Here is a 478,282-nt window from a genome sequence, read left to right on the forward strand (position 1 = left end):
TAGTAGTAATTCAACCAAATGTCACCTCTCTTACTACTAGTAGTAATTCAACCAAATGTCACCTCTCTTACTACTAGTAGTAATTCAACCAAATGTCACCTCTCTTACTTCTAGTAGTAATTCAACCAAATGTCACCTCTCTTACTACTAGTAGTAATCAACCAAATCACCTCTCTTACCAAATAATTCACCAAATGTCACCTCTCTTACTACTAGTAGTAATTCAACCAAATGTCACCTCTCTTACTACTAGTAGTAATTCAACCAAATGTCACCTCTCTTACTACTAGTAGTAATTCAACCAAATGTCACCTCTCTTACTACTAGTAGTAATTCAACCAAATGTCACCTCTCTTACTACTAGTAGTAATTCAACCAAATGTCACCTCTCTTACTACTAGTAGTAATTCAACCAAATGTCACCTCTCTTGCTACTAGTAGTAATTCAACCAAATGTCACCTCTCTTACTACTAGTAGTAATTCAACCAAATGTCACCTCTCTTACTACTAGTAGTAATTCAACCAAATGTCACCTCTCTTACTACTAGTAGTAATTCAACCAAATGTCACCTCTCTTACTACTAGTAGTAATTCAACCAAATGTCACCTCTCTTACTACTAGTAGTAAAATTCACCCAAATAATCACCTCACTTCTCTACTAGTAGTAATTCAACCAAATGTCACCTCTCTTACTACTAGTAGTAATTCAACCAAATGTCACCTCTCTTACTACTAGTAGTAATTCAACCAAATGTCACCTCTCTTACTACTAGTAGTAATTCAACCAAATGTCACCTCTCTTGCTACTAGTAGTAATTCAACCAAATGTCACCTCTCTTACTACTAGTAGTAATTCAACCAAATGTCACCTCTCTTACTTCTAGTAGTAATTCAACCAAATGTCACCTCTCTTACTTCTAGTAGTAATTCAACCAAATGTCACCTCTCTTGCTTCTAGTAGTAATTCAACCAAATGTCACCTCTCTTACTACTAGTAGTAATTCAACCAAATGTCACCTCTCTTACTACTAGTAGTAATTCAACCAAATGTCACCTCTCTTACTACTAGTAGTAATTCAACCAAATGTCACCTCTCTTACTACTAGTAGTAATTCAACCAAATGTCACCTCTCTTACTTCTAGTAGTAATTCAACCAAATGTCACCTCTCTTACTACTAGTAGTAATTCAACCAAATGTCACCTCTCTTTCAACCAAATGTCACTTCTAGTAGTAATTCAACCAAATGTCACCTCTCTTACTACTAGTAGTAATTCAACCAAATGTCACCTCTCTTGCTACTAGTAGTAATTCAACCAAATGTCACCTCTCTTTGCTTCTAGTAGTAATTCAACCAAATGTCACCTCTCTTGCTACTAGTAGTAATTCAACCAAATGTCACCTCTCTTACTTCTAGTAGTAATTCAACCAAATGTCACCTCTCTTACTTCTAGTAGTAATTCAACCAAATGTCACCTCTCTTGCTTCTAGTAGTAATTCAACCAAATGTCACCTCTCTTACTTCTAGTAGTAATTCAACCAAATGTCACCTCTCTTGCTTCTAGTAGTAATTCAACCAAATGTCACCTCTTTACTACTAGTAGTAATTCAACCAAATGTCACCTCTCTTACTAGTAGTAATTCAACCAAATGTCACCTCTCTTGCTACTAGTAGTAATTCAACCAAATGTCACCTCTTTTTCTTTTAGTAGTAATTCAACCAAATGTCACCTCTCTTGCTTCTAGTAGTAATTCAACCAAATGTCACCTCTCTTGCTTCTAGTAGTAATTCAACCAAATGTCACCTCTCTTACTATTAGTAGTAATTCAACCAAATGTCACCTCTCTTACTAGTAGTAGTAATTCAACCAAATGTCACCTCTCTTGCTACTAGTAGTAATTCAACCAAATGTCACCTCTCTTTCTTTTAGTAGTAATTCAACCAAATGTCACCTCTCTTGCTTCTAGTAGTAATTCAACCAAATGTCACCTCTCTTGCTTCTAGTAGTAATTCATCCAAATGTCACCTTATTTACTAGTAGTAGTAATTCAACCAAATGTCACCTCTCTTGCTACTAGTAGTAATTCAACCAAATGTCCCCTCTCTTGCTTTTTATAGTATTTCAACCAAATGTCTTCTCTCTTGCTTCTAGTAGTATTTCAACCAAATGTACCTTTCAGTACCAAATGTCACCTCTCTCTTGCTTCTAGTAGTAATTCAACCAAATGTCACCTCTCTTACTTGTAGTAGTAATTCAACCAAATGTCACCTCTCTTACTAGTAGTAGTAATTCAACCAAATGTCACCTCTCTTACTACTAGTAGTAATTCAACCAAATGTCACCTCTCTTACTACTAGTAGTAAATTCAACCAAATGTCACCTCTCTTACTACTAGTAGTAATTCAACCAAATGTCACCTCTCTTACTACTAGTAGTAATTCAACCAAATGTCACCTCTCTTACTAGTAGTAGTAATTCAACCAAATGTCACCTCTCTTACTACTAGTAGTAATTCAACCAAATGTCACCTCTCTTACTACTAGTAGTAATTCAACCAAATGTCACCTCTCTTACTACTAGTAGTAATTCAACCAAATGTCACCTCTCTTACTATTAGTAGTAATTCAACCAAATGTCACCTCTCTTACTACTAGTAGTAATTCAACCAAATGTCACCTCTCTTACTACTAGTAGTAATTCAACCAAATGTCACCTCTCTTACTACTAGTAGTAATTCAACCAAATGTCACCTCTCTTACTACTAGTAGTAATTCAACCAAATGTCACCTCTCTTACTACTAGTAGTAATTCAACCAAATGTCACCTCTCTTACTACTAGTAGTAATTCAACCAAATGTCACCTCTCTTACTACTAGTAGTAATTCAACCAAATGTCACCTCTCTTACTAGTAGTAGTAATTCAACCAAATGTCACCTCTCTTACTACTAGTAGTAATTCAACCAAATGTCACCTCTCTTACTATTAGTAGTAATTCAACCAAATGTCACCTCTCTTACTACTAGTAGTATTTCAACCAAATGTCACCTCTCTTACTACTAGTAGTAATTCAACCAAATGTCACCTCTCTTACTAGTAGTAGTAATTCAACCAAATGTCACCTCTCTTACTACTAGTAGTAATTCAACCAAATGTCACCTGTCTTACTACTAGTAGTAATTCAACCAAATGTCACCTGTCTTACTACTAGTAGTAATTCAACCAAATGTCACCTCTCTTACTACTAGTAGTAATTCAACCAAATATCACCTCTCTTACTACTAGTAGTAATTCAACCAAATGTTACCTCTCTTGCTTCTATTAGTAATTCAACCAAATGTCACCTGTCTTACTACTAGTAGTAATTCAACCAAATGTCACCTGTCTTACTACTAGTAGTAATTCCTTATCTCAATATTTACTTTTTAAGCTCCAAATTATGGGCCAGTTTACCACACTGTTATCTTATCTTCTCCGGTTCTGGAAATAACAAAGATACCAATACGGTTAGCTTTTCCATGAGAGGAAAAATCTTAAATATTTTGCTATTCATACTAGGTCCGTTATTTATGAAGACAATCTTTCTGATATGCGTGTTTAATCTTGTATTTATGGTCAAAAGTGTGCGCTTTTCTGTAAGGGGTCGCTTTTTTTTAAGAATTAAAAAACAACAAAGTTTGATCTCCGTAAAGTAGCCCGGTCGTGTTTATCATAGTGCAAGAACTAAGTGGCCCGTCATGGCCAAGCGTGTTAAGGCGTGCGACTCGTAATCTGAGGGTCGCGGATTCGCATTTCCGTCGCGCCAAACATGCTCGCCCTTTCAGCCATGAGTGCGTTATAATGTGACGGTCAATCCCACTATTCGTTGGTAAAAGAGTTGCCCAAGAGTTTGCGGTGGTGGTGATGACTAGCTGCCTTCCCTCTAGTTTTACACTACTAAATTAGGGACGGCTAGCACAGATAGCCCTCGAGTAGCTTTGTGCGAAATTTAAAGAAAACAAACTCACTAAGTAAGGAAAAGAAATTGGGTCCTTGGAAACATTTATTCAGATGTTCGACTAGAAAGAGAATGAAATATTTGAATAATAGTTAATAGGTCAACATCAACCCGGATTTATTCAAATGAAAACTTAATGCCGTAAGCTACAGAAGCAGATAAAGAAATTTTCTTACTATTATAATCTTTTCGGCTCGCTGTTTATTAAGATTACACATAATGAGTTCGTTTGTTCGTTGACACCATAGTTTGCCGATTGCAGCAGTTCCGAAAATAATTAAACAACGCAAAATTACGTATTCAGTGCAACGTAAACAGATGAACTAAAGCTGATAACCAACACCTAAGATAATATTGCTGATGAGCTGTTACTCATTTAAGTGATTAATTATATAAATCCTTGCAGACTCTAACGGGTACGATCAGCCATAATCGTGGCTAGAAAGAGGGTTTCACGAAGGTCCGCTCTACATTAATGTCTTATCTTATTTATCTGTGTCTCTACGTTTGTTGATGATTTATTATAAGAAGCCGTATAATATCTTGTTTACTTATTTTAGCTTTTATGGTTTTGATTATCTGTAATGGCGCCCGCCGCTGTTGTGAGCTATTAGTGTAAGTTACCTAATCTTACAGTAATACTGAATGAGCCTCACTCTTCCTGGCTTCCTCATAAATATGGATTTATTATCTGGAACAAAACTCTCGTGTCACTGCACAACAACTTAGTGTAATATTCTGAATATATGATGTTATTAGTATTCGCTTCACTCGTACCGTAACTCTGAGATTTGTCTCTTACTTGTTGTAACTAGTTTAAATACAGAGACAGAGATTGAAATAAATTGATGAATAAATAGTTGACTAAAACATATTGGCTGATATAAATAATGTGTTATAGAACTGAACAAAGAAGGGAAAATAAGAAGTTCGAGAATAGAAACACCATAGTACAGCATTTGTCTCGTATGTCATTACCATGTTGAAGTACTATCGAAAGGTGCTAGTATCAGGTTGTAGAACTAGCGAAAGGTACTAGTATCAGGTTGTAGAACTAGCGAAAGGTGCTAGTATCAGGTTGTAGAACTAGCGAAAGGTACTAGTATCAGGTTGTAGTACTAGCGAAAGGTGCTAGTAACAGTTTGTAGTACTAGCAGAAAGGTGCTAGTATCAGGTTGTAGTATTAGCAGAAAGTATTTGTATCAGTTGAAATACCAGTAGAAGGTAATAGTATCCAGTTGTAGCAGTAGCAAAGATATTAGTATCAGGTTATTTTACTAGCTGAAGATATCAGTTTTAATACCAGCTAAAGATATTAGTATCAGGTTCTAATGCTAACAGTAGGTATTAATACCAGGTTGTAATACTGGCTGAAAATATGAGTATTAGGTTGTAATACTAGCAGAAGGTATTAGTATAAGGTTGTTTAACTAGTTGAAGATGTCAGTTTTAATACTGGCTGAAGATATGAGTATCAGGTTGTAATACTAGCAGTAGGTATTAATATCCAGTTATAGCAGTAACAAAGATATTAGTATTAGGTTGTTTTACCAGCTGAAGACATCAGTTTAATACTAGCTGAATATATTAGTATCAGTTTTAATACTAGCAGAAGGTAGTATCAGTTTAATGCTAGCTGAAGATATGAGTATCAGGTTGTATTACTAGCAGAAGGTATCAGTATCAGGTTGTATTGCTAGCAGAGGGTATCAGTATCAGGTTGCAGTACTAGCAGAAGGTATTATGTATCAGGTTGCAACACTAGCAGAGGGTATCAGTATCAGGTTGCAGTACTAATAGAAGGTATCATGTATCAGGTTGTAATACTAATAGAAGGTATCAGTATCAGGTTGTAATACTAATAGAAGGTATCATGTATCAGGTTGAAGGAGAAACTATGACAGTTGTATAACTACTAAAAGTTGGTGTTAGTATCAGGTTGTAGCACTAATAATGTTGGAATTTACTTTGTAATGTCAATATCACATTTTACTATAAATACTGGGTTATTTTAATATAAAGTTATACTTCCTAGTAGTGTTAACATCTAATTACTATTGAGTTAATACCAGATTATAATACAAGTGTTTGGTATTAGTTTAATACAAAAGTGGACTAAATCTTGGGCAATCATTGATCAATTTCTGAAAAGAGCAGCATCAAAAAACATAATTTAGAACAAGTAGAGATAGATACTTCTAGGTAGAAGATACTATCTGTTTTTGTAACAGGTAGAGATAGATACTTCTAGGAAGAAGATACTGTCTCTTTTGTAACAGGTAGAGATAGATACTTCTAGGTAGAAGATACTATCTGTTTTTTGTCAACCATAAGTTTCAAAGTGTGTACTCTGGTGTTTGTGGTTTGACTTCTAATATCAACTGGCTCGAATAGTACACATTTGCTCCGGGTTATCCGGGCGTCGTTAAAGCTACTTTCAATAAAGTAACATGAGGTTTTATTCAAATCATTGTGTTCAGTCTACGCGGCGAGTAATTTAAAACTATTTTTTACAAAGTGATAGGAGATATGTGATAATACTACTCTACATATGGTGTCTGGAGTGTAAACTAAACCATTATTCTGGAAATCAACAGAAGGCGCATGTTGATTAAGTGTGGACAGACCATCAGGACGTGTTATGTTAAAACTACTTTGAGCAAGCCAAAAGGAGAAATGAGTTAATTTTTTCAGCAAAGAAGTATGCCCGGAGGTCTATATATTCAACGCTAATTAATCGTAGATTAATTCCCAGCTCTGTTGTATTGAAACAGATTGTTAAAAATATCAACAAATGGTTCTTATGGAATAACTTGATATGTTTGTTAAAACCCTTGTAATCCAAAAAGCACGAGATGTCAAAGGGAATGACCCAAAGATGTAAAAAGTGCATAAGAATTATGTTAAATAACAGAAGACTATACCAAGAATGTTGACCAATTATTTACGTTTATTACAACTGTTATCGTTAAACACGCTCAAATCTAGTCAGTCAGGACCTGGATAAATATATACTTAAGATTACATGAATTATTACACGATTACAAAATTATTTTACCGATAGAAAGAAAAACAAAGAAGCGAACAGGAAATGGGTGCACATTTATACTGAATCAAGCTGATGACATGTTCCTTATAATTTCGATGTTTCATCTTGAAGTAGCCACAATGATTACTTGTGCGTGTCCCATTATCTACTTTTGCGTTACGGCCCTCTTTACGAAGCTAATGTTTCCACGAGATGAACATACCAAGAAAGTGTTCAGTTTGATGTTCGTTTCAGCCCTGTGTGGCTCCGACTCGTAATCTTAATCCGGAAAGTGCAGCGCCATAAGTTACGTCGTTTGCTTTGTACTATTTGATGATTTAGATAAACCATAAACTCCAGAGACGTCTGAAAACGGTTTGTAATTTTGCATATATCAAACGCTCTGTTTAGCCTGAAAGTTCTGGGGAACTGCTCCAGATGAAAAACGGGTAATAGACGTTAGATGTCAGTGATCTGCGGAACCTGGTACTAAATATTATGAAAAATCTTATCCCTACCAGATGCCCGCCGAAACCTTTACGTTCGCTATCATTACTTTTATGGCTTGACAGACATTGTACAAGAATGGTTGAACTGGAAATATATTTAGGAATGAATATTTCACACAATTTAATATTATACAAGGACCCATAGTTCTCTGTTTATTATGTGGTATTCGATATTCTTTAACATCCATGAATGTCGTGTAAAAATGTAGCTATTAATGTTGTAAAGCACAGTTGAAACTACGTGATTTATGTCTACTGAGCATATAAAAAAATGTCGATTTCCACATCTCTTTTTTAATTTTGCCAAAAATGCACACTACATGCTACGTATCTTATACTGAATGCCTGCCACAAAAAGTTAAGCACACTCTTACGGAATTTGATATTTTCGTTCTATCTTCATATATCGCTTTTACGAATCCTTACAAGAAAATTCGTGATTTTGATACTGAGCTACCACCTATCATAACACGAGTTTTAAATACGTACTGAAGTTTTTATTAGTAAGTTGTACGGTAAAACGGTTATTCTGGAGCTTGAATAAAAGTATGTCTATGCATCAGACTTAGGAACTTAATACATAAAGATGCAGGAATATATTAAGAATAATCAGAAATAATCTAAACCGACCAAACCAAAGATCACTCATGTTTAGATACAGCCGTCTCTGATTTAGGACTAACGAGGTAGGAAAACCAGTTAGCAACACTTGCTGACTTTTAATCGAATATGAAAATTAGATATTACAACTATTGCTCTTCCACAACTGAAAGTGTACAACTCTATAACGCATTTCGAACCTCAAACCTTCCGTTTCACATTTACACTCGCTAATCATTATTCCCCGTCCCAACAGTTTAGTACGAATAGAGATGTCCACAGTTTAATAGTAAAAAAACTATACTTTTTGTATACTTTAAAAAGTGCAGTGAGGAGTGTATAGCTCGTAATGTGATTAGTAAACATGTTTTACTGAAGAAAGTTAGAAATATGTGCATTATTAATATTGCTTATCAAAAAAGTTCGTTCCTAATTTAATTCGTAAATAGAAGTGTTATTTCTTTAATCCGAGAAGATGAATAAAAACAAATACTAATTTGATTACTAGATATACTATATAGTATTTTTAACGTTTCTCTTGTTTTACCTTCACAGACAGTCTACATTATTTGAAATAAATCTAATAACGCATGAAGTAATGTTTTCCTAAAAATGTGTTTCAAAATAGTTTTTCTTGTATTCATAAATAATCCAAAAAAAACCGTCTAAAACTCATTGAAGTAATGTTTTCTTAACAAACATGTTTACACAAATTTGTGTTATGTTCACAACAGTTGAAAACAGTTTGGAAATGGGAGTAGTATTAGATAAACAATGTTTTCATCAAAATATCAAACAATACTATAGGATAAACAATGAAACGAACTTTATACAAATGCTAACTATAAAACTGGATAAAATCAGCATCTTCTTATGAGAACAGCATTATTTAAACCGGACTATTGCTTGCTTCTTTGTTATCAAATATGATTAATTTGTCTATTGTTTGTCTCTTTGTTATAAAATACGAATTAACTTGTCTATTGTTTGTTTCTTTCTTTTCCAGCATGAATTAATCCTGTTTATTGTTTGTTTGTTTGTTTCTTTTCCAATATGAATTAAACCTGTCTATTGTTTGTTTCTTTTCCAGTATGAATTAAACCTGCCTATTGTTTGTTTCTTTCTTTTCCAGTATGAAGTAAACCTGTCTATTGTTTGTTTGTTTCTTTTCCAGTATGAATTAAACTTGTCTATTGTTTGTTTGTTTCTTTTTCAGTATGAATTAAACCTGTCTATTGTTTCTTTCTTTCTTTTCTAGTATGAATTAAACCTGTCTATTGTTTGTTTCTTTTTTTTTCCAGTATGAATTAAACCTGTCTATTGTTTATTTGTTTTTTTTTCAGTATGAATTAAACCTGTCTATTGTTTGTTTTTTCCAGTATGAAGTAAACCTGTCTATTGTTTGTTTCTTTCTTTTCCAGTATGAAGTAAACCTGTCTATTCTTTGTTTCTTTCTTTTCCAGTATGAATTAAACCTGTTTATTGTTTATTTGTTTTTTTCGAGTATGAATTAAACCTGTTTATTGTTTGTTTGTTTGTTTCTTTTCCAGTATGAATTAAATCTGTCTATTGTTTGTTTCTTTTCCAGTATGAATTAAACCTGCCTATTGTTTGTTTCTTTCTTTTCCAGTATGAAGTAAACCTGTCTATTGTTTGTTTGTTTCTTTTCCAGTATGAATTAAACTTGTCTATTGTTTGTTTGTTTCTTTTTCAGTAGGAATTAAACCTGTCTATTATTTATTTATTTCTTTTCCAGTATGAATTAAACCTGTCTATTGTTTGTTTCTTTCTTTTCCAGTATGAATTAAACCTGTTTATTGTTTCTTTCTTTCTTTTCCAGTATGAAGTAAACCTGTTTATTGTTTATTTGTTGTTTTTTTTCCAGTATGAATTAAACCTGTCTATTGTTTGTTTCTTTTCCAGTATGAATTAAACCTGCCTATTGTTTGTTTCTTTCTTTTCCTGTATGAAGTAAACCTGTCTATTGTTTGTTTCTTTCTTTTCCAGTATGAATTAAACCTGTCTATTGTTTGTTTCTTTCTTTTCCAGTATGAATTAAACCTGTCTATTGTTTGTTTCTTTCTTTTCCAGTATGAATTAAACCTGTCTATTGTTTGTTTCCTTTCCAGTATGAATTAAACCTGTCTATTGTTTGTTTGTTTCTTTTTCAGTATGAATTAAACCTGTCTATTATTTATTTATTTCTTTTCCAGTATGAATTAAACCTGTCTATTGTTTGTTTCTTTCTTTTCCAGTATGAATTAAACCTGTTTATTGTTTCTTTCTTTCTTTTCCAGTATGAAGTAAACCTGTTTATTGTTTATTTGTTTTTTTTCCAGTATGAATTAAACCTGTCTATTGTTTGTTTCTTTTCCAGTATGAAGTAAACCTGTCTATTGTTTGTTTTTTTCTTTTCCAGTATGAATTAAACTTGTCTATTGTTTGTTTGTTTCTTTTTCAGTATGAATTAAACCTGTCTATTGTTTCTTTCTTTCTTTTCTAGTATGAATTAAACCTGTCTATTGTTTGTTTCTTTTTTTTCCAGTATGAATTAAACCTGTCTATTGTTTGTTTGTTTCTTTTCCAGTATGAATTAAACCTGTTTATTGTTTATTTGTTTTTTTTCCAGTATGAATTAAACCTGTCTATTGTTTGTTTTTTCCAGTATGAAGTAAACCGGTCTATTGTTTGTTTCTTTCTTTTCCAGTATGAAGTAAACCTGTCTATTGTTTGTTTCTTTCTTTTCCAGTATGAATTAAACCTGTTTATGGTTTGTTTGTTTCTTTCTTTCTTTTCCAGTATGAATTAAACCTGTTTATTGTTTGTTTGTTTGTTTCTTTTCCAGTATGAATTAAACCTGTCTATTGTTTGTTTCTTTTCCAGTATGAAAATTAAACCTGCCTATTGTTTGTTTCTTTCTTTTCCAGTATGAAGTAAACCTGTCTATTGTTTGTTTGTTTCTTTTCCAGTATGAATTAAACTTGTCTATTGTTCGTTTGTTTCTTTTTCAGTATGAATTAAACCTGTCTATTATTTATTTATTTCTTTTCCAGTATGAATTAAACCTGTCTATTGTTTGTTTCTTTCTTTTCCAGTATGAATTAAACCTGTTTATTGTTTCTTTCTTTCTTTTCCAGTATGAAGTAAGCCTGTCTATTGTTTGTTTCTTTCTTTTCCAGTATGAATTAAACCTGTTTATTGTTTGTTTGTTTCTTTCTTTCTTTTCCAGTATGAATTAAACCTGTTTATTGTTTGTTTGTTTGTTTCTTTTCCAGTATGAATTAAACCTGTCTATTGTTTGTTTCTTTTCCAGTATGAATTAAACCTGCCTATTGTTTGTTTCTTTCTTTTCCAGTATGAAGTAAACCTGTCTATTGTTTGTTTGTTTCTTTTCCAGTATGAATTAAACCTGTCTATTGTTTGTTTGTTTCTTTTCCAGTATGAATTAAACCTGTTTATTGTTTATTTGTTTTTTTTCCAGTATGAATTAAACCTGTCTATTGTTTGTTTTTTCCAGTATGAAGTAAACCTGTCTATTGTTTGTTTCTTTCTTTTCCAGTATGAAGTAAACCTGTCTATTGTTTGTTTCTTTCTTTTCCAGTATGAATTAAACCTGTTTATTGTTTGTTTGTTTCTTTCTTTCTTTTCCAGTATGAATTAAACCTGTTTATTGTTTGTTTGTTTCTTTCTTTTCCAGTATGAATTAAACCTGTCTATTGTTTGTTTCTTTTCCAGTATGAAAATTAAACCTGCCTATTGTTTGTTTCTTTCTTTTCCAGTATGAAGTAAACCTGTCTATTGTTTGTTTGTTTCTTTTCCAGTATGAATTAAACTTGTCTATTGTTTGTTTGTTTCTTTTTCAGTATGAATTAAACCTGTCTATTATTTATTTATTTCTTTTCCAGTATGAATTAAACCTGTCTATTGTTTGTTTCTTTCTTTTCCAGTATGAATTAAACCTGTTTATTGTTTCTTTCTTTCTTTTCCAGTATGAAGTAAACCTGTCTATTGTTTGTTTCTTTCTTTTCCAGTATGAATTAAACCTGTTTATTGTTTGTTTGTTTCTTTCTTTCTTTTCCAGTATGAATTAAACCTGTTTATTGTTTGTTTGTTTGTTTCTTTTCCAGTATGAATTAAACCTGTCTATTGTTTGTTTCTTTTCCAGTATGAATTAAACCTGCCTATTGTTTGTTTCTTTCTTTTCCAGTATGAAGTAAACCTGTCTGTTGTTTGTTTGTTTCTTTTCCCGTATGAATTAAACCTGTCTATTGTTTGTTTCTTTCTTTTCCAGTATGAATTAAACCTGTCTATTGTTTGTTTCTTTTCCAGTATGAATTAAACCTGCCTATTGTTTGTTTCTTTCTTTTCCAGTATGAAGTAAACCTGTCTATTGTTTGTTTGTTTCTTTTCCAGTATGAATTAAACCTGTCTATTGTTTGTTTCTTTCTTTTCCAGTATGAATTAAACCTGTTTATTGTTTCTTTCCTTTCCAGTATGAATTAAACCTGTCTATTGTTTGTTTCTTTCTTTTCCAGTATGAAGTAAACCTGTCTATTATTTATTTATTTCTTTTCCAGTATGAATTAAACCTGTCTATTGTTTGTTTCTTTCTTTTCCAGTATGAATTAAACCTGTTTATTGTTTCTTTCTTTCTTTTCCAGTATGAAGTAAACCTGTCTATTGTTTGTTTCTTTCTTTTCCAGTATGAATTAAACCTGTTTATTGTTTGTTTGTTTCTTTCTTTCTTTTCCAGTATGAATTAAACCTGTTTATTGTTTGTTTGTTTGTTTCTTTTCCAGTATGAATTAAACCTGTCTATTGTTTGTTTCTTTTCCAGTATGAATTAAACCTGCCTATTGTTTGTTTCTTTCTTTTCCAGTATGAAGTAAACCTGTCTGTTGTTTGTTTGTTTCTTTTCCCGTATGAATTAAACCTGTCTATTGTTTGTTTCTTTCTTTTCCAGTATGAATTAAACCTGTCTATTGTTTGTTTCTTTTCCAGTATGAATTAAACCTGCCTATTGTTTGTTTCTTTCTTTTCCAGTATGAAGTAAACCTGTCTATTGTTTGTTTGTTTCTTTTCCAGTATGAATTAAACCTGTCTATTGTTTGTTTCTTTCTTTTCCAGTATGAATTAAACCTGTTTATTGTTTCTTTCCTTTCCAGTATGAATTAAACCTGTCTATTGTTTTTTTCTTTTCCAGTATGAATTAAACCTGTCTATTGTTTCTTTCTTTTCCAGTATGAAGTAAACCTGTTTATTGTTTCTTTCCTTTCCAGTATGAATTAAACCTGTCTATTGTTTTTTTCTTTTCCAGTATGAATTAAACCTGTCTATTGTTTCTTTCTTTTCCAGTATGAAGTAAACCTGTCTATTGTTTGTTTCTTTCTTTTCCAGTATGAATTAAACCTGTTTATTGTTTATTTGTTTTTTTTTCCAGTATGAATTAAACCTGTCTATTGTTTGTTTCTTTTCCAGTATGAATTAAACCTGCCTATTATTTGTTTTTTCCAGTATGAATTAAACCTGTCTATTGTTTGTTTCTTTTCCAGTATGAATTAAACCTGTCTATTGTTTCTTTCTTTTCCAGCATGAAGTAAACCTGTCTATTGTTTGTTTCTTTCTTTTCCAGTATGAATTAAACCTTTCTATTGTTTGTTTCTTTCTTTTCCACTATGAATTAAACCTGTCTATTGTTTGTTTCTTTCTTTTCTAGTATGTAGTAAACCTGTCTATTGTTTGTTTCTTTCTTTTCCAGTATGAAGTAAACCTGTCTATTGTTTTTTTTCCTTTCCAGTATGAATTAAACCTGTCTATTGTTTGTTTGTTTCTTTTTCAGTATGAATTAAACCTGTCTATTATTTATTTATTTCTTTTCCAGTATGAATTAAACCTGTCTATTGTTTGTTTCTTTCTTTTCCAGTATGAAGTAACCTGTCTACTGTTTATTTATTTCTTTTCCAGTATGAAAGTAACCTGTCTACTGTTTATTTCTTTGTTATTCAATATGAATTAACTGCATAAACCAATGGCTACTGATAACTCTATTACCCGAAAACTGGAAAAAAAACAGGTAACAAGAGCATTTAATAGTTACGCAGTTAGTGGTATTTATAATTTATATAAAAAAGTAGTTAACGTTTCGATTCTGTGCGACTCTCTTTATCGAAGATTACAGGAGCCTAGAGAATGCGGTTGGAGTAGTCTGCGTACATTTTTGATACGTTAAGTATTTATTATCAATTACTTATTGTTCATGTAGAAAATTATAGACACTTCTTTAGTGTTGTATGCATCAGGCTTTATGGGTGCTACTTCACAAAACCACTTCGGTTTCATAAAGATAGTAATTTATATTTAATTTTACTTTTCTATATCTCTTCGGAGAGTTTCAACAAGGGGTCATTTACTTTTCATAATTATTACTCTACGAAACTCGCTTCGCTTTCGAGATGGCTGAGTGAGTGTCAACGAAAAGGGTTATTTTTTTATGATTATTCTTTTCCTTGAATCTACGTAAAATTTTTCATTTTTTCCAAAACCGAACAAATTAGGTGTATTATATTGATTTCTCTGTGTCCCTCGCCTATAACAAAGTACATTTTTTGATTCGTCATCAATTTTGTGCCATTATTTGTGTAAAATGTACACTAAGTATTCATGGCACGAAACGCATGTTCCAGGAAGCTGGAAGACTACAATATTTCATTATTTCTAATTCCATCACTGAATATGACTCTGGGTTTAAACACGAATAATTCAGCTGCTTATGAACAGTTCTGGGAAAACCGGAGGTTACTGTATGTATATAAATTATATCTATTTGTATATTCACGACTCTTGTTATACCGCTGTCCTCGGTGGCCACTATACATGATTCTAATTATAGGCTGTTAGACGTGTCCTGTCACTTTCAGCTAATTTATTTTAAAGCTTTGAACACAGAGCTAAATCATTTGTGCATGTATTTAGAAGAAAGATTATTAATATTTCATTAATGGTTTTTATTTTGGTTTTATTATAACATTTGTTTCACACTGATGTTGCAAGACCCGTCATGACCAGATAAGTTAAGGCGTTCAACTCGTAATCTGAGGGTCGCGGGTTCGAATCCCGGTCGCACTAAACATTCTCGCCCTCTCAGCCGTGTGGATGTTATTATGTGAAGGTCAATCACACTATTCGTTGGTATAAGAGTAGCCCAAGAGTTGGCGGTGCGTAGTGATAACTAGCTCCCTTCTCTCTAGTCTTGCACTGCAAAATTATGGACGGCTAGCGCTGGTAACTCTCGTGTAGCTTTGAGTGAAATTCAAAAACAAACAAACTGATGTTGTAATTTTTACATAAACTATGAATTAATATATTTGTTTTAAAATATTAATTTTTGATTTTATCCTCTGAAATCATTCAAATTATAACTCTTTGAACAAACGTTGTCTTTTTTTTTCTCGTAAATATTGAAGCGACGTGTACCAGGAAATTGTTCCATCTTTAAATGAGCAAAGAAATGAATTTGATGGAGATAAATGTCTGGTTGGGACTTATGCCACTAGAATTAACGACTATGTCGCCCTCTGTGAAAAATAGTTGAAAACACAAACAAGAGAACGCCTTCCAAATTAAATTTAACCGTACACTGTGTGATGGATAATAGGAGAGGGTATTCAAGTCATGCAACAGTATCTCACCAGAATGGAATGTTATGGTATGAATATTATTCCATAAATTCAAAAAAACTGTACTTTGTAGTCGACTACTGTTTATCATTTAAAGCGCCACGCTATAAAATATATTAACAAGGTTATTATTATTATAATAGAATATGTAAATCACTAATTTCTCTTAATTATAAATATTAATCTATATCAATTAGCGTCAGGAAAATGTTGTTGTGACTAAAATAAGAATATGAAATCACAACTAAAAAGTGTACATTTATATACAAGTCGACTTGTTTACGTGTTTCTTCCACATTCGATTTGCTGTAGAATTAAATGAAAGTCATTCGATTTTCTAGAATAATCAACACTGAAAGCTGAATCTAGAAGAAAATACAACTACAACGAAGTTTAAAGTTTACTTTGTGGCAACTGATTTTAGAGAAACTAGAATAACTCGTCGCCCTTAGATAATAATTGTTGTGATTAAACAATTACATTTTATAATACGTGCGATGAGATGTAAATTTCACGTCGTGACGTGGAAACCTAAAGAGAAGCGGCGTTAGGCCTAGGATATAGAGATTTTGGTTTTCATTAGTGATACAGATACCGTGTTCACAGCCGTGACGAGACGTGGTTGTGAAACATCTCTGTTGGATTATACATTACACACTAACAGCAGCGCTATCACATGCAGTAAGTCTTTGTCCAATAAATCAAGAGGAAATGAAGAGACAGAAATACACAACAATCACTTATACCAGACAGAATAGTTAATGATGCTCTTCCAAAATCCACTTTCAACCTGCATTAGAATAAATTAAAACTGTTAAGACGTTTCGTAATTAATCTCCTAAACCACTTGTATAAACAATTACTTGGAAACAAAAGTACAAGTGCTTAATGTAAAGAAGATTTCATCACGTAAATCCGTTTATGATTCCTATTTGGTGTCAGATTTAGATAAATCATGTGAAATTTATGAATCAAATACGATTTAGATAAACCAAGCCATACTCTACATTTAATGAATGGTTTCATAATAAATGTCATAGTTTGTGAACCATACTAGATCTCATAAGTTGGTCATATGATGAGTCACCAATTATCGAGGAAAAAGAAAGATATAAATGTATTTTGCACCTCGATAAGTATCATGAGAAATTATACTCAAAAAAGTATTTTACTCGAGGCTTTCTGATAAAAATTTAATTACATCACATGAGTTTGCTTGGTTGTGACTTATTAATGTATAGATATAAAGAATGTTTTAAGCCTAATTTCATTCAGTGCAGTGATAATGGGTAGACATAAATTTTCCAAGTCGAAATTTACCAAAAACTAACTTTAAAAAATTTGATTACAAATATTAAATTAAGAGAATACCAGAACTATTGCAATAAGCAGAAAAAAAGAGATACATAAAGCAAAATTTTTTGGGCATCATGCGTTTTTTTTAAAAACATATTCTCGTTGGGTTTTTTTCTTTTTCAAGCAAAATCTATGCAACATACTAGTTGGTGTGACCAACGCGGTATCGAACCTTGGGTTTTAACAATATAAGCTGTCGAGAATACCGCTAAGCAACTACGTATGGGTACTATATGTTTCAGTATGAACCATTTGGTTTGTGTTTCGATTTAAATTCCTGAGCTAATGGTTCAAGGTGAGTGAATGATCTTTTGGATGAATATTTATGGATAACAAATGGATATCACATCATATACAATGCAGTAGCAAAACAAACATTGACTTGATTTTACGTCCTATAAGAATTTTCTCCTTGATGGATTTCTCCCTTAACATTAACGTGATGAAATTCCTCTGTAATAACCTACATTCTTCAGGTCTATCGGCCATTACCAGACTCAGTGTCTTCCGTTGTTATCCTTTTAATACCCAACAACGGACTTTAAAGGCATGTTACCACGGTAAAACCATGTGAGAAGGGAAATTGGATAAAAGTATTCAGAGCATGACAGTGCACGTTTGCTGTTATGAGAAATATGGCGACAATCCTATTTTATTAAGTTGCCTTGCCTGTGTGGTACAAGTTATCCGTGAAATATAAATTATATAATCTATCAAGGAACCCAAATGACAAGAAATGTAACATTATTGTAGCTAGTTAGATGGTGGAAGCTATTCTCTTATACTGGTCTGCCTTAAAATATGTTATCAACTACAATGTTAACCGTATCCAAGCCTTCATTTTTCACTAGTTATTTTCTCTCGCGCACGGACGTCTCACCTATATTCGCCTAGCGTTTCATCCCACCCTCCCCCTGACTGACAGGAGAAGAGATGGACCCGTGTTATATAAAGTACTCTAATTTGATTGCTTTGTACTTTATCAGCATGGAATGGAGAGCACCAGAAGTCTCGTGCAGCCAGAAGTAGAAGAAAAAAAAAAGACAGGTGATAAATGACCATTGTGAAAAATGATTGCTTGGTGTTCCTGGAAGATCAATAGTTTACACGGTCATCATTCGGTCTCTCCGAAGTAGAATCAGGATACAGCAGGTTATCCAAGTGAAAAGAAAGACCAAGACAATATTCCGGTTTTCTTACCCTCAACTTGGTATTAATGTTGCTTCAAAATGCTATGAATCATTGACCTTTATTTAGGTAGTTTTATCAGTTTCCTTTTTTTGAAAGCTATGTTAGTTAATCATATATATGTTATACATGTAATAACCACACATCATATGTTTCATTTCTTATACATTCAGGTAGAGGAACCAGCCTTGTGAAAGTTTTTAAGGTGCCCATATGGATATAACATGTCTTCTATATTTCGTTTATAGCCAACTAGTCTCTTGTCTCTTTTATACCTAGCCACAACGTCATATCTTCTCTTATATACGAAAAAATTAATATATCGTGAATTTATTTTATGTCTATCTGTTTATACAGTTTCGTAGGACAATAACTGTCTGCTAGTCATGAAACACCTTTAAAAGTGAACCCACAAATTTAATAAACACGTTAAATCAAATAAAAATTTAAAATATTAATACTTTACGTACAAATTTCCATTTAGAAGAGCTTTTCAAAAAACAAATTACACTTATACAAAAATATGTGTACTTTTGCATGCTGTACAATTATGAACACAAGCTTCATAATAGTTATAAATGTAGTTATATATAAATTCATTCTCTCTCATTTACTTAGCGCAAAACAAATTACACAATAAGCTTCCTGTGCGCTGCCCCCCGAGCGTACTTAAATCCAATAGTTAAAGTTATAATCCCTAAGTCTTGCCGCCGAAGACCATCACACTAAACATGCTCGTCCTTTCAGCTGTTGAGGCGTTATAAATTGACTGTCAATCCCATTACTCGTTGGTAAAAGAATAGCCCAAGAGTTGGTGGTGGGTGGTGATGACTAGTTGCCTTCCCTTTAGTTTTACACTGCTCAATTAGAGACGGCTAGCACAAATAGCCCTCGTGTAGCTTTGCACGAAATTTGAAAACAAACAAACAGACTACTGAAGCCTGAAGGACATTTCCGCATCAGTTATATTATCATTAAAACTTATCTGCTTCTCCACATGTTTTTAAATACTTTAATAAGGATAAACGGCACTTTTGTGTGAATTAGTTAAACCGAAAAACGTCCACAATGTTAAAAATGTTCATAATAACACTTTATCAACTGGAAAATCATGCCTTTTGCACATATTCTACATATTTTATTTTCTAAAATGTGTTATTTTGCAAAATTTTCGATATTCTGGTGTGGTTTTTAGATCACTTATAACAAATATGTTTAATATGTTAGAAACAGCCTACCGAGTCAAGAACAACAGGATGGGTCGAATTAACCTGGAATATACTATTTCATGAACCATTGTAAAAAGACATATTGTGCACGCGCTGATGACAGTAATACAATAAAAAGTTTTGTTTTAACCCAAAGGTATAAGGAAAAAACGACATAGTTTATGTGTGTACAGAAAGATGTAATTTTGTAAAAAAAAACAACTTATAATTCTACGCTTCATGGAGTACCTGGTATTCCAAAACACATGCGAAAATTGTTCAGTAAAGCGCATTGTTGGAGGCGTGCTGTTCTTTCCATAAGGGAGTCATTCTGAAGTACACGAGTGCACTTTTCCATAGGCTATTCTATAGATAACCGGGACGTAGAAGTTTTAGTTATTGATGTTTCTTGTGTCTAAATCAGTAATCAGAGTCTTGAACGTGAAAGCTTCAATGGTCATAACACAGAGATGTTCTTTGGTGGAAATGGGTTCATCTCCAGCTTCTGGGAATCATACCTTGACTGTGATAAGAATAATAATGTCTTCATACTCAAAAGTAAGGCTATATCAAGAATAAACAAAAAATAATAATTTAAAAAAAAAGAAGTTTATTTATTTGTTGTTCATCTACGTTTCCGTGATGGCAAAAAAATATGTCCTCGATATAAAATTATGAACTGAAGAGATTCGGTATGTCAAGAAAGAATCAAAGAAACATCGAACAGATCATCCAAATAATTTAATAATAGCGGTAAAATTCAGATATGTTGTTGGGTCTGTGAGTATAGGCCCGGCATGACCAAGCGTATTAAGGCGTTCGACTCGTAATCCGAGGGTTCGAATCCCGGTCGCACCAAACATTCTCGCCCTTTCAGCCGTGGGGGTGTTATAATGTGACTGTCAATTCCATTATTTGTTGGTAAAAGAGTAGCCCAAGAGTTGGCAGTGGATGGTGATGACTAGCTGCCTTCCCTCTAGTCTTACACTGCTGAATTAGGGATGGCTAGCGTAGATAGCCCTCGAGTAGCTTTGCACGAAATTAAAAAACAAACTGTGAGTATAATAAAGGTTAAAAAATGGAGATCCTTACGTAAAGTCATTTCGGACTCTGCTTTCGAGATTACGTAATGATTGTTTGCGCAATGTGAAGTGCATTCTGGTCTATTCTGATTATTACTACCATTAAAGAGACTTGAAGAGAAAATACAAACACTTTAATGTGAATCAAACAAACTACAGAAAAGAACTGAACTATTTTTACAGAGAACTGTATAAGACTTCTTCTGTTGTTTCCTACGTCCTCATAGATTTGAAATACTATTTCTTAATGTAACTGTCGGTACTTATTAAATCAAATGCCAAAAGTCCTGTACTTAGAAACTTCTCCCATACATTGGAAACTATATCCTGTTCCATTATGAGCATAGCATTAATCTACTACGGAATAGTTACGGCTTGTGGGATCAAACGCCCGCTCCTTTAATGCAAAGTCAGTTGGTCATCCAATGTATGGTCGCTATTGCATATGTCGATCAAAGGCAAGGAATGTATAATACTGTACTCATGTTTCATCTATGTTATGTTGTCTGGGATTTCACTGTCAGCACAACCGTTTTCTGTTCCTTCCAACACCATACAAACAACACATATCTGATGTAGCTAATAATAACTGGTATTTTGCTATCATGATGTAAATAACTAAATGCTGATTTCGTTCGAATGTTGAATAGAATACATTTGTTTCTAATACAAATCTTGTAATATGCAGACAAGATACGCTCAAACTATGCCTGTTTATTCTTCCAAACAGGCCGACATAATGAAATATGATATGCGTTATTGGATCTGTTAATATATACATTTATAATTATACAGCAAGTAATTAAAACATAAACTTTATCTCATTCATAAGTTAACGTCTGTCCGCCATTTTGGGAGTTACGATGTCGCAAGTAAACTATTACATTACTTCTTATATTTTTGAATTACTCAACTAGATCTGGTGTAAGTTATTTTAAGATTTTATAGACGCTTATCAATATAATTTTTTATCAAAAGTCAGTTCCTAATACAAAGAACGTAGGTGTAAAACACAGTGTTGTTGCTTTGGAAAAGAGTCTATCAGAAAGCTGAAGAATATTTTGGGGTTTGGAAAGTGTCTCGCCATGAAAATTAAATATTATCATATTCTTTCAAATATGTATATAAAAAGAATTGAAAAATGGAAAAAAGAATAATTTTCAGTAACTACGTGGTGCCTTTTCGTATGTGCACGTGAGCTAATTGCAGGATGTGTCAAGTAATTGTTTTAGCGCTCTAAGTTAAGAGATTTAGTCATGTTGTTGTTATAAGAAAGACAAAGGAAAAGGACAAGAATTTTTCCTGTTTTCAAAGTAGGCTTGAAAGTGGGTAACCCGCTAGTAACAGTCTTTATCAAAATCATTTCTGTTAATAGTCAAAACAGCGGTCGCCAAATCGAGATAAAAAAAACTGATTAAACAGTTCTGTAAAGCATGAAAAATGTTAGATTGTATCCAATTGGTCAGTTTTCTCGATAGTGGTTAAAATTCAATGATATACGTTCATACCTTAGAAGGAACATTGCAAAAAAGTAATATGGTAGTAGTAACGAGTTTTAAAATCTTTTATTTTGGATGCAAGTAGGAACAGAAAGCCTCAATGGTGCTTAGAGTGCTATGGATCATACAAGGCCTCAATGGTGCTTAGGGTGCGCGCTGTGAATCATATAAGACCTCAATAGTGCATAGCGTGCGTGATGTGGATCATGAACTAGAAACGCGTGATATTTTCTACTGAGTTATGTTTCTGTCTTTTCTATTAGTTAAAGTAGATATACCGAAGAGCCAACAAGAAATACTTGACTCTGACTATGTTATTCTGACTGTACAACCTGCAGGAGGTGACTAAAAGTAGGAACTGTTTTCGTGACAATGGATAGAACATTTAAATTTTTAAAAGAGAGAATGGATACCAGAATATACCTAATCATTGTTGGCAATAACAACCGAACCACGATCCGATTGAGTTGATAGAAGATGAACTTGAAAGCTGTATTTGCCAAAGAAATAACCTGTTGTTTACTACGTTCCTCTACAATCAGGTTGCAATTAAATACATCACAATCTGGCATCTTGTGATGTCTTTTCTTGTGGAGACAGGATTGTTATACAGCTTAATATTTATTCAGTATCTTGATATGTACAGAGATTTCATCAAACAATAAATTAGGATTTTCTTCAATTAATATAATCTTGGCCGAAATATTTGCATTCTGTTCTATATTGACGTTATTGTCTACATGCATGTAGTAGTTATTGCATAAATTACCGAGACGTTATAGAGAAGGTAATGTATAATCGGACAAACACACATACACGCCTGTTTGTATACAAAGTGTTTTGGTACAATCATTTTCTAAACTGATAAACGCTTTGCTTATATAATTTCGCTGTAGTTGTTGTGAAGCAGGGGTGGCCAAACCGCATCTCACGAGCCACATGCGGCTTTTTGACATATAATGCGCAGAAATAAGTTGGCTGAGCTCCATTTTTGCATCACAATTAATATAAAAGGTAAATAAAGTTTCAAGCTTTACAATTATTTACCGAGTATAAATTGAGAGTGCACTGGATTAAAATGTAAGTTTAATATTCATGGTGAGTAAATATATTTCAGAATTCAAATCGTAATTTTAAAGCTAGGTTTGAGTGGGGGTTTAAGAAATTTCGGATCAGCAAGGATTACAGAGGAATTGTGCTGGAGAGTCAATAATCGTACAAGCCGATAATGACAATGTTAGTTTTAGTGGACATGGCTTGCGATCACGTGACTGTGGCTTGTGTGGCTGTGTTGCGGACAGTGAAATTGGCGGAATTTTAGTGTGATGCTGAGTGCTGTAGAGTTTGATTGCGTTGCGCGTGTTGGAACTTATTATTTCTTATTTTCACTTTATTTTTTTCAAAAGTGTTTGTGAAAATTTAGTGATGGAAGATGGTGTCATCAAATTGCAAGAAGCAAAAGTATGAAGATGAAAACAGAAATTTTAAGCCAGAATGAGAGGAAGATTTTGCATTCACTGTTAAAGAAGGTAAACCTTTGTGTCTTATCTGCAATGTGTTACTCAGTCACTACAAAGCCAGTAGCTTGAAACGCCACTATGAAACAAATTATAAACATTTTTCGTCTGATTATCCACCTAAATCAGAATTTCGGAAAGACAAGTTAACTGTGTTAAAATCGTCACTAAATAGTCAGCAGACACTGTTGAAAACGTTCAGTAAGAAAGTTGATACAATGACTGAAGATATTTTTTATATCATGGAATATTGCTTGTGCTAAACGCCTATATTCTGATGGTGAATTTGTTAAGAAGAATATAGATGAAGTTGTTGCAGTGTTAGATCCAAATATCACAAAACTTCAGCGACTAATAACACAAACACCAGCTTCACGCAACACTAGAGAAAGCCGTATCTCCCAGCTAAGTGCTGATGTTGCAGGCAAAATGCAAAATGATTTAAAGAATTCCCTTGCATTCAGCTTAGCCCTTGACGCATCTACAGACATACAAAGTAACCCACAACTGGCGGTATTTGTTTGTTATATTTAATCTGATGTAACTGTTAAAGAAGAGATGTTGCACTTAGTGGCACTAAAGGAAACAACTCATGGTGATGACATTAAAAATACGCTTGACAGAACCTTAAGAAATGCTGATATTCCATTGAATAATCTTATTAGTGTTGCAACAGATGGAGCACCTGCAATGGTGGGGAAAATGCAGGATTGATTGCACTTTTAAAAAGTAATTCCAGCTTTCCAGAATTTCTTCCTTTTCATTGCATTATTCATCGTGAACACCTGGGCCAAATACTTCAAGTATGAAGATGCTAGGAAGACCTCAAACTGGAAGAATACTAAGATATATTACAAGGACTGCTTGATAATTTCCGAGACAAGTTTGAGGACTTGCATAAGCAAAAACTCTGCTTCGCCTTTTTGTAAATCCATTCATGGTTGGTGGGATCAGTGATGGTTGTCCAATTCTCGAACCTCTGGCTACAGAATCATCTGCTGTGGAAATGGAACTAATAGAACTACAGGAGAATCTGAGTCTAAAGATGATCCATAAATCCCATTCTGTACTGAGTTCTAGAAGCAAGTTCCAGAAATAAAATATCCTTAACTGAAGAAAACCAGTGTGTGACTCATTTCAATTTTCAGCACAACATACTGCTGTGAGTCACTGTACTCTGTGATGAAGTTTGTGAAGTCGAAGCATTGTGCAGTCCTTACAAATCAATACCTGATGGAGCTAAGTTGTACAGCCTTGACAAGATATCAGCCAGAATTTCCAAGATGGAAGCTCACAAGACCTCTACTAGCAGTAAATATCCTGATAATTGTATCAATATCTGTTTTTTGACATAAAAATGTTATGATCAGACTAAGATTCTGTAAGGTGGTATCTGATTAAAATATCGGTATATTGTTTTACATATTTTCCTCCATGTTTTGACCAGATATTTACTAAGACAAATAATGATCATTAGAAATATCTGCTTTTACCCCTTTTATTTATGGAAGTCTCATTTAATGTTAATGTAATGCAAATTTGCATATTTTTCTAAGATGTTTCCATATTTCATTACTCTGTTAAATATGCTCAATATAGTTACAACAATAACAAGCCAGTATTTTGAAAACATTTGGTATATATACATGCACTAATACAAATTGACAGTTTAAAAAACCGTTTAAAAATATTATTACGTACATGTATTAATATTTATATAAAAATTTGTTACAAAATGTTCGCGTAACAATAAAATCGTGTGTGTAATATTTGTTCATGTCTTGCGGCTCTCAAACATCTGAAGTTTATCGTATGTGGCTCTTACGTTAAGTAAGTTTGGCCACTCCTGTTGTAGAGTCATGCCTCGTCATTTTCCAATTGTTATGGAGTATCAAATTATTCGACTTTCCGAAAATGATATGAAGCAAACGGGTATTGATAAGTAACCACAGAATAATGTACACATGACCACAAAATGCCATCATACTATAGGAAAGTATAATGGTAGACACAATAAACCTACAATAATTTGATGTTATATTTTATCATTATATATGCTTTGGTAAGGTTTTGTTGTGATAGGTGAAAACACACTTCTTAACAGAATTTTCTTAATTATTATTTTTACAAAATTTACATTCTACGGATAGGTTTAGTTTGTTTTGAATTTTGCGCATGGCTTCACGAGGGCTATCTGCACTAGTCATCCCTAATTTAGCAGTGCAAGACTAGAGGGAAGGCAGCTAGTCATCACCACCCACCGCCAACTCTTGAGCTACTCTTTTACCAACGAATAGTAGGATTGATTGTCACATTATAAAGCCCTTACGGCTTAAAGGGCGAATGTTGGTGAGACGGGGATTGGAACCCGCGATCCTCGGATTACGAGTCGAGTACCTTGACCACCTGGCCATGCTGGGCCTACCTTTTACGGAAATCTGCTCTATCATTTGAAATTAAACTCCATAAAAAAACTTTGTTTTGTTGATTTACCAAAGAATTTCAAGAAAAGCAGCATAAAAAACTATCTGCACGTAGTCATTTTTCGTTTTGAGATGAAGAAAGTACTTATTAAGTAGCTCATTACTTTTGCTTAATCTAATGCAAATATTTAACCGTCACTCTTATAACGCGCCCATGGCTCCAAAGTGTAGATTGCGTTTTTTTGTAACAATGACCCACGACTAACTATGACCCCCACGTTCTATTCAGAGCATAATGTATCACTTCATGAGATATTATCTCGTTGAAAAGCTTATTGTTTCTTCCCCATCGTGAGATAGAAAAATATATATTTCCAATGTTTCTTTCTTTTTCTCCAGCAAATAAGCATTGTGCCCCCTGGTGGTAAAGGCATTCGACTCGTTATCTAAAGGTCGCGGGTTCCAAACATGCTCGCCCTTTCAGTCGTGGGGGCATTATAATGTCACGGTCAATCCCACTATTCGTTGGTAAAAGAGTAGCCCAAGAGTTGGCGGTGGTTGACGATGACTAGTTGCCTTCCCTCTTGTTTTACACTGCTAAACTAGGGACAGCTAGCGAGATAGCCCTTGAGCAGTTTGCACGAAATTCAAAACAAATTTGTTCGTTTGTTCGTTGTATTGCTGAAACAGACGTAGTTATATGACTCATATCTGCTCAGTTGATATTTTTATTGTTTTATCAATGTAAGGATATTTGCCATCGTTCTTAGTTTTAAATAACAACTTTGAAGGTAAACAACCAGTTATCAGCACCCTACTATTCACAATGCAGTTAGGGAACTCACTGTCAACCATATAAGGCATCCCTCTCACCAGATCTGTCATCTAGATCTCTATTTGAGGGCTTACACGAGGCACTTATATATGTTTAAAGCTGTTATAAATAACTGATGTTTCTTTATGTTATTTTTATTGCTTTTGAATGATGGTAAAGAAGCTTAACAAATTACGTTTTTTTGTTGTTTTTTTTGTTTTTGCTTAAGTCTGTAAAAGTTTCGATTTCGACTTACTTCCTATTTTACTGTTGGTTCTGTATGTAACCAAAATCCAGACAGCAGTCGTTTCTTGTATCAAAGTTATTTCCGGAGAATGAATACGTGACATGCGATGGAATTCTTATAAGTAGCCGTTACATTCTTAGCTGCGTTTTTCAAAAAAATCCCATACGGCAGCAATCAATTATCTATCTAGTCAGTGTTACCAATCTTAAGGCCAAGGCTTTACGATGATGTTTGTTTATGTGGAGTTTTTGCTCAAAACTATTCGAAAATTATCTGCGCATTGTCGTTCCTAGTTTTATAACGATAGAGGGAAGGCAAACAGTAGGCACCGCCACCTGTTGGGCTACTCTTTCTGACGGAATAGTAGCATTCAACTGTCACTCTTTTAACGCAGTTATGACTCCAAAAATTCGAACTGCGTTTTTGTGGTAACGAGACTCGAACCGTAAACTATCGAATTTACAGGCTAAGCACGATTAAGACTAGTCAGCAGCTTGTCCCTTTTACGATAGGAAATCCCCTACCGGTTATTGCAATTTATTTCATCAGTTTCATTGATCTTAAGTAAATGTACTAAAAAACTAACAAATTACTGTCACTTATTACGTTGCTGGTAATTATTACGTTGGGCTTCACAGGCCGCTGATAATTACCGTGTAGACGATAATGACGTTGTGTGTTTATTTGTGTGTCTTAGAACTCATAAGAACTAATGAATTTTCTAAAGTGTATGTTATTCGCGTGATTTCACAAATTTCTCAAAGTTAAAAAACACCTATTAAAAATGTTCTTTCCTGCGTCTTGTTTCTGAACTCAATTAAGGAAATTATAGATTTATTTGGAGTAAAAACTGGCGAATTCCTTTTCCCTCGTTTTAATTAAAGTTGACGTGTTTTGTGTGAGCTTCAACTCTTAATAAATAAATTTTTATATTGTGGCTTTGTTGTGGTCGTGAGTTGATGAGTCTATAAGTGATAAAGACAGCTGTTAATAAGGTTACTTCTGGTGCAGTTCTTACTGACTGGAAGGGATTCGTCTGTTCGTTTTAAAAGTGTTTAATGTTTGAGTGTGTGAGGACTGGTCGTAACCTGTTATTGCTAATTCTAGTAACCATAGTTCGCGATCTATGACGAAAAATACAACAAGTACTTTATTCCTATAAGTACGCTAAACGATTGGTCAAATCGCACTAATAAAGAGCAACTGAACAGTAGGTGGCGGGTGCTATTCAATAGCTTCCTTCTGTCATTCACCCATTAGTTCCAAATGAGAGATAGCTATGCACAAATAACCCTTGTTTAGATTTCGCGAAATCCTGAAAAAACTGATTGAGTTAAAAGATTCTATCAGATACAAAAGTCATCGTCTCTCCGTCTGAGTAGTTTTAGTTATAACATTTCAAAACAAAGCATGTACTGTTTTTGTCATACTCAGGTTTAAATTGGGGTGTAATTGCCGTTGAGGTAAACAGAAGTTTGATACTTGTGTTCCGATCTGTTTTGTTGTGTTTGGTTTTGAAATTTTCATATGCTAAGTTTTAGTTCTTTAGGAAAGTTTATTTCTGACTTTACAGTTCTATTGGCAAAAATGTTTTGTTATTTCATTCAAGCGAAAAAAATCGTAATATTTTAGTCTCAACGACTTAAAACACACGTTTTGCCAGTTCCATAATCACAAAAAAATGGTTTCTCATTGTAATCAAGGCAAAGATTTTTAATACATTAATTTTATTAACTTGGAACATAATATTTGCCACTTCCATCATCAAATGTTAGCTTAGTGTTATTAACTTGGAACATAATATTTGCCACTTCCATCATCAAATGTTAGCTTAGTGTTATTAACTTGAAACATAATAATTGCTACATCTATTTTCAAGGTCCGGCATGGCCAAGCGTGTTAGGCGTGCGACTCGAAACCTGAGGGTCGCGGGTTCTCATCCCCGTCGCGCCAAACATGCTCTCCATTTCAGCCGTGGGGGCGTTACAATGTGACGGTCAATCCCACTATCCGTTAATAAAAGAGTACCCCAAGAGTTGGCGGGGGGTGGTGATGACTAGCTGCCTTCCCTCTAGTATTACACTGCTAAATTAGGGACGGTTAGCACAGATTGCCCTCGAGTAGCTTTGTGCGAAATTCAAAAACAAACAAACAATTTATTTTCAAATGTTAGCTTAGTGTTATTAACTTGAAACATAGTATTTTCCACTTCCATTGTCAAATGTTACCCCAGACTGTATTCTTTCACACGAAAACAATCTAACTTGAAACGAGCCTTGGGTTGACTAAGCATGTGTATTATATCAGAATATTGTTTCTCATCAACCGCTTTAAATATTCATCACGTTATGATATAATTAAGTAATGAACACACGTCATAATATCAAATAAGAGAAATCGAGAAAACAAAGATAAGTTTAAAAATTCAAACAAAATTATTAACTTCAGTTGAAGCAATTTCCAGAAAATTTCGTAATAAAATATTTAGAGGAAAGAGAGACGAGAAAGTGCAATAAAAACATAATAGATCATTAGAAAAGTAAAACACGTATTGTGGCGACCCGTGGTAAGTTTCCAGACTTGCAAGGCTAAAACTCAGAGTTGGTTGGCCATCGCTGGACAAAGTGCAGATAGCCCTTTGTAAAGCTTTGCGCTGAAAAAACAACAGACACGTATTGTGTTACTTTCTAATGGAATGTTAGCACATCGAACATTCTAGAAAGTTAAAAAGAATGTTTTATTACTGAATGTAATTTGCACATCAGTTTGAAAAAACAACAACAAACAAATGCAATTTAGTCCTCTTCCTTTAGATCTCATGGTTTTCTTTGTGACCATGATACTGTCATACCTCAGGTTTTCAGTTAGTAGCTTTAACATATTACAATTTTATTCTTTTTAAAATGTATTAAATATAGTTGTTACTATTATTTTCTCTCTTGTTAAAAGGTACGATCTATTCTTTTTTATCTGTTCCCCTCTGGTACAGCGGTAAGTCTTTAGATTTAGAACGCTAAAATCAGGGGTTCGATTCTCCTCGCTCGACTCAGCACATAGCTCAAAGTGGCTTTTCTATCAGAAAATACACACACTTCTTTGTTTTTACCGAGGACTTTTGTTTAAATCAGGGGTTCGATTCTCCTCGCTCGACTCAGCACATAGCTCAAAGTGGCTTTTCTATCAGAAAATACACACACTTCTTTGTTTTTACCGAGGACTTTTGTTTAAATCAGGGGTTCGATTCTCCTCGCTCGACTCAGCTCAAAGTGGCTTTTCTATCAGAAAATACACACACTTTTATGTTTTTACCGAGGACTTTTCTTTAAGCAAAAGGGAGCAAGTTTATGTTATGTATTGTTCGCATATAATATCATATTTTCTTAATACTTTCCCATTATATGTGTCGTATTCTATCATTATTTTCATTGGTTTCTGAAATTTGTTTTGTTTTTGAATTTCGCGCTATCTGATCTGCGCTAGCCGTCCATAATTTAGCAGTGTAAGACTAGAGGGAAGAAGGCTAGTTATCACCACCCACCGTCAATTCTTGGGCTACTCTTTTACCAATAAATAGTGAGATTGACCTACATTATAACGCCCCCACGGCTAATAGGGCGAGCATGTTTGGTGCGACCGGGATAAGAATCCGCGACCCTCGGATTACGAGTCGAGCTCCCTAACCACCTGACCATGCTGAGCCAATGGAATTACTTACGACTGTATATTTTCCTCTACTTTGTGCGAAGGTAAAAAAACACTCAGTGATATTACACTCAAAAAGTATCACACAAATATAAAAACAAGTTCATGGGCCAATACAGAATAAGTGAGAGTTTGTTTTATATGTTTTAACCATTAAGAGAAGATGTTTTATAATAAGCATAATATATTTTCTGACCCTGGAGCCCTCCAGTGGCACAGTAGTATACGCTTCCGGACTTACAACACTAGGAACCGGGTTGCGATACCTGTGATGAACAAAGCACAAATAACCACTTGCCATTTTATAACTTGGTATTTAACTTCAAAAATATCAAACAAATGACCCTAGATTCTTAAAATAATTCAATTGTATCAATAAATAGATAAATGCCTTAGAAAAAAGACGTTTTCCTTGATCTGTATATGTTTTCTTACAGCAAAGCCACATCAGGCTGTTTGCTGTGCCCAGCGAGAGGAATCAAACGTACTATTTTAGTGATGTAAATCCATAAACTTACAGCTATACTAACGGGAAGCCTTTAATGTGAATCAATTGTTTTTTTTTATCCAATATTTTACATCTTTGCATTGATTAGATCTGGTTTTGTATTTCAGTCTTCAGATACTTTCATAATACATAAACCAAATGTTATTTAGAAGCAGATATCTAACTACTTTGATGGTTGATATAAATGTCTCCTTGCGCATTATTCGAATTAGTTATTTAACTAGCAAGATTATTTTTATGCATTTAAGCAGCGATCGATCTGTTACAGATTATTTTTATCCCCCAAATACAAACAATCATATGAAAAGCAAAGGCAAAATGAATTAAATAAATTAATAAGAATACGTTTGTTTTGAATTTCGCGCAAAGCTACTCGAGGGCTATCTGCGCTAGCCGTCCCTAATTTAGCAGTGTAAGACTAAAGGGAAGACAGCTAGTTATCACCACCCACCGTTAACTCTTGGGTTACTCTTTTACCAACGAATAATGGGATTAACCGTAACATTATAACGCTCCCACGGCTGAAAGGGCAAACATGTTTGGTTTGACTGGGATTCGAGCCAGCGACGCTCGTATTACGAGTCGAACGCCTCAACACACTTGGCCATTCTGGGCCACTTCTCCCTTGCAACGCAATTCTCTCTTAGATATTTTATTTAAGCTTTCTGGCATGATTGTTCGCTATTGGTAGAAACAGACATTCTGTCATTTCATTATTTTAAAAATCTAATGTAAAAATATAACCATTATACAATAATTGCTACTTAGTTTTATTTTTTAATCATATAAAAGGAAAGTGAAAACAGTCAGTACGTGGAATACTGTGTTTTTGCTACATGAATGAACTTTTGGGGTTTATTCTCCCATGAAATACAGCGTAGAGATACAAACACTGAGTGTACTTCATTCCAGACTGTAAGAACCAACGACTAAGAAACTCAGACTTGGTCAGAAACTGGCGAATAATGCATTGAATGGATGAATAAATGTAAAGCACAATATTTTTCTAATATGGACGGTGGAAAATAAAAAAGGGCTTCTTTGTAAATCTGAATTTTACTGAAATCACTTTTAAAGAAAAGAAAGTTTATTTGTCCGTACAGGATGTTTATCAGGCTGTTTGAATAATATTGTGAACAAAATTCGTTGAAGCAAAAATTTGCATTCGAAACTTCGTATAAATATATTGTGTATTTTTTGAATAATAGTACGCAGTTATACGATATTTAACATGAAAAATCAAGTTTGTTAAAACATGTGAATGTTGTTAGTTAAGATAATCACGATTTCAATGAAGTTAGCTGTTTGATCGTGAAATACTAGAAATGTCGAATTAAATATGACGTTATTTTGTATGTTTAAAATATATTAATCTGCTAAGAATTTACTGGTTTACCTTCGTGACACTCAAACCCCAACTAATAATCCGAAACATTAGGCGAATTGAAATAAAGAGAAACTGAAGCCCTATTAATATATTGTGTTCATTAATGCTTAAATAATTTTATTCAGAAATTCCAAATAGTCGATCCTGGTACGGACCGGTCATCAACTAATTGTTAGCGTCGTTGTACTTTGAATCCGAGTATTTAATGTTTGGCAGCCTCTAAAACCACACACACACACACACACACTCTGAACTTTGAAACTGTGGGTACACTACAAGAGTATAATGTTCCAACAAGGGTTGGCGGCGGATGTGCAGGTATCCCTTGTATAACCTAACAAGAACATATTAAACCAACATTTAGAGGCATTCATTTGCACGTCCTCTACTTACAAGACTATAATCACTACTGTTCTCTAAGTTCGAGATATTAGACTTGGCCGGTTACATTTTTTATGGTTCGGCATGGCCAGGTGGTTAAGGTATTCGACTCGTACGTAATCTGAGGATCGCAGGTTCGAATCCCCGTCACACCAAATTTGCTCGCCCTTTCAGTCATGGAGGCATTATAATGTTACGATCAATTCTACTATTCGTTGATAAGAGAGTAGCCCAAGAGTTGGCGGTGAGTAATAATGACTAGCCGCCTTCCCTCTAGCCTTACGAGGGCTGTTCAAAAATACGCGGACTGTTTGAATTGCGCGGCTCCAGTTGGTTCCAGGGTAATCCGCTTGGTGTCGCTAGGTTTGCACAGATCAGCTGATTACGACGCCATTTCCCGATTGCAGATATCTTCATTCGTGTATTAGCTACGCGGTTTTAAGTGAAGTGCAATTTTTTCGTTTGGCGGATTTCAGAATGAATGATCTGAAGGAGCAACGACTTGCTGTGAAATTTTGTGTTAAACTTGAAAAATCTGCGACTGAAACTTTTTGCTATGCTTAACACGGCTTACGGTGATGTTGCTATGAATCGTACGGCATGTTTCAAGTGGCATGAACGTTTTAAGGATGGTCGACAGTCCATTGAAGATTATGAGCGTCCTGGACGTCCTTCCACGTCAACTGACGACCCACACGTCGACAAAATCAACAACCTGGTGCGGGCAAATCGACGTCTGACTCTCAGGGAGCTTGCTGAAGAGTGTGGGATATCAGTTGGATTTTGTTACGAGATTTTGACCGAAAAATTGAAGATGCACCGCGTTGCTGCGAAATTCAGCCCTCAGAACTCGTGAGTTTTTGGCCAAACACTCGATCATTGTTCTTCCCCACCCCCCTACTCACCTGACCTTGCTCCTTGCGATTTTTTCTTGTTCCCAAAACTCAAAAGACCCTTGAAAGGAAGAAGATTTGAGACGATTCCCGTCTCAAATGCGAATGCGACGAAGGAGCTGGAGGAGATTACAAAAGAAGCGTACCATGACTGTTTCAACAAGTGGAAACACCGTTGGGATAAGTGTGTGCGTTGGGGAGGAGAGTACTTTGAAGGGGTCCCAGACCTGTAACTTCTAAATAAATTACATTTTGTTTTATGACGTCAGTCCGCGTAATTTTTGAACAGACCTCGTACACTGTTAAATTAGGGACAGCTAGCGCAGATAACCCTCATGTAGTTTTGCGCGAAATTAAGAAAAACAAGCACAAAACACAAAAAGCTTAGTTATAACAGTCTTCAGACTTATCACTGACTCACCAAGCGGAGGACAGATATTTAATATGAAGTGATTGTTTTAGGATAAATAAAAAGTAGTAATAATGAGATACAAAGTCAAGTTATCCTAAATAGTATCCCTTTGGTGAAATGATATTCAGCAAATACCTTTTTTATGTTATTAGATTAAATTTGTAATGCATTTGATGCAGAACAAGTTAAAAATCTAAGATCAAAGTAAACTTTAAATAAGTCTCATACGGAAAATAACAATAAGAGCTTGATCTATTATTTCGAAATACCTTAAATTAGAAACTATACAGATGTCGTTTTGTGTGGTTTTATAAAAGATTTCGTATTTATATTGATTCGAATCTTTCTCTTCTAATTTTATTTCGCGTTCGTTTTTTTCGTATTTTAAGGCTGATTTAGAGACTAAGCAATGAAAGCGTGTATTTTTTATTATATTTTTCATGAATAACTCAAAAGTCGTCAAAATAATAAATTTGAAATATTAATATTAAGCTCATGTTCATAAATCTTACTGAAACTGCTTTTAAAGTTTAGGTTGTTTTTTTTTCATTTAGCCGTCTATTCATCAGCAGGTCATAACAGTAACAGTCATATCAAGCTTTTATTTGTGGTTAAAATATGAAAAGCTGTAATAATATACAGAATAACAATGCTTTTGAGTGGTTGTTTGGTTGTTTGACTTTTATTGGTGCAAAGCAACTTGGCTATCTGCGCCAAACAACCGGTAGCGAGTTTGGCATGGAAAAGATGTTAATTTGTATAACATTAGGGTTATTCAGACATATAAATATACCAACAAAAACTAGAAATATCGTTATTTTTATGTAAAAGAAATCTGACGTGCCAACTATTAATTTCAAATGGTAGTAGTTATTGACACGGTCCTTATAATTGGTTATTACCAATTCTTACACTCCTTGAAGCTGTGAAAATTTGCTTCGTTCACAAGCTAGTTATTTAGTAGATTTCTTTATATCAGAAACAAGATATATATCATTCAGGTATGGATTTGTCATAGACCATTACGGAAAGGGATGAGTGAATCTATAAATTTTCAAGAGATCTGTTAACAGTGCGAAAAGCGAGAGCTGAGATAAAGAATCAGGGCTACAATACGTGTAATATTTTAGTTATTATTGTAATCTAAATCGTGTTTTTAATCAGTTCTTACAACTAGTGGTGAAAATTATTTCTGAACATTTTTATACAATGATTTTTAACTGGTATGTCCAATACCATCAGTGCAGCTTTGCATCATGACCTCATCAATAACAGTAGCCAAAAATAAGTATTATTTGAGGCAAGAGCATGAAACAACTTACTAATCGGTCGATTTTTCTCAGAAAACTTTATACGTTTCACTAAGTATAAGCCACACCCAAGCATAACAAAATTAAAGCGTGTAAAAGTCGCTTAAATTAGAAACGGAATAAAAATCATTCAAGTAGAGAAACAGTAACGAAGATAATAAGTTTCGGACTTTATTGAAGTGACAGAGAAAAAAAAAGTCCAATATAGTTGATACCAAGAAGGTTTTCTTTTATTTCTGCTCCCATTAAACGGCAAAAAGAGAGATTGATGTCATTCTCTGTTTATTGGTTCCATTAAACGTGTGTGACAGAAGGGTATGGTATCAAGATTAGACTTGATTAATGGATCCCAAGGCTGAAAAAATACAGAAAAAATAAATGAAAAAATATAAAGAAAAAGTTACAATATATTTAAAACACTGGCTTTATTATGATAAAATAACTATTCATAAAAACAAAATTATGCGATGTTATATAATGCATCGTCAAAAAAGGTTAATTATACTTTTTTGACAGAAAAGTGTGTTAGATTTTTTATTGTGTTTTACAGAAAACAGAGTATTAATAAAAAATCTCCAATGTGTCTTCTTTGGTGTAATAATATATTCACATAAACATACAAAGACTCAGATTTCATTATTTGCTATAAGCCCGCACGTAATATATATATATATATATACACGGTGTATTCAAGTACACTGAAAACTTTTAAGGTGAAAGCAGTAATAAAAGAAACTGAGGATACGACAATAAATATGACAAAGACTTAAAAGTGAATTTCTGACTTGATTGACTTTAAGAGAAAATAAAAAATGAACAAAATGTAAAAAAAAGGAAAAATTAGCCTTTATTTTTACATTAAAATGTGAAGAATGAGGTTACATAATACAAACACGCCACTATCTTTTGTAACTAAAGAGAGTTCTAAATAAGAAGAAATAATTATTAAAGATATGAAGAATGAAAGAAATCTTCCAAGTGTTACTAAACTTTTCACAACTGATTCTACTAGATAATATCACAGTACAAGACTACGTAATTCTCCAGTGACACATTCCTTGATAAGGTTCAGTAACACCTCGAAAGGAAGTAAGCAATAACAGTTTGTGACCAACCTGATATTAAGGTTAAGACATTCCATAGTCAGTTGAGCTGAACGTCTAACACAATACATTCGATGGACGAGTATATGAACGAAAGTTTTATAGTGTTAGTGAATTAAAATTGTGTTTAATAATTTTCAATCCAAACAACACCATATTGGCGAGCGAGATAAGCTGTTAGAATGAGAAACCTCTTGAGCTCAGGCATAGGTGCCCTTAATTTTGAACTACTGATCGGAAAGAAGGCAGCCAGCAACACCCACTATCATAAAGGTTTAGTCTGGTATTTGAATCTAAAAGGACTGGCTCTCACTTTTATAACATGCTCACAGCTATAGGTGCACAATATATTGAGCGGTTGTTGTTGTTTATTGTTTTTTTAATTAAGCACACAGCTACACAATGGGCTGTATGTGCTCTGCCCACCACTGGTATCGAAACCCGGTTTTTAGCGTTGCAAGTCCATAGACATACCACTGAGCCACTGGGGGGCATATTAAACGGCAACGTATCTCGAACCATGGACTTTTGGATTAATATTCCAACATTCTAAATATATAGATAATTAATACATAAATAAGATATAAGACATAAGAAATCTAGGGGAAAAAACTAGAATACTGTGCAAAAGCGTTAGGACAGAATCAAATTTAGATTTCAGGCTACATTCAACGAACATTCTTGATGACGAGAAATCCACTTGAAATAAAAATGTGTCTCAGAACGGCTGACATACATTTATACATTCAAAGTAAATCACAGATTAATCATCAACATTCATATTTAATACAAGAGAAACTTGTGCTTGAATTCAGCAACCAGTTAATATTTTCTGTTCTTCTTTTGCTTGAATAACTGCAGACAATATATCAGGCATTGTTGCAGTATATTTAATCCAAGTGCCCTCTGGGATTTTACCCCAAATGTCTCTAACACACTCCCATAAAGTTTCTTTGGAAGTACATTCTGATTTTGTCAATTTTTTGACGTAGCAAATTCCAAATTTGCCAACTAGGCTTAAATCTAGGTTGTTTGCACCATTTGGATGACTCCAGTCATTTTCTCTTAGCCAAGTACTTTCTGCATAGGTTGGATGAGTGTCTGTAGTCATAAAGTTGTTGGTAGTAGAAGCCTTTGCCGTTAATACTTAAACTACTGGATGTACCAGGACAGATCATTATCTGCTCGTATTTGCCTTGGTCCATTATTCCATCTATTTTACAAATATATTCTGTCCCTTTAGTAGAAAAACATCCTCAAACCATTACACAGCCTCCCCCATGATTCATGGTAGGTGCTATGCATTGAGGTAAGTATCTTTCTTCAACTGGACTAACAATCTATGCTTTAAACCAACTATTTCAACATTGGACTTATCCGTCCATAACACTCTTTTTCAATCATCAGTAGTCCAGTTTTTGTACTTTTTCAGCAAATTTCAGTTTTGACAATATTTGGAGATCGAAGTAAAGGATTTGTAAACTGGACACTTTTCTGTTATTTGTTGCACGATCGTTTATCTTATGCTTTAGGTCAGTGGCAGTCTTTCTTCTGTTCTCTAGGCTGTATAATCAAATATACCTAACATTTATCAGTATCACTGAGTTTAGATGTTCTGCCTCTTCCTTTCCTATTGTCCCCCAGTGGCACAGCGGTATGTCTGCGGACTCGTACTGTTAGAAACCGGGTTTCAATATTGTTGGTGGTCAGAGGATAGATAGCCCATTGCGTAGCTTTGTGCTAACTTCCAAATAATCAATAAATTAATCTTTTATATTTTCAAATTTACCTGTCTCGGTGTCACGATTTAAGGTGTGTTTAATAGTGTTTGAAGAGCATTTCAAGTCTGCAGCAATTTGTCTGACAGTCCAACCAGCATCACATAAAGCTTATAAGTAAACTCTCTGCTCTACTGACAATTCTCTGTGCTTTTTTGGCCTAATCATGGCAACAAAACTTAATATACGTGTTAAACATTGTTTCTGTCAACATGTATTTGTAGAGGAGTGCTATTAAATATATTTCTTCTAATGTATATCGATATCATATGATAGCTTCTTGCTTGCTTCTTTCTATATAGTTAAAACACTGCATGGGGTATCATGACAGTTATTTCAAACCTCTGATCAGTGCATTAATTTAAGCAGAACCCTTATTATATGCCCTTGGTACAAGTATATGGGAATTCTCAAGAATGATAAGTATTATCAATTTGACTCATTCAGTTGTCAACATTACCACAATGTTGAAATTTACATTCTGTAATAACATGGAAGAATTAGTCCTATAAATTGGAAAGAATGACAAAACATTCTCTTGTCCCAACACTTTTGCACAGTACTGTATCTGACTTTCACGTGTAAGATTAATAATTTCCTTTTTTCCATTTCAACCTGTATATCCAGATAGAATTAATTCAATTCTACAAAGTTTGATTGAGGTATTGGTAAACATATTTTGTTCTTTTAGTGACTAAACGGAACTATGACTAATCTAATTTAGTGGTCAGGAGTTTGTTTGTAATTAAATACAAAGCTACGCAATGGACTACCTGTGTTCTGCCAATCACATGTATATAGCGCTGCGGGGGCCCGGCATGGCCAGGTGGATAAGGCACTCTACTTGTAACCTGAGAGTCACGGGTTCGAATGCCCGTCACACCAAACTTGCTCGCTCTTTCAGCCGTGGAAGCGTTATAACGTAAAGGCCAATCCCGCTTTTTGTTGGTAAAAAGACTAGCCCAATAGTTGGCGGTGGGTGGTGATGACTAACAGTCTTTCCTCTAGTCTTACACTGTTAAATTAAGGATGGCTAGCACAGAAAGCCCTCGTGTAGCTTTGCGCGAAATTCAAACCAAACAAACCAAAATCTAGCGTTGTGATTTTTTTATTATGATTTATAGGATAAAGGAAACAAATTAGCACGTTTTTTTATTTGTTCAAATTTTAACATGCTGTTCTGTGTGCTATCTAGTCTTGGTGGAGTGTTTTAAATAAAATTTAAAACTTTGATTATTTCTGTATGAGTAATATTATCATTATTAAGACTTAGAGGCTTATCTTATATAATATAATTTTCTTTAATATTTATAAGAAATATTAGATTTAATCTATCATTATTATTTATTTTCTCGTTTATGTACTCATACCATTTATTATTAAATTTAGAATTTGGACTGTCTTAGTCATTTCTTTCATTTTATTCTAAAACAATGAAACTTTTTCTTTATTTGTTTTATCAGTAACATTAGTCATTACAATATCTGATTATTTACTTTTCAACATTATTATTTACACGTTTTTTTCAATTTCATCCAAAAATTTTTATTCATTTTCTTTATCTGAGTCTATAGAAAAAAAGGAAATATTTAACTTTTTCTTCTATGATTAATTGTTTAACATGATTTTGTTGTTTATTATACAATATTTTTGAAGTATCGATTTTCATCATTTTTCCTTTTTATTTACAGTTGCTATTTCTACGTCACTGGTGAAGTTCCATTAAAAATATTTTGTGGGACAACCACTTTAACCAGCGAATAGTGGGATTAACCGTCAAATTATATCGCTCCCACGGCTGAAAGGGCGAGGATGTTTGGTGCGACCGAGATTTGAACCAGCGCCCCGCAGCTTACGTCTCGAGTGTCTTAACCACTTGGCCATGCCGGGGCGTGTAAATTTACGGACTATCATTTACACTAATTAAATGTATTTATAATATGTAACTCATAATTTCCATTTTTGTTTGTCTGTTCATAACCAATGACTAGATGTTTACTACTGAAGTCACCTATAAATAATATTTAGAATTACAATTTGTTAATTCTGTAAAAAAATATATCGTGATTTGGTTGTGTTTTTGGTGAAATATAAATATGAGCAACTGTAATTTTAACATAATTTAATCGTATTTATATGACCACAATTTCACTGCCATTTGCAGTTAGCCTCCCCATTGGCAGAGCGGTATGTCTGAGGACCCAAACCACTTTAAACCGGATTTCGATATCCGTGGTGGCCAGAGCACAGATAGTCAATTGTGTAGTTTTGTGCTTAGTTCAAAATAATCAAACAATTAGTAATTTACAGTTATAAGTGGTACTAATTCTTATTTAACATTGTTCTTTACTAAAATCATAAGGCCTAGTGTTCGTTTATCACTAATTCCATCATTTTTATAAGTGGTGAAGCCTTTTAAACTAAAGGAAACACAACACACACACATGCACAGAAATCTAGAAGTAAGAATACGCTGTAGTTTTGTTAATACATAATTTTAAAAACACCTATCTGTATTTCACGTGTAATATTAATCGTTTCTTTATTTTATTTGAATCCATACATCCAAAGAGAATTAGTTTCATTCTACAATTATTGATTGAGGTGTTAATAAATATTTTACCTTTTTTTTATTTTACCTTCTTTCAACGTCTTTTAATGGTTAATCTAATTTAATTAACATGAGCTTATTTGTTTATTTTGTAATTAAACACAAAGCTACATAATGGACTATCTGTCCTCTGCCCACCACGGTTATCAAAACCCGGCTTCCAGCGTCATAAGTCTGTGTAGAGAGTTTGTTATAAAGATAGCAGTGGTAGTGCTCTCGATTTTGAAGCTGACAAGACAAGTTCTAATTCGCGTAATACCACAATGCTACAAGAGTTCCACGTATTTCAATATTTTCTTGCGTTATGACAGAAGCAGTCAATCCCTTAGCGTGGGTGGTAAAGTGCTGTTGACTGGGTGCCTTCCCTTTGGTCGATAGTTCAAAATTAGGAACGGCGGATGGTGAATAACTATATAGTACAATAAACTACAAAATACGTTTCCACTTTTCTATAGTTAACTTTGCTCCAGTCTTGTATTTTGGTTTAACACGAAACTAATATTAATAACAGAGTATTTAGTGTGTAAATTCCTATCTGTTATGTATTTGCTATTTCTATCCACCTATTAATTCAATCAAAAGAAATAAAATTCATTAGTTTTTATTTTAATATCCCTCATTCTGAAGAGCAGTGGGTTAAGCAACTATAATATATCAACGGTACAGTTTCCATAAAACTTAACTTTCCGTATGGAAAGGTTATTATGTCTATAAGTCAATACCTTCTTAAGGCATATAACCAATAGATATCACAAACTTAGGTAATTTGAAACGAAAAAGAGGAAAAAAATACCGAAAAGAAATCGATTAATATATCAGTGAAACGTTTTGATAATACGACATAATTTTACTCTTCTCGATAAAATAAAAACAAAACACTCCATTAAGAATATTTTGAATGTTTATATATATATATGTATGTGTGTGTATCTGTTTTTATTGTCAAAACAAAAACTTTGATCACATTCTGTTTTAGTTTTATTCAAATTTTGGTTTTCAACAACACAAAACAGCCGATTTTCTTTAGCAAGAAATAAGAAGTAACAATTCGTGATTATTCTTTTTATATATATAAACCATTGATCACAACCATTGTTAATAAATTCTGTGTCATACCTTTGTGTAGTTTATTTAAAAGCTAATAGCCTTTCACGTTGATTTTGTTTTGAATACATACATTTATATTGATATATATACAAGCTCTGCTCTCACTATATGGTATAGAATATATAAAATGAAGTGATTTTTTTCATACAGGAACACACGCGTGCGAATATCTTTTATAGAGAAATATGTGTCAATTATATTTTACATTGGAAAAAGTACGTGCCTTTAATATTGTACATTGAAATACATTTGCTGATAGTAACTTAGACTGAAACATGTCAGCAAAGACACACACACACACACATATATATATATAAATGAAAAAATAATAAAAACTAAGAAATATAATTTTTATTTTTGTTTGTGTTTTTTTAATTTCGCACAAAACTACAAGAGAGCTATCTGCGCTAGCCGTCCCTAATTTAGCAGTGTAAGACTAGAGGGAAAGCAGCTAGTCATCACTACCCACCGCCAACTCTTGCACTACTCTTTTACCAACGAATAGTTGGATTGCCCGTCACATTATAACGCCCCCACGGTTGAAAAGGCGAGCATGTTTGGTGCGACGGAGATGCAAACCCGCGACCCTCAGATTACGAGTTGCACGCCTTAACACGCTTGGCCATGTCGGGCCAAGAAATAGGAACGGAAGCACTAAAAAAGTAAGGAAACAAGGTAGGAATAGGAGGAATAACATTTCAACACTTGGCAGTTTTTTACACGGTACAACCTCATAGTGGGTGTGGCCATCATTCCACCCATTCCTTCCTCGTGTGCTTTTTGAAAGGTGTATATAACTAAACTTTTCTGTCGCAAACTTAGTTTCAGCAACCAAGTACAGATATACGTAGGTAATAAAATTACGTGGCCATAAGTAAACACATGAAATCACAGGAAAGAGACGTTTGGTGTCTGAATTGAAACAGGAAACTCCAATAATCATATTTCGGTTATAGCTCTCTGATTGGTAAGAGATGAGCCAAAAGAATACTATGGAAAAAATAGTGTGATTTAAAAAGATATTAATTTGTTCAGTATTTATAAAGGATTAGCTATCGATAAAAGTCATTTTAAGTCTATAATTGGATCAAAGTAAAGCACGAATTAGGAATGGGAGAAATGATAGACACATCAACTTTGAGGTTACATCTTGTCAAAAACTATCAAATGTTGTATTGTTATCCTACCAATTTTTACCTTATAAAACTACCAAATGTTGTAATGATCTTCTACCAATTTTTACCTTATAAAACTACCAAATGTTGTAATGTTATTCTACCAATTTTTACCTTATAAAACTATCAAATGTTGTAATGTTGTCCTACCAATTTTTACCTTATTTGTTAGTGATCCCATTCTTACTTCCTAACTTTTTATTTAAAAGTTTTTTTTTACGATTATAACTCTTATTTTTTTACTAAGTCTTGAAAATGAATATGTCTAGACTTATCCTTCTAGTAGCTTTTATCGGTGCTAAGTCTCGAAAGTGACAAGGCTCTACGCCTATCATTCTCGTAATGTTTCTTAGAGTTATCTCTTGACATTTTCTGACTGTTACTGATATATTTTCTATGTTGTATTTTTTTTCATCTAGCCAGGGAGACAGCCTTTTTTTTGAGGGGGGCTGGATTAATGGCTAAAGTTTGTTTCACATATTTAGCTTCAATGTTTATAAATTTATTTCTATTCACAGTAATGCTCTCTTCGTTGGAACAAATAATTTTCATTTTTATGAACATAAGATTTTCTCATATTTTCTAATTTTGTTGATTGAGAAACATATTTTTAAAATCTCACTAAGTCACATTTAGTTTAATTACACAAGTTATCATCCTTGTTTTCAGTTCAGGCCACTCGAGTAAAATGGTATCAGACTTTGGTGACTTTCGTCCTCATGTATTAAACTCAGGTTTCATGGATCGACTGCTATGATAGAATTGCTACGTCCAACATAGAACCATCGAGTCAGGTGTATAGAACTGGAAACTTTGCTTTAACTTTTATGTCATGTGAATGCTCCTTGAACTTGTAACATCACCCATCCATCTCTATCTATAAAGAAACTCTGAGTATAAGTGAGGCAAAATTACAGATGGCTAAAACAAAAAAAAAAAATGTTGAAATATGAGCAGAATGCTAAAAATTAATGAAATGAGTGCAGTGGAAGTGACAGATTTGTTTACGAGCAGAACCACATTAAGCTATCTGCTGTTTCCACCGAGGGTACCAGATAACTGATATATAGCGTTATCCTGTCTCAAGATCCACTGTCTTATCTCGAAACACCACAGAAGTATTTGGTTCAACAGGTCGTTTTGCAGATTGCCAGAATTCGGAGCCGAGAGATAGAACATATATCTGTGTATAACTTAATCATTTGTTCCTTTACCATACAATATAAGAGTTTAAATTCAACATTGTTAGATACCCATATTTACAGTCTTATAATTAACATTGCTAGTCTGAAAATAACCAACTCTTTTTTTTTTTTATGAACATAGAGTTTTCATGTAGAGTCCACACGCACTTATTCTGGTGATCCAATCTCAACTAATACAGTGTGAGAACACAGGCATTTTATTATCATCCGTTGCAGTAGTCTGTAACCACATCTGTAATTTTAACGCCTTGCTTTAAAGCATTAAGCTGTAGTAAGCTCAAAGCGGAGAGTCATGCCGTTAGCACTTGGCAGCAGCTATTGTTTTATTACATGATTTTATGGCGTTCTACTATGTTGCTTGTTTATGTTGCCTTTACGGATCGTTAGACGTTGAAAGAACGTATTTTCTAGCACTTCTACTGAACTGTACAGAAGCCATAAAATACAGTTTCTGAACAAGTCGATTTTAATATTCATAATAATACCAGATTTATTAGGACATTTGACATCTAAATTCGTGCTTATTTCATGCTTGTATTGTATTTTTCTGCTACATTTTCACAGAATTATTTCAATGTTTAGTTTCTCTTTCTCAATTATAACACCATTTGTTTTCAAGATAAGTATATATTATTATTTCATTTGCTATTTTTTTCTTATTTATTTCAAAATAAAAGAGCGGACGAGCTGACCATCAGTAGGGTTTTAAATACATCAATAACACAAACCACCGATATAAATAAACATAATAACATTACACTTTTTCGAAACAGAAACTGTGCTTTATTCGAACATTATGTAACATCGTAAGTAGAATATGTTCTCATGATAAACAAAACAACAAAAGCGCAAACTTCAACTTTAGTATACTCTACAGCTGTTTTTTAACGAATGTTTGTTTCATTTCGATATAAAAATATTCTAAAAATATAGAAGAACCGATAATTTAAGTTTAGTGTAGTACCCCCTCTAGTGTATTCGAGCACAGAGAAGCGGGTAGAAATAAATATAATATTTTTTCGACCCTTACGAAAGTGTTTCATCACTATAATTATAGGGTGCATTAGCTCTATAGCAACACGTATCTTGCACATTCAAAAGAGTTCACGTTGAAGAATATCATTTATCACAGTTATTTCAATGTTGCACAACTTCTGTACATAAGGTATTGTTGGCTTATGAAAAAAAGTGGGTTTAATAACATTTATGTTTTTGGCTTTAGAAACCTCTAAAGTTTTCACTACTTAAGTGATAGATACGTTAGCATCTCTTTTTTTAACATGTTGATAAAAGAGATACTTCTATTATAAACTTGCGATGTTTTTTTCGTTGTTCTTAAAATTGTACAGAAGTGTGAAACTATTTTTACTAGTTTGAAGTTATAGTGAAATACGAAAACACTATTGCTATCGGCCTAAAGACACGTGGTGGAACACTAAAACATTATCTTAATTGGCTTTGTTCGGTTTCCTTGATCATGAAGAGGCATGCTGTAAACTCGCGTACTGAACTTTGTAGTCATGGGTATATTATATATTATATTATACGAATGACGGTCAAATCCTGCTATTCATTTACAGTTGTCCAGGATATGATTATGGTTGCTGTGTTCCCTCAAATTTTCTCATGGTTTGTACAGTACAGATAACCCAATCTGTAGCTTTGCGCTTGACAAAAAACAAAATAAGAAAACTCTCTATCCAGTTTACCAGCTCTAAATTAGGGACGGCTAGTGCGCTTTGAGCGACTTTCTCAGTCTGAAGATACTTAGTTAAATACGTATACAGTATTTCTATTGGTCTGAAAACTTTAGGTGAAATGAAAAATTATTATTTATATAATCATATTCTTACTTTAATAAATTACTTTCACTATGTGTTATATATCACGTAATCGTCTCAAAATAAAGTTACCTGTTTGTTCGTACTGTTTTGAAATAAAATAGTTTTAAGTTTCGTTAAAGTTCTTTCACCTTTTAACCAATATTTTTGATGTAACCGTTGCAATAGTGACAGTCACTTAGGTAATATATATCAACTATGTTGCGCATCATAAAATCCATGAACTTCACCTTCTTACATTTTCTCTTTTTCTTTATTAATACTCCTTCCTTATTTTCCTGTTTAATAATACGGAAATAAAATAGCATTATTAACATAGCTACATATATATATAAACATAGAATAAAACTTTTTGTAATTATTCACAACACTTTTCCTCCACTGCTTCTCTGTGACATTCCTTCACCTTCTCCACTGTTTTAACGGGTCTATTTTTTTTTAGATTTCTTTAATACTTTATTATATCTCTCCTTCTACAGCATTCAATCACGTGTTTCCTTCACGCTGGTCGCAGGTTGTACTCCTTTTTCGTTTTCTGTACTTTTCATGTTTTTACCTGTCCGGTTGCTTCTCTCCTTCGCTGTCTCACTGTGTCTCTTTTTCACTGCATCTGTATTTTTCACTTCCACCATTTTCTTGTACGTTCCCTTTCATTTTCTTAATGTTTAACTGCAACTCTCTTTCAAGTTCTTCGCCGTTTCGCAGGACTGTTTCTCCTATTTAAGTATTATTCAAGTGCAAATGTCTTCATAATCGTATAATCTGTGTTATACGTTCTCTGTTACGTCACCTCAGCTTCCTTTGGTATCATTTTCTGTTACACAGTATTCTACTTTCATTTTTTTCTTACTTATTTTAAATTGATGTGTTTTTTTTCGTATTAATACGGAAAAGCCCATCCTTCCATCCGACGATTGCTATACGAAAAAAAAATATATCATTATTCAAGTGATATATAGTAACATTGTCAGCACCATCTAACAACATCTTCCGACAGTTCTGGACCACAACGTTGTAATAAGATTATTACTTGACGCCAGCCAAACTCCTTCTCCTGGCCCACATCAATGAAGTGATGGACGACATGTTTATCTTCAATGACATCCCTTCATTCAAATATAAGTTGATAAATGCAAAGCTGGCCGTAATACTAAACCCAGCTATCCATCACTATTGACTGTAGTGCGAAGGAGCACCTTGCTATTACATGACTGTGAAAACCGGTTCTTAATCTAAACTTTGTTTTTAATTTCTTAATGGATAAATAGTAATAATACTTATTGTAATTTAATTACTTCTATGAATATTTACTATTGATATAATTTTATTCTTGGATGTTATTTGAGAAAACATTTACTGTGATTTTTAAACTTGCAAATTTTCATCATATTCGTTTGTTTGTTTTTAATTTCACGCAAAGCTACACGAGAGCTATCTGCGCTATCCGTCCCTAATTTAGCAGTGTAAGACTAGAGGGAAGGACAGCTAGTCATCACCACCTACCGCTAACTCTTGGGCTACTCTTTTATCAACGAATAGTGAGATTGACCGTCACATTATAACGCCCCCACGGCTGAAAGGGCGAGCATGTTTGGCGCGACGGGGATGCAAACCCGCGATCCTCGGATTACGAGTCGGACGCCTTAACCCTCAGGGCCAACTGGAAATGAGTAAACAGTATTACAATATTTCATGAAAGGATAGTAAAACTAGTATTTATAACGTAGTAGATAGGAAATAACTAAGTGAGTTTCGAATGTAGATGAAAGAGAGCATAATAAACCACATCCATATAATCTCGAGTGGGTTTGTCATTTCAAAGGACAAGGTTTAAATTATTATGCGTCTGAGGGTACATATGTGTACACATATAAATATAAACTTATTGATATACGCACATTTGTATATTCTAGTACACTGCTTTAACAAACACATGTTAAAATTTTAGTCATAAAAGTTTTATATTTCTAAGTAAAATGTTCCAACCAACCACTTTATTGATTTCTTCAATAAATAAATAGACTTTAAGCATGCAACCTTTCTGTATTGAATTAACTAGTAATATGCGAACGAAGTTTATTACCAGGAAATTATACGTCATTACAGCCTGAAACATGTTAGCTGAGTACACTGCGCACCTCTTCATTTATGTCCATAGCTTTGAACAGAAAACGTGAAAAAGGAACCTCTGTTAGTAATTTTAGTAACTTCCGGAATAAACCTGTGTTTGTGCTTTATACACACACACATGTAACATATATTATAAGGTGTGTGTGAGAAAGTAACAATACGCAGATATTTTCTGTAACATGTACAGGTTTATATGTACATCTAATTTCAGATCAGTATTTAGTTTGTTGATATGACATATACGACATACTTCTATTATACGAATTGTTTCGCATCCACACACTTTGTGTTACTTACTGATATGTTTTTGTTGCATACATTGGTTTCCGTTTTCATACAGTTTGATTCTGTTACAGTTTGTATGTTTGTGTTTCTCTCACAGCAAAGCCACATCCAGCTATCTGCTGAGCCCATAGAGTGGACTCAAACCCCTGATTTTAGCATTGTAAGTCCGTAGACTTACCGCTATACGAGCGGGAGGCGATTCTTTTACAGATCGAGGCTGTTTCTGTTACACATACAGCGAGTTTGTTCAATTCCAGACTAGTGACTTTCCAAACACACGGATTATTTTTGTTACTGACGAAAGCTGTTTTATTTCTTGCTAATAATGTCTCTCTTAAGTTCACAAGATTATTTTAGTAAGGTACATGAGGTGTTTTTATTTCTTACTAATAATGTCTCTCTCTTAAGTTCACAGATTATTTTAGTAAGGTACATGAGGTGTGTTTATTTCTTGCTAATAATGTCTCTCTCTTAAGTACACAGATTATTTTAGTAAGGTACATGAGGTGTGTTTTTCTTATTAATAATGTCTCTCTTTAAGTTCACAGATTATTTTAGTAATGTCTCTCTCTTAAGTTCACAGATTATTTTAGTAAGGTACGTGAGGTGTGTTTATTTCTTACTAATAATGTCTCTCTCTTAAGTTCACAGATTATTTTAGTAAGGTACATGAGGTGTGTTTATTTCTTACTAATAATGTCTCTCTCTTAAGTTCACAGATTATTTTAGTAAGGTGCGTGAGGTGTGTTTTTATTTCTTACGCCATATTTTTCTCCTGTATTTCGAAAGTAAAATATAATTATGAAATACAAACACAGTTTCTCATGCTGACCTGATATTTTTCATTTTTACTGAAACAGTGTTTCAGCTTGATATTCAGGCTATTTTTCATTACACATCTATTGACCATGTTTCGTAGTGGCGGACTATCAAAGTAGCTGTCCAACAGGTAGCAGCTTCAAAGTAAGGACTGATGCCTATATCAGATCCTTACCTGAGCTCATGAACGATCATTTTAGTCTTAATTTCATTGAATCATCACCTTACAAAACATCATTGACAAAATTCTAGAGAAGGCTGTAGCTAGAAGTCTTATTTATAAGACTAATACACTGTTATCACTGAGTAGTTATTATAGTGGAAGAGAAACTTGCTGAATACATGAGAAGCTTAAGAACTGGAATATACTTGCAATAGAGTCCAGCTTTTCTTCTTGCTAATAAAGTTCTCAGAATCGACGTTAGTGCACTAGCTAACGTAAGATGGGTCATGGTAGCTGGTAATCAAACTGGATCGCCATTAGAATCGATCTACCTCAAAGATTATCACTCTCTCCAGTCCTCTTAAACATCTCTACCATGTATCCAGGAAGCCTTAAACGTCCAACTGAATGCTCGATGTTAACCTTTGCTGATGACATTCTGATGTAAAGCAGATGTATTAGGAAATCTGAAATCGAAAGAAAGATGGAACCATCCTTTAACAGAGTGCGTAAACTGTGCAATGACACAAAAATGGTCTTCAACCTTACCAAAGCTACATTCATATTATGTACAACCAAAAACAGACAAGTTAATGATTAAAGTCTTTAGTGAGCATTATCATTCATCTGTAAGAAACGAAAGAAGCTGTTAATGGCATTAATGCACTGACTGCTGTAGTAGGAGGTAGAACTGTAGATTATCATATGCTTATTATTTCCACTCTATCCTGAATGCCACCAATCAGTATGAGTGCCATGCATCTAGATAAGATTGAAGAGTTACAAAATACATTTACATCTCACGAGCCTTAGCAATGTCGCAGAGCATGAAAAGCACTTACAAGTAAAGTTCCTTATTAAGGCCTTGCGTTGTAAAGATTGTGCATTACATCATCCTGCAACTGCCTCTTTCGGTTGGAACTTTCCAGCTCTGGAATAAACTTGCATACACCAGCCAGGCAGGAGGTTACCTAAAAGGTAAGTTTCCTCAGGGGGAATGGATTCATAAATCGAAGGTACTATGCAGTCACCATCAACATAACTTGCAGTCATTAGGTTCCAGATGTTCCATGGGGATGATCTATGGAAATCAGCATAAATAGAAAACGTGGAGACTGGACAATGTGTGTTTTGTGTGTTTCTTTCTTATGTCAAAGTCACAACAAGCTATCTGCTGAACTCACCGAGAGGAATCGAACTCCTGATTTTAGCGGTGTAAATCCGTAGACTTATCGCTGGGGCAAGACTGGACAGAGATTGAAAGAGAAAAACTGGCAAACATTTATTTAAAAACCAAGGCAGAGATTCGTATGCCATCACAACCAGAGATGGTTCCCGCACTAAAAATAGTGAGAAAACTGATTAGACAGTTATTGTCTGATGGAGCAACAATATTTCGTATATAGCTAGTGGAGCATGCAAGCTTTCCACAAGCATCATATTAATATAGTTGGACGCCATAAGGCATTCCATTGCATTGCTGAATGCAATGAGTCTAAAATAGACAATGAAATCAACATAATATACAGTCATGTGTAAACGTTAGGACACCCTATCAAAACCTGTGTATTATTGTAGCATTTTTGGATATATAGATATTTAATGTCAATTTTAAAAACACTGAGAGATTATGGGAATATAACTAAACAATTAAAACTGAAGAAAAGACTTTTCAAGATCTTCTGTAAATATAATTCTACAAAAATGCATATTCTAACTGAGGAAAAAGTTAGGACACCCCAACATTTATTCCCACTTAAAATGGCTCAACTCACAGGTGTATCACACCAGGTGCACATGATTAGAAGATTGTTATTCAGCATTTTAAATGAGGTTTGCCCTATTTAAACCTCAGACATTTAGTTTGGTGTGCTCCTGACTGTTGAAGTGTGAGTGAGCACCATGGTGAGGGCAAAAGAGCTGTCTGAGGCCTTCAGAAAGAAAATTGTAGCAGCTTATGAGTCTGGTAAGGAATTTTAAATCAGCCATTCCACTGTCTGGAAAATAGTCAACAAGTGGAGGGCTTTCAAAACAACTGCCAACATGCCCAGGTCTGGTCGTCCAAGCAAGTTCACCCCGAGAGCAGACCGCAAGATGCTAAAAGAGGTCTTTAAACACGCTAACATGTCATCACGGGACCTACAGCAGACTCTGGCTACTGTTGATGCGAAAGTGCATGCCTCTATAATCAGAAAGAGACTGCACAAGTTTAACTTGCATGGGAGGTGTGCAAGAAGGAAATCTTTGCTCTCTAAGAGAAACACCAAGGCCAGACTGAAGTTTGCCAGAGAGAATGTAGACAAAGACCAGGACTTCTGGAATAATGTTCTTTGGACAGATGAGTCCAAAATTGAATTATTTGGACACCAGAACAGAGGACATTTTGGCGTAAACCAAATACAACATTCCAGGAAAAGAACCTCATACCAACTGTGAAGCATGGAGGTGGAAGTGTCATGGTTTGGGGTTGCTTTGCTGCAGCAGGACCTGGACAACTCACAATCATAAAATCTACCATGAATTCTACTGTGTATCAGAGGGTGCTTGAAGATCATGTGAGACCATTTGTACGAAAATTAAAGCTAAAGCGGAACTGGACCCTGCAACACGACAATAACCCAAAGCATACCAGTAAATCCACCAAGGACTGGCTGAAAACTAAGAAATGGAGAGTCCTGGAATGGCCGAGTTAAAGCCCAGATCTTAATCCCATTGAACTGCTGTGGGGTGACTTGAAAGGAGTTGTACATGCAAGAAACCCCTCAAACATCTCACAGCTGAAAGAATTCTGCATTGAGGAGTGGGGCCAACTTTCTTCAGATCGATGGCTACAAGAAGCGTCTCACTGCAGTTATTTCAGCCAAAGGGGGTAACACTAGCTATTAGGGGCTAGGGTGACCTAACTTTTTCCTCAGTTAGAATATGCATTTTTGTAGAATTACATTTACAGATGATCTTCAAAAGTCTTTTCTTCAGTTTTAGTTGTTCAGTTATATTCCTATAATATCTCAATATTGTTAAAATTGAAATTAAATACCTATATATTCAAAAATGTCACACAACTACACAGGCTTTCAAAGGGTGTCCTAACTTTTTCACATGACTGTATGTGGTTGACTTGCAGGCAGTAGAGCATGGCTTGTCTCTACACTACACGGTAAGATCACCACCTGAATGTATGTGTGTCAAGGCTATACGGGGATTAAGTTGAAGTAGGAAAATTACAAAACCCGCAAGTGAAGCTTTTTTTATCAATTTCTGCGCAGCTCTACTAGCAGGAGAATACAGACGCTCATTGAATTCAGAATGGATGAGCCTGTTTGAAAATATAATACGGTGTGATGCAGATAAGAAAAGTAAGAAATTTGGAATCAACAAACAGTAAATAAATATTCATCTCAATCAACAGCCAACAGAGGAACCCAAGTTATCAATAATACGGAAATTATAGCTTTTCTGAGTGAACAGATTAACAGGTGTTTGAACTACAAACTCAAGTTTTATCAGTAACTGATATGTGTTACAACTGTTAATATAAATTCCAAAAAGTTTAAATTGTTGTATTATTTTACAAGTATTTTGTGTTCTACAGATAAATTATTTATATTTTACACAGAGGGTTTACATTTTTATACAACAGGGGCATCTAACATGTATATATATATATGTGTGTGTGTGTGGAACGAAATGTTAAATCCTCTTTTAACATTAATTAGTGATTACGTATTTATATGTATTCCTGCCTTCGCTAGTCTAATATTTCAATAATTTTTCACCAGAGGGCTACATAAGCATAAAGTAACAACGAACGTTGCCAATCCTCGATACCATACTAAACACGTCAAAATGTTGTTTCTTTTCTGAGAAGGATTTCTTGTAGGATTTAAAGAAACAAAAGAGAGATGACTGATAGGAATTCCCAAGATATTATCATGTGTTTTGTATTCGGCTTCTTTGAGGAAACGGATACGACTCGTCTCAGACTTCAAGAAGCATGTTATACACAAAAAAAATCAGTGATTCTGAGCACATCGTCTATGGTTGTGTGTTACAAATAGAAACGTTTCTCCATGAACAGAGAAAGTTTTTAAACTACGTACGTGTTTGGAGTACAGTAGTTAGTGTATAGAAGCCAGTATTGCTCGGCTTTAGGCTACTCGACTTTGAAACACTACCTACGTCTTTATTTACGTCCTTTACTTTGAATTTTTATTTCTATTTTACTCTATTGAGCTTAAACTGTATATTCCTCCATCTTTCAGTTTATCACTTTATCTGTTTGATTAATCATTTAATTATCTGTATACTGTGTTCTTTCTTCTTATGTTTTTAACATTTTTCTACACCGATATTGTAGGATTTTCTTGATATGCAGGCAGCGCATGACTTTAGAAAATCTCATGGAAAATTATGCTTCGAGTATTAAATAAAATCATTCAGATATTGCTGAAACGTATTCTGCCTCGTGAATACAAGGGCTGTACTAGTGTGTATGTGTGCTTAATTTTACAAGTAGTCGTTTAGTCAATTAATATGACGATAATGTTGAGTGTACATTAGAGGTATACGTTGCAACCATGTTTATAAATATCTGAAAATGTCATAATCACCATAGAAACACTCCAACCTCCAACTAAACAAATCAAAAATATAATAATTTGGAAGTATATTAATCACATATATATATATATTCACTTTCGATAATTAAAACTATTTAGCAAATTACTAGAAAAACGAAACTGTTAATAAGTAACCTTTTCGAGAAGAGACTCGACAATTTTCTAACAGCAAACTTTATTTTGAGAAATAGCTTCACATAAATCACGCGAAGAGCTCTTGTTAATATTTTATAAGTGTAATGTTTCAGTAGAAGTACCTAACTGGGTGATGTATCTACATGTACAAATTACATTATCAGTTCATTCCAACTATGGAGAAATCAACATCAGTTTCTTCACGGTGAAAATATTCTTCTATCATTCTGAAAGGTTGTATCTGTTTACTGAAGAACATTTCGAAGGTAATTTTGTTTTTTTTATAAGCATGCATCAGTTGGTTGGAAGATTTTCTCTTTGAAGATGTTATTTGATCGACATTCAGGGATTCAATTATTCCTTCAGGATGAACAGTTGAGAAGGTTACGCTCTCTCAGACTAACAAGCGAAACGTAACAAGAACGTGACTTGTCAGGAGTTGCTTTGTTTCTGAGCCCACTGCGCTCGAAAGTACTGTATTAAGAAACAGGGTTCACGCTATTCAAGCGATTGCTGGTTTCAGTGAGATACATATTGCAAACCTTGCAAATTCCTTTTATGTCATGCCTTCTAGATTTCCACTGTACCGTGAAAATATCCAGTCAAAGACCAACAAAGAGTGTGAAACTAATTTATGGTGTGTTCCTTAATGATAAGGGATTCAACATGTATATGAAGGTTATGTCATTGACTTTCTACAAACGTATAACATTCTGAACAACTCTGTTATTTTTTACCCTGCATTAGTATGTGGTCACTGCAGAAGAGTTAAAGGACGAAATTGTCGACGTCACGACAACTAAAACAAGGTTAATCCGTACAATATTCAAATACAAAATGCAGGGTTCTTGAAAAAGAAAAAAATATTTTTCATCTCGTATTAGAAATGTAAATCCCGATTAATATTCATCATATTGAAAGATATCTTTTAATGGTTACAATTAACTTATTACACCTTAGGAAATACTTATGGTTACCAAAGTTTAAATTACATTTATATAAGATACGTGTAAATATCTAAAATGTAGGCCGAGTTGTTATACTCAATCACAGGTCTGTCTATATTCACACAAAGTTGTAACGGCTTCTCATGTTGTTGTTTTTAATATTATGATCCTGTCAAATTATCGCAGTGTCAGGTAATTATAAACATTGTGGTTCTGGTCAAGCTGTCACAGTGTCAGATAATTATTCAAATCGTGGCTCTGTTCGAATTGTCACAGTGTCAAATAATTATGAATATTGTGGTGAAAAATTGTAGTGTGAAAAATTTATTAAAATGAAAACCACACTGTAGCTTTAAGTTTACAGTGAACGCTTGTTTTATTTTCAGAAATAATTGCTCAATATCATATTAACGCGACTAAAGTGGAAAAGTGATATTAAATATCTAAGGATTGACAGAAATGTTGAAGATAAGCAACAGAAATAAGATATGAACAGTGGACTTAAAAGGGGTTGCTTATTTCATCACAAGTTGCATTTTATTTACTATCTGCGTGGTCATTGAAAACCTGCTGTTAAAAATGACTTCGGTAGATCAATCAAGACCAGGCAAGTGTCTCATATGTCCCAATATATTTCTGGGTACAACCAAGACCAGGCAAGTGTCTCATAGTCTCAATTTATTCCTGGTTACAACCAAAACCAGGCAAGTGTCTCATATGTCCCAATATATTTCTAAGTGGAACCAAGACCAGGCAGGTGTCTCATATGTCTCAAAATATTCCTAGATACTAAATCAGTTTGTCTGCTGTTGTTTGTATTTTGAAGTTAGCCACAAAGCATCACAATGGGCTATATGTTCTATGCCCACCACAGGTATTGAAACTCGGATTCTATATTTGTAATATGTTTAGATATTAAATTAGAAGCAGCACTGTCCCTGGGTATTAAACTAAGAACAAAACTGTGTCATTTATCGTAACAAATGAGTCAGAAAAGTTTGTTATTAACGAAGTGCGCATGACCATAAACAGTTAATTTCAGGGTAAATCTTTCTTTTTAATTGATAACTTCAATCACATATTATACTTATGTATAGTAATAATTTATTTCCCCTTGTTGAAAATTGAATACAACACAAAAACAACTGCTTTTACGACGAACAACGGATGTGAAAGGTCAGCACACACAGAAATACTAATTAGGAGCCGCTAGCAAGCTTAATCCTTCTAAAGATGTCCATTTGTTTTGTTAAGGACAAAGCTCAAAAGGAGGCTCTCTGCGCTCTGACAACCGCAGGAATAGATCACCAAATTTTAGCATCACACGCTTTCAAGCCTGCTTGTGAGTCACGAGATAACCGTTAGTTAAAGCTCGTGAACGAGCTCTAGAGTAATACACTTAAGAACTGACTTAGAATTTAGACAAATGTTAGAAATGAAAGCAATCGAGCCGCCTTACAGCTGCATGATCTATTCACATCGCTAAGTAAATAAACAAGTACTGAATGACACGTGAAAAGTATTTTGATAACAAGCGTGTATAAACAGTTAACTCGAGCCAAGACACAACTAAAAATAGTGGCAATAGCTATAGAAGGAAGAATTGGGATAAAACTCAGAAGTTAACTTCAACAAAAAAGAAAAAGGTGGAAGTTTATCACATTATTATGTGTACATTGATGTGAATTGTTTTATCAACTGATCAGTTCCAGTTATATAAGTGTTATTTAAAACCTAACTTTATCCTGTCATATTGAACAACACATTAATGAGATACCCAAACCAAAGTTCATTCTGTCATGTTGAATAATACATCAATAAGATACCTAAACCTAACTTCATCTGTCATGTTGAATAACATATCAATAAGACATCCAAACCTAACTTCGTCCTGTCGTGTTGAATAACACATTAATAAGATACCAAACCAAATTAAAGACGCTGATACTGCTGTCAGTAATAAAAACATCGTCAGTGATTCTAACATGACAGGCCCGGCATGGCCAAGCGTGTTAAGGCGTGCGACTCGTAATTTGAGGGTCGCTGGTTCGCATCCCCGTCGCGCCAAACATGCTCGCCCTTTCAGCCGTGGGGGCGTTATAATATTAGAGTCAATCCCACTATTCGTTGGTAAAAGAGTAGCCCAAGAGTTGGCGGTGGGTGGTGATGACTAGCTGCCTTTTCTCTAGTCTTACACTACAAAATAAGGGACGGCTAGCCCAGATAGTCCTTGAGTAGCTTTGCGCGAAATTCAAAAACAAACTAACATGTCAACTACATTGATGTAAAATGAAGTCCTTAGAATGGTTTTAGTTCCCAAGGTCAAAAGCAAATTTTATCAGCCTAATCTAATACATGTACATTCAAACAATCACTTGGAAAATAAACCCCACATTATGAGAAAGGAGCAACTGGAGAGAATATGGAAGCAACTACCCACAAAAACTACAGACCTATCACGTAAAGTGTTTTACTATTACTAAAATTACCATTGTTGTTTTAAAAATGCTCTTGTCATTCTGTTATTATATTTTATTTCTGTTGCTATACCAATGTCAACCATCAACCACTATTATAAAACTTAGCTTCTTTAATGTATACTGACAGTTATCACTTATGAATAATTCGATATAGACTCAAGTCCATAATATGACATGACAGTAAATTACACTATAATACTTTTATATCACAGCTTTACACTCACACATTTCACAAGATAGAATCCATATATATATATATATATGAAATTCAAGGTTTGAAAGCAATGTTTTTTTAGAATGAAGCTTTTACGATAAAAAAGATTAGTTTATCGATGAATGATTTTAATGGGAATTTGATGACATTAGAATATGTAACAATCAAAAATCAATCTAACAAGATCTGAACTCATAAATCATTGGATGGGACAGGTTGTTATCGTCCATGTTAAAAAAGTGTTGGATATCAGCAGGGAAGTAGGTTCGATAGGAAATGAAATAAGCCTCTTCTACTGGTTTCAAAGACGACATTTTTTTATACGAATCAATACTTTCATATATTTAAAAGTGTGAATTTAGCTGAGCACAAAATCAACTTTCTACCTCTCAAAATTTCTCCCATTATTAGGATAGAACTCTGCTATTGATTTACATGAAATGAAAGGGAAAACTGTTTAAGAAATGAACTAGATGCGAATTTCCACAAGTTTATGTATTGCTTGCGCATTAACTTTAGTATAGTACGTTTAATGACATTAGTGTAGCTTTTTCTTTCTGGTTGTAATGGAATGTATTTTTATTGCATTTATTTAACAGCTGTAAACTCGAATCAAAACCAGTAGATAAAAAACATGCAACAGTGACTTTTACTAAAAACACTAAAGAATTTAATGATTAAAAACAACAACACAATACAACTGATTGCTTTTTTTATAAATATACGCAATGTTATTCGAGGGCTACCTACGCTAGTCTTTTCAAATTTAGTAGTAAAAGGAAGGCAGGTAGTCAACTCTTGGGTTACTATTATACCAGCAAATAGTAGGATTGACCGTTACATTATAACGCTCCCAAGGCTGAAAAGGCAAACATCATCATTAGCGGAGACTTAAATCCGTGATCCACAGATTGCGAGTAAAGCGCCCTTAACGCTAAGCTTTGCCAGGCTACAGTACAATTAAGGAAGTATGAATTTGCTAAACCTAGTAAATTAGGCTTTGCTAATATCCATACTTTTTCGCAATCAGTTTGTTAGATTTTGTTTTTATCCCATAAAAACACAGTTTATTTATGATCTCGTGCAGCTACAGTTCTCCAACTCTTGTGACTTAAAAAACTGTAATTCGTTAAACCTAATTCTTAAGATCAGATAAGTTTGTTGATTACCAGATCTAATTACTTATAAGGATATAATTAGTTAAGCTAAATTTGATCATTTCGTGACTGCTCAGTTTCCCAAAGAATCCTTGAAATAATACAATTTTAGCACTTTACTTTCATGTTTATCTTAAGCCTTGCATTTCAACAAACCTAACTTTTATGATGTCATCTAACGTTTGATTTAACGCTCGTGAATAGTAATCAGTCGTCCATTTTTTAATTTTATTCGAATATATACACAAAAAAAATTAGAAATATATTATTGAAAACCCGAAGTAAAACAGTAAACTGTAAAGGGATCACATTTCTTATCATTATTCAATTCAAAGTTTACTGCGAAAATGTGTAAATGCCTGGTGACATATTCAACAACTAATCTGTATACATCAGCATGAGTTATCCCAAATTTTATTGAACACGTTGTCAAGTTCAGTGATTCACATTACGACGCATTTCCCGCTTTTCAGAACCTCTGTTGTATTGTAAAATGTTGTGGCATTTGGAATTATTTATCTGGCATTATTTCGTTGTACAAAAATGGTGGGATTTTTTCTATAAAATTATTAGAAGATTAGACAGAATTATGCCTTAATCACGAAAGTTCATGTTTGCTGTTTACAAAATATTTTAACTACATATTAATATTGTTCACTTATTGCATTACAAATTCATATATTGATATAATAATGTATTAAAATGTCGTTATTTACATCTGCAAGTGGCAAAACATATGTACATACGTCACAGATCCTGTTAACAAAACAAGGGTCTCCGAAAGATGGGGGAGAGTTCACATAAATCAAAGATAACCCTCCTGTTGAAACCAAGTTAAAACATTTTATATACCTCTGAAGAGCCCACACAGAGCAACAACAAGTGTACGAAGATATAAATAAATATCAGACGTTTTATTACTGGAAAACCACCCAACACCACCAACCGTGGAGCCAATTGTGTTTGAAGAATTGAAAATTACTTTGATCAGCTGTTGTTGTTAAAATTAGTTTTAGATAAAGCATTTTGTATAATAGCAACAAATTGTAATTGTATTTTGGGTATAAATGCAAGATATACTTTGCCTATATAGAGCATGAGAGTCTATTCGTTTGTTTACAATTAAGCACAAAGCTACACAATGGACCATCGGTGCTGTGTCTACCACGAGTAGCGAAACTCGGTTTTTAGGGTTTTGAGTCCTAGCAGATGCTACTGTGCTTAATTTTAAACAAACAAATAACCCCCCAGTATTATACTGACTTCTGGAACACTAGTTTGTCGGTATAATACTTAACCGATTTACAGAGAATATGACAAACAAGTATCCTTCGAATGAGAGTAAAATATATTGTTTTTGCTTAGAACAATGACAGACTAGTGCTTCAGAAATAAGTGCAACACGTGATATGACAAACTAGTGTTCCAGGAGTCAGCACAAAACATAACGTGTTTACAAAGAACATGACATACACGTATCATGGGAATGAGAATAAAAAGGAACGTGTTTACACAGAACACAACAGAGAGGTGTTCCAGAAGCACACACAAAGCACAACGTGGTAGACAGGTGTTTCAGAAGTAGGCGTAAAACAATGTTTAAATGAAATATGACGGGCTAAACACATAACGCTGAATATAAACGTTACATGGAACATTCCAGACAAGTAGTAATATGTATGTGATGTAAAAACATGTCATAATACGATTAGCTTTACAAGAAATCTTACGAATCATATAAACAATAGAAATTATAATCATTTTAACCTTGTAGTTGTTTTTAAACCTACTGCATGTTTCTATTCACAATCTTGCATAACAGTATTGCAATTATACTCTGTATGATATAAATAAAAACTCTTCGCTTACTTGAGAAGACTATCAGGCTGGCTCCGTAACAACATTCTAAATGTTACTTACACATATATATATATATATATAAATTAAATATTAACGAAAAGTGACCTGGTTTAGAATACCTTAATTGACAAAGCATGACATTTAGTGATGATGTATGCAGAATACAATGTTACAACAACTTAAAACACATCATTCTTCAGTTCTTACTTACAGGTATCCAGAAATAAGGGTTTATAATATCATATTAACTTCACCCTCTCTACTGTGCGCCATGCCAATATTAGAGCTCACCAAGGCAAAGAATTACCGGGTACAAGTGTTCTAATATAAATGTTACACTACTGTATTCAGGCTTCAATAAATAACCAATACCAACGGCGTGCAGTTACTGGGTGATGTTAATGTTACTTGAATTAAACCTTGGGCTAATTACTTTTCTGACGTCCAAGACTTTCTCTCATTTCTTATTAAAGATCAATATTAAATATCGTATTGAATAAAGATTCCTTTAAGCGAGAACATTCTAAAGGTACTGTCAGTTGCATGTAGACATCTAGTAAATATTTCGTCTCTCCGGGCCCGGCATGGCCAAGAGTGTTAATGCGTTCGACTCGTAATCCGAGGGTCGCGGGTTCGAATCCCGGTCGCACCAAATATGCTTGTCCTTTCAGCCGTGGGGGCGTTATAATGTTACGGTCAATCCCACTATTCGTTGGTAAAAGAGTAGCCCAAGAGTTGGCGGTGGGTGGTGATGACTATCTGCCTGCCCTCTAGTCTTACACTGCTAAATTAGGGACGGACAGCGCAAATAGCCCTCGAGTAGCTTTGCGTGAAATTAAAAAAAAACAAAAAAAAATCATCTTTCCGAGTTCAATGTCAGTAACTTCGTGTAAAAGGTTGCGCAATTCCCTGACTTTGAAATTTGCCTCGGGTTTAATATGAAATCAATAGAACGTTGATAGAACACTCTGGATACGAATGTAGTCATCGCCACTAAATCAGACGCTAGAAAAAAAAAAAAGCATTAACACATTAGTAAATATGTAAATATTCTTATTGAGATGAAAATATTCTCATTCTCGTGTTGTTGTTCTTCAGTCGGTAATTTATCGTAGTAAGGAAGATGAATGTTATTAAACATCAAGAAGAAAACCGGCGCCGTCCATGAGGCTTAGCTACTGTCTGATGTCTCAAAAAAAAATGAAAATAAAGAGGAAAAAGTCCTGTTACGATATTGATCTACTAAAGACTCGGAATATTTTGCATGAAGATTTAAGTAATGAAAAAATAGAAGTCTTGCTTAATTATTCTAGCAATAATCGTATGTATTAATTCAAGAAGTAAAGTTCCTCAGGTTTTGTACCAGTCACTGATTTCGTGATGACACACGTGTTATGGAAAATTAAACTAGAAAATTGTTTGAAAGCTGTACCAATCGATTTCTGGACAAGTTTGGTCGAGTGATTTGGCGCAGGGATGGTGAATCCGAAGATTCGTGGTTCGCAAATTGTTGCCGTAAAAAAAAAAAAAACGTCTTCTCTTTGGAGCTATAAAAGTAAAGCTCAAATCCCACCATTTGATCACACAAGAGTGGCGAATAAGTTGGCGGTTGGTGCTTTAAACTAGTCTGTCAATTCAAGACAGATAGGCTTTGTAAAACTGGCTTGTGATTTTGAAAGTTTTTCAGCCCTGGTCTGCGAGAATGGTCCAGTAATTTCTTATCTAAACATTGACAAAAATTTTAACACTATTATACGGTTATATTCTAACGTTCAAACTCGTAAGCGTGTGTGAAAATGTGAAACTCTAATAATATCTGAATTAACAAACTTTACAAACTACATCATTTTCAAAACTTCTAATTTGTTTTAGTCTGTCATTCAAAATCATTTCAAATTAATCAAATACACATAATATATCTACAATCGGGTAAACACGGTTATGGTGCTGTATGACTGACTGCCTATCTGGTGTTACCAGATCTGTTAAAAAGGAAAACCTTGATATTTTTAGTAAAAAAAAAAATACGGTTAATGTTTAATTTATATTCGGTTTAAAGTGTTTATATTCACCTTTGAAAAGAAATCGGTAACATGTTGCAAATAGCAGTTGTTAAGATTTTTAACCTGTTACTTTAATTATTTGGTATCAACTCACTCAAATGTAGAATGGTACTCAACCTTAATGCACAATTATAACATTAATGATAATGATTTATAATAATGTATTTGATTACATTTTGCTAAGGTTTATTTGTTTACTTTTCTTTCTTTCTTTTCAATTTCGCGCAAAGCTACTCGAGGGCTATCTGCGCTAGCCGTCTCTAATTTAGCAGTGTAAAACTAGATGGAAGGCAGCTAGCCATCACCACCAATCGCCAACTCGTGGTCTACTCTTTTACTAACGAATAGTGGGATTGACCTTCACATTATAACGCCCTCACGGCTGAAAGGGCGAGTATGTTTGGTGCGACTAAGATTTGAGCCCGCGACCCTCGGATTATGAATAGAACGCCTTAACCACCTGGCCATGCCGGGCCTTTGTTTGTTAAAAGTTAAAGTTAAGCACAAAGCTATACAATGGACTCTCTATGTTCTGCCTACCACGGGTATCGAAACCCAGTTTCTAGTGTTATAAGTTCGCAGACATACAGCTGTGCCACTGGGGGGGGTATTTGTTAATAAATGACAGTAAGTATAATATAGTAAGACCTGATTATTTGGAATTGTTATCATGATACATGAATTATTGTTTTCAGTAACGTGCAGAAGTATCAAGAGGACAGGGGCTATTTGACAAAAAAGGGCATTTTTCAAGCATCGTAAGGCAAGATTTTTGTATTTGGGGACTGTGAGTTGCCTTTGGTACACTATGACAGGCAAATAGATCCTCGTTTAGTCCTATTTAATTGATCTCATAAATACTTACGAAAAATCCCAAACTAAATGTGTTTGATATAAAAATCAAATTTTTTTACTTCGTAAATATACGAGCACCTATGAGATTCGGGCTCGACATGGCAAGATGGATAAAGCATTCGACTCGTAATCCGAGGGTCGTGGGTTCGAATACCTGTCACAACTTACAAGTTTGCCGTTTCAGCCATAAGGTATAAATTACGATCAATCCCACTATTCTTTGGTAAAATGATATCCCAACAGTTGGCGGTGAGTGGTGATGACTAACAGTTTGTTCTCTAGTCTTAACACTGCGGTTAGCGCGATATCCCTCGTGTACCTTTGCACGAACTTCAAAACAAACAAACAATCCATCATAACCAGTATATGAGAATAAAAGTTTCAGGGATATGAGAAGAGAGGTAAGTATCTATTTTTGTATTTCGTTAACGAGTTAAAGCCAGGATTAATTATAGAAACATTGTTTTTGTCTTTATAAAACAGGTTATAAATTTATCATTACGTTCACTTCGTTTTCTTCTTAATTGTAAAATGCAGTCTTATCTCTTCGGACGCTAATAGCTCTCGTGCTGATGACGTCGCTCCGCCATCATCACAAAGATAAACCGTAGTCGTTATCTTTTCTTAATTTAATCGCTGCCAGAAATTAATTCTGTCTGCATTATTTGTACAGTTCCAGGAAAGCTCAGCTTTTGTTAGTTTTGAGGACAACTATTTTAATATACATCCAGTAAAGTCTGACATCGTACGTTTATTTTATAACTTGCTTATACGTGTATGGCGTTATTTGTTAATTTTAAAAATCTCCTATAGTTTCCTCAAAACAATTTTATACATGTATGGCATTGTTGGCTATTTCGAAAAATCTCCTGTAGGTTTGTCAATACATTTTTATTTTTTATGTTATTTACACTTTCTCAGAGTCCCCCACAGTATTCGGTTTTAAGAGGAAATGAAACCAAAATTAACATTATTTCTTGTTTTTGACGATAATATGTCATGCTGTGTATAATTTTCTTCGTGATTTATGGCATGCGCACGTTTTACTGACGTCATTACAGTACAAATTGCAACGTTAAGCGTCCCTTGTGTGACGTCATTTGTAGGGTCTACTGACTGACTGTCAAACAACACACTACCGTATAATGAAAAAAGAGGTTAAAACAGGGGACCTTTCCAGGTGGCCTTAGGCCCTCTTTCGGGAAAAGAAAATTCGAGGAGGCAAAACCGCGATCCACACATTGGGACCATATTTTAAATACCTAAATAAAATTTTAAAAGTTGGCTTCCATCAAGCCATTAACAGAAAATAAACGTGTAAGAGACAGGCTTAGTTTAAAATAGAAACAATATCTACTTGAGGTTCAGGAGTGCTTCTGATATACTTGGTATTTGGCACCAATACCTGAACACATACATCCCCAAATCAGGACTGTTGACCAAAAGAAGGCTGCTGAACTAACAGTACCAGTTGTTTATATGGCTATCGGATTAAAGCTAAAAGTGAAAAGCAGTCCAGAGGTAACCAAACTGGCTGCATAGGTTACGTCCGATCCGCTCCTGTTGGAATAGATCAAATTTATATTTGGTTACATTTAATGAATATTCTTAAAGAATAATAATCTTTAAAAAAATTAACAGAACGTACATCAGTTACTTTATTATGATCTTCCGTTAGTAATCATTTAATTTATTAGTAAATTGGAAACATTATGCGGCATTATTTATACCGTCCAAGGTCAAATGGAATGAGACAACAGATTCAATTATAGCTCAACAGTCTGTGTTACATGTGTGTTACGTATGATAGGTTAAATATTTACAATCTCGCACCTGTCATTAACGTCGTCTTCACTGCGGCTATCTGCGCTACGTCTCTAATTTTGCAGTGTAAGAGCAGAGGGAAGGCTGCTAGACATCACCACCCACCGCCAACTCTTGGGCTATTCTTTTGCCAATGAATAGTGGGATTGACCGTAACATTACAACGCTCCCACAGCTGAAAGGGGGAGCATGTTAGGTGTGACGGGGATTAGAACCTGTGACTCTCGGAATACGAGTACAGTGCCTTAACCACTTGGCTATGTCGGACCGACATTTCATGTGAAAATATTCAAAAAATGATTTAATAATTTTGATTTTGTTTGTATTCTAATTTAGTCAATTTAAAAACCAAACGTACATTTTCAAAAAGTTACATAACTTGTGATTTCCGTGTAGTCAGACCGTTTTGAAGGATTGGAATACATTTTTGTTAAGTAAAACCAATTAAGAAAAACTATTATAACCAAACTTAATACCATGTTCGACGCTCATAAACAATAATTGTTTTTTTTTTCGTTTGCATCAAAACATTTACTGCCATGTATGTTTGTTTGTTTGCAATTAAGCACAAAGATACACTATAGTCTATCTGTGTTCTGCCCATCACGGGTATCGAAACGCGGTTTCTAGCGTTGTAAGTCCGTAAAGCATTAGAGCAACCTATTACTGGTTCACATTTGTAAAATACCAATTTGTGAAATTTAAATGTATATCTTGATTTGTTTAGTGTAAAAAACAATAATAATTTGTTCAGTTCGAATATTATACCGTAATAAATCGGAAGTTTACATGTGATATGTAATATTGCAAATAATTTATAAATAGACCCGAAATAAAATCAGTAAATATTTTATTAGATAAAACATTGTGTATGTTTTATATATATCGTCTTATTGTGGCAGGTTTCTAGGATAGGATATAAATCTGACGTCACACACTTGAGTAACACATAATGTCTCTAGACATTAAGCAACCGTCTTATTCAGGAAATGAATTACGTAACTACATCATAGTTGAGAGTATGTGCCCCAGTGTATGGAACAAGCGAAATATAATTCTGAAATATGTGAGTGTTGGTCGTTATTGTACATAGTAATATATCTCTAAACAGAGCCTGTTAAATCTAGAACGAGAATACGCGCGTGTGTGTATTTGTGACGGAGATGTTTAACTTTTCCATTATTGCCACCCATAAAGCGCATACCTCGCGTGTGTGATTAGTGAATATTTCATACATATGTATAATTTTCCTACAACACCCAACTGCACATTTTCCATTTTGGTGTCTGAATTTCAGCTGAAGTTCAATTCGAGATATTGTTATGTAGGCGACATCATATTGTGAATACAATAGCTTTTTCACTTCATCACTTTCAATCTAAGCCTCTCTGATACCCACCACCATAGCCTTGTATCCCATTTATAATTCAATCACCTTCCACATTTCACCTGCTTAAGCATAAATTCGATCTCATGAATTTGAAACGAGGCCATACGCTTGGCATGTTGATTTATCAAAGCGAAGTGTATACTTTAAGTTTCCTTATCGACTGAGTGCAGCCTCAACCAGTGCACACACGCACGCGCATAGTCCACCAGATAAATTATGAGATTGGTTTAAGTTGACTGTAATGAAACAGCAGGTGAAAGTTGAAACAAGTAAAGTAAATTCCCAATCAAATTCTTAACGCGTGCCTTTTCCTTTTTATCATGTCGGATATTTTTGGTAGTTTCTGTGACCAGATACGGCGTCGATTTCTTCACCAACTTCATTTAAACTCGACACTGAAACTCAGTAATACAAATTACTTTTAGATCTCAGATGAGCTTCCGACTGACTCTGACAAATATAATGTAACTGACATGTAAATAGTTATGTAACATGTATGACTGCACACAACGCGACACAGAGAACGTGTTATTCCACTGTGGAACCTATGTCTATGTGACACATTATGTAAAAACGGCTGGTTTGGGTTGAGAAATTTTTTATGCGGATAAAAAAGTTCTCAACCCAAACTAGCCGTTTTTACATATATATTTTTCTCTACAAGTGGGTTTTCTCGTCATCACTGATTATGTGACACATTCTTCATTCGATGAATAAGTGTTTATAGAATTGCATCTTTTAGGATAATCTGCTGGTTTGCGTATGTGTGTGTGTTTTTCGTAGGTACTTCTGAAATATAACAGAAATTTTTAGCGTCTTTGAAATCAGAATGTGTGAAAATCTTATCGTGTTTTGAAACAATTTTAAGTATTTCTATCACAATTAAAGAATTATTTTCTTTCAAGATTTTTCTCAAAATAAACTTTTAAAAAGAGCATAACTTTAAGTACTTTTGGCTCTTCGAACAGATGTCCGTTTCTATATAAAAACACTGGTTATGGTGTATGTCCGTTCCTATATAAAAACATTGGTTATGGTGTATGTCCGTTCCTATACAAAAGAACACTGGTTATGATGTATGTCTATTTCTATATAGAAACACTGGTTATGGTGTATGTTTATTTCTATGTAAAAGAACACTGGTTATGATGTACGTCTGTTTGTATATAAAAACACTGGTAATGGTTTATGTCTGTTTCTACAAAAAACACTGGTTATGGTGTATTTATGTTTCTATATAAAAGAACACTGGTTATGATGTATGTCTATTTCTATATAAAAACACTGGTTATGGTGTATGTCTATTTCTATATAAAAGAACACTGGTTCTGATGTATGTCTATTTCTATATAAAAACACTGGTTATGGTGTACGTCTGTTTCTATATAAAAACACTGGTTATGATGTATAGCTGTTTCTATATAAAAGAACAATGGCTGCGATGTATGGCTGTTTCCATATATAAGAACACTGGCTATGGTGTATGTCCGTTTTTATATAAAAGAACACTGGCTATAATGTATATCTGTTTCTATGAAAAAACACAACACTGGATATAATTTGCATTTTTCGTGTTAAAATTCTTGAATATACAAAAACGTTTTGAACAAATATTCTCTATGGCAAAACGTGCTAGTTTTAAATGTATATTAAAAATCTAACATGTGAACAATGTAGGGCATTCTAATTATTTTTACGCTTGCTGGAAACTGTTGATTATTGATCTCATTTCAATAAAAATGTCAACTTTTACTTATTTCTGTTGTTTTGTTGTTCTTTTTCGCGAATAGGTTGTGCTCTGTCTACGGCGGGGAATCGAACTATGATTTTTAGCGTTGTAAGAACGTGAACTTACCGCTAGCACAGCAGTTGACATTGTTTATTTTAAGACCAATTGCAATTTGTATAGTTCAATAACTTCCATGAGGTTGCAACTGTATTTTCATGTAAATAATACAAAAAAAAGAGATTACTTAGAGGAGGTTTGTTTGTTTTTGAATTTCGCGCAAAGCTGCACGAGAGCTATCTGCGCTAGCCGTTCCTAACTGACCAGTGTAAGATTAGAGGGAAGGTAGCTACTCATCACCACTCACTGCTACTCTTTTCCCAACGAATAGTAGGATTCACCGAAACATTATAACGCTCCCACGGCTGAAAGGGCAAGTATGTTTGGTGCGATAGGGATTTGAGCCCACGACCCTCAGATTACAAGTCGAACGCCTTAACCCATCTGGCCATGCCGAGCCTGGAGAATTTACCAAAACTAAACTATAATAGAGTAATAATTGCTTCCGTTAGATGGCAGGACTAGACAGTGGCAGATCTACTAACCATTCAAATAAAAAATTATGCAATAACTCGCAAAGTACGCCACATACGTGATAATGAAACTAATGTCTCTTAATATACTTCAGCAAATAATCTTGTTTTTAGCAATATGAAAATAGCAATAACTTTTTTAAATCAACGATTCTAATTTCGTGATGGATTTTGGAGTATAATAAAGCTTATACAATCGAGAACTAGTTTTGAGATTTATGACATCGAGTAGATTTTACTATGTGAAAATTGACATTGAGTAGATTTTACTATGTGAAAATTGTTTTTTGCAAATACATTCCATAATGTTCAGCTTTGTTCCCACTTTTATCACACAATATATCGTGTATAGAAGATTAACATTTGTCACTTTAATAGAAAACAGCTTCTCCATTTCAGTTGATAACGGTTTGTTTGTTTTGAATTTTACGCAAAGCTACTTGAGGACTATCTGCGCTAGCCGTCCCTAATTTAGCAGTGTAGGCCAAGAGGGAAGGCAGCTAGCCATCACCACCCACCACCAACTCTTCGGCTACTCTTTTACCAACGAAAAGTGGGATTGACCATCACATTATGACGCCCCCACGGCTGAAAGGGCGAGGATGTTTGGTGCGACCGGCATTCGAACCCGCGACCTTCGGATTACGAATCGAACGCCTTAACACGCTTGGCCATGCCGCGCCGTTGATAAAGGACTCAGCAGACAGCTTGATGTGGCTTTGCTATAATAAAACACACACACACACACTCAGTTGGTAACAACTGATTAATGTAAAATAACGTTTAGACTGGACTAACTTTATAATCAGCTTCTTACGAATTTGTATGCTATTTTGAGATGGCAAACATTTTGTATTATTCCAGGTGGCGCAAATAAATGATAAAATTAATATGTTGTATATTTTCAAATATTATTAAGTCAATTTTTTATGTTTAGAATCGAATATTTCAGTAAAAATTTTTAGTGTCTTCTGAACATTTTTTTAAATATAAAAGAACTAAACTTATACTTTTGTTCTCAGTAAACAAAGTTTTCACATTTTTTTCCTTTACCTCTGGCGACTGTTATCTGGGGGTCGTTGGTTTGCAGCTCCGTCGCGCCAAACATGCTCGCTCTTTCAGCCGTGAGAGCATTATAATGTGACAAGCAATCCCACTATTCGTTGGTAAAAGAGTATCCCAAGAATTGGCGGTGGGTGGTGATGACTATTGCCTTTCCTCTAGTCTTACACTGCTAAATTAGGGACGGCTAGCACAGATAGCCCTCGAGTAGCTTTGTGCGAAATTCAAAAAACAAACAATTTCCTTCACCTTCAAGATGAAACAAATTAGTGAGCTATCTTTGCGGTGTGTGATAATTATTGTGAACTTTTCTATCCTTCTCGGCCCGGCATGGCCAGGTGGTTAAGGCACTCGACTCATAATCCAAAGGTCGGGGGTTCAAATCCCCGTCACACCAAACATTCTCGCCCTTTCAGCCGTTGTGGCGATATATGTGACGGTCAATCCCACTATTCGTTGGTAAAAGAGTAGCCTAAGAGTTGGCGGTGGGTGGTGATGACTTACTGCCTTTTCTCTAGTCTTTCCTTGCTAAATTTGGGACGGATACCTCGTGTAGCTTTGAGCGAAATTCAAAACAAACTAATCTATCCTTCTGTTACATAAAGACCCTATATATTTATAATGAACGATGTATCATTGTACAGTACAACATTAAGTTTATTGGAAAGAGTGAATGGTTCATAACTTAACATGCACACTATACTCTCTTGTGTCTGTTGGAAAGACGTCAATAATAGATTGATCACTTAGATGGAAGAACAACTTTATTTCATAAGTGTGTTTGTTTGTAATTACGCACAAAGCTAAATCTGTGTTCTGTCCACCACTGGTATCGAAACCAACTTTCTAGTGTTGTAAGTCCGCAGACATACCGTTGTGTCACACAGGAAGGAGGGGGTTGTTGGATAGAAGGTTAGTTTAGAAACCAAATGTGGTTGTATGCAAATCAAGGTATCTGTACAGTATTGTTTAATGAAACTTTTCTGTATCGACTGTTTAATAAATTAGAAAGAAAATTAATAGGAAAAAGATGTTCAGTAAAATCTATATTATTTTTTGAAAAATAAACACATTAAAGGTGGCTATGTTTGAACTAGTAGACAGTATCTGTAGCTGTATAAAAAGTGAGCTTGAACAAATGTCTTTGGGAAACAGATGACATACATTTCTCTTTGCACTGTGTTTCACCACATTACTTTCTTTATCTCTTCAGTTATATAACCCAATCATGTAAGTTGGCTTCTCTGCTCTATTCCTTAGAATAACGCATCACATCCTCGCTCTTCGGTGATTTACGGCATTGACAGGATTAGTGAGATTGATTTCATTGAAGTTTAGAACTAAACACTGTTGAGTAAAACTTATCTTTAATGTCATCTTGACGTGCAAATAGCACATTCAATTCCTGAAGCCACAGATCTTAGTACCTCCGCTTGGAAGGTCTACCGCGGTGTATTTTCTCGGAACACACCAGAACAACGTATCTCTTGCCTGGTGTTTCATGGACGTCATCTTACACGGATACGATTCGAACCATTGCACAAAATCCGAGTTGTTAAAGGCAAGATTTATCAGCCTCTGGAACCTTTAAACTGGGCTATAGCTCTAGCTGGGGCGTTAAAGCCATAAACTTAATCTCTCCCCCGTAGAATAAGCTTAGAGAACGTTGCCATGGCAGTCAACTCAATATCAGCAGGACTAAAGAGGGAAGATGACGCCTAGAACTACATTTTTATAGCCGAAAGGGAGTTGTTTATTACAAACACTAAAAGAACACAACTTTAATCTTTTCTTCCAAAGATATACAGTAAGTGTGGATGGAAAACTAATCATAATGGCTTTGTCGAAGTGGCACGGTGGCTACAGTGAAATAGCACATTATTAAAGACATTCAGTGAAATAGCATATTTTAAAATGTCGTTTCCAGCAACGTTTTCTACAACCTTACCTCTTGGGCAAGGGAAAATTTATCAAAATTATTAATGTACTGTCTCATGGTCATGTGTTCTGTATATCGTTCATGTCATCGGGAATACGTTATTTTTACCACTATAGTTTGAAAAAGATGATTTAGTTTCTATTTGTTTTAAAAACCGACAAATACAGTAAAGCGACAAATACAGTGTAAATATATATAATGTAAATATATATTATGTAGACCTTAAAGGAATTGATGTTAAGTGAATAATAAAAACGATATTAATTAAATATGCTGTGATGAGAAAACACAAATATACGATTTTTTTTTTGAATTAAGCACAAAGCTACACAATAGGTTATCGGTGCCCCACCCCTCACGGGTATCGAAACCCAGTTTTTAGTGTTGTAAGTCCGCAGACATACCGCTGAGCCACTGGGAAGCTACAAATACAACAACGAAAGAAAAACTAATTTAACAGCAATAAGAAAATGCTAGACTTTGATTTGCTGAAACAGCCATCTGTTCTTTAAGACCATGTTTGAACATACGTTAATTGTAAAGCTAACGAGGGTAAATGTTTCGTTGCTATAGAGATTAACACTGTTTCATGTTCATTGCATCAGCACCTTTCCAAGGAATGGTGTTTTAATTTTAATGCACCAACACTCTTCATAAGAATGGTGTTTTATTAACAGCGCACCTGTTCAGTTTGTAGGAATGATGATATATTTCTTGTGCACCGGTTTCGTTCTTGGAAATTATGTTTTATTTCCAGTAAACCTGTTCACTTTCTAGGAATGATGTAATATTTTCAGTTCACCAATTTAATTTGTAGAAATGGTGTAATAGTTTCAATCACCAGTTCAATAACGATCATCATTATATATTATAGTAATTTTCTATACGCACATATTCTTGTATCATTTCATGGAAAAAAGGTTTTGAAAATATTTAACTTTGCATCTAGGTTTAGCAGTTTTATCTTTCCAGTCATCACTTGGATATTTTACTCTGTAAATTATCCTGTGTTGCTGAAGCGCTTATGATGTGATCAGTTTACTGTAACAGTAACCTTTACAGTCAGGTTTAGCACTTTTATCTTTGCAGCCGTATTTAGCACTTGTAGCTTTACCTTTAAGTTTAGCTCTTTTAGCTTTCCAGCCATATTTTAGCACTCTTACCTTTACAGATAGGTTTAGCACTTTTATCTTTGAAGCAGGATTTAACTCTTTTAATTTGCAACTATATTTAGCATATGTTTGTATTTACCATTACAGCTAGATCTAGCTTTTTTTAACGATAGGGTTTGAATTATAAAACGTATTTACTCTTACTGAATAACATGTATCACTTGGATATTTTACTTTGTAAATTAACCTGTGTTGCTGAAGGGCTTATAATGTGATCAGTTTGACTAACGACATTTTCTTTGTTTATAGCTTGAGTGAATTTTGACACTTAATTTGGAGCTAATTTACTGTAACATTATTACAAAGCAAATTTCTAGTTAAACTAATGCTTTTCGTTTCGTTTTTACAAAAACTAATATCAGAAGGACCTGTGAAAGATAAGGAAAATATACACTGAACCTTTTTGTCATTTTAATTTTTCATATAAATCGGTTCTTTCAGTCCAGTCTTGGATAACGCTCGTATCTCTAACTACTCACAGGAAAATTACCTAACCACACCCTAATAATTACGTCATATGACTAAGTGGGATCTAACTACCTCTGGCTGTTTAATAATTCACCGGTTATGACCAAATTAACGTTAGGTTTCCGCGAGTTTAACAGAATTACTAACATTTTAGCATGATAGAATACCGTATAGATATGTTGTGTACGATTTACATTATAGATGAAATAAGGTGTATATTAGGCTTAACTTAGTAAATATGTTTTGAGCCTTCGAAATAACTAAATGAAAGCTGTACAATCCTGGTTTTGCATACCAATAAATACACACTAGTGCTGTTGTCTGTGTATTATTAAGTGCCTGTTTCCTTTTGCCACACCTGCCTACACTTCGTTGTCATTCAATTGTTTTATAAACCCAAGGTGATCAGATAATATTAGAGTAGCGCTGATGTGCATATATCTTTATTGAAAGAAGCCTTGAAAAAATGGCCAATTAAATCTGGCGAAGCACTGAGAGGATTTGTTTTGTTTTGAATTTCGCGCAAAGCTACTCGAGGGCTATCTGCGCTAGCCGTCCCTAATTTAGCAGTGTAAAACTAGAAGGAAGGCAGCTAGTCATCATCACTCATCGCCAACTCTTGGGCTACTCTTTTACCAACGAATAGTTAGATTAACCGTCACATTATAACGCCCCCACGGCTAAAAGGGCGAGGATGTTTGGTGCGAGCAGGATTCGAACCCGCGAATTTCGGATTACGAGTCGAACGCCTTAACACACTTGGCCATGCTAGGCCGCACTGATAGGGACATTAGTGAACAGTAAGTAAAAATGGGTGAAAAGACATTCAAATAAAATGGAAGAAACCCTGATATAATGAAAAGGTAAATCGATACAACCCTCTGGGAAACAGTGAAGTAAATTGAGAGAAGACATTGGGATGAGATTTTCCAAGTTGTATCTGCAATGAGAGGGTTATTAGATAAACTGGAAGATTTTGTTTGTTTGTTTTGAATTTTGCAACAAGCTACACGAGAGCTATCTGCGCTATTCATTCCTAATTTAGCACTGTAAGACTAGAGGGATGGCAACCAGTCTTCACAACCCACCGCCAAATCTTGAGCTACTGTTTTACCAATGAATAGTGGGATTGGCCGTCACTTTGTAATGCCTTCACGGTCAAAATGGCGAGCATGTTTGGTAGGAGTGGCATTCGAACCGGTGACCCTCAGATTGCAAGTCTAGAGCCCTAACTACCTGGCCATACCGGGCACACTTGAAGAAGCACAGAGAGAGCAGTAAAATATTGAGAAAGTGGTCAAATACAGATAAAAACTTGAGAAAATAAAGATGTTTTAGTTGTTGTTATTAAGTGCAAAACTACATAAAGGAATATCTGTTCTCTACCCTCCCATGAGTATAGAAACTCGGTTTCTAGCAGTATCAGTTCGTAGACTCAGCGCTGTGCCACCAAAGGGGTATATTAAGAAGTAATTTGGAAAAGTGATTAGTTACTGAAATCAGGGGTAGTAGTAGTTTTGGAGAAACTAGTAAATAAATTGTGAAAATGATCAGTTAAACCAGGAGTTGTACTGAGGGGTTTACTGGATGAGTAATGAGAATAGTGTGCGTTTTTATAGCAAATACACAACGGTCTATCTGCTGTGTCCATTAAGGGGAATCGAACCCCATATTTTAGTGTTGTAAATCCGAAGACTTACCGCTGTCCCGTGGGGTACTCGTGAAACGAAGGTAAAATAAATCTGAAGCTCTGGGAAAGTGTGTGTTTTTTTTTTTATAGCAAAGCCACATCGGGCTATCTGCTGAGTCCAGCGAGGAGACTGGGAAAGTGATTAGATAAGTTTAACTAAGATTAGGGACAACTGCCCTTGTGTAGCTTTGTGCAAAACTTTTTAACCAAATAATCAGTCGTCTACAGTAGTTGCAAATCGCAAAAAACACTAATTTATTAAGGTTTCTCTGTTGTTTATGAAATAAATAGTATTGGAAATGTTATTCCTTCTAAAATTAAAGAAGTGTGAAATATCCTTATTTAACTATTACACTACAGATCGCATCAAGTAGTGATAAACTTAGTTCCTGGTGTGTTTTTTTTTAAATCATTGTCCTGAAACTGCTTCTCTCACAAGTCTGATTTAACCCAGATATGCGTATGCGATGTTAAGAGTTTAATCATCCAATCAATAGGAAGCTTCATGCTTTAATGAGGTAATCATTACGGAGATTATAATTCGATAAGCCTAATCGTCCAATTAAAGCTAAGTTAATAATTGAATGAGATATTCACCCAAGCGAAGTGGAAATTCTAATTTTTATCGTCAATGGATTACGTTATGCGTAGTAGAAAGTATACTTCTATAGCGTGCAACCACTTTAATGGACGTTACTAAATAGAAAAAGCTGCTTAAAACCAACAGAGGTTACGATAATTGACAGAAGACGAAAGATTTGATTGACCATTTGTTCTATATGAGATGCTCGAAGTTACACGCTATTATTGCATATTCTCTTCTATTTTGCCATTCCTCTGATGCATAGTGGTGGTGTGAATTACACACTATTCTTCTTTTTACCATTTCTCTGATGCATAATGGTGGTGTGAATTACGCAGTATTCTTCCATGTTCACTTCCATTTTACCATTCCTTTGATGCATGGTGGTAGTGTGAATTACGCACAATTCTTCTATATATTTTTATTTTACCATTCCTCTGCATCAGCACAGTGGTGGTGTGAATTACACACTATTCTTCTTTTTACCATTTCTCTGATGCATAATGGTGGTGTGAATTACGCAGTATTCTTCCATGTTTTCTTCTATTTTACCATTCCTCTGATGCATAGTGGTAGTGTGAATTACGCACAATTCTTCTATATATTTTTATTTTACCATTCCTCTGCATCAGCACAGTGGTGGTGTGAATTACACACTATTCTTCTTTTTACCATTTCTCTGATGCATAATGGTGGTGTGAATTACGCAGTATTCTTCCATGTTCTCTTCTTTTTTACCATTCCTCTGATGCATAATGGTGGTGTGAATTACATACTATTCTTCTGTGTGGTATTGTAGCTTCCATACTTTTCAGATCACACTACCATGTAGTGTTCTATTTTACACATTCTTCTGTTGTGTAGAGTTTTAGTTGATACACTTCCTCTGTTTTCTATAGTGTTTTTAGTTTTTAAGACATATCTTTTAATATGTTATCTTAGTATCCGTATTTTAGTGCCATGTAATCTTTTGGTAAATATTTTTTTATTCAGTACAATGTTTCACTTGTTATGTTCTTTGCTGATAAATATTCTGTTGAATCTTCTCTTCAAGCTAACACATCGTTGGAGTGATTTGGTTCACACAGTCTTCTGTCATGTAATGTTTTAGTTCACACATTCCTCTATAGAGTTTAAACACACATGTTGTTCTGGTGGGAAGACTTCTAGCTTCAGCAATCTTCTATTCCTAATTGCTCTATTTTGGGCATTATTCTACTTTTACAGTGTACACGATTTTTATTTCTATTATTCCAGTTTACACAATATTTCTGGTGTGTGTTTCTCTACTTTACATATTATTTTTGCAATTTATGTATTTCTAGTTAATACCTTTCAGAACGTGATACGATATTCCGTCTATTGGATGGAATATTACTATGCATTTTAGTGCTCAGTAATGTTGTGGTTTATTTGTTATTTAATTGGCAACCGTATCGGAGACCCAGCAGGGCCAGGTGGTTAAGGCACTCGACTCATAATCTGAGAGGCCCGAATTCAAATCCACATCGCACCAAAAATACTAGTCCTATTACCCGTTCTGGCGTTATAATGTGACGCTCAATACCACTACTCGTTTGAAGAAAAGTAGCCCACGAGTTTGTGGTAGGTGGTGATCACTAACTGACTTCCCTCTAGTCTTACACTGCTAAATTAGGGCCGGTTAGGGTGGATAGCTCTCACGTAGCTTTATGTTCAAAACAAACAAACGTTCGGGGTTAAAACCGTATTCATGAGCTGTGCATTATTGTTCTAATTTTTAATAATTTTTTATTTAACAGTGTTTTATTTCTTTTATAATACTTTTTAAATATCGTCTTATATATTATTTTAGTTTACAAAAACCTTGTCTAACATGGCTGTCTAAGTTAAATAATACTATCTGGTGTCTGTTGTTCTAATTCTGTCGTGCTTTAATTAAAATATTATATACAGCTACTATTTAATTCATGTTTAAAAACACAAAAGTGTTTGATCCAATTGGATTCAGCAAGTCCTCCGCTGAGGACAGTGGTAATTGTTTATTTGTTTTGAATTTCGCGCAAACCTACACGAGGGCTATCTGCGCTAGCAGTTCCTAATATAGCAGTTTTAAACTGGAGGGAAGGCAGCTAGTCACCACCACACAAAGCCAACTCTTGGGTTACTCTTCTACCAACGAATACTGGGATTGACCATCAAATTATAAAGTCCCCACGGCTGAAAGGGCGAGCATGTTTTGGTGTGACGGGGGTTTGAACCCGCAACCCTAAGATTACGAGTCGAGTATAATTAACCACTTGGCCATGCTGGGCCGCAAGTGGTGAGTTTACAGATTTACAACTCTAAAATCAAGGAGCGATTCTCATCGATGGACACAGAATATAGCCCGAAATGGCTTTGTTATAAGAAAAACACACACTTCTTTCAGTAAAAGTAGAATTAATATATATAATTTATTTGCATATTCATATTGTAATTTTCTTTATTTTGCTTCCTTATGTTACACAGTTGTTGATTTTTGTCACCTAAAGTTTTGTTGTAACTACAGCCAATAACTCAAATTGGAATCACTTATTTTAATTAATATACAACTGTGCATTTATAAATATATTTAAAGATGTCTACCTAAACTAATCGAAATAAAAAAACAGCTATTTTGTATTTAAAAGATATTATTAATTTGACTAAATTTAAAACAAATATTTGAATGACGGCTATTGTGCTGCCATCTTTTGAGATTACTTTCACTTATAAGCTTTATCCATTAATCAAGTAAAGGACTAAACTTCATCTTAATACAAGATATAAAATAATCTGGTTACAGCTACAACCATAGACGGCACGCTTTATAACCTATAAAACAAGAAGAATTCTGGATGACAATTAATAATATAAAAATGACGAAATATAAACTACCACTCACTACACTAAGAAACTTGAATAAATATATTGTAGCTTTTCTACTAGCAATGTAATAATGGACAAATAATAAAGTAACATGATATCCCAAACTCTACTGGAAGATAGTCACTACCAAAAGTTCACAGAAAGGCTACTCTCTCCTTTCTATAGCAACAGAGGTTCACAATGTCTCCCCTTAACTAGATATCTGGTGGATATGACATCACCTTTAGCAGCTTAAACTGCTTCTGATCTTAAGAACTTACGTAACCTTGTATTTATTATAAAAGCGCCTAAATTAATCTCAAAAGACAGAATTATGAACTTCGATGTATCTCACTCATTCACTAACTCACCAATCTTTTGAACACTATACCTATTCTGTCAACAAACTGAAAATAACAGAACTGTCAAAGAACGTTCACAATTAACATTTAACATTTTCCATGATAACAGAATCACAGCCTTCTGTATTAACACAGTCTTCCTTCCATCTGAATAAAAATACTACCACCAACAATAACGCCTAGCTATGGGTTCGATTCTATCACCAGTAATTTGTAACAACTCGTGTGACGTTTCGAAATTAATGGCCTAAAACGGCTGTTCTAAGACCCAGAATTCGGCTGAGAAGAGTTCGTAATGCAGCCATAGACTACAAACAAGAGCCACATTAAGGTTCAGCAATATTAATTATCCTTCAATCGGAAGATAACAAACGTCTACTTCTAGACACATAACCCATACACAACAGGAGTTCACATGAAACCCAAAGATGACAGCAAACACCTCAACGGCTGCCTAATTTCCAGAAATAACGAGACTTGTAAAATAGAGTTTGCTACAAAACAAAAGAGGAGAGAACACATTACTAAACCTTCCACCGCAATGGTTAGTCCGAACACGTGATAAATAAAAGATAACCACAAAAATAACCGGGAAGAAGTTATAGGAGTGCAGACATATTATATGTCAAAGATTTCTATGTAAACATACAGGGTATATCTGACAAGCGTAAAGGTACATTATTGGGTTATCGGTTGCGTTTATCGATGGGAATTGAACTCCTGATTTTATCATTGTGAATACGAAGACTTAGCCCATGTTCCACAAGGGAACATGTGATTGTGGACTCCAATAGACTGGAGAAACAAGAAACACTAACAAAAGTTGGGATTCAGAGCATAAAGGGCATAAAAAAACTCCATAACACCAATCTGTCTGGAAAAGCAAATGGTCTATAGAAGATATCCATGTAGTACACAGCATAGTAATGTTAAATAATAGGATATCAACTACAAGCAAGAAAACAAAATAAAAATGTAATACTGCAAAGATAATAAGATATGAAGTTTAGCGATAAAATAAAAAAAACAGTGTAATAATGATAAAATAATAAGATATCAGTTACAGGCGAGAAGAAAAAAAATGTAATAATGTGTTTTCTTATCGTAAAGTCATGCCGGACTATTTACTATGTCTATTAACAGGAATGGAGCCCATGATTTTAGAATTGTAAATCCAAAACCTTACTGCCGTCCCAGAGACAGAAATTAATAGTACCATTATCACCTGATATTCCCTTCCAAGTGCTAACCAGGCCCAAACCTTGTGTGTTTACAGGAACCAAGTGAAATCCGTATTTTTTTCAAGGTGACTTGAAATATAACCGGAGAAGTTATGCGATACGACTTCCATAGGAGAAGTTTTGTTTGTTTGAAGCTAAACACAAAGCAACACCCTACGTTATGTTCTACCCACAACAGGTATTGAAACCCGGATTCTAGCGTTGTAACTCCGTAGCCGTACCGTTCTACCACTGGGGGTTACATACGAGAAAAAAAAAAACAATAATGCTAAAATAATATGATACACGCGATAAACAAAAGGGTCAGTAGCCTCCAACATCCAGTTAACTAATGACACGGTGAACTTAAGATACAAGTAATCAAAACTCCAGCTTCACATTGCACAAATCCAGTCATTTTCAATAGCCTTTACGATTACCTACGCATGCTTATTAATTAGTCACTAATTTTTATCAATTAACTGGTTTTTATTATTCTACGGGTCGACTGCTAATCTACTGTCGTTTTCACGGATATTCTTAGTTATTTCTGTTGTGGTAATGGTTGGTATTCAAACCTGAGTCTTCTTATTAAAAATGATGTGCTGTCCATTCATTTGGTCTCTTACCTGTTAAAGGTTAAATAAAATATTTTACTGTCTTCAATACGATTATTCCGAATTTACTAACTTCCATGCTATGTTGGTTGAATGTACTTTCAGTTAGAAAGTGTAAAAGGTTTCTTTTATGAGTTTTTTTCTCATTGAAACAAGGTAGCTGATTAACGCTCTGCCAAAGGAGACCTCTAACGAGTAAACAGAATACTATCCTCTCAGCAAGTTCAGTTTTCAAATCCCAGCCACTAACACCACAGAAAATTCTTCTCCTAAAAGCTTTCAGAAGACAACAATAAATTAGCAGTCAAAACGTAGAATAAAAATTAGCCGGTTAGTTAATGGATAAATATTAATCGATTAATAATCAGGCTTAAGTCATACTGACCCTTTACCATTACAACGACTGATATACAATCACTACAACCTTACCATATATACAAAGATTAACATAACCATTTTCATCCTACTAAAGCATTTTAGTAATATTCGAATCAGAAACTTTATAGTTTGTTTTTATAGCAATTATATTACGAAGATAATGAAATTCGGTTGACACCAGCTAAATGGTTTATTTAATGATATTATTATGAGATATTAGTATTAGGCCTATTATGACTTGTTACACTGAATGCGATATCTTGTGTCCTTTAGGTATTTTCAAGAATTAGTAGTGTACAACAGTAATATTTTGACCACACTGTGTTTGCCAAGCCAGTTGCCAATAAGATATTTCCCTTTTTTATGGCTCACCAGGTCGTCTGGGATACATTAAACATATTATTGTTTGAAACACTATTTTCAAAAGTAATTGTTATCCCTCAGACGGTCACGTATACTCTGTATTTATAGAACTTGTGTTGTTAGCAATGGAAATGGTGATCATAGTGTGGGTGGAATACTACTATTATGTACTTTTGCAATTGTTATAAATTACAATAGGCCTAGTACTAACGTCTTATGACAAGTATTATTTATTTTGATCGTGTTTCCCCAGCTTAGAAAAAGCATTAACACCATAACAATTGTTGTTGTAACAAAGAAACACCATAACAATTGTTGTTGTAACAAAGAAACACCATAACAATTGTTGTTGTAACAAAGAAACACCATAACAATTGTTGTTGTAACAAAGAAACAGCTTCTTTTCCGACGACAACTAGAAATAACGCAAATGTGAACTGTTTCCGTGCCATGTCTTTAACAAAACTAAATAAAGTTCAATATACATATTTATAAAAACGGATGGTATGGACAGAGAAAGCTCTTTGTAGAGGAGCGAACAACGTTTCGACCTGCTTCGGTCATCGTCAGGTTCACAAAGAAAGAAAGAGGTAACTGACCGATAGCTGACCACATTTTTGAAGGCGGTTGTGTAATTAAATGTATGAATGTAGAGGGTGTGCTTAGATGTTTGATTATATTTATTAATATAGGTATGAAGATGTTCCTTTGTATTGGTTTATTTTGGGTTTAAGTTGATGTATAAGTAAGGCTTCTTTAATTTTACGTTTGTTTCTTTATTTAGTATTTGGGTGATTTTTATGGTTATGTTGTGTTTATTTGACTTGCAGTGTTCGAAAATGTGTGAAGGTGACTTTTTTTGTGTTCTTTGAATCTGGTTTCCATTTTTCTACTTGTTTCTCCAATATAGAAGTCGTGGCAGTTATCACATTGTATTTTATAAATAATGTTGGTGTGGTGTTTGTCAGTGTAGTTTTTACATAGTATAGACCTTAGTTTTGTGCCTGGTTTTTGAATAAATTTGGTATTAATTGGAATGTCATATTTTGTTACTAGTTTTTACCAAATGTTGGTTATTTGTCTGCTGATGTCGGGAATATATGGTATGCAGCCATATATGGTTTCGTGATTTTTTAAATCGTGAGGTATATTTACTTTTGTTGGTTGATTTTGCTTTCTGTCTATGTGTGTGCGTGTAATGTTTTCTACGGTTTGTGGAGAAAACTTATTGATGTTGATGAAGTATTGTTTTATTTTGTATAATTCATCGTTAATTTTATCTGGTGAACATAGTTTTATGGCTATGTTTATTTGGTTTCTTAGTATGTTGAGTTTTTGTTTTGTTTCATGTGCTGAGTCCCAAGGAATGTATAGTCCAGTATGGGTGATTTTTCGGTTGATTTCTCTATTCACACCAGTGTTTTTACATGTGTATTTTCCGGTTGATTTCTCTATTCACACCAGCTGTTTTTACATGTATTTTTTCCGGTTGATTTCTCTATTCACACCAGTGTTTTTACATGTGTATTTTCCGGTTGATTTCTCTATTCACACCAGTGTTTTTACATGTATTTTTTCCGGTTGATTTCTCTATTCACACCAGTGTTTTTACATGTGTATTTTCCGGTTGATTTCTCTATTCACACCAGCTGTTTTTACATGTATTTTTCCGGTTGATTTCTCTATTCACACCAGTGTTTTTACATGTGTATTTTCCGGTTGATTTCTCTATTCACACCAGCTGTTTTTACATGTATTTTTCCGGTTGATTTCTCTATTCACACCAGTGTTTTTACATGTGTATTTTCCGGTTGATTTCTCTATTCACACCAGCTGTTTTTACATGTATTTTTTCCGGTTGATTTCTCTATTCACACCAGTGTTTTTACATGTGTATTTTCCGGTTGATTTCTCTATTCACACCAGCTGTTTTTACATGTATTTTTCCGGTTGATTTCTCTATTCACACCAGTGTTTTACATGTGTATTTTCCGGTTGATTTCTCTGTTCACACCAGCTGTTTTTACATGTATTTTTCCGGTTGATTTCTCTATTCACACCAGTGTTTTTACATGTGTATTTTCCGGTTGATTTCTCTATTCACACCAGCTGTTTTTACATGTATTTTTTCCGGTTGATTTCTCTATTCACACCAGTGTTTTTACATGTATTTTTTCCGGTTGATTTCTCTATTCACACCAGTGTTTTTACATGTGTATTTTCCGGTTGATTTCTCTATTCACACCAGTGTTTTTACATGTGTATTTTCCGGTTGATTTCTCTATTCACACCAGTGTTTTTACATGTGTATTTTTTCTCTACAATTGGATTTTCTCGTCATCACGTTCAACACAAATGGTGCATTGAAATCACTCTTACTATTTGTAGTGAATGATTGATTACTATGAAAAACATCATTTTTATTAGTAACAACTATAACAGTAATCAGTAACTTCCAGTTAATTGTTCAATATTGATAAAACAGTTTCAATTACTATACATGTTAAATTAGCATCAGATATACCAATACCTTAGTAACTAGTCAACAATATTATGCGCTTATGTAATGAATGGGTACAATTTATAACGCGAGATGGCAGCACTAAAATTAAAACTCAATTCCGTTGAGTAAAGTCTACTGTAATTTATATATTGACTTAATCTATACTACGATTCTCGTAAGTAGAGTTTTTATCATAATAAACTTTCTTAATAACAATATGTGCTAGTAGGTCTTGAGAAAGCACCGCTTAAATTAATTTGTATTTAAAGAAATCGTTTCTATCCATAGGGAGGTATCAAACTTTTAGTAAATACGTTATTTGACGTTAGATTTCCTCACTCACTCATATAACTATTAGGCACAGTAACACGGATAAGTTTCATATATTCTACTATATGTTGAAGCTATTTCATACGTGCATAAAATTAAATAAAAAATCGTGTGCACTCCACATTGTTGATCTTTTGTTACAGATGTCATCAAATGACGGTCAAGGAAAATAATCAGTGACAAGTTTTTTGTGTAATGGGTTTAATGTTATATATTTATTTTAATATTTGCATTTATTTCCGGTGTGATGCGTATGAGACATATTTCTAAATGTGTATTGCGCAAGTTCTGCCTGTTCTCTAAGTTTGTAGAAGATTTTCGAGAATAAGAATCGACAATATATGTTTTACGATAACACTAGCGTATCTCCGAATATTGTTGAACGTTCGAGAATCTCGCCCAATAAATATAAAAGCAAGTTACTCTACGACGGGGAGACAGTAATAGAATATTGTTTGGTCGTTACAGTCAGTACACGATAAACCTCGGAAGCTATAATTGTGACAAATGCTTATTAATCGGAAAACTGATGATATTTGACCAGGAACATTTATAGATTTCGAACATTATGAGCGTTCAACTTAAGAGAATTAACTTCGGACGTTAGTATTTCTTTAAAGGCTTCGTATAACTTCAGCGAAAAAATTCACGTATGAAGAATAGAGCTAGTTAGCATTTTTGTCACGTGAAGTGTATCTGTGTATCAACGTAAAAGTAATTTTCGCCTCGTGGATCTGAACCGTTGATAAAATATTCAGTTCCAGACCAGAGAGAAGACCGAATATTGTTTGTCAGTTTGTAAACTGTTTGTATATAAATCATTATTTGTAATAACCATTATTATAAATTGTATTGTTATTTATATATTAAAATATATTTGTGTTAACAAAGAAAATTGTTTGTATCAATATTGATAGCAAATATAATAAATTTAATTCATATTAACATTTAATTAACTTCTACATTAAAATTAAGATTTCTGGCTGTTTGAAAACTTAATAGATAGTGTACCTAACATAATAAATCGGATACTCGTCCAAGATAAATTATTTTACGTAACACGTGTCTAACTGTTGCTTAAAAAATATAATGTTATATTATCCACGTGTAAGTTTCTGATAGAGAGAGATATCCGTGAAATTAAATTAGAGAGGCAAAAATTAATGTAATTTTATTTACCCATACATTTACTAACGACTCCAAGAAACGGTCACTTCGCATCACTAATGACAAATTTTGCTATTAAAAATAAATTTAAATTAATTGTTGTTTTGAATTAAGTACAAAGCTACACAAAGGGCTATCTGTGCTCTGCCCACCACAGGTACCGAAATCCGGTTTTTAGCGTTGTAAGTCCGCAGACATACCGCTGACTCACTGGGGAGCTAAATTAAGTATTAGATAAGCAGAACTTAGTTAAAGAAACTCAAACAAAATAAAACAGTAAAGAAACTAACTTTGTGTGATAGCTTCTGTTAAGTGACCTGTGTGTGAGCTCCTTCACTGATTCAACGGCAAGCATTGAAGGCTTATAATAATAAAATTCAGGGCTAAATTCCTGGCCGTGCAAGTATAGAAGAAGGCACAATGTGAGCCTTTATGCTGAAACTAGTAAACACTGTCATACTCTATGACAAAAATGGGGAAGTATTTATTCACCTGCTCTGGATTGTCACAGTGTTATTAATGAGTAATGCTAAAACTATTTATATAAATACGGATTATTATTAAGCCTAGAACATTTTAGGTAGTAAAAACTATTGATGACATGTTTTTGCGGGTTTCTGAATTTCGTGCAAAGCTACACGAGGTCTCTCTGCGTTAGCCGTCCCTAATTTAGCAGTGTAAGACTAGAGGGAAAGCAGTTAGTCACCATCATCCACCGCCAAATCTTAGATACTCTTTTACCGACAAATAGTGGAATTGACTGTCATATTGTAACGCCCCCACGGCTGAAAGGGCGAATATGTTTAGCGCGAGGGGAATTCGAACCAGCGGCCCTCAGATTACGAGTCGAGCGCCTTAACTACCTGGTCACGCCGGGCCTAATGACAGGTAAACAGGGTATTTCTTTTGCACAAACCCAATGAGTAGAGCTTCTAAAAGTATGTTGTCTCAATGATAGGCTTAGTGGCATTTAATCAGGAATGTATTTTTCAAGTAACATTAATGTCAAAATAATATTAATAGTAACACGTCAATATCACACGCGTGAAACATTAGACTCTTATTACCTACAACTTGTAAAAATATGTCAATTTAAAACTAATAATTTCCACCTGGTGGCGTCGAAATATCATTATTCATAGCTATTAAGTGTTTTTGGATACAAAGTTGAAAATCTTGTCTATTCCTACTATCTTGACATATCAATCATATTTTTATATAAACTTGAAAGAGCAGAACTTTCTTGTTCTGTTTGTTTGTTGACTCAACGCAATTTCTGAATTGGTTTCTCGAGTCAACGTTATTTTCTTTGATTATTCATTAAAAACCCTTTGTTCTCTATACTGGTCTGTTAAGTTAATATTATTTTCTATAAATATGTGTTAAGTGAACTTTATTTTTTCATTTGTTTTAATAAGTAGTTGTTATTCTGCATTTTTGTTTACTAAGTCTGTATTTTTTATTTTATTTTGACTCGTTTAATCAAGGCTATTCTAAGTTTTTCATTTATAAGTTTGGCTTTATTTGTTATTTTCGTTTGTCAAGTGATTGCCATTCTTTATATTGTTGATATCAAAGTTATTCATCATTTAGTGGAAGTCCTTATATTAAATTGTATAACATTTCTAACTGTAGATGGCGCACATAGGTATACAAAGAGGAACCAATACAACATAACACTGTGGGTATTGTAATGTAAAATTTTTTTTATAAAAACCAATATTGTAGGGATTTTAGAAATCTAGCACAATTAAAGGATTAATTAATATATATAGAAGTTTCTACGGTTAGAGCATTTAAAAAGCATCGGAAATCGTTCTTTAGAATATTAGCGTGCGTGTAGAAGGCACTGTATTCATTGATTTACAGAGAATGTATATATGAACAGAAGACAATATAGTGTCGTATGTTGGATACGCGAATAGCAAATATTGTAGATTAGAGATTAGGCATGTGAGATGTCAAGTGTCTTACGTTGGATATATGAGATTTCAAGTTTCGTAGGTTAGGTATGTGAGATATCAAATACTGAAAATTAGGTATGTGAGATATCAAGTTTCGTAGGTTAGGTATGTGAGATATCAAATACTGAAAATTAGGTATGTGAGATGTCAAGTTCATTTGTTATATCGACTACCGTTAAAGGTTCAAATCATTCGTTCAGTATCACGATTCAGATGTCATTGTGACTAAATATTTAAAGTAATTTCAAAATTCTGATGTTTTCATATATTTGTGTCAAAACTCTCAAAATCAGAATAAAAACTATGAATTAACTTTCACATTTTAAGCACATGGCTGTATTTATTACATGTAATAACTAACACATTATATTTTAAAATGTTTACTATAGATGTCAGAATATATTCAATGTTTTCATAAGGTCACAAATTTATTCTGGCAAATAGAAACAGGTGAAGTGTGTTTAATTTTGAAAGTATAATATTTACTGAGATAAAAAATTAAGCAATATAATTATTGTTTTTCTAGTAATTTTGTAGTATCTTAGTCGTTGGTTTCATTGCATATAATATTTTGAAATAGCATTTCGCTATTATAAAAATTATTATTAGTATTTGATTTTGAAGCTTTTCAATGTCTTTTTTAAATATATCCTCATTCCTTGCAAGTATTTCACCTTTACCAGGCCTTTTTCATTAATTGTAGCTTGTTTGATACTGACATTACTTTTAAATATAAACAAATGACTTCATATCTCTCTCTCTCGGGATCTGGGTAATGATATGTACCCTGGAGGGTCAGATGCACTTTGACCTCTTCCTCCTTTCTTTACTTACATTATCATGCAGTGTAGATTTGTATGGCAATGTCCAAGTATTAGTTTCGTACATTCACAGATATCACTTGCCCTGTCAGTAGGAAGCCTAGTTTGATGGTGAGCTCTTTTTATATATATATACGTATTTTCATTTATTATTATTATTTTATTTTTTTATTTACTTATCTTTAAATATATTTATTTTATTTGTGTTTAAAATACATGCTGATCGGAGAGAGATGTTTAGGACTATCTTCATCATGTATGAGGTACCTGACTAGTTCGCATAATAGTTCATTTTTTATCCAATTTTTATCAAAATACGTTATTGTACTATGTAGGAATCTATCTGGTATTGTTGTTATGTTTGAATATTTGTGTATGAATTTAGATGATGTGGTTCTGGGAACTCTGTATGCTGAGTGTGTTTTGTATTGTTTGTAGCTTGGTTTTGATTATTTTCTCACTTGCAGGAAGTCAAGTTGGAGCTGCATAGCCAATTACTGGTCTAATATACGTTTAGGAAATTGTTAGTATATTGTCTGTTGATGTTCCACTGTTCTGTTCTTGCCAGTTAGACTCCTAGCAGAGTTGATTCTTCGCCAGACTTTACTTTTAATTTCATTTAACTGGCTAATCCATATTAATTTTGAGTCATAGATTTGACCTAGAAATTTTACCGGTGTTGCAGTCTGTAGTAATGTCCCATTCAAATATATTCTCGGCTGTAATTTTTTTCTGCTTTGTCAGCTTGTAAATACGACTAGTTGTGTTTTTGCTACATTTATTTTTATTCTGTATTTGTGGCAGTATTCACTTATTATATTTAATTGTGGTTGTATGTTTGGGGTTGCTATTGCTGGTGTTGGAGCACTTTTCCTAATTGCCACATCATCATGCCTTCATTCGAACATTTTCCAACTATAAATTTGAAAATTTGCGAGTTCGCTTCACCTAACGTGAGTAATGCCATCTATGTTTACAGTATTAAACAAGACACACACAAAATAGAGTTAATTTGCAACAGGGTATATTTCAGTCCTGTATACTGTACATAGTTCATACATGAGAGTAGTTGTACTACCGAACATTTATGTCATGCACTTACATCACAGGTTGAGCAAAAAAATAAACCAAGCACCAGACAAAGAACAAAACAAAACAATAAGACATCTCTTGTTTTTTTCTGTTTTTTTCTTAACACTACCATCTTAAAATCACTTCGGTGAATGTAAATAAAAATAAAACAAAATATCATGTGGTTTCATAAATCAATACTTAGCCATAACCTCGTGCCCAGACAAATTGTTTCATGTACTTTATCACAAATGATAATCGTGCTTCGAAACCAAACCCTTAATGGGCTTTAGAGTTTCACAGTGCATACATAACACTTGTTAGGGCTGTCAATTTCTTAAGCGTCTTTTGCTAAGCTGGAATGCCATTTTCCGATCTACGATTCGCCTGCACTTAGAGATAGGTAAACTTAAACTACCACAAGAAAGACAAAAACGACCAACACCAAGATCCCTCTCATAGTTGTACTTTTAAAAAAACAAAAAAACGGGAAAATATTTGTACAGGATAACATTGGAACATCAGGTGTGTTGAGAGGTTGATACGTCTTACATATATTACATTATTCACGTTTTCAAGTGCGATGTTTTCAATAGTGACTACAACAACATTGAAACTGCCACGTGCGAGAAGTTAAAAACTAAAGAAGCACTACAAGTTAACGTGTAGTTTTTATTTGCCGCACTACATTAAATAACAAACTAATAATGTCCATTACATAATCTTGTTACTTACCTATTTTAATTTATAGAATGATCTAATATAATGCAAGGGTCTTATTTATAGCTAATTTATAGCCTAATAAACGTTTTTAGCTGAGAATTTAGCTGAACAATTTTGTAAAATAAAACAGAAATTTGCAAGATCAAACTTAATCAAAAGCTAGATTGAATAAAATGTTAATAACTTGGAATTATATTAATGTCTCAGAATTCCTAGGATCACAACCCATGGGTTCTTTGAATAGGAGCAATTTAAACTTTTATTTTTGTCGTGAAAACTTAAGTTCATAATCCACTTAGAACTTAAGATCATTTAGAAGTAAAAACTATTTTCTCTATTAAGGATTCAAATTAGAAAACAGAACCTTTATCCCATACATATAAAAACACTTATCTCGAGAGATCACACCGAAACAACTTCTCGATATAATTATTTTCACTTCGAGCGTAAAACATAACAAAGCAAATCACATCCTATTTTCCCGAGTTTTTATTATTTATAACCCAAATCCTGTGAAACTATAATTATATCAGGTATGTTGTAATTAAAGATGATATAATATTTCAATCTTTATGTATTAAAATATTAGAAGAATGAAACACGCAACATGAACGCTAGTGACACCTTTTGATAATAAAGTTAAACAGAGAGAGAAAAAATACCTTTATTCTCCAGATAATAATTATAAACTGAACGAAAATGTTTTTTATTATGGTCTGGAGATAAAGGTTTTGTTTTCTTTAGCTTATTTCCAACATGTCTAAGTCCTTCCAGTATGCACTAGAAATTCTAGAATACGGTATATTTTGAGTTGTTTCATTTCTGAGGTTGACAATTATGAAAACCATGATGATAACAGCAATACTATGTTTTCTTCGAGATTAAAACAATTATATATATTTTCTTGGCGACGGAAACAATTACGCACATTACCCTTTGGATTAAACGCCTATTACCTTCACGTGCTTTCTTCAAAGCTCAGCAGATGAAATTTTTTTACTCCGTGTCTAATAACAATACTAGTTTGAAGTTTAGCACAAAGCTACACAATGGGCTATCTGTGCTCTGCCCATCAGGGGTATCAAAACCCGGTTTCTAGTGTTGTAAGTCGACGGACATCCGCTGTACCACAAAAAGGCGGGGCTAATAGTAATGAATTAATGTGGTTTTTCAAAATGTAGATATGGTAAAAACAGTGAATAACTGTAGTAATATTTCATGTATTTATCTATTAAAAAAATGTATCCACTATGGAACAAATTACCTGATTTAAAAAGAACAACAGAAAAACAAAGTGACACCATCTGGATGCAGTCATGGGTAACAGCTACGATTTTTCATACAGTTTACATTTTTTCATACCTATAATTACTGGCTTGCAGTTAAGCACAAATTTATATCATGAGCTATCCGTGCTATGCCCACCACAGACATTGAAACTGGGTTTTTAACATAATCAGTCCTCTTACTTGTGCCACTGGGGGCTTATGCCATTAAATATGAATGACTTAATATTGTTTATATTCGTACTGTCGACATCTCACGATATAATGTTACTTGTAAAAAGTTATTAAAATCAATACTTAAGCGACGTGCAAGTCTTAATTTAAAAAATATATATGTCGTTATGTCCAGAAGTATTTTTATAATCGCAATATTTAATTATGAAAAAAAAATGAGTTAGTGTCGCGACATTTTAACCACAATGAGTGACGCCCTGTACAGATATTTCTATAAAAGCACACTATAACAATTAAGAAGTAAGATGTATCGTTTAAAACAATACAATAACATATTTTAACCATGAAAAATCAAACGTAGTTTGCTCCACAAATCTGGGATTCAAGGAGCCCCCCTACACATCCGTTTATTATAAATTATTTTCAGCCAAATAAAAGTTAACACATTTCACACCGTATTCCACATAATCACTTCATATTCGTATACTTAAGTCAGGGCTACTTTTTTTTTCTTTTGTTTGTTTAAAAACAAAATCGTCGTCAATTTCTTCTTGCTTCAACTGGAAACATTACGACATATAAAGTTTTAAATCTTTTTTTTTGTTCCCAAAATAAAGTTATACACCCTATCTAATATAATACAATAATCAAACATCCAAGAGATCTCTTTTTTTTTTCTTGGGGTTTAGGCCTCAAGTAAAAAATTGGAATACAAACATGAAAACTAATACTAAATGACAAAATTATATATATATTTATATTTATATACACACGCTAAGTAAAATTATTTTAATAAAACGTGTTAGAATTGTTTCCAAACGTTAAAAAGGGAACATGGAACTCGTAGAAAACAGTTAGGTTTCTTTCAAAACGTGGAAGAAACATCTGAAAGAATATCACAATAATCTAGGAAAATCAACGGAGTTTAATAACAATATAGGAAACTTAAAAATAATTTTCATTCGTGGTATTTTAGGATACGTAAAAACAAATAATACATCTCAAGCTTTACCTGAGAACAATGTGGAATGTAAGATCATCTGTGGCTTATAGACTAAAAGTTAACGTTACATTAACACTTTAACATCTATATTCTATACATTACACGCAAGCACATGTGTAAAATAGTACTCTTAGAGCTGAAGTAATCATTTTCTCTGATTTTTGAACACAGTCAATTCAGTAAGATGCTCAAACGTTTTAACTTTCGTCAATGACTCGTCATCAGAAACTAGGAGTTACTCCAAGTAATAATGCGAGTTTCTGATGGACGTTGTCGTTAAAAAACACATTTCCAAGATATGTTCTATCAGAAAAGAATAACTTCTACTGAAATGGAAAATTAGAAATTAACACCAAACAAGAAATCAACTTCTTAATCACGATATTTCTAAGAAGCTAACCAGGAGAGAAAAGAAAATTTGTAGGCCTTCAAATTCACCTTTTTTTTCTTCTCCTGCGTTTTTAAAGTCTATCATCTTGTACCAAGCTATACGTAAAGGTTTTGGACAGATTTTGGAAAACAACGACACTTCAATAGCTCTTAAATTCCCAAACTTAAACACAAATAAAACAGGTGGTCAAATTGTAGCTACGCATTGTAATTCGATTGGACCTCATGGGAATATCATCAGGTCCGGATTATTGGGTTTTTTTTTATTTCTAAATTGTACCTAATCACTCCATAGTCAACACCTACAACACATCAAAGGTTTTGAAAGAAGTAAACACGTGTAAAGCTGTAATACAGATTATAATTCAACCAGCTGTTCATTTGAAGTTAACAACATTAGTCGAAGTAAATTTGTCCCTAATCACCCTATCTTACGGAATTAAATGTGTTATATACAAATAATACAATTACATTTAAATGGTGGATTAGAGTACTTGTGTATAAATTGTGCATTTAGGTTATTGTGTATAGGGTGTGCAATCCAGTTCTCATGTATAAGATGTGAAATTAAGTTTTTACACGAAAAATGTGTATTATGGTTGTTATACATAAAGTTTATATTATTAAGGTAAAGCATCATCTGAAATTTTAAACCCTTGTCCTTTGACTACAGATTAACATCAACTGAAATTTCTACAAGAAATATAAGGACTCGTAATTAATTTCCTTAAGTAGCTGGTCTATTAAATTTCTTACTAATGTTGACTCTTGGATTTCCTTATCACTTGATCTATTAGTTTTCCATACTACTAGTGCCTTGTAATTCCAACTTATGTGATTATTTAGTTTTATTCTCCATGTCTTGTCTTAAACTTTATACCCACTTACTCTGTATTTGAATACCTCAACGACATGACGTTTAAGTCACTTTCGAATTTCAATACAAAAGACTTATTAATAACCTATCAACGTAATAGCTTGGATTATTTTATATCTAAAATTTCTAGTAGAGTTTGATACATTTATTTTAATTTTGAATTTCTAATTCACATGATTTCTCGGACTTTGTCCTCACGCGTATTTTTCTTAAGTTACTGTTGTTTCATCTCAAGTGGCAATTAGATTTCCAAACTCCTGTCAGCTTTCTACCAACGTGATCCTTTTTTTTATTTCTACCCTGGCATTCTTTAATATTTTCTACTCGCATGATTTCTTGGATTTCCTAACTACGCTGTCTCATAAATTTGTCGTTGTGTCTTAACTTCCTACCCACAAGGCGTTTTTTGTTTTTTTTTATCTATACGATATCTTTAACACAACAGATTTCATTGTTGAAAAACAAAACAATAAAACTCAGTTATACAGGTTAGTTGGATAAGATGCCATGAGATCCAAGTAAAAACTAAGTTATTTTTTAATTTGAATTACACACGTTAGATGTCGTAACAGACAATGAATATGAACATACTTACACTCGCCGTTTTACCACTAGATCAACCGCAATTATTCAGTAAAAAAATAACTGCTACATAGAGAAACTGAAACAAGCAGTATGCACAAATAAACTTGTAAGCAGAAAAAAGTTAAAATTTCACGATTCGAGGGAATTTAATGTTTCAAAACTAATTTATAAATTATATGCGTTGCAACTTGACAAATTTGCAACAAGTAGGTTAACTAAAGACCTTAGAAACACCAGCGACTGAATGGATTTCTGGCAAATCTCAGAACATACTCTATATGGGTGAGTTTCTATGGCCAGTTTCTTAGAACAAAATGACGAAGGTTTATCGTGTGAGTTTTAACAAATATTGTATATCGCAGCCAGTTTTAAAGAGAGAATGAACACAGTTTCGTTGTACTGAACTAAGGTATCAACTCGTAAAAGACAACTTTGAACTAAACAAAGACTATAACACATCCTCAAAAATATGACCAATAAAAAGTATAGAATCATAATTCATTTGTAGTAATAAAGAAATAACACATAAAATTACGATTCTGTCCTCCCCTTCCCACAAATAATTAAAACTACAGATTTCAATTACAGGACAAAAGATAATAAAACTTATAATGTTAATCCTTTGCTTTGTATATAAGCAAACCCTATAGGGAAAAATATTATATATCATCTTGTATTTTCCTTTAATCTGATTGAGAAGTCTATCATTAAACACAAAAATATCATCTGTCCCCAGCTTTCTCCAACTATATATATATATACTAAATCAAATATAAGGGTAAGTATATCCCTTCTCCACTTTCCTTCCTACGAATTGACTCAATTCAGTTTAATACAGTCACCGGCGCTGCACTTCTTTCAGTAGTGCCAACTTGTAGTTCATTATTAATCACGTGACTATTTCAGACGCTTGTGTACTGAGCTGTCTCAAACATAACATTGTATGGAAATGAGTGTCCGGAAAAAAAAATTCATACAACTAAAAATAAATACGGTTGAAGTACTAAAAACTAACTAACAAACCAATCGAAATGGCTACTTTAGATTTGCACTTGCAGAAGTCTTACTATCTTATGCACAATACTAAGTTCAAAGTAAAATACGACACAAGTAACACCTTGTTTTTAAGGAAATTTTAAAGTACAGAACCATAATATTGCTACAAAGTATAATGCTTCTTAAACTGAGAATGGTATATGCATACTAAGGTATAGCCAAATATACAATTTGTCAAATAAGGAGCACTTTTGGCCAAGTGAGGTAGAAGCTATTAGTAATGACAAATATGGTGATGCAAAATTCGCTTTAAGTGTCTTGGATTTGAAAAAAAAAAAAAAAAGTACTACAAAAACAGGAAATCTCACAGGAATGCTACATGACACAACTATAACCAACGTTAGGATCAGGCGGCAAAATTAAAGGGAAAAGAGGAATAACCGAATCTACAATTAAGATCGCGTGGTTGAACTAAATACAAACGAAGGAAACTTGAGCTGATATGAAAATCACGTGACAAAATTAACAATTATATGGCGAGTTTGATCTTAATGTTATGATTGTGTGATAAACACGTGAGGAAACCGAACAATCACATAACTAAACATCATCCACTATTAGGATCATGTGACAACAGTATCACCAGCCAAAGAATGCCAACACTAAAATGAGCCGAACAGCAACAACATTAAAAACGCATCAGAAATATTGAAAACTCTAAAAGCTTTGTACGATTTGCTAATAAAGAATTCTCAATGTCAATTTCAAGTCAAGTACCAAACAAAAGCATCTTGCACACCAGTACGCATGATTACATAGACAGAACCGAGTTCAGATTAATCCAGCACGAAATATATTCCGTTCGGTTGTAAAAGAAACAATAAGCTAGTTGCATAAGTGAAATAAACCAGGCTGTAAACTCTCGAACCAGGATGTAAACTCTCGTCTAGGAATCCCACAACATTTACATCACATGAAGAAAACGAGATAAAGAGTTTGAAAATCCAGAAAAAATTCTCTTCAGCAAAAAGATTGAAAGTGTATATTCCCAGATATTAATCATTCCCAGTGGTGCTTTGTGCGAGTTGTAATGTCACACTCACAAATAAACTGGTCCTACGATTCTTTCTTGGATAATAAACCGAGTTTCACACTCATGTACCTCTAACCTTTCCCTCGTACAGTGTTGAATACGCCACACCACATCACACGAGTCCCGTTTTATTACCACGCACTATACAGACCTAGCTCGCGACCTTCTACGTCACTTTCGCTTAATTTAAACGTGCCTGCCATCACAGGCGGACGAAGCGTAGAACGCTAGCCTGCACAACAACGTTACTTGACATTCTACAAGTGAATATCACTATAGAGGGCTCTGCTGTAAGAACACTTCACATATCTATTTTCTTAAAGTGACAAATGATCGTGCTACAGTTTTCGTTAAGTTGACTGGAAATTTCTTCAAACACCTTTACGCACTTTATTTGTTTTTGTTTATTTTTAATAACGTTCGCGTGCTTTCTGGACACAAGGGCAGCTAAAAGAAAATTTCGCTAGCCTTTATGCTCGGAACATCAAACTGGATCATATTTTGGCTAATTCAAAAAGTCTGTTTTCCATTATATTAAGATATGTGGATCTGACATTAGGTTAGTCAATAACTATGAGCTAGGTTGGGGATACCAGGCGGTGGTATTTGAGTGTGTAGGCTTTCCTCCACCTGGAGGGTGGTACAAATGAAAGCTTCTAGAATGGTGAGCGTAGAGCTGGCGTTGCTCGTGAGACATGGATTGTTGAGCATGAGTGTGGCTGTATGCCGAGGGATCGATGGTCCCAGGGTGAACAAACACCTGAGGTTTCAATGGAAGGTGCTGAAGTGGACTCTCCGAGACATAGTGTCTCATGTGGGGAAGAGAGGCTGTATCGCTAAATGTCTGGCTCTCTACAATCCCAGGAAACTTTTCTCGAGGGGACACAGAGGCTGGTGGGGTCATGGCACTATATGTGTCCATGTAATTACTGACATTGACAGGTGTGGTCGAATAGCCGGAAAGGACACCGTACGATTCGGCAGCCATCTTCGCAGGCAACATGAACTGAGTTTGGTCACTGTAGCTGCCATCGGTGCTGCTCCCTGGGGGCGTGGGTAGAGCCCCCTGAACTTCACCATAATAGGAAGGTCTGCTCGCATGGGCTCCAGAACGAATTACCGACTCTCGATTTACATAGAGTTGTCTCAGCAACGTCGTGGCAGGGAGCGTTGTCTGCGATCCACCGATCCACTGGATTGTCGACCTGTACTGTTGGTGCGACTGTGGAGAATGGGCCATGCGTGATGCCATCATCTCCTGGGTAGGGCTACCGTGAGGAGGCGCTACAGTTCCTACTATTCCAGGAATCTGCGAATTAGGCAAATGCTTGTTCATAACATCTTCCAGTTCTTTTACTGTCATAGCAGAAGATCCATTCGTTCCAGAATAAGCACCAAACGGGGGAACTGGGGATCGTTTCCAGGGTCGTTGAACTTCCTCAACTGATTCTCTACCTTTTTTACTAGTTCTTGGGCTTATTCTTTCTTCGACACTAGCTGACGGCACTTGTCCATCGGGGCTGAAGCTTTTGTTTGTAGCACCATTGGGTAGGAAACTTCCGTTTGCGAGCGGACTTGAGCTACGCAGACTAGATGTACTTCCAGGACGGGACCTGGAGAGCTCGCTTTGAGCAGAATGGGAAGTTGATCCTCCAGAAAACTTTCTTTTCCGAGATGTACTTGACCGTTCCGTAGGTGATCCTATAGATGCCACTGGGTGATCTTCCGGGAAACTTGAAGGTTCTATTGTCAAATCTAACTGTTCTTCTTCCATATGGAGTTCGGATGGTTGTTGATTTCTCAGTAAAAAACCTTCCTGTAAATGAAATCACCCTTTGGTAAGCATTATTTTCACACTCATCAGTATGTCTAGCGTTTTAATTACAAGTTTATTTAACGAATTTTTAAGTTCTATCATTCAAGTGCATGTAATCTGAAGTTGCTTGTGCTCTTACTTCATTGTATCTAGTGGAAAAATATTTTGCTCTGATTTTTCACAACTTTCGGCTAAGTGACAAAATTAAAACGATTAAAAATTACTACACATATTATTTTATTTTGCAACAGATTTTAATTCCTAATGCGCAAACTATTTCTATTATTAATCTATATTAAAAAGCAGTAATATTTCAGGCCTATTTTAAGTATAATAGGGTACTTTCGTTACAGTTATATCATAACGACTTTAAGAAGCTTCTCTATATTACGTTGCACAATAAAATAAAAAAAGTGGTTTAAGTACCCCACGACTGATGTAACGATATCTAATGAAATAAAAACCACTGGGTCAAAAACATATTACACCACAGAACCCTTTTAGTGAAGTATTCTTACAACTGCTTTATACATCGGCTAAATCCTTATGCCTTTTATTATAATGTTTTGTCAATATTAAAAAGATGTAGAAGTTATTACGTCTTCTGCCAGAACAATAATGATTAACTTAAAAACACTGATACTTCTCTCAAAAACATTATTTGATTCTTATATCGTTAAGACATTATAGGAGCTGATATAAGTATTAAAATAATATTTTATTAACATAAAGCTATATAATGCGATCTAATATTCCACTATTATATCTTTTTTTCTATATAGTATTAATATCTTTAGAAAGTGTCAATCCTTAGGATTACGTAAAGCTTCACAGTTAACAATAACAAAAAGCATGTTTATTAATTACCTAACCCTTACCCCAACAGGACGAAGATTGTCAGGATGTTTGTTACCACCGCTCATCTGCGTCAGCTGATCTTGATTACTACTATCGCCACCTGTTGATGAACGTCCATCTCTAGGCTTAGGTGAAAGGCGGGGCTCACTGTCCTCTGGTAACATATCGTCTGTAGTAAGTAATTTAAAAATATTTATTATTGTAATACATAACCACAAATTACAATCAGCTCTTTATCCATGACGTTGAGGTAACGTGACCAGGTAAGCAAAATTTAATCTTGAAAATATCTTCTCTTACCTTTTTAAGACTGTAATTATAAATCTCACGTTATTTCAGAGAAAGAAATATTGTCGTAATCCATATAATAACACAAGCATCCATGGGTCATTTCAATGGAGGAATCCAAAAGTTAGCTAGCTCACTGCAATAACTTTCATGACAGGCCCGGCATGGCCAGGTGGGTTAAGGCGTTCGACTCGTAATCCGTGGGTCGCGAGTTCGAATCCCCGTCGCACCAAACATGCTCGCCCTTTCAGCCGTGGGGACGTTATAATGTTACGTTCAATCTCACTATTCGTTGGTAAAAGAGTAGCCCAAGAGTTGGCGGTGGGTGATGATGACTAGCCCGCGTGTAGCTTTGCGCGAAATTCCGAAACAAGCAAGCAAACTTTTATGACTTCACGCAGCTAGTTCAAATGTGACGTTAATATAGGAGCTAAAATGTACACACTAATACAAGACTCTCTACATGACTTCTGTTGCCCATCTAAATCGTTTAAAGCAGTAATGTTTATTCATGAAAATGATGTATTACGAGTTAGAAGATGCATTATTTCAAATTCCATCAGCGGGTTCTAAATGCACCAATATTCTTTCCCTATAAGAGAAGGTCACACACGTCAACTACATACAGTATATAAATAGCTGAAGGTCAGGTGATACATCAAAATAAATAGGTAAGGCTTCTCTTGAGGGCCTCACGTTTTCATACTTTAAAACCTTCTGACCAATTAAAAGAGAGCAGGGGGTTAATTATATAATATTTTGTTGTACAAAGATAACTAATTTCATAGCCCCAGGACGTTATAATGAATGTTTTTTGTTGTTTTTTTTACAAGGACAACTGGTTACTTAAATACCACATAGAATTAAGTAGGTGTTATTTCTTTTAAATGTACAAATTCAGTTAGCCATTTAAAAAAAAAAAACACAGAAGGTTAAATGAATGTTATTTTCTTGAATAACAAAAACTAAGCAAGGTAAAAACATCCATCTTATTTCGTAAAACGTATTTCAGAATTAAGATAAACTTATAAACATTTACCCTGATGATCCTTGTCAGGTGACTCTCTCTCAGAATGGTTGGAGTCGTCAGGTTGAAGATCAGTTGTGTGAGTCAGCTGACTACAGTCCATTATACAGTTTTCATACTCTATACCACTATAAACAGAACATATAAATGACATCGCAACTCACCTTTGTCATATTCTATACCTCTTCAAAAACAGAAAGAAAACATATATACGAAACAGCATTTTCTATTACACAGTATGTATGCACTGTGCCGCTATAAAAAGGGTCAGAAACGCAAAAGAATTTTCATATTGTTATCTTTTGCTGAAAGAATAAAGAAATGCGTTGATATTTGTAACCTCAACGGCATCTTAGTGGTTGAATAAGTTGAACGGTTATATCAAAGATTTCTAAAGTTCAAGCATAACCCACCGTATTTTATACAAGATGGAAGACAACCACCAATAGGACCTGACGCAAAATAATTAATCGAATGGCATGTCATGACTTAACCTGAAACTTCATATCTGCAGCCCAAATTTAAATAAAACAATTGTCCATTAAACACTTTCTATGTTGTTATTTGGGTTATTTTAAATAAAATTTTTAATGCCCATACCAGATGTCTTTAGAATACAAAGAAGTGATACGACTTATTAGCACAAATCTTTTGGCATTCTAAATAAGCATCCACTATTTCTATGGCTGAAGATCATTTGAATATGTTTGTTGCTACACAATAAACTATCTGTACTCTGCCTTCCGCTGATATCGAAACTCGATTTGCATTATTTCAACCCGTAGACTTCCCGCTAAGCCAAGAGAGGCACTTAAGATCTATCAAGCTATACTGTATGCTAACCGTCATAATAACTTGGATACAAATGATACAAATGGAAATAAAGTAATTTTAAATATCAATAAAAAACCCAAAAGAACGAAAGCTCGAGCACCTCCAGAAGAGAAATTAAATTGCATAATACTATTGTAATTGTTAGGCCTAGCTTGAGTGTTACGACATGTTCTCATGTGTAGATTTCTCTGTAGTGAAATGCGGTTTGATTTATGTTTTCTATGATTACAAAACACTGAGAAACCTAAAGTGAAGCTAAATGTGAGTTTCTGTGGTATTTTTAATGAATATCTATCATACTGTCTAAATACGAAAGGTTAGGCTTAGCGTAAAAGATGTACCACACTGAAGTTCCCCATGCAAGTATTTTACGGAACGAAAGATGATTAATAATAACAGGTATATAACTTTACTTTTTGCACTTAGATTACAAATGCACATAAAATCTTAAGCACGTGTAACGTTAAAAAAGGATATCCACACAACAACACATAATACACACAAAATGCAACTTACCTGAGGACATAGTTTACACAGATAATAGCTTGTTCCTCAGAGTTCTTATTGTTACAGATAACTGTGGCACATGTTTGTAGCCACGTGAAACCTCCGTTCTTATTCATGAGACGATAGTAACCGCTCATCACCTGTCCCTTGTGAATTACTATGGAAACAAATTTGTTCAAACTGTTAACATCAGTAACATATTTCCGTATTTTTAATGAGTTACTAGAAAAACAAAATTATAAGAATGAATTACAAGAAACCTATTTTATATTGCCTACTGTATTATCAAATTGCAAATTTTAAGTTAAATAGATTATTAATTAGAGCACTGTAGCGTCCTCTGTAAAACCTTAATAACACACTAATTACGTACAATCAATATGGCACTTGCGAAGTTGCTGAACATCCTGTCCATGACAAAGTGAATACATATTTTTTCCAACTAGTTCTTCAGCCGTAAAATCTAGGAGTTCTGCTATCCTGGAAATCAAAATAAAAGCATTTGATGTTAAAGCAGTACATCCTTCATTAATTATGAAAAACAAAGATGTTAAATTAATAAAATCATTAATAAAACGGAATGAAAATTAACTTATATAAAAATAATAATATAGTATGACACACACACACACACACACACACATGTGGAGCTTTTAATGTGTATTCTGTAATGGTTTTTATCCTGTTAAATTTGTGTTTTAAATCTTGGTTAAAATGATATATTTAAATAAATTTGGAGTAACCCGCATTTTACATGAATATTTTTCGCAAACAAAATGAGATTTGAGATACAGATCTTCTGAGTAGGAATAATATTAACAAATCAAGAATATTTTGAGATTGTGGAGAATAATTAAGCAAATTTTCTGATAAAAGAAACAGCAAGTTAAATCAGATAGATTTTGTAATATAATAGTTCATACATTAGATAATAGATGACGACACAATAGTTACGTTTTAAAGCAGTGTTTGCAATATAAGGCTCTGTACATTCTAAAACATATTTGATGATTGAATGGAGGCAAATAGTTAATATATGAATTTTGTAATGCATATTTCTTTTTTTGTATTAATTAATGATGCGTTACCTCACTCAGAACAAATTTTGTGCAAATTTTAAAGATGTGTTAGAATTATATAAAAATTACTCAAATAAAAGGCCACTTTGTTCACAAAATAATAAAATTACAATTGACTATATATGTTTTCTTTTCTATACTTACCTCGGTTCACAATGAGCAATCTTAAAGTCGAATGACAGCCTTGTAACAAACATTCCATTCTCCAGACGTACCTCGTGCACTGAAGGAGGGGGAAGTGCTATTGCAAGTGCCACCATCCCGATAAGCGTAGGAGGCTGCTTCCGGTTATGTGGGAACATGCAGTGAGGCCGTAAATGACACAAAACTAATACAACCTGAAAAGTAACATAAAGTGAGATATTTAAAAAGTATATTCTATAACATTAATAACTTCCTTGTCACTGGACACTTACTGGGAAAAAATTTCTCTGTGGAATGAGAAATTATATTCTTATCTCCCATTTACACATTCTCGTCATAAAGAATTGATCGAATAACATCAGACAAAACACAAAGTGATTTGTTTTATGTGTACATTTGTTTTATTTAACGTTCAACTGTGATCAAAACTGTATAATGTATACATTGGTGTTATTTAATTATTAATTTTATTTAACGTAATGATTTAAATGTTTTATTCTATATCACAAAATAGACTAGCAAAAATATGTAACACATTTTGTAAGGTGATTTATTGTATAAAATTACACAAAAAACATGATAATTTATAACTTAAAGTACTTTATTCACTATGACAAAAATAACGAAAAAGTTCCTCATTAAACAAAGTATTTCTGTACTATATAAAGTAGTACACTATACATTTTGTGAAGAAAGATGCGTATATATATGTATAAACACATACATACAGACACGTTGTAATTCCCATGATTTGAAAAACGTATGAGTATAATCGTTAGTATGTGCTGCCATCTCGTGCTATATTTTATCATAAACATTTATTACAAAAAACATTCATATTACGTAGGAATTCGCTTATTTAGAAAATAACAGAGCATAAGTAAAGATGATTGAAAAATATGAACTTTAAGAGTTTAGCACTTTCGACAGTGGATGCTTATCTACTATTTTGCATATACTGTGATGAGCTTTGAAAAGGTTAAACTGCAGACAACAGCAGAGTTTACAGCCAACCAAAGAATGAATTAGCTTTTTACGTCACATATTCTCTTTTCAATTTCATTTCTGGTGAAAAAGAAAAAAAAATCTTTAACCTATATATAGAGTCATTAAACAGTTGGGTCACTGTATAATATTTAATAATGAATTAGTCGAAGTGTCATAACATTGTATATAAACTTAAATTAATTTAGGTTCCTGTATGGTGAAGTAAAACTGACTCCAGTTACTAAGCTATAGGTCGTAACTGCCATTCATTGTGTGATTTGAACACAACCATAAGACAAAAGATATAAAAAAAATTCCACAACCTATAATAAAGGTCTATCCCCAAGGATATTTTCTGTGTTAAAACTTTTATTATACGTTTTAATGAAAATCGGTAAAAACCCAAACTGAAACGTAAAAAAAAATTGTTTTTAATATAAAGGTCCAAGAAATAAAGTAAAATATTAATTCAATTTATTATTTTACTGATATATAAATATAACTACGTCGTTATTTATTACTTTTAAAGTTAGGATAATTTCATAAAAACTATGATTTTAAAAGTCGACAAAGATAATTAAAATTAATTAATTTGATGTGTTTAGTTAATTGCAGGAATATGTAATTTGTAACACTTCTAACAGTTCATGAGAATATGAATATCTTAATTCTAACGGTAGAAATTTGAGAGTTATGTCTTAGAAGATTTACACTTCTGAAGCAATTGTTTTTTATTCACTAGTACATTCTCTGCGATACGTAAGAAGCGGCTCTAGACTCTTCTGCCACCTGTCGGCTTTATTCTAAAATACAAGTAGATGAAAATATTACCTGTTCTTCATCAAATTCGTCTTGATGTTTAAAAGTTCATTTGATACAGTCAAATATACACATATATTGAAATTAATAAAAAATATGTTCTAACTTGCATAAGTAATGTAGAGAAAAAGGTGTTGGATTCGTTTAAAAAAACCTTTTTAAGAAAATAATTCACTGCGAAACATACTATGATATGAAGTGTTCGATTAATTTTATGTAGATTCCAGTACCCTCGTTCTCAGAATATGAATCTTGTTTCATTTATGCAACGTATTATCGCAACATCTAGATAAAACATCTGTATGAAAATCTGTATTCTCATGTATTGTACACATTTCACAATATATATATACATAACCTGAAAATTTTAATTATTTCAGTCATCTTAGAAAGATGAAACTGCAGTTTGTTGTGATTTGTAAGGACGTAAGTTGCATACGTTGGCCATTCACGTCGTTTGATTGAATGTAAATGACACACAAATATCAATTCTTTGGATTCAACGCTTTAAATACTTACAACAAACGCGTAACGTATAATAATCACGATAAATTAACACCTACCCTATAACCTGTAGACTTGAAATGACACCCACGTTTTGTTAACGTCGATTTCATTCGGACACAGAACGACCTCTCGAGGTCTCTGTAAGAATTACTACTGTTTAATGTCATGACAGGAGCTGGGAAAGAGAGAAAAAAATGTTCTCATTAACACAGTCAAAACAAAAATCAGATAATATTAATAAGAAATGTTATTTTCCCCTCTCTGTAATATAGGGAAGGAAATAACTAAAACGTTGTTTGTGTTGAATATTGTAGCATTTAAGTATTGTTAGCCAATAATGCTTATCACCCTTGTATCATGTTCAAAATAGATTTTATTATCACTATGATAGTTTGACCAATTTTAACCGAACTTACTTTTATTTTGCAAGGCTTAACAACAATAATAATCCTTTGGGTGTACAAAAATAAAACAAATAAAGTGTAGTATTCCGTTAGCAAAGTTTTTGTCCGAGTTTTGATATTGTAGCCGTTTGTTAATATTGTTAATAAAGTGTACTTTACAAACAATACACGAATACACTTTTCTTATAAGTACAGGCCTTTACGGTTCAGGCCGTGCATGGCCAGGTGGTAAAGACACTCGACTCGTAATCTTAGGGTCGCAGGTTCGAATCCCCGTCACGCCAAACATGCTCCCGCTTTTAGCCGTGGGAGATTATAATGTTACTGTCAATCCCATTATTCGTTGGTAAAAGAGTAGCCCAAGAGTTGGCAGTGGGTGGTGATGACTAGTTGCCTTCTCTCTAGTCATACACTGCTAAATTAGGGACGACTAACGCAGATAGCCCTCATGTAACTTTTCGCAAATTCAAAAACAAACTTTAACGGTTCCTACAACTAGTTTATACATAATCACAGGCCTAGGAGTTTGCAGGAAGAAATGTTAACTAATTTAAGTAAATATAAATTAAATAAAATACAACAACACATTTAACTAGCTTTACGTTCACTCTGTTTGAAATGAACAGTTGTTATGTTGTTGAAAGTTCTAACGTGTTTTTTTAGGGGTAAGTGGGAATTATATCATACAGGTTTACTTTCATATGTTCATACAATGTTTCGTTAATTCGTACGCTTATTTTACTGAAACATAAAGGGCTGTATTAAATATACCTATTTGATTAAATACACATCAGGACTTTCCTGGCTAGGCTCTTATTATATCTATTTATAAAGGCAGAGTTTTATCATATAACAAAGAACGCGGGAAGGTAAGCGAAGATAGCGGGAAGAATCAATTATTTCTAAATGAAATTGCAATTTTTTTCTCATTATGTTTTGTATCATAAAGTAAGACTTTCGTTGCTATCGTAAGCACATCGCAATTGTCTCTGTCAAATATTTAAACCCTCTGTGTCATTAATAAAAAATGCAGGAGCCAATTTAGTAATATATTTTTGAATCAGCATGAATGAGGCAAAACAATGAACGTACACAGTACGTCTACTGATAAAGATCTGTGATTATCGGCACCCTACGTAATTTACGATATCTGTCAACAGCTTCCTTTGTTATCGTTTGCTATACCGTAATGGGATGTACCTAAAACTCACCTGGTCGGTCTAGTCCCGTGGGGGTCGACGCGTCTCCAGACGCCGAGCAAGACCCATCGTCGGAGCCCACTGAACCTGGTGAAGATACTGAGTGAGACTGGGATAGATTGACCCCTAGCTGTTCGGCCAGTTCTGCATGGTCCTGCTGGTGAACGTAGTCGAATACAGAACTACCGGTCATTTCGACCTAGTTTGAAGTCAATACAGTAATCTTATATCAATACATAGTATTAGCTTAACAAACAGTTTCTGTTCTGTTCAGTCTCAAACAAAATATTCGCACAAGAATAGATTTTGATGTAATCGTTTGTGCATTTGCGGAAAACAAACAATTCCATACTAATGATCAGTTTATATTACTATCATCTAGTATCTCAACATAACATCACAGTACCATTAACTAAAGTGATCAACAGTTAAGGTAATAATACTATACTGTAGTGTGATCAAATAAAGTACCATTGACCTTATGATCAGTTACAACAGTTACATGATACTACAGTATAATTAAGCTGTTTACTGTATGATATTAGAATAATGATCTTTTACAGATCAGCTATTATTAGGAATGACTTTTCACAATGAGGATTCATCAGTGGCACAGTACGATACTATCGCTCGATCAGATATGTTGTATTGGTATTGGTCAGCTGGGATAACTATTCTGTTACATTAATGATTTGGGAGAGCAATAACATGGATTAGAATGCTTGCGTTATGGATAAACAGATAAGACAATACCATGTAATTTGTATGATGATTAGCTAAGAATAAAATATATTTTACTACAGTAGTGATAAGATAGAATTACAATACGTAACCACAAGGTAATATCAGGTTGAACTACTTTATGATCTAATTGGATTACGTTACTGTAATAATGATAGCTAGAACTAGTGTATGCTCCTACAATGATTATCAAACAGGACTACAACATCTTACCAGATTTGAATGTCAGCTAAGAATATGTTACCATATCATTCACTAGGGTTACGGTACGTTATTACAGTGATGAACAGCCAGGATTTTAAAATGCTGCTGCAATGATGATCACATAGGATTACAGTACAATATTACAGTGATTAACAGCCAAGATTGTAACATATTACTACAATGATAATCACATAAGACTACAGTACAATATTACAGTGATTAACAGCCAAGATTGTAACATATTACTACAATGATAATCACATAAGACTACAGTACAATATTACAGTGATTAACAGCCAAGATTGTAACATATTACTACAATGATAATCACATAAGACTACAGTACAATATTACAGTGATTAACAGCCAAGATTGTAACATATTACTACAATGATAATCACATAAGACTACAGTACAATATTACAGTGATTAACAGCCAAGATTGTAACATATTACTACAATGATAATCACATAAGACTACAGTACAATATTACAGTGATTAACAGCCAAGATTGTAACATATTACTACAATGATAATCACATAAGACTACAGTACAATATTACAGTGATTAACAGCCAGGATTATAACATATTACTACAATGATAATCACATAAGACTACGGTTCATTATTATAGTGATTAACAGCCAAGATTATAACATATTACTACAATGATAATCACATAAGACTACGGTTCATTATTACAGTGATTAACAGCCAAGATTATAACATGTTACTACAATGATGATCACATAGGACTACAATATATCGTATAGATATTTGATCAGCTGTGATTACAACGAATTTTAACACTGTAGTGATCATTAGCTAGGGTCAGAACACCAGTTCAAGAATAAGTGTAAAAATATTAACAAAACCTTTCATCGGTAAAACACATTTTTTCCCTCTCTTTTGATATCAGATAAATATACATATATACATGCAAAGCCACTACCAGTAAAATACTGCATGAAATCATATTTTAGCTATCAGGTAATTCAAGTCATATCGAGATTTCAGAGAAGTTTTTCCCAAGATAACTTCCTTTTTGTGTCAGCAGGGGTCATAGCATTAGTCAGTTGAAACTGTCCTGTCTTACGTCATCCGGGTCATAGTATGGAATCGCTCGAGTGTCTCGTAAAACCCATAAATTTTCTTTCGTTGATAAAACCAACAACATAGCAATGGGCTTACCTATCTGGAATGTGGTACTAGCAGTTAGACAATGAAGAGACACCATCCACCCGACATGCCATTCTCAAAATAGACGCTTGTAAGCTCCTCATTCCCGACTCACCCCAACCCCCCAAATAAAAAAAAATGCAAAAATACATACCTCGTACGACCTAACTTACTGCCGACGTCTTTGGTACTGATTACGGAAAACCCGGGCTATAAAAATCCCGCAGTTTTCACGTAACTATCTAACGTATACGATAAGCGTTGGTATGCAAGAAAAGTCAAGTTTTTTTTTCTGTTTTTTTATCAGTGGTCGGCCCACCCAAAGTTACTCTCCACAAAATTGTTACAGTTATCTCATTCAACATTTATCACTTACCTGAGACAGTCCTAGGTAGATGGACACCGTCTCGGAAATGTATAGGAACCGACAATCGGAGCTCACTACAAATGCAAACCCGTCCAGCGACTAGAAAGAGCATACACAAAAAATAATAATAAATAAATAAAAAGAAAGGCAGAGGGACTAGGGTTGGTTTCCTATCGTAATCTGCCTCTTTAATCATAAATCACTATCATTAAAAATAATAATTATCAAAATAACCACACCCCCTGAGAAGTAAAAAAAAAACACTTTGCATTTGTATTTTTTTATCATAAGAGAAGCTTAAAAAGTCGGACATCAGAGACAAACATACATATATTAAAATTCCCTTTCTTAGATTAATTTTTGTTTACTTAATAGTTCGTATAACCCTCACTACAGTACTTCTTTAATTATACGATAAAATAATATAAAACAATTACAAAATGATTCTAATCGCAGAAATATAAATACATCAGTCCACTTGTCTTAAGTCTTACATCAGTTAAGGCTTTATTAAATACGGCCTGTATTCGATAAAGAAATAAATTAACAGATCTAACTTGTGTACGTTTTTTGCTTCAGTTTATTGAGGATTAAACTTTACGATAATAATACCTATCAACAAGTAAAACTTATAATGTTATTCTACGACCTAACGTTAGAACGTTTTTTGTTTAAATGATAAACGTTTAGTATGCTGTTCTACAAAACATTTTTTTAAGACAAGAGACGAACGTAAATATGTTTTAATAAATGTTTTGCGCGCACATTTTCAGGACATACAAAAAAATGAGTATTATTATAATAGACATTGAGAAAAGCTAGAACCTAGAAACGCAAATTTATTTAAAATATAAAAATAACAACAGATTATAACAGAAATACGTAATATTATGAAGCTTATATTATCTATAACTATATAAAGTAAGAACTTAGTTTCTTGCGTAGTAAGGTATTTCATTTACACATAATGCATCATCGCTGTAGTTGGGAAACAGCTTTCAAATACAGAAATTATAAACACCACTCAGTAGCTTTATATGGACATTTGTAGAACCAATATGTTATCATCATTCGTTACTTCTATAGAAAGTCGCACTGAGATTTTTATTATCACCTTTTATGTGGTGATACCAATAATCAGTGATGTCGAGAAAACCCACTTGTAGAGAAATATATATGTAAAAACGGCTCGTTTGGGTTGAGAAAATATTTTACATAGAAGAGCGAACAACGTTTCGACCTTCTTCGGTCATCGTCAGGTTCACAAAGAAAGAAAGAGGTAACTGACCGGAAGCTGACCACATGTTTGGAAGGGGTTGTGTAACTGAGTGTCGGAATGTAGAGAGCGGTGTTAGATGTTTGAATATATAATTTTATTTTATTATATTTAATACAAGTATAACGGCGTTCTTTTATGTTGGTTTATTTTGGGTTTAAGTTGTTGTATAAGTAAGGCTTCTTTAATTTTGCGTTTGTTTATGTTTGTTTCTTTATTTAGTATTTGAGTGTTTTCTATCCACCGAAAAATCACCCATACTGGACTATACATTTCTTGGGACTCAGCACATGAAACAAAACAAAAACTCAACATACTAAGAAACCAAATAAAAAACAGCCATGAAACTATGTTCACCAGATAAAATTAACGATGAATTAGACAAAATAAAACAATACTTCATCAACATCAATAAGTTTCTTCCACAAACCGTAGAAAACATTATACGCACACACCTAGACAGAAAGCAAAATCAACCAACAAAAGTAAATATACCTCACGATTTAAAAAATCACGAAACCATATACTGCTGTATACTATATATTCCCGACATCAGCAGACAAATAACCAACATTTGGCAAAAACTAGTAACAAAATATGACATTCCAGTTAATACCAAATTTAGTAAAAACCAGGCACCAAACTGAGGTCTATACTATGTAAAAACCACACTGACAAACACCACACCAACATTATTTACAAAATACAATGTGATAACTGCCACGACTTCTATATTGGAGAAACAAGTAAAAAAATGGAAACCAGATTCAAAGAACATAAAAAGTCACCTTCACACGTTTACGAACACTGCAAGTCAAATAAACACAACATAACCATAGAAAATACTCAAATACTAAATAAAGAAATAAACATAAACAAACGCAAAATTAAAGAAGCCTTACTTATACAACAACTTAAACCCAAAATAAACCAACATAAAAGAACGCCTTTATACCTATATTAAATATAATAAAATAAAATTATATATTTAAACATCTAACACCGCCCTCTTCCTTCCGACACTCAGTTACACAACCCCTTCCAAACATGTGGTCAGCTTCCGGTCAGTTACCTCTTTCTTTCTTTGTGAACCTGACGATGACCGAAGAAGGTCGAAACGTTGTTCGCTCTTCTACGTAAAATATTTTTTTCAACCCAAACGAGCCGTTTTTGCATATATATGACACCAATATTGTTGCTATCGTACACCCCTTTTATTACAGTGGTACCAGAAAGGACCGTTGTTTTCACCCTTTCTGCAGAAAGAAAGTGGTACTAGCTAGAATTGTTGCTTTCACCTCTTCTATACAGTGGTACTAGCTAGAATTGTTGCTTTCACCTCTTCTATACAGTGGTACTAGATAGGACTATTACTTTCAACTCTTTTAAAAACAATATTAGGAATGTTTACTTCGTCCGCTTCCAGACAACAAAAGTGACACTGTTGTTGTCAGTGACATTTTCCATAGACGTGACAATAGAACTGTTGACATTTGTCACTCCGTCGAAACATAGCAGAACAATGACTGTTTGCTGTCACACATTGTATAGAAATTGGTACGGTTACTCTTTCTATAAATCAGATTGTGATACTAGAATTTCTTATGATCTTTTCAGCAGGAAATGGATTTAAAGTTGTTACTGTAACATTCTGTACATGGTGTTTCTTTGTTTATCACTTTCAGTAACCACTTTCATAAGTGGTGAAACTGGTACACTCACTAACAATCACCGTCTTTTCTGTTCAACTATCTTGCACTGTAAATGTTATTTTCATCTCTAAAATGTTCGAAACTTTGAATTAGGTTTACATCTTTGTGAAGGCCCGGTATGGCCAGGTAGTTAAGGCACTTGGCTCTTAAGCTGAAGGTCGCGGGTTCGAATCCCTATCACACCAAACATGCTCGCTCTTTCAGCCGTGGGAGCTTTATAATGTGACGGTCAATCCCATTATTCGTTAGAAAAAGAGTAGCCCAAGAGTTTGTGGTGGGTGGTGATGACTAGCTAGCTGCCTTCCCTCTAGTCTTACACTGCTAAATTAGGGACGGCTAGCGCAGATAGCCCTCGTGTAGCTTTGCGAGAAATTCAAAACAAACCAAACCAAACCAAATCATCTTTGTGAACTACAAATAACATATTAAATCCATGTATAGAAACAGTGATCTATTGAGTAGAACTATACATGACCTTTTGAACATATAGGAATTTTCCATATCCTCTGATCTCTTGATATAAATATTTTATTGCAAAACTTTATTGAAAAGTTACGTTAATTATTTTGAAATATTAATTGTAAATTTACCATCCATATTTTTAAAGTAAAACAAAAAACATGGTGAAGTGAACGTTAAAATTTCCCTTTTAAAACATGAAAAATGTTAATTCTGAAGGATTTAACAAAACACGTGATTTCCTCTCCTAAAGGACTACCAGCCTCCCCTTTTCTTTTAGTGGGATTACCTCAAGCGGGAAGCGGTACAGTCTTGATCCCTTGCTTTCCCTCCTAGTACACCCCCCCCCCTAGAACAGGTCATGTTGCGAATGTTGTCTTTTTGTTTATGATTCGCGTGACTCAATCAATTTTCAGAATGATTTAAATTTAAAAAGGACTGCCTTGAAATACTTTAAAATATATAGTTTTCAGAAAATAACTTTACACTAATTAAAATATCAGAGCCCTCTGGTGTAGTTACAGTTAAGCATCTATATTACTGGTACAAATAGTTACAAAGTGATACAAAAAAGTAATAATTTTTTTTTTAACAAAAGAAGTAACCCTGACCTTTGCATCCGTTTTGCACGTAACATCAGACCTAATTCTAACAAATGCATAGAACAATACATATGATTCTCAAAAATATTTTGTTTGAATAATAAGTAATATTATGAACAAAAACAAAAACGTGTTAAATATAGAAGGTGTTGTGCAGATTGTTATAAAAGTGCATATAAATTAACTATCGTTTTCCAGCGAATATCGAGATGGCTTAAGAACCATAGTTTGTTTTGAGTTTCGCGCAAAGCTACACGAGGACTATTTGCGCTAGCCGTCCCTAATTTAGCAGTGTAAGACTAAAGAGAAGGTAGTTAGTCATCACCACCCATAGCCAACTCTTGGGCTGCTTTTATACCCACGAATAGTGAGATTGACCGTTACATTATAACGCCCTCACGGCTGAAAGGGCGAGCATGTTTGGTGCGACCTGGATCCGAACCCACGACCCTCAGATTACGAGTCGAACGCCTTAACACGCTTGGCCATGCCGGGCCAGACTTAAGAACCATAGTTAAGTGATGGTCTGGCTTCTGCCATGCTATAAAATATAAACACTTCTTTTGATTAGGTCTGTAAGATTCTTTTAAAACCTAAACATACGTGTGATCTCCCTGACCAACAAGCACGGTCTGATATGACCTGGTGGTTATGGTACTCGGCTCACAATCTACGGATCACAGGTTCGAATCCTTTCACTGAAGATGCTCATATTTTTACCCTTGGGCATGTTATAATGTGAAGGTCGATCCCACTATTTGTTTGTAAATAGTAGTCCAAGAGCTGCTGTTAGATAGTATTAACTATTTGTCTTTTTTGTATTTCATCACTTTAGAATAAAGGACCACGAAAATTTGCACAGAACTCATGAAATAAACAAACCTATTTACGGATCATACTTCGAAATCTGTCAACAGAATATTTCGAAGAAGTTAGCATTCAAAATCGAGACAACGGTTTGAAAAAATTACTATCTAACCTACTGTTATAGGCACAACTCCTGATATAATTAACAAAATAATAGACAATGATTTGAAGTTAATAAAAGAACTCAAATCATAATTTTGTTGCACCCTACAGACTATATCTCAACGGGTCTTTTCACGTGATAGTTGACATAACAAACTAACTAAAATCATCGTAATATTCCTTGCTTACATTCCTACCAAACACTTTGATTTGGCTCTAATGGAGTTTTGTGCCTTTGGTGAACGTTTGAGTGTTACACATCTAATATATTCCCATGTTATGGAAGGCTGTAAAAAAGAGGAAATGGGAACACGTTGATTGGACTATTTTCTGAAGTAGTCCGATTTCTAGAAGACCGTTGTTAAGAAGCAAGTCAAATAGACAAAGCATGATTAGAGGGAGAAATTAGTTGTAAAATACAGAAGGTCACTTCCACACGAATATATTTACTATCATTTCTGTAAGATTTATATACCCACCACCTAAACTACACTACACTAAAATATACCAGTGACACACTAGATTTGCGTATGTGTTCACCAACATTAATAAAAAACTTTCTAGCATTCAACTTAGGAGCGTGTTCAGACAGTGACCGTTTACTATTATGAAGTGTATTCGATATCTCACCACACCAAAATCAAACAAAACACACACAAAATTTTAGTACAAAAAAAAGCAAATGGAAATAATATGAGGAGATGTTAATAGAGCGTCTCCAACATGAACCCATCACGACAACCACTAGCCCCATGGATGTAGATAGGTACTTTCAGTTATCTCATAGAGCCTTATTGAAACAACAGGCAGATGTATACCAAATGTATCAACAAAAAAAATCCAAACCAGCTGGCAACCAAACACTGACATAATCAACGAAATAAAGAAACAAAGAAGGTTAATAAAAGAATTAGAACAACTGGTGACCCACAAAGGTTAATAAAAGAATTAGGACAACTGGTGACCCACAAAGGTTAATAAAATAATTAAAACAACTGGTGACCCGCAAAGGTTAATAAAAGAATTAGGACAACTGGTGACCCACAAAGGTTAATAAAAGAATTAGAACAACTGGTGACCCACAAAGGTTAATAAAAAAATTAGGACAACTGGTGACTCACAAACGATCACCCAAATTACTACATTCAGAAACAAAATTATAAACGACTTTAAGCTACTAATATCACAAAGATTGGATACATTCTGCACACAAATAAACTCAAAACCAGGTCCCAAAGATTTTTGGACCCAGAGAAAAAATTACAAGGTCAAAGAAAGCAACTATCAACATCTACCCTACACTTAAAAAACAACTCCACAAACACATTCAAACACCAAACGACTAAAAGATAAACAGTTACTTCATAAACGTAATATATATATACACACACACACACCACATTTCACGATGAACACTCAAAACAGTAACACAACAATAAAAGTGGAACACAATACACAGCAGCAGAAGCACAAGAAGACGTAAAACGTTTGAAACACAAATCATCAGAACAACACAAAATTCAAAACATATTACTCAAGAAAAGCCCTCTAAGATTATTAGAACATCTCATATCTGTATGCAACTTATCTTTAAAGACAGAATATATATGTACCAACTGCTTGGTAATACGCTAATATTCTTATTTCCAGAAAGAAGGTAAATCAGCGAATAACCCTGAAAATTACAGACCCATGAGTGTAGCAAGAAATCTATGGAAAAGAATCATAAATAGTAGACTCATAACTTACCTTAAAATTAAATTAATAATCCCAGAAATACAAAATGGTTTTGAAAGCAGATTGTCAGATTGTTTAAAGTTAAGCACAAAGTTACACAATGGGCTATCTGTGCCCTGCACACTGCAGGTATCGAAACCTGGTTTTTGACGTCAAGTCCACAGACAAACCGCTGTGCCACTAGAGGGCTCCAAAACCAAGACAGACAACAGATCATCTTAAAGTTAAACAGAATAAATAACGCACGGCTTGAATAAAAAACAATGTACAATCGCATGTTTCTTAGGTGTTGAAAAATCATTCGACAAATATAGCACAGTGGACTCACTCAGATAAAAACTGGTCAAATTGGGATTCTCCATAAAATTATTATGAAAAATATACTGTAAGTAATGTAATAAAAGGTAACAAGGGTTATTGCGTAGGATTCAGTAACAGTAACTCCTGAGAATGAGAAAGAGATCTACGCTGAACATGACCCTTCCAGGTCCAAAACATGAAGCCAATCCTCATGAAGAAGATACGTAAAATCTTAGCGTAGAAAATAAATGAAATCGCTAAGATTTTACGTAAGATTTAATGGATCATACTATCAAGAATATTTTGTGTCGAATATTCTACTTTTTTTTTTTACTCAATCGTATATTGAGTCGAGAAAACTTACTGTACGAAATACCAGAACGGGGTATGAATAATGCCTTATATAAAATGATAGTAATAAATTACCATTACCTATTCAAGCTGTTTTCAGATTTTATTTTCTAAAAAAAATGGGTTTTGTTTTTGAAATTCGCACAAAGCAACTCGAGGGCTATCTGTCCTTAATTTAGTAGTGTAAGACTAAAGGGAAGGCAGCTAGTCATCACCACCCACCCCCAACTCTTGGGCTCCTCTTTTACCAATGAATAGGGGGATTGACCGCCATATTATAATACCCCCATGGCTGAAAGAGGGAGCATATTTGGCGCGATGGAGATGCGAACCCCCGACCCTCAGATTAGGGGTCGCACGCCTTAACGCGCTTGGCTATGCCGGGCCCAAGTGGTTTCTCATTATCGTGTAACACATGATACATCCCATAGTTTCTTACATTGACGAGTACTCCCGATTTTGTATGTAATGATAATAGTAGTTAATTATGTTATTGGATAGTGATTCAGTACCCTTAGAGTAACAAAATAACGTCTGCTTTTCTCAACTTGACTCTCACAGTAACAAAAAGATGTTTTTTCTCTAGTTTTCCATCCAGACAACGCGATAATGAATACAACAGTTTATAATTCACTTATGTTGGAGAATTAAACTGGAAGCATTGTAAATTGCCATGCTAATTTACAGCAATAAGTATCTCACAAGTCAAACTAGCGATAACGTCGTAAGCCTTACCGGTTCTCTTGATTTGTTTGTTTGTAGTTAAGCATTGTGCTACACAATGAGTTAGCTGTGCGCTTTCCACCATGGGTATCGAAACCCGGTTTCTGGCGTTGTTAAGTCCGCAGTCATTTGCTGTGCTACTGAGGGGCATTTTCTCTTGGTTTTGAACTATAAGTTTTTGTTTACTTCTAGTGTTTCTTATTGTAAGTGGGGTTCAAGATGAAGACTTACAACCTCAACCTTCAGCAAATAACTGGTTGAAAAGAAAAACAAAATGTCTTTTTTTGGTTTACTTCCATTTTATTTATAAATAAATATACATTATTTTTATCGTCTCTAAACAATTTTATATATATTTCGAAATTTGTTAATTTCCCTGTAGCAATCAAGCTTAATACAGGCTGTGATTATTACTTGGATGTAGGCCATGAAGTGTCATGTGTAACAGTAATGCTTAAAATAACAGCCACTGAAATCTTACAATTCGACCTAACTTTATTATAAGTGATCTGATGATAGACGTTCTCATAAACTTCTGAAAGTTTTCAGGTTTCAGTTCCAATATAAATAATCCATATCTAGTATTAAAAAAATGTTTCTTAAATGTCGAAAATATAGACGTTTTTGTAAAATTAAAAGTTAATTTATTACCTTTAGCGAAGTATTTTTAATAGAACTGAAAACGTTAACCATTTGTCTAGATTGGACTGCGAGTTAGCTTTACTTTGCTTCTCGCTGGTCACGTGACCTTGACTGGTTTTGAAATCTAGGTGTCGCTTCTCACGCCCGGATGTACGACAGAAGAATTAACAATGATCCAGCTGCTGTGTTTACACTATAGGAAAGAATACCTCCCAATTATTTTTGTTTCAGCTTTACGAGAGGAAATTAATTTTCACGATGAATGAGGTTGATCACTATTCTTCTCTTACAACCGCTAGGGCGGTTCCCGAGCTTTCCACAGCAGTACATTAATAACAGGTGCAAGTTTTTCAAACACTTTTTTTTTACGATTTCTTTATTAACTTCCCTTATTAACAAAGTCATGCACCATTGTCGTGGAAAACGGAAAACGTTTTCCAGGCGTTCTCTTGAGGCTTTAACAATAACGGTACAATTACTAAATCGGTTTGCAACAACCGTATGGGTTACCGTACGTACTAATAAAACACAAAAATATTAACTATAAAATTAAAATAAACGTCAACACTACTCCCGAAGAAATGTAGAGAGCTCATACAGTACTGGACAAGCATTAGTATATTATTCTATGGGGAAATTAGACTTCTGATTTCTGTTGTTGTATACTTACGTTATTTTTACCATTTAAGGAGCGTTTCTTGATGTATCTGATTCAATCTTTCTTTTTAGTACATTATAATTAGTAAAAGTCTAAAGTATGAGTAAGTACCACCGCCGTCAGAGGGCACTGGTTCGAGATAACTTAATTCTACTCATGAAAATTTCATAATCCTACGTGGAGCACCCGTGAGGTTTAGAGATGGTTTTTTTTAAGAAAGTTAGGTCAATGTATTCTTTATTACAGGTTTCCAGAACTATTACTTTAAAATAAAATCAGGCAGAAATAAAAAGTTCACATACTGGAAATTGTTTCAAAGGTAAACAAACTACTACCATGACAAAATATGGTAATACTGTTTCTAAAATTTTGATTCCAAATTGAATCATTCCAGAGAAATATAATGCTAGCTTTTCAACAGATTGCTGCAAGCTACTTTCTACTCTTGGTGCGTGCGTCATTGTATTAACAGTGCTATAAAAGTCTTGCATTACATTACAAGGTCACATAATCTATTATTTACTCCGCCATATTGGACGTCAAGTGCTTACATTCGTGAAAAAAATGATCAAATTGTCCTCTAATATCGTGTTATCTGAGGCTGTAAATGATCTTGCTTACACGCACAGATAAATGTATGAAGAACTGGAGAGTATCGTTCGTCAAAAGCGGTATTTATGCCATTAATAAAGCATGTAAAGTTTTAGTGGATCATGTTTTGATACTGATTGCTGTTGACCCCTAGAAGGAACTGCTTGACATCCAATATGGCGGTGTTGAATGAAATAGGAAGTTTAACGGCCTTAAGTGCAAGAACGCATACTTAGTTTTCCGTTATTGTATAAAAATTAAAGAATTATTAAACATGGTCAGTTGTCTTTCTGAACCATAACGTTTTCCCTTTTAAAACTGAACGTTACAGAAGAAGCAACGACGTATGTTGTCACACCTATATTTATCCCGGTATTGAACTACGAATCATCAGCTTGAGTTCGTGTTAGTTTATATACAAGCCTTATATTATTGGTTGTTGTTTTTTCACAAATCTACTTGAAGGACTATTTGTGCGAGGCTGTCCATATTTTTGAACTGATAGATTAGATAGAAGATGGTTGGTCAACAATAAACACTTGGGCTACTCTTGTCTGATCCTCCTGTAGGTTACACAAAGTACCCAACAACAAACTGTTTGTGTGTGTGTTTTTTTTTTCGGCAATAGCCAGGAAATCATGAATCCTCAGATTCGCAGTCTTATACAATATGCCTTATACAATATTTTAAATAACGTGACCATGAACGAGGAAAACATAGTAGAATGATACTATCTTTAATTTTTCAAATAAAGCTAAAGTCCACGAATTGTTTCTAATGAATCTTTGGGAATAGAATTTACCTGCAGAATATGTGTTCCTTGATGTTGCTCAAAGATAGTCATCGCCAAATCTTGTATGGTTCTGGCTCGTATAGGTGCACCTGGTGGTGATAAGCAATAAAGAAATTGTTACAGATAAGAAAATATCAGATATATTTTCAATCAATTTCAATGTTGATGTAATTTCAAATATATAAGTGAAAAATATAGAATTTTAAACTTTCCATTTTTTCATTTAAACTCGCATATCAACTACCATGTAAGATTTTACAATCATTTCTCAAACAGTTTTTTGTTGTTTTTTTTTAGTTTTCTCTCTTATTAATCACAGGCAGAATCAAACTTAAACTAAACATGTATTTCATTTTTCATTTACACCTCTAAAGTATAGTTGAGTACCGGTAATGACACGGCTTAATGGAGATTTTAATAGATAAATTCGTCATTAATTCTCATTTCGTTTGAATGACTCTTTTAGCCAATCTTATTTGTCTTCATTAACTAAAGAGGATGATATGCTTAATACGAGAGAGAGAAAAAAAAAACAATTTTAAGAAACTAAGTTAGAAAAAAGCTCGGGAAGTATCGAACCTTATAAACTTAGTGGAGTAATATTAATAAACAAATATGTTAACAAGATATATCTTTCTAACTTAAACAAGGGCCCGAATGAACTGCTATCTGACCATACACGTGCCAGTAAATCTACCTTCTATATATGCATATACACTGACATACGGTTTAAACAGGCATGTGTTTTTTAGCATTAGTAAGTGTAACAGTCCCGGCATGGCCAAGCGTGTTAAGGCGTTCGACTCGACATCCGAGGGTCGCGGGTTTCAATCCCGGTCGCACCAAACATGCTCGCCCTTTCAGCCGTGGAGGCGTTATAATGTTACGATCAATCCCACTATTCGGTAAACGAGTAGCCCAAGAGTTGGCGGTGAATGGTGATGACTAGCTGCCTTCCCTCTAGTCTTACACTGCATAATTAGGGACGGCTAGCACAGATAGCTCTCGAGTAGCTTTGCGCGAAATTCAAAACAAACAAACAAGTGTATCGAATGAGAAAAATCAGCATTGTATTGTACAGTGATATTACAGAACTGTTTTATAGTAAATTATGTGACCAAAACATTTTCCAAAACATCGTTTCTGCATAGAATGTTTTATTAGTCAACTTATTTCTTACCTATAGAAAACCCCTTACTAAACAACAATATTTTGGGAATAGTTTATAAAGATAAACAGTATATAACCGGTTTACTTCAAATACTGGTTTTATACAATAATTTTAAAAGGCATTTTTAACACAAAATTATCTCACTAAGCAACAGATATTAGGAAACGTTTCATCATTAACGGCTATTATTAGACGAATTGTATAAAGTAATGGTTAGCACAGAATGATTTTACTAGTACTTACTAGTATAGGACGATTTCACGATATCACTGTTGTTAGAGAATAACTTCTCTACATGAAGATTTATTGTAGAATGACTTTACTAAACAACCTTTTATTTTAGAATGATATTGTTAAATAACAGATTATCTTGTAATTATATTATTAAACACAGTTGATTTTAAAGCGATTATAATATATAACGGTTATTATATGATGCGTTTATTTTAGAAATGTTGTATTAAGTAGCAGTGGCAAATAGAATGATGGTTACAAGAATATTGAGAGTCAAGTGCTTCTGAAATTTTTAATGTTCGGAGATACCTTAAAATTAGGCCCAGTATGGCCAGATGGTTAAGGCGCTCGCCTCGTAATCTTAGGGTCACGGGTTCGAATCCACGTCACGCCAAACATGCTAGTCCTTTCAGCCGTGGGAACATTATAATGTGACGATCAATCCCACTATTCATTGGTAAAAGAGCAGCCATGAGTTGGCGGTGGTGGTGGGTGGTGATGACTAGCTAGCTATCTTACACTGCTCAGTTAGCGACGATTAGCGTAGATAGCCCTCGTGTAGCTTTGTGCGAAAGTTAAAAATAAAATAAATAAGTTTAAGACTGATTGACAATACATTAAGTTACATGGCTTAGGTCAAGTAACTTTGTTTTTTGTTTTTTTTTTACTGTTGCAAATAAGACTGAATTTTTAAAAAGAAGAATAAAACATGAGATAGATCACCAAGAAGTTTTTAAAATGCACATTGTTTACTGGGAGCGATCGTCAAAAAAAATTCTATTTTTAACTCGTGCTTTTAAAGGCCTATTTCTTATTCTCGTGCCTTGAAATTTCTTTAGAATTTCTTTTATCTCACGTTTTTTTATTTGAACTTCGTTTCGCAAAAACTTAAATTAAATGTTGTTGTTTTTTCTCTATGGTGTTCATTGTAGTAACCACCATTTTTCCTTCGAATAAAAAAAAATAAAAGGATACTTACACAATAAAACTAAACAAATGTAATAAATAAATAAAATATTTACATAAAACCAGTATATACTTGAGATATGATAATTTTATTACGTTCATTTCGTGTTTATAACTTCTGTAAAGAACAATGCTCACTTTAAAAGTATCAGTAAGAACGGAGACACTATGAAAACAAATTTCGCTTGTCCGAGAGAGACTGATTTTTATTGCTTTGCATCGCCCATAACATTGGACTATTTCACTTTGTATGTGCATATATAAGGCTGTTCATTTAGGAACCATACTGAACTTTATTAGCAAGGTTACACGTACGTGGATGACGTATACGAAAAAAGGACAGATTCCTCAGATTAATGTACAGCAAAAACAACACGTCTACATCCAATAAAGGTAATAAAAATACAAAAAACGACGGAAAATACGTATATCGTTAAGTGAGAACAATTGAATTGACAGTTAAAAATCTGGGGTTGACATTTGGACTTCACGTTATGAATAACTTCACCAGATCATCAAAACTCAAACTCAGTTAAATATAAATATATATATATGTACATCAGCTTAAGTAACTTTACATACACCAATAGAATCCTTGAATATTGAACAATGGCCTATAATATACGACCAATGATGTTTTTTAAGGAGGAAAATCTAAGAAACGAAACCGTCGTTAGTTACCAACTGACGCAGCTCTCTAGTTAGGAGTTTAATCATCTAGATCATGATAAACATGTGTTAGAAGATTTCTATGCAATAAATTAACATAAATTATACACCTACAAACAGATCTACTTCATGTTCATGTCACCTCTTATTCGTACCAGAAGTCCAAATACATTAAACAGGTATTTCACTATTTGATTGCCGAAGGAAATTTGAGTTCGGTTTAAATCAACTTAGTGTCTCTACCAATCTATCTATTTATATATATATAATTTGTGAGCGTATATTTATACATTTGATGAGTGCATGTATGTGTGTGTATATAGATAGATACGTTAACTCTCAATCTATATAAATATTTATTTTTTCTCTCTCTCTAAACTGTTGGTATTTTCAATTGAATCAGACACGAAAATATTCAATATTCCTTTTGAAGAAGGAACTAATTTAATATTGTTATCGATACGGTACATCCATAAGTTTATATACATATATTATGTGAGTACATAAGTATATACATACATCAGTGTCTGTATGTACTATATATATATATATATATACCTATAGTTACAGCCATGTATAAATTGAGAACCTGCTTGCCTCTTGTCTGCCGTTTCTGGTCTTGGTGAAATTTTATATAGTATCATATCAATTTGAATTACAGATGTGCTTTCTTCAGTGGAGTTCACAGCATCATTGTCATAAACAAATTTCCTTCTCTAAAGCCCTTTCGGAAAAGCTCGGTCCAGCAACCTCGTCAGGAGACTGAATTACATTTGTTGTCATATGGTAAAGTGAACCCTTGGCTGAAGGGAAAAAGGGAGGAGCAGTGTGGGGAAGAAAAATATCGTGTTACTTTTTCAATATGCAACGTGTTTTAACATTTCTAATAAGTCTCGTTCAGAGTTTAAACAGTATGTTAAAAAATCTTGCTTACTTAGCGCCACTTCGTTGTTCTCTTTAGATATATAACTAGAATGCTTAATAACATATTTTTAAAGCGTTTTTACGCAGACCTTCGCAAAGAAGGATTTTCGTGGAGACATTTACAATCCTAGGTTAACACCAGAATTTTAACTGGGTGCGTCACAACAGAGAAAGCCGATACAAAGTTGCTGAAACGTCAGCTCACTGCAAGATTCTGACCGAAACGAAAACAAGCTTCATTAGTAACCCCATAATCATAAAGGGTGTTTGGATCGATTACATCCGTTCTCTCTTAAACGTCAGCCTTCACTAACATTCGAACAGTTGTTTAATAAATTACATCAGCAGTCCTTTCTTATACGTCAACCTTCAGTAATATCCGAACAGTTGTTTCATGGATCACATCAGTCCTTTCTTACACGTCAACCTTCACTAATATCCGAACAGTTGTTTGATTGATCACATCAGTCCTTTCTTACACCTCAACCTTCACTAATATCCGAACAGTTGTTTGATTGATCACATCAGTCCTTTCTTACACCTCAACCTTCACTAATATCCGAACAGTTGTTTGATTGATCACATCAGTCTTTTCTTACACCTCAACCTTTACTAATATCCGAACAGTTGTTTGATATATCACATCAGTCTTTTCTTACACATCAATATTTGCTAATATCCGAGTAGTTTCTGTTTTTTTTTCAAACACACTTTAGTATCACCGACACAATGAGAATTAAAAAGAAAGACACCTTCGTATCATATTGTTTAAGTTTTCAACAGGATATGATACATATAGCAGACCAGTATAAAACGCAATCCAATCTCTTCTGGTATCTTATACGCTTATTTACACGGTAGTTATGAACATTTATTTAAATTATTGTTTGTTCTAATTTAAACCTTCATATTCTTTCACTTTGTTCTAGAATGTTCCACAAAGCTATACACAAGAGCTATCTGTACATAGCCGTCTCTAATTTGAACTGATAAGACTCCAGGAAGGCAAGTTAGCAGTATCGTTCACCAAATCTAGAGCTACTCTTGTATGAACTAATAAGACTCCAGGAAGGCAAGTCAGCAGTATCGTTCACCAAATCTAGAGCTACTCTTGTATGAACTAATAAGACTCCAGGAAGGCAAGTCAGCAGTATCGTCCACCAAATCTAGAGCTACTCTTGTATGAACTAATAAGACTCCAGGAAGGCAAGTCAGCAGTATCGTTCACCAAATCTAGAGCTACTCTTGTATGAACTAATAAGACTCCAGGAAGGCAAGTCAGCAGTACCGTTCACCAAATCTAGAGCTACTCTTGTATGGCAGAATAGTGTCATGTTCTTTTAACCAAACGTCGAGATCAACTGTCGCTTTTATAATATATCCACAGGTGAAAATCCATGAAGGCACGTGAGCACGAGCCTTCCAATCCGCTATTCAATAAAAGACCGAGAAAAATGTTTTGTGTGTAATGATAAGTCACATCATGAAAAGCGTATTACGTATTATAAAACATTAAGTATTCAAGAATGTCTTGTGTCCAATCTCGTAAAGGGTCGCATAGAACTGCGAATAATATAAGCAGCATCAAAAAACACTATTTACACCATGCTCCTGCTCGATTGTTGTGGATTTGAACTTTGAAGTGTGTAACTTCTTATTGACAACAAGATATGTATTACCTTAAACACTTTAAAACCACTTGTGTTTTTGTAAGAAAAGCAAATAACTGAAATTATGCTTCATTTATTTATGGCTGGAACATCGAGGAAAGGATGATTTTTACAAACATCAAACACTTTTATGTTCCGAGCAGGCTGCTTAAAAACCGGTGGAACACAAAAATAGTGATTTTTCAAGACGGACACTAATGCATGTGAAATAAAACCAAAGAGGAAAACACAAGTTAATTGAACAAGAGCTCCAGGGAGCGACTTCTCTTCTGTTCGAGATATTCCCCTTGATCGTTTCCCAATGGAGACAGTAACCACCCTATGAGCCCCATATCATTGCGTCACGCTTCCTTTCTGTGCGAACTCTTAAAGCTGCGATATCGTGGCTAGTATTCCCCTTGGGGCGTTATGAACGGACTAGTGGTCAGCAATCAGAAAGCAAGCGACGCAGAAGACTACTAATGTCCACAAGTTGAAAAGACTGTGGATCATTTGGAGGAGTAACTTTGTTTTCAGTACCTACTCGTACGGAGTCATCTATTTAAGTTTCTCATCTTCAACAACTGTGGAGGACCAAATGGAGGAAGAGTTACCTGAAAAACTCTTCCATCGTATCCGTAGGTCGGTGGCACTCTAGATGAGTTTGAAGTAATATAATACGACGATGCAATTACAATATACGGAGCAAGTTTAATCTACAAGCAGACACAGATAAAATGTTTCTCTGCAGTGAGAAACTACAACTAATAGTTTGATATGAGATGGAGGAGCATCGATGGTTTACAAGACTGGTTCGAGTAATATCAACCGATTCACATTCACTTGTTTAAAATAGCGAAATGTTAACTGCATTATATCATACTCTCAACCACAGCCGATAAATACATGAACAGATATTTTCGGTTTCGTGTAGTAATTATTCAATCATGCTTTCACCTTCAGTAGCTAATTTCATGGATATATTTCAGTATCAATACGTATTTTAACAAATGCACTCTCAACCTCAGTGGTTAACTATAAAATGTTTGGTGTTTAACCTCAGCCAGTTACGTGTTTAACTACGATCGGTAACTACATAATTATACACTTTGATCTTCAGTCACTACTTACGTCAGTTCATACTCTAATAAATGTCAATCCATAACTATACAAGTACATATTTTCAACCACTAAGTACAAAAATATATATACTCTAAACCTTGGACACTAATTAAACAAATACATACTTTCAACTTCAATGTGTAACTATATGAATATACATTCTTAACCTCAGCCAGTAACTACACAAATAGCAAATATATATCCTCAACTTCAGTCACTAACTACACAAATAGCAAATATATATCCTCAACTTCAGTCACTAACTGCATAAATATATATCTACACTTTGTATATATGTCTTCAACTTCAGTCACTACTGCATAAATATTATACCTATACTTTGTATATATATCCTCAACTTCAGTCGCTAACTGCATAAATATATATCTATACTTTGTATTTCATACAGCAATTAAAACAACAAGAAAACACTCTAACCTGTTTAGTTCAGATTTAATGTTATTTGTTTGAAGTTCTGTAAGAGTTCATAACTTATCCTTTTTTCCACTTCTGCAACACGTCTAGCCAAAAGGGGATAATATCCATAAAAATCTAACTGTCCCCAATAGAATCGACTAGAAAAGAACACTTAAGGCAAATCCCAGGGGGAATTTTATATACAAAAATGGGTTTTATCAAAGTAGAACCGCACAACATGGTTTTGTCTCCCATACAAACAGTCATCAATCGAGTGGAGCGGAGGGGATCCCCGTTGCCACAAACGGTTAAAACAACCCATATCTTGAACTGCGATGAAAAACAGTTCAAGTGTACACTTGGGTAAAGGAAACTAGCCAAATAGCCGCATTTGTATGATTCAAGAACGTACCGCTGTTCGATTGAACTTCCTGACAGAAAATTTATTACTAAAGAAATAAATGGCCCAAAATATGTTTATAGTCCAGTGATTTACACTATTCCTTCTTCTAGCCTACTTCCTCAGGTTTAAACCAGAAGAGTTTTTTTTTGGGGGGGGAGGCAGTGAGACAGATAATCCTTCCGCTCGGTCACACCCTCTCCCCTCCCACACACACACACACGAAGAAAAAATACACAAGTGCAAGCATAAATATATACCGAGACACAGAATTCAAAAGCCTGTCAATTTGAGATAAATAGCTGACCAGTTATCTGGCCTCTTGCTTGCGACTTTAATCAAGTCCGCTTTCCGACTGACGTATGGATTCCATCTTCTGGTGTTTTATTTTCTGAAAACGAGGCTTGTAGCACTTCCCCAGAATGACAATTGACCTCATAGTAGTGTTGGTTACTTCGCCTGGCTGCTCCACTTGAAGCAAGCTTTGTCTCTACGGGTTATTAGCCATTAATCTCCCAATATATCACCCTGACAGGCGAGAGGTCCGAATCTTAAACATTTCGACGCCGTTTCCCTTCTGACTAATTCCAAAGTGCCGCCAACCGTTCACAACCATTTTTACTCCGCATAACAATAGCGCGAGTCCAGAATAAAAATCCTGTTGGAACTTCTTATTAAACAGTTCCAAACTTTACTCCATGGAGTTAAACACGAGTGTGGATACTTCCATGAGACGAAGTAACTGAGTCGATGAATTGGCAAACTAGATATAAAACTGTTAATTATTCAAGAAATAAATAGTCATGGTCTTTATTCAGTTTCTTATTTATTATATCATACGTGCGCGCGTGTGCGTGTGTGAAAAGAAATTACATATATTATCTGATAAAAAAAAAAGGCCTGGCATGGCCAGGTGGTTAAGACTCTCGACTCGTAATCTGAGGGTCGCGGGTTCGAATCCCCGTCGCACCAAACATGCTCGCCCTTTCAGCCGTGGGGGCGTTATAATGTGACGTTCAATCCCACTATTCATTGGTAAATGAGTAGCCCAAGAATTGGCGGTGGGTGGTGATGACTAGATGCCTTGCACTATTAAGTTACGGACGGCTAGCGCAGATAGCCCTCGTGTAGCTTTGCACGAAATTCAAAATCAAACAAGTAAACAAGAAACTATTTTTAATGACTTTATTTCCAAATCTGGAAAATGTGCAAGACTAACAAACAGTTTAAACTTGATAGAGAATATACTGAAATAGTTTAAGGAACAAGTTCAAATTAAAACAAAAGTAACACGATTCAAACTTTTTGTTTTTTTCTTTCTGTGTTCGGTTTACTTATTGGTATACAACGCACGAACGGTTAGGAAATTTCGTTTGTGGAAAGGACAGAATCGGGCTTCTTTTTTTGCCCGTAGGTAGTTTCACAGCTTTTACAAGCTATCATTTAAGTTTACTTGTGTAAAACTACCGTCAGCAACGTTGCTAGTCTAGCTCTACTGGGAATAGACCCAAGTATTTATCTAGTTAGACTTTGCGGGCTCCTGAAGGTATGCAGTTCAAATCAACGGCCGCTGCCCAGTTGACCATTCAAGCTTTCAAGCAATGCGTCACCTCGCGTGGATCTGCGTCTGTTTCGAGTTCGTTTCACAGATCTACTATGTCGCGTCTTATTATTAACCTGATTAGGGTAAATTGTCGACTGCCCGCATTCGATTTAGTGTTCCTCAAGCCAGATAAAAGAACAGAGGATGACAGATCACAAGAAAGAGAGAGAAAGAGAGAGAACTTCAGCCCGGATCTTGTTTAGTTAGATAAAAACAATACTAAAATGTCACACATAACAGTACGAGAGAGAGAGATTATAGCTAAAGCACTCAAACACCATTCGAACATAAGGGTGCAGCCGGAGATAAGAAAATGGACAACTCGGTGTTTATGCTGTAAATTTCACATATGTGACTGATCTAAAAATCTCTTACTTGTATACACAAATAACACGAGTTAGAGCGACAATTGGAATTATCTGTAATTTAACATCTTTTACTAGTTCAAGATCCCTTTATCACTCTTGTCGTCCTGTATTAAGTATTCTTTGTAACTTAACCTACTGAGAGATGTGAATCAAAGTTGATGAAACTGGACTTGTAACACGACTATGTGTAGATTAACATACTACTTTTATCTACGTGCCCATTGTCGTTTTATTAAAATATTATGTCTAAAAAACTTGAATTACGCGTGTAGATTTTATACAATAATATAATTTTTACATTTCATAGATAACAAGTACCTTTACACAATTGTTTTGTTGGTACGTTACTACAACTTAATGTTTTTAGTCATACATTTTGTGGTGGATAGTACCGTACTCTCTTAGTGTATCTCTTTTCGGTTAAGGCCCGGCATGGCCAGGTGGTTAAGGTACTCGACTCGTAATCTCTGGTTCGCAGGTTCGAATCCCTGTCATACCAAACATGTTCGCCCTTTCAGCCGTGGAGGGCGTTATAATGTGACGGTTAATCCTACTATTAGTTGGTAAAAGAGTAGCTCAAGAGTTGGCGATATGTGATGATGGCTGACAGCCTTGCCTCTAGTCTTACACTGCTAAATTAGGAATGGCTAGCGCAGATAGCCCTCGTGTAGCTTTGCGCGAAATTCAAAACCTTTTTAGTTAATACTGTTAATCAGTCGTTATGTGGAACACAGTTAATACAGTAACGTTATTATTTTGGTAATTACTTCTTTAATTATTAACTATGTGGAATATAGTTACTACCGCCATGTTGTTTTCTTTGTTATCACTCTGTAACTTTACGTTTTAATTATTCATTTTGTGTTAAGTACTCAGTACTTGAACTTAAATATTTCCTTAAATCATTCCCGCTGTTTAAGTTAAACGTATTTATTAGCACAAATTAATTTACCCTAATTATGCGAGGCAGGGTTGGATCTATGATAGAGCTTTAGATTTTAAACTGCTTCAAGCTGTAGGAAGTGGGTATTAACGTTGTACTGACTTCCTCACTGGTCAGTAGCTCAAAATTAAGGACAGCAGAAGATAGCCTTAGTACTTTATTCAAATACACGACATAGAAGTACTTAATCTTACATCACGTATAAATTATTTAGTACAGCATATTACGTTTGTTTAACTATTCAATCGCTATTCTGCTTCACAATATTTTCATAGCCTGTTATATCTGTTAGTATTTGGTATATATGTTGTTTTTTTGTTTGATGCTACACAAGTGGTAAAACAATGTAGTTGATACCATAGATTTCCAGCTCTTACAAGAGCCACTTACTCTACAGATAACGACGTAAATATATATCATAAGTTTCATGTGTTTCGAAGTTGCTTTGTATTCATTTGATAACTTTAGCGATCTATAAATATAAATCGTTCCACGTAACTACATTAGTGTCCAGTTGCATTCTACATACAAATTTAATCAGAAACCCAATGAAAATAGCTCTTGTTTTCCTTCTACGACTGCTATTTTTATACAGATTTTGAATTTGTTTTATTTAAGGGCAAACACACACAGTGGGCTTACCTGAGCTATCTCTGTCATTGGAAGCAAACTCAGAATTTTAGTGTGTAAGCCTTAAAGGTTACCGCTGAGCCACTAGGATAGCACGAGGTCACGTACATGTATTACTAAACAAAACCTGGGTTTTCAGGTTTGTGTTTACTGCTTTTTGTTGTTGTTGTTTAAATAGGCATAGGTAAAAAGATAAAAATAAAGTGTCGGTATTTTGTGGTTCTCTACATATTTATTTTACTGGAACGGTATCGAACACTTATTTCAGAGTCATGAAACGGCCTTATGTTGATAGGTACTTTTATGCGTAGTGAATTCGAACCTGAGATCTCTCGCATGTTAAACGAGTACTCTATAGTAATTAAGCTGAAGGAATAGCCCGCTACCACAGTTTGGTGATTGTTCTTTTCACATTAACTAATGGCCCGGCATGGTCAGGTGGTTAAGATACTCGACTAGTAATCTGGGGGTCGCGGGTTCGAATCTCCGTCACACAAAACATGTTCGTCCCTTCAGCCGTGGGGACGTTTAACGCGGCGGTCAGTTGCACTATTCGTTGGTAAAAGAGTAGCCCAAGAGCTGGCAGTGGTTGGTGATGACTAGCTGTCTTCCCTCTAATCTTACATTGCTAAATTAGGGACTGCTAGCGCAGATAGCCCTCGAGTAGCTTTACGCGAAATTCAAAACAAACCACATAACTAAATATATTAGACTGACACTGTCTAGAATAACCATACAAGAATGGGTGTCCAGGCCTTACAGTTCCCTCTTCCATCGCGGATGGTGTTTTATGTGATAACCCTGGTTCCTGCTTCGTTTTTCATGAGATTTTTATGCAATGCACAAGTGATACTGATCTCATTTTTCTTTTTTACATGTTTATCAAGGTCCTTCAAGTGTTTAAGATACAGAAGTCCATAAGAGATATGTGCAAGTAATATGACATAAATTCCCGTTTATTCCTGCACCTGGTGGAGTAGGACAGATGTAAGTGGTATAACATAAATTCCTATTTGTTCCTCCATGTTGTGAAGTAGGAAAGATAATAAAGGGTATAATAAATTCCAGTTTATTTCTATACCTCCTGGAGAAGGACAGATGCAAATGATGTAATGTATATTTTCGTTTGCCTCTGCATATGTTGTAATAATTGGCACATTGATTTGGAAGTATGGGAAATTATTTTGTCTTTGTGGAGACATACCTTATCGGTATCTAGTCCATACAAAGATTTGTATGGTGAAGTCAACATATTAGCCTGACCTGATGCAGATATCAACTGCAATCATTTTCCTCAATTTTGCGGATATTTAACTAACATTTATAATGATACTCTTCGGAGAAACACCTTGGGTGCGTATTCTGCACCATTTCGGAAAGATTACTTCACAATAATAAATAGCACAGACTTTTGAAGTTGTTATAACACACTTTCCAGATGTCACGTCTAGATGGTGCTCATACAGCTGTGTACCCGGGAAACATCTTATAAATATGACTTTTTTATAACTTTTGTAATCCTAAATCCTATTAAATTATATATTTTACAATCTCAAGAAAGATTCCTCCTTTAGCTAGAATGGACCACTATATTTTGGGGTTATTCATGGCGACATGCTGTTAAACTGTCTTTTCTATATCTGATATGTACCTGTTTTCCCCATTTAGAATCAAGCTTCCCTTGCATTAACGACAGGGTTTAACGTTATACATACCAGTTTTATTCGAAACGCTGACATTTCGCGCTTTGATTTATAACGCAACAGGAGAACTACGTGTCTATAATGAAATTCCTCCACCAGGGGTCATATTTAGGGAGCCATCTGTACTCGTAAATCACCAAACATGAATTGAATTACAACAAAAAGGGTCCAGATTTTTAACCTATGTAGCCGAAAAGCCAGGAGCAATGTGATTGGAGATGGAAATAGTTATTATAAATAGTGAGTAAACTCAGTAAAACTCAGATTTCTGAGAGAAACTAACTAATATCAAATGAGGTGTGGAAGTATAGCTATGAATGCGTGGACAATTAGAAAATAGTGATGAACTATTATCGCCATGTTCAAAGAAAGAGTTTACAATATGATTGCCTTGTAAATAAATTAGTCTAGAGCTAATTCTGCGGTATTTCCTATTAATTTCTCTCCTTTATACCACATACAGCACGTAATTTATTTCCATAAAAAATGTTGGTTTCATTCATGTGAACTTTTACTAATTCTTTATTGACAAACCACAGGCGATCTTATTAAACTTTTCAATAATTGTCGCTACATGTGTTGGACGCCCTTAATCTATCCCTCTTGTGGTTACTTGTTTTAAGTCCTACAGTCTTTCTGTGAGGTAATAATTTTCCTCGGTTGGATCAACACCGAGAGGTGGCTGAGAAACAAGATGTCGACCGGATCATATTCCTGTCATTAAGTGGAGTCAATGTGTAATTAAAGGAAGAATGGACTATTATGAGGAAATGAAGCAGCCTAAACGAAGCGCGTTGGGAAAGCCCGTAATCACGGCGGTAGCGGGCCTTGCATTCGTAAGGACCGAGTGTTCCGTTCGAAACTAAGAATATGTTTTATTCAAGGCTCGGTGGGTAAATACAGACGGAAGGGATTGACTGTTTCAAACACAACTACGTGATGAAGGATCGGCAGTGTCAACTGAGTGCTTACTTGATAAGGCCCGAGTTAAGAGTTTAACTGGTATCATTATTTAGAGGAAAAGCGACAACGTGCGAAGTAAAAGCTAATAAAGTTGCAATCGACAGCATTATCATTGAGAAAAACGATAGGATGGGGGTAGAGGGAACGTTAGAGCCGGTTTCTCTGTCATCTGTTGTAGACCAACGTAACGTTCTGCTTTAGATGCAATCAGCCCCGTTAGATAATTATTCAATGATCAAAGTTGAGGATACTTTGAAAAATGTGTTACGTTTCTGTTCATAACTTCTGTTTTTTCTTCAAATGATCATTCATTTATACTTTGAATTTCAATTAATACAAAGGTGTTGTACGTATGTTTGTTTATAAAAATAAGTATTTTCATTATATTTTGGGTTTCAGCTAATCTTTTGTTTACATTTTCATATATTTTTTTATAAAGTACGTTTTACGATAGCATAAATTTCAATATGTAGTTTATATATAAAGGTAAATTTGTAACAGTAAGTTTCGTTAGATCTTCTAGTCAATCAGTACAAAATTCCTGTTTATATCATAAAAATCACCGCATGTAGTTTTCATTTTCACATTCTTATGCACTAGTAGAAGTCCTCTTGTAAAAATACTGGCTGCCTTATGTGGTTATTTTAACCAAGTTGCAGAGTTTTTTAAATAAACCTTCTTTCACGTTGTTAGAATTATTAACTGAAATGAATCTATGAAGATCAAAAGGAACTTATTTTCACATATTCTACAGGAATTAGTTCAGCGCGAAATTCCCAAGTGTTTCTCTTTCAAAATATGTTTTTACGTTTTGGTTATAATCAACTTCATTGCTTGATATTCTTCATCAGCTGACAGTATTTATGTTCAAACACACCAATAAATAAAGACATTTTACTGGAAACAATAACATTCAACCTTTCACGACCACGCACATTTCCTAAACTTTCCAGTATGTTCGGTGGAATAACCGATTGAACTACTGAACTACAGCAAACGCCCAACCACCCACAGTCAACACTAAAATATTGACTATCAACTACTAACTATCAAAATTAAGGAATTGATTATCACTCTTATAACGCACCCACGGCTTAAAATGAGTGCAATATTTTGTGATATCGAAAAGGTTCGAACCCGAGTCTTTAGCTTCTAAATCCAGGGAATTACCCGGCACCTAACAGCTAAAAAAGTAGGATCTAACTGCTATGTTTATGATACATTTTGGTTTTTGTTTCGCTTATTTCTTTGTTTAGGATATTATCGCAAGCCACGCAAGGGCTATGTACATTTAGCCGTTCCTGATTTTGAGCTGACAGACTAAGGGGAAGGCAGCTACCTCATCATCAGCTTCTACCCTCAGTTCTTCTGTTACCATTCAGCGATCAAATAGTTTAATTTTACCTTCACTCTTATCTCGTATTCCCAGCACCAAAATGCGAAGCGTGTTTTTGCGGAAGTAGTAACGTGTGTAAAGATCCTCCAATTCACAGTTCTGGTATATTCACCATTATGCCACGCCCACCAAGAATTAACAGTTTGAATGTGGTCGTGTGAATAGCATATAAAGATTTGTGGTTTCAGATAACGCTAAAACTTTAAAGTAAATGCGACGACAGACAAAAGATGGTTATGTGGTGGCTGTAACGGTAGACAAACCATGTATATTTTTTTGTTACTTAAATGACCCAGTGCACAAAAAAAGGGGAAAACAGAGATGAATACTAGTATCTTTTTTTTAAATTTGAATTAGCAAATATATTTATGAAAATATAATTACAGTTCCTCCACTTTGATTCTCCTCGGTGGGCTCAGCAGATAGCCTGATGTGGCTTTGCTCTAAGAAAACACACAGTTCTTCCATTCACTTCGTCTCGTTACAGTAGTGTTAGAGGTGATTGTTATGCAGTGGAGAAGTTCTGGAAACTTGAAGCAATAGTTTAAAGTCACTTTAGTGCTAAGAAAATTTAATTGGGCAAAATTTCGTCCAAACCACCTTCATCGGGAGCGAGGTCTATTTCAACCACTATAAAGGTACACCCCAGATGCAAAACTATCCAACCTCTTTAAAAACCATGTGATGCTGTCTCATGAGGCTTAAGTCACTTTACGTAAGTACAGACCAGTTACACAGCTATCCCTTGCACGAGAGGTAACAAAAGGCACCTATTTCTGAATGTGCGTAGTCTTGAAGAATAGAATTTTGGGTGCACAAAAGAATCATTGGAGTCACCAAAAACACGTAAACGTTTCCTACCGTTTCCCTTCCTAAGCTACGTGTCCTCTTGATGCTAAGATAGGGGTACGTTCCCGATTAAGCTATATGAAAGCTGTAGGTTCTGGGTGTGGTTTTACCACATATCAATTTTTTATGAGGTTTTGAAGAATGCCTATGACAATGATTTCTTGCTAAGAGTCTTGAAACATTTCTGGCTCGTACATAAAATTTTCAATTTCGAGGAAAGCTTCCAGTACATTTCGTTCTTCAACTGAGTTATAAAATTATTAATATAAAAGTCTGAGCTTTTCATAACCTAAGAAATAAGGAAATATTGGAATGAACAGTGTTTATTTGTATTATGTTTCTCTGGTAGCTGAAAGTTTTGTTATGGTGTGAATAATATGTTCTAAGCTATATGCATATCGAGTAACGTCAAAAGGTAATCCTGAATTCGTTTTGCATAGAGTGAGAGTGAATAATAGTTTTAACATCTGGATAAACGATAACATTATTATATAAAACATCAGAACATGCTTTAACATCACTAGTCATGAAATTAAAAAGTTCCAATATTAATCCATTTTTCAAGCAGTTTTCTTTTATCAATTAAATGTTAGTTTGAATTCCTGCGCATGCGTGCGTGTTTATAACCAACTAACATCATCCCGTTTCCAAACAATGGAAATTTAACTGCCCAATTCACATTTCACATCCAAGAATGCAGGATTACTTACTGAAAGTCAAGACTGAATAATACAAAAATAAACAAATCTTAGAGTTTGAGTTGTCTTAAAATAAAACTTAATCTCCTTCCAGCTACGAACAAAATATTAAACAATGTAAGAGACTACTGCTATCAAAACTTTAATGTTTCGTAAAGACACGTACACTAAAGTACCTGAGAACAACGAGTAGCAAATGAACATTGGCCACGAATGGTAAACAAATGAAAAGACACCAGCAACTGTCAGAACAATTTTAGTTGGAAATTTTGCAGCCCATGAAAATACCTTACTCTAATGTTCAATATCAATTTGTTTCGTTCCTCCCTGCTTCGTTATGATATGGAGGGTAAGTTTGATATACACGCGCGATAGATCATGTCTCACTTCTCTATGATACAGGAACTTGAAAGAAATGCAGTCTCTTCTCTGCCGTATGGAGACCTAGGGTTCCCCATTATCAATGTAAAACTTGCCAGATAAGCACCCGAGAAGCTGGTCTTCTCTCAGCTCAAGAGCTTGCGATCACTTAGAATCTAGGCAGAGTCGTGAATTTCAAGTTAAATCCCCCTAAGTCGAGCAATAAGTATCATTTCCTAATATCCTGATGGACAGGTAATGGGCGTTCTGAGCCCGATGGATTTCTATCCTTTTTAAAGCTTAATCCACTACTTAGGCGGCTCGCCAAAACAACATCAATATTGACATTAGGAGAATTTCCGCAGCCTCTGGGAAGCTCCGAGCAGGCCTGGCTTGCTTAAAATCCTAAAGATTGTGTCATGATTGGAATGGGTGATGGACTCCGGCAGACCCTCATTTGTACGCTGAAGCTGTGAAAGGTGTGTAAGCGTTCAACGCTATTTACTTGTCATCGGTTGCAGTTTCCGTTCGAAGTAGGATAAAAGATAAGAGCCCCTCGAATAGTGTTTACTATACAGGACTAATATTCGTATAAAACTAAACCGTGTCTATATTTGACACTAATATAAGGATTTCGAACCGACATATTAAAACCTTCATGAGCCGTAAAATTTTAATAAAAAAGAGAAAACAGGTACAGCAAATGTATTTAAATTTAAAGGTGAATCTGTAAATAAAGATTGTGATGATCTACGTTATATTTGATAACGAAAGTTTCTTTATTCTTAAAAAATGCATAATGGGCATTTTGTTTGATTCACATTCAAAAGACGAAAATAACTCAGACGTTTGATGAAAAGTTAGCACTATGTAAATTATTAAAAATTAACAATGTCTATGTCTATAAAGTAAGAGGGATCTCACTACATCTTGGCTGGAAAATATACTAACATTTTATGCAAAATTAAATCACTCACTCGAAAGATGGCGTAAGCGAATCGCATATAAACGAGACACATTGACATAATGTAGTGTTCTAGCGGAAATAAGTAATACAAAATAAAAAATTTCTACAAAGAAAATGTTTTACCTCCTACGCGTGTATTATTATTATTGTTATTCACATCGTGCAGCTGGTGCATCAGAGAATCTTTCAATGAAAAAGTGAAAAGTTGGAGCATATACTATTCTTACTTACCGACCAGGTGGACTGAAGCTGAGATACTTTCAATATAATAATAAACATTAAGTAACTATAGTCAGATCAGCAATCACTAAAAGATCTAACAATGACATTGTATATGTTTAAACTACCGAAAGAAAACACTTTCACAGTCCTCAGTTCACAATTTTAGTTTAAAATATACCTGCCAGTTTGATCTTTCATACTGTGGTGAATAAAATAACATTGTTATTTAACAAAATACCGCATTCTTTGTTTCAAGCATGTTTTTTAACAAAGTCGTAACAATATTTGTACTACTATATTAAATTCTTATGGTTTCTGTACAAGACTAACTTTTGTCAATAACAAACAACACTATAAATTAGGCTTAGTAAGTTAGGAAAATTTTGTGTATTGTTCAGTTTAATAATATTTTGCTTTAATAAGTTTCGAAAACGACTGTAACGATGAGAAAATACACCAGAAACATGATTCATGAGAAGATAAACTGTAAATCCGTTGTTTTAAATAAGACCTGTAGACAATCCTTGCAGCTTTGTGTAGCATAGCAGTGAGAAAATACATTCAAAGTATTAGCTAGATAAGATTCAATGTGATTAAATTGTTCTATTAGAAATAAGACTTTAAATATTCCGTTGTAATATAGTATATATAATGTAGTAAAGTATAGTAGTGGAGAAATAAAAGCATTGAAGAGGGAAATATTCCGTAAAATAGTTTAATAAAGTCTCAACAGAAATGCCCTCCTCTTAGTGGCTCAGCGGAACGTCTGTATGCTTATAACGTAAAAAACTACGTTCCGATACCTATGGTGGGCACCGCACAGATAGCCCATTACGTGCTTTGTGCTTAGCAGTAAGCAAAAAAAAAAAAAACTAAACAGAAATTGATAAAGAAAAAAGCAAGGAAGCGACCGCTAGATATACTAAGGTAAAACATCTAAGGACCTTATAAGTATTCTAACAATATTCTTAATGATTAGTCAACGTTTCTGTTTATCTTTTAAAACATTAAAAATTAACGTATAGTTTTTCATTTCTGATAACTGTTTATTTTGTCATTTCAAGTTAACATTAACATGATTATAGCCTCTATGCATATGAACAGATATGAAGTGCATTTCCTTGGTATCACGTTAAGTAAGTACAAATAAGTCAACAATACAAACATATTTGTAAACAGCACTGGCTCCAATATTTCTGTCATTGTTGTAGTTTAGTTATACGTATTTTTTAAAATAAATATGTAGGTAATGGAGTTGCAAAACGTTAATTAATAAAACTTGGGTGTAGCCCTCCCTTGATGTAATGTAGTGTGATGATAAAGTCTATGCGTATGTGATAAAAGTTGATCATACTAAGTACAATCAACGAATAATATCACTTCAAATTAAATAATAATACTGGAACAGAACGATTAATCTAAATAAATTATTCAACATAATTCCTGACAAAGCAGAATTACTGTTTCCAATTATTGCTTTAAACTATCGAGGTAGTTTCTTATTACTTCCAATCTACGGCCATGGAGACGGTTACGTGTTGGACAATTCAAGTCACGATTGTGCTTAATGGCATTCAAGCCGTGGTCGTTCTTTCGAAACATTAAAGATTGGGAAGCTGAAACTATTTACTCTGTTCAGGTATACGGTAGGGAAATATTTTATGCAATTTGATATTAAACCTATTTCTCGTGCTCTACCTGTTTAGAATGTGGCGTGCATGATAACCACAGACAATATATACATACGGATAAAGTTTGTGACCCAACTTCGAGGCCACTGTTGGGTGGGGGTGGGATTGGGGGATAATAAAAAAGAAGATCATCAGGAGAAAGTAGCTTTCTCTATTAAAGTTTAAGTTCATTTGTGAAGAACTCGAAATATGTTGTACTAAAATTAAATTAAACTTCCATTTCCTTGTAATTCTTTTAAGATACCCAATGCCATTATGAGTTTTTATGTCTATTAACAAAAACAAAATCGATAACACAACATCACAAAACGCTTTATGTCGTACACCGAGCTAATATATAATTTATAGTTATAAAAAAAACAAATTAGACGGAATCTTCCTGAAATAAGCTCTCAAAAACAAGAACCAATAAACCAGTAAAAAAAAAAATTTTGACCACCACTATTTTTTACTCAGAGTTCACACTCACACGGAAGAGAAATCAACGAAACGTTTTTCTTTTATACAATCCATTACAGTTATTAGAAAAACAGTAGTTCTTTCCCTATTATAAACACTAATCACTTTTTGAGCTTTAGTGGAACTTTCAAAATTAGGGTTCAATACCTAAAGCTTCACTGAAATCATATTTACTTTGATATATCTTTGAACTACAGAAACTCCACACCTAGCTTAATTGGGTAAAGGTGGATTATTATTTGCTAAGAGAGTTTTTGAGGAAGGAGTTTGGAATATTTAGTTGCAGAAGTAGATATTTCATTTGTTCGTTGGATTTCGCGAGAGGGCTATCTGCACTAGCCGTGGCCCGGCATGGCCTAGCGCGTAAGGCGTGCGACTCGTAATCCGAGGGTCGCGGGTTCGCGCCCGCGTCGCGCTAAACATGCTCGCCCTCCCAGCCGTGGGGGTGTATAATGTGACGGTCAATCCCACTATTCGTTGGTAAAGAGTAGCCCAAGAGTTGGCGGTGGGTGGTGATGACTAGCTGCCTTCCCTCTAGTCTTACACTGCTAAATTAGGGACGGCTAGCACAGATAGCCCTCGAGTAGCTTTGTGCGAAATTTCCAAACAAACAAAGCACTAGCCGTTCCAAATTTCTGTTCGGTAGACTAGAAGGAAACGGTTGGTCAGCACAACCAACTCCTAGGCTACTTTTCATAAGACATCCACGGCCCCTAAGAACGGAGCGCTGTTTTTTTTTCTCTCTAGTTCTCTCTTTTCTGGTGATAAAGATACGCGAACCACTGAACCTGAGATCCACCATCCAGCGGGTTTAATCATTGGACCTTGCAAGACTCTCGCAGAAAGTGTAAACGTGAATAATATTGGCCATATACGGTGAGCTTTTCTATAATAAATCAAATTTAGCGTCATTTCTATAGCATAACTTTGAGACAGTAAAAGAATTATCATATTAAGCAAGCATTACACACATTAAAAAAGTTCCCAAATTTCGCCATACCCTGTTACTTAGTGTATAGACGTATAGGATCCAGACATGTGACAAGTTCAATAATATTAAAGTTTTTTTACTTGGTACAAAATATCTGTCGGTATCTTCAGAAAACTCCAACATTATTTGAATAATATGTCACAATACAACAGTGTCAGTTTTCTTACTCTAAGAGCAGGTTCTGAAACTATAGACATTATCTTGATCAGTCGTTTGACATTAATGCAGGAAGATGTCCAATTCCTGCACACATAATTTTTACTTTTATGTAACTGAAGAATAAGAGCTAAAGCCACATAAGCGAATCTGAACTTTTTATTGAATATTTAAGTCGAGAAACAGCTTGGAAAATACAAAATATAAAACATTTAGTAATTTCAGCGTTTCTAATATACAGGATAAATTGTTTCACCTGTAGTTTCTTCACAATGAAAACAACGTAGCTTGTTTACTTGAGCTAAGTAAGGTTACAAAGTATATTAACACGTTAAGGTAATGCATACACAAGTACTATACTTTAACAGGTATATGTATTAAATGCGTAAAATCAGAAGTAGACATGAAATCAGTTTACGGTAGCGTCGGTGAATTAAACATGATAAAAGTGGGTGTCTTAACTATAAATATAACAACAATTTCTCAAAACTTTAATTCTGAGACATGTTCCTACACTTATCATTCAAAGTGATAGTCTGTCTCGAACCGCACTTTTTAGGGCATAGTAAAATTGTTTTATCTTTTATTGTTAAAATGGTTATACTACGAGGCTACTTAAAGTCGTTTCTCATTTTGTGTCCATCAAATACCAAAAACCTGTCCGTCCAATATAAAACATTTGTTTAGAGCTATTTTGAAATAATGTTAAAGGAATTTACATGTAGAGACAGGATTGTGATATTTTACAAGTGTCTTAGTGAAGAAATTTTCTGTTATAAAACTGGGTTCGTGGATTATTTTTGTCAACAGTGGAAATGTTAAAAAAAAGCACGTGTCATAAAAACATGTATTTGTATTTGACCGATCTTAGCGCGATTAAGACGATAGGAAAATGTAAACACAAAAGTGAGTTAAAATAGTAGGTGAAAATGACAAATTATATCTCACGAAAACACTTTAATCCAAAAGAAACACACCATTTAAGTTCTCTACCATTTGAACTAAAGGGTTAACACCATAAGCAATGGACAGTAAGACACTTTTTATCAACTCAAACTACCACATTCTTCTAACCTCACAAACAAAGCAAGACCTAAGCCTTATTTCAGGATTACCAGCTCCACGTAGAAAGTGAAATTTTATTTTCTTAATATGATTGTTCCTCTAATGTTTTATCTCTGAATAATAGAACAAACCCACGTTAGGCTTCAGTTAGATTTACGGTAACCTAAATTTTGTATTTGCTAGGCCCGGATTCACCACTTACACAACCCAGTCTAAGGCTCTACTAATCACAGAGGTTAAAATAAGTGTAAACAGAAACGTCAACATTTTGTTTTTGATCGTATGTATAACACATATGCACTTTCGAAATTTACATCAAGCGCCTACAAAAATTTACTGAGATATACATGTTAGTTTATGGACTTTGTATTGTGTATAAATAGACACACACACATACATATATATCTTTACGAGTACATATTCATACATCCTCATATGAAGTAGTTGGTGACGTGAAAGATCTGGACAAACTGAAACGATAACTCTTTACACGTTAATCTCTTTGGATAAGATAAGTATATTTTTGGTTTCTATACTGTTCTATGATCAGATAATGTGAGGAGACGTTTCGGTTCATTGTTTTGTTTTGTTTATTTGTTGTTGTTTTTTAATTTCGTGCAAAATTACTCGAGGGCTATCTGCGCTAGCCGTCCCTAATTTAGCAGTATAAGACTAGAGGGAAGGCAGCTAGTCATCACCACCCACAGTTAACTTTTGGGCTACTCTTTTACCAACGAATAGTGGGATTGACCGTAACATCATAACGTCCACACGGTTGAAAGAGCGAGCATGTTTGGTGCGACCGGAATTCGAACCCTCAACCCTCGGATTACGAGTTGATTGCCTTAACCCTGACAATGCCGGGCCGTTTCGGTTCAAGGGTAAGCCTAGTTCAACAAAGTTTGATTTACATTTACGAAAAAATATATGGTCTCTCCATCTATTAATAGGGCTTTGTAACACGCTGTAAGGTGAAGTTTGCAAAGTGAAATACAATAAAAAAATTTAACCAAAGTTATCAATTTAAAGTTTCATTGTCCAAAAGTATTCTTGAATAACTTATTACATGGAAAGAGACGACTCGACAAAATGTAAGAACTTAAGTTAAAAATGAAGACCTCAAAAAAATAGGAAGAGTTGTTTGTTGTTGTTGTTTTTGCAAATAAATAATTTCTCCTTACTTCTCTAACGTTATATTCGAAGTTTTCCAAGTAATAATTTTTTCTTCTTTTTAGATGGAAGAATATATATTCCAAACTAACATTTTAAAATCACTTGGGAAGAAAAAAACCAGTAAGGTCTTGGCTGTGAGTGAGTTTGTGTAACCTAGTTGAATTATGTTTCTCTGTTCACCCCTACTTTTCTAATCAACGTAAGGAACAAATGTGAGTTATTGTTGCCAAGTTGTGAATAAGAAGGTTCAAGGTTCGAGCCTAGCTATAAATTGAATTGCTGAGTGACTGCTTTCCTTTCAGTCAGTTATACTAAATCAGAGGAGAAGCTAAATACGCCTAAACCTATGGATCTATAATCCCAATATTTAGTCCACGTTTTTCGATTAGATTGAAAATATTGCAAATTAAATGTCAAGATAAATGGTATATGTCATGATTCATATCAGGAATTGTTCATAAAACTTGTAAAAAATTATAGAAGTTTTTGTCGTTAACTCAAAACTTATACGATAATCTTTATCTTAACAAAAACTATACGGATCTTCTTTCACTTATGGTAATGTTTCACATTTAGGTGACGACTTAAGGACTAACAAGATAGATGTGGTAATTTCTATAACATATTTTTTCACACAACTCCTTAAAATGTACTACGATAAACACTGAAAGTACAATATCATCATCTGCTTCAATAAACGCTGGAAGTACAACATCATCGTCAGCATTAATGAACACTGAAAGTACAATATCATCGTCAGCATTAATAAACACTGAAAGTGTAGTATCACCATCAGCTTTAATAAACACTGAAAGTGTAGTATCACCATCTGCTTTAATAAACACTGAAAGTATAGTATCACCATCTGCTTTAATAAACACTGAAAGTGTAGTATCACCATCTGCTTTAATAAACACTGGAAGTATAGTATTATTATTAGCTTTAATAAACACTGGAAGTATAGTATTATTATTAGCTTTAATAAACGCTGGAAGTGTAGTGCCACTATCAGTTTTAATAAACACTGGAAGTGTACTATCACCGTCAGCTTTAATAGAAATGGAAGTGTAGTATCACCATTAGATTTAATAAACACCGGAAATATAGTACCACCATCAGCTTTAATAAACACTCGGAGTATAGTATTACAGTCAGCTTTAATAGACATTGGAAGTATAGTATCACCATCAGCTTTAATAAACACCAGGAGTATAGTATCACCATCAGCTTTAATAAACACTGGAAATAAAGTATCATCACCAGCTTTAATAAACATCAGAAGTATAGTATCACCATCAGCTTTAATAAATACCAGAAGTATAGTATCACCATCAGCTTTAATAAACACTGGAAATAAAGTATCATTACCAGCTTTAATAAACACCAGAAGTATAGTATCACCATGAGCTTTAATAAACACTGGGATTATAGTATCACCGTCAGCTTTAATAAACACTGGAAGTATAGTATCCTCATTAGCTTTTATAAACACCAGAATTATGGTATCGTCATTAATTTTGCACTATATTCACGAAGACCTAACAATCCTCATTATTATGGGGTCTTTGTCATGTTGGAATTTTGGCCAGTACATATCTTTGTACATAGTAACATCAGACGTTATTTAGTTCATTGGAAACAGTACTAACAAACGTGAAATGGCTCCCATCGCACAACGCTGCAAAGTAAATTAATATATGTGTAACAGTCTAACCCATCATGACCTTAATCTATGTTTTGTGATAAATGAACATTTGCGATACATACGAGTTTATCTAAGATTATAGTGCTTAAGACGATAATCGCAAAGAAATTGCACACATAGTATATAAAACCTGCAATGTTTGATAATGTGATAATCATGAAGAAACCACTCACACGTATCTAAAACCCGCAGTGTTTAATAATGTGATAATCACAAAGAAATTACTCACACGTGTCTAAAACCTGCAATGTTTAAAAAGGTGAGAAACAGTGCAAATAAGTTATCCGAGAAACGAAAAACACCATGTAAAATAAGAATTAATTTATCAATTAATTCGATTACCTCTAATATAAAATGTGTTTATAAAAATAAGAAATTGATTTTCTTTTAAAATAAACTGAAAATACTTGATAAAACTTTGTCGTATTTATAGAGAATATATAAGATATTAACTTTCTTACAACTAACTAAATTATGTTTGACCCCGATGATAAAGTTAGGCATTTTAACCTCGGACTTTGTCATAAACGTTGACAGTAAAAAATAATATTTTAATAATGTTAACTAAATATTAACCAGAATAAAAGGGAGCTTTGTAGTTTTTACACCTTACATATATTAGAGTAATTATTAAACCCCATCAAATTACTCTCTGCGCCACAGAAGATGGGCGGAGGTTATGTTTTCACCCCAGTGTGTGTGTGTGTGTGTGTGTTTCTTTGCGTGGTGTTCAGCAAGATTTTTCAAGAACTGGTTAGTTTTGAAGGGTTAAGGTCACAGGAAGTTCACAACAATAATAACAATGCCTATCTGTTAACATGGGGACAAAGTTTTCAGACAATTTTTGATCAGTAACTCAGTCAAAAATGATCGGATTTTAAGGGACATATGTCGAATATTATTCTCTATTGTTCTGTCAAAAATAGTCAGTGCTTGTTAATAAAGACGGACATTCGGATACATTTTCGTACGTTTTGAAAACCGAATATGATCAACACTATGTTAACAATCAGACGTATTTCAGTCTTTGTTGGAAAAAAACGTAAGGTTAAACTCACGTTTCACTGCTGTATCTGTCATGATAAATTAAACCAGTGTTGAAAGCAAAGACAGTGACTCCTTCACGAACACATTTTCCTAGAAAGTTTATGCTTTCACCGATATTTAACTTAAAACTTTCAGTAAATTTTATTTTACAGTATTAACAGCTTAGGTCTTTCCCAAACTCTAGAAATGCCATTGTGGTCTACATCGGTTTTCCGAGCCCATCTTTAAGCTATTTACGTACCCAATGTTTTTATGAGTCTATGATTTTGTTGGATACAGAGATACAGAACCCGTTATAGCATACCAGTTAGAGAAATAATTATAAGTATAATTACTATCAGTATTGTAACTGATTCCAATAATTATTGTTGAGGTTCCCTCTGCGGCTGCTGTTGTTGTTGTTTTGAATTAAGTACAAAGCTATACAATGGGCTATCTATGCTCTGCCCACCACGGGTATTGAAACCCGGTTTTTAGCGTTGTAAGTCCGCAGACATACCGCTGAGCCACTGGGAGATGGTTCTCTATGCATACTGCATAAAAAATGAGTAATTTCACTCAATGGTTAAGGCACTCGATGCGTAATCCGAAGGTAGCGGGTTCGAATCTCCGTGGGAGCGTTATAATGTGGCGGTCGATCTCACTATTTGTTGATAATAGAGTAGCCCAGGAGTAGTCAGTGAGTGATAATGACTAGCTGCCTTCCCTCAAGTCTTACACTGCAAAATTAGGGACGGCAAATGCAGATAACCCTCGAGTAGCTTTGCACGAAAATTCAAAAAATAACACTCAATGTTTTAGTCAGTTCTTTATTTTATACGTATGTATGACTTTGTTGGATACAGAATCCCTGATAACTTACGAGTCAAAGAAATAATTGTAAGTAAAACCATAAAATTACTGATAATACAATATACAGACGTAAACAGGAAGTGAATAATATAAGAAATTCACTAACTCAAGAAATATGTTAATCACCTCTAAAGTACGTGTTTATATATATATATATATATATATTGTGTAGATCGAATGTTGTTTATTCATTACTACGCATACATATTTAGTTAATCTGGCAAATATAAAACTTACCACATAATATTTCTTCATTATATCGCTTTAGTAGTGTGTATCTCATGGTGAAGAAACTTCTACGTCAAATACGACGTCACATCAAATCATGACAATAACTTTTGTCTTCCATCAAGTACAGTAATACTAAGTACGACACAGTTAGCTCCACCAAATGCACTGTCTATAGAATCTCTTATTCTCCTTTTTCGAAACAACTCAAGGTTATCAAAGAAGCAAATAATTGGGTATTTAAGACATGGTAAATAATCCAAATATTGCCGTTATATTAAACTTACAACGTTTCGTTTCGTTGCACTATTTTCCAATAATATAAAATAGTTCAGTTTTTTTTTTATCTTTATCACAAATAGAAGAGTGGATGTCCAAAAATATGCATTAATTCGAATAATCTACCAGAACCATTGATGATATATTAAAATTACAGTTTTTATCTTTCAATTTTTCTTGGAAAATAATTAAGATATTGATCAATTACTGTTATCATTTCTATTCCCTCTCTTCTGTCCAATCATATGTTTGGGTTTTTATCATCATGCTCTTTATGAAACAAAGCCATGAATGCAAAATGGGATTTTATCATCATGCTCTTTATGATGTTTGTTTTTGAATTTCGCGCAAAGCTACTCGAGGGCTATCTGTGCTAGCCGTCCCTAATTTAGCAGTGTAAGACTAGAAGGAAGGCAGTTAGTCATCACCACCCACCGCTAACGTTTGGGCTACTCTTTTACCAACGAATAGTGGGATTAACCGTTACATTATAACGCCCCCCGGCTGTAAGGGCGAGCATGTGTAGCGCGACGGAGATGCGAACCCGCGACCTTCAGATTACGAGTCGCACGCCTTAACACGCTTGGCCATGCCGGGCCCTGCTCTTTATGAAACAAAGCCATGAATGCAATCTTAAGCCTTCGTTAAGTGGTTAAAAACAATAATTTTGCTCAGACAGTAGTTTTAAAAATAGAGAAACATTAGTCTGTTCAAAGAGAAATGCAGCAAAGTAAATATGAACAGTCGAGTCGCATGGGTCTCAGTTAACACGTATTAAGATTAAACTTCCCATATTCTAAACCTTTTGGAATTGCCTGAATAAAGCTGACGTGGTCTCATTAGAGCTTTCTCAATAATTTTTTTTTTCAAAGTAGGTGATAAAAGAAAAACGTTTACGTTTAGTATCACAACGTCAAAATCAGGTTTCGATACCGTTAATGGCTGAAAGAAGATAACCAATTTTGTAACTTTGTGCTTAAAAAAGTCAAACCAAATCAAAAATAAATGATTCATGTGAAACGCATGCTAGTTGGTTGATTTTTTTTTTTATTTCTGGAGCTTACAGGCGTTAGTACATATTTGGTATTTTTGTTTCTATCCAAATAACTTTATTCTTCTTTAACGACAGCAAATAATGGAACTTGCTGGTTCGAAAAGTTTCTTTTGTAGCGTGTTTTCCAAATATTGGTAAATCTGCCCTTAGTTTGGATCATAACTCATAAATTCATGATCTTTGATGCTTTTCTTAGATGGAATGGTAGGAAATAGCTTTGTGTTAACAATAAAGTTGTGCACTGAATAACAATTTCCAAATTATTATTTTTATTTTAAAAACATGGAAAGACCACTAATTACACACGCATGCCTCGTGAGTGGCACGTGACCCCAGCTGACTAAGCACCTCCTACTCGTCAGCTCACGTATTGGCAGACACGATCTTACGACGTGATCTGAACCAAAAGGACAATTTCATAACACAAAAACACTCTCCAAGTACCATTGTGCAGCCTACCTCATGGCTCAGCTCCAAGTCTCAGAGAAAAAGGTCACGTTCCTTGCAATGGAACAAGTGTTTGCAATCAGACCCGTGCGATTAGTAGACGATCTCGAGATTTAACAACTACCATGGAAACACTGAAAATGTGATTAAAGAAATCTTGGAGGAAAAAAGAGGGAAAACAAAACTCTTTTGTATCCTAGTCAGAGTTCAGTTCTTGTGGTCATTTTCAATTCTAGAAACCACTAGCATTTTTGTAAGAGTTAAAGGTCATCTTTAATACATGTACACTAGCTGATTATCACAGAACAGTATCAACCCGTCAAAGGTCAAGAATCTCAGAAAAACAAAAATCACGTTAAGAAAAACATTAATTAACATCTTGACTTTTGAGTTTTTGCAACATAAAACTTTCTCATCTTTGCATTTCTGTGGTTCCCCAAAGGGACAGCTGTAAGTTAACGGACTTACAATGCTAAAATCCCGGCGATGGAAACAGTAGATACCCAAATGTAGCTTTGTTCAAAAACAAAGAATTTCTATGAAAAAAATCGTAATAATTGAAAGCCTATCAGAGAAGGTTGATGCAAGGTTGTCGAGTCTGTACCTGAGAATAATAATGTGGCCTTGCAGGTCCACCACAAGATGGCAAGTTTACTTTTGTACAGCCATCAAAACAGCATTCAGACCATTGAACGTCTATCAAAGAATACCATTCCAAATACTGTCCGTTTCTCTTTACAAAAAAAAAAAAACTATTGCAGATCTGTCAGAGGAAAACTATTTGACCATTGTAGATCTGTTAGAGAACAATGCTTATATCACTGCAGACGTAATAGATTACATTAGTTTTATCGCATCAGATACTTTGAAAAAGTTAACAATGTAGTCAGTACAGATATGTAAAATAAAACTGATCTGATTGTTACCAGTCCTCAGGAAGGCAATAAACCAACTAGTGTAGACCTCACCGTTGCACGTCTAACAAAACAGTATATTGTCTGTCGAGAAACCACATTTTAATTACAACCCCACCATTATCACTCTGTAAGAGAAGATCGAATTAGCCATTATAGATCTGTCAAAGAACCAGAATCATTACAAGTCTACTAAATACGAATATTCCGATCGCTGAAGATTTGCTAAGGGAAAACAAACTGACAATGGCAGGTCTCCCAAAATGAAATGATTTAACCATTACAAGTATTATGATAAAAAAGATTCTGGTTGCTATAATTCTATCAGGCATGTACAAGAATCAACAAATCATTAATTGACTTACTGGTAATACAGACTATAATCTACTTACGCAGTACGGACAATAGAGAATTATGTTTCTTTGGTTTTTAACAGTCACGCCTTGTAAACATATGCATTTCAAATGACTGAGAATGGAAAATTTTCCTTGCTTTCTGTGTAATTGGTTTAATTTAGACCAATTCTCTTTGTTTTTGTTTCTTTCTGACTATCAAGAGATGACTTTCTTTCCATGCCAAATTATCCATTTATATTTTTCGCTTTAGTAACGATAGACGAGTCTTCGTTCCTTACTTTTCTACTTAGTCCTCGCTTTCAACAACTGACAAACGTCCTCTTGGCAGGCTAATGTTTGAAATCAGTATCAATATATCATTCTCTGACTAGTCCTAACAACCCCACCATTGCTAAATTAAAGCATAAATTATCACTTATATCTTATAGTCTTCGTTCGTTATATTGCTCGTTATTCCTAAGTGTCAACAACTGACACAATTGCTTTCTTGCCATTTTAATGTTTAACTTCAATGTCAACCTTTTATTCTCTGTCTTGTAACAGCTGAGGAGTCCTCATTCGTTATTCTGCTGATAAGTCCTGATAAACAATAACTAACATGTCTGCCTGCCTTGTTCTGATGGCAGTTGAAATCTATTAATGTAGCTAGTATTTCGTTGTAGAAAAGGAGAATCCTACACGTATGCAAATCATTTAAAAGTCTTAGAAGCGCCCTAAATAGGTCACTTGTCCTACTAGTTTATCTCGCATCAACCACGTGCAACATTTATTTATACGTACGTACGGGCTGAAATGCCGGTATACAAAATGCAGTTGTTCTACATTATTATTAGTATGTTTTGTAATTAAGCACAAAGCTACACAAAGGGCTATCTGTGCTCTGCCCACCACAGGTATTGAAACCCAGTTTTGGGCGGTACGACTCCGCAGACTTGCCACTTTCCCACTGGAGGGCTGTATATTAAGAATGTATCCTATCTTACTTTGGTTGTCGAGAGCACTCTCTTGTGCTCCCCCTTCTTTTCATGTTTTCATTGGTGTTCATTTCACCCCTCTCTTCTTTTCTCCTTTTCTGTTGTTCATTACCAGCTCAGATAATGAATAAATATTTAAAAAAATAAGTGCGCTTTTAAATTTTCATAAATGACAACTTAGTTGATAAGAGTTCCAAAACCTTGTCGTCAGGCACAGAATAACCAGAAAGAAGTAAATCCATTATAAAATATGACACAAGGGGATTCTAAGTTCATCTTAAATATTATCTTTCAACCCTGTAAACAGGCTATGTTTACTATTGGTGGTGTGATATATCAAGTCAGTAAATCCTGCCTTGACATATATGTGTGGAGTTGACATTCGTCTCACGAGCCTTGGTGTGAGAGGTCAATCAATTTTTGACGAGTAACACAAATAATAAACAATTGCAGATATACAATGACTAATATCTGAAAATACAAAGACATTACTAAAACTATGTACGAGAAAAAAATAATAATTCAAGATTATTTTCTGTTTAATATATAGATATATTTATTTATTATGGTCCATGAAGTAAACGAGCGCCAATGAAATAAGTTGCTATTACAATACATCAATATCACCCATATTGAGAGATAACCATACTTTATGGGAATGATGTTTTGGGTCTGTACTGTCCTTAGAATTACGTTCTCCATCGTAAATCACATTCACTCTCATGATCATGACTGCACACTGTTGCTCTACATTACAATTTCAATCATAAAAAGTTTCTACGAAGAACAGATAGGTCAACCCTTAGACCATCCATCGTGATGAATCCTCCACGGCCTCTCCATTAAACGTAGAGTCAGTTTAAAAAAACAAAACTTTAAGCAGGTTAAAGACACAAAATGCTACCATCAAAGGGCTTAACAGATGTGTTGTCGAAAGGAGTTGCTGTAATTCCAGATTCTTTGGCTACTTTTCTCATGAAAAAGCAGCTCATTTCCAGATATGGTTGAAACTTGTGAAGCATATAAAAATCTGGTTGTGCCAGAAAAAACGTTTCATTGTAAAATACTTACATTTGCAGACGACGGCGTTGCTTTTGATTAGGCTTGGAAGTGGTTTTGCAGCTCTTTGCTGTCCTGAACGTCTTGACGTGTGATTTTTTCAGTCTTCACGAAATTGTTATGATAGTTTAATTATCTTGCTATACGGAAAGCTTTCTTCTAAAATGGCTGTGATAATTCACTTTAACCAGAAATATACACATGAAAATATTGCACTGCCCAATGCTTAGGAATTTCCAGTTAATCAAATACGTAGATGCTGAATATTTTGCCTATGATGTCGTTGGTCGCGTCTTCTGCGACACGTGACTGTATTAACATGTATGAATAGTTCTTAAAACGTACGATTAACGTGCCATGTCATATGGTTATACTGTATAAATATGAGAAGAAGTCATATCTAACACTCTGCTAAAAATATTCCACATCGTAGATATGCTCGCAATCATGTAAAAATTGTTGCTGATAGCCTGCAAACAATATTACAAACATCAATTAAGTACTTAAAATATTCACTAGTTTAATAACAGTATCCTTCACACTAGAACTACAATATAACATATACAACACAGCTTACTAACCTAATACTATTTGTTAATATTATTACACATTTCAGGAAGTACGTTAGGGTTAGATCAATTATACGTAGCATTATAAGCCTGCTAAGAATACCATATATAATAGATAGCCAACTAATTATGTTAAATTAAATGCAACAGTATATATTGTGTAGTCCACTAATACTACCACATGTTCAACTTAGCTTTAAGACAGTATCCCATACATTATATTAAGGCGACTAAACATGTCGCACATTATAGTTAGCCTGCAAATAACATGTCATACACATCTTTAGTAGCCTTCTAAAGATATCGCAAATATTAAGTGACTTACTAAAAGCGTCATAAATGTCCGAAAACTCTGGTGTATATAACTGACATTTCATTTACCTCTTCACCCTCATTACAAGAGAAGAAAACAAGTCAAAATATTGGGAGTAACTTAACATGCTAAGCTCACCTAGCTGGTTTTCAGCTCTAGCCTATATACGTAGGATCTTTTAATCATTAGCCCTTGCTCATATTCTTTAAGGCCAGGGCACTCGACTCACAATCTCAGGGTCCGAGATTCAAATCTCCGTCACACCAAACATTCCCATCCTTTCAGCTGTGGGGGCGTTATAATATGACGGTCAATCCCACTATTCGTTGGTAAAAGAGTAGCCCAAGAGTTGGCCGTGGGTGGTGATGACTAGCTTCCTTCCCTCTAGTCTTATACTGCTAAATTAGGAAGGGCTAGCGCAGATAGCCTTTGTGTAGCTTTGCGCGAAATTCAAACCAAACTTATTGTGTTATGTTTGCTATGAAATGTTTCGATAAATTAGGAAGTTTTACTAGAGTTCCCAAAATGACAAACTTATCACCCATGTACCTACAATAGCAGATCAAAGTTTTTCAAATTCGAAACAATAATTTGAAAATGATGATAAAATTAGAGTTGTTATTAAAAATAAGGTTGACACTTAAATTTGTGGTTTTTTCCAATAATATATTTGTATGGAATAAGTCAGAGATACGTAAATAATTTTTATTATCAAAAATCTCCTCAGATACACCTGAGGAGTGTTTCCAAATCTAACTGCCGCCTGCATTATTTTTCGAGGATATATGGAGTTCAGGACCATTTTCCAGCATTGGTGTTACCATTTTTGGCGCATATAGGTAAAGTTTTATCCATCCTAAACCAATGCTCTCAGAGATATCAAACGCCATAAATGTACTCTGTACTGCCTGGTAAATACAGTTAAAGTTATTCATTCTAAACCAACATTATGGGAGATATCAAAGGTCAGAGGTGTACTTTCTGGTAAATACAGTTAAAGTTATTCATTCTAAACCAACATTATGGGAGATATCAAAGGTCAGAGGTGTACTTTCTGGTAAATACAGTTAAAGTTATTCATTCTAAACCAACATTATGGGAGATAAAGGTCAGAGGTGTACTTTCTGGTAAATACAGTTAAAGTTATTCATTCTAAACCAACATTATGGGAGATAAAGGTCAGAGGTGTACTTTCTGGTAAATAGAGCAAAAGTTTTATTTTTCCAAATTACCATTGACGGAAAGAAAACGAGTCATAAATATACTTTAGCAAATACAGTCACAGTTTTACCTAAACCATAATCCCAAAGTTAGAAGAAGAAACTAGTGATTAGTGTTCTTTCTGTTGTATAATAGTTCTAGTTTTCAGTTACTAAATGTCAAAGAAAAATAAAGGTCATGAAAGAGTTTTCCAGAACAGGATTAATCACAACCAGCTTAACAAACACAAAAATAACACTTGTTCGTTGTATTGTGAAAAGAAGAATGATTGTGGATATAAAAATAATTAGTTCAACTTAATGATTACCATAAAACCTAATAGTACCCTGTACGTATGAATTGTTTATAAAACATTTTTGAGTTACGTTAGCTAGACCGATTATGAAATTAAACCACTAATATTCAGATATTTGGATAAGAATGGTTTTCGTAATGTCCACGAAGAAGTTAACGGTTGTTGTTACTTCTGATCTACACCTATTTGTCTGCAGATATCAAAACTAAATATTAATTCAGTAAAGAATAATGCCAATTTAATACAAAGTTCTTGCTTATAATAACTAGAATGCATTGATTCCTCAGCTGTAATCCCAGTAATATTTCACCAGGTTATCCAATTTACGTGTTTAGATACTCCTAAATCCACATACTAAGCTCTGTTTGATGTTTGATAACGTAGCCACGTTAGACTATTTGCTGTATTCACCGCAGAGAATCAAACTTCGGATTTTAGCGCTGTAAGTCCGTAAATCACCGCTGTCTAACTGGGGACCATATTAATTTAACGCTGCAAAGTAATCCTCATAAATATAAATATAAAATAATAATAAACTAAAAAACAAAACTAAATGCTCGTGTTAAACACTTTAACCAATGATGTTTATTAAAGTAACATTGAATAAAGGATGGAATACATGACTTACAAACTAGTAGTTATCTTAATGCATACAGTCAAGTTTTTAACAAATGGATTATAAATGAACGTATGTTTTAATGAATTTTTTAATCTAAACAGTTTCTATGTGATACATTTAGTCAATGTTAAACTGAACTATTTAATGTTTCTACTTCTGGTAAATTAAAAACAATAATAAGATTTCGAGAAACTATGGTAATGACTGAAGAGTTGCTTGACGTGTTTTGCCAGCAAACCGACTTCACAGGGGCGACAATTTCTCCGACAGTATGCTACAACACTAACAGTCGATCACACCTGCACATAGAGACCACGGCGATAGCTGTTTCCTCTCCTTGCCTTTCTCCCATGTAAATCAAATCATAGGCGGCCTTCCCGTTCAGCAAGCTAGCCCTAATCCAATTCCATTTCCAAAATGAAATTACTCGGCACTAAGTGATATCCAAATCCGGAACCTTGGCAGGGGGAGGCCAGCTTTGATGAATAATGCAGGGCCACAATGGACGCCATTTGTGCTCCTCTCAGAATTCAAAAGAACTCACATCTAGGTTTTTATGGGCTCTGCTCGACATACAGGGGTACGGCCTTACAGGGCTGTAAGCGACTTATTGACTATGATGTCCTTTTAGTGCGGCTTGTCGTTGAAGTCGACATAGCTCTTTTTATGGTAGACCTGTAGTTCTGAGTTAACAACACTGAATCAATAATTTCTTCAAAACTACTTCTATACAAGGAATGAAATCTATTAATGATGTAAAGTTAGGACAGGCGTTGGTTGGTCCCTGAATTTCTTTCTTCTACTGTTAGTGCCAGGGAGAGGTTCGAGGATGAAAATTATCGCTTTCTATTATTACACGCGAGAAACCACGAGAAACTATCTAGTTAGGTCCTAATTATAATTATTCTTAAATTTTTAAACCCTTGGTGTCACATTATAGTAGTCGTTATGTCTTTAATTTCATTAGAAAAAGAGCACTTACACTACGTGGAAATGTGACCACTCGCATGAATGTTGACATTATAAAAACTGTAACAACATTAGTGTACTGTAACAGAAAGAAGGGTTAGTGCTTACATTTTATAGATATGTGACAAAACTAATGTTGCATCAGCCAGTAGTATTGGATTATAGAAATATAATAATATTAGTACGGCGTAGATACAGACATTAAAAATGTTAGGATAATGAAGGCTACAACATCAACACCACAACAGAAATAGACATTAATGTTAAGAGCGGGAACGTTACAATATCGGTACCATGACACAAACGGATAGTGTTCAAAGTGTGGAAATGTTACAACACTACTATCATAACAGAAACGGGCATTAGCGTTTAAGGTGTGAAAATATTATTGTACTCGTACGTAAGAAAAACGGACATTAGCGTTTAAGGTGTGAAAATATGGTCATATTAGAAAGTAGTATTGGTGTTTAAGTTGTAGAAATATGATCGTAAACCGGTAGAAGAAACATTTATTAGTGAGATTCTTGAATGAAATATGGTTTGGTTTGTATCTCAGAACGGCTGGTGTGGGTATTAACACTTTTATTGATAAGGAGAGAACAACGTTTCGACCTTACTAGGACATTTTACTTCTAGTTATCAAGAATATGGTTTGCTTTGTTTCAAATATTAATGCTTAGCTACATTAGCATGATCTGCGTCAGTTGTCTCTGACTTTGAACTGATATACTAGATAAAAAGTAGCTTACTAACAATACTTTGCTATTCTCATTGAATAATAGGATTTGGTTGTCACTCTTATAACGCACCTTGGGTGCAAAATATGGATCGCGTTTTTGCTGCACTGAGTTGCGAGTCACGGAAACCCCGAATCCTAAGATTGGCATGGTAACCACTAGGCCACATCCGACCATGTGTTGTACAAATTTGAGCACAATATAACAAGTAAAAATCAGATTTGAAGTATTGGAAATATCACCATACATTTTTGTATCAGGAATCACTACGGGTTTAATTTAGTAGGAACAGACAATGTTAATTACAGTAAAGAACGTAAGTACACATACAGTTCTGCTTACAGAAGAAAAAGCTTTATTAAGAACGTTTCAAATCAGGTATGTGTGATCCTAGCAGTACCAAAACAGAAAGAGTTATGAGGTATTAATGTTTCTTGTGCTTCTCCCGAGATGACACAGCGGTATGTCTTCAGACTTACAACGCTAGAAACCATGTTTCGATACCCGTGGTGGACAGAGGAGAGATAACCTATTGTGTAGCTTTGTGTTTAACTCTAAACAATTAATGTTTTGAATGAGGTAAATGTAACAATACTATTACTGTAGCAGAGATACACTTGTATTCACTTATGAAACATAATCACATTAGCGCCGTATCAGAAGGCACGCTAATGTTTTACATTATGAGCATATGTATTTATGGGTAAACTACTAAAGCTATCTACTGTCGTCCCTGATTTTAAAACTGACCAGATACAAGGAAGGATAGCCAGCAATTAGCCCTAATCTCTCCTCTCCTCCATCAACGCTAAGAGAGTGACTGTTATTATCACATCCACAGCTTAAGGTGCGGGAAGTATTTTGTGATATCTTACGTATTCGAACCTGGTTCGCCAGCTGAGAAAATTAGAGCTTTACCGCAGAGTGAAGCACCCTATGAACATGCCACATCATGTAGTAACAGAAGCTGACATTCAGAGTTAAAACCAGTCCTCTGTTGTAGAGTAACTGTGGTTTCCAGTACGTTTAGATCACTTACTGCTCCAGAAAAGGACCCAAGTTCCTATTAAATACTGCCGTTCCTATATAAAATAAAAGTTTTAACTTTTGTTTAGACAACTAAATATCACCGCCCTCTAACGATTGTTTTTGGATGCTAGTGGAATATTGAGTTTTTAATATCCGATGTTTTTATATATCTCTCCTGAAGCAATCTTGTGGTGGAACCAACGCACTTAAGTTTGGAAAAAAACAAACAGGATGTACTTATGGGCCTTAAACTATGTGCTCAGAGACTTCGTTATATAGAAACAGACGTTAATGGTTTAGAGTATGAAAATATAGTTACACCAATACCGCAGAAAAACGGACACTAATGTTATAAATGATGTAAGTGTGGTCACAATGTCACCAAAAAAGGACGGACACCAACGTTTATGGTCACACAATACCGTAGAGAAACTGATATTAATGTTTTAAATTATGTAAGTGTGGTGACACAAGTGCTGTAGAGAAACTTGTGAGAATGTGGCCATACAAGTGCCTAAAAAAGAAGGAGACATTAAAACTTTAAACCATTGAAGCGTGGTCACACAAGTGCCATAGCAAAATCGGACATTAATGCTTCAACTCATGGAACTATAGTTACACAGATATGGACGTTAATGTGTTAATTAGATACCACAACGGAGTCAGCAGAAATAAGAAACATATTAAAAAGATATTAGCTTACATTTACATACTAAATTAGAAAAAAAAAAAACTAGCCGTTAACATTTAAGGACACACGTTGAGAACTTTCAAAACTCGCCAGTCTAAAAAAAATATTAAATGTAAAGTTATATCTTGCTATAGACTTTGATTTCAAGATTCTAGTAAGCACGGTCAGGTGGTTAAGGCACTCGACTCGTAATGTGAGGGTTGCGGGTTCGAATCCCCATCACACTAAATATGCTCGCCCTTTCAGCCGTGGGAGATTATAATGTTACCATCAATCCCACTATTTGTTGGTAAAAGAGTACCCCAAGAGTTGGAGGTGTGTGGTAATGACTAGCTGCCTTCCCTCTAGTCTTACACTGCTAAATTAGGAACGACTAGCATAAATAGCCCTTGTGTAGCTTCGCGTGAAATTTAAAACAAACCCAATCTTTTCACGTTCCTGAATTACTGTAGTCCGTCACACACAAAACTAGTCCATAACTTTAAACATAAAAAAGATGGAAGTGTTCAAAAACTTAGAACTGCCCTTAGATGTGAATGATATTTTACTTTGATCATCGGCGATAGCTCTTTAGGTTGTGGTATTCTGTATATCAACAGACTAGGCTATACAACCAATTAGACTCTGAACAACATAATTAGCTTACTCTAATTTAAGTGCTGAAGTCCTAGACAGTCTAATAGTTTATAGAAACAATGCTTGAAAACTTAAAATTAATCTGAATTAAAGTGTTTAAGTGCAATTTTCAGAGTAACGTTGAAGCTATTAATATCGAGAATACAAATTCCAGTAAAATAAGTTCCTTAGAACCCATCGTTTAAGCTTATGTTGACCTTTAACTGTATGTTAGATATTTGTTTGTTCTTTAAAAAAGACACAAATCGAATTCTTAAGTTTTTAATAAAATTACGTGTTCTGGAGTTTGTAGTTTTATTCTTAATAGCTGAATATAGTGATGGTATTTACAACAACGGTTTTACAAGCATTATTATTGGGAGAAATATCATTTTTGGTTCCAGAAAATAAAGGCACAATCGCGGTCTCGTTCGAGGATCCTGGATTCGAGATGTAGTTCTAAAAATATGCTTCGCACTTTCAGCTTTTAGTGACGATCAAGTCAATTTCATTCATGAACTAGATGATACAATATGTTGTAATTAATTAATAGCTTATTTTTAAAATTACAACCAATGTAGTAGAGAAAAAGAAGGCACAGAAAAAAATAGAATGTATAAACGAAGTCTCTAATAAGAAAGAAACATTTACAAAATGTAAAAAATGACAGCACATACTACAATGGATATTACTGTCTGACAATAATATAGTTTTTAATTGAATGTAAAAACAAAACAGCCAAGTGAATAATTTTAAAAATATTTTAACGAGTTAATTTATTACATATTATTTGATAAAGTGTTTAAAATTTTTATCCCTACTTAAGTTATCAGTCACTGACTTATTGGAGGTTTTAAAACGCAGAAAATGTAAATCTGAATCTATTACTGTATCATGGCTGTGAATGTTTTCGTTATTTTTCAAAATAAGATATTGAAGACTGAATATATCAGTGTATGTATTTTTCATTATTAACATAAATACCTACTAAATAATACTTTATTTCACAAATATTTAATATTTTTTTTTTTATTAAATGACTAATACATAGAATGTAAAAAATTTAAACCCAAATTTACTGTCGTAAACCTTTCATGAAGAAACTTCAAAGAGTTTATATCAAATTCTGACGAGTATCCCCAAAAACTATTTGAGTATATTAAATGTTGATTGATAAAGTTGTAGCATAACGTTCCCCAACTTTTTATTCATTAATACTTTATTTTGTTTCTTATGCCTCTATATTTTGTAAGATCTTTAATGGTTCTTACGTGCTCCGAACAATTTATTCTGCCATCAATGGTAATACCCAAAACAATGTTGATGAGCACATTTCACGATTCATATACACACACACGTATGTGTATTTCCTTATTATTAATATTTTAATTTTTATCGTGAAAAAGTGTAAATTTGTTATTCAAGATTTAAAAACAAATCGCTATTACCAAGCCAATAGTTTAAGTATCGAATGACAAATTAATCGTTTGATCTAAATCTCATAAATTCTTATTATAAGCTATAAATATAGTATCTGATATATCATTAACATATAATTAAAACAATTCCTTACGTATCACTTTCTGTATTTATATCAATTTGTCAGGATATTTGTTATCAATATTAACTATTAAAGTACTGCCAGTTAGTTAACTTTTCAAAAACGTAAACAGTTATTTCTTATTCCCACATTGTATACTTTTTAACAATAACTATTGATATATTTAATCAAATACTATATCAAATCCATATTTTGTTATCATTAATACCAATTTCACATCAAACTTAAATAACTTCTTGCATAGTTTTATTACGATCCCTTCTATTATCCAGAAAACAAAGCAAAATCGCTAATTCCAGGGTCAGTTGTCTTTTATAATATTTTTGAAAATATGCTCGATATATTTATCTTTTACTGTTGTCTTTTAACTCCCCTTTTTGACTATTGGTGTTTCTTTCAAAAACAACTTGTTTAGTTACATTATTGAGTATCAAATTTACATTTACTATCATAGTGATTAATTTTTCTACTCATTTTTTTTCTATTTCATTAAAAACAAACACGCTTTGCTCAGAGCAGTGGCTCCAAACTCTTTTTAGACCGAGACTCCCTTGATGTGAATAAGTTTGAGCTCCCTCCCAACCTACAACTTTAACATGATGATTGAAAAACAGTGTCATAGAAAAACAATATCTCCTTTCGACATGCCGCATCATTCAATTAATTCGATATAATTTTTATCGGCTCATTGTTTATTTAGAATTAAAATTATTTCAGCATCTTCGTTTTTGGCCCATTTCTGTTGGAAAACACTGGCTTAAAAAGTCCGTTATAACTACCAGATGTTATGTCACCAATACACTGTTTTATCGACGATTTGTTCAATAATAAATTACTAATGCAACTTCGCTTTCTCTTTGTATCACTATATGAATGTAAAATATAATAATCAGTTTCATCATATTTTTAACATAAGTTGGTAATTTATTTCTAAACACAGTGTACTTATTTCTTTCATCATTACTACCGTTCATCTCCGCTACTCAGTAAAGAGTAACCGTCTCAGGCTACAAGTGTTGTTGATTGGTTAACTTTCGTTTAGTCTGTAGTTCAAAGACTAAGAACTGCTATGCCTGAACCGTATAGTTCTTTGATTTCGCTTAGCTCAGAGTTTGGTAAAATAATTGTCGTTCAGGTGAACAAACAAGTAAAGCAAAATTTGCATTTCCACAATTCTTGGTCCACGTACAATCACTTTAAGAATGTTCTGGCCTTCTAAACGTTTTAGTAGGTAAGTCTTATTATTGTTACATATTTACTGTTATACATTTATTTTAATACCTAACGTCTGTTTCAGTATAGTTTTTGATGCATGTGACGCGTATTATTATTATTGCGCAAGTTCTTCTGTTATCTAAATTTGTAAAAGATTATCACGAGCGAGAATCAACAATGTGATTTACAAAAATACTATCGTGTCTTGGATGCAACATGGTCGAACATTCGAAAATCTCGCTTGATTGATATAAAGTTAGCCGAGAGGCAGTTATGTATCGTTTGTCAGCTACAGTTAGTATACTATAAGCCTCGGAAGCTATAATTGTGATTGACGCTTATTGATAGAAAAATACAGAATTTGACCAGGTACAGTTACGACAAAAAGTGTTCGTACCCCTGCGTCGTGAGTAGTTTTTTTCATCATGACTTAAAAAGTATCACGATTAGGATAACGAAAGTAAAGTATATTATAAACATTATACTAACACACATCCACATAAATTTTAATGTAAATTAAACGACAAATAAACTGTTTATAAACAAATAATCAAACATAGGAGGGGCAGAAAGTGTTCATGCATCTACTTTAATGGTCAGTTGTGTAGCCTTTCAGATGAATTACTTGGCGCAATCTCTCCTCATAGCCCTCCAATCGTTTGACAGTACTCGACTGGTATTTTCTTTCATTCTTCTTTACAGAAGGCCTCCAACTCTTGCAAGTTTTTCGGATGACGCTGATGAACCCCGGTCTTCGTTTTCAATTGGATTGAGATCGGGTGACTGCGATTGCCATTCCAGAACGCTTATATTGTTCCTCTGCAACCAGGATTGGACATATTTCGACGTGTGCTTAGAGTCATTGTCGTGCTGGAAGATCCAACGACGCCCAAACCGCAAGTTCCGAGCATCATTCTTGATATAAGTGCCTAATATATCAACGTACTCTTCTTTTTTCATGATTCCGTTGACGCGGTGAAGGCTGCCTACACCAGAAGAGCTGAAGGAACTCCATGGCATGATCAAGCCACCTCCGTGTTTAACTGTAAGGAAGGTGTTCTTTGGAAGATTTCGTTCCCCCTTCTTACGAAAAATATAGGAAACATCATTGTGGCCGAAAAGCTCGATTTTAATCTCGTCTGACCAAAGAATACTCTTCCAATAGGTGAAGGGTTTATCTACATGCTTTCTTGCAAACCTCAATCGTGCTTTTAAATGAACAGGATTTAAATATGAAGTTCTACGAAGACGGCATACTTTGAACCCAGAATAGCGTAACATGTTCGTAACTGTAGAGGTGATTACTTCAACCCAAGTTTCCCTTACCAGTTTCTTTATGTCCGTACGTGTTAAACGAGGGTTCCTACTAACTGCTCTGAGAACCTTCCTCTTGGTTCTCTCTGGAATTTTGGTGGGGCGTCCGGATCGAGGAAGGTTAGCTGTCGATCCTGTGAGCTTAAACTTGGCAATTATGCTTTGAACAGTAGATTTCGACACATTAAGTTGTGTAGCAATACCGGAGAGAGACACACGAGACTTTTATTTTACAATAATTGGGTTTTTTTAAATCTCTGGACAGTTGTTTCCTGTTCGCCATGATGACCAAGCAGATAATGACGGAGACGGCGCTAAATTGCCGGAAGTAAATTTTTTGCTGGTTGAATTCCAATAGTTATGAACCCAGTGTTTAGTTCTGGAATGGTATAATGTAGTTTATTGGCCAAACTAAACAAAATTTTTACAGGAATATCAGTTTTTTCACACGTTCTGAAATGTACGAACACTTTCTTACCCTCCTATTTTTGGTTATTTGTTTATAAACAGTTTATTTGTCGTTCAAGTTACATAAAATTTATGAAGATGTGTGTTAATATAATATTTATAATATAAATTATACGTCTATTAGCCTAATTGCGATACTTTTTAAGTTATAAGGAAAAAACTACTCGGGACGCAGGGGTACGAACACTTTCTGTCGTAACTGTGCGTATACAGATTTTGAACGTTACAAACTGTTTAACCCCAGTGAATTAAATAGGGACATTAGTAGTTTTGTGAAGACATTAACTATCTTCATTGGTAAAAATTATTTTATAAGCGACATGAGGCCAGCCGAGTTAGCTAGCTCAAGCGAATTGTAACAATATCAACTCAGAATTAATTTGTTCGTTGTGGACCTGGACCGTCGAGAGAATACTCAGTTCTAGCCCAGATATAAGACACAGTATAGTTTCTAAGCTTGTAAAACTTTTGTAAATGAACCAATATTTTTAATAATTATTTGCAATAATAGTTATTATAAATTATATTGTTTGTATGTTAAAATATATTTGTGATGAGAAAGAATAGTATGTATCAATCCTGTTGGAAAATATGATAAATTTAATACATAAACATTTAATTAACTTATAAATTCAAATTTCCGGTTAGTTGAAATCGTAATATCTATTGTACGTAACATAATAACTCAGAGACTCTTTCAAGGTAAATCGTAATACGTAACATTATATAATATACTTAATATAAAAATCAGCTCCTCCCATAATATACGATTGCTTCTTAATCACTCCAATAAGTATATTTATTACAAAACTTGTTTCTCAGTTCAGGCATTATGACAAAAATATTGGGTTTTTTTTAAGAATCCTACCTTTCAAAATTTTGGTAGCAGATGGTCCATCTCTGCCCCATGGAGGGTCGCCGATACTCGAAAAGTCCCGAAGTTTTAAAAAGCTGATGGTCAGCCGAATTATGGAGGCTTTGTCCAGCTGAGAAGTGATGGCAGAAGGAAGTGGCAACATTTTAGCCAGTTCATAGAACTCGTAGTTCTCCTTGCCTCTCCTGGACCTCGCGGCGTCTCGTGATTTCTCCTTCCGCATCTCAAGGATACTGAATGGAAAGATATGGAAAATATTTGATTCGATGATATTACTAGCGTGTGGAAATATGTCGGGTGATCAATTTTGAAAAAAACAAACAAATATGAATATTAATAGTACATTGTAATATTTTGTAACATTTTACAAATTTAAATTAAAATATACAAATAAAAGTAATGTTATTATTTGACATATGGTTTATGTTCAAAGTACTCATATCCATTCTCAATAAAGATATGAATTATTAAGTGTACTACTAAGTCAAACGTGTTAATACTGTTATCCGTTATTGTTTGTTGTATATCGGTAGCTCAGGATAGTAAACAGGGCTTGCAATGCTAGAAATCGGGTTTCGATATTTGCGGTTGGCACAACATATATAACCGACTGTGTAGCTTTGCGCCTAACAACAAACAAATACTGCTTGTCTTGCCTTAGCGCAAGACTGCACGTTAAACTTTCCGAGTTATATCCGTCGAAGGAAACTAACCTGAAGTTCTAGCGTTTTAAGCACTCAAAATTATCCTCCCAGTCACTGAATGGGGGGGGAGTATTACCAGCCGTATTCCAAAAGAGGAAACAAGTATAAAGCAAGTCATTATCGCACACCAGCTGAAATAGTTGTTAAACTTACGTAGAAGACATACGGACCTCTAAAGAGGGGACTTAGGGGTTAGGCATTCGGATCTAGCTCCCCTATATCATTCTACGAAAGGCCATAATGGTTCTTAAGCACATACAGGGGGTCATATAATAATTTAGATTATGGTATACCTCCAGAAGCTCAGAGTTAAGTTCTTAGACTTACGACGCCAAAAACCGAGTTACGATACGTGAAGTGGGCACAGCACAGATAGCTCCTTTTGAAGGTATGCGCTTAACAGCTAACAAAATATCATCGCATTCGATATTATTCTGTATTGGGTAAATATTAATAGTGAGGTTATTATTAGGTTAAATGCTAGAATTATAAAAACGTTTAATTTCAGGATAGTAGGTAGCAATAATGACATAAAATACGATATTTTTATTTTTTTTCGTATTCTTGTTGTTAAACAAAAACCTACGCTAGGACTTTCTGTGCTCTTTCCAGGTATCAAATCCAGAATTTTAACGTCATAAACTATCAGATTTATTGCTGAGCCACCTAAAAGCTCAGATAATTGACTATAAACTAATATCGTATTGAATTACAACCCCATTTTTTGGATATTAATAAACTATATAAAATATTCTACGTATATAATTCAGACCATTAGGATTCAAATAAATTAATATCATGTAAGATATTATGATGAAAATTAAGATATTCCTATAATATTTCCAGAATTTATGTTTATGAAATAATGTTTAGTTTTTTCCCCGCACAGTATACTTTGTTTGTTTGTTTGTGTTTGAATTTCGCACAAAGCTACTCGAGAGCTATCTGTGGTACCCGTCCCTAATTTAGTAGTGTAAGACTAGAGGGAAGGCAGCTAGTCATCACCACCCACCGCCGACTCTTGGGCTACTCTTTTACCAACGAATAGTGAGATTGACCGTCACATAACTCCCCCACGGCTGAAAGAGCGAGCATGTTTGGCGCGATGGGGATGCGAACCCGCGACCCTCAGATTACGAGTCGCACGCCTTAGCACACTTGGCCATGCCGGGCCAGTGGTGGTAATCCGGACGTGACACGAACAATACACAGTATGCTAAGTGCAATGTTAAATAATTTGAAGTCGTCATATATTATGATATTTAACAAAATATTAAATCAGAACTACTAATTAAAATGCAAAACACACATCTGAAATAGGCGATTTTATAAAACACTTGTTTTTAAGTAAGGACTCAGGTTTAACTCGTCTTTTTTCTTTTTTAGTGGAAAATATAATCTTTGTATGCATCTGTCAGAACTAGAAACACTATTCCGTTCATTTAGATATATATATTGTCTATTTGTAATCATGCACAAAGCTACATAATTGGGTATCTGTGCTCTGCCCCTCACGGGTATCGAAACTTCGTTTCTAACGGTTGGAGTCCGCAGACATACTACTGTGCTACTGGCGGCTATACATTGTTAACCACAAGACTAATAACCGCCATTTTTAATAAAATTTAGGAGCATTTGTAGTAAAACTAAAATAGGACAGATTTTAGCTTAGAGTTACTGTTTAAGGTAAATGATATTTTAAATGTAGTTCATAATCAACAGTTCTGTTGCATAGGCACAGCAACCCAAGAAATGGAATCCAAAACTGTTGAATTGGCTTGTTAAACCACGTGTTCACTTATGACGCTGAAATAAAAGTTAGATATTTGGCATAAATTCACGAACCATATTGTTATCACTCTTGCCATAAAATGGAATGTAAAATAGTTACACTAACTCATCCGTCCTCGTATTCCCTTATTATGATAGAACGGAACGGTCTATTGCATAGACTCATTTATCCATTTCACAATCGCTCTTGGCATAAAATGGAACATTAAACTATTGCAATGGCTCGTTTTAACCATCTGTTCACTCACGGCATTAAAAAGGAACACAGTTTTTGTTGTCATCCATCTTTATGTTTATTCACAGCTTTTAAGTGAAACACGGATCTGTGGCATCAACTCGTTCAACCAATTATCATTTTGTACTGAAATGATAAAGAAATCATTCAACCAAGTGCTTTTCAAGAATCACAGGTACTTTTGTAAATATTAAAACAGTAAACATAATATAGTAAGCTACATAACATGAAAAAAAAAAAATAAGAAAACTGTGTTCTTCAACTAATCAAATATCACGTAAAAATCTTCCGAAAATAATGTTGCAACGTCACTTGTTACTTCTGAGGCTTCTATGAACTTATATGGAAGAAAGTATCACCACACACACACACATTTGTTTACTTGTAAAACTATAAAACACGATGACTGTCAAATCTAATTTAAATGTGATAATTCTTATTTTGTGACAAGAGCAACTTTTCACCTGGCACAATTTATCGACCACCGACTAGAAACAAGCCAATCTTCATTTATGACAGTCTCTTTTGTGTCAAACAAATAAACAAAAAAAAACATAAGAAAAAAATCGTAGAAATGTGTTTTAAGACAGTTATTGTTTCATGGTAAACAGCACTTGTCAAAACTGTCAAAAACACGTCATTACCGAAAGACTGCACCTTGGGAGATTTTACAAATAAAGTTAAGAAAAAAAAGAAAGAAAAACCTTGAAGTTCTTATGCTTACAAACTAAGAAAACTAAACGTTGAAACCAGCACAGCGTCAGTAAACCACTGTCTCGTACTATGTTGTTTATACGTCAAGACCTGTCCTACAGTTTTGTTATTTACCCACAATATGATGTGGCATACCGATGCCAGCCACTGATGGATACCGAGGCCTCTAGAGTCCCGGGTTTCATATCCTACTTTCCCGTGAAAATCTGAACGCGCCGCCGGAGCCATCACAGCATGTGTTTCGAGGTTCCACGGTAGCGCCCACTTTAGCCACTAGAGGATTCTAGGAGGAATTTCCCGTAATTCATGGATGTTTTCAGCAATTTCATTATGACACCATCCCTCTGCCACATCTCCCAGGAGGTTTCGACTAGCCTTCTGCAAAGAGGAGCCAATAATTTCCTCTATTGGTTACTGGTTACTTTATATCATCTGGACTTTCCGCTCAGACTGTCGACGCTACAGACCCCCCGCTGAAATGGGGTCTTGCTTCTCTGCTTTCAAGTTTTTCATTAGTTTTTCATTTCGTTTCTGCTCAGCAAGCAATTGTCTAAGAATCATATAAATCCTTTGGGGAACAGCCCGGCGATTTTATACGGCAATTCAGATATTTACAGGTTTTTCAAAATCTCGACTCTGATTTCTGGAAATGGCTTTATCATGGGATTAGGTGAGCCGTAGCGAAGACAGGAACAATACTCTATAGCGTACGTTGATTCTGACCAAAGGTTTGCTTCTCTAACATAGTCAGGGAGATTTTGTAGGCGTCCCCAAGCCATAACTGCAATAGACTCTTCTTTTCTCCAAAGGTCCCTTGATACCACAGACTTACGGAAGCCAGCCATAAGTATAAGCGAACAATAGAACGGCTGTGATAAACAAAACCATCCATAACCGAAAAAACCATCAAAAAAGCAGCAGACAGAGCTTCAAGTTTCAAATCAACCGTAACTTTTTTTAACCTCAACAGAAACTATATCCAAGGGTGTTTTATAGGGCTTGTTTTAAGAGGTCTGACTCTGACTTATTCAATACCTTGGCAATAAAAATGTTCGTTTTTCAAACCAGTTTATATAAGTGGCAAATGTTACTAGAATGCAGAGACTTAAACTGTTCAAAACACAACTCTTTTATTATTACCGATATAATAGAAACGAACAAATAAGACTAAAAATAACTTGAATAAAACCTTTTAATTTAACAAACACATATGGTAATAACTGATAATCACAGACCCATAGGATTTACAGAAACGTCCAAAACGTCGCATTTAGTTTGAAAACTGTTGTCAAGCCCAACGAACCTTTCATGTTTTAAAACGATGAAAAAAACTTAAATGAAAGTAAGTTATCGGTCTTATCGATACGCAGAATGGTTATTAGAGAATGTGTGGCTGTTTCGGCACGAAAGATACGGATATGAAACTGAAGGAAAGTTAACATACACGCAGGACGAGCATCAAGCTTATGTTTGATACGAACGCGTTAGTTACGTTGATGCATTCACATACAACACATTCTCTCACAAACTTTAAATCAACATATTTCAGTAGGAAACTAAAACCTCTTACAAGAATAAAGTAAACACGACTTCAATAAACGTTTACAGCTCACATCACTCTATATCAACACAGTTCTTTCTCTCTCCATTATATCCTCCCATTCATCCTGATTTTCTTAAGACACCTTAAGTATTAGAGAACCTTCAGATGTCCCACATCATGTCACCACTCTCTGTGTCTTGTTATTGTCAGGCTTCTATTAGACATAAAAAATGAAAGCCTGTTTTCTCACTCTCACGGAAGCAGCTGGGAAGGTGGCCACAAGACAGATGCTATTTTTCATACTGCCTCGGGCAGCAAGGTGGCACGGCCCACGTTAAAAGCAGACCGATGTTGCCTGTTAAGAAGTGGCCAGAGGGTGGACTTAAATCCCTCAACTCTTTGACAGTCATTTAGACCATTACCTCTGATTACACAATCTAGCAGTCAGCCTAATCCTGTAGAAAGGTCACTTTATGGGGCAATCAAGAATGTGATCGCTTTAATGGTAGCGTCCGTCTGGGCTGCCAGTTCAGCGAAAACAATCGCTCTAATGATGATGAAAGTCAATTAGACTAGAGCAGCTTCCAAAGTCCTGTCTCTATTGCTGACAAGGGCTTTTCATTCTCCTTCTTCTAGTTTGATTTGGTCGACGATTTGGAGACTGTCACAAACAGCGCCAGTAAATTAAACCAGATCCACAGCCTTATCTCCTAAGTGCACTGCTCGGTGTTGGAGATTTCGAATGGTTGTAACTTCAGCGTTTTTATATCCTTCACTATAGACTTGTATTGCAAAACATTGGTACCCAGGGGGGTGAGAGAGTTCGATGAATGGGGCTGAATATCTTAAAACGTGTCGATAATGACGAGCTTTCTCCGAACACACCAGCCGACAGAGGGGTTCTCACTCGAACTTATCTGCATTTAAACAATATGATCCTTTGTTATCAAAACAGTCCATTTGTCTCTAATGTTTAACAATGACTAACACGCGTCTTAACAACAGAAGACAAACCATTAATTTACCGTCAGAAAGAAATAATTACGAACACCATAAATTATTGTAACATTAAAGAACTACTGGGAGGAAAAAAAACTATCCAGTATTATTAAGAAACTACTGGAAAAAAACTATTCAAATAATAGTTCTTGTTTTCATTATATAAATACTTTTTTGTTAGAAAACACACCCATTTAAGTAATTATTGTCAAAACATTTTAGCATACATACGAAAGATCACAAGCGTTATCACAGCAAATTCTTTATCAAACAGAAAATTTTTTTAAAAGATTCGCGCGCGAGCATTGCAGTATCGAACGACTCAAGAAATATCAGTTCGTGGATTCGTTCAAATAATTTATCTTATGAAAAATAGTTCAATACGTTTATTATAATGTTATAATACCGTGACACACGTTATTATGCACAATAATATGTTTAATAGAACAAAATCTGTGGCGTAGAAGCTTGAATGTAATTGTTGACAGATATATAAGTTAATAGATAGAAAAGTAGATAAATAAATACTGATACACAGATAATCAATAGACACGCAAACAGACCGCCAGATGGATAGATAGAGAGATAGAGAGAGAGACAGATAATACTATTTCCTCTTTACATGACTAAATATCTATGCCTCCTTTGGGACTCAAGAAACCGAAAATATCCCATTAAGTTCTAATAAACAAAAGTAAATGTAATTCCAGACACACCACATGCTAGCACCGAACACTAATGTATTTCTGCAGCACTAGTGCAAGCTTTTGATCCAATTAACTAACCCATCCATATATGATCTTTCATCAAACATCTTCTGACATACAAAACTCACCATACAAGGGGACATCCCTGGAGGTTTTAAACCGCGTGGCAGTAAAATGTGTAATTTTAAAGACAAGTAATAACACATGGAGTTACTCCATGCTAATTTATCTGGCGAGTCATCTGCGCTTCTATAAGAATTTTACAAGAACTGTTGTATGAACCATTTATTTGCTACACCTTTAATGTTCATTGAACTGAAATCACACGCGTATATATATATATATATATATTAATAAAAATGGTTTCAGTTGTCGAACTATGTACCTAATGACCTTTCACTAGAAATTAAAAACATTAATTAATCCCAAGAAAAACAGAGACACACTTGTTACTTCTTGATGCTAATGGGTCAGCTCTATCACCTTTCAATAAATATTAAAAACATTAATTGACTCATGGAAATATTGTGTCACACTTGACCTCTTGATTCTAATGGGTCAGCTTTATCGCATTTTATTAAAAACAAAAAAACACTAATTAACTCCCGAAAATACCGTGTCACCCTCGTTACTTCTTGATTCTATTCAGTCAGATTTATCATCTTTCACTAAAAATTAAAAACATTAACTGACTCCCGGAAATATCGTGTCACACTTGACCTCTTGATTCTAATGGGTCACCTTTATCGCATTTTATTAAAAACAAAAAAACACTAATTAACTCCCGAAAATACCGTGTCACCCTCGTACTTCTTGATTCTGTTCAGTCAGCTCTACCACCTTTCACTAAAAATTAAAAACACTTATTAATTACCGGAAATACCGTGTCACCCTCGTACTTCTTGATTCTATTCAGTCAGCTCTACCACCTTTCACTAAAAATTAAAAACACTTATTGATTACCGGAAATACCGTGTCACACTTGCTACTTATTGATTCTAATGGGTCAGCTCTACCACCTTTCACTAAAAATTGAAAACATTAATTACCCCAGGAAATACCGTGTCACACTTGTCACGCGTTGATTTTAATGGGTCAGCTCTCTTAATTTTTAAAGCTTTCAGAAAACAAATGTTAACAGCACTCGTTCAAATTTAATATTCTAAGCCAACTAATAATAATTTGCTTCACTTTGTTTAGGAATATTTGAACACAGCTAGACAAAAGGTTAAATGCTTATAGATGTCTCTAATTTAGAATTGGTAGACTAGACGCTAAGCCCCCATCGCCAACTCTATAACCACTCTTGCCTGATGGAAAATACAGATTTACCACGCTAAAATCAAGGGTTCAATTCCCCTCGCTGAACTCAGCAAGACAGCTCAGTGTGGCTTTGCTATAAGAAGACACACACAAGCTCACACTGATGGAAAAGGGCGATTTGATCATCAAGGCCTCAAAGTGATGAGCAAACGATAAATTTTCGGACCCGTAGTATGGTTACGTTAACTACTAGGCCAGGTTATAAGTTAATGTCTTAAGTATCGTGAAGTAAACATAACACGACTTTGTTGTGTTTTATAAGTTCTCCTTCACAAAATCACACATAAATCTTATGCATACGTCAAATAATTATTTCTGAAATACACTAAATCATTATTATCTGTTAAAATGTTTAAAAAAAGTACAAAGACCTTACCTTTTGGTGATTCAGACTCACATCGAACATATAGACAGTGGGGCACGAGTTGAGGGGTTTAATAATAAAACTTCAAGTCAAGGACTGTATCTTACATAGGAAATAAAAAACGTTGTATCACTGAACAGTCCTTGACTTGAAGTTTTATTTATATACAAAAAAGTACTGATGTAAAAAGAAATACCAATTAGAAAATTAAGTTTTCATCATAACACCAAGTGAAGACTGAGGTGACATAAATAAGTTTGTTTCAATTGTTCTATCAGAGCTACACAGACTGTCCCTAATTTGGAATTCATAAATCAGAAGGAAAGCAGTTCCTTAACAGCGACCTCTGTCAACTATTGAAATATTATAAATGAATAGTGGTATTTGATCATGACTTTTATAAAGTACCCATGATATCATTCAACCGCAAATCATAAATTATCAGATTCCAAGTTCGAGCAATTCAGCCACTGTTGGTCTATTTATGAATAGGCTTTTGAGAATATCCTCGTTTTAGAACATATATTACAAGAATTAATTATTAAGTTTGGTAATCGGGAAACATATGTCAAACATATATCTCTGGATCCCATGCCTACCTATATAGCGTTAAAGCATCATGTTTTCAATGATAAAACATCTACAAAACACGTATAGTAAGCTAAGTGAATGTATGTGTTTTGGTTGTAAGATACGAGACAGAATTTTCACATGTTGAGAGTGGTGATCATGGAAGTTTTACGTTTCTTACATATATTCAAGATCACCTGTGAGTTGGGTTTGTAAGATAGGAGGCTTAATATTTGTTTGGTAACCGGAAATGTTGCATTTCCATTAAGTATGATAAAAAGATCTTTCTGTAAGCCTGGTAATCGTGAAAATGTTTAGTTTTCAAGGAAATATAATCGGAAACTTCATATGTTGAGGCTGTTAATGTTGATTTGCTTATTTCTAGGGCATACCACATGTAACTTAAGTAATATACTGAGTGACAGTGAAATAAAGTGTTATATGTTTAGAGCAAAGGAAATTGACGCTACAGTAATCTCATTTTGAGATAACAAAGGTTAAAAGTGTTATGTTTGATACTATTATTTATCCATGATATAATAAGAAGATTTCGTGTTTTAAGTGAAGTAACTATTTAGTTATTATACCACTAGGTTATAATATTACGATGCCACTAGTTTGAACTGAAGACCACTGTACTGCCATACTTTCAGAATTATCAAATAATCAGTACGCATAAATGTAGAAGTATTATATTTTCAAGAATACGTCATCGAAAATTTATGCGTTAAGCCTCGTAATAGTGAAACTACAGTTGAAATGGTTTTCAAACGAAACCCAAAACTCAAACGCTTTTGGAATATCATACTACTATTCTTTAGGAAAATAAAGTGAAACTACATGGTGGTCTGAAACGTCCAAAACAGTGCACTAATTTGTCTTGATTTTAATTAGTTCAAGTTATTAAACGAGTTTTCGTGCTGGAAATCCAATATTATTCAAACAAAAGAGATTTTAATTTAGAAAAACTAATATCTGGACAACCTGCGTTAATTGTATTATTTCACAAAAACTGTTTTGTTTGAGCTTTTGTAATTGTTAAACAATCATTAATTTGATTAGCAATCGAGGAAGTGTTGTATATAATTCTTGGATATGCTGTGGAACGCCATTGCTAACCATTGCTGAAGTTCCATTTCCCATAGTACATCACGGAGAGGACATGTTCTAAGGACATGCTTCATTTCTAAAGTATTACATGTATTTTGTCAGATGAGTTTGGAATTTGTAAAAGTGTTGTATTCGCTACAAACACGCTAGCTCGATGCCTGTGGAATAATACCATTCGTGCTAGAGTTTATTGTATTATGGTAACCATGATTTCTTCCAATAAATGCTAGTAACTGTTCTTTGGCTAGTCAAATCAACTAATAGTAGTTGCCAACAGCTTTCTTACACTGACTAACAAAATCCTTCAATGGTTTACTTGCAGTAACCATTAACTGTAGTGACTTCACATAGATCCAAAGTTTGCTATATTAATAGCTAGTTAAAAGTTACTACACTAATAGTTATTAGCTATCCATTAGTTTGTTATATTGAATGTTTATAACTGGTCCTGGTTGTTACGTTAGCAGTTACTACTATACAACATTTTTTTTTTATGTTGGTTGTTGATAATTGGTTTAAGACTATTACATTAACTGATATTAGCTCTCACAGATTTATAACTTTAAGAGTTAGTAACGATTTACGAGTTTTGTTTCCCTCTGTGTGTGGAATAACTAGACGTTTTTAAATACTTGTTTTGAATTTCGCGCGAAGCTACACGAGAGTTATCTGCGTTAGCAGTCCCTAATTTAGCATTATTCATCACCACCCACTCTTGCGATACTCTTTTAGCAGTAAATAGTGGGATTGACTGTTACATTATAACACCCCTACGGCAAGCATGTTTGGTGTAAAAGGGAATTGAACTAGCGCCTTAACCACCTGGCTATGCCGGACCAATATAAATACATTACCAGACGATTAATAACACAAGAAATTTATACAACAAGACATAAGAGAGGTAAACACACATAATACTTCTCTGTAAGTGTAAGCGATAAGGTCAAATGTTTTACAGCAAAATAAACGTTCTGTGTCTGCATCGGTACGTAAAAAAGAAAACCTCTTCACTATTTGGTTTTTAAATAACCAAATCTCTCGTCAAAACGTTAACTGAGAAGGTGAAAGTGATACGTTCACCGCTTAGACGTCACACATTAGCGTCCCGTAAAGAAATGTGCAAACAACAGTGTATTTACTTACGCATGTGTGTGTACCAACTTTCTTCAGTGACAAGCAGAAAGAAAAAATTGCGCGGTATTTGCATCTGCGTCCATTTACCATTTAAACATTGTATCTCTTTAGTTTTTATATTTCACGATAAAATAGAAATAAACAGTCTGAATATCACCGAACTGTTAAATTCTACAGAACATTCAACAAAATTTTCGTTTTTTAAGTCTGTTTACCTGTGTATCTATATGTGTGTTTTATAAGGCTTGGTTGTTCGGTAAACACATTCATTGTCTACTCAGGTTTCATTTAAGCGCCAAGTCTAGGTGCGTCTGTAAACAGGAACACAATTTCCACGCTCTCATCGAGCATATCTCTAGCATCCTAATAAATTAATAAAGAGTTAGAAACTCTTGTATTATCAATTTATCATTATCTAACTTGAAATTGAAAAACAGTTGAATGGCTCGAGTTCATGTCCAGAGGTAGATTTTAATTAAGCTGCTGGATTTAGTGAAGAATGCTTGGGCTGACAATGAACCCATTAATATAATGGACGAAGAACCACGTGCTTAGCATAAGGCTGTTGTCTGTCTGTTAGTACGTGTTTGTGTACAGAGCGCCCTTGTTGCACCCAATATATCCGGTTTTATTGGCACATCAGCAGAACAAGGTTATGACACCAACGATATTCCCGTGGATTAAGTGGCTAAGAGTTGAAATCGCCGGCGTGCTTAGCTAGGCTTAGACGTGGATACTCTGTAGACCTATCAATTGTCAAGTCACGGATGGGCAGCCATGCCTTTTAATGTAGCCTTTCCAAGCAATTGACTATAACAACCGCTAACCTGTCATTATGTGTTTAGTTTGAATACTTGCTTGCATAAGACTTGGTAGGGGGCTATAATTTTAGCCATAGTTCCAGGCAGAACTAACTACAACCAGTTAAATCAAAGAAACATAATGTGCTGGCTGTTCCAACTGTTGAAACAAGGAGTTAGTGTAAGCTGACGTTTCTTTCAGCCATATAGTTTAGTTTGAAGTAATGAAGGAGACGCTTGTCACACACTAACAGACATTTCACGTTTCAGAAATGTCTGCATAGCCTGTATGAGAGACAGTTCTGAGTTTTAGCGTACATTTAGATACTTTATTCAGATATTACAATTAAGATAAAAGCCAATGCGTAGTAGCCCGGTGTATTTCTTATTGGCACGCTCAAACACAGTCTCTTTGATACCAAATGTTTCGAGACTCTTCAAGATACTTTTAGGTTCAAATCGCATTCACTTATTTATCAGATGAGATTTTTTTATGCTGTGTACTTACGACCTAACTGTACTGGTGACAGTAGCTTTGATCTGATATAATTATCAACCAGCGTATTTCTTATTTTGGCATGACGCCTTCGAACTTGTAGACAGGTGTAGTTTAAATAATAAACATCATACAGTAACAACAGCTTTAAAATGTATGCGGCTTTCCTTACACAGCATTCCGTTATAAGTAGAGATGGGGTGGTTATTGTTATGGTAACAAAATTCTTCATATTAATATTTGGATCAGTAATGTGTGAAACTAATTGCGTTATAAATTGAAGTGTAATTTAAAGTAAGCGGATGAAGTGGAATATTCTCACAATTTGCTGCTGTGGTTTCACAATATTATATAAATATATATATAGAGAGAGAAAGAGGTTTTCTGGAACATTATTTGCTGTGTGTCGTGTGCATGTGTCTATAACAATATAAATATATATATATACTCTACCATAATATACGCTGGCATAGATATGTTACTATCCCTTGACGGTCGAAAAAAATTGGATCAAGCATCAGAACAAGCGTATTTTTAATATATTTATATAATACACTGTACTACATACCTGACAATAGCACGAAAATCCCAACAAAGATTGCTCTAAACACGCACAAAAACACACAGTAATGAACAATCTACTAAATACGCAGACAACCTAGTTGTTTCGCGCCATAAAACGCCAAACCCACCTAAACACACAAAACTAAAAAGTTCCCATTTCTGCAAACAAGTTTACTCAGAAAGGAGCTAACCAACTATAAATAAATGAATTGTGTACAGAACAACTTGTTATGATGTTTATACTGTAGGTGTAATAACGGTTTCTTGGATGATTTTGAGATTTGCGCACAGCTACACGAGAGCTATTTGCACAAGCCGTCCGTAACCTTGTTACAAAATTAGTGTCAATAGATATCATTTAAACATTATTCAACTTATTTAAAACTGTGAAAATACCAGCATGCAAAATAATATTTTAACTCTAAAAAAGGCCCCGGCATAGCCAGGTGGTTAAGGCACCCGACTCGTAATCTGAGGGTTGCAGGTTCGAATCCCCGTCACACCAAACATGCTCGCCCTTTCAACCGTGAGAGCGTTATAATGTGACAGTTAATCCCACTTTTCGTTGGTAAAAGAGTAGCCCCAGAGTTGGCAGTGGGTGATGATGACTAGCTACCTTCCCTCTAGCCTCACACTGATAAATTAGGGACGACTAGCAAAGATAGCCCTTGTGTAGCTTTGCGCAAAATTCAAAACAAACAACTCTTAAAAAAGACTTCCTGTCGGTTGACATTACAGGTGACACAAAGCTACACGAGATATCTAGGCTAGCTGTCCCTAATTTAACAGTATAAAACACTAAAGGAAAGGCAGCTAATCATCACCACCCACCGTCAACGCTAGGGCTACTCTTTACCAACGAATACAAGAGGATTGAACGTCACATTATGATACCACCACGAATGAAATGGCGAGCATGTTTGGTGTGATGGGATTCGAACACACGATCCTCAGATTACGAGTCGTGCGCTCTAACCGCCTGGCTGTGCCGGGCCTAGGTGTAATAATACATAATAAACAGCATGAAATTGAAACTCGAATTTTTGAACGTGAACCGCGCATTACGAAGGTGAAGAAAAATTAGAAACCCTTAGGATCCGAGTGTAGTCGTCCTAATTTTAAACTGTTAACTCGAGCAAACACAACCAATTATCGATACATACCGTCAGAAAGGGTTTTTCGTTCCTTCTTTTTGAACTTAATATCGCAGCTGTCATTTTTAAGCGCCCAAACTGCAAATGTTGGTTTTAGTTTTGTTGCTTTTTTAACCTATTCAGTGCCGTAGACGAGATAACTCGTCCAAGCCGATCGGTAACACAGTGCCACGGACGAGTTAATTCGTTCTTATTAATACCTAACTTCAACGCTAGATGTCAGCACCATATATGCATTTGACCTACTTACAAATTGTTTCACTTTCGATCCAAAATGGCGTTACGAGAAAAGTTACAAAATGAAGAAGCATCAGAGTTGTATTGTAGCAGCTGAAATACTTGGCAGTCAACAGGTTAAATCTCACAAGTCCTGGAGTCTTGACGCGCAGCTCGCTATGCTAATCATTAGGCCACGCCTGGAACAAACAGCAGCTGCAATCAATTTGCCATAAAAGATTTACCTTCCAAAGTTTCAACGATAGATTCAACTAGTTTTAAAAAGACAGTCTTCGACATAATTTCTGAAAGAAAGGCTTCGTTATAGTGGTTGTGAGACTTGATAATCCACTAGTGACATACTCAGCACGAGAATAAATTCTTATTCTAGTAGCTCATGACAAGGTTAATACACGTAAACTTTCAGTTGTCAGCGACCAATGGCATAGTCAAAACATGTATTCCCATCTATTCTGCTATTTATATTTGCTATTAGTGTCAACAATACATAGATAAACTGTTATGTTTGTTTAAGAATTTCGTGTAAAGCTACATATTGACTATTTACGTATAGCTGTCCACAATTTGGACGTGACAGGTCAGATTTGTTTGTTTTAGAATTTCGCACAAAGCTACTCAAGGGCTTATCTGTGCTAGCTGTCCCTAATTTAGCAGTGTAAGACTAGAGGGAAGGCAGCTAGTCATCACCACCCACCGCCAACTCTTGAGCTACTCTTTTACCAACGAATAGTGGGATTGACCGTAACATTATAACGCCCTCACGGCTGGGAGGGCGAGCATGTTTTGCGCGACGCGGGCGCGAACCCACGACCCTCGGATTACGAGTCGCACGTCTTACGCGCTTGGCTATGCCAGGCCAGGTCAGAAGAAAGGCAACTGTTCAATAACCTTTACGGTCAACTTTTGAGTCACTTTTACCTGATCGATAAGATTTGACAATCTCTTACAGCACACTCACTACCCTCAAAAGGTGGAGGGTCTTTATATGAAAAAGAGCCACAAATCAAACATCTCCCGATTCTTTATCCTGACACGCTAACATTTAAGCTATTATTTGTCTGGTAAACTGAGCCTGAGAGACAAACGAATTTCAAAGCTTATAGAAAACTTGTTAAAGTGACGTTTAGATAATTAAGAAGGTCGTTTACCTTCCACTTTTGCGTCATATTTTTTCATACCAGTCCTTTTAATTGTTATGAGTTCTAAAAATTTGTTATGACTCAGTAATTATCTGTAAAATTTTGAATAATTTAACGTACATAAAAACTTCCACAGTAATGTGTTAATAAATCAAACACTGTAAGAATCCTTATCTAAAGTTGTGTGCGAACATTTTTTTGTAGTATTATAAAGAAATATCAATGATCTATACAACGTTGTTTTTTTAGCATTTATACATGTCGATGATTTATATAACGCCATTTTTGTATATATATATATATATCAGTGATCTATAAAACTCTGTTTTTCTAGTATTATATACGTCAATGGTCTATATAAACTTCTATATTTGTAATTCTGTTGTTTCCAAGTTATCATTTCGGAATATTAAAATTAATGAAGGTTACTAAGTTCATATAAAAAACAAACGTAAAATTACATCTCAGTTTTCAAGAGGTGAGGATATTAAATTTATATTAATTAATACATCAAACTAAGTTTCAGTGGAATTATTTTTATTGTTTTTCGAAACATCAAGCTAAAACACTATTCTGTGTTGTCGCAATGAATGTTAACAATACAGGTTTATCTAATATTAACTAAACAGCGTTTGTTGTTAACATCGTTGTGCAAGTTTAACAATACAATTTTCTTTAATACTAACTATAAAGTGTTTCATAATATTATCAATATAATGTTCTTTAATATTAAGTATACATCGTTCTTCAAATTTAACGGTATAATTTTAAATCCATAGTGTTCCTTTATTATTAACAAAGTATTAATTTACCTTTAACTACACACTATGGTTTAACGAAGTATTGTTACTTTATCAGTATTTTGAAACAAAAAGCAATACAGAACGTTTTTAAATACAGTGTTTTCTTTACTACTTTTTATCACTTTGTTTTATTATGCATAGTTAACTATTTTTAGAAGATATTTTTCTCGAAGGTGTAATACTAAAATAGCTTAAGACATACATTTAATTCACATAAATACTAGCTTATTTACATTCCAAAGAATTTCAGCCTTTAATTTTTTATTTTATTTTTTGCAGAAGTGTTGGCAAATGATACATTTCAAAGCGTTCATTTTGAAACTAACAAATAAAGATAACATAAACCTAATGAATCTTTCCTATTCAAAAGCTAAATTTACAATCGTACCGATAACATAAATTATAGAACCCTCCAAAGTATTTACTTTGAAAACGAAATACAACCATCTCTAACTTTCATTATGGAGTTGAAACATAGTGACGTTAATAAAACGTAGATAGCCATTTATACCTCAAATTGAACATAATACTCAACGTCGAATCTTTTCTAATGCACATTCTGGAGTTGAAAACATGATAACAAAATTAGCACCGAAACCTTGCTTTTATTCATTCCGAAAACTTAAAGAATATTGTGTACCAAAAAATAATAATAATAAGATAACATTCATTCTGAGGATTTAAATAAGGAACAGTGTGAACATAAACAAAAACAACCCCAACTAAAATTCCTTCTCACATAATAAGTACTGAAATTGGCATACAACTTTTAATTCACGCACCAGTGGTTTTAAATGGTGTTTCTACAGTCTCGAACATTAGGGGGGAGGAGAAGATGGAATTTTGGCAAGCAGCGTAGTGGTACTGAAAAAAAACTGTTGAAAATAATAAAAAAGCCAGAGCTCCATGTGTGAGTTTATTTTAAAGGAATATCTTTAGCATTGTACAAATAAAGAGCAAATCTGAGTGCCTGAGCCTAGATCTTACCTTCTCTAAAACCTCAGGTTGAAAGTAAACACGTTAGGGAGTTTATATAACTACAAGCCTATATTTTAGCATCATACTGGGCAGGAAAGAGATTAATTGTTGTACTACACCATTGGAGTTAGCTCTAGGAACCAAGAAGTGTAGATCTATATAAATAAGAAAGAATGTTCTAAGTACTTATAATTATAGTAGGGTAGAGAAACTTATCTTTTAGATTCGAGAATTTCACGAGATAATGAAGCAAAGATGTACATACATAGAAAGAACCTAAATCTAGTTACTTATAATAAGGAAGATAAGTGTAGCTCTAAAAATTAAAAGTTTCATGCGATGAAGAAGTGTAAATCTATATAAATAAGAAGTGTAGCACTAAGAGGTAAAACTTTCATGTAATAAAAAAGTGTGAATCTATGTAAGTGAGGAAGGATAACCTAAATATTTATATAAATAATAAAGTGAAGAAGTGTAGCTTTAATTAAAAATTAAGTTCATGATGAGATAAAAGAACAAAAACCTGAGAGTGATATTTCATATTTCTTTACTTATGTTAAACGAAAAACAAACTCAGTTGAAACAGCGACAAATAAACACTACTTCAGCGAGATTAAGTGAGTGTACAACACCTCTGATGTCGGGAAATATTTAGCAAGATGCTTTCCAAACAAACTGTAAATGCTTGGTTCAATATAAAAAAAAAAAACATATACAAGAAGTAAAACCAAAATATCGCTAGTGAACCTCAGAAGAAAATCATAATATTCAACCTAACAAGTACAAAAATAAAAATAAGTCCACTAGTTACACAAATAGAAAATAAAATATAAAAAAAACTGTCATTTGTCAAGAAAGTAGAAAAATGTATAATTTATAGAAAATTGTCCACAACATAAACATTAAGAATGTTCTATTTATCAGACATAACTCAAAAAATGAAGACGATAAAAAAGTGGGGGAACAAAACAGCTACAAAGAAAGATCAAATAGGGTTACTGGGTGCTATATTTCACAGCTTCTCAAAACTAACTACCGTCCACCGTCTACAGCAGGATATGGGTATGATATATCACCTCTAAAATATATTAAAATATCTTAAACTTAGCATGATAGAAAATTTCCTTGATATTAAAAAACACCCTAAATTTCTACATTCTGTAAAACACTTAACCTCCCTCATAGGCAATTATTGCAAGATGAAATTATGTGTTAAAGATATAGTCACATAGGTTAGTAATAAATAAACACCCAGTTGAGAGGAAAAAAAACTATTAATATATTATTATAAATGGGTATCCACTGAAGGAAGAAAATAATTTATATATTATTATAAATAGGTATCCAATTGAGGCAAGAGAATGGATGATCCATTATTACTGAACTACTTAAGTAAGGGTTTTACAGTTCTTTTTATCTTGTAATAATTTTCTATCGGTGAATGTTGGGTATTCCACAGTATAGAAATTAAAGGAGGTTATTTAATAATGATAATTTTTTTTCTATAATGCTAACAATGTTTAACACCTTTATAGTGATACTTAGGGGCTTGATAATTGTTTTGTTATTCGTCTGCATTGTTTCGATTTATGTCTGATAGATGGAATATCTTTAACGCTTTTGGCAGCTATTGTTAGCAGGTAGACATTTTACTTCACAAATTATACCATTTATGTTTTATGCACAAATGGTATAACTTATAGCATTTTCGTTTTGTGTTTGTGTTACTGGCGAGATTGTATATGTATTTTACTTGAATTCATTGCATTAGATCTTGTAACATTGTTGTGAGAGATAGTTTCAGGTTTTGACTTTCAGATTCAATAAGTTGGTTTTATATCTGTGTTTTTAATTGCTATTATGTAGTGTTGAATTTTCTCATATATATATATACTCGTCTAGAGTTAGGCTAGTGTACATGTAAGTTTATATGTGCGTATATATGATATACAAACTTATAAACTTAACACGTTTTAGCCAGCTTCTTGACACAGGTTGTGACATGTTTTCATCTACAAAAGCATCAATAAATTCTGAATCATATTTTAAAATTTCATGTTGTTAAGTTACATGAGTTTAAATTGAATTCACATCAAATATTTTTGTTTGCCTTGCTAGTTATGATAATACAAATGTTTCTCTTATTACATACTGTTGTTTTGTTCTTAAATGTTCTGAATTACCCCTTGTATACAGACTCTTGAAGCTACAAACTGCCCCTACTTGCATCAGTGATCTTAAATTCAAAATGGTTAGAGTTAGTATGTGGCTGGATTAATTTGTTTGAGAAAATGATAATTTGGCGAGAAAAATACACATCCACACACACACAAAGAAACCCTTAACAACAAGTATAAACCTCTCTCAATGGTGTCTTCAGTTCTTAGACATATCATCACAGGGTTGACGAGCGACGAGTCTTTCGTTCTACGGATTCCTGTTCTCCATTTAGTATATTTCCAAGTTTTTGAGATCGCGTGGTGGGTTAAAACCTTCAAATAGGCAATGTTCAAAGAGAACCAAGAGGTATCGTAAAAGATTGAAATGAAGAATCTTTACCTAACCAATACATGTTCTATTTAGTTTTTGGTTAAAGATATTTCCATCATATTTTTGACAGTATGACTCTGGGCATTAGACTGAATAAGGACATTCCCTAATGTTTTATTTAAAACACAAAACAAGTACAAGTAACAAAGTAACAATATGGTCACTATAAATCACTGTTCCATTGCCCATATGAACTTCAAGGTAACAAATGATGACTAAAGATAAAGAAAATGATTTCATGTTTCACACTTAATCTTGAGATGATAGGTTTCAGACCCACAATTGAATAAGGTGACCAGAACTGGTAACGCCAATGTCATTAGGTATCTGTGTTGTTCATAGATGAGTCACGGTTTCGTGATCTATCATTGATCGACAAATTCGTAGCTGAAGAGCCACATACGACCGACATGCTCAGTATAACATAGTTGGATATGATTGTTTTGGTAGCGGTTTAGTAATAGTGTAGAGAGACATTAGTACAAATGGACGTACAGATCAGATTGAGCTTCCAAAGAGTGTTTATACTTCTTAAGACATTTAAGTATTGAATCAAGTTGTATGATTTATTATGATTGCAATCACATTAGAACATTCTTGATGATTAGGAACGAGCTTTAAGTATAGATATATATATATTAGGGACAAATGATATGAGCATTACATATTTTTATTTAAAGCATGACTTAAATCACGTTAAGATAAAAAGGTTTAAACTTTGTTACTTGTACTTGTTTTGTGTTTTAATTTGATTAGCCCCTAAGGTTTGTACTTCAGTCAAAAACCTTGATCACCACTAGCAATCAGCATTGTCACGAAATTGATATACAATAACAAAAGGTAAAGCGCTCGCTCACCAAAGCTGCAAATGTGAAGATAAAATGGAGATAGCATCTTCTGAGAGTGGATTTGATGTATGTGCCCATGAATAATGTGACTCAAACTGTATTTCAGTGTAACTTTTTCATCGTATTCAATAGTTGCGATTTTGTTTGTTTTTTTATGTATACTATATATGCTATCAAAAAACGTCATACAGAAATAATGAAATACAGTAAAACAAAATTCAAACACATAGCTTGAACTTAAATGTGCTTGTTCTTGTTTTGTTTTGCTATGCTTAAGAGTTTTACAAGACCTAATAAGATACAGTTTTTATTGTTAACTCTCAGGTTTTGTTTTACCACAATTAACAGTTTTCCATGGGCTGATTAAATAAAAGAAAAGTTTACCTTTTACACTGTTAACTCCCGATTTTGTATTGTTGTTGTTGTTGTTTTGAATTAAGCTCAAAGCTACACAATGGGCTATCTGTGCTCTGCCCACCACGGGTATCGAAATCCGGTTTTCAGCGTTGTAAGTCCGCAAACATACCGCTGAGCCACTGGGGAGCATTTTGTTTTGTATACGATAAACAGGTACACTGAATAAAACAATTAAGGAATTGTCAGACTTTATAATATTTTAGTTATGACAAGGTTAACATTAATTCCAGTTTTGCCTTTACTTTGTATGCATAATAGACATAAAGATCACCTGTCATGTGATCTTAAATACAAATTATTATAGTCGTTCAGCTTACCCTGGAAAACGAATATTTGACAGAGATGCATCTTTTCAGATCATGAAACTTCACTCAATGCGGCGTTTTATTATATTGAACAACAACTGAGTGTAATCTTAAAGTCAGTGTTGATTAGATTTTAAAGCACTATCTACTACATCTTTAAACCAGACACTTTCAGAGCATCTTCAGTGTATAGAGTCATTAAACAAGATGCTTAATGTTTCCAAAAATGCACCATGCATGTTCTATGTGAATAGAAAATGAGTACACAGGCCTCTCTGGGCAGTAAACCCCTCTTATTTCGAGAAGTGGGTCGATCCAGTTTAGAGCAGTTGGAGTGAACATCATCATTGTACCAGAAGTATCGCAAGAAGCATTCCGTAACGTATGGTATTAAACCATACCAGCTGCAGGAATTAGATGTTGCAATGTCTATCAGTGTTTATTTCTTCCCATACCACACTTCCATCAACACCGCATGTATCACGTTCCTGTGTGAAAAAAGGCATTAGATGTAGGCCCAGACGTTTTTCAAATGGGTTTAAGCCTGTTATTTAGTTGCAGGGTAAAGAGCAACCTATATTTAAAGAAACATATCTTGTTCTAGATATAAGTGGTGCATTGGATATATTCTTATAACACCTTAAAAGGCAAGTTGCTTTGTGTCCTGCTTGTTTGTAAGGCACCTTAGTGAGTGGTTGCAATGCTGGCCAGGTATCTGAATTCTTCTAATCGTCTGCATACTGTAGCTGTAAGCACCAGATCCAGTCTGGGAGCAACATCCATAAGACGGTGGTCAGCTGGACTAGACAGACTATCCTGCTGTCGTCTAACTTTCCACACGAATAAAGTTTTCAAATGCCTTCCATGAAACCTAGCAATTATTCATGAACATCATGGAGAACTCTAAACTCTGTGATTCCTTTTTAAAAAATGATGAGGTTACGCGTTTTGTGGAACCACTATATAAAGCATTGGTTGGATGAACAATATTTTGTAGTCCAGGTCACATAACTGGTAATCAGATGCTTTATTCGCATAACAATAAATTGGCAGGACGATTGGCATCACTATATAACAATTTTTCTTTTGATGTATCTTTTATGTTACAAATTGAATTTAACATTCAATAATTTTATACAGTGTCTGTAGGATCAACTCGTATTCCACGAATTTTTTAACTGTTTTTTTGGCCCTATATTTTACTTTTTTTAAAACAATAAATAGTTATAGAACACCTGTAAAACTAAATGATAACCGGGGATTTATAGTACTTCTGTTGTCACTTGTTCATTTTTTTATTACAGCAATACAGATTCTTCCAATTAAATTGTTACTAAACAACTGTAATGATATATACATAATGAGTTATATTTATTTATATCTTGCATTTAATTAGAAAAAATAAACTGTTTTAAAAGTATTTTATAATGTATGCTAAAGAATTTTAATTGAAAAGAAAAACAGCTGGTGCTATCACGATTCCGAAGACGTTTAATATACAAATATTAGTAAAACAAAAACCAAAGCAACCAAAAATGGCATTTATTGTCATGTTAATAGTCTATTCCAACACCTAAGCCTAAATATTAATTAGAAACTAATTTATTGCAATTGTGATAACTAGTTGTTAATTACTAGCTAATCTTAAGTTTTGGCTGTCTTCAGAAAAGCCCTGTTTTTTTGTTTTTGTTTTAGAATTTCGCGCAAAGCTACACGAAGGCTATCTGCGCTAGCCGTCCCAAATTTAGCAGTGTAAGACTAGAGGGAAGGCAGCTAGTCATCACCGCCAACCGCCAGCTCTTGGGTTACTTTTTTAAAACGAATAGTGTGATTAACCATCACATTATAACAACCCTAAGGCTGAAAGAGCGAGCATTTTTGGTGTGACAGGGATTCGAACCCGCGACCCTCATATTACGAGTCGAACGCCTTAGCCCACCTGGGTGGGTCTGTGTCTGTGTTAGTAGTAGCCGAAATTCGATTCATCAAAAAGACCCAGGATCGAATTCTGGCCAATACAGATTCAAAAATAGCCTTTCTAAAATGGCAACGGATTTGCAGTTAAAATTTGGCAATTAGATTCTCGTTGCCAAAAGTTAAATGCATGATTACTAATTAATAATTAGACTTAGGTGAATACATAGTCTTCGAACTACAATAATGATTGATACCCAATCGCCACGACTTTACTCTAAGCATATACATACCTGTAGATAAACAACTCCACAGTTAATCACGTGCAAACCATCTATACTAGCACAATCACTTAATTAAAAATGTATAACGCTAGAAATAGAGTTACATAATTTTCATATACATGTCAACATGCAGTCGTCCTGAATTTCGAAATGATAGACAAAAGAAACAACAACTTTTCAGTTGCAGTAACTTCCCATTATAGAGCTATTCTTACTTGACTGGTTGACATATTACACCTACCCGCAGCCCCAAAGTAAAAACCACGTTTTGGGGGTAACGGGTCATGAACCTTAATCATCAAATTCAGATTCCGAGCTTTGGTCACGCCTAGCCCTTTAACTAATATTAACTTCAGTTTTAGTTCAGACACTATTTCCTTGATAGACACAGTACAATTAGCCCAGAAAGCACATTTTGTAGTTTTTCTGATTAACTACAATGAAAACAAATTGACACAATTTTGACATCAAGTTAACTTCGATTACACTTTCTACTCTGCCTGAAACCTCAATGATAATATTTCACTAACCTTGTTACAAAATTAGTGTTAATAGCTATTATTTAAATGTTATTCAATTTATTTAAAAGTATGAAAATACAAGCACGAAAAACAATATTTTACTCTTAAGTAAAACTTCCTGTCAGTTGGCATCACAGGTTACACAAAGCTACACGAAATATATGCTGCTAGGCGTCCCTAATTTAATAGTATAAGACTAGAGGGAAGGCAGCTAGTCATCACCACCCACTGATAATTCTTGAACTACTCTTTACTAACAAATAGTGAGATTTACGGTAACTTTATAACGCTCCTAAGGCTGAAAGTAGGATCATGTTTGGTGTGATTGATTTTCGAACCCGCGACCCTCAGATTGCGAGACGAACGCCTTAACAACACGCTTATGCCGGCCAAGGTGACAAGAATACAAGTTTCTTGTGCTTTTCTTATAGCAAAACCACATCCTGTTATCTGCAGCGTCTACCGAGAAGAATCAAATCCTTAGTTTTAGCGTTGTACATCCGTAGACTTACCGCCATTCCAGCGGGAGGCACGTTGCTTCTTCGTGTTAACACCAGAGTTACAGAGGAGGTTCGAATGGATACGTACCGCTTTTCCAAAAACTTCTATTTGTGCGTCAAATTTCTCATTGGTCTTTAAATATGTTGGGTACATCGCTCTTTGAAGCATCTATGTCTCTCAGAAAAATAAACACAAATATTGTCAATATTGTAATTAATTCCACTAATTAGTAGGGCTGTACTATGCGTAGAAATTCATTGACTTCATTCAATGTTTTGTCCACCTTTTTACAATGAGTGTTGTGAAAAGTAAAAACACAAAATTACTCCATGTATGAACTACATCAGTCATCAACGGTATATTAAAAAGTTAATACGTCGATAACTTCACGATTAAAATACTTTATGAAATGTTTAATTGCTTGATTTGCGTTTTACAAAAACATTTAATTTCGCTGGGTTTCATATAAACACAACTGCAGTAACATTAAGTCCCAAAACCATGACATTTAATGTTTCAAGATAGACAAGCAAACACTCTTTCTTTTATTGAATTTGAGCAATATTTTCTCATCCGTGCCACCTGGTGACTTAGAGTTAAACTTGAGTACTTATACTACTAAAACTCGAGATTCTATCCCTGCGGTGGGCAAAGCACAGATAGCCCATTGCGTAATTTTGTGTTTAATAACGAGCAAAATTTCCCCCCGTTCACAATACATCTATCATAACTAGAAATGTTTCCCCCCGTTCACAATACATCTATCATAACTAGACATCTATTATAACTAGAAATGTTTCCCCGTTCATCCCCCGTTCACAATTCATCAATACCCCGTTCACAATACGACATCTATCATAACTAGAAATGTTTCCCCCCGTTCACAATACGACATCTATTATAACTAGAAATGTATCCCCCCGTTCACAATACGACATCTATCATAACTAGAAATGTTTACCGAAGCACATTTGTTAGAAATTTCCTCGGGATGCTGTCAGATATTATATAAAATTTAACCGTGACTAAACAAATTTAACAATCATTTAAATTATTCTACATGAGATATGTTTGTCTATAGTTCATTTTTGTTACTGAAAACTTTCAGAAACACTTCTCGTAATGAAAATTAACTGAAATTACCATTTGCTAATCACATCCTTAACATGTATCTAGACTATAAACAAAAAAGGAAGTTTCTGTATACATATATAATACACGAACTTTAGCTGCACAATTCGTAAAACAAACATACCATTTTTAGAAATGACCAAAATAAAGAACCCTAAAAAAACGAGTTGTCTTTATCACTGATTAACACAAAGCAACACTAGAAGCGTGTTGATTTCGTAACAGGTTGAGAAGCAGCGATAGAACAAACGCGTATTTTCTTTAACTGTGGTTAGTGCAAAGCAACGCTACAAGAAAAGTGTTTTTTAATATTTGTAAACAAGAAGAAAAGTTTGAAGAAATATTTGGTGTGTGTGTGTTTTCTTATAGCAAAGCCACATTGGGCTAACACTGATCCCACCGAGGGGAATCGAACCCCTGATCGTAGCGTTGAAAATCCCTAGACTTACCGCTGTACTAGCGAAGGGCTGGCATTAAGTATTGACTAGCACAGAGCGTAATATTTATATTGCTTCTGTTTTACAACGGTAAAAGTATCCGATTTTTGTCACAATAAAAGTCATCCGCATTTTCATAAAAGCAAATTGAGTCTCAGGTTATTTATTTAAAAAAACAACAACTAGAACAGAACAATGAACATAACGGTAAAATTTTAGGTTCGATCCCTGGGTTGAGCGAAGCATAGACAATCACCGTGTAGTTTTGCGCTTAAGAGCAACAAAACAAAAGATAGTGATGTTTGAAAGAGCAGTAAACGAAAATTTATATCATTACAACAGCAGTTTACCGTATTTTTACCAGTTAGCAAGAGCTAAAGCTAATAAAAGTGTAACTGTTGTAATAGTATTTCACGATTAGTAACGCTAGAAGTAATGCTTTTCCATTTGCTTCAGAAATGTTGCTCATATACATCTCTAGTTTCGAACTGATAGGCGAAAGACAAGACAGCTAGTTAACAGTAATAGCTATCAACTCTTGGACTAGTCTCACCTCTTCGAATAGTGGAATTTCACTGTCACTCTTATAGCACATTTATGGTCTAGAAATGCGGAGCGTGTTTTTTTTTTTGTTGTTGTTGTTGTTGTTTTTATTTATGGATGCGCTAACCTCTTGGTCACGCCAGCCCAGAAGCAATAAGGTGTTTTTTGTATTGGTTAACAGGAACTAATTAAAATTCATACGATACTGAAAACAATAAAAAGGCATTCGAAATTTATCTATCGTTTTTATGTCAAGGCTAAATGCAATTTGCAATTAATAATGTCAATCATTCTTCTCAATACACTTTTTAAGCAAACAGGCATATGGTAGTCATTCATGGAATCTGAAATGCAAATAGTCATTCAGATTTAACAGTATATTGTTGCTTCACACTTATTTGTCATTTTAGGTAAAGCAATGTATCTTTAAACTGCTTCAAACAGCTTCACAGCATAAGCAGAAGAGTGTTACCTGTTAATTTGGCTAGCCAATGTTTAGTGTAGTTGTTTCAAGAATAAATCACTCTGTTCAGAGCCTCAACTTGACGCCTTGCTGCTAAATACAGACTTCACAAGGCTACATCAGCACGAGATACCCATTAAGATGTATTTCCATCACAGCATCTTCAAACAGCTCGTGTGTATTAATCCCAAGAACATATTTTTGAACCAACGATACCTGTAGTAGTAATAGTGATATTTATAATAATAGGTAAGAGGTGCAGCCTCATTTGAAAAGAACTTAGAACTTGTTATGGCTCATTTTCCACATGAACATGACGCATATGATGTACACTATGGACATAAAAAATGATTCCGTATCAATCTTTACACTCTGCACATGGTACCAGTAATATTGCATTTTACACTGGTCACGTTCTATGACCTTTTGTTTAGCGGACTACTGGTAAAATTGGTCTTTACTTCAGGCTACTGAATGACAACCATTGACCACATTGTTCTAAGCTGGTCAACGATACCATAAGAAGATGGGATTGGTCAACCAGAGTAGCCTGCACGCTTATCCTACAGCCTCATTGTGATGTTTGTGAGAGAAACATCCCATACCGTGAAGTAACTCCTAGACAATAGATATTGTTTGTTCGTCTCGAATATGTGCGCAAAGCATCGCAAAGACTATCTGGCTAAACGCCCCTGGTTTTGAACCGAATCAAGAGAAATCAGCTAGTTAACAGTATCCACAGCCAACAACTGGAGCTCCTCTAACCTTATAATTATATTTTACCAGTTTTCATTTAACGTGCTCACGGTCTCAAAGTACGAAGAGCAATTTTGTAACAACGGAACGCAAAAAAATAGACCCTTAAATTCATATTTCGACAAGTTAACAATTAGCCACGTCCAGCCCAACTTTAAACACAACAAGAAAACTCATTCTTTAGATACGTGGTCAGGTTACTTTTGGGACTCCAACAAAACTTCGTTTTTGAGCAGTGCCTGTTTGCTGTTTGTGTTGAATAAAAACCACATTCTAGTGAAGAGTCACGAGCAATAATGGTGTAACATTATTTATACCAAATAAATGTTCATTTAGGTGCTTGTGCTGAAAAATAATCTGTTTACATTCGAGACCTCTTGCCATAGCTGTATCTGATTTACATAAAAATGAAATGACCGAGCGACTGAAATTATTTGACGCGAATTAACCATAGCAAAAACGTCATCTGCATAAAGTAGTGGTTAACACGAAGTAGCGTTGTGGTTAACGCAAATTAACCACAGCTTGGTTTGTTTGTTTTGGATTTTACGCAACGCCACACGAGATCTGTCAGCGCTAACCATCCCTAATGTAGCAGTGAAAGCCTAAAGGGAACACAGTTAATCATCACCACCTACCACCCACTTTTGGGCTACTCTTTTACCAACAGATATTGCGATGGATCACCTTTTATAACGTCTCAACTAATTAAAGAACTAACATGTTTGATGGGATGGGAATTTGAACCAGTAACCCTCAGTGCCTTAAATACCTGGTCATGCAGTGGTAGCAGTGGTTAACATGAAGTAGCGCTATGGTTAACACGAATAAATTGTACCAAAAACATCATTGGTATGCAGCAGTGATTAAGATGAAATAATGCTATATGTTTTGCAATTAGAAAGCGTAATGCCAATGAAATTACAGGAACCTTTCATAAGTAGTAATGATTAGTAAGTAATAAGATTAATGAAACTGTGTCGTCTTTTAGTATTGCTAACAGTAAACAATGTTTCCATTAACGGTCAACTCAACATATCTAAACGCAAATCATTGTTCAGTTAGCAATTAGCACGAAGGAACATAATTTTTGTCGACGTTGCTACAGAAATTTGCAAACTTATTGTAATTTCATGCAATTAAAGAAGCGTGTAGGCTTAAGTGAAAGACTATCTACCAGTATGCTTGGCACTAATTTTTCATAACCAAGATAGAAAGTAACGTAATTAATGGTAATAACACAGTCCATTCAGTACAATTCTTCTGAAACGCTAGTGGAAATATCTTTTAAGAATCTAGTTTGAAGCGGTGCTTGAAACTGAACATTCTAGAAAGTTCTGGAACGAATTCATTGAGTTAAGTTTAATATAATTTAATTCGAAGTAAAAAAATTAAGAATTATCCATGATGAATTAATTTTAAAATTACATTAAATGAACAAACTCAGACACTGTGTTATTGTTTCATCTCGCCTAGAAAACGTTATTATGCTCTAGTATAAAAACATTATACGAATTACACATTAACTTTCCAAATGGGCAGAGTTCTCAACTTAAGTGATCCGACATTGTTCATGTATTACAGAAAATTAGTATTTCTGTAATGAAGAAGACACAGAGAAATAAGGAGAAATACTGAACTGATGTCATTAGAATCAAGAAGTGGGGGAGGGAAAAATACTAAAATAATATCAGTACAGTACATCAAACAGTATCATATATATGCAGAAGCGTTAAGCAAACATCAGAATATTAAAAAAGATATACATATATATGTATATATTAACCTCACATTACAAACCAAACAAATGAACACGTGTTCACTTGATATCAGTATTCTAAACAATGTGTGCATAGAAATATATCGAACTAATGTCTGTGAAAACGTATTTAATTAATATCAATCACTACGTTAAACAAAACCTACGGAAATGCATTTTCAACTAGCTTGTATCTGTACATTACACAAGTTATACCTGAAGACGTGTTCATTTAACATCAGTATACTAAAGGGCTTGTACATGGAAACATGTTAAACTAATATATATAAACAACACCTACGTGAAGATGTGTTCATGTAATATTAATACACAAACATGTATATGGGAAAATGCTAAAGTACGATTCGAAGAAACGTTAAATTAATATCCCTGTGCTACACATGATAGATATATGTGTGTGTGTTACACTATGTTTTTTTAAAAAACTGTGTACGTGAAAATGTAGTAATGGTATTAAAAACAAGATGTAAATGGAAACACGTTAAACTAATACCTATGTACAAACAATATATAGAGATATTCAGACACAAAAATGTTAAACTAATACCTGTATACAGACAATATATAGAGATATTCTAATACCTGTGTACAGACAATATATGGAGATATACAGATACAGAAATGTTAAACTAATACATGTGTACAGACAATATGTGGAGATATACCGATACAGAAATGTTAAACTAATACCTGTATAGAGACAATATATAGAGATATATCTATACAGAAATGTTAAACTAATACCTGTATACAGACAATATATAAAGATATACAGATACAGAAATGTTAAATTAAAACTTGTGTACAGACAATATGAGAAGATATGCAGATACAGAAATGTTAAACTAAAACCTGTGTACAGACAACATGTGGAGATATACAGATACAGAAATGTTAAACTAAAACCTGTGTACAGACAATATATAAAGACATACAGATACAGAAATGTTAAACTAATATTGATATATTGCCTACCTTATTATCCTTACATTAAACAATAAAATAGGAAGAAACTGTTAAAGCAACTCTGTTCTGACAAGGTATATATATACAAGGAAATGTTCATCTGATATCAGTGTGGTAAACAAGATATGTAAGGAGAATTGTTGAACTGTAAACTAAATGTTCTATACAACTAATGCAATTATTTAACGTAGGGAAGAAATAGGAGCACGTGACGAGACTAAGCATAACGTGGGTCACTTTTCGGAATCTAAGAATTATCCAACTTTGATAACAATCGGTCCAGCAGTTTGCCAATTATAAGTGGACACCCATAGAAATACTTGTGTTAAATAATAATTTAAGGTATAGAGATGTGTTCCATTAGCATGTGTCTTCACCAACGAAGAAACATGAGGGAAATTTTGGAATTAATACCGGGAAACTATATAAAATGTTTAACGACTTATGCTAGTGTTTAGAATTTTCGCGCAAAGCTACACGAGAATCATCTGCGCTAGCCAACCCTAATTTAGCAATAAAAGCCTAGAGGGACGGCAGCTAACCATCACTACCCATCGCCAACTCTTGGGGCTACTGTTTTTGCCAACGAAAATGGAATTGACTATTCCTAGATAACGCCCCGCACGGATGAAACGGCGAGTATGTTTAGTGGGACGGTGATTCGAACCCGCAACCCTTAAACTGCAAATCAAGTACCCCTAACCACCTATCTGGTCATGCTGCGCCATCATATTAGTGTAATATCACTGTAATGTTGGCACGATAGAAAAAACGAATAATGTTTTAGTGTCATCTGTGTTCTATACAATATGATGTATCGAATAACGTCGTATGAATATCAGTAATCTATTGAAGAGATATAGTGGTATATGATTATTTAGTTCTTACTCTACTTCTGAGTTGTAAAGTGACTGAAATAAAATGGATTACAAATAAACTTCACCAACAAATCCAGTTATCGTGTCAGCTGCTGTGTATATTTTATAATATTAATAGTGTCTCAAACCCAACTGTGTTTATCATATCTTAGCGAGGACTGGTGAGCCCCGGTATTGGACAAAAAGGCTTATAGGAACTGGATATATATCAGATATCGTGTGATTGATATATTGTTATATATTCTTCGTTGCTTTCATTCACATTTTCTTAGTTAGTCGCGTTTTTAAAGGACTGAAATTACCTAGCGTTTTATTGAGACATCTACTGATTCTTATATAATGTAACCTTAACAAACACAGTGAATCAAGTCGACTTGGGGGTTAGCTTACTGAAATGAAATTTTGTAGTTCGCGTCTCGTTACCGAAAAAAAAAAGAGATAGAAAATGTAACACAAGTATTATAGGTGTGTGATGTTGACTTTAAAAACTAAGGGCTGTTAGTGGAGTTAGTTTCCGTGTAACTTTTCACTACAACGTATCAGAAACCTGAAGCACCACGTAAACCCATTTCTGTCTAGTAATCTACGAAAAATATTTCCTTGTATTAGAAATCCGGTATTATATTTAGTGTTAGGTGATGGTGCCCAAAATGATTGGTTTAATAAAAATATCTTTATGCGGAAAGGTACGATCTTCGAGGGCAAGAATGTTTATCAGTCTGTCTGTGTACTGATAGTAAGTTGTTGTTTGAGTGCAAAGCTATACAATGAGCTAGCTACGTTATCTACTTTGTGAAGATTCGAACTTTGGACGTAATCGTTGCAAGTCCGTAAATTTTCTGCTAACCCATCGACAGACATACTAAGTTTAGCAAAGTATGTGCAGCTTTTATCTCATGACAACAGCTTCCAACTGAATTCTCTGTCTATAATTAGTAGTATAAGAAAGAACATTCAAATAGATGACCAGGTGGTTAGGGCGCTAAACTTCCTATCTGCAAGTCTGAGGTTCGAATCTCAGTCTCACCGAACATGTTCACCTTTCAGCCATGGAAGTATTATAATGCTACGGTCAATCCTAGTTTTTGTTGATAAAAAAGTAGCCCAAGAATTGGCGGTGGGTGGTGTCGATTAGCTGCCTTCCATCTAATCTAGCAATTCAAACAAACCATAAACTTAAAATAAGTTTGTTTTTTTGGGTTTTTTTTTTTATATTCTTAAAGTCGACTTCTCGGCATAATACAAATTATTTGTCACTTTTGATAGCCCGGCATGGCTACGTGGATTAAGACGTTCGACTTGTAATCTGAGGGTTGCGGGTTCAAATCCCCATCGCACCAAACATGTTCGCCCTTTCAGCCATGAGGGCGTTATAATGGGATGGACTATTCATTGACAAAAGAGTAATCCAAGAGTTGGCGGTGGGTGGTGGTAACTAGCTGTCTTCCCTCTAGTCTTACACTGCTAAATTACGGACGGCTAGTGCAAATAACCCTCGTGTAACTTTGCACGAAATTCAAAAACAAACACTTTTGAAAACCATTCAACAATGCAGAAACATAATAGAAATACTTGTATTTAGAGTCCTGAAGTCACTATTAAAAACCGAAAATTAATCTAATAATTATTTTTCAACTGTTCAATATAAACATCACATTCCAGAAAAACATTACGCGATTCGCATTGGTTTGTGTAACGACACTTAAGTGGCGATGACTGGAAATTTTATTTTGAACTATGTCTTTCGTAGAAAGAAAACTTACACAACAAAAATACTACAAAATCTGAAAAATAACTTGAATAAACAAGACAAATCCTTGAGTACCATCAAGTGCACGTAACGTTTCCTCGTCACGTGGTTACTTGATAAATCAGCATTCAAACGTACAAGTATCTATACAAAGTATGAGGTAAAACGTTATAATACGTATAAAGTTTAAAAACTTGTCTTGTATGAACATTCAGATCAAAAGGAACTCTTTAAATCTTTAGTTTCTATTTGTTTTACTTTACTACAACTTAAAAGAACAGTTGTAAACATTATTTGTTTTGTGGCATATTTTTTTTTAAAAAAAGTAGAAAAACTCTAGTTACCAGAGTGAATTAGAATTGGAATTGTTGCATGGCTGGAAGTCTAGAGCCGTGTCCCAACTGAAACAAGAGAAGTTCAGAATTGTGTAAAAATCATCTCACTGAAATGTGAACATTAAATGTGACACGCAACTGATAAAGGCTAAAGTTTACATTTAACCCTTTTTCTACTTTCGCTACAACAAATTTCATAGTTCCTTTTGATATGAACGTTTCAATATGACTCTTATTGAATACTTCAATGAAATTCAACGTACCCACGACGCAGTTCAAATCGTTGTTATTTATAAATAATTTACTGTTATCTCTATTCCTTGCGATAGTTGTTCAAAAACAAATCAAAAGGTTCTTGTGGTGTTTGAAATATAAACACACATATCGTAATATAACAGCAATATGGATTTTACTATACATTTTGAATATCTTAATTGGAGTATTACAACCAATATTTCAAAGTTTACGATGTTAAAAAATACACAATGAAAAGAAGATAAAAAAACGACAAAATATTCTATCTCGGGAAAAAATGGTAACAGAGTAAAGTAACGTATAGTCAAACTTAAATTTTACAATGACTGTGTAGCCAGGCAAATTTTATCAAGTTCTAGAACACATAATAATCATTTCAAAAACTAAAAAGCGATTTTTACATAAAAAATAAAACAAAATGTTAGTTTCAACTACAAAATATTTTTTTACAATATATATATATATATATATATTTCTATTGTTAGGTGTTCTTGAAATACAAAAATAAATTTACTTCTGCAGCATATCCCTTAACATGGAGAATAAACTATTATTTCCTTTCTCGGCAAAACGTTTTAGTTTTACATTAGGTAACGTTTCTACAGAGGATAAAACGTAACACTTTTCTAACGTGGCAATATGACGGTACAAGTTGAGAAATTAGGGATTTTGTAACACCTGCCGAACTACTCAACACAAAATGGAGAATGTGTAACACCTACTAAACTATTCTGCACAAAATGGAAATTGTGTAACACATGCTGAACTACTCTATATCACTTATTAGTATAGTAGAAATATAACTCAAAGTACAAATCAGATATCAATCCCACGAAAAGATGTTCCATGAGAGATTACAATTACATCCCTTCAAACTTACACAAACTATTATTTGCTACACAGCTTGAATGAATTTTTAAAACAACACTAACCATGAATGGGAGAAAGGAGGTTGCTCCGTTAAGAAGGGGTTGTATCCCGTAGAGTCGCCAACCAGGCCGTGGCTTGAGGTCAGAGACAAACCATCACCAAACCCTGAGGTGGAAGGGTGAGGGTGGGAGCGCAGCATCAGCATCTGGACAGACAGACAGTTGGAGGCCGAGAAACGTGGATCTTACGATCACAAGGCCAGGTCAGAAGCCGCTGTCTGCGAAGGACAGAAGATTTGTGTTATATAGCCTCGCGCGGTGTCGTGCCGTATACACACTGATGATATTCTACACCACGCGCGCGTGCCGCGGCAGGCATAGTGTAAGTAGCGCAGTCTCCATCACGCGCTCTTGTGTGTCGTTAATAGCTTCTGCTGATAGGTTGGTCCCCTAAAAGATCTACTCTTCTCAAGCCCCCACCCCAGAGGAAAAATAAGGTAAGGGATAAAACATTCAGTTTTAACGTACTTTGAAACAACGATATAAAGGTTTCTATCTTATTTATGGAATAGAATGATTTCTCCTTCCCCCTTCCCCCGTTTGAGCATAATCATAAAGATGATCAAAGCTCATCAAAAATAGATTATTAATGATAATTATACAATTTTACAACTTACAAAATCTATATAACAGAACAGTATCAAATAAATTATCTTTAAGTAGGACCCAAACGCAAAATATACGTCCTTCCTTTCTTTATTGCTTTACATATTACAAAACAACCCTTCATAAAAAAACTTGCTAAATGACACCATTTAACTCAACATCGTTACAAAAACAAAACAGCAACAACAACAACAAAATACTAACGAATCCTTGTTTATATTCATAAGGCCCGTCATGGCCAGGGGTTCAGGCTTCGAACCCGTGACTCTCAAATTGCGAGACGAGTGCCTCGTAATCTGAGGGTCTCGTGTTCGAATCCTTGACACACCAAACATGCTCGCCCTTTCAGCCGTGAAGGCGTTATAATGTTACGATCAATCCCACTGTTCGTTGGTAAAAGAGTAGCCCAAGAGTTGGCAGTGTGTGGTGATGACTAGCTGCCTTTCCTCTAGCCTTACACTGTTAAATTAGGGACGGCTAGCACAGATAGCCCTCATGTAGCTTTGCGCGAAATTAAAAACACAAACAGACATATTCAAACATCTGTTTAGCGTTTAGTTGTCTCGTAATAACACTACACAGTTACAGAAAAACACGACATTATAGAGACAAAAGCCAGAGCTTTTCAATTACTAATCCAATTAATACCAGTTCCATTCAACATGCTTACTGATAATTAATTCCGTGTTAATCCAAGTGATAATGAAACTTGCTGATCTATCCCATCGTAGTCAGCCCCATAAACAAACCACACCTTCTAATATCTTTCCCAGTTGCTGGCTACTAATAAAACTGTCTATCTTTATTGTACTTAGATGTTCACCTATCTCATTGCACTTATTAGGTAGTTAAAGCTTTACAGGATTATTGGATTTACAGAGTTTGAGGATTTACAGTGTGAGAGATTGCTGCAGAAGTTGAAACTATACGAAAAATAGCATTGTTATTAAACTGTTTGGTTGTATGAAGTAAAGCACGAGGCTACACTAAGGGCTAGACATACCTGTTCTCTGCCTACAAGAATATCGAAACTCGGTTTCTAGCGTTGCAAGTCAGTAGACACACCGCTGTGCCACTGGGGTGAGAGGTAAACAGTTGAGGGTTTACTTAATGAAGTGGTTATTGCAGGAGTTGAAACTATGAAAAACAGCATTGATACAAAGCAATTGAGGACTTCCTAAGTTTGTATACTACAGTTCTTGTAGTAGTTAAAGTTTTGCTTGTTTTATTTTCATGAGAAGTGTGTTTATTTCAATAATTACTAACTCAAAACAATTGAATAAACATCACCAGTTTCTAACTTATCGATGGAAATTATATGAATTCAAGAACAACAAATACCATAAAGACTTTTGTTGTTAATAATTCACAAACACCAGACGCAATGAGTATTATCAACTGACAAACTCCAGAAACAATGTGTGTTATCAACTGGCACACGCGCGAAACAATGTGTGTTATCAAGTGACAAACACTAGAAACAATGTGTGTTATCAACTTGTAAACACTAATTAAAATAATACGCGTGTTTTTTTCAACAAATTTTATGATCAAAATAATGAATTTATTAAAGTATTTCTTTTCAGCAGAAATCTCTGAAAAACTAAATTTAGTGATGAATTTTTATTTTAATACAAAATAGCTTTGCAGAATGTAGGTAATGATTCAGTTCGTGTTAACATAAGAATTTAATTGAAAGTTACTAACTCTTTTAAAATACAAGCTGTTACTAAACACGTTATCTTAATCAGCTGTTTAATTAGAGTACAAGGTTTTATTTTTAATTGTATAGAACAAAATGTTCACTGAAAAGACGGACGATGTTAAATTTAAACGTAAACCAAACTTTATTTTTGGTTGAAAAGGACTGTGAGGTTCGGTACACATAGTCTTCCATCGATAAGCTGTGACAAATAAGAATCCCTTAATACACAAAGACCAAGTTGAAATCATAAAAAAAAAAAGTTAAACAGAGTTTGCTAGTAAATTATCACATTCACAGCAAAAATACAGCCTGCTTTTAAAATGAAACTAATTATATCAAAACTGAGCAGTACCTATTTCATCCACGCACTTGTGAGGTTACAAACTTGAACATAAGTTTGGCGAGGACAGATGGTAACATTTATGATAATTGGTTTATAGCGCAGATATTCTACTGTTTTTTGTTTTTTTTTATTTCTTCAGTGCCTTTTGTTAATACAAAAAGAGAGTTAAGAGCGTTAGTTGAAACGTAAACTTTAAAAAAAATTACTAGGTGTGTAAAGAAAAATGTCTTATTTTCTAACCATATGAATATGAACAAGCGTTCCTTCAAAAATGTACTCATTATACATATGTAGCAATGTCAGGTATATACTGGTTTACAGACATGTTCCTCCAAAGGCGAAACCATCTTTATTCTCGATTTTTTTATATGTTATTCTGACTAGTTCCACGAATATAAACTCTACAGGTGGAATAGTCGGTTGTGTATCAGGTATATTTTGTCACGATTGTATATAAAGTCGGTGTTAGTTGAAACGCTTCCCTAACGTTTCCAAACCATCTGTGCTTCTATTCGTTAATTGATAACTGGGTCTTTCCTTTGCTTGGAGTTACTTAATTACGTCCTGTGTCAGCATCATTAGTATGTAGGAAGTGACCTCATGGCACCAAACTAACCTCTCTCTTGTTTTCCTAAATTACTTTATTTTACACAAATTAAATGTGTGACGGTTTATACAGTTGCGTGCTCACTTCTCATGCATCATTTGTTTCTATAAGGCGCACTTTTTTGTATTGTGTTCTTTTGAACAAGGAAAACCAGCTTTCTATACAACTGTAAATTATTTTGGTTGAAACGAATAAAAAATGCAGTCACACGAACTAGTATGTATACATAATCTGCGTCGTAAGTTTTGAACCAACTATAAAAACAGATGTTTGTAAAAAACGGAAAAGTTTCATCAGAACATTTTGGTGCATGTTTGTAGAGTTCTATATTTTAAATGAAAGCATTTTAACAATTTTTATAGGAATATTTTCAAGAATTCAGAAAATACACCGTTTTATAACGGTATTTCTTAAAAACACTTTCTTTTAAGACACAGAATTTTGTAAAAGTTCTAAAAATGTAGTGCCGGAACTTTAATCTCTAACTATACGATTTGATTTGATTTTTACGACGTTTGTATATCCTGTATTATCAGATCAGAAATAATTTATTGCGGATACGTGTTCAGTGTTATCAGATCAGTAATAATTCATATGCATCCTGTAACAGTAGTTTTGATACCAAGCATGTACGAACATTCTGTGCCTCGTCATATCAAAATCTACGTGGTACACATATACATACATTCATTATCACGAGACCAGAAAAGATGCGATACGTAGATCAGAAACGATGCAATGCATATAAAAATTTAGTATCATCAGATCAGAGATGATGTGATACATATAAACATTCAGTACCATCAGATCAGTACATGTAAACATTCCGTATCATCAGATCAGTACATGTAAACATTCCGTATCATCAGATCAGTACAAATAAAAATCCAGTGTTATCAGATCAGAAACGATGTACTGCATCCATATATGCACGTGTATATATATATATACTTCGGTGTTATCAGATTAAAAATAATCTAGTACGCACAAGTGCTCATTGTCACATAATAATAAACAATGTGATACACATACACACTTAGTGTCGTCGTATTAGGAACAATGCAAATAAGCATACTTGTTCTCCTTTCCTTAATCATTCTTTTCTATTAGTTGACCAGCTTGTGTTAAATATATGCTAACCTAGCATCAACCACATCCTATAGTTCAATATCAACTTCAAAACAAGGCGTGATTACCGTATTTGCATTAATTACGTGTGAGTTAATAACACATAGGTCATACATCGCTTGTGATTTTACGTTGAAAGCACGTGTGGAAATTATTATTCAAATATTACATAGAGTCTTTATATACATACTATATGACTTCTTGCTGTTTACACGAAATCAACCCAGAATGACCAGGTTCAACGAGCCAGTTTGCAAACAAGTACTGGAACGATTCGGGACAAGTAGTATTATATTAAATTTATTTTTCTATTTCTTCATATTACGTTTTGTTTCTCAGAATCATTTTAACTTGACTGATCTGTTCTCTGGTCACTCAGTAATTAGCGGCCATAGATTGTGAATCCGTGTGGTTATGATAACTAAACTAAAACGTGCCACATTGCATTCTAACATAGACAGAGATATACGTTTTTCGTCATAGAAAATAAACAACAATAAAAACCTTTGTACTTTGGGGCCATGTGTGCGTTATAAAAACGACAGTCAAACCCCACTATTCGGTCTGACAAGAGTATAGCCTGAGAGTTGACGGTGAATACTGTTGACTAGCAGCTGCCTTATCTTAGTCTATTAGTCCAAAATTAAGGACGGCTATGCGAAGCTAGAACATAATATCTAAAAGCGTTCAGAGCGAATAATAATTATTTAATTGAAAAATTGCAAGAGCATAATAGCAAAATAACTAAACGTGATAAAATATCCAAAACTAGCTTCTCCTAAACATGTTTAGCAATAATTGTATTAGACTTATATGACCCATTCGGATAATAAAAAAATGATTTGTTTATTCTATCAGTGAAGCATTAACAAAAACTGTACTTAAAATTGAAAGTTTTAGCATCGTAAGAAACAATTTTAAGAACAATTGTAATTTGTTTTATTGTCAGATTTGTTTTGTTTTGAATTTCACGCAAAGCTACACGAGAGCTATCTGCGCTAGCCGTCCCTAATTTAGCAGCGTAAAATAAGAGGGAAAGCACCTTGTCGTTATCAACCACCGCCAACTCTTGGGCTACTTTTTAACCAACGAATAATGTGATTGACCGTCACGTTATAATGCCCCCACAGTTGAAAGGGCGAGAATGTTTGGTGTGGTGGGGTTTCATATTCATTTCAGAGTGAACGTGCTTCTTTTAAAGATGTACTTTTCATGTTAAATAATTTAATGATACCTCAAACTTTTATTATTAATATTATTATTATATACTTTTCACAATTAGCTGTAGAAATAATTTTCTGTACAAAGTCGTTTCTAAATTTGAACTGATATACTAGATAGAATGCAGTCTGCTAACAGCACTCGCTGTAAATATTTTGGCTACTCGAACAGTTGTATTTGACTTTCACTCTTATAGAGTACCTACTGCTCCAAAATGCAAAAGTGCGACAACGGGTTACGAACCATGAATCCTCGGATTCAGGCATGCTAATTAATCACTATGCCACGACCAGTTAGGATCTTAGTGATGAAGTAAGATATACAATATGGCTAATATAAAATAAAAAATAATTCATAGAACTCACAGAAAAATACTTGAATTTTTTAAAATTATTCAGACAAAACTGGATGTTATAAAAAACAAAAACTCGCCATTTTACATTCTAACCTAGATATACGTTTTTGTGGCAACGAATTCTGAAAAATTACAAACCGAGAATTCTAATTACTAGGCAACGCTCGGCTCAGATCTTTAGTAGTGGAATAAAATAGATAATATGCTACCAACAGGAAAGCTCAATTTGAAACTAAGAAAGGTTATCTCTATTAACAGTCTCTCGCTAGTTTGTTTGTTTGTTTTGGAATTTCGCACAAAGCTACTCGAGGGCTATCTATGCTAACCGTCCCTAATTTAGCAGTGTAAGACTAGAGGGAAGGCAGCTAGTCATCACCACCCACCGCCAACTCTTGGGCTACTCTTTTACCAACGAAAAGTGGGATTGACCGTCACATTATAACGCCCCCACGACTGGGAGGGCGAGCATGTTTGGCGCGACTCGGGCGCGAACCCGCGACCCTCAGATTACGAAGCGCACGCCTTAACGCACTAGGCCATGCCAGGCCTCCCATCGCTAGTACAACGATCAGTCTACGGATTTACAATACTAAAATCAAGGGGCTCGATTCCCCTCGGTGGGAATTTATGGCTTTGTTATTAGAAAACACCCACACACTCTACTAACAGAATTTACCATGAAAAATACATCAGAATTTTTTACGTTTATCCAAATAACGGTGAAAGCTTTAGAAAATCAAACTAATTACTAAACTTAACTTCTCTATTTTACTTTAAGGCTAATTTTCACACTGGCTATGATACGTGTTCCCTTCTACATCACTTTGTGAGCTTGAGATTTCGTAGCACCTTTAAAAAAAGGATTTCCTTCAAACTTCACTAAGTTCACCAGCTTCGGGTACAAATTAGATAATAAAATATTAAAACACTTTTCGTTCTTTTGGTTCATTGATTTATATTGTGTATCTAAACATAATGTTGATACTGGGAGAGTTGTTTATATATCAAAGCAGCAGTTAAAGAATTAATAAAATGGCATTAATTAACCGTTTTGTTTTTTTTTACTACTAAGACGTTTTCATAAAAAGGAAACTTCTGTGTAGTAGAATTTAACGGCACGTAAGCAATGATATGTATACTTATATATTGAACTTTGAAAGAGATAAAGTTAGTCACTCATCTGTAATTAGCTAGTCTTTAGGACCGCTAACATCCAACAGCGTACTGTGAAGAGTGGCTTCGCCGTCTTCCGCTTGATACACTGAACAAACACAGCTTCATCAATGAACACGGAGGCTGGGCTAAGGAAACATGCTAGTTGCCACCTCCTCTGCCAATCAAGCCAGCAGATAGCGAGAGCGAAGGGCTATGCTAACTCTATTAAGCCCGCCGCAGTCTCAAGTAACAGCGTGGCCTGCTGTGCCCCGACCATGGTTAACACTTCATCTTCCAGACCCGATTGAATTACTATGTTTCCAAACAAGCTACTAATCTATTTGAGGCTGCTCCGATAACGGGTTGATTAGATCTAGTGTAGCTGGCCTTATCTGTACTGATGAGCCAGTATACAGATATATAAATATAATTTTATACATATATACTTATTTATTTATTGCAGGAAATAGAAAGATTGAAACTACACGCACTTCTACAAGATCGTCAAAATAATTCTAGGTAAAAACAGACAAATTACGATAGGAGAGAGAAATTATCTTTATGAATATATTAAAAATAGAGTACAAGTTGCTCGTTATGGTTGGAGTTACTTGAAAAGGTACCTATTTAAAAAAGGTTCAAATAACATTTTTCTTTTTTTATTTTAAGATTTCATATTATTATTTCTTCTGCTGTTTGATCTTTCCTCTGTTTCTTAAATTTACAAGTTAGGGCCCTGAACTCTGTAAATAACTGTACAGTTTGGGACACCGGCTGAATTAAGTAGAAGGTAAAAGAAGAGAAAAAAGCTGATAATCTGAAGAACTATGAAAAGTTCTTCTAATGAAGCTCATTATCTTCTGGATAAACAAATTTTCTCGGGACAATTAGGACTAAAGGTGACCTGGGAAATCTATTATAAGAGGAAAATTACTTCATCGCGAAGCGAAAGTGGAGGATGCCTATATAAAGCTGTCTCCCACAGCATCCATGCCGGTATAGCGAGTCAGTGTCTCCATTAAGTGACCACAAACTTGTGATTGAAAGCAGAAAGGATCAATCAAGCTTGCCGTCCTCCATTATTCACACAAGCCTCTGGAGGACTCCGGCAGCTTGATTCACTTATGCTGACTAGTCTTGTCAACTCGCGCTAGTGAAAATTGGCAGACCGATGAACGCTACGTCTCGCTCTAACAATGCACCACCCAGAGCTGCCTGCACTTGAGTATCCCCTTGCTCTAGGGAGGAATTGACCTCCAATGGAGGAATAAGAGATGTCCAAATGAGGATCTGACTCAACAAACGGCAATGATTTGTTCAAAGACTTCTTTCTTTACCGCTGCAGTATATACGACGAGGGGACTACAAAGAAAACACCTGTAATTACATTAGCAACTTCATCTCAGTATCAAGGCTGATATCACGAAATAAATAACACTACAAAACCACCGAATAACTCATCTAACGGGTTCGATACTTGAAAATGACACGATAGTTTAACTACAATAGAAGTTTTCTTGAACAAGCTAGAATGAAAATTAAGAACTAAAACATGCCAAAACAAAACCACAAGTTCATCATATGACTTATCAAAAATAAATTACATATATTCAAAATTTATAAAATATTTATTAAAAATTCCAAAACAAAATAAAAAGAAAAATACCCTTCTGTTTTAATTTATACAAAAAAATTAAAACTAAAATTGTTGCTTTTAACCTTTACTTAATTGTGAACTGGGTTTATTTTGAATTTCGCACAAAGCTACATAAGGGCTAGACATCTGCGCTAGACGTCCCTAATTTAGCAGTGTAAGACCAGAGGGAAGGCAGCTAGTTATCACCACCCACCGCTAACTCTTTGGCTACGCTTTTACCCACGAATAGTGGGATTGACCGTCACTTTATAACGCCCCCACGGCTAAAGGGGCCAGCATGTTTGGTGTGACGGGGATTCGAATCCCCGAACCTCGGATTACGAGTCAAGTGCCTTAACCACCTGGCTATACCGGGCCTAACTAAAAGCTCATTCAGTAGATATTTATTGTATTGGACAAGTTTGCAATACCTTCACAACTGTGCCTCGAGGGTAAGCTGGGGGACTTAAAACACTAACACTCTGGATTCGATCATCACAACGAAAACAGCGTAGTGTGGGATTATTAAAACACAAGCTACTCCTTAAATACTAAATCTAGAATAACATACTAGAATATTCCACATGGTTAAAGTGTATGTTATTTAACAAAGATTGTTGATGAGTTATGTTTTAACATACAACTGCTTAATAATAAATAAATTTGTTCTTATGTAGTTTAATAATCTATTTTATCAAGTTTCAAGGAGATATAAATTACGTGAAATGTGTATAGAGGTCAGTACTGAGTTACAATTACGGCGGAGATCAAAGGATTTTACTATTCTGGGAGTTTTATGTCTAGAAATATGTTACTCTTAATTTTGACTATTAAATTAAGTTAGTATGTTCTACTGGTTGTTTTGAAGGAAATAAAAATCTATGTTTGGATCTTGGATTTTGGTTACAACTTGACTCTTATTAATACCCTACGCCAGTGATGGATGAAAATAGGAAGAAACGTCTGAGTTTATCATAGTATCCTAAATTTTGTCAACGCCATGTAACGTATAAGTGTAACCGATATCTGCGTTGTGGTTACACACTAAAATCTGTCAGCGTCATGTACCGTATAAGAAAGGAACATGATGTGTGGATGGCATTGACATTACAATTTATCAATACCTTGAACCGTTAGCGTATCAAGAAAGGAAATGTTTTCTTACCGAGAGACGAAATTGAAGCAACATCTGGAATATATTATGTCCCAAATTACTTGGTAATATATTAAATTACTTGGTAATATATTAAATTACTTGGTAAATATATATTTGTTAGTTTGCTCGTTATTAAGCACAAAGTTACACAAAGTGCTATCAGTGTTTTGCCCACCACGGGTATCGAAACCCGGTTTTTAACTCTATAAGTCTACAGACATACTGCTGTGCCTTTGAGGGTGGCTGTGATGTATAAGAAAGGGTTATATTTAGGTCCTAAAACTTTTCAATACCCAACACCGGGAAGGAATACGAAAGAAAAGTGATATTTGAATTATTTATTTTGTCAACGTAATAAACCAGTAACATATCAGAAAGGAAGCGACATCTAGGTCATGTTTTCATCCTAAAGGCTTTAATGTAGCAGAAGTAATTTGTGCAAGTTTATAAAACACACACACAAATAACACATCAGTAAAACTATGCACAAAATGGCATTGTGAACAAATGTACTATGTAAATATTTTATGTATTAAATGACATATTTGGTCGGACGAGGATTCGAACCCGCGACCCTCAGATAACGAGTCGAGTGCCTTAACCCCCTGGCCATGCTGGGCCTTTTGAATATGAACAACGTTATCGTAGGATTGACCGTAACATTATAACGCCCCCACGGCTAAAAGAGCGAGCATGTTTCGTGCGACGGGAATTCGAAACCGCGATCCTCAGATTATGAATCGAGGGCCTTAACCTCCTTGCCATGCCAGGTTTGCGAATTTATGAACATGGTAAGTTTTCATCATGTTTGTCTATTCTGACAAAATATATGTTTTTGTCACTCTAATATGTGAAACGTACTAAGTTCGACATGTAAAACTCAGGGAATATTTTCAAGGGACAGAACAAAACTGGTCTCAGGAAACTATGTTTATAGCCTGTGTTGAACCAAAATTCTTTCCTTAGCCTAAGCACAACAGAGTCAATCAAAATATTTATAAACTAGGAAACTATGCTCAATAATAAAATAGAACATCAACCCAAACCTATTTGTTGTTGTTGTTGTTTCGTTATTTTTCTAATAAGTACTGGGTATTAATACTTTTGGACCAGTCTAAACGTACAAGAACTGACCATAAGATAGTGACCTGAGAACCGTTTCACTCAGGTCCTTGAAGATAACCAGCTCGGACTGTCAAAACTAGTCGAGTTTTTTTACGATTTGTTAATAGTTCAATATTTCTGCATTGTCATACAGATGTGTTGTCATTCCCTGTAAACCTGAAATCTGTCAGCACCATACACCGGCAACGTAGGAAACGATTTTTCTCTGTTTTTGTTTGTTTCTTATTGTTAAATACAAAGCTACACAATGGGCTATGTGTACAATGCCCGCCACAAGTATTATTAAAATCCCATTTTTAGCGGTATGAGCCCTCAGATATTCCGCTGAGTTACTGAGAGGATATGAAAGCGATTTATGGATTATGTTTACATTCTAAAGTTTGTCAACAACATACACCAATGACATATTAGAAAAAAAGATACATCTGTATTATGGTTACATCTTAAAATTCCACAATGCCATGCAAGGATAAAGTGTAAAAAAATGGAAGCAACATCTTGATTATGTTCATACCTTTAAATTTAATAACGTTTTACAACAGTAATGTATACGAAAGAAAAATAATGTCTATACCCTGAACTCTGTCAACGTTGACATCTGTAATATATAATAAGAAATGAAACGATGTTTGTATAACGTTTACACCCTAAATTCTATTTAGATTGAATTTACGCCCTAAAGTCTGCCAAAACAACACACAGGTAACGTATGAGAAAGGAAAGCACGAATGAATAAGTTCAGTTCCTAAAGTCTGTCAACGTCATACCCCGGTAACGTATAATAAAGGGAAGCACGTCTGAATAGCTTCAGGTCCTAAAGTCTGTCAACGTCATACCCCGGTAACGTATAATAAAGGGAAGCACGTCTGAATAAGTTCAGTTCCTAAAGTCTGTCAACGTCATACCCTGGTAACGTATAATAAAGGGAAGCACGTCTGAATAGCTTCAGGTCCTAAAGTCTGTCAACGTCATACCCCGGTTATGTATAAGAAAGGAAAACACGTCTGAATAGCTTCAGGTCCTAAAGTCTGTCAACGTCATACCCCGGTAACGTATAATAAAGGGAAGCACGTCTGAATAGCTTCAGGTCCTAAAGTCTGTCAACGTCATACCCCGGTAACGTATAATAAAGGGAAGCACGTCTGAATAGCTTCAGGTCCTAAAGTCTGTCAACGTCATACCCCAGTTATGTACAAGAAAGGGAAACACGTCTGAATAAGTTCAGGTCTTAAAGTCTGTCAACGCCATGACCAAGTAACGTATAAGAAAGGGAAGCGTTGTCTGAATAAGTTCAGGCCCTAAAGTCTGTCAACGCTATAAAACAGTGTTGAACAAGAAAAGTGTGAATTATGTTTAACAACCTAACTTCTATAAACACTAAACCCGGTATAATACAATGGAGTGAATCAATTTCTGGGTTGTATTATGCTTGAATGTTAGCTGATGAAATAAAATAAACAAATATCATTTAACTGAATTAATGTGTTTTTGGATTATGTGTTGTCACGTTTGTCTATCTGAACACATGGTCATGTATTGATAACAGCAGAGACATCTTAAGTTCTTATACTTACAAATAATAACTAAGTAATTAAAAATATGAGACCAAATATGAAATAAAAGCAGGAGAATTGTGCTTAATTTGCCTAAACTAAATAGCTTTCAAATATTACTGAAACATGTGTGTCTGAAAAATACAAAACATTGTATTGAATGTTAAGTGTTGTACAAATCTTAAAAAATATAAAACTAGCCTACTTTAATTCTCACCAAATATGATTTACAAAAGCTAAGACTAATCTTAAATTTTACGAAATTCGAGCAAATAACTGTCTTTGAATTTACAAAAGTGTCCTTCTTGCAAAATATAAAATTATTGTAAACTTTAAAGATCTCTTGTTTAGTCTTCTAGAATCTTCTTAGAAACGTCGAGCAACATATAACATTACATAGTGTTAAAAATGGGTGGTAGTAGCGATATTACAACACTCATATCACCTTTCTATTAATAACTTAGTCAACAAACGCTCCAGAAAATTAAGCTTTGAGTTGTGCCTAACACATCACGACTAATTATGTTTAACATCCTCATTCTAACACTTTTTACAACCACAAACTGATGGAAGCTCACGGACAAATCGTAGCCGCACGATGTACGCAGACAGAGTTGTGATGAGTACTGACATGTGAATGGGCTAGCAAAAGTCACGGGGGATTCCCCCACACAACCGGCTCAGCTGTTCGACTCCAGATCTTGATGGTCACCGACAGCCTCTGCCACATTTCCATATTGAGTACTTCACACATACAAAGCTATTGGAAAGACGTGAGACTGTCAAAGCTCAACAGTCTGTTTCGAAGAAGTTTAGCCTTCTGATCAGTAGAAAACATACACATCATCATAAACTACACGAATCGTGGCATGATTCAATAAAACCTCAATCAGGCTTATTATAGGGTGAAAACAATGTAAATATAATTACAGTATAACCTTTATATAGCTAATTTCTTCTGTAGTATAACCCAAAGATTTTAACTTCATTCACACACAGATTTAAGAAAAGCTTGCTTTCCAAACTAAGTCATGTTTGCTACACACGTGTATTTACGAAGTGTCAGAGTTCCACGCAGAAATACAATAAAAGCTAACATGTTATCCTTATTACGAATCAATTTAAAATTAAAACACCATATAATTTCGCCAGTCCACAAAGATAGGCTTAGTACCCACTGAACGACTGAATCTGGCGACTGGTAAGAATTGACAATATGTATTTAATGTTAAGTGCAGTATATCTCAGTAAATGAAACTGTAATTTGTTAAAATCCAACACAGTATTTAACCTTACGTATAGTAACAGTAAATGGCTTAAATTTGTTAAAATCTAACATTATATATACAAATATATATATATACATACGCAAACCTAAATAATATTACACAGACTAATAATTTATTACAACCAAATTCTGATTAAAGTTTACGGACACATAGTCATCGTGCATAAATAACCATACGACGTAGGGAGACAGGTCTAAACCTTTAGGTGTTTTTTCTTCATTGTTAGGTTTAGTTAATCGCCTGGAATGTTCGTTTATTGGTTTAGTTTCCAAAAACTCTGAAGATTTCAGTTGTGTTAGCTATATTTCAAGAGTCAAGTGTCTACTCAAGTTGCTGTATGTTGATTTCAGTGGTCAAGCTGTTGACAAAAATAGTTGTGTTAACTTCAAAAATAACTTCAACGTATCAGTTAAAGGCGCTATAAGCTAATATAATTTTAAATTTTCATTTGGAATAACTATGCATTGTCTTCTGTTACAAGTAAGCGCAGCTACGATTTGATTTCTTCAGTTAACTTACTCGCTGTAATAATAATATCCTGAATCAGACTTAGTTGTTTAATTACGATTGGAGTAATATTATATTGAATCAGTTTTAATTGCTAAGTGTCACAGGTTAAATTAAGCTATAAACTAAATATTTCTATAGATCGATGACTGTTTTCAGTGACCTTTAATAAGGTATATTAGAAGATTGGAAACAGCATTTTTGATGAGGAACATATAGAAAACAGGGCATACATTCTACATGTGATGGGTTTGATATTGTATATCACAGTACAAATTGCTATGAAATAACGAAGTAATTTTGTAGCATTTTAAGATAATATTTCTCTTATTTCTATCTGTGTATCTATTCAGTCTAAATGTCAGTACTGTGGTATACAACTACAAGTTAACGCTGTCTTAATCAGGTAACGAAGATACAGTAATATATTTGAACTATCACAATAGGAATAGTGTGTTCACTGGGTAACGAAGTTATAGTTATATGTTTGAATCGTAATAGGTAGCTGTAAAGTTATTACCGAAGCAATGCAACTTACTTGACTAATTATCGGGATAATTGTGGGTCTCGTTATTTCAATCTGATATTATGTAAGTTTTCTTAACAGAATTACGGTGATAAAAGGATGCATAATGAGTTAGAATGAGAGCAGAATGAATTATATATTCTTCATAAAGCAAGACAATTGTGATAGCAAAAATATGCAGTAAAATAATAGTTAAACTACGTCGAGACATATGTTCTATATTCAGTAACTGGAATATGAAAAATTACTAAATACACAAAAAAAATATATTGAATACCACTTTATGTGAAAGAGACTATAGTTTCAACTGCGCTCCCAGTTGTCCAATTTCCCAACTACCATCTCCTCTGCCGAACAGATGAGTAAACAAATAGTCAACACTGCATTACAATAAACTATTATTGTTATATCGTATTTGTTCCGTTTTACGTTATATTGTTATTCAAACCGACAAACTTAAAAGAAAAGACAGAAACATATCACGCTATTCTTTAAAAATATTTTTGAAATCATTTGACCCCCTGAAACTATAATTTCGTTCTTTTGGATATTCTTTTGATTATTATTGTAAAATAAAAATCATTTGTAGAAATCCAAACAAAAAACTGTTTAAGGGATTTTGTTTAATATCTACAGTTCATTACAACGCACGTTGATCAACTTTTAAGAAACGGACTTTAATCTCTAATAACACACAAACAAGTGAAGAGATTCAACGTATTCTGATGATCTGTTTGGCTTCGGCGAGTTTACAGTTAGACAAACATTACATCTCCTATTGTTATATCTTGATGTATATTTCAATTACGTATTTTTTATTTATTCCTCTCAAAACAATCAACAATCAAGAATTCGTAAAAGTTAACATAAAACCAACTATTACACAACTTTATCTACCGGTGTGGAATCATTAAGCCTAAATTAAACAGACTGATTTTGATTATTACAGACAGTTGGGTTAACTGTATTACGAATGATCTGCATATTTTTTATATAGTGGCGTGTCATCGCAGATACGAGTCATGTCGTATTTTAGCACCATATGTAGTTCAAACCATTTACCGCCTATTATACAGTGCAATGCCACATTCATGTCTTTTGATCACAACTGTATGTCACTGCTTCTCTCTGAGCAAATATATTTACATGGCGCGAGACTGTTAAAGAAACAGAGCTACAGATACGATATTTTGAGGGAGAAAGTCTTCATTTTTCTCTAGAGAAACTATAAAACTCACACAGAAAAGCATTTAAGTCAAAGTGAAGACTATGGTTACGAAAGAAAGTCTTCCGACCCAAAAAGATGCAGTGATAAGGCTGTTATTTTAAACCGGAATCACAGCAAACTCGAGTCTGTCAAGCACCACAATACAGCTTCAGTGGAAGGTTGCGCTTTTGTTTCCTTTAAACTGTCTTCAAGGCCGATGTTCACGTACTTACTGTACGGGGTTTGTGAAAAGTCTTGACCTTGGCGTCCTTCGCAGAAGTTTGTTACAGTGAAAACTGCTGTTTTGGGCAGTAGTGCGTAATCAAGAGCGTCCGAATGGTGCGTGATCTATGATGAAGGAAGTGGTTCCAGGGACAGCATGGGACCTGGAACACCGTTGTTATAAAGTACGATTTACCCTTAGAACTTGCTTTTCTTTACTGGAAGTAGACTATCTAATTCCCATTAGGAAGGCTTATCTCTAAATTGAAACATGAACATCTTCATGAAATAGGATGCACGCGACCTGTTTGTAGTAAACCACATGCTCTGCTCAGCTATTTATGTTTTTTATCTGCTCGGTATCGTTTGCGCACATGTTATTTTCAAATGTTTATTTTATATTTTCGGACAATTCACAATGTAGCTACGGGGAAAAAGTCTAAGTAATGCATCGATCACGTTTGTTTTTTTTTCACACACAAAACTGTTGGGTGACTAAATACCTTACAAAGTCCAACTGTTTCAATTTTACTAAAACAAATTTCCAGCCTAACAAAGTACTAAATATCATTGTAGATTTGGAGCTTGTAAATATGTCAAGCACGAGGGAAAGGGGTGGATTAAGCGAAAAAATATAAAACAAACAGTACGATATCATAATACCTTATGGGATGGTCAAGCACATTTAAACTGTCAGGAATAGGAGGAAGAGGGCAACATAAAGCAAACAGCATGTCATACCTTAGCTACGAGAAAATAACATGCATTAATAAAAAAGTATGAAAGGGCGGGGAGACGTCTCAAGGAAGTTGGAACCGCTGAGATTTTGTGCAAATAACTTATGTTCTTCCCGTGGGTAAAAACTGCTTGTATTATCTTATAAAAGTTTAAAACGTCCAAAGTAATTTTTGAGATTTTAAAGCGGAGTAAAACCTTTTTTTGTGTACAGCTAGAAAACACATAAATTGTCTGAAGAGTATATTCACTGCACTCCAATGAAAAGAGTAAAGTCGTAAAAACTGCCATAAAACGAACAAAGCCACTGGTCCGTGAAGTGACCTTATGATTAAATTAACACAAGAGGCTGATTACAGAATGAATGACGTAATTTTGGTCAATTTTTTCTAAAGCTTTTGTGTATAAAATGAAAAAAAAAAATAGTTATAAAACTGAACAAGACAATCTTTATTAAGGTAACAGACGCCAAAATTATTATCTTTTGTTTATCCATTAAATTTCTGGAAATAAAAAAGCAAAGAGTGATCCAATCTCATATATGAAAAAATGAGTTTCATATTTTAAAACTATAAACCAGAATGACTAATGAGCTCAACAAAACAATGACAAGGAAAATAAAGTGCTCCAACTAAAACCGTATAAGTGTTGATAAAAAGTCGAGAAGTTTTGCAAATTTGATGAAACCATTTCAGAGATTCAGTTAAATATTATGGTAATAAATGTATTACATTAATCGCAATGAATTTGTTAACATTATTTATAGTATACTAGTGAGAAAAGGAAACTAATGTTATTTATGTGTTATGTAAGTTACATTTTTAATTTATGTTACTTTGGTTAGTGGTATTAGTTAATTACAAGCATGTATATATTTTTTATTAATTTTACGTTTTGGTTATTATATATTTTATTCTAAGGAAAAATTTTCGTTGTTTATACATTACATGAATTTAGGACTAAACTATATATCCTGAGCTGTCCTAACCCTGAGATATATTATTGGATTATGGCCAACAATATCGCCAACTGGTGAAAAAAAAAAACATTTTAATCATCACAAGTACGAACAGTACGTCAAGTTAGTTGTGTTTACTATTGGGTTTATATTTAGTTGTGATCTACGTAAATAACTTGCTTTGATCAGAAATGATTATCAGTAATGCTGAATTGTATTGTGAGAGAAACTATACTGTATTTGAAGAATCTCAGCAATCCTTTCTCAAATACAGAATGGTTTCTTTCACAATACACTACCCTGCAGCCACAAATAAACTGTATTTTCTCTAACACACTGAAGCGGTAAGTCTACGGATTTACAACGCTAAAATTAGGGGTTCAATTCCCCTTGGTGGACTCAGCAGATAGCTCGATTCGGCTTTGCTATAAGAAAATACACACACAAACACACAAAATCTCACTAATACTTTATCAAATATCAAGTATTCTTTTGTCACCTTCCCCAACAAATTGCGTACGCAATATATAAATAACTTCTATATTTACTAATACATTATACTATATTTATTTTAGGTTTCACAAAAAGACTAATTGCTAAAAACTTAACAAATACTATCTAATCCAACGTTACACCCCAACCGGTTTAAACAATTAAGTAATCCAACTTCACACCATAACCGGTGTCTAAGTAACAGTTGTCGACACCTGACGCTAGAGTTGAATACAAACAAAGAAAACTACTTTCTATCTACTTCTGTTATTTGCAAATTTTATTGTTATAACTTCTAATGTCTTGCTAGTCTATGGAAAGATAAAACAATATTTATTGGTGGTGATTGAATGGTTTGATTTTTACAACAATCTTTCGGTTCAAAACTGTGAAACTAAAAACAAAATCTATAGATATATACTCATTTGATAAAGATAATGTTATAGTATATACATCAGTGAATAGTGATGTTGCTTTTATCAGTTGTTCTTCCCTCCCCCTTTCCCTGTTCTGAAGCAGACGTATCGAATCGAGATGCACAACCTTCTACGAACTTTTATCTTCTAATTAGGCACCCAACCCTGTGAGTCGTTTTATTCAAGGACACAGAGTCCGCTTGGACAAACCAGAACCTTGTGTAACTGAGACAGCCTTTATCTAATTGGTTGAAATAAAAAACTCGGAACGAGCTCTTATCTCTTACACCAGGTGTCCCAGACGGCCCACGCCGCATGGATATGTGACCTGTCACCAGCTTTCTCACTGTCACTTGAGGCCTCTCCTATCTTTCCAGCACGTAGTCAACAAGAGTTATCTTGCAAAAGGGTGAAACTTTCTGAGCACTTGGATAACCTATTCTCAGTAGACGCCAATTTTTAATTACGATTTGCTCTCGTTGTGATTCCAGAGCCAGTGTATATTTGTTGTTGCATACGTTAAGCCAATTCACTTGATAACTTGTTGTCAGACGTACATCTCATTACTTATTCCACGTTGTAGAGCTTTAAAATGTTACTCAATATGTTGTTTTGATTCAAGTGTTTTATAAAAACTGGTCGTCGGATTCTTGTGAAACAGTTACACTGAACGTCCTTCTCGGTACTTCGGCTAACTAGTCTGGATATCGCCACCTATACGTCACTGTAGGAACTACGTTAAATATTTATTATTTTTCACACCATTTAACTACAATCATTATTAAATATATGGACATGTCACAATGTTTTCAAATGTTGCAAAATAAGACTTTTAAAATGGTTGTCTCTTTAAAAGAGTGACATGCATGTATTTTACCGCGATTTTAAGTGAACCAATGGCAAATTCTTCAAAATTCAATAAACCACTTGACAAAACTTCAGTGTTTCTAGCCCATATACGTAACTCTTTACTGAGATTGTATGAGCTCTCTGTATAAAATATCATATAATTCAAATTAATACATCATAATTGCATTTAGTGTTGTTGTTTTTTCTACTGTAAATAGAATATTTCGGATCAGGTAGTTTGATTCACTGTTTCTTACAACAAGGCCTCAAATGGTACACGGTATGTGACGGATTTCCACACAACTACCACAACACAAAGAGCTCATTGATAAGTTTGGACTTAATGAAAAACAAAATAGATGTTACAGAATTATATAAATATTCAGTTCTTTAATACCTAGCATTTTGTTTTAATCTTTATTTGAGACGACTATTAACTGAGTAATAGGTGTGGTACTGCACTACAATAAAACTAGTAATATTTTTAATTACATTATTCTTTGTTTCCCTTATAGGGGTGTTTTATTGAATGATCAGTACATCTGAGTTTGGTAAGAAACTCCGTAAATATGTTTGTTTGTTTGTTTTTGAATTTCGCGCAAAACTACACGAGGGCTATTTACGCTAACCGTCCCTAATTTAGCAGTGTGAGACCAGAGGGGAAGCAACTAGTCATCACCGACCCGCCGCCAACTTTTAGACTTTTTTTTACCAACGAATAGTTGGGTTTGCCGTCACATTATAACGCCCCACGGCTGAAATAGTGAGTATCTTTGGTGTCTTAACCACCTGGCTATGACGGGTCAATCTAAAATGATGTTCTTTAATCAAAATAACGAAAATCGAGTCAAAATTTCCGTTAGACGACACTTGGATACACAGAGTACAATTTCTATATGTATGACAATGTATAAGCTTTAAAATAACTGTTTCTATATTTCAGGGCTGATGGCCCCACTCTGAAAGGAGATGACAAACTAGATTATTGAATCCTAGGATACGATTATAGTGCTGCATAATGACAAGTTTTTATTGTAACAAAGAGACTTTACTCAAGTGGGGATTGGATTGAGGAGAGTGTTATTTTTATTATGGCCTTATGACCTATTTTAATGTTGCTACTTTTTAGAATTGTTTTAACTCACTTTTGAGACTATCTTATAAGCATACATTGGCGTCCAGACATCTTTAGGGGTTTCTGTGCTGCACGAATTGTAGTTCAGATCTGTATATAACAATGGACACAAATGTTACGCAAGTTGCTATGTTATACATACGACTGTGAACCATATGGTTCTTTATTCGTGACCTTCGACTTTGGGGCTGAAGGTATGTTGTAAGAGTAATGGTCGAATCCAACTATTCGCCCAAATAAGAAAAGCCCAAAAGTTGACGAGGAGTGCTGTTGTCTAGATATCTTCCCTCTTACGTATGAGTTCAAAATTAATAATATAATGTGGCCTTGTTTAGCTTTTTACTAAAATCCTAAAATAAGAAAACATAATCATACCAACTGCATCTCTAATATTTTATGTATCGTTCATGTTTACATAAAGCATGGAAAATCGAGTAGTTTCAACAATGTTAATTATTTGTTTGTTTTGAGAGATTGTTTATTGTTTGTTTTGAATTTCACACAAAGCTAAACGAGGGCTATCTGCGCAATCCGTCCCTAATTTAGCAGGGAAAGACTAGAGGGAAGGCAGTTAGTCATCACCGCCCATCGCCAACTCTTGAGCTACTCTTTTACCAACGAATAGGAGAATTGACCGTCACATTATAACGCCTCCACGGCTGAAAGGGCGAGCATGTTTAATGTGATGAGGAATCGAGCCCGCAACCATTTTAGGTCATAAGAACTTGTTTAAAATTTACACTCTGAACAATGAATACAAAAGAACAACAACAGATTTTACTTCTCTTGGTGACGGTTTAGTTGTTGTTAAGGGCAAAGACAAAAAAAAAAGTTAACTATTCCTACTCTGCCCACCACGGTTATCAAAACCCGATTTTAAGCGCACTAGATGTCGTTTAAAGATAAAATTTACACAAATATAGACTTTAGTGTTTTTAAAACAATGATATATATTAATGAACAACGCTGAATGAAGTATTATTTGGCGCTCTATATGTTACGTATAATACGGAAATCATTTATTCGCTTTATACCAATTTAACTCTCAAACTTATTTTTATTAACATAAAGTTGAATAAACAGAACTAGTCTCTGTTTATATTTACCCTTTCATAAACAGCAATGTTTGATAGCCACAGAAATCTATTGAACCTTGGTTTGTTGCTAACTTATTCATGATATCTGTAGAAACATCATTACTGATAACTTGTTCACAGTAGATATCTTATTCATGATATCTGTAGAAACATCATTACTGATAATTTGTTCACAGCAGATATCTTATTCATGATATCTGTAGAAACATCATTACTGATAATTTGTTCACAGCAGATATCTTATTCATGATATCTGTAGAAACATCATTACTGATAATTTGTTCACAGCAGATATCTTATTCATGATATCTGTAGAAACATCATTACTGATAAGTTGTTCACAGCAGATATCTTATTCATGATATCTGCAGAAACATCATGACTGATAATTTGTTCACAGCAGATATCTTATTCATGATATCTGTAGAAACATCATTACTGATAATTTGTTCACAGCAGATATCTTATTCATGATATCTGTAGAAACATCATTACTGATAATTTGTTCACAGCAGATATCTTATTCCTGGTATCTTAAAAAAAAAAAAAACATTATAAGTGGCCATCTGTTCAGTTTCTAATATATTACATGTGGTCACATATCCTCCGGTAGGTTGAGTGGAATTTTACGGACTTACAATGTTAAAATTCAGAGTTGGTTTCGCGGTGGGCACAGTTCAGATAGCCCCTTGTACAGTTAACACAAGAGCATGTGTTATCTTCAGTGAGCATACCAACTCAGTTCATTACATCTTAGAAATTATTACTATGTAATTACCAGTTTATCCCTGATATCTTCTATATTATCATCAATGATCATATTAAATCAGTTTGATAACCTTTACATAGGATTCCAACCAATCATATAATCTCTGTTATCTCACGTGTGGTCATCATTGATTGCATTAGTTCAGTTTCCAAGACTTCTCATAAAATCACCATTAATCATGCGAGTCTAACCCCCCATTATCTCAAAAAATTCACCACTTAACGTATCAGCTGAGACCCTGCTATTTTAAATAACATTACCATCAACCATACCAGTCTGAGTCCCTTCCTAATATCTTGAGTAAGATCGTCATTTAAGATATTAGTTTCGTCCTCGATGTTTTACATAACAACACCATCAGTCATACCAGTGTCATTCATACATAGTAAAATCACCTGTAACACCAACTGATTTCCCAGTATTTCCGTTTATACCTAATATCTTGCAACTAATCAGCATCAACCTAAAGATGTGTCCGTTAAATACGATCAACATTGACCACACCAGCTAAATCTTTGCTATTTTACATAAAGTTATCACATTTGCCAACATCTTATTGAGATATGTTCATTGATGTTTTATATTAAATAAAGAGATAACTAGCCCTCATAAACTAATTGTAGTATTAGAGCTTATAAACGCAACGCTCTGAACAACATGGTTCAGTCTATACCAGCCTGATGAACAAAGTACCTCTATTGTCTTACATACAAAAGATACGCATGAAAGGGAATAAGGGAAGATTTACTGAGTATCCATTAACACGAGTTCTTTAACTCATAAATACATTTCGGTATTCTTATCTACACCTAATAATCCGTTAACGAAAATAATTTAGTAGCTCTTATGTATAAAAGAAAGATAGGTGAGGGTCTCAGCAATTTCATTTCCCAAACGTTTCTTTTTTGTTAAAGTTTTAGCGTAGCAACTAATGTGGTCTCAGGAATAAATCAGGATCTGAAACAGAACTAAACTGGTCTTTTCAACAGCTTCCTTTTTTACAAAGTAACCTCAACAGTGCTCTGCAGTGAATGGCTTTTGTACACAATGATGAATCCATCCGTTGTTCATCACTTACTGTCAGACATACAATAATAACAAAGATCTGTGTAGTGTTACTTAGCAACGCTATTCGCAAAAGAAAAACAAAACACTGGACCATGTACGAAATGGGTTGTTTAACAATGAAATTTTTCGTCAAAACACCTGACTTTAATTGACTATGTGTTCACATACAAGTTTTGCTCTCTACGTAATAGATTTTTTTCTTATTAGTAAAGAAGAACAGTAAATTTTAGCTTTCTTTAGTTATTATTTTCTTAGTGCAGAGCTTATATAATGAATTATCTGCACTTTTTTTTAGTTAGTGTTTGCGTACTCACAACAAAGTAATGCCAGGTTAGGTGTTCTATTTCATTAATAATACAGTAGGACAGTAGAATGGATTTTCAATAATTGTTGATACTCCAGAAAAAAACGTTTTCTGGTAACAGGTTCCACTCATTCAGGAAATAAGTTGCAAAAAAAAAACGGATTTTAATTAACATCTGTATGGTCATATCTTCAGGAAATAAACTGAAAAAAACGGATTTTGATTAACATCTGTATGGTCATATCTTCAGGAAATAAACTGAAAAGAGCAGGTTTTAATTTACATCTGTATGGTCATATCTTCAGGAAATAAACTGAAAAGAGCAGGTTTTAATTTACATCTGTATGGTCATATCTTCAGGAAATAAACTGAAAAGAGCAGGTTTTAATTTACATCTGTATGGTCATAATATGTAACCTCTTGGCCAAGTGTTGTTAGTTTTGTTTTTCTCCCGACATAGTCAGGTGGTTCAGTCGCTTGACTCATAGCCTGAGAATTGAGGGTTCGAATCCCCGCCCATCAAAATGCTCTTTCAGCCGTGGGGATATTATTATGTGGTGGTCAATTCCCCTATTCGTTGCAAAAAGAGTAGTAGTGATGATTAGCTGCCTCCCCTCTAGTCTTTCACTACTAAATTAGAGAAGGCTAGCGCAGATATCCCTCGTGTAGCTTTACGCGAAATTCAAAATAAACTGAACCCAGTGTTTTTCATCTTCTAGAGACGAATATTCGAATCTAAGAATATATATATAATCCTTTTGTGGGAAAATTATGTTTTACCTTCAGACACACCATAACATTTATCATAATGTTTGAGTTACAACCTGATATAATATTTGAATGAACATTTTATTTTGGTTTTCAAATTTTGATATTTGAGTTCCTAATTACAGATGCAATCATTACACAAAAGAATTTATTGTAAGCTTTTATAGATTGCCATCTTAACGTTAAGCATTAACAAAACATAATCAATGTAAAATATTGAAAAAACACATAAAGTTGGTTGGTTGATTTCTTGTTTACACAGATTGCCAAACGTTTGCACAAACTGATGATAAGAAACTCGACAAGATTACTACAATTCGTTCTAATCGAAGTAAAATCTGCGAAAAGGTGTTTACATTTTAGTATTAACAAACTAAAACTTGACATATTTTGTTGACATAACTAATATGAAGCTAGATTTTAAAAGAAACTATTGATATTGATCTAAGTACATAGCGTTAAATTAAAAATTGACAGAAGACGCTGACATATTGAAATATGTGGTTGTGCTTATAACAATTAATATAGAAGGACAGTTACAATGTAGATGTGATGATAGCAATTAATCTAAAGAAAGAACAGTCACAATGTCGCTGTGGTGATAGTAATTCATTTAGAATAAGTACAGTCATAATGTGGTTGTGTTGGTTGTGATTAATCTAGAGAAAGGACAGTCACAATGTCGCTGTGGTGATAGTAATTCATTTAGAATAAGTACAGTCATAATGTGGTTGTGTTGGTTGTGATTAATCTAGAGAAAGGACAGTCACAATGTCGCTGTGGTGATAGTAATTCATTTAGAATAAGTACAGTCATAATGTGGTTGTGTTGGTTGTGATTAATCTAGAGAAAGGACAATCACAATGTCGCTGTGGTGATAGTAATTCATTTAGAATAAGTACAGTCATAATGTGGTTGTGTTGGTTGTGATTAATCTAGAGAAAGGACAGTCACAATGTCGCTGTGGTGATAGTAATTCATTTAGAATAAGTACAGTCATAATGTGGTTGTGTTGGTTGTGATTAATCTAGAGAAAGGACAATCACAATGTCGCTGTGGTGATAGTAATTCATTTAGAATAAGTACAGTCATAATGTGGTTGTGTTGGTTGTGATTAATCTAGAGAAAGGACAGTCACAATGTCGCTGTGGTGATAGTAATTCATTTAGAATAAGTACAGTCATAATGTGGTTGTGTTGGTTGTGATTAATCTAGAGAAAGGACAATCACAATGTCGCTGTGGTGATAGTAATTCATTTAGAATAAGTACAGTCATAATGTGGTTGTGTTGGTTGTGATTAATCTAGAGAAAGGACAATCACAATGTCGCTGTGGTGATAGTAATTCATTTAGAATAAGTACAGTCATAATGTGGTTGTGTTGATAGTGATTAATTTAGAGCAAGAACAGTCACAATGTGGATCAAACTTTATAAATGTTGGTTATTGAAATATTTTCCTGTCCACTCGCAGAAATCTACGCACACGTATATATATATTTCTTCTCTTCAATTGACTTCTCATATCTACAAAATTCCAAATGATTTTTTTATCTTCATTTATTATACACAAAAGTTTTAAGCAACGTTTTTTACACTAGATTTATTGTGGCCCTGAAATATTGTAGAACAAGTTATCGATCTTTGTACACAGCTTCAAACTTACGATTTGTGTTTGAATAAGAAAAAAAAAAAAAAGACCACGTTCACTGACCTCATTTTAACAAATACCTCATTCAATTTGTTGATTCAAACTTCCTCGGCCTAATTGCAGTTGGAAACTTGTAGAATCTAAAATTTGGACTTGTTTGCTCTGAGTATACGTTTCAGTCCAACCCCACGGCTTACTTCGAGAGCATTTGTTACCGCTCACATATTGTTTCCACAAACGTTGTTAAAACTTTGAAAATCAACCGAATCTTTGCCCTCATTACCAAAACAAGGAGAAACACCACGGGAGACCAGCCTCCCTCAGTTACAAAAGACGTTCTATCAACACAGAACAAAGCCCTATGATGAAGCTTGGAGTGACTAACAGTAAATGAAAATGTAAGTACAGTCTGAAGGCACACAAATAGAATGTGAATGAAGGTATTAACTTCAACTTTGAAGAACGAATAAAATGGTGCCTACCCCTCTAATACCAAACACAAAGTAGGGCTTAACTGTCTACTGAAAAACCTCTAAACAAAGTCGTATTAACCTCTATCAAACAACCAAATATTCTGACTGTGTCTGTCTAGCTCTCTTTCAATCTAGCTGTTTGTCATTAAAATGAATTACGTCTTGAGTTACTTCCTCCATACTAGTTTGTCAATGAAATAAGTTATCTCATAAGTTACTTTCTCCACACTAGTTTGTCAGTAACATAATTTTCCTCTTGAGTTACTTCCTCCACACTAGTTTGTCAGTAACATAATTTCCCTCTTGAGTTACTTCCTCCACACTAGTTTGTCAATAAAATGAATTACCTCTTGAGTTACTTCCTCCACACTAGTTTGTCAATAAAATGAATTACCTCTTGAGCTACTTCCTCCACACTAGTTTGTCAGTAACATAATTTCCCTCTTGAGTTACTTCCTCCACACTAGTTTGTCAGTAACATAATTTCCCTCTTGAGTTACTTCCTTCACACTAGTTTGTCAGTAACATAATTTCCCTCTTGAGTTACTTCCTCCACACTAGTTTGTCAATAAAATGAATTACCTCTTGAGTTACTTCCTCCACACTAGTTTGTCAATAAAATGAATTACCTCTTGAGTTACTTCCTCCACACTAGTTTGTCAGTAACATAATTTCCCTCTTGAGTTACTTCCTCCACACTAGTTTGTCAGTAACATAATTTCCCTCTTGAGTTACTTCCTCCACACTAGTTTGTCAGTAACATGATTTCCCTCTTGAGTTACTTCCTCCACACTAGTTTGTCAGTAACATAATTTCCCTCTTGAGTTACTTCCTCCACACTAGTTTGTCAATAAAATGAATTACCTCTTGAGCTACTTCCTCCACACTAGTTTGTCAGTAACATAATTTCCCTCTTGAGTTACTTTCTCCACACTAGTTTGTCAGTAACATAATTTCCCTCTTGAGTTACTTCCTTCACACTAGTTTGTCAGTAACATAATTTCCCTCTTGAGTTACTTCCTCCACACTAGTTTGTCAATAAAATGAATTACCTCTTGAGTTACTTCCTCCACACTAGTTTGTCAGTAACATAATTTCCCTCTTAAGTTACTTCCTCCACACTAGTTTGTCAATAAAAATATTTATCTCTTGAATCACGTCCTTCTCAATAAAGTGTTAATGAGAAACTCAAAACAATTAGTTTTAACTATGTTGTTATTTCTTTCACAGTGCTATAATAAGAGATACAAAACTACTTCCATTGGTATCTTAAAGAGTAAGAAAATGAAAGGTTATATCTTGTAAAAGTTACTTCGTCCACAATGATAAGTGGATTAAGAAAGACGAAGAGCTAGTTTTTATTTAAGATGTTTTGGTTTTTTAACCAGGGGTGGATAAAGTACGAAGATAAAGAATTAGCTGTTATTTAAGTTACTTCCACCGAGATGGACAATTACTAAGATAAGTAACAAAACTAACTACTGTCTAAATTACTTCCTTTTCAATGGTGTGGCAATAAAAAATTAGTTCTTATCTAAATTGCTTCCTCTACTGTAGTGCGTCAATAAAAGAAACATAACATTTTATTATTGTCTTATTTACTTCCTATTTAGTGGTGTGTCAGTAAAAGCAATAAAAAACACTTTTATCTTTATGATGGTGTGTCAATAAGAGAGATGTGTGTGTGTGTATTTTTCGTATAGCAAAGCCACAAAGAGCTATCTGCTCAGCCCACCCAGGGGAATCGAACCGCTGATTTTAGCGTTGTAAATCCGGAGACATACCGCTGTACTAGCGGGGTGCAATAAAAAAGATAAGAAATTATGATGTTTTGGTAAAAAGAATAACAAAACAGTTTTTGACAAAATCATTTCCTTTAAATAATGTATTAAGAATATGATATATTTTTTAAAAAGCTTAATTTTCTTTGAGTTATTTCCTTTGTGACGATTTGCTGAGAAAAATGTTAAAAGCAAACACAGTAGTAGTGAATAAAAAATAACAATAGTCAAAGTGTCATTCTTTATGGTGATGTGTCAATAAGCAAGATAAAAACGTGTAAATTACTTTCTACATAATATTACACATATACATGCATATGAAGAGTTAGCAAAGATAATATTAAGCAATTTATCGTCCCCATATAATACTTTAAAGTTTGTATTTCAAAAACCCGTATAAATTTCCTGTATAATGTTTAGACTTTGTATTGAAACAGCAGGAATCAGGTAAAAATTATAGCTAACTGTCTTAGCCAATAGTCTTTGTAGTTGTGCATCGTGCTGTTTTAGGAAAAGAATTGGTTAGTGTATTCAACAAACTGACAGGATACTAAATTACCCCAGGTCACAAGATCACCACAAGATCCACGTATCTATGATTGTATAATTGAGGGTTCCTAGTTAGAATCAGACAGACTCTGTATACACTAACAGAGAATATCGCCTTTAGTATGCTAGGAGTTTAGACTACATGTGGTTAAAATTTTCCTTCTGGGCAAAAAGATAATTGCCAGAGATTTCAACGTTTATTTAACTCCCCCCTCCTTCTTTCCCCTTCAATACTTAAGTGTGCAGCCGCTTTTGCCGTGGGCGCGGACGTGGCAGAACTTCCCCCCACAAACAAATGAAATGAAAGTAGGTTTGAATCTGGATCAAAGCCAAACAGTATTTAATCGCCAAGGCACGACAAAGATGATATTTTAGTTGTTAGACAGCAAGACACGTATATCCGAATTAAACACCTTTTTTTCGACGTATTTGGATATTCAATATAGATGTATAGAAACACAATAATTAATATCCCTCCCACACAATTGTCTCGTTGTTTATTCTAATATCCTGGATATAAAACCATCGAACCAAATCTTTATAAGGTCCTTTTCTCGCCACGAGATTACTTTTATTACCGGACCTCAACCAGATATAATTAAATTAAAACAGGCTGATTTACAGAGAAACGTAGATATTTTTAAATATCGTAAGGTTTGAGGAGTGATTTATTTAAAGTAAAAAAATGGAATAGCTTCAGCATAAATCAAGTTACAGCTATTTAGCAACAGTAAAACGTTTGCACCATATGAAAACATCTAAATTTAGATTAGAACATCTGTAAACTAATCACAAGTTTATTCTATCACTATGATTATGAGAAACAGTTTAGAGCTTTAGCCCTCAAAAAGGAGTTATCATACTGCACTATTTTGAGTAATTGTAAATTTTTTACTTGTTATAATACTCGACGTGAAGAACTAGAAAAAAAAGAGAGTGCAATAAATAACATAGTCCACCTACAATTAATAGGACTAGTTGTAATACAGATTGTGCTCTATTTTCGTGTAATTCAGTGTTATTAGGAGCCATGTGATCGACGAAGACAAGGTCCCACAAGTAATTTGGTGAGCAGGTAGTTCGAAAATCTGCGTTGAAAAAAGACGTTGAGGTCCATGGACCTCACTAGTGATTCTAGAGTTAAGTAAGCCTGTGCAACATATCCTTTTTCATCTTCAGTCTGCTAAAAGTCTGCTTTATTCTGGTTGTAGGAAATAAAAGCGAACGAAATTTGAGATTGCTGTCAACCACCAGTTTATCAATTGTATGTTATCATAAGTCTCTTGTCATAGTTTAGAAGAAAGTCTCCGGATGTTGTTCCAGCTACACCAAGTAAAGCCCTCTAACTGACAAGTAAGCTTAGAATGAGGGATCCGTGTGATTAAAAAGGATACACTTTAATTAGAGAAAGTGTGAGGCAGTTTAAAAGAGAGTAATGACCCAAAGAGGTCAATGCATGTTGTATGTCAACCACTACTGTGGCTTGACTAGCAGACGATTTGGTATGCGACCAGCATCAAACAATAACTTAATCAGGGACAATTGCTTTAAACGCACCATTACACAAGTGCTCTCCCAGCATGTTAATGTATTCATTTCCTTGGCAGAAACATTAATTTGATGAGCACGTACGTTTAGGGCTCATGTTCTGATGAAGCCAATTCCACATTACGTTCCACATGGTAGGAATGAAAGTTTTAAAAGTTGACGTTTGCCAGAGATGGGTATAAAACCCATGTTATTTTTCGACGAAACCATCAAAGACCAAATATTGCCATAGACACTAATTATAATAAACGAACATTGTGGTTCGTTTGATTCGTAGGTCACGTAGACTAAAATATTAGATATAAAGGTAAAATATGCATCTCATGTACTGTCACAAAATTAATCTGATACAGATTTCAATAAGCTAAAAAACACAATCCCCAAAATTACTCGGACTTGACTGAAAATGTCTTTATTTTCTCAATTATTAATAACATCAAAGGACACACATAATACACTCCCTGCCCTCACCTTCCCAGTGATTCAATGATAGGTCTGGGGGTTTATGTATGTATGTGTTTTCTTATAGCAAAGCCACATGGAGCTATCTGCTGAGTCCACCGAAGGGAATCGATCCCCTGAGTTTAGCTTTGTAAGTCCGAAGACTTACTGCTGTACCAGCGGAGAACTTGGGGTTTATAACGCTAAACATTGGATTTCGATTGTGGAAATAGGCAAAACACAAATAGTCCATTCTGCAGTTTCAGGTTTAACAACAAACATACAAAGTTAACGATATTAATCAATTAACAGTTTAATTAGCAATGCTGTTGGTCGTATAGTATAAATCCTAATTGAAGTTCTCTTTTTTTTTACTTGTTTTTTAAGTTATAGCAACATTCTTTGCTCAAAACAAGACCAAATGACAACAAAAAGAACAAAATCACATTTTTCTGTGGTGAGCAAAGTTATTTTGTGCTTTCGAAACGTGAAGGAAAAGTACTTTCATACTGCCCTCTCGTGATATTAATTGATTTTAAAATTACCACATAATACGGCTACAGAAACGGCTTATGACACTACAGGTCACTGAATGAGAGATATGATAAATTACACTCCTAGGATATTTGTGTAGTCGGAGTTCACGAAAAAAACAACAGAACTTTTACATCTGTGAAACAAAATAAACTCCAACTATTTAGCACCATAGGAACCATAATGGCACACGAAAATCATTTATACAATAAAAAGATACTATATGCGCAAAAAAAAATCACTTTAAGAGTTCGTTTATTTTGTTTTGTTGAATTTCGTGCAAAGCCATATGAGGGTTATCTGCGTTAGCCGTCCCTAATTTAGCAATGTAAGACTAGAGGGAAGGCAGCTAGTCATCACCATCAACTCTTGAGCTACTCCTAAACCAATAAATAGTGGGACTGACACCTAAACTTTTGAATAACGAGAAGTTTTTTGACCACCATGAACACGAGTTTTATCATGCTTCTAAGTTCAAGTAGCCATATTTCAGCTCATCAATCAGATCTTGTAACATATTTTAGCTTAGACTTAGACCTGGTAGACATGTTTCACCTAATCAACCACTCTTCCTGTAGCCATGTTTACGCTCATCAAATAGAGATTTCGTAACCATGTTTCAGTGGATAAGTCTCAATTCTCGTAACTATGATTTATTCCATTCGTCTGGGGTTTTATAGTCACATATGAGGACAAATCTAAAATGAGTTGTTTTGTGATATTCTTTAATGACACAAAATTGGAGTGTTTGACCTAAGTGGCATCTTACGTGCGTGAGGGCAAAACGGCGAATCAAAGACCTCTACATTTCAAATAATAGAGCTTCCTAATTTTAAACTACTAAACAATGGAAAGCTCACCAGCTAGTGGCACCCCGACAACATATAAAAACGGATTTCACTATCATTTTCGTAATGCGCTTACAGCTGAAAGTGTGAAGCACGTATCAAAACCTGGACCCTTCCATCTGCAGCCCGGCACGGCAACCACTTGGACACACCTAGTTCGTGAAGTGGAACAGAGTTTCCTTTTAATGACTTAGAGCAATTATTATAAGTGACAAAAATATTATAGGCTTGTTGGCAGCTTCTATAAAATAGGAGCATAAAATTGTAGTCAGGATATATTACTTTATATATATAGGTAATTTATTCCATTTCTTTAGAACACATTATAACAGCTTTTTCCATAATTTAAAACTGTTTTATTGCTAGCGATCTGCAAAATACACAAATAAAAGTTGTATTTTTTTATTATAATTCGTATTGTTGATCAGATATGAATGTAGCACAAAGATTATACTTAAAAACTGATCGTTTTGTTGTTGTTTTATAATGAATGTTTTTCAGAGTTAATGCTTTCTTTCCTTTATCAATGTCCTTCGGATTTTTTTTAATCATAAGGTTATGTGTACAACGTTTTTGTTCCTCGCCAGTCGATTCCCGGAGTGAACCAAAACTGTTTATCAACCCCAAACAAGAAATGATCTACTAATAGACTTTACTTTCTGTTCCATCGCGTCGTCGAAGAATCTGTTGTACAACCAGAACAGAGGACAGCAATAATTCTTGTAGCTTGTCAACTCAGTATGTATTGTACCCAAGAGTTATTTTCTCACACAAAGCGCTTCATTGCTCAACTATATTTAACATACTTTCAATTATATAAGGTATATGTAGGGAGAACGGTGTCACAAGCACCGAGGTGGAAAAAGAACTGTGACATATAGCAGGGGTACATCTCGGATCTTAAATAGATGATATTTTAGTTGTCTTTTGTGTAAACTCATTTCCGGCTAAATACCTTTAACATGATGACACTGGGAAGTTCAAGCATTTCTGATCTATTTTGTTGAGTCTCTTTGAAATCAAATCCAGCTAAAGTATTTTGCGTAGAAAAACGTACGACACTCGAAGATAGGCTACCTCTTTTTTCACTCTTAATTTAATACAGTTTACGACGACTACATACAAACACTTCCGATACAATAAGAATAAGCAGTGTTTTAGTTTTCTCTTTTCTCTGAACAATAGTCTACCTAAACACTCTAACGTGTATTATGATAATATCAGATAATCTAATTAAAGATAATCTTTCAGTTTCTGTTAATTTAATACAGTTATAGTTTTACAAAAAAAAAGAATAAAGTTTAAGCAGGAAATAATTTCCTTACTCAATTTTGTCCTACTACATCAAACATTTTTCATAATTCACCGACACTCACTTCAGTTATTTTCTCGTCAGTCCACTAATTAGTATGCTCTTAAATCGACTGAATGAAAACTCGTGGGAAGGCCTATCTCCAAAATAAAAACCTGGAGCCACATCTATCCTTCGTCTATTCTATAAAGTGTGTATATGACAATAGCAGAGAGAACATTGAAACATCAGTATTGTTTGTTTCAGACTTTTCGCGCAAAATGGATTTCTTCGCATTGTCACCCTTAAATTTGACCTGGGAGACTACTGACAAAACAGCTAGTCAGCAGCACCTACCGCCAATTCTTGTACCACTTTTGCCTTACCGAATAATAGTGTTTCACCGTCACTCTCTTATAACACAAACACGTAGTCTCAAAATATTAATCGTGTTTTGACTGTGAAAACGGGTCGCAAAATGAACCCTCAAATTCATAATCTGAGCCAGCTAACTACTACACCACACCCGGCCTGAAAGAGCAGTAAGATACAACCGAAAAGGAGAGCTATTTAAAAGGACATCATTAAAGCACAACATAAACATAATGCGACATTTTTTTACTGAGTTTTGTTTTGTTGTGTTTTTTTTTTAATTTCGCGCAAAGCTGCACAAGCGCTATCTGCGATAGGCGTCCCTATTTTAGCAGTTTAAGACTAGAGGGAAGACAGCTAGTCATCTCTACCCACCGCCAATTCTTGGGCTACTCTTTTACCAACGAATAGTGGGATTGACTGTCACATTATAACGCCCTCACGGCTGAAAGGGCTAGTATATTTTCAAAAAGTAGTTCTCATACACGCCGTTCCACCGCGAATTTATATCAGAACGATAGCTACATGGCTTGCTGATACGTATAATCAAAATCGTTTTATTATAAATTGCTTCTCTCCTGCACCCTAGAGACACAGCGAAATGTCTGCGGACTTATACCACTAGAAACCGGATTACTATACTAATAGTGGGCTGAGCACAAATGAGCCGTTGTTTAGCTTAATACTTAACCTCAAACAAACAAACACCCTTCTATATGAAAAAAAAAAAAGAAAAAATATAGAAAATAACAGTGGACATGATTTTTGGTCATTTAAGCTGTGTCACATATGATACCAAACATCATTAAAATAAATGTATTAAAAATAAACTTTTAATTAACGCTTGTTCCATGGTATCTATAATATTACATTTTTTCTGCTAGTAGTATATAATCACGTTTTTATATTGAAATATTAAATTGCTCCTTTGATATTTTGTCTATCTATTTATTTATTCGCCAACCTGTTTGTTTTTCTGTCCATCTATTTAGCTATCTCCCAACCTGTTAATTTCTCTAACTATCTGCCTATCAATCAACCAGGTATTTTTCTCACCAGTAGACTTACACAACATGTATATTATTTCTATGTAATTAACAACTTAAGTACTCGATGACCAAAATGGTTATCGTACATGCAAATCGATTGAAATACTTCATCAAAGTATCTTATCACTTGATCTACCAGCTTAGAGTTAGAGGCAAGGCAACATTCAAAACCGTGATCCTTACGTGACTAGATTTCTAGCTACAGGTATGTGCAAGGCGTTTGCCTTGAATTTGCTATCAATTACCATAAATTGAACTACGAGTCAAAAGTTGTTTACAATAAAAATAACGTTCTCAGAAAAGTGAGTTGCCAAAGACACGACAAGGATGTTCATGGCGAACACTAATTTGTTTTTTAATGTTTAACGTTGCTAGGATATGTATTATTTGTCGACATTTTTCAGCAGTTTTCTATCTACAAAAGATTTTGTCATTATTTTTATTCAACATGTATAATATTAAACAGTATTTCTTACATTACTAAAAATATTTTACCCTTTTTCCAGTGTGTCCAAATCTTTGTCTAAATGAGTTAAATCGTATTATCAAGTTCCAGACTTTTTTATAATACAAAATCTGTTGGTGTTTATTCAATAATAAGAAATATGTTTGTAATAAATTAGTATAAGGCATTTGCGCCTGTCATAAGTGATTTGTCTGTAAGTAACAATCTGTTAACAAACGAATATCAGTCAGAAAATAACATTCCACAAAAAAATTTGATTCAACAAGCTCCAGCAATCTAACCAAGGACTGTGTAACAGAAGATATCAAACCCCTACAAAGTAATTTGTCGTTCCATTCTTACAAGGGTTATATTCCATAAGATAACATTCTCCTAAGAATACTCAATTCCAAGAGACACCAGAAATCTAACCAAAGGTTGTATGGCAAAAGATAGCATGACACAAAAAAAAGTTTGATTCTAAGATCTGACCAAGGGTTAAAGGGCAAAAGATAGCATACTATAAAATATTTGATTCTAACAAACAGCAGCATTCTAGCCAAAGGTTCTAAGGCAAAAGATAGCATACCGTAAAGAACGTTGTACTCTAAGAAACAACAATATTCTAGTCTAAGGCTAACAAAAACAAGAACAAAAAAAACATCAGCATTGTAACCAGGGTTTTAGAGCAGAACATAATATACCACAAAGAAGTTTCGATACTGAGTTGTATTCTGATCAAGAGTTGCACGACAGATGACAGCAAACCAGAAATAAATGTATTTTCTAAGATGAACCAGTATTCTAACTAATTGGTTTTAACCAGAAGATATCATATCACAAAGTGGTTTTGTCGTTAGAAAACAATAGTTTTTCTAGCCTTAGGTTATGTAGCAGAAGACAGCACCCCATAGAAACACCACCATTTAAATAAAAGGTTCTAGGGGAAGACAGTAAATCGTATCTGAGTAAATGTTAAATTAATTGATGCTGTACTTCAAGAGTAAAAGGTTGTGTCTTAAGGTAGCAAACCACGAAATAAACTTGTCTAAATTCAAAATGATGGATAAAGATCACAAGGTGGTAGTTTACCCAGAAAGAGTTTTTTTATGCTTTGGTGAAGAAATGAAGATGAAAACATACAAAGGAGGTTTTAGTTCAGAATGATAAATATCTATGCGTACAGAAAGCCGTTGTTTATTTACGACACAACAAAGACTGCATTAGAAAAAAAATTAAGTAGAAATATGACTAGTAATAGGATATCAGAGAACGTTGCCTTAGAGACTTAAATCAAACCGACACATGTATCATATCATATGTATAAATAAGGATAAACGCTCTAACCTTCAGCTTAGCATGTTTGGAATGTCACTTCCAACTCTGTCTATAAGTCTTGAATAATATAAATGTTAATGGCTCAACAGAAAAGGCCGTTGGAAAATAACACTAGATACGGATGAATGAAACTTGCATTGAAAAGAGAAACACGTGGAATGAAGCTTGCGCTTTTCGTGCGAAATGAGTTCGAGAGCGAATAGGGTGAACTGATGAATTAGGCTTTCCCAACAGCCTTCTAGCCCAAACCCCTTCAGCGCACTCATGGGGAAAACACAAGAGGTTGCACATAGCGTTCCAGGTGACCGCCAATGATCATTCTTAAATGAGTAGCCAATTTATTAGCAGAGTTCCTGCATGGATTACACACAGTATGTGTCATTTCCAATACTTGCATATCTGTTTGAAGATAGTGAGTGAGAAACCTATCAACTTGGGAATTATGCACACAGTTATCTCATGTTTACTGAATAGACTCAACCATCTTGCTCACATCTCCAAGGAATACTGTTTATTACAAATTATATACATGTATTATATTTAACAGATACGTATGTCAAAAGAGGGTCCTTGTTTATATGCATCTTGTAAATTTCTGCGAAAGAAACGAGAAAGTGACTTTTGAAACAAAGTAACACAAAACAACATTTTACTGACATTGATGAGTAATTCGTGAATCAAAATGTCAGCTGAATCTGAGAAACTAAAATGTGCTTCTCTACCAAATTGTAGTCCAACGTAACGTTTCCTTTAAATTTATGTCAAACAAGTTTTACAGTGCTCTGTTTACATGAGCGCAAGAAGAAATCGGTCGATTTAGTCTAATGGCTGTATATTGTTTATCACAAAATTAAATTCAAGCTTAGTTACAATTGCTCCCAAACTGGAGTCCCTCGGATCCTCGTAGGGCCGCTGCAAAGTGTCAGGGTCTGTAGCAAATTTACAGAATATACAATACTGTTAAGGTACTCTGTGGTTATAGATTAATTAGGTTGGGGTCTCAATTAAATTGTGGAATGTTCCGAGGGGCCTTATACTTAGAACGTTTTGGAACTCATGAATTATCAGTTGTTAGACCACATGATCTTAGGCTGTTTCCGCTTCTGCATCTGAGGTAAGTTTAGGTGGATCAAATATTTCTGTGTTTAGGTTCCTTGATACAGTGTTTAGTGTTTCCTGTCAGCGCAGGAAATATACAGGTTAGTTCAGATATCTCTGTGTAGTCATTGTAGTATTTACTTTTAGCATAAAGAAAAGCCGAATGAGTTCATGTGCCTTTGTACACTGCTTACTTTCAACGTAGAGAAAAGTTAGGTTAGCTCATGTGCCTTTGTACACTGCTTACTTTCAACGTAGAGAAAAGTTAGGTTAGCTCATGTGCCTTTGTACACTGCTTACTTTCAACGTAGAGAAAAGTTAGGTTAGCTCATGTGCCTTTGTACACTGCTTACTTTCAACGTAGAGAAAAGTTAGGTTAGCTCATGTGCCTTTGCACACTGCTTACTTTCAACGTAGAGAAAAGTTAGGTTAGCTCATGTGCCTTTGTACACTGCTTACTTTCAACGTAGAGAAAAGTTAGGTTAGTTCGTGTGCCTTTGTACACTGCTTACTTTCAACGTAGAGAAAGTTAGGGTTAGCTCATGTGCCTTTGTACACTGCTTACTTCAACGTAGAGAAAAGTTAGGTTAGCTCATGTGCCTTTGTACCGCTTACTTTCAACGTAGAGAAAGTTAGGTTAGCTCATGTGCCTTTGTACACTGCTTACTTTCAACGTAGAGAAAAGTTAGGTTAGTTCGTGTGCCTTTGTACACTGCTTACTTTCAACGTAGAGAAAAGTTAGGTTAGCTCATGTGCCTTTGTACACTGCTTACTTTCAACGTAGAGAAAAGTTAGGTTAGCTCATGTGCCTTTGTACACTGCTTACTTTCAACGTAGAGAAAGTTAGGTTAGCTCATGTGCCTTTGTACACTGCTTACTTTCAACGTAGAAAAGTTAGGTTAGCTCATGTGCCTTTGTACACTGCTTACTTTCAACGTAGAGAAAAGTTAGGTTAGCTCATGTGCCTTTGTACACTGCTTACTTTCAACGTAGAGAAAAGTTAGGTTAGCTCATGTGCCTTTGTACACTGCTTACTTTCAACGTAGAGAAAAGTTAGGTTAGTTCGTGTGCCTTTGTACACTGCTTACTTTCAACGTAGAGAAAAGTTAGGTTAGCTCATGTGCCTTTGTACACTGCTTACTTTCAACGTAGAGAAAAGTTAGGTTAGTTCGTGTGCCTTTATACAGGGTTTACTGTCAACGTATAGAAAAAACTAGGTTAATTAATTTGAATGTTATTGTATAGTGTTTAGTAATGTAAATCGGTAATTTAACGAAATTGTCATATTTGCAGTACAAACTCACAAAATAACTTCTTTTTAGACAATATTTCTCTTTCAGCTTATTACATGTTTATTATTTTTTCGCCACGTTTACCAAAATATAACGAAGTAATGTTACCGGGTTCAATACATCAGAAACTTACCATGTTTAAATTTATATTTACAGTTTTCATAATCAGAAAATGTAGAAAGCATGTTTTTAATATATCAGTTGTTGTTTACAGTTTAAGCTTATCAATATTTCTTCTGTCTGTCTCTCTTATTGTTAATATTTCTTCTGTCTGTCCCTCTTATTGCTAGACAATATTTCCAATAGAAAGCCGATATTCTCTGTAAATGAATCCATTTGCAGCGAAAAGCACGAGCTAGGATTTTTGTTTCTTGAATAATTTTTATCTTATTCGTAAAGCAATCAGCTGAGGTTCTGGCTAGAAAAACACATTCACAAAGCCTTGTCTGACCGGTGATATATACAGTTTGATTTGAAACTTATTATTCTTATCATTAACGGGCAGAAGACTTCATCCCCGGGATGACAGGGTTTACAGTAAACGGTTCGCAATGACTAGGTGAGTCGTTTAGGGCCATGCTGGCCGCTATTAAAGCCTATCTTCCGAGCAAAAGAAAGAACAGCGCTTGTACCTCATAACTCATGGGTTCTAACCACATCCGCAAGAATTTGCACCGTTTAAGCCATCATCGGGTGCGTCCATTTATTTAAAGTCTATCCTCTTTGCACATAAACGGGAACAGGTCCTAATCTCCCGCTGACAAAATAGCCCCACTTGAGAATCCCTGGATTCCGTCAATGGCTTTTTCTTCTTCTAATTCTCTTTTGCTTTGATTTGGGAATTGTATAACAGGAAAAAAAAAAAACACCCTTCCATCTTCTCGAGCGCACGAAGGTGTTTTTATTTTTTACGCAAAACTAACAGTGGGTATGTCCAATATCTCGTGGCTACCGATTATGCAAGACAGATGAGACGATAACGTGTTAAAGACATCGTTTCTTACAGAATTAACTGCATCGCTGCGCCTGTACCGTTAAAATATGGATTCTAACAGGCTGAGGTTCGATAATGGCTCCTTTAAATTATACAAAACTGATAAATGACTTCATAATACATAAAATTCAAGAGTGGTGTTGAGTAAGGGTTGCATATATATCAACTGAGAAATGTTCTTTTACCTTAAATCAACATATATTTTTTATAAAAAAAGTCTGATTACACAACACATACTACATAAGATCCTAAGTTTAAATAACATCGATTAAATATTGTTGAATATAAATATATGACATGAACAACCCAATAATATCTGAGAAAAACAATATACAAGAACGTGAGAACAGATCTCGAGTGGTAGTTATCACATAAAGTAACATCGATTAAATGTTGTTGAAGATATATACGTAACAAAAACAACCCAATAATAATTTTGAAAAGAACGATATAAAAGAACGTGAGAACAGATCTCGAGTGGTAATTACCACATAAAGTAACATCGATTAAACATTGTTGAAGATATATACGTAACAAAAACAACCCAATAATAATTTTTAAAAGAACGATATAAAAGGACGTGAGAACAGATCCTGAGTGGTAATTATCACATAAAGTAACATCGATTAAACATTGTTGAAGATATATACGTAACAAAAACAACCCAATAATAATTTTTAAAAGAACGATATAAAAGAACGTGAGAACAGATCCTGAGTGGTAATTGTCACATAAAGTAACATCGATTAAACATTGTTGAAGATATATACGTAACAAAAACAACCCAATAATAATTTTTAAAAGAACGATATAAAAGAACGTGAGAACAGATCCTGAGTGGTAATTATCACATAAAGTAACATCGATTAAACATTGTTGAAGATAAATACGTAACAAAGCAATACAATACTATTTTTGAAAAGAACGATATACAAGAACACATCAGAAAATATTTTGATATTGCTTTTATACATGAACGAAGGTATATAAATACATATATAATAATATTGCGCAATAATTTAGGAATAGAAAACTAATGAAAGTTTCGTTCCTTTTTCATTTTAAAACGAGTCAGGTTTATCGTCAATTACAAAGGTGTTAACGCCACCAACTCCACAAATCAAAATATTAAGGCAACAATGATGTGTTTTGTTGATGTTATTTTACACACAACTTCGTATTTATATATAGTTATGTCAAAATAAAAATAAAGACGTATTTAATGATTGGGATTAGATTTACTCATGTAATAGACTAATGCCCGTGTAAGTCAGGTCTATGATGTAATGATTCTAAACCACTACTTACTGGATCAAGAAATCTATTCGAAGTTGTTGTATTTCTTTTGTAAGTGAAGCAGTTATTATATTTAAAACAAGTTAGAAAACACAGTAAATAAGAACAATATATCGATGATTAGTTTGATCATTTTTCAAATGACACTTCATTGATTTGGCTCCTATGATGACCTGAAATGGATAACTGACAGTTGAGTATAGAAACTGAATGATCCCACTAAAATGCCTTTGAATTTTCAACAACTAACTAATACTTAAAAATAAACAACAACAATTACTTCTTGTCCTTTTCTTGAAACGACAGTTAAAAAAAGACAAATACTTCTGACGACGTACATGTTCGTTAATCATAGTCATCAATATTCGAATAGAAATCAAATACCCTATGGGTGACAGGAAACTCCTAGATATCAGTACTAAATATTCCATAGAGTTCGCCATTTGTGGCTGTAAGTGTTTGTCGATCAATATTTAAAAACTGGAACAAAAATACATCCTACGATTAATATGTTGTTAAAACATGTAGTGGCCAATACCGGATACTTCGTATGGTTAGTTATAGATCCTCATAAAAGTAGGGCAATCGGTAATAGACAGAAGGAAAAGAAAACAATACGTGCATTTAATAACCTGTACACTATACATAATTTTTCAAGTCTAACTATAAATGTATAGAATGGGATACGTGCACTTTGCCCACCACGGGTATCGAAATACGAGTTTTAGTGTGTAAGCCCTCAAGCATGCAACTAGTGTAGTTGAAATCACGCACTGTGATAAACATACCAAAGTACAATTAGTCTAGCTGGAATCACATACGGAAATGCAACTGATGCATTTGGCGTCCTACATGGTAATACATGTATGATGATGACTCGGCATGGACAGGTGGTTAAGGTATTCGACTCGTAATCCGAGGCTCGCGAGCTTGAATCCCCGTCACACCAAAACATGCTCGCCCTTTCAGTTGTTGGGGGCGTTATAGCGTGACGATCAATCCAACTATTCGTTGTTAAAAGAATAGCCCAAGACTTGGTGGTGGATGGTGATGACTAGCTTCCTTACCTCTAGTCTTACCCTGCTAAATTAATGACGACTAGCTAGGTACCCCTCGAGTAGCTTAGGGAGAAATTCAACACAAACCAAACCGTATGATGATACGACTGTAATATAATTTGGTATGAGTTATCCAGTCAAAATGTTTTAGAACTACCCTGATTAGCCCGAATTATATATGGTGAAACATTAAAAGTTTTAGTAATGTAAACTTAATAGAGAATCTAACATACTACGTAAGAACAAATAAAATATATTTACATGTACGGTGAGTAGAAAAAGAACAAGAGTTTAAGTTATTTATTGTTACGTGACTTACAGTTACTAAAAACTATCTTTACTATTGAAATACTTGTATCAATATCACGTCGACTGACCTTTAATCTTTTGGCCTCAAAGTATTGGGTTTCAAAATTAGAGAGTGGTGAAACAATGTATTCAGTTTATACTGAAAATATTTTATATAAGCATCGTTCCTAGTTTGATGCGGGTATTATCAAGAAAACAAACTGGGTTCCTTTTCCAAGGTTTTTACAATAAAAGTTAACTGAAAAAATTTAAATCGTTTTAACAAAATATACAACTTACCTCGGAAACAGTAAAACGGTCATTTCAGTCCTAACATATGTATAAAGACACACGTTTGGGAACAGCATATGTTTCACCCAAGATGACTTTTACAATGATACTAGTTTTTTGTGGTTGTTTTTTTTTATTTACATAATTATATATTCTCTACTGTTCGAAGTTGCCCGTCCTTGGAATTCCCCTGAGGACAAAATTAGTCACGAGACAGTTTAAAGTGACCTTAGGAGGTGTTAAAAATCTGGCGAGCTTTTGATGAATGAACTGTCAACACTTTCATACAAATTTATGTAATTTTATGTATTGTATTTTTTCCTATCAATTTGATATAGAAACGTTGTATAGTTTGAGTTATCATTTCTAATCGTGTATGCTCAGTGATTATTGTGAACACGTTTCTTCCTGTTTTATCCACTAATCTCAGATCTGAAATAGTATCGTTGTAAAAAGACTTGGATATAACATATTCTGTCTCCCAAAGATTGATTTTATCCTACATAAACATGTTAAACGCGATCTTATGTTGTTGTTTTTAGTTCATAACTTATATTGTTTATGTTTTTGTTTTGTTTTTGAATTTCGCGCAAAGCTACACGAGAGCTATCTGCACTGGCTGTCCCTAATATAGCAGTGTAAGACTAGAGGGGAGGCATCTAGTGATCACCACCCGCCGCCAACTTTTACCAACGAATAGGGAGTTTGACCGTCACATTATAACGTCCCTACGGCTGAAAGGGCGAGCATGTTTGGTGCTATGGCGATTCGAACTCGCGATCCTCAGAAGACGAGTCGAACGTCTTAACCCACCTGGCCATTCCGGGCCACTTATTGTTTATGAAAAGTTTGCATACTTCCAACGCTAGAATCTAGGGTTCGATCCCTTGTAGTGGCCAAAGCTCAATTAGCACAATTAGTATTGTAGTATGAGGTTAGGAAGCGTTCTTCCTATGTTAACTGATGACTGACAGGTAACACAATAATGTGATAACTAAGTGACTATGTACAAATATGGTTTTAGATAAATAACGTTATTCATTCTTTATGTTACTCATGCTTCCGAAAAAGAAAATCCAAAACGAAATTATTCGAAATATTTTGTCTATATAATCCGAAACATAAGAACAGCTAGATTTTTCCCCTGGCCCGGAATGTGTAGGTGGTTAAGATACTCAACTCACAATCTAAGAGTTGCGGGTTCGGATTCACGTTCCACCAAACGTGTATATATGTTTTTATAGGAACGCCACATCGGGCTATCTATCTGCTGTGTCCACAGAGGGGAATCGAACCCCTGATTTTAACGTTGTAAGTCCTTACACTTTTGCTGTAGCAGCGATGGCAACTAGTCATACCACACACAGTATCTCTTGTGCAACTCTTTTACCAATGAATAGTGGAATGAATCATCACAAAATAACGCCCCAACGGTTGAGAGTGCGAAAAATGACTCTAACTGGATTTTAATGTAATGAAACAGGATTACCCATCGTTTGACCTATTTGTAATAGTTACCGATATTCAAGAGCATCGAATTACTTCACCTTTAAAGTTTTCACCTAAACTTGGAAATAGTATAATCTCCAGTTTCTGAAAAAAAAAAAAATTAATTTTGTTCTAAAAATCAATTTACTTATTTTGGTCGCTTTTTAGAATTCGTCGGTTGAGCAGCGGTATTTTTACCAACTTACAATACTACAATCTAAAGTTCGCTTTCTCGCAGATCGCAGAAGGTGGAGCAGTGGTATGTTTACCAACTTAGAATACAACGATCATCTTCTTCGCAGATCGCAGGAAACCTATTGCACAGCTTTGCGTTATCAAAATTACAGAACAACTTCACAAAGAAATCTTCAAAGCAGCTGTGCTGCTTCTGGACCTATATTCGAGGTCGTTCACATAATTTTCGAAAAAGCCATTAGTGGAGTCCCAATGATTTTGTATACAGTTATACATTTTTCAAAAGTTTCTGCTTTAATATTTGAGATCCATTTTCAGATTTATGTGGTCAGAGGTTTTTAAATTTTGAAATTATTTTGCAATTTTTTTGTTTTTATTTGTTTGGTTGAAGCTAAGCACAAAGCTACACAATAGCTACTTGTTCTCTGCCCCCTCCCCGGGTATCGAAACCCGGATTCTAACGTTGTAAGTCCTCAGACAAGTAATTACTGTGCCACAGGGAGGGGCTTCTTGTTATGGTGCATCCTATTAATATAAATATCAGGGGTTCGATTCTCCTCGGTTGACTCAGCAGATAACTCGATGTGGTTTTGCTATAAGAAACACACACACGCATCCTATTAAGAAATTTTAAAACAAATTATCATTATCCTTTGTTGTATTATCTTTGTAAATGTCGTCACAAAACCCTAGTAATGAGCATTTTTAGAATCAAAATGTACAATAAATGTTTTAGGTTAACCTTCATTCTTAAAACAATTTGCAATTATTAACAGAACGCAAAATATCAACTTGTAAAATAGTACGTCAGAACTGATTATATGCCATGTGTCAACGAAGTTTTGAAACTTCAAAATCCAAATTAACAAAATATTCTGTAAAGAGTCAGTAAGTTGGGTTATAAGTTCGGGAATATCATGTGATGAAGATCGTACATGAGATAGAGGGGGACTCTCCTATTTTGTATATAGCTTGATGTTTATAATGTTCTTAAAATATACCTTTGACCCTCCCCCACTCTGCAATATCTCAGCGGTAAGTCAGAAGGCTTAATAACGCTAAAATTCTGGTTTCGAAAACCATATTTGGTATAACACAAACAGCTCATTGATTAAGTTTGGACTTAATGAAAAATAAAATATATCTTATAGAATTATATAAACATTTAAGTTCTTAACACCTAGCATTTTGTTTTAATCTTTATTTGAGATGACTATTAACTGGATAATAGATGTGGCATTGAACTACAAGAAAACTAGTAATATTTTAAGTTACATTATTCTTTGTTTCCCTTATAGAGGTGTTTTATTTAATAATCAGTACATCCGAGTTTGGTAAGAAACTCCGTAAATATGTTTGTTTTTGAATTTCGAGCAAAGCTACACGAGGGCTATCTGTGCTAGCCGTCGCTAATTTAGCAGTGTAAGACCAGGGGGAAGGCAACTAGTCATCATCACTCACCGCCAATTCTTGGGATACTCTTTTACCAACGAATAGTTAGATTGACCGTCACATTATGACGCCCTCCCCTCGTCTGAAAAGGCCAGAATTTTTGGTGTAACAGGAACCGTAAACATACATTTCAATAATTTCGGTGATTCAACATAGTGCAGTAATAACCCTGAACATCACTAAACAGTCAGTCCAGAGACTCTAATTTTGAACTTATGCTCAAAGGAAGAGGAAGCAATTACTAGCATTCGTTGCTTACATAGCTGATTGTATCAAAACAGCGAAATTGAATGTCATCTCTATAATGTCTTCACAATTGAAATCCTGAAAGGTGTCCAGAAGTATATCACGGGATGGAACTTTTGACGTTCAGATCCGAAGCACGGTACATCAACCTCTAAATCACGTTCGGCCTAAAAATACCCTCGCGTGAGTTTGAATCACGTACAATAAATTTGATAGGGTACAAATACTTAGGTACTTAATAGTATAGTCATACAGTGCAATAATAAATTTCCAAACAAGAGTGGGTGGGTGTTTTCTCATAGCAAAGCCACATCAGACTTTCTGCTGTGTCCACCGAGGGAAATCGAACCCCTGATTTTAATGCTGTAAATCCGAAGACTTACCGCTGTCCCAGCAGGGGACCCGAACAAGAGAAAGTGCTACTAATAATACTTGCTGATATTTCAGTGCAGGCATACCAAACTTTGCAAGTTGTGTATCGTGGATGTCTTGAATTTTTTGATTATTCAAAATGTCAGAAAGACACCTAAGTTGAATAAGTCTAATTACAAAATGATAGAAACGTATAAACCGATCACTTTCGAGAGATTCATGTTTTTAAAGCAATCAGGTTATAAGGTTTTTATCATGTTAGATTATACGATTATATTTTTGTTTTAGCACATAGCTGCACAATGGACTTGCTGTATCTACCATAGGGTACAAACCCAGAATTTTAGTAATATAACCTATCAAATTTACCAATAAGATACCAAGAGGTGCACTGCATCTACAAATAATTACTTATTGGTAAATAATTCAATACCTTTTACTTGTAGCTTTTCAAGCTGAACCACTTCTTTAAAAAACAAAGTGGTTTGGAATTTATATCGTTAGGTAAATTGCACTGGAAAAATCATAGATCCAACTGTTGCGGACGAAGGTCCTCTCGATTTTGTTGCTTGAGGCACGTGAACAGCTTTTACAACCGCCCTTTGTGTCCGTTGAGTTTTTTTATGTTACAAAACTGCGCACTTTGACTACCACGACTGAGGTATCTTGTAGAAGCTGTATTTGTGGATGGTCCCTCCTCCTTTACAAACTTAATCTCCGTATTCTTTCGCTTTTCTATAGTTAATTAAAATTATTGTACCCCTCTCAGAATTTTTAAATCTCTGATCTGTAAATATTTTGCGTCTGAAAGGACTGTTGCATACTCTTCCTTTAAATTATAAAATTTTTGTATCATCAAACTACCCACAAACGTAAAAAAAATGTTAAAATGTAGTTCTGATACATTTCGTTCCAACACGACTTTACACTGGCTTTTTCTATGTCATGTAACTTGCTAAGGTGAATGTTCAAAATAATTTTAATGTAACGTACTCAACCTTCTGCAAAGTTTACAGTTCAAAACATGTATAATGCCAACATTATTATAGAAAATAATACGAAGTACAGTAAATGGTCCATTTGAAAAACTAAGGCTACTTAACCATTCCCTCATAGATTTGTTACTTTTTAAACAAAGTCATCTGTGTCTTTGTTTTGTTGCAAATTGTTCTGCATATTGTGAAAGACGTTATTTATATATGTGCTTGAGGGTTTATAATGTAAAAATCGGAGTTCGATATCAGAGTTGGGAGCAAAGCGTATACTATAGTGCATTATGTAGCTCTAAAGTGAAAAATATATAATTTGCGTTGCAGCGCTACCTATGGTGTATTTCCATAAACGTGTTCTGCATATAATTATACATCTGTGTAAATTTGTATAAGCGTGTGTTATGTGTTTTTCCAAATTACTCATATACTTACCTTCAAGCTCACTTTGTGCCAGCCCTGTATACATAACAGTAAATTTACATCTGTGTAAATTTGTATAAACGTGTGTTATGTGTTTTTCCCAATTATTCATATACTTACGTTCAAGCTCACTTTGTGCCAGCCCTGTATACATAACAGTAAAAACATACAGTTACAATCCGTTCTATTTCATGCAAAACAAAAACCTCAAAAAAAACTAAAATAATTTAATCTTTTTTTTTTTTTATAAAAGAAGAGTATATAGTACATATTTTTCTATTTTACTGAAATTATTTTGCTGTCGGTTTCGAAAAACGATTTTATGTTAATGTCACGAATTCAACGTGTAAGTGTTTAAAAGAGTCTCACTAACATGACCATATTCCTCTTATTGTGATAATACATTTGATTTACTGGGGTTGTGACGGGGAATCGAACTCGCGATCCTCAGATTACAACTGGAGTGCCTTAACAACCTGGCCTTACCAGGTCTACCTACCTCTATAAGTATCTTGAATTACCAGGTCTACCTACCTCTATAAGTATCTTGAATTACCAGGTCTATTTACCTCTATAAGTACCTTGAATTACCAGGTCTACCTACCTCTATAAGTATCTTGAATTACCAGGTCTACCTACCTCTATAAGTATCTTGAATTACCAGGTCTACCTACCTCTATAAGTATCTTGAATTACCAGGTCTACCTATCTCTATAAGTATCTTGAATTACCACATTAAAGAAAGAAAACCTTTACATTGTTCACTAAGTTTTGCTTATATGGATAAAAAAATGTTATTTTAAATGCCTTTTATAAAATAAGTCATTTATAAGGCATCAAGTCTTAAAATGCCCAAAGAAGCGAACCGCGATCATATAAGGGGTAATATTGGTGTGATATTATGTCACAATTAAGAATCAGGTTCCATGTTATTATGACAAAGTTACTGTTTAATTTAACGCAAAACAGGGACATTTAACAAATCTCAAGATATACCTTACCAATGTTAAAAACGACGCTATGCTAATTTTTTAAAATTATCTAAAGACCTTAAGCTTTGATGCAGACTTGACTTTCTTCTTATATCAAACTTTTCAAATAACTAGACCATTCTGGCACCAGTTTACATCATAAAAAAAATTAAATAAATTATTAGTATTAAAATGGCTGAGTTCTTTTAACGCTGTTTTTTACGGCAAAATTTGCAAGGTTTTACGCTAAAAGGTAAGAGCAGGTACAACCATACGTCAGCTTAGCATATGTTAAATAAAATATAACTTACAAAAAAGAAAGAATAATAAACATATTTATTTGTAATGCAAATGTATCTTTGGCTGATTTTAAGGCTCTTGCTAATTGTGTTTTTTTGTCAGTCAATATGTTTTGAATGAATAATCATTCTATCTATCTCCTACTCCGGCTTTTTTACTAACTTTATTCATAACTTGGTTTATATTTCGCATATGTCTTTTTTTCTGGCTAATCATACTAATGCTCTTTGTTTCTGAAAGTATATAGCTTAATATGCCGAATCGGTTCCTGAAGTTCTAGAATAAATTATTGAGAAATAAAATTACTCTCTTATTTCAAAAAAATATATATATAAAAGTAAATAGACGTAACTGTATAATGAAGGCACTGAGGTATCTCAGTCTACGGATTTACAACGCTAAAATCAGGTATTCGATTCCCCTCGGTGGATACAGCAGGTAGCTCGATGTGGCTTTGGCATAATAAAAAACACAAACACATATTAAAGTGCTAGTTTATTTCTGGTTAAATTAGTCAATCTCAGGCTAAAAATGTTCATTTTTTTCTTGCATTAAACTATTTTATTTATTTTAGATTAAAATATTGGCTTATGCCACATTTAACTTTTCTAAGATTTAGACAAACTAATAGTTTTAAACTTGAAAATAAATGTTCAAACGTAACATTTCCTTTGAAATGAGTAAACGTCATATGGTAGATATGCAACCTAATTTCGAATAGATTAAGATCTCGAGGTGATGTTTTAACACCAGATTGGTAATTTTGGATAAGTAAAGTTGCTGTTTTAATAATACATTGGTAAGTTGAGATAAAGTTATTCTTTGAATAGATAAAGTTGCTGTTTTCACACTAGATTGGTAATTTGGGGTAGATAAAGTTGCTGTTTTCACACTAGATTGGTAATTTGGGGTAGATAAAGTTGCTGTTTTCACACTAGATTGGTAAGTTTGGGTAGATAAAGTTGCTGTTTTCACACTAGATTGGTAAGTTTGGGTAGATAAAGTTGCTGTTTTTATACTGGGTTGGTAAATTTGGAAAGATAATATTGTTTCAATACTAGATTAGTAAGTTTGGAAATACAAGATTGCTGTTTTAATAGCAGATTGATAAGTTTAGATATATACAGTTGCTGTTTTAATAGTAGATTATAAACTTTGGATAAAAAAAAATTACCGTTTTAATACCAGATTGATCAGATTAGGTATATAAAGTTGCTGTTTCATACTAGATTTATCAATTTGGATAGATAAAATTGCTGTTTTAATACCAGATTGACAAAGTTTGATAGATAAATTTGCTGTATTAATACCAGATTGGTAAGTTTGGATGTATATAAAGTTACCGTTTTAATACTAAATTGATCATGTTGAATAGATAAAGTTGCTATTTTAATATCAGATTGGTAAATCTGGATAAATAAAGTTGCTGTTTTAATACTAGTTAGTCAGTTTGGAAAGACAAAAGTTATTGTTTTAATACTAAAATGGTAGGTTTGAATAGATAAAGTTGCTGTTTTAACACTATATTGCTAAGTTTGGATATATAAAGTTGCTGTTTTAACACTATATTGCTAAGTTTGGATATATAAAGTTGTAAACATAATTGTCAAAGTTATAAATATTTTAGATGTTTGACTAATAAATACATTAATTTGAAATAATCATAAATACACGCAGTTTCTAACGCATTATGTGTAGAACGTAGAAGAGCTATACTAGAGAAACATAATTTCTATTTGTCTAACTTCTATATACATAAATATAAACGTAGGACTTAAAATACCCATAAGATTATAAATGTAAAAGCTGATTCTTTAACCCGATAGAGACTATAAGGAAAGAGTGATTTATATATCTGAAATGCCGTGTAAATCAAACACCAGTTAGGTTATGGCACAACCATAAATTTGTTACGTCAACCTTGACTCGAAGTTTTGCTTCATGTGGCGGTTTAGCTTTCAACTTCTCTGCCCATGTTTTTATTATTTATTTTTTCATAACCTGTTTAATTGTCTCAGGCATCAGCTATGATGAGGTTGCAACATTAAAATAAATACTACCGACATGACTTCATTCAGATGTGAGGTGACCTTTGTGATATCTGAGATGCTCACGAGTAGGTGAGCATTGAAGTTCCTGTCAGTTCTTCGGGATTTTATTCTTACTAAAAAAAATAAAATTAATAAAGCATGGGCTCAACTTCCCCATATTTTTTTTAGAAGTCTAGGGAAACTTCATTATTACCGAAAGGATATAGTTAAGCTTACGAGAATGTTTCTGAAGACGTTGAGAGGCACATTAATAGTTGGACTAACCACAACATGAAGTGAAACTAATGTCAGTATCAAACGAAAAAACATCCATTCATTACAAAACAAATACGTACATAGTTTTATACATGCTAACCAGTGATAAAATCTAAACAATGTGTGATTGGACAAAAAAAATTAATCTTTAGACGCCCCTTGTAATGGATGTTTTAATGGCATTTGAAACTACAACTAGGAATGTAATACAGGATTATATATATAAATAAAGGTACGTTCAACAGACCGGTATCTTAAGATGCGTGAAATATGGCAGTGTTGTAAATAGAGTAACGTAGGATTTTGTTTGTTTGTTTGAAATTAAGCACAAAGTTACACACTGGGCTATCTGTGCTCTGCCCACTACGAGTATCTAAACCCGGTTTATAGCGGTGTGATTCCAGAAACATCCGTTGTACCATTGAGGGGACAAGTGTGAATAAAAGTATGGAACAGAATGTGAAATCTGTCCGTTCAATAATGCACTAACTTGCTATAAGGTACATCCATTCCTAACACTTCTTCGCGAAAGTTAACACTTTGTACTATATAACGTTTTGCGTAATACAACCTAATATTATATAACATGTTTTACCTTTAATTCTAACACTTCTTACAGGTTAACATTTTGCACTGTGTAATATTTTACGTAATACAAAGTAATATCTAATGTTATATAACATGTTTTACGTCCACAGTTATGTAACTCGAGATAACACCTTATGTTAAATAGAAGGTGCTACTTATAGTTATGTAACACAAGGAATGTTTAATACTGTATAAAATGGATATCACACGAAGTAGCCATGTTACACACAGGACAATATTACCTGAAAAAAATTAAAGAGCATGGTCTTAATAAAACTGTATGAACTTTTTCCCCCATACCTCGCAAAGAATCACATATCATTTTTCTTTAACTACAGAAAAAAAAAAAGCCTTTCGGACCTTCAAAATAGTTAACTGATTAATCAACTGGAAACATTTGCATATGTGTAATATTACATTCTTCTTTATAATATCCTTCCCTGAAAATAAAATAGCTTCTTGACAGTGACGTATTAACCAAAAACAGGTACCGGTAACATCAGACCTAGGGCGGGGCTTCTCAGAGTTCCTGAATAAATGAGAACTTGTTTACTGTATGCTAAGGATTTGTTACGTGTATCTTATAACATAAACATCCGTTTGATGTATCTTATAACATATTCAACTATTTCTGGAGATAATTAATATTTACACAAATGTAAATAACAGCATGGCAAGGTGACGCTGACCGTCCATTGTTTTTGTTACTTCGATATCTTAAAGTAATTTCTTAAACAATTCCATCGCATGTGAGGTCTCATTTTCAAGTAGTACATGAATATAAGAGAAACAAATAAGTTTGATAACTTGTCATACATTTCCAGTGAAATAATTATCAGTAATCCTTCACGTTATTCAAGGAGGTGTTTAAATTCATTTTCCATTTCTGTGAAAACAAGTCATAGTAATCTTCACGTTATCCAAGGAGGTGTTTAAAATCTCATTACCCTTTCTTAGTACTGTGAAAACAAGTGTTAGTAATCCTTCACGTTATCCAAGGAGGTGTTTAAATTCTTGTTTCCATTTCTGTGAAAACAAGTGTTAGTAATCCTTCACGTTATCCAAGGAGGTGTTTAAATTCTTATTTCCATTTCTGTGAAAACAAGTGTTAGTAATCCTTCACGTTAACCAAGGAAGTGTTTGAAATCTTATCACACTTTCTTACTACTGTGAAAACAAGTGTTAGTAATCCTTCACGTTAACCAAGGAAGTGTTTAAAATCTTATTACACTTTCTTAGTACTGTGAAAACAAGTGTTAGTAATCCTTCACGTTATCCAAGGAAGTGTGTTTAAACTTTCTTGTTGTTAGTAATCCATTATCTGTTTAAAATCTTATTACACTTTCTTAGTACTGTGAAAACAAGTGTTAGTAATCCTTCACGTGTTTAAAATCACAACTGGAGGTGTTAGTAATCCTTCTTATCTTATCACACTTTCTTACTACTGTGAAAACAAGTGTTAGTAATCCTTCACGTTAACCAAGGAAGTGTTTAAAATCTTATCACACTTTCTTACTACTGTGAAAACAAGTGTTTGTAATCCTTCACGTTATCCAAGGAGGTGTTTAAAATTTTATTACACTTCCTTAATACTGTGAAAACAAGTGTTAGTAATCCTTCACGTTAACCAAGGAAGTGTTTAAAATCTTATTACACTTCCTTAATACTGTGAAAACAAGTGTTAGTAATCCTTCACGTTAACCAAGGAAGTGTTTAAAATCTTATCACACTTTCTTACTACTGTGAAAACAAGTGTTTGTAATCCTTCACGTTAACCAAGGAAGTGTTTAAAATTTTATTACACTTTCTTAGTACTGTGAAAACAATGACCACTAAAGTTTAGCTATTGTAGTTACGTCAGGGCGTTTGTAAATAGCTATAGATAAAAAATTTTCTTTCCTTATTTTATTATTATGCATCTATATGTAAACCTGAAAGTTTGAGTTGTAGCAATATGACTGTTTATACAAAAGGTAGACCTACATAACATGAAAAAAATGTTTGTAACATTCGAAATACTTCTTCTGACGCGGCTTATGCGTAAGTTTGTTTATTACTTTGATCACTAGATGACTCAAGAAGTTATAAAATTATGTTGAAAAAATTTTTCAGTTGACTTTTCTATTTCTAAACATCATAGCAAATTTCGAATCAGATTACACATGAACGTCAAAAGCGTCTCAGAATGAAGAAAAGACGCATTAGTTTTTCGAATTCAAATTAAGCTACCACGCTGCAGTGGTACGATGGTCGTGCACAAATTACAGTCATCATTCTCGCGCTGAACTTTCAGACTCTAACCACTTCTACATCAACAGCATCACAAAAATATTTCTTGTCCCAAGTATGGAATGTTCTCATGCGATCACACGACTACACGCCACTGATATCCGTAAGAGCTTATGAAGTAAAATCATGGCCGTTAAATAATTTCCTGTAGTAAAAGGCATGCAAGTCAACTAAAAAAGAAAAAAAAACAGATTAGCTGAAATTTCGACTTAAGAAAACGTTGTTATGGTACACTTCATGAGTTACAATATCTATGGGAGCTTGTTCTCGAACAGCAGAGAGCCTAAATGGCGTTTTTATATATTTTTTATATTGTTTCTCTAATCAGCGGTAAGCCTAATTACAGGCTGTCAAATCGCCAACCTGTCTCATTCTTGTTTTAATTAGAATTTAAAAAAAATAAATTCAGATAATTTCACAAGAACTTTCAGTTATTAAAATGTAGTGCGACACATCGTGATGAGAAAATTGAGCAATATTTATGTATTCTTAGCCGAGTGGAACATTCACTGTCCTGTTTATTTGAGCACAACGGCATTATCTCAAAATGGTTTCTCCTCAGCCGCGGTCAGAAAATTGCTTAAAATCGGCAAGCATTAAAGGAAACACTAATCTGAGATTTTATTTTAGAAGACAATTAAAAAATATAGTCGCAGCCTATAAGTCTCTGCCAAGAGTTTTTTTATCTACTATTTACTCCTTGGACACAGCCAGGACAAACAGGATTTTTAAATGCCCTGAAGGTTCATAACATTTTTATATAAGATTTTATTTTAGAAGAATTGTTGTGTTTTCTTATTGCAAAGCCACATCGGGCTATCTGCTTAGCCCACCGAGGGGAATCGAACCCCTAATTTTAGCGTTGTAAATCCGTAGACGTACCGCTGTACTAGCGGTGGGCAAGAAGACAATTAAAAAATGCAGTGACAATCTAGGAGTCTCGGCCAAGCGTTTTTGAACTACGGTTTACTCCTTAGGACCTAGCATGGCCAGGTGGATAGGGAGCTTGATTCGTAATCTGATGATAGTGGGTTCGAATCACCGTCACACCAAATATCCTCGCCCTTTCAGCATGTTTCTAACGCAACCACACTAGAAATAGCATTGTAATTCGTTGGAAGAAGAGTAGCCCAAGAGTTGGCGGTGGGTGACGATGACTAGCTGCCTTCCCTCTAGCCTTATACTACTAAATTAGGGACGGCTAGAGCAGATAACCCTCGTGTAGGTTTGCGCAAAATTCAAAAACAAACAAACCATAACTTTGGTTTTAAAAAATTCCAATTTGCAGGTTTTGTTCAGAGAATGTAACTTTTTTACGAGTATTTTTGTGAAACCATTATTAATCTTTTGAGATATATATATAAATACTAAAAGGAAAAACGAAAAATTCCAACATGTGAGTCTAATTAAATGCAAACTTTAAATAATTAAGAAATCGCGTTCAACAGACGATTGTCAATTTGTAAGTCTGATTGAAAATACATTTCCAATGTGGGATTTTGTATTAATTAACATTCCGGGCCTGTAAGACTGATTTAGGAAACGCTTTTAACTTGAAAGTTTGAATGAAAGATAAATTCAGTATGTGATCCCATTCGAGAAAACAGTTTCAGTGTGGGATTGTATTTGTAAAAACTAATTCCAAGTTACAGATCCGGTTAATAAATCAGTTTCAGTATCGGATTATGGTTTTCAAAACTAATTCCAGTCTACAGATACAATTAATAGATCAGTTTTAATGTGGTATTCTAGCTGAAAGAGTAATCACTATTTGTGGATCTGATTGAGAAATTAATAAAATTATTTATCTGATTGTAAAACTATTACCGCTACGGAAGTCTAAAAAATCTGATTGAAATAAACTGTCGTCGTGACAGTTTGAACGTCATCTGTGGATCTGATTCCGAAACTGAATTTGGTTCAATTCTCTGTAAATTGGACACACATAAGTCAAGCAGAATTAAGTTTTCACAGACTGAACACACGTAAGGAAAGTCAAAAAGTTGGTTTGTCTGAAGTTAAGTACAAAGCTACACAATAGGGTATCTGTGTTCTGCCCACTACAGGTATCGAAACCCAGATTCTAGAGTTGTAATTCTGCAGACATACCGCTGTTCCACTGGGGAGGGCAAGTCCAGTAATGTCACGTTGTTTACACTCCAGTCGAGTATTAACTCGTCCACTGATTTGGTATAAATATATATAAAAAAGTTAACACCTTGTTATCTTTGGTGGTTTAACATACAACAAAATTCTTTTTTTTTTATCTTTTAACAACCACACGCGTAATTTATTACGCAGTTGGTGTAAATATAGTCGAACATTAACTTTCCTGCTGATTTAGTACACATATATTCGCATATTAAGCTCTAGAAAGATTGGACACGCATACACTCAAACAGTTTTAGGCCTTACCACAAACAAGATCAACAAACCACACTGGTCTTCAGCCTCTCAATGTGTTAGAATGCATAAGATAATTTATAGCACAAGCTGCATAAAGTTTAGAGATAATACATGTATTTTATTTAAAGTTGTGTGAAAACGTTAACAACAAAGTACATTCGTTGTGTTAACCCGTTATCAAACCAAGTATAAAAATGCCTATTTAATGAATCATTTGAAAAGACATTCTATACAAATATTCGTCTTTCATTATTTACAGCTCTTAATATTTTTTGACAATAGGCCCCATTTTTTAAAATGCTAAAGTTTTTAATAGTTCACTTTATTTGTGCTTCAATGTTTCGTTTCTTTGTTTTAGACGTTTAGCGCAACGCTACAGAAAGGACAACTGTGTATGGTTGTTCTTAACTTAGAATTAAAATACTAGAAATACTAAGGAAAAGGCAACCAAACAACAGCGATTTTCCTATGGAAGAGTGGAAACTGATCATCACTTACCCAAAACTCCAAACTTCGAAGCGCCTTTTGAAGCAACTGGACGCGAAGCCCAGATATTCAATTCAGATTTCCAGATTGGACAGGAACGTCATTTCCGGCCTGTGATTCTTTTATAATCAAATTTATATTGTTTTATTTGTTATTGTGCTATAATATTTGCTTACTACATTATAGTTATTTCCGAATTTAAATTATTGTTCTGGTTGAGTTTCCCCTTCTTTTTTTCTTTGACTAATATATGTATTTGGCGATTCTCATTTTTTTCACCAATTTCTAACATCAATGTTTCCAAATATTGTTCTAGTTGTATTTTACCTGTATTAATCTATCTTCACGGTATCTCGTTCGTAAACTGTGTTGTTAATAAAATAAGTGTGTTCTGACACGTTCGGCATCAGTAAATAATTATTCTCTTTTTTTCTTCATAAATATCTTTATCTTATCCAGAATGGTTAAATATAGCAATGGTTCGTTCAGAGTGTTCTAAGCAAGTATTGTTTTACATATATCAACTGTTTTAAGCAAATATTGTTTCATATACATATCAAGTGTTTAAGCAAGAATTGTTTTATATATATGAAGTGTTCTAAGCAAGTATTGTTTTATATGTATCAAGTGTTTAAGCAAGTATTGTTCTAAACAAGTATTGTTAAATATAACAAGTATTCTAAACAAGTACTACTCATTGACTTCAAACAAAATATCCTTGGCTGTTAGATGTCAGTAATTTCAGGTATTTTGGTTTATTATCTACAAATCATGTTTAACAATCAGAATTAGATTTCACTTTATTCTGATGATATTATATGTGGTTTTAAAACAACGTTTTCATGAAACAAGTTTTGATTTTACAATCATAGTTAATTTCAGAGTTCAATATTAATTCTGAAATTTTATCTTAACTTTCCAAAACACAATACGTGTATTCATTACTGATTTTGTCTTTTGGTAAATAAGCATGAACCTACGCAATGGATGATTTATGCTGTGCCCACACGGGTATCGAAAACTGGTTTTCATCCTTCTCTTGTTTATTTTGTTTGTTTGTTTTTTTAATTTTGCGCAAAGCTACACGAGGGTTATCTGCGCCAGCTGTCCCTAACTTAGCAGTGTAAGACCCACCGCCAATTCTTGGGCTACTCTTTTACCGACGAGTAGTGGGATTGACTATCACGGCCCGGCATGGTCAGGTGGTGAAGGCACTCGATTCGTAATCCGAGAGTCGCGAGTTCGATTCCCCCTCACACCAAACATGCTCGCCCTTTCAGATGAGGGGAAATTATAAAGTGACGGTCTATCCCACTATTCGTTTGTGTGTTTTTTTAGCAAAACCAAACTTGACCGTCACATTATAACATCCCCAGTTGAAAAAGCGAGCATGTTTGGTGTGATGAGAATTCGAATCCCCGACCCTCTGATTACGAGTCAAGCACTGTAACCACCTGTTCACGCCGGGGCACATTTATCGTAATAAGTTTTTAGACGTACCCCTCAGCCACAGCACTGAGGAACCTCATTACTGAGAGAATATACACTTTCAGGTAAAAAAAAAAAAAAAAAATTCAAATGTTTTGCTATGATATTTACAGACATTTCAAAACTTGTGACTCAGTCATTACTTAGATATTGTTATAAAAGGAAAAGCTATATAACATTATGAACTTATGATGATCAATTGAAAAGATATTTAAACTATTTTTGCAATGAACAATTTTATCCATCCGTTCATAGAAGAGCTACCTGATGTCTCCGTTTGTGTGATTATTTGTACACAATTTAATTTTGGGTTTTAACCAGCCGTTAACGACACCTATATCATCAAGAAACATCTAATGGATTTCATTTTGCTGTAACATGTTCCATTTTTATTCTTCTTTGAACTATAATTTTTGTTCTTTCTATTCGTTTTATGAATAGTGGTTATTCCGTATTGTTATTAATATAAAATCCAATGATGCGAAATGTTTTCAGTATCAATGTCTTATTTATCATTATGACATCATCATCTTTTCCAAAGGACCCGGCATGGCCAGGTGGGTTAAGGCGCGCGACTCGTAATCTGAGGGTCGCGGGTTCGCATCGCCGTCGCGCCAAATATGCTCGCCCTTTCAGCCGTGGAGACGTTATAATGGTACGGTCAATCCTACTATTCGTTGGTAAAACAGTAGCCCAAGAGTTGGCGGTGGGTGGTGATAACTAGCTGCCTTCCCTCTACCATAACACTGCTAAATTAGGGACGGCTAGCGCAGATAGCCCTCAAGTAGCTTTGGGCGAAATTCAAAAACAAAATAAAAAAACAAACTCTTTCCAAAGATTTTGGAATATTCAAATGTTTACATATCAGTGAAGCCGTAGAAAAAAAAACAAATCTAACCAATAATAGTTATGTTATAGCAGTCAGCCTGGAACTACTATTTTGATTACTTTTGAGATAGAAGAAATAGCAGTCTTAGCGTTTTTTTATTGCAGTACAGTCACTAAATACTTTGGTCTAATGAATCTTATGAAAGACAGCAGAAGAAAATGTTTTATCAACAATTTCATCCTCTAGACGTCTACACTATCCATTAAATCATCTTGTTTAAAGTGTACGTTTACATTGTAACATTTCTCAAGCAACTACGTCTATCACTTAGTATTTAATGTTGTTGCAAGGTGTTGGTTGGCTGGTTTAATTTGAATTTCACACAAAACTACACGAGAAATATCTGAGCTAGCCGTCCCTAATTTAGCAATGATAGATTAGAGGGAAGGCATTTAATCAACACCACCCACCGCCGACTTTTGGGCTACTATTTTACTAACGAATAGTTGCTTGGCCGTGACGTTATGTTCAGCAACGATTATTCTAACACAGTTTGCGAATAGGACAAAGTGTCGGTGCCGGAAACATGAACGCTTGATATACATACAGTTGTAAGTCTTTTCGCAAACTAGGTTAACATGTAGTTTAAATGTTACACTTTTTTTTTCTCACAGGTCTATTTGACATCATTCTTTCGCCTTCTTACGTAACTAGAATAAGACAGAGCTGCAAAACCCTAGGCTCGTCATCATTAAGAATAATGACACCTAGCGCAAATTTTAAAGTAAGCTTAACCGACTAACTTTATCGTTTATTTATTAATGATTTCGCTTCCTACAGCACAATTCTTTATAGCCTTTCATTTATATAAAACGGTTTTTGTTGTTCGTTTATATTGTAGTAAACCCATTTGTCTATGAAAACTTGTTCAGCGGGCCCTTCTGACACAACATATTTATGAAGTGGACTGGCATGTTCGTTTTTATCAGCTTTCTTTCTTCCCGTCCTTATGGAGCTATGATTTTCAGTGATGCATGTTACCCATGTGGGGCATGAAAACACATAAATTGTCCAAGCATCCCTAGGCAAACCATACGGTCACGCCTTCTATGTTAGACTGTAAAGTATTATCTTAACTGCTTCATAGTTAATGGCTTTACATTAGATGCTGGCAGGTAGACATGCATTCTAAGGTAAAGTTAAGGGGTCTGAATACAACATGCGTTGCAACAGTCACATGGCCTCCAGGAGAATGGAATATTGTGGTTTTGAAATATTGCTTTCTTATAATTATTTTCCTTCAAAAATCCGATTATTATCACAGAAATTTTATTGCTCCATTAACAAGAACTTAAAGCTTTTATTTGTCTCTCTGTGCGTGGACATACTTCACCGATATCCTCAAGCCACAACAGTGAATTTATGTTTTACTATCATTCCCATATTCTAATAGGATAGTCTACACTCTTATCTCAAAACAGTTAATGATACAACAATTCCAGGAACATACAACTTAAACATTGTGCCTTCCCATAGTTTCAGAAATCATATAGGTATGGAGAGATAAAAGTTAACTACTCTCTGACATTAAACAAAGAACTAATTTTGTATTATGTTACTTCTGCGCACTAGTTCATCACAAAACTGTCCAAACCATTCCTAATAACTTGATCCTTGAGCACCCTACTATTCCACCGTTCTGGCACCAAACATGCTCGCCGTTTCAGCCGTGGAGGCGTTATAATGTGACGATCAATTCCACTATTCATTGATAAAAGAGTAGCTCAAGAGTTGGCGGTGGGTGGTGATGATTAGCTGCCTTCCCTCTAGTCTTACACTGCTAAATTTGTGACAGCTAGCGCAGATAGCCCTCGTGTAGCTTTGCGCGAAATTAGCACCAAATCAAACCTACGTCTTGCTCCTTCTCTGTCCACCTGGGGGTAAATCACAAATCACGTCTGTAGCTTTGAACTTTGAACTCGCAAAACCAATCAGGTAGTATAACTGGTTGTAAGTTCTTGCAGTAATTAGGACGTGAAATTTTGATCTGTCACCATGAAATCCATCACGTCTCAATCTGCGAGTGTTGTGTGCCAGGTTTGCTAATCCAACTAACTCTTTATTGTTCACTGATAATCAGATGGAAACAATAAAAGAAAATTAAAATAGGCCGCACCGAACACTTTAAATACGGACTCAGTGGTGTGTTTCACTCTCTACGCCATGCATACTTACTACCAAAACGACGTTAAACAAAATCAGCTACGGCTACTGAAGTAAATAAAATCGTGGCTCCATCTGTTATCAAGCTATTGTACTTTACAAAAAATTTAAAGTTGACCACAAATAAGCCTTTTCTTTTCGTTGAGACGCACAGTTCTAGTATGTATCCATTTGAATATTGTACCACATATCAAGGCAGTATCATGTGTTTCACATTTCGATGTGACTGATTTTGTAAAGACAATATCTTACACCAAGAGTCGACTTACAAAACAACTTTTGAAAGTTATTACTCCACGTGTTACCAATTTGCAAGATACAAATATAGGTGCATTGGACATCCTGTTCATATTTCACTCTGGAAAGCAGTTAATTCTGTGTAAAATTTAGATGCAGTTTTATTGCAAAACATTAGTTTAGAAATTTTACATATAAGAACGTGGGTGTGACTACATGTTCTTCGAGAATTTGAAGCCGACTTGAACTAGAACCTATGTTAGCTAACCAGTAAATTATCCTAATTCCAGCCTTTTTTATAATAAAAAACATAACATTTCATTGTTTCTGGATTTTATCCAACAAAACCTAAACAAACTGATTACAATCTTCGAACAAGTCCGTGTGCATGAGGTTAATATTATCTTAGAAGCAACGTCTACAAATGCCACCTCATAAAAAATATAAATATACATTAAAAAGTGGTTCCATAAGGTATTAGCTTCTCTCCAGGAGCACTAGCAGAAATAAATCAATGACAGCACCACCCGCTGAGAATATACAGCTGTCCTAACTTCCAAACTCCCTTTATCAAACGACGTTCTAAACGTAGTTTTGACACTTGTTTCTAGCTGGTTTTGTTTCTTTGTTTGTTTCAGACATTTTTTCACGCAAGCTTGCCAGAATAGTTGCTTGCGTATATATGTTTGAAACTGTAAACTGATAGACTAGAGACAAGACAAATATTAAACAGCACCCACCAGCCAACTCTTGGGCTATTCTTCAATAGTGGAAATTTGATTCTCGTTCTTAAATCATACCAATATCTCTAATATGTGGAGAGTGCTTTTGGAGTAGCGGGTTGCGTACAATAAAACTTCGAATTCACAGTTTCAGCCTGCTAACCACCAAGTAACTCCCAGTCTGTTTCAAGCTAGACATGTGTTAGATGGCTAGTGATGAGTCACTAATCTAGTTTTCTTTCTACTTCACAAAAACATGAATAGCAAATTCTCTAGAAGTTGCCTGGTACTTGTGTTCAACTCGTAATTTGTGAGTTGCAGGTTCAACTTCCTTCACCAAACGCGCTCTTCTTTTCAGTTATGGGTACTTTACAATGTAGCAATCAATCCCACTTTTCCTCAGTAAAGAGTAGTGTAAGAGTGGTATTGATTAGTTGCATTTCTTTTAATATGTTACTTTTAAATCAGAATCAGCTAACGCAGACAGCCCTTGAGTAAATTTATGCAAAATTCATCACAGAAATATTCAAATTAACTAACTAGCCAATGAAAGTAAAAAAACTAAAGCGTTACGTACTATATACAACCTTTTTTTTTTTACTTCTGAAACAATGAGAGAAAGAAGTAACTAAACGGAAAACCTTCAATATTAAAATCACATAGCAGTTGTGTTCCAGTGAAATATGTTGATTTTTCAAGGAATGTATCCCAAGAACTTGACAAAAGTTTTAAACGTTCTGTTATTTGAAACTTTTTAAACTCCTCAAATATATTAGATAAATAAAACAAATTAAAACTTGTTTGTTTGTTTGTTTTTGAATTTCGTACAAAGCCACTCGAGGGCTATCTGTGCTAGCCGTCCCTAATTTAGCAGTGTAAGAGTAGAGGGAAGGCAGCTAGTCATCACCACCCACCGCCAACTCTTGGGCTACTCTTTTACCAACGAATAGTGGGACTGACCGTCACATTATAACGCCCCCACGGCTGAAAGGGCGAGCATGTTTGGTGCGACCGGAACCAAAGTAAAACACTGTGAAAGCTGTGTTCGAGTAAAAAGGAGACATTTTTTATATTTATTCTCTTGTTTCGGCTGCATTCCACAGAGCACATTGCACCAAAACATAAAAAAACGTATATCCCAATTTCAAAAGTCGTAAGTATGTTAAAATCGAAAAGCGTTAAAGCAAGCACACACACGAACGCAATTACGTTGCTCTAAAACTCGGCAAACAGAGCCCTAAATAATTTAAGGTAAAACTCATATGAAGTAGTTTATTTGGACTACCACCACGTTTTTAAAGTGTTTTTTTTTATTTTAATGCTTTTGGCTCAATTACCCAAACCTTCCGCAGCTGCGAGACGTTTAACAAACAACAGAATTCGAATCCGTTAAATCCTGTTGTTTACTAAATATCACGCACCTGTAAAAGGCTTAGGTAATTAAGCCGAAAGCTAATGCGTTAAAAAATTCAGAAAAACAGCGTTATCGTTCTCATAAATTACTTAATACAGATATGAGAACTCAAGTTATAAGCCTGAAAAATTGAATATAAACTTTGATGGGGAATTATAGTATATAACTTACTTGTGTAATCTTTCAAAGATGGATTTTATTAGCAAACATAGGCCCGGCATGGCCAGGTGGTTAAGGCATTCAACTCGTAATCTGATGACCGTGGGTTCTAATCCCCGTCACACCAAACATGCTCGCGCTTTCAGCCATGGTGGTTTTATAAAGTTTCGGTCTATCCCACTATCCGTTGATAAAAGAGCATTCCAAGAGTTGGCGGTGAGTGATGATGACTAGCTGCTTTCCCTCTAGTTTTACATTGCTAAATTAGGTACAGCTAGCGCAGATAGCCATCGAGTACCTTTGCGCGAAATTCAAAAACAAACAAACAAGTAGCAAATGTAATATAAGCTTAACCCCTGTTAGGCTTACTTCGTGTTTGCAATGACACTTCATAGTAAGCATCCTCAAGAAGTATTTTGTTCGTTTAAAAGAAGGTCAGACGAAATATCATAGTTAAAAGATTTTAACGGGTTTCATCGACCTATTTTTGAAACTCGTTGGAAAACAAAGTTTCGATCTGCTAAATCAAGTTTGGTAAAAATTTACGCTACCTGGTGGATGAAGACTATTAGAACTTTTCAGAAGACATCTTTCATTTCGTTAAAATGGTTTGGAGAGATATAAATCTCCACAAGTTTTGACATAAGGTTCACAACCTGTAAAAAACATATAGGCAATATTCATGGTATGTCGTGAGCTCAGCATAGCCAGGTAAATTAGAACGATCGACTCCTAATCTGAGGGTCATGGGTTGGAATCCCCGTCACACTAAACGTGCTCGCCCATTCACTCGTTAGGGCGTTATAACGAGTGGGTGAATCCCACTATCTGTTGAAAAAAGAGTAGCCCAAGAGTTGGTGGTGAGTGGTAATGACTAGCTGCTTTCTCTTTGCTAAATTATGGACGGATAACGCAGATAGCCCTCGTGTAACTTTATGCGAAATTCACAAAATAAACATAACAAAATACTTCATCGAATATTAAATTTGCCACTAAAGCTGATAAATGGAATCATTAATTTTTTCTTTGAACGTCTTGTTGTTGAGTCTAAAATTTGAGTAAGTTTGAGCCATTCCCCACTTTCGTCTGTGACGCATTACAAATATTACAATCAATCCCCTATTCGCTTGAGAGTAGTCTTGTAGACGGTGTGTGCTAGTCGCTGATTTCTTTTTGTTTTTCTCATTAGTTCTGAATAAGTAACAATCTCTAACTTGACGGATTATTCTGTCTGTCACATAAGATGCCATTCAATGATAAAATGTCAGATACCAACTTTCGTCCGGTCAATAATTATAAATAGATAAGTAAACTACAGAGCCCAAGTATTACAATAATAACAAATAACTTTCAGATTAGATTTTTAAACGCAAAGAAAGTAGGTAATAACCTAAATGAATAAACAAAGGAGTTAGGGTTAGTTACAAAAGCCCCTCGCTAGTACAGCGGTAAATCTACGGATTTACAACGTTAAAATGAGAGGTTCGATTCCCATCAGTAGGCTCAGCAAATAGCCCGATGTGGTTTTGATATAAGATGTAACACACTTGTTACAAAAATTAGATAACGTGACAAACAAAAAAACAACATAATACTGCATGTAAGTGCAACATAAAATGAGGAACACATTAATTAAATTCGTCATATTGAGAATGTGACCATAAAGTGCTCTGTTCATTTTGCAGTACCATCGTTGGAAAAGTCAAAAATTGGAGAACCCATCTACCTGCACAAGAGAAATTAGCTTAGCCAGTAAGAATTAATTAATAATTTTTGCCACCAGAGGTGTACTTGTACACTAAATATTAAATAGGTGTTCTCCCCCATTCTCAAACAAATCATCCAGTCTTGGAATAATGTTTAAAAAAAGCATGATCGCAATATGTTTTATAAAATGTGAGCGACTTCGGATCGTATTGCATTCTTCGGGATGAATAGTGATCAAATAGCATCCAGAATCTAACAGGACGACCCTTAATGTAAACCCCTTAACAAGTAATCTGCCGAGAGGAGATCTGTGATGTCGAGAAACCCACTTGTTGAGAAATATATATGCAAAAACGGTTCGTTTGGGTTGAGAAAATATTTTACATAGAAGAGCGAACAACGTTTCGACCTTCTTCGGTCATCGTCAGGTTCACAAAGAAAGAGATAACTGACCGGAAGCTGACCACATGTTTGAAAGGGGTTGCGTAACTGAGTGTCGGAATGTAGAGGGCGGTATTAGATGTTTGAATATACAATTTTATTTTATTTTATTATATTAATATAGGTGTAAAGGCGTTCCTTTATATTGGTTTATTTTGGGTTTAAGTTGTTGTAGAGGAGATCTGTTCTTCCTTTGCGGTCGTAATTGCCGTTGCTATAGATGACACCTAAAGCTTTATTTCTTTTCATTTGGTTAATCATGCGAGTTGTAGTTGAAATTACCGCCCTTGGTGACAAAATTTATAAGTTTTTGTTTTGTTTTTTATGAATACGCGATTTAATAATCAATCTTCACCATACTAGACACAAACATGTAGCTCGAGGTTTGCAGCAAATACTTATTGTACCTGTGTTTCCTTAGGGCTGTGATAGGTGGGTATGTATAAGTCATAAAGGCCCGGCATGGCCAGATGGGTTAAGGCGTTCGATTCGTAATCCAAGAGTCGCGGGTTCGAATCCTCGTCACACCAAACATGTTAGTCCTTTCAGCCGTGAGGGCGTTATAATGTTACAGTCAATCCCACTATTCGTTGGTAAAAGAGTAGCCCAAGAGTTGGCGGTGGGTGGTGATGATTAGCTGCCTTTCCTCTAATTAGTCTAGTTAGGGACGACTAGCGCAGATAATCTTCGTGTAGCTTTGGGCGAAATTCAGAAACAAGCAAACGTCTTAGCTACTTAATTAATTATAAATATTTCAATAATATGTCGAAATATTTGCTATATCTGTCTATCTGTACACATAGAAATATGTTATAAAAACGAATCTAGTAAGCAATAATATAAACGTACCCAGTAAAAATATATAAAGTATCTTAGTACTGGATATATATGCGATAAATGTTTTTCCCCATTTTTTGTTGTTTCTTTTCATACATTTTAACAGCCAATCGACATGGTAAACACGTGTGTAGGTATTAGTTATACATCAACAAACACATGACGCGAGAGTAGAAACACCATGGCGACTAGTGCTAGCCGGCTTTCTCGGGGATCTCTTATCGACGGAATTATAACAGGAAAAAATCGTTTGTCTTCATTGTTTGGCCCTGCTCTACAGCTAGGTGACATGTGCTGGGGATCGTTACCGAAATGGGAATCGAATTCCACAAATCTTCCATAAACCCAGCCTCCCCTATCCTCACACACATACATAGAACAAACCACTGACGGAGATACTGGTGTCGGAGCATAGATATAATGTGTCGGAGGAGTTGGGGTGATTACAAAAATAAGAGCAATCCACATTGAGGGAAATCTCTGATACGCTAATGCACATTCGTCTATTTTATTTGTCATCTATTAGCATCTGATTCTTAAACATAAACATCAAAATACGAGTCTTATCGGCCAAACTAACAACACCAGCATTGGGAAGTGTGTATATATAGAGATATCTATTCAATCAAACCATTACAAAGAGCCGTACAGTTGTTTATAACCTTTGTGCGTCAGCGTAAATCGAGTCTTAATGTACGGCCAATAGCTTTATCGGTATTGAAGAGTGCATTTAAAGTTTATAAAATTCGAAGAGAGATAACTCAAATAGCATTAGTAACGGAACCACACTGAAGTGTTTAAAATCACTGAAAAGAATCGGGCCAAAGAGTCTATCACAGTCCTGATGAATGTTCACCACACTAATTTCCTTTATCCAAGAGGCAATTATCAATCCCACCTTTTGTGTACTCTTTACGGACTTTTAACTGTCTAATCTGATTTCATTCAGGCCTGGCAAAATATGAGTCGCAAATCCGGATTCACATCCCACCAACATTCTCGCTTTTTCACCTGTGGGGTCGTTATAAAGTACGATCCATCCCACTATTCATTGGTAAAAGAGTAGTCCAAGAGCTGGTGATGAGAAGTGATGATTGGTTACCTTCCCTCTACTCTTTCACTGCTAAATTAGGGACAGCTAGTGCAGACAACTCTCGTGTAACTTTGCACGAAATTAAACAAAAGCAAACCTGATTTAATTAACGCTGAACATTTATAGGTAGTGGCTTGATACGTCTGATCAACGTTGTAGATTACTTGAAAAGTGTTGGTTGTAATAGTACGCTAAAGAGTGACAACCATCATTTCTCTAATCTGGTGGATCTACAGTTTAGATGATAAATGTTTTACAAAAGAAATGTATATATCGCAGATGGTAAAGTTATGTGTCTTACATTGTTCTGCTCTAAGTAATAAAACAACCAGATCTTAGTTCGATAAGTTTCTACACAGCTGGCAAAGCTTAATGTTGCTGTTCTGGAGAAATTCAGTACAGCCTGAGAAAAGCCATCCAGATCTTTTGTGAGGGTTCCGGTATCTCAGTTATGTATGCAAGATTGTATGAAAAACCCTGTTTCTCGAAGTGTTATTATCGGCTGATAACATCTATCGTATCCTCCACGTGCTATCTAATTTTTACATACATATATCTTGTAACGCAGCTCCACGTTTCCCAACAAAATGGAACACTTCGCTTGGAAAAACCGTCTCAGCTCTGGCTCATCGCTTCCAGAGGAGAAATATATTGTTAAACTAGGGCCAAATGCAAATTCTTGTCGTTCTCTACACCTGCGACCAGAGACATTTTACCCAGTGTTCAGTGGGGGTGCCCGACCATGTGGGTATTTTTATCTCTCGACTGCTTGTCTAATGATGCATACAGAACAAGTCATTGTGAAACGTTATAGGGGGAAAAAAGTGTTTACACATTGTACTAGTATGTTTAACTTATGCATATATATATATATATATATATATATAGTTCTTGTATCAGAATTTGAAACTGATAGGACTATCTCTTTCGCGCACGCTGCAGTATGTGTTGGTTCTGTACTAAGTTCCAGACGTAGAAACAGCGTACATGAGAAAATAACTTATACTCTGTAAACTCTCTGAACCATTATACGCCTATTAAAACTGACAAGCGAGTTTTGCAGATCCACCTAGCATGTATTAACTTGTGCTATTCAAATAAATACTCTTTTATCTCGCGCATCAACTCCCACCCACTGTCAACCCCTCTGACTCCTTCCTGCTATCAGGGGAGATGCTGCTGCATTGAGCTCCTGATGTAAAAATAGTTTACATTCATTTAAATTTCATCGAGTTTCTGGACTTTCAAACCGGCATTATCTAGTTTTGATGAAGTTTAGACTTTACAAATAACGTTATTTACATCCTAACACGCAAAAAAAGAGTGAATATTGTCCTCTTTGTATATGGCTTTAAAGTATGCTGAATACATCCAGAAAGTAAAACCGTTCATCTGTACGGTGGCGCTTGATAGATTGATTTAGTTACCCGGAGGAAATAACAGAATTTTACAGCTAAACGTAAATAGAAACCTGAACAAAAGCATTTCAAACCTTTTAAATACCGAAAGCTCTTATATCCTAAACCTGTCATTTGGTGTACAGAGAGTACAACAGTTACTGGCAACAAATAGCTTAACCCTCAAATTCCGACATGTACTTCCAATAAGTTCCATATATTACGTCATGATTTTGCCCATAACAACACTCGCAAGAAAAACTAACCAAATACGGAAAAGTGAAATTACTTATTTTTTTTTCTAATTAGAATACAAATACAATAAATCATTTCACAAAATGGAATTAATTGCAATATTGGTTTTATTGTTGTTTAAATATTTTGTGTGACACATACATGATTATAAACCTCTAATTAATAAAGTCATGAGCCAACATAAGCAATTCAGAGCGTAAATAGTTAAGAAACATGTGTTTAAAAATCCACTCGGTCCATATGGAATCCCATCTACAATTTCAAGGTTAAATTACGCCATAAAGTAATCATAAATGGAAAATAGGAGTTCAAGGTGAATACACTTTAGCAACAGGAAAAAAAAAGCGGGAGGCATGTACTGAGCAAACTCATTAACAGCTTGACAGATGAAAAATAAGTTGAACTAAAAACGTGGATTTCGGAAACGTTTCGCAAGACAGATATTAGTTAAAGTATATTAGTCACGTGCTACGAGCTACACCCTAATCGTATCATATATATAAGCTACACCCTAAAAACGAAGGTATATTGTATAATCTTTATCCGAAGCACGCGCATATTTCCTGAACTTCATCAGAAACGAACAGATAACTTTCTTCATAAATCGGATATATTACACATTTGTTTACCATACACATGAGACTGTTAATTAAGAGATGCTGGATAAAGTGGATAAAAAAGCGAAAAACATTCAACATGCTACAAGAAGCTGCAAAAAAAAACAGGAGAATTCTGAAAAAAACTAATAATTTTGTAAAGGGAATCGAATTCCTTTTTGCAGATCCATTTGAAAATAGTATCTTAGTATTCCTTTGCAATACAAGAAGCTGCAAAAAAACAGGAGAATTCTGAAAAAAACTAATAATTTTGTAAAGCGTTTTACTTAAATGCACACACACTTTTATTTGTCTTGAATGAAGTTTAAAAACAGACAAGTCTGCTCGGTAGTTTAATGCTTTATTTCTTTGTCTAGTATGACCAGAAAGACCAACCAACTTCTAACACCACTCTGTCTTCAGATACCCTGATACTATTAGCCACATCATATGGATATAGAAAGCAACACCTGTTTAACGACCAGCTGCTGCGCTTTATCGTATTACCAGTGTAAAACTTTTATGATTTTATGATGTGGTACCCTGATCTTTAAATGGAGATCCCCAGAGTAACTGAAAGGAGGCAAATAACTACGAAGTGATACCCCAATATTTAGAGATCCCCAGAGTAACTGAAAGGAGGGGAAAACTATAAAGTGGCATCCCAATCTTTAGATGGAGATCCCCAGAGTAACTGAAAGGAGGCAAATAACTACGAAGTGATACCCCAATATTTAGAGATCCCCAGAGTAACTGAAAGGAGGGGAAAACTATAAAGTGGCATCCCAATCTTTAGATGGAGATCCCCAAAGTAACTGAAATGAGGGGAACAACTATGAAGTGGCACCCCAATCTTTAGATGGAGACTCACAGAGTAACTGAAAGGAGGGAAACAACTATGAAATGGCACCCCAATCTTTAAATGGAGATCCCCAGAGTAACTGAAAGGAGGCAAATAACTACGAAGTGATACCCCAATATTTAGAGATCCCCAGAGTAACTGAAAGGAGGGGAAAACTATAAAGTGGCATCCCAATCTTTAGATGGAGATCCCCAGAGTAACTGAAAGGAGGCAAATAACTACGAAGTGATACCCCAATATTTAGAGATCCCCAGAGTAACTGAAAGGAGGGGAAAACTATAAAGTGGCATCCCAATCTTTAGATGGAGATCCCAAAGTAACTGAAAGGAGGCAAATAACTACGAAGTGATACCCCAATATTTAGAGATCCCCAGAGTAACTGAAAGGAGGGGAAAACTATAAAGTGGCATCCCAATCTTTAGATGGAGATCCCCAAAGTAACTGAAATGAGGGGAACAACTATGAAGTGGCACCCCAATCTTTAGATGGAGACTCACAGAGTAACTGAAAGGAGGGAAACAACTATGAAATGGCACCCCAATCTTTAGATGGAGATATCCAGAGTAACTGAAAGGAGGGGAACAACTATAAAGTGGCACCCCAATCTTTAGATGGAGATTCCCAGAGTAACTGAAAGGAGGGGAACAACTATAAAGTGGCACCCCAATCTTTAGATGGAGATTCCCAGAGTAACTGAAAGGAGGGAAACAACTATGAAGTGGCACCCCAATCTTTAGATGGAGATATCCAGAGTAACTGAAAGGAGGGGAACAACTATAAAGTGGCACCCCAATCTTTAGATGGAGATTCCCAGAGTAACTGAAAGGAGGGGAACAACTATAAAGTGGCACCCCAATCTTTAGATGGAGACTCACAGAATAACTGAAAGAAGGGAAACAAACTATGAAGTGGTACCCCAGTCTTTAGATGGAGATCCCCAGAATAACTGTAAGGAGGTGAACCAGTACAAATATCGTATAACATTCGAAATAATTTAGATTAGAGGTTAATCGGTTAGATTCATCATTAGAAATAATTGAATATTTTACAATACCTTGTAAACAATCCCTTACGATACACAACAGTTTTCTGTTTCTATCTTACCAGGGAAGACTGAACATAAACCTTACGGTCAGTTAATATTGTCACTCTCAGGTCACGACCGCCAATGGAAGCAGCGTGGTCACGTCTTAGTATAAAAATCAAGTCACGCGTGACCTGCTTGACTAGTGTTGGTAGTCCAAATGAGTCCACATGTCTTCTTTATTTATATTAATTTAGAAAGTATCGTTTAAACGGTTGTGGAACAGTAATTATACAAAGTGGACACCATTAACTTAGTTGGCAAGCAATTGTTAGTGTTACATACGCTTCACGCGCTCAAAGAAAATCGACACCGAATTGTGAAACGGGTTTTGTTACTATAACAATGAAAAGTACGCGACGCAATCGTAATCATACACCAGATGTTACGTTAAGTAACAATGTTATGTATTGTTACACGATAGCTGTAATACGTAGACTTGGTATTTGTTTACACTGCAACACTGATACACTTGGTATACTGTTACTTTATAGCAAAGGTAGAATCGGCTATTATAAAGCAACACGCAGTATTGTTGCCTATAAGTACCGGAATCTACCTTGTACATCTGTATAAAGTTTGGCCAGGAAAATGCCGTATTTGCATACATTCCCAGTTGGTTTAACATACTAAGCAGAAATTATAATAACTCTAACTTTATTGTCTTGACTCAGTGACAATGATAGTGAGTTATATTGGCAAAGAAGTTCATATCGTAGTTTTAAAAATACCATTTTAGTTTATTTACACATATAAATGATGGGAAAAATACAATTTATAAAAGGGGTCAAAAATAAACCATGTACTCATAAAGACAGCATATTGTTAAATTATTCATAAACTTTATTATTATTTTGTTACATGAAATCCCCATAAATAGCTGATTATTTTATTGACAAGTAGAATTATTATATAACACCTTTGTGCGTGTTGTAAAAGTCAATAATGTGTCAGTTGTATGTCACATTTAAAACAATAGCAAAGAAGCCAAGCTTACAAATAATAATATATTTAAAGCAATATATGAAAATTACACCAAGAATAAATAAGATGCTAGAGTTATCAACACATGCCTAATAAAGAAGGTGTGAAACTTACATTATGTCATAGTTATAACTAACCAATAATGTAGAACAATTAAAGTTTTCAGCTTAAAGTGTCGTTAGAACCGCTATGAAAATTTAAATGTTCAAGCAACAGTGAATAATGTGTGACAGTTACTGATGTAAGAGTAACAGTAAATAAAAATATTATAATTTCTAACACATACTACTGTGAAAACAATAGTAAACAAAAATTTACATTTACTAACACAAAACGTTGTTAAAACAACAGTTAAGCTCAGAAATGCAGTTACTAACCCATACAGACGTTAAAACAACAGTTAAGCTCGTAAATACAGTTACTAACCCATACAGACGTTAAAACAACAGTTAGGCTCGTAAATACAGTAATTAACCCATACAGTCGTTAAAACAACAGTTAAGCTCGTAAATACAGTTACTAACCCATACAGTCGTAAAAACATAGCGTATACAATGTGGTAAATATCAAAATAAGCTTTAGTAATTGTCACAGTTGCTATCTAATTTATGTTATCTCTTCTGTAATACATCAATATAAATGTATGTTGCAAAACGATAGCCTTGTTTATCGAGGATAAATAAGTATCGAACTGTCATTTTAGACGCACATTGATTACAGTGATTACTATTTAAACGCCGAAATCTGGCGAAGCGTTAAAAACCAATTGGCCTGAAATGTGTGATAAAAATCGCGTTGTCCGCAGATGTTGTATTCTCACACATTTTTCTTAATTTGTTCTTGACTGATTGAAAATCAGAGACGTATAAAAAATTGCACATCAGATATACGTTAAATGTGGAAAGAGACATGTGTAGCTAATGTTGTTTGTATCACAAATGTTAGAGCTATTGTTAGTAATTATTATTTTCACAGTTAACTATAGAGTTGTGATTTTTTTTTAATTCCATACAAGGTGATTATATACAAACATTAATGTGTTTAGGGTAACGATTATATTTATGGTTAAATACAGTGGTGAGTTGTTTTGTTCAATACAATCTTTGTTAAAACGTTTGCAAATTTTGTAACAAATAAACTAATTATTACTAAAAGATGGAATACAAATACACTTAGCGCTGTCAATTTGAGAAATGCATGTTGTATTAAACATCTATGTATGTGACATAATGAAACAGGGTCTTTGGAGATCATAAATGATTTATTATAAAACAAATAATTTTATTGGGAATCTGTAAAAAGTCGTGTGATTCATGCATTTACTATTACAACAAACTCTTACCAAAATATCTATAATGACAAAATATAACATTAAGCTATTATAAATAGCGTCTGTAGCTTTAAATCAATTCATATTAAACATTCAGTATTTGGTTGGTCCTCCTCGTACTCTAATAACCTTCGCAAGACAACGTGGCATGTTGTCTGTGAGGTTATTGATCAAATCCACCATGATTTTATCCTAACTTTTCACTAGAAGGCGCTGAAACACAGCTGCAGTAACTTGTTTAGGATCTTGGTTAGCAATTTTCCGGCTCACTTCTGCCCAAAAGTTTTCATTAGAATCACAATATGGATACTTTGCTGACCATGGCAATCTTGTAACTTTTTCCTGGTCGAGATAATCCTGTTTAATGCACGCTCTGTGAATAGTAGCATTGTGGTCTTGGAACACAAAGTTATTGCCAAACCTAACCCTAGCATGTGGCAGAAATATCGTCTCCGTGTAATTCCTATCGGCGCTATTAACTTTTCCCTGAAGGAAATGAAGAGCAGTTTTTCCACCATGATGAATAGTTGCCCAAACATGTACTGCACCACTTCCTGTGTTAAAGGCATGTGTCCTCCAGACAAGTAACAAACACTAATCCAAAGATAAGCTTAAACAAGCCTGAAATAGGATTCATCTGAAAAGATGACATAACGCCAGTGTCTTAACTGTAAGTTAGCACGTTGTCTTGCCCAAATAACACGGTGACGGTGATGAATTCTGGTTAATATTGGTTTAACCAGAAACCCTTCTTGCAAAATATACTTGTTTGGTTAGTTTTGTATTAATTTTTCTTCTGGGTACTCTGGAATGAATGTGTTTATTTCAATCTTTTCGTAAACAGTTACAAGACTTCTATTGGACATGACGTGCTAACCTGATCAACACATGGTCATCTTGGACAGTAGCTTTTATCCAAAACAGATATGTGTGTGTGTTTTGACAAACAAATACTCAAAACAACTCATACAAAACAAAATATCAGTTTGTGCAGCTTTGTGCGATCATACGCTGTCTTCACAATAACTTCTCCATGAATGTGGACGATAACACCAACACAGAACAACATGCAAACATTTTGGTCAAAGTGGTCATACGGAAACCTATTAAAATGTCCATATGTAATGACTGATATCACGATTAAATATAATGTTGAGACCTTTATTCAATAGAATGTGATTACATAGAAACTTATTAAGATTTTTATGTGTTACATTTAAATGTTTTCATTGTTCTCCAATAAAGTTATTTTCTCATAGTTAAATATACGCACAAAAATGGGTGAAACACAATTATTCCATTTCAGTGTCATTTCATTAAGATATAATGGGGCTATATCCAAAACAGTCTATTTCAACAAAGTGGGTTTTATTGATTTATACTGAAATACATTATCACGAATTTGGTGACATCTTGCAAGAACAAAAAATGTAAAATCTCACAAACATTTAAATAAATTAATCTTGCAAAATCTGCCATTTTTTATATTGTTTTAGGTGCTTAATAGCTAAAGTTCAAAACGTCTTTTAATTCCTTCCAGATAATACAGTAACGTTATGTTCGCTCCTTGATCACATTAACTCACATGAATCGTGATTTACAGTAAATAGCCAGCTAAAGCTAAGATATTCTAAAGGATATCTCCCTGCAACATATCCTCATAAATTGAGGCTTAAGGACAGAGAACGATCGTTCGGTGAAACGACGTTTCAACATTATATCTAAGTTCGTTGGGCTAGTCAATTTCCACTTGGATTTATTACCAAGAAAGAGCATGACAAAGTTCTTTTTCATTTATGGATTTTTTTTTCCAATTTGTTCAGCTGTTCCTTATATCCCATTCTCATTTTCTAAAATTTAAAAGACCACACAAATCATTCTTTTGATGCAATGTAACCACGTATAAATGGTTTATACATACGATCTAGCCAACATAAGCGCATACTTCATCTATTTATAATTTATGCTCCCTAGTGGCTTACTCCTTAACTATCTGCGTGTTACTACCAGACTGAAGCCACAACTCGCAATAAAACGGTATTTTATCAGTGCTTAAGAATCAAATGAAGATCTTATTTTTATTTCTTTCTTAACTTTATTCACTAAATATTCAAAGTTCCGGGCTAAAAAGAATAAAATTCTGGAGATGAATGCGTGTAAACTATCAGTTAAAATCAAATATTTTCTCCATTTTTAATTTTTGTAATTCAACATCACTTGTGATATCAGCCAATTACTGCTTGTAAAGAAAACCGACTCCTTCCTTTTTATTTTTTCCCATTATTCATGTTTATCAAGGAAAATATTTTCGAGTTACCTTTCTCAAGATGTCTCAAAGTTAATGGAAGTTTTATCATTCATAATATCACATTTAAAGTTTGTAAAAAAAATATGTATATTGGTGCTAAGCTATGTACCTAATATGTTTATAATGGTTATTTTGAGAGCATAAAATTGCAAACATATGGATGTTACATTTGCTTCTAATTTAAAACAACGAACTTAAACAAATTAATGAATGACATATTTGATACTTAAATAAGCTCGTTTCAAAAATAATTGTAACAGTTTTCTGATTATAAATAGTTAAACGTCTTACATAATTAAATGTTCCCCGTTAGCTCAGCAATAAACCAAAAAAAAAATAATAATTGGGTGTCGATACCTACGGACGGCAGATCGCATTTCGTAGGTTTGTGCTTAAAGACAAAAATACCTAATCAAATGTGGCTAAATAGAAAGACAATAGTACCGTATTTACCGTATTCGGTGTATGAAATGGAAATTAGTAAGTTCATAAGCCATTTGAAGCGAATAACGTTTGTAAATACCATAGAGACGATGGTCCGCCACCTCGCGGGAGGAACATAAACATACAAGCTTGTCAGAGATTCTTCTCGTCGGGCCATACAAATGGAGTTAAAAATACACTTTGCATAGCTATACTTTATAATACGAAGGATGATGTTAAATAATCACCTACAATATTCGCAAATCATTGTTCATAAAGTAAATCTACTAAGCTATGTGCACTAAAATTAAAATACCTTAATAATTTGCAGAACGAAAAAATCGTAAAAACGTGCAGTTTCTGTACAAATAATTTCAATTGCTTGCTTGTTTTTTTTCTTGAATTTCACGCAAAACTACACGAGGGCTATCTGCGCAAGCCGTCCCTAATTTAGCAATGTGAGACTAGAGGGAAGGCAACTAGTTATCACCACCCACCACCAACTCTTGGGTAACTTTTTTACCAACGAATAGTGGGATTGACCGACATATTATAACGCCCCCACGGCTGAAAAGGCAAGCATGGTTGGTGTGGTATTAGCAATACAATACATTCTTAATATACGTTTCTATTCACAGTTCAAATGCTATCAGCAAGAGATATTTCTTGTACACACTGCTCGCTACCAGCATTTCACGTGAATATTAATAAAACAGAAATTTGTTTCAATATATATATATATATACATTTTTTGGGTAAATAAAAAAATCAAATGGTGGAAAATCTCCTCGTAACATGAAATGTCTGTTAACGAATCAAAGGTATCAATTCTCTAAAATTGTGCTGTTGGATACGAGTATGATATACAATAATAAATAAGTTACCATAAATATAGCATTTTGCTGTAGTATATTTTAAGTTTTGGTAACTAGGTGCTAACGTTACAAGAGTTTGTTTCAAGGCGTGTTACCTATTATTAAATAACTATCTACTAACAGTAAAAGATTTTTGTAACCCATAATATATATTTAATGACTTTAAGTCATGAGACGTCAATCAAACACTATGTTACGGGAAACAGATTTTCTCTCAACTATTCGTTGATCAGCAGTGTTTTAAATTAGTTGTAGAGATAGCTTGTGCCCATACAGTATCAACACTACAGGCACCATGCAGAGGCTGTAAATATTAGCTAAACGTTGTTTCAATAAGAAAGTCGTTTATCAGTTTTGTTTTTTCCTTTAAACTGCTCTGTGATGGCAATACGTGAAGCCAACCTTGTGATACAACATTCCAAAATGAAATTCCTGTCCTGAGGCATTTTAATACTGTACATGTCTATACATTTATTCATTAGAACCAGGTGAGGTTATTAAGGTGAAAAGTTGTATTTAACCTGCTCTGGATCGTGATACCTTTGTATCTTCTGTGTAGATTACCACGTATTTTGTCTCTACAAAAATCGTTAAAACAGACAGTACAAACTCCAATAACTTCGGCTTGTTCAAAACCAACTAAATTATTTTTGTACACATACACAAATAAACGATTAATTAAAAATCCGTAAATACTGACTAGGGTTAAACAACAAATTTGAGGGAATAAAATGATACATTTTCTGTACGTACTTTTTATTTTTCAGTTCGGAGATACCATAAAGTTTCAGTTAGCTTAATATGGAAATTATTATATTTTACAAAAAAAAAAAGAAGTGGAGAAAATGAAACCCAAACTTAATGCTTCACCGACCTCGAGCTACCAGAATAGAAGTTTTTTTCATTTACAGAGCAGGTGGTCCGGCACGTGCCCAGAGAATAAATAATATACCATACATTTACTAGTGCCACTTTCAACTTTCATCAATTTTCTGCGAAGGATTCCAACTCAACTATAATAAGCCTAATGGGCACTGCTGCAACGCATACAAATATCTCGGATTGGACCTCACGAACCGTGTGAACCCGCCGAAGCAGTTCAAACTATACTGCATTCGATAGATGAACCGATTACTCAATCTGAATCCACAACTAACTAGCGAGCTACAGCTACGGTGGCGGAACGTGACCTACTCTTTCCACACGTACAGCGGCTCCGCGGTGCTGCCCCAGGTTGGTCAGTCTGGTTGCGAAAATTCAATCCAGAAATCCACAGAGACTGACAGGTATATTTGTCAGTTATCCGTCTTTTACGTTACGTTCACTTAAACAACGTGCCCGTAGAAATCGACATATGTATATGAAATTAGAATATAGAATATTTAATCATTACTACGACTGTAGGACGTCCTTTGTGTTGTTATAACTTTACTATCGCATCTTACGAAATGTCTATGTTGTGATCGATTTTTTCAATCACGATTTTTCGTATCAGTCGTTTGATTCTGATGGTCTTAAATTCACATACCTATTAAGTATTACACCTGATTTTAGTGATCACTTAGCCAATCCATACCAAAATGAAACAAGACAAATTTTAGTTTTAGATTCATGGAAGTAGGAGTTGTGTGAAATTATGTGTCGTATACGTTAGTTGCTACAGCTAACAAAGTTACATGAGACAAGCCTTGATCGTCTGGAGGACACACAATGATTGGTTTTGTATAGCCATTTTAACACAGGAATGTTCTAAGAGACTTTGGAAACATTTTTTGTGTGCATTTATTTGTGTAACATAAGTTAAGCTTTAATAAAGGGATGACCTGGGCAACTGTATACAAATGTTATCTATGTGTGTGTGTATACAAATGCACAAACATTAATATATTTTAAGTCGAACAGATGATCTAGCTAATTCCTTTTCAAATATTTTATTATTTTTTTGCTGTTGAACAAATTTTAGTGAACATACGATTTAAGCAATTCTATCATTAAAGAGGCCTGGCATGGTCAGGTGATTAAGGCACTCAACTTGTAATCCGAGGGTCGCACCAAACATGCTCGCCCTTTCAGCCGTGAGAGTGTTATAATGTCACGGTCAATCCCACTAAGAGTAGCCTGAGAGTTGGCGATGGGTTGGGATGACTAGCTGCCTTCTCTCTAGTCTTACACCGCTAAATTAGGGACGGCTAGCGCAAATAGCCCTCGTGTATCTTTGCGCAAAATTGAAAAAAAAAAAACTATTATTAAAGATTATTATATACCAATTTTCAGTTATGTGTGTGTGATTTTTACACACAAAAAACAACGTAATAAAGCGTAACAAATACTTATAAATATGAAAAGATGAGATGGCTCCTTTATTTATTTCACATTTATATTATTCAGTAGAGGGCGTTTTTGCTGCAAGAGAATCAATCACGTTATGTATATATATATATATATGTATATAGCGTCCTTCGTCCAAGCTTATTTGTAATACGACATTTCCTTAAACGAACTTTGCAATCTCGTATCAGGTTTGCAAGAAAAAAAATTGGGGGGGGGGGTAATTCTATTTCTAAACAACCATCGTTGCTAAAGAACGACGATAGAAGTTTTTGGCCCTAGTCCAAATTGTCTTTAATTTACTGCAGAATCTCTTCGCTAGGCTGCCTTCATTTCGAACCGCTCGGCGACGGCAGGATTTGGAAACGATGTGTCATAATCACTGGCTTACCTTGAGATATTATATAGGATATTGCGTGGGGCACGACTCTGGTCAAGGCTTATGGAAAAGCTGCCTATACAACCCACATTTCTTGCATATCGTATATACCAGCAAAAGGCCCATGTGGGAAAGGCTTAAAATTCCTGGTACTTGTCAGTGGTTTCTACATATTTCGTTACGTTCCTTGGAGTCCTGTTAATAGCACCTGTGATCTGTTTCTGTGTATTGTTCTTTCAGAAATATAAATGGGTAAAACCAGCCCGAGGATTAGACAGAATTATACATGTCGGTACGTGTCCTTAGAAAAGCCCAATTACTATATCACGATATGTCTCACAAGAATATTGTCTTGGCTAAACTGATAACTAACCTTTCAACTTTTATATCTGTTTATCTGTCCTTATGCGTAAAGAGGACAGCTACTAACCCGATCATACTTCACCAAATATTTTTAATCTGTTTATATGGAAAATCTTTCGTTTATTCCTGTTTATATGTTGTTGTTTTTATCTATACAGTCAGGTGATATTAATCAAAGAAAGCAAAGTTAACATAACAAAATATATCAAAGGATTATCTACCCAGGAAAGAAATAACCAACCATATATATAACGCGTACTTTTAGGTTTGTATGTATTTATTATATGTATAGTGGTATTTATATATACAATGCAACGATATCACCACTTCTTGTCATACCAAACATGCTCGCTCTTTTAGCCGTGGGAGCGTTATAATGTGAAGGTCAATCCCACTATTCGTTGGTAAAAGAGTAGCCCAAGAGTTGGCGGTGGGTGGTGATGACTAGTTGCCTTCCCTCTAGTCTTACACTGCTAAATTAGGAACGGCTAGTGCAGATAGCCCTCGAGAAGCTTTGCGCGATATTCAAAACAAAAAACCAAACCACCTCTTGCGGTCACTTCTTAAATCTCTTAAATAAAAGGCGAGTAAAAAGAAACTTTAATAAATAAAATAAAAACATTGGATTTTCTGGTAGGAATTTCCGTCATTATTTGTTTGCTTTTGAATATTTCCTGTTGATGTTTGTCAGTTAAAATATTTGATATAAAAAATCATTTAAATAAAAAACATTTTTAATCCATGAAAGCACTAGCGAAATTGAAAATTTGTTTAGGTGAATAGTAAAGCATTATATGTGAAAGGTGTCCAGAAAGAGACAGGTGAACCATCCCAAATTAAAAGCAACAAATGAATAACAATATTATCGAGAATATAAACACCCAGATAATAGTCTCGTTCAGTATGATGTTAGCGTAATATTATGCATTTAACAACGTACAGCTGCGTTAAGATCATTGTTCGTGCAGACCGTCCTTGAGAGAGCCAAGCCAAGACGAAATCATACGTTTCTTAGCCATTTTCACCTTCTTTCGGTATGCGCTTGGTTACAGCGCGTTCGAAATCAATGTTGCTAGTCCTTTGGTAAATATGTTGTACTTCACATCTCATATTGCCCTTCAAGTGACACAGCGGACTCACACTGCTAGAAGCAGAGTTTCTATACCCGTGGTGGGCAGATTACAAACAGCCCATTGGATAGCTTTGTACTTATATTGATTCCAATCAATCATATTATATTATTCTATTAACACGATGAACCAGTGGAGGAAATTTCCATGACTAAATATATTATGACACCTTAAAATAGATAGATATAGAACAAATTAAGAATACACAATTTCTAGTATCCTACAAATAGACAGAATTATTTATTAAGTCATCCCAACATCAACACAGCAATTTTTGCAAGAAATGTAAAAGTAGTTTAGAAGTTTGTAACTTGTACTGCTAACTTAATGTAGAAATAGTCTTTAACGTTTCACGACAGATTTTGCTAGATATTCACATACTTACAGAAAACTAATTCATAATCAACAGCTTCCCACACGTGCGCACACGCGCGTACATACCCAGCAAAAGAACTGAAATATCATTTGAATAAGAGGTAATAAAACTTGTACACGTACTTTATGATAAATTAAAGGACCCTCGCTTTGTAAAATATGTGCTAAATGATACGCGTTTTGTATAATAAGTTAAAAGTACACACTATGTGAGATCTGATTGGTTAATTAGTTTATTACAGTAAAATCGACGATTAATTTTTTTAAAATTTTCTGTTCGACACTCTTAACTCCTAATCCAGTTTTATGTAGGTTTCAGTATGCCTGTTTTTATGTTTAATATTTGATGAAAAATGTTTGTGTACAGAATAGTAGAAAAAAATCGTCCAAACTTTTAATGACATCGATAACTGACTATAAATATTTTAAAAAACGAGTTTTGTTTCTGCTGGCGGCGGCTCTGTTTTCTCCACCTGCACCACTCCCCCTCTTACTTTTATCTGTTACTTTGCTCCACCCCCGGCACCCCTCCTATGTTTCCATCTTTTAGAGTGTGTGTTTTTTTTAATAACTTTTTTTTTCATCTAATCCGTCGTCGGTGTGAGAATCATATGAGATATTCGCCAATTACGGGTCTGACAAAGTCCGTGGTCAAGAGCCACGGGTTGTGCCACCTATCACACAGTTGCCAGACTATTTATGGGAAGGGAGGGGCACCTGATGCTTATCTGTTGTCTGAAAGAGATGAAATGCAACAGCTGTTGTGGCTTCCTGCAAAAAGACAGACGTTACGGTTTGAAACTGTTTTGAAGAGGAGGAGATATCGGGAGTGAAAGAAAAACCTTCGGGGCATTAATAATTACTGTCGCCACCAGGGGAAGTGGTAGTTGCTGGTTGTGGATAGTAAAAAAAAAACAATATATAGATAAATCGTGATTAAAGTATTAACCACCGCTATTCTATACACACACAAAAAAAAACACGTTCGTGGCATAGAAGAGACATAAGCCTTAAACTAATATCATATTAAAGACATGGTGCGAACAATTATATCTGATACAACTATTTCTATGATAACTTACTAATTTTATTCCGAGTCGTTTTAATTAATACAAACCTTTTAGAGGAATGCATAAAAGCCTGGATCTCATCTTATTTTGTAAAGAGCCTTATTAAGTCTGTTTTTCTTGTTCGATCAGACGACTAAGGAAAAAGGTAGATATAACTCAGAAACAGAACAAAAGACTCCTTTAGTTCTGTTTATCCAGTTCATTTATACAAGGAGTTAATGAATCGCACGCCATAATCCTAAACTCTAAAAGCGTTAATTTTTCTTTAAAAATTCAAAAATACACAAAATTCCCAAATACAAGGTATACCACAAGGATACGGTACACCGAAGAATAAACTAAACCCATGTATAAAACATGCTACAAGAATATGGTATACCGAATAATAAAGTAAATCCATGTTGGCGTGGTAGAACTCAAGGAGAGAATAAATTCTGAGGATAAGATAAACCCTACAAGTGAAGTAAAATTAAAAGACAATAAATATCTCACGAATAAAAGAGTTGGTAAACCTGAAGCAGGTGCTGTACTCCGAGAACAAGAGAAACAAACCTTAGGGTATATAAGGTACTATTTCTAACCTAGAGTGATGTAGTCTAGGGGGTTAGCATTCTTCAAATTTGTGAAATATCGGGTCGGTATCACAAAAACGTGATGTGCATTTTGAAGTCGTGGTATGCCGTAGGACTGATGATCGAATTCCATTATTTGGTTTATCAGTTCAAAGTTAAAGAGGGCTATCCGAAAATAGCTCTTTGTGTAGCTTCTTGCGAAAATTCCGAAAACAAACCTATATTTGTTATATTGTTAAAATTGTAAGAGCAAGGAATTCTATTTACAGTTGTTGAAAGCTCTGTGTTTTACTTCTAATGTCCACCTTTTAATAAACTACCCGTTCAACTGTTCTATAATCTGTAAGTTAACCATACAAAACAGAGTGCAGTCCGATAGCTCAGACACTACTGAGCGAAACTTCAACGTGCCTTCTACAGTCTGTTCAGATAGACAGTTAGAGGGCGTCCAAACATCCGGTGTTGAACTGTAGTTTTGTTAGCTATCGATCGGTAATCACCGAAATATAGGGAGTTAAAATATAATTGTTTAGCTATCGATCGATAGTCATTAAAAGGTTAGATGTTAAAAGATGTTCTTTAGCTATCGATCACCGGAATGTAGAGAGATGTAGGGAGTTAAAAGACAGTTGTTTAGCTATCGACCGGTAGTCACCAAAAAGTCGAGTGTTCAAGTATAGTTGTTTAGCTATTAATCAATGATAATCGAAACGTACTCAGCATGGCCAGGTGGTTAAGGCACTCGACTCGTAATCTGAGGGTCGCGGGTTCGAATCAAATATGCTTGCCCTTTAAGCCGTGGGGGCATTATAATGTAACGATTAATCCCACTATTCGTTGGTAAAAGAGTAGCCCAAGAATTGGCGGTGGGTGGTGATGATTAGTTGCTTTCCCTCTAGTCTTACACTGCTGAATTAGGGACGGCATGCGCGGGTAGCCCTCATGTAGCTTTGCGCAAAATTCAAAACAGTAATCGCAACATTAGATGTTAAAATGTGGTCGTTTATCTACCAGCTGGTAGTCATCAAAGAATCAGGTGTTAAAATATAGTTATCTCGCTACTGATCAGTGGTCAGCAAAACATCAGATATTAAAATATAGGGAGATCCACCGGTGGGACAGTCTACGAATGTCTACAACACTAAAATTCAGAGTTCTAACCCTGCGGTTAACACAGTAGATAGCTTTTTATAGCTTTGCTTAAACAAACTAAATTACAGTTTTTAACAATCGATGGCCAGTAGTCACTGAAACTTCCGGTGCTAAAATATAGTTCCATTAGTTATAGACCTAGAAATCATAGAACGTCATGTGTTATCATATGACTGTTTAATTAACGACTGATGGTCACTAAAACATAGGTTGTTAAAATGTAACTGTTTCGTTTCTTATCAGTTTTCAGCAAAACACCACAGTCTGAATAACTGTTCAGTTCTTGGCTGATGGTCACCTAAACATTAGATTTTACCTTGTAATACAGTTGTATTTCTACCGGTCGTTTAAACATCGGGTGTTGAAATATAGTTGTGTTTCTACCGGTTGTTGAGGTGTCACTGTTTATTACCACATCATGCAAGTGTGGTATTATTCTATACAAAGTGACAAATACATCACTTTACTTAATAGTTCACTGTGATAACGACGACGTTCACATGCTGTTTTTATAGCTGTAAATATAATATTTCTTGTGTAACTGTAATACTTACCCAAAGTAAACACATTGTTTTATCGCATTAAACATTACTTTATATAACACAGAATAAACAATATGTTGTCGTTAAAAATTACATAACATTACGCTATATAATACAGAATAAACAATGTGTTATCGTTAAAAATTACATAACATTACGCTATATAATACAGAATAAACAATAAGTTATTTTGTACTTAGCCAAGAAAAATATACTATCCCATACGTAATATTTTCTATACTTTAAAAAATATATATATAGTTACATATATGTTGTTATATTTAAATATAGAAGAAAATACAACATTCATATATTACAGAGGCTGAATACGTTACGTTAACATGATTTTGGAGCCTCCATGTCAGTACACAACATTTTATCACATCTGGCCATGCTTTAGGTGATGATTGCGTATTTTGAAAATGGTCCTAGAGAGTAATTTACATTGCAAAAAACTTCTTCGTGAGGTTGTCATTTCCATATCGCGCCTTTCTTCTCTGATTTGTTTTTATAATACAGCCAAAAAACGAGAACAAAAGTTTCCCAACTTCCGTTTGAACGGTCCGATCGCATAGAAATCCATAGATACTGTGTCCCATATCTCGACAGGTATTTATTCATATAGAATAAAAAGGATACTTTTTTTTTTCATTCTTCAGTTGCTTTAGGTATGCTACGGCTGCAAAGAAGCACACCTTGTGTACACGTGACTTGTGTCTTTTTTCCAAACGAAGACCCTACTTGATTATGTTGTCTATTGTTGGTTGCCACACGTGGATGGATTTTGCAACAGACTTTTGTGTTCGTAGGTTTACACCTGCTACGAGACACTACATGTTGCTAAAACTGTGACAAGACTTACAAAGGTTTCTTTCTGGATGGTTCTGAGTCTTCAAGTTGATTCAACTTCCTTTGTTTTCCAATGTTACTAAGTACGAGGGATGTCCCTTTCTCTATGATATTTATGAATATTTTACATCTAAAGGAGTTTTTATATATCCTTCGGTACCATGTCACTACCTACATAACACTAAACGATGAAGAAAAAATGTTAATTCGATATATGATGCTTCACCATAATTTTATATCGACCGTGAGTTCCACGTAACTCAGTGATTTTCATATTGAAATCTTTTTAATATAACGTACTCATTAATTTGTATTTCAAAAAAGAAAATATGCGTAACTTAAAATGTATTGTTTTATTCATGAGTCATAATTGTTTGAATTACACATTTATTGTTCTTTAATATGGCGCCACATCACGCACATAATGTTTGCTATATACATAAGCAAACAGTATATATATATGTGTGTGTGTGTGTGTGTATAACATAAAATATATAACCTTACATATATATTGCTTTAAACACGAGAGTAACTACATAACCTTGTTTTTCTCAAAACGGTATCTGAAATATATGTGATCATATTCTCACACACCTTGATTCAGGTCAACAGACCAGGGCCGGATGTACCGCCATCTGTTGGTTGTAAAAAGTCGCGTAGTAGAGTCTCTTACATTAACCAGTGGTCGAAGCATTCCGTGTTCCATCAACTTCAACGTGAACACACCCACCAATAAGTTGAAGATAAAACAAAAATGTAAATATAGAAGAGGTGGACAAGTGGCGTGAACTTTTATTCTCGCGTTGTTATACCTTTCCTTGAGATGGAGAAGTGGCGCGAACGTTTATTCTTGCGTTATTATACATTACCTTGATATCGCTTTCATACATTCCAGTTTATTTAACATCTAATTTTCAGCTCTGCATACAATACACAGAACAAGTTAGCAGTGAAGTTACTTTCCCGTAAAAAGTACAAGAATAATTAGGCCAGCAAGTTTCTGATTCACCGTGGCCTGATCTTCATGACAGGTATACATTATGGTTAAGTAAGAAAAAACATAATTTCTTTTGCAGATAAGATTGTAATTATTTAAGGATTATATTCAGTTTTGACAGCGTGGCCCTTATTTTACGAGACGTTAAATTTTACGTCCTTTACAAAGAAAGAGGAAAAACTCGTTGTTTTACACGCACACAAAACATAAACTAAATGTTCAGAGAGATTTAGACACAGCTAAGTAATTCTTTCATTCATTTAAATTATTGTAAAAAACTCTGTAATGTAGCCTAATTCTCAGCCTATCTGACTGTAAAACTATAAACTGTAAACTATTCATGGTTTGCATCCAACTGGCGCAGAAATCACGGTCTACACTTTAAGATAGTGGGTACATTACGGAAGTGATAGTCAAATCCCACTATTCATGTATGCAGCAGCCCAAGAGTTGGCGGTAGGTGATGACAACTAGCTGCCTTTCCTCTAGCCTTACACTGCTAAATTATAGACGGCTAGCGCAGATAATCCTCTTGCAGCTTTGCGCGAACTCCAAAACAAACCGACCAAACCAATACTACTAACTAACTGCTACCACTCCGCTATAATTTATTAGTTCGACATTACGTGAGTGGGAAGCTAGCGTGAATAGTTCTCGCGTGGTTTTGCATGAGAATCCAAAACATCGAAACAAATAAAAAAATGATAAGTCGTTTATTCGAAAGTGTTATATTTGTGTCTGATTGTATGTAAATTAACACATTTTTGTTCCACCACAGGTGAAAAACTTCGCGATGTTCTACGAAGGTGTAAAACTAAAATAATTAACTGAGCAAGTAGATATAATATATATAGTTTTTCTTAAGTGTCATAAATTTAGAAACACAATCTATGCAATGTACTCCAAAAACGAAAAATAATTTTAGTTGTTTGTGATTAACCATGAGCTGATATGATTATGTTTATTGTAATAAGTCTACAGATGGGATATCTGTGCTCTGCCCATAACGGATATGAAAACTCAGTTTCTATTTTTGTAAGTCCGCAGAAATGTCGCTGGAGGACATGAATAAGGAGGTAATTAGACCTGTTTAATTAGTTGTTAAGCACAAAACTTTATACCTTTCAAACACACGCACACAAACAACAGGATTTAAAAGTACACAAGCACCTGCTATCTATAATTAATTGTAAGATATATATAGTTGGTCTCCTATCATATTTGTCCCCCGCTGGTATAGCGATAAGTCTATGGATTTACAACGCTAAAATGAGGGATTCGATTCACCTCGGTGGGCTCAGCAATAGTCCGATGTGGATTTGCTATAAGAAACACACACACATAATCATATTTCTTTAATTTTGCTAATTTTTATAAACAAATATCAGCGAAAGGTTCAGAAATAATCCCTTGCTCCTTCTTATGGGTTTTTTTCTAAAAATTTACACGAGAAGTTTCAACAGATAGTAATAAAAGCTTTATATTTGAAACACATCTTTTACAAGTTTTTATTATAAACTTAGAGACACGTAACCCGAGTCATAAACAAACCGGCGAGATGTGACGCATAAATTCTGAATACTAATATCTTTATATGGGCCTGGCATGGCCTAGCGCGTAAGGCGTGCGACTCGTAATCCGGGGGTCGCGCCAAACATGCTCGCTCTCCCAACCGTGGGGGCGTTATAATGTTACGGTCAATCCCACTTTTCGTTGGTAAGAGTTGGCGGTGGGTGGTGATGACTAGTTGCCTTTCCTCTAGTCTTACACTGCTAAATTAGGGACGGCTCGGTGCAGTGGGCTAACAACCTACTCACTTAAATACTTGTTGAAGAATCCGCAAGCGATTGCGGCCCTATGTTCCTAGATGGAATCTAATGGTGATAACTAACTAACTAATATCTTTATATAGTATTTGTATGATTCTAATTATAAGGCAAAGCCACATTGGGCTATCTGCTGTGTCCAACGCGGAGAATCGAACCCAAGTTTTAAAGCTGCTAGTCTATAGACTTGTTTCTGTCCAACCAGGGGACATTATTATCATTATCATACAACTGTTACCTGAATCTGTTGTAATAGGTTAGTAATTACAATCTTTTTAACCCATCAAAATAATTGGTTATTTATGGTTTACAACTTTTGATCTGGTTCGGCATGGCCAGTTGGTAAGGGCGCTCGACTCGTAATTTTAGAATCGCGGGTTCGATCCCTGTTACACCAAACATGCCCGTTCTTTCAGCCGTGAGGGTCATTATGAAGTGACGGTCAGTGCCTCTATCAGTTAGTAAAAGAGTAGCTCAAGAGTTAGCGATGGGTGGTGATGACAAGTTAGGGATGGCTACCGCAGATAGCCCTCATATTGCTTTGCGTGAAATTCAAAACAGACAAACAAAGAAGCTTCTGATCTATTTATGAAATATCTCTGGGAGAATAACGTATCACTTTAAAGCATAAGTATACGAAGTTATCTAACGTTTGCAGAATGTTCACACTAAACCCTAAAACGTTTCATCTACAACAAAGGCAATAAAGGTTGTTGAAGTACTAGAGCGACAAACTGACAATGTGCCACTGGATTCAACTGTGACTTCTATGATCAACATCTGTGCAAGATTAATGAAACTCAACAGCCGCCACAGATAGCACATTGAAGAAAAGCGGCTACAAAAAAAAGATGTCACAGTTCTCAAGGAAGAATATCCTTCAATGGTGGACTGGTGATCAGCGAATCCAAGATATGTTACAACACCTATTCCTCTAAAATGCGAGCACTAAGGCTGAACAAATAGGTGGGCCGATGAAAGTGCAAATTTGGAACAGCTATGCTGCCGAAACTTAATCAGCCCTTAGTCCATGTGAATGTTTAGATTTGTAGCGAAACGAAATCGTGTATCTAGTATAGTGTCCAAACCATTACATTATCTTTTATTGTCAAAATACCGCGCCGACACTGAATGTACTAAATATAGTATAATTAGCGCACTATAATACACTTTGCCACACTTTATTCAGAAGATCTTATTGATAATTGCTAATGAAATAAACGAAATGAATCCAGCAAAATAAGTTAATAAAGGCAACTCACACAGCACTTGGTTGAATGGGTAAATAAACCCGGCAAATAAAGTAAATGTAAGTATCCCAAACTGTTCATGTTTGTGAAAATACAAAAATGTGTTTGAGAGCATTGAATGTTTTCAAAACTCTATAGATTCCTAAGAAAAACTTCCCATGAATTTAGATAGGTATACACCAAGACACGTGAAGATGTCATTGGGGCTATATACTGAAAATTTATTGCCCTTTATAGAACAATAGGCTAATTAAAGAAACAGGGTCGACAATTTTACGGTCCATGTTTCATTTTTCCTTCACAAACCTTCAACTAGAACAATATCAAAACTATTGGAAAATGCAGCTGAGGTCTGGTATGGCTATTAATAAACTCGTTAGATAGGCCTACTTATCATAGCAACAGCAAACAGCCTATAAGCAAAACTATGATAGTGGGGAAAGGATACACTGTCAACCAAGTGTCTTTAAACCGATATCAAAAACAATATTCCAAAACATATGTCCACTGAAAGAAACAATTGGAATAGCTAGAGTGTTCATGAGCAGTGTGATGTCTTGGTTTTTAATTAATATTCCTGTTTTACTGGAACAGAACTTTATAGTTTTATTATTGTATGATAAATATTAGTCGGAAAACATTATTAATTTTGATGTTTCATGATAAGAATGGCATGAATAACTAAGTGGAGTAACCGTCTCCTGGATGGAAGTTATTTAAGTTTAGGATTAATGAAAGGTTATTTTAACACAGGAAAAGTTGTTTCTTCATATACAATTGTAAAAAAAAAAAAAAATGCATATATGCTACAACAATTGCAAAACATAAATTATGAAACCAAAAATTTTCATGGACCCAAGAAAACCTTCATGCCAACTTTGTTAAAAATCCATCAATATGGAGAGAAGCAGCGGTAAAAATCATTAAAATATAACAAATGTCAATAAACACCGCAAAACATAAAATACAAAACTAAAATTCTTTTTTGTAACCCCGCTGGACCTAATGAACCTCCATACCAATTTTGGTGAAGATCAGTCAACACCCTGAGAAGTTGTTACATGGACATACAAAGCCAGTACTACTGTATTTATATAGATTAGCTGTTACATGGACATACAACAAACAGTACTATTATGTTTATATAGATGCACAAAATCAACATATATGTATGTACGTATTTACATACATACGAAAACCAGTTTATCTCAAGTAAATACTCACAAGCGATATCTATGCATCTAGATGGAGCTTGCAAATAGACACCATGTGGACTTTTGTTCTGCAAACTTTCTTATCAGGATTATATTTTATTGTTCCCATATTGAAGTCCGTATCCATTTTTAATTTATTTAATACTAGTAACTTCCAATATAAAGAATGTAGAATTTTATTATTGTTCATATAGGTCATATAGATACGTAACCATTAAAGCAGATAGAATGATAACTTCAAAAAATAGGTTAACTTATCACAAGAATCTGGTTGCAATAACCTATTTCACTCTTACTTTAAGCTTCACTAGCTGATGCGGCCCTTCTATGCACAGGGTCAAAGGTATCATAGAGGTCAAGCTTCTAGCTTTGATCCCCCCTCCTCTATTTCACTTCCCAGGAACTGTGAGGATACAAGCTAGTTTTGGTGACAGTCGGTCCAGCAGTTCGCACTTTTAAGCGGAAACATACATATATATACAGAATGTCTGTAGAGACTAAATTGGCGTTTTAAATGAAGGACGTTATGAAATTTGACATCTATACCTAGTCTTAACATTTTATTTGATTTTGTGGATCACATATGAAGTTTAACGTTAACTCTGGTAGACAATATTTCCCCACCGAACTGTGAACCTTACTACTGACAGACATGTCTATTTCTTGCATGCGTTTTATTTTATCCGTAGAAGTTTGTACCATATGTCTAGATGTGATACAGACGTGAGTATAACGGGATTTAAAACGTTGGTATAGAGTTGAGATTTTTTACAGATTTGAAATGACTGAAAACAGCACTTAAATTTCGAAAGTGGTATGATATTAATAAATCCGATTTAGCAGTCTTGCATTTTCCAACACTTTATCCTCATCGAATATGTGTTTTAGTAGGCGGCTTACAATGTCTAAGACACTAATACCATTAATTGTGCATCGAATGGTCATTCTCTTGTTAGGGTATGTCAACCACATTCTTTGTAGTATCTTGGTTTAAGTTGACGTCTGTAGCAGCTGCTAATCTTTATAAACCCTATATAGCAACGCAAAATGGGATTCTCTTGAAATTCAGAAGGGATGTGCCAGTTCGTAACCGAGGGCGTGCTGTTCTTATACATTTTACTGTTGGATACCCAGAGTTATTATAAAGTTTCTTGACGGATTCAAACATAAATAGGATATACACCAATGAGAGTAAGGGTAACACGAATCTATGGTCATCGAGATGGTCACTAAAGGGCGCTATCCTTTTAGTATGGCCAGCATTCACATCAACGAGGACCTGCATCTTTGGAATGGCGTAATGGATGGATTAAAAAGGCTGTCCATTATTCACCATAGCTATGTGCTTTCCGATAGCATCTGTTCAGTCTATCAAAGTATCAGGCACTCAAAGCCACACAACAGGCTTTAGATATTACAATAGCAAGGATTGGGCGTGGCATGAAACCCCGGAATGTGAATCCTTTATTCGCGTCTAGTTGCCTCAGGAACGCTCACCGTATTATGTAGTAGTGGTTTGCTTCAAAAAGTGACAGTAGAATTCCATTATCAGGTTAAAAATTTTAATTTCTCGCAAAACTACACGAGAGCTATCTGCGCTAGTCGTCCCTAATTTAGCAGTGTAAGACTAGAGAGAAGACAGCTAGTCATCACCACACACCGCCAACTCTTGAGCTACTATTTTACCAACGAACAGTGGGAATAATCGTCACATTATAACGCCCCACAGCCGAAACGGTGAGCATGTTTGGTGTGATGGGCATTCGAACTCGCGACCCTCAGATTACGAGTCCAATCCCCTAACTACCTAACCATGCCTGGCCCCTGAGTTTAGGTATACTTGTACAAAGGTCCTCATATGAAGCTAAAATTCTAAAGTCCCTATCATAGACTTCAGGTGAAACGAAATATTCCACCTTTTCTGGGGTGAAGTTGTACTTGTGCAACCCAAAATTAGTGGTGATATAAGTGGTTAAAAGTAATATTTCATACCTAAACTCGCATCAAAATCTCAAGTAATTATGCCACGGAAAGAAATTTATGACACGGAATCGGTGTTGGTTAGTTTTTTTTCATTATTATTGTTTACTGATATCCTAAGTAATAAGCAATTTTTTTATTAAATATGTATAATATGAAACTGAAAAAAATCTTATTTCCTGGGAAAGGCTAACGACACTTACAAAGAATAAAAATAATAATTTACCTGAAGTATGTAGCCCGTGTAAAACTTTAATTAAAATAGTGGAGAAATAAATATTATCTGCTGTAATTTTTGCCGCTAGGTGCCAATGGCCCAAAACGAGGCTAAGGAACTTTCGAATCTCCATTACCTAACCGAACCAACGGGTCTTACACGGGTATAAGTGAAGTTAGAACAAAGAGGACCATGCTGATGTCATATCTTAAAAAGTAAAAAAATATATATATATATATATATATATATACCTGTATAAGCCACCCCCTAAAACAAGTCATTATCATAGCGTCATGATAAATGAACCATCTCGATCCCAGGCGATCAATCAACAACCCTTCCCTTACTGACAAGGTCTATAATTACGGTTTGGGTGTAGTTTGTAGCCTTACAAACGAAACGTTTTTAAACACTTGATAATTGCTTACCAAAAGTATAAAGAATGTTTCTTTTTGATGTTGTTGTTGTGTTACAAACAAATACAAGAACTTTTGCCAAAATGCAACTAATCGCTATTTAAAAAGATAAAAAAACAGCTTGATATATTCCGTTCTTTTAGGAAAATACGGAAAGATACGGTAATTTTGGCAATAAAGTTACAGAGACAAAAAAAAAGGCCTTTACTTTCTAGGTAATGATAAAAAATCTTTGTTTTAGCGAATGTTTCGTTCTTGGAGCTTCATCAGACCATGTACTTCCAGCCCTGGTGAAATCGCCTGGGCGAAACGTTAAAGGATTTTTTTTTCTCTAACCTTATTGTCAAGAGATCTGGATAACGAAGCGTAGGAAGATAAATGAAATATAAAAATCAGCTTAGGGTTAATTTAATAGAATAAATCATATTGGATAAGTCCCTCATCAACTACTCCATTTCACTTTAATTAAAAATTCGTTATGCTTAGTTCCAGTCTACTGTCTTTCTTTGGACACACGCGATAACTATTCTCGTACATCGAAGGGTGAATCCCCTTAATCACGATATTTTGTATTCAATGTCCTAAAAGGAAAGTACACGTGTCTTTGTTATTGTTTATACAATCACGCTCTACTTTAGAAGAAACTCATTCTTTTTGCCTCCGTTTTACAAACCCACGTTTTAAAGGAATGCGTGTATCCTGTCTTACTAACAGAACACTTTAAAATCCTTCCTGTGTCTGTTATACCAACATACCATACCACTTTGGAAAAAATTCATGCTTCATGTTTGCCAGCATACAAATGAATAGGAAATACTTATTTTCTGTCTCTGAAAGATGTCTCTTAATGGGAAAAACATCCTCTCTGTTTGTGTTTTTACAAACATAGTACTTCAGAGAAAACATGTGCTTTCCGTTTGAGTTTCATAAACATACAACCTCAGTAGAGAAACATATACTTTCTGGTTAACGTTCATTTGTATTTTCATTTGTACACTCTATAAGAACAAAAGGTATGAGAGAAGTATAATTTCAAAATTAAAACCCTTTTTTGGTTGAAGAGAATGAATTGTATAAGTTTCATTCTAAATGAACCAATAACTTTACAAAAACAAAAAACAAAAGAAAAAACAACTAAACATGAATACACACTTTTTCAGGAGTTTCTCCAGAGTCACCACGTCACAGCTTCAACCCTTTCTCGACTACACATTTTGTATTCCAAGGAAACAGTGAGATTTGATAAAGTGCCAAACATTTTTCATTGGTTTATTATAAATTCTATTGCTTTTTATTGTACAAAATTACAAACCATATATCATTGGCTTCAGTGTGAAAACACTTTTATCAAAATACGCCCATATGGTCTACAGGAATGGAAACAGTGGGTGTATAAATACGCCCCTATGATAAGCAAGGGATTAAAGGTGCGACTTGAACTAAAGTATACTATCTTATATAGCAATGCTTAACCTTTAGAAAGACAGTTTTTACGCCTCTTTTGTCTTCCTTCTGGGTACTAGCTATCAGGTTTAAGAACTACAGCCTTTGAATGGCCTGGATAGTATAACTTCGCTTTAAAAAAAGCAAACATGAATTTACACGACCATCTTTTTAAACCTTCTGGGTCCTGCCTCTCACCTTTAAGTACGACAGTTTTTTATCTCTCGTTTTTTAAACGCTCGGGTACATTAGTGCTAGAACTAAACAGTGAAAGCTGTGATTTTATCCCTCTACCTGTTATATGACCAGGGTAATAGCACCCAGCCTCAATAATGCAAATTATTATTTATCCATTCATAGCAAAAATGTTTTTAAAACGCTAGGAAAGAATGTTTGGCTTAAAAAACAAATATTACGTTTTCATACGTTTAATTGGTATAGTTTCGGGTAATATAGTTAAATGTTTTCTGTTTTTATATATATATATTGTTCTTCTATACTTTCCGGATACACACGTTTGGTTTAATCATTTATTAAAAATATATATATATTTCGAGCTTATAATGAAACTTGCTAAACATTTTTATAACTACAATCACTTTAAAATGTTCCAGTATAACATAATAAATTCTTAACACACACACACATGTATCTATTCATGACATATTTTTTCTCCCATAACTATTAAGATAAAGAAAAAAATCGAATTATATATCGTTATGCTCCTTCATGCATAAGAATCGGAAAATCACTTAAAATAACATCTCATACGTGAGCTTTCGTAACAGAAAATGGAAAAATGATGATTCTTTATCGTACAAGTTATGATGCAGGGTGATATATATATGTAATAGTCCAATATTAACTGTAATATACAATTACTTGGCATTGTTATTGATACTGCTGATTTGGAAGCCTTCCTAGGTACAATATATATTATTACTAATATTTATATTGAATATGTACATCGTTAAGCACAATAACTCCCTATAGACGTATGGAATATTCTTGTCATTACACTTATTAAACTATGCTCTTTGTTCTGAGACAGTCGGTATTATATCTCTACTACATAGCGAATGTGCACAATACGATCAGATGAAGAGACTCAATAAGCAAGTATATATATATGGAAAAATTAATATAACAGAAACAGATAAAGAGGCTATATTCTACAAAATCGAAAACGAGCGGAACTAGCACAAATAGAAAGGCAAATCGATTGATTAAGCACAGATAGATAGATAAGTAACTGAACTGATATACACAGATAAATAGAAAGATCGCATTAATACAGACAGATACAGAGGAGAAAGACAAGTAGGGGCTGCTACAGGTAAACACACTAAAATAATAGATAGGTAGGCACACAAATGGATGAAATAATTAGTCAGAAAGGTAAATTTTAAAATAACTGAATTAGTATTGAAAGTTAGGGAATCGAGATGAATAATCATACTATAAACAGATAAGTGGGCCTACAAAATAAGAGAAGACACATAAATAAAACACTCTACAAGTAAAAACAAAAATGTAAGTTAACTTATTACGTAAAAAAGATATAGGTGATTTAAAATAAAATGGACACAGGGAACAGCTAGAGTAGCTATGTATGTATATACAGAGAAATATCATTTATTGCATTCTTAAACTAAAACAGCAGAATTTGTAATTAGCGGGATTCGAGTTTAGTTGTTTAAAACAACCAGTTTCCGGTTCAGATCCTGCTTTTTCTCAGATTTCATCGTGTCTTGTGAGACTTGTAGATCGTTGTTTAAAACAAGCAGTTTCCGATTCAGATCCTGCTTTGTCTCAGGTTTCATCGTTTCTTTTGAGACTTGTAGATCGTTGTTTAAGACAAGCAGTTTCCGATTCAGATTTCGCTTGCTCTCAGATTTCATTGTGACTCTCTACAGACAGGCGCTAAGAAACATTGACTAAGTAAATAATTACACTGAAAATAGACTGATTAAACCCATATAAAGAGAAACGGCCTGAACACCACAGACAAATACATATCTTATGTAATGGAAAGACAAAATATAGAAAAATTAATATTAAAAATATCCAAATAAATAAGCAGACTGGGAAAGTAAGACAGAAAGAGAGATACTAGAAGAATACTGATGGATAAATCAAAGAAGGGAATAAGTATACAAACACAGAAATAGATATTTATTTTCTTATTAGCAAACCTATCACGTGCTAAAATACAATGTGTAATATACCAGAGTTTTTAGGCTGTACTGTCGCTGATCGGTCTCTGTATACAACACCCTACTGCTAATTGTCTGGACTTCTACATGCTGCTCAGATATTTATAGTTTACACCTTAGTGAGATATATTTGACAATGTCGCTTTGTATTTTTATTCGTATATTTTAAAATTATAACACAGCTAGAGTAAGATTTTAGTGTTTTATTACACATGCACTTATAAATTATATTATCTAGTCGTTCTTTAACACAGGAACCCCCCCCCCAGATTCTAGTCGTTATAAGTCATCTAGTCGTTCTTTAACACTGGACCCTCCCCCCAGATTCTAGTCGTTATAAGACACTTGGAACCACCAACTTAAAATAATTATTCTACACCTTCAGCAACCAACTTTCAACTTTTGATACGCACGAGATTTTAGTTTTAATACAATCCTGTAACAACCAGCTTCTTAGTACACACTTAAAACCACAAGCTTACTATTACACTCTTAGAACTGCCAACTACCAGTAGTTCGTACACGCTAAAACCCACCAATTAACATTTGTATCATAAATTATCTATGCTTTAGTAAAATGTATATATATACAGTTTAAATTCCAGTACTATATTTCATGCTGTTTACGTTGTGATCACTACAGACATTTAAACAAGAGTGATATTCTGCGTGGATTACAGTATATGATGTGTGCATTTACACAGTCTTATTACTCGAGGAAGATTTTAAAGAAACTTTGGCGAAATGGAAAACTATGAATAATTCTTTATCTTACCTTTTTATATTTTCTATACATTCATTACCAAACAAATAAAATAAAAAACTATTTCGAGAATTTTAGAATGAAATTTTCGAATAAAATATATTGAATAAATATAGTGAATAGCTGCTGCTATGTTTACGCTCACGAAATTACAAGTCACGTAATCCGGTAACCCTGACTTAAAACAGATAAACGGACCACTTAGTTTACTTGCCAATTTTATGTATGAATTAAAATCAAAACGTCTAGCTAATGTTCAAATTCAAATTTTTATCGAATGGAGGCTGCGACATGTTTATGAATTAACAGCCGTCAAAAAGGTTCTTATGGAACGTCATCTCGCGGAGGCCACATGGGGAGCACAAGCTGGACCGAACTTCTCTTTTAACCAGTAGATGCAATTCTTATGCAGGAGCTGCGGGAGATTAGATCTTAACGTCGATACCCGCTGTTGGAAGAACCCACGCGGAGCCGTAAAATTGAGCCCATCTTTTAACCCTTTCAACCTCTTTTTCAGTTCCCCCGTCCCAAGAAATATGCTTCAAGATAAAAATGGGGAAAAAAATTCCAGTTAAACAGAGGGGAAACAAAATGTTTCGACACTTCTGACCTTCGGCTGTGATCGATTACATTCTTGACTTTGTACAGAAACTGACATGACTGCTAAAAGTCTTGATTATTTAGGTCTTTTTTTTTTTTTCCGAAACCGGCTAGATTCCATTTTACATGGATTCAGGTAGTCCAGTAAATCAGGTTTTATTTTGTATAACCCGTTGCTTTAAAAGTTAAAAAAATAAAATAAAAGCTGGGCACTTGAAGCTGAGTGGGAAAGATCAGATTAAAACTTTGCTCATACGATAATTATAATTTACCAAACGACTGATTCTCTGAAAAAAATAATTCGAGGGCGTTAATAAAAAATCTTCATTGAGTTAAGTACCATATATATCATATTGCTTTATCAATGATATATTAAACTGTTGTGAAAGCTTGTTTGTTTTCTTATAGCAAAGCCACATCGGGCTATCTGCTGAGCCCACCGAGGGGAATCGAACGCCTGATTTTAACGTTGTAAACCCGAAGACATACCGCTGTACTAGCGTGGGGCATTGTTAAAGCTCGATACACCTCGATCAACTTTTCAATATGTAATTGTGTTTAAAAACCAAAGGAAAAAGTATTTAGTATATCATCTGTAATTTTTCATTCAGTAATCAGATGTTTAGGTTACTTGAATCTTAGAAGAATAGTTAAGACGTGGATCAATACGTACACCGTGGTTCAAAAAGACAAGTGAGGATAATTACTACTGACGCTGGCTTTAAGACGTGGATCAATACGTACACCGTGGTTCAAAAAGACAAGTGAGAATAATTACTACTGACGCTGGCTTTAAGACGTGGATCAATACGTACACCGTGGTTCAAAAAGACAAGTGAGGATAATTACTACTGACGCTGGCTTTAAGACGTGGATCAATACGTACACCGTGGTTCAAAAAGACAAGTGAGGATAATTACTACTGACGCTGGCTTTAAGACGTGGATCAATACGTACACCGTGGTTCAAAAGACAAGTGAGGATAATTACTACTGACGCTGGCTTTAAGACGTGGATCAATACGTACACCGTGGTTCAAAAGACAAGTGAGGATAATTACTACTGACGCTGGCTTTAAGACGTGGATCAATACGTACACCGTGGTTCAAAAAGACAAGTGAGGATAATTACTACTAACGCTGGCTTTAAGACGTGGATCAATACGTACACCGTGGTTCAAAAAGACAAGTGAGGATAATTACTACTGACGCTGGCTTTAAGACGTGGATCAATACGTACACCGTGGTTCAAAAGACAAGTGAGGATAATTACTACTGACGCTGGCTTTAAGACGTGGATCAATACGTACACCGTGGTTCAAAAGACAAGTGAGGATAATTACTACTGACGCTGGCTTTAAGACGTGGATCAATACGTACACCGTGGTTCAAAAGACAAGTGAGGATAATTACTACTGACGCTGGCTTTAAGACGTGGATCAATACGTACACCGTGGTTCAAAAGACAAGTGAGGATAATTACTACTGACGCTGGCTTTAAGACGTGGATCAATACGTACACCGTGGTTCAAAAAAGACAAGTGAGGATAATTACTACTGACGCTGGCTTTAAGACGTGGATCAATACGTACACCGTGGTTCAAAAGACAAGTGAGGATAATTACTACTGACGCTGGCTTTAAGACGTGGATCAATACGTACACCGTGGTTCAAAAGACAAGTGAGGATAATTACTACTGACGCTGGCTTTAAGACGTGGATCAATACGTACACCGTGGTTCAAAAGACAAGTGAGGATAATTACTACTGACGCTGGCTTTAAGACGTGGATCAATACGTACACCGTGGTTCAAAAGACAAGTGAGGATAATTACTACTAACGCTGGCTTTAAGACGTGGATCAATACGTACACCGTGGTTCAAAAGACAAGTGAGGATAATTACTACTAACGCTGGCTTTAAGACGTGGATCAATACGTACACCGTGGTTCAAAAGACAAGTGAGGATAATTACTACTGACGCTGGCTTTAAGACGTGGATCAATACGTACACCGTGGTTCAAAAGACAAGTGAGGATAATTACTACTAACGCTGGCTTTAAGACGTGGATCAATACGTACACCGTGGTTCAAAAGACAAGTGAGGATAATTACTACTGACGCTGGCTTTAAGACGTGGATCAATACGTACACCGTGGTTCAAAAGACAAGTGAGGATAATTACTACTGACGCTGGCTTTAAGACGTGGATCAATACGTACACCGTGGTTCAAAAGACAAGTGAGGATAATTACTACTGACGCTGGCTTTAAGACGTGGATCAATACGTACACCGTGGTTCAAAAAAGACAAGTGAGGATAATTACTACTGACGCTGGCTTTAAGACGTGGATCAATACGTACACCGTGGTTCAAAAAAGACAAGTGAGGACAATTACTACTGACGCTGGCTTTAAGACGTGGATCAATACGTACACCGTGGTTCAAAAGACAAGTGAGGACAATTACTACTGACGCTGGCTTTAAGACGTGGATCAATACGTACACCGTGGTTCAAAAAGACAAGTGAGGATAATTACTACTGACGCTGGCTTTAAGACGTGGATCAATACGTACACCGTGGTTCAAAAAGACAAGTGAGGATAATTACTACTGACGCTGGCTTTAAGACGTGGATCAATACGTACACCGTGGTTCAAAAAGACAAGTGAGGATAATTACTACTGACGCTGGCTTTAAGACGTGGATCAATACGTACACCGTGGTTCAAAAAGACAAGTGAGGATAATTACTACTAACGCTGGCTTTAAGACGTGGATCAATACGTACACCCTGGTTCAAAAAGACTAGTGAGGATAATTACTACTAACGCTGGCTTTAAGACGTGGATCAATACGTACACCCTGGTTCAAAAAGACTAGTGAGGATAATTACTACTAACGCTGGCTTTAAGACGTGGATCAATACGTACACCGTGGTTCAAAAAGACAAGTGAGGATAATTACTACTGACGCTGGCTTTAAGACGTGGATCAATACGTACACCGTGGTTCAAAAAGACAAGTGAGGATAATTACTACTGACGCTGGCTTTAAGACGTGGATCAATACGTACACCGTGGTTCAAAAAGACAAGTGAGGATAATTACTACTGACGCTGGCTTTAAGACGTGGATCAATACGTACACCGTGGTTCAAAAAGACAAGTGAGGATAATTACTACTGACGCTGGCTTTAAGACGTGGATCAATACGTACACCGTGGTTCAAAAAGACAAGTGAGGATAATTACTACTGACGCTGGCTTTAAGACGTGGATCAATACGTACACCGTGGTTCAAAAGACAAGTGAGGATAATTACTACTGACGCTGGCTTTAAGACGTGGATCAATACGTACACCGTGGTTCAAAAAGACAAGTGAGGATAATTACTACTGACGCTGGCTTTAAGACGTGGATCAATACGTACACCGTGGTTCAAAAAGACAAGTGAGGATAATTACTACTGACGCTGGCTTTAAGACGTGGATCAATACGTACACCGTGGTTCAAAAAGACAAGTGAGGATAATTACTACTGACGCTGGCTTTAAGACGTGGATCAATACGTACACCGTGGTTCAAAAGACAAGTGAGGATAATTACTACTGACGCTGGCTTTAAGACGTGGATCAATACGTACACCGTGGTTCAAAAGACAAGTGAGGATAATTACTACTGACGCTGGCTTTAAGACGTGGATCAATACGTACACCGTGGTTCAAAAAGACAAGTGAGGATAATTACTACTGACGCTGGCTTTAAGACGTGGATCAATACGTACACCGTGGTTCAAAAAGACAAGTGAGGATAATTACTACTGACGCTGGCTTTAAGACGTGGATCGATACGTACACCGTGGTTCAAAAAGACAAGTGAGGATAATTACTACTGACGCTGGCTTTAAGACGTGGATCGATACGTACACCGTGGTTCAAAAGACAAGTGAGGATAATTACTACTGACGCTGGCTTTAAGACGTGGATCGATACGTACACCGTGGTTCAAAAGACAAGTGAGGATAATTACTACTAACGCTGGCTTTAAGACGTGGATCGATACGTACACCGTGGTTCAAAAGACAAGTGAGGATAATTACTACTAACGCTGGCTTTAAGACGTGGATCGATACGTACACCGTGGTTCAAAAAGACAAGTGAGGATAATTACTACTAACGCTGGCTTTAAGACGTGGATCAATACGTACACCGTGGTTCAAAAAGACAAGTGAGGATAATTACTACTAACGCTGGCTTTAAGACGTGGATCAATACGTACACCGTGGTTCAAAAAAACAAGTGAGGATAATTACTACTGACGCTTTTCTATTTTTATTGGGAGCTCTTTATTTAAAAACTTTAATTTTTACATCGATTTCTTTTCTATTTAATTACCACATCTGATATCAACCCTCATTTTGATTTGTTATCATTCTTCATGCAGTTACTCGACAGGGCGTGGCCTGAAAGTCGGTTCTCTGAGTTGCAGATTAGAAGGACCAAGATTCGAATTTCAATGTGTCAGTAAACACGTTCAGCATTTTTTGGGTTTTTTTTATAACTGTGACAAATCAATCATACTGTTCTGTTTGAAAGAACAGATTGGACAACAAACGTAAACAAGTAGTTTTTCGGCTTTCTTTTGGCTAGTAATTCTAAACTAGGAATGGCTTAACTTGATCATTAGGAGTGTCTAACCTGACATTTTACTATATGTTTTGCACTCAGGTTGAAAATACTAAATATCTTTCTAACCTTCACTTTCCTAAAACTTTCTGTTCTTCTAACCTTTTTGTCATGTTTTATTTCTTACTATTCCTGTTCTCTGTTTGCGTTTTTATTCTCTTCTGCACTTTCCTATTATCTACGTCATTTCTTACCATTTTTTAGCAGTCATTCTTTTCTTTGTGCCTCCCCTGTGACACAGCGGTATGTCTGCGGACTCACACCGCTAGAAACCGGGTTTCGATGCCCGTGGTGGGCAGATAATAGATAGCCCATTGTGCTCTGTTACAAACAAACAAATTCTCCTTTCTTTGCTGCTTTTTTATCATCGAAAAGCTTTCAGCATACACAAAAATATGTCATTCAAGACGCACTTTGTGTGTGATGTAATCAAGCGTTTATTGGTGTATACAAAAAGGTCCGTGAAAACCAGCATTCACTACAGGGTCAACGAAATCTGCATTGATAATAACATACGTAAACTGCATAAGACGATACTTGAATGCTGTTCAAGTCTTAAGATTACGTGACATGTGACACCGCCAGAATAAAACAAATACAATAAAAGACATCTAATGGATACCGAGATCTTATATATTTATAAAACAGTATCCTTGTTGCAAATGAAGGCTTTATTATACCTGTACCCTAGTCACGATCTCAAGATGCTAAATACATAACTACTAAGTACATGTAAATCCGATCTTAAAGAATTTGTTTTATTTGTGTGAATTCATCCGTCACATATTTAACATCACGACCTCAGCGGGTTAACGTAACATATCATAAAATTAGGGAAACCGCACTCGGTATAATAATACTTATATCTTTTTTTATGTTCAATACATAGGTTTTCTAATAATGTTTAACATCCGATAGTAGAACACACAATTAAACTCAAAAGCCAAGATTATAATTCACAGTTATATTTAGTGGCTACTAGAAAGATGCTTAATATCCGACAATATATTTGCAATTAGATCTACTGCTACAGAGTGGGGTTTATAATTACATTAATGGTTATTTGCAATGAGATTAAGTACATAAATAGGTACAAAACATTAACGTTCAGTCGTGTTAGGTACAAAAACATACATATTACCAAATGCAATTTTGAACCGTATCAGAAATAGCAGAATAAGAGAGATTATAGATTTAATATCAGATGATACGTTTGCAACTTTGATTAAATATCAGATACCGAAATTTACAAATTATACTTAATATTAGATAATGGAATTTATAATTAGATTTAACATAGAAAAAGAGAAAACAGGATTATTTATATTAACCTTATATAAACAAAAAAAGTAAATTTTTACTTAATACCTGAAAGTTTGGTTTTCAGTTACAGTTAATATCAGAGAACGATATTTATAAATTGTTATAGTATCAGGAGAGGATTTACAAATTAAATTTAATATCAGACAATTTAAGTCAAAATTATATTTAATGTTAGAAACATGAATAGCAATTATATCCATTAAGGGAGGAAATGGGCTGAAATTTAATCCTATACCTTAACGTAGAGATTTATATCAATCACGATTTGATCTAATAAGAAGATAAGGTTTATAAGTATATTTAAAATACTGAGAGTAGGATGTATAACTAGGTTAGCAGAACCAGGCGCAGCCAGTATGTCTGGCTTCGGATCAAATGACCCAAGGTTCAATCCCGCGATATGCCTTTCAGCACGTTCCTCACTTTCAGCTGTGGAAGAGTTATAAGTGTGACAAACATTTCCATTCTTAGGTTAAACGTAATAGCAAAGATTTCGGATATTACTAACTGGCTAGCTATCCATGGTGAAAAATTTTAAATTATGGATAGCTATGTCCGAACCCTAAAGATGTTTAGCAGCTGTTTAGTTCCATGTTGAAAATACTAAAAACAGCTAGATTAGATGACATTCAAGTTTGGTATTTATGATTTGATATGACTTCAAAATAAGAATTTTAATACTGAATAAGAAGCCCTTTGAATAACCTGTGAGATTTAGTTTCACATCTGGTTATGTTGATCACTTAACATGTATGGTATGGATAAGCATTGCATAACACATAATACACTTAATTCTCAGTCAAGCTGGTGCTGCTACGAAAGTAGAAAAACAAATTCTTTCTACAAGTTAAGAATTTAAAGTAAACGTGCTAGAATAATTCTTAATAACAATAAATACGGTGACATCTAATGTGCTATATTATCTCGAGACCTGTCACTAGGTGGCACCACAACAGTTAACTAAAACATTATCGTCGATACATCTAAATTAATTTTCTTTTAAAGAATAAATCGTTGTACATATAGGAAATTGTGTAAACTTTACAAATCTGTGAAACAGAAAAAGTAAGTTTAAATACTTAATGAAAACTACACAATGACTATTTACAATTTCTCCTCCAGAGGAAATCGAACCCCGCAGTTTAAAATCATAATTCCATAACTTACCACTAACACGCTGTTGGACTTTATTTTAAGGCATGTTATTATAAATTATTCTCTCAGTGAAAATGTGTTCATTGTCTATACATATAAGTTCCTAAAGATGTGCAAAATGGTTACATTAAAGTAATTTGTGACTTTGTACAAAGTATACCGAAATACAGAATATTACCACAGTGTTCTTCCAATGAGTGTTAAAAAATATATTTAAATTTGCTTTTTTCATTTCCAATTAGATATCTGTTGGCGTTTTGCTTTAGTTATTATAGTAGTTTGACACTAATTTTTAAATTTTGTGATTCATAGAGCCATTTACATAAAGCTAATTAATGCGCTAAACTTCGTTTACTATTATTATTACTTGTTTAATCGTTTTACTTATAATATTGAGGGATTGGCGAGTAGTTTTTAATGACAGGTGTTATAGAAACTAGTCTCAGGTATATTTGTTATGCTATACACGAACACGATTACAGTAACTGACAGTTTTTCTCTCACTCTCATTTTTTAAATAATATAATGATTCATAAAACCTTTACAAATATGGCGACCCTATCTCAAATTATTATCTTCACTTAATGAAATATTTGATAATTAATACGACATAAGTTTTTGTATCAAATAACAAACACTCAAGAATAATCGCTGTAACAAAAACTGTTGGAGAAGTAAACTTTTCGTATTACTCAAAATTGCTTGATATAAAAACGTTTTAGCTTACAAGTAACGAGTTCGTCTTATCTTCCTAGCCGATTAATATTTATTGTATAAAAGCGTAAATTAAGACTTTTGTGGCTCTTATAGCGTATTTTTTTCAAGATCATAAACTAGCGCCAATATTTTCTGATTTCTAGAAACATGGGCTCCATAATTAACCAGATAAGCTCGTAACTAGTGTTTATATGATACGTCTAAGTTCGTAGTTTGTGATAATTAGTTTTTCGAAGTAGCTTTCATTAGAATATAGTGCCGAACCAGCAACTCCTTCATTTGGCAATATACAACTTGTATATACATACATATATATAACCTCCTGATAGTTAACATAGTGTATTGTCGATCAGAAACGACCTGATAATATAGATAGAAATATGGTTTATGTTCACGATTTTACCCCAGGCTCTTTTCATAGGTGTGTATGTACAAACAAGTTTTAAGTAAATCACTTTTACTATGATTGTATACAAACAACTTGTAGCGAAACAACTTCTATCTACAAAATTAGGTCTTTCATAATAGATAACATCAAGTCTACATATTAGCCAGCTCTCAAAAGTTTCAAAGGAACCTGGCATTAAAAAAAATTCAGAGTCAAAAAATTGTAGTATGTACTTATGGTAAAATTAGATCTCGAGACAGCGTCAAAACAGCATTCTTTAATGTATAATCACTAGGTTTGTAAAACCACTCGCAGTTTAAAACTTGGTAAAATCGCTTTGACAGTAAAAACAGGCATAAAAAACTGAAAAGGTGAAATATTGCTTGTAATAACTGTATTTTATTAGGTGACACTTTGGGCAAACGCCCTTCTTCAGGCCTAACAACATACTATTTGAAAAGGCAAAACTAAAAGCAGTTTGAAAAGTAACAAAGAGTTTGACTTGAATAAAAATACTTCAAATAATAATAACACAAAAGGCTAATAAACCATGAACAACAAATATATAGAATGCTAATAATACCACACGACACAGAAAAATACTGGAGGAGATCTAAAAACTGGGTGAACTTTTAAAATTAAAGAAAGTTTTTAATGTGTGTGTGCGTGAAGTGTTTGAAACCACAGAATAAGAAGAAAGTTAATTTAGTCCTACTGAATTTGTCTGTTTGAACATTTTCGCGTAAAACTGCGCAAAGTCTAAACTGATCCACTAGAGAGAAGACAGACAGTCATCAACACTTAACGCCATCTTTTTGGGCTGCTAAGTATGAGTTTTGACAGTCACTTTTATAACGCATCCAAAGCTACAAAGTGTGGAATGCGTTTTTGCGGCAAAGGAATGGAAAACCATATTCACTACCCAGACGTGTTAACTAATGAGCTTCTTCTCGACAAAGCCCAGAGTATAACTAAGTAAATGCCCCAAAGCCCCGAGATAAAGTGTAACTTAGTTTGTTAATCACTCGTTTCTTGTTTTGTTTTATTTGTTAATTTTTTTCAAGATATTCTATATTAGGTAAAACAGCGACTGTTATTTAGGCCCAACTATGGGTAAAGTGTTAGTTTCAGGATCTCGATTTCTAAAAAAAAAAGTCCACGAGGATGTCTTCGATTTCTTGATTTATATGCTAGTTTACGAATTATTATTCAAGCATTAAACAGGCTATCACATTGCTTTCAGTTCTCACAGCTAATAAGACATACAGACCCGAAAATAAAGAAGTGTTTTATTGGGTTGAGGACTAATTCGTGAGCGTTTTTTCAAGTTAAAAAATATATTCATAAATGAAACGCTTTCGCAAAATATTTCATGTCATTTGGTAGATAATTTTTTGCTCTAATAGATGGTGTGTTTGATTTTCATATGTCTTTAATATTTGCTTTCATTTTCAGCTCATTAAATGGAATGTCAAGTGGACAAAATCGAGCATTTTCGACACCATCTGCTTTTCGCATTTAATTTCTTGCAATTTCGTTTAAAACAATGCATACTATATACCTAGGTATTACATGAAATAAAGAATCATAATAAATGTTTTGGGTGTAATGTGTTCATGCATTGAAGTATTGTATAGTCTTGCATGTAATGCTTGAATGAAATTATTTAAAAACGCTCACGAATTATTCCTCAACCTAATACAATGAAACTGAAATTCAAACCTGTTAATTGTTTAATCCTGTTACAATTTATGTGATGCATCACGCATGTAGATCGTCCACTATCTTGAATACAGTTCATGCTTTGAGCGATGGTGTCAAATATTAATGTACTAATCGCATACAATAGCTTACGGATCCTGATCGATTCAAGCCTATACGATCTCAAAGATGTACCAACATAGAACATGTTTGTATCAGTGTTTTCTATAAGCGATAAGTGATTTAACATCGTTTTCATTAAAATGACATTATGGTGGAATAGGAATTTTTAACACGATCAGAATCTTATATGCGAGTTGGATAAACAGCCAAGTCAGAGACTCTATAACTGTAACTACTGATCGAAGTCTTTGTTCAGTGACTGACACTTTTATTACGGGCCCACAGTTAGAAGTGTATAGTGTATATGTGTACCTCTGTATCGAGTTTCGAACCTTAGACTGTTCGATTCCGAGTCTGACATATCAACCACTGGACTGTATGATAAATCTATCATTTCTTAAGTCAAATCTTTTTTCAAACTTCCAGAAGGACCTCTTTTGATAAATATGCTGTTATCTTGGCTCTAACAAAATTCCTTTTAATGAATGTATCCTTTGTATGACTTCAAAGGACTTCATATTCTGACAGATAGTTTTTTTTTCCATTCCTTTATCCCTATAAAAAAACACCTTAAGAAACTGTGTGTGTGTTTTCTTATAGCAAAGCCACATAGGGCTATCTGCTGTGTACACCGAGAGGAATTGAGCCCCTGATTTTAGTGTTGTAAATCCGAAGATTTACCGCCGTCCCAGCGGTGGACCCTTAAGAAACACTACATTCTATAAAATTATCCATGTTGAACTGAAAAAAAACCTTTTTTTTTAATTAAATCCTTACTATAAAGTCCTTGTGAATCTCCTTTTTTTATGAATCCATCGTTCCCCTTTGCTTCATAAATTTACCATTATCCTGAGGCAGGTCGTAGCCTTAATATGTCACACATTTACCGTTCAAACAATCTGTTTGAAACAAAATTCTCTCCTATCTTGTCCTAACGAAATTATCTTTTCATAAACCTGTCCCGCTCATAACCTCTTTTTATATAGAAACTTACTTTTAACTTGTCCTTAAAGAGCTTTAAGTTCATGAAAAATGCCTTAGGAAATCCTTACTTGCCTAAGAATATAGTTCGCACCCTTAAGTTTACAAACATAATACCTTTGAACAACTCCTCAGCTTAGAAATTTACCTAACATCACCTTTCAGTACCTACGCGTTTTAACTAATTTTTTAACCTACTTGTTCAGTAATATAATATTGAATTAACCTCTGTTTAGGGACATGGCCCGTACTCAAAGACCTAAAATTGTTATCTACTTTTCACAAACAATATACACACAACACTAAATTACTTATTATTCACAAGTTAAATATGAACTCATAACTAGGTTACTATATTCCAGCGGTCTTATTGTCCAGTTTTAATAGTTTTTTTTAATCTTGTTTCTATTTATGATTCTAAGAATGAACTAAAATATGTAACAGCAATAGTAGCCTCATTATTGTATGGAAGTTTACACAATACATGTCTGTGTAACATATTAAAATAATGTTTTGGTTTTACATCGGGTGAAGCAGTAGTAATCACAAGATTAATGTTATTTATTATTATATTGCTTCCAAGGTCATATTGTGTTTTTGAAATATAATCTATTTTATTTTTCTAGACAAAATGAGCCCTCTGAAAGAAAAAAAAATCTGTTAAAAATCTATATAAAACTCTAGAACGATATAATCTTTCAGTTAGATATACATTATTTTACACGGTTACAAACAGCTCTGAGCGACATGTTTTGAACCGCTGTATCTGAAATTTGTTACCAGCTGGTCTTTTATATTGTTTTCGATTAAAAAATAAAACAGCTAATGTTTTCTTTGCTTTAGGACAGTCAATACATCAATGTGGAAACATAAAAGTAAGCTAACTTGGTGAGACTCTTGCGAGATCATGTGATTAACTCGACCTCATAAATTCCCTGCGAGTTCATAGGTAAAACAACTGTGGGTGGCTGAGCAGAAAGAGTTTCGAAGGAGTCCGAACATAAAGCGTGCCCTCTCTGCAGACTCTGATCTCATATACATACGTTTCTTCTCAATAAATATTCCTTGGCCATAAAGGAGGGATTTATGAGCAGCGAACTTAACCTATTTATCCTTGGACTCACTGCCACTGGTGATTCTGCGCAGAGGCACTTGAAGGATATTTGCATATTTAATAGGTCGGCTTGTAGTGATTACGTAATTTTGTGATCTTCCATGTAACATGTTGCTTTTTAATTTATGCCAACCGCAAGATAATGGGAACACTTTAATGCATGTTCCCTCGAGGTCTCCCAAATTATACGTCAAGTAGATACAATTTTACAGTCTCTCACATCACAACGCACACACACAAAACAAAACTCCTTTTGTTGAACATTTCTAAAGGATTTTAAATTAGACAAATTTCATCGCAGATCTAAGTTAATACAGGAAGTGAATCTGTACGTTACTAAAGTTAGTTCTAACAACACCTTGGTGACTCGTGGAGTTTCAAGAACAAATGGGAATTTCCCTTCACTTAGATACTCGTGGCTGCATAATTGTAGTGAACTCGGATTAGATGGAAAATAGATTATACAGGAAATGTTGCCTGAAACAACAACAACAAAAAAGAGGGCGTTAGAGTTGTCCCTCTATTTTATTGAAAGTAAAACAGGAAGCATCAGATAACAATTAAGGAGTTAACTTATAATCTTGTTATAACTAAATATGTCCTCTGTAACACTTAATATTCATTTTAACATCCCTGCTAAAAATTCCCGACGTGAATGACCATGTTTACTAAAGCATTATTACTAAAGCACCCAATTACAGTGAAAAGCCTGGTCATGCTTACAGAAACATCTAATAGTCCTAAACTCCTGACACGACATATTTTACTTCAATATCTATATTACCAGTTCTGGTGTTGTGTAATGATTACACATTTTTCATTCCTTTGGTTTTGGTTTTCAGGTCTACTTTTATATTAATTACGTACTAAATATTTTCCACCTAAATTGCTGACTGGATTTAAAAGACTCAAACTAGTACAGTATACTAGGCCCGACATGGCCAAGTGTGTTAAGGCGTTCGACTCGTAACCCAAGGGTCGCAGGTTCGAATGCCGGTCGCACTAAATATGCTGAACCTTTTAGCCGTGGGAGCGTTATAATGTGACGGTCAATCCTACTATTCTTTGGTAAAAGAGTAGCCCAAGAGTTGGCTAAATTAGGGACGGCTAGCACAAATAGCCCTCGAGTATCTTTGCGCGAAATTCAAAACAAACTACAGTATGCAGAATGCTTTCACCCACCAAAATTTTAAATTTTAGAATATTAATGTTAAGTTTTTGTTTCTCCTATGAAAGAAAAAGTGAACTAACAGTCAGTAGATCACGTGATAAAAAGTATTTCCGAGGATTAAAATCCCAATTTAGGAGTTTTCAAACTTTGGTTTTTATCAAAAATAATGATTAAGTAACAGCTATGGCGAATGGTCCATGAAAATAAATATATTTTAAAACATTTACAATTTGTGACTTTAGATAAAATTAAAATAAAACTTATTAATCGACGTTTCGCTTTTGCACCTTTATTAAGGAGCTGTAATGCAGAGTTTGTGCATTGAAGCATCTTCACAAAGACAAAGTTTCGAAACGCTTAAGTGTCGATACATTTTGTTGTTTTTGGATACTTCAGCTGAAGTCATTAAAAGTATCAGACTTTATGAACCGTGTTAGAAATAAACATAATATTTCTAATAAATATAATCCAGTTCACCTAACGGGGGCTCGACATGGCTAGGTGGTTAAGGCACTCGACTCGTAATCTGAGGGTACGGGTTCAAATTCCCGTCACACCTAAAATGCTCGCTCTTTCAGCTGTGGGATAAGTTATAATGTTACGGTCAATTCCACTATTCGTCGGTAAAAGAGTAGCCCAAGAGCTGGCAGTGGGTAGTGATGACTAGCTGTCTTCCCTTTAAACTTACACTGCTAAATTAGGTATGGCTAACGCAGATAGCCCTCGTGTAGCTTTGCGATAAAATTCAAAAGAGAAATAAAGCACCTAAGGGTAAGAACGAACAATACTAAAAAAGTAGTAAACACGTATCCTCGTTAACACTCCTACAAAAAAAATATTTACATCCACTAAAGTGATTTTGGGGCCTATCAGGCCCCATATATTTTTCCAATAGAAACACAGTGATTTAGCAACATTCATTACAAACAACTTTAGAATGGCTCTGACAAACATTTTTTTTACAATTTGAGCAAACAATTTTCGACTGTCTATCTTTAGATCTGCCGCACAAATGGCATCGACCTCTTTTTGTCCTCTTTGCAGGCGGTTCACATGAGGTTGTTTTGTCATTACCTTTGCAGTAAATTTCTTTGATTCCAAGCACCAATTGCCGTATAAATTCTCTTCTGGCTCTTGACTTATGTTGACGAAGAAATTCTGGATGTTTTGTCGAGTATAGAACGAAAGCATTGTACGCAGCAAGATCTAGAATGTTATAGTATATGCAGACTGACCAGCGCTTTGATCGCCTCTTTGTTGTATAATATCTCACCAGTTGATCGAGAGTGTCGACACCTGCCTTCGTTGCATTGTAAAGATTGACGATTTCGGGCTTTCCATTCTCTTCTACTTCACCAGACTGATGCTGAGAACTCAGTAGTAGCACATATTTTCCTGGTTTGTCTGAGTGCCTGAGAAGAGTGATGTCGTCATGGTAGAAAAACTTTGGTGATAACTCTCTAGATTTTGCATTTATTTCAGGAGGCAGGAAGGTTTTTTGATTTCCGTATGGTTCCAACAAGTCCTGTTCTTTTTGTTCATAGGTACTTGGCAAGTGTCATTGTTGTGAAGCAATTATCTGTCGTTATTGTCCTTCCTTTTCCAAGAAATGGCTGACTCAGTTCTCTGACTATTCTTTCTCCTTGATTTGTTTCAGTCGTATTTCCAACCTTTTCAATATAAATTTGAGCGTTGAGGAGGTAACTTGTCTTTGCATCTGTTAGGCACCAAATCTTTATTCCGTATTTGCCTGGCTTTGTCGGAATGTATGTTCTGAAGCCAACTCTTCCTTTGAAGTTACATAGTTGTTCATCCACTGTCAGGTATTCGCTTGGGTTGTAACTGTTTTTGCAATTTTCAATGAAAAAATTCCAGACTCCAGAGATGGCGGCATCTTTGATTTCTCTATTTCTTTGAGAGTGGATGTCAAATCTGATTTTTGAGCACATTTTTTTGAATTTGTCTTGTGTAATCAGTTTTCGCAAAAATGGCAAACCGAATTCGGTTGAAAACATTTCGTCTATCGATGCATTTTTTGGATTTGCTTGTTCCAAGGAAAAGATTAGCTGCGATCCATTTCCAGAGGTCTTTTTCAAAAATTGGTTCTTTCATGACGGTGTTTGTTGAGTGAATGATCTGTTCCATCATATTATCAGAAATGAAAATTTTGAATGTTTCGAATGGTGTAGAGACTCTTGGAGCAGCTTGCTTTGTAATGCCTGGGTTCCCATTGAATATATTGAGAGCTGCGGTTCTTCTGTTGATCCTTGAAGGTGTTGTTGAATAACGAAAATTCTTATCTTTGGACAAAAGTTCGTTCACTGGCATCGTAGTAAGATCTTCTTGATTACCTTCTTCACTTTCAGAAGGGTACGGCGCGATTTGTTCATCATTTTCGGCTTCAGAAGGATCATCATCACAACTTTCAGAGTAGTCTTCGACATTATCATGTTCACTTTCATCGTCGGATGGTTTTGTCAGTAAATGTACAGCTTCATCAAGAGATATCATTTTTGACACGGTTTGAAGATTTCAGCTCCTATATATATAGGATTTGTGGATTCTTCTAGAATATTCTAGATTATTCTAAATATTTCTGTAAAATTTCTAGAATGTTCTAGAACAGGCGTGGGCAAACTAGGCAATAATCAGGACCGTCTAAAATTATTGTTGGAGTAGAGTTATTATCCTAAATATCCATCTTTTGAAAAGAAGTTGTAAAATTAATATATTTTTACTATAATTTGATTTTTTCGGTTGCCCAGGCCTGTTCTAGAATTATTCAGGAAATAAATAAAGCCATTTTTATGTTTTTTGATCTGGGGCCTAATAGGCCCCAAAATACCCTTAGTGGATGTTTTAAAAAATTGTTTTAAATATTATTTCGCAAATGTCTGAAAAGTCAAAATATTATTGCTCTTTAAAATATAAAGGGATAGGGTCAGTTAATGGCAATTTCATTTAAATATAAAATTATTAGCCTAATATTAATAACCTTTCAAGTTGCTCTGGGGCCTATTAGGCCCCAATTTTCGTAGGAGTGTTAATAATATCAGTACCTGATAATATGATTAACGTCCTCCAGTAGGATCTAGTTATTAGAATAATCATGATAACTGGTTTGATAAACACAGACTTTTGAATCTATTATATAACTACTGTAATAAGTCACTATTTATTTATCGAAGACGTGGAAATTTGTCAGTTCATTTTACGAAAATGACACAATAATGTTAGATTAATATTAACACGTATTGAGAATACCAAAGGAAAAAATATGGAGTTTGAAATTATCATTTAGATGTTATTCGAATACATTTTGAATGGAAATAATACAACAATAATTTCGATAACAATTTACCTCTTTTTTTTTTTTATCGATAACTTATTCACCTCCTTCCTTTAGAATCAACGCGGTTAAATCTATTCAGAACGTGATAAAAAGCAAATATTCATTCAATTTTAAGGATTACTGTTGTAGTCCAAATGAATTTTACCACGTGTATGGTCAATTTAAATAATTGATTAAAAAATGATTTTCTATATCATTCTTACATTTCACAATTATACATACATGTATATATATATTTATATATATATATATGTGTGTGTGTGTGTAAGTCACAGGTTTAGATTTGCTGTTTTTAACACAGTTCTTCCTTATGATTCTACTTGCTTAACTTCATTATAATGTAATTATTTTCACTAACATATATATATGTATATAGTTAGAAATATAGATTGATAGGTGCTGAATTAGCCTTATTTCAATACGTAATTTTTTGTTTAAATAATTTGATGCCACAAATTAAGAACGTAATATACGAGTTTTAGGATATAGTAATTTACAGGATCTAGCATATAACAAGTTGTTTGCTATATACAAACTCGCGAAAAGTCGTGAGGCAACATCGGGGAACAATGACGAGTCAGTGGACGATAGAATAAATTCCCTAGCCCGTGGTTTTTACCCGGTTGAGTAAACCTTAGGTGTTCCAGTAGACGTTGTTCAGACTAACAACTGATCAGACATAGAGAGAAGAAAAAAAAAACGTACGTAAAGAAAAGGTAGGGGGCGAGGAGGTGTGAAGGGAGGTAACCAAGGGTCTGGTTTCTAAACCTGCCAAACTGGATAAGGGGGAAGAGGACTAAATGCACGTGCAAAGGGGAGGTCAGGGTTTAGAAAGAGGTGAAAATGTATTTGTGTACATACATACATAAATATGTACTACAATAACAATATTTCACTTTATTAGAACTTCTGACCAGCAATGCAATAAATACCAAAATTATTAATATAATACAAGTTAAAGATTTCTCTAAACATAGCTGTGATACAAAACATTCACAGAGCACACACATCCTTCTTAAAAACTGTATAGATGAGATTTAGTAAACGTATCAGTTCCTTATACAAATAATCAACCTACTGTTAACACTACATATCATGTGTATTAATACCTTACATGTTAAAGATTGTAGAACAACTCTTCATAATACCACATCAAATATATTAACATGTTAAATAAATTATCAATATATATTTCATCTCATCATGTCAAATATATTAAAATCTTATGTATATTATAAACATATTCTTAACCGCAAATGGATTAACGTTTTGTATGCTACGAGTTAAATAATACTTTTCATCATACCATATCTAATACATTAATACCTTACGTAAGTTTTTAACATGCCTCTTCTCACACTATATCAAATACATTACATTCTACCTTCTTCGTAAATTTATGTTCAATTTCGTTTGGTGTTTTCTAAGTAAATCTTAAAACGTAATTTAAGACAAGGTGTGAAAAGATTATTAATCTTGTTTTGTTGTGTTTGGCAATTACCTATGTTTTAATATCTGTAGTACTCTGAAAGTTTAGTTTAGAATTGGAAGTAACTGATTAAAGTTTTCATGATGCTTTCTGGGCATTTCCCAATAAAAGTTATTGTTTTTACTATTGTTGTTATTTATTTAGCACAATGATACACAATGGACTATTAGGCTCTGACTATCGCGGGGTATCTAACCTTGGATTTTAATGTTGTTATTCCAGAAACTAACCGCTGGCCCACTGGAAAACCCTAATAAAATAAACAAACAGCTACAAGTTAGAAATTCAAAAGTTACTGTCAGTAATATATTCAAACTGAATTTCTAAACTGCCCACAAAGCCGCTTCAGCTTCATTAATGGTCAAAGAGTAAATAAAAGAAAAATATAACAGTAAGCGAACATTTGCAAAAATAAGCATTTATATTAAAAGTAATATTAATAACTTTAAGATCTCTACTGTCTTTTTAATAAGAAATACAGACTGACCAAACAAACATTTACACACAAAAAAAAACATTTTTTAGCGGTTGTATAGTGTGCTATACTGCAGAGGTCGAAAGTTCAAAGTTCGAGTCGCACTATACCGTTAAACATGTTCCTTACTCTCAGATGTGCGACTCTTGGAACTTTAAGAGTCAGTCCTGATATTCGGTCAAAGGTAGCCTTGTAGGCGGCAGGTGGCAGCTGATTAATATCCACCCATCCTTGATCACAGTTTTAAAATATTAAAGATAATTATGTCTGAATTTTGGGGTCTCTGGCCTGACCGTTTTTAATTATATGTCATATAAAAGGCTATTCAGGTTAAAAATTCCAGCTTGCCACTACCAAAAAAAAATATTTTGTTCAGGTTGAAAATACCAGCTTAGAACTACCGATAATCCAAAACAGTTCAGGTTGAAAATACCAACAATTACTTCAGTGAACAAAAACATCAATATATTTATAATTCAGACGTTTAGAAATTCCGAATCTACGACGTACATAATTTTGAAATACTTAACTTTTATCTCCGTATAAACTAATACCTAAAATATAAAACAATACCTTATATTTAAAATAATACATATATTACTTGTTAATCCATACCTGGCTGACAAATGTGTATTTTCATTCAAACGTTTGAAGTCATAGAAATTATTCGTTTGATGTGCGTGTGTGTATGGCTTTTATAGCAAAACTACATCAGGCTATCTGCTGAGTCCATCGATATTCATTTGATAGAGTGTTCATGAGATTCGCTTCAATTTGAAACTTCTTAAATTTAATTTTGTAACAAATATTATTTTCTGTTCCTCTTTTTCGTTTCTATTTCAGATGAGTTCTGAATATCAAAATATTTGTTTTTAAAGTTATCTTTCTGTCTTCCTAAATCCAAAGGTTTTCAAAAAGAAACATTCCCATTCGTTTGTTTTTTGGAAATTGTTGAAAATGATAAAATCACTTTCCACACTTTCCGCTGAATACTTTTGTTGAGACGATTGTTAATGAGGGCAGGTTTTGGAGGAGTCTTCGTTAGGCAAACAGTTAAAAGGTCAGGGTCAGATAGACAAATCAAGTTCAAAAACTAGGTAAGTGTAATGAAGATAGGTAAATGTAAAGTGATAAAAACCGATAAGTGATTAAAGAAGGCTCATCTTCCCTTGTGCCTTGAGTGGACTATACAACATTGCCAAAACTCGTAATATCAGATTTTCGTAAACGAAAATCAGTTTCAAAATATCTCTAGAAGATAAATCACATATCTAAAGAAATATTACTCTAACAGATCCAGACTGGATATGGGCGGGGATAAAATAGCTTGAAACCGTGAAATGAATAAAACCATTCATATATTTATTCTGAATTTATAAAGAAAAACTTATGTTTCTCATATTTCCAGTGTGGAGCAAACGCCTCCTTTGACCCCTGCTGAGTCATGTTTACGTATGTCCATTGGTTAGTAATGCAATAGTAAGAAACATAATGACCATTCAGGTTTAGTAAAACAGTCGATCATAAAATTCGTTTGTTTGTTTGTTTTCGAATTTCGCACAAAACTACTGGAGGGCTATCTGTGCTAGCCGTCCCTAATTTAGCAGTGTAAGACTAGAGGGAAGACAGCTAGTCATCACCACCCGCCGTCAACTCTTGGGCTACTCTTTTACCAACGAATAGTGAGATTGACCGTCACATTATAACGCCCCCACGGCTGGGAGGGCGAGCATGTGTGGCGCGATGGGGATCCGAACTTGCGACCCTCAGATTACGAGTGGCACGCCTTAACGCACTTGGTCATCGGTCATAAAGAGTTGGTAAAAGTGTTTTCGTTCTTTATCTTGAATGATCAACTATGTTCCGTTCTGAAATGTATAGCTATGGCAAAACGTTGGTTAAAATAAAACGTTTTATTGTTTTTTTTTATTATCTGGAGAATAAAGGTTAAATTTTCTTCTAACTTTATCTCCAAATTGTTTAAATCCTCAGTACGCTCTGCATATCCTCAAAAACAACAAAAAGCAGTTCCGATTATTTATCAAAAACATTAACTCAGAATCGTTATAAAACAACTAAATCAGTTAAATCACCAAAATACGAGAGAATGTCATAAACAGAAGGTACAAACCTATAAAAGGTATTGTAACCTTTTCTTGCAAGTAATGGTATAATCGTGGCTTCGTATTAAGTACAAATGATAGTAAAAGTAAATGTTTAACTGTTTCAATACGTGCCAGTAAATAAATATATTTAAACATATAAATGTTTATTTTAAAATAAACTTGACATCAATAAGTGTACAACTGTTCCTTTCAGTGACATTAGATATAAATAGAAGTACAGCTGTTTGTCTCTCAGAGAAAGCAGAAATCTATAGATGTAGACAACTGTTTATCTCTCAGCACCAGTAGATATTATATGTTCAAGTGTTTTTTCAGTGACAGTAGATATACAACTGTTTTTCTCATTGACCGTAGATATATAACGTTTTCTCAGCGATAGTAGACGCACAGCTGTTCTTTTACTAACACTAGATATCAGGTGAGTGTAAAACTGTTTATATAAATAATTAGTAGTTATTCATAGAAGTGCAGCTGTTTCTTTCAGCAACAATCACCATGCAAGTATACATTTCAATGACAACAGCTACTAATATTTTTGGATATGTTTATAATACAAACACACTGAAGACATTTTTATGGCAGTAGATAAACAACTTTATTACGTCAGTGGTAGTAGCTGTACAAATGCTCATCTCTTCCGTTAACTGCTTAAAGTATAGAAAATCTATCTCATCTATTCATTGGTTACAACGAATGTAGGTGGTAATCTATTTCCTTTACTGCTATATGTTTTCATACAGCTTTCAGTGTAAAACGTTTTCTGTAGCATCCAAAACATACAATAGATATTTAGCCTTGTTTATCATCGCATCTATCTTACCAATATAGCGTAGCGGAGGTAGTTTGTCGGGGAATGGCCTATTCAAAGACTAGGCATAATACAAGAATAATCTCTCATTTGAAATTCTATGGCTGTAATTTAAAAATAACGTGTCGTTGTACTTTTTTTTCTTCTCTATGATGAGTAGCCTTTAATAGAAGACTTTACAAACAGTGATAGCACGTGATATAAGTTGTGGTTCTCTTAACAACTACCATCGGAAGAGTTCTTGTTACCCTCTAATTTGTCCTAATTTGTTCTTGTAGCAGTTGCAGATGTGGGGGAGGCGTGAGGGATGCTGGTTGGGTGGGGTAGCAATACTTTTAGCATTGACACTAATTTTGATGTTTCGACTACAATTCTGGACAGATACGTATTTCTGGCACCATGATTAGTGAAATAACTTATACACACGCAAACACGAAGACCCTTAATGCACGCGGTCGAAGTCGACTTTTAATGGCCTCCACCCCTACAAGTTTACGATCCAACAGTATAACATAAAATCTCGCGTATGAATGACCAAACCTATTGGAGCTAGAAAACACTAGTAATAAATCATACACGGCTTCTAAACCTGGAAATTATAACCTGCGAATGGCTAGACCGAACGCAGACGGTGAAACCCACTAATAACACGGGCAACACGTTGAAAGGAGTTGTGTAATTACCTGGCCTTTCTGACATTAATGAATGCTTTATAATTAGGCCTTGCATAGACTGGTTGGGTGCGAGAACCTTGTTACATCAGGTCTATTACTCCTAGTGAACTACTTTTCGTGTGGGACCTAATGTTAGGGGGCGGAGTTTCAATTCACGATATCTTCCCGTCCAACATTTGATTTTCCTAACCCTTTGATCCCGCAGGGTAACAGTCGATCACAAGGCGTCAACATTGAATACCTGTTACGTCCAGCGTTAGGCCGTACCAACTTGGCCTCAACAATGCATGCAGATACACTCCTTCACATGGTAATAGAACAGGACGCCTGAGGGCGCTGCAGAGCATAAGTTAATTATAATATTCTGTATGAATTACCTTGAGTCAGGACAAAAATTATAGCTTCTTACCTCTCTCATTATCTGAATAGATTTTGTAGTCTCCCTTTTGTTCTTTTTTTTTTTTAAGAACAAACGGCGCCGCCGCCGGCATGATGAAAATTTTGTATCTTCCATAAGTAGTCAAACCTCCCATTGATTTATTTCCCAGCAAGCCATTGTAAGATAAGCAAAAACATTAATTAAACGTAGTATTAATATACCATTTCCAATAAATAGGTAATGTCCTATTTGTCATTGTGGTTAGAATGCGCACGAGTACAAAGACTTCAATAACATTGATTACTTATCAAGTCCAAGAAAATTTTATGCACAATAAATATCAAGTAGCAATGATGGCACCATTCATTACCAGTTCTACAAAAATATTGTATTTATTAAAAACCAAGTAGCAATGATGGCACCATTCATTACCAGTCCCACAAAAATATTGTATTTACTAAATACCAAGAAACAATGATGGTAACATTCATTACCAGTCTCACAAAAATATTGTATTTACTAAACATCAAGTAGTAATAATAGCACCATTCATTACCAGTCCCACAAAAATACTATGTTTATTAAACACCAAGTAGCAATGATGGCACAATCCATTACCAGCCCCACAAAAATATTATATTTACTAAGCACCAAGTAGCAATGATGGCACCATTCATTACCAGTCCCACAAAAATATTGTATTTAATAAACACCAAGTAGCAATGATGGCACCATTCATTACCCGTCCCACAAAAATATTGTATTTATTAAACACCAAGTAGCAATGATTGTAACATTCATTACCAGTCCCACAAAAATATTGTATTTACTAAACATCAAGTAGTAATAATAGCACCATTCATTACCAGTCCCACAAAAATACTGTGTTTATTAAACACCAAGTAGCAATGATGGCACAATCCATTACCAGCCCCACAAAAATATTACATTTACTAAGCACCAAGTAGCAATGATGGCACCATTCATTACCAGTCCCACAAAAATATTGTATTTAATAAACACCAAGTAGCAATGATGGCACCATTCATTACCCGTCCCACAAAAATATTGTATTTATTAAACACCAAGTAGCAATGATGGCACAATCCATTACCAGCCCCACAAAAATATTACATTTACTAAGCACCAAGTAGTAATGATGGCACCATTCATTACCAGTCCCACAAAAATATTGTATTTAATAAACACCAAGTAGCAATGATGGCACCATTCATTACCAGTCCCATAAAAATATTGTATTTACTAAACACAAAATAGTAATGATGGCAGCATTCACTTCTAATGCCAGAAGAGTCTTGAATATATTAGATACCAAGTAGTAATGACAGCATTATATTTTAGTATCGATATCTTGTGAAGAACAAAATTACGCGACATACACATTCACTATGTTTCAGTATAGATCTTGTGAAGAACAAGTTTATACGACAGACAGTATTAATTTCAACGAATAAAACAAAGAAAACAAACTGTGCGACAAGTGTATTTTGCAGGAGGGGAAAGACGTGATGGGGAACTCACAGTTTGTCTAAAATAAAGAAATGTGATAAGAGGATCGTTTCTTACATGTCAGTGATGAACCTCAAGATAACAACTTTGAAGTTGAATAATTTTTTTTAGAATTCATATCACTAATAACATTCTCACGTGAGAACACCGAGCTTAGTATAACAAGTAACAAATTATAACTGAAGCATTTACCAAGAATGTAAATATTTCTTGTACCCAGGACTGGGATAATACAGGGAATAAATATTCTCACGTTCATGACTGAGATAACCATCATATGTCATAAATATTCTTCATGTTCTTAATTGAGAAAAAGTAACATAAATCATAAATCCTCACACGTTCGTGACTGAGATAACTATCATAAGTGATGAATCTTCTCACGTTTATGCCTGAGATAACTACCGTAAGTGATGAACCTTCTCATGTTCATGATTGATTTAAATACCATAAGTGATGAACCTTCTCACGTTCATGATTAAGAGAGCTACCATAAGTGATGAATCTTCTTACGTTTATGACTGAAATAACTACCATAAGTGATGAATCTTCTCATGTTCATGACTGAGATAACTATTATAAGTGATGAACATTCTCACGTTCATGACTGAGATAACTACCATAAGTGATGAATCTTCTCACCTTCATAAATGAGATAAGAGCTATAAGTGATGAATCTTCTCACCTTCATGAATGAGATAAGAGCTATAAGTGATGAATCTTCTCACCTTCATGAATGAGATAAAAGCTATAAGTGATGAATCTTCTCACCTTCATGACTGAGATAAGAGCTATAAGTGATGAATCTTCTCACCTTCATGAATGAGATAACTACCATAAGTGATAAATCTTCTCACCTTCATGAATGAGATAACTACCATAAGTGATGAATCTTCTCACCTTCATGACTGAGATAAGAGCTATAAGTGATGAATCTTCTCACCTTCATGAATGAGATAACTACCATAAGTGATAAATCTTCTCACCTTCACGAATGAGATAACTACCATAAGTGATGAATCTTCTCACCTTCATGAATGAGATAACTACCATAAGTGATGAATCTTCTCACCTTCATGAATGAGATAACTACCATAAATGATGAATCTTCTTACGTTTATGACTGAGATAACTACCATAAGTGATGAATCTTCTCACCTTCATAACTGAGATAACTACCATAAGTGATGAATCTTCTTACCTTCATGACTGAGATAACTACCATAAGTGATGAATTTTTTCACCTTCATGAATGAGATAAGAGCTATAAGTGATGAATCTTCTCACCTTCATGAATGAGATAAGAGCTATAAGTGATGAATCTTCTCACCTTCATGAATGAGATAAGAGCTATAAGTGATGAATCTTCTCACCTTCATGACTGAGATAAGAGCTATAAGTGATGAATCTTCTCACCTTCATGAATGAGATAACTACCATAAGTGATGAATCTTCTCACCTTCATGAATGAGATAAGAGCTATAAGTGTTAAAGCTTCTCAACCTCATTACCACTAACATTAATATCTAATGTAATCTTGATATTCTCATGACAGATACTAAAATTAATAATACATTGTACGAACACAAATACTCTGAGGTTTATGACTGAAATGAGCATCAAAGACGATAAATCTCCTCACATTTAGAGAGAGATTAGAACCGTATAGATTAGCTCTGTCTTTGATTAGGGCAAAGCATGTTGTTTTTTTTCATATTGCTTATTGTATTATATCTTTCCACATTAACTAAATAAATTATCCCGACTCTTTACAGAGCAGAAACATAACAAAAAAAAATTCATTTTGTAAAGAATTAGACCTACATTTATTAGGTAGAAAATGATAATTCAATACTCATAGAAAAAATACTGTCCCAGACATTAATAGCTAGAAAGAATTGTGTTTCGTTGAGTTATTAATGTCCTTTTACGTTTGTTTGTAGTTAAGCACACAACTACACAATGGACTATCCATGCTGTGCCTATCACGAGTATCGTTATAAGTTCACAAACATACCCCCTGAGCCATTAGAGGGGAAGGATTCTTTTGAGTACTATCAAATAAATGTAACAGGGTTTGACAAGCTTCTATTTATCATGATCCCTCTTTTTCTCGCCTTTATACTCGGAACACCACCCCAACTATATTATATTTATAACTCCAGACACCACTATATTACAGTTTGGTAAAACAACAAACCTACTTTAATTATCAGTGGTGTTCATCACAAAATTATTAAGATTTTATATATTCGTAGAAACTGTATTGAATACGTCTGGGTAAATAAGTTAACGAATAGACAGCGAGGGAGAAAGGGTTACACTGAGAGAGATACACAACATTAAACCAGTTATTTAAATATTTGACGATTATATACTGTGATAACAGTATACACAACGATAGAGTTAAATAACAGTGCATGTATGTATATGTCCTTAATAATAAAATGAACCAGCGTAAGTTATTCAGATAAATGTAAACAAGATTATAATAATATAAATAAATATAGTCACAAACAAACATGAAATTGAACATCTAAGTTTATCTATTCAAAGCGGAGTATATAAGGTTATACGCCCTTCTTCAGGCTTCACCGTGAATAGTAGTAAATCCTGAAGTTGGGCGTATGAGCCCTAAATGTCTCCTTGAATAATTAAATTCAGATGCTCAGTTTTACATTTTTTGTAAGATTGTTTTTATGAACTAGCGTAAGCCACACCTGTTGTTAAGAGACGTAGCAATAATTGCATTTCCATGGTAACGCCCCTTATTTTAATTGTATGGATTTTCTTAAGTGTAGTCTATATCTAGACGGCTTGATATATCAAAACAATTGTCTGAATTCGAGCCGAGAACGATGGGGCAATTGTGTGTGCGTTTCGTTGAGAAAATAAGTACAATCGACATAAAGATGAAACTTATATGAACTATAAAGTAGGGTTTTCTATTTCCGCACAAATACAAAAGTCACAGTTACACACAATTGCATTCTGTGCATCAATCTTATGTTTAAAATACGAACAGCCATCAGTTCCCCGGGTGTACGAACAGTCTTCAAACCATGTCTCCTACTGTGTCATCGCTGATACACGATCTGCGTGTTAGTCAACTCAATCTAGTTATATCGTCTAAGATCAAAGTGCCTCCCTCGTTCACCAGCCAAATGAATTTTTCAAAAGTATATTGGCTTATAAATTTCAGGGAAATAACATTACTCAAGTACAAAGCACTCAAGTCGTTTTAAATGTATAAAATAGCAATATGTACCATTAAATAAAGGTCAAGAATGTCTTTAAATGCTTTCCTGTCTTATTTCCTAGTATATTTCAAGATTTATAAAGTCAAAATACCATTTTTAATATTTCTTTTATAACTTTATGACTCACGTCATAAAACTCACGTCGCCATATCATATTTCAACGGATCGAAAACTAGAAAATCAACTAAAAAATGTCTGAAAATTCTGATCGAAATCTAAAGTTTTTTAAATATATATATGTACTTCAAATTTTGGGGATAACATAAAAAGTTAAATTACAAAAGGTATTAATTTTTAGGGACAGCTTTTATTATTAAGTCTCAAGCATAAAAATATGTGAAAATTTTATTGTATGCTTCTCTATGAGTAATTGCACATAAATCATTGGGGGCACGGCATGGCCAGGTGGTTAAGGCACTCGGCTCGTAATCTGAGAGTCCCATTTAAATCCCCGTCACACCAAACATGCTCGCCCTTTCAGCCGTGGGGGCGTTATAATGTGACGGTCAACCCCACTATTCGTTGGTAAAATAGTAGCCCAAGAGTTGGCGGTAGGTTGGGATGACTAGCTGCCTTCTCTCTAGTCTTACACCGCTAAATTAGGGACGGCTAGCGCAAATAGCCCTCGAGTAGCTTTGTGCGAAATTGAAAACAAACCAAACCAGAAATCATTGGAAATATAAATACCGTATTATGAAGCAGTCAAATGCAAAAACACTAAACAGCACATTCAGAGCTGCGGTTTAATGAGTTCGGAAACAATGTGTGTGTTTGCGTGTGCGAGTTATCTTCTATGTGTACGTATACCTTCGTAACGTGAAAATCTGACTAAAAAGACCGTTATTAAAATGACGTCATAACTTTATGTCTATAGCTCTTATTCAAAAATATTCACTTTAGCTAATATTTCTAAATGAATATTGAAGAATAGTTCATATTCAAAAAACAACTTATGTAATTTGTTTCAAACTATTGTGCGTATCAAATACCTCAATTTTATTATTGTTATATACCAGCATATTTATTTGATTAATGTCGTACACGTCCCATCATCTTATAGGGTTTGTTTGTTTCCGAAGTTCGCGCGAAACTACTCGAGAATCTGAGCATAGAATTCTGTAATGTTAAACTCAAATTAGGAGGAATAGGCAACAACACCCATCGTCACCTCTTGAAATACTGTTATTTAACCAAATATTGGAACTTGACTATCATTTTTATAGCACAACCACCACGGCCTCAAAGTGCAGAACATGTTATGGCAGAATGAGTCGCCAACCATCAATCTTCGAATTCTTGGTTAAGCATGCTGACCACTCGGCCATGCCATGCCTATCTTGGCCGAGTTTTATTATTTTATAAACCTCGGGAAGTAATATATAAAATTAAGTTTCATATAAGTATTGGGTTTTGAGGACTGTATAGAAGTTCATATAATCTTTAGCACCGAAACAATGCAAAATGCTGGTTTGAATTCCTATTATACCAAACATGCTCGCCCTTTCATCCATGGGGGCGTTATAATGTGACCGTCAATCCCACTATTCGTTGGTAAAATAGTAGTCCAAGAGTTGGCGGTGGGTGGTGATGACTAGCTGCCTTCCTTCTAGTTTTACACTGCTAAATTCGGAATGGCTAGCGCAGATAGCCTTTGAGCAGCTTTACGCGAAATTCAAAACAAACAAACAATGTAAAAAGGTTAAGTTCTAAATAGTTATTTATTAAAATGGTATTTTTTCAAGATTAACTCGTACACATAAGAATTAAATTCAAAATGTTGTCGAATAACGTGAAGCTTAAAACAAATATTAATTTCGAGAGGTCACGGGTGTGAGTGAGTGTTGTGGTTAGCGTATCGAGTCCTGAATTCGAGGGCCTAAAAACCGGATTTCGATACCCGTGGTGGGCAGAGCACAGATAGCCCATTGTGTAGCTTTGTGCTTAATTCAAAACAACAACAACAATCTATTGTCTAACTGCATCTCCGGTAGTCTATCAGTTCAAATTTATGGAGGGTTTTTAGCAGCTTTGTGCAAATTTCAGAAACAAAACAAACCAATCAAGGGCTACTATTAATTTTAAGGTATAACATACAAGAATAACTTGTGAATGAATTGTAACCTCAGGGTGAATTCAATATAACAATGAGGTAGAAGTATTCATGTGGGAGAACAACGTATAAGATCAAACTTCATACAAGCTAGTTGCCTTCCCTCTAGTTTGTCAATTCAAAATTAGGAATAGCTAAGGATGAATGACCTCTGTGTAGTTTAGCATGAAAATTCTTTTAAAAAATTTAATATTCATGTCTTATTCCTCCTTGTTTATGTCATATGAAGAGTTCTTTTAACGTGCGTGGTCTTTCTTTACTAAAATATCTAATCTAATAAAAGGTTTTCTCACACATATGAATAAATACATCTTTACTTAACGGAATATTTTAATTAGTCGACAGAAAAATTGGAATAAGTGTCTTATTAGCAGGTTCATTTCTATAGGCCCGAGGTTTTGATGCCTGTGGAAATGGAAAGATGTTCTTTCGAAGGTCCTGATGCAAGTGCACCGCCGCCATCCCACTTGGCAAATATCTTGCTTATTATTCTATGACTTGATTAATTTTATAATCAACAGAAGCATACGAATATATGCATAGCCATGCCTTTATACTGAGCCAAACTTCGGAAGACTAGACAAGTAATTAATAGATGAACCTAAGCCAGTATTTCGTATATTTCTTAACTGAATATGTCAGTATTTAGGTATTTTTTTTATTAATTATGTATTTAATGTTGATTTGTTGTTATATCTAGACATAATAGTTTTCTCATAGCCGAATTTCATGTGACGTTTCTTCCCATTTATCAATGTAGAAATGTGTTACTTTAATAGTTTATTGACACTTGACGTTTAACGTGCGTATTGTGGAAACTAAACCAAATGCGTTTTGTTGTATTATGAAAACTAGTTATATTCGTAATTGTTGACCTAGAATCAAACTGTTTGTATGTACATACGCTTACTTAAACAAACCTCTGTTGTTGTTTTTTCCCATTCAGGGTAAACAACAATAAAGTGTGCTTGTAGCCTGTACTTTTATATAAAAATAAATAAAGCCATGTATAACATATAAACCAATAAACAGGTCGGGACAAAGTAAAAGTATTGAACAGTGTGTAAGGGTTCAATGGCCCCTTGACCTACAAGCTCAGCCTTCTCAAATATTTCTTTGAGACACCGAGTCCTGAATGTGTTGAAAAATCTATGCCAATGATAGAAAAAAGTTCACCACTTGTCCTGGGCATTTGACACTTCTATGTTATTAGATACATATATATATTGAAAAACTAAGTTTGTTTTAATGTAATTTAACCCAGTTCAGATGAAAGATACAAAAGTCAAGTGGCTCAGATACTGCCACAGCAGGTCTCATCTTAAGACAACATTAAAACCTTGTATATTTGCTTCTAACTGGAAATAATAAATCAACCTTTGAAAGTTTATCCAAATTGACTTTATTGCAAGTCTTGTATATCATTGTATTTTTATTATAAATTTCTGCTATTTTATTACTGTGTTTAATACATTTCTATTTTATAAAACAAAACAAAAAGACGTCTGCTCTTAAACCAGGCATAAAAAACAATGTTTTATCAAAAACTTGAAATATGAGAGAATGTCTGATCTTAAATCTGGCATACCAAACGATGTTTTATTTTAAATCTAGCATACCGAACGATGCCTGATATCAAACCCGGCATACCAAATGTTGTCCGATATAAAAACTTGGCATATGAAACGATGATTGATCTTAAGCCAGGCATACGAATCTGTGTCTGATATTAAATCTGGCACGGAAAACGGGTTCTGATTTTAAATCTAACATACGAAACAATGTTTGATCTCAAACTTGGCATATGAAACGAAGTCTGATCTTAAAACTGTCATACCAAACGATGTCTGATTTTAAACCTGTCATACTGACGACGAGCCATTCCAACAATAGTCCTGTAACAAAAATCTGAATAAATAATAAGATTATTAAACATAGATATTTCTCTTTTCCTTCTTTCCAAAATGGTGGAAAGTGAGTTAACGGGCAAAAACAGAGGAAAGCAAGCTCGGTCCTTTCCATATTAGTAAAGTACTAGTTTGAAACTTAAAACAAATACCACTGAACTCTAATTAATGTTGAAAATCGTAAATGTGTCAGTAGGTATGTTTAAAAGGCATATATACTGTCTTTAAATGGTTTCGAACATCACAGTCGAGCTTGGTTAAAGGTAATTACAGGTTTGACGTCACATGTTTATGTTTAGAAGCGAAAATACGCCAACAGCGAGGAAGTTCAGATGATGACCGAGGGCAAAATAGTCATAGGCGCTTATTCTAATTTGTCTGTTACACATAATTAAAACTGATTATCAATAACTATTATTTTATATTTCAGTGGCTCCTCAGATAGAAGATTTCACAAGTGCATTCTTGTTTCGTGTTAGCAAAATGGCGGTTTCCCTGTTGAGCTCTTCCTAACAAATCAGACTGCTTGACTTTTACGACACGGAGTTCCAAATAAATGGCGTGTTGGTAATCAATTATCTAGCAGAGGAGTCATTTTTCAGAAGCTTAAGGTAATTACTTTTCTCGTGAAAAACCTGGACGTTAAACTGTTCACTTTACAGCACCCAATAGAAATTCTACACGTGTGTGTTCAAAGAAGTTCCGGTGTTTACACAACAAACTCGATATGGGGGGAAAAAAAGAATCGATAACGCAAGCGTTTCAGCATACCGAAGAAACAACTGATGTTAAATAAATTTTACACCAAATGCTCAGACAAAACACAATTTTCCAAGGCTTTATAGCTTTCTCATCAGCAAAATATTTCAAGAAATTGAAAGACACGAATACGATAAGATTACGAAACCAAAGAATTAAAACGTTGTATAGTACATTAAAAATTATTCAATGATTATCGTAAATACGAAATAGGGATAATATATAATTGGACAAACAATTAAGGCCCGAAACAAATAAAATAATGATTCTGAAGTATTTTTGTGGAAACTAAAATAGTGAGAATAATAACTCACAAGTTACGTAGCTAAGCAACTAACATAGCAACTGAAGTCACTTTATGAAGGTTATAAAGGCAACGTATTAACTAAAATTATTTTATAACAATTAAACAGTGAACAATGTTTGTTTGTTTTTGAATTTCGCGCAAAGCTACACGAGGGCTATCTGCGCTAGCCGTCCCTAATTTAGTAGTGTAAGACTAGAGGGAAGGCAGCTAGTCATCACTATCCACTGCCAACTCTTGGGCTACTCTTTTACCAACGAATAGTAGGATTGACCGTCACATTATAACGCCCCATGGATGAAAGGGCGAGCATGTTTGGTGCGACGGGGATTCGAACCCGCGACCCTTAGATTACGAGTCGAACGCCTTAACCCACCTGGCCATGCCGGGCCAAACAGCGAACAGTTAAAATAATAACTCGTAACTTATATTATGAAGATTAAATATTTAACATGGTAACACATAAATTATATCTAAAGGGTAACCTAAATAAACCTATTCAAACACCAGTATTCGAAAATGTTCTCATGCACAAGTTATAATGTTACAGAAAACAGTGCAATTTACTGTTACTCTAGAAAATTGCTACACAACACAGTACAACATATTACTACCACAATACCTAGAATATTACACAATAATCTGCATTAAGTACAGTATTATGCAGCACAATTTAGTATTCTACTCGTCTCGACAGGATTTTACACTCACTAAACATTACAATATTCCATTATACTACATAGAATACCACACATTACAATACAATGCTACAGTACATATAATACTACACAACAAACCCATGTTTACCCTGCACTATAGAAGTGTACTGTAGGGGCTATTATTGCATGCATTACAATAACATGTGTATTATAATATATGTTATATTTTCTTATTTATATTAAAAGTTTAGTTTTAAAAATCTTCCCTCTTTCGAAGTTTATCGTAATATGTAAATATTACTTCTTATGTGGACAATGTATAGGTCACTTCTTATGTAAACTAATACCAAGTCTGCAAGTCAGGAATACATACATCTATACGTGTGCAGTGGGCTAATTCTAACAAAGTTTTCCAGTATTATCTCTCTGTTTCTCTCTTTTTTAATCACTATGTATAGGTTTTAACTCCATACGATATCTGAAATCTGGATTAACCATCATCATTGTCAAATTCGCACTGTTTTTAAGGCTAGGAGGAAGTAAAAATCCATAACTATCCAAGTTCCAACTAAAAACTCAATAATGGTCGCACATGTTGAGCAATACAAGATCCGATTCCTCAGCTCTATAAAGCCGTTTACTCCGCAGTCTTTGCAAGTTCTCTTGACGTAGATGGTCGAGGAAGGGTCAACGAAGCTCTTTTGTTACTTTGTGCAAGTATAACACAGTCCAGCCAATGTCTCCTAAATCCCACATTTCTATGGTCGAACACTGAGAGTTGACTTCTGACAGTAAATTGTTTTTTTTTTTTAGATCAATTAACAGCTCCATCTCTTTATCGGAGTTCTTTTTTTTTTTTAATTGAATGCCGGAAGCTGTGACGTATCCTCTGTAACCCATCCAGTTTCCCCCAAATTTGGTTTTAGTAACTTGAAGAGTGAGTGTGAAATATATTTATGCACCCCAGTGAGGCATGATGTTAGCTTTTATTAAACCTAAATTCCCCGATTTTTAATAGACCTTCCACTACGCTTTAAGTGCACATTATACATCATATTGAGGAATATTATTATTATCACCTTAGTGCTGTAAAGAACTAGCTAAAAATCAATGAGACAATTTATTTTCTATATAGATAGGAAACCCCAGCAGCAATTACTGAAGTTATCTGAAATACGGAATTTTTTTTAAATTTTATTTGACTCTTATATTATCAATAACCACATAAGCAAAATAATAATAATAATAAGTGAGCTTCAACAATTGGATACATAACTGCCTTAGAGTTTTTTTTTAAAGCCTAAAGGATCATATGGAATAGATCCCATTGATATTTCTAAATCTTAAACTTATGAATAAGAAGCAGAAAGGTATATAACATCAGAGTCAGGAAAATTGACAGAAAGCTTCACAAGAAGATTCTTAGATACTTGTTTGACACCTCTAGTTTATTAGAACACAGTTAAGCCTTTTATATTAACTAAGGTATTTTTAGGATTACCTCAAAGGTTACCTCTATAAGTTGATAAGTACTATATCATGATCGAATCACGCACGATACGTTTGATATATTTATATCTGGCCGCATGGTTATTGTTGATTCCTGTGTAGTTTGCTTTAGAGTAAAGCCACATTGCTGTGTCCGCCGCGGGGAATCGATCCCCGGATTTCAGCATTGTAAATCCATAGATTTACTACTGTCCCACAGGGGGGACGCCACCTATGTAGTTGTTGGTTTTTAAAAGCTTTACCCTGACAATTTACTTGTATTTGTTAGTTATTATAACCTTGTAAGTTAGTTAGATAACTGTGTCGTGTTGTCAACTTTAGAAACACCACGATAAGCTAGATATATTTCTTCTTTTTCGTATTAATACACGTACATTGATTTCATTGGTTCCCTGTATTAGCGTATTTACCTCATAGTTAGTTTATCTTTTTCAAGCATTTGGCGCATTGTCAGTGTTTTTCCCTTCGTTTGTATGTATGTCCATTATACTCTGTGGTATATGAATTTTATTACAGTTAAATGTTTAGTCCTTATGTCAATTTTTACGTGAAGATTGTAGTTGTTAGAGAACAAATATTATCACAAAAAAGACCAAACTATATGTTCAAAGACAAACAAAACAAAACTTGAGAGGCCCGGCATGGCCAAGTGGTTAAGGCACTCGACTCGTAATCTGAGGGTCGCGGCTTCGAATCCCCGTAGCACCAAACATGCTCGCCCTTTCACCTGTAGGGGCGTTATAATGTGACAGTCAATCCCATAATTCGTTGGTAAAAGAGTAGTTCAAGAGTTGGCGGTAGGTGGTGATGACTAGCTGCCTTCCCTCTAGTCTTACACCGCTAAATTAGGGACGGCTAGCGCAGATAGCCCTCAAGTAGCTTTGCGCGAAATTCAAAACAAATGATATTTGAAACTTTTAAGTACTGTACGAAACTTCGAAACGTCGCTATAGAAACCTCTTAAATTATACGACATTAAATACAAAATGGTATGTTATATATTGAACCTTTTCCTTTTTTGTATAAGTTTTTATTTGCATATATAAAGCTGAAAATGAAAGTAGCTTAAAAATGATAAAGAGACTGAAATGCAAAGCGGATTTAACTTAGCGGCCAAGCGGTGAGCCGAACAACAGGAGTTCTCTAAGGGTTACGGTTAATAGCTTTAACATTTATAAAATATGAGTAACCAATGAGATAATTGGAACACGCAATCATCGGCACCTCATAGATACGACTCTACGACAATACAAGCGCTTCAGTCTGACTTGGAATTACTACGTAATAATCACTACAAAACAGCAACCGGCACAGTCTATGGCTATCATGGGACACTACGCAGCGCTGAACGAAAGTGCAGCTCGTTTTAATGGATACTATGTACTACAAGCACGTCGACATCAGCAGCTAATAGCAGCTACCGTCTTCAATATTTCAGTATGCTCTGCTCATTTGATACTGGGTTTCTTACTGAAACGCTATTTTGGCAAGTCTGTTTTATCCAGAGCTGGTACCTGAGTGGTGAGAGCGACTTGCCATCACGAGAAGCTACCGAATTTAATGACACATTAGCTTATTGTACTTAGGACACATGAAAACCGCCGTCTCATCTCACCACTTCGATAAGTAGCCTTCCAGTCACACTATAATACTTAAATAAATAAATTGTTCAATGCCTAACAATAAAAGTATACGAAGGCAGATCCCGTTTCGTATAAGCAACCAGAGTTAGTTTATAACTTCTAGAAAGTGTTGTAGCAATCACTGTATCTTTTTTTTAATAATCATTTGATATGATTTCATAACCGTCAAATTTCAATATACTATTCATTCATTCAAGATTTCGTGTCAAAATAAACCACATTTAAACCATAAAGAAATCTTTGTAAAACGGGGATAATTTATGTAACGAGATACAATTAAGGTCGTTATATATAAAAGATGGCTGATAGTAACATAGTTACAGTGGTTTCCCAAACTACGGATAAGAGTTTGTAAGTTTTAAGTAACTCAGATTATGTAATTTGATTCTCAATATTTTTTGCAACATTTAAACTTTCGGTATTAATATAGATAGCTAAGTTATGTATATATCGTATATATACATACTCGTCTTTATAACATTTATTTTTTTGTTATTATACTTGCATATAAACAGAAAAAGAGACGGTTAGGGACTGTATGTCTATGGAGCCACATCGCTATAAACCGGGTTTTGATACCCGTAGTGAGCAGAGCACATAGAGCCCACTGTGTAATTTTGTGCTTAATTCCAAACGAACAAACAGCCCAGTTAATTATTTATAGCGTATAACGCTGGGTCTGGCCAGACGTCTAGCACGTTCGACTCCCAATCTAATGGTTACAGATTCCAGTTCCTTCCTCGAATATGCTCGCCTTTTTATCCAAGAGCATTATTATGTAACGATCAATACAACTAATCGTTAGAGCTGTTAAATAGTTAATTTTTCTCTAGCTTATCATTTCAGTATTTTAGGTCAGCTAGCGCAGATAGTCTTCAAGTGACTTTACCCAAAATTTGAAAAGAACCAAACAAACCACAAAACATAATTAATAGTTGGAGCTATCATACAGATATTGTAAAGGCTGTATCTACAGAGCATGTTTACATACAGAGGCTGTAAGAATGGTATATATAAAGAACCAAACAAACCACAAAACATAATTAATAGTTGGAGCAATCATACAGATATTGTAAAGGCTGTATCTACAGAGCATGTTTACATACAGAGGCTGTAAGAATGGTATATACAAGAAAGTGTACAATTTAAAGAAGTTACATATATATATATATATAAATGTAATTGTTAACAAATGATATATGTTCTATATACATATATTTAACAAGTTGTTGTTAACCTTCACCTGAATCTGACTTACAAGAATTTTATAAGACTTTAGAGACTAAGTAACTTTCAAATCTGTAATTAAAGCGTCATACGATCGTCAGTACAACTGTCATTAGTATAGCATGCTAATTTTATTATTATAGATATACTAGGAATGTCTTTGAGACAACATTTGATCAACAGCCAGTACCTTCACGTTATAAGCCAGACAAACACCCCAAATAATCTTCTGTAATCACGTGGTTGTTTCTAAGTCCATGTTTTGATATCTTGATATTTCCACAGCTTCTGGGTATGTGCCTCGCGTCCGTTGTTCATCAGTTGTAAACAGATGCTATGAACACAATATGTTCCCAAAGTGTGTTTTAAATTAGACCTTTCAAGCTTATCTTTTCTTATCCAAAGTAAATTAATAATATCTTGGTCTTTTAACTTTGGAGTTTTGCTTGTTTTAGAATGTTCGCACAAAACTACACAAGAGATATCTACAAAACAGTCGTCCCTAGTACTAAACTGATTTTCTGTACTCTAGAGAGAAGATACCCAATAAACAAAACCTACTGCTAACTCTTTAAGTTACTTACTCTCCGTAAACCGAATGTTGCTCACTCATAACCGCAGATCATATTTTACCAGCAACCAAATGCAAACCATTAATTCTTGGTTTCGAAATCTGGGTATCAAGCCACGCTCGGGCTTTTAACGTAATAAATTGCATCTTATGCTGTTCAGTGTTTATAATTTCAACTTCAATATGAAGTTCATATTTTGCACACAAAATAATTTCTGTCAGCTTAAAGTTGTTTAGCTAATATTTTTGATCGAGCACGATTCAAAAAATGTTTTACCACATAACTTGAAATTAATTGTGTGAATTCATACTCCACATATGTTGTAGTTCAACAGGATAAAACGTATCGACAGTAGCTAACAATACACATTTAAGTAGCACATTTTTGAAGTCTTCTCGCGACTTCCAAAATACGAGCATAACCGTTGTTGTGATGGTCATTTTTTACACTACCTGATGCAGTTTTGCTATGTTTTTTTATTTCGTGTGGATTCGAAACATTACAATAAACATTTCTTCAAAATTAAACAATGAGCCTCAAAACAATATCATTATTAGTAAACAGAATAGTAAAAACTAATCTTTGTAGCATTGTCACGATTTTGAATAAAAAATAATATTACAAATTCCCATGAGAAATGCTGTAGAAAGTAATAATTATTCTCCGACAAAACACAATAAAACGAAATCCTCAACTTGTGTTACAAGTTTAATTCGATAACAACTCCTTACTGGGATGAGTAATATGTAAAGAGTAAAATATATGTAATGTGTAATTGAATGTAGCAACTGAACTACACGACTATATACATATATATGAGATCATTGAGTGCCATATTTTGCCACGCTCAACCTGTTTGTTTGCTTGAAGACGAGCACAAAGCTACACAACAGGGTATCTGTGTTCTGCCCACCACGGGTACCAAAACCCGGATTCTAACGTTGTAAGTCCATAGACATACCGCTCTACTACTGGGGTCTGTGATTCTCAAATTAAAGAAATTATTGAATCACGTTTCGATAAGACCGTACTATAGCTCCATTTAAACAGACTATTGAATTTGTTTTAGATAAGACACTAGTTTCATCTACAGAAACTACTGAATCACTTTTTTATAAGAACACTAACTTCATTTACAGAAACTAGTAAAGTAACTTTGGATAAAGATACACTATATCTTCATTTACAGAAACTAGTGTCTTATCCAAAGTTAATTCAGTAGTTTCTGTAAATGAAGATATAGTGTATCCTTATCCAACTAAAGTAAAACTAGTGTCTTACTTACAGAAAGTATTGAATTAGCTTTAGGTAAGAACGCATAATAACTTCATTTACAGAAATTTCTGAATTAGCTTTGGATAAGACACTAGATTTATTTGCAAAACTACTGAATTAGTTTTGGATAAGAACATCTAATAGCTTTATTTACAGAAACTATTGAATTAGTTTTGGATAAGAACACAAAATAGCTTTATTTACAGAAACTACTGAATTAGCTTTGGATAAGACACTGGTTTCATTTACAAAACTACTGATTTACGTTTGGATGAAAAACGACACTAAACACATCTAGAAAAACTGCTGAATTACTGCTGGATTAAAACACTAGCTTTATCACAGAAACTATTGAATCACACTTAGATAAAACACAAGCTTTATCACAGAAACTACTGAATCATACTTAGATAAAACACTAGCTTTATCACAGAAACTACCGAAACACTTAGATAAAGCACAAGCTTTATCACAGAAACTACTGAATCACACTTAAATAAAGCACAAGCTTTATCACAGAAACTACTGAATCACACTTAAATAAAACACAAGCTTTATCACAGAAACTACTGAATCACACTTGGATAAAGCACAAGCTTTATCACAGAAACTACCGAAACACTTAGATAAAACACAAGCTTTATCACAGAAACTATTGGATCACTGTTAGATAAAACACAAGCTTTATTACAGAAACTACTGAATCACACTTGGATAAAATACTAGCTTTATCACAGAAACTACTGAACTACTGTTGGATATGATACGCTAGGTTTATGTAAAAACCTACAAAATCACACTTTATTATTATTGTTTACAGGCGGATAATTTGCATGTGATGTCTGTGGGAAAACATAATTTTTATAATACTTGAACTACTTGCTTTAAAATCACGTAGAACAGTTTAATACAAAGCTTATCGCCAGGTTTGCAACACAGCACACAAAACTAATAATTAACTAGAAAGGTCTACATACAATAAACTAATGAAATACCGAAGTTTAAGAATTAACAGCTTGAAACTTTTCGTCTTTATGTTTTTTCCCCACTATTAAACGAAATAGTGGCTCTTTATTTTGTATCTGCTATTTAAATATTATAATTACGCTTAAACTTATAAAATGTACACCGACATAAGCCCATACATTCGAATACATTTCCAGTTTGAAACGTTTTATATGTCTCACACATTTAAACCATGATTCCTTCATGTTTGCCTGGGTGTGGTCCACTTGGTCTATGAATAAAATGGTTCATGGTTTCTGGCCCGTTGACACAACAACGCGCTTAGCACTATTGAGGTGTGGGGGGCGCTAGGAAAATGACATTCAAACCACGCTATTCCGTCAGACAAGGTGGATGCTGTTGAGTTGCTGCTTTCTCTATCGGTTCATAATTAGGAAAGACAATGACAGTACACCTTTTTTATTTTCCAACACTGTAGATGATATTTTTTTCAGAGTTTAGATTGAAATTTTGTATATCCAAATAAAATACTTGACGTTGTTAAAAGTCCTTAATACAGAGGATTGAGCAAAATTTGAGTAAAACCTCAACTATAAGATATTGCTCATAATTTTGATTCATTAAAATTGACTTGATAAATTTAAGTTTTAAACCCCAAAAGGCATCAATATATATACGTGTGTGTAGTGTGAAACTAACTTATTACTGTAAACTTGCTGCTACATTTATAGAGACACATTCACCAATCAATTTTAGAATTATATTGAAACCGTAAGTGTGTGAGAATTGGTTTGAAAAGTATATATTTACACGTTGTTATTTTTCTCAAGACACACTGAAAACGGTGGAATACTTGAATACAAAAAAGAAAAAAAATATTATAGCGTAATTTGATATATACATTCGATGCCCACTTTGCGATCGAAACGCCATTTGTTGCAACCTCCGTGCACGTCGTGCGCAGCTAGATGCAAGTCTCGCACGTGCAGCGGGTCTTTTGACTGGAAGATGTTCTGCTCAAACATATAAAGTACACGTATCGGTTAAATCCCACCTTAACGATCCCTCTGCCACTATTGTCACAGTGTCGAGTCATCACGCGCATCTAATTTTTTTTTTTCTGTATTCTGCTGTATAGAGGGCAGCATGATTACGAAAACTTCACATCCACGTTCCTACGTGAGACACGTGATTTTCTATACTCTGAAGCGCAGGAACGTGATCAAAAGCCAGGAAATGTATCACTTACCGTGATTGGACGACGACCTGACCCGCACCTTCCTCTCCAGATCTTTTCCTGTAAAAACGAATAGATGAAAATCAGATTACACGAAAACTTAAACACAACTGAAAAGTTAAAACTATTTCCCAATCACGCAGACGTCATAGGAGCTGCAAGCCGTCACGCGCGTCGTCCCGCTGTACTTGCTCTTCTATACGGGTTATAATGAAATGAATGCAGCCTGCCAAGGGAGTCCGCGTACACACTCTCGCGCCTTGGCACCTAAACTTACCGCTTAGGACTTTTGGCGGGAGACATCCTTAGGGGTCAAACACAGAGACAGGCAGCACCGAAACGATGAACTCTCTCTGGGTCATTAAATCATGCATTTTAACCTTTCACTCTAACCAAAAACCTAAAAACAGAATATCCTCCAGAAAATTTCCACAAACAAGATCTTCAAGAAACTCGACGATCAACTTTTACCCAAGGTCGCACTTCATTGGCGAGATAACTACTGAGAGCCGTTTATTGGTTAAGAAAACGACCCCCATGATCAGGTCCTGTTTGGAACGCGAATTCCGCGCCACCCAGCGACAAATTTTACGAAAACATCTGTAAGCTTTAGTCAAAATGAAACTTTAAGCCTCGCAAGCACCAACAGTGACCTTGATGGAGTTTTTTAGTTCTTACGGTGTTTACCGTCGGACTCTCCACGAGTGCAGGCGACCCTGACTAGCCCACTCCGAGCCATTTTCTCTGATAAGCCACTGGGCGGCTAAAAACACGAGGCTTCGCTAGAAGCAGCCTGCTTAACGCCCACTGTCTACTGCCTGTCTAAGGGTCTTCGTATCTTGAAAAATATATTTGCTAAATACCTTCAATTTTGTTATTATACAGATTACCTATTACTTTATTTAGATGAATACCAGAATAACAAGAGCGTCATAGAAATCTATATAATTTTTGATTAAATTCACTAAAAGGGTATTTAAAAAGCGTTTAATATGCACATTTTGAACAATGGGTGGAATCTAAAATGTGTCAATCACAATTTAAATTATAATTCTCAACTGTTTGCAATGACATCTCAGTAACGCAATAAAGTATAGCACTTCAGTTGTTTTGACAATGAATAAGTTGTATTAAAATAAATAGAATATAATAATTACCAAGTTTCAATTCAATATAGTTTTTACTGCTTTACTAACACACCTTGTAAAAATAATCAAATATTCAATTAAAACAACATAATAACTATCTACGCTGACCTTTCCTACATTTGAAATGACAGACTAAAAGGAAGGCAGGTAGTTAGCAGCACAATACTAAATTTGGGGTTACTCTTGCTTGAGCAAACAGTAGGATTTGAGAGTTGCACTTATAACGCACCGACAGCTCCAAAGAGGGGATCGCGTTTTTGCAGCAACGAGTCGAGAACAATGAGAACCAGATTAAAAGTCGGAACAAACTCGAACCGTATTATATCTTCTCGTTAGTGAACTGTAAGAAAACTGAAGTAAGACACAATGCTGTATACCTTTAGGCTTAGTTTGTTTTAGCGCAAGGCCGCACTGTTGGCTATCTGCACTATGTCCGTCCGCAGAGACCGAACCCCAAAATTTAGCGTTTAAGCTCTTAAACTTACCGCTAAGCTTCCAGATGACCATCGTTAAGCTTATTATCATAGCTAACACGTACTTTAGCTCTCAGATATGTTCGATTCTACAAATATCGCTGCGTGCTTTGCAACAACCTTATTAGATATTATTTTAGACTCGGCATTTGTTTAACCACAATTCCTCTCCAATTCTAAACAAAAAACAAAATAAAACATTGCGTTAACTTATATTATTTGTAATAAATATCACTCTAACACTTTATTTTTTTTTTCATATTCCTTTTAAAATTTGTCTATTACAGATTCAGGTACGACATGTGTAAAAATAATCCATTACAAACAAAAGATATTTTTACACATGCCTGATCTGAAATCCATAACAATGTACTTAAAAGGAATGTGAAACAGAAACAACAACACAATAAAATAATTATTATCACAATTATCGGTTACAATATGTTAACCAGGTTTCAGCATTCAAACCGTGTACTATATACCATATAATTCTTCGCCAGCTATCAGCATTCAAACCGTTTATTATATTCCATATAACGTTCCGCCAGCTTTCTGTATTCAAATTATATATCATATTTTTTGGAGTCAAAGCATATATTACAATACATATAATTATTTGGCAGCTTTCAACATATAAATTATGTATTATATTCCGTATAATGCTTTGCCAACTTTCTGCACTTAAACCATATGTTTCGTTTAGTTTTTCGCCAGCTTCCAACATTCACATCGTATGTTTGTTTATTTTCCACCAGGAGAGATGGTAAAGATTTTATCAGTATAATAAATTTATAAAAAAAAAAAAATTACTGCGGTTTTTATATTATTGTGTTATTACAGATCAGTTTTGTATTTATATAACACGTGAACTTCATTAAAGTGCCAAAAATGGCCTCACGAGTTTGAGAATTTATTGTTCGCGCCCTGTTGCTGCCAAAAAAGACGACAACAACAATATACACTTTGAGGATGTGTTTGCGTTGAAAGAGTGACCATCGGTCAAGAGTAGCCCAAACGTTTCCTGTGGGTGCTGCTGGACGGTTGCTCTCCCTCTGCATATCGATCCTAAATTTGGCATGGCGAAAGATAGCCTTAATAACTTTGCCATAAAAGAGCATAAAAACAAACATTCCTTATTTCCTTTCTTGTTCTACAAGTCAGTAATATGAGTGTCAATTCAAACTTCATATTGTGTCCAAAACCCACTGTCTAGGCGGCGCTGCTGACAAAGCCCTGGTTTATCAGGTTCTTGCACGCTTCAGGCAAAGATTCTAGATTTAAAGTTGATTAAAACAGATTCTCTGACTCAGTGAAGTATGACAATTCACATAAATGTGACAACCAAAAGCAAGGATGAAAATATTAAAGTCCAATATTTGGATAAAACAAAATGTTTATTCATTTCTAGTTGTGTACATCTTCCGTATATATACACTCAATATTCATACACGACACTCTTTTCATGAATATTTCAATAATCGCTAACAAAGTACCAGGTGTCAAGTGTGTTGAAAAAAAACTTCAATAGAACATAGTCACGGAGTGTCATTTATGTTGAAGAAAGTTTTCAATAGAACATAGTCACGGAGTGTTATTTATGTTGAAGAAATACTTCAATAGAACACAGTCACAGGGTGTTATTTATGTTAAAGAAATACTTCAATAGAATATAGTCACAGGGTGTCATTTTTATTGAAGAAAAGTTTCAGTAGAACACAGTCATGAGGTGTCATTTGTATTGAAGAAAAGTTTCAGTACAACACAGTCATAAAGTGTCATTTGTATTGAAGAAAGGTTTCAGTACAACACAGTCATGAGGTGTCATTTGTATTGAAGAAAAGTTTCAGTAGAATACAGTCATGAGGTGTCATTTGTATTGAAGAAAAGTTTCAGTAGAACACAGTCATGAGATGGCATTTGTATTGAAGAAAAGTTTCAGTACAACACAGTCATGAGATGGCATTTGTATTGAAGAAAAGTTTCAGTACAACACAGTCATGAGATGTCATTTGTATTGAAGAAAAGTTTCAGTACAACACAGTCATAAAGTGTCATTTGTATTGAAGAAAAGTTTCAGTAGAACACAGTCATGAGGTGTCATATGTATTGAAAAAAAGTTTCAGTACAACACAGTCATGAGATGTCATTTGTATTGAAGAAAAGTTTCAGTACAACACAGTCATAAAGTGTCATTTGTATTGAAGAAAAGTTTCATTACAATACAGTCATGAGGTGTCATTTGTATTGAAGAAACGTTTCAGTACAACACAGTCATGAGGTGTCATTTGTATTGAAGAAAAGTTTCAGTAGAATACAGTCATGAGGTGTCATTTGTATTGAAGAAAAGTTTCAGTACAATACAGTCATGAGGTGTCATTTGTATTGAAGAAAAGTTTCAGTAGAATACAGTCAAGAGGTGTCATTTGTATTGAAGAAAAGTTTCAGTACAATACAGTCAAGAGGTGTCATTTGTATTGAAGAAAAGTTTCAGTACAATACAGTCATGAAGTGTCATTTGTATTGAAGAAAAGTTTCAGTACAACACAGTCATAAAGTGTCATTTGTATTGAAGAAAAGTTTCAGTAGAATACAGTCATGAGGTGTCATTCATATTGAAGAAAAGTTTCAGTAGAATACAGTCATGAGGTGTCATTCATATTGAAGAAAGACTTCAGTAATCAATGAAACAGTCTTGAAGTGTCGTATGTATTGAACAATGATTTATTAATTAAAACACAGTGGTGGGTATCATGTGTGTTGAATAAATACTTCAGTAATCCCTAGCATCATAACAAGGGAATTTAATGCAACAACTTCACGATATATTTATTTTAAATTCATATAAATCTCACTTATATTAAATGTTATAACCACAGTAAATAAATATATATATTATCTTTTTAGGTACACATTCGGATAAACCACTTTTGCTAGTAACAGTGCCTCTTTTGTTTTAAGCTACAATTTGTTACTAAAAATTATTATATATAATAGCATTTAACCGGTTAATTCGTCATTATGAATTTTGCTACCACTGTTAACATTATAACTTACTGTCTACCGTTGGGAAAGCAGTGACTTAGTTCCTGCTGTATTTATAAAGTGATGGACACAGTGTTACAGCGCCCTCTTTCGACAACTCATCTGCTTGGGAACAAGCAACATGCATTTGATTTAGCGCCAAAGTTTGCTAGATTTGATTAAATCGCTACTTGTCACATTTCATGTCACATGAAAATGCACAACATATACAAAATACGATGACATACACACAATAATATTGTTTCAATCACGTATTATCGAATTCTCATATTTAAGTCACGTAAATGTACTAAAATAATTCACCGTAATTAAAACATGTCGGAGTATAATAAATCATTAAAAAAATCATAATAATTATTTATAAGGTTTAATGTGTGTGTGTGTTTTCTTATAGCAAAGCCACATGAGGCTATCTTCTAAGTCCACCGATGGGAATCAAGACCCTGATTGTAGCATTATAAATCCGTAGATTATAAATAAACATATTGGTAATATTGTGTCAATTTCACCGTTATAAATAAACTTTGTTTTATTATAAAATAGCCGACAAGAAACAACATTGTCATGTTTATACGTATTAATCATAATTAATTAGATAAAAATATTAAATACACTTAATGAAAACCAAGAATGGTAATGTTCAACATTTGAAACTTTGGTATATGTGTATTTTTGCAATGTAACTAAAAATGTTGCTGTAAAAACAGATTATTTTGTGCATCGATAAAATGTTACATTAACATCAACAACTAATGTAAGTTTTAGGCCCGACATGGCCAGTTAGTTAAGGGAGCTTGATTACAATCTGAAGGTCGCGGGCTCTTATCCTTGCCCAACCAGGACAGCATTGGTGCTTCACCGCAATTAATTTCGCATTACTTGAGAAATAAAAATAAACATTCACGACAGGTAGGGTTGTTATTTATAGTTGAACCGTGATGTTGACAGATCAACCGAAGTGAAACGTTAATGTCATCCGAGTTGTTGTTGTTGTTTACGCCCTATATTAACTGTGTTATACTTTTATTATTTCCAGCATTTATGTAATGTCTATAGCAGCTTAGATTTCTTGTTTTTCCAGTAAATTCTGGAAATTATATTCTAAATACCGTAAAACAAGAGATATGTTTAATGTCAGTCATCTCTCTCATTTTCGGAATATTATATTTACGATGTAAAATAAGGAAAGAATGTACTTGTTACACAATTTTCTAGTATTTAACAGATTTATAATACCGTACGTAAAATAATAAGGCATTGTCTGTAGATGTGAAAAGCATTCTAAATATACGCATATTAATACAACTATAAACACTCAATGGCTCTAAAAAAATATCCTTCAAACTTCAACAAGTAAGACAGTGTTATATTTCTGTTCGAATTAAATAAAATATTTTATTACACTATCCGGATTGAAAGGGCAATGGCCCAATCTCTGCATTTTTAATAAGATACTACTCAAATATTATGAAGCGTGTGTTACTCCACTTTAAAGCCTACAGGCAGAATGATAAAATGTTCGTAAAGCGTGGGTTGGCACCTCCATTTATATCAAGCTTAGAAACTTGTAAAACTAAAAAAAAAAAAAAAAGTGCTTAAAGGCTGAGAAAAGTATTCTTTATTTGAGACATTATGTGAAATGTTGTGATATATTTCATGAGTCCTTTAGTTTGCGACCTGGCGTAGTCAGGTGGTTAAGGCACTCGACTCCTAATCCGAGGGTCGCGTCACACCCAACATGCTCCATCTTTCAGTCCTAGGGGCGTTAAAATGTTCGGTAAATCCCACTATTCGTTGGTAAAAGAGTGGCCCAAGAGTTGGTAGTAGGTGGTGGTGACTAGCTGCCTTCCTTCTAGTCTTACACTGCTAAATTAGGAACGGCTAGCGCAGATAGCCCTCGTGTAGCTTTGCGCGAAATTCCAAAAAAACAGATAAATGAAATTCTGCTTCGTTATTACAGTTAATTTTTAAAACTGTAATCTGTTGATTTTTAACTATTTGAATTCGGAATTGTAACTGATGTTTCAGGCCGTCTTCTGAAATTAAAATCTTATGTTAAAAGACTGACAACCTTCAGAGTATTTAAAGATTCTGTTTTCTCTGACTGTGCCCAAGGAGTAAATTGGTTTGAATCCGCAACTCTCAGATTGCGAGTCAAGCGCCCGATCCACCAGGCCATGTCGTGCTGGGGTTGGTCATCGTTACACAAGTGAGCTTCAGGTGCTGGAGAATAGGGGGCGCTGAAACACCTGCTAATTGTTCAATCAACTTCCCGTAGACTTGTGGGCCCCCATTTTAAAGAAGGGGTAAAGGAACAAAAAGAAACGACAGAAGTGAAATGGACCACTGTTGTCCAAAACCTATAGGGAAAGTGATAAAATTCAACTAATGTAAACCATTCTTCTCTTAATTATAAGAACGTATCAGCTAACGTCAAAGACAAGTAATGGCATGTCAACCACATTATATCTGTTATATCCAGCGATGATGAGGGCTTTCATCTAATACCGGGGTTTATCTCAGTAGGTGGGATATGACACACTTGGTAGTGGTGGGGAACTATGTACGTTATCAGTTACTCGATCAACAATTGTAATCATTAACAATTAGGTTTGTGATTTTTATTACTAAAAATATATTAATTTATTTTAACACCAAGTTGTTTATTGCTGTTATTAATCATTAAAACGTGAGTTATCATCTTCACCATGCGTAAAAATATTACGAAACTAACACGATAAAAGCATTATGCTTAAGGTGTAGGTAAATATGGGAATCGAACAAAACCCAAATCTCGCCAATAAATATAAAATTACAGGAATTAAATAACCCTTAATTGGCACCTTGTGCTCGCTTATATATAATTTTAAATAACGCAGGCTCGCTGGAATATCACTTATTAATTAAGTAACAATTACTGAAGTAAGCATATGTTGAGTGATACTTCAAACCTCGTCAAATCTTTTGTTTAAAATAATTAAGTTTCGATGGATCAGGGCCGTAGCCAAGCTGAGGCAGAAAAGGCGATTGCCTCCTCGATTTTTCTCCAGGATTGAGGGTCTCTGTATTTATAGCGAAACTTGTAACATTGCAAACAAACGAAACGTCATTAACAGGAAAGCTACTTCAATAGCTCTCGCTAGTGCAGCGGTAAGTCTAGGGATTTACAATGCTAAAATCAGGGGTTCGATTCTCCTCGGTAAGCTCAACAGATAGCCTGATGTGGCTTTGTTATACGAAAAAAACACACGCTACTCGAATCAATCAGCAAAAGGGAACCTAATACGTCAACAAAGGGGCTGACAAATCAGTAAACAAAAGGACCCCAATTAGTTTTTCAACTGCTCTGTACCTTGTTTATTAGTTTAAAATTGTCGTGCACCTAGTTCCAGTTCCATAGAGACAGCCCCCTAACCCTCAGTCGAAGGTTTCAATTAAAAGGGGCCCAATTTACACCTTATAGTCAAAATAAAGTTTTACAGTTATGCAGTATTCTGTTGTAGTTAGTTTTTCTGACAAAAGGGGGCTTTATATGACAAATATTCATTTGTACTGGGAGCTCCTTCTAGAGATTGCTTCTTCACCTTTTCAGTGCTGGATGTGGCCATGCTGATGCAAAATTAAAACGTACTTTGCACTTACTGTGATTTTTATTCTGGAAAAGTTGAGAATCAAGTATATGATTGTTAGGATCGGAAAACGTAGCAAGTAGGAAGGAAAAGGATCAGTTTATTTTCCAATATATCCTTATTCACTTTCTAGAGTTGTTTATCGCCCGTATAACAACTTGTTTATAAGAGCACAATGTTCTGGGTCTTGGTGAAGGTTGATACGGTAGCAACATCACCAAATACGTTGTTACAAACACATTTTGAGACCTTTACTGACTTTAGTATCAAATGAAATTTTTCGAAACAAGTGTTGACATCTTTGATTATAACTGTTGATAGTACAGTTAATATTAGGTCTTGAGGTCGTGTGTTGTTTTATAGTATTTTTGTTTATAACTGTGGGCTAAATATTACATGTATTACTAAACAATACTGAAAGCAGGTGAAGATCCTTAATCATTTAGACCCCTAGTGGCCTGCGACGGTACTTAAATGTGTCTGCAGTATTAAATCAAAATTATGAAATTACGATGTATGAAAAAGTAACGGATAAAATATAATGCTAAGAGATTATAAAACTAATATAGTAATATATTTAACTTCCAAATTTATTATTATAATTAACATAAATTGTATTAAGTAAATTCGTTATGCGGCTGGCACCGTTGCCCACCGATCGCACAAACCAAGACAGTTGATTTCTAATTGGATTGACGCATGTAAAATCAAAGCACAGAAATAATATAAAACATGGAACCGGATCTTTGTTTGAAACTGTCAGAAACTGACCCAGAAATTCACAATGTTGGTTCATCAAAGCAGTATCATCCTTAACATTAAAGTCAGTGATGAGATTTATTAAAAACTTTTCCGTATTTAAATATTTTTTCATTGTTCTTTTCTTAAAACTAGAATCAAGCTGTAAAGGTTGTAAAATACGCATATGACATGCAAGTTACACATGATAACTATTTTTAACTGGAGTCCACCAAACAGTAAAGAAGTTGAAGGGGTCTACTGGTTGGCAAAGTCTGAGAACCCCTGCTCTATGCGAATACAAAGAAAAACACATTAATAGACAAATCATTGCAAAGTTTGACTAGACGTATACAGTTATACTGTACTGCTCCAAGTGATTTTTTTGTTCTGGTTATTAAAACGTTTGGACAAGAAATGGCCTTCAGTTAATCAGTAGACATTCAATGGCAGGGATATTAAAAAAAAAAACGTAATTTGCATCCATGTTTTGTATTGGCAGACATGACGGGTAAGAATTATGTGTCCAACCCACAGTGGCTTCCTACTGTGCACACCAGATGGCAGTCTCATGGAACTCTTAACCATTCAATTTCAACTACCTCTGCTACGACCTATAGAAAAATTATGACCCCTAAGGTCAATCATGTTTTATAAGATAATGCTTGTGTATACTCGTCTTTTCTAATTATACTCCTTTCCCTCCGTTAATGCGTCCAGGGTTTTACTGTTTCATGCAATCGTAACGGAAAAGAGTATTTAAGTATTCACTCCACTGTATCTTTTGTCCATCAGTTGCTCATTGTCTACTATTATAGCTATAGAAAAGATTATAAATGTATCTGTCGATTTGTTGTTTTTTTTCTTTCTTTTCATTTTCTGTTATCTTAGCTGGAAAATATTGTGATATATTACCTTTTATATAACTATCTGTCTCTCTGCATATTTAATCTTATCTGTGGCTCAGCGGTTGCTTTCGAACCCCGCAGCGCTCACATCACAGACGTTCTATTGTACAACTATGCACTAAAACAACATACAAACAAGCATCGATTTTAGTTTTTCTTGTTTACTTACTCGCGTTTGTCCAAATGTCCATCGATGTACCAAACTTTTACTTATTTTTCGCTACCACACCTGGAGAAGGGTGTTACACGTTAACTTTTTATACCATATCTAACTCCATGTTTACAACTTCGTGTGCTGAGGAGAGAATCTTACATCTTGTGAGCCTTTCCTCGGTACTACATTCTGCTAACGCAAATAAAAACGTCTCTCACAGTGTTCTTAGTACGTCTTTGCTGGCCTTTCAACACGTTAATAATGTGTTCTGCTGTCCTGTGTAGACTTACTTTATTTACATATTTTGTCATGGACACATTGCAAAAAAAAAAAGTGTTAGATTTGGGGGTCACTCGTGCTGTATAGGTCATGGTTTAGGTGGCGTCTCATCTTTAGAAGACTTGTTCAGTTGATGGCAGGAGGCACGAGTTTAGAGAAAGCTTCCAGTGGTGTACTATTAAAGAAACCTTATCATTTTTCTGTCTTTAGCTAACTGTCGTTTTACGCTTTAATGATTCTTTCTTCCGTGCATTCCTCAAACAAGGAATGTTTAGAAAAGGTCAAAATTACAATATGTAGTTAACTGAGCTGGTTGGTATTTATTTGAATATCACTTGTTAAAATGTAAATTCTAGTTAATCTACAGATAAGCTACTAACTTTTTAAATAGTTTCTCAAATAAAAATAAAGATTTGTTAATAATTACCACTAACGTGTTTCTATGTTTGTTTTTCCAGTAGTACTGAATTCCAACATACTTCACATACACACACTTACGTATTTTGCAACAATATTATTAAAAGCTTCAAGAATTGGAAATACACTCACCCAAACGTAGTGTCACACTTCTACACTAGAAACCTGAAACCTTATAAAAAAATTCCCCTCACACACACACTGAATTCTATATTCTTCCAAAGACTTACTGAAAACTTCAAGCACTGAAAATAGACATACTTTAGCCAACTTAAGACTCTTTACAAAATAAGACAAACAATGCACTTAACTGCAGTACAACCTTACCATATTTCGAATATAAATTGTGATTGATTGGAAATATAGGCATGTTCAGATCATTGCATGCAATGGGTAACAACTTTAGAAATAAATGATGCGATACATTTTCAGACCATTGTAAGTGATGGGTAAAAACTTTAGAAACAAATGACAATAGATATTTTCAGATCACAGTAAGTAATGGGTAACAACTTTAGAACTGAATGATATTAGACATCTGCAGATCATTGTAAATAATGGGAAACAACTTTAGAAACAATGATAGTAAACATTTGCAGATCATTTTAAATATTGAGTAATAACTTTAGAAACAAATGATGCAAAGCATTTGGATATCATTATAAGTAATTGGCACGAACTTTACAAACAAGTGAAGCTAGACATTTTCAGATCATTGTAAGTAATGAGTAACAACTTTACAAACAAATGATGCAAAGCATTTGGATATCATTATAAGTAATTGGCACGAACTTTACAAACAAGTGAAGCTAGACATTTTCAGATCATTGTAAGTAATGAGTAACAACTTTACAAACAAATGATGCTAAATATTTTCAGGTCATTGTAAGTAATGGATAATGACTTTAGAAACATTCACATATCTCTCCAAGTAACGGAGAACTATCTTATATATACATAATGCCAGACATTTTCAGGTCATTCTAAATAATGGCAAATTGTGTACATTTAGTTTTATGATAAAAACATGCTACATTTGCGTTTCCTTATTATTATTAAAATTCGTGAAAAAATATTTTAATAGCGTCCAAGATACTTACAGTGGAGATGGATGTTTACAGATTTATATCTGGATTCCTGGTGAACAATGTAAAAATTCTATCAATATATATATCCATTTCTACGTTTCTTGCAAAACAAATGTTGTTATTATGTGGCTGTACATCAAGTAAAATATTTATTAAAATTCCCAAAACGAGCTTAACATATACTTTTCAATTATTTATCATAAACAAATAGCACAACAACGCCTCCACTTCGTGTATCAAAACCGTCACTCATCCAGGTGTTGTAAACAGCTGCCTTACTTAACGTCTACATTACCCAATGAACCACTGGGAAAACCGGAATTCCAAAAAAGTGAATAATGTGAAAGAAACTCCTGGACAAGGATTAATCTTTCTTTTTGTTTACGTTCTTTATAGTGACGTTCGATTAAAACCCATAACGTTTATTTTGTTTCAGAAATATTTTTAGACTAATTAGTTTTTAGAAAACGTATTATTTTAAGATTTAAGATAAAAAATACAACATACCATCTACACGCATTTGTCATTATCCATTTGGGGCGTTATAATGTGACGGTCAATCAAACCATTTGTTGGTAATAGAGTATCCCAAGAGTTGGTGGTGGGTGGTAATGACTAGCTGCCTTCCCTCTGGTATTACACTACTAAATTAAGGACAGCTAGCGTAGATAGCCCTGGAGTAGTTTTGCACGAAATTAAAAAACAAACCAAACAAACATTATCCATTTTAAAAAAAAACACGAAGTTTTCCTTTTTATTTTATTTCTTAAAGTGCAATACTACACAACAGGCTTACTGCGCTTTTACTCACCAAGGGATCAAACCTATAACCTAGAAGTTTAGTATTTGTAAGTCCTTAACTTTACTGTTGAGCTGTCGAAAAGCAAAAAAACAAATAAACAAGAAACCATGTATAATAATAATAAATCATTTACTTGGAAACAAGCGTACCAACTGGATGCAAACTGACAATGTACAAGGGTTCCTTTCAATGCCACTCTTGTCCAGGCCCGGCATGGGCAGGTGGATTAAGGCGTTCGACTCGTAATCTGAGGGTCGTGGATTTAAATCCCCGTGACACCAAACATGCTCGCCCTTTCAGCCGGGGGGCGTTATAATGTGACTGTCAATCCGACTATTCGTTGGTAAAACAGTAGCCCAAGAGTTGGCGGTGGGTGGTGGTGACTAGCTGCCTTTCCTCTAGTCTTACACTGCTAAATTAGGAACAGATAGCCCTCGTGTAGCTTTGCGCGAAACTCAAAAACAAACAAACACTCTTGTCCTTCTTTATTGAGGTAAAAAATAAATCACAGCTTAACTATTTGATAATGCAACTACGTGACAATAGAATACGTGCTAAAACAAGTATTAAGAGCCCGAGTGCATAGTTTCAATATTTTCTTTCTCATCACAAATTATGATAGCCTTATTTATTACTGGAAATGAAATTAAGCCGCGTTTACCTGAAACTATTACGGTTAGGTGTCGAAATGGTTCCTAATTAAGGTTTTAGCTTTTAACACGTTTTTAAATATTTTTCCTGTTATTAAATAACGAATCATATGTAACTCCTGTTTCCGGAATCAGACTTTATCTTTACTACAGCAAGAAAATGCGACAGTGGAAAAGTATAAATAAAGAAGAAAAAAGTCCAACACACAGTAACAAAAAGGATGTTGATAAAAATAACCTACACGTTATTTCAGAATCTAATAAAATACGTTTAAGTAACCGTTCAACGCAGAGGAAGAGAAGGGGCCTCTCCAGAGGTGACACAGAGGGATTGAATTGCAACATACACCTATCAAAATCAAGGAACCTAAGATTAACCATTCAACGTTTGGTGAGAATCGGTACAGCGGTTTGCGAGCTGTAAGGAACTCTTTGTTTGTTTGTTTCTTTGAATATCGTGCAAAGCTACACGAGGGCTATCTGCGCTGGCCGTCCCTAATTTAGCAGTGTAAGACTAGAGGGAAGGTAGCTAGTCATCACCACCCACCGCCAGCTTTTGGGCTATACTTTTACCATCGAATAGTGGGATTGACCGTCACTTTATAACGCCCCCACAGCTAAAAGAGCAAGCATTTTTGGTGCGATGGGGATTCGAACCCGCGACCCTCGGATTACGAGTCGAGTGCCTTAACCACCCGGCCATGCCGGGCCCGTTATAAGGATGTACACACATAAAAACGTTTGTCAAATATTGCTTAGATTGCACGCGTGTTGATTGTATGTATGTGTGAAAGTTGAGATATATATAAGATAGGTATAAACATATGTTTCGGGCTACTATGGCGACTTGTCTTTTAAAACTTGTAATTTTATTATAGCCGAACTTTATTCGATCCAAACTAGTGAAAGTGGGTTTTCTATGGGTACTCTCATTTTCCCCTCAAACTAAAATTTTCACTGATTGGATCTGTAGATACCAGCCGTTACATCTATATTTATTGATCCCAGACAGGCCCTGAAAGGCGCTATTTATTGATCCTAGCCAGGCCCTGAAAGGCCCCGTTTGTTTCGATGTTTTGTCAGTAATTAGTTTTAGACGTTTCCTCTCCAAACTTTCTAGACTTTGACTTTGACTTAAGAACTGCCTACCAAAATACAGACCAGTTAGAATTCGCCTACTTGACTCGAATAGACCAATGACCAACAGAAATTTATTATCTTTAGTCTCGCACGGAGTGACGGAAGAGCTTTTAATTTTTTAATACCTTGATGAGTGATTATTTCTTGATAATTAATTAATTTACATCAAAACAACTGCCAGAGAGAGAGAGACAGTCCCGCTTATAAGTCTCCAACCTCGTTTAGTTGCTCTTCCAAACAAACAAATAATATCAAGTCTTCTGTTTTTAGACCAAAACTGCACAACAGACTATTCACCGCGTGGAATGAAATCTTTGTTTAGGCGTTGTAAGTCCATAAATGTACCGCTGCACGACCAGGAGTGACACAAGTCTAAAATAATGTTACGGTTAGTTAAGTTTAACCAGAACCAGTGGAACAACATGTTAGAGAAACCTGAAAGTGCAGGAAGGATTATGGGTAAGAAAGGGGGCATGCCCAAAACCAGCTGTTTTTGGATGGTATACAAATTCCCAGGAAGCTTTTCGTGTTGTCTTGTATTTGTAAATATTTTACGATCCCTTTGAAATTCAGCTTTTTAGCATTATTTGCATATATATATATAAATAATTATGTATATATAACCATACAACAACAGCTTAAGTAGTAAGTTGGTACCAGCGAAACATATAGTCTCCATGGACGCGTAACAAAAAACAAACATTATTCTATTAATCAAAAACATGTGCTAAAATATCAACACCAGTAACTGAATCCAGCTGGTTTACAATCTACTAAATAAAAATCGGAGACCAAGATAAATTATACTGATAAATGTAACACTTTTCATCCATGTAACCCTTCTTAATAGATAGGATGGTTGTATTTAGTCCTACCCACTTAATTAGTGAGAGGGAAACTGATATAATAGCCATGTTTCTTTATAAGCTGAGTTCTGGTCAGTTTTATTAATTACTTCTGATATATATATATATATATATATAGCATAATTTATTATGATTTACGCTATGTATACTGTAGAATGGGATACAAGTCGTAAAACTAAAGACAAAATACCCGACAACTCACTGTCAGGACTCTTTTACAAAGTTTTATATTCTAACAGAAAATATTTGAAGGAATCTCATAACAAAAGTGAATATTACGGAAAATATTCCCTTTTATTTTTACAAAGTTCTTCGAAATATTTTCTGTTAAAATGCTAATCTTAGTAAAAACGTTCCTAAATAAAATAAGCTATCAGTATTTTCCCCATAATTTTAAATAAAACAGAAATTGAAACGTGGTTCTAAATAAGTGAATACAGAAAACAATATTTACTATATATATATATATATATAGGTAACACCCACAAGCAGAGAGATATAGTTTACGTACCGTTTTTCTGTTATTCACATGAGTAAGCTCTTGAGTTACATCAAAATTCGTATAAGGTCTAAATACAGTGAACACTGAGGACAAGAACCCAAGGTTAGGTGGTTTGTGCATTGATTAGTAGGTTTTGGCCACTTTCTTTCTTGCCCTCATTATTACGGTTTGCACAAGACTTCCATCTTCTATAAATGTTGGACGTCCCCGAGTGGGTGTCACCTAGTTTTAGAGCGGATTCAAACCGGTTCCAGCTCTTTAATTCTCTGTTGGGGTGCTCATAAATCAATCAAGTTCCTGAAAAATTTGTAATACACTGTACAATTACAAAATAATAGTCCAATACGTGCAGCGAAGGACCGCGTAGTTTGTGCACTCGAGTACCTACCTACCCTAACAAACTACAACTTTCAGTTGCTACGGTGACTGTCTAAGTGTAATCATAAGAAAAAGGCATCCCTTTAGTTCATATTATAATATTTTAAGAACTTTGATTAAATTATGATTTCTGTCCTAGAAACATGATTTTCTAACAGTAACATGACAACGTACATTTTTTACTTAGTACAATGGTTTTTACAAACAGCTCTAAAAGACCAATAAGCTATCAGTTACTAGGGTGATCTTCAAACTTTAATTACAAGAAGAGATCTGCCCCTTTATTTTAAGAACTTTGAAATTTAACTTATGAGTTCTGTTCTAACACGAATAAGTTTAAATATCATAGCGACCAACAACCTTAATTTATTATAATAACGACATAAACACAGATAGAGAGCTCCCTATTTTATTTTTTCTGCAATGAATTTGCACAATATGGGACTTCTACCTCATCAGTCTATGTCTCAAGTCGCCATATTTTATTCTGTCATGACCTTCGCAGAGTATTTATTTTGTCTTTATAGAAATATTTCGATAAAAACTCTTCGCAAGTGAATCATGAATGTTTTATCATTTTCCCTACAATGTTTTATATTTTTCTATTACATTAAAATTCCTTTTACGTCCATTCACTTTACAAAACTGTGAACATTTTGCAAGAACTACTAGAATGTAGCTTGCAGTTTATCTCAGATATGAATACGTTAGTTTAAAAGTTTAGATACCAAAGACTAGGGCCTGGCATGGCCTAGCGCGTTAAGGCGTGAACTTTGTAATCTGAGGGTCGCGGGTTCGCGCCCGAGTCGCGCCAAAACATGCTCGCCCTCCCAGCCGTGGGGGCGTTATAAAGTTACGGTCAATCCCACGTTTCGTTGGCAAAAGAGTAGCCCAAGAGTTGGCGGTGGGTAGTGATGACTAGCTGCCTTCCCTCTAGTCTTACACTGCTAAATTAGGGACGGCTAGCACAGATAGCCCTTGAGTAGCTTTGTGCGAAATTCAAAAACAAACAAACAAACCAAAGACTAAATAGTGGTTGCGCATTTTCAAAAAACGCGTAATTTTCCCTAAACGTTATTAATATTTTCACAGTAATAAAAACACCAAAACTGGAGTTTATTAGACCCTTTAGCAGTTAAAATGAAAGATCTGTTTCCTTAAAATATATAATAAAAAGTTAGTTGTTAGACGTGTGGGTATCAAGATTATTAGCAAATGGTTAAAGTGTTTACTTCGTAAATACGTACAACTAAAGATTTAATTCGTGAGAGGTACGGTAATAAAATGTAGTGGAAAAAAGTTTAATGTTAACTGTGTATCAAATAACGGGTTTTGTAATTATAGTGCTCAATAATTACACACAAGAATTCGAAAAATATTCATTTTTAATACGTGTGAAAAGTATGTATATTATAAAGATACTCATGTCTAAGAATTAACGTTAGATCTATAGGAAGTATTTGTACATATGTGTGATAGTTGTATTTATGGAATTAGATAGATAAATAAGTGCATTAATGCACGCATAAATATGGAAATTGACAATAAAGAAAATTCCAATGTGGGCAACGAGTATGCAGCTAAGCAGAAACGTTGAAGATATGTGACGTACGAAAGTAAGATTTAACCCATAATTCTTTGTTCAATGTTTGAGAAGGAAATGCACCCCAGTGGCACAGCAGTATGTCTAAGGGCTTATAACACTAGAAACCTAGTTTCGATGCTCGTGGTAAGCAAAGCAGAGATAGCCCATTTTGTAGCTGTGTGCTTAATTGTAAATAAAAAGACAATATTGTGATCTGCTTGTTTATCACGTGTATTAGAAAACTGAGTTATAAAGTATGTTTGTTAAAAACTGAGATAAATTAAGTATTATTACTATATAACATAATGGAAGACTCTTACTTTATACACGGCGAGGTTTATTCGGTTTATTACGGCCAAAATGTGACAATAATTTTAGAAGAATAATCCTTACCTCTGTTTAAAAGGAGTTAATTACTGGACATATAAACCTAACGTGTTTGACAATTACGTATAACAGGAGGTCTTCAAACAACGTATCACTTTCTTTGAGTATTTTAAACTATACAAATTTAAGAAAAATACAGTGCCAATGAAAGCATAAGTGAGATAACGGGTGTGAAACAGTTATTTCTTTCTTTTCTGTGAGACAAAGTATTATCCAAATGACTTAACATTCATTGAATCAAGGGATTATTGCAGAATGAATATCATTCATCCGAATAAGAGATGTTTTCCTCCTTTGTTGTTGTTGTTATTGTTGTTTGTTTGTTTCTTAATAATCGCAAAGTTATACAATGGGTTATCTGCCTACTAAACCCATAGAAACGCGACTTTTAGTGTTATAGGACTTCATACTTATAGCTCAACCACCAGAGAACTTATTTTTTTAATCAACAAAACTAAAAATGGATCTTTGTTAACCCTATCGTTGGACCTTTTTCAAAACATCTTAATCAAATCACAATATTTATTATTATTTCAGACTTAACGTAACTTCTAATTATTATTTTAATCAATGAAGTATTTCTATTCATTATATTTGGTGTACTAATTAGATACCCCATTTTTCAATATTATATCTAGTTAATATATATATACATTGCATGGCCAAAAGTATGTGGACTTCCGACTATCACACCCATATGTGCGTGTTGAACATCTCATTCCAAAACCATGGGCTTTAATATGGAATTAGTCCCCCTTTGCCGCTACAACAGCCTCAACTCTTCTGGAAAGATTTTGCACTAGATTTTGGAACACAGTTGCGGGGATTTGCTCCTATTCAACAACAATAGTATTAGTGAGGTCGGGCACTGATGTTGGGCGAGAAGGCCTGCCTCGCAGACGGCGGTACAATTCATTCCAAAGGTGTTGGATAGGGGTTGAGGTCAGGGCTCTGTGCGGGCCAGTCACGTTATTCTACACCAACCTCGGAAAACCATGTCTTTATGGACCTCGCTTTGTGCACGAGGCATTGTCATGCTGAAACAAAAAAGAGCCTTCCCCAAACTATTTCCACAAAGTTGGAAGTACACAGCTCTCTAGAATATCATTGTATGCTGTAGTATTAAGATTTCCCTTCACTGGAACTAAAGAGTCTAGTCTAAGCCAAGAAAAACAACCCCAGACCATTATTCCTCCTCCACAAAACTTTACAGTTGGCACTATACATTCAGGAAGGTAGCGTTTTCCTGGCATTTGATTACAGAGGTAGTTCGGAACTCGGTAGTGAGTGTTGAAACTGTGGAGAGTTGACGCGTACGGGTGACGCGCTTCAACACTCGACGGTCCCGTGCTGTGAGCTTGTGTGGCCTACCGCTTCGTGGCTGTGCTGTTGCTGCTCATAAGTGTTTTCACTTTCCAATAACAGCACTAACAGTGGACTGGAGCAGCTCTGGCAGAGCAGAAACTTGACGAACTAACTTGTTGGAAAGATGGCACCCCATGACAGTGCCACGTTGAAAGTCAGTGCAACCCTTTCTACCGTCAATGTTTATCCATAGAGATTGCATGGCTGTATGCCTGATTTTATGCACCTGTTAGCATTGGGTGTGGCTGAAATAGGCGAACCCACTAATTAGAAGGGGTGTCCACATACCTTTGGCCATGTAGTGTATATTATATGACACTGACGACAAAAAAGTCCCTTATTCTACATTAAACCTAATAAACGACTTAGTTATTATTTAACACTTGGTCCAAATCTAAAATATAATTTCATTGTTATTCAACTATTGGTCTAAATCTGATAAATAGTTTCATTATTGTTCAACCTTTGTATAATTAAAACTTTTTATTGGTTTGGTTTCTTTTGAATTTCGGGCAAAGGTACACGAGGGCTATCTGCGCTAGTCGTCCCTAATTTAGCAGCTTAAGACTAGATGGAAAGCAGCTAGTCATCATCACCCACCGCCAACCCTTGGGCTACTCTTTTACCAAAACGTGGGATTGATTGCACATTATTCATGTAAGGAGGGTTATATAGTTTAAAGAATATATTATGTAACAACAATGTTTTTGGTTAGATATAAAGCCTTTAATAGTTGGAAAAACACACTGAAATCAACTCAAAAAAGGAAGTATTTTGCGAGTTGTTGTCCACATTCTTCCTGATCGTGCTTTTGCCCTTACATTATGATTACTGGTTGTGTGCAGTGTAGTAGAGTGCTTCCTCGTGATTCATTTGCAAGTTCATAATGTCATATTTAACTGATACTTAAAAATAAAAAACAAATTAACATGTACTGGGGAAGCACTACTTCTCTTGCTTCCATGGACCGCATCTTTATTTACGTGGCGTAGCCGTATCCCGGATAAAGGTATGCCTTTATCCGGGATACGGCTACACCACGTAAATAAAGCCATCCCGATCTCACCTACCAAATTTCGTTTTGCACGCTCCATAACCTTCGGAGGAACTTACTGGAAACTGACAAAATTTCTCATTGGATGACAACAACTGAAGAGTGTTTATTATTACTTCAGGCTTATGGGGCTCTACATGCTGTGATATTTTTAAGAACTTCTGAGTGAAAGCAAATAAGGTTCGGTTTGTTTTGAATTTCGCGCAAAGTTACGCGAGGGCTAACTGCGCTAGCCGTTCCTAATTTCGCAGTGTAAGACTAAAGGGAAAACATCACCACACACTGCCAACTCCTGTGCTACTCTTTTATCAACGAATAATAGGATTGATCGTACCATTATAACGCCCCCATGGCTGAAAGGGCAAATATATTTAGTGTGACGGGCATTCGAACTCGCGACCTTCGGATTACGAGTCGAATGCCTTAACCACCTGGCCATGCGGGCCCAAAAACTTTTATTTTTTTATTTCTTACTAAATATCACCCGTATATAAACAGGGTTGATGAAAGTTTTGACGTACCCCAGACAGTCTGATTATTCCTGTTACTGGACAAAAAGGTTGACAATAGATGTGGCAGATATAATGTGGTCGACATAACTTTATACGTTCTTATTTACTTTTCCTCACAAATTCTTAGAGTGTATAACATAAAACTGATTTAGCGTTCATCCAGGTACTTGTGTTATTTTAGTTCCGACTTCCGTTATTAAAGGATTTCATTGTGGCTCACACTGGAGATGTTAATTAAACAAGAACTTGGTTAACTCATAAATCATGCTAAGTTCTCAATTATGACGAATAAGTTGTTACATTTTAACGAGCCGATAGCAAAGTTTAATTTAGTTTAATAAATATATAAACGTATCCATCGGGCGACGTCACTAAATAAATCACTTTAGACAGAAAGGACAAGTTAAATTACAAATTATGAAGATTTGTAGACTCCGTTTTAAAATGCAAATCCAAGTGGAATATTGTCAGTAAATTGCTCATCAAAAGTAGGCTCAGCAATACGTTCGTTGGGCCTCGTCTCGTGATGGAATGGTAAAATGAAAAAAAAAGGAGCATTATATCTTGGAAGGGGTTGAAATGTTTCCCATGAGTGTTAGTCATGCTAGAGTGGAACTGAAAACCCTTCATAAGATCTAAATCTGGGTTTGGTGTATAACGTGTTTATTTCTCTCGTTAACAACAGAAGGAGCTGAGTAATTGGTGTGTGTTGAGTTGACGCAATAGGGATATTAAGAAAAATTAAAAGAATTATTGTGTAACGTTTCGTGAGAAAAAAAAATACGTGAAAGAGTTTCACGTGTGTATTTTCTTCATTAGGCTTCTTATGTGCGTTCTCAAACTGCGACTTACCGTAAGGGAAAAATAAAAGTGTATTCTTCCACAGTTATAAAACGACTTGGATCGTGATAGCTAAGTTGATCCTATTTAAAATGATTGATCTACATTTCAGCAACATGACACTTACTATTTTATTGTGCTATTCTGTTCGAAATTACCACCTACGTTCTATGTCCGTTTCTTATTAGCGCATCTCTGCTTGCTCAGACTCGATAATTTTTCTCAGGTTAAAAAAGATGACCAGCAATCAGATGTCAGCTACAGATTAAGCTAAAATTATAACTTATTATATCTCGGTACAGTGGCCTTAATATTACATTATTTTACTGAATTTATGGTATGATTATAACAATGGCCTTAAAATGTATCTTTATAATTACTTCTTATCTCTGTATTGTCTCAGGAAGAAAATTTCGAGACATTATTTCTAAATAATAATTTTTAATATACCATTTAAAATGTTTATTATCCTACACTAAAATAATAAAACTATGAATGCTAATTTGTAAACGGCAATAAATCACGGCACAACGACTTGTTGCTAACTTAAATGCATAACTACTCGATAAGGAGCAACCAATTAGGATACGTCGGACTGCTTATTGTAAACTAAAAATAATACGGTCAAAACCAGATGCATTATGAAACTGGTTGTGACGGTTACTTGTATGTGGAACATACATAGCCAGTCTGTTGTTTTATGTTGGTCTATAGAAAATAAATAGGTAAAAAACAACCAAAGTTTGACCTCTATCTATTAATCAAGATTTAATGTTTGCGTTTTATTTGTAGTTAAAATTAGTTACGTAAGCGTACACGGATTTCCTAAGAGCGCATTCACCGATACTTAGAACCTTGAGATTTTAATGAAATTTAATAACGTAGAAAGGTTTGGTAAAATACTATAAAGTGTCACTAAAGCTAAAAATATAAAAATTTTGTACTGGATTAGTCGTAACATTTAATTTATTTCCCACCCTAACGCACTTTGTTTATGAGGCAGTTAGGGCGCTCAACTCGCAATCCAAAGGGCAACAGTTCGAATCCCAGTCCCACCAAACATACTCGTCCTTTCAGCAATGGGGTCGTAATAATGTGCGATCAATCCCACTATTTTGGTAAAAGAGTAGCCCAAGAGTTGGCGGTGAGTGGCGATGACTAGCTGCTTTTCCTCATATCTTTCACTGCTGAATTAGGGTCGGTTAGTGCAGGTAGCTCTCGTGTGGTTTTGCGGAAAATTCAGAACAAACTCACACCAAACGTTCTTTATAACAGCTGATGATGTAAATAATGTCTAAACTACAAATGTGTCTGTTGTATCCTGGTGAGCCCTGGTATCGGGCCAAAATCCTCTTTGGCATTGGATAAGGCAGATGTAAAGTGGTTGGTATATTATACATAATCCTTCTTTGCTGGCTCAGCATGACCAGGTTGTTAAGGCATTTGACTCCTAATCTGAGGGTCGCGGGTTCGAATCTCCGTCGCACCAAACATGCTCACCCTTTCAGCCATGGGGGCGTCATAATGTGATGGTGGTCAGTCCCACTATTCGTTGGTAAAAGAGTAGCCCAAGAGTGTGCCGTGGGTGGTGATGCCTTCCCTCTCGTCTTACACTGCAAAATTAGGGACAGTTAGCACATATAACCCTCGCGTAGCTTTGCGCGAAATTCAAAACAAACCGAACCTACTTTGCTTTCACTCAGAAGTTCTTAAAAATATCACAGCATGTTGAACCTTCGTAAGCCTGAAGTAATAATAACCACTCTTCAGTTGTTATCATCCAATGAGAATTTTTGTACCTGTCCAGTAAGTTTCTTCTGCGGTTGTGGAGCTAGCAAGACGAAATTTGATAGGTGAGCTCGAAATGGCTTTATTTACGTGGCGTATCCCTATCTCGAACAAGCAAGAGAAGTAGTGCTTCCCCAGTATATGTTTATTTTTTATTTATTTTTAAGTATCAGCTAAATATGGCATTATGAGCTTGCAAATGAAGCATGAGGAAGCACTCTACTACACCGTACATAACCAGTAATCATAATGTACGGGCGAAAGCACTGTTAGGAAGAATCTAGACTACAACTCACAAAATACTTCCCTTTTGAGTTGATTTTAGAGTGTTTTCTTCCTACTATAAAAGGCTTTATTTCTAACTGAAAACATTTTTGTTACATAATATATTCTTTAAACTCTAAAATCCTTCTTACATGAATAATTTTCTGAATAAAAAAATTCAAATTCACACTTGTATTAAAAACATAAAAACCTATGTTGAATGTTATATTGGCTTTTTCTATGCCATAAAGTAAGCTAAAGCCAATTCATCTTACTTCAAAATACACGCAAAATTGGAAATTATTGACAATTTATAGTCTATGTATTAAATTATTTAAATCCCTAAAAAAAATTAAGCGAAATAAATAATTTATAAAGAAGTTAGCGTTTCGTTATTACTGTTTTATAAATTAAAATGTTCAATAAACAACTCAAATGTAGTGAGAAATAATAATAATTTATAGCTCATTTTCTTGACATTTAGAAACTTTTGTTTTGTTTTGACCTGCTCCTCGCGCTCGTAGCTGCTAGTTACCTCTCTGATGTCACGTAACGTATTAAATGGTACTGTTATTTTTTGTATGCATAAATTTTTATGAAGTATCACACTTCAGATTTAAATATGGATTCAAATGATAATAGGAGAAACTGTAACTGTATTGTTAAAAGTTATTAGTCAACGAAAGCATTATCAGAAATGGTAGACCGATGTCAGCTCTAAGCCTGACTGGAAGAACAAACCAGTGCGTTCGAAAATTCAATGTAAATCAATGTAGCAGGATATCTTGGCTAAATGCTTGCCCAAACTTGAAGAAGCTTTTCTGCTGACCGTGTATATTATTTAACAGTGAATTTGGGACATGGAACTTAAGCAGATTTGATGATTTAAATAATATGCAAAAGGCAATTAAAAGACATGAAAATTCCTCCAGTCATATTTTCAACTTTAGGCCTAGTTATATTTGGAAAATCACTGATTGAACTCCAACTACATAGTTAACATAAAATAAATGTGCAGATGCACAATGAGAAGATGTAGAAGAATAGAGATATTAAAAAAAAAAATTAACTCACCAAGTTTGATATTTGAGTGAACAACAGTTATCATTTAGAGGTCATGATAAATCACTTGAGTCTACTAAACGAGACAATAATGTGGAATCGGTAAATTTGTGCAAGAAATATGATCCATTATTGAAATCCCATTTAAAGAAATCGAGTGTGTTTTTTTTTTCTGGTCTGTCAAATAGAATTCAGAATTGCCTGGAAATAAAGACTGATAGGTTCAATGAAGACGTAATAAGTTTATTCAGTCGAAAAGAAAGGAAGATTGAATTAACATACAAATAAAGTAAGCAGCCTATTTTTGTCTTTAATTAGAAGTACTAAATCTTAAATACGGTTGATAACTACAAGTAATTAATTTTATCATTATTGTCCGTCCTGTACATTTTTTTAATTTTATTTTAAAATTCACCTTTTAAGCTTTTGATTCTCATTCAGGACAAATCACCGCAGGCCCCTGATCCCAAAGAGGACTAATGACTAATACACTCCCAGACAGATCTAAGAGTAGGTCTTCAGAAACGCTGCACGAGAATACGGCTTCTGATTTTGTGCTCCTAACCTCTCCCGGAGTCACGTTGCGCCATCTTTGAAATTGTGTTCATACCCTCCGTTTAAAAGCTAGAGGGACCAAACGTGGCATACAAGTTCAGTTGCCCTAACTGACTTGTTTTTGAGGACGGACGCCCCTTAAAGTAGGTATAGAAGTAACTGAGTATAATGGAAAAGTATATTCGGTACATTGGAGCCTCTGTGAATCAAGACGAGGCCTTTTAAACCCCAAACTGGGCCGTGGATGTTTTATGTTAGCGTTACAAACGAATAAACGAACAAGTTAAAACGCACTTAAAGTAATATATGTTTGCATGCGAATATCAGAGTTCATTAATAAACAACAATTGAAACATGCAACACCAAATGCACTTAAAGTAGTGTATATCTGCATAAGAATGTCAAAGCTAATTAATAAACAACAAATAAAATATGCAACGCGAAAGGAACTAAAAATTAACTATGAAAGCATTTCTCACCGTTAATTATTCATTTTGACTATGTAGCTAAGCAGATAACAAAATCTTTTAAGTGGCTTAAAGTGTAATGAGAGCAAGAAACGGTTTATTTAGTGATCAGTTTTGTTATATTTACTCCACGGATTATAACATATAAGAACGTGAAGTTTATATAGCGAAGAATGCACTTGCACTCTTTATGTAAGGATGACACTGGTCCCCGTATTAAAACAACACAAGAAACATCTGAATTTTCTTATATACAGGTCATCAGAAGCTAGATATGAAGAGATGCCTAGCATAGTCACTCTAGCTTCGCTATCCATTCTGCTTTTCAGCTACCCAGCTCGAAGTCGAAAATCAACAAATAGCTGAAACTGAAATTTCTTATTTTTGTTCATTATCATCTTTCTTCAACAGGCCTATCATCTACCTAGTTCTACAGTAACTATAATCTTATTATAATTTCATAGAGTAAAACAGTTTTCACGATCTCTGACTATCTATTTTATTATCATTCTATAAACAAATTATAACTCTTTTGACCTAGTAACCCACATAAACCGTCTTACAAAAAAGTAAACAAACAAGTATCAGGAAAAAATATCACGAAATAAAAAAACTGTGTAGGACTGCCTGCTGAACTTGGAAAAAAGAAGAGAACCAAACAGCAAATGATGACAATGAACATATCACTTAATCCTGCTAATGATCACATAGCAGACCGATTTTATATGGTGAATAAAATACCTAAATCAAGTGATATGTCCATTTCCATCCCTATCTTGTTTGGTTCGGTTTTTTTCAAGTTCAAGAGCCAGTACTACGTAGCTTTTCCATTTAGCGATAAATATTTTTCCTAATATATTTGTATACAAATAAACCAGAGGGAGCTGTAACTTCGGAAATTCTAGTTATTTATATTTAAGATTTATACACACGTTAAAGAGAAGAAAAAAACGCGCTGTTATTTTTTAACTGTTTTCTTTTTTCCTGACACATTGTCTAATAATTAACGCATTATTCTGTTGTTTTTTTTACATACATTCGAACGAGCGAGCTCAAACCGGAACAAATTTAACACAAATAAATTTAGAAACAAGGTCTCTAGAAATCCAAAATATTGTAATTAGAGGAATAACTTCTCGAACATATACGTAACGACAATTAGTACGAACTGTTTTAATTAAAACCAAAAAATAAATTCATCAAGGTCAAATTAAATTATAACTGAAATACGTACATCCTTTGCAAAACTGTTTGATAAAGGAACATTTAGAAGAGACAGTCAAGTAATCTAGGTAGCAATTTGTTCTTTTCTTACCTTTAGCAGTTAGTTTAGCTCACTGTAAGTTTAACAACATGCATATATGTATATTACACATTAATGAGAAGAATCGTAGTCGGTATTACATATCTATAACCGACAACGTCAGTAACAAATAGAAATATTCCTCTTTTTCTCTTATAAAACAAAGGAAATATGCTGCGTCCTGCTCACAATACACACAAAACAAACCACTCAAACGTCAAAGAATTTGATGTTGAAGAGTTGACACGAAGCGTTCGTTGCGTTCTTATCTTATGATCTTGTCAAAGTTATACACATGCTAAAATATTAAGGACGTTCTAATTATGATGAGCTGAAGCAGAAATATAATGAGACGTTTACATTGTATTTATGTCAAATTAATTTGATTTACTCTTTTTTTTTGTCTGTTGCTAAGATAAAACACGAAATGTTTAATTACACTATATATACGGAGTTATCAACAGGCACACAATAGTGTCAGAAACTCCGTGGTAATACGGTGCAGAAAAACAGTGCCTCGATTTTAGGCAGATTCTGTACAACGTAACAACAGAAATCATTGGTATGTCTAGGAGATTACGATATTAAAATTGAGGTTTTATATACGCGGTAGGAAGAGCTCAGATAGCTCGCGCACTGTCCAGCTTTACGCTTAAGAACAAAATAAATCTATTTTGTATAATACCTAACAAGTTCACGTCATGAGTGGATTCAAGTAAGAAAAACGTTTTTGATGGGACCAATTAGGATAGGGTAAGCTGTGGCTATTTAAAAAAATTCGTGCTGTTGTCGGACTATCTCCTGTGTTCACCGAAGGGAATCGAACACCTGATTTTAGCGTTGTAAATCCGAAGACTTACCACTGTCCCATCTTTTGTGGATCTTCTTCTTTGAAGGATTGGCGACCTCTGGAACAGACGTTTTCATCTGTCCAGATAGAATCATTCAGAGGAGAAGTTTAGGAAAATGTTATAAGGTTTAGTAGAATAAGTAACAGAAAACGTTTGGGAAACTGTTGTCTATCTCGATGAGAACAGTTAAGATATATATTTGAGGTACTCATGTCTATTTGTCCAGGTTGTGTTGGAAGAGACAATTTGAGCCTTTTGCTATTATCGTGTCTGTCTAAACCTCAATTAAGGAAGCCTAAATGACTCATATTAATTTTGAACAATAACGTGTTCATCCGTAGATACAGAATAAATTTTCTAAAATAAATGAGTTTACACGATTGGTTTACATTTCGCGCATAGCTACACGAGGACTATCTGCGCTAGTCATCCCTAATTTAGCAGTGTAAAATTAGAGGGAAGGAAGCTTGTCATCACCACCCACTGCCAACTCTTGGACTACTCTTTTACCAACGCCTAGTGCCATTGACCGTCACATTATAGTGATCCTACAGCTGAAAGAGCGAGCGCATTTGGTGTGACGGGGATTCGAATCCGCAACCTGCAGAGTACGAGTCAAGTGCCTTATCCACCTGTCCATGCGGGGCTCAAGTTTATGCGAATAATTTTAATTAAGAACAATAATGTATTCTAGATATACACGCAATATTATCTAAAATAAGTGAGTTTATATGAATCGGATTAATTAATTAATTAATGTGTTATTCGGGAAACATATGAAAAACATAAATCATCAATGAGCCATTGTAAAACGTGGACACCAATTCAAAATCACATACTCCGCAAACAGGTTATTTCTTTGTTCTGCTTTACAAAATTTACATCTTTACCACTCATTTAAGGATATCTAACCTTCTAGACAGAGAGTTATGTGCACAATGTGGGCAAACACCACCTCCCTCCAAGCAAACATACACATATAGTAACTTTACGCATGAGGGTCTGGGCACTTTGGAAAGTGTGGTGTTCTTTATTTTTGTGCATATAGAGCATGTGAATGTGTTGAAATGGTTTATATATATATATATATATTATTCGTCTGTTTCACTCGTGTCTCTCCCCCCAAAGAGAAAATTTAAATTTTTCCACACGCCCCTGTAGACAAAGTAATTAGCTTTTACTTCCAAAAAGATAGCGCAACAACGCTGCACATAAAATTGAGAAGATATTTCTTTTTGCCCACTCTTCTAACTTACCATTGTTTTAAAAGAGAGACCACTGACAATGATTAACGGACAGGATGTTTCAGACTTTTCTTTATAACATTTTAACGATGTCACGCCGTTTCATGCGGAGCAGGGAAAACAAACAAACGGTTAAGAAAGGCTTATTTTTTTCCTTTTTATTCGTAACATTACTTCAATACCTATTACTCATAACAGAAAATAGCTGCTAGTAGCATCGCATCGATACGGTGAGTTATCTTACAAATAATTTGACGAATGCAAACCGCTCTACTGACCAACTCTGGCATATCTCACCAAGCCTGGTAACATGATAGACATTTTTTCTAGCTTATAATGCATCATGTAAACACTTTACATGATGTAAAGAAAGCACAACAGGTTATATATACATATATAAAGGAAAAAAAGGTTTTCAGAAACCTATATCAACAAAACTTTGGATGCAGCTCGAAGTATTTTAAACGCCCCAATTTCGGGCCATTCAAAACTTTACAGACATTGTGGCAGCATGCCCATAGTGTAGGAACCTTCTTGAAAACCTTATTGATTTTGAAACGAATATTTTAATCGCGGGAAAACATCCCAGAAAGAAAGAAAAAATGAGTGTTAGAATTAACACGATTCTTATAGAATCCATATAATTATAAAAATAAATTTACTTCTTTAACTAAGAATTTGAAGAATGCTGCTGATGATATAGCGAAATTCACTACCGAATTTTAGTAATTGGTTCTAATACAGTAATTTGAATTTCGTTAAATTTATAATATGAAAGATACTCAGCAGTTAAGTTTATTAATATCTGTTTAATGCCAACTCAAAAACAAATATTATTACCAAGCCATACTCGTACCACAGAAGAGGAACTGAGGAACAACAACAAAAAAAAACATCGTTTGGAACACTAAATGAATAAATGGTATGGTTTTAGTTTCATAAGTATGTATACCTCGTGTACCTTTCTCGTGTTAATAACGTTCGATGCGTTGTTGTTTTTTGCATACTTTCGTAATGACGAGAAATCCACTTGAAGTAAAAATGTATCTCAAGACGGCTGGTGTGAGTATTGAAATTTTCTATTAAAATAAATTAGAGAACAACATTTCGACCTTCTTAGGCCATCTTCAGGTTAACAAAAAGAGAGTTTGCACGCGGCAAATACTCACACCAGCCGTCTTGAGATACATGTTTGTATGCTTTATTTTCTCTGGTTCGTTTCATTTTCGAGATTGGTTCGAGAAAGGTTGGGGTATAGGAGCTAGAATATATTTGAGAGATGTGATGTGCCATTGTGACTGTTTTCTTTTTTGTTTTTTAAGCATTTTGCGTGACTTAATGGCTGACCTCGAAAAGTCATCCGCTTGAATCAGAAATTTCGCTGGGTAATACAGAAAAACGTAGTAAAAAAGTGGAAAAATGAGTTTTTACAGCGGAAAGTCTTAAAGATCAAACCTCTGATTAAAATTCTGCTTTAAATTAATATTTAGAACGTCGTTTTAGATGAATGTATCATATATTAAAGAACAAGTGATTTCTCCAACCATCGAAGTTTTTTTTATCACTTTTCATCTTTACAGAACTTTTGAAATAACTACAAATATCTACTGGTAATTCTGTCAAGTATAATCTTAACCGTTATCATAATGAGCAAAGGTTCAGATTATTTACTGTCACGAAACGTCTTTTTCATTTCAGTTTGTTTAATCAGTTATCTGCTGTAAACAAAAACTGCCTGACGATGGCTGAAAAGATACTGCAGACACTAATAGGTGACGCCTTCATTTCAGGAAGATACGATTCATTTATTGCACAACTACAATTGATATAAACTGTAAACGAATTAAAATGAATAGCTTCATTATAATTATAAACAACTTGCTGTTGTTTTTTTTCACTCGAATATTTCTCACGCATGTACGGGCACTTTAACATAATCCAATCATTCACTCTAAATAATTTCATCTTAAGGATTTATTTTGAAAAACTGTTGACCTAATGAAAGAACTTCGATAACTATTTAAAAATAACTGGTAAGTACTGTGGTAAATAACCTTGAGGATAACTGTAAATCGAAAATCCCTGGTTCGAGCCTTCAAGCCACTGAAGAGTATCTACATAGGCGGAAGGTATTTCTGATTGGTTTCCTTCTCTCAGATCAACAGTTACAAACAAGAAAAGCTATGTTTTAAACTAAGAGGCTCACTTAGGTTGAAAATAACATATCTTGAAAACAAGCTATCCCTAGAATTAGTCCTCTCGCCTCCAATATATTTTATTTAAATAATAATGATTTTTTTCAAAGGATTCTCTTATATACCCTTTTTCATGTTAAGTATTTTTAACAAGTTCTCTCCACATACTAGGAATGCGCAGTCCTTCTATAATTTTCCTTTTTCGGAGAAAAACGTCAATCACGTAATTTCAATTCTTAAAAAAGGCCCGACACGGCCATGTGGTAAGGGTGCTTGACTCTGAGGGTCTCGGATTTGAATCCCCGTCGCACCTAACATGATCGCCCTTTCAGCCGTGGGGTGTTATAATGTTACAGTCAATCCCACTATTCTTTGGTAAAAGAGTAAACCAAGAGTTGGCAGTGGGTGGTGATGACTAGCTGCCTTCCTTACACTGCTAAATTAGAGACGGCCAGCGCAGATAGCCCTCGTGTAGCTTTACGCGAAATTTACAAATAAAACAAAAAGAATTCTTAAAATATTTAGTTACGCTAAAAGATTCACCTTTACGTCAATCTGTTCCACTCTGTTCCAAAATACACATTTTATTGTATTTACAAATGACCCTGTAAGAATAATGTCATGATATTTTGTTAGGTTTCTGAATTTGAAATTTGACAGAAAAATTTATTCTTTTACTAAAATAAACTTAACACCCGTGAGGTACCAGATTTCAAACTTTATTTCGAAACCTCTTTAAACGAATAAAGTCTCAATAAGTTTAAACTTTAGGTTTAAATCTAAAACAAAAATGGTAACAACTTGTCATCACAAGTATATAATAGACTTCATGAAACTATACCCGTAGAAACGAGAGTTAACCGGGGTGCATTAAGCATTGTTTATGATTGATTGAATTCACTGATAAATTCGAAAACCTTATAAACTGCTTTTGTTTCAACAGTAGGGTTATAAAACCTGAAATATAAACCAACAACTCGAATCGCGCTATGTGATGGGTGAGAGTGTACAGCTGATCTTGAACGGTTAACTCTAATATAATCAGCACTCTGAAGTGTTAAAAGTGTTTTGGTCAGTTTGCGTTGATAACATAATGCATATGACACGTTGAATTTCACTGATTGAAAGGTACACTGATAGAGGGAGACAACATTTCAGAAAATGTTTGCAAACAATATTAACAATGATCGTTTATAAGTTGCTAATATGTGACTGAAGTATTTCACCTTAATGTGATAAGTTGCAAACTCCTGATACGTTAAATTCACTGAATATGAAGGTTTACAAGCAACTGACACATTGTTAATAATAGTTCACTGAATATGATGGGTTACAAACTACTAACACATTGTGAATAGTGATTGTAGTGTGTTACAGTAAATAAGTACGGTGTAGTCACAGTTCACTGGATATAATTAGCTTCAATATCAAAAAATATTGTGACAACACGACACACCGAATGTCATAGATAAAAATAACTGTAAGGTGATACCAAGACACAGGATTTGAGGAAAAATATATATAAACAACTGGGAGAGAATGATTACATTTCACTAATTATGAAATGCTCATAACTAACTGCATACAGAATTAAAACATTTCATAGTTGGTGTACATAACGGCTTCACAACTGAGTTAACTGTAGTGTACCTATAAGCCTACATTTCAAATCCATATATCGATGAAATTTGGTGAACCAGTAAGCCGACATTACAGATTCATGTAACGATGAACTGTAGTGTATCCGTAAGCCCATATTACAGATTCATATACCTATAAACTGTGGGCAGATCATAAGATAAAGTCACAATTCAATTTACTATAACATTTCAACCATCCCACATGATAGTCTCGTAGTTTAAGGAACTATAATGTAATGATCAGCTAACACGGTAATTGAATGTTTTAGTTACTTGTAATGTACCCTCAACCATATCGTTCAGCTTAAATTTCCAACTCAAAAACTGAGCTTACCAGTCAGAACACATGCTGAATATAATTCATTCACCTGTACCATAGCGTTGAGCCCACATTCATATCTCATTAAACTGAGCTTACATGATGAACACAATTCATTAACTGTATCACAGTGTTCAGTCCACACTCGAAGCTCAGTAAACTGAGTTCACTAGTCAGAACGTGTAATGAACACAGCTCAAGTAACTATATCTTGATGGTCAGAGCGCAAGACACCGCTGGTTTGATTAATTCTATTGGTAAAACTATGTGACAAGCTCACAGTTTCAGTAACTGTGATAAACCTGTGTATTACTCAACCCACACGACTGGATTTAGATTTCAATAATTAACTGTATTGTACCAGTTAGCCCACACTACCAGTTAGCCCACATCACAGCCTCACTTTTCGAGTAACTGTATCTTACTTGTCAGCTCACATGACAAGCTTACACTACAATTCACTGTAGGGTATAAATCACCCAAGTTACAGACTGACAGTTTGATTAACTACACCAAACAAGAGTATATATATATATATGACAACTTCCCTTGTTAACTAATTATAATAATTTTTTCATCTTACGTGACGAACTCACAGTTTTATTAACTTAAAATCATGTTCCTTACAAATGGCAGGAGGCGCGGCATGGCCAGGTGGGTTAAGGCGTTCGAATCGTAATCTGAAGGTAGTGGGTTCGAATACCCGTCGCACTCCAAATATGCTCTTCCCATCAGTCGTGGGAGCGTTATAATGTGACGGTTAATATCATTATTCGTTGGTAAAAAGAGTAGCCCAAGAGTTGGCGGTGGATGGTATGACTAGCTGCCTTCCCTCTAGTCTTACTATGCTAAATTATGGACGGCCAGTGCAGATAGCTCTCGTGTAGCTTTGCGCGAAATTCAAAACCAAACAAACAAACAAATGGCAGCTTCTCTGTAAAACCAATAACAGCCTCATTAGTTCAATTAACTGTTAGCTCACATTATAGAATAAGAATTTGATTAATTATACACTAACAGTTAGCCCATGCGGCAGTTTCAGTTTGATTAACTTACTGTCCAGTCTACATTAAAGACTCACAGTAAACAACTGTGTGACATTTAGTCAGTATGATAGAATAACAGTTTACTTTTGTTGTGCCACTCAAATCTGCAATGCTCAACTTACTCAGTAGACTAGCAGTTAAACTAAATGCAGGATCAGTCAGCCCAAGGGACAGTCATACACTTTAATTAACTGTGAGATGCCAGTTGCCTAAAGAACAGATAAACTACATGGCCAAAAGTATATGGACACCCCTTCTAATTAGTGGGTTCGTCTATTTCAGCCACACCCATTGCCAAAAGGTGCATAAAATTAAGCATACAGCCATACAATCTCCATAGACAAACACTGGCAGTAGAATGGGTTGTACGGAAGAGCTTAGTGACTTTAAACGTGAAACTGTTATTGGATGCCACCTTTCCATTAAGTGAGTTCGTAAAATTTCTGCCCTGCTAGAGCTGCCCCGATCAACTGTAGGTGCTGCTATTGTGAAGTGGAAACGAGCAACAACAGCTCAACCACGAAGCGGTAGGCCACACAAGCTCACAGAACGAAACCATCAAGTGCTGAAGCGCGTAGCGCGTAAAAATCGTCTGTCCACAGTTGCAACACTCACTACCGAGTTCCAAACTGCCTCTTGAAGCAACGTCGGCGCAAGAACTGTTTGTCGGGAGCTTCATGAAACGGGTGTTTATGGCCGAGCAGCCACACACAAGCCTAAGATCACCACGCGCAATCCCAAGCGTCGGCTGGAGCGGTGTAAAGCACACCGCCATTGGACTCTGGAGCAGTGGAAACGCGTCCTCTGAAGTGATGAATCACACTTCACTATCTGGCAGTCTGATGGAAGAATCTGGATTTGGCGGATGCCAGGATAACGCTACCTTTCTGAATGCATAGTGCCAACTGTAAAGTTTTATGGAGGAAGAATAATGGTCTAGGGCTATTTTTCATGGCTTGGACTAGGCTCTTTAGTTCCAGTGAAGGAAAATCTTAATACTACAGCATGCAATGACATTCTAGAGAACTGTGTGCTTCCAAATTTGTAGAAACAGCTTGTGGATGGTTCTTTTTTGCATCAGCATGACAATGCTTCGTACACAAAGCGAGGTCCATAAAGACATGGTTTTCCGAGGTTGGTGTGGAACAACGTGACTGGCCCGCACAGAGCCCTGACCTCAACCCCTATCGAAAACCTTTGAAATGAATTGAAAAGCCGACTGCAAGGCAGGCCTTCTCGCCCAACATCAGTGCCCAACCTCACTAATGCTCTTGTTGCTGAATAGAAGCGAATCTCCGCAGCCATGTTCCAAAATCTAGTGAACAACCTTTTCAGAAGAGTTGAAGCTGTTGTAGCGGCAAAGGGGGAACCAACTCGATATTAAAGCCCATGGTTTTGGAATGAGATGTTCAACACGTGCATATAGGTGTGATGGTCGGGTGTCTACGTACTTGTGGCCATGTAGTGTATTTATAGGTCACTCATCAGACCACATGACAAACTCACAGGTCAACTTACTGTAGTGTGACAGTTTTAACAGTTTGATTATTTATAAGTTACTAATCAGACCACATGACAGATTTACATTTCAACTCATTGTAGTGTGACAGTGTTACAGTTTGGTTACATTGTCGTTTTTGAAGTCGTTGTTCTCATCAGAGTACACAAGAAGCATCATTGGGCGCACTTGAGTAGAAATGATACTATAGTAAGCCGTGAGGTTCATTGTGCTTTCTTAAGGGGTCAAGAGTATCAAAAGAAAAATGCCCCAAACCATAAATCTACCACCAGAAGTCTAGACCTTTTGAAACCACAATCACGGTTGGACTATTCTTCCAAATCTGTCTTCTTCCATCTGTACAAAGAAACAACATGATTCGCTTGACTGCATCACCCTTTAACCAGTCTTTATTATTTTAATTTATGTGTTCTATAGATGACTCAAGGCGTTTTCTATAGTTGGTAATAAGTTCAGTGATTTATGCCATGGTCCATTTGTTGCGTCACTCTTCGCAAGGTACGCCTAGAGAAGGGTGTGGATTACTCTGTACCTAATGTCAGCTTCATCATCCTATCTAAATAACTTTATTCTTTTCCTATCATTACGAGTTTGTGGCCACAGATTCCTCTCGTAGACGATGTCTTTAAGCAGTCTATAAGTACTATTGAACTGTCTTGGCCACCGTGGCACCTGCAAGACATGCACCCACTATCATGCCTATTTTAAACGCTGCAACATATCTGTATTTCCATATAGCTGTTTTAATGACTGCAAATGGGCTTGACCCAGTTATTTAGAGTGTTAATGAATCATCTAGCACATCGTATGATCAACATAATTTGCATATAAAGCTCAGTTCAAGTCCAAGCGTAAAAGGGCATATAGTTCCTAACAAAATGGCAGGGCCCTGAGTTCTCTTAGTCACCTAGTCAGCTCACATGATTCACTAATTGTTGAATTTACTCTAGCAGCCCGAAGCTTAAATGGTATCTTCAGGTTTAAAAGTGGTTAAAGCATATATCAGTGAAAACACCTGATAGACTCACACTTTAACTGTAGTATTCTATACCTCACATGCTACAGACTTAAAACTGGTTGAAGTGTATATTAGTGAGAAAACCTGACAGACTCACACTTTAACTGTAGTATTCTGTAGCTCACACGCTACAAATTTAAAACTGGTTGAAGTGTACATTATTGAAAAAACCTGACAGGCTCCCACTTTAACTGTAGTATTCTGTAGCTCACACGCTACAAATTTAAAACTGGTTGAAGTGTACATTAGTGAGAAAACCTGACAGGCTCACACTTTAACTGTAGTATTCTGTAGCTCACACGCTACAAATTTAAAACTGGTTGAAGTGTATATTAGTGAGAACACCTGATAGACTCACTTTAACTGTAGCATTCTGTAGCTCAACTTCTTAAGAATTTGAACTGGCTCCGGTGTGCATCAGTGAGTCTACACAATACATTCACAGTTCAATTTGAATGGAATGATCCAATCAGTCCATATGTTAGCATCATAACTGATCTGATTAAAATGCGTCAATCAGTGCATATAACAAGTTTGCATTTCAGTCTGAAATGTGTTGATAATGTAAATCACCGATTTGTACTTCATTTCTTCAGAAACGAAATATTTCTTATAATGTATTATTTGATTAATATATGACAACCACAGAAATTCATTACATGGGGTTTACCAATTTGCCCAGAACAAATTAACAATTTGAATAACCACTACTCAATGGTCAAATCTTAGAGCAGAATTACATTTTGATTAGTTATAACATACTGATCAGAGCGCATAACAAAATCACATTCTGGTCGATCCACATAACAGACTCACAGGCTGATTAGCTATATAATACATAGCAGCTTTGGTGTTAAATTAACTAAAATACGGTCTTGTTGTTTGTATTACAGCAAAGCCACATTGAGCTATCTGCTGTATTCAGTGCGGGGAAAGAAACACGTATTTTAGCGTTATAAGTCTGTAACCTACCACTGTCCCACCGGGGGAAAACTGGAATAAAATGGTCAGCCTACCTGTAAGCCTCATACTTTTGTTAACCCTCATTTTACCGACTTTATGTTTGTTATGGTTTTGTCTCTTACATTGGCGGTCTGGCATAACCAGGTGGTTAAGGCACTCGACTCGTAATCCGAGGGTTATCGGTTCGAATCCCCGTCACACCAAACATGCTCACCCTTTCAGCCGTGGGGGCGTTATAATGTTACGGCTAATCCCACTATTCGTTGGTAAAAGAGTAACCAAAGAGATGGCGGTGGGTGGTGATGACTAGCTGTCTTACACTACAAAATTAGGGACGGCTAGCGCAGATAGCCTTTGAGTAGCTTTGCGCGAAATAGAAAACAAACCAAACCTCTTACAATGGTCAGTATATATAACAAGACAAGATATGTAAAACACTAGAGATGTGAGCAGTAATCAAAGAATGTATTGATGCTATTTTTGTTTAAATATTTTTTGTGGTTCACATTGTTAGTGATCAAGGATCAATATGCCATTTTGTGTATTTTCAGTTTAGAAAAAAGGATTTGGAAAGCCGAAAACTCATCCCATGCGAACCAAGTCGATAATTCCTAGTTAATTGTTGTGTACTGATAAGTGTACATTACAGTCTCATAATCCGATTAGATGCAGTCATCAGTCCACGTGACAGAATCGCTTCGTTAAACAAGAGCGTATCATCAAGTTCACACAGTGTGATTGAATACGTAGATAATGTTGCTGATAATTTACAATACGAACTCAAAATTTGATTAACTGTAGAATTCTAGTCGGACCGCATGAAATATCCACACTTGGTGTACTGTATCAACCTAAATGACATACAGTTCTATTAACTAACATAACAGATCGTTACAGTGTGACAGACTCCAGTATTCCAGTCAACCTTAATTCCAGTTTCAGAATTTGAATTCAATGTAGTGTCCACCCTTGAGTCAACATTATAGACTCACAGTTCGATCTGGCTGAATTAAATCAAATAATACAAGCTTTATAAGTGGATCGTATTACAGTGCATGAGTCAGCTCGTTTTACAGATTTGCGTTTTGATTTTCCATTAATCGACTGGTAGATTCAAATGAGAGATTTACAGTTCAGTCTTGTGATATCAAAACGGTTGATCATGTTCACAGATCGATATGACAGTATTGTACCAGTTGTCTTAGATGATATATTACTTAGATAGGTCAGTTAAAAGGTAGCAAATCATACAGTCAGCCACATGACAACCTCACACTTCTCTCAAATTACCGACTTATTTTTATACTGCTCACTTCAGATGAGATTCACATATTGCATCCTTCTGAAAAGTTTTTGGTTTTGCCTGCTACGACACTCAATGTGAAGAACTGACAAACAAAGATGGCTGAAATTATTCGTTATCTTTCTAAAATACGAAAAAAAAAGCACTAGGCGTAAATTGTGGGATCAATTAATTATTTTTATTTACGTTTCTTTCATACTGACTCAGGTTATTATGGGAACTCTGTGACCAAAAAAGTCATTAACCTATAAACAATTTGGTGAACAAATAATTTAGAAAAAATATGTTTAAAAAGCAGCCGTCAGGCCACATGACAGCTTCACAATTCAGTTGATTATAACAAATATCAGTCAACCCATAATCAGACTCACAGTTAGATACTCAAAGTTTTGACTGAATTTTTCAGTTGATCTATAGTCAAATTTACTGAATATTCTATGTGGTAGACCCATAGTTTGATTTCACTGCATAGAAGCTATACAACAGATTCTTAGTTCAATTTAACTAATCAACTATTCAGCAACTGTGACAAGCCATATGTGCAAACTGAACAAGACACGTTTGGAACCCAATTTTTCTTGATCACCAATCTCACGCTTAAAATAATGATAGTAAGCTGTCTTTATCTTGTGTCTGATGTTGTTCCTTCGTCAAACTGCAGCATATCTTTCACAAATGTAGCAGAAACGTTTGAACTTTATACGAACTGAAGGCAGTGTTATGTATTATAATTTTATTTCGGATGAGTCTCCGATTTATTGTGTTCCGTATGTTTACGTATTACTATTTTAAATAACCGGAATTTTAATATGAGCTTAGTAGTTAATTAAATGTTAATATATATAAAATTTATGTTATTTGCCAACAAGACTGGCAAACACAATTTCCTTTTTTAACACGAATTTGTTTTAATATACAAACATAAAAAACAATACAATTTGTAATAACGGATATTACAAACGCCAGTTTATATACAAGTTTTAAAAACTTACATGCAATACTGGATGTTATATGCGGTCTAGAATTGCACCTCGCTTAAGCTAACAACGTCTTTCTTGGCTGGCCTCACGATGGTTTGAAGTTCACTCCTTCCAGCAAAGATATTTGATGTTCTCGTAGAAATAATAACGTCCGAAGTACTTCACTGAAGTTGAACGGTTGGTAATGTTTGAAATTTATAGCGTTCCTGGTCATACTCTGTAGTTTTCTGATTGATGGACTTTAGTCACTATTATAGCTTCCTAGGCCTATAGCGTACTAACTGTAGCTCTACAATGGCACATTAACTTTACATAAATCATACGAGTTTCTAGCCCTTGGCAACAGTGATCAAACGCGTTTTTGCAAGCAACTATTGTTGCTTCTCGCTCTCAATAAATCTATACAAGTTTAGAGAACAGGTGGAACTTGTGCAATACACAGCCAAGAATATACATCACATGCACAAATGAAAACTTTACAGAAACAAGTGTAGACACTAAAATAAATATACAAGAATAAATAAATACATTACAACAGCCAGCATTTCAAATGATTTTCTAAAAACATAAAATAATTTTTGTTTGCATAACTAGAGACTAGAAGATTTTAAAAAATTAAGTTTGGCAGAATTTGATTATATCGCTGGCATGATGCGAGAAAGAAGATCGGGATTTGTTTTGACTGCGCAGAGCGAGGCAAAGTGACCAAATGAGTGAGTGAAAGTCAACCGAGAGAGGCGATTGACCCTGACCCCATTAATGCTAAGTCGAGGAAGTTGAATGTTCAAGTAAACTGAGCATGTGAGAGATTTCCGGGCAGAGCGAGTGAGCGTAGGAGTGGAGCAAAAGTGATGCAACTAACTACAATTATATTAAGAACAAATGTGAGTAATACAATTGGAATTTTACAGTACGGTCAGTGTCTGAAATTACCAAAAATTATCTCTTAAACATTATATGATCCAAGTAAACTTAATTTCACGGCATAAATACATTGTACTGAGTGGATTACATGGTATTTCACACAGTATTGGTATTGACTATAATAGTTCTAAATCAAGAAGTGATGAACAAATTTTGACTAAATTTTTTAAATCATCAACGTAGATGCAAACTTTCTAAAACCTTTAAGTAATCCCACATTTTCTTCAATGTTATCTATGAAAAGCCATATCTTGCTAAACTAATAATAAAAAAACATGAAAATAAGGGTAATAACAAGAACTGTGAAAATGGTACTTACTAAAACTATATTTATATTGTTCTATGAATAACCATCTCTTCCTTTCTCACAGAAAGTAAGAATAAAACATGAAAAAAGCGCCTGCGGTGTTTTTATAGGATGTTTGGCTGGAATTTTTGACAGTAAAACATGTGACGTTGAAAGGAACTGTTCATTCGTGACATCTAACCACGGCCTTTACATTACAAAATAAAGGTAATTATAGGAAAGACAATAACGACCAAACATTAGAAGTTATACCCCTGTTTTTATCTGATTTTTCGTTTCTGTAATAACTATGCTAAAGATATCTTGAGTATATCTATATATATATAAAGTACATTTGTGAAGATCCATGCAATATGTTAAAGATAATTTAAGCTACATTATGGCTCTTGGCCCGGCATGGCCAAGCGCGTAAGGCGCGCGACTCGTAATCCGAGGGTCGCGGGTTCGCGCCCGCGTCGCGCTAAACATGCTCGCCCTCCCAGCCGTGGGGGCGTTATAATGTGACGGTCAATCCCACTTTTCGTTGGTAAAAGAGTAGCCCAAGAGTTGGCGGTGGGTGGTGATGACTAGCTGTCTTCCCTCTAGTCTTACACTGCTAAATTAGGGACGGCTAGCACAGATAGCCCTCGAGTAGCTTTGTGCGAAATTCAAAAACAAACAAACAAACATTATGGCTCGTCTTACGCACTTTACAAACAATACAAATATTAGCACCTTAATGTTCGTTTATTTCTATTGTTTATGCATTTTTATACAGTATGTATAACATATTAAAATCATACCTTCAGACGTGGCTCGGTGTGGCCAAGTGGTTAAGGCATTCGACTCGTAATCCTAGGGTCACGGGTTCGAATCACCATCACATCAAACATGCATCGCCCTTTCAGCCGTGGGGGTATTATAATGCGACGGTCAATCCCACTATTCGTTGGTAAAAGAGTAGCCCAAAAATTGACGGTGGGTCTCTAGTCTTACTCTGCTAAATTAGGGACAGTTAGCGCAGATAAGCCTCGTGTGGCTTTGCGCAAAATTCAGAACAAACAAAACAAACCTTCAGACGTACAAAAATAATTTATACTATTGAAATTGTATCGAGAACAATCTGGAACTCTAAACAGTTCTTGAGAAGACCAGGTTTTGATACCCGTGATGGGCAGTTCACATATAGCCCATTGTGTAGCTTTGTGCTTAATTCAAACCAAAAAGAACAACAACTTTATAGGTTATAAAATTTTATTGAATAAAACAACAATACTATAGATCATTGTCAGTTTAAGGTTGGATTTCGTGTCATTCAATGTTTAAAAAATTTAAGGATAGTAAATATACTGAAAGCAAAAATTTGTTCACATTGTAACTTCATTGACTTATTTATTTTGACGCTACTGTCAGTCGCAGCTGTTCCGAAACTATCAGACTCAATACAGTGCTAAACGTGAGTGTTACAGACACTCTATTCGTTAAATTAAAGTAACCACTTGTCAGATTCGTTGCGAACAACTGAAAATATCCCATTAAACAATAACACTTGTGTGGAATAATTTCCCTATCGTTCCAAGAGCGAGCTGGATATCACTCTTGGAATAATTGTAACAATACATCTAATGTTTTAAGAACTTGCGTCTTCTTGTTACAGGAAGATGTTATGTGTGTCTGTGTATTCTTACAGCAAAGACATATCGGGCTATCTGCTGAGTTCACCGAAGGGGATCGAAACCCTTATTTCAGTGTTGTAAATCCGCAGACTTACCGCTGTACCAGCGTGGGACGGAAGATGTTATAACGTTGAGTAGAGAAATGGCCCTTGCCTTCACTATCTGTTAGTTAATAATTAAAATTCTTCTGAATTTCAGGAAGTACTTATACACTAAGGACACTGATTTTACTGCACATATTTTGCGGGTCTCTAATAGAACTAAGACATATTACATTCAGTTATAAATTATTTATTTCCTTTGGAAATATTGTTATAAGTGTCGTACTCTGTTATATTGTAACACCTCACATATAATAGATTTAATATTATTGTTACAGGCATGGCCAGGTGGTTAACGCATTCGACTCGTAATCCGAGGTCGAATCCCCGTCACACCAAACATGCTCGTCTTTTAAGCCGTGGGAGCGTTATAATGTGACGGCCAATCCCGTATTCGTTGGTAAAAAGTAGCCCAAGAGTTGGTGGTGGATGGTAATGACTAGCTGCCGTCTCTTTAATCTTACACTGCTAACTTAGGGACGGTTAGCGCAGATAGCTCTCCTATAGCTTTGCGCGAAATTCAAACCAATTATTGTTACACGTATAATTTGTCAACAAGATGAAGGGACACGCTATATATCCTAGTAAGAAATATGAAAATTGTTAAAGGTCAAATTTCAAGCACTGTCTTATCTCAAGTTCAGATACACTTTCAAATTTTTAAGGTAGAATATCACTGTCTATAATTTTTCTATTTGTTATTTCCATCCTCAACTGCACCTTGCACAATTCATGGGCTAAACAAACAAATTAGAGACCTATTATTTTGAATTGCAAATCATGACTTTTATAAACCAAATAACGAGATTACAACGTGTCCATAGTTGAAAGTACAGTACATACACTTAGATCTATAGATTCGAGCAGCCCGGAACGTTAGACTAGGCAACTCCGGCCCCTATAAATGTCCGACCGAAATGAGTCTTCAGAAGGTGTAAAATCAATAAGCTAGTTTATTTTACTGTAAGTTTTGTTTAAACAAATATTCGATTTAAAAAATTCTTCCAACTATTATGATATTTTGTGGAATAATTTTTTCTTGAGTAGCAAACAAAAAAATACAGCTTCTAGAACATCGTAATCAATAGTGACTGTCTTTAAACGTGCATAGTCAGAATTTTAGCACTTAAAATATGCTTCACACCTTTTTGTTTAAATCGATATGAACGTAAAAAATAAATTTATACGAAAATGATGCGTATGTTTTCTTACAGCAAAGCTACAGCGTGTTATCTGCCGAGTTCACTCAGGGAATCGAACCCCTGATTTAACTTCTGTAAAATCCGTAGACTTACCGCTGTACCAACGGGGAGCTACGAAAAAAAATGATACCAGTACATGGAATTTAGTATATTGTTAGAAAAAGATATTGAAATGACAGATAAACTTAAGGCAACATGTACAGGGGACTTCAGTGATTCAACACTTGAGACTATTTCTAGGTATCTTAAGCTACCAATAAATTATATAAATATATCCTTTCAATAACAATGGTTTGAAAATAGGCTATTGAGAAATCAGTGTAACTCATAATCTCAAATAATCACTGGTTTTAAAACCAGAGTTATGTATTTTACTGATGTAACTGGAACTCAAAGAGTCTTGGGGCAAAAATTGATGATGTCACACTCCAACAAAATTTTTACCGTATTTCAAGATATTTTTAACCTCGATTTCAGTTTTTATAACTTCAAATGTCAATTTCGACAGGTCACTTCAGAGTCTCCCCTACTATGTGCCACTGCATATTAACACATGAACTGAAAGTCAGGTTAAAAGCCCTTAAGGTTCAGACATAACCATCCCAAATTTTAAACTGCTGAGTAGTTATAGGATAACCAGTCTGCAATCTGTTTATAAGTGAATAACAGAATTAACTGCCATAGTATATCACGTCAAGACGTTAGATAAAAAATATTTCATCTGTTATCTGGTTCTGGTAGATCACTTTAAATATTTCGCCTTAACTCACTGCGGTTGTTGTTGAATAAAACTTCTAGTAAGACGCGGAGAAACAACATATGTTAGAAATGCAAACTGTCCATTACCTTCATGTACCGTGCATATCATGAATCTCAGTATTAACAATCTTTAACAAGTAACGATAACATTCGGTGTTTGTCATGTGTTAATTAACACTTCTAAAAGGTATAAGTATGTAACTGAGCTTTTAATACGCAGCCGCTGGCACACATTTTCTATCATCTGTTATACAAGACATACGATAGGAACATTTTTACGTACAATCTGGTAACAGCTAGGGCTTTCTTATAAACTCTCCACACAGTAAAACTGTGTTAAACTGTTTTCAACTGAATACTGTGCCATTATGTAGATGATGTGAGAGCGCCAGCACTAAGGTAGGGGAATTTTGTGTTAATAATTTTTAGCCTTTTGGACTTGTGCATTAACCTTGCATTTGAAACCAACGGTTTGCTAAATAATCTTTTCCATGTCTGGATTTCGACTTCGGTGGCACAATTCCATATCCGTGGAAGGAGTGCGATTATTCTCATAAACGATGTTAATTAGGAGAGATTTGGGTAAGTAGCACCTAATTAGCAGCTGCATAAAAAGGCTCCGTGTTTATTTGCTTGTTTGTTGTTGTTTTTTTCAGCTTCGTCATCTTTTGACCGATTTGGAATCTAATTGAAGTTTTGGACTTAAAGGTCAAAGCCATTCGATTAATCTATTTGCTCTTGCTCAAGATCCTAAGGATTACTGTACTCTAATCCTTCATAAAATAATGTCAGTTTGAGGGTAGGCTGGTAGAGATCCTTATGAGTAATAAAATCTACTTGGTTATGCATGTGCCCCCCCCTCGCTTGCAGCTGCTGGCGCACAAAAATATAGCTAATAAAAAGGGAAACTAATACACTGCTGTCTAAAATCTTAAGGCTAATGAACATAAAGAAAAAATATGCATTTTGCGTTTTTAGACTCAACCACTTATTTGAGTAGAGCTTTGAAAGACGAAAGTAAGAAAAGAGAAAATAAAAGTAAAAATTTTACTTTTACTTACCAGCTAGTATTTAGGCTAATTTTATAGTGTTCACATTTTTCCTATTAAATGCTAAAAAGTTTTTTTTTTTTTTCCTTTTCTTATTTTCATCTTTCGAAGCTCTACTCAAATAAGTGGTTGAGTCTAACAACGCAAAAGGCATATTTTTTCTTTATGTTCATTGGCCTTAAGATTTTGGCCAGCAGTGTGTATCATAGATTAATTTACTTTAATCTTGCCTTAAAGAACTTCAATTTAAGGAGAGACTGGTAGAGATCCTGGTGAGTGATAACATCTGGTCAGTTATACGCGTGCCCCACGGTTGGTATTGCTGGAGTACAAAAATACATCTGATACAAAAAAGGTGGGGAAATCTTATAAATTAATTTGTTCAAATCCTACCTGAAATAATAATAATAATCTCAATTGCCACGTTTATTGATGATTCTCTCTTGTTTGTTTTTTATTTAACATCTTTTATTTGTTATTGTCGATACTTTTGTCATTAATATTTTGGGAAAAACACGCAAATTGATAAAATGTCCAAGAATGATGGATGATGTTACCACAGGACGGGTCCTAAAACTCCTGATTTCGTACCATTAACAACACTATGTTACACAAATTTTGTCCCTGAATAGTATGTGTTATTTCTTAATTGCTTATGTTGTAAAAGTACAGAAAATGTCCATTATTCCCTTCAAACTTTGCTTTTGTGACCTGGATAATGAAATTAATAAATTAACCTATTTTCTGTGTAAAAACGGGCAAATTTGCACATTTTTATTTACATAAGGTCTGAATAAAACAACATATGAATCAAGATTTACATGTATTTATTCTATAGTTGTATAAAAATGTTTAGAAGTGAGTAGTTTTTCGAGATTTGCGACTGTAATGTAAATCACTTTCACATATCAGCTCCCAAATATAGTCTCCCATCATGTTTTCATTATACGCTCCCAGATCACAAAAGCAAGGTTTGAAGAGAAAAATAGGTATTTTCCGTGTACTTTAGACATAAGCAATTGAGAAATAACACTTTCTGCCCAGGAACAATAAAAATTTTGTTACATAGTGCAATTATTATTCTCTATTTTTTTTCTAAATTATTTCTCTTTCTATGGGATTTTTCCTAAACAAACTGTAAATGTTTTACAATGTTAATTTTAGAGGTTTGTCTTATTACTTAGAGTGCTCGGACTATTAATCTTAGGATTCATGGCTGGCGTCCCGTTGCCACAAAACTCTGCTCCACTCTTCGGAACCATGGCTGAGCTATAAAAATGCGTTTCATTTATTCGGTCAGAGCAGAGTAGCCCGACAGTTGGTAATGAATGCTGTTGAATAGTTATCTTTTCCTTACTCTATCATTTCATTATTAGAGACAGTTGTGTGCATTTAGAACTTTGTGTAACTTTGCTCTAAAATTCTCCAGCAAACGACTAATCTAAAATGTTAATAAAACAGTACTAAACTTGACCAGTGAGGCTGTTGTTGTTTGTAGTTAAACACAACGCTCCATAATGGGTTGTCCGTGCTTTGCCCACCAGGGGTATTGAGACCCGATTTCTAGCATTGTAAGTCCGCAGACATACCGCTGTGCCACTGATGTGATCGCCAGTAAAAGCGATATTAATTTTCAGTCTAGAACTACAGCATTGATCCGATATTATTATAAGACAAGCCTGTAAATAAAAATTAAAGAGATCAAAATAGTTATATCAAGTCGTGAACCTCATTCCCTGTGTGTTTTCCCAGTATCATTAAAAAGTTACATCTGGTATGACAGTATATTTAAAAATTAATTACATTTTAGTTAATTTAATGTGTCTGATAACGTGGAATAAATCTTATAAGAGCAAAAAAACAAACACTGGTGTGTTAAATCACGAAATTTAATTTGCATACTTATTATTGTAATATGGATATAAAATACAACACTTTTACATACAGATATGTAAAATATATACATAGGTTAATTAATAATAGTAATAGTGTGAATATACATGTGTTCTTTTTTCATTTGAGAAATTAAAACTCACGAAACGAGCTTTTACTCAGCCCTTCTCACCATAAGAACCGGTAAACAACACAAGTAATCTTCGTGGCATATTTAGGCCTAAGATATAATCGAGATAAGTTTTCCTGCGCTTCTAATGGCCGCGCCCAGTTCTTCTACAGGGCTTTCCCTCCCCTGCCCGCCTCCATTTATTTATTTATGTTTGGCACTCATTTTTAATTGGTTAACCTTGGAAAGATAAAATTTTATTTCACTTAAATTAACAGAAAATATAATTCCTCAAATCCTACAATATCTGTATCAATCGAGAATATTTTAAATTAATTAATAATGCTATGTACTAACGAAAATACAATTATAATGTTATAGATTATCACTACTTAAGTGAGAACCATTGAGATTTTTAACAAAAGAGGCACAGAATCTATGGCTTATATTTGTAATAAAAAATAAAACAATATCAGTTTAAAGTACGGTATATGTACATTAAAATGAAAAGTAAAAACCAATATTCATTGGATTACCTTATATTAAAACTAAAAGTGAACTGTTACTCGGTTAGATGAATACTAAACACCAACAGTCACCGAATCCGCTTATATTGAAATTAAAAACTAGCACTGGGTCAGACGAGAAGTAAAAACCAATAGCCACCAGATTACCTTATATTAAGTCTAAAAATTTAGTGTCACTAGATTAGATGAAAATTAAGAACCAACAGTCATCGTATTAGCTGATATGGAAATTAAGTTAGCTGAAAATTAAAAATCCACATGTTATAACTCATGCTAAAAATTATCAGAAACCACGTTAATCACTAAACTGTGAAAGAACAAATGCTTTATTACTCAAGATTGAAATTCCAAGACGAGCATTTCACAGAAAAAGTAATAATCGTAATATTAATAACCTGTAAACTGTTGTCTATATGCTGAAGCAAATAGGGTAATATGGATGGTGTCATAAAACGACCTACGTAATAGTGATTCTTAATTATGGTATTTTGTTTTTTTATAAGCAAACATTTTAGGTACATATGGTAATATAACTTTGTTTTTAATGTTCATAAAGAGGTGTTAACTTTCGGAAGTTGTTTTTAATCACATTATCTTATGTTGAAATGTTTGTATTTTTCAACCGTTGTAACCTTTACGGTATTCTGTGTGAACTGACATTCATGGTATAGTGTTAACGTTCACAGACGCTCTCTTCTAATATAACACTGTGTACAAACAAACACTTACTGCAGTACGAATACGGCCAACTTCTTTAATTGTGATACTAACATTTACGTATTTTAGTACTCATATTCAAAGAAACTATTAATACGCTTTACAGTATATATACAAATCCCTCTATATAGCGTGGTACTAGAGTACTATAAGAATACATCGTCTTCTACTATGGTGTTATTGGTATATCGGTACTTGTAAAGAATTTCTCAAGTAACAAAAATAGTTTTATATGATTAAAAAACACGTGTTACACTTTGTAAACATTGTATTTTATTTTTATTATATTATATTTTTGTTATTATTACACGAGTCTTCTATGACTGTAGGCTCATAATTCCGTGATTTGTTAAATTATCGACCGAGAAATTAATAGATAAATTATTTACATCACAAAATTATTGTAAGTTGTGTATATATTAGCGTTATATATACGATAATAAACTAGTGTAACTATAATGACGTTGAAGATATTCTGACATCATGATCAAGAATTGTAATATCCTTGAGTTATCAACTAAACTACTAACACTCAATATATTACTGGGGAAATTCTGTTCAAGTACCGGTATACAAATAAACTATAACAATACATTGCCTTCTATTACGGTGTATTGATGTACAAACAAACTATAACAATGCATTGTCTTGTATTACTTCAGTAAAATCAAATAAATCTAGTGCAATACCAATGTAACATAACTAGAATTTTAACGCTTCCAATACACATAAATCAGTTAATCTCAGTGTAGAATACAAGTGAAGACATACGTTACAGTCACGTTTATTAAGTTTCCTTTCACATTCTACTTCGAAAGAAACTATGTAACACAACATTTTTATTTCGTTTATCACTCATCCATCCCGAGCTGAAGACGCTTTGAAACAAAACTTCTACTAATAACAATAAGGTACATTGTAAAGTGTTTTATTTTACTTTACCATTGTTTAAGTCACATTGTTATTTTAAAACGTGTTAAATATTTTTATTTATTTATTTAATTTTCAGTTATAATTGTATTTATGACAAAACTACCAAACTTATTTGCCTCCGTGGCTAATTTTGAACTGCTGACCAGAGGGAAAGCTACAAGTGTTCAACTGCTTACAATCCACGCTGAGGAACTGATTGACAATCTTTCTTATGTGGCACCGTAGTTTAGAGTGGGAGGGAAATTTTTGTGGTACGTTGCGCGGGTTCCAGTTTGGCTCGATATCTCTGAAATCCAGAGTTCTTAGTAAGAAGTTAATCTATGATTCATCATGTTGAGTTGAAAGATGAAATATGCAATTAAACAGGGAAATTCTCATTAGTAGAATTGTATTGTAATATCACATCTAGAACCTATTAGCATATGTATCTTAAGACGGCTAGTTTGGGTACTAAAACTTTTATTAAAATAAAGTAGAGAACAACGTTTCGACCTTCTTAGGTTATCTTCAGGTTGACCTAACCTGAAGATGACCTAAGAAGGTCGAAACGTTGTTCCCTACTGTATTTTAATACCAATACCAGCTGTCTTCAGATATATTTTTACTTCAAATGGGTTTCTTGTCATCACTATTAACATATGGTTTTATTTGAGAAGAATAAGATCACGACAAACTATATTTATTTATTAGGTTTACAATGGTCAACAATACTTCAGTATATGAAGATGGCCCTGGTGAACCTAATTTATATATATTATTACGTTCGCTGAAACCGGTACCACGCGCTTTACTGTATACATAAAAATAGTATTATACTACCTAATTTATATAGCCCTGATTTAGCCAAGATATTTTTATGAGACATTTATAACTGTTACAAAAACTGATTCATAACCAGCATCATTACCTAACACTGAACCACTGACAATTTCATTAAATAATATTTTACCATTCTTTATACAATATTTACAAATTGTGTTTACCTAACACTTAACCACTGACAAATTCATTAAATAATATTTTACCATTCTTTATACAATATTTACAAATTGTGTTTACCTAACACTTAACCACTGACAAATTAATTAAATAATATTTTACCATTCTTTATGCAATATCCACAAATTGTGTTTACCTGACACTGAACCACTGACAATTTCATTAAATAATATTTACCATTCTCTTATACAATATCTACAAATTGTGTTTACCTAACACTGAACCACTGACAATTTCATTAAATAATATTTTACCATTCTTTATATAATATCCACAAATTGTGTTTACCTGACACTGAACCACTGACAATTTCATTAAATAATATTTACCATTCTTTATACAATATTTACAAATTGTGTTTACCTAACACTTAACCACTGACAAATTCATTAAATAATATTTTACCATTCTTTATACAATATTTACAAATTGTGTTTACCTAACACTTAACCACTGACAAATTAATTAAATAATATTTTACCATTCTTTATGCAATATCCACAAATTGTGTTTACCTGACACTGAACCACTGACAATTTCATTAAATAATATTTTACCATTCTTTATACAATATTTACAAATTGTGTTTACCTAACACTTAACCACTGACAAATTCATTAAATAATATTTTACCATTCTTTATAAATATAACAAACAAATTGTTCTTTATGTATTTGTGTTTACCTGACACTGAACCACTGACAATTTCATTAAATAATATTTACCATTCTCTATATAATATCCACAAATTGTGTTTACCTAACACTGAACCACTGACAATTTCATTAAATAATATTTTACCATTCTTTATATAATATCCACAAATTGTGTTTACCTGACACTGAACCACTGACAATTTCATTAAATAATATTTACCATTCTTTATACAATATCTACAAATTGTGTTTACCTAACACTGAACCACTGACAATTTCATTAAATAATATTTTACCATTCTCTATATAATATCCACAAATTGTGTTTACCTAAAACTGAACCACCAACAATTTCATTACATAATATTTTACCATTCTTTATACAATATTTACAAATTGTGTTTACCTAACACTTAACCACTGACAAATTCATTAAATAATATTTTACCATTCTTTATACAATATCCACAAATTTTGTTTACCTAACACTTAACCACTGACAAATTCATTAAATAATATTTTACCATTCTTTATACAATATTTACAAATTGTGTTTACCTAACACTTAACCACTGACAAATTCATTAAATAATATTTTACCATTCTTTATACAATATCCACAAATTGTGTTTAGCTAACACTGAAACACTGACAGTTTCATTAAATAATATTTTACCATTCTTTATATAATATCCACAAATTGTGTTTACCTAACACTGAACCACTGACAATTTCATTAAATAATATTTTACCATTCTTTATATAATATCCACAAATTGTGTTTACCTAACACTGAACCACCAACAATTTCATTAAATAATATTTTACAATTCTTTATACAATATTTACAAATTGTGTTTACCTAACACTTAACCACTGACAATTTCATTAAATAATATTTTACCATTCTCTATATAATATCCACAAATTGTGTTTACCTAACACTGAACCACCAACAATTTCATTAAATAATATTTTACAATTCTTTATACAATATTTACAAATTGTGTTTACCTAACTTTGAACCACTGACAAGTTCATTAAATAATATTTTACCATTTTTTATATAATATCCACAAATTTTGTTTACCTAACACTGAACCACCGACAATTTCATTAAATGATATTTTACCATTCTTTATATAATATCCACAAATTGTGTTTACCTAACACTGAACCACTGACAATTTCATTAAATAATATTTTACCATTCTTTATATAATATCCACAAATTGTGTTTACCTAACACTGAACCACCAACAATTTCATTAAATAATATTTTACAATTCTTTATACAATATTTACAAATTGTGTTTACCTAACACTTAACCACTGACAATTTCATTAAATAATATTTTACCATTCTCTATATAATATCCACAAATTGTGTTTACCTAACACTGAACCACCAACAATTTCATTAAATAATATTTTACAATTCTTTATACAATATTTACAAATTGTGTTTACCTAACTTTGAACCACTGACAAGTTCATTAAATAATATTTTACCATTTTTTATATAATATCCACAAATTTTGTTTACCTAACACTGAACCACCGACAATTTCATTAAATGATATTTTACCATTCTTTATATAATATTTACAAATTGTGTTTACCTAACACTGAACCACTGATAACGTATGTTTTTAAATAATCGAAACGTGCAGTTTTAAGTTTTAATTCAAACAACATTGTATCACTGTCGAGATTTTAGTTCATAATTGTACATTATTTTATACACATAATTAAACATTCACAGCCTTCGTTTACATATTACTGGATCATTAATGATATTTGTTTACAGAATATTGGAGAGACGATAACCTTTCTTTACGCATTATTAGAGAATTAACATATTTTTGTCATATAATAATAAATAATTATTAAAATTCTGATACATAATACTGAACCATTAACAGACTGTGTTTACATGAGATTGTAAAGCTTTCTATTTATAACACTATATCATTTTTTGTTTGATAACATCACATCAACAAATAGCTTTATTTATATACAATCTATATGTTTGTTTACATAGTATCGTATCATTTACAAGCTCTGTTGACATACTTTAAGCCAATTGTTAACTTTTTTTAAATAGTATTGGACAACTGACAAGCTTTATTTACGTCATACTAACTTATTGACATATAACCTTGTAATATTGTTTGATCAACAAGTTGGTTTATATGTCTTAGGCTAGTGATAAGGTTTCTGTATATAATATGTGTCATTAATAAGAATATAATAATGTGTCATTCTTTTCTTCACACGTATTTTTCGGCCAGTGAGGGCGTGATTTATACAACACTGCTGAGTACCCTCACTGTTAACGATATTTTCGACCGTAAATCTAATTACATATCACGAAATTCAACTGGTGTGTAAGATTTGAGTTCGTCCTAGACGCATATATTAAAATAATACTGGCAAAGATCTGTATAATAAAAGCATGATAGTAAAGCTGAAATAAATAAAAATAATATTAGATATGTTAAATATTAAAACCGGTAGTGTAACTTATTGTCAAAAAAGGAAAAAGTATATGTTACATACGAAACACATACAAATTAGCTCTTAACTTCAATCACTGTCTTGGAATGTTGCATATTGATATTTTACCTCTTCCATCTCTTTATATTGTTAATTCTGGATTCTATACATTTTCTAAATGGCTATGAACTGTATGTGACCTATTTCTGCTAACGAACAGTGAACATGAATTTAATAATTAACATATTTGCTAATAAAACAGCATGTTTTATATTTGAGGATATGAATGATTTCCTGTACAACCATAATATTGAAACTGAATATTAATAAAAAAAACATGAAATAAGTGTGACAGTATTTTTTCTAGGTTCACCCCTTGCAAAAACTTTAACGTTTGACACCAACTTGAGTACAAAAACTGACGTTCATGATTGTGGAAATTTTTGCACATAGTCAGCCTTCATGATGAACTACATGTTATTTTTACTCCTGCTTTAAGCTTCTTTATTGGATTATATACAAAATATGATGTGTAGTTTGTAGCATTTTAAGTTCGGTTTATTGTTAAAAAATATTAGAATGTATATCCTGAAATGCAAAGCTCAAATACCTCTATCCTACCTGTAGTAAGGATGATATCCCTGGGATGGGACATGCAGATCCATGGGGAGAGCTCCATATCCCTCAGGCGGATGGATGTTGGGGTGGGACGCCATCGTCTCCGGGTGCTGAGTGTAGTAACACTGACACACGGGTGTAGGGCCAAAGGGTACCACAGGGCAGAGCGTTGGAGAATGCGGACAAGAATGACGAGACAGCCCTTCTCCGGGCGTCAGTCCGCGCTGGCGCGTTAGCCCGTGTTCAGCCACGGTGACACTTAGGCTCAGGCAATAACAGTCCAAACGCACACAAGAAACTTCAAACAGTGTAAGATACAGCAGCTTGTACACGGCAAAGCTGCTTCTGGCGCTTTTGGCGGCAAGATCTGACACCGAGTCACGTGTAAACAATACCTTCTTCTTGCCCTTGGTGAGTTTAAGACTATTCGAAAAACAGATGCCTCACTCACAGAACAAGTGGCGGCCGCTGGTAGGCCTCACCGAAACCAACGACCAAGCTACTACACTGCCTCTCGTAGCACATGCCCTTCTCGCCGCCGGCGGTACGTTCCTACTGTTGCCGTAATTCACGGCCGTCACAGGTTGCTGACCATCAACCAATCTGAAAGAATCTGAATGCTCAACGGTCTGACGCCAGATTCCACGGGCACTCCCTCTGGTGCTCGGTGGCCAGTCCTAGTCTTCCCGAGCACAGCTGCGACAGGTGAAGAAGTTCAAACAATTGTTAATAATCCTTTCTCGCCCCGCCTGCTGCCTCAATCTGAAAGGATAGAAGCAAAGAGTTTGAAACTGGAGAGTCTAGAAATTAATGTCTCCACCCCATCTCGTTAAACTCCTCTCTAAAAATGTGTATTTACCGTAGCAGCGTCCCAACGCGGTGTCACTTTATAGAATGAACAGTGTGTATTAATGTAAAGTTCATACTTCCAGAGTCACGTAAACGGTAATAAATTTCTTTTTTCTTGGGACTCGTTCATAGTTTCTAAAATACCAGTACAAAGTAAAAAAACAAACTCTCACTCCATCATGGTTCATTAAGTCGATGACTGATACGTGTCACACACTCACTCAACGTCACAGTTGTCAACTCTCATGACGTTAGAGATACCACGTCCTACCTATCTGTGTCACGTGACGTGTTACGTGCAATTGCCCCTTCAAAAAAAAAAAGAACCCTCAAGGTTTTATCACACGTAACAATTTTAATTCAAAGTTTATGTTAATAGCAATGTGTTTTTAGTAAAGTTTTACCTAACTTTTGCAAAGGTTTCATTATTATAACATTATAAAAGTGATCCAATTTACCTACGTATCGTAGGTTTTTAAAATATTAGCTGTAATAGAAATAAATATTGAACTTGTAACTACAACAAAATTGCATGTATTTTATCAAACATTCTCCAATGCTGTTACATAATATTTCGTTTAACCAAAGAATGAAACATTATGTTACCTATCTTAACCACAATTAAACCTAATTCACTCTAATGTTCACAATAATCAGTATGATTCATTTATCTTTCTTTTGTTTCTTTGCATATTATGTTAATATAGGAACTAGAATACAACGGTAGTTATTTTTATTGAACTCTGAGATAAACCTTAGCTAAGTAAGAATGCACTAGAAAATATCCTAAAGATTCGTGTATTATATCGTAAATGAACGTTTTAAATATCTTCGCCACTAAAGTTTTCATGGATTTATTTTCTTTCTCGGATAAACTAGAACTGCCATTGTGTTGTGTAAACGTATTTATTACTGGGACATTCGTGACCTCTAAATGTTCAACTTGTTTTATGGTGGTAGTACATTCGTGGATAATCTAGAGCTACGTATCAGAACGTCTTCTCGACATGTTTGTTTCTGTGGATACTCGCGTCCTCTAGGTCACGATAGTTTATGTGAAAGCATGTCCTTTCCTGGGTAATCTAGAGTTTCGTATCATAGTGTCTTGTCGACGTATTTATTGCCCTGGATATTTACAAACTCACGAAGTCTTTAAGCCGTATCTACTTCCACGGACAACTTAGAACTTCTTAGCAAGAATGTTTACTGAAAGTATCCATTTCTAAAACGATTTTCACACAATTTGTTGAGAGGTGTATATAATTTTCACACATTTCTTTGAAGGGTGTACATAATTTTCACACATTTCTTTGAAGGGTGTATATAATTTTCACACATTTCTTGAGAGTATGTAATTTTAAACTTTCTTAACTTATTCACTTTTTAACTTTTTATTCATGAAAAGGTTTCATTCATAAAGATTTTGTTGTTTTTTGAAGTTAAGAACAAAAGCTACAATGGGTTATCTGCGCTCTGCCCACCACGGGTATTGAAATCCGATTTCTTACGTTGTAAGTTCGCAGACAAACCGCTATGCCAATAGGGGAGGTTTCTTGTTATGATAAATCTTATTAAGAATTTTGTAAAACAAATTATTATTATCCTGAGCTGGGGGAAAGCTTTACAAAAATTAAATAGTTTTCTGTTAGTAAATCGACTTCGTAAAAATAAAGTACAGATCAAACTGACATTTGAAAATTTTTATCAAGGAAAATATATTAATACTCTCAGACCATTAAACACCAGGGCCCCATATTTAAAACTCACTGCAGTACAAGGTTCTTATGTTTAAGAACTAGGCGAATAGTTGCAACTTTGTGATATCATCTTTCAGCCAAATCTTATTTTATAATTTTCACACAAAGCACTACTTGCACATTAGCCGTCCCTAATTTTGAACTAACAGACTAAATAGTCAAAGCACCCACGAACAACACTTAAATTTGTTGCTTGTGTTCGATTGAACAGTAGGATTTGACCGTCACGCTTACAACTAAACTTCCGACAACGAAATGCGCAGAGCGTTTTGAGCAAAATACGTTGCAAATCCTCAGGTTCTCAAACCGGAAGAGCTTATTGGCCCACACCTGATATTCTTACTCGAGAAAATGCAGATGATGAAGCCAGTGGTCATTTATGTACTGGCGAAACGTTGTTTATTTGGGATCTTTAGATATATATAAGTTGTTGATGATTTGGCCAACAGGAGTAAAGATTTGTACCTCAAAGATAAGTCTGCAAACTTGCAGCGCTAGAAACCATAGTTTGTTACCTATGGTGAAGACAACATAGACAGCTCGTTGTGTAGCTTTGCGTTTAACTACAAACAAAGTAAAGATTTCCTAACGTAAAAGTTACACACTTTGTAGCATACATACAAAGTAACGCACGAGATGAAGCTCGTATTTTTGTGACCTTTTTTGAGCGAACACAAAAAATTAACAGACAAAAACGAGCTAAATGAAATTGATATAAACCTATAAAGATATCTAAAAAATTATCTTTTAAAACCTGGGGTGCTTTGATTTGGAACTGACCTTCGAATTCATGTGTTAGGAATAAATATCTAAGTTCGATGTTCCGTACATTTATGGTATTAGAAACAAATACCTAAACATTATAGTTACAAATTTTGCATAGATTTAACATGTTACAAATAAATAACTATGTTCATTTTCCTTAGACGTAATGTGTTGGCAGTACTGTTCCATTAACTGTGTTTTTCCAATATATTTTTCTCCATCAATACCGCAAAACATAGACATATATATAGTGTGTTTACGCTTTGCGTATTATTTATTTCCAGTTTCGAAGCGTGTATCTGACATATATCTTAGTAAAAACGACTCCAAGCTTGTACTCTGTTGAAGAACAACCTATTATTTGACAGGAATGAAAACACGAAAAGTGGACTTCTCTGAACAATTTTTACACCGCCACACTCGTCCGAGACAAATTCTTAAATATGTTTAATCAGGAGCCGTCTCATGGAGGAACCAATTTAGCTTTGTGTAAAACAAGGACTGATACATTGAAAAATTACATTAATTATCTTCAAAGTTCACACAGTATCTTTATATTTCAAGGACCTCTGCAAGCACCTTCTTGGTTTTGAAATGCATCTCAGCAGTATTTGTTTTTAAGTTCTATTGTTTTGCCGCTTACTTTGGTAAACATGCTTGCTATCTGCGTGAAAAACGCCTGCTTAATCTTGTTGATGTAGTATATTCACGAATACAGTTGAGATATTCTGTTTTCAGTTGTTGTTGTTTTATCTGATACATTTGTTTGTTTGTTGCTTAGCGCGAAACTGCAAATTGGACTTTCCACGACAATATGACAGCAATTGTGATAGGAAATGATAACTCTTCAAAATATTTTACCATAACAAACGGTACACAGTAGGACTGTGTACTGGTCTCTATTCTACTTTCATCTGTTTTCTCTGCCTCACTATTGGGATGCTTTTAAAACCTCGGAAAATGACATCTACATATAGTTTCGAACCTGTTATACATCAAGATGTTTTGTTTCAAGCAAGAAGTAAAATCTGAGAAACTGTCGTGAGAGAATCACTATTTACATATTATAATGCACTTATTTCTCACATTATAAATGCCATTCAAAGCATTCCAGGCAACTTATTTCAAGTCTGTAAGCTATGTGGTCTAACGATAACTTTGAAAACTTTTCATATCAGCCAGCACTTAACAGACAGTACAATAGCCCAGTGGTCCATATTAACAATAAACAGCTGAACTGATTGAACAAATTTTGTTACATTAGTAGCATCACCTTTTATACATGAACTAAACTGATGTTGAAGTGAATCAACGTATAGCCAAGACAAACCAGGTGTGTGAAACAAACACAGCATTAGTATGTTGACAAAGTATTTCAGACAGTTGTACTCGGATGTGAAACTTCGGCCACGTATTAACGCCATATTAAAAGATTTGATCAATTTCACAATTGCTGCCTTTACCAAGTCTGTAACACCAAATGGCAAGACAAAACCCCTAAGTATCAAGGTTCTGCAGAGATGCCAGATAACTGGTGTGGAAAAGCTAATCATGAAAACGCAAGTTAGATTGGCGGAATGTCTGGTTCGCATGAAAGACCAACCTGAAGCTCAGCTGTATGTCCAAGTGGAAACGGGAGAAGAGCGATTCTAGAAGCTACATATACGCTACAAGGATGTCTAAAGACCATATCAAAGTATGTGGTATAAATTAAATTACATGGGAAAAGATGGCCTCAAATCGCTCAAAGTAGCGAACAACATGGCATTGATGTCTCAACATTCCAACCAACAAACGTATCTCTAATACAGAAATTATGGACCAGAAGAGAAACCTGGCCACTGTGCCACCAAATGTTTACACCTACAGCATTTGTGGTAAAACCTGCCTTGTCTGAACCAGAATAACCTGCCGTATGAGACTTCACAAGTCTGTTACTGTGGGATCTTATGTCGTTGCGACGTGAAATCCCATCATGATAATAACAGAGAGAAATTTGGAAGTCATAAAATAAACACTTTAGAATTTATAAAGATACTTCAACTTGAAAATTGTTTGCTTTATTTTATTGGACACTTTTCGAGCAAGCTTGTTTTTTTTTTTTTTTGAAGCCTCAAAACAAGAGTGTTTCTGAATATTAAATTTCTTCTTAGACACAGCTGTTTCTCAAAATTTATAACAACTTGTTAAAGTTTATGCCTACAGTTTAAAAGTAAAACTAATAACCCAGAATTTTGAACAAAATGAGAGTTTAACAGCAGACCTGACATGACTTGATGGTTAGGGGCTCGACTCACAACCTGCGGTAAACAATTTTGAATCCTATTATGAAAGATGCTTACCCTTGCTCTGGAGATGTTATAAGTGGCGGCTAATCCCACTATTCATTGGCAAAAATAATAAAAGCAGCCCAAGGGTTGGTAATGATTGGCGTTGAGTAGTTGTCTTCCCTCTAGTCTGCCACTTCATAATTAGAAACGCAGCTTTTCGCGAATTTTTTTACATTCAAACAGTCATAAAATCAATGTACTTCATTACTATCATTTGAATACCAAAACGGAAGGCCATAAAAACACAGGATCTATTACCAAATTTTGTCGTGAGGTTTGATTACATTATTTTGAGCATGGTATAAATTTTTATTAATTTTTACATGTTTTATGTAAATTAGCTCAAAGTTTTAAAGTTTCAGTTTGCTCAGTATGAAGCTAATAACAACATATATGTATATATATATGTACTTATCACTTATAGCAGTTTGTTTACTTCAATCAACTACATCTCAAGGATGTATGTTAGTGAAGCTGAATCATGCTTTACAAAGAACTACAGCCATTTAACAGTTTCAGACTAGAAAGGAGACACTTAGTGAACATCACAGTCATAGCCACCTTTTAGGCTGCTCTTTAGCCAACGAATATAAAATAAACCGTTTCATTTAAAGCGCCCCCACGGCTGAAAAAGCGAATATGTTGGATGACGGGAAATGAACTTAGGACCCACAAATAGAGAGCCAAGAGTCTTAACTACCAGACCATAACAGGCGTGAATTATTGTAACTCTGGACTTTAGCTTACAATTATTCTGCTCATTTTAAAAAAACTACATATGAGTGAATTTACACGTACAAGTATACCAATAATAATAATAACACGAAAATGTTCCTTGTATACGAAGATAAAAAAATAGATAATTATTCACCTTAGACATTTTTTTTACCTATTATGCAACACCATAAGATATATTTACAGAAATTAACCTGACTATTTCTACACATTTATTTTTTATCTATGTAGCAAGTCTTTTTTTAGCCTACATCTGCAGTTTTGCTCAATTTGGATCATTTTACCCTTTCTTACTTTGGTTATTTTTCATAAAAACTGTTATTTACATCAAAATTTGACTCCACCTTTTTGCCACATTTCAAAGTGTTATTTTTGTGTGTGATACAAATGTATAAAATAAATATAACCAGTGAATAAATCTACATATGCATTCTACAGATCAGCCAATAAAGTTGCAACTTACTTAGTAGAGCCTGTCGCATGATTGCATGTTAAAAATTAAGTTGTCCAATGAAAGTGAAACATTGTTGAATAAACGACAACTGCCTGTCGTGGAGACACAAGTGTAGGAGATGACATTTCGAATGTCTTTCGCCTTTTGTCTTCAAGTCAGACGGAAGACTTTCGAAACGTCGTCCTCTACACTTGTGTCTCCACAACAGGCAGTTGCCGTCCATTCTACAAAATTTCATCATGAATACTCTGCCTAAACAACCTATCAAAGAGATGGAAACACTTTGTACGTTTGGGACCACTAATGTTTTGTCACAGCAGTTTGCAATTCACAGTAAAGTGATGTTAGAGAAATGTCATTCACTTAAAATGTCGTGTCAAGTGAGGATCTAAAAGGAGAAAAGGACTGAGCTAAGAATATGCTGTAATTTCTACTAATTTAATATCAACAGCACTATTATTCCAAACACCTCTCAGTGACAGTAAAACTAATATAAGTGATCCAGTCAGATTCGTCTTTTTCTGATGCATCTTTATACAAACCACATTGCACAAAACATACGACTGAATGTCAGGTCAATGAAAGATGCAAGTTCAAAGGTGTTATGTGGCATAACAAATGCCCACCTGACTGATGTACCACGCAATTTAGATGCGTCTTGTGTATGATAGACCCCCTATTGTCAACCCTGCTGGAACTTGGTGATATAAAAGTCACCTAGACAGACAGCAATTGTACCGTGTGATAGATTCAAAGGTGAAAGTCATCAAATGCAACATACAGTATGATTGGCATTTTAGAGGAAACATGTGCAGCAACAAAAGTATTAGATGGAACAGACGTCAATAGGTTTTACAAATAAAGTGACACTGAATACTTTAATCTGATAAGACAAAAAAGTGTCAGTTAAGTGATTCCTAATCTAGGATTTAATTTTCGAGGAATCTCCTTGTAAAATATGTAAAAACCCGTTCCTAATTAAGTTCTGTACTGTGTTATCTAACAGGATTTTGTCTACAATTCTAGATTTCGAAAACATTTATGATATAAAATGAGTGAAGCACGGTGTTTGTTCTGATTTGGTTTGTTTTTTATTTGTTGTTGTTGTTGTTGTTTTTATTTCGCGCAAAGCTACGTGAGGACTATCTGCGCTAATCGTCACTAATTTAGCAGTATGGCACTAGAGGAAAGGCAGCTTGTCATCACCATCCAACACCAACGCATGGGCTACTCTTTTACCACCGAACAGTTGGATTAATAAAAGCATTATAATACTCCGATGGATAAAATGGCGAGCATGTTTACGATATTGAGTCGAGGGCTCTAACAACTTGGCCATTCTGCTTTGGTTAGCGATTGTGTTTCTCTATAGTCTATATCTTATATTGAACATATCAATCGTCAATAACTGACATCAAGCCACATCTAGTTCTTTCAAGGGACCTTTTGAAAGAACGACGTATATAGAGAAAAGAACAAGTATCCACTCCGTAAACACAGTTGAAGTATGTAGAATGATTAATCCACATGACAGGGCTGTTGTGATTTTTTTTTTAAATCTCCTTCGCGAAACAGGTGTGGAAATCCAGATGCTGTTCTTTATACTAGCTATTCTTCCACTCACATCACACAGGAGAATTGTCACAAAATTGCGATGGGTGGTAGCAAAAAAAGAATAGTGCATGCAACATTTACTTAATAGATAATTACTTGAGAATGACCTATGCTATTTGAAGTGCCCCCCACCAGTACAGCGGTAAGTCTAAGGATTTAAAACGCTAAAATCAGGGGTTCGATTCCCTTCGGCAGGCTCAGCAGATAGCCCGATGTGGCTTTGCTAAAAGAAAACATACACAAACACACACACGCTATTTGAAGCTGTTATCCGCTTGCTCTAAGTATTTCTTACTGATTTTATGTCGAACAACGCATTGTCGACCTAACGAAACAACTGAAGATGCTTCAACATATTACAGAATCCGAAAGTTTGGCGATACAGATGTTGATGTGAAAAAAAGACTGAAGCAGCTGATGTGGCACTGAGCAGTCCACACGTGTCTGAAGAAAATGATTGTCTTTTGCGTGGAAATATTCATTAAAGTCATGTTTCAAGTAAGATGAGTTCTCCCTAATTTTGATACTAAACTAGCACTGGCTAAGACGGCGTGCATGCGCAAGAAATGCTGTACACACAAAGCGGCAGTTATGTGGTTCTTTCATGTGACGTAATTAATACAGGTAAAAAAAGAAAAAACACAGAGAAAGTCCACATCTTGTATCCACAAGATACAACTTAAATACCTGAAAGTGTTCAAAGAGCTGCAATAACCAGCCACGTATGACCCTTCTGATGAACCATCCACTGATGTGAACACAGTATGTGAAATGCGACATTTTTATACGGGAATGGTGAACAAAAATAAAAGGGATTTCCTGGTCATTTTGGTAATTTATAAACAGTTGTGTGTTAAGATGAACGCAATACGTGTAACTGAAGAAATTTGTAGAGCAGAGAGATAGATCCCTCAAATGATGGACCCTGGTCCAATCTCCATCTAGAGGTGAACTATCAAGCTACTGAGTTCTTACAACTTCTTTTTGTTTTTTAACTGAATGCGATGCATTTGTTTTACTTTTCATCAACAAAGTTAGTAGTTTCCTGGCTCTTTATAAATAACGTGAAACCAGAACTGTAACCGGAGCCCGCTAGTGTTCGTATAATATAACGTACTTTAACGTCCAAAGTAATTTTGTGAAGACGCCTAAGCGTTTTGTTCGTTTTTGATTTTGGGTATCTCGTAGAATGCAGTTTTACGAACTAATATTGTTGGCTCTCAGCTGCATATCTGATTCCCGTTTACTTTCGCTTTTCGTAAGTATGTGTGCACCACTGTTTATATTTCTATGGCTATTATTAAATGTATCATTTTAAACATTAATAGAGAGAAGGAAAAGTTAGCTCTCTGTTACAATTGTTTAGGGCTGTTAGAATCCTGACAGCTTTAAAGAGTAGCCTCTTGAATAAGGGAGTTTTTTGGCGACGTCCTGTGGTTGGTAATGTAATAGTTTTGTCAGAAAAGATATAAGTTAATCACAGTAACATAAGTTCTACGTGTCATAAGTTTCACGCACGCTAGATTAATTATAGTGGAAGTTTGAACTACGCATTTGAATGTATGTAGCTATACGCCACACTGAAGCTTTAAAAAAAATTGGAAAAGGTAATTCTCTGTCAAAAATACACACATGGGACCTCACAGCAGATTCTATAAAGCTTTCCTCTGTCTATGTGTTTATGCAACAAGCGCTGAACACTATATAAACGTGGCCTGCATGGTGAACACTTCTTCAGACGTGACAGTGTATGTCAATTGCAGTCAGTAAGGTAAGTCACCGTAAAACCAGGATGTAGAGACAGAGTTGAATGCCAAAAGAAGTTAAAAGATGCTTCTTTGACATCCTGTGTGCTCATAATTGTAAGTTTCAGGAAACTGCTTAATTTAGAGTTTCCTGCTTATTAAACTCGTTTTATTGTTTCTAGGGGCCATTTGGACTTCATATGTTTTATAAATAAACAGAATATTTTTACGTAGTATCCATTTTATAGCTTCACACAGCCGTAACAAAAGTCATTAATGACTGGTAAACAGCAAGAAACCAACCTAAATTGTTATAATAAGTTAAGAAGGCACAGAGATAGGTTTTAACTGTCAAAAATTAATACATGAGTTGCTCTCGAAATGACTGAGAACAAATATAGAACTAATTAAGCAACAAACAATTAAATGGAGTAAATTATTAACTCATCTCAAATACGGACACAACTGTCGTAAACAATTTTTTTTTTTTTAATATTGAGCTCATAAGCAATAAGATAGAGTATGATTTGATAATGGTAGGTGAAGCTATCGTTACTTAGCAACACAAGTCATGTTTCAGCCAGAATATGTATTTCAGCTTTTAAACTGGACGACCAAGTTTTGTATAAAACAAAGGCGGCTGACCTTGATAAGAGTTAAAAGAAACAACAATCATAAAATGTTCCAGAACCGAATATAATACCGCATTGAACAACGTCTTCGTATGTTTATCTAGCATGGTGATTTACAGATTTTTTTTTCTCAGGTTCGTATCCATTTCAGTTTGAATGCGTGCTTCCTGGAAATAGATTTTAATTAAGTATAAACTGAACGCCACACGAGAAGACTGTGTCATGATATAGATAACGCTGATACAACTGACATATTTCTAAAAAGAAACTGCTACATAGATTGATTGAAAATGTGATAATTCTGGCAAAGTTTCAACCCTACCAGGTTCGTTTTTTTTATAATGAGCAACAAAATCATTTTCTTCGTCATCATTTAAAAGCTATCACTGAACTTAACTCAAGTGCTAAACCTGAATCTAACTACTTATTATTTACGGTATTTCAAGCTGAGTATGTTTTTTAGCCGCGGCATAACGGCTCAGAGAATAGCTCTGAGTTTTGTTGTTAATGTTTTTTGTAATAATTCTTAATTAGTAACTATTTATTTTAACATATGAATCCTTTCAAATTTCAAAAGAATACACCTATACTAGCCAATCATATACAATGCCAAATATAAAACGTCCAATAATGCCCAATTTTACTGTTCCTAATCGAATAATCCAGTTAAAATAAATTTCCACTTTATCGAACTGGAATCATAATACATGACCTATAATGACTGTTTAAAACAAGATTTTAACTTATAATTAATAACCTGCTTAAATTTCTGGACTGTTGGAAAAGGTTTAACAAAGTTTAATAAACTATTTTTCAGTTGCGACATAGTGACTCATAGAATGGCTCTGGGTTTGTTTGTTTGTTGTTTTTGTTGGGTTTTTTCAAGTGCAAATGTTTAGCTCTTTTAACCGATATGGGATCTAACTGCAGCTTTTGACTCATGTGATTAAACCATTTCGATTGATGTATTTAACAATGCCTCAGGTTTCACGAATCAATTAACTCCAATCAGATCTAAAAGAATTTTAGAGACCCGGCATGTTCAGGTGGGTTAAGACTCGTAATCTGAGTGTCGCGGTTTCTAGTCCAGATCGCACCAAACATGCTCACCCTTTCAGCTATGAGGGCCTTATAATGTGACGGTCAATTCTACTATTCGTTGGTAAAAAAGTAGCCCAAGAGTTGGCGGTGGGTGGTGATGACTAGCTGCCTTTCGTCTAGTCTTACACTGCTAAATTAGGGACGGCTAGCGCAGATAGCCCTCGAGTAGCTTTGCGCGAAATGAAAAAAAATAAAGAAATAAAAAATAAAAATTTTAGTTTGAGGCAGGCTGGTTTAGTTAGATCCTGGTGAACAATAAAAGCGAATAGAATACATGCGCGCCTTACGCTTGAAATTGCTGGGGCACAAAAATATAGCCAATAAAAAAAAACGTCTCATAGATTAATTTACTCTAATCTTGCCTAAAATAATCTCAAATGTGGCGGCTATTGATTTCTTCTTTATTCTTCTTAAGTCGACGATGAAAAATGTACAGGTTTTATTTTGGTTTGGATTGAAAAGCTATCCATCCTTTTACCTATATGTGATTTCGTAACGAACTAGCTTTCAAATCTCTACAATCGTATGCATTGGTTTGTTGGGCTGTAACGTCCATGTGTACTTTTGCGTATCATCATTCCGACAGCACCTCATGGGAAGAGGATTATCTCATACGTTCTTTTCTTAAAATGAATCACACAGTGCATCTGACACTTTGACATTTTTTCTCGTGAACATATCTTGTTCCTCCTTGGATTCGAAGTGACATTTTTGTATAGAACGAGGCCCGTACAGGATTTTAAATTATGCATAACACTGGAAATTAAAGATCATAACGAAATTTTAAGGATAAAGATAAACAAGTGAAGCATCCGTCGATCTATATCAAGGCCTAGGAAGCTGTCATTATCTGAGATCATATCCTAGATAGATAGTAAATGGTAGCAGGACCTGAGACACTGACGATTTAAATACAGCCTGACCGGATTTATTTTTAAGCCAAAACGCCGGAACGTAAAACGTCACACGTTTAAGTACGCTATAAATTTCTTTGTAATTTTTTAAAAATTATTTATCCTCCTGAAAAAGAACAGTCAAATATTCGAAAGCGCCCGAATTTTGGGCCTTTTTTTCCGAAATTCAATGCACCTTTTATAGGTGATTCTATGTGGCTGCTCTTCTATTAAAAAAGCTTTCTATTAGTATACTTTAACACATCACATTATAAGGTGTCTAGAATTCTGAAGATTTGTCTTATATTAACTTTACATTACTTTCAATCTTCAAAACTTATTTCTTCCGATGCGCTAATTTCCCTAAAATAGTTTAAACTTCGATAAACCCAGTTTCTTCTAGTGAATCAGACTGTAATTATAACTACAATAAAATCAGATATTTTTTATTGACCTTCACCTTTTTAAAGAAAGATTTCTCCTGATAGAGTTTTACTTCCTACAGTAGAGTCTCTTACTATTTAATCTTAACGTATCAGCGATTTTGAATGGATGGATATAGAAAGTATACATTTAAAGAAAGCAGCATTCGCCGATTTAGATTTTTAAAAGAACTAACACTGTAATGTCGTTTTATTTTAATAGATCAATTATCTTTTAAAATGCATAAATAGATGTACAGGGTGGCCCGTAAGTCCCTACCCATCCATATATCTCATGTATCCAGTGTATCTGTGTGCTGTCCCTCATTCTCGCTGCATGGTATTATGTGAGACATGTTTTGTGAGACATTTTCCTCAACATAGCAGGGGTTATTGTTCCAAATGCCGCGGTAACAGCTGCCTTCAACTCATCTTTAGTATTATAACGTTGTTTATAATAACATATGGATGGGTAAGGACTTACGGGCCATCCTGTATAAATAATAAGAGAGATTCGTATATGTGGCAACAAATTGTACTTTTATCAATAGCGATCATGCGTTGTATCTTTAAACTAACACTTTCAACAGATAACAACAAAAAAATAAAATGGACCTGGTTTGGGGTTTCAATTCGAATTATAGTGAAACGAGATTAGACGAATATATTCAAGTCATGAATTACTTTCTTTTTTTTACGGTGACACAAAAATTTTAGAATTAAACACATGAGTGTTTTCGTTTTGGTTTTTTTCTCGCATAGTTTTATTTTCGTCAGCGTTCATGCATATGATCAGATAAGACATTAAGATTAACACTGTGGTCTTCATCGGACTCGTGATTGGCTCCAAACGTTGTAATTCATCATCCTGAGACAACAGAGAGAAAAACAACGACTTTTTGTTAGAATAGTGTAGCTCGAGTGAAAATAACATACCAAAGTGCTCGTGACTTAAACACGTGAGAAGCTGAGAAACTATGGTACCACGTGTAAACGGCCTCGAAGAAAAGTCTTCAAATAAGTGAAGTCGAGGTTTATCATTCTATCTCCAATCTTTCCAGCGAGGTTATCTAAGTATTCATAGTTTTACCATGAGATATTCTATCTCCAATTTTTCCAGGAAGGTGATCTCAGCAATTACGTTTTCCCATTATATTGTATTAGCATCAAACCTTTGTTAAAGGTTATGCTAGTGTCGGAACACTTCTGTAATATCAAGTTCCCTAAAGTGCCATAGAGCATCCATAAATTACGCGAGAATTTGAAAACTTTCTTTGAGGTTATGCAAGTATTGAAGCAGCGTGTTATTTTACTGATATACAGTGAATATCAGAGCAAAGAACTTCTACCAACCAATGAAGCTTCACTGAAGACATGAAACGTTTTGATTATATTTCCCATCAGTTATCCGAGAGAAGCTGGAATGTTTCAAAAGTTCACAAAAATATTCGTATTCCCTTATCAAATATATTCCATTAAATAATTTTGAATTTCTCACACAACACACTGTGAGTATACTAGCAATGCCAAGAGATCGTAGGTTTCGTAATACTTTCAAAATAACGTGTTAAGTGCAGAATACGTACATGCATAAGGATGAGTTAATAAATTATTCTAAAAATTAAATATGAACATTGTCCTAAGTAACACCCAATAACGTCATCCTGGGACTAAGATTCTTCTGTGCAAATTAGCATCAGTAAATCGTTCAAAACAAAGAGAAAAATGGTATCAAACTCGTATGACAGGACAACATACTGCCCTGCAGTGAGTAAGTTCTCTCTGCGTGAATTGTTTGTGTTTTGTTGGTTCGTTAGGTGATTCTAAGTCCAGCCACCAGGAGTAATGTGATAATGTTATGAATGTTTCACTAAATGTTATAAGTGTTATAAATTGTCCCAGTTCTATAAGTGGATCCATAAAATAAAAATAGCAGATATAATACTAGATAACATGAAAAAAACCATTGATGAATAACTTGTTGGTCCGTGAGCAACACAATGGAAAATTCCAAAACAAAAGTAATTCATTATTATTAATTCTTGTTGCACTCACGTGGTAATTTATAGTTGATTGATAAGTTACCTGAAAGTGCTAAAAGAATTTCAAATGGATCAAATTATTTCCATAAACTATCCCCAGGTAAAGAAATGTATCACTAATATGTAACTTGATACAAAATTATGCCGAAGTCGTTAAACATATACTTAGTAGTCATTACAGTTATAATTAATAAAATTCAGAGTATGATTTTAACACACTTTATTATTAAAACAAATTAATTTATAGAACGCATAATTCAGATGAAAAATATTGTATATATAGCCTAATAACGTGTTCAAATCAGTTTCTGTAATTTATTTTGTTGTGCTGATAAATAAAATTGTATTCAGTACTAAGAGGTAGTCTCGACAAAAATTGCGATGTGTATGTTTAAACTATTCAGAGCAGAGACATTTGATTTATTTTATTGAAATGATAGAGACATGTTTAGTACTAATGGGCTGGGCTAAATCAATTTAGATTGACAGGAAGGCGTGGTCAAAGGGTTTTCGAAATTGTTATTCCTTTCGGTGACGTCACTGTACAAATTTGATGGGGTTATTGATAACTCGTGATGTCTCGCCTCGAAATAGCTGTTTCTAAATGTTTATGTATCGAACTTAGTTCGTCTGACTTCACCAAAAGACAATATTTTCTTTTCAATTGTTTAGATATATTAATTATGTCTGATTTATCACCTTATCATAGTCTGACTTGGCCGTCTATTTTTATTTTAATTTGCCTCACGTCAGTTGAAATCAAAATCAGAAGCTAACCGTTGATTATATAAATGACATGTTTGTAATTCATCATAGAAATTCACTGAGGATAGCTTAGCGACCTTCAATAGTCAAATCAAGTTGTACAATTGTAGATAACGGTTGGTCCTGACATAGACGCACGTTAGGGTCTAATAAAGACGTATAATAGTAGAATAAATTTATTATTTTCTAGTGAAAAGTATTTTAATTGGCATGTGCATTTATGAAGCTGAATAGAAAAACACTTTTGTTAAAAATAAACTTATTTTACGTGTAGTTTTACACGTACACTGAACATAAAAATCTAGAGTTATTTTACGTGTAGTTTTACGCGTACACTGAACATACAAATCTAGAGTTATTTTACGTGTAGTTTTACGCGTACACTGAACATACAAATCTAGAGTTATTTTACGTGTAGTTTTACGCGTACATGGAACATACAAATCTAGAGTTATTTTCTGTACAGGCAAATATTATTATTCTCTTTAAAATAACACATGTGTTTATCAAAATATTAAATTTGTCTTAATGGTAAATATTATAACAAATTCATTATATAAATTTGGAATCCTTCTATTCGTGACCTGTTATCATCGTTGGTTGACTTTACACTCTTTAATCTCGCTATCATCCTGTCGCTGACATTTCTTACCGTTCTTTTGTTGACCTCACAATCCTCCTGTGTCACTGTACTTTCCTATGATCCCGCCGATGGCAACCTCGTTGATGTGAGACGTAAAACCTTCTTGTGGTGAAAGTTCGCCATTTTTCCATGTGTTCAGCTATGTGTGTGTGTGTGTACTCTTTGCCATTGAAGGAAACTATTCAGGAGAATATCAATAATAATATCGACAAAATGTAATAATCCTTTTTACCATCTGCTGTTATTTATTCTTTGTTCGAATTCATCGAATGTCCATGTAAATAAAATCTTTGATGTATATAAATATGGTTTTATTTAAGTATTCCTACACATAAAAGGTGTTTACATTTTCAGTTAATATATGATTTTACAATGGAATAATTAACGTGGAAGCTACATTTGTCGCATAAGGGAGAGGGGGTTAAAACAACGGATGAATCAAAATTGGCAAAAGTATGTCTGAAGGGAAAACTAGATGGTTCGTAAGCATCCTCTCTCAAATTTATATGTATCTGATTAGATTGGCAATTTAGGGTTGTTTTGATATTGTGGGAGATAAATATATGACCTTATAACCTTTTATTTTGGACCAAAAACGCAATTAAAGTTGGAAAATTCGAAAACCTATCGAAATTTATATGGGCGAAGTAAATGATTGTTTTACCTCTGCATTGGCAATATCCCTTCTGCTCTGACGTTTTTGGATGATCATATATATTAAATTAGTTATTATGTTTACTCAAGTGCTCATTATATACATATGAAACTATTAACTTCATATAGGTATATAAAGTAGATGTTTAGCTAAATTGCTTCTTTACTGATTACTTAGAATGTGATGTATTTTGTCATGTTTTGAAACTACTGACAGAAGTGTAAATGTCTCGCTTTCTTTATCATGTGACTAGAAAGAATGTAGTTCGTAGTTGTGATTCTGAGCCTAGTTTGGTTGTGCTGATCGATCACATGACTATAATGCTTATCTGATTTCCTTTTTAATAAAATGTCATTTGGTTTTGCCTAAAATTAAGCACAAAAGCACTCAATTGGCCACCTTTGCTCTTCCCACCAGGGGTATTGTAGTGTCATAAGTAAGCCTGTAGAATTACTGCTGAGACACTCATTTTGTTTTGTGTCTGTTGTTGTAGGAACGCTAATATCGCGTTTCACTGTGAATAAGTGATTTGTAAACGCTAAACGAAATGTTACTAGAAAGTTTAACAATGTTTATAATGTTCCCTGTGCTGCATGCATCGTGCACATTTAGACTTTGAGAGACTTTCTTGCATTGTGCTAAATTTGATCAAAAGGAAACTTGAATTTTACTGAATAATAACTCTGTTTTATTGTGTGTGAGATGCTTCTGATTGGTCAAGCAAATGAAACTTATGTCTCCAAATGTTACAATAAAGTGAAACAAGTAGACTTATTTGTATCTTTATTTTTGGTATAATAACTGCAAACTTTGATGATCACTTGGAATTAATGCACAACTGAATGTAATAAGATTGCAGATACATCTTCGTTGAAACGTAGAACTTAGAATTTTAGTTATTTTCTTATGTTTCTTTGTACATCAACCGTACTTTTTATCTTCGCACAAAGACCAGCATGAACGTAGTATCAACTGTTACATAAAAACAGTCAGATGACGAAATTAAATATAGGTAATCTCTATAGTGAACTCCGATAGAGTAGTTAAGCCAGTCTGATCGGTCGATTTTGGTGTACCTGATACCAAAAAAAAAATAATAATTACAAACTCAAACCTACCACATTTAATAATAACTGAATGTAAATGTATTACTTCAAATACGTACCAAAACTGAAAATCGAATGACTTAGACTGTTTCTTGGTGTGTTTCTTTTTTCGTTTATTCTCCAAAATACATCTATATATATATCTTTTATATCATATGGTATGTCTCTAGTTACTATATCATATGGTATGTCTCTAGTTACTATTAAAACTTTTACACTTTCGTAATTTTACATTCGTTACAACTAATGTTTTGAGAATGTGCCATATTCCGAGAGTTGATCAAAAATTAAGACAAGGAAGTGACGAAAAAAAGAACTGTTCAGAGTTGATATTTATAATACCACTATCAACAACACGTATTTCAGTTAAGCTAACTATGGTTGTACTAAATTAAAAATAGCGCAGATAGCCCTCGTGTAGCCTTGCGCGAAATTTAAAAAAAAAATAAAATTAAAAAGCGGTCTTTTTTAACGTATTTCTTAATAATAACTGTACTTAGACAATATTAATCCTAGTTTAGGGTGAATAAAATTAACTTTTATGTAATCAAACAGAAGAAAATATTAGAATGAAATTGCTGTTATCGAATGTGACATTTGACTGAACTTAAGGTGAATAATACGTGATGGTGAGAAGCCCACCTCAAGTAAAAATATATTTTCAAGACGGCTGTTTTGGGTATTTAAACTTTAATTAGAGTAAAGTTAAGAACAGCGTTTCGACCTGTCGTCACTTGATATAATCTTCAACATTCTTGCACGGAAGACGACTGGAATGAAAAATATAAGAAAAACTTCACACATAAAACATTTGACGTGAAAGATTACACAAATAGCATTAAATACGGGACTGCCGTAAAGCTGCTTGAAGACTGCCTGAGGCAGCTTGATACTTGATTTTGAAGAAATAGACCAGATGGTAGTTAGTTAACACCACCCAACACAAACTTTTGGACTTGTCTTATCAAACTATATAGTGTCAGTTGACCGTCACCCTTATAATGCACCCACTGTCACAAAGAGGGGAGCACTATTTTCTATTATTTTTGACAGCAACTGGGCACAAACCGTAGAACATCATACCCACACTAAAGTAGGCAAAACCACTTAACTGCGCTCGGCCCACGCAAATCTTATGGTACATTATTTCGCTTTCTTTGAACATAGTATAAATTCCGTCCTTTGGTTAAAACAGTTTATTCTTTGGAGTTCGTGTTTGTTTCGAATGTTGAAGATTGTCTCAAGTAACAACAAATCGATAAACGACCTCTACTCAGTGACTCGCAGTGCCACCAACGTATTGAATTCTAACTCACAACGCCAAAAACATGACGACGTTCGTTTAAGGAACATCGCGTTGGAAATATAAAATTTAAAACCTATATAACTGTAATTATTCATCATTGCTCTAGACATATTACGTTGCAAGAAAACTGCGAGATGTTTACTTTTTACGAATCCATTACAGGACTAAATACAATAAAGTTTATAGTCTGATATTGTGACAATAGTACGCAGGTTCGATGGTTATGATAACGGTACAGAGGCATACGGACGCGGCAGGTCTGAGCGCGTACAAATTCCAGTTTTTAACATAAAAATATTGTTGCTAAACTAAAATGTTTATAAATATTGTTTCATTGTGCACTTGGACATACTTTAGAAAGAGAACAAGTTTCATTGTGCACTTGGATATACTTTAAATGAAATTAAGTTTCATAGTGCACTTGGATACACTTTAAGAGAGAACAAGTTCCATTGTGCACTTGTTTCTTTGTGCACTTGGATATACTTTAAAAGAGAGTAAGTTTCATTGTGCACTTGGATACACTTTAAAAAGAGAACAAGTTTCATTGTGCACTTGGATATACTTTAAAAGAGAACAAGTTTCATTGTGCACTTGGATATACTTTAAAAGAGAGTAAGTTTCATTGGATATACACTTTAAAAGAGATTAAGTTTCATTGTGCACTTGGATACACTTTAAGAAGAATACACTTTAAAAGAGTAAGTTTCATTGTGCACTTGGATACACTTTAAGAAGTGCATGGATACACTTTAAAAGAGAGTAAGTTTCATTGTGCACTTGGATACACTTTAAAAGAGAGTAAGTTTCATTGTGCACTTGGATACACTTTAAAAGAGAGTAAGTTTCATTGTGCACTTGGATACACTTTAAAAGAGAGTAAGTTTCATTGTGCACTTGGATACACTTTAAGAAGAAAGTAAGTTTCATTGTGCACTTGGATACACTTTAAAAGAGAGTAAGTTTCATTGTGCACTTGGATACACTTTAAAAGAGAGTAAGTTTCATTGTGCACTTGGATACACTTTAAAAAGACATATTTGATCTTCTGAAAGCTCCTTAAAATATTTCAAATTATTTTCATTTATGCCCATCATTTAAGGAGATTATAGAATTATTTTTAAACAATGGATCTGCAGGTTATAGTTGTCATTAAAATAGCCGTTCCTTTAAATGTACTTCGGTTTCATGTCTTTCAGTTCACCATATTTTACAAAAGATAAAAAATATGTTTTTCTTAAAATTCTATTGATATTATATAGTAGATGCTGCCACTCAATATGGATTTTGAGTGGATATCTTTATGTTATGATGTTATATAAACACACAGAGTTTCATTTTTTTGTTTGTTTGTATGTAATTAAGCGCAAAGATACACAATGGGCTATTTTTTCTCTGTCCACTACAGATACCAAAACCTGCTTTCTAGGATTGTAGGTCCGCAGACACTGCTATGCAACTGAGGGCACAAAAATTCCAACCGAAATGACTTGCCTGATCCAAGATGTAAATTCCACATACATTTTTTCTCAAAATCGACACTAACTTTATGTTTAAACACAACAGGGTCCTGTTAAACATGTTAACTTATACGTTGGGCCATCACTGTAAGAACGGAAGGTTGTCAAAGTTTCCTCAACATTGACTATTAAGGTAAATAATGCGTTATACAAACTCTACACCACAGTAGCAAAGACGCCTTATATCTGGTCATTTCTTTAGACACTGAGTCGCCATTCAAAAGATAGTTGAATATCAGTGTGTTCGTTTAACACAGTCAAAATCTGATTGTAGGTTACTAGTGTTGCATAATCTAGACATTGTATAAGACTGTGCCAAGGCAAGACTCACAGATAACCCATGTATTCTTTAAAAAATCTATCATGAAGTTAATAGCTCTTCGGACGACGAAAAGTACAATCGTCAGGATGACGAGTTTATGGACGTGTCGGTCAGATATTGAACCATAACGGTAAGAATGGCATGACTAGTACCGTGATAGGAAAACCATTTTATAAACGCGTTTTTCTGGATATTGTCTGCAATATTAGAGTATTTCCATTTATTTCAATGTTCTTTTTTTCAAGATGTATTTCTTTGTTTCAGACTTTAACTTAAGAACTTTCACACATCAGACGAGACTCTATCTCAGAAGGGCTGGTATGGTTGGTCTCTACTTATCAGTAAAAGATCTAATACCCCTACCAGCTGTTCTGGGATACAGTTTTATTTCAAGTGGGTTTCTCGTCACCGAAAACACCAGACGAGAGCTCTACTATTTGATGCAAAGGGCTGGCTGGCATCTAACTATTACTTGTTAGGCACTTTTTAACAAATCAAACTACTACCAAGGACCGTCCTCAGGCCTAATTTCAGGTTCGTGGAACAGCCACAAGTCGGGCGCCAGTTTTATATCTTCTACGTTTTACTATAGTAAAAACTGAGGACGTTCCTTATTTATAATTAAAGAAGAAAGTAGTAGTTTGATTTGTTAAAAAGTGCCTAACAAGCAATAGTTAGATGCCAACCCTTTACATCAAATAACAGAACTCTCGTCTGGTGTGTGTGTGTGTACATATATTCCTTGGCCTCCGGCTCGAAATCGAAACCGCTCGCACAACAGGCAAGTGCTCTACCAACTGAACTAACTAGCTCGTAGCCGCTGGCACCTATTAGCAAGATATTTTTTTAACTCAGGCTTGTATACATCTGTACAATACCTAAAGAAATATTTCTCCTTTCGTGACTTTGAGACACAACTAATATAGCCGATACTAGTCGAATGTTTCCAGAATGATATGGTTTTTTCTTCCACCAGAAAAATTATAAAGAATGTCACAAGTCGGTAAAATATCAAATATTGGTTTCCAATGCCCTCCCCCCAGTGACTCAGAGGTAAATCGGAAGACTTAAAGCGCTAAAACTCGGGTTTTAATAACATTGGCGGACATATTACACACAGCCCATTCTGTAGCTTTGCGATTAATAAAAAAACAAGCAAATGTTTTTTATTTGATATATGTCAACTAAAAGCTCAACAAAAAAAGCTTAAAACGGTTTTCTTTGTTTCTTGAATTTCGCGCAAAGCTACACGATGATTATCTGCGCTATCCGTCCCTAATTTTGCAATGTAAGACAAGAGAAAAGACAGCTAGTTATCACCACCCACCGCCAACTCTTGGGCTACCATTTTACCAACAAATAGTGGGATTGACCGTAACATTATAACGCCCCTACGGCTGAAATGGCGAGCAAGTTTGGTGTGACGGGGATTCTAACCCACGACCCTTGGATTACGAGTCGAGTACCTTAACCACCTAGCCATGCCGGACCACATAAAACGGAAAAGTTTGGCGTGACATGGCCAGGTGGTTAAAGCACACGACTCGTAATCTGAGGGTCGCGGGTTCGAATTCCCCTCACACCAAACATGCTAGCCCTTTCAATTGTGGAAGCGTTATAATGTTACGGTCAATCCCACTATTCGTTGGTGAAAGAGTAGTTCGAGGCTTGGCGGTGGGTGGTGATAACTAGCTGCATTCCCTCTAGTTTTGCATTACTAAATTAGGGATGGCTAGCGCAGATAGCCCTCGTGTACCTTTGAGCGAAATCCAAAACAAATAAATGAAAAAAATTGTCAAATCACGCCGTTCGCAGAATGTTTCCTCTTTCCAAAGATTATGTAAATAAATTTATAATTACTCAACTTTTAAAGTGTAAAGGCGTGTGTGTGTTTTTTTTCTTATAGCAAAACTACATCATGCTCCCTGCTGAGCCCACCGAGGAGAATCGAACCGCTGATTTTAGTGTTGTAAATCCGTAGACTTACCGCTGGGCTAGCGAGGGGGCTTAAAGTGTAAAGAGTTGTAAGGTTAAATTAGAATTGTATTCGATATATATAGAGCAAGGATCATTAGATTTAATTGTTTTTAACCATAACGTTACATACTGTGGTTGTAAGATACAGTAAAAAAAAATAACAAAAACAGTAGATACATCCCTTGCAATAATATGACTTTTCTACAGTATATACTAAAGATATAATGAACTTGGTAGATTCTATACCCATTTCAAATTTATTTCTCACAGGATTCTGTTCAGAATCTTGAAGTTATATAATTATTTAGACTTCAAAAGTCGTTGTCCTATATCTTGAGATAACTTTATCGTTTGCCCGAGGAGCTGGTCGGGTGAGTAACCCACGATGACGTCAATTAAATTATCTTGTGTTGTGAAGTTGGTCAAGTGTATTATATTTTATTGTTTAGTTTGAAAGTCACGTTCTTGTGATTTTCAAACGGAACTGGAATACCAACCCGTATTTCTCGAAATGACACTTTAATTTAAAAGACGACGCTAAGTAATCTTTAAAATATCATATAAATATTAGAGAGAAAAAAAGAACAATTAAATAATAATAACGTAATCAGTTAATCACGGTTACCTTCTCATTTAATAAAGAAGTTGGCATCTTGGTGTATCATACAAAATTTGGGATTCAAAGAACCTAGTTTAAATATTTCAAACCTATGTTCTTATGCAGTTATGTGTGTTTTCTTATAGCAAAGGCCCGACATGGCCAGGTGGTTAAGGCAATCGACTCGTAATCCGAAGGTCGCGGGTTCGAATTCCCGTCACACCAAACATGCTAGCCCTTTTAGCCATAGGGGCGTTGTAATGTTACGGTGAATCCCACTATTCATTGGTAAAAGAGTAGCCCAAAAGTTGGCAGCGGGTGGTGATGACTAGCTGCCTTCCATCTAGTCTTACTCTGCTAAATTAGGAACGTCTAGCGCAGATAGCTCTCGTGTAGATTTGCGCGAAATTCAAAACACACCAAACCTAACTTATAGCAAACCTTCATCGGACTAACTGCTGCGTCCATCAAGGGGAATCGAACCCTTGATTTTCGGGTTGTAAATTTTACGGTCCCAGCGGGAGGCCTTGTATAGCTGGATCGTCTTTTTTCAGCCATGTTGATGAAGATTTAGATCCTCACAACTTCACAATGAAACCTTACACAAATTAACTAACTGCTGCGTCCAGCAAGGGGAATCGAACCCTTGATTTTCGGGTTGTAAATCCGTAGACTTACCGCTGTCCCAGCGGGAGGCCTTGTATAGCTGGATCGTCTTTTTTCAGCCATGTTGATGAAGATTTAGATCCTCACAACTACACAATGAAACCTTACACAAATTAACAGTAGATGTTACAGTTGCACCAAAACTTAAAACATAAGTGCTATATGTAACATTTTACAGTTTGTTTGAAACGTAAAACTACAAACTTTTGTCCACCGTGGGAAATGAGCTTTGGATTAAAAGGTTTCATGTTTATCGCAGAGCCACTAAGAAACAGCTTCATATACAGTCGTGTGAAAAAGTTAGGACACCCTATGAAAGCCTGTGTATTTGTGTAACATTTTTGGATATATCGATATTTAATCTCAATTTCAACAATACTGAGAGATTATAGGAATATAATTGAACAATTAAAACTGAGGAAAAGACTTTTCAAGATCTTCTGTAAATGTAATTTTACAAAAATGCATATTCTAACTGAGAAAAAATTAAGACACCCTCACATTTATTCCCACTTGAAATGGCTCAACTCACACACAGGTGTATCACACTAGGTGCACATGATTAGAAGATCGTTACTCAGCATTTTGAATGAGGTTTGCCCTATTTAAACCTCAGACATTTAGTTTGGTGTACTCCTGACTGTTAAAGTGAGAGTGAGCACCATGGTGAGAGCAAAAGAGCTGTCTGAAGCCTTCAGAAAGAAAATCGTAGCAGCTTATGAGTCTGGTAAAGGATTTTAAAAGATACCTAAAGATTTTGAAATCAGCCATTCAACAAGTGGAGGGCTTTCCAAACAACTGCCAACATGCCCAGGTGTGGTCATCCAAACACGTTCACCCGAGAGCAGACCACAAGATGCTAAAAGAGGTCTTCAAACACCCTAACTTGTCATCACGGGACCTACGGCAGGCTCTGGCTACTGTTGAAGTGAAAGTGCATGCCTCTATAATTAGAAAGAAACTGCACAAGTTTAACTTGCATGGGAGGTGTGCAAGGAGGAAACCTTTGCACTCTAAGAGAAACATCAAGGCCAGGCTGAAGTTTGCTAGAGAGAATGTAGTCAAAGACCTGGACTTCCGGAATAATGTTCTTTGGACAGATGAGTCCAAAATTGAATTATTTGGACACCAGAATAGAGGACATGTTTGGCGTAAACCAAATACAGCATTTCAGGAAAAGAACCTCATACCAACTGTAAAGCATGGAGGTGGAAGTGTCATGGTTTGGGGCTGCTTCGCTGCAGCAGGATCTGGACAGCTCACAATCATAGAATCCACTATGAATTCTACTGTGTATCAGAGGGTGCTTGAGGATGACGTGAGACCATCTGTACGAAAATTAAAGCTGAAGTGGAACTGGACCCTGCAACACGACAATGACCGAAAACATACCAGTAAATCCACCAAGGACTGGCTGAAAATTAAGAAATGGAGAGTCCTGGAATGGTCGAGTCAAAGCCCAGATCTTATTCCCGTTGAGATGCTGTGGGGTGACTTGAAATGGGCTGTACATGCAAGAAAGATGCTACAAGTGTAGCAAACTCACTGCAGATTATTTCAGTCAAATGGCTACAAGGTAACACTAGCTATTAGGGGGTAGGGTGTCATAACTTTTTCCTCAGTTAGAATATGCAATTTTGTAGAATTACATTTACAGAAGATCTTGAAAAGTCTTTTCTTCAGTTTTAATTGTTTAGTTATATTCCTATAATCTCTCAGTATTGTTGAAATTGAGATTAAATATCTATATATCCAAAAATGTTACAAAAATACACAGGCTTTCATAGGGTGTCCTAACTTTTTCACATGACTGTATTCAATTCAAACTAAACCAGACACTAATTATTTTTGTCAAATTTCGTTAAAAGTTAACTCTCTTAAGTACAGGAAAATAAAAAGAAACAGTTTAAAAATATTTACTCAACGTTTTAGATAAACAATCTTAATCGAGAAAATATTTCAGCCAATGACTGTTTGACCAAACTGTTAACGATTTGTTTCATTTTAGCGTTTTAAACCATTTCGCTGTTTGTTTTCACAAACTTAATCATGCTGTCGTTCCATTTGTTGTTATTACTGCCACTTTTAAAAAGTAGGCTTTGAATCATAAATGCCTTCCTGGGTCAGTGGTAAACGTACGAGCTTATAACACTAAGAATTGCAATTCAGTCCCCGCGATAGGCACAACGCAGAGAGCCTATTGTACATTTTTTTCACCTTGAAAAGTATCTAACTAAATTAAGAATTATTTCTTTGAATAATAGTCATAAAATGCTGGTAATACTTACCAGTTCTAGTAATACTTACAAGTTCTGGTAATTTCTAAAATGCTGGTAATACTTACTAAGTGACTCTAGTATAGTCATAAAATGCTGGTAATACTAACAAGTTCTAGTGCTGGTAATTTCTTACAAGTTCTAGTATAGCGCATGACTATATTTTTAAGCACCTTTTTCGAAATCTCTTAGTTATGGATTAAGCTGTGATCTTCTTGTAAGGTACTTCAATTTAATTGGCTCTCTTTAGCAGTTTCAACGTGAGCTGTTTTACTTTCACTAAGTTAGTTTTAACTTGTATAATGTTAACACATTTTCAGTTCATTTCTTCATATAACTAAGATCAATAGAAAGTAACATTTGAAAAAAAAAAATCGTCATAATGTTTGAAGACAGCTGAAACTTGTTCCTAATTTATGAGAATTTTAAGAATACACAAATAAAAATACTATACCTGTTTACGGACAAGGGCCAGTAAAAACTGGTTTTGACATTATAAAACCCCCATTTGGACAGATAAAACCTCCTTGGAATTGATAAGCGATACAATAAGATTTATAACAGTCATTTGGAAGATATAAATTATCATACTGCTAAACTTAATCATTACTCGTAGTCAAGTTAAGCCCAAAAGAGAAGAAGAAATACTGAAAAGCGAGGCTTATATTTCTAATTATAAACAATAACTGTAGAGTCGTCACTAAGGTAGGGCGAGCGGAGAAGCCGCCGCGGGTGTAAAGTGGTAATGGACGGCAAAACGACCGAAATTATTTGCCATGTAACTCATAATGGAGGATCATATATGATGGCCTGACCTGTGCGCTAAATTCTCTAACGCTGAGAAACGTATGCAAATAGAAATGCAGCGACAGACGATCTGTTTAAAAACAGTTGAAACAAATAAACCTAATAGACGCGAAGATTGTAAACGTACAGGAATACGAAACAAACAGAAGCAGATTCAATCCGAATTTTGGATAATTTACAACAGAGGTAAGAGAATGTGCAACATCTTAAACATTAATTAATTAAAAACGGAGCAATTATATCTTACGCCCCAAGTCCACAGCATTTCTAACATTAGATGCATATGAAACAAAAACGCCTAAAAACTGTAAATATTGAAAAAAAAACAGAAAAGCAAAGTCAATATTCTTAAAGATCTGAACAGTTTGAACTGTTTGTTTGGGACCTATAGTCTCACACCCTTCGTCTCATTTCTGTTGTCTCAGAACTTTCATAGGACCTGGCTATTTTTTTACAGTTTATGTAGTTTCAGGCTTATCATTAGTTTCTTAATATTCATTTTCTGTTGCCTCAGGCTTAACAAACGAAACATACAGTAAGTGATTGCACTGTTTGTGTAATCTCTAATTAATTATTTAACCTCCGGCTGTTTCTCCAACTTATAGAGACCCATGATTACCATCCAGTCTTAGTCTCAGGCTTATTTTTGTGTTCCTAGAATCATGCATATCAACATATTTCCATAGGATTTCAGACTTTTCATCCACTTTCTAGGGTCCAAGCTAATCATCATTCTATTTCTAGAATTTCAGGTCTATCGTCTACTTTCTAGGATTCCAGCTAATGATCCTGTTTCTAAAATTTCAGGTTTATCACCAACTTTCTGGGATCAAAGCTAGTCATCATTCTGTTTCTGGAATTTTAGGCTTATCATGCACTTTGTAGAGTATAAACTTGCCGTCCTGTTCCTAGAATCTCAAATTTCAACAGCCAACATTTTCTGTGTATAAAACATACACATAGCTATTGATATTTGCAGGAAGAGACCAAAATAAAGCCTCATTTTGTTCGTCCAACTGTATAAAGTCAGACTGTTCCCTCCCGTTCTATAAAGAAACAACACACGCGCGTTTTTCTTATAAAAAAAACTGACAAAAATATCCTTCGACAGTTTAATTATACCCTGTCTACATATTATACTTAATTCGTATACACTGGATTTGGATGCGATTCGGTGTTTAAAATTAGTTCTATTCTGCTTGTACATTTTCTTTGTAATAACTGCACTACAGTATTCTTCAATACCATTTTTAGTTCCAAATACTGGCCTTTTATCTAATGCTGTTACGTGGCGTATAACTTTCATATGGAATTATCTTCATGTCGGTGTATTGTTTGTAAAATCACCCACAAAAACTTTGGCTATCATTTTAAACTGACTTTTGCGTACTTAACAATTAAAGGAATAAATAAATCAATTGTTCCCAATCAACAATATTCCTTTTCATATTGTTGGATAACACCATGTTAAGGTCTAAAGCTGAATGAAGTATATTTGTTAGTTTGGTTTGAAATTTGCGCAAAGCGTTAATAATTTAGCAGTGTAAGACTAGAGGGAAGGCAGCTAGTTATCATCATCCATCGCGAACTCTTGGGCTACTGTTTTTCCAATGAATAGTGGGATTGACCGTCACATTATAACGACCCAACAGCTGAAAGGGCGAGCATGTTTGGTGTGACGAGGATTCGAACCCGCGACCCTCGGATTACGAGTCGAACGCCTTTAACCACCTGGCCATGGTATTTGTTAATAAATCTTTATGTAAATAACAATGCCGTGTTGTCAAAAACTGTCGTTGAAATGTAGTAAATTAAAAGTTTTCAAAATTATTTAATAAATACAAAAATGTTAACACGAAACAAACATGATATGGAGCTAGCTAGGCACACGTCTTATCTCTGTTCAGATATACTATCGAGAAACATTTAAATTAAACGCTAACCAAACCTTAGGTTACAGCACAGTCGACAAAAGGTCAGTGACCCTAGCTATTATTTATATAAAACTAATCACGCACAACAAAGGTAACCGCTTCAAATACCTTTAACGCACAAAATGTTACGTTTTTAAATTTTTGAACATAATAAAATTTTCTTTTATTGAAAATGTTTACAAATAACTTTTATAAACAATTGTGTGGTGGTTGTTTGTTTTTTTTCGGATCAAAATATTAAATATAAGAGAATATTGGAATCAGCATGATAATGTGGTCGCCAGTAATTTTTGGCAAAACAAGCTAACTACATAGATCAGAAGTTAAAGAATTCAGTTAGTTCTAAATATCGGCCTGAATCTTTGTATACGACACGAAACAAAATCTTATGGTAATTAGAATGCCCTGATTCATCATTTAGGTATCCCCAATGTTTATCAATGCTTTCGGTAGTAATTCCAACAGTGTCGGTCAGCTCAAATGCCTTAGGTTAGCGTAACTACAAAAAAATTAGTTATCCGCATAAGAAATAATTGTGCCCCTACATTTATTTACCTATGACTGTAGTTAGAACTCCGTCCCCCTGCAAATCTGTTATCTTCGGGGGTTTTGGGTTGTACTTATGCCACTGAGCTTGATGTTTGCGTACATTTTGTTCAATAAATTTTATTTCTACGTATAACGCTAGTCAGCAATATTGAACATCTGGTGTTAGAAATATCCGAATTCAACACGAAATCATTTGCCACTACTTTAAAAAGCTTACATGGATGAAGTTAATTGTTTTATACAGATATTAGAATAACGGACAATTAGCACTTTCATAGGTACCTAGTTATCAAATATCAACGATTCATAATACTAAAAATAGTTTCGGCATTTAATGATTTTATAAAAAATAATGATGACAATAATATGTATTTTTTTAAATTAATAAGCACGAAATTTTACAATAGTCATCAAATAGACAAATAGATAGATACGGAAAGAAATGTGTTTTCAGCCCTGAAAATACATACAATTTGGCACTTGCTTTTCTTTAATACTACTTCTCCGCTTTACTTTTAATAATAGCGATATTTTATTGTTATTTTTGTTCGTATCGTTTTCAATGATATTCTTCGCATGTTAAGTATCGAGTCGGATTGACCACGTGTTATAACGCACTGCTCTCGGACTGGCAATTATTGTGCATGACTGCCTTTAGCTTAAGTTTTATATATTTTATTAATACACTGTTGATCAGCCAAGCAAAAACTGAGAATAATTATCATAAATCTTTAATTGGCTTATCAATTAAACTTAAGTCAATTGTCATCTATCTCAGGTTTTTATATCAGAAGTAAGTGTTTATGTATGTACCAGCGTATTAAATTAGGTTCACGTTGTAAAACCTGGGTCATGTAGTTAAAATAAAATGAGTTGGAACTAATCAGCAGTATAATAACTTATTCACGTGAGGAAGAAACAATATAACAAAAATATGTGTCAGTTAAGGTATTTGATACTTTCAAACTGAGCGACACCAAAGATATCTTGGATAAACAATCATGTCAACAACATTTGTTCGTAACAAAGACTGTGGATCTGGCTACTCTTAAATAACTTAACTTACTGCAAAAACTATGAACGTATAGTTTCCTCATGTCTTGTTGATAATATCTAAACAATATGTTAGAAACTTATCGGAATGCTTCATGTAAAAAACAATTGTTTATTCTTTAAAAGAAATTATAATATACTATCTCTAAAGAGTACTACTTATGAAAATACATTCCTCAAACATTTTAAACAAATTATAGATGTGTTATGTGTGGATTAGTGCCAAACATTTGAAACAAATTCTAGGTATGTTATGTGCCAAACATTTGAAACGAAAGCTTGGTGTGTTATGTGTGAATTGGTGCCGAACATTTGCAACATATTATAGATGTGTTGCATGTTAATTAGTGTCAAATCTTTGAAACAAACTCTACATGTGCTGTATGTGTATTAGTGCAACTGCTTAAAGTGGTTTCTATGCAGCTTGTGAACGGTTTTGTTCGAAGGTAAGAGAGAAACTAACAAAGCTTTGTTAAAGATTCACCTTAACTGAGATGAAATAGTTAAAAAGCCTTCGTCAAAACTGTTTAAAACTGTGATTCTTTCTTTCACAGAAATTAGCAAAAACCCTTTCAAGTAACTTCTGGCTCCAATACTTTTGCTTGCACTGCAGAGAATGCAGAAGTGGCTGTCTTAGATAGTAACTATATCAAGATTTTGCACGATATATCAAAGTGTTATATATATATCAAAGTGTTATATATATATATATCAAAGCAACTCAGTTCAAGGAGGCGTATGCGTATTTTTTTATAGCAAAGCCACGTCGAGGTATCTGCTGTATCCACCGAAAGGAATCGAACCCCTGACTTTAACGTTGTAATTCCAAAGACTTTTCGTTGTCCCAGAGGGGGACTCCAAGGAGACAAGAGTATTACTTATGTGGCGTACTTATAAAGCTATTAAATTTAGGCAACCATCCGTGCTTCTTGGACTGGTCAAAAACTTTCTTGTAGGATGGAAAACTTCTCAACCTCAACAACAATAGAGCTAATGTCTTTCGTGATGACGAGAAACCCAATTGAAGCAAAAGTACGTCTCAGAACGGCTGGTATGAATACTAACACTTTTACTAAAATAAAGCAAAGAACATTGTTTTGACCTTCCTAGGTCATCTTCAGAGCCGATGTCTGGATTAATTTCACCTTATTTTGATGCAGCGTCCACTTTTCGATTACATATTTTTAACCTTTCCTTTTTTTCTTGAAGGGCTAAAACCAGTTTGGCCAAATATGTTACAAGTTAGCTAAATTAAAAATGAAAGCTTTGTTGTAGATTTAATTATGTCTAATACTAGTTCACTTTTATTTTCCAGCAGACAACCTACCTTTTCTGAGTTCGCTCCGTATTAACCGTACATTGTTGTTGAACCGGGCAACTACTTCTCGAATCCTTAGTTACAATAGTAATTGTTGTTGTTGTTTTAAATTAAGCACAAAGCTACACAATGGACTACTTGTGCTCTGCCTACCACGAGTATCGAAACCCAGTTTTTAGCGTTGTAAGTTTGCAGACATACCGCGATGTCACTGAAAACAGCAAACTCACTGTTTTGTTGTTAATAGCTTGCCATTGACCGACAAAAATACTTTATTAAAGAAACTTAGGCACATTTGTTCAAACTAACTGGAGACCTAATGGACAATCCGAAAGGCGAGTGTCATAACAAAATGATATCAATTATCCTCATACAGAGCACTTGATTTAGAAACAACTATCTGTAATAACATCGCTCGTGTTTACCATTACAGTAAGAATAGCTATAGCCAGTCTTGAACCTATTGGACAATAGCAGGAATAGCAAGCAGTTCCTGTTTATATCGGATATAAGTAGGAATAGTTGTACTTATCATGTTATAACATCTATATCTCGGAATCAGAGTGTATTTTATATAATTCAGTAACTAAATGTCATTACGGCTAAACTCGTGGTTGGAGAAATATATATATATATATATTTACTGAGGAAGAATACTGGTATAGTGTGATTGTTTGTTAATGTATAAACAAAGGGCACTGTATTTCGAAGGGAGAAAAAAAAAACACCTTTTAAGAGCGCAACATTCTTTGACGCAACATTTTAAGCTAATCCAGAATAAAATGTCCTCATCTACAACGTGAAGGCTATGGTTACGAAAGAGAACCTTTCTAACCCAAAACTCTATTTAAGTTATGCTGGCACATCACATGGCACCGCTAACATGGATCTCAAGCTCACAAGCATGAAACTGAAATCTCAGAAATTCCATTTGATGATATCCTACCAAGTCTCTTGATGCGGCTCTAGTGGACTTTCGTGTCCTTCTTTTACCTATAATGTTTTTAGAAGACAACTTGTGGTTATAGTGGAGGGTTAATGGAAAGTTTATGGTCTAAGACTGACTTCCCTGTCCTTCACAGATACTTGTGACAAAAGAAATAGTGTGTTACCAGAACCTTTAAAGTTGTGCACGAGAAACGGGACGCAAGATTCCGAATCTCCAATTGTTGTCTTGAAAAATTAGAACAGAAGAAAGCCGTGATCGATATTACATTAAAACGTCGAAAATGTCCGCGCTTTTTAAGCATATAGAGATGGATGTGGAACACCACTGGCAATAGAAATAACTTACAGAGCAGAATATGGTGTGAAACATTGTTCTGTAAGCATGATTAGTCTTCACTATTCTCAATTCTCGTAGTTTGGTTGTTCAAGACAAATTAGTCGTTGAATTTCAAGTGAAGGTATTTAAAAGCTATCTGTGTTAAACGTCCCTAATTTAGAAGTGAAAGACTAGGAAAAGGGAAGATATTCAACACCACCCTCGACCTACATCTTTATGAAAAAATACTAGGATTGACTGCGTATTATAACGCCCCCACAAGAGCATTTTCCGTAACAAGTCCGCGACCCTCAGATTACGAGTTAGGCAGCCTAACCACCAAGCCACGTCAAGCTTTCAAATATTTATGTGTTTGATTTTAAGAGCAAAACTACACGTTAGGTTAACTGTTCTACGAGAGTATCGAAATCCAATTTTTAGCGCTATAAACCCTCAGGTTGAGCTACCAGAATGCGTTCTGGACAACAATTTCTATTCCTAATTAAGAACATTAACGACAAAATATAGTTTTTAATTTCCATTAATATTTAATACAGTCTTCCTTTCAGATATGTTTTTGTTATTTTAATAGCATGAGAAACCAAGTTTCGAGGGGTTATAACTGGAGCCAAAATTGAAAACAAAAGGAATCACACTAGCACTGAGAAAACTTTGTGTTCATTTTCTATTTGAAGTTATTTATTCTTACAAAACCAGACTTATTCAGTACAATCATATTTCCGAATATTAGGGAATCAACAGATTGATCATACTTCAAAGTTTTAAAATATTCAACCTGAATGACATCTTATGCACCTGTGGGCTAAACGGCCGGGTCAGAAACCTATGGAACAAAGTATAGCCGAAACAAATATAGAAATGATTGTAACTTCCACCTTACGATGTGCAGCCCTGCATTCTAATATCTAGGCTACGCTCAACCTTTCAAAGGTTTAAATAACAAAACTCTGAGATAATTTCCTCAGATAATTAATCAAACCGGTAAGAAAATAATGACGTACAAAACTCATCTTGTAAAACACAATTTTTTATTTCTTGTCTATACTTACAGACTTTATTTCTAGATTAAAGAAAAACATTCAGCTTTCAAATATATTCCTCTCATAAAGAAAAGGGTAGCGGCAAGTAAAAAATCAGGTTAGCTCACAACGGGTACAAAAAATAAAGCAAATTATCACAAATTTAAGAAATGTAAATTTTCTGGTATTATAGAAGATAAAGAAAGTTCGCCAAACATGAAATTAGAACATCCAAAAGGATGTATGAAAAACATTTGGCTGATAACGAAAATTAGCAGTAAGGGTTTGTTTTTTTTTAAGTCCATTAGAGATAAATAAATTGTTAGAATGAGGATATGACCCTTGAGAGATAATAAAGGAAAGTTTGTATCTGATAATTACGAAATGTCTTGATTATTAAATTATGATGTCTCTTCACTTCTTAGCAATGACGACTTAAGTATTTCTCATCTTAAGCAACTGAGAGATGTAAACAAAGTCGAACAAGACAATTGCATAAATTCTGAGCTTGTTTAAAGTAAAACTGGGAATTTTAAAGAATGATGGAGTTTCTGGGTCAGATGATATTTGCCTGAAAGTTTTAAAGAAGGTCAAGGACCGGACACGTGAACCACTTGCCACAACTTTTTGTAAGTCCTTGAATAGTGGACTAGTACCAACACATTGTAAATTTGCTAATGTCACTTCTATCTTAAAGGGAGATAACAGAAGTCGTTCCAGTAATTATAGGCCTATTCGTCTTACGTCATTTGTAAGCAAAGTTTTGGAAAGTCTGATAAAAGATACTGTCCAAAGCCATTTAACAAAATTTAGAATTTTATCGGATAATCAACATGGTTTCACCTTACAAATTTTGTAACATACTTTGAAAATGTTACTGCGTATGTCGATGAGGGTAAAGATGTGAATTTTGTGTAACTTGGTTTTAAGAAAGCATTTAACACATAAAAAGTTTGTAAAGAAACTTCTCTCTCTCTGAGTGTGAGAGAAACGTTAACTAATTGGACAGAAGAGAGACTTGATGGTATAAACCAGAAGGTTGTTATAAATGGAGTTCAGTCAAACTTGGTTAATGCTGCAAGTGGTGTACCTTAGAGCTCAGTCCTAGAACCATTTCTATTTTTGATTTCCATTATAGGCATATATGAGGGAAAGATCAATACATTACTTATAATTAGTGATGATATCAAGGTATCAATGCTGGTTGTGAAGAGGATACTGCTACTTTATAAAAGGATTTAGATCATTTAGTGAGTTAGGCAGATAAATGGCAGATGGGTTTTGATTATGATAATTGTAAGATATTGAGAATTGGTTATCACATTTTGAATTACAAATATAATTTGGATGGGAATAACCTTAACAGTTCCATAAAAGAAAAGGATACTGGTATAATGGTTGATGAATCTCTCAAGCCATCCAAGTAGTGTGCTATTGTTGGTGGTAGGCCAAACAGTATTTTAGATTGTATCTACAGAAATGTTAAATACAGCGATAAAGAGGCTATAATTTCATTGTACAGGTCATTGGTTAGGCCCTATTTGGAGTATTGTATTTGGTCCTGGACTCCTTACCTTAGGAAAAACAATGAATTTTGGAAAGGGTTTACAGAATACAAAAAGTCACCTTCACAAGTTTTCGAACACTGCAAATTAAATGAACACAACATAACCATAGAAAACACCCAAATACTAAATAAAGAAACAAACATAAACAAGCGCAAAATTAAAGAAGCCTTACTTATACAACAACTCAAGCCCAAAATAAACCAATACAAAGGAACACCTTTATACCTATATTAATAAATATAATTAAACATCTAAGCACGCCCTCTACATTTCTACACTCAGTTACACAACCCCTTCAAACATGTGGTCAGCTATCGGTCAGTTACCTCTTTCTTTCTTTGTAAACCTGACGATGACCGAAGAAGGTCGAAACGTTGTTCGCTCCTCTACATAAAATTTTCTCAACCCAAACCAGCCGTTTTTACATTTATATCGAGAATTATAAAACTAGAGAGCACAAATATAGATTTAGGCAAGGTAGAAGCTGTCTCTAGCTAAAACGAATTTGTTTTTTCAACAAGATGATTGGCCTATGGAATGGGTCGCCTTCGAGTGTTGTTCAGGCAGTAAATTAGAGCGAGTTTAGAAGAAAGCTTGATAGATAAATGAATGATAAGGGCTTGCTTTACTTTTATTTAATTAATTTATTTAATAGTTTTAGTTCAACTTAGAGAATGGGATATCCGAGATAAACCAGCATGTCCCTTGTTCCTTAACATTCTGGCTCGGCGTGGCCAGGTGGTGAAGGCACTCGATTGGTAATCTGAGGGTCGCGGGTTCGAATCCCCATCACACCAAACGTTTTTCGGGGCCCGGCATGGCCAAGCGTGTTAAAACGTTCGACTCGTAATCCGAGGGTCACGGGTTCGAATCCCGGTCGCACCAAACAATCTCGCCCTTTAGCCGTGGGGGCGTTATAATATGACGGTCACTCCCACTATTCGTTGGTAAAAGGGTAGCCCAAGAGTTGGCGGTGGGTGGTGATGACTAGCTACCTTCCCTCTAGTCTTAACACTGCTAAATTAGGGACGGCTAGCGCAGATAGCCCTCGAGTGGCTTTGCGCGAAATTCAAAACAAACAAACTCCTTGACATTATGTTGTTATGACAGCTTGTTCTGCATTTTGTTGTTGCACATCTTTCACACTGAGAAATGAATATTTTTCATGTTTAAAAACAGACTTTGTTTTTCTATGTAATTGTAACATTTCAAAACCAGAAATTCACCGCTGAGTCACTGGCGAGCTTATTCCAGAAAGTAGACTTGTTGTTCATAGAAAAACAAAGTCTGTTTTTAAACATGGAAAATATTCATTTCTTATCATAATAACATAACGTTTGATCCTGGTGATGGGAACATTGCAGATATCTCGCCCCTACAGTTCTACTCTTGAAAGAAAGAAAATATTTTGCAAAAAAAAAAAAAAAAATTGCGTTATTTATAAACTATCAAGTGTCCACACAACTTCAAAAAGTTCGGTGTGAAAGGCATAATTACCGTCTTTATTTACGTCTTAAATTTTGAGTTCGTTATAACATGTTTTGACAAACACTGAATTACTCATTTTGAATCCTTTCAGTTACTATAAATGCATTCATTATATACGTGATTAGAACAAACAGTTTTCTACATTATTTAACAGATATATCAGGTTTAACAAATTACTAACCTTAATAGACCTTTATAGTTTTATCATTATATTATCCTGTCCTGGTGTTTTATTTGTTGAACATGTACAAACAAAGAATGTTTGTTTGTTATATCATCAATTTATTTCACAAAATTATACAGAATTAGTCCTTTTACTTTTACCATTAGAACTCTCTCTATACACTACATCGCCAAAAGTATGTGTATTAGTGGGTTCTGCTATTTCAGCCACACCCATTGCTAACAGGTGCATAAAATCAATCATACAGCCATGCAATCTCTAGAGACAAACATTGGTAGTAGAATGAATCGTACTGACTTTCAATGTAGCACTGTCACAGGATGCCACCTTTCCATCAAGTCAGTTCGTCAAATTTCTGCCCTGGTAGAGCTGCCCCGGTCAACTGTAGGTGCTGATATTGTGAAGTGGAAACGAGTAACAACAGCTTAACCACAAAGCGGTAGACCACACAAGCTCACAAAACGAAACCATCTAGTGCTGAAGCGCGTAGCGCGTAAAAATCGTCTGTCCACAGTTGCAACACTCACTACCGCGTTCCAAACTGCCTCTGGAAGCAACGTCAGCACAAGAAATGTTCGTTGGGAGTTTTATTAAATTGGTTTCCACGGCCGAAAAGCTGCACACAAGCCTATGATCGCCATGCGCAATGGCAAGCGTCGGCTGGAGTGGTGTAAAGCACACCGCCACTAGACTCTGGAGCAGTGGAAACACGTTTTCTGGAGCGATAAATTACGCTTCACTATCTGGCAGTCTGGCGGACGAATTTGGGTTTGACGGATGCCAGGAAAACGCTACCTTCCTGAATGTATAGTGCCAATTGTAAAGTTTTGTGGAGGAGGAATAATGGTCTTGGGTAGTTTTTCATGGTTTGGACTAGGCTTTTTAGTTCCAGTGAAGAGAAATCTTAATGCTACAGCATACAATGATATTCTAGAGAGCTGTGTATTCCAAACTTTGTGGAAATAGTTTGGGGAAGGCTCTTTTTTGTTTCAGCATGACAATGCCTCGTGCACAAAGCGAGGTCCATAAAGACATGGTTTGCCGAGGTTGGTGTGGAATAACTTGACTGGCCTGCACAGAGCCCTGACCTCAACCCCTATCCAACACCTTTGGAATGAATTGTACCGCCGACTGCGAGGCAAGCCTTCTCGCCCAACATCAGTGCCCGACCTCACTAATACTGTTGTTGCTGAATAGGAACGAATTCCCACAACTGTGTTCCAAAATCTAGTGCAAAGCCCTTTCCAGAAGAGCAGCAAAGGGGGAACCAACTCCACATTATGGTTTTGGTATGATATGTTCAACACGCACATATAGGTGTAATGGTCGGGTGTTCCCATACTTTTAGCCATGTAGTGTATCTTTAAAACAAATAAGCCAGTCATTCACAAAAATAATAATATTGTTTCTTTGTTATACACATTACCACCCTTTCAAAATGTCTTTTCTTAAGAAGATCTTAAAGTTAACAATACCCAATGATAAGCATACTACACTGAGTAACCGTCGTTCCCTGGCTGCAAAATCCTGCACCACACTCTAGGGGCGGAGGAGCATTAAACAAAAGTGATTGTCAACTTCAACTATTTGATGAGAGCAGTCAAAGAGTTGGCGGTGGGTCCTGTTGACTAACTATCTTTCCTCTAATCTATCACTTCAGATTAAGAGTTTTGTGTAATTTTGCACGAAAACGTTTAAACAAACAAGTAATCAAACTCAAACGGCAAACATACTCTTTATACCTTGAGTTTATTAGAGTTTAAAAAACAGGTAATAAAATGAAATGGCTTCTTACAAATATAAATTAAGTGCGCATGCTCTAAGGGCTATCAATAAAAATTCAAAGACATATTTTAATATTTTTTTTCGCGAACTTGCTAGTCCTTTTTAGCTTTCTTTCTTTCTTAGGAGAAGCGCGTTACTTTCTTTGTTGTTATCAGAATTATACTTGACTTCTTTCGAGCCCGGCGTGGCCAAGCGTGTTAAGGCTTGTAATCTGAGGGTCGCGGGTTCGCATCCCCGTCACACTAAATATGCTCGCTCTTTCACCCGTGAGGATGTTATAATGTCACGGTCAATCCCACTATTCGTTGGTAAAAGAGTAGCTCAAGAGTTGGAGGTGGGTGGTGATGACTAGCTGCCTTCCCTCTAGTCTTACACAGCTAAATTAGGGACGGCTAGCACAGATAGCCCTCGAGTAGCTTTGTGCGAAATTCAAAAAAACAAACAAACTTGACCTCGTTTTTTTTTCTATTATTATAAATTTATATTTTGCAAACAAAACATACTGATATAAGAACAAAAACTGTCTTAAAAAGGCAATTCAGTATTTATCCGACTTTAACACAAGACCTCCCTTAAAATGCTTGTATTTTTACGCTTAGGTCTTTCTTGAACATTTCGTTTTAATTATAATTTTAAGACTGGTTGAAGTTACACACTTCACACACTCGGTTTCAATTATTGTAGAACCGAACATGCCCACTTTCTAGAAATAAAAGAGTACTGCTTAATAAATATTGATAATTATATCTATTAATATAAGCCAAGGAACAAAAATCAACGCCTTGAAATAAACATTCATTACTCTCCTCAGATCCCAACTGATATAAAAAATTCTTGTGAGCAACACCCAGTATTTAGCTCGAGCCCGACAATTTCTGTCCCCAGTTCGCTCTCCCTCTTGCGCCTAGAGCTATATCAAACTATATTACTGTGCTCACCTGTCTATCAATCAGGTATGTTGTGTCACAATAAAACTGTCAAAACTCCTCGAGGAATCTGCTTGAAGTACTCGCCAGGTGGCTGGCGTTAATTCTTGCGATGCAAGGTAATTAACGTTACTTTATACTTTTATTTTCAGATTATAGGATGGTTAAAAAAAGTGTTCCAGATTGAAGTAGCGAAATTTCGCGATTTCTCCCACTTCTTTTTTTCTTAAGTGGCGACCAACACTTTGTGGTTTAGACAGTCTCCGCCAAACTATGATAAAACGACTGATTTGGTTTGATTTTGTCACAATCAGAAGTGTTTGTTTTTATTCTTAAGCCCAAAATTGTACAATAGGCTACCTGTGCTCTACCCAGAACGGGTATAAAAACCGATTTTTGGCGTCATAAGCCCTCAGACCAATCGCTAAGCCACCAGAGGTGCGGAGGAACGAGATCAGGAGAAACTTTTAATAGACGTGTCACTGAAAAGTTTAAAAAGTCGTTCTGTGTGAGTTTCTTTTCCATTTCTGTAAGCTTGTTATTATAGTCTGTAGATAAAGCCCAGACATTTCCTGTTATTTTTCTCAGTTTGCATATATTTAACTTTTCAAACAATCTACTGTCTACTAACTACAGAAGTTATTTTCTCTAACTGTATCAAATCACTCAGGTTTATTTTTTATTTGTTTGTTCGTATTTAAACGCAAAGTTACAAATGAGGTTATCTGCACTATGCTGTGGCTATCGAATCCCGTTTTTTAGCGTTATAAACCCCAAATCCTACAGCAAAGGGAAACGAAATGAAGGTATTCTTATCAAATATACTGTTGATGTATACATTCATACCTCCTACTGTTTCCACGACAACATCACAAAATTTATTAAGATAAAAGAAACGAGCAATAATTAGAGCGTCTTTAATTTATAATTGTTTCTCATACAATTTCCCTTCTTTTATAATACAAAAACGTTTAATTTTGTGTGTGTGTAGAATTAAAGAAATTTTATTTGTGATTAGATCTAAAAAAAACAAACCAGTTTGGTAATTACGTCAGCATTGAAAAATGGCGAGTTATAGACTTTATGTTCTCATTTGAGCCCCCGAAAACTTTTTAAAGGACGCAACCATCTACACTGTCTGACATTTTCTGAGTTCCACATGTATTACTTAATAATTACCTTAAATGTTAATTTAAAAATGCAATTAAAACAAGGATTGTATTTACTTTTTATTTGTAATATAAATTAACGCGTGTATCTTTAAATGTATGTCTATAAAAACTGTGAAAAAAAAGAACTTTAAATATTAAGTTTCTAATTAGAAACATTTATGGAATAAAGCTTAATTACCACCAGGTGCATCTTCTGCTATTTTGAGAATTTGATATGTATAGATAAAAATGAGTACGACTTTGTTATGTAAGCGTAGAAAAAATATTTGTTAACGACTTTTTTAAACCCTAGCAAAGTATCACAGGAAAAGTTATGTTTGCCAGTAATTTAACAGACTTTGTAACAAGCTTGTTTGTTTTAAATTTCGTGCAAAGCTACTCGAGGGCTATTTGCGCTAGCCGTCCCTAATTTAGCAGTGTAAGACACCACCACCCACCGCCAACTCTTGGGCTATTCTTTTACCGACGAATAGTGTGCTTGACCGTTACATTAAACGTTCCCATGGCTGAAAGGTTGAACATGTTTTGTGTGACGGGGATTCGAACCCGGGGCCCTCAGATTACGAGTCGAGTGTCTTAACCACCTGATCATGCCGGGCCTAATAAGTTGTGCATTTCAGGCATTTTATTACATTTTGCTACAAGCTGGACATTTCAAACAGAACAATAAGTTTTTCTAAGAACTGGTGATTTGAATCAGCTCAATAAAATTTGCTACAGACTGAAATAGCCAATAAAATGAAAACACAAAATCCCTGCAAGAGTGCTGCAACAGTTTTAGAGTTTTGTTTTGTGAGATTGATGTTTCACGTATATAAACAAATACGTTTCAAGCGGACAGTGAAATAAATTCAACAAAAATCAACACTACACCCAACGCAACAAGCCTGAAGACAAAGGTATAGTTTTCTACACACTCGCGATTATGTTATAACTAATTTGTATTTTCAAGACGTCATCACGAATCACCACTAATTTGTCCAGTTATCAGTTAGATGGCACAGTAAAAAACAAACAGGCATTTGTATGGTCTGTCCTTTGATGTAGAGGACAGAACGTAGTTAGGGGTTACCATATTCTACGAATCCGATGGTTTATTGTTTTACACTTTGGGATTGTGGGTGCGCTGGACGAGTGTTAGTCAAATCCCAATTTTTAATTAGACTGCTCGAGGAATTGTTGGTGGGTGTGAGCTCCCTTTACTCTAAAAGTTCGTTATTAGAAACGAATTTGAGCAAACCGCAACGAAATTGCAAAGGCCTGAGGGTTTGGGCGTTCGACTCAAAATTGGTAGGTCGCGAGTTCGAATCCCATCATCAAACATGTTCGAGAGTAAATGCTTTTCAATTACACTGTCATGTACACACAACGCAGCATGATTTACTTAAGAGAAATTAAAACATGGTATCCTATGAAAGTTCTTGCAAAGTGTTACATGAAGAGAAGGTTTATAAACCTCGAAATCCATTTATGTATCTGAAGGAGCATTTTGGAAAACTGACTGAAACTTGTCTTAAAAGTTAATCACTTTCCAAACTGAAACATAGTACATAATCAAGCGGGTTTAGATGGTGGTAATAAATATACAACATAGTTTAATGTCATTTATGTAAGAATGAAATCAGTATAATTTCAGTCGATAGAAAGGGTTGTCCAATAGGAAGGCTTGAAAGAAAGTTTCGATATTATAAGATAACTATACATAAGATTGATTGGTTGGAAAAAAGCACAAAGATAATAAATAGGTGCTGTGTGCTCTGTCCACCATGGGTATTGAAACCCGATTTCTAATGGTGGGAGTCCACAGACATAACGCAGGGCCACTGGTGAACTATAACGAATACCGAATAATAAAACATATTTCATAAATTACGAATGCAACAAAGGACAAAATCATGGTTCTTATCAACCAGGAATAAAAGCTGTACAAGTCTCGGTATGTCTTAAATTATTATTTAAATACAGTATTACAAGTGACATTACTGAAATGTTTCCCTTTTTTGTAGGGCCCGGCATGGCCAGGTGGTTAAGACGCTCGACACGTAATCCGAGGGTCGCGGGTTTGAATCCCCGTCACACCAAACACGCTCGCTCTTTCAGCCATGGAGGCATTATTATGTTACAATCAATCCCACTATTCATTGGTAAAAGAGTAGCTCAAGAGGTGGTGGTGGGTATTGATGACTAGCTGTCTTCCCTCTAGTTATTACACTGCTACATTAGGGACGACTAGCATAGATAGTCCTCGTGTAGCTTTGCGCGAAATTCAAAAACAAATCCTTTTACGTCCATTTACTTCCACGTCATGCCCAGCCGATGAATGGCGCTGAAGCTCAGAGCACTGAAGGATCTGTATATTCTTTGTCCTTATGACAAGTAAACGATGTTTTGAATAATAATTAAATTAGCTAAATCGGTTGCACTTTCGTGCATATCTTGAAGAATTATCTTCGTGATGCTTTCCCATAATTATGTATCTGAATAAGCCATAAAATCAATTAAAACATTGACTGAAGTGTTACTACTAAGTTACTTCACACAAAGCACATAAAGAAAAGAACCGCGAACGTCTCTTACAGTTAAATTGATACGAAAATTAGAGCCAAAACACTCGATATTAATATATATAAGCTGTTTTTGAGTCGTACGATCATAAATTGTTCATGACTACAACAAAGGAATGGTTGTTCGTAATTTTAAAACAATGCAATCAAAACTATTTAACGCGTGAATGTTATACGTTACGTAACCTTATCTGCCTGAGACTGGGATTGTTAATTATTCGGGTTTAATGAAACATTATTTGTCACGAGTATGAACCTGTGGATTTATTTGTTTCTTTTGTTGAGTTCCGCACAAAGTTACTCGAGGACTATCTGTTCTATCCGTCCCTAACTTTAGAGAGATAGACTAGAGAGAAGGCAGCTAATGAACACCACCCACCGCCAACCCTTGGACTACTTACTTACTTACTGACGATTATTCATCAAAGACACTTCCACGGTTGAATGAACGAGAATACTTGGTGATGGTTTTCGATCCCGCGACCCTCAGATTGCAAGTTGAGCTCCCTTACCTCCCTAACCCTAACATGTATGGAAAAATTGTCGTTTTTTTATATTCATATCACATTTTTGTGAGATCATCAAAATGTACTTTCTCAGCTTCAAAAAAATGAGAAAAGAAACAAATCTTGTAACATATGCGCAGAATATTAACTTATGAACACTCAACTGATTCGCACAGAATGTTTCGGTTTAACATCATTTTACGTCTGAACTTTATATCTTTTAATCATAGTGTGCCTTTTTAATTTTCGAAAAACAAAATTAAATTGCAGAACTTTGAATTTATCGATTTATTACAAATGGGTGTTTCTATTTATTTTATCTTGTGAATATATCGTAAATTATGGCTTTACAAATTTTCCTAAGATATTCTAATAGTTCTTCTTTGAATTCGTTTGTTTTAAGTTTACCACAAAGCTACACAAACGGCTATCTGTGCTGTGTCCACTACGGGTATCGAAACCTGGTTCCACTAGAGGGCTTGTTTTTTCTAAGTGACTTTTGGAACTTTCCTACATTGACTTTTTTCTGGTTGGTGGTTTCAAAATCTGAGTTTGTAAGCTGTTATTTCAATAATTCTTCCCTTGTAAATCTTCTTAAGGAACAGTTACACATTTTTTTATTTTAAAGCTTCCTTCGCTTTGTTTCCCAAATTCAGGATTTTTGCATTTTATTAAATAATATCCTTGATAATGTAGTGTTTTAAACTTCGTTAAATACTCTATAATGTTTTACGCATGTCCAAAAGGTATTTAATTTTGGGTAATTAATGTTTACTTTATGATAGTTGTATAATAAATAATCAATAAAGGCTTGACACTTACTATAAATACTTTTATAGAAACAAAGCATTTAATATCATATACAACCTTAAAATTAACGGGTTTATTGTTTACCGTTCATTATCTAAGAGGTCCACAATTCACGTCAGGTTCGGTAACTTGACATGTTTTCCTTTTACAGGATACAGTGTAAAGAAATGACTAACACATTAAGTAAAATCATTTATCTTCTAAATAGAATGTTTACGAAATTTCAGCAATAATTATTGAGATCAGTTACAGTACTGGTGTTTTTTTCTTTTCCTTTTTTATGTAACTAATGTTTTATTAGGGACCTTGTAGGTAACAATGCTTTGGACCCACAAGCAATCTCGTGCGTAGATAATTCAGAACATATTGACCACACCGGTTTTTCTAGAAATAAAATATAGCAGTAATATATATAATCAGCACCGAATACACAACATTATATAACCAAATATAGTTAATGGTGTAGTGTACATCAAATACGCAACCGTATGAACAGGCAAAATTTAAAAATTAAATATTTATAATATTGTACTTCTGCGCTTCTAAACACAACATTGTATTTAAACACTGCAAACATTATACACAACGTCCAGCTGTAAATAGAGAGATCTAACTTCTTTCTTTACCTACAATATACTTAATTAAAGGGCCCGGCATTGCCAGGTGGGTTAAGGCGTTCGACTCGTAATCCGAGGGTCGCAGGTTCGAATCCCCATCGCCAAACATGCTCGCCCTTTCAGTCGTGGGGGTGTTATATTCGTTGGTAAAAGAGTAACACAAAAGTTCGGGGTGGGTAATTATGACTAGCTGCCTTCCCTCTAGTCTTACACTGCTAAATTAGGGACGGTTAGTGCAGATAGCTCTCGTGTAGCTTTGCGCGAAATTCAAAACAAACGTAATTAAAAGTGTGACGGGAAAGATAACACGAAATCTTACAATGCCGAAAGGAAACAAAACTCATTGTACAATGATAGAAACGTGTGTTATGCGTCCGACATTAACACTTAACTTACGTCTCACTTTGCGAGATTGTAACAAAAGTACAAAGACACAACAATAGCAAAAAATTGTAAAAAATAAAAAGCAAAAATAAACCTCTCAGGGCCAATTAACGATTAAAAACTTTTAAAAATGTAGCTCTGTACTTGTGAATAACATTGTTGGTATTTATAGAAGTTTGTTGTGGTTTGAGACATTAGTTACTGAAATAGAGCATACTCATCTACGCCATATACGAGGGCTGTTCAAAAAATACGCGGACTGACGTCATAAAACAAAATGTACTTTATTTAGAAGTTACAGGTCTGGGACCCCTTCAAAGTACTCTCCTCCCCAACGCACACACTTATCCCAACGGTGTTTCCACTTGTTGAAACAGTCCTGGTACGCTTCTTTTGTAATGTCCTCCAGCTCCTTCGTTGCATTTGCCTTAATTTCGGGAATCGTCTCAAATCTTCTTCCTTTGAAGGGTCTTTTGAGTTTGGGGAACAAGAAAATATCTCAAGGAGCAAGGTCAGGTGAGTAGGGGGGTGGGGAAGAACAGTGATCGAGTGTTTGGCCAAAAACTCACGAGTTCTGAGGCACAAATTTCGCAGCAACGCAGTGCATCTTCAATTTTTCGGTCAAAATCTCGTAACAAGATCCAACTGATATCCCACACTCTTCAGCAAGCTCCCTGACAGTTAGACGTCGATTTGCCCGCACCAGGGTGTTGATTTTGTCGACGTGTGGGTCGTCAGTTGACGTGGAAGGACGTCCAGGACGCTCATCATCTTCAATGGACTGTCAACCATCCTTAAAACGTTCATGCCACTTGAAACATGCCGTACCCTTCATAGCAACATCACCGTAAGCCGTGTTAAGCATAGCAAAAGTTTCAGTCGCAGAGTTTCCAAGTTTAACACAAAATTTCACAGTGAGTCGTTGCTCCTTCAGGTCATTCATTCTGAAATCCGCCAAACGAAAAACTCGCACTTCACTTAAAACCGCGTAGCTAATACACAAATAAAGATATCTGCAATCGGGAATGGCGTCGTAATCAGCTGATCTGTGCGAACCTAGCGACACCAAGCGGATTTCCGTGGAACCAACTGGAGCTGCGCAATTCAAACAGTCCGCGTATTTTTTGAACAGCCCTCGTATGTTACTGTATTGTTTTTTAATGCACACAGACACGCAGTAAAATAAGATTTATTAAAAAGGTATAGTTTTCATGGTGTTGCAAAATATACGAATTAATATTAGAGCAGTACATTTAACGCCATTTTCACGTGTTGTACAAAAATGGGTTTAACTCCACTGTATACATCTGACTTATATCAGTCCCTTGATCAATACTGTAGTCTGTTTCACTTGTACGGACGTATCGTAACTTGCTTTCAAAATGCTGCATATAAGATTGTTTCTAAGTTATTGGTCACTACTGATTGCTATTGGGCAGGACAAACATATTGTGTCCCTTCCGAAACATCGAGGCTTGATTTTAATCCATTTATGTGTCACTTTTTCTTTTTTCTTTTTTTGCCCTCGTTCGTTATCATGTCACACTTTATATTCAGTAACGATAGTTTTTATCTGTCAAAAATATGTTGTCAGACCAGAGGTAAAAATGAAACAAGTTTATATTAAAGAAAAATACAAGTTTTTCAACGTTATTTTGCAGTCTGTCAAGTGAACTTATTCTGCAGTCAACAGAAAAATAGGCCATCGTCGTGGAGTAGGCTGTGACCTGATATGTTTTAACCTATGATTCTTTATCTCAAGCAAACATTGCTTTATTATCTCGAATACTGGATCAAATAGCACTTAGATCACCAAGTTCACATTTGATGTAAACTTCCTGTATATAATAGTCCACTTTAGTAGAATCGTTACAATAAAATAACATTAGATAATTAGAGTAGAATTAATCTACGGTTATTCTTGTAGCTTCTTACTGAATGACAATTTTAAAATATTGATTTAGTCTAATTAATCCGTTATCACTTGCCAACTGATGAATGGTGTGTCAAGGAACCGAATATGTCACTTTTCTGTTCTAATTCAAGCAGTTCTAAATTAATATTTGTGTTCGGTTATCTACCTTACAGTTGTTTGTTCAAATTGAGTGAATATGTTCTTTAGCGTTTTCTACAACCAAGCTGATTTTTATTACAATGGAAACCTAGACTGTCTACTTGGACTCTAAGGATATAGATATATCAAAAGAAAAGACGTAAATGAGCGACTGTTACCTATGAAACGCATTAATAAATTTAACTCGTAGAATAGATAGAGTGTGTGTGTTTCTCTTATAGCAAAGCCACATCAAGCTGTCCTCTGAGTCGACCGAGAAAATTCGAACAACCTGATTTTAGCATTGTAAATCCGCTTACCGCTGTATCAGTGATGTCGAGAAACCCACTTGTTGAGAAATTTTTATATGCAAAAACGGCTCGTTTGTGTTGAGAAAATATTTTACATAGAAGAGCGAACAACGTTTCGACCTTCTTCGGTCATCGTCAGGTTCACAAAGGTTCACCTTTGTCGAAACGTTGTTCGCTCTTCTATGTAAAATATTTTCTCAACCCAAACGAGCCGTTTTTGCATATAAAGAACAACATTAAATACTATGAGTCGATACAGGCGAGTCGTGAATGTAACTGTTCGGGTAAATGTAAAAACATATTTTAATCCACGGTCATTATGAATACGTGTTATATCCCATGTTTTCATACATCTTAAACTGAAAAAAATCGTTTAACCTTTTGTATTTACATTAATTTTTAAGCTAGATGTAGAATTTCCACGAAACTGTTTATTTGTTTCAGAAATCCACGCAAAATTACACGACGGCTAGCCATTCCTAAGTTTGAAATGACACACTAGCTAGCAACACCAACAGTTAACACCCTGATTTTAACCAAAACTATACGAGAGCTATCTGTATTAGTATTCCTAAATTGAAATAATGAGTTAGAGAGAAATCAACAAACAACTCTTTGACTGCTCTAACCTAGGAGTGGGATTCGAACATAATTTTTAGTCAACAAGACGCGAATCGGGAATCTTCAGACTTAAAGTTCGGTAAGCTAATCGCTAGACCATGCTCATAGAGTAGTAATAAGAAACCACAACATTTTCCAGTGCCTGATGTAAACCTACGTCCATAAAGATAATTGCGCGAGGTTTCGTTTAAAATAGAGATCTACTCAGTAAAATAAAATAAAGATATACTCAGTAAAACAAAATAAAGATATACTCAGTAAAACAAAATAAAGATATATTCAGTAAAATAAAATAAAGATATACTCAGTAAAGTAAAATAAAGATATACTCAGTAAAGTAAAATAAAGATATACTCAGTAAAATAAAATAAAGATATATTGAGTAAAATAAAATAAAGATATATTGAGTAAAATGAAATAAAAGATATACTCAGCTGGTTGATAGCGGTCTTTCTACGACTTTTTATCTGTGATAATGAATAGTCCAAAATATACCTATCAATTTATAACGCAAGATGAAGAATTAGCTCCTTTCCCTTTCCGGGAGGGGAGTGACATAAAAATTCAGATCCGAATATCGATACTTTTGTCTTGCTTTCTGGGAGCACCCTTAGGAGTTAACCAAGTTTGGTAACAATATAGCCAGTCGTTTGCCAATTATAAGCGTACACAACACGTGGTTTTCAGGTTTTATGCTTGTGTCTCAAGATGGCTGGTGTGGGTATCAAAATGTTTATTAAAATAAAGTAGTCAACAACGTTTCAACCTTCTTAGGTAATCTTCAGTTTGCAAAGAGAGAGTTTATTAACCTGAAAATGACCTAAGAAGATCTAATCGTTGTTTTACACTTTACTTTAACAAGAAGTTTTAATACCCACACCAGCCGTTTTGAGACACATTTTCACTTCAAGAGGGTTTCTCGTCATCACGAAAAGACTCCATTCTTGTCATGGCGTGTGCTATCGTCAATTTCACGAGGATCATGGGCCGAAGCATGTTAAAGAAGGGTAAGCCTCTTCAGTTATTTCTTTCTCTCTGATAATCAATTATTGAAGATATTTTCAATCTGCAACTCTTCACAGCAGTCGGAATTATTAACGATTATTTTTATTGTAGGGTATATGTTTGGAGAGTTTTTGTTATTACGAATTTCAGAAGATAATGTCGAATAAATATTTTAACGCATGTGCTTTCAATGTATTGTTACAGATAACCGTGTGCGATACCATTCTGCAAAATATTTAGCTATGTAAAAATAATATACGAACTTCAAACTAGTCTTTTAAAGGCACTATTTTGCTTCTGATTTTTTTCTTTCGAAATATTGTAATGTTTAATAAAATTGAAAAGTCTAGTATATAACTTGCTTAATTTATACAAAATGACCTCCCTCCCACCATTGACAATTATTGTTCACAAGATTTGTGACTGTCGTGTTAAAGTGGGATTTATACCTATAACTAATAATTATTAATTCAAACTATGTGGCCTTGTGCCACTTTTCTGAAGATTTTCGAAAGACATCTGTTGAGTGTATACGAAATATCCCTTTAATATCGTGAATGCTGCTTTGATTATATTATGAAATGTCAATTGACGTCAAAAACAGGATTAAGAAACAATTAGGAAATCACTTTCGTGACTAAAGGTCGTAAAGTTTCGTCAGAAGACAAAACCAACCTCTTTACTCTGCTGAATTCCCCATCATATTTTTTATAAGTATTGTGTTGTTTCTTTTTCGTACGTACGTATTAATTTACCATACATAAAATCCCACCTCATTATGATCTATACTACCTACTTCATCCTGTCGACACAGAATAGAACTTAAATATTATCTCTAATAGCCCCAAATTTATTGATTCGGAGATTATAATGTTTGAAGTGTTCAAATAATTAAACAGCAAATTTATGTTGCTAAACACATTTTTCGGATAAGTAATACCTATAAAATATTACGTTAAGCTTCATAATTCTGATTTGTGTAACTGTGTATCATAAACTAAATGTAAACATTTAACTGGCACGAGATTGTGTTATTGTGTGCATGCAGCTTTTATAATGTTCAACTTTGCTATTTAGATTTTCATTTAAGAATGCTTAAAGAAAACTGTAGTTGCATTTACGGAGTCATTGTAATCATAGGAATTCAGAAAATCCTTTCTACAATATCGCAAACACTTGGGATGATATGCATTTCGCTTATTCTTCAAGCTAAAAAAAAGGTCAATAAGGCCCTACATACGACTTGGATGGAAATCTTCACAGTTATAACGACAAGTGCAAATCTTTTGATATGTTTTAGAAACTTAATTCCCAAGATGGCGGTTACTAAAGCGCTCAAAGAAGTAGGTTAATCAAAGATAATTTTTAAATTAATTACTTTCGAAAGGCTTATATATTAACAAATATGACAAAGTACATAAGCTTATGTAGTAAGTGGAGGCACTTAGGTCATTACATTCCATTTGTGGTGACTTGTGCTACTGAATTAAAAGGCAAAATATTTGTACATGTTACCTGTGATATCTAATTGAAACAAGCCTTAAATATTACCATATTAATCTGTCTGGGCCCGGCATGGCCAAGCGTATTAAGGCGTTCGAACTCGTAATCCAAAGGTCGCGGTTTCGAATACCGGTCGCACCAAACATGCTCGCCCTTTCAGCCGTGGGGGCGTTATAATGTGAGGTCAATCCCACTATTCGTTGGTATAAGAGTAGCCCAAGACTTGGCGGTGTGTGGTGATGACTAGCTGCCTTCTCTCTAGTCTTACACTGCTAAATTAGGGACGGCTAGAGCTGATAGCCATCGAGTAGCTTTGCGCGAAATTAAAAAAAACAAAACAAATTAATCTGTCTAGTACTGTAGTAGTGTTAATTAGTCATCTGCAGCATTTCGTTAAAGAAATCCCAGTCTTGTTTATGATATAGCTACAGAATATATATTTTTTGTTCTTCTATGTAGTGGTGGACAAGACATTGATATATTCTGGATGCAAATGATGTCGGATACAATGAAAGTCCAGGTTACTAATCCTTTTACAGAGGAAGCATTATATATCCTCAAATAAAATTTTGAAAGAACCAGTTTCCCCTAGGAGCACAGAGTTTCAATTTGTCATAAACTAATGTCACTGTATACAAATTATTCCCCAGAAATAGTTTGGGTACTTATCAGTGATGTCGAGAAACCCACTTGTTGAGAAATTTATATGCAAAAACGGCTCGTTTGGGTTGAGAAAATATTTTACATAGAAGAGCGAACAACGTTTCGACCTTCTTCGGTCACCTATATTAATATAATAAAATAAATAAAATTATATATTCAAACATCTAATACCGCCCTCTACATTTCGACACACAGTTACACAACCCCTTTCAAACATGGGGTCAGCTTCCGGTCAGTTACCTCTTTCTTTGTGAACCTGACGATGACCGAAGAAGGTCGAAACGTTGTTCGCTCTTGTATGTAAAATATTTTCTCAACCCAAACGAGCCGTTTTTGCATATAAAAATATATAAGTTTGGGTACTTCATAGAGAACCATTTCAAATCAGATGATGTAATTTCTCCTATATCAACTGCGTACCATATTGATGTGTATTTCGAAAACACGCCCTTTTTGTATTATTCGGGACAGATGGAACTCTCAAGATTATCTGAAACTTTCATATTTTATTGTTTGAGGATGTAGTGAGCTATTTTAGGTCCTTAATGACAAACTACTTTTCAGTTCAAACAAAACAGTGTGAAGTTACTGAAAGACACGTTTGTAAAAGTGAACGAAGCAATATACAGTTTGTGAACTTCAAAATTCGCTTTGAGAAAATCGTGCATAATTTGAGGGTATTCTCAAGAGGATGTTTTGTTTTGTTTTTCGCACAAAGCTACTCGAGGGCTATCTGTGCTAGCAGTCCCTAATTTAGCAGTGTAAGACTAGAGGGAAGGCAGCTAGTCATCACCACCCACCGCCAACTCTTGGGCTACTCTTTTACCAACGAATAGTGGGATTGACCGTCACATTATAACGCCCCCACGGCTGAAAGGGCGAGCATGTTTGGCGCGACCGGGATCCGAACCCGCGACCCTCGGATTACAAGTCGCACGCCTTAACACGCTTGGCCATGCCGGGCCATTCTCAAGAGGATTCCCAATTTGAATTTCTATTTGCTTTCTTTCATTAGGTGTAGGATTTGAAGTTCCACAGTTGTTGTTTTTTTTTATTTCCGATTCTAATATAAAGATCGTGGAGGAAAACTTTGAGGACGCTTTTGGAGAATCGAAATGGAAAATGATAGTTCTTGCCCTCTGCAAACCTCTTTTTATTTTGCAAGAAGTTACTCGCATTTGGAACTATAGTTTCTCTATTGACCTCTCTGTGTTCTGGCAATCAACATTTCAAAAACTCGCCTTCCTTCATCTTATTTCCAAAATTCCTCACAGTTTCTCCTAACGTCTTGAAACAATCCCACTAATTAGCCCAATATATATATGTAACTCCCCGCTCCGGTAATCCAAAATTCTCCTGGTTATATTTCAGTCCCCATGGGGGGGAATAAGATATATATTAATCTAAATTGAGTAAAATCCGGGGTTTGATTTTCCCCGGTGCACACTGTGGATAATCCAGTTTGGTTTGCTCTTGGACAAGATTTTCCACTTAATTTTAACTCCTGTTTGAAAATCTACTGTAACAAAAATTAAATGTTTTTGCTGGTTTCTTGCCGTTTAACTGGTATTTATTTATTACATAATATAAATATGCTCTTGAATTTATTATTTTGTTTTTTAATATCAAACTATAATAAAGTATTAGAAGTTTATAAACTGTTAACTTTTGACTTTTGCCACACGTTTATACGTGTGATTTTTATTTTTAACTTGCTCTGTTCTCTTTGAAGAACCACCGCTGGTACAGCAATAAGTCTACGGATTTATTACGCTAAAATCAAGGGTTCAATTTCCCTCAGAGGGCTTAGTAGATAGTCCGATGTGGCTTTGCTATAAGAAAACACACACATTCAAACACATCTCTTTGGAGAACATTAAAAATAAATAAATTATTGAAGCATTTCTTGTGCTTAAACACGTATGACTGAATTGTAAACACTTTTAATTAACCTTATTTGTATATGTCTTCACAAATAATAAAAGGAGGGATTATTGTTATAGAAATATATTTTCGAAATACATTCTCTAACAATGCTTTAAAGCCCAACTCTAGCTGTTATTCTATTTTAACAGTCTGTCATTTTTATTGTCATCATTTCTAAATACGGCGCAAAAAATGTGTAACATAAAAATCCATCTGCGAAAATATTTAGATAATAGCGCATTGGTTAAAATACAAAAATAAACTGTACCGATTAAAGTCACTTAAGTGCTACTTCAGTAACAAGGGCACCTCTTGATGATTATTTTGCTGCATGTATCACGTGACATCTAGGTATCGTTTTTAAACCTTAAACAGCGAAAATGTTGGTTTTGAATTGATCCCAGATGGTAGAACACTAGCTTGGCATATAAGAAAACCTGGTGCCCAATTAGTTAGTAGTCATCCCACAATCCCAAAATTGGAAATGAATAAAGGTCTTTATGGTATGGACGGCTAACTAATAGTCATCACATAGTCCAAAGATTAGGTCTTAAGACAGGCTTTCATTGTGTTCACGTCTAACTAATAGTCATCCCGAGATTTAGGTCTGAGGTTTGTTTATCCGTTAAAGTCATCGAGGAGAATCGAACCTTGGATTTTAGCATTATAACTCCCGTAGACCTATTATTATCTCACCGGGTGACGATTAAGTCTAAATACAGCCCTTTATTACGTTAGCATTCAATTAGTACTAGTTCCCAAATCCCGAGATGAGGTCTAATGACAGGTTTTTATTGTGTTAGTATCCGATTAATAGTAGTCCCCGAATCCCGAGATAAGGTCTGAAGACAGATCTTTACTGCAAGATGTGGTAATTAAAGCAAGTACTGTGGTAGCAATATTTGGAAAATTCATCTTTCCAGTTTAGTTGGAAAAGTACTCGCCTGATTTGTGAGAAATGCAAGATTGAATTCATAAAAATACAAAACGTCGAACACCACAGGTAATGTGAAGAACGAGGAAGCTTAGTATGGTCTTTTTCTGTTGTAATAGTATTAATTGTAATGGTATTAAGATTGGCTAATCCAACTTTAATATTATGGGTTCTGTAGGATTATTTTATTCGTGTTTTGTTATTAACAGTTGCAAATCTGATATGAAATTATTTGCCAAATGTATCATAATTCAAAATAGCGTTCATTAAATGAATCGCCTTATTTTTGCAACCAATTTGTATAAAAAGAACCTAAATAAAATTCTGGAAACTGGGAAGTTCTTGTCCTTTCAGCAGCATTCAGCGTCGTCTTAATGACGTAGTGGGCGTCTCACAACCAGTCTCCGCCCAACACAATTCCTTTACCACGCCTTAGTGATTGGTTGATTACGTGTTTCCCATACAAAGTACTTTAACGTGTCACTTCAGAAGAGAAAACTGACACATTCCTTCTCGGTTTTCGAACCAGATGTGAGGAACAGAAGTGGGTGACCATCACTAACAAAATATAACCCTTTTCTTAAGACTTGAAATTATTGGACCATCGTCCTTGACGTCACTGTTGAAAGAAGTAACGTCATACTTAATTGGACTGTGAACATATCGTCATAAACTGATGGACTTGAAGATAAGGGTATGGTTCCTATGCTCACATTTCTCTTTTTCTGACTTAATATTATTACTTTTTCTGTTCAACCAAGCGAATAGCAGATCTAATTTAGTAATCTGCCAAGATGTTTTCTTGTTTCTTTCGAAATGTGCTCCGGAAGTCACGTTTGTGAGTCGAAGTTCATTTCATATATCTAGTGGCAAAATATTCCCTAAATTGTAGTACGTTTTCTTATAACAAAACCATACTTGTGATAAGCAAGCATATAGTAGAAATAAGCACACACACACATTTTTTTAATGAAATGCTTATAACTAATAAACATGATCATTAAACTTCCTTACTTAGTAATAATAATGTCTTAACTTACACCTAATAGTTTCTAAAATGTTACACGTACGTATGCAAATTATATCAGGATAAAGTCAACATTATATACACCAGATCAACATTCCAAAATGACAGAAAGTAGAACGTTTTTTCTTTAAGGATTTAAGGATTTAAGTTGAAATTTCAGGACTTGTAAAAATGCTGGTGACGTCATAAAAGCCACTAATGCACATTTATCCACTGTTTGTTTGTTATGAAATTTGAGCAAAGCTACACGAGAGATATTTGTGCTAGCAGTTATTAATATAGCAATGTAAGACGAGAAGGAAGGCAGCTAGTCATCAACTCTTGGTCTACTGTTTTACTAGCGGATAGTGGGATTTACCATCACTTACAACGCATTCACGGCTTAAAGGGCGAATATGTTTGGTGTGACGGGGATTCGAACCTGCGACTCTCAAATAATGAGTCAAGTGCCCAAACCATCTGGCCATGCTGGGGCTCTGTATGTCGGTGTGCGTAACTCATAATCAATTATGAAATGATTTAAAGTATATTGGAGACTAACAAATGTTGACATATGTTCCTCTATAATGTGAGCAACGAACATAAATTATATAAATTAAATTGTGTTTCATTCAACTTTCTTTGCCCTAATGCTTATGTTAAGAACGGACAGAAACTCGAATACTGATATCTTGCGTTCATTTCCAATATATTTCGGTGTGAAGCAGTATTTTCACAGCTAGCATATTTCATGTTACTTACACACAGCAATTACCTCCTAAGTAATGTCTCACCATCAAAAGTTATAAACATAGACGAAGAAGTGTCCCTGTGAAGCAATATTATATACAATAAAACAACTGCGAAAGGACTATTTAGTTTACATAAAGCAAATTAACTTTACATGTTCACGAATACAGCGCTCAATAACACAGCTTCTCATGTGGTGTTTCATTAATACGTTGTTGAATAACTCAACTTCTCATGCGATGTTTCATTGAAACGCATCAGAATACACAAAACTTCCCACATATCGCCATATATAAGAAACAGCAATGAGCTAGTGGGCTTTTTTAAATGGAGTTACTTGAGGGATTATTTTGTGTTACCTAATAGTATTAGGATATTACGTGGGAAATTGTCTTGCTTTTCTAACATAGTTGACGAATTGGGATCTATCGGTAGAGAATTATTATATCACATACAGAGACATCATAAATTATTTTTAAAGCAACAGAATTGCTCGGCTACTGTGTGTTTGTAATAAAAATATTCAAGTTGATGATAAGAATGGTTTATCATTGGATTATCCTCAAACCTTTAAAAATATTACAACTGATGGAATAATTCTGAACGAAGAAAACAAATGCATAAGATATGTGGGCAGCGTGTGACGTTTCTTATCTTAAAATGATTTGAAAACTGAGGATTTCAATAAGCATGTGCACTTGGCAATGGACGTTTTAACACATCACGCCCTTCAGTGAGCGTGAACTGTTAGTCATGGCACGTTCACCCATCTTGTAAATCTTATAAAAGAATTAAAATTGGGCCCAAGGTGGATTCGATCTCACTTTCAAATTATTTTTTGTAGTTGTCATCTGAAATAACAGCCTACAATACTATTAGCCCCCATCTAAGATAACAGCCTACAATACTATTAGCTCCCATGTCTTTATATCTCTCTCTTTTAGTTTCTCCCTTTAATCTAATAGTCGAGCAATATTCTCGATTGGTTTTCTGAAATTTCTATCGTATCATACAAAGTTTGCCTTGATAAGCACATTATGAAATTTGTTTTCAAATCTTGCGAAGATAAATGTATATCTTATACACACACGAGAAACGGCGACTGTCGTGATCCCATATGATAAAATCTGCTCGTTGAAAATAACCTGTATATACTTTATTGGACGTTAATGAATCTAATAAAATATTCACGGGGCTTCAACATATTAATTAGTATGTTATGTAAAAGACAGAAATTTTAGGTTTTAATATTAAAGCCACACCCTAAACAGATTGTACAACGTTCTAGGGAAAGCCGTATCAATCTGCATTATAATGACAGTAAAAATTATAGATTCTATCAATACATAAACCACAGCCTGAATGTTTCCAGCCAATTTTAGGAGTCATTTGATTACGGTGGGTTCTCTATCTTTCTTTTTTTACTTTTTATCTTATCAATTTCACGTAGGAGAGTTAAGAAAAAACACAACAAAGGAAAACGTAGTGATAACAAATATAATTTAAATAGTAAAAGCATTTGATAATTTCTGTTATAAGCCTCGTTTTTCTTTCATTGTAAACGCAATGTCTCAGCACTCCTATTCAATATATTATATTATAGGCTAGACTGATCTAAGAAATAGATTTCAAATTAAAGTAAACGTCATAGCCAGATTCACGCTTTTTTAAATTACCAAATCTTTAAATATATTTAAATCTTTTTAAGTCGCATAACAGGTTTTGAAGAGTACATCCAAAATTAGTAACTCTGCTAAAATTATGCACCACATAAAAACCGTTTTTATTGTTAAATGACCAGTAACTAGTACTATGCGGTATTGTTGTCAGAGAAACCTTTTTTATTGTTGTTTGGTTTTGCTTTCGGATAATCTTGCGTATTGACAACTTTAAGTTGTATCTTTTCAAACAATTCTTTCATAGTGGCAAGTTTGAATTTTCTATGCTGAATAATCAATGTTCCATTTGGACTTCTGGTTGTGTATTTTTAAAAAAGTCCTTTAATAGCGGCTAACTAACATTCTTGATGCCGAGAACCCCAGTTAAAATAAAAACTTATCTCAAAACGGTTGATATGGGTATTAACAGTTTTACTAGTAAAGCAGAGAACAACGTTTCGACCTTCTGGGATCATCTTCAAGATAATCAAGGAAGGTCGAACGTTGTTCTCTGCTTTACTAGTAAAAGTTTTAATATCCATACCAGCCGTTCCGAGATACATTTTTACATTAGTTATATTGTGTAACTTTTTTGTCATTTTGCCAACTTAAAGTTCTCTACCATGTAACTGCTCACGTTTCTTTATTTTTATATCGAAGCTTTTAAATCAATATATTCCGTACTTTAAGTTCTTACTTTGTTTCATACCGGCAATCTTAAAAATTCGGTACAGTCTGTGACCATAAAAACTAAGTAAGAATCTATGGCCAGTGTATTGTTTGGTTTATTTTGAATTTCGTCCAAAGCTACACGAGGGCTATCTGCGCTAGCCGTCCCTAATTTAGCAGTGTAAGACTACAGGGAAGGCAGCTAGTCATCACCACTCACCGTCAACTCTTGGGCTACTTTTTTACCAACGAATAGTGGGGTTTACCGTCACATTATAATGCCCCACGGCTGAAAGGACGAACATGTTTGGTGTGATAGGGATTCGAACCCGCGACCCTCGGATTACAAGTCGAGTGCCTTAACCACCTGGCCATACCGGGTCCCCAGTGTATTGTCCCAACAACCTCAGTTTCTTTTTTTCTGTAACCAGTGTTTTTGGAAATACCAACTAGCCAACCACACAGCACATTAAGACTTCTCTTCGTTTGTTGTTCGTTTTTAGCGGATCACAACTCCACATGATGGGTTACCTATGCTTTTTTTCACCTCGATATAATGGATATAATGTGCAAGTCCGCAAACTTCCCACGACACTAGAACAATCGTTAAGATAAAATAAGTAGCAAATTTATTTCATAAACACGCACAACTCTTCTTCGTTGGAATGTGCGATAATACCCAGAAAAGGAAAGAGGCTTCATGGAATATGATTTCAGAATTTGTGTGAGGTAAAACATTAGTCCAATATCTTGTATTTTCACATTGTGAATAAATTAGTTTTAGGCTGACATGAAACATGTGTTAGTTTATCAGACATTTTGAATTATAATAAGTGTTTCAGAATAAAAAATATACAGATAACTTTTTAGCACTTTAAGTGGCCCCCGCTAGTACAGCGGTAAGCCTACGGGTTTATAACGCTAAAATCAGAGGTTCGATTCCCGATGTGGCTTTATTATCAGAAAACACACACAGTACGTTAAATATCCGACATAAATATTGTAGAGAGGTTTACAAGAATATAATTTTTAGATAGATAGAATTGCAATAATGTTTCTAATGGAGACCTGTGATAGGAGTAGTCGAACGACCTTCATTAATTTTGAACCAATCAAATCTTTTTTTTTTTTCTTTTGGGAGCGTGCTATATAAGAAATTTAAAAAATTCACAAGTAACCTAAATTTATTATATCGTACAAATTATCCCCGTTTTTCATAATCTATTAAAACTGGCATTTCGTGATTATTGATTATGAATAGGTTAATTTTGGCGTAAAATAAAAATGTGATATCACTTGGTTAAGTTTGTTTGTTTTTTGAATTTCACGCAATGCTACACGAGAGCTATTTGCGCTAGCCGCCCTTAAATTAGCAATGTAAGACTAGAGGGGAGGCAGCATGTTTGGTGCGACAGGGATTCGAACCTGCGACACTCAGATTACGAATCGAACGCCTTAACTCGCCTGGCCATGCTGGGCCATATAACTTAGTTATAAAAAAATTGCTAACCTGCTAACCTAAACAAAATGTTATGCACACAAAGGTTTAATCGACAATGTGAGGGGCCTTATGTTGAAGTAAAGTTGTCCCTAATTTTAATTTTGGGACCTGGCTCGTCTTACTGACCAACGTGCTAGACTATATATATCCGGCGGTTTAGGATTCACGTCCTTTTGCCGCAAATAGAAAATTCAGTCCTTTCTTTAATACCATGTAGGTGTTATAAGAATAACAGTCAAACCACAGCATTCAATTAGAGTATTCCAAGAGTTGGCGGTTAGCGCTGTTTCCTAGTTGTCTTCCCTATAATCTACAAGTTGTAAACTGGGAACAACTTGCGATGACAGATCTTGTTTAGCTTTGCACAAATATTCGAAATAAATCAACTGCGAGTCAGCACCCGCCATTTCAAGCGAGGTTGAATATCGTTATTTTAATACATTTACAGCTGAAAGTGCTAAGTGTTGGTTTGGTTGCACTACGTCTCGAACCCTCCGATTGGTAATCTCGTACGTTTACACTAGTCCACATTCGTACCATTTAAAAACCTCCAACACTAAATGTACGCGCGTGTGCGTGTCTGTATCATGTTCAAAATTATCACATAAAGGACATTTCTTTGTGTTTCTACCTCATTAATACTAACTTTAAAATAAATTTTGAAATAAGCATTATCGTTTATTGACATTTATATTCCATACGTTTTCATACAGAACAATCACTAATAATGGAAATTACTTTCTTAAAAATGACAAAAGCGAAAAATACTTATATGGTTAAAAATGATTGAAACTTGGTTATGAAATTTTCTTTAGAGGACATATGGCCAAATTCACGAAGCGATGTTTAAATACATTTCGGATAGAAATGAAATAAATAGTTTCTGTTTTGTCAAGTAATGGGATACACATAAGAGAAAAGTTTTTAATATGCAGAAAAGAGAGAGGATGTGAGAGAGGTGTTAAGGCTGTGGAAAACTCGGTAAAATTAATTCACATTTATTTGAACTAACTCAAAATCAAAACTGAAACTTACCGGTTATTGTCGTTCGCATGTTTTTGATAGATATTTCTAATAGTAATAGAATATTAGATTCGTTACAATATTTCTAATGGCAGCTCAGCTCACATTCACGTGATTTCTTGCTGTAAAACAACACTGTGATATCCAAGGTTTTCCATATACACAGGATCCAGAAAGTTGTATCAAATGAATAACTGAGATCCAAGTGGCGGCGCTGCGTGGTCTCAACATGTTAAATTACCAACTAACACCACAACTCCGAGAACATCTTTTAATCTCGGAGATCGCAGCGTACAAACTCCAAATGTATCATATTAGAAAGGATATGAAAATATCAAGTGCTATATTAGCAGTTTAATATACTGAGTATAGTTACACTAATTGGGCTATAGCGATGCTCGATTTTTCCGTATACTACCCGCTAAGTTCTTCAGAAAGTGTTTCAACTTCTAGTATGCAAAACTATCCACTGTTTATTTCTGTATGTACTTTTTTTTTCAACGTCTTGTTAGCTGAGGTAAGTCCAAGCGCATACCGTCTGTACAATAACAGCTGTGATGTAGGTATATATAACTTAGTATCAAGAAAACAAGGTAGGGTATGTGATCTGTCAAGAGATCTGACGACGAATACAGATAAGGCCTTGCTGTAAAAGGACGCCACACAATACGTTTCTAGAATCTCAAATTCCTCTTGAACAAACAAGGCCAGAGTAAAATCCCTAAAAGAGAAAAAAAAAGGCGAAAAGTCTTAAAGTCACAGTAAAAATTTTACAAGCTAATGAATGAGGTTTGTTACTAAATATCGTCTCTGTATATGCACGTACGTGTTTAAAAATAACAATACATAATGCAAATACAGAAACAATAAAGCTTCAAACATTTGTTATAAACACTCGTTTTTTTATCACCAGAACATTCGTGTTAGTAAAAAAGTCTTGCTTTTAAAACAAGATGAGGTTAATTTCGAGGTCTAATATATGTATATTTTTGTGTGAAACAAGAATGCTCAATAATGAGAGGGTAATTTATGTATATTACTGTATCTAAAACAAAAATAGTTCTAACTCGTAGAGTTAATTGTGTTTATTACTGTGTCTAAGACAGTTTTTTTGTTGTTAAACTCAAGCCTACACAATGGGCTATTTGTGCCTTGCAAACGGTGGGTGTAAAAATCCAATTATCAATGTCTTAAGCCTTCAAAGTTACCCGGATAACCACCGACAAGAAATGGTCTCTGACCAGGGTAACCTATATATGTTATACACTACCATTATTAAGACAAAAATAGACTTGTTGAGTAAATGACCCAACTATATTTTATCATATTTGTGGTAAATGTATTGTAAAAAAACAAAGGTAAAACATTACAAAATTCGTTACAAAAGTGTATTGTGCTTATTTAGAAATAAAACTTGGGTATTGAGACAAACCATGGACTCTCCTCGACGTTTGTACCGTGTGTGTCGAATCGAAGAGTTGGTAAAATGGATTAACCTGTTGACTGCCAAGTATTTCACGAATTATCTCGTTCGTGGCACTGTGTTACCGATCGGCTTGTACGAGTTATCTCGTCTACGGCACTGAACAGGTTAAAGTTAATAGGTTTTTGCCTTGTGGAATTTCAATGGTCTAGTGTGAACCTGGAAACCACGTGCAATGCTACAACATTCGACATATAAAGGAAATTTCTGATGCGAACCTTCAATCTCCTAGAAAGCCTGTAATCTGTTATTAAAACCAAAATGACTTTTATGAAGTTTAAATTCACAGGTTTGTGATAATAAATCTGATTTTGGGCAGTTTAAATATAAGTGATTCTCAAATAGAACTAATGTTGGTGATGCGCGAAAACCCCATTCAAAATCGCAAGTTTTCTAATAAAGTAAATGTGAGATTTCTACGTATTCTTGTCACTTCTTGCCTCGCCATCTGCCTGCAAAGACTCCTCTAGTTTTCTCTTTCTTTCAAACTCTCAAAATTCGCTTCACATGTTTTTAATTGTGCCAGAATAAACAATTACTAGGTAAGTTTTTTGTTTCGGTTTTAATTTCGCGCAAAGCTACTCGAGGGCTATCTGCGCTAGCCGTCCCCATTTTAGCAGTGTAAGACTAGAGGGAAGGCAGCTAGTCATCACTACCCACCGCCAACTCTTGGGCTACTCTTTTACCAACGGATAGCGGGATTGACCGTCATATTATAACACCCCCACGGTTGAAAGGGCAAGCATGTTTGGTGTAACGGGCATTCGAACCCGCGACCCTTAGATTACGAGTCGAACGCTTTAACCCACCTGGCTATGCTGGGCCACACTAGGTAAGTGTTTAAAATATTAAATTTCCTTACTAGGTATTTTTCATTAACAAAAAATTAAACACTGGTTTGTAATACTTAAAAAAGGTTGAAGTAAAAGTGGTATGCGAGCCGTGTAAATTTGGGAAACACCGTTAGACGATATTTTTATTTCTTCGGAAATGATGAATCACGTTCTTTGCAAGGAAAGCTAAAAAAATCTTTCTTTTAGAATAAAATAATCTTATTAACAATACCGACTTTCTAATCGATCATTATATTATAAAAACGTTATTTTTAATTAAGCTCGGAGCTATACATTCGGCTGTTTGTGTAATGTACCACTGGGAGGATGAACGGGTGGGATCTAGTGAAGTTTCCCAACGGTTCTCCTAAACGATCGACCAAAAATTTTCAATTTATTTACTGCTAGAGGAACTTATAATAATATTATTATTATTGCTTAGTAATTTCAAATACTAGCTTATTTAATAATAATAATAATAGTGATAATAATGAAAGCTACGTTTATTAAATGTAAATATCCATATAATTTAAAGCTATTTAAAGTATTATTAAATTATGCGAAAATGAAATTAAAAATAGCAAAGCAGAGTGACGTCGTCACATGCGTAAGGGAAATGGATCTCGCCTCCTTGAGATCCCTATCTCAGTTAGCTCTGTATACGTGACAACGTTTTGTGTGTGTGTTTCTTTATTTGTTTATAGACACTTAAAAGTAACGGTATCGCAACCCTTTTAGGTTTTAATACTTACCCCTGATATTCAGGTTTTGAAAGCTTCGATGCCTTTTAGTAGGTAAGTCGATCTGCTTAAAGTGCATTTTGTACTAGAGATGTTTGAATAGTATCACGTGTTGCAGAATAGGCTTAATCCACCTAAGTGCAACCTCGCAGTTGTTGAGACGCCTCGCACGAGGTTCGTTCAAAACTCTACATACCTAAACTAACGTTTAGGTAGTCCAGGCAGATCACCTTACTGTAAGGCAACAGAAGTGATCCTGATTGGATTTATATTTTATTAACAGTGTGCATTCACTTCAAGACTACCACCACAACAAGTTTCATGTGCAAAGCAATAATTGTTCTTCTAATGTTTGGTAAACTACTTTAAGTCAAGAGATGTGCACAAAGGATTTTGTTTTTTTGTCTGAATTTAAGCACATAGCAATATAATGGGCTATCTGAGCTCTTCCCATAACGGGTATCGAAACCAGAATTCTAGCTTTGTAAGTTCGCAAACATAGCGTTGGAAATATATGCAAGAAATTTGGTATTGGATTTTCACAAAATAATAGTGGCTCAGAGCATAAATCATTATTTTCCAACTCGCAGAACTCCACATAAAAAATTATATAGTTTAAAACGACAATTTTGTGAAAGCGAATTTACTTTATACATAGCAACGATCGCATTAAGTTTGTAACGAAAGTAATCTGCTTCAGTTCCCTTACGAAATTCACTAAGTCCACCATTATAATGTAAAACACACACACACACACGTACGCCTTCAGATCATTATCGAGATAAACTAGCTGTAAACAATTTAGTAAAATAATGATCTTATGAGGAAATATAATATATCATTACGATTTGTCAATGCTCAAAATTGTATCCTTTTGCACAACCGTTTTGTGAAAGAATTCCTAGAGACATGTAGTGCTAACGTAACCATACAATCGCACCTTATTATAATCTGTACGTATACATTGTATATATATCTATGCAAGAACGCCATGTTGGTATCCGTAGAGGTGCAAAGCCCTGGTAGCTGCACGGATACATCCTGTTACTATTGATCCAGGAACGTTATGTTAATATTCAAGCGAATTTTACCCTTGTAGGCATTAAAATGTTTACGCTCTTGCTAATATATCTTTACCATTGAATCTTTGTGTGATCAACAGGAGTTTCAGTCACCCATTTATATGATCAAATAATCTATAAGTTTATATATCGCTCTGTCCAATGCGTTAAATGGCTTGATACAAGCATAGTTGTATTTTTAATTACATCTATTTACTTTCAATTAAAGTTATATGAAATACCTTTTTTTTCTCTCTCTCTAGCTTCTAAGTAGTTATATAGTCAGGAAACTACGACAATCTGGACAAGGTTAAAATAGGTTCTGTTCTTATAGAAACAATGATTAGTAACTTTGAAAACTTTAAAAATTCGTGTACGTGCAGGTGGTTGTTGCAATATTAGCAACAATGACGAACAATCCTTAGAATAACAATTAACATACACTTATAAATGTAAACAATAGCGACAAAAATGTTTCTCGCATGTTGTTACAAAAAACAAAAAACATCTGTACTTGTTTTAGATATACGCTGAGACTACAGATATCAGATGGTTTGCTTGTTTGTTTAGAATTTCGCCCAAAGCTACACATGGGCTATCTGCGCTATCCGTCCCTAATTTAGCAGTGTAAGACAAGAAGGAAGGCAGCTAGTCATCACCACCCACCGTACTGGATTACTCTTATACTAAGGAATAGTGAGATGGACCGTGATATGGTAACGCCCTCACAGTTGAAGGTTTAGTGAGATGAGAATTTGAACCTTCGACCCTCAGATTGTCAGTCAAGCGCCCTGTCCACCTGACCATTTATTAGATTGGGCAAATAGAATATCATTGCTTCAGCTCCCTAGATCCACCGCTCTTTTGAACTGGTCCAAAAAAAAAGTGTTTTCCAATAAGCTCTTTACAAAAACATCGCTATCTTCTTATTGACCGTCACCGTCAATTCTCACATAGAAAAAAAATACAGGAAGTAAAAACAAACAGCGGGTTAACACACGTAATCAAATCAATTGTAAAAAGCTTCCCAAAGGAAACAGAAAACCTAATTTCAATCGTTAATTTAATAGTTTCGTTAAACTAGAAACACTCAAGTTAAAAATATTATTGTCAATAGCTCTTTTAATCATTTAAAAAAATTAATTTAATTTCTTCCAGGTGATAAGTCGATATTATGTGTCGAAACTCTGTTATTGTTAAAATCAGAATTTACCTATTGCAAAGGTTGCTGTTATTGTATTTTTGAAAATTATTTTAGTTTCATAATACAACTCTCCAATAAATGAAAACGCAAAACGTGTTTAGGTCAATAAAAAATTTGAAAAACATCATCTGATTAAAAAAAAACATAAACAACGACACTGAAGTACACATACATGGTATTAAACCAACATTTATAAACGTTGTAGATAAACCAATAGTTTTTTTCTGTTTTTTTAGGATTTAACGAATATGCATTATTAACACAACTAATTTATTCTAAATTATTCAGCGTACAAGCTCTTTAAATTAAACACGAAGCCTAATCTAACATTCACTCAAACACAAATATTTCAAAGTTGTAAAATCTCTGAACGTTAGTTATACAGCGTTCAACTGACGATAAATTAAAAATCAACTCCTGCCAACTAATGGCACAGCGATATGTCCACAGACTCACTTCGCTAAAAACCGGGTTTCGATACCCGTGGTGAGCTGACCACAGATAGCTCATTGTGTAGCTTTGTGCTTAATTCTTCAACAAACAAATGGCTGTTTATTGCAAAGACGATATATGTGGGTATCAAAAACTAGTTGAAAAAAAGTACAGGACCTCCTTTTCATCTTCTCAGTTCATTTTCAGGTTGACAAAAAAAAACCCAAAACCTGAAGGTAACCTGAGGAGGTCGAAACGATCTGTACTTTATTTCAATGGAAGTTTTTAATACCCATATCAGCCGTCCTCGCAATACATTTGTACTTCAAGTACATGGAAATGTTTCATCATGTAATTTGTAGCTGCAATATAGTATATCTTGACACTGGTGTAGAAGCTGATCAGGTCCTTTTCATATTTAACATTGTATATCTTGGAGGCATTTTTAACAGAAACTGCCTCATCAGATTTGTGTAAGGATTCATTGTTGTAGTCAAGTTCAGTGATGTTGCCTTCAAGATATTTTGGCTTGATGTATCTGACAAGTATATTTTTAACTTGTGTAATCAGAGTTCTATGCATAATGTGTATGCAAGGTTTTTCTCTTTGCAATATCAAACTGACTTGTTCAAATAGAGAAATTGCAGACTGAAGAAAAAGACAAAATACCAAGTTCATTTTGTTGTCCAAGAAAACTGTTAACTTATCTAACTTGCTCTGCGCATAACTTTTCTTGGTTACTTCCTTCCTAGCTTTTGTTTTCTTCTCTTTTTTCATTGATTGTCTCTTCTCTAGCTCAAGGTCAGACTGCCTAAATATATATTGAGTTATATCAAATGTTTCTTTGTCTGCTTTTAGGGACTGTTGTCTTGTGTCCCTGTGTCGCTAAGAGGATATCAGCCTCCTGTGTGGCTGGGAGGATGTCTTGACTGTGTCCCTGTGTGGCTGTGTGGCTATCTTGATTGTTAAAGTCTTGCTGCCTGACTGAGCTGCATGTTTAGATCCTTTTGAATCTAGTTTTTCCTTTTCACAGTGAAAATACTTCTTTAATGGCTTCCACATGTCCAATATTCTGTTGAGGCACACCCCAAGTGATAGCCATCTTGTGTTAACAAGTTGTAGAATTTTTCTTGATTCTTTGTCATACAATCCTTGAAACTCATTGAAATGTTGTTTTCTGCTAGCACTTATCCAGAAAATAGTGGATATATATCAATATATTAGAAACTGGGCAGGGCAGTTCTCTGGAAGCGTTCTGGGCAGCAATATTATGAGGTGGCAGACATAGCCCATAAAGTAAATGCTAGGCTGTCGTCTTGAGATGTGTCCCATCACACCTTTACCTATACCAAACATAACTGAGGTATTGTCTGAAGAAAACTAAGATAGTTTTTCCATGGAATTTTCCTCTTTGTCAGTTCGTGGTCCAAAATCTTGAAAATATTCTCTCCCGTTGAAGCTTCTTTCCATTCCACCATTGTCAAAAGAGAACAAACAATTTTTCCAAGCAAAGAGTGTAGATATTGTACAACCACTGGATACAGTTTTGAGTCATTCATGTCTGTGGATCTATCTGTGGCTAAACTGTAAACACTGTTAGTAATTATGCTTGAAATCATTTTGTCATCTTCACAACCCAACATTTGTACAATAGCTGTAGTTTTGGTTCTAGCACAGCCATATTTTTTCGCTACATCAGAGTCTGGAAACATTTTTCTGAATAGATGTCTTGCACGATCAGCTACAGCAATGACGAATTGCGCGAACATCACTTTTGCATTTATGGTTTCATATTCTGAATTCTTACTCATAAATGTCATTATCTACATCGTTTTTGTCTTCGCTTCAGCCTTTTGTTGGTGAGATGCCGATTTGTATGTCTGGAACAATCGTTTATCCCGCCATGCGCCACAGAAAAATCGATGTGACAAAATGTACAAAACGCATGACTGTCACTGACTTTTGATGCAATGACCAATTATTTTGCACTATACTCTTTCCTAAATTTTTGATTCACAGTTTTAGTCCTTTTAGATTTGCCAAAAACAAAACAATCTTGTGAACGAGGCCTCTTTTTTTCCATCTTATGAACGATCACATTGGTGTTTCTATGCCGCTTAGAAAACGAGAAATATCCATCTATGCGAGCGCCGATTGGCTGACAAGCACTGATGACGTAACTATGGATTCCCTCACGTACCCAGTATGGAGAAGCACCGCACTCAAACTATTGGTAGACGTCGGAGATACAAATATTTTTTTATTATTTCAAGCACAAACATGATTATTGCAAGTAGCCATTAGGACTGTCTTTTATTTATCAAAATTTATTAGTATCTCACTAGAAATTTTCTTTTCACCCCTTTCAAGTCCTGGGGGAACAATTTATCACTTTATTGTATAGGCCTATATAATATATAATAATTTGGGAGTTGCAACAAGTCGTAATATTTGTCTGTATGAGCGTATAGTCCTAATGTATACACCAAAATCGTAATGATTACGCTCAAATCGTAATAGTTGGCATTTCTGAATTCGGTGGATTTGTTCCTATACGTTACACACAACGTAGAAAGAATTTTGACACGTAATATATATATATATATATGTGTGTGTGTGGCATTAGAGAGAATAACGCTATTTACTGTTTGGACTGCTGTCAACTTAATCATATTGCATTGCTAGCTTCAGGGTTTTCTATACTCCACTAATATTTGTTCTACTCACTTTGACATAGAGAAGAATAAACAATACTAAAAGTTAAAAATAATGTCAAAGTGCATGTACAAGCAAATACTATCCAAAAATGACGCTTCATTTGTCCTGTTAACCGTTTATATACCAGCGGTGTGTTTCTCGTGGATTCTAGAATGATCAATAAGACTTGCATCACGACTGGTCTAAAAAATATATATAGCCAGTAGTTGTCAACATTTTAAGCATAACAAAATCTGACTCGATTTTAATGAAAATGATTCACTCACGTAAAAGGAAGTACGACGTGTAAAATATGTACGTGATAGAGAAAAATTAATATTTTCGGATTCAATATACAATAATTAACATAGGACATGTAAAAAACAACAAGCAAAAACAGTAAAACCATCGCAGGCCCTCTGTATTCACCAACAATAGTGTCAAATATTTTTTTTCGTTTTTTATTTGTTTTTGAAATTTCTCTCAAAGGGACATAAGGGCTATCTGCGCTAGCTGTTCCTCATTTAGCAGTGTAAGACTAGAGGGAAAAACTTGTCACCACCACCAACCGACAACTCCTGGGCTACTCTTTTACCAACGAAACAGTGGGATTGATCGAACCGTTATAACGTCCCCACAGAAGAAAGGACGAGCATGTTTGGTGTGATGGGAATTCGAACTCGCGACCCTCTGATTACGAATCGAGTGTCCTAACCACTTGGCCATTACTTTTAAGTAGTTAATACAACGTGTCCGCCACTTGGACAGCGGGAAGTCTTTATGTTTACGATGCTAAAATCATGGTACGATTCCCCTATGTGGGCACAGCAAATAGCTCAATGTGACTTTTCTATAAGAACATCTCCACAAAGTAAAACGTTTAGAATGCAATGTATTTCATTTGTCTTTTCACCACCATTTAATATCGCTTCATTACTTTCTACAACTGGACTTCTTTACAAAAGCAATCATAAGTATTAAAAACAAACTCCTATTTATCGATAATGTAACATTCAGCTCTTCTATGATTTGCCTTTTTAAAATTCGTTTTTATCATGATTATTATAAATAAAAATATTTACTTCTAATGAGACGAAAACTTAAATGAGTGTCTGTTTGTGTGTTTTCTTACAGAAAAGCGACATCAGGCTATCTGCTGAGTCCACCGAGGGTAATCGAACCCTTTATTTTAGCACTATAAATTTGCAGACTTACCGCTATTCCCCCGGGGAACAATGGAGAACAAATGTCGCACAATCATCATCTTCTGTATGCGATAAAATAATTTTGAGTTGGGAAAAACTCCAAAAAGCTATGAAATAATAAACTCGTAATGAAACAGAACAAATTAATTATGATAACTACAGAAACAAAATCAGTAAACATATTTTTTCACCCATGCTAGCATGGGTCAAGTTGGATCTCTCCCAAATTTCCGTTAGCGTTTCTCCATGTTATTTATAAATTCGTTACCTTATGAGAAACAACTAATCCAAACAATCTGCACACCTGTCGAGATATTCCAGGAAGTAGGTTTGTTTGTTTCGAATTTCGTGCAAAGCTACACGAGGGCTATCTGCGCTAGCCGTCCCTAATTTAGCAGTGTAAGACTAGAGGGAAGGCAGCTAGTCATCATCACCCACCACCAACTTCTGGGCTACTCTTTTACCAACGAAACAGTGGCATTGATTGAAACATTATGACGACCCCTCTCGTTTCATCAAACTGATCGACAAATTAATTAGTTGATCTTCAGAACTTTCATAGCGCTATCCAAGAATCCAACGTTTGCACCGATTTATTTAGTCCCACCTATCTAAGCCAAGAATTCTAAGCCCGTAGCACTTGTACCACTGGTGGTACATGGAGCTACTATCGGTGGTTCACAAAAAATTAATTAAATAGTTTCTTACGTACATACATATTATGTAATTATTACTTCTAGATTTGATATTGACCTCATACACTCTTTGTTAATGGGCAAATCTTAGAAATCTTAATATTTGCTATTAGGTTCGTTTGTTGTTTGTTTGTTTTCTTTCTCATGTTAGGCCTGTGTTCCCACTTTAAAAAAAAAAAGGCCTAAACTAAACGTGATATGCGAGCCTGAAAAGAACTAATCTATGCTAGTATTTAACAGCAAAAGTTAATGGGTGTTCACTTATAATCGGCGAATAATAGAACCGATTTTCACCAAACTTGAGATACATTTTAAAAAACTGACAGGGAGTGACATAAGACTGGAATGTGGATCTCGCTCCCTTATATATTCCCTGTGTGTTTGAAGGAACATTATTCAGTATACTATAAACTGCTACCGAACCGCAGAGCATTATTATGTGACTGTCAATCCCAGTGTTCGTTGTTAAGTGAGTAGTTCTATAGTTGACGTTGAGTGCTGCAGGCCACTTTCAGTTTAGAGACAGCAGCAGAAAGCTTTAGTGGTTTTACTATGTACATAACAAATAAGCACACTATAGTATAAAAGTCATTTCGTATTAGTTTGTATTTTATATAATAAAATATATATCTTCAATAATAATAATAAACAAAAACATTAGTACCGAATCGAGAAGAGGTAGTAGACAGCTGCTCGAAAATATACAAACAGTTACTCATGATTAAATAAAATGTCCGAAATGATCCGTAGTACACTCGCATATTATTTGTTTATGAATGAATACAAGTTGAATATTTAATGTGACTTTCGCAACAATACAATGTATTTGAACAGTTATTTGGTTTGGTTTGGTTTTAAATTTTGCGCAAAGCTACACAAGGACTATCTGCGCTAGCCGTCCCTAATTTAGCACTATAAGACAAGAGGGAAGGCAGCTAGTCATCACTACCCACTGCCAACTCTTGGGCTACTCTTTTACCAACGAATAGTGGGATTGACCGTCATATTATAACTCCCCACGGTTGAAAGGACGAGCATGTTTGGTGTGACAAAGATTCGAACCCGCGACCCTCGGATTACGTGTCGAGTGCTATAACCACCTTGCCATGCCAGGCCAGAACAGTTATTTGAAGCTGAAAGAAAGTATTGTTGTTAATTCGCCACTGACTATCAGGGAAGTAAACAAACCTGGCTTCCAATGGGCAAAACTTGGTGTACCATCAGTTCAACAACCTGCAATTTTAAAACTATATAATTTTCACCACGTACCATGTTACTTTTATTGTCATCAGCGGAATAAGCTAAATTGTAATGACAGATAAACTCCTGGAATCTTTTTAAGTGTTCAACTAGAAAAAAATTGCCCATAAACTACCGGTTAAATCTACTTTTTCTCACGTTAGGCTTAACATTAAAGTTACCATTTAAGGTCCCAAACGAAATCTACTTTTTCTTATGTTGTATTTTAACGGATAGACCAAACAAATTTATGTTTATACGTAAACTTTAAGAACAAAAGAAACATAATGAGGGTGTGTTATTACTTACTGTTTTGAATAGGTGTGTGCGTGTTTTCTTGCAGCAAAGCCACATTGGGCTGAGTCCACCGAAAGGAATCGAACCCCTGATTTTATCGTTATAAATCTCGAGACTTACCGCTGTACCAGCGGAAGACTTATGAATAGGATTAGATGCTGTACACTTTACGACTGCAGTTTTATCTATATATCTATATAAATATAACAAAGTTTTAGTTTTGCTGTTTCTGTTAGCATTTTTTACCACTGTCTCCCTTCCTGTAGATGGATCTTTACCAAATTTGGGATGCCAGGTTCATTAGGTACATGGAAAGATGCATAAGCATTTTCAGTTTTGCATTTCGCGTTTTGGGGTTTTTATTGATGTTTTTACCACTGTTTCGCTCCCTGTTGATGGGTCTTCATCAAAATTGTCACGAAGGTATGTTGAATCTATGCGAAGGTACCTGCAAGTTTGCAGTTTCAAATTTTGTGTTTGAAGTTTTGTACAGTTACATATAAGGGAGACAACTTTTCATGTCCTAAGATAACTTATCATTAAACACGAATACATGATTTCCCTACAGGTGACAGCTACCCCATCCAACTTACATAAATAAAATAGTACTGCTTGTTTTACGTCCATGCAGCTACTTCACAGAGCGTGGATATATATACAAATTTTCTATTTTGCATTTTAAGGTTTTTATGAGCGTTTTAACCACAACTTCGCCTCCTCTTGATAGATTTTAACTACATTCTGTAAGGTTTGATTGGTCCATGGGGAGATACATGTAAATGTGCGGTTTCAGATTTTTGTGTTTTGCAGTTTGATTTTTCTTTTTTAATGCATAACATATAAAGGAAGCAACTTTTGCTGTCCTAAGATAACCTTTCATAAATGATGAACGTGCATAACTTCCGTCCAAAGGAGGGAGGGTGCTCCAACTAGTGTGCGTGTGTGGTTGTTGGGCTATCTTCTGTGTACACACTCTGGGGAATTGAACTCTGGACTTTAGATTTTAGTATTGCAGGTCCATGAATTTACTACTGTTTCATCGGTATGTGTGGAGGGGGGTAGCTTTTGTAGATCACAGACAAAATGTCGTTTGAAAGTGAACCTACCGAAGCGGATACTTTCGTTGATTTTCGAAGCTATTGTTATCTTCAGGAACGCATTTGTGAAAAATTAAACTTGTACAACATTTTATTTTATATAAGTTTGTAGCTATTTGGACTGTATAACGTAATTATCCTGTAGATAATAAACGAACGTGGTTTTATCAAATAATGAGGTGTTATGAAGGGAAGAATTTTGATTGACAAAAATGATAACATGGGAGAAAAGCAAAGGAAAATGAAATATTTATTGTTTGTTTGTTCGTAAACATAAAGCTCTAGAGTGATATGTTTGTGCAATGACCACTGCGAGTATCGAAACCCGATTTTTAGTGCCATAAGCCCTCTTACCGTCCTTTGAGCCGTCAAAGGTAAAACTTTGTATTGATCAGAGTTTTATCGCCGAAGCTGCACTGCTATGGCAACATTAGAGATGAAATATTATATATGAATTTTACTATGAAAATCTATAGTTTGGAAGAATATATTTACTTTTAGTATATGTCAGGCTGAAACATACGTGGACAATATTCATCATCTAACAATTGCACGAGATAAAATATAGATAAATCTAGCGGTATCTTTCGAAAGCTTTGTTGGTTTTATTACGTTATATAGTAACATCAATAGAAACACGTAAACATGGCTATAAACGAGAAGTGTATTCATAAGGATACTAGTATCAAAAACAGCATTTTATAAATCAATATATTATTAGTTCAATGCTTTGTTGTTTTTCATAATTTAAAACATAAGTATGCTGCCTCACGAAGGCCTGACATGACCGGGTGGTTAAGGCACTCGACTCGTAATCCGAGGGTCGCGGGTTCGAATCCTCGTCACACCAAACATACTTGTCCTTTCAGCCGTGGGGGCGTTATAAGTGATGGTAAATCCCACTATTCGTTGGTAAAGGAGTAGCCCAAGAGTTAGCGGTGGGTGGTGATGACTAGCTGTCTGCCCTGTAGTCTTACATTGCTAAATTACGAACGACTAGCGCAGACAGCCCTCGTGTAGCTTTGAGCGAAATTTAAAACAAACATGCCTCATTAAAATATATATTCGGTATTGCTTATATCAAATCTTACTTTATATAAATATATGAGAACCGTCTTTATAAGAACAGAAAGAATAAGAAAGAACTACATCGTGTACAACCATAAAGTGATTATGTTTACATATGTATCATATAAGAATGCCCAGTCTTATCGTGTAAAATAGTTCAGCGATATAAACTGTAACGAAATTCGCTGTTTATTGACAAATGTGTCCATAAGAGGTCACACACGAATATGCCGAAACAGTGCATTCTGATATAAAGAGCGAGTTTTTGCGTGTTAAACTATACCCAATATTTGCGTTTTTGTGGTTTTCTTATAGTAAAGCCACATCAGGTTATCTGCTGTGTCCACTGAAGCGAATCAAACCCCTGATTTTAGCGTTTTAAATCCGAAGACTTACTATTACTGTCGTTGTGTGGGATCAATATTTAAGTAACTTAACAAAAGGAAAGTTGTATAACTGTTCTATCAACTTCAGAAATGGGATTCAATGGTCTTTGACCTTAATCTGGTTTCATATTGAAAGCTCATAAAGGAATGTTATTGGATATAGTAAAAACAAATGTACTATTTAGTGAGGGTTCTGTATGGGATATACTGTGCAAGTCTTCTGTTAACTACAGAAATTAATTGATAGGAAGAAGTAAAAACTGCTAACACTAACTTGTAGGAACCATTCTTCAGATACAAAAGGGTTAGGGGTTAATTAACACCCACTTTCTATTAGATGGAAAGTGATAACTGCTAAAGATATACATGTAGGACACCTTCATCGGACATCCAAGAGTTATGGGTTAATTAACACCCACCTTCTTCTTGAGAAATAAACAAGCTACTAAAAACATACCTCCAAACAAACCATGTTTTTCAAGATATATGTGTAAATAACCCTGTATTTCTTTTTACTCGGAAAGTAAAGATACAGTTTTGAGTCATGAACGTGGGAAGAAGATTCCATCCAATTTGATATCGGTAAAAGATGGCCCAGCATTTTAATCGATTATATCAGCTTTGTTCGTTTGTCTTTGTACATTTCCATCACACGAGAATTGATTTTTTTCTTTCTACATTACAGGCGCCCTGAGTTTAGAAACTCCATCACACTGCTCTAGGTTTCATTTTAGACTTAAAAATAAATAAATAGCACTTTGATGGCTACGTTTCTTACAGTAAACTTTAGTATTTTGAAATCACATGAACTTTAAACCCGAAATGAATAGAAAAAAAAACACACAAACTTGCATTTTTAAGCTTCAACCATTATGTTAACAGAAGAAAGAAGTTTACTGCACGGGCATTTTCAATATATTGTTAACATCTTCAAGGTAAAATAAAATGAAGCATAATGTTTTCGATGAATGAAACCCCTACATTAAAAGTTGTACCTTCTAAATGGACAAGGTCATCCAGCGATCCCTAATTAAAAAAAAACAACAATAATATGACAATGTACCTTTATATCATGTAATTAACAGAACATTTCGAAATGATATATAATGATCGCCATAAAGCATCTTATGGCTAGTTTCTAAAGTGCATATCCATCAACAGTGTTTATTTTATGCCTATACGGTCTTAGACTTAAAATATACGTGAGAACCACACATGGTTGCCTTCGTGCCTGGTGATTATTTCAACTCTTTTTACACAATTACATGACAGTACTATAAGAAATCCTGAAGGGGAGTCATCATTAGCAATGACTAGTGGAACAACTTTATATCCTCATAGAACTATACAGGAAATCTCTGAGACAATTAAGCAATCAAAAACTAATTATCTACAAGGTGATGCAGCTTTGCCTATTTTCAAAGGCCTCTGGTATTATAAACTTTATAATACGAAGAGATTATAACTTAAGTCAGAATTACGTTTTCGTGGTATGGGGTACAGTACTTAATTTGTACCACTACGTAATGAACTAAAGGCGTATGTGTATATAAATGTTATATTAACAAAATCCAGGGGATACACTACTTCCTAAAGGAT

General features: G+C 34.6%; 1 protein-coding gene across 16 annotated transcripts; it reads right to left on the reverse strand.

The window, feature by feature from the left end:
* Positions 1-90,332: 90,332 nt before the first annotated feature.
* On the reverse strand, positions 90,333-400,515 carry LOC143226800 (protein trachealess-like). Of its 16 annotated transcripts, none has more exons than XM_076458243.1 (14): positions 399,485-400,515; positions 344,072-344,119; positions 200,246-200,302; positions 166,487-166,725; positions 121,308-121,387; positions 110,495-110,584; positions 108,005-108,191; positions 106,446-106,564; positions 104,077-104,270; positions 103,227-103,333; positions 102,863-103,010; positions 101,525-101,640; positions 100,218-100,366; positions 90,333-99,339 (listed from the first exon to the last, which is right to left on the reverse strand). In XM_076458243.1, exons 1-14 carry the CDS (start codon positions 399,577-399,579, stop codon positions 98,095-98,097), a joined length of 2,874 nt encoding a protein of 957 aa, XP_076314358.1. In that variant the 5' UTR covers positions 399,580-400,515; the 3' UTR covers positions 90,333-98,094. The 16 variants fall into 16 exon arrangements, with proteins under 16 accessions (XP_076314358.1, XP_076314428.1, XP_076314378.1 ...); XM_076458313.1 differs by lacking the exon at positions 399,485-400,515 and adding an exon at positions 359,905-360,015; XM_076458263.1 differs by lacking the exon at positions 399,485-400,515 and adding an exon at positions 344,337-344,550.
* Between the last annotated feature and the right edge of the window lie 77,767 nt (positions 400,516-478,282).

This window comes from Tachypleus tridentatus, chromosome 1, assembly GCF_004210375.1.
Source record: "Tachypleus tridentatus isolate NWPU-2018 chromosome 1, ASM421037v1, whole genome shotgun sequence".
Lineage (NCBI taxonomy): Eukaryota > Metazoa > Arthropoda > Merostomata > Xiphosura > Limulidae > Tachypleus > Tachypleus tridentatus.

Excerpts from the sequence above, each read along its gene's own strand:
- LOC143226800 (XM_076458243.1), bottom strand. The coding sequence starts at position 399,579 with ATGGCGTCCCACCCCAACATCCATCCGCCTGAGGGATATGGAGCTCTC. Across the intron at positions 103,334-104,076 it reads ATTGCTCATTGTGAACCGAG|GATAGCAGAACTCCTAGATT; the intron begins GTAAGTATAGAA and ends TTTGATTTCCAG. Across the intron at positions 100,367-101,524 it reads ACCTGACAAGGATCATCAGG|ACGATATGTTACCAGAGGAC; the intron begins GTAAATGTTTAT and ends TACTTACTACAG.